This window comes from Astatotilapia calliptera, chromosome 17 (genome assembly GCF_900246225.1).
Source record: "Astatotilapia calliptera chromosome 17, fAstCal1.2, whole genome shotgun sequence".
NCBI lineage: Eukaryota > Metazoa > Chordata > Actinopteri > Cichliformes > Cichlidae > Astatotilapia > Astatotilapia calliptera.
Window position 1 is genome coordinate 22444486 of NC_039318.1, and position 527339 is coordinate 22971824.

Below are 527339 nucleotides of genomic sequence, written 5' to 3' on the forward strand. Positions count from 1 at the left end.
ATATTAGCCAACAAAATCCGTGCCTTTGTCTATTTTTTCCCAAAATACCCATTGATTTAAAGTTTACTACGCATTTTCAGTTGAAATTGTCACTTTTGAGTCTTTAAATTATGACATTATTATTTTCCCTTTCCTATGCTTCTTATTTTTTTAATAGAATTAATCAAAGACATTCTGGCGATGGCTGGACGCCGACGCCACGCTCGTAATAAAGCTGTGATAACAGCCGTACGGTCTCAGTGACACTGATTTCTTACAAGTAAAATTTACAACATATCACATTGCACACTGTGGACTCATTTTGGCAGCTGCATCAATGTAAAAAAAAAAAAACTTTAAAAAAAAGGAGGGAAAGGGGTGGGGGAAGGGGGGGCAGTCACCCAAATGGTGAGAATATCCTGCTCAGCCATTTTGGCCCAGGTGTCTTTTACATAGTCCAGCGAGGCCAAGCCACAAGTCCCCTGGGCCCGATCCACCTGCAGAAACATCCAGGCAGGCTTTTAGGACCACACCACCATTGGCTATGTCCCACTGTTCATTCACATTTTTATTTGGCAGAAGCACCCTGGAGGCTCGTTCAAATAACACAGATTTTGAGGATGGAGACATGATGCATGCTCACTGCATGAAGTAAAGAAGCAAAGCCAGCTAGCAAAGGTGTTTTGGGTATTTTGCTTTTTGGGGGAGGTTTTTGAGTGCAAATAATACATCTCAGGGCGTGACAGATTTTTGACTCAATGATCACATTTAGTTACAGTGACGCCAGTACTCACTTCCTCTTTTAACTCCCTAACCCCCCAGAACCCACCCTCTTTGGTGGCTTTTAGAAAAACCCAGACTTCCCATTTACAATTCCCTGCTCACCTTGAACAATATAGTCCTGATGGGCTTTTCCCTGTTACCAAATGAAATAATAATAATTTAATATGGCATTTACAAGGAGGAAATGCCTTTCCCTCTCAGAGTTAATAGCTCTTGGCTCAGAAGACTGCCAGTGCTGACAAAGTGCATTAACTTCTGCTCTCTGTCTGCCTTGTCCTGACAACGTTATTTTGAACAGAGAGCAGCTTTCATTCAGAAACAGAAGCATCTTTCTCCTCAGACCCCCAGACACAAAGCAGAGTGGAGGCTAACAGAGGTGTGAATGAAGAGGAGGAGATGGGGGGTGATAGGGAGGCTTTCATGTTGCTCATCAGGTAGCTGGATGCTAAAAATACCTTGTGCACCTGCATTATTTAGGAAACAGAAGAACTGGATTTACCCAGATCTCAGACTTCTAAACTAGATGTGTGCAAACTAGAAAACTGAAATATTTAAATGGCTGAAAAAAAATCTTGATTTGGATATTTAAACTATTTATTATATACAGTTCAAACGATTGTATTCATTTTGTTTTTCTAAGAAATTCTTTCAGTGCTTGTCCCACTGAGTAACAGTGGGCCAAGCATTGGCTGTTCTATTAACACCTGACGTGAAGACATTTAAAATGAGAAAATTGCGACACTGAGCCCTGGCTGGTGATTATATAATGGTTTCTGAAAGCCAAAAGAGGGGCTGTGCTTCAATGCCTGGCCTGTTTTTCAATCCCCCAACCCCCCCACCCCCCCAATAAAGCCTTACAAATTAACATCCGCTATTATTCTGAAAATAGTTTGCCACCCTGCTGCACAAACAGCTGGAAGGGACAGGGTAATCAGCTGGTGCCGGTTGTAACATGTAGGATAATCAGCTCAGGCAGGTTAGGGGAAAACACGCATATAATAATCAGGTCTAAAAGCTTTGGATAACTGCTGTAATCCCCCATCAACAAAGAATTGTTTTCTGTGACTGTTAAATAAGGGTAAATAAAGAAGATGCAAAAAAGGTTTTGCCGATTTTGCAAAAGTCAGTCTGAAGGAAAACTTAAAGAAAGAACGTTTCTTTTGATTATTAAATACCAACTGTCTTTAGGAAGGACCTTTAACAACTTACTTCTTTGCAGATGATGCCAGCCTGTACAAATATTTCTAACCAGAGCAGCACATACCGTACTTGGTGGTGAATTCGAGAAAATAAAGAGAAAAAAGCCAGAGGTTTATTTAGGAGGGCCTGATACACTGGATAGCTATGCATGTCGCACAACCGGTGAGTCAAGGAACCACAACTAACACACACATCTCTGAGAAACCCTGGACATTGAAAAAGCTATTCTTTTCAGACGTTTTATGAACATTTTGATGTGTTCTGAGGTATTTTCCTTTGTCCATAAGTGTGTTAACTTTGGAATAAGTTCTACCGGTTGTAAACTGAAAACAACCACAGTCTTTGTCCACTACGAATTAGCCACTTAGACATTTACAGAACCTTCTTTTAAGTGCTTTTTAAAGGCCAAATCATAACTTTTGTCTCATTGTATCACTGATATGCACATTAGCACTCAACCCAAAATCTGAAGCCGTGTGGACTAGCACCACTGCAGTCACACCAATTAAAAGTCAAGTGAAAGCTTGTTTCATACGCCATGTGTAGTTTAGTGATGTCTTGCACAACCTTGATCTTGTTCTTGTTTTGAATTTGCACACACTGTTTTCTCTTTTTGACTTTTTCCTGTTGTTCAGCCAAACACAGCAAACTAAGCAGCTCTTCTTCCTCCATCAGGAGGTCCACACGATTTCTAGTGAGCATGTGTGGAACGCGTCTGCGTAGACTTGACCCCGGTTAAATATGTATAGAAGCACTGTTTGAAGTTTAAGTCTACAGCTGGCTGCACAAAAACCACAAATTGGTCTTTGGGGTGGAGTACTTCTTCACCTTGGATGTCACTCTGACAGCATCCTTCTTAACAGAAGCTATGCTATAGTTTTGACTAGCCACAATCTATGTTAGTTTTTCGTAAAGTCTTTCATCTGATGTCACCGCACGGTTCCCTGAAACATCTTTGGTTTGGTATTTGACAGGCTCAGCATGCATAGTGCTCATTCCTCCAAGGAACAGCACCGGAGAGAGATGGCTCGATTTCCCCATTCCAGAGTGGCACAGAAAGCATCTGAGTTTTACAGCTTGGTCATGGTCAATAAAAAGCAGTGGATTCTTGGAGCCAGTGCACTGCTCCTCCTGTGAAGTGTCAGGGAGTTTACGGCTGGGCAGGGACTAGAAAAGCTGCTTTAAGTACTAGAAACTATCCCTTTATCATTGGTACCATGTTTTACGGCTTGTGAGAATTTGAACCTTATCCAAATGCATTATGAATATTTAAAGATGGATTTTTCAGGGTATGTGTTCTTGAAAAAGTTTTGCAACAACTTTTGGAATTTACAAATGTAACGTAATTTTTTCTCATGATCGGTAGTTGGGAGACAAGTTAAGTTATCATTACATGGTTAGTGGTCATGTGTCTGCAAAGCCTCGACACTGGAAGTCTTTATCACCAGTTGGTGGCCATTAAAAAAGATCGCAGGGGAAAGAACTTTGCCTGGAAGCTGCATCCATCTTTTAGATTGTCTGCGGTTAATGCCTGTGTTTGATCATGTATTTCTTCTGCTTATCGTGGAGATAAATGTCATTATTTATTATAACCTTGAGTATTTGAATAGTTATCGAATTTAGGAAGGCTACATTTCTGCATTACAGACAAATGTAATGTGATCACTGCTGTGCATGAGTCTTTGGTTACACCTAACAAGCGAAACCAAGCCATTTTATGAGATCTATAAAGACAAAAGAACGCCATGAAGAAGATATCTATAAATCTAACTAATGTTCCCCTGTTTTCTTTGTAGAAGGCCTGCATAATGTGAATGAATGAAAAGGTTAAGTATTTTTTAGTGTCCTCAAATCCCTCGAGTCTCAACTTCACCTAATGTACAGATTTAAATCTGGACGACGCCTGCCTGTCCTTTTCATGAGAAGCCTCTTTGTTCCAGTATTTCGCAGCGGGGGTCAGAGATGTTTAGTTTCAGGTCTTCATGGGAAATCGACACCTTTTCATAGCGATGGAGAAGACACAGGAGGGCTTTCTTCGGGCCTTGGTGCCTTCCGCTGTGTGCCCAGGTCCAGTGCAAAACTATGGCGGGAGGGGATGGTGGAGGGTGTCCTGATCATCCTGTAATCCACATAATCCCCTGCTGCTGAGGGACCAGGCCTCGCCATGCGTGAGTCTAAGTGCGTGCATGTGACGTGCTGTTTACACATTCTCCCTCTTTCTCCAGCTCAAGTGGCTCTGAATAAAACTGGCAGGGACAGACACTGAAAAGGAAGTCATATCTCATCCTCCACTCTCCTTTCCACCTTCAACTCACCTGAGCACACTGCATTTTATATTTGGTTGCCTTCTTATTGGGTATTTGTGTAGCGACGATGAGCTTTTGGCTGAAAAAAGGATGGATTATTTCATCTTCTTTGCAGACACTATGCAGAAGTCTTACAGAGTAAGATTAAATATCTCGTGCTCACTCTAAAACAGCTGAATATTTCAGCATGAACTAAAAGTGACTTAGAGCGCGGAGCTACTTAGCACTCACACTTCAGCCAAAAAACGTCCCATAACAGATCTGATTCATGGAATGAACATCCCAGTGAAATCACCCCGCAGTCCTGCCTGCTAAAGCATTACAAAGACAACTAAGGATTTTTTTAGGTCGGGCTAATAATTGGAAAAACTGACTGCAGGTTTTTTTTTCTCTGTTTCATTGACCGCAGTTTGTTTAATTACCCTTTAAAAAAATGAATTTCCACCAACTAATGTTTTCTGTCAGGGTAGGAAATCTGCAGTTGTGAAATACAAGTGTGCTTCACTTTACTGGTGGCATGGCAAAAAGCACTGTGAGCACATAAAGCCCGCTGTTGTTGCAACACTGTCTCTGCACACATTATCAATCAGAGGGCTGCCAAGTTCAACACGGCCAGACTGGAGGGGAAGAGTTCAGGGAAAGGATCACGCTTCCTTTGGCCAAGCCGTTACTCTGCCGCGTCCTATGGACGACAGAGCCCAAATGGATTCTCCAGATATTTTACTGACTAGAAGCAAAGGAAAAGGGATGACAGCGAGAATATGAGAGAGCGAGAGAAACCGAGGACGACGGCGAGAAGCATATTTTCCAAGGCACAGCACCCTGCTGCTCAAACCTTGTCATCTTTTTCAGAGAATGGATGGAGTGTTCATGAAATACGCCTCTTTTTAACAGGAAAAAGTAGCATTGATAGATGGATGCTGTGTAGTCCACTGACAGCTCAGTGTAAGGTAATGTGGGAAAGACAAATACGTTCCACCAACCACCACAAAAAGGTCTGTTCCTGTTTAAGAAGTATATTCTACATGAGGATTCATGAGTTACATTGGCTTCTGTTCAACACTTTCCCATTTAATAAACTGCAGTTAAACTCCGGTATCAGTATCCAACCCTTTGTCACATTCCCACATCACCCGGCTCTGAACACTCTCATACCTTGTCAAAATCCTAAACATATCAAAAACTTTTAAGCTACAGCTGCAGACAGGTCACGGGACCATTTCAAAATCGGAGAAATGAAATGTTCAGAGTTGGGGTTTAAAAAAAAAAAAAAAAGACTGCTAAGGAAAAAAAGATGCCAAAGTTCAAACCTGTTTACTCAGAATCCAAGGCCTGCACTTATTAAAATGTTATGTTTGATCATTTAAAGAAGAAGACGCTGAAGCCGAGGGAATCCAAAGACCAAAAAGTCTTAACAGGCAGAATACTGGCAATCGGACTGGCTGTCAAGACCACTTCACAGCATGTGGGTATTTCCAGGAGCATCTGGACGAACACGGCTCGCAGCTTTGCAGTAGCTTGGTGGCTCTCCAAAAAACTTTCTGGCAAATGCCATACAGAGGCCCTGACGCAGAGAATGATGTGGACTGGTCCTGGAAAAGCTGCAAGGAGCAGGATTCGGGGAGAGGAGCAGCAAGGTGCATGCTGACACTGCTATCTGTAAAGAAATCTATTTACATTCAGAAGACGCAATTCCATAGAATTTAAATTATTTAATTTGTAGAATCTCTTAGCATAACAGCCAGAAACATGGTTTAGGTTATGCAACTCAGACCCTTTGTTAAGGTTAGAGAAGGGGTAAGAGAGAGATTTTACAGTGATGTGTGAATTGTATTGTGCCTATTTAATTTCCAATCTCTCCGAAACAAAGTCATACATAACCAAGCTGGTAGAAAGCAGGAAATTGATCTGAGAGTAGCTTCTGGCTTTTAAAAGAGAAGCCAACATGGAAGTGCTTTAAACCTGCATTTTTTTCCAGGCCACTAGAGGGTGATAGCTGTAGTTTGAAAAAGACTTCTGGTCCTATAGAAGTCTTTGGGAAAATTACCTTCTGACTTGAGTTCTGTAAACACTTTCCTGCATAATGCACTTTGTATGCAGTGTCAGACGTTTTTCATGACAGGTGTAGCTAGTCCCATCAAAGCACAGTTCAGATGATTCTCAGTGCCAAACGAGAACAGTTGATAGCTGAGCTGATGAACTTGTACAAATCCAGTTGACCAACTCTTATATTTAAGCTGCATGAAGAGTCTATTATATTCTGATACAGCGACAGATAGCTGAAGAGACACCATGGCCAAGCAATGGTTCTTGTTATGTCTCTGTAGTCCGACTGAAGGGCGCAAGTGTAGTTGGTGCAGGGTAATGTAAAATCTTTGTGTTCGTGTAAATTACCAGGCACACAGACGCCTCCTCAGAGCCTCATACTCACATCACATGACACAAATGGACTCGAGCCTAAAGCATATCCCATCTATTAGTCTGTCCCCAGTTGCTATACACATCTATATACATCTGCACGCCACTTTAGAACCCACTTCCATCCATGGCACACCTTTCCATGTATATTGAAAGGTGGAAAGGTCCCAGAACAGAGCCATGCCACCACATGCAGAGATCTGCAGATGGAAATAACCCTTCAACAATAAGAACCTTTAGAGGGTTGGCTGTAGCTCAGGAAGAGCAGGTCACCTACTGATCGGAAGGTTGGTGGTTTGGTCCCTGGCTCCTCTAGTTTGCATGCCAAGTGTCCTTGGGCAAGATACTAACCTCAAGTTGCTCTCCAATGCATCCATCGGAGTATGCATGTGTGTGAATGTAGTTAGAAAGCACTATGAATAGAGAAGGTTCTTGTGGAATGGGTGTGATTGGGTGAATGTGGCATGTTGTATAGAGCCTTTTGAGTACTCCGAAAGAGTAGAAAAGCGCTATATAAGAATCAATCAGTCCACTTGTATACGTTATGTTATGTTCTTACTAACTGCAGTGCTAACCATGACCTAGTGTGTTGCCGTAATTTTTTCACAAATACTTTAGATTAGTAGAAGTAGCTCTGTGGTCCAAACCTATAATTGCGACTTTGTTCATCACATGAACTGAAGATGAGGTATTTCCTAGTTTGAGGTTGTGGGCCCTGCAGTACCCTTAAAAGCTGGCCCACACATTGTGGAATCACAGCACCACAGTACTTGGTTTAGGTCAGTTAAGGATTTAAACCCAGCTGTTAAGCATTGTTTCAACACCAGAGTGTATAGACAATATTTGTATTGAAGTCCCTTAAACCTGCATTTTTTTTCTTCTAATGGCCAGCAGGGGGCGACTCCTCTGGTGCAAAAATGGGAAAAGTCGGACTACGTAGAATTCTATTAGGAGATGACCAGATCATCTCCTGCGATCTGTGATTTCAGTAAACACTTTGCTGATTATTGGTTTTTAGCTAATGCAACATGATGATTACGTAGTAAATTATGGTCAAATAGGACCATAAAGCAGGGTAGGTTTTATCATAGGGTGAAGTCTATGCTGCTTGCATTTAGACTAAGCTTGTGAATGCCATCCATTCTCTTCTGCTTATCCAATTCATTTCAATCAGCTACATTTTAGTGATAATTAGGAAAAAAATAATGGGTTATCAAGCCAAACTAAGTTATTGAATGCAGTAAAGTTATCTGCTAAACCTGAGCATGGCTTTAGACCACTACTGCCCACTTCTTCTGGCCTCTAATTGTCCTACACGATAGAAAAGGTATATTTTCAAACTATTCAGGTTCAAGCGAAGGTGAAAGAAATCAATTACTGGAAAAGAGAAGAACTGCAAATGCATTATAGATGCTGCTGATCTCCAAGAGAAATCTTATATCTTCTTCTTCTGTTTTTCGAACTGGCAGCTGACAAAGTCTACCACATGTGGAAAATCTTTCATAACTTTGGGACCAAACCAAACCATTTAAAATGGATTGTTATGACAAAACTGCACAGGAGTCAGAGGGAGAACTAATAATTTTATGAATAAGAAATGACTGTTGGTGGAGATGTGATGCTCGTTGAGGACATTTGCTGAAACTGGCTTAATTGATGGATGCCAGCCAGAGAAAAGTGAATAATAAGCTTCTAACCTTCAGCTCTGTGGGAGCCAACTATACTGTTAATGTACAGTCGTGCTGCTCGTCTCTGACAGACAAAGCAGGATACATGTCCTGAGAAACTCTGGCTGCCGGTGGAACATTGCACCTAACCTTCATAGCTCCATATATCCTGTGCTGCTCTGGGCTAGGTTGTACCCTTAATGGAAAAATTGGAGATTTAAATCCTGGTTTCTTGGTCGAGGGTTTTCTTTGGGTGGCTCTCCCTTCTCTGGTGGAAAAAAGAAAAAACTTCACTGCAACATTTACTTTCTACCCCTCCTTTTTCTTGGAGATAGCCAAATTCCACTTAAAGCCCTTTCCCTCTGGTCACAGCTGCGATTTGCCACCAATAAGAGTTACTTATCATTATTCCATATTTCATCTAACTTTTCTCATTCAGAATTTGACCTCGGTGATGAGAGTAGCATTAAAACAAATGTACAGGGAATTTAAATATAAGATGTAAGAGTGGATGAGGAATGAATGAAGTAAAAAAAAAAAACATTAAGGGAAAGCCAAGACGAGATGTCAAACTGGCTGTTCTTTTATTTATGAGCTCGCAGGAGGTGGAGAGCTCTGGGACATATACAGCCAACCTTTATGAATAAATAAAAAGGTGCACTTACTGAAATAAAAGCCTCGCTCTCCACAGACAAACTGCAGCGTGTCGACCAGCTCCGCCCCGCACAGGGTCTCAGGGCCCGCCCCTGTTGCCGTCGGAGTCAGGGTGAGGACGCACAGCAGTAGTGAGAGGGTGTGGCTACAGGAGATACAGCACATCGCACTCTGCGCACAGGGAGAGAGCAAGAACATTTTCACAGCATCATCGGAAAAAGAGTTTCATTTAACCACAACTCAAAGCTTCATGCACTCTTCTCCATTTAGCGCATCTGCTGTGACAGTTTGTTGCACAGTGTCTTGCTCAAAGGCACGTCAGTAAGTGGCAGTATTACACTCGCACTGTCAAACACAGGGTTGAAAAAAAAAAAAGGCAGCCAGCTTAAAGTTGGGCATCCAGGATGTTCCATCTGCTAAAAAGGGGAAAGAAACAGATGGTAACTTTACAGGAGTTTGGAGATGTGGAGGAAAATGTATTAAATCCAGACTCGCACTCGGTGCCAGAGTCAGTCAAACAGGAGGCTGAGCAGCTCTGATGCTCCGGAGCGCCTGTGCGTAACCGAGCGGAGCGCGTCCAAATTGAAAACACACTATACCCCCCTCCTCTCCTTCTCGTCCATCCGCCCGGCTTCTGTGTAGTGGGTCTTAGCAAGTTAACAACAATCTGCATTAATCACATTAATTAAATGCAGGCTATCTATCATTAACAACCAGTTTAACATTTAAAATGTGCCAAAGCCTAGCTGTCAGCGCATTATTAGGCGCAAAAGTGCTTCGACACTCAGAAAGGAGAATAAATGAGCTGCCAAGAGATCTTTCCGATCCAAAATGTGAGATGGAAAAAGGCTCTCCCGCCAAAGCCCGCGGAGGAAGCTGACTGGGCCAAATGTACATAATAAAGAGAATAAACACGGAACGTTATCCATCTACATCACAACCGCAAAGTCCCGACGCCCGCAAGTGTTTCTTGATAATCTCTCCTCTCTCCCGCTCTCTGTCTTTCAACCCCGCAGAGGAATCAGGTTAGATATTTACCACGTAAATTATGCAGACTCAGCAGTAATTACTTTGAAAGTTGCACAGCTGCATTAGGGCTTTCTGGTGGAAAAAAGCGCCGGGCGCACGGAAAATGTCCAAATTCATACCTGCGCTGAAAGTCATGCACGATCCATGTCAATGATTTTTTGATTGCAAAAAAAAAAAAAAAGAAAAAAGAAGAAAAAAGAATCAAAGCAAAATGTAGAAAATATAATTATCTCTGGAAAAAAATAAAATAGATTACCAGGACATGCGGGAGAGTTGTTCCATAAGTGGATGAAAAGGAGAAAAATGTGAATAAATCCGCACCAATGCATGCGTTCAAAAGCTGTGAAATACAAGCAAGCGATAAGAATCCCCTTTTATTGTTTCTTTTTAAAGTAGGCGAAGATGCTCTGTGCAAATAGTGAGCAAGTGAAGAATCAAGGTGATAATGTATAGTGTCAAAGGAAATCAGGTAAGTTACCTTGAAGACATCACATAAATGCCACTGAAAGGAAAAAGCGCTAGACATCCCCACGGGTCTCCACAAGACAAAGCCCGACGAAAATGAACTTGTTTAAAGTCATTAAAAACAGGGAGAAAGAGGATGAGATGCGGGCAATGTCACATCTCAATATTCCGACTTTGTTCCATTGCGCAGGCTCGTTTTGGAGAAGTGAGATTTAGCGAACAGGAGACGGATTTAGAGAGAAAATCCCTCACATTTATCTACATTACACAGACATTTTCAACAGGAAACAGCTGGGGCAGCATTTGCCTCCTACTCGTCCTAAGTTATTCATTAAGGATTTTGGGCACATATTCAAATAACGTCATTTCTGTTTTTTCTCAGAACGGGATTGAATTTTGATCTCTCTAAGACTTGGTTAGTAGTTCAGATCAGCCCCACCACCACCAGCAGCAGTAGCAGCAGCGGCTCACACTCTTACAAACGCATTATTTTGTGCCCTGAAAGCTCATGAAGGAGAAGTTAAAGACGAGCTGGCGGTTGTGATATGGCTCTTTGCTGTTGTGCGTAATTTGGCACCGCGTAACTGAACAGCAAGTCTCTCCACTAGTGGTTTGATTAAATAAATCATTAAAAACACTTTCCCACTTGGTCACCGCAGTGCTCCCAACTCGAAAACCTCACAAGGAAAAGCTAAATAAATGTGAACCGGAGTGAAAATGTAAAAATGTGACATTTTTATTACAGTAAGGAGCAAACTTGAGCCAGAAAGCCACATGTGAAGCCCTGTTTCCTCTAAATGAGAGCCACTGTGCAGGGTTTGCTGCCTTTCTGCACACTGTCACTGCATAATCCTGGTGTATGTCTCTGGTTTTCTCTCCCTTCTTGCTGATTTTCACTTAATAGAAGTGGGTTCGCCTGTAAATAACATCTGATGCTCCTGTGAACTAGAGTGGAAAAATAAAAAAAGGAGGAAAAAAAAAAAGAAAAACACATGGGGTTTTATGATGAAGAAGACATTTATTTCATACCCTTGGAGCAATCATCTGCACTGACAGACTCTTGATGCAGGGCCACCCACTGTCATCATGTTGAAGATGGGGCCCCGCAGTTCCCACTGTGTCACAGGAAGGGACGAAAGCAAGGGCTTAAAGAGGGTTGTTCTCAGCAGGGACGGGATATCAACACTGATCCAGTCACTAAACATGAGATCACTGCTGTGACCCAATCATAAAACAGGACACCAGCACGTATCCAGGCATGCTCCCTCCGTGTTTGTGTGTGTGCATCACAAGCATGGTTGGTTCCAAAGGGGACTTAAGACACGCAACAGTTAGAGTTGTTTGGGTAAAGTGGGTCAAAACACGATCATCATCAAATGTCCCAATCTGACACAGGCAGCAGCACTGACACACACTTCTGATACAGGAGCTCAACTCACAGATAAAGTGAGGGGCGTCTGAGCTGAGGGTCCTTGATGGCGTAAATGAAGCCGATTAAGGCAGTATTTTTGTCTGGTTTTGCTCTTAGTGCAGGATTACAGCTCAGTCGTCCAAACTTTTAAAACAGGTGCAGCCTAAAGTGTCACATGCAAAATGAGGAATGCTGCTTAATTAGAGCTTAATCTGCTGTTAATAAAGTTGTTTTCTTTAAGCAAAAAAACACCCCAAAATGTGTCCCAATGCCACACAAATCATTTCTTTTGTGTTTTTTTTTTTTGTTGTTGTTTTTTTTAACTTTTCATTGTTTGAATTTTTATTTAACAAACAGTAGATTGATTCATAATCTCAATAAACAGATACCTGCAGATTATCTGAGAGGGTCATGAGCTGGTGTTTATTCGGTTTAATGGGTGAAGACGAGCCAAAAGTGTCTGATATTTATTGTTCTCCGTATTTCGTTGTTGACTACATCTGTAGTTGTTCAGCAGACATGAGCTGTATTCCTTAAGATCTCAGTCTGGGTTGATGTGGTTTCTCCTTCACTAACGGGTGCACTTTACTACAGCAAACACTCTCTTTTACAAACATCTGCATATGTGTTTAGAGCGCAGCCAAACAAGCACATTGATCTGATTTAATGCTGCACAGGGAGTGCATAAGTGCCGTAAACCTGCACTCTTTCTAACAGCCAGAAGGTGGTGATGCTTCAGGAGTCGAACAGAAGTCTTTAAGAAACTATTAAACATTTTCCTGATGATCTTAATGTCTCAGTTTTTAGTTTTGGTAGTTGTTTGTAATTTAGGGTCCTAAATCCTTCCTTTTCTCACTACGTACACTTTGAAAACACCAAAACAGACCAACAAAAATGTTCAAGTTGATGCTCCAGTGACTCCATAAACCAGTGCCAATGTCCATCTCTGATATACAGTCTATGATAGCTACTTTGTTACTTTGCTGAGAAGATGTATTTTCTTGTTGCCTAAAGCTCCAGAGGGATCCAAGTGGGACAGTTGATCTTTGTTTTACCCCTTATGCCTCTTTTCCACTAATAACTGCTCGGCTCTACTCGATTCAACTCTATTCCACTCATTTTTGGTCATTTTCCATTACAATTGAGTACCTTTTTAAAGTGTTTGGGGTCGTTATAGCAATCTAGCCAAAAGTCCTGTCTTGTCATTTGTATGTAACTCAAAAACACAACAATGGAGGACATTAGGGCGATGCTATACCTGCTGCTAAACCAATAAGTGTCTGCACCTTAAATGGCCAGTTTAATTTTTGTGAAGGAGACGGTCTTATGACTTGTCACTGTGATGCCACAGACTGGCCAATCAGTGGCGTGCAGTCTGTAGATGTCAAATGTTCGACTCAGAACACCTGAAACCCCTTCTGAGTAGGTATTAAATAAAGTACCTGCTACCAGGTTTTATCACTTAATGGAACCCCCTAAAAACCGAGTTGAGTAGCAGAAAAGGAGTTTTAATGTCATAAAAACAGGAGATCAGTTGCCATTAGCATTAAGATAATAAGACAGACATGTGTGACACATGTAGGCAAATTGATTCAGCGTGACACAAACCCTTCAAACATCCAGAAGTGGACTTTAAAAGTGGACAATTTCATCCACAGACACACAAATCAGTACGTATGACAGAAATAAAATCACATACAAGGGAATAAAAACAATGGTGGCGAATTAGACTATGCAGTTTCTGTGGAAGTTGCAGTGGGATTGATCGTATGATTCCGTTGGGATTTATTTTAAATGTATTCCACAACTGTTCAGAAGCATACGCTGCACAATTGAGGCGGTAATTTATAAGTTTTAATGGATGCTGGAGAGTATGAGTTAAGTAGGCCTGCTCTGAATGTTGAGTACAGTTTAGAGCCCCTTGTTACTCGTTAATGAGCATCATTTTCAAAATGAAAATCATGATGCATTTAGTAAGACTAAGATGTGAGACCCAAAACAAGATAGCTAGCAGGCAGGAGCTCAAGGATCATTGTCTGTAAGACTTCTGTACAGAGACTTGCTTTTGAAAACAGAGGAGTCACCACCTACTGGCTGTTAGAAGGAATCTAGACTTGCTTTACTTTCCACACCATGAAACTTCTTTTATATACAGTTTTTGTCTGTTACCATAGAGAATATAAAAGATGGCTGTAGCTATTGTGACATCACCACCTTCACAAACCCCAAAGCACAACCATCTTTTATATACAGTCTTTGTTTAGTACAACTCCCATACAGTGTAAGGAGAGTGAATAGCAAACATTTACGGAGGACATCGGTATATTATTATATAATGTTTGAGTTTATCATATGATAGAAAATTGCACCATAAAGTAAAAACCATGTAAAATTCTGAAAAGTTAAGTCCTACTACAAAATTTTCTTTATTTTTCCTCTAAAAAGAAAGGTCTTTATTGGTACTGGCTTCTAAAATGTGAAATATGACTGTAAATTTAGATGTGACAGCTTGGATTCTGGTGGACTTAGGATGGCAATTTTTCTTGGTTGATTAATGGCTAAAGATATTAAACTTAATTGCAGCTCTACTTTACACCATCCCAGTCCAGCTAAATGCACATTCAAGGACACTTGGTGAATTAAATAACACATTTGCACTGCCAAACTTTAGCTTGATGAACTATCTTTGATTGCCCTACCTAACTTTAGGTTAATGCACGACATGACTTTTCTTCCTTTCAGGACAGCAGCTTGGAGATATAAACCGAGCGCCATTTGCAGGAGATGCTGATTTAGTTTAGAATGTGATGGTGATGATGATGATGATGATGATGATGATGATGATGAGGGTGATGCTTCTCTTCTTAGAAGGACAAAGCTGCTTTCAAGCTAGAGGACAGCCTTGTTAGCATCAGTTCATTCGCCGATGCCCGTAAGCCTCTCTGCTGATAGCTGATCTTAGATGTAAAATCTCATCTTTCACTGCCTGCTGACATAAAAAGCACACACACAATCTAGCGTGTAAATGCTTCATCACAGACTTTCCTGTTATCACTGTGGCTGTGGTCTGGCAGTATTGATGACGGGCTTGTGCAGTACATCTGCTGATGCAGTAGTAGGAGGAAGAAGAGGAAGGGGGAGTGGGCAGGCTGACCTTCCCTTGCTCTCTGTTTCTAATGCCCAGGTCTCTGAGCTGCCTCGGTGCCAGGTTTCCCTCCCTCTCCTTCACTCCTTCTCTTTTCTCTTTGGTTGCAAGACTTTTGAATCCCCTCATCCAACACCTCCCCCCCACAGCCTTGTCTAAGGAGACGTCCGCCCCAGTGAACTCATTGACCAGGGAAAGGCTTGTTTTTACTCCCTTCTGGTGTAGGAAGGGAGACAGCGCTCGCTGCAAAGAGTGTCCATCTGTGCAAGTTTTTTTGATCAAACGTGCATCTTAGACATATATATCTATCTATCTATCTATCTATATATATATATATATATATATATATATATATATATATATATATATATATATATATATATATATATATATATATATATATAAAATTCCACTTATTAATTCCCACTTATTTCCCCATCCTCAGTTTGTAAATAAAACCTGCACTTTTTGCTTAAAAAAAAAAGAAAAAGGAGAGACTCACACAGGAGAAAGCTCTTGGTTACAAATGGAGTTATAATCACCTCATTTGGAACAGCTTTAAGATGTTAACACAGGAAGGCTTGTAAAGATGGACACTTTTTGCAGTGTTAACAGCATCCCGTCGGGTACCTCCTGCCAAACAAATGTCCGAGTCAGAGGATACGGAGCGCGGTACAGAATGCAAATGAATGCGAGTGGATGAAAGCGAGAGGAAGATTTAGAGTGGATGAAAAAGAAGATAAAAGCTTTTTGGTTTTGCATAACCTGCATGCAAGGGAGGATGGAGGGCTCTGTGTGTGTGTGTGTGTGTGTGTGTGTGTGTGTGTGTGTGTGTGTGTGTGTGTGTGTGTGTGTGTGTGTGTGTGTGTATTGCAGGGCTGGTACCCAAGATGGGAGGGAAAGTGTGAGGCTGGGGATATGTCTGGGCACACACACAAGTTCACTTGAGGACACGCACACATGCATGCACTTACACACACTTGATTAGGAGAGCAATCCTGCTCTATTTTGTTGATTAGTCTGAGGGTTTTTCCAGCTCAATGGTTTCTCTGTGTTATATTTCCTCTGCTACCATTGAGTAAAACAAAAAAGCTTTGCAAAAACAATGAAACAAGGGTATCTATTGCAAGTGATTGTAGGGGTAATTTCAGTTTTTTCCTTCTTCTTCTTCTTTCTCCAAGTCGGGTAGTTAAACAGGGTGTGGTGCTACATGAATTTGTGTGTGGCACTCGGAGCAGATATTGTTATCAAAGCCCTCCGCTGTGCCATACGCTGTTCATATGGAAGAAATAAAGGTGCGTCATGGAGAGAAACGCAAGAAATGGGGGTGCTTGTTTTGATACGCTATGTTTCCACGGTAACACAGAGGGGTCACAGTATTCTGGCAAAAAGGCCGGGAAACTCTATGGTGCCTGTTGATGATCAAAACCTACTTTTTCACAAAGATCTCTGGGACGGTTTAACTGTTTGTTGTGGGATTTTAAGCAAACTAAACTAGGAACATGTTAATAAACAATATTTTTTGTTGTCATTTTCAGTAGAAATCACAGATAACCCTACCATACACCAGTGGTTAGTAGCCAGACTGTGGGGTGGGCCCCCTTGGTGGGTCATTGAGCTGCTGGAGGAGAAAAACATGCGATGAATCAAAGCTGAAAGGTTAGGATTCGCGTAGTAAATATGCCAAATCGAGTGCTGATGCTGATATTGACCTTAATTTCACTAAAATTCAACTTGGATGTTTTTTTAATCATTAATGATTGATAAAAATGTGGTGTGCGTGGCTTGAATTTGGCTTTGCAGGAGAGGCGTGCTAGAAAATGTTTGCAAACCTCTGCTGTAGTTACCTGAAAACAGGAGATTATTACATGACAAATAAACAATAATAAAATTAATATTTGTGCTGCCACAACACGTACTGGTGTCATTCAACAGCTGTACAGAGTTCTTCCTGCAAAATAGATTGGATTACATAGAAGTCTATGTTAAAATGAGCAGAGTTTGCTTTCAGGCCTGGCTACATTGTTATTGACTTCGGCTTCAGAATCATAACTTCAAGTTTGAAGAAAACCAAGATGACAACAGCCAAAGCACTCCACAGTTTCAAAACAAGTCTGCAAATCGATGCAGTCTTTTATATTTAATCTATCTATAAAACCAAGAAATTGAACTCAAAACTATTTGAGCAATTTGAGGCCAAAAACTAATGAAGAATTTGTTGAGGTTATAAATCAAATAAGCAATAGAGTCATTTTTCCATGGACTTCTTTTGCAAAAAGATGAAGCTCTCTGGTGGCTTTTCAGATTGTCTTTTAGACACAGTCTATCCAGTAATGGGATCATTATTTAATTTCAGTTCATTTTATTTATCTGGAAGTTGGTTCCACAGAAGATGGGTCTGAAACCTGAGGGCTCTGCCTCCCATTCTACTTTTAAATACTCGAGGAACTACAAGCAAACCTGCAGTGAAGAGCTCCGGGTGATATGGTACTATGAGGTCATTAAGATAAGATTGGGCCTGATTTTTCAAGACCTTGTATAAGAGAAGCAGGATTTTAACTCCAATGCTGGATTTAACAGGGAGCCAGTGTCTTTAAGACATTCTGCAGTTTATCTGTGTCATCTAAGGGAAGCATGTATAATGTAAACAGAATTGGTCCTAGCACTGAACCCTGTGGAACTCCATAATTAACCTCAGCGTGTGAAGAAGACTCTTCATTTACATGAACAAAATGGAGTCTATTACATAGATATGATTCAAACCACCGCAGTGCAGTACCTGTAAAATCTACAGCATGCTCTAATTGTTCTAATATGATATCATTGTCGACAGTATCGAACGCTGCACTGAAGTCTAGCAGGACAAGCACAGAGATGAGTCCACTGTCAGAGGCCACAAGAAGATCATTTGTAACCTTCACTAAAGATGTTTCTGTGCTGTGATGAGCTCTGAAACCTGACTGAAACTCTTCAAATAAGCCATTCCTCTGATCTGTTAGCTTTGTGACAACTACTCATTCAAGAATTTTTGGGATAAACTGGGTCAAGTGATGGCTTTTTAAGTAGCAGTTTACTTAAAAAGACGGCCAGCTTGCAGGCCCTTGGAATATAGCGCATTAATATAGATTGATCACCTTTAAGACTGAAGCATTAATTAATGGTAGGACTTCTTTGAGCAGTCTTGTAGGAATGGGAACATCCACATTAATGGTTTGAAAGGAGTAATTAAAGCTAAAGTTAACCCAGAAAGATCAAAGTTCTAATTAAATATCAGTGGTATTAAAAGTAGCTGTAGTAGAAGAAATTCATTAAATCATTACTAGTTAATGTTAAAGGAAACAAGATCATTACTTGGTTGCTGTGCTTATTACTAAATGTTTAGAGTTGCTAGTAGATGTTATTATCTCTGCTAGTCTTTATGCAGAGCCAACTTAATCAGCTGTCGGTGATAGTTTCATACTTTGCATACAGACATGATATTCGTTAAGGAATTTTACAAATTTATTTTCAAATATCCCAACAGGGGACAGCATAAAGAAAAACTCCACTCAGATTTAAAAATCACTGCAACATAGTGGCACATCCTGCAGCATCTTAGACTGTGAGTGTTTGCTTTAAAAAGTGTCTACCTCATATATTTATGGCACGGCATTCACCCCGAGACCTGTTCGAGCGTGCGAGCGTTTCCATCCATTACGAAATCCCGGACTGTTCCACTGAGTCAGAAACAAAAACACAAAACAAACAGCTGAACAATAGCATGTACAGCAATTACAGTCTTAATATGTGGTTTCAGTAAACACAACAAATCCTGGAGACACAAGCTGAGAGCCAAAAATCTAAAACAATGCACAGATTCAGGACTTTGTGTCAGTGATTGAAGCTGGCTGTCTGTCCCATCCAGCTTTCCCTGCAATGTGCTATCTCATACTGCAATTAGAGCTGGACGAAGACTTGCAAGAGATACCTCAAAGCATGCATGGAAGTGTACTGTTTGTACTGTTTGCTTATCCCATGTAGAACAGTGACTGTGGGGGTAAAGGCCGCAGCTCCCTGGTTCTCTCCAGCTGGCTGGGCAGTGGGTGCGGTGCTTCTCTCTCTACCCACCACCTGGCACTGGGGTGGCTATGTCTAGGAAAGAGACCTGTGCCAGGCCTCAATTATGGGGGGAATAATCCAGGACACACTGAAGCAATTACAGGCCCATATAAATCAATATACTTTGGGTTAAAAAGTGATCTGCTCCCAACACTCTGGAGAGCCTCTGACTCAGCTGGCCTTTGATTTTGCAGAGAGAGAGAGAGAGGAGGAGTTTCTCTTGAGTACAGGAATGATGCTGTTGAGGTTTCAACTGTCACTCAAGAAGTCAGGTGAAACACACCGTAAAGCAGAGAAGAACAATACAGCTTATTTGAAACCATGGTGCATGTAGTAACAGTTGTTGTGATTTTTATGTGACATGAAATAAATGGAAAGAACGACATAAACAAACGCGCTTGCTGTATTCTCAATGAGGATAGTAGCAAGGTTGTCAGTGAGGGAGAAATACTGGGTTGTGTTAAGGCTGAGGAAACTTACAGAATCAAAATCCTCCAACAGAAGCTGTGGCAGCAGAGCACAAACACAAGGGAGTCCTGAGCCTCATTAGCACTACCATGCTGCCATCTACTGGCTGAAGAAGACCATTGACAGCATACTGGAAAACATATTTCTGATTTAGAGTAAGAATAAACTGAAAGCTAGACTACACCATTTCTGGAGAAATTACAGCGGGATTGTTGCTGTGCTCAAAAGCAAGATTTGGTAATGCCGACAGAGCTCAAAGGAAACTTTCTAGAATGCTGCTTTGGTCAAAGACAAGCTTCTCCATTCTAACTTTGCATGTTCTGCCACTAGAATGAATTAAATCCTTTTTTTCCCCTGTTTTGTAACAAACTGTGAAAATAATTTTTAAAAAAATAGTCAAACAAACGTGTATAAAACTGTACATAATGCAATCAAGCACTTCAGAATTTGAACAGAGACTAAGTTAGGTAGTGATGTTACTCCACACCATCATGATGATCCAACTGCCACAGGCAGAATTTGGAGTCATCGCTGAACATAATGTTCCTCCATATGTTCAGGCTCCAGAGCACATTTTGCCAACACAAACGCAAACAAGCCTGATGGTGAAAGGACAGTTATGGCAGGCCTCCTAGCAGCTCTATAGATTGGCTATGTGCACTCTGTTCCTGATTGTGTAGGTAGAGAGGCGCTGGCTCCATTCAAATAATCCTGCAACTGGGTTTTTCAGAACACCTGTTTGTTTGTTGGTTAACACACAACAAGCATCTTTATTTGTAATGTTAAAGCACAACTTGGGAAACCCATATAACACTACCGATAATTACAAACTCATTATCTTTCAACATTATCATTTTTAAATATTTCTCCTTCTCCTCTAAGATTTCTCCAAACATTTTTAAAGGAAGGCTGCCATTAACTTTGTGACCGGGTTTCGTGCTAACTTTACTGAACAACTGTAGTCGTAAGAGAGAAAGACAAAATTAGTCTATATGAGAGTGAAATTTGGCTATCCTAATGGTGTGACTCTCAGCTTATTTTAAATTGCTGCAGCAACAAGGGTTGCTTGGTTTTGCTAACCTCAAGACCTTTTTTAAAAATAGTATAGATTAGCCTGCCAGTTATTTATCAACAGTTAGTATATACATTATTTATAGCGACAACCACTTGAAGTTTCACCCTGTTGCTTGAGAGGCTTTACAAAACAATTCAAATAAAAATTTAAGGTAATATGTGTACAAGAATGCTAAAGTTAAGAGTAGGATATGTTAGCATTGACTGTCCCATTAACGTTAGCTAGCTAGTTAGCAATACTTAAGTGTAAAATCTCCTTATATAATGATATTTTTTCTAAAAACTGCAAGTTTCACATTGTTTTACAAAGCTGACATATTTTCATTACATTAAACTACACTAGTAACAGCTACTGAAGGGCCCGACAGCATTCCAGGAGACGCAGCCTCCATCTTTGGCACGACTGCCCCTTTCCCACCACTGTATATCATATTGCTTGGGAGAATTTGGTCATTTTTCAAAAATTTTATTTAACATTAAAATAGAGGTTTTGAACTCATAGGACCCCTTACCACATGACATTAACTAGCTAGCCATGTTGGATGTCTAATAATCCTGAAATATAGTGGGAAAACCTACTAAACATGATAAATTATGGCAACTATGTGCAAACAAACAAATGTATACTGTCTCAGAGGAAGTAAAATACTTTCTTGAAAGGCATCTTGCTGGTTATGTGGAGAAACTTGGCAAGGGAGGGCTGAAGATGGATGTTAACTTACAGCCTCCGAGTATTTACTGATGCTGTGAAGTGTAACCCTGGCATTCTCCCTGTCATCATGCCACACAATGTATATCATTATGTTATCAACAACCACTCAAGGCCTCCAAAAGTTTGAATGCTTATCAGAGTCTTGTGTCAAGATGGACAACAAACCCCTGTCACTGGATTTTTATTATATTTTGATATTGACACGTCTCTATGCATTATCCCTCACATTGTCAATGTCAACGTAGGTCATTTGTGATATATGACAGCAATACCGAGGTGAAATGTTGAGCATATCCATAACTTTCAATCAGTAAGTGCTGCTGCTAGCTTCTGTTCACTGCTGTTATTTAAACTTTTTTTGAAGTGGATCTAATGGGAGCAGTCTCGGGGAGCAAATAAACTCTTGTGATGTGAAAATGTATTCAAACTGTTGATCAGAGGGAAATTAGTTTAAATGTTTTAGAATGCTGTGGACTAACGTTACTGGCATAAGGTTAGCCTGTTACGTTATGCTGTGGTTTAGCAATCTCCTGTTGGCTGTCCAGAGATGGGAGGGTTGCATGTCTGATCTGCTGAAAATAACTAAGTGCAATAATATCGAGATTAAATAAGCATGTTCATGTAAGATTTCTTATCTTAGAACCCTAACTTCATTTCAGGAGGGAGGTTTCAGGAAAGGAGGGAGAGGATGAGATAGAGATGAGAAGGCGAGAGTTGTGTCAGAGGAGGCAGATGAAAAAGATGAGAAAGAAAAAAAACTAGAAAGAGATAATGAGAATATAAATTTAAACATTTTAAATGATCAAATATTGCTTGAAAGAGATACGTGCATGGCGCTAATGCACTAACAAGCTAACCGCACTAACGCATTGACGCTGTGCAGCCCCACGCATGGGGCGATCTGTGCTAACTCGCTAACGGAGATTTGCCGCGTTAAGGCGATTATGGCGTTAACGTTGTTTTAACGAGATTAATGCTGACAGCACTAGTTTTTTCGTATTCTTCTATCTGAATCAACAGGGAAGCGATTAAAAAAAAGGTTAGCTTTGTGTCCTTGATGATTACTGCACCCAGCCGCGCAGCAGAATAAAGGGATTGAAGAGGAAAAAGGAGTAATGATATCTATGCAAACAATGTATTAGCCAGTGTATGTGATCGCTTCTGCTTATCACGTCCAATAATAATATCAAATTCTATTAATTAAAATATTATTTCATGTAATTTAAAAGCATTTATTTATTTCACTGTTTAAGTGTATAATGGTTTAATATGGCATGCCAAGAGTGACCAAATAAAAAAGACAAGCAATTCAATAAATAATTTAGTAAACGTGTCATTTATTAATCACAATTGAAAATAAATATAATAATAAATAATTTAGTCAATATATTGTTAATCCATTAAAACTTAATTTCCTTTAAATTAAAGCCATATTTTATTATTTCAATTAAGTATATCATGTTTCCCGTATGGGCATCAATAATGCCAAAATGAAAATAGCTAAAAATACATTATTAAATAATTAACTATGTTTGTCAATAGTTTATTAATTTTTAGTAAACGTGTATATAAATCAACTATGAACAACGAACAAGGTATCAAAAGAAAATTATGCTTGAAGCTATATAGATACATCATCAGATGACACCAACACTAAAGTCAAATCAGTTTTCTCTGGATGACTCAAGAGAAAGAAAAAGCCTTTCTTTACAAAATAATTAGTAATAAGTATTTTTTTCTGTTGTAGCTATAAGGTAGAGAACCATTTCTTCATATTGGGCTCATTAGCCATTTTCTACATTACAGGAAAATGGCTAATGTGTTAGTCCCCATAGGGAAATTACTTCTCTGCATTTAACCCATTCACCCATTGAATGGGTGGGCAGCCACCAATGCAGCGCCCGGGGAGCAGCGTGTAGGGACGGTACCTTGCTCAGGGGCACCTCAGGGTAACCGTTCAGTGACCGACCTTCCGATCATGGGGCAACCACTCTACCTACTGAGCTATCCCTGCCCTTGCCAATAACAAACATATTTATAAAAACTTTGTTTGATTCAGTGAGATAATATAATTAACTGGGTACAAACCTAATATAAAACGTTTAGGGTCAGAAAATATTTGTATTAAAATTATATCCTGAATGAAAACTATGATTTTTTTAATGTCTTTAATGAAGGTAGGCTATTATAGACAAGTATGACCCATCTGGGCCATTTATCATTATGCTGTCATATCATTTGGATCAACAGTTTTCTTCTATAGCCTAGGGAGGGGGGGTTACAAAAAACATCTTGATAAAAAATCTAGTCTATATGGGAAATAAAAGTTAGAACACCCATAGGGAATTGGGGACTTCTAGTCCTCATGCACCAGCCATAGAATAGGAGTCCCAGCTTACATCGTACTTCCTAATGCTATGTCTTGGATAGTCTCCGGGCACCTTTGCAGAGCTTGCAGCTTGTGCCCTGATGGCTGTGGTAGACTCCTGCCTCTATGGATCTGGCGATTAGGTTCTGTTCTTGTGCTGCCATGATCAGAGCCTCCGTGTTGTCCTTTACTGTACTTATAGGATTTCTTGATGTCAGCTACTTCCCCTATCTGTTAATAGTACATCCCATGCATGGATGAGGGTCGACTGTGTCTCTCAGTACCGGTACAGTGAGATTAAATAAACAAGGAAAAACTAAAGAATTCCTCGTATTTGCTCCTGAGAATCACATACTGTTTGGACATAGTTCCTTAAAACGCCTCTAGAGGGCAGCGATCATGCATCGTGTGATCCTGACATGCACAGGAGAAGAAGACGGACATGTTAGCTTTGTAAGAAGCAGAAGAAGAAAATCACAAGTTTTGTAGATTTATCATACATGTGCTTCCGTCACCGAACGTAACAGAAGATGTGCCCTAGCAGGTCGTATGAGAAGACACAAAACAGCAACAGACTGACGCTACTGAGTAATAACCAGCAAAACTTAATGTGTTGAGTACGCCTGCGCGTTTCTACCAGATCGTCGAGCCGCCCTTCCTCCCCGGCAACTTGCACCGCAGGGTCCGGCGGACTGCAACTCACAACAACCCCGAGTTGATTTGCTTATTCGCTTGAGCGCTTTTTGAGACAACATGGAGAGCCCACGACATGTTAATAACGGTAAGCTAACGTGTATGTAAAGATTTCTATGTCGCAACGAGTTATTGGCTTTTCTTTTTGTGTGTGTGCGCCCGATTTTGAACATGGCGTACCCCGCTCTGACATGGCGGTATCGTTGTGCTACGTTACAGCGCCAGGGAGCTGCTGCGTGCGGTGGTTAGTGGAAGGAGCTCAGCGTCAGCAAAGATAGTTATCTAACAACGCTTTCGGTTATTTTATGACTGCATGCTTTAATGTAGCGGGCAGGGGTGGTTAACTAGCAGCAGGGGGTTGGCATCAGTTAGCAACCGAAATTAGCACTAACTGTAACAGCCACAGATGCTGCCTTCGGAGGCTTTAACCAGAGTAGCGAAGCGTTATGACACCTAATGTATGAAAGTCGAATAAACATTAAATATATAACGAGCAACGCCGTTTATATATTGTTATTCAAACGAAAAAGTGTGTTGATGTGTACATGTACTTTTACAGTCCCTAAGTTTTCCTCATTAGAGAGCCCGGGCTTTCACAGCCGAGTTTACCATCTGGGTAGAGACGCTCATGTCTGGTGCATCATAATTACGACGCTCTTGTTAGCCTGTGAATGTATATGGGGGTAGCCGTATCAGTCACCCTAAACTCCCAGTGCCTAGACCCACCTGAGGGCCCTGTTGTGCCAAAGTGTGGCAGATATTTCTGTTTCGTCGTTGTTGTTTTGTTTATTTATTCTCTGATATCTTTACTTAAAATAATTATATATAAAACAAAGAAATTATCTCTGTCTGCTTTATTGTATCTATATTTATAATGCTCTTGATCCTGATATTATTGCGAATTACAGACCTATTTCCAAACTGCCTTTTATCTCAAAGATTCTTGAAAAGGTAGTTTACAAGCAATTAATGTCCTTCCTAGAAGAACACGGTATTTTAGAAGTTTTCCAATCTGGTTTTAAAGCTTTACATAGTACCGAATCTGCCCTTTTAAGAGTTTTTAATGATGTGTTTTTGGCAAATGACTCAGGTGACTGTGTTATTATTGTGCTGTTAGATTTAACTGCTGCTTTTGATACAGTGGATCATAATATTTTAATTTCCCGTTTAGAGCAGTTGGTGGGTATGCGGAGTACCGCACTGCAGTGGCTCAGATCCTATTTGGCAGAGCGAACTTTCTCTGTGAAACTCGGGGAGTTTGTATCCTCTGTTGCTTCTCTTCAATGTGGGGTCCCACAGGGTTCAGTTTTAGGCCCACTTCTTTTCTCTCTATATCTCCTACCCCTTGGGTCTATTTTCAGGAAACATGGGATTTCTTTCCACTGCTACGCCGATGACTCCCAGATTTATTTCCCACTTAAAAAGATAAATGGCTTCTCAGTAGACCCGCTGCTCAGATGCCTTGATGATATAAGGGCCTGGATGGCTTTGAACTTTTTACATTTTAATGAACAGAAAACAGAAGTGATGGTTTTTGGTGGCGCTTCTGAGGCCACTATTATAGATCTTGGTTCACTGGCACAGTATGTTAAACCAGTCATCACTAATCTGGGAGTTAAAATAGAGGCAAATCTTAAACTTGAAAGCCAGGTCAGAGCTGTTGTAAGATCTAGCTTTTTTCATTTGAGGGAATTAGCCAAAATAAAGCCTATCTTATCGAAACAGCATTTTGAGACAGTAATCCATGCCTTTGTTACTTCTAGGCTGGATTATTGTAACGCACTTTATTTTGGGGTTAGTGATGCGTCCATTAGGCGCCTGCAGGTTGTGCAAAATGCTGCAGCACGTCTTTTAACTGGAACAAAAAAGTTTGAGCACATTACCCCAATTTTAATTTCACTCCACTGGCTACCTGTACATTTTAGGATTGTTTTTAAAATTCTCTTATTGTGTGGATGCTTTAAGCATCCACACTATTGAGTTCCTGTTTCTCTTTATTCTTTATTATTATTGTGTGGATGCTTTAAGCATCCACACTATTGAGTTCCTGTTTCTCTTTATTCTTTATACTTTATTCTAGTTGCTTCCGTACACTTTTCGCCGTTTAACTACTTCCACAATTTTTGTGCTATTTTCACCGTTCAAACTTTAAACTATTCAGCTATTTTTGCTAATTCCTGCTACGATTTTTGCTATTTTTAACTATTATACTTTTTAAAATATTAAGCTTTTTTCCTTTAATTTGTCCCATTGAAATGAATGGGAAACTTCTGCAATTCTGCTAAATTTTGCCTGTTTTTGAAACTTAACTACTTCCTCATATTTTCACCTAGAACAACCATTCAAATTTTAAAATGTTCACAAATTATTTGGCTATTCAGGTATGATTCAGCTTTTTCAAATCTTTTACTGTTTTACTTTTATGCCTCTTAAAGTTTTGAGTTGCAAAATTGTGATTTTTCACAAAATACATGTGTTGTTATGGTTGCTATGCTCTTGGCTTCCAGTGTGCCACTGAAGGTTTTGCAATTTTCACTTCATGTCCGAACAACTTCCTGCTACTTGCTCAATTTTCACTCAACTTCCACAAATTATACATCAAAACGTAGGTATTTTTGCTGGCTTTCAGAAAATGTCACCATCATTGTTGTGGGATTTATAGAATTTTTGCAAATCTCCTCAGACTAACACAAGGTCAGAAAACTCTCCATATAAAGTGAATGGAGAGCTTGTTCAAAATCACCGCTGGATTTCTGTAATGAGAGGCATATTCGAATCGTCATATCTCCTTAACGAAGCAAAGTTAAGACATGAGGCTTGTCCCCGAATATCTTCAGACACCCCTGACGCTCACAATTCAAGAATTTCTTTCTCACCTATTACCGTTCTGAAATGAGTTGGACTTGTTTGAGGGTAGGAAATTCGTCCTTCGCTCAGATTTCTTCAGATTTCAAACTGTGGAAATGAACCACTTTTTTCTCTCGTCATAACTTTTTGTTGGATTTCCACAGAGACCTGAAAATTTCCATGATTGTTCACCAAAGCCTGCTGTCTCTTACGGTGAAAGAATGATATCGATACTCCAAATAGATTTCAAGTCACAAAGCGTTGTTTGAGGGCAAGTCAAGGCAGTTTTTGCTTCGCTCTACTCAGTTATGGTGCATTAGAAGTCAAATATCTTTAATAATTCATATTTTAATGATAAATTCTAAACACTGGAAGATTCCCCCATCTCTTCTGAACAAAACGGTGTAAGAATGACCGCTCTAGCCCCTACTGTTTGGAAATTATGGTCATTTGTTTGAGGGGAGTCCTCACTATGAGAAATAGGCTGCAATAATCCTGTGCCTCTCTGTGCTGCGTGTGTAAAAAGAGGCACATGTTTTGGCGGGAAAAAGTACACAGGCTCTCTGATTGGTGGATTCAAATTCAGCAGCTCCCAGGCTGACCTAGAAACTTACTTCTCTCTCCCTGTGCATTTTTTTGCTGATTTTTTCATTTAACAAGTATATTTGAGGGACCCTCAGCATGTTCAGCATTTTTTCAGCTGTCCATTTTGCTTTTGCAATTTTTCTGTTTAACTTATTACTATTGTGCTAAATCATACTGTTTCTGCTATTTTATAAGATTTGTGCTTAATATAGTATTTCTGCTTTTAATAGGATTTGTGCTTAATATAGTATTTCTGCTTTTTATAGAATTTGTGCTTAATATAGTATTTCTGCTTTTTATAGAATTTGTGCTTAATATAGTATTTCTGCTTTTTATAGGATTTGTGCTTAATATAGTATTTCTGCTAAATTATAGTATTTCTGCTTTTTATAGTATTTGTGCTAAAACATAGTATTTCTACTAAATGTAGTATTTATGCTTAATCATAGTATTTCTATATATTTCTGCCAGGTCCCCAGGCAGCCAATCCTCTGTGAGGACTTAGACATTCAAATTTTCAAATCAGGTCCTGCACGGTTTCCCAGCCAATCATATATGTGTCCTGAGGCATTCAAATTTGCATATTGGGGACTTCATGGCTTCTAAGCCAGCCAATCATATCTGAGGGCTGAGGAATTCAAATCCACAAATCAGGGCCTGCACAGCTTCCCAGCCAGCCAATCATGTATGTGGGCTCCAGGCATTCAAATTTGCATATTGGGGAATTCGTGGCTTCTAAGTCAACAAGTCATCCGTGTCATATATCTCTAAAAATTCATATTTTAATGATAAATTGTCAACACTTGAAGATTCCCCCATCTCTTCTGAACAAAACGGTGTAAGAATGACCGTTCTAGCTCCTACGGTTAGGAAATTATGGTCATTTGTTTGAGGGGAGTCGTCATTATGAGAAATAGACTGCAATGATCCTGTGTCTCTCTGTGCTGCGTGTGTAAAAAGGATGCACCTGTTTTGGAGGGAAAGAGTGCACAGGCTCTCTGATTGGTGGATTCAAATTCAGCAGCTCCCAGGCTGACCTAGAAACTCACTTTTCTCTCCCTGTGTGTGTGTGTGTGTGTGTGTGTGTGTGTGTGTGTGTGTGTGTGTGTGTGACAGAGAGAGAGAGAGAGAGAGAGAGAAAGGCTTTTAATGGGATGATCTCATTCTAAGATTCAAATTCAATATATTTAGACTGGTTGACTGAATTGGATCTTGTGTGTGTGTCTCTCTGTGCATGTGTGTTTTCTTATGTGTACATATTTGTGATTGTGTGGCTGTTATAGATTTTTTTGCTGATTTTTTTCATTTAACAAGTATAGTTGAGGGACGTTCAGCATGTTCATCATTTTTTCAGCTGTCCATTTTGCTTTTCCAATTTTTCTGTTTAACTTATTACTATTGTGCTAAATCATACTGTTTCTGCTATTTTATAAGATTTGTGCTTAATATACTATTTCTGCTTTTATAGGATTTTTGCTTAATATAGTATTTCTGCTAAATGTAGTATTTATGCTTAATCATACTATTTCTGCTTTTCATAGTATTTGTGCTTAATATAGTATTTCTGCTAAATTTAGTATTTCTGATTAATTATAGTTTTTCTACTAAATCATAGTACAGTATTTCTGCTTTTTATGGGATTTGTGCTAAAACAAAGTATTTCTACTAAATGTAGTATTTGTGCTTAATCATACCATTTCTGCTTTTTATAGGATTTGTGCTTAATATAGTATTTCTGCTAAATTATAGTATTTCTGCCAAATTATAATATTTGTGCTAAAACATAGTCTCAATTTAAAATTACAATATTCATAGTTCATCACAGTGTCTCTGGTAAATCACAATATTTCTGCTCTGTTGTACTATTTTTCTAAATCATAGTGTTTCTGTAATGTTTAAGTATTTTTGGCTAAATATATTCTTTCTGTTATCTTATACTATTTCTCCTAAATTCTTGTATTTTTGAGAAGTTATCATGTTTCTGGTAAGTTACAATATTTCTGCTAAATTCTGCTATGCTATTGTATTTCTGCCAAGTATTATGTTTCCTCTAAGATATTGCAGTTCTGCTAAGTTATTCCATTTTAGCAAACTTCTTTTGCTTCTGCAAAGTTTTTACAATTTCTGCAACTTTTCAGCTTTTTCAGCTACTTTTTGCATACAGCTTCAGCTTTAAGCATCCACACTGCATTTTCGCAGGAAATGCAAATTTTTCTAGTTGTGTGGATGCTTTAAGCATCCACACTATTGAGTTCCTGTTTCTCTTTATTCTTTATTATTATTATTATTCTTCAAGTTGCTTCCGTACACTTTTCGCCGTAGAACTACTTCCACAATTTTCAGCCGATTTTCACCGTTCAAATTTTAAACTATTCTGCTATTTTTGCTCTTTCCGGCTATGACTTTTGCTATTTTTTTGCTATTATACTTTTTAAAATATTAAGCTTTTTTCCTTTAATTTGTCCCATTGAAATGAATGGGAAACTTCAGCAATTCTGCTAAAATTTGCTTGTTTTTGAAACTTAACTACTTCCTCATACTTTCACCTAGAACAACCATTCAAATTTTAAAATGTTCACAAATTATTGGGCTATTCAGGTATGATTCAGCTTTTTCAAATCTTTTACTGTTTTACTTTTATGCCTCTTAAAGTTTTGAGTTGCAAAATTGTGATTTTTCACAAAATACATGTGTTGTTATGGTTGCTATGCTCTTGGCTTCCAGTGTGCCACTGAAGGTTTTGCAATTTTCACTTCATGTCCGAACAACTTCCTGCTACTTGCTCAATTTTCACTCAACTTCCACAAATTATACATCAAAACGTAGGTATTTTTGCTGGCTTTCAGAAAATGTCACCATCATTGTTGTGGGATTTATAGAATTTTGGCAAATCTCCTCAGACTAACACAAGGTCAGAAAACTCTCCATATAAAGTCAATGGAGAGTTTGTTCAAAATCACCGCTGCATTTCTGTAATGAGAGGCATATTCGAATCGTCATATCTCCTTAACGAAGCAAAGTTAAGACATGAGGCTTGTCCCGGTATATCTTCAGACACTCGTGACGCTCACAATTCAAGAATTATTTTCTCACCTATTACCGTTCTGAAATGAGTTGGACTTGTTTGAGGGTAGGAAATTTGTCCTTCGCTCAGATTTCTTCAGATTTCAAACTGTGGAAATGAACCACTTTTTTCTCTCGTCATAACTTTTTGTTGGATTTCCACAGAGACCTGAAAATTTCCATGATTGTTCACCAAAGCCTGCTGTCTCTTACGGTGAAAGAATGATATCGATACTCCAAATAGATTTAGAGTTAGAAAGCGTTGTTTGAGGGCAAGTCAAGGCAGTTTTTGCTTCGCTCTACTCAGTTATGGTGCATTAGAAGTCAAATATCTTTAATAATTCATATTTTAATGATAAATTGTAAACACTGGAAGATTCCCCCATCTCTTCTGAACAAAACGGTGTAAGAATGACCGCTCTAGCCCCTACGGTTAGGAAATTATTTTCATTTGTTTGAGGGGAGTCCTCACTATGAGAAATAGGCTGCAATAATCCTGTGCCTCTCTGTGCTGCGTGTGTAAAAAGAGGCACATGTTTTGGCGGGAAAAAGTACACAGGCTCTCTGATTGGTGGATTCAAATTCAGCAGCTCCCAGGCTGACCTAGAAACTTACTTCTCTCTCCCTGTGCATTTTTTTGCTGATTTTTTCATTTAACAAGTATATTTGAGGGACCCTCAGCATGTTCAGCATTTTTTCAGCTGTCCATTTTGCTTTTCCAATTTTTCTGTTTAACTTATTACTATTGTGCTAAATAATACTATTTCTGCTATTTTATAAGATTTGTGCCTAATATAGTATTTCTGCTAAATTACAATATTTCTGCTTTTTATACTATTTGTGCTAAAACATAGTATTTCTACTAAATGTAGTATTTATGCTTAATCATACTATTTCTGCTTTTTATGGGATTTGTGCCTAATATAGTATTTCTGCTTTTTATAGGATTTTTGCTCAAACATAGTATTTCTACTAAATGTAGTGTTTATGCTTAATCATCCTATTTCTGCTTTTTATAGGATTTGTGCTTAATATAGTATTTCTGCTAAATTATAGTATTTCTGCTTTTTATAGTATTTGTGCTAAAACATAATATTTCTACTAAATGTAGTATTTATGCTTAATCATAGTATTTCTATATATTTCTGCCAGGTCCCCAGGCAGCCAATCCTCTGTGAGGACTTAGACATTCAAATTTTCAAATCAGGGCCTGCACGGTTTCCCAGCCAATCATATATGTGTCCTGAGGCATTCAAATTTGCATATTGGGGCCTTCATGGCTTCTAAGCCAGCCAATCATATCTGAGGGCTGAGGAATTCAAATCCACAAATCAGGGCCTGCACAGCTTCCCAGCCAGCCAATCATGTATGTGGGCTCCAGGTATTCAAATTTGCATATTGGGGAATTCGTGGCTTCTAAGTCAACAAGTCATCCATGTCATATATCTCTAAAAATTCATATTTTAATGATAAATTGTCAACACTTGAAGATTCCCCCATCTCTTCTGAACAAAACGGTGTAAGAATGACCGCTCTAGCCCCTATGGTTAGGAAATTATGGTCATTTGTTTGAGGGGAATCCTCACTATGTGAAATAAACTGAAAGAAGCAGGTCTATGTCTCTGTGCTGCGTGTGTAAAAAGATGCACCTGTTTTGGCGGGAAAACGTAAACAGCCTCTCTGATTGGTGGATTCAAATTCAGCAGCTCCCAGGCTGACCTAGAAACTTAGTCCTCTCTCCCTGTGTGTGTGTGTGTGTGTGTGTGTGTGTGTGTGTGTGTGTGTGTGTGTGTGTGTGTGTGTGTGTTTAGTGGGAGAGAGAGGACCCTGCCCTTATTTGACAGCATGTCATTGTAGGATTTAAATTGAACATAGTTAGACTGGTTGACTGGATTAGAGCCTGTGTTTGTGTGTCCCTCTGTGCATTTGTGTTTCAATAAGTTATTACTATTCTGCTAAATCATAGTATTTCTGGTACTTTTCGGTACTTGTGCTAAATACAGTATTTCTGCTAAATCATACTGTTTCTGCTTTTCATAGGATTTGTGCTTAATATAGTATTTCTGCTAAATTATAGTTTTTCTTCTTTTTATAATATTTGTGCTAAAACATAGTATTTCTACTAAATGTAGTATTTATGCTTAATAATAGTATTTCTATATATTTCTGCCAGGTCCCCAGGCAGCCAATCCTCTGTGAGGACTGAGACATTCAAATTTTCAAATCAGGGCCTGCACAGTTTCCCAGCCAATCAAATAAGTGTCCTGAGGCATTCAAATTTGCATATTGGGGCCTTCGTGGCTTCTAAGCCAGCCAATCATATCTGAGGGCTGAGGAATTCAAATCCACAAATCAGGGCCTGCACGGCTTCCCAGCCAGCCAATCACATATGTGGTCTCAGGCATTCAAATTTGCATATTGGGGAATTCGTGGCTTCTAAGTCAACAAGTCATCCATGTCATATATCTCTAAAAATTCACATTTTAATGATAAATTGTTAACACTGGAAGATTCCCCCATCTCTTCTGAACAAAACAGTGTAAGAATGACCGCTCTAGCCCCTACGGTTAGGAAATTATGGTCATTTGTTTGAGGGGAGTCCTCACTATGAGAAATAGGCTGCAATAATCCTGTGCCTCTCTGTGCTGCTGCGTGTGTAAACAGATGCACCTGTTTTGGCGGGAAAACGTAAACAGCCTCTCTGATTGGTGGATTCAAATTCAGCAGCTCCCAGGCTGACCTAGAAACTTAGTCTTCTCTCCCTGTGTGTGTGTGTGTGTGTGTGTGTGTGTGTGTGTGTGTGTGTGTGTGTGTGTGTGTGTGTGTGTTTAGTGGGAGAGAGAGGACCCTGCCCTTATTTGACAGCATGTCATTGTAGGATTCAAATTCAATATATTTAGACTGGTTGACTGAATTGGATCTTGTGTGTGTGTCTCTCTGTGCATGTGTGTTTCCTCATGTGTACATATTTGTAATTGTGTGGCAGTCATAAATTTTTTTTGCTGATTTTTGTCATTTAACAAGTATATTTGAGGGAACCTCAGCATGTTCAGCATTTTTTCAGCTGTCCATTTTGCTTTTCCAATTTTTCTGTTTAACTTATTACTATTGTGCTAAATCACACTATTTCTGCTATTTTATAAGATTTGTGCTTAATATACTATTTCTGCTTTTATAGGATTTGTGCTTAATATAGTATTTCTGCTTTTCATAGGATTTGTGCTAAAACAAAGTATTTCTACTAAATGTAGTATTTATGCTTAATCATACCATTTCTGCTTTTTATAGGATTGTGCTTAATATAGTATTTCTGCTAAATTATAGTATTTCTGCCAAATTATAATATTTGTGCTTAAAACATAGTCTTAATTTAAAATTACAATATTCATAGTTCATCACAGTGTCTCTGGTAAATCACAATATTTCTGCTCTGTTGTACTATTTTTCTAAATCATTAGTGTTTCTATAATGTTTAAGTATTTTTGGCTAAATATATTCTTTCTGTTATCTTATACTATTTCTCCTAAATTCTTGTATTTTGAGAAGTTATCATGTTTCTGGGTAAGTTACAATATTTCTGCTAAATTCTGCTATGCTATTGTATTTCTGCCAAGTATTATGTTTCCTCTAAGATATTGCAGTTCTGCTAAGTTATTCCATTTTAGCAAACTTCTTTTGCTTCTGCAAAGTTTTTACAATTTCTGCAACTTTTCAGCTTTTTCAGCTACTTTTTGCATACAGCTTCAGCTTTAAGCATCCACACTGCATTTTCGCAGGAAATGCAAATTTTTCTAGTTTGCTTTTAAATCTCTTAATGGCCTGGCCCCCCCCTACCTCTCGGAGCTACTACAACCATATACACCTGCCCGTTCCCTTAGGTCCGCCAATCAGCAGCTCCTTAAGGTACCAAAAACTAAGTATAAATCTAAAGGTGATCGTGCTTTTGCTGTAGTTGCTCCAAAGTTGTGGAATGATCTACCCTTGCATGTTAGGCAGGCCTCTTCTCTCTCTGAATTTAAAAGTCTTCTTAAAACATATTTATTCGCTGAAGCCTTTGGCATTGATTAGAGGGGTTGACTCAATTTGTTTTGACATGTTTCAATTTATTTTAGTTTTTTAGTTATTTATTTTATCTTATCTCATTTTAATTTTCTTTACTTATGCTTTTAGCATGTACAGCACTTTGTGAACTCTGGTTTTATGTTAAAGTGCTTTATAAATAAAGGTGGTATGGTATGGTATGGTATAATAAATCTAGTTCTTTCGGTTTGTTTATACAACTGTAATGTTAAACCTGTTGAAATTTCTGCTGTCCTCCTGGCCAGATCTCTCTTGAAAGAGATTTTTAATATTAATGAGACATTTAACCTGGATCTACCTTGCAACAGGAAAATTCTTACAGGCTCTCAGTGACTTCACATCATTACTGAGCAATATGTTTGACATATGTTGTCAGACTATAACAACATTTTAAATTCCCATGCTCGTTTTTTGGCACATACCCCAAATCACTTTTTGGAAGACGATCGCTTTTGACACAACACACCGAAGCTCTCAATTGCAAACTTAGTGAGGTTCACTTCAGCTGTAAGTCACTGTGTAAAAGTTTTGAGCCACCTCTCATTACTTTGTATATTTCTCCCAAAGCTAGACTTTCTTGTAATTCTTTGTGATAGTTTGAACTATTTGAGCTATTATGAATTATTTGAGCACAAGAAAGGCTTCTAACTCAAGGGATGAAGCAGTGTTTCATCTATACTTAAGCGGCAATTTAGCAAAGAACTCATTTTAAATCGTATCTTTAGTCACTTTTACTAGCAGCCAGTGACATAAACACTAAATCACAGTAATAACACAGTGTGACAACATAAAATAGTAAGTCCTGAAGAAACGGGAAGAAAATCCTGCAAAGGCCTGACAATAGAAGCACCTTGCTCATCAGTTGAGTCATCTGCTCTTCACCTCAGTGGAAGGTTGGTTGTTGAGAAGTCATTCTTAATGAAGGGAAAGGCTGAAGTATGCTAAATCACCATGTAATGCCATCTAGCAGACATCTGATTAGGAGGTGCCTCATTTTTTTCACTGTTTCATTTCACTGTGTGTTATACTTGTATAACTATGCATGTGACAAATAAAGAACCTTGAACCTTTTAATCATGAAAAATGATTAAACACACTGCCAGTGCACACTATCGGTCATGGATTGGCCTCAGACAGGTCGTGAGTCTGGATTTCAACTTTATTGGAGCAGTGTGGGATCATCTAAAGATGGCTGACATCCAAAGAAGAGCTTTGAACGTCCTCCCAAAAGCCTGGAGAACTAATCCTGAAGACTAAAAAAATGACAAGGAATCTTCTGTGAGACAGTTCAGGATGTGTTGAACAATAAAGGCGATACCGGTGTACCAAATGCTCACGTTCAGGCTTGTTGTACAAACTTTTTTTTTGTCATATATCCCTTTTTCCTGGCGAAATGTAAGCAAATGAGATGTGACTTGACTTTTTTTTGTTTGGTTTTTACAGCACTGTATATAATGCGTTACTTCATGTAAATGCAGTTGACCTTAAATCAGTGATCTTCAGCATTTATGAGCTTTCATTCATGTGGAAAGTTTGAAATAGACTCCACTGTCTCTCTTTCTCTCTGTGTTTGCATAACAGCAGTGGAGTTGCACCTCGTCTGATCTGTTTTTGTCAAACAATTAGTGTAACGGCCAGTGGAGAGCACATTAATCTAGTGCTACATTACGCCTCCAACCTGCTGTAAGCACTAATCCACAGGAAGTGTTCAGCATCATCGTGCTTTACTTCACTTTAAGAGTTCCCTTCACAGGTGGAAAGCTATTCTGGCTATGCTCCTAAGCTTCTAACTTAATTTCTTTGTAACGGAGCATGATTTCTATCTGGGACTATTTAACCACAGCCTTCAACATCTGCTCCTTCATCCACTCCGGGACTTAATCCATTTTCAATCTTGAGCACCTAATGCAGAGATATTTTGTCATAAAGTCAAAGCAGTTGCTTCTTCACATTCTCTTGATAGTTTCCGTTTATTTTGCAAGGCTCCAGATTAATTTAATCTACAGTGAGTAACTTTTTAAATATTGTACAAATATTTTCCAGATCCACCTCTCCTGTTGCCATCTCTTCGCCTCTTCATACCTCCTCTGCGCCTGGTATCTGCGGCCATGTGGCACGTCGTGCAGGGGGGAAGCGTGCACGACTATGGGATGGTGGAGGAGTTCATCAGCACGGTCACAGAAATCGTCCCTGAGATGCTAAATGCAGATCAGAAAGCTCAGCTCCTCCTGGGACTCAGAGCACGGGTAAGTCCCTCTTGTGGAAGAGTGGCTGCCATAGGCGAGGTTTAGAGAAATCTTTGGGGCCCTTGATTGAAGTCACTGGAGGCTAACGGCTCTTTAGAGATCGACGCCGTCACCCATCTTTCTGAATTGCATTCTTTCTAAGAAGAGCAGAAACAGTGTTACTTGTGCTGTGCTGTACTAATGTACAGTAAAAAAAACTATTGCTTGTGTAACATTAAAGCATGCAGACCAGTTCTAGTAGCTTCCCTAAATAAAACTGAGTGAGTTCACCAGATGATAAAGTGCTGCATGGTGAGAGAACTGGAAATTTTTTTGGGTTAGGGACTCTAAAATGTATCTCTTTAACTGTTATGTAGTTGTACAGCTGTTTATTTTTACCCTATAGTCATGTATAATACTGATAACGGATCATTTTTTGAAATCCTTCCCAAACATGGACAACAGGCCAATCCTGTGTGGCTGTGTTGTTTTTAGTAATGGTTACAGTAATCAGGGAAATGTGGTGTGCTGACTGTTTGCTGCCTTGTTTAATCAGGCCTGTTTCTAAGCCAGGAGAGTCCCTGCTGTAGTTGGACTTTGTTAATGTTTTTTTAAATTAATAAAATCTTGTTTCAGGTTGTTCTTGAATTGTGTCGGACCGAGCAGATAACGGACAGAGAAACCATCGAGATGCACCTGAACAGGATCAAGGCCCTCGTGTCGACTTGGGCAGCACAGGTTAGATCCTTTAGAAGAAAAACAAGTGCCCTGTAGGCCAGCAGCCTGGTCATAGTTTCCCTCCGATTATTTTTATTTTTTTTCTTCCTAAATTGCAGCTTGTGATTTTTAGTTTTTTTTTTTTTCCAGCCGTCTTTTGCAGATGTTGAGTTTCCAGAGTCCAACTTTGTGGATCAGGTTGAATTGTTGTTGAAGGATCCTGAAGAGAAGGACAGGTTCTTCCAGGTTTGTAACATCATGTGCTGTCAAACTCATGTATCCTATCTAATAATAGAGAAACAGAATATATAATACACATTTCTTTTCCACCCTCAGCATGTTTTCCCTACTGACTTTGGGCCTGAATATGACAGTGCTATTCAGGTTTTAATGCTGGACTTCCTGTCCAGATTGGAGAAGCTTCTTCCAGTTCCAGATATTCAACAGGTACTAGAATAAGTGTGGCAAAGCGGCCTTTCCAGCACTATTCTACTTCCCTAAATAAGTCCAGTTTGCATTTAAAAAATTACAAATTTTCCAAGTAATCTTTCAAGTCAGAAGAGGGTTTATGGTGAAATTTTGGCCTTGGCTACCTTTTTATTTCCTTTTATTTGTATTTTTTGCATTTCTTCTCTAGACTGCTTCCATGCTCAGTGCCGTCCCTTCAGCTCTGGAGGAGTGTACACACTCGGTTCCTGACCTGCAGCACCTAAAAACTGTACTGCAATATCACACAACACTGGGACATTTCGACTGGAGCGGTGAGTCTCGTCTTGGGTCACGAGCACATTATTGCTAATGTAGTCTGAATGGATGATGGACTTGTCTACAAACACTGTCCAGCTGTTCTCTGAGCTGTAGTGATCTCTGGCATGATCTGCTCATCTCAGTTGGCATACAATACAGCAGCAAAGTGTATTTAGACAGAACGCAGACATGTGGAAAAGGTTAGAAGAGTTTATTTGCAGTTTATTTTCAGTTAGGTTATTTGTAGAAAAAGTAACCTGATGAACATTAATGTTTCACTTTGAGAGAAGATTAAAATGTCCTCAACCTGTTACTAAAACAAAGTTTAAATGGTCCACATTCTACTCTCTTTTACTTCTGTGGAAGAAATGTAACAAAAACTACATTTATCTCTGCTTTGCAGCATACCAACTAGGGCTGCAAAAATTAGTCGACTAGTCACGATTACGTCGACGATCGTCGACGACTGATTTAATAGTCGATGCGTCGTTTGAAGCTTTGTAAGATCCCAAAAGACGCAGGAATAAGTGGCAGGATTTAAGAGTGTAATAACGGACTGAAACAGAAGATGACAGCACTGCATGTACAAGGATGCCAGCTGCCGTTAAACCCCGAAGAAGAACTAGCTCTGTCCCAGAATTCATAGCGCGGCCCAACGCAGTTGTCAACAATGGCGGCAGCTAGTTAGTTTTAATATTACTCTTAGTATTCTTTCTGGGTCACAAAATAAACGTTTGGCGAGAATGTAGCTGTGTAAACCTCAAATATCTGCTCAGTTTATCAAGACACCACATATTTTCAAAAGTGCTCCGACGTTTTCGGAGACGTCTGTTACCCACCAGCTCAATAGTTAGCCGGGGTTCAAGGCTCACTAGAGCCCGTGAGAACACCGGACTCCCAGCAAATCGTTTTCAAACCCACCGCTGTCTTTCGTTACTCAGGTTAAACATATATAAGTCACTTAGATAACTTAAATGTTATTGTTTGGCTTTTTTTAGTACTTTATTTGTTCCTGAGTAAATCGGTTTGGCTGAGATTAAAGTTATAGTTTTTACACAGCTGAATAAACGTCAAGCAGACAACTGATTATCAGAAGTGTGAGATGGTTGAGAATATACTCCGGTGTCCTGTTATATTTTAGATAACAAGGAGCAGACGGCTGAGTTTATTAAACTTCACTGAAACAATCTGCAAATTTCATTAAAATTTAATAAACTATCATCTTGTCTTTATTTTTAGTTAGCACATAATGATAGTTATATAAGAGCAGATGTGTGCTGGTGCAATAAGCTGTACGTTTTAAGTCCAATCGTTGCATGATCTGATTAGTCGACTAATCGCAGAAATAATCGGTGACTAGTCGACTATCAAAATAATTGTTTGTGGCAGCCCTAATACCAACCGATAATTGGTGGTCAGAACATTTTTCTTCTTTGATGGTTAACTAGTCTCATAACATTTGTCATAAACAGACCATTCATACCTAAAAACATCCAGCTCTTAAAATTAGGTGGTAGCACTTATTTTATTTTTTATTTTTTAAGCACCATCTTGACCGGGGTTCCAAGAGATCTGAAAATGTGATGTGAACCGATCGATGAGAGCAACTCATCACGAAAATGAAAGCTTTTACATAGTTTTATAAACCTGACAATAAAGGAAATGGCTACGCAAAAAACAACACCACAATCACACAGTCTGACACAAAGTCATACACCAAGCAGGAGGTATACCATCACTTAAAAAACAAAAAGTAATTGAGGAGTCTAGTTATGTGTGCAGTCAATTATATTTTTCAGGGGATTTTTTTGTTTCTTTGTTTCGTACATACAGCGTAGTGGCTTCTTTGTCATATTAACAATCTTCCAATTATATTTTGTGAATCTTTGTGTTAATCTGTGGAAAGTCCTCTTGCTCTTATATTGAAAGTTCAGAAGCTGCTAACCAGTTAGCTTGAGGTCTTCTTAATTCACATTTTTGCACTGGTTGGTGAACCATTTCAGTGCTGTGGTGGCCCACATAGTTTCTCCTCGTGTGGTCAAACAGCATTCAACTCCACCATCTTGGACTCCAGCAGGCAATGGTAGTTCATTTTTGGGCAGCTAGAGGGCAGCTCTAACCAGAACATCCAGCAGGTGAAGAGCTGCTTTATGACTGCAGAGCAAATGAGGACTACAGAAGCTTCCTGAAGTCCAAGATGGGCGAGTTGTGGTCCCTTCATGGGATTTTTATAATATCACAAGCACACTACTCACAACATTACAGGAATATTTGGACTAACACAGAATAACACCAATTCACAACCCCCAAGAGGGACTGGTTTAGCACTTGGTGGTCACTCTATTTTTTTTCTAGTTTTGGTGTTTGTTTGTGTCCTTGCCACTGCTAGGAGCATGGAATGGTACATGTAGGCCACTCAGGCTGCAGGAACCTTTTACCAGCAAACTGATATTATGCACAAAACTACCACGAACACACTTTTGCTTTTTCTTTGAGCTTTGACACTCTAACAAAACTAATGCATTCTTCTTTCTCCTTCAGATGAAACTCAGGCCATTCCATCTTCATTTGGGAATTGCATCCTGTCCTCACTGTCCCTTCCTCAGCTGGAGAAGGTTGTGATCGATCCAGACCAAATACAGTTACAGCACGCACCAGAGCAGCTGGAAAGCTGCATGACCGTCCAGGTGGAGGGTGAAACTGTGACGCTGCTGGACTACATCCAGATCGAACAGGCGCCCAGTTTGGTCGATGACCAAGAAGAAAATGTAATAAATGAGGAGGAAACGGAAGAAGACGGAACGCAAGAGGAAGCAGGCGATGCCTTAAAGCCGGCCGCTTTTCAACCACTTAAACAAAGCAAAAGACTTGAGTTGAAGAGAAGAGCCTTAAAAGAGGATCAAGACTCAGCGACGGCTAAGAGACAAAGGAAAAAATACCCTAACAATAAAACATGTCCTGTGTGCAATAAGACTTTCCTGCGGGCGGCGGCCATGAGACGGCACCAGGAGATTCACGATGCAAACCGGGACCTTAAGTACAAGTGCACCAGCTGCGACAAACGATTCAGGGACCATTACGACATGAACAGACACACCATGCGCGTCCACGAAAGGGGGGAGATGTACAACAGCGGTAAAGAGGAAGACTCAGGGGATCCAAGCACCTCAGAGATGTCAGAAGACAGAAACTGCTCTTTTTGTGGGAAGTATTTTGCTCGCCGAGTGGATATGGAGCGGCACATGAAGTCTCACTCAGAGGATCGCCCATACAAGTGCTCTTTCTGTGAGAAGAAATTCAAGAATCCTTATGTTTTAAAGAGACACCAGAAGGAGATCTGTAAAAGCAGAGAGCAGAAGAAGGTAAGGAGGAAAGAGGCTCAGCGCTCAAATACGCAGCCAGCTTCGGAGGTGTCGATGGAGGGTAAAGTCTGTCCCATCTGCAGCAGGATCCTCCCCTGCACTGCAGACATTGCAAAGCATTTACGATCTCACTCCGAAGAGCGTCCCTTTATTTGCGTCACATGTGAGAAAGGCTTCAAGTACAAAGACACGTTAAAGAAGCATCAGATTATTCACGGTCATGAGGGCATCAGAGAGGAGCAGACCAAGACGGTGGAGCAGATTTTGGCTGAAGCCGAAACTTTTACGCAGAACTGCGTGGAGACTGGAGACGCTGATAAGCAGGAAAGTAATCTGGACACTCCTGCAGACACATGTGAGGAGCCCCCTGCTGTGCCTGTGCGAAAAGTGGCCAAAAAAGGCCTGAAAGTATGCCCGGTGTGCTCTCGAGCGTTTGACAGCGTCAAAACCCTGAACAGACACATACAGTGTCACACGGACGATCGGCCGTATCACTGCGTCCACTGCAAGAAGCGCTTCAAACACATGCACGGCCTCAAGAGACACCAGATTTACGCCATCTGTCACAAGAAAACCAGTCGATTCTTGTGGAAGAAGGAGCATAGGGCGGGGCCGAGCCAAAGCGACGCGAGCAGCGCTGACCTCCAGCAAGGGGCCCCTCTGAAGATCCCAGTGTGGTGTTCCAACTGTGGCAAGCACTTCGAATACCTGTCCGCTTTGAAGGACCACCAGGAGAACGTTTGCAAGCTGGAAATGAGGGATATTATGAAATGTGACGACTGCGGGAAAGAGTTCAAGAGCATGACCATGCTCAAAGTGCACCAGAGGATCCACGACCCCCTGTACTGCAAAGAGTGTGGGAAGATCCTGGCAAACGAGGCTGCCTTTGAGAGGCACAAGCTAATGCACAGACCTATGCAGTGCACAATGTGCGACAAGACTTTCACTTTACTGAGACGCTTGAGGGAACACTACGAGAAACAGCACAACTTCTCCGGGCCGTATCCCTGCCCGCAGTGTGACAAAAGCTTCATCCAGCTGTCCTACCTCGCCATTCATCAGAGAATCCATAAAGGAGAGTTCCCTTATGTTTGTAACTTGTGCCCGGAGAAGTTCAGGTCCTCCAACTGTCTGACGGTGCATCAGCGGAAACACACTGGGGAGAAACCCTTCCTCTGCTGGCAGTGCGGGAAGTGCTACCGCTCGGCCTCGGAGCTCACGGTCCACATGGGAACGCACTCGGAGGAGAGGCCGTGGGCCTGCACACAGTGCAGCATGGCGTATCGTACCAAGCTGCAGCTCACAAACCACGTGGAGCAAGTCCACATCGGGGTCCGGTATCCCTGCAACAGCTGCGGCAAGCAGTTCATGAAGGAGACGTCACTGAAGAGGCACGAGCTCATCCACACAGGAGAGAGGCCGCACCAGTGCACCGTGTGCGGGAAGACCTTCCTGACCGCCAACGAGCTCAGGCTCCACAACAGGTACCACACCGGGGAGCGGCCATACAAGTGCGAAGTGTGCGGCAAAGCCTTCATCCAGTCGGGCTATTTGAAGTCGCACATGCGGATCCACACGGGAGAGAAGCCATTTAAATGTGACATATGTGACAAAGGTTTCAGGTTGTCTTACCACATGAAGAAACACAGGCGGACTCACGCCGGGAAGCCAAAGAGCTACGTATGCGAGGAGTGTGGGTTAGCGTTCCTCCAAAAAAAATCCCTTTGTGAACACTCGCTCACTCACGAATTTAAAGTGGAGTCATCTTTCACAGAGGAAGTGAGAATAGAGTTTCAGTAGAAATCCAAATCTCTCTTAATGAGATGGTTCACCAAAAACACTCTGACCGGTTTAAACGTTGGTGCTTTTGTTGCTTTCCATTCATTCTGATGTTCTGAAGAACATATCATTGATTTCTAAGACGTGTGTATCTAAAACCAGTGAACATTTTCAGCTTGCAAATCTTTCTGCAATAAAAAAAACTTGAATTTTACCATCTCTTCTTTGTTTTTGAATGAGAAAATTGCTTATGTTGTCTAGTAATTTGGGGTTTAGCCTAGTAGTGTGAAACGTGGCCCTGCACCTAAGCCAACCGAAGGATCTGAAACTCCATAAAGCACCCCTCCAATAGCCAAACCCACCTGTTCTCTGATTGGATAGTTAAATTTGTGATTGACATGACATTGGCCAATCAGATGAAAGAAAGAAAAACTGGGTCAAAATTCGTACTTGTAACTTGAAACTTGAGTGCAGAGTTTCACAGGTATTTTTTTTGGCTAAGTCCACACACAAATCTTTTTACGCACACACAAATTCTTTTTACACATACAAAACTGATTTACAACCACAATTTGAGCCCATAGCAAAACTACAAAAAAAAAAGTTCTGTCCAAATAAAATATAAGCAGCTGAAAGATGGGGAAATCTCGGCTTGTTCTATTTTTCGTGAATAAACGCACCATCATGGAGAAAAACATTCCAGAGACGAAGCGAAATAAAATCGGAGACCTTTAATATGATTTAACCTGTGGTCTTTTATTAGCTGTCCACAAAAGCATGTCATGGAACGACAGAAACTGTAGCACGAGTGTAACATTCCTTTTTGTTGTTATACTCCACCACATCCCTGCTCCTCACACCATGTATAATTTATATTTCATATATATATATATTTTGTACAATATACATGTTCTCATCAAAGGAAAAGAAAAAAAAATGCAAAAGTTCATCCCTCCCCCTCGGTTGGGTGTGAAATCTAGTGAATATCCCATGCACGTTTTCACTGCATCTAGGAGAAGTGTCGTTTATTAGGAACAAGTATGCAGGCAAATAAAGGGGAGGGTCTCGGTGGACGAAGCTGGTGTATAGAGCACATTCTCAACAACATTAAACAAGAAGAGCCATGCGAACCGACACTTACTCTACAGCTTGGACCCAGTTTGGAATCAAAAGCGCCAGTACAGGGGCTAAAGTTAGTCTTTTGCTAATGGCGTAACATTAAGACAGATTTTAAAAAAGGATTGTTTTTTCCTCTCTATTCTAATGTCAAAGCCATATATGTTTCTTTGAAAAAAAAAAAATCACAAGACTGAAACTTAAGCTCACAGTTGAAATACTAATGCTTTTCGATTGAGAGAGAGAGAGAGGCTACAGTAACACTGGCACAGAAAGTGCTTGACATCATTGTGAACCTTTTCACCTCTGCGGAGACAAAAACGGCTTGCATCTTTTAAAGTTACGTTTCACATTTAAGAAGCGAGTGTGGTGAGTCGACATCGTGACTGTCAGCTTCCTCAAAGGGTTCACGGTAAAAATGAACACCACGGTGGCAAAACAGTACATGAAGGGGCGTCACAAAAGAGACAGAAATAATATTCATATATATTCAACCTTCTGTTTCAGTCTCAGTCACTCGTATATAATCGTCTTTCAGCTCATTATACTCCATCTCCTGTGGCATATTGCACATCATACCACTGAAAGTAATACAATTTAATGGAAATATTGCTTAATTTTTAAAACTTTAAAGTTTATATTTATATATCTCTATATATTCTTTTCCCTTTTGTAAAACAAAATAGCGGAATGTAAAATAAAATATATCATGCCGTGTATGTAGGTAAGAAAATAAAGCTGTAGGATAACATCTGTACTTTCTTTTCTGTAGCTATTTACAGCTTTGTGTCAATGTGTGTGTGCGTATATGCCCAAATCTCTCTCTCTTAAAATGATTTGCAGGAACCAAAACAAATAATATCATTATTTTTGGAACGTGCTACAGTTTTTTAAATGATACCTTCCGATTACAGGAGGAACAACCACCACAGAGTATGAGGACACTTGAACGATGTTTGCATTGTTTAGCCAAAGTGAAGCATCTGGTTTCCTTTTTTTTTTGGTTTCTCGCTGGATTGGAAAACTTTGCACGTTTGCTGCACTGTTACATTCATGAAATACACTGTGTGGTGTGCGATTTCCTTAGAGGGAGAGAGGTACCGGTTACATCGGATGGGTTCGATTAAAACGTTCTTTTGAGCAGCAGAGCTGACAGTTGTTTACATTTGGTCCTTTAAGGAGTGAGACGCGTTATTTGATGCAATCACAGGGATAAAAAGGTTGAATTATTGCACACTTTGAGCACTGAGTTTAAATTTCCACTTTTTTGGATGCGAATTAAGAAAATTCACTTTTACATAAAAACCACCAGTCAACCAAGTCCTCCAACCCCCAAACCATCTTCTGACCTTTTGAACATTTTTTGGGTATTGATAAAAATTGGTAGATATGCGTACTTGTTTTCCAGTTAAACTGTCCTCAGATTTGGTTGAACTTCTGTTTTTAATCTAAAAATTTGGCGCTTTCCTGAACCGAAGTTGACATTCATGCGAAATAAAACGGCAGCGGCAACTTTTTTTAAAAAATGTTTTGATTAATCTCTGAGAAAAATAATAAACAAATTTAATTTCAGAGTTACTGTTTGTTTAAAACATATCAGAACGGGAAAGTTTATTTTCCTCCTCACCTTAAATTGAGCTTTTAACCGCTTTCATCTGCACACTGCGCTCATTTTTCTTGGTAGTCATAGTTATCATCTCCCGTTTTTTTTTTTTTTAATATATAGGCTTGTTTTTTCTTCACACAGTTTTTAAATCTATCCTGATGATTAAATTAAACTAAAATAAAACAATTGTTTAGTATTTCAAAGATGTGTCACTTTCATTTGCTTTTTAAACTAATTTCCAGAAAGGAAGGAGAGGAAAATACAAAGCAGTTGGTGTCCATAATTATGAACGCACATTGAAAGCTGTGGAAAGATATCCCACGTGCCTACTTGGAGGATGTGTGCATAGCGACTGCAGAAGTCCGAGTATCTTCCACAGGACTGCCCACACAAATTCTTGAGTGGGTGCTCTGATCATGAAATTTATGAGGTTTATGCTGCCATCCTTCTGGATCACTGCTGTAACTCTAAAAGTGCTTGTTTCATTTTCTTTTAGTTTGAGCAACTTCACACATCAGATGCATCAGGTTGTTTTATGGAATCTACTATTTTAGTTTGGATTTACTAAATTTATTTGAAGCTAATTTTACACCTCAGCACTCACAGATTTACCCTCACCAGCCATACACCTTTCTAATATCGGGGTGAACACCTGCTTTCACAGATTCAACAAGGTGCTGTTGTTTACTCCAAATTCTGACCCTTTCGCCTGAATGTTGCAGCAGAAATCGAGACTCATCAGACATTTAACGAGCAGTTGAACTGGATAAAGTGGCTGTGTAAGTCAAATAACATCGTCTAAATTTACCCCATTTAGACTTGCAATTAACATATGTCCAAACCACACAACATTTGGAGGTCTTATTTTACCGAGCTGCTTCATGGAGCAGCTCAGTCAAATAAACAGAACCCTGACGTGGGACGTGCCATGTTTTTTGACAAGTCCAACTAATTTCCATACTGATTACAAGCAGAGTGGAGAGACCGAGGATGCATTTTTATACCGGTTGTAAATGTAAAGACCCATAAATCAGATATGCATTGAGAGAACGTGTCCAGATACAGATGGCTGGTATAAATAGGGTAATTGTGCCTCTAATAAACTCAGTGCTCTGTGCAGGATTCAGCCTCTCCTTCGAAGAATTCATGTGGGGGTGAAGCCTTAAACAAAGAGTGACTTTAACATGCATCTCATGGTCTACCCCGATGGCTTAGAATATTATCTGAAAGAGCTCAAGTAATTTGAGGCAAAACCTCTTCAACACCTCACTCAGCCTACTCAGTCTACACAGAAAGCACACCTAAAGCAAAAACAGAGGAGTCATACGAACAGAGTAAACATGCAACTTTGCATAAACAAGACGCACAGCAGGGAGCACATTCAATGAGACTGGTGTCAGCAGCCAAGCGGGTGTGTGTAGGGGAGGTGGGGATACTGTACATCAGCTTACAAAAAACAAAACAAAAAAAACAATAACAAAAAAACTAACACTATGACTTTCAGAATGTATTAACATGCTTACTTTAAGCATCTTTAAAGAGAAAGTCCCTGCCAATTGAAACCCCCCCTCTCCAAATCCCGCTTTTGATCAGTTTTGCAGTGGATACAAAGTTAACAAGCAGCGTTTTCCCCTTACTTCCCCTTGCGAAAGTGGTCCGTGAAGTAATATCTGCATAAAAAGCAACACCAGGGGTCAGCTCAGTTGACAAGATGTCATGCAAAAAAAAATACCAATAATAGTAACAATAATTTTTTTTTTTTTTAAAAAGAGTCGTCCGTGGGCGTTATCGCAAGTTAATTTCCCAGTTGGGCATCCATGTTTCAAGCATAAGTCAGCATAGATTTCACTGAGTGGGCCGTCTTTAGTCGAATGAGTGCCGGCCGCAGTGTCAGCCACGGTGGAAGTTCCTGTGATCAGTTTGGCCTCTGCACACAGTAGATATAACACAGTGAATCCAACATAGAAGAGACAGAATGAGATGTAAATAAGAGCCACCTAAAAGTCCGCCTGCTGGCTTTGCTACTAATCACTTTTATTGGTTGTATAGAAGGGTTATATCTAGATTTTGGCATGTGTAATGGCATCCACTTCCATAAAGTATTATTGTTTGTAAACCACAGTCTCATTTCGCAGATGATAACGAAGCTGCATTTATTGAGTTAAAATTCTACTCTACCTTTTTGAGTGAAAAACAGTGTACAGTAGCCTATGTATTTCATGCACGTATCCTATATGAAATACAATAGAAATTTTTTAGAATCATGGTTAGAGCTAAATGATACTGTTGGGTCAAGGCAGTTCTGTTTTTTTTGTTTTTTCTTGTAGGTTTTTATTACTCTTCAGGGTGTGGAGTGACCGATGGGAGCCACAGGGCAAAAGAGTTCAAGGTCAGGAAGTCGCAACATGAACCCCCATTGAGCTGCAACAGGCAGAATTAAAGGGAATTCCTGACTTAAAAACATCCGACAGCTCCTCTTCATCAGCAGGGTGGGTGCTTGGTCAGGGGAAAACGGGGAAGTAAAGCGGGACGCTGGATGCTAAAAGTGGCATTACATGGATGCTGTGGATGGATCGAAGGGCTCCGGTGAGGATGACGTCACACCACGGAGCCCTTGGAGGTGGAGAGGTGGATGGAGTGGATGCGTGCGGCCAGAGTCTTCTCCAGGTCGTGGAGGATGTCGGAGCAGATGCCGGGGCTGGACACGGGGCTCTCGGCGGGGGAAGGTTCGTACAGGAGCTGCTTGAAGCCATCGAGTTCGATCAGCAGCACCATGTTCTTCAGGAAGTAGCCCTCGATGAAAGCCGTCAGCTCCGTGGCACCAAGGAACTACAATGAAAATGAAAGATGAAAGGAATGTGTGACATTAGCAGCTTTCAAATTCTGATTATATATAATTTTGCCAATATTCCAGTCATATTCCAGCCCAAAATTGGTAATTGCTTTTTAAGAACAGTCATCATTATTATCCCAGTGTTTGAACCTTACAATAGCAGCTATTAATCTGTCAATCTAGCACTTTCTTTAAATATCTTTAATTAGTTTACTTTGAACAACTAACAGGGTATTTTTATTCCAGTACTCAGGCGGGAAGATGGAAATAAAGGTGGAATTTTCAGCTCGAATTTCCCCACTTGGAAAGTTGTAGAAACCCCACAAACACCAACTTCACAAAACTGTAAAACCGGTACTCTGTACTACCACTTTTAGCTTCTGAGCTAAAAGCAACACAGCTTCTAATTAGGTATTCACTTTAAAATAAAACTATTATCCTGTTTTACAAGTTAATTTGTCAATGCACCTTTTCTGCAATGTAACTTAATAAAAAATATACAGCAAATGTCAACAAACTGAGCAACATTAACACAATATAAGCAAGACAAACCCTGAGACTGGAAAATAAAGCCAGTGTATATAAGGGCCATTTCTTTAATGTCCATGTGAGGTTCCCTTAAAAGTCAGTCAGTTGCCATTGACTCCCATGTTTTAATGCTGTTATAGCAAATTTTACGTTTTACAAATGTATACGTTATTAATGGTTTAATCACACTGCCATCTAGGCTTCATCACAGAGTCCTGGAGATTAGCTGGAGACCGCCTGGCAACCTCTGATTGCTGAGGAAAAAACATGTATTTCCTGTTCGGTTGGTCAGTGATTGCTCACAGATTAAATCTGTTACCTTCTTGTGATTGTGTTGATTACCTGCCGGTTACCTTGGTCCCCTGTTGTTTCCATGGATGATGCCAACGTGTCTGCAAACAGTGGCAAACTACTTCTACTACCACCAAGTGGTAGTAAAGTCTGAAATGCTACGTCTCACTACTGCAATCAATACATTTAAAAATCGCAACTTTTCCTTTGAAGACAAGTGGGTATGCTTTTCTGGTACGCATTGCACTTTCCACAGTTTCACTACTGCTCTGCAAGTAGTTGGCAAGTGTTTGCAGACAAGTCTGTGTCTTCCATGCACCAAAGCATTATTATTATTCCCTATTCTCAGTTGAGCCTAGCATGACTGCGGCTCAACTGAACGTCTTGATCGTGTCTGGTGTGTCAGCCCATGCATAAAGTTTTTGTTCCACTTTGTTCCATTTGTCATTTGAGTCACTGCTAATACAAAAATATGAGAGCAGCTTGAAAAATAGTGTGTGTGGTGGTTGTATTGCCAGTCTGCAATTGTTAATTAATGGCATGTTTGCACCTTATGTAAAAATTCATTACACAAACCCCTCCCAGTATGTAAATCAGCTGCTAGAGACCGTAAGCCTCCCACCTTAGCGTGTTTGTAGAGGTCCACACAGGTTTCGGTGGTGATGTTCTTGGAGCAGATGATCTCACAGTGTCTCTGAAGGGCCTCTAGTTGGAAGAATTTGGCTGCAGACAGGAGCTACAGGGAACAGTACAGCCACACAGAATGAGGCACAGGACTCGGGATTAGAAATGTTAATACTCATGCTGTCACTCCACAGGCTTTGGTTAAGTCTTTCTTACCTCCATTACTTCAGTGTTGCGTATGTGCAGGGACTCGGTGCCTCCACAGTACAAATACTGCATCACCAACTGTAACAGAGAACAGTACAGGCTTCAGGTTATGAAGCTGATGAAGAGTACAAGAGGGACCCTTTTTTCTGTTGCTTTTTTTGTGCCTCTTTTTTGGCTCCATTCTGTCACCTGGAAAGTAATCCAGATTTGAATTACATATGTAAATTTAAGCATTTACATATTTTCACTGCTATCAAATACCTTCCCTGCATCCAGTGATATTTACTCTCATGTTTTCTTTTTATCGCCATTTAAAAAGGAACAAGCATTCAATCAGTAAAAATAAAGAGCAGACCAGAGATAAACAAGTCCCCAGCAGGACTGGAGAGAAATTGAAAGAGACAAGGGGAAAGAAATGGGAGGGGGAAGCTCTGGGGCCGCAGTTTAATTGTGTCTTCTGTAGCCTCATGGATACACCCAGTGGAAAGCTAAAAGATAAAGAACATCCAGAAAGCGAGCAGGAACAACATTTCCAACATTTTAGCAGCCGCCAAGCCGGTTCAAGCTCACGTTTCTGGGCTCTGGGTTTACAGCTAATGCGAATCATTTAAAATCAGAAATGTGCAATACTGCTGACAGACTTCATTTAACCCTTTTCCAAAAAGATTCATGCCATTCCCACAGATGTGCACAAATTGGGTCAGCCTTAAGCTTCATACGGTAAAGTTGGAGTTATATACTTTCTGTGTTTGAGAATTAAATGGATTTCTTAATCTCGATTGTTTAACTATGTACCTAACACCATTCCTTCAGAATAAAACAATCAAACGTGGAGCCTGTTCTTATACTCATAGGGGACGATGAGTGTTGTGGGTCTGGTTGAGAGTGGGAATAGGTTTTGTATGCACTGAAATCTTTCTTCTCTCACCCCAGAGAAGAACGGCAGACGGCTGCCTTCTCCCTGAGCCTGGATCTGCTGGAGGTTTCATTTCCGTTAAGAGGTAGTTTTTCCTTCCCACATACATTCTACCGTACAATATAAAGTGACTTGAGGCAACTGTTGTTGTGATTTGGTGCTGTAAAAATAAAACGGAATTAAATTGAACTGAAATAAACGTCTTACATGGAAAATATTGTACTTGACATGGCTGATCTCAATGCAGGTGTTTTCTGCTGCTGGTCGGTTTTGCAGCAGCGACTTGAACCTAAAAACAACAACAACAACAAAAAACAGATAAATTCTACATTATTTTTCCCATCGGTGCGCTTTTGTTTTACAAAATAAAATAGGAGCAAAGTTTCAGGTTACCTGGGTGAAGCTGTAAACAGCAAAACTTTATGTGCATAAAATGGTTTCCCCTCCACCAGGAAGGTAACATCAGACATCTCCTTGTTGTTCAGGAAGTGGGGGTCTAAAAAAACACAAAAGAAAAAAAAAGAGATTTATTCACGTCTCCCACACAATGCATGCAGAGCAGCAAACAGCAGAAGATTAAGCTAATGTGGCCATTAATTACCGCAAGGCTGATTCATCACGCGCCTATCAGTGCTGAATTATCAAATCGCGTTAGCATTCCTAAACGGCAGGGGATTTGCATTTGATATCCGGTGTTTGCATCCTCGAGTGCATTTCATTCACTGCACACAAATCAAGTGATTTAAAGCACTTTATTTAAACCCTGCCAGTAAATGATCAGCAGGTGGCGCTGCAGCGCCGTCACTGAATGTTTCTCTTCTTCCTCGTTTCTCTCAAAGAAATGTCTAAAATAAAGTTTGAGGTGTTAATGGACGATTTGGTTCATTACAGACAAGTGGACCCATTTTATCTGCACATAGAGAAGGGTCATTCCTACTATTCGGTGCCATTTCAGTGTGATCACTCTTCATCAAAAAATACAAAATTTTGAATTATTTTAACATTTCATCTAAAAGAGGGATTTTCAACCTATAAGAAAAATGTATTGGTCCAGCTAAGGATATTATATTATAATATTTTTTAAAATCAAAGTCTTTACCCATGACGTGCCAAATGTCCACCCTGTTACAGGACATTCAATTTTCTATTAATAACTGTTTTGAATACACAGTTATAGTAATATTTACATTTTCTAAAAGCTACAATGTCCCTTTTTAAAATCTGCAAGGAAATTTCAAGGAAGTATTTTAAACAAGCATTATATTGAAAGAAGACAGGTTCAGTTTTAAGACAGTGTAATTTCAAAAGATTGTTTTTAGATTCAAAGGGAATATAAAAAAAAATTGGCTCCATTTTTAAGTAACTTAATTTTGCTGATTCATTCCCTCCCAATAACCAAAGAGACATGCATTATGTTTGTTGATTTGATTTAATTAACAAAAGAAACACACAGGTAACAGGGTGGACATAACATCAGTGACAAAAAATACCACCTTAAAGAAACTTTGAACACCTTCACCATGCCCGTCCAACCAACACAGGTAGATACATGTCCACATTAAACAAGCAAATTTTCACTGTACACCCAACATAATGAACATTTTTCTCACACATTTTACCTATGCAACAGACCAGCAACTCCAGTTTTTTTCAAGGAAATCCCACACTTTCCTCTCCAGCTGAACTGACCCCTCTTATTCAAAGGTGTTGGTTCTTTCATCAGACACACAACCTGGTCATCCCTATACCAGGTTATGTCCTCACGTGGACTTGGCCAGTGGAACTTGTTGGTCCCGTTCTTGTGCATGCATTTCACTTTAACATCCTCTTCAACCTCCAGAATGATTCCTGGGTAGGGTTCACCATCGTAGTTGATAATGCACCACTGACCAATATGATCTTTTGTGATGTTCTCAGGCCGGGTTGGTCCCTCAGTGCAATGTGGACTTGCCTCTTGACTAAGGCTTATCTCCTTCAGGCCATAGCATTCACAGTCCAGTACACCTTTGTCTGCCTGGCAAAGGCAGGTTATGTCCCTGTATTTTATTGTTCCTGGAGAGAAACTGAGTACTTGGTGGATTTTCATGGTTCCTTTGACCCTCTGCTTTCTTTTCCTTTCTCGCCACTGCTTTCTCTGTGCTCTCTTCTGTCGTTCACTGAGATCTGCCACTTTCTTTTTTTTCCCTTCCTCTCTGTCCTTTCTCCACTTCTCTTTTGAGATATATCTGTCTTCTCTCAGGGTCAGCATCACGATGTGCTCGGTAGCGCCGCTGCTTCTCCGCAGCAGACATTGGTGCCATTCCCTGAAAAATGTATACTATTCAAAATCTTCTAAAAGTATATATATACAGGTTAATAATAATTACCAATACACACTTTTATAAATAACCCTAAACACTAAACTTCTATCATCTTACGTCCCCCCTGTTACCATGTGTCCCCCCTGTTACAGTGCATAGCAATAACAGGGGTGACGGTAACAGGGGGGAGATTTTATGCTAAACTTAGCCATTACTACTAGTATGATGAACAACAAGCTAGTACATGGTGACCACTAAGAACCATTTTTAACATGTTTATTAGCCATATTATAAAAATGACAAAAAAAAAAATTGTTTCCACTATTAATAAGCGTAACAGGTTGGACGTGTTATGCTTTGCCACATTACAAAATCTTGCTAAAACATTGAAAAAAGGGTTGATTAAAGAGTGGTACTTACTCGTCTTCTTCTTGAAAGTTTTCCCTCCAAAATATGTTACATCCGGGAGTGTCATGTGACTAAAAGAATAATCAGGTGATGTGTTCTATGGAATTCTTATCAGAGTAACAGGGGTGACAGTTGATTCAGGGACACATTTTTTTTAAAGATTTTAAGTATTAAACATGCATTAATAATAAAAAAGAACATTTGATGAGGAACATTAGAAATAAGCCAATCCAGAAATGATGAAAAATCTAGATTTTTTTTTTTTTTAAGTTATATTTGTAACTGAAGTCGAGCAAGCATCACTGGGGACATAGTACTTTAGTGACTTGTGCTAAAATAAAAGTAATTTACTTTTAATGTATTTATCCTGTGTATATATCAATGTGTTCTATGGTAGAGGACCTCTCCTCGAGCAACTGCATGTCTCATACAAGAAAAATGGTTTAGAAATAAGCATTAGACAAGTTTTACACTAAATATACCATATTATGTCATTAGGACTCAAATGGCACCGAATAGTAAGAATGACCCAGAAAATACTGCACGTCGAAATAAAAAAAAAATATATCAGATTACTTTTAAAATGAAACTCACTTTACAGTTTTGGACAGAAGTTTACATGCACCTCCTTATGGGCATGCACATCACGGTAATTCAGGGGTTTTAATTAGTTCTTTGAACTTAATATTTTCTTTTTCCAGGGTGAAATAATTGTACAGCATACATCTTTAATGACTTTAAATAAAAAACAAAAACAAAAATGAAAACACATTTTAATAAGAGTGTACCATCAAGTCAGTCAGACTCGTGGGATGTTGATCTGGTCCGGTACCTCGCAGAGGGGGTTGTCGATCACTTTCAGCTGCTTTGGGGTAAATCAAATTAGGAAGAGGAGCCCTAGAGGGGCAAAAACGAGACAACCCCCCGTCTATTTTTTCACTAGTTTTTGGCTAGGGTCAGTGTCACTACTAGAAGCCTGAGGTGATACCTGGACCCTACAGAGGCTACAGAACAACTCCAGGATGGCACATCAATTCGTGCCATGGCCAGAAGGTTTGCTGTGTCTCCCGGCACAGTCTCATGAGCACGGAGGAGATTCTAGGAGACATGCAGTTGCTCGAGGAGAGGTCCTTAAACATCGATAAGACAACTATCTGCTCCTTTGTGCAAGGAGGAACAGGGTGACCTTCAGCACTGGTGTGAATGTCTCTGATGAAACAATCGGAAACAACTCATGAGGGTAGCCTGATATTCCGGTGCTCACTGCCCAGCACCAGTGAGCCCAATTGGCATTTAAAATAGAATACCAGTCCACCACTGGCACTGTAGCTTTTCACAGATGAAAGCAGGTTCACCCTGAGCACATGTGACAAACATGAAAGGGTTTGGAGAAGATGCAGAGAGCATTATGCTGTTTGTAACATCGTTCAGCGTGACCGGTTTGGTGGTGGGTAGTGATGGTCTGGGGAGGCATATCCACTGTGGGACACACAGACCTCTTCAGGCCAGGCAACGGCACCCTGAGTGCCATCAGGTATCAGGATGAAATCCTTGGACTCCCTTTCAGACTCTATGCTGGTTCATGGCAATGCCCGGCCTCGTGTAGCGATAGTATGCAGGCAGTTCCTGGAGAATGAAGGAACTGATACGATTGATTGGCCCCCACATCTGCCTGACCTAACGATAGATTACCTCTGAGACATTATGTTTCATCCATCTCACGCTGGCAAGTTGCACCTCAGACTATCCAGGAGCTCCGTAATGCCGCAGGACACCATCCATTAATGGATTATTTAAGCCTGCCTAATGTTGCTTCACATCCTCTTCTTCTCCTTTTTTTCTGACATATTCACCGTCACGTTTTGTTATCACTGATGTTCGATGTATGTTTTATGTGTCTGCTCTCCCAATATTTTGCTGTGAACGCACACAGAAAGGCGGCGACGTCCCAGAACAGAGCCAAGCTGCTAAATATGAATTACTGTGATTCAAAACTATCCTTATTTGACCACAGTAGTTCAATGAGTTTGTGCCAAAAAATGAAATGCAACTTGGATTAAAACTAATTACATTTAGGTCCATAATTTGTTGGGCAGTGACACAATCTTTTGTAATTTTGCCTCTGTACTCCACAACAGTGGGGTTTAAAATCAAACAATCAAGATGCGATTGAAGCGCACACTCAGATGTAATTCAAAGGTTTTAACAAAAAGTGTCTCATTAACTGTTTAGGATTCACTGCCACAGTTATAGTCAGTCTTTGTTTGTGGGTCTCTCTGCATTCAGTGTTTACATCACTAACTGGAAAGTACGATGTAATGGACTGAGATCAGGTGACTGACTTAGCTATTGAAGAATTTATATTTCTTTACCTTGAGAAACTGAGATAAATTCATTTTCGGTAAACAGCAGTTTGCACCTTGTATTTCCATTCACTGAGGTGGTGCCTAAGTGTCCAATTAATCTAGTAAAAATGGCTGTAATCCTGCACTTCACTCACATCTCGATTGTTCGATTTTACACTTTTTTGACATACAAAAGCAAAATAACTAAAATTGTATCTTTGCACAACAAAATTATGGACTTTACTGTAATTTTACTTTGAACAAATATTGACAATCAGCTGCAGTAGTGACAGGTGATGACTCAAGCACCACAAGTAGGACTGAATACCACACACGCAATTCACTTTCACTTTGTCTCTGCAGCCGGACACAAAAACCTTTTTAAGAAGAGCAAACATTAAAGACCTTTGCATGTGAAATTCAAGGTTTTATTTAATCTCCCAAAGCTTCCTTTGAGGAAACTAAGGCTACGTTCACACTGCAGGCGAAAGCGCATCAAATCCGATTTTTTTGACCCTATGCGACCCATATCCGATCATGGTATGACAGTGTGAACGGCACAAATCCGATATTTTCAAATCCGACCTGGGTCACTTTCGTATGTGGTACTGAATCCGATACATATCTGATGTTTTAGAAAGCGACTGCTCTTTGAACGGTCATGTCGCATTAAATCCGTTTTTTACGTCACTGACACAAGACAGACGCCAGTTATCAGCTCCGGAGAAGATATCGCGAACGCTTCCTGGCCATCCAGTGTAGATGTCAGTGAAACTGTTGGGAAGACAACATTGGAGAAACGTGAACATTTTATTCGTACTGTATAATCTGCAGATTCTGACAGAAATCTGCAACTATCCTTTGAAGCACCGCTCCTCTCTAAAACAGCAATAAGGATCATCATTAGGCCATATGTAAATAACAAAATAACTTTATAACTTAAAGCAAAATTGGGAAACGTAAAGTCTGAAACAAGTCTTTATATTAACAGCCATCAGTCAAACAATATTGTTTGCTCTGGGTCTAAACAGAGCGTGTTGTGTGTGACGTCTTCTTTTGCGCATGCGGGCCGCTTTGAGGGTTCACGCTAGAGCGCGTTTGCTGTCACATTTTGTTTGTAGTGTGAACAAGCAGACAAAAAAACCCGGATTTGATCAAAAAATCGGAATTGAGCATTAAGACCTGCAGTGTGAACGTAGCCTAAGAAACCTTCAAATATACTGAATACATTTCTACTACTAGATAATGTTCATACAGCTCCTTAGAACACAAATAAAATCATTTTCTAGATAGATTTCCCCCAAAGTGGTGTTTTTCCAACAAACAGACAAAAAAAAAAAAAATTATTTGTGAAAATATTTTGAAAACATCAAGAAGATCTTGTTTCATTATGAGTTAATCTGATACTTCTTTGTCTATATGTGGCTTCTTCTGAAGCACAGAAGGATGCACTGTAAATAGGATTAAATCCATTTGTAAACCTTTATTTAATCACCTGCTGCAAATGTCAAAGGAACCTACAGATGTGACGAGGAGAAAAAGCGCGCTCTCTGAGCTTGAGGTAACTCCTCGCTCTAACCCCCCCAAAACACAACAAAAAATAGAGAGAATCTTCACCGCAGTCACATCCTCATCACACAGCAAATGTTAAGCATTAATAACTCGCTCTCTTACCTAAGCGCGAGGTCTGCTTCTTCTTGATCTCCGTCAGCTTAGGGATGGGGAAGGGCCCGTAGCACTGCGTAAAAATGACTGACAGCTGCTGACTTATCACCTCATTCTGCAGACACACACAAACACCAGTGAGGACAGAAACTTTACACATATTACAGTTTTGTGGCCTCGTTTTTTTCCATGAGCAATCCGGGACAAGAAATTATGCAAATGTATGATAATATGGTTTGAAGTGCACTAAATTTATGCAAACATGAGTGTTATTAATGTCGACCCAGCACATGGGCACAGGGAGGTTTGTATTCCCAGAAAGTGTGCCTTACGTTGTCTGATGTTCCTCTAATAAGCGTTTTGTTTACGTGGACATGAAAGAAAGCTCCAGTGACCTTGCTGGATCGGAGGATCTGGAACATGAGTGGCAGGCCGTGCGTGATCAGCTCCTCAGTGTACTCCTCCTCCTGGATGCAGCAGAAGTCTTTGAGCAGGCCCTGGATCAGCGGTCGGCGGTGCTGGATGAAGCAGGTACGCAGGGACTCGAGCCAGGTGTGCAGCGTCCAGGGAACACCTGGGAACACCAGCACACGGAGCGTGAATACACACAACATCCGAGAGCGAGCGGTTTCAAGGGCAACAGAACCGACCATGTTTCCATCACGTGATGGCGTTGTGGGAGGTGGAGGACGATGGCATGGTGGGTGTTTGGATTAAGGGTTTCAGTGAGAATAGAAAAGCAGCACCTGAATGTAATTAAAGAATGCTCTGTTAAATGTGTTGGACGTGAATGAAGTTTAACTGACGAGATGAGCGGAAAATTTATCATCCAGGTATTTTCATACATGTATGTTTTATGGATTTTAAAATGGCTCATTTTTAAAAAGATTTTTTAAAAACTTAAAATATTGAAAAAAAAAAAAGTCAACAGGGAAATGGTGGGACTGAAAAGCCCAGTCTGGAGGTGGCAGGTTTATATTTCTGGTAGAGGTGTGGTCCCTTGCTCAGGGGCAGGGGAGCGGTGGTGCAGTGAGCTCAAGGGCAGTGCCAAGGAGGTTGGTGGGACAGGTGTGCGGCATTAACTAACGAGGTCTCTCCCTAGATAGATAGATAGAAGCCGGAGGAGGGGTGTGTGCTGTACACCAGCTGAAAAGCTACAGGATGTAGGTGCCAAACCTCACAGAACTGCCAGCAGTGTGTTCTCCTAATAAAAAACTGACAAATAAACACGGACGGTGTGTCAAGTCGTCCTCCTTTTCTACAATATTGTTCAGCAAAAAGTTGTATTTTAAAACATATGGCACAACTTCTCAGTTGTTCAGGTCTGTCTGTCTGTGTGTTGTTTCAGGACAGGATTGCTCCTGCTAGCAAAGCTGGAAAAGCAGCATGAGTGGTTGTAATTACTGTCCAGACAAGAACCTTTACAACAGAAAAATAAAGCCAATTGGCAAAAACTACATTTCCTCTAATCCACTGTGTTAAAATGTGCAACCTAAAAGCACAAATTAATGACGTTTACAGCCTGATACAGGTGGGTTTTATTTGGATTTTATGCTTTGTGAGGGTAACTTTGTTTTTAAACTAGCTCATTAAGCCATAAAGTTTAGTATAAATTATGTCATTATTCCACTTTGAGGGATCTCTGTGAAGTTTTGTCTTCTTCAACACATGACATGAGTTGACTCTTCAGCTTCTCCGGCTGATTTAACCCCTCAAATACAGTCACATCCATAAGATCCTGGACAATGAAGACATTTAAGTAATTCTGCCTCTGTACACAGAGCATGTCAAAGGAGGATACAGACTTCAGGCAATCATTAACGCCAAGGGATTTTCATCCAGTTATTAAAAGCAATCCTTTTATTTCAGATTAATGCAAGTTACACTCCACTTTTGAGCCTCTGAAAATTGGGGACTGTGTGTAAAAAAAGCTGTCAGTGTGACATCGTAGGGCATCGTATTGAAAAAATAAATGTGTACGGCATGCCCTTCTATACGATATTACTCGGTATGGTTTTCTGAAAATTTTTTCAAGGTTAACTTCGACCTTGGCAATAAAGGTCAAGGTCAAATGCTTAGCCAGCTGGGTACTACATTATTGTTGGGAAGTTTTATAACGATCCATAAAAAATTGTTTGTTATGTAAAGATTTTACTGATCTTCACATTTAGTGTGACCTTGACCCAATTTTCACCTAAATTAAATCAGCTGATATTGTTATTCACCGTCACACAAAATTTGAACACAATATCTTGAAAACTTGACGCTGGACTGCTAACAAACAGACAAACAGACAAACAAACAGAACCGATCACATAAAAAAAACAAGATCACAATGGGAGAGGTTGAAGTTTGCACCTTTGTTTTTCTTTACAGGGGACAAATTTAAAAAAGGGAGAACTAATTTTTTTTTTTTTTTTTTTTTACTACAGACGTTGTGATCACGACTGGATCACAAACTAAAATTTTAACTATCAACATAGCGCTCACCACGCAACCACGCTTTAATGAAACATAAACGATGTGAGAAAATACTCCGGACGTTTGCATCCAGAGTTTGATTACATCTCTGCGCAATGGCCAAAACAGCAGCTCGTGTCCATCTTTTATGTACAGTTTGTAATTTTGATGTCAATTTCTCAGTTTTCCACACTTTAATATTTTTTAAAAAGAGTATCCCGGCTAAATAATCCAGCCACAGAAAATGATCTTAATCGTTACCATCATCTGCAAATTTTAAACCAATGTGGATAAGAACGTTTTAAAAGCTCATCACTCACAGATTAGCTTAAATCCTGGAAACATTGTGCCCACAGTTGTAGAAGCTGTGTACCAACACCCCTAAAGCTCGCTAATTAGCAGCTTATATCTCATGTGTAGTTTAACACTTTGGTTTTTTAACTGGTTTAACAAATGGCATATAAGGTGCTAATTGGTGACTTTTAGATGGTGCTGGTAAGTGGGTATGTTTTTACATTTGGACAGCTTACTACTTTCATCTGAAAATTCTTAAATCTATCCTTAAAAACCAACAATTGCAAAGTATCACCTGATAACCTGACAGTACAGAACAGCTACTAAATTGACTGTGAGGTTGTTTTGCTGACTAAAATCAATGAATCCTCATCAAAACCTAATCAGCAGACCACATAAGGTCTTGTGCTCAATGAGCTGGGGTGCAAGCTGATGATTGCCACATTTACAAAATGAGCACTGCCCGAGGACACAGTTCCGTCATCGTGCTCACACCTTCGACCGAGTTATTATCACCTCGGATATAAAAAGTCCTACTTGTGCGAGCGTTTCATGGTTGGATGAGTAGTTGGGATTTCTGAGGACGCGAGCACAGGACAGCACAGGACAGGACAGCACAAGCACATCTTCATGACAGCTGGAGGCAGCGGAGAGCGATGCATTTGTGCCAGTGAAGCATGCATTAGTAAATCTGACCTAAGCTGCGGATGTCTATGGTGATGTCCACATGGCCGTGCTCTGCGCTATGGTACATGGCCTCTCTCAGGGCCCTCAGTCTGGCCTTTCCTGTTCGCAGGGTCCCTCCACCATTGGCCTGGGGAGCCAACCTCTTCTCCCCTGGATCTGAACCCTCAGCTAGAATCTCCTCCAGGGACAGCACATCCCCCTTTTCTTGGTCTGAATGGGACAGGAGCTTCCGAAAAACATTCCTAGATGAGAGAAGAGAGATGAGACAAAATGACAGTGTCAGGGCGAGAGGTAAACATCTGGCCTGGGGTCGAATAATATGAAGGAAAGCTGTGAAATCAATGGTTTCAAGTTAGACACCCACAAGCTGCATTAAATCCACATTAAGCCCATTTGGCTCTGTAGCTCTCACTGGTGCTCACTCTTAATTGACTACAAATGTCCCATTGTACTCTGAACCTGCATCACCAGCGTGTAGGAGTGATAATATATGACTCTTACAGGGATCAGGCTGAAAAGAAAAACTGTTCCAAATCTCCAAATTTATTGTACTCCATCAACATTGCATTGGATCTGAGCAACACAGCGGCGCAGCAGTAACAGACGCCCTTCTTTGAGAAGAATGGACTCCAGCATGTAACATAAACAGCGTGATTGCGGCCTGATAATGCATCACTGCACCATCTGCTTCAGCGAGGAGGGTCTCGTTTGGAGTCCAAGTGCAGCAAATCATCATGTCCTGTTAGGGGAGGCTGTTTGATCATAAAATGTTGTTTTATTGGTACTAACATGCTGCTGGTTTTGTCAGGTTTGAGCAGAATTACAATGCATGCATGCATAAACCCAAACACTGCATATTCTCAGCTGCAGTAACCACCTCGATCCTTCTGGTTTCAGGCTTTTCACACAGTCTTAAACCTGCAGAGATTTGCTTCCACTCAGCAACAAGAGCATTACTGATGCAGATAAGATGTGGCTCACTGCCACCCAGAGGTGTTGGGTGGGACTGAGGTCAGGGCTCTGTGCAGACAAGTTCTTTAACAGAAACCTCTTCCTGGACAGAACTGTGCACAGGAGCTTTGTATGCAACAATTGTTTAAAAAAAAAAAAAAGAAAAAAAAAATGAATGGGTGCTTGCTTATGGGTCATATTTAAACTTTTAACTTAAGGCTTTTTTTTTATATGTATCTGTCCCAAATTATACATCCTGGCCCACTTTTTCACACCACAATTTTGTGGGTTCAAACATGGCCTCAGATTTAAAGTGCCCCAGCAAAAAAAAACCCAAAACAAAAACATGCAAGTGAGTTGACGAAACGTTTTTCATGTGAAGCTAAAATTTCACACCAATCTTTATATGTGTCCGCACTTTTTAGTGAAGCTCAAAGTACACAGTGATTTGGGATGGAATGACCCAATGTTATGATGACCAGAGACAGAAATATCTTTAAAATTTGTCAACTTTTAACATGAGAAATACTAGTTGCAAAAGCAAAGTAGACCGGCACGAATACCAGTACCGCTGGTCTTCTTAGATCTTCACTAAGTTCTTTGGACTTTCCTGTTGTTCTGATAGTTGGTCAATCCAGCAAGTGCTGTCAAACAAATCCTTTAAGCTGGAAAACAAGCTTAATGTTAGCTTACTTTATCCAATGAAAAACCAGTTCTAATGTATGTTGGGGGTTGTTGTCCTGCTGGAACACCCAGACCTGTCCAAGTTTCAAACGTCTAGCTGTTGATTTTAGGTGACAGTGAAGAATTTGGTAATTCCATCCACTTTGTGTAATGGAGCAGTACCACTGGCAGCAAACTAACACCAGAGCATGATGCTACCACCAGTGTGCTTTAAAGCTGGTATTTTTCGGTTTGAAAGACTCACCTTTACTCTTCCAAACATTGCTCCTGTCATTGTGGCCAAAAGGCTCAATCTTTGTCTCGTCTGACCATAAAACCTTGCTCCAGAAGACATATGGCTTGTCCAGGTGGGCAGCAGAAAGTTTCAGTTGAGCTTGAAGGTGTCCATTCTGAAGCAGGGGTTTATTTCTTGGTCACCTGCCTCTCAGTCCATGGAGATGTGAAACTCTCTTCACTGTGGACAGTGATGCTGATGTTCCAGCAGGTTTCCAGTTGATGGCAGGCTTGAGCCTTGATGGTTCCTGAACATCCTAATCAGTTACCTATCAGAGGTGACAGTTTGGGTCTCCTTCCAGAATTGGTGGTGACACATCCATATAACAATTGCTTGGACTGATGATCTTGGAATCTGCAGCTATTTACAAATGACTCCAAGAGACCTTCACAACTTAAATCTACAATCCTCCTTCTTAGATCTTCAGTGAGTTCCTTGGACAATGAGCGCCGTCAAACAAATTTGTTTCATGTTGGCAAAGAGAAACTACCAGAAGTCAATCATAATCACTAACAAGAACTTAATAGAGCTTGGCTTTGTCAAGTTAAAAAAACAACAACTGCAGAACCTTCATTTCCACTTATTAAAATATTTAGGTGACTGTATGTATACACTTTAATCCGTATGCATATTTTTATACTCTGTGTGGATCAAAGAAAATCCACAGTAAATGCACCCAACTCATGAACTTTTGAAGTCATTAAAGATGTTTACTTTACAATCATTCAACCCTGGGAAAAGAAAAGTTCAAAGAAGTAATTAAATCCCCAAAATACCATGAAATTCATGCCCATGAGGAGGGGATACAAACTTCTGCCCACAACTGTATTGTCTCTGAAATCCTACCTTCACCGTTTCCACCCTCACTAGAAACAAATATCTTGGATATTTTGATGAGTAGATAGCTGACAAGTTTAATGAATGCAAAGGCACAAAGAGGCTTAGTAAAAGCCCAGAATCCAAATAATTAGTCAGAAGATAGGCAGAAAGAAAAAAATACAGCAGTGAAGCACACGAACCACATGGGGAACAGGCAAAAGGCAAAAGTCCATTAAACATATAGATGAAAGACAGCAAGGAGTCCAAGGCAATAAAATACACAGGGAGGGAAAACTAGAAACAAGAAACCAGACTTGAAAGTGCCGAACCACTTGGCAGTGAGAACAAGACCATCTGGCGAAGAACAAAGGGAAGCTGGAGTCTAAACACGTACACTGGAGTGGGTGGTTAACGGACACAGGAGGGCAATTGGTGGATAGGGAACAGGTGTGGAAGACAAGGCAGGTGAAATTAAACTGGGTGAGGCGGACAGGTAACAAGGATGGAAAAAAAAAAATCCCCAAAAAGAGGAAGTAAAACTGACTGGAAAACATAAGAACTAGTGATTAAGGAAGGAAGTGCCAACAATGGATCACCATCCAGTCGATACGACATTCAGGAAACATTATTATTATCAAACCTTTTTTTTTTATTAGATTCAGTTTATTTCTAAAAATAAATACATTTTTAAAAAGTACAAAACCAAGATACGTCAGATGGTTTAAAAAATGTTTTAAATCTGAAAGATACTCAAGACCTACACCCTTATGTAAAAAAAACCAAGCTACAAACTAAACTTTATACAGGGCCGCCTCAATTTTCACACCTATGGATATGTGCACATAACAATAAAAACGAACACTAGTAATATCCAGATGACCAGAGTGAGAACCGAACAAAATGACTCATTTAGCGAATAAGTTCTTCCTCATATTCCTCATATACACAGTTTTTTTTTATACTGTAATCAAAGTCAGAAAAAGGAATATTTTGTTTTCCTTTCCAAAGATATGAACATTATCTTTATAGCTACACGGCCAGGATCCAGTTTATGTTTTTTAAAATGCGTCAAGTTTACAAGTTTACATCCAAGATGCTTTTTAATATAATCCACCAAACCACTTACGGACGCTGTCTTGGACATACTTGTAGCGTACACTCACATCTTCCTGTGCTCTTCTGCATGACTGCTTATGCTTTACATACATTCTCAAAGCCTTGTTTAATAACTCTGGCAACTGATAGACAAAATACCACAGGTAGAAATACTTGTGTGCTGGGGTCTTGGAACCTTCACTGTTAGCAACTAGCTACATTAATCCTTTTATTGTTTGCTTCTTGATGCTCGTATATGAACTTTATCTGATGTTAAATAAGAATGTCTAGTGTCTCACAGCCCTAATGCAGCTTTAACCTGCTCACATCACACTGCAGCATGACCATCACACTATAATTGATTGTCCTAATAATGCTGCATTGTGTTGTTGGCTTTCCACTCCACTCCATTTCCTGACAGCCCTCGCTGCTCTGAATGTTAATGGGCTCTGTCTTACTCAGCTGCAGGGAAATTATGTCAAACCGAAGCCACGAGAGCGGCCGAATAGACTGCGGCGCTTATCGCTGCCTGCTGTCCGACAGGGAAACTGAGATATCTGCCTCTCGTGTGCTGCAGGATTTTGTGAGAGGCAGATGGACCGGGGCAGAGTGTGTAAATGGATCAATACTGTGGTAATGGATACGTCTTGGCTGGCTGGAACTTGAGAGTGCATGTGTGTGTGTGTCTGTGCGATTGTCTGTGTCACCTGTGGCCATGTGCTGCTGCCAGGCTGAATGAGTTCATGTCTCCCAGCGGGGTGGAGGAGATGCCGTTTCGACACATGGTTCCAATCATGGGGTCAGCCCCTCTTTCCAAAAGCAAACTCACCAGCTCGAAGTTACCTAACGAGGATGACAGAGGGAAGAGATTAAAAAAGGGAGGACACACACACCCGCATTTGAAAGGTACAGCTTCAGTCCTGTGCATATATTAGAGGGCAAGAGCAGAGATGGGCAGTAACGCGTTACTGTAATCTGATTACTTTTTTCAAGTAACGAGTAAAGTAAGGGATTACTATTGCAAAATCGGTAATTAGATTACCATTACTTTCCCGTAGGAACGCTGCGTTACTGCGTTACTAAAACCGTGATTTTTTTGCAAGAATGTCTCATGACAGTGACGTAAGCGAGTGCGCCGTTAGTGACAGAAGCTGTGTGCAGATCAACAATGGATCACATATCGATTGTGGGAGAGAGTATGAGCGTGCAGCGTTTAAAGCGTGGAAGTACTGACCTTACTTTGAGTTTGATTCCATAAAAAGTGACAAAAACATTAGTGTCCGTTGTGCGTAGGAAGAAAACTTTTTACAGCGAAAAAAACCCCTAAACTTCCAAGCAAGCACCGAGTGCGCAACGACGTAATGGGAAACTCACAGAGAAACTCGCGGATTCATCAACTGACCGCGGCACACCTGCACCAGGTTAAACCTCCGCCTACCCCCAGTCCTGCTTTACAGGTGAAAATAGAGCAACAGGACCGCTGAGTCTTTGACTTTATTTATTTTCTGCTGTGTTTTACTTGCATCTATTTGAAAGAGTGAGTGTAAACACAAAAAATATTTTATTTTATGTGCTGGAATGTGCAGAAAATAGGTTTAAATGTTAAACTAATTTATTCAAGTCAGAGAATGTTGCAGATAATTACATTTTTGCTTGATGCATAAAGTTGAAAGATTAAAACTGATAAAACAAGTAAAAAAAAAAAGAGACTTTTCCATTTGATTACATTTTGTATGATGATTTATGCAGAAAAAGTAGAATTGGGCTGAAAGATCTATCGCTTTATCACCTCTTCAGGTTGTAAATCGTGTTTTTAAAAAGTAACTAAGTAACTAAGTAATTAATTACTTTTGAAAATAAGTAATCAGTAAAGTAACGGGATTACTTTTTTGGGGAAGTAATCAGTAATTAGTTACTGATTACTTTTTTCAAATAACTTGACCAACACTGGGCAAGAGTTACTATTTACTCCGAGGACACGAGCAGCAAATAATAAATGTAGGTAACGTTTGCTAATCAAAGCAGAAATTCAGCCACTATCCTCTTCAAAGTTTTACTTTACTCTATAGATTACTCCCTGAAGTCTCCGTCTGTCCCACTGCACTTGTCTATCTGTGATGTGACCACCTTAAATCCCTTAAACTATGTATTTGCTCATAGGCATGGTCAGTTTTACGGGTTACTAACAAAAGTTGTGCACAGTCACTGTGCTCTCTTTATAAATAGAAACAGTATTTTTTTCTCTTTACTCACTGGTGCAATGCCTTAGTAAATTTGGCCCAATATGGAAAAAAGTACTGGGAGTTGCTGCGATTCCTATCTATGTTTCGGAAATATATATATTATCAATATTGTGTTGTGTCTAAATCCAGTTTTGTTAAAAAGTTGTCTATGTATCAGAATTTTCAAAGTAGTATTTATTTTAGTTTCTTTTCATTGCTTGAAATTTGCACATTTTAGTCTTTTTAATTATTGTTTATAAAAGGCACAGGTCAGAAGTAAGATTTAGAAAAAATCACTGCTGTTGACTCACAGTGTTGTAGATATCCAAAGTCTCAAGAAAAACAAGTTGTAATGACATTTTTTATCAAACAATACAGATATTGTCTATATGTTTTTTAAATATATATGCACATAGTATTTAGTTTCAGTTAACTACAATAAACTTGTTATGTTTATATCTACATCTGATATAGTAGATGTATGTAAATACTCATTTTTTAAGGTATAAATTATTATTTATTTGTGCACATTTTATAGTCCAAGCTGGGTTTATGTCTCGGAGAGTTTTCTACTTAGCAGACCAGAACTTGACATTATCAGACTGGACACAGCATCAAACAAAACACCATAACCATGATGATCCAATTGGGGATCAAGACATCAAAACACGAGCCTGGACCTGCATAAAGTTATTCTGGGTCTTAGAAAGCCTCTCGCTCATTGCTGTTCATTAACAATATTAGCTTTGGAGCTGATCTTGATTTCATCCACATTTACTATTTAATGAAAAGGATGTGAAAAACATTTACTATCTGTGGTTGTATGTTTTAATCCCTTGTTACCATGGCAGTGTGACTTCCTACACCTCACCAAGCCACCCTTGGTAACACTTGTGAACGGATTTCAACTTGTTAGCAGGTCTGAATGTAGAGTAATGCAAATAAACTGGACAAATTCTATATGTGAGGTTTGCCACTTTAGAAGCTGAAAAGATGACCGTGTTTCCAAACTCTGACTGGTGCTGCAAAGGATTTAAACTGGCATCTTTAAAGCTTACTAATTAAAATAGTGTATCTTGCTTAATTGGTGTAGAAAACGAGCAGAAATCCCCAGAGCTGAAAATAAAGTCAGTGTCACAGCCTCTTTAGGCTTGCACCAAAAAACATAAAAATAAGCAGCCATTTACAACTCCTGCCCCCAGAAAACAAACAAACAAAACACACAGTCAAAAAATGTTGATTTACAAAACACTGAAAACGTAAAATACTGACAATGCCAAACTGAAGGTGTGCAGATTCATCTTGTTCACCAAGTAGGTGTACTAAAAGCCATTTGTCATTTTCTATGATAAAAAAAATAACACATAAAATTACATATACCAACATCTAGATTAGCCTTGCTAGCAAGTGTTACAGTGGGTTTATATTTTAAAATGAAGCCAATAAAAAAAAGTGGAACTGCATTTCCTCCAGCAGCCTCCAGAACTGACTATTTTTGACTAAACTGTCCAACTTTTATAAAGCAGACTTGATCTTACAAGATCCAGTGACTTGTTCGTAAAGTTAGCTAATAGTTTGATAAACTTCAAATTACCTCGTTAAACCTCATAGTGATCAGTGTTAAAGGTCTTTACCAGGTTTGAAAATCATCAGTACCAAAAAACTGAGCCCTTTAATGACCTTTAATGATGAGCTCTTTATTGTAATAGTTCAGTAATACTGAAATATACTAAAATAAGTCTTCTCAAGTAAGTTACTTTTGTTTTTTTCATGTCTTTTCTTAGCTAAAAATGGCAATTTAGTATAACAGTAAAGTAAATAGACTCAATACTTGAAATGTGCAATTCACTTGTATTTTTATTTTTATTCCTATTTATTCTATTTATCCCCTTCGTATATTTTATTTATATTGTCTCTGTATTTATATATATGTGTGTGTGTATAACTCTGTAACTTCTGTCGGTGCTGTGCTTTTTTGGAAATCGAATTTCCCAGAGGAACCCACCCGAGGGATTAATAAAGTTCTATCTAACCTAATCTAATCTAATCTAATCTAAAGGTACACCTTGCTAACAAAGTAAGCTACCACTTGCTAGCAAGGAGCTAGTCTCCCATCCAGACTTCTGTCCAGGAATGGTCACAATCACATAAAAAAAGAAAAGAAACAAAAAAAGAAACAAAAAATCTGAATGAGAAATTTTTTTTAAAAGCCCATAAACAAATGGCTGATGTCGCAGTAGCTATGTCCATCTTTTATTTACAGTTTGTGGATTTTTATATGGCCAGAGGGGCCGATGGCGCGATATGGCAGCCTCGCTTCTGTCAGTCTTCCCCAGGGCAGCTGTGGCTACAACTGTAGCTGCCTCCACCAGTGTGTGAATGTGAGAGTGAATGAATAGTGGAATTCTAAAGCGCTTTGAGGGTCTTGAAAAGTGCTATATTAATGCAATCCATTATTATTATTCATATATTGGATTATATCTGGAAAAGGTACAATTATTTCTTTGAGCCAGCCAACCTCAGTTTATATAAATAAATCCTCAGATCTTAGAAAAATAAAACATGAGTTTGAAGCTCGTTTTTACTGAGTAAAATACCTTCTGTACATTCTGCCATACAGCAGCACAGTGATGAAAACTAAAATTTAAAATTCCCTACACTCTGGAATCCCAGATAGTAATTGAACGTGATGCATTAATTACAACTGTGTGAGAACGCCTTCTGGTGCGCTTGGAGTCAAACATGTCGTGACTAATCCCATATACGGGGCATCGGTCGGGAATAAGAATACTTGGGTTAAGTGTGCACATCCATCGGAAGCCCAAATTAAAGATGAGCCTTTGCTGCTTGTGTGCGATTACCTGCAGCGGCGGCCAGCTGAAGTGGGGTCTCTGTGTAGTTCTCCGCCCCATCCTGCAGGGCGCCCTCCACATTCGCTCTATTATCCAGCAACAACTGTGGCAGAGATGGGAGGCAGAGGAGGTGGAGGGAAGAGGGGAGGGAGGAAGAGGAAAACAAACCAAAAAAAGGGGGGAGAGCAGGGAGAAAGAAAATACAGGTAGAGGGAGAAGAGGGGATGTTACAGTCAGGCTTGGCAAGAGGAAAAAACCTCAACTGGTGGAAACCTAAACCAGCTCAGAAAGTCACTGACATTCTAGCTATGCTTGATCATTATGCTGTGTGGGGGTCTTATTCGTCTGTGTTGAGCTGAAGACGAAGAATTTATATCTCCAAAACTCTGATTTGCGCTGATGCAGATTAATAACTGAAAAAATCCTGGAGGCGCTGGTGTTCATCAGGCTTTCAGCCCGTGTCAGCTCACACAGTAATGACTGCAACAAAATGTGTTTTATATATTAAAACTGAACAAAACATTCAAATTTTGGCATCCCTGGGGGCTGTGCATCAGTGCTGCGCTTCAAGCTTCTTACTACTTCTTACTTCAGGATCAGTCTTCAGATTAGGGTGGAAACAGGGGCCTGGGTCAGACCTACACTTAATTTTAGGAGCATACATAATCCTGAGCCAAGCCCTCTCCACATAACTGAGATACACACTGCACAGAAAGGACCAAGAAGGAGAAAGAAAGGTCATTTGGCATCATCATTATTATGATGCACCATCATAATAATCACCATCATCATTATTATCCTCATTTTGGTACAAAGGATTGGGCAAGGGCCACAGGTTAATGGTTACAGGTCATAAACATCACTACCTGCACGACAGGGACGTGTCCGTGTAACACGGCGAAAGTGAGTGGCGTCCCCTGGCGCGTTTCAGGATAAACTGAGGGGTGCTTGTTTACTGTGCTTGGCACCTGGGAAGTCATAGGTGAAGTTCAGGGAGAGAGATATATATATATTTATATATACAGCCATTAACATTCACAGCTCAGGGCGGGGGATGGGGGGAAAGAGGGGGAGTGAGAAGCAGTATGCAGAAGGGAGAAGTGTAAGCAAAGGAGGGCAGGATGGCACAGGGAGATTTTCCTCTTGAGTTTCATAGAAAATCTTTAGCAGCTTGAATCCTGCCTCTCATCTCAATCGTCACTCTAAACGTCAAAGAGCATCTGTCTGGACGAGGCTCTCTCACCACACTTTGTTGTATCTACAGCTCCACCCCTTATTAGCGTTTCATTTCAAAGGGGAATGAAACTAAGAGAGAAAAAGCGCAACACTGACAGCAAACACCGACGACAAACACCGACAACTAACGCCGAGGAGAGGGGCGGTGCTGACTCACGAGCGAAGCAGCGAGTGAATAAAATCAAACAGCCGTACCAGCCTTATGCTGTTCTGTGGTTTCTAAAGCTGCTTTATCACTGAGTAAATTAAGGAAATTATTTCTAAATGTCGCCTGGAGGACAAACAGATGTTAAATAATACGTCACGTTTCATTTGAGGTTTGATGCTAAACAACAGCAGGACTGTTAGAGCTTATGTTTTTACAGGAATGAATTATTTATGACGTTATAATAAGAGGCAGTTCCAGCAGAAACAGAGCCAGTCACAGGCTGTCACTGCAGAGAAGAAGTTAACTCATTTTTACTTTACTTAGAAAGCTTAGGTCTACTTTTCTGTGCATGTATTTATCCACACAGACAGATTTGGTCTTGATTACGGTTACAGTTTAAAAGCGGCAGAGGTGAATTTAACTGTGTAGCTTTGAAGCGCTCAAAGCAAAATGTCAACGTCTACCTCGGGATTATCGGGGTTATCCAGGTCACTGTTTTTTCAACTTTTTACCTCCACAGGGAGGTTATGTGATTGGCTCAGTCTGTCTGTTTGTTAGGAGGATTACTCACTGAGTTACAGATGGATTCGCATGTAAATTTTTACCACAGGTGAGATTTTGGTGGGATGTTTTTGGAGTCACTGCTGTGAGCTTTTCTTCAGTCTCTCTGGTGTGAGTACACTTTTCTCTGTTTGTAACTGGTGTGATGGTGCCAACACCACAACTACAGTGATAAAACCTGGGTTGATGCAGCAGTTGATAACCACCTTCTTGGGGGCACTTATCCAGATTTCTGATGAACCTGCTTCATAGTACAGGGCCTCATTGTCTCCATACTGTAAGACATGCATGTTGATTTGTGAACCTTTGTATTTTTTCTATCCAATGGTCATCATTTGATTTAACGTGTACCGCTGGCTGATGAAGAGCTGCGCTGCTCGTAAACTCATGTCTGAGGCTCTAAATCAGAACCTAAACACTAGTTTTCAATGGAAATTCAATTCGCCCCTTATGCCAGTTTTATCAGTGGTTTTTGTATTCTAAGCTTTTAGCTCCTGAAAAAGAAAACAAACTAAACCATTATTTTTGCAACCCATAAGCCAAAATTTGGGGTTATTATGTCGAAATGAGACTTGTTGAATGAAAGTTCTGGGAAAAATAGCTCAAAATTTTGGCAAAACATAAAATCTGGACATATGGATGATAGGAGAAATGTTACTTTTGAGTCTGTTTTAGATTCTTTTGGGTTGCAGGTACAAGTGATCTGTATTACAAGACAAAAAGGACAAAATATCTGAAAAACCGAACTTTTTTGACAGAAAATTGCCCTTTCTTATACCTGTGAAAATTTCACAGCTGTATTCACACCAAAATTCCTCCCGAGCCGCTTTGTGGGGACAGTTGCTCTAGTTAAAGCAGGATATGGTTTTTGGAGAGCAAACAGCATTCAGCTCGCCTCTGTTTATTGGTGTTATAGCTGAAATGTCAGACAGATAAAATATCTCAAAGCCTCTGCATAAAACTTTACAGCGAGGCTCCAGTAGGAGCAAATGAGGTGTTTTCACTTTGTTTGAATTTATGTTAGCTTCATCTTTCTTATTCTATAAACCACCGGTTGATTTTACAGGTACTGCTTTGCTTCTGAGTCAATACTGCACTTAACACAAGCATCAAAGCAATGGAGCAATCACAGTGATCAATAATGAGGTCACTACGGTGAAGGAGAGCCCATAAATGGTGTTACTTTTGCATTTTCTAACTGAAAATTAAAGCGATTACACACATACAAGCACACACTACAGAGAGAAAAACAGGAATTCTAACAGTGCACTGTTAAGTACAACAGATAGGTGCAATGATTTTCAAGCTTCATGCAGAGTCTGTGGTAGCAAGTTACACTAAGTGCACACAATTATAAAAGAAATGTATTATTGATGTGGTATAAGCAAATTGCTGCTGGATTTACAGTGTAAAACGTAATGAAATAACTGCCTGCAAAGTGGATCATTTTCCTGTATCGGTGTTAAAACAGTGATACTCGCTTATTGCTTATTGGTGCACTTCGTGTAATGAGCTGCCGGGGGAACAGAGAGCATGCTGAGAGCAGGTGAGACAATGACGATAGGGGGAGGGGGAAGGAAGAGCAACACAAAGTGGGTTCATAGTTTCACTGTTTACAGAAACAAATGAACAAACATGTTAGACCAGAACAAAAAAAAAAGTGCAATCATTGTGACACTGCTGCATTTGACTAGCGGACAGTTGACACTGACCTCGCTGTTGATGTCCGCTCCGGCGTCAAGAAGCATCTGGACCATGGCCTCATCACCACGAACGCAGGCATACATGAGAGGGGTCATTCCCTGCAGGATGAGACGGGGAAGAAAGGGGGGAGGATGACATATTTCTACATAGTACCAAAATGGGAAGCTGTTGAATGGTAGCAGAGATTCCACCCAGCAAAAAGGCGTTGGAAAGAGATGGGAGAGATGATTTTTCCAGATGTCTAAACAAGGTGGAGATTTGTTTAAAGAGTGAAAGGTGAAAAGGAATCGTTGGTGGTCGCTGAAAAGACGTCCTGCTATGTCTAAATTTAGTTGAACAGTGGGCATTCTTTCCTCTCAACACATCTGTAGATTCAGACAGTAATTTCCTTCTATGAGGAACCAATGCTGACTGGTGCACCACCCTCCTACATTAACCTCCTAGGACCTGGCGTCCACATATGTTGACATCACTTTTTGGGTTATTTAGACCAAAATACAAAATTTTGCTCTACAAGGGCCTGATGTCCACTTACGAGGACATTATACTGCCACTGTTCCATCAAAATTTAAAACAAATATCCTCATACATGGCTCTCATTTTTCTTAGGAACAAAAATCGGGTAAAAAAAAATAAATCTGGTGATTCTTTGTTTTTACATTCATCGGGTCCCAATGCACGGTGGCACGGTGGTTAGCACTGTTGCCGCACAGCAAGAAGGTCCTGAGTTCAATTCCACCATCAGGCCGGGGTCTTTCTGTGTGGAGTTTGCATGTTCTCCCCCGTGGGTTCCTCCCACCGTCCAAAGACATTCAGCTTGTGGGGATAGGTTAATTGGATAATCCAAATTGCCACTAGGTGTGAATGTGTGAATGAATGTGAGTGCGAATGGTTGTCTGTCCCTGTGTGTTGGCCCTGCGACAGACTGGCAACCTGTCCAGGGTGTACCCCGCCTCTCGCCCTATGACAGCTGGGCTAGGCTCCAGCGCCCCCCCGCGACCCTGAAAAGGATAAGCGGAAGTGAATGGATGGATGGACGGACGGGTCCCAATGTGCCCAAATATCAAAGATAAATTAAAAATGCTTGCCATGGAAGAGTTCGGGTCTTAGGAGGTTAAGGAACAATAAGCTTTGGCTCTCTGGATGTCCCCCCCCCAAATAGGCTGACCATTTAATAATTACTGTGACACATGACCCTATGAGTTATGGTGTTGAAGGTTCAATAATGCATTTTAACCAGCCAAGGCCTATTAAGGCCTCTTTGCTACCATAAACAGGATTTATTTGACAGCACTCACTGAACTGACCCATACTCACAACAAGTGACCAAGTCCAAGAAACTCAATGAAGGTCTAAGAAGGCCAGTGTAACAGTGGTACCAGTACATTAAACAAAGTGGATGGAAAAATCTAAGAAAGAGAACTATATTTACACAAGTTGGAGAGGTCTCTTGGGGGCATTTCGAAACAACTGCAGATTACTGAATCATCAGAAACTAAAGTTATTCTGATGTGTCACAACTTTACCAAGGTCTGGAAAAAAAAACCCCTAAAAAGTCACCATCTGTTAGATAATTGGTTTAGATGTTTAGGAACAATCTGGGAAACACCAAGGTTCAAGCCTAGCATGTACTGGAAACTGCTGGAACACCAGCATCACTGTTCACAGTGAACCTCAGGTCAGCTGTTCTACAAAGTGGATGGAATAATGAAGAAGGAAGACTACTTCCAAATTCTTCAACTTCACTTTAACTCAACAACTAGATAGCTGAAACGTTGATACTTTGTCACTAAAATGCTAATTAAATGTTGCATTAAGAAAACCCAAAGGCACAGAATTAGAAGTTTGACAATGAGCTGACAGGTGGTTGAAAACAGATTAAGTTAAAGTCTTAGAAGTGAAGGCATCTGCCTTCTTGAAGCCTACGACTGGGTGACCCACTTTACTCACTGTTAGAAAAAAAAAAAAAAACTTCAACCCTTTTTTGGCTACATAGTACCTCAAATACTATTGTAACAATAGTTAAATGGGATTTAATAATAAACACCATCTCTAATGATCAAAGTAACTGTAATGAGCTAAAGGATGCTAACAGCGATTACTTTCTCTCAACAAGAATGAGGATTTCAATGCCATAGCGATATATGAATCTGACTACGTGTCAGCGGTGTTTGTGAAGAAACTTGCTAGCCTCCTTTTTTTTGGTAAGCAAACTTGTTAAAAACATACAAAGCCAAATTAAATCAAAGTACAAAAAACCCCACAATAACAAAGGATCTGAATGGCAACAAAGACTAAGCAGAGATTTGACTGGACCATTTATTACTGGGTCAGTTTGCTTTAATACTTTACATGCACTGAATAATCAGGCTGGATCTTTGAAATGAGCTCTGCATCATTTCACTTTTTTATTATCTAAAGGCCAACTTCTCACACAAATGTGATATTCATCTTACATTAGATTTTGCTTCAAGGGAAATTTCTAAGGATGTGTTCAAGGATTACAATCAAATCACTCGATTGGAGTCCTTTTTCTGATTTGCTGCTCATCATCCAGTAAGTGTACTCCTGCTGGAGGTTAGGACCTCTACCAAACAGAGAAGGAATTGCATTGAAAACACACTTTTGTTATTTCTCATGCAAAAGTGTTGATTTCACTGCTATTAACAAAATGCCTTGAGAAATAATTCCAGGTTATTTCAATCTGGTGTTATTCCTGTAAATGTAGATATTGCAGCTGTGTGGGTTGTGCATATTTTAATAGGAGGCGAGAGGTTTGCTGTTCAACAAGAGACCACTTCAGACGACTAACTGCTGTACTTGGTTTCAGTCAAACTCAAAAACAAACATTTAAACGTATTCATGTACACCACCTTATACGTACTGCTCTATACTTTGTAAGGATTCACGTGGTGTCTGGTACCAAGACCTTAGTAGGGGATCTTTTCGTTTGCTGGTGTGCACATCTTGGAGATTCTAGCTTCGATTGGGATTCAGTGATGTTTGAAAGGCGGATCAAATTTTGGCTCTTTGTCCTGTTTTTCAATCAATTTCCGAGGTAGAGCACAGAGCAAAATCCAGTGGTGGCCACTGAGTGCAATTGCTACTGTTTCATGTGCAGCAATGTTTATGTGGCACATGAATGCCACAAGCAGCATGACTCTTTGGGAGTCAACAAATGTGCAAAATTAAAGAAAAAGTTCTGGTGCCTCATTGTCAAGACTGCTCTGAGATTATAACAGAAAGTTTTTGTTAACTTTTCTTATCTTTTTATTTAACTATTGACCCACCATAAAATTCTAAATAACCAGGATTTTTTCTGCTATTTAAATGTTTATCTATTACTTTGTAACCTTGGTTTCTAGTATGAACATTCTTGGGGAAATTCTTTGTAAGTAGGAAAAGCTGTAAAGCTTAGTTAAAAGTCCAAAATCTATACCTTCCTTTACATTCTCCAAAGCCATCCAGTGTCAGACTGGAGTCTTTGGTGAGCTAATTCTGGTCCCAGGGCCATATGTTTGACACCCTTGCTCTAGCGCAGTGATTCCAAACCTTTTGGAGCCACTATTTCACATTAGAAAAATTACAGGGCACACCACCAAGCAAAAACGTCACAAAAAGCATATTGATTATTTTCCCCCGCACACCAGGCATAGCAAAATTGGCTCGGTTTGTCCCCAGTATACCTTTTTTTGCTTCCTTCTGACCACTACTCATGCTAGGGCCTTCATCTGGGTGGGAATTTTCTCTTGGACCCAGGTCTGACTGACTACTTTTTCTTTTCAAATATTTATTCATTCCTATGACTAATATGTAATTTCTTCTTCATCTTCTTGTGTTTTACCAGCAGTTGGTAACCCAGTTAGTTAGAGCAAGGAGTTGTAATGCCCTCTAGTGGAAGAGAATGTATTTGTTATGTCCGTTACTCAAGCAGGTCACTTAGAGCACTAATCAGCTTACAGCCATACGACCCTGAGCACACCCAATCTCGACTGATCTCAGAAACTAAGCAGGGTTGGGCTTGGTTAGTACTTGGATGGAAGAGTATTAATCAGGTGGAACCAGGTAGTCTTCCACAGCACACCTGATCATTTCTCACAGCACACCTATGTGCTGCAGCACAGTGGTTGGTTTTTATCTGCTGGTCTGCTGGTTTCTTTCTGTGCTCAGTCCAAGATCATCATTGCTGGGTTACCTGGAAACGGTTTCCAGGTAAAGCTCTTAAAGTGCACAGAATAAGTAAAGTATGAATCTGTGTGTGAATCAGTGAAAGTGACTCTCGGTGTTAAGAGCCTTGAATGGTCAGACCAGAAAGGCACAATAAAAATGACTCTTCCTATAATAACATGATGACGACCATTTACATCCACACCGTTTTGTTACACAGTCAGGCTAAAAGCACCAGCCAGTCATCTTTGAGTTACATCAATGCAGGAGCAAAGGGATTCCCAGATGACACGGAAACAGTTTGCTGCAGCAGTTGCAAAAACATTCTGCAGAAAACTGTGGAAAAACTTCCGCAATCACTTCACTTCCGGTTTTTACTTTGTCTATACCTGTTCCTGAAGGCTTTTACGTAGCTTACCTAGCTAAATCCTACAATCACTGACGATCGTGTTGACCGTAACCACAACATTAGCTCGTTTTTTAGAAGTCTTCACATAATTTTCTTTAAATCACCATTTTATGTACATGCTATAACTTCACTGCTGCCTACCAATCGATCCCGTTCTGTAAAATGCAGTGAGATATAATAAGTATACACACACAGCACACAACTCAGAGAAATATCCGGCAGTTTCTCGCAGCTTCTTATGTACTGGACCTTTTCATTACTCCCTTAAAATAACCGTGTCTTCCCAACAAGGGCAAAAGCACAAAGGTGGGCTGTGAAACTCCTAACATAACTTCTTCTATCTCTGCGTGTCTCCATATGCACAGAGTATTCTGACACGCCCACACACATTATGCTGCAGGATGAAGCTGCTTCATCTAAGTGCTACTGCAAAGAATTGCATAAGATCAGCAACAGCAACAACTTAAAAATGACCTTTATTGTAAACGAGGCACCGAGATCTTCACATTTATCAGACTTTTCTAACTGTTTTAAATGAGCTTCCATAAAACAGACTTCAATCATATATCTGATCTGGGCCATTATGCTCAACAGAGGCCTTTTACGGCTCACTCATAACACACCACAGCGCTTTATGTTGAAGACTGATCTCCCTTAGTGGTGATTCATTCTTAAACATTTCCTGGACAGCAATCTACTTAATCAGCAGACGGCTAAAGGGCGAGAGACGACGGACCGCGATGAGCACCGTGATGAGGTCTAAATGTCTCTTAGCCGTTATGACAGACTCCAGCTTTTACTTTATTGCTCCTGTAACGCTGTCTGGTCTTTTGCTCCATTTAGCCTCCTTTACAAGGAGATAAAAGCCTGCATGTCACAGGCTCGTATTTATGTGAGGGGAGAGGAAGGAAAGCATAAGTCAATACAATCTGTCAATTTAACAAGCATCTGTTTTTCACATTTTTTTGTAATATATTATAAACAATATATAATGTGTTTAAGCAAACATTAATCAACCAGACCTGGACTTTATTTTTAGAGTCTGAGTGAAGAATTGCCAAGCAAATCTTAATTAAACCTAACTAGGCGCAGCTTATTGACCGCGGAAAGTCAGATTGCACAATTAACTTCCACTTAGCAGCACTGGGAATAGCCAATATTTCTACGAACCGTCAAAGGTGAAGATTCCCAAGTGACACTTGGCTTTAGTGGGACTGAGATACTGACCTGACCTGTCAGTGCTCAGAGCAGGAAAAGTGTTGCAGTAGCAGGCAACAAAAGAAAAATCCTTTCCCCTTCCACTTTCAGGATGAACAGGAAGGTCATGGCACAATCTGTAGCTGGATGCCGCTCTGCTACAGCCCTGAGTCGCTCCTCTCCTCCCTGCTTGAGTAATTTAAGCGATCAGTATGCTGGGTGGTGTGTGCAAGCCCCCGCATCTGCTTCTTTGCTCCTCTTCACCTGACTGCTCCTCCTGCATCCCGCCTACTGCCACCTTTGATTAATCCGGTTCTCCAGCCCCCGGCTCCATCCACAGCACCATGAAAACTGTTAAAAGGACTCATACCTCCTGTTTGCACACTGCAAAGTTCAAGGTGATTGATATTGGGTGTTGCCTCTTCTTAGCTGAGGCATTTCTCATTCATACATATCCCTGGCACTAGGCTGAGAGGTGCTACTGCCTCCTGTCTTTTTTCTTTTTAGGTAGGCGGCAATGAGTGTACGACCATTGGCCAGGGACATCAGGTAAACTCGGGTATTTATTTATTGTATTGTTTGAAGTTTTGGTTCTTATATTTTCCAGAGTGAGTTTTGGATACTTGTTTGGTCACGACCTGACCTCTGGGTAGTGACTGGAAAAATGAGGATCTGAAGGGTGTCTCTCTTAGGGACAAATGGTGAGGAGATCAGGAACGTTTCAGAGTACAGATTCTACTCCTCCACATTGAAAGGAGGCACCCAAAACACCTAGGGATGTTCCACTGGTAGCAGACCCTAGACACTCCCTTCGCTGGCTTGGGAACATCTTGGTGTCCCCCAGAAGAGTTGGTGCATGTGGCTGAGCAAAGGGGGGTCTGGGTGTCTCTGCTCAAAGTGGAAGAATGAATTTCTGGTTCACTTTTGGAGACATTTTATGATTGTTCTAGTGTAAATTTTGATTTTTTAGTTTGTCTTCCTGTTCATTCCTTTTTCCTCAATTCTTCCCTCGTTTCTGTCTTTATGACGAGTGTTAATCTTGTGTCTGTGTTTAGTATTTCCTGCACTAGTTTTACTTCCCGTGTCTTCTCCAACTCTCTGGTTGTTCTCTCTTCCAGTAATTATGTTCCCATCAGCCTTCAGTGTATGCTTATATATGCTGTCTTTCCTTTGTTACCCCTCTACCTTTTTGGATTCTACCACTTTCATGTGTTTTTGTTGTACTTTTGTTACCTTTTAGACTTATTTGTGAGCACATATATTTGCCCTGAATAGCTGGTCCTCAACTAAAACTCCACAAACAATAACTGCGACACACTTCTGCTTTTCTTCTTCTTCGTTTTGTGATTGCTTTGCTTCTAAAATTTCGTTGCCGGTGGAAAAATCTATAAAATGAACTAATTAACTCCCATTTAACCTCTTCCATCTGGTTAATTAATGCTCCTCCCCCTTACCCCAGTGAGCTGGAGTCGTAACAGGTTTATTTGTTACTTCACTGCCGCAATGTTACTAGATTCCATTTGGTCGAGGTCCACTGATTATTATATTTGTATTTTCTTTGTTATCCATGCGGTTACATTCATGTCCCCGCTGGGCCACTGCCAGCATGTTGTGGTGTTTAATGAGCAATTAATAGCAGCACATGAGGCAGGGGCTGTGGGGATGAGACCACTCCTTTGCAGACCTGTGAAATATGCATTTTTGTGCTGAAAGGATTAAGAGGAAAAAAAATGTTTTTTTCATTGCCAAGAGGAGTTGGTGCGAGTTTTAAGAAATGTGTGTCGAATTAAGTCAAGTTAAGGATCCTACTATGACTTCATCTTAATTATATGTTAAAAAAAAATGTAGAAAATAACAATAATTTCATGTATTTTTGAGACAGTTCTCAGCTGCTGAAGTCAGAGTGAGTCAGAGGTTACAGCATCTTTAGCTTTAGTCACGCAAGTAAAACTGAGGGATTTTAATCAGATCCTTGAGGTCTTAAAGAGGGCGAGGCTTAGTCACACTGCATGACGTGGAGATGCAAAGGACTTGATGTCTTCACCTCGCTCACCTGATATATTAGATCTGGAGGAGGATGAGGGAGAAATAAATTAATAAAACCCCTGCTATTCTTTTCTGTTTTAAACATACTTTGCTCTGCCAGCTGTTATAACCTGAAATATTGTGGTTTTATATGATGAGCAGGTTTAGTTAACCATTCCGTTTTCTTTTATTCAATATTATCCCTTTGCTGTCCTCAAGTGAAAGTTGTTGCAGGCAGCGTGTTTAGGCATGAAGGGCAAGTACATTTTTGTAAAAGTGAAAAAGAAAGCAAAAATACACAAAAAATGAGGATTATTGCAAGAACCACATATCTGTGATACATCAGCAGCTTAGAGAAGCAGCTTTCGCGGTCCTTTTACTGCCAAGAACTAACACATCTACGTTGCCAACAAATAACAAACCACCATGTAAGATGTAGCTCTCCATCACAGACAAATGCTCACATGCGTTATTAAAACTAAAAATAATAAGGAACTTATGTATGAAGCTGTTTTTGTGATATTTCAAGGGCTGATTGAAATTACTGCATCACTGGGATCCACTCGATGGTGCTTAAGGGTGCAGAACTGAACCAAATACACAGATTCCAGTTTAATCCCCAGTTAAAACCACTGGTGGACCAAGTGCAAAACATTTATCATCTACGTTCTGCTGCGCAACCCTGCATCCTGGCATTCACGTAGACGTTACTTGATGTTAACGTCTAAACGTTGCTTCAGACTGACCCACCATCCGGTCGCAACCGTCTGCAATCTTTGTTGGATAGAAGTGGATCAAAACACCAAGGTGTTTAATCTGTCATGGACTCCAGACACTGATCAGAGCGAGAACGTGTCAGATATCCCAGAAACAAGCCCAACGAACCACTGCCTGTGTCCAAGTGCCAAATCACTTGGACTGTTGTTTGCACACAGTTGGCGAATTGCCGTTCAAATACTAATTGTTTCCTACACGAATAATCAGTCTGTTGATTGACAGAAAAACAATCAGCAATCTACAATTGATTTTTTAGGCAACTAGGCGGTGGTTAATCGCAGCTCGCTGAGATATGTGATAAAATGTATGATTTTTTTAACTGAAATATAATGATCTGGCTTAAAACCTGTGGCAAGGTTCTGACTTACTATAGGTTTTATATAGAATTTAGACGAGTGAAGGTTAATCAATAAAGCAAATTATCACTAGGTGCAAGCTCATTTTAAGCTAAGACCTGAGGATCTAAGAAATGTCATGGTCCTGGGCCAGTATTCTTAGTTTTTGTGTGTTTTGTATTTCGTTCTTTATTTATGCCGTGGTTCCTAGGTTCTGTTAAGATGTTCCTTATTTGATTACCCCTGTGTATCTGTGAGCCCTCGTTTCCCCTCCTTGTGTTTTATTCCATGTTTTCCCCAGCCCGTTATGTCTGTGCTCTCCCCGTGCTCTCTCTCCTCCTGTCTGAACCTCAGTGTACTTCCTGTTTTACTTTGACAGTCTCCCGTCAGTGTTGCGTTTACTCCTGCCGTGTCTTGTTATGATCATCAGTGTCACCTGTGTTCCCCGTGTGCTCCCACTTCCCTCGTTAACCCTCTGTGTATTTATGTCTGCGTCTCCCTCAGTTCTGTGTCGCGTTCTCCCTCATTCATGGCTGTGTGTTTCTCCGTCTATTACGTTATAGTTTCCCAGTTTAGTTTGTATGGTTTTGCTCTCCAGCAATAAAGCTGTGAATTTTGAGTTCATTCCTGCCTCCGTGAGTTTGCGATTGGGTCCTCATCCAGCCTGCACACAGCCGAAGCATGACAAGAAATGCCTTTGAGACTGGATGGATAATTGAGATCTTTGCACTTCTGTAAAGTGTAGGTTCATCTGATTGTTGTTGGATGAGTGTTTCGAGCCTGGTCTCACTCCCAAATCATCACAAATGAATGCTTGGTCATTACGCCTTTATTACTGTCATAAGCTGTTTTCTTAACCCAAAAACTCCAAACCACGAGTAAAAGTGAAAGTAAACATCGAGAAAATGAAGCTCCCATTGGGGGCAGTGATGATTTACCACTCCTGCCCTCATTGGCGGACACTTTGTAAGTATCCCAGAGGCAGCATCTGCTTTGACAAAACTGCAGTGTGTGAAATTTGAAAGGTTGGAGTTTGAAATTGAGTTATTACTTTGAGAAGAAGCGGCAGGACATTTGTGCAGGGTTAGTGCAGTACACACAAACAGACACAAAGAAAAACTCTCTTAAAAATGTGAATTATTTTCCTTCTGTATTAAAAAAAAAGAAAGATGCATGAAAACTGTATCGTGAATTTAGCACGCTGCATTACTCAGTGAGAGAGCAGCCTGTGCTCAGCATGTGTGCATGAACTGCACTGGGTTGCCAGGTACTTGCTAGAAATCCACATTTTATTGTATCTCCAACCCCTGAGCTGTGCAAATGTGGGATTTTAAAGTTGTTATATATATGTGAGTGTGTGTGCAGGAGAGCGTGGGTGTGTTAGGTGCCAGACCTGCTCGCTCATGCTGTTAATGCCATCGGGCCCCAGCAGGTTCACGGCCTGCTTGACCAGGTCCGTCCGACCGCAGTTGAGCATCCTGAAGCCCAGATCCTGCAGGAACTTGGCCTCTGTGGAGGCTGCGTCCAGCTTTCTAGTGGCACAGAAGCAATCCTCGGCTCTGCAGACAGAAACAGCAGATCTATTACTTTGATTAAGACGAAGCTTATGTCAGAAATGGATTTTGAGATCCGAGCACATACATCTCCACGGCATGCTGAGGGAAGCTGAAAACGATTGCTGATCAGGCTTTCATAACTCAAATTCTCCTTATCAGGAAACAAACTTGCAACTTTATAAGTACTGATCTGCTTCAATTTGAAAGTCAGTTCCTTAATATCTGAGTTTGTCAACACTCACTTCTCTTTGATTGCTTCTGGTTCAGTACTTTTCTTAAGCAGCTTCTCTCCAGGTAAGGCTTCTGCTGTGACTCATTATTACCCACTCACGTCCCCCGTAAAGCCTCTTAATCCAAGCATCTGTCACAACTGCAGTTTCCACAGAGAAACCTTTGCCGGATGTTGGTCTACATATACATGACAGTTAAATCTGACATATGCAAAGAGATGCATTAATTGGCACCTCGAAGTAGTTCATTTATTAGTTCTTTACAAATACATGAAAAGTGAAAAGACTCTTAACCCGGTGACTCTGTGACAAATTACAGAAAGATTACAGAGTAAGCGGCGACGAGGTAAATATGGTGCACGGCTTTGTAACCGCTGTGGAGTGTTTGCAAATGAGGGAAGAAAGAGAGGGCGAGCGAGGCGAGACTGTGAGTGAGTCAGAAACAAATACAGAGAGAAGATTTATAGGTTACTGCTGTCCAAGAAAGAAGGACAAACACAGTTCGTTTAGCAACTGACAAGCCTCATGAAAAAGCTTTTAAATTTTACAGTGCAAGGCGAAATTCAGTTCACTGTGGGGCTACGATGAAATGTTAACATGTTGTTAATGTTGTCATTAATAATAAAACAATACAGGGTGTGCTCCTGTGAACTAAAGGCCGGCGCACACTTTTTGTCTATAATCCCCACATTATTCCATTAATCACACTCATTTGTTTAGTTTGGCTCCATATTTTCTCCCGGCTGTCCTTGCCATCCCTAGTCAGTCTTTACGCTCCACTCAGCAACAACCGCAGTGGGTGAAAACAATGAAGCCAATGCAAAAGTGTCAAAAACTGCAGCCCAGCTTTAAATGTATGACGATCCCCACAGATTCCCATTTTAAGATTAAATAAAAAATAAACTTAATGAATAAACTCACACAAATTAAATTGTATTAAAGGGCTAAAGTCATGTGTAATTGGGGTGTGGCTGGTTGCTATTCATCACAGAGGTCCTCTAATCTATGTTTGTGCCCCTTAAACCATTTAATTGTAATTATCTAAAAAATATGGTTTAAAACCGAATCCAAGAATCTGTGCTCCAGTTTTGGTTAACATTTAATGAGCAAGCTTCTTTCCACTGATTAGTAACTTTCCTTGTAAGATAGTTCAGCCACATCTGGTTACCCCCCACCCAAAAAACAACAACAATAACAAAAAAACATGATTATGATGGTCAAAATGCTTGTGCTGAGGTTTCATAATCATAGTCTACAATGACCAATTAGTGATGAATATCTATTTCCATCTTTTATACGCAGTCTGTGGAGTTACGATCGTATGTGTCCTGTAATTTTTATGGGAAGCCATCAAACAGCTGCTGAAGGACTTCACTAAATTTGCCACTCGTGTAAACCTGCAGGTAATGGTGGAAAAGTCAAGGGATGATAAAAGTCAGTTAGATATCCCTAAATGCTGCTTATTTATATAAAGCTGTAGACAAAATGGCTTCATTGCACAATATAAGAGTTAAAATGAATTTACGTGTGGGGATTTATCCATTAATTGCTGTATTGTCATAGATAAAGTGCATGTATTTGCCAGCCAAACTGACAGACCTACAGCAGACTGAGTTGTTTTGAAGTTGCCAACTGACGTCAGGTAGTTGCAAAGCGGGTCCACGTCTTCAAAGCAACCATTTCATGGGCAACAGGACTGCAGTGTCATTGCACACGGTTGTAATAATGTTTTGTCCGTGTGGTGATATAGAACCAGTGTTTCCCCTGTCTGTAGCAAAGCAGCACATTCCTGCTTTCCAAAGGAGACAGCAAAAGGTGGAAAGACACAGCATGAAAAAGAAAAGGAAAACAGCACCGTGCTTATGAAACTCTGCCCCCTGGTGGTGACAGTTTTTGTTAAATTCCGTAGAGGGTGATCGCAAAACACACCTTTCAATAATGAAAAATAAAATAATCGCAACTATTCTACTGAAAAGCTGTTCGATATACAAAGATGGACACTGAGGAGGATGAATGGATGATGACATATTGATCAGGTCTGTTCAAGTCAAACTGCTCTCTTAAAATGTTTTGTCTGATGTAAACACCATGTAATAAGTCAGGTTACATGTAAACAGCTGACCTCAAATCTGTAATCAGAAAGCAAATGTGCAAGTAACTGCTGATCATGTCTCCATATTCATCTACATGTTCTAACACTGTGGATGAGATTCTGTTAAAATAAAGTGTGAGTGATTGTTGCAAGTCATTCTTGTGTTTGGTATACGAGACTTGGTTGAAGTTTATGCTAATGCAGCATCTGCTGACTGAATGTGCATGTGCAGGCTTACAGGTTTCATAAATGGATGACACTGAGCTTCATTCTCCAGCAGGTTTGTGCAGTAAATGTTATTGACATCGTATTCTTACTTTATTTGTCGGGGTTCACAGTCCACGCCGGGCAACAGCAGCCTGGCAGCCTGCCTCACATCGTCACTGTCCACAGAGAAGCTCCGTCGATGTTCAGTGTGAGCAACCGCCACCCGGATCCACTCCATCAGCGGGGGCAGCACCAGGAACGGCCTGCGGAGAAAACAGGTTCATGTGCTACTGTTTAATATCTTAATTAAGTCAGAATACATGAAGACTCACATTTAGTTTTAATTATTTATGAGAAAAACAAAAGAGTCTTTTGGGGAAATTCCATAAATGCTTATTTTTCCTAGATGGCTGGAGGGGCAGTTATGTGTGTGACAGAAAGAAAAGTCAAATCTGTGCAGCTGTAAGTGAAGGATAAACTCTGTGCTGTTAATGGAACAGAAGAGCATGAATCACACTGCCGTCTAACTGGACCGAAGTGACTACTGCAGCTTCCTTACGTGCATGGGTTGTTTTTCTGACACTGAGTCAGCAGGCAGTCTGGCACTAGTTTAAAGCAGATTAAGCCAAGTTATAAAAAAAGTGTGTGCTGCTCCACTTTTGTTTGATTGTGTGTGCATAAATGGACAGCTATTTGCACTTTTTGTAGGAGCTTTTTAGCTGAAGCGATGTTCAGAGCTCTCCTTTCAGCTGTCTGTGGCCACAGGAGCTAAATCCCAATGTCTGGAATGGGGGATGTGAACCTGTGAGACCTTTTGGCCTCCAGCTAACTTAAATTTGACAGCCTTTGAATTTCAAATGATGACATAAAGAGTAAAACCTCTGACATTGTTTTAAAAGTCACAAACCTAGCACACTGCACAAATAGTTTGACGAGAACCAGGGAGCTGATATTCCATTGGAAAAAATGATCTGCTTCAGGTCTAAATGTAAGGATTAATATGTTATAGCTGAAGAGAAATGATCTACCTAACCTGGAAAACGATGTTAGCTGATGAAGGTTTGTTTGGAGGTTCATTCTACAAACTAAGGTGGCTGTAAGTCTGATAAGACGGAGACTTAAACAGGGAAAGTAATTTGGGTTGTTGTTAAGAGTCTAGCAGCTGGCGTCTGCTCTGTGTGTGATACAACATGACATTATTGTTTTTTTGTTTGTTTGTTTACACAGGTGTTTTGTGTTAGAGTTCTCTGTCTACACAGCATTTCGTCAAATTAATTCAACACAGAAGGAGATACCATCAAGAAAATATGTAAACATAAAATTGTAATTTCTAGCACGCACGCACGCACACACACACACACGCGCACGCACGCACGCACACACACACACACACACACACACACACACACATACATGCTGGTAAAAGGCTGACAAAAAAATACTTAGTTTAGCTTTAAATTGTTTTTCTTTTCAACTTTTTGACATATTTGTAGAAACGATGGGAGATTTTTATATTAAATACAGCCAAAATTTCAAATAATGAAACTTAGGCCCAACAAACCAGTCAAAGCAGGTGGCTGCTCCTCCTTGAGCCTACCTCTGCTGGAGTTTTTCTTTTCTTTCCCACTGTTGACACTTGCTTGCTCACGGGGGTCTTGTGCTCACTGGGGTTTACTTTCTATGATTTTATGGTCTTTACCTTACAATATAAAATGCCCTGAGTGGACTGCTGTTGCAAACTGGTGTGATATAAATAAAATTAAAACTAAAAGTCTATTTAATTTCTGTCCAGGCAAAAGATCAGGTTTCTTTTTTTTCCACTTGTGGTTCAGTGCAAATACAGCATTTTACTGATATATCAGTGCGTTAGCATAAAGATTCTCATATAACAGAGCAGAAGAAGACAGCATGGAAATCAGTGAGTATAAATGGTGACAGGCAGAGCCAGAAGTTTTTCTCTTGTGTCATATTTAAAGTGTAGCACCTTAAATACACATCTGAAGACACTAGGTCCTTGAGATCCAGTACAATCAAAACCCATAAAAGACTTTACATTTGTACACTTCTTTCTTCTACAGGAGTGACTGTGTATAAAGAAATGTGAAAGTTGAGAGTTGTGAGTGTATAAAACAATCAAATAAAGCAAAACGCCAAATAAAGACTTTTTTTTTAAAGTTGAATTTAAAATAACACACAAAGTAACTAAATGACTCTGGTCTTAATGTTGCTCTGAGTCACTACTTGTGCCCAAACCAACCCATTATCATTTCTCATGAGTCACGCATCAGCCTAACTTCCTAAACACAACCCAATAAGAGGCAGTGTGAAAGCCATCTGGAGCATCACACAGGCATTCGAGACATTTTTACTGACTCATTTTGAAAAAGGTCTAAACCTCTGTGACTTCAAAGCCGGTCACAGCCCTGGTGACGGTTCCTGTTGACGTCACAGTTCACGCAAGCGATGACCGACGAGTCAACCATAATCAAAGGCTCTGACTGCGAGCACAGAAACTCCTCCCTCCAGCTGTTCAAACCTGTTCAAGCCATTCCATAGAAAATGAGTTTAGAGGAAGGGGGAGAAGCTGAAACAGCTTGTTTCACAAATGCCTAGGAAATAAGTATAACAGAAAAAGGATTATTATGAACTGTAAATCATGCAAAGCTACTCTAGCTCAAAAATAATAAATATGGAAATATGGATAAGGAAATAAAAAAAAACACAAAAAAATAAATATATAAACTCTAAATCTTCTAACTCAATCATAATTTATTTATATATCAAAAATGTAAAAGTTACCGTATTACTAACATTTCCAAAATAAATCATATAAAAATTAAATAATATTGCTAATGTGATCTTCTCAGGTGAAAATTAACTCTTCAAACTGATAATATCAGCACGTTGTCAGGTTCATCATGTGCAGTTTGCTTTGGTCATCTTTCAAATTTAAAAAAAAAAATCACTTACCGTATTTCCCGGACTACAAAGCGCACCTGAATATTAGCCGCACAAGCTAAAATCAGGGGAAAATCCTGTTTTGTACATACATTAGCCGCAAAAAAAAAACAAACCAAAAAAAACAAACCAAAAAAAAAAACATACATTAGCCGCACCTGACTAAAAGCCGCAGGTGTTTCAATGTTGACTTATCATATATAAGAGAATATGCACAAAAGGAATTGTCAGGAAAGAGATGGCTGTTTGGAGACACACCCCTTTTATTAATATTTTGAAAAACAAGTTATGGGTACATATTTGCACAACTTTTTAGGTATATGTAAAAGTAGCAGTAATTACAAGTACGAAACATGTACTGTGCTTCATAAACGAGTAACAAATGTAGTACATAACAATAACCTACAGCACATCAGAAAAATAGATTCGGCCTACCTTTTAGGCTCAGGTGCAGTGACACGGCTTTAACAAGAAGAAAAGTCAGTCATTCACCACCATCTTTCTCTTCTTCCTGCGCACTAAAACCACCAAAGTCCTCTTCTCCAGTGTCGAAACGAACAGGCTTAGGGTGGCTTCGTCATCCACTCTCAGCTCCTTTCCTTCGTTGTCACTTTCAAAACCAAAGAAATCCTCGTTGTCAGTGTCAGAGTCGAACACCCTCTGAAGGGCCGTGGCGGTGTCCTCCTCTTCATCATGCAGCAGTCCAGCCCTTCGAAATCCGTTGGTGATCATGGATGTTTTCACACTTTTCCACGCTGTCAGATTCCACCGGTGGAGTTGAGCATAACTTGCTTTTCGGAAGTTTATCGCCGCTCGTCATCCACACCTCCCGCTGAACGTGTAGCGCTACTTTGAAGTTTGTTTTTCGCGCTACTTGTACGGCACTATGTTGCCTGGCGGATGGACATGTGACCACTGACCAACATACCACTCTTGAACCCCGATACTGTGTGTCTGATCACATGCCCTTCCGCCAGGCAACGTAGTGCCGTACAACAGCGGAACAAACAAAACATATGACGATATGACAAAATCATGGACAATCCATAGAAAAGCCGCACCTGACTAAAAGCCGCAGGGTTCAAAGCTTGTGCAAAAAGTAGCGGCTTATAGCCCGACAATTACGGTAATAAAGACTCCAGCTGAACACTGAGAGCCACAAACTTTCTAATTAAAGATGCCCTTACTGATATGTGAAAAGGCAGCAAGTCAATGTTCATAAGTTATAACTCGGAGAGTGGAGAACAGAAAGAGATCTAGATGCTACAACCTCCCTAAATTCTCTTATTACCCTCTTTAATCAACATCAGTAATGGGTCTCGCCTGTCTGACAAGTTCATATTTCATCATTTGTTTCCTGTACAAGTATGTGTGTATGTGTGTGTGCTTGTGTGTTTTTATTATCTCTCCCTCATAAACACAGACTTGTGTTGTTGTGTCCGTTATTAATCATTTCTCCTGTCCAACAGCAGCTAAATTCAGGTCAGGCATTCATCAGATATTTTCAGTTTTACCACAATGATGTTTTACTGAGTAAAAATGGACAGGATTAAAAACAAATCTGTTCTCGTGACCTTCTCAGATCTTCATAGCCTTGAACTAAAACTAAACCATAACTGTAATTTACTTTCTTCTTAAAGTTGTTACATGAGCAATTCCACTCTCATGGTATTAGCCCAATTAGCAATTAGCATAGCTTAGTATACAGACTCAAGGCAGGGAGTAGTTCCCATGTTCCTCTGGGCTTACATGGCGTATAAGCCAAACTTGAATATGTTTCCTGGTCTGTATAATGTGACATGGGCTTTCATAGAAACACCTTAAAAGTGGTTAATAGGGTTCTTTGTAAAACTGAGAAATACAGACAACCATTCACAGCCACAGCCATCAAATACTTCAAAACACAAGATGTAATGGGAAACTAAAATTTAAAACTTGAACAAAAGTGAACAGTAGCTGTTAGGGGATGACGATATAAAAACGTCCATCGTTTCATTTTACGCTATCGTTTGTTTCGCAGTGTCGCAAAATAAACTGTTTACGGCAATATTTTTTTCATCGTTTTGATGGTCACTGTAGTGGCTATATTAATTTTTTAAGTTCTCTCTTTCTCTTATATTTAATATAACCACACTACAGACGGACAAGTGCCTGTTTTTATGCGTTGTGGTTAGCAACAACGACGGTAACACCATCGCATGTCCGCTTGTTTATGTTCCACATAAACCTTTCACAATAAAGCTCAAGATCCTGTTGAGACTTTTCAAAATAAACTAAACCACGTGAAAGAGCAGATTATTTACGGATGAGAAGTAAAAAAGAGCCACCAGGTGCTAAAAAATAAACCTTAGACTCAAACGTTAGAACAGGCTTTTCCCCGCAGCACGCCGTGTAATAAATACTCACAGAGAAAACGACGGCCGTTACAACTTATGTCTAAAAATGTGTAGCTTCATGCATCTTTTAAAACACTCGACTCCAGCTACATGACGCACAGCTGGAAACACTTCCCGCAAGTCGAACTGCCCGAGATTCACAGAATTTACAGAAAATGTTACATTTTTGTGATTTATATCGTTATCGGGACGATAGAATTCTTATATCGGGATATGAGATTTTGGTCATATCGCATAGCCCTAGTAGCTGTACAGTACATTCCCAGGGATTGCACAGTACACCCTCCTGAAACCAATAAGAGTCAGTGCTTCAGTCCACCTGTATTGTGCTGTGCTGTTCAGAGACTTATCGCCTTCTTAAAGGATAGAAATACAAAGCCTCACATCTTCCAGCAATCAGCACAGTGCTCCCCCAGGAGCTGCCTGCCAGTTAAAACTATCAGAAAATTAAGTCAGGTATTCCCGATAAGTGCAAAGTGGAAATTATATCACAAAGCACTATTCTGGAGAAACATCTGATAGTGAAATGCTCAGTGAGCTGGCAGTGCTCTTGGATATCCAGTCACTCTAATTTCACACCACATGTGGACATTCACTGGAGCCAGAGAAGAAAACCTAGATGGAAAAACAGGTAAAAAATGTTTTTTTCTATTCAGCTGCCTCTTTAAAAGAAAAATTCACTCAGGCAAGACGTGAAACCACTTCCTTGTGTCGAAGAGGGCTCAATTTAAAAAAAAAAAAAAAAAAAAAAAGCATCTTTGTCGAGCAAAGCTAATACTCATAGTTTTCTCCATGAAAATGGAGCAGAACAGAGGTATTCTGGGCAAGATTTGTTTGAATAATTTTATATATTTATTTTTGTGTATTGTACTAGCTCCAGCAAAGCATTTTGTTCCATCTAATACACAATAATCATAGGTTAGCGTAAATGTTGTTGCTACTTGTTCCTTCAGAAACAGCATTTTATCCAAAAAGTTTAAGATAAAAAATGATTTGTCATTAAATTCCCCCCCCCCGCCCACTGTGTTTGTTGTTTTACGTATTGATTGTTCACCATTAGTTTCGTTAGCAGAATTAAATTTGGATACTTTATATTAATAACACTTATGAAATATTTTCCTAAGTGTCAACAGTCCACTTTTATTTAACCTCCTGTGGTGTAAGCTTTTTGTTTTTTTAAGAAAATGAGGGATATGTTTATAATTATGTTATTGTTATATATTTTTGAAGATTCACAATCCTAAAAACAATATGTGTTACAGAGTGTGCTGGGATGATGTATTCTTGTAGGCCAATCCAGAACTTAGAATTCCCCCAGGTGTCTCAACAAAATCCCAATGGGAAATACTTATTAAAAAAAACAAATTCCTCTCTCATCCCTGCGGGCGATTTATCCTTCTAGCTCGGATCCTCTAACTGTCTCTAACAGATCCTCTGAGAGCTTGAGGGTCCTGTATATTTGCTGTTCCTAGGACTGCACTCTTCTGGACAGAGATCTTGGATGTTGTTCCTGGGATCTGCTGGAGACACTCGCCTCGCTTGGGAGTCACTTCACCGAGTGCTCTGATTACCACTGGGACCACTATTACCTTCACCCTCCACATCTTCGCTCAGCCCTTGGTACTTTTCCAGCTTCTCGTGTTCCTTCTTCCTGATGTTGCTGTCATTGACTATAACTTCCAATCACTATGGCTGTCTTCCTTTGCTTGTCCACTATGTCCGGTTGGTTAGCCATCACCACTTTGTCTGTCTGTATCTCGAAGTCCAATCAGATCTTGGCTCGGTCATTCTTGTTCCTATTGTTAGCCACTTCTTCTGTCTGCTGGTGGTAAATACCAGGCAGGGGCCTGTCATTCCATGATGGCTCTTCTCCTTGCTCCTCTTCTTTCTTGGGTTTCTGCAGCCTGAGCACACGGTCAATTGTGGTTGTAGTTTCCATTCTCTTGTATTTGTTGTCATATCAAGTCTTCTTGTTTCTGTAGATTTTCTTGTGTGTCTTGTTCCAGTCTTTACTTCCCATCTGTCTGATTATCTTCACCTGTGTGGATCACATGCACCTGTGTCTCTATCGCCTCATATTTCTAATCCATAATTACTCCCCAGAGTATATTCATACGTCTCCCTTTGTCAAATCCTACTATTGATTTCCCTGCTTGTGTTCTGTGTTCCCTGGACTCCTGGTTCATGTAACCTTTTGTGATTCAGCCAAAGACTCATTTGTTTCTGCCCACATGTCCTGGTTTGGGTCCTCTCCACTTCAACCTCACAATGATAAATTATTGTAAAAAAGAGATTTGGTTAAAGACTGAACAGACTGGACTGATCTAAAAGACTCTTCTTCTCTTGGCAGCATGTTCCATGTACATCCTACTCATTTCTAATAATTATCCTATCAAGCTTGTAAAGTGGTGCTTTTCTCTACCCTGCATTAGCGAGCAAACAGAATAACCCTGGCTAATATATACTTTTTGGAGTGTCTTACTCTCTGAAGTGGGTAATTTGTAGACAATTACAAAAACATTTCTTTCACATGGTTTTCATTAGCGAGCTTTCTCCTTTTTATAGTTATACACCCTTTTATATCCTCTTTATAAACTAAGCTATTCAGGATACTTGAAATCATTAATACTGATCGAGTTACATGTAATTTTGACTCACCAGATCCCAGTTTAAATGATAATAACACAGGATATTTTCCTTCAAGGCCTTTAAACCTATGAGGAAGTCTCAGATGGACATTGGGAAACCTTAAAGCATCAAATTAAACAGGCTGATTTCATGTTACAGTCAGTTAAATTATATTGTAGGTCCATCAGTAAAGGTCTGTTCAGAGCTTTTCTCCCTTATGACCCTCTAGCAACTATAATTTCTTAGAGAAAAATTTTTTTTTCCAACACGAGCCCCGTACCCAAGTGAGAGAAACCATCAGTGATGGCTATGCTTGCTGTTTATGCAGGCGTCTGGTAAATCTGCTGTAAGCACATGTTTTATCAAGGCACCAGCTTTCAGATACTGACGTTTTACTACTCAACACTGTGTGTGCATCAGTTTCTCATTCCATAACTCAGTCTTTCCTTGTCTGTACACCAACAGTGTGCCAGGAACTGAACTGCATTTAAAAAAAGGAGGGTTTTCCTTTCTGCTTAGCATTTGGCTGACCAATGCAACAATGCAGAGCTCCTCCCTTTTCACTGAGCTTTTGGAAGATGTATTTTACATTGCAAGGTTTGAAAAAGAGGAGAGACCAAGTCTGGAATGAAAACACTGCGGGAAATGTTATCCATCGATGCAGACAGTTGGCCTGCAGCAACATACAACAGCCAGAACTGCCAGAGTAAAAGAGTAAACGTCTGTTCCAAATGACCAAATACATCAAAGCAGCTCTCTCACTACTTTTACTTACCACTAAACTTAAAAATCGAAGTCTTGCAGAAACATTTCTCTTCTTCTAAAGCAAATTTACATGAGGTAAATATTCAAAGCTCAGGTGTAAAAGTCATTGCAGTAATTTTTCACCTCACTGAAGCTCGTCTGAAGTTCCCCCAAAATAACCCAAAAAGATGATCTTATCTCATTTGATCATATTCTGTCTTCCTCTCATCCTGCTGTGTCTTTCAGGCCCTTTTTGACTCGTCTTCAACCTTTCAGTTGAATGCTAAATAGAGAATTTTCTCTCTGGGGGCCTGAACCTGCTGACATGTCACTCAGCCTGACATTCCTAGTGCTCCCCGGGGTCGTCAGGATTGAGTTTCTATCTCTGCAGAGTGGAAGAAAGATGTTTGAATATCTGTCCATCCGTCCATCCAAGAAAAGTCCCTCTGGTTCCCATCAATCTGCTCAAGGCCTAGGGAAGTGTCAGCGCTGAGCAGCACACAGCTTCTTACCAGATCGCTTGTGGTGCGAAAAACTTGTGCGAGGGTCAAGGAACATTTGCACTAACTGGTATAACTGACAGTGGCAATATGGTTGAAAGGATGAAAATACCTAAATGCCACCAGGAACAGCATTTGCTTCTACACGTAGACAAAAAATTTTCTCTAAAATGATCACATATCAGCAGTGTTGGGGAGTAACGGAATACATGTAGAGCCGTTACGTATTTAAAATACAAAATATGAGTAACTGTATTCCGTTACAGTTACCGTTTAAAAAGGTGGTATTCAGAATACAGTTACTTTGTTGAAATAAATGGATTACACTGCGGTACTTTCCTGTTTCATTTTGTCGCGGGTCAGGACTGTTTGGGTTTTGTTTGACAGCTACGTTCTGTAGTTCCAGGCGGCAGCTTTACGGTTGCCATGGTTACATGGCGACGCGCTCTCTCTCTCTCTCTCTCTCTCTCTGCGACTGTGTGTTTCCTGGGTGAGAGAGCGCCTTTTCGTTGTTGTTGTTGTTGTGCTAAGCTAACAGGCAGAATGCTACAAGCATAGCTCTAAAGAATGTAGCATCATGGGCAGTGTAGTCCGTGTTGCAGGGAGAATGGACTGCCATACACGTAATGGGTCTGTGAGCGCGAAGAGGGAGAAAAAGGGGAGTGGAAAAGTACGAGTTGTCATCGAGCAACAACAGGAGCTGGAAGCATGTAAATATAATAATAACCACTGCAGCCAAGAAAAGTGCCTGACGAGCCCAGTTGTAAGTAAGCTATTAAGACTCGACTGTACACCGTGTTCGTGTTTTCCTCCGAAACAATAAGTTCCGTTGGAGCAGCCTTTCAACGCCTCTCTCTGTCTCTCGCAAGAAAAGTTGACCCAGACAACAAAGTAAAGCTATTTTTCGGCTACGAGCCAACAGGGACCCCGCCGTATTAGTCAGAGGTCCCTTTACTACAGTTCGGAGACGCGGACCTTCAGTAATAGTAATACATCACACAGCAATAGTACATTCACGTTGTTGTAAAAAGCATGATAATATATTAAGTAATCCAAAGTATTCAGAATACATTACTGTCATTGAGTAACGTAACGGAATACGTTACAGAATACATTTTGGGGCATGTATTCTGTATTCTGTAATGGAATACATTTTAAAAGTAACCTTCCCAACACTGCATATCAGAGTGTGCTAGGTTTCCTTTAGTTTGTTGCTACCCCACTGGACCTGTCTGGACTAGACTGATGTCATTTTTTGACAAAAGGTACCACCATTAGCTAAGCTATTGTAGTCCATCTTATTAGTTTACTAGTCAACTGTTACTGGTAACACCCTAGTTACACAAGCTTAGAGACTAGTCAGCACCCCCCTGGCAACCACTTGTTGCTAGGTTGCTGGAATTGCTGCCAGATGCTAGGTAGAATTGGTTGCAAAGAGGTATACAATGCAGCAACAAAAATCTCCTTGCAGTTGCTTTGGTCATAGTTTGCATGGAAGTTTCCAACTTGGCTGCAAATACTCACCAACTAAACCAACTACTGTCTAGGTGGTAGTGAAACAGAGAAGGCTCCCTTTCAACTTCCAGGCTTAAGCAGTGAAGCAAATCTTTTACTTTAAGAACAAACCTACTGTTGAACTCTTCACAGTTTTACTACTGCCCTGTATGTAGTTGTCTAACATTTCCATACAAGTTTTTGTCTGCCAGCCAACCAAAACAAAGGCACCTGCCATCCCCTGTGACGCCCAATCAGATGGCTGCCCCTCCCTGAGCCTGTTTCTGGCAAAGATTTCTTCCTGTTAAAAGGAAGTTTTTCTTTTCGACTGTCGCTTGCTCATAGGGGGGTTGTTTGATTGTTGGGGTTTTCTCTATAGGTTCTTTACCTGTTGTTGTGAATTGGCACTATGTAAATAAAATTAAATTGAATTAAACTGAACTGTGGCAATCTGCTAAAGGGCAAAGAGAACACAGTTTTTTTTTTTTGGTACACCAAGCTTTTTGCAACCAATTTCACCAAACAACCCCAAGCAACAACTCCCAATTCAATTTGGGAATGCACCTTTTTCCCTAGTGAATAGAAGTTGCCGGGGGATCACTGACTCGTCTTTAGCCCTGCAGGACTGGAGCCTAAACTTTCCATGTTCTTTTTTCTTTTTAAATTCAAAAGTATGAGACATGTAACATTAAAGAAATTCTTTTAGATCCAAATAGTAAAACAACACAGATGGGTAAAACGGGAAAAGATAAATAAAATAATGTCAAATCAGACTAAACAATGCAAAATAAAAGTACAACTCTTGGTCCTTTAGCTTAAATCTGACCTAAACGGCTTAATAAACTCAATCCATCGTTTACAACAGTATCTGCTTCAAGTTAATTTTCCCATTGCAGATACACCAGTTTCACATCAAACCAGTGTAATGTTGGTGGTTTTAGACAACATTGTTCCCAGTAAACTTGCAAATATAGAAACGGATATAGAATCATAAAGATGTTAGAAAAAAAGAATAAAGAGCTGGGGAAAGGCCATGACTTTACGTGTTCAGATGATATCCATTCACTTACAGCGGGTAGATTATTCTCTGTATATGACCACAGTTACAAACAACAAAAATACTCCTCAGTCTCTCGTTTTCTTTCCCTCTCCATACACAGAACTGATGAAGCTCCAATTTGCATTTTTAGCAGGTAGATAGCACTGTATTAATCAAGTGCAACAATTGTGCTGTTATGGAATAATTTTGAAATAATAATAGCTATGAATTTTTTTTAAATAGCTGAGCATAGTTAACTGACTGAAGCAGAGGAATAACTATTGCTCATTTTAAGCTCTTTTACTGTGCAAAATTGATCACAAGGCGAGTTCCACTTAAAAGTTTTGACATATTAAGCTTTCTTTTTGCGTTTGTTGCTGACAATCACTGGTTTTCTTGAACCCATAATCAGTTTTTTCCAGGAAATAAACCAGTATATTCTCTGTCTTTGTTCAGATTATCACCAGTCAGTGGTAAATCCTTGTAAACAACTGAGAGCAGAAATAAAAGCCATGTGCTAATCTTGTTATAGCGTAGACAGAGCATTCAAATTCTAAAAAGGAAAGAAAATGGAGGGACAAACCCAAGCCACATTAACTTACCATTTTCCCAGCAAGTTTCTTTAGTGGATTGCCACTTGCACTCTATCCAGCCATCTATTTTCTCAACTGCTTATCCAACTTAAAGTCTCAGGAGAGACTGAAGCCTTATCACAGCTGACACTAGGTGAGAGGCTGGATATAACGTGGACGTGTCTAACACATAGAGACAGACAGCCACTCACACTCACATCCACACCTGTGGACAATTTAGAATCACCAAATGACAAGAAACTGGCCCCATGAGATCTAATACCAACTTTTTAGCTATGAATTTTACTTTAATGAGTTGACTTTGAATAACATGCATAGCACTCAAATGCATGAGTGGTTTAGCTGCTGTGAGGATCTAATTTGGGGAGAAACCAACCCTTAGACCTCAGATTTTATCTGCACCTCCTGAGGTCAGGCCGAGTATTTCTGAGAAGCTCTGAGATATATTTATGCATTGCAATCCCAAACTGCTGGTTCAGTAAGGTTAGTCTAGAGCCTTCCCAAGCTCCTTACCTGCCTGCTTCAGCTGTCAGCCCATGTTGCTGACTAAAAGACTCCTGCCCTTTTACATGCACACAGGGAAAGTAAAGTCATTACTGCAGACAGACAGGGTGAGTGGGAGGAGACGTTACTGAAATAATCTCAACGGGCCAGGTTAACAAGTGCAGGATGTTTTGCTTCCAGGACGACATGTTTTGTGCATTATTGCTCATCTTTTAAAAATGCTATCGATTATTCAGTTTTCTCCTGGGATTACAGAATTTAAACTATTAAGCTGAGTCAGCTGGATGGTCTCTTTGAGCTAACCTGAATGTGGTCACAGTACAAAACACCTGATTCCCCGAGTGTCTGAAGCCTCTGTTGGACTCACCTCTCAGTTTGTAAGGTGACTTTGGATGGCTCTACGTTGGGGTTTTCCCACTCCATCTGCGGGCAGTGCATGAAGTAACACAGGGTATAGAGGGCTTCGGGCTCCCAGTGCACTGTGGTGTTGGCCTTCTGGTGGACCGGAGTCCCGTTGCTGGCATTCTTGATGTGCAGCGGCTGGAGGTGGTGCATGGCCCGGGAGACCAAATCACCTGGAGGGAATTTATGAATATATCAGTGGCAGCGTGGTGGGCGATGTAAAAATAACAAACTGTAATTTATCAAGGATGAAATAATAACACTGTGTACTACACTGATAAAAGTCTTACATATCATTCTGAGAGCAAAAACCCATTTCCTACTCCAACCCTCAGACACAAAAGTACTCACGATGACGCACTCCCTCATTCACACACCCTCTGATTCAGCCTACGTGTAGTCATACACATGTGCCCGCACAATCATGAGTGGGGAAATGACTGCCTTGAAATGAATCTTACAGACATCGGGTCTCTCTCAGTGAAAACACACTCAGACATGTGTGCTCTCACTCTCAGTCTGTCCTCGTTTTATCTGTAGCACTTATTTTTCTCCCATGTTTTCCTGGGTGATGATGCACAGAGTCACAGGGAAGCTGCAGGATCTGTGTCACTGAGCATATGTGTGTGCTAAATTTAAAATGAATGAGTACAGGGTTTTTTAAAACACTGTGAATGCCTTGTTATAAGGAACAGGGTTGAATGAGTGAATGTCAGATTGGTAGATGGGCTCTCGGTTTTGGTTGGACGAAGAGCTACAAGCCTTTTCTATATTTTTAAAATATAGACTTTAAATACATCTACACTTATTAAGTAAACCTAGTGAACTACTCGGTAACGTAAATCTCTGATCAGCCAATCAAAGGTATCTCGTTATGTAGACATAACCAAGACAACCTGATGAGGAAAGGTTATTCAAACTGGGATGTTCCCACACAACCATCTGTAGGGTTTACAGAGAATGGTCCAAAGAAGAAAACATCCCGTGAGCAGCGCTTCTCTGGGTGAAAATGTCTTGTTGATTTCAGGTCAAAGGAGAACGCCCAAGCAGTTTCAAGCTGACAGGAAAGCTTGTCACAACTGAGGAATGTCAATGAAGATTCGAGACAAAGCGAGAAATATCAAGTTTCTGTTTTTTAACGCCAACATTTGTTTGATAGCTGCAGACTTTCACCTTCACATACAGAGGCTATTATAACCACGGCTTGTTTTTAAATAACAACACTGATAAACCATTTATGTTCACCAAAGTGTAAATTCTGTCTCATTTGTTGCTCGATGAACAAGCTATCATTAAAGACCTGTGATGCAGACAGGTTTGATGGATGTTTGACGTTTTTACTCCTCTCTCGATCTAGGCTATTCGATTGATTTTATTTTTCTCGAAAGCATGAAAGTATAGTATGCTATAAAATGAGCCTTTAGAGATGAGTCAACAGATTGGTGACTGTTTTTTAAGCCCTTTGTGATGCAAGCTCGAAGGGATTCGTATCTCCTCCTGGAATCAAACTGTGGATATTTGCTTGCTTGTTTAAAACACCACATTATGGAGCCACACGTAATAATAAACTGAAAAACACATGTATCCCCACAGTTAGCTAGCACTGCTGCTGGACTTCAGTTTATCTTGATGTCTCTATTAGTAACATAATGAGAGTTCAACTGTGTTGGCGGTAGCTCACATTATTTTCACAAAAGCCAATACATGACACATATTGAGAATCCAGTCACGGTTTCAGGATCACTGCAGTTTACCCTTTGATGCTTTTATCGGAGGAGTAAAGTGTAAATGAATACCCAAATGTCTTGAATAAAAAAAGGAATGAGAATATTTTGAGAGTAGTGTTTTACTGGCTTGAATGCAGATATATGGTTAATGATGTTCTCTACTTCTGTGTGCACAGCTGTCAGTGGGCACAACACCAATATCTGCAAATGTGGGCGATAACCAGAGGTCTGCGGGGCTGCAGCCCCAACTCATGTACCATCTTTCTAACGATCCTGAGGAGTTGCGCAAAAAAGCTTACAACTGAACAGCTGTGCGCATTAGAAACCATAACAGCTAGAGAGATTAAGTAAAATACTTTCTTTTTGAGGGCAGCATAGGGTACATTTTATACTAATTTTTTTTCTTCGTCATGAATGCGGTCCGTTCATTTTGGCGTGATCTCTTTCAAGCTGCGTCTGTGCACAGCAGGAACCAGGAGCAAAAGAGAGTCAGAAGAAATTTTACAGTTCTAATAGTTTTGAAGCACTGGAGGAGGTATGAATTTCAAATTCTGAAATTTGTGACGTGTGTTGCAGAAGCAGATATTTAGCACTGACATTTTGGAAGTCATCATTCTCTAATTTAGACGGCGTCGCAGCAGTTTATAGATGAGGTCGTTAGCGATGCATTTAAGAGTAACGATGCAGCTCTGAGAGGGAAAATACTGCAGTGTGAGCCTGAGGGGTTGATTTCTCAGATAAAAAATGATACTCGTATTGATCTAATTACATCTATTTACTCAGTTTACTGGAATACTGGAGGCTCCAGGTTTGTGGAGGAATATGGACGCTGAGGTAAGGTCGATGATGCACGTACTGTATATGTGTGAGAATTGGAAGCCCTGAGCTGCAGTATAACAGCAAACACATCGCCTTCTGATCTAGTTTGATTGTTTGTTCCAAAAATATCCAGTCTGAGTAAAGTTGCCCTGTCTTGAAATCTCATTCCTCAGACAGACTGACACGGTGAATCTGAGCCTAAGGTTCTCCATCTGTCAAACTAAAGGCCTCTGACAGAGTTCACAGGCAGCCAGACGAAAACAGAGCGCGCTGCTCACAGCACTGTTTACACTCAGGCCCCGGGGAGCCTCATAGACGGCCGAGAAAGAATTAAACACATCAATGAATAATTGAAAACGAGGCAAACACGCTCAGCTTCCGTGATTGTGTTCAAGTGGAGCGGTGCTATAAATCTCCCGTCTTGAGGTTAGACATGATGAGGTACGGTCATTTCTGAGGCAGCTTCTAAAGGAGCTGAGGAAAAGCTGTAGAAATCACAGTTTGACCTGCTGTCAGGCTGATGAATTTCAGGTTGCTCGATGGGTCAGCAAAACATCAGCCTTATACCACTGGTGGTTTCTTTTAACCATGACCACAATCCCAATCCTGCCAAGATGGACATTTACCAAACCCAGCAACTGAGTATTTTTAAGGAAGCCGCCCAAAGAACGAGGAGAAAAATAAGAAGGCTACTTCTACAGCTACTGCAGCTGTTATTACTACAATTTCAACTCCTATTTTCAATTTATTTGAATAATCCAGTTTCCAAGTGCTTTAATTCCGCAGGCATTCAGCAGTAATAATCAAAGAGGATTAGGGCCAATGGGAAAAAAAGTGGACATGTCTTTTTTTCTTCTTTTCCAGAATTCGGATTAAAAAAAAATTAGATTAAGTTCGGAATTCTGAGAAGAAAAAAAAAATCAGAATTCTGAGAAAAAGGAATTCTGACTTTAATCTCATAATTCTGACTTTTTTCTCAGCATTCTGGAAAAAATGTGCCAACTTTTTTTTTTCAGTGGCTGTGGATATCGGTAGTTAGCATAACAACAGCAATAGCTGCTGTGACTTCAGACACGCTCACAACAGTATGAGACAAGTTTCATTATTGTATGGGGGCGGTGACACTGAGGACTTGTGAACATTGGAAGTTTTATATGCAAAACTATATATTCAGCCATGTACTTTAAAAGTTACTGCAAGCTTCTATACCCGTTACTTTAAAAAATATAGCCTTTTGAGAACGGATTTTTTTTTTTGATACACCTTGTAGTGCACAGGTAGTCCAGCTGGGTTTGGTCCAGTTCAGAAATGCTTTTGCAGTCAATGGATGCAGGAATTTTTGTAAGTGTTTTCTACCATTGAATAAATTTTCTACATACTGTGAGGTATGTAGGATGTTCACCCTTGGTAGAGATATGATCTTGGTATTTTATCTACTTATGCCTTTTACGGTATATGGATCTATCATGCTGCAGGTGAAACTCTAGAAGAGGCAACACAATTAAGTCCAGTTACTGTTAACATTTTCTCGACTACTCTCCTGGAACAAGTCTTCCAGTAGGTCAACTCCATGCTGTCAAGGTCAGCCAGCGATCTAGTGATTTGCATATTATAAATCTAAACAACCCAAATAAATCCCAAAGAGTATAAATATTAGAACAGAGGAAAAGTTAATTTCATTAGAAAACAACAGAACTGATGCTCTGGCCGACCTTAGCATGCTGAGTCACTGCCTGACCACCTGATGGTGACCTTATCTTGGTGCCAGTGGCTGGGGGCAGACACATCACCAGTACCTCCCCACACCCTCCATTATTATTATGGGTCCAGACTGAGCAGTCATACACACTCATATAAAACACGGCATACACAGCACACACAACCACCTGTACACTGATGTTAGTGTTTACACCCGTATGATTGCTCTGTATCCATGTCTTGTCCTATTCTGTGCCCGGTCCTGTGATTCCAAAATAAAATGATACAAAAATAAAACTTAAAAGCTTCATTCTGGAAGATCCAGCTAACAGGTCCAACCAGTGGATGTTATAGGCGACATGCTTGCCTTAAGGCAACAATTGTTGTGATTTGGCACTGTATAAATAAATAAATTGAATTGGATTTATTACTTTTTCTGGGCTTTTTACCTTCTCTTTGAGCCTTCTTTCTGCCGATTGGTCGCCCCTCACAAACAGACTTCATATTCATTGTGTAATATGAGCATCCACTCTTGCAACATTGTATATATACTGTATGAGAGGGGGAAAGGAATGGCATAACAAGGGCTTATTAAAAATAAACTACATATCTTATAAATAAGCACAAAAAACAGTCATTACTTGCAGCTACACAGAAACTCTAGCATTTTTCTGAATGTGGTAATCATCAGTATTCAGATGCTGTTTACTGTATATTTGGATCGCAGTAGCGTTAAACTAGAACCTCAAGCAGGCGGAATAAAGTGAGCATAGAAAACCTTTCCACTCCAGGTCCCTAAGCTACTCTCCGTATGTTAACAAAGTGCGACACTGGCCTGAATATTAAGAGGAGAAGTGAGGCATTAATAAACATTAAAAAAGAGAAAACCGAGATGACTGAAGCATGCATTTACATTGGGAAACACTCTGCACAACAGGAAACAATACAGGAGCAGAGAACTGCTAACTCCTTTAACTGGACGCACTCCCCATGTGTTTGTAGAGCTTGCTGAGCAAAAGCAGATCTCTTTGGCCAATCTACATCCATAAATAGCAATCCACTTCTCTCTTTTTTTAAAGCCACATTTAACATTAGAGTCAGGCACCATGCAAATACTTAAACCACTGCTATCCCTCTGAGCAAAACCCAACGCCCGAGTCGATAATCAAGCTTTCTTTGCCCTCATTAATTGTTCCCGTGACTTTGGTTTTGTCAGCAGGACAACATTTGCTCCCATCTCCTTTGCTGTAATTATCTAAGCAACACTCCTATGAGGTTCATGCTTCATCTGATTTGAATTAATCATAAGGGACAGCTTAGTGTCTTTCTTTCTCCGAGCCAAGTCCTTCCCTTTTGGAAGGACTCATTACTGAGCAAAACTTTGTTCCTTATTACCCGTATTAAAAAAGTGACTCTGCATAAAGGAAAAACTTTCTGCTGTAACAACTTGTCACAAAAACTTTAAATTCTGGTATACAAACAACATGTTTCCCCTCAGAGTCCACAGAAACATAAATGTAGCATCATTAAAAGTTTACAACCTTTCTTATTTTGTGCTCTTTGCTCTGTACGAGTAGCTAACACTAAATGGCTAACAGCAAGAATGGTAAAATTCCTATTGTACCTGAAAGCAGGTTGACAGTGTTGTACAAACATTAACAATGCAAGACAATACAATGTCTTCTATTTCACTCTAACCCTCCAGCATGTTTTTGTCACAAGTGTCTTCCTCTTAAAAGGGAGTTCTTCCTCACCACCATCACCAAGTGCTTGCTTGCTGGTAACATGGTGTGATCACTATTCCAGATCCACTTATCAGTTTATTAGCCACTCATTTCATTTAGTTGTGCAGACATGGTCAAGACAACCTGCTGAAAATTAAACCAAGAACCAGAATCAAGAAGAAAGGTTATTTAAGTAACTCTGAACATGGCATCGCTCTCAGTGGTCTGAGCATTTTCAGATACTGTTGGATCGACTGAGATCCCCGCCACACAACCGTCTCTACAGAGAATGGTTTGAACAAGAGAAAATATCCAGTTACCAGCAGTCAGATACCAGAACTGCTTCAAGCTGATCGGAAGGAAACAGTAACTCAACTAACCATTCATTACCACCAAGGTGTGGAAAAGAACATCTCTGAATAACACAGCAGAAAACGACCACCCTGGGCGCCACTCCTGTCATGGTAGGGTCAGATTTTGGTGCAAACAACACGAAAGTATGAATCTATCCTGCTTGTATCAATGGTTCAGGCTTCTGTTAGTGTGATGGTGTGGGGGTTATATGACATTTCATCCAATAGAGGTTGGGTTATATCTCAGGATCAGTGAAAGGTTTGAAGTGATGATGCAAAAAAACAATTCATCTAATTGTTCTTGAGACACTCCAGATCATGCTGAGAGAACTGCAAGGCAGAGAGTCCCCACAATCACTTACCTAGTCTCATTAACCAGTATATAACTAAAGCAAGTTTTGGGTTTGACGTTTTCAACCTCAACTTTTGACAGAGAAAAACCTTCACACCTCTCACTCCAGAAAAAAGTTCAAACATACCACACACTCAGCCGGGCTTCTTTATTAAAAACTACAGAATGCCTGCTGGCATCGACGTATAAAGGCTCACAAAGTGTAGCTGTTTCTCCTGAATAACACTTGCTACATGTTGACATCTCAACAACACAGCTTTTTTAAATGTCAAATTTATAGGCTGTTTTCTCAGTTTGACATGAGTATGTGGGCCAGATTAAGTTTTCTCTGTCAAGGTTCAGATTGTTTTTAGAGGATATTTCACTTCGAAGTTTTTTCAGCAGGTACAATAAAGCACAATGCAATTATGTTCTTATAACGAGTAGCCACAGGGAATGTGGTTTGAGTTATTGTACTGGGAACAGTCTGTACTTTGATGCAATTTAACTGTGATACATTTATTTTGTGCAATGTACGAGAACAAAACTTTAAAAAGATTTTTTAAGTTATTAGTGGAATTCAGATAATTTGCATCACGAAGTGATTAAATGGTGTTATATTTGGTAAAATAATGCCAATCCTACTCTTGATCCGACTCTGTGGTAATGTCAATATGCTTTTGATTTGAGTTTAATGGGTTCTATTTTTTTTCACGAGGAAATTATTTACATTTATATCACAGAGTCTGAATTCTTCATGAGACTTTAACACGAAGGCAGTGCCAGTGTTGTATTGTGTAATAAATAATCCATTCCTTACTCAGTAGCTATTTTTTAAAATAGAGTGCAAACTTCCCTTTCACACTTTTTTTTTTTAATCTTAGAAGTATACTTCTATGTTTAATGATTAATTTGCGTGAATCTGTCTGTAAGCTGTATTTACACTGTAGCTTATATTTATTATCACACAATCAGAAGGGAGGACATTCATGAATTTCATTATGACCTAAAATCCTATAAACGTTCTTCCTAAACTTTTTTTCCCTTCTCGTTGCAGAATTAGGGAGGATGCAGCAGAAATTATTAATGTGAGTTCTGATAGTATTTTGACTGCAAATACACTAGACAGATATCCTGTAGCTACTCAGCATGGAGGCCCCTCTGGGTAGGAACAAGCTTAAATCCATCAAAAGACCCAAAACTTTTTAATGATAATGAGATGGATGAGATGCATGGCTGCCTTTGGAGTCACTTTATCTTTAAACCGGTTCAAAAACAATTTGGAAACAGCATACTGAAGTGTTACATCATGTTTTTGTTTTTTATTAATCTTAACATAATCTTTTGAGTTTGGCTGCCAAACATGGATCAGACAGTTTTTTTTATCCCATCCCACTTGAGGGAGTGGAGTTGAGGCCCCAAGGTAATGAGTTTGTAGCAGTTACAGGTTAAATCAAGTTAGATAGAAATGAAAAGTTATACACAAAGTGCAGTAACTGGTGTAACATCGTCATTTAAATTGTCCATCATAAGGCTTATTTACATGGGACTAATATTACCAAGATGCCTCATGTGATTTGGAAATTAGCTCCATACATCTGGATTTTATGCTGCACATTTGGGAAATGAAAAGTATGTAGTTCAATCAAATTTACAGACTTTATGCCCACATGTGGCAAAAAATGCTGACAGGAAAGTCTCTGGGTGCTTGCCACTGATCTGGCATTACACCACAGACTGTCACATTATATCTACTGCGCCTGTTGCAAGAGAAAAATGTCAGCTTGAACATTGCTATATAAGCTTACTCAAAATCCTTATAAAAGAAAGTCTTGGCACTCTGCAGCCATCTTTGTTGCTACATATTTATCATGTCTCTCTCTTACAGTGTCTGTCTTACTCTTTTACTCTTACTCTACACTCCAAACAAATTTCCAGATTCCTAGTGGACTATTACCACAGGACCTCTGTTTTGGCGAAATATGGCAGGTCAGTGGGCACTCCTAAAGGTAAGCCAAACTGTCAAGGCACATCTATTTTCTAGCTGCTCAAAACAGCCTCCGCCACCTAACATGTTGTCAGTTCTTTCGCATGAAAGCACTTTTTACAGCTCATTTGTGCCATCTTCACCTTATCAGACACTTTTACACAGTCGAACACACGGTCCTGCTGCCTCTGATTCAGATCCAGGGTCTCCTTAAATAGATCAAGTTTTTCTCAGAAGGTATTTGCTTTCCAAGTGCCTCTTTAGCTTGCGTGGCACCATGTTCTCTCAACAGGTAACACAAGCAGAGGGCTGTTGACATCTCCTGATGAGTGTAAGCTATAATCCCAGTAGCTATTAGCAATCAGGCACCCTGAAAACCATAAATTTCACACCCGACCCTCAACTATCGCGGTCTGGTACCAAACGACTCATGGACCTGTACCGGTCCATGGCCCGGGGGTTGGGGACCACTGATTAAGATCACAGACAGCAGCCACAATTATCACAAATTACTATAAGTCCCCAGAGAACAATAATCTCATTCAAAAAGGGCTTTGCAGAATCATCAATATGGAGTAGCAGTCATTTTAAATTTTGTGTTTGTCCTCCACTAACTGCTAAAGGAAATATCTGGAGGGGGGTTTAGCTTCTGAAAGATATGATACAATCACCAGCTAGTAGCTAACTTTGTCTTTGTGCTGTCCGATGGTGAGCGGGTATTGTTCTACAGAACTTTGACAGCAGTAACCAAAACAGCAACGCTATGAGCCATGAATTCTGAATGTGTATCACAACAAATAGAAAAGACAAAAAAAAAGATAAGCAAACAAGTGTGTAATTGAAGCAGACAAACTGACATGAGCTAACTTCTTATTAAATGTGACCCAAGTTTATAACAGTGAGATGACTGTTGTGCTCCCTAATGGAAGTCTGAGATGGAAGATTCCTTCACCGTCCTCTGACACACTGTCATGGCCTATCGCTCCCCGGGGGCCAAACCGAGAACATTTAATCATCGCTTGGTAATACGACCGGCTCAGAGCTCTCCCTGTGGGGCACATTAGCAATTCCATGGCACCTATTAATCACTGTTGATTACAGGACATGCCGTCATTAACAGAGAACTAGCAGATACTTTTACCAGCAGAGCTCAAGTGGAAATTTATCACCAGCAGACACATTTAATATGAGTTACGTGAAGAAAGGTCATAGCAGTCCGTATTTGAATAGACAGGGGATCGGTGGACACATGGAGTGCATATATTAATGTTCTCAGCTTGCCGGTTTAATAAAACAAAGTCACAGGTTTTTAGTAGCTTGGCTAGGATGTGATCAGAAGCTGGGTAGCCATCTGGAGGAAAGAAAAAAAATACCTGCTGAGCCTATGGACCTGTGAACCCATGATGAGCCAAATAGGAGTGAAACAAAAGGATAAAGACATATCCAAATGTGTTATTTCTGCAAGCTCCACAGAGGGGAATAGAGTGTGGTTAGTCACAAGGGGAGCACTGATCCATCTTCTAATCTATCTTTTTATAAACTGAACTCATTGTGAAATGAGACTGTTTATGTTGATGAATAAATTGCAACATGGAGAAGCAGCGGGGCACTAACTGGAAAGCTGGGACAGAGGGAATAAAAAAAAAGAGAGAAAAACAAATGAAGTGCCTCGCTGCGAATGCTACACAATGATTCATTCATTTTGAAGCACCAGGCATCAGTACAGCACTTGATATATTACAGATTTTGTGCTTCCTTGAATTGATGCAAAAAAAAAAAAAATACTGACCAAAGCAGTGAGCATAAAAATGGTACATATTATAAAGCAGCTTTTGTAGAAGTACAAAATGTGCTGGCACACAAAAAGCTACATATCAGCATCCAACTAATGGCTATTAAATGAGAATGATTTGGAGCTATGGAGCTAAAACTGAATCAAACAGCTAGGTGATTACAAAAGCACATCTTATGATGAACATACAGTGTCAGCACCAAACTCTGCCACAAGCTGTATATGAAAAGTATAAATTTGGCCACTATAGAAAGTATGAACAGTGACCGTATGTACTATGACGTCTTGTTTTGAAACCTTGGGATGAACATTTCTGCTATCCATGCGTCACGGTGAAGAAAAGTAAGGTTGTGCATTATCACAGCTTCCTCTGTTGCTGGTATCCTTTCGATGTGGATGAGCACAATTCGACTCTAAGCCCCACCCAATTGACTGTGCTCTTTACCCTATCACCTACTGAGAGCCCAGTTCACCTTTCAAGTCATTGAACTGGTTCTTTCTGGCATGTTTGTGGTGTTGATTCCTTTTAGAGCTTTTTAATGTGATTTCCGATATGACATCTTGCTGTGCGGTACAGGCCATCTAATAAGTTCATATTGCTAACAAACCTCACTAATGTGGTCACTTTTGATGCCACTAAATTAAAACGAGAGCTGAAAATGCTAAAATTGAGGAAATGGATGATAATACAATTGCCATCTTGTAAATACAGTCTATCCACCAGAACATAACAATAGCAATGCAACAAAAAGAAACCTTAAATAAATGCGGAAAAAATTGTGAGCTCATTCTTATTTCCCAGTATGCACAGTGAAAATGGAGGGTGTTACATTTTAAAGGATTTGCCACACAGTAGAGTTTAAGCCCACGTCTTTTACCCATAGGATACAGACTTGTGTTCCTCTGCACCACATCAGCAAGTCCACAGAACCACAAGCAGCAGCCTGTCTGCCCAAAGCAGTACATTACATATCATCCAACCCACAGTTTGTGGTTCAGACATGACTGTAAAATCATCCCCCCTCAAAGCAAAAAATCAATTCATGTAATTTCGGATGTTTCTCCAGTGTTTAGGAGTCTTACATACACTGCAAATTCACTGACAGACTACACAAAACGTACCTAATGTGCAGTTTCTATTCAGTCACTGCACCAAAACGACTTTATATCTGGAGGCAAACACTTTAAAAGAACACTTGAAGGCAGCAGCAGCATGACACCATCTGTTTTACTGCAGGATCCGGTGAGGATGGGGTTGGAAGGACGGATATAGTGAAATATTTAGTTGTGAATTACAATGATTACCCGTTTTTAACAATAGTAAAGTTTGATTTCTAGTGTTTTTGTCAAATGTCCATTTTTGAAGCCCTGGAGGACATTTTGACTAAAAATGAAGAGTGTCTTATGATGCAAGATGCTGCAAAATATTATGAAATCTCTGTTTAGGAAGGTCAAGTGCTTGCCGCTGCACTGTTTCTGTATCTAATAGCACTGGTGCACAGAGACCAACATGATTACTTCTTTCTGTCCATTAAGGCATGAACAGAAGCCCCAGTCTGCTGCAGGCAACTGTCCACTTCTGGACTGATGAGTGAGATCCAAAGCAAAGAAACGCCAACACAAAATCCCCATACGCACACACTAAAAAAGACTACAGCTCCCAGTTATCCCAAGAATAAATCTGTTCATTAACAACTATAAGAAAATCAGGGAAAGTGGTACAAGACAATGACTTATGTCACTCTGAAGGGATCTCTGAAACCAGCTTAATTCTGCCTCATCATCTTATCTTAGTTCTCCCAGATACTTCCAGTCTGTGGAAATGGAGCAGTACATTACACATAGCATCTCTCACTCCCTATTGTCATCATCTTTCCAACTCACAGGAGGGGACTTCTAAATGGATGCCACTTTATTTTTTCTAATGGCTCTTTTAGGGACTTTAATGGCTCTTCTGTGAAGATCTGCAAAAGCACTACTGCAGACTGCGGCACTGTGTAATAAATAACTTTCTTATGTCTTTATTATGCACTGTGTCGAATGAGCTTAAATAGTTCTGCACCATTCATATTTCAGCTGAGGGCTTATTTTTGTTCCTTTTTTTTTTTTTTTTTAAAGTGCTTGACAATTACAGTACAGCTGGAAAAGTCTTGTGCAGCTGTTCACCAAAGCACAGCAGCAAATCAAATCAAAAGTACATTTGTGTTTATGTGCACTGCAGCAACAGTTAATGTGATGAAGAGAAAATTGTGTGGGCAATGTAAATAAGCACTGGTAACAAAGAGAAATACATACTGTATATTTAACAAGACAACGGTAATACTGCGAGGCTGCACTTAATCACAGTGATGCTGGGGGAAATGACAAGGTGAAACGGCAAAAGGTTGTGTTGGAGGGAACGTGAGGAGAAGCCCACAGTAGTCATTAACGTTTATTCTTTGGCTATGATGGCTATTTTTAAGTGATTTCATGTTAGAATACTGACAGAAACCCACAGTCGTGCAAATGCTACCAGCATTAACTTTCGTATAAATTACTTAATAGATTATAAAGGTTCTAGAGAATGCAACAAACTGAAAGTAAATTTTATGGGTAAGGCCTTAGTAGAGACCTGCTGCTATTGAGGTTCAAACAAGATAAGAAAAGTTACATTTCAAAATGAAAACATATTCCTATCTGTTTTCCTTTTCTAAAACCACTGTCAAGAAAAGCCAAGAAGCAGGGGTGTCAAACTCATTTGAAATGGTGGGCCTCCTCCCTCGGACAGATTCAACCTCACCACCATGAAGAACGCTTCGGGAAATACAGGGAGTGCAGAATTATTAGGCAAATGAGTATTTTGTCCACATCATCCTCTTCATGCATGTTGTCTTACTCCAAGCTGTACAGGCTCGAAAGCCTACTACCAATTAAGCATATTAGGTGATGTGCATCTCTGTAATGAGAAGGGGTGTGGTCTAATGACATCAGCACCCTATACCAGGTGTGCATAATTATTAGGCAACGTCCTTTCCTTTGGCAAAATGGGTCAAAAGAAGGACTTGACAGGCTCAGAAAAGTCAAAAATAGTGAGATATCTTGCAGAGGGATGCAGCAGTCTCAAAATTGCAAAGCTTCTGAAGCGTGATCATCGAACAATCAAGCGTTTCATTCAAAATAGTCAAAAGGGTCGCAAGAAGCGTGTGGAAAAACCAAGGCGCAAAATAACTGCCCATGAACTGAGAAAAGTCAAGCGTGCAGCTGCCAAGATGCCACTTGCCACCAGTTTGGCCATATTTCAGAGCTGCAACATCACTGGAGTGCCCAAAAGCACAAGGTGTGCAATACTCAGAGACATGGCCAAGGTAAGAAAGGCTGAAAGACGACCACCACTGAACAAGACACACAAGCTGAAACGTCAAGACTGGGCCAAGAAATATCTCAAGACTGGTTTTTCTAAGGTTTTATGGACTGATGAAATGAGAGTGAGTATTGATGGGCCAGATGGATGGGCCCGTGGCTGGATTGGTAAAGGGCAGAGAGCTCCAGTCCGACTCAGACTCCAGCAAGGTGGAGGTGGAGTACTGGTTTGGGCTGGTATCATCAAAGATGAGCTTGTGGGGACTTTTCGGGTTGAGGATGGAGTCAAGCTCAACTCCCAGTCCTACTGCCAGTTCCTGGAAGACACCTTCTTCAAGCAGTGGTACAGGAAGAAGTCTGCATCCTTCAAGAAAAACATGATTTTCATGCAGGACAATGCTCCATCACACGCGTCCAAGTACTCCACAGCGTGGCTGGCAAGAAAGGGTATAAAAGAAGAAAAACTAATGACATGGCCTCCTTGTTCACCTGATCTGAACCCCATTGAGAACCTGTGGTCCATCATCAAATGTGAGATTTACAAGGAGGGAAAACAGTACACCTCTCTGAACAGTGTCTGGGAGGCTGTGGTTGCTGCTGCACGCAATGTTGATGGTGAACAGATCAAAACACTGACAGAATCCATGGATGGCAGGCTTTTGAGTGTCCTTGCAAAGAAAGGTGGCTATATTGGTCGCTGATTTGTTTTTGTTTTGTTTTTGAATGTCAGAAATGTATATTTGTGAATGTGGAGATGTTATATTGGTTTCACTGGTAAAAATAAATAATTGAAATGGGTAAATATTTGTTTTTTGTTAAGTTGCCTAATAATTATGCACAGTAATAGTCACCTGCACACACAGATATCCCCCTAAAATAGCTCAAACTAAAAACTACTTCCAAAAACATTCAGCTTTGATATTAATGAGTGTTTTGGGTTCATTGAGAACATGGTTGTTGTTCAATAATAAAATTATTCCTCAAAAATACAACTTGCCTAATAATTCTGCACTCCCTGTATATGTCCTGCTGTTCTCTATAAAGCTGTATAATATCTTTTCTGTCTGTGACAGGTGAACACACCTATCAGGCATAAGATCCCAAACATGTTTTATATTGTACCTTCATGCAGCTGTTTACTTAGAATTATAGTGATATTCATGATGTTAGTCTTACTTTTGCTGTTTATAGCAACTTGTCTTTGCTGTACACAACAATTTCCCTAGTGGGATCAATAAAGTATGTATGTAAATATGCTATCTATCTATCTATCTATCTATCTATCAGCTTATTGCACAGACTGTCCTGTAATTATAAAACTGAACACAACTGAATTTTTTTTGTTAATTGACAGAATTACAAAAAGTTAATTGTCTGTTTTTGTGCTTGCTTTTGTTTTAGAAATTTATGTAGCAAACAATGAAAAACAGGTACTTTCTGTCATTTAATGGTTTATCTATTACTTATTTACTTTGGTGTAGTATGAATGGCCATAGAGCAGGTCTTTATCAGTTGAAAAGTTATGAAAATACACTTAAAAGTCTAAAATTTATGCCTTCCTTCACATTTTTCAGAGCTTTGCTGTGGAACAATACTAGCTTCCAGCCTTATGTTTGACACTCCACTCTAAATGCATATTACAGATAGACACAGGCTCCATGCCTCAAAGGTGAAGCCAATGAGCCATTCTTTCTGACATCCAAATTGTGTAAATCAGAAGTTTATGCAACATTTCTTCTACGGTAAAATAAAAGCTGGTAATAATAACCTGTGCCATATAGCTTATAAGCAGAAATAATCATCTAATGTTACTGACTGAGCTAATATATATTTGCCTAGATAAGACTTAGTAGCACATCACCCCTACACTTAGGTGGATTAGTTCAATATAGTGCCAATTCACAGCAACAATCGCCTCAAGCTGTTTTACATTGCTATGTAATGCCTCTACAATAATCTCTAAGGGTGCTCTAATAGGATAATAGGTTACTGGGAGGTCTTTAAGATACACCACAGCCTGACCATTCAGGAGTTTAAACTCTGTGTTTTTATTTTCTGGAAGGAGTCAGTCAAGCAAATCTAATTTGGGAGAAATATGGTATATTTTAAAGTCTTCATCAGAACTCTCACTGCTGTGTTTGAGATCAGCTTTCCAAACAGCCCAATAATAATGAATTACAGTAATCCAGACTAGACTCAACAAACGCACAAACGGGTATTTTTCAGCATCATTCTGAGACAGGATATTTTTTATTTTAATAATAAAAGGAACAGATGAAAGATGTCAGCCCACGCACACTGAATATCTGGATATTTCCCGCTGCCAAGGCTCCCCGCAGAGTTACGAGAAGTACCTGTAAGTGCGTGATGCTTGTTTTGCTTATTGGATGAGAATTAGCACACCCAATGAAGTTTAAATGAAGTGATATAAAGACCAGTGAGCAGCTCAATAAAAATCCTTCCTGCAGTATATTAAGCATAAGTCATTACTTCACTGGCAGTCTATGAAACTGGAGAATAAAATTTGACTAAAAGAAAAAATCAATCCAAAATACCAACAGCTATTAAAACCTTTTGCCAAGTGTCCTTTCATCAAAGTGTTACTGCACACAGCTGCTGCTGTTTGTCTCTAAGCAGCTTTCCTTTCTTCTTTTTCTGGAAACAGAGAGGTGAGAAACTAAAGGCAGCCTGTTCAATTCACCGCCTTATTACCCCAAAACTTCTATTAGCACTCTGGCAACCTCCAAAACACTCAATTAGTGGGTCTGTATTATCTCTCAGCAGCACAGCTCAGGCAGAGAGTGCGGTGTAATGTCTATCTTCTTGCAGGAGGGCTTCAGTATAAAGTGGATATAACTTCAGCTTGTCTCTCAGCCACTGAAGTAAGTAGTAGACAAAGAGCTGAGAGAGGCAATGTATCCTCAACTCTCACATGTCAGGCTGATGGGTAATAACTATTAATGAAGAACATCTGCCGGTGGGTGTTGCACATCTCTGGAGAGGTGTTGCACACTCGGATGCTTACACATGCTGGTGGAGTTGTGGGCATACTTACGTTTCATTTGAAATGCAATACTTCTAATAGACTTTAATTGGAGCGAACACTTGGCCTGTGCAGCTGCATAGGATTGGATGTCCACATTGTCAAGAGGCTGCTGACCTTACACAGCCGCAGGAAACAAAGCAATCCCAGCTTAATCTCCAGTACCGGCATGCTTGTGCTTATTAAATTCAAGAGTACTCAGTCGGCATTTGTCTCTTTGTGGAACAAATGTCTGAAAAATACAAATTGGTCTTGTTGTTTAATCTATTCCGTCATTTCCTTTGGGTCTGTAAAGGAGAAAACAATTTGTTTGGGTGTGACAGATCATTCTTCAAGCCTATTTCTCTTTTTTTCTTCTTATTTAAATTCAATGCTGCCAGTTAAGTCGCAAAATGATGCTTCCTGCTCAGATGCTTATCTACTGTCCACCCTTGTTCTTCATTTTTGCTTTGGAGATCTGCATACCTACTCCTGTTTAGGTACAGTACAAAATACAAAATATGTCAAATGTAAGATTATTTCACATTGTTTCTTATATATGATACATAGTGTTGGGGAGTAACGGAATACATGTACCGCCGTTATGTATTTAAAATACAAAATATGAGTAACTGTATTCCGTTACAGTTACCGTTTAAAAAGGTGGTATTCAGAATACAGTTACTTTGTTGAAATAAATGGATTACACTGCGGTACTTTCCTGTTTCATTTTGTCGCGGGTCAGGACTGTTTGGGTTTTGTTTGACAACTACGTTCTGTTGTTCCAGGCGGCAGCTTTACGGTTGCCATGGTTACATGGCGACGCGCTCTCTCTCTCTCTCTCTCTCTGCGACTGTGTGTTTCCTGGGTGAGAGAGCGCCTTTTCGTTGTTGTTGTTGTTGTGCTAAGCTAACAGGCAGAATGCTACAAGCATAGCTCTAAAGAATGTAGCATCATGGGCAGTATAGTCCGTGTTGCAGGGAGAATGCACTGCCATACACGTAATGGGTCTGTGAGCGCGAGGAGGGAGAAAAAGGGGAGTGGAAAGGTACGAGTTGTCATCGAGGAAAAACGGGAGCTGGAAGCATGTAAATAGGGCTGGGCCATATTATACCGTTCACGGTAATACCGGTATAATGTTAGGCAACGATAGGAAAATGAAATATCGCGATAGAATGGGAGTAAAACGCGCATGCGCAGTGCCTTTGTTTTCATACGCACATGGCCGATTGTTGAGTGAAACAGATGAACCAGAATTGGTTTGTAAAAATGGTGCAACTTCCGTGATGTGGAACTGGTTTGGTGTTTGTCCGTCAGATACACAACAAAGCACATTTTTTTGCAGAACATGCAAGCGGCCGTCGTTATTGTCATATTTGTCGGACTAAGATGCTCTTAAATCTGGGAGTAATCTGGGTCCTAAACTCCGTATATTTCAGGTCAAACAACACTGCAGCATCACTTAGAGTTAAAAACTGTCTAAATTCTTTCATCTTTAATAAAACGATCAGCATTGCTGCTTTACCAGGTGTAACTATAAAGTTTAACTTCCAGGCATCCATGAAAACAAAAGTTATTACATTTAACGGAGTTAGAAGTTAGCAGGAAGCTAGCAGAAGTTAGCTCGCTAGTTTCGCTAGTTACCTAAGCATGATATAGCATGTTCTGACGGAGAGATTTCTGAAAAAAATCAAACGTACAGCTCTGCTATCACTTCCAACATAAATGAAGACAGGAAACTAAACAGCAGTGACGTTTGTAGGGTTACTGAAGTTGGGCTAGCTGGTATATAATGATGTGCTACGTGATCGCTAGCGACACAGCTATGTTAGCATAACATAAACAGTGGAGCTGGAGGACGAACACTAACACTTTTCCACTTATAAAAGTTAACGTGAAGGTTCTTCATGGTTAGAGACAAATGCCATCGCATGGCAGGATGCTGTAAACGGACCAAACTTCAGTCAGGAGAACAACTGAGATAATCCATCCACAATACGAGGTTAGTCATTAATATACTGCAACAACATGGGAATAGAGCAGCTGCCAGAGAATTCAACATTAATGAATCAATGGTACAGAAGTGGAGGAAGCAAGAAGAATGAGTTTAATAAAGTTTGATTTATCTGACTGCTTTGTTTCGCTTAATGTGCCTTATAATCCCGTGCACCTTATGGTCCGAAAAATGCGTACTGCACACTGCAGTTTAATGTTGCAAAGCACCTCTTTTTAACTTCAGTGGATATTATACATGGTTATGCTCAGGATATGTCAGCCCATTTCTACTGGAAATGCCTTTTGGTTAAACTTTCAGCAAGGAATTTTAATAATAAACCACTTCAGCCAAGAAGAGTGCCTGACGAGCCCAGTTGTAAGTAAGCTATTAAGACTCGACTGTACACCGTGTTCGTGTTTTCCTCCGAAACAATAAGTTCCGTTGGAGCAGTCTTTCAACGCCTCTCTCTGTCTCTCGCAAGAAAAGTTGACCCAGACAACAAAGTAAAGCTATTTTTCGGCTACCAGCCAACAGGGACCCCGCCGTATTAGTCAGAGGTCCCTTTACTACAGTTCGGAGTCGCGGACCTTCAGTAATAGTAATAAATCACACAGCAATAGTACATTCACGTTGTTGTAAAAAGCATGATAATATATTAAGTAATCCGTATTCAGAATACGTTACTGTCATTGAGTAACGTAACGGAATACGTTACAGAATACATTTTGGGGCATGTAATCTGTATTCTGTAATGGAATACATTTTAAAAGTAACCTTCCCAACACTGATGATACATGGTATTTAAGTATTTTCATGGATGTTACTTACAGTACACTTTACTTTGTTTTCTTGATATGAAATCCATCCAGCTCTGTACACTCTATGCACAATTAACAAGACACTATAAGAGACTGAAACATTTTAAAGGAATATTTAATTCCTATTATAGAAACCGTAACTTCTGCATGCTGCACTTTCAAATATAATCTATAAGAGACTTGAAAACAACAAATGTGAAGGCTAATGGGGGGCGATCGTGGCTCAGGGGGTTGGGAATCGCATCTGTAACCGGAAGGTCGCCGGTTCGATCCCTGGGCTCTCTGTCCTGGTCGTTGTGTCCCTGAGCAAGACACTTTACCCTACTTGCCTACTGGTGTTGGCCAGAGGGGCCGATGGCGCGATATGGCAGCCTCGCTTCTGTCAGTCTGCCCCAGGGCAGCTGTGGCTACAACCGTAGCTTGCCTCCACCAGTGTATGAATGTGAGAGTGAATGAATAGTGGTATTGTAAAGCGCTTTGGGTGCCTTGAAAAGCGCTATATAAATCCAATCCATTATTATTATTATTATTAATTTATTGATTATCATAATAAAAAAGAGCAAACCCTACTATAATTCTGTAAGTGGTTTGTACTCTTAAAATGCCGCTACTCAAGTGTTTATTGTTGCTTAGTTACAAAGTTAGTGTTTGTTCTTCTATGGAGTGGAACAACCTTTGCTTGCTGCAGCCCAAAGAGTGTAGCAGGAGTCGAGCCATCGGACGAGGAACCTGCTGGACATTATTGTGTCACAGAGAGGTAAAAAAATGTATGTAAGGGAACACTTGAGATACATGCTTACTATAACACAAAGTAGGGACGCCAACACATTTAGAAGGCACAAACTATTGTGAATCTATTTCAGCTGCTTCGGTGCAAATGAGAGTGAAAACAGGTGCAGAGACAACAACGAGACAGTTACAAACCACTGTTGTGTCTTTATCGCTCCTTATTGCTCCATATGTGCTATCACAAGAAGGTTGGTTGTGTCTCCCAGCACAATTTCAAGGAGAGTGTTGAGCAGATACCAGGACACTGGACAGGAGTGTAGAAAGTCATTAACCCTCCAGCAGGTCCAGTGCCTGAGGTGGAACAGCTTGTGTATATGTTTCTGGACGCCACAAGGATGAGGATGGCATGAGGGCCCGACATCCTTTAGTAAGACCCGCACATTTGCACTCATGCACACCTCTACTGCCTTTTATTGCGACAATCACAAAATATCTCTGTAGTATACACTGAGGATTGGGACAAGAGTCCTGTGCCTCTGTTTTGATCCTTTAAAAATCTTTCATGTGGTTGCTAACTTTGGCTAAACACAAGTCGATTTCAGGCCCAAACAGGTGAGCAGCATAAAGAGCAAAACGTCTTCACAGGTTGCAGAAGACAACAAAGCACCAGTCCAACTGGGCATCAAATACTGCTGTTTTGCCCTTTGGTGTCTTTGGTGCAGATTTATAGTGATCTTACTCTGAGCTTGTCACATCTGGAAGCTTGTAAAGAACGACCCTGGTGTCAAATTTAAGTGCGACACATTCTTTCACAAATGTTTGTAGAAGCAGTCTGCTATGTTTAGGTGGTTGATTTTATACACCTGTGACCATTTAAGTGATTGGAATACCTGAATTCAATGATTTGAATGCATGAGTGAATACTTTTGAGCAATGTAGTGTGTAAGAGGCCAGTGCTTTTAGACATGTCTGCCTCTGAAGTGAATATGTTGGAAACGCATGTTCATCGGGTGGGAGGAGCTTAAAACATTTAAACCTAATTTTTCTTTCCCACCTTGAATTGACTAAATGCATATTTTACTCTAGCAAAAAATCCAGACAGAGAAAGATCTCTTTGTTAGACTAATTTAGCCATATCCTTTAAAAAATAAATAGTGGATTTATTCCACAAGCTGCTCTTTCATCTCTGTTTAATCTTTGCAGCAATGAGGTGTGATGAGCGGGCAGAATCCTGTGGCAGGCACCGAGGGACATTAAACCATTATACAGTAATGAATCCAGCCTCATGTAATTATTGCAGGATGCAGCAACAGCCTACAAGATTTTCCAGCATGTGTCTTCAGTCTGAATGAAGACGTGCGCAGCTGTGTGAGTGCGTGTGTGTTTGGTGGGATTGTTTGTGTCAGCATGCGCTCGCTGCCTTCCTAAAGGTGCTGGGAGACAGATAAGGAAAATGGCCGCGCCCTGTGCCGGCGACTGAATGAGCCAGCCTCATCGTTAAAGCCCAGTGAACATTTTCTTTTATTCTTTAAATCATGGTGACTCTTAAGAGGGACAGACACGAGTATGTGGGTAGCACTGCAGACCTCAGAGAAAGAGAAAGTGAAGCGAAGGACAAAAATGATTCCCAGCACGCCTAAAGCCCATTAGAGAGAAAGACATTGAAAAGGACAAGAGGGTAACATTATCATCGGTAGGTAAGCTCCTCCACTAGATCAAAGGTCCTTTTAGAGCTTAAAACAGATATACGACCTCATCTCACACTACATCAAGCTGTTTACCCAACGGATGTTGTTTTTTTATGAGTCTTTTATCAAGTTAAGGGAAGTCTGACTGACGCATTTGTCTATTTTCCCCCTTTACTTTCACCATTGTTGGGAAATGGGTCAGACTGCACGAGATTAGGGACGATGATGTATGGTGAAGTAGAAAAAGGTATTTTAAGTCTGATATGATAAAAAATGAGAATGGCGAGATGGACTCAAGATGAAATGTAACACCTCCTGCGGGTGAACCTTTCCCATTATCCCATAGTGAGTGTGGGATAATGGAGCAGAAAGGATTGGAAGAACGTCTGAGAAGCAGCTTTAAATAGCGGCCCTGTTAATGAAATCTTCCTGAAACATAAAGGAAAGCTATACGTCACTTGCCGCCTGTTTATATGGATAGAAATGTGAAGGAAAGGTTTTAATTTTTGGGGTTTTTTGTAAAAAAGCAAATTCTTATACCAAAATCACTCAGGTATTCAGAAAGCACAGTAATCACTTCCTGGAAAAAAGAGAAATAACATCCCATCACTGTGCAATTTTCTGTAACTCTTGCAGCGTTGCAGGAGGAGAGGGATTCCTCTATTTGAGAAAGCCACTCAGCCCTGAAAAATAAGCACTTTTTCTCTTAGCCTATGCACAGCAGAATACATCATGACTCAATTTTCAAGCTGGGTGCTGACAGCCAAGGAAAATACATAGCGACTGATGCCTCAAATGTTTAAAGCTTACACCACCTATGATAAATGTCAACACATGAAAAACAAACCACTAATAGGGACTATTAGGAATTCAGCTGTCAGACGAAAAGAGACGGCAGATAAGAGGAAAGAATGCATCGCAAATTGTGTATTTTTTTTAAGGTAGCGTATAATCTTGCATTTAATACTGCATGTATTGGCCACTAAATGAGATGTAATTATACACACGCAGGAACACAGCTCAGAAATTTGACACTTTTTTTGATTTTTTTAACACCAATAAATTATTTAGTCCATAACAGCAAATGGGATTTTGCTGCTTACTGCAAAAAAACTCCTTGAGCAGCTGCTTTATCAGGATTATAGCAAGGAGGATTTACCTGAGATATCAGGCCAAAAAGGACAGATGTCTAATAGCAGGTTCACATTCAGTGCTAACTTCAGTTTCCTTTAACAGATTTATATAAATTATATAAAAGTGCCAACATTTGTGAGCTTTCCTCCCGGAGCCATTAATTGGCCATTATTTTCATCTTGTGAAAAATATTTTACTATAGAATTTCAACCACCGAATAAATTACTCTTATGTCTTTAATGCTTTTCACTGTAAATTAAATCTGTAACTTAAAAACGTCTGCAGAGCTCCTGCAGGCACATGTTACATGTTGCTCCACTGGTTTGGTGACTAATGCTGCTATTTAGCTCTATACAGGTCAAGGGACTAGCTTTTCAACCCTTTGACAGCACTCGTTCAGAAATCACCCAGTGCCAGCTTATTCAGTTTAGTTAGATAAACGGAAGAGAATGGAAGGATGGATGGATGAACTATTCCATGCATAGGAGCCTATCCCAGACATTAAGTAAGAGGTACACCCTGCATAGGCTAACCATTTACCATCGCACCAGCAGCCACCTTAGAATCACCAGTTAACCTGGCAAGCAGTTGTTTGGACAGGTTCCAATATAGAACTTGGTGAGCTTCTTTCTCTCTTTTTTTGGCTTACTGGCTCACTCATGTAACTAATCTAAATACACAATCAAGTTATTTAGTCTATAATACAGCAGTAATAAACAGTGTCTAACCTTCTGTGAGAACTTATACATTCGTTTTACATACAAGTATTGTGTCCTATTCTCTCCATGTAAATCTGGTAATATATATAGTGCTTTTTTGCTCTTACCTAGCACTCAAATCATTTTTATACAACAAGCTCCATTCATAGACACATACACACAAACTGCACATGCAAACGTTTGATCGGGACTGCATTTACTATTTTTATTGAGATAATATTAGTAAAAAAAAAAACAGGATAAGGTGAGCCAGCTGGCTCTGCTCTGCTGGATCACAGAGAGTATTCAAAGATCTAAAGAGGATGAATTAGCTGAAATTATCCACTTGACACTATGTTTTACTGTTAGATTTTTTTTAGCATTTTATTAATGTTAATAATAATAATAATTGGATTTATATAGCGCTTTTCAAGGCACCCAAAGCGCTTTACAATGCCACTATTCATTCACTCTCACATTCACACACTGGTGGAGGCAAGCTACGGTTGTAGCCACAGCTGCCCTGGGGCAGACTGACAGAAGCGAGGCTGCCATATCGCACCATCGGCCCCTCTGGCCAACACCAGTAGGCAGTAGGGTAACGTGTCTTGCCCAAGGACACAACGACCAGGACAGAGAGCCCGGGGATCGAGTCGGCGACCTTCCGGTTAAGATGCGCTTCCCAACCCCCTGAGCCACGATCGCCCGCTATCGTTAGCCAGTATCCATCTTAAATCCAACAAAATAAAATTCCCTTCATCAACCAAATGACCCTTTTAGATGCCAATTAATTTTCTTCTACGAAGTAAACTAATGATCACCCTTTAGACATCAAACTTTAGCAAGCTAGCCAAGCAAGCTAGCTGAGGTTAGCCAGGTGGCTGTAACCTGGCTTTACTCTGGAATCTGTTAACTGTAAGGTAAGCTGTTATTTAACTACTACTTACTATTTAACAGTCAGATCAATCAGGAGTTTGGATCAATAAGGTGACATTATTCGAGAAAGCTGCGACCTTAAGTTATGAGCACATGGCGTCTTGGCTACCGTGCTGCCCAGTTCGAGTTTCTGCTCATAATAATCATATGTTATCACTGGAATAAAAACCTGCACTGCTCATAAATTCTTTCTGTCTTCTGCACGCACGTCTCGGAAAGGTGCAAGCTTTAAAAGAACTTTATATTCAGTCTTTATATTCAGTCTTCAGCCTGAGTGCTTCATTTCATAAGAAAACTGGATCTTAACCAGAGGCAGCGAGACAGTTTGTTTGATTCGACTGTCATGATCGCCTTTGTCTGACGGTATAATCAAAAAAGAATTAATGACATGTTGGAAGACAGAGGCTATTTTGTACAGCATATGGAAACAGGTGTGTGTTGAATTTTTGGCGAGCTCTTTCTGTGCGCCTTGGCACAAGTTTAAAAACCACTGGACTGAGTGAAAAATAAATCCAAAACAGGTTGAAAGCACATAAGAAAGGGAAGGTCTCTTCTTTTTAGTTGCATTGCAATCAATTTACACCTGGGCAATAAAAAATGTATATTGTTACAGCTTTAATGAAGTTACACTGCTTCGTGGTTATAATTTTGCACCAACTGTAGGACACGTTAAGCTTGGATTCAGTGGAGCTCCAGGGGAGCAAAGCAGGAAGGATGATATTTTTGAGATAAAATTAAACCTGCATCTTCTCCTGTGACTCCCCCACTCCATGTAAGGTAATTTTCCTCCAACACTGAACTAAAGAATTGAAAACCACTTCATAGTGTAAAACCTGCCAAGCACGAATAGCATCAGAAACTAGGTTTGGTTACCTGAAAGGATTATAACTTTAGGTCAATCATGCCTTGACTTTTTGCCACCCTCTGCACTGAAGGGAAACACAGCTTCAGGAATAGAAGCCCCATTGTTAGAGGCCTGCACTGTATTACATTACAGCATTTATTTGTGTAGTGGGTGCTCTCTGACCCACAGGGCAGCTGCTGTGCTGACAGATGAACGGTCTTGCGACTTCACACCTGGTCACAACATGTCAGTTTAGCACCTATGGATCGTATATGCCTCACACAACGTTTCACACGAAGGGAAAATGAAAGAAAATTCTTCTCAGTGTAATTAGAGATGAGGAAAAGTGCAAACGCCCGAGGCGTCCACGGCACATTTCTGCCAGTGGTGATCTCCTCCACTTGCTCAGACAAAGACATGAAATATGAGTGTATAAGATGAGCTGGGAGATAATGGTGACCTATGAAATAAAAGACTTATTTTCACCTCAGGAGAATGGTATTATGGGTATGGTGATGAATGTTGTTCGTTAACAGCCTCTTCTATTATCCATTAATTACCGAACAAGTCGGGTGTGAAATTGCCCTGAGAGCCAGCTCTGTGTGGTTGCTTTACTTTTAAGCAATCTTGTTTATTGTTCAGAAATTGTGCTAATACGTTAAAATTGATTTCAATTTAAACCATTTAGATGTGCTGGTACTAAGCAGATTTTAAATGCTTTCTCTGGGGAAATGGAGGGACCACAAAACACCTGCTTCCTGTCAGCGATTTGTTCCAGAGCTTTTCTGCGATGCTAGATGTGTAGAATATTCGCATAATTACCAAATTATTTCACACAACAAACATTAGCTGAATTACAGTAAATCAACAAGACGCAGTCTGAGGCATCACCTGTCAGCGTCTACTCTGCATTATGGATTAAAGGTTAACATACATTTATGAAACCTGCTGCAAACATATGCATTTCTATATCCTTTGGGATGACCTGAGTTATTGTGCTTTTGTGTGGTGCATTATGTGTTAATTTCCCTGTGGTCATGATTTGGAGTTTTATATGTGGTGGCAGTAATGATAGACTCTCCTGCGTCACCACACAAATTCCTAATGTGGGTTTCTGGTTTCAAAAGTCATGACCATTTTCGAACACTGTGAGAACACTGTGTCACCATAGAGTAGTGGACCCCACACATTGCTAATGCAACAAATTTTTAGCTGTTAGAGTTGAGTTTTAAGTTCTTAGATCCTCTCTGGGGAACACTGGCGTAGAGATGTTGTGTTTGACCCTTGTCTGGTTTTGATAGTGTTAGGTTTCGTATTGTTGATTGTCATTTATGCTTAGAAATATCTACTTATATATGCTTAGAGTTTTATAATTAGTTTTAGATTGGTAGAGGTTTGATCCTTAATAGTCTGCAAACTTTGTGTGCACACCTACATCCTGGGAGCATGGGAGAGGTCGTACCTTCTCTTATTGTTTTATGGTAGGATAAACGTATCTCTATCTGTTTTAGTCTAAGAGCCTTTTGTTTAGATGAACTGCTGGACTTCCAGACCAGCAGGTTTAGGGAAGTCTTTATGGGGTCACACTCTGACCCCACACACACGCACACACACACACACACACACACACACACACACACAGTATTCTTTGTTCACATGTATACCTATGTAAGATGTTATATGTTAATGATCCTATGCATATTCATGGAACCACAATAAAAGGAGTGCTATGGGGAACCTGGCTGAGAGTCTGACGGAGGTCAAGTGGTGGAACGACACTTGGCTCCAGGCAGGTCTCCCTCATGCATGAGTAACACGAAGAACTTTGCCCACTTGGTGTTCAATGCTTTTGCTGTGTTTTTAAATTGTCTCGTTCCAGCGGTGGGCCTGTGCTAGACAGACCCAACAGATAGTCTCAGAAAAAGAGTTGGAATTTGGCAAAGACCTTGGTTTTGGTAAGAATAAACCTTTTACAATGGTAAATGCATGTTAGAGTTCTTGGTTACCATGGTGCGAAGTTCCCTGCAATAGACAAGTATCCTTTTCAGGGTGTACCGCGCTTTTCGGCATATGACAGTTGGTATAGAATCAAGCCCCCTTGCCAGGTTGGTTGCAAAGCGGCTTGCAGATGTACAGCAAATGTAGCTTTAAGGCATTAACCACTTGGATGTACAGAATGTTATCAGCAGAAAAGCTGGACTGATCTTGACTTCATGCCCTGGCTCAAAGTGCCAAACCTCAATTTAAAAAACAGTAAAAATCTACTGGCACTACTGGTCCACCGGGACCATTTACTTTAGACCATGAAAAAGATTTAATAAGATTGCATTCAGCAATTATCTTAATTAAGTCTGGTCCAAACACTAAACAGAGCATCATTATCATCCAAAGGGCTTCACTGATAGCAATGAAAAATATTATTTTTTTGACTCTGTTGTGTTTTTTAAAGCGTAAATTGCACATTAATTTAACTTAATAAATACAACAGTATTGGTGAGCTGCTGAAGAATTTGCATGTAAATGATGTCTGGTATCCCCATGCTGGTCCAGAGGTAATTGCAGCCTAACGCACACTCTAAATGTCTTCTCAAAACACTGAAATCACTGCAGTGCATTCACACATCAATAACAGGCCCTGCTATGGTGTTGTTAAATGGTCATATCGAGTTCAGTTATTGCTAAATAATTCACTACTGAACATTTTAACAGCACAGTCTGTTGGCTGTCATTGAATTTTATTTTGAAAGCATATTTTCTATCTGGAAACCGTCTTTTTGTACTTTGTGCGAGCTAAGCAGAGGACACATTTCCACATAAAACAGACAACCTCACTACATCTGTCTGAGAGATGTAATAACCCCAGGTATTTATTTATTTAGTGCTCCAGGTGGAAAACTGCCATCCTCTATCTCTTCTTTGCTGCTCTGGCCCTTGCTTCACCCACTCCAGTGGCAGATTGATGTTTCAGAAACCGCAGCAGCAGATCTGAATTGCTCCAGCTTGTTGTAGCAGTCCAAGAGAATCATCTGAAAATCATCCATGTCAGCTCTAAATTAACCGATATATTTTTTTCAGTTATATGTTGACCGTTGACTCTTGTTGTAATTTTGCTTCTATTACTCAGCTGCAGTTGATAATAGGCTGATGGTTAAAAAAAACACATCTGATTAAAAATTAACATCTGAGACTATCGGTCCCTCCTTTTTTCTCTCCATGTTTGACTCAAGTACATAATTAAAAACTGGTCACAAGTATTGATTTTTAATAACTTCTTTTTAGTTTTAACAAACTAACCTGTAATTTTCCCAATGTAAAGTCTTCATTATATTCTTTTATAAATCAATATACTATATATTGATTTTTTTAAACAGATGTTGAATTTTATCATTTCACACTTTTTTAATGCCGTTCCCACAGTCACACTCTGGTGATGCATCCGGCAATTTAGGGTTCAATTCCGTGCCCATGAACAGGATCCAGGAAGCAAATTACCAACTGTTTGATTAGCAGATGTCCTGCTCTGCCTCTTGTGCCACAACCACCTGAGACTTTAGGCTAAGGTACGCTAAACATGATTTCTGTTAATCCTCACCATCCTAGAGGATCCTATTGATGTGTATAGTTTTCCTTCTTTTACTTGCATTTCAGTTGGGAGTTTGATGACATCAGAGCCAGTGAGCTGTTGCTCTGAGGCCATAATTTACTCTGTAATTTACAGTTTGAGTTCTTCAAATCTCACTCTCTCTCAAGTGATGGAGACACAGAGACTTATTGTACTTCATAATTCTCCCAAGTGCCTCATCCAGGGAGCCCAAGGCACACCATTCTGACTCTATAGCTGTGATGCTGTTACAGAATGAATGTAGAGGTGTTTTTTTTTTGTTGAAATTTTAAAAGTAGCCTTGGGAGGTTAAAGCTGCAGAAGGCAGAAAATGCACGAGCTGAGAGTGTCTCTTCTAAGCCCCTTCTACCAGATGAGAATAATGGTTTCACACAGGAACTGAATACCACTCTCCCAGGTGAAAGTCTGCCACTCCACCTTACTTCCAAAGTACTTTTTTGCTCTTTGTTCTACTTTATAACATCACACACCTGACCTCATCTTAAAAGACCTGTGATTGGCCAACGTCTCCCATCACTAGATAGATTTTCTAAAGCTGAGAAGAAATGCAGGAGATGAAGTTCCCTCTCATACACCATGAATTACTATATGACGTGCACGTTATTATCCCATGGAACCAAAAACAATTCACCAACCTCAACTTTAACGGCTAATAAAGATTTTTGAGTCGTCACTTGTAAATGTAAACTGGTTTTAAATGTCACAACACAAAAACTGTGATTTAAAGATGATTAAGAAATCTTGCAAACGAGGAAAAATTTATCTAGTTTCACTAAAATCTGACTGATACTGAAAATTGAAATTCTATTAAATCTGACCAATAGTAATGATACGTGTGAATTAACCGTCAGTTCTTTGGCCATATGAGGTAAAAATTAATAGTTTGATATACTTCCTCTTGTTTTTACTGGATCCTGGTAAGATGTGACACACTGCTAGTGCCAGAAGATGATGGCAAAGAATATCAAAGCCATATAATAAAGTAAGAAATATTCCAAAAATGTCAAAAAGTCTGGTGTGGAGTCGTTTGATAGCGGGGGAATAGTTTTAAGTCAATATCAAGCAGTATTTTTGCTTGAAATGCAAATGCCTGTAGATCAGCACCACTCTTTTGCAGCTTGGCAGATCATTTGATCAGTAACATCATGATTATGTAACCCTAAAAAATATATTGCACTATGGATGCACACCAGCTTTGCTTGCTCATAGTGTCAGCTCAATTTGAATTTTCATGGGGTTTGTTAAGAATAAGGAAAATATAGACTATTACCAGACATATTCTTAAATATATGTATTAATCACACCGGCTGACTGCACACAAGCCTCGATGGTGAGAGAACTGCTCATCCAGGTTGCTGCACCTGTTTTTGATAAAATAAACTTTGAAATGAGATGCAAAAGCCTCCCCTTTAGGTTTCTCGCAGACACAGATGGTAGAACATGCTTAAAGTCGCACTCTTAATGCAATCATCATACACTTGACGAGCAGATTCACACTTATACTACTCAGTGATTCATGAACTGTAAATCAATCTGTTCACATAACACAGCAGGAGGAGGAAATGAGTCCCCTGAACTCCACCAAATGACTTCGAGCAGTTGGCATCGACCACGTTACGAGCCACATGTCAACCTCTGGCAGCGCTCACTGGCCAACGCTGGAGGTGAGGAAGCCCAGCTGAGATGGAGTGGTAGAGAAAGCCAGACACATGGTAAATTTAACAGGAATCAAAAAGCTTTTTTTCTGCCTTTTTTTCCCTACAAATATGTTTAAATAAGCAAGAATAAACACAGGAGAGCTGCTTTGTAATGCATATTCCCATTTCTTCTGGCAATTAAAGGAGGAGTGTTTTCTTTTACCCATAATGCAATTTCTGCCAGTTCATTTCCTGCTGGGAATAATTGATTTACCATAAAGTACAGAATACATATAGTTGCAGTGGCATCAGGTCTCTTAACAATTATAATAAGCTGATAATAAAATTATTGGCTTTGCCTTACTGATCCTGTGAGGATGTCATTTCCCAGGAAAACCATCTCACTTCTCTTTTCTTACAAAGTCATGAGATCATAGTTTCACAAAAGTCTTATTTAAACGCAATAATTCTGCCTTTATGGACATGAAGGAGGACAAGAAATTGTATGTCATTAAAGCGATGGTGAGTACTAAGTAGCCAATGAGAGCTAGCTACCTAAAATTGATTCATTAGTTGTTATTTGTTGCTATTTTCAGGATCACTGGTGTAGGTGTTCTGGTGTAGTGAAGACATGGATATGACTGAGGTGTAGTGTCAACGCACGCTTCAGCCACACAGACATAGAGAATGGTCGGCCAGTCCCAAGGGAAAGATGTGTACTCCCTGACAAGCTGGTGAGTGGTTGCTGGAGGTTGGAAGGTAAAATTGTTCACAAAGAGGTACACGGTCTGCACCAAAAACCTCCTTGCGAATGTGCTAGTTGCTTAAAATTATGTGTTTTACAATTGGCTGAAATAGAAATGTTCTCCATCTCCAATTTGCATCACACATTTTCAAATTTTGCTACTGCTCGACTAGAAATTGGTGATTCTTTCAAGTTGTTGTCTTTCATGCAAACTACAGACCACTGCGACAACCTGCAAGTGACCAAAGTTGGACCAAAGGTTTTTGGTGCAACATCTACTTTGTGACCAGTTTCACCCGGTGACAACAAACTCTGCAACCAGTCTGGCAACCACTTGCCAACCAGTTGGGGAATACAGATTTTTTCCCACTCCTAGGCCTGTGTGATAGAAGGGCTTTAAATCACCCACTACTGAGAACCAGCAGCTGTGTGACTTGTTAGTTCAGTTGATTACAAAAAAAGCAATTCGACATTTTATTTTAAAAAAAGCCTGGTAACCATATCTTTCAGGCTTAATTAATTAGCAGTGCTTTTAGTAACACATGTAAATTTCCCACCAAAGAGTGCAATGGACAAATCTATGTTTTGCATTATGCAGGATTTGAATAGAATCATTCTATTCTGCTTTTAAAACATCCAGTTTTAGACATTTCTCATGGTTTTGTTTGTTATTATACATGCTCTCATCACTTCCTGTTTTATTTTGTAGTAAGTGGTAAGGTCCAGTGCATCCCAGTAGGTTTTCCTTCCACTCTTTGTTCTTTGGTGAATTTCTTAAACTTGACCCAAATGGAGTCAGACAGCCAGATACTAAAATAATGAAAAAGCAACTTTAATGGGATTTGTGGAGGATAATGGCAGAGGTGTGGACTCGAGTCACATGACTTGGACTCGAGTCAGACTCGAGTCATTAATTTTATGACTTTAGACTTGACTTGAAAAAATGTTGTAAGACTTGTGACTTTACTTAGACTTTTTTAATGACCTGGGACTTGAATTGGACTTGAACCGGTTTACTTGAAAAGACTTGATATTTCACCCCAAATATAAAATGTAACATGCATATAGAGAAAATGTGATGTCATTCTGGGGTAGAACCACAAAGGATTCTGGGAACTGACTTCATCTAACTAGCAAATGTTGTCCAGGCTACGTTGGTGATGCAGTTTTTTTTAATGTGTATGATATTTTTATCATGCGATTTTAAAGCCGGTCCTACAAGCGCATCCAAGAATAACATGCAGCTTATCTCAGAACTGTCAGTGAAAATTATTCTTGGAGCTAGGTTTAATTGAGCTGCATTTTAAAGAGGTGCAATTTCACAATTTGTGTATATTTTCTAAGTTCACTATTTTGTCATGTGTTGAGAAAAACACAGATTTAAAAATTACATGGTCTAATATTTACATTTAGCATAACTGCAACATTCTTTTTTCGTTTTTTTTTAAAGACTCGAAAGGACTTGAAATTCAAAATTTCAGACTTGTGACTTTACTTGGACTTTTACACCAGTGACTTGAGACTCGACTCTGACTTGCCTGACATTACTTGAGACTTGACTTGAGACTTGAGGATAAAGACTTGAGACTTACTTGAGACTTGCAAAACAATGACTTGGTCCCACCTCTGCTGGTTAGAGTTGCATGGATCGCAGATTTATCTGTTTTTTGTGAATATAAGCTGCTGACTGGTGAGCTGAATTTTCAGCTTGGTACGTTAGTGTTCATCAGTTAATCATAAAACATATTTAGTGCTTATAACAAATATATTATGCTAAATAAAGACAGATTTTTCCACAATGTATATGATAGTAAGAGTTAGTAAACCTCTATTAAAGTCTCCCTCTGCAGTCTGTTGTTTCTTAGATTCAGCATTGAAACTGAATTTAAAACAAAACATAGATGACATTCTGTCGCCTCATCAACCACCAAGATCTCACTGCCTACAGACATTCAGTAACTCTCATTGGATAATGTTAATAAATATCTTTCACTAAATATGAACGTTTTCTACCTGTCCTTGTTTAAATTATGAAAGAAGTTATTATGCCTGAGAATCTCTAGAATGTCGAATACTTTCCACTAAACAGTTGTCTTCTACTTTGGTTAGTTTTTTTAACAACCATTTAAAAAACATATTTTGCTTTTGTTTTATTTTTTACTGCAATTCCTGTAGAGTAGCTTTTATAGTGTTAATTCAGTATGTGCTACAAAATAAAAGCCTTTCCTTTACATTAGGTTTGTGGGCATTTTATTTTGAATTGTTCCAATCATGGCACTTCAAAGGAACAGCGCATCACAGGAACAGCCTGTGATGTCACAGTGCACATTCTACTGGAAAACCCTATAAATAGGGGAGACGTTCAACCGACTTTAGTGGATCTCGGATGGCAGAAACACAAAGCAACCTGGTTGTTAAAACAAAGACAAGGCGGACGCAGAGAAACGCACACGCACACGCTGACGCATCTACAATGGCAGAAGCAAAAATAGAAATGGTCATCACACCAAAACCTGAGGTTGATAAAGCCGCACAACCAAATACTAAAAAGTCTCCTGTGGCACAACCACCAAAGGAAACGGTTGTGAAACCAAAGAAACAAAAAATGCAAAAACAGAAAAGAGTGGCTGAAGAACCAAGAAGAGCAATTACTCGGGCATATGCCCGGGCTCTTCTTGAAGCTCAAAACAGCACGGCTAACCCTGTGCCTAATGGAGGGACTTGGGAATATCAACCCATTCCCACATTTAGACCCCCGTTTAATCCCTGGCACGAGATTGCTGCTCTCAGACACCAACTGGAAGCCTCCCAATACCATCAGAACGACCTTTACGGTAAAATGGTAGGTGCAAACAAGAGGGCCTCTTATCACCAGCTTCAGGTGAACAAACTTCGTGAAGAAATTCACGAGAACGAGCAGAATCACGAGGAAACGATCAAAGGCCTCATAGAGCAGCTGGAAGAGGCTTCTAGTAATAAGCCCTATGACATCAGTGAGACAGACACTCTCGTGAGTGACAATGAAGCTATGGTCATATTGGATGAGGTGATTGCTACCCTGCAGGACCAAATCAGCCACCCTACCACAGAGCAGTGTGTGGAGTCTGCCACTCCAACCACAGAGGCTTCACACACTGACTCTGTAGGACTGAAGTCCTCTAAGGAGGCTGAATTTGAGCTCAAATGTAGGATTCAGCAAGAGCAGATTGAGATGCTCCAGAAACAGCTCCTAGCAGCTCAAAATCAGCTTGAAGAGCAGGCCGTTAAACATAGGCAGGAGCAGGAGACACTCAACCTGGAAATCAGTGACCTGAAATCCCAGCTCTGCCCCAACAAGGCCCTTCATGATTTGAAGCTAGAGTCTCTGGAGCCAGAGCTGAAAGGGGCCAAAGCTTCCTCACTTAAAATCCCACAGCAGCACAAAGAACAAAATTCCACTGCTGCAAATGAAATGCACAAATTTGAGCTTCCGAAAGAAAACGAGACTGGAGAACAGGACAAGATGGAAAAAAGAGGACTCACGGCCATCCACTGCAAGGTCTCTGCAGGAGCCTCAGAAAGAAAAAAGACACCACAGAACAACAGAAGATAGAAAAAGAAGAGTCAGCTGCATTTTCTGTACAGGAATCTTTGCAAAGTGTACAAGACAAACAGAAAATGCTCAATGTCAAGGTGGCTGAACTCAAGACTGAAGTCAAGAGCCTGCCAGAGATTCCGCCAAGGAAGAAGAAGAACAAGAAGAAGCGGAACTGTGCGCGTCCCCAATTTCACATAATTGGTGTCAACATCAAGTCCTAAAAATCATATTTATATACAACTAAATTGTCAGTGAACATTTGAACCCCTCTTGGTCAAGACAGAAGGCCACCCCTTCCTGAGCCCGGTTCTGTCAGAGGTTTCTCCCTATTAAGAGGGAGTTTTTCCTCTCCACTGTCGCCAAGTGCTTGCTCATAGGGGATTTGGGGGCTTTTTTTTAACACCAACCACTGAAAAGTTCACTGACATCAAATTTAAGACTCAGCAAATATGGAAATGGATCATTCGTCATCAAGTGAGGAATCATCCATTTAAAACATGTTTGCTGAGTCATATTTAGTTGTATATAAATATGATTTCTGTCACACTAAGGCCAATCACAGACTAATTTGGACAATTGGTAAAAAATAAATAAATTGAAAAAATTGAAAAGAAGTAGTTGTGTCATTGTTTCGTGTAGATTTCAAATAACATGCCATTTTATGTCAACATATTTCTGTTACATTTGTAGTGCTCGTGGTTTTATATTCTTATGATCCTGTTTGTTTGATGAGTATATCCTTCTGCCTTACTTCACATATTTACTGCTGCTTGGCTAGCTTTAGTCATGCTAGCATCAGCACGGGTAGAAACAGATACACATCAGAGACATCACATGTAGCTTGTGTTTATGTTCAGAGTGACATCTGATTTAAAAGCAGGCAGCAAAGCACTGAGCAGCATATCAGTCAGCACAGAAAACAAATGCCATAAATGTCATCAATTAGGGTGGAATAATTTGTTTCTAGTGGCTTCTATCAGAGGTGTGGACTCAAGTCACATGACTTGGACTCGAGTCAGACTCGAGTCATTAATTTTATGACTTTAGACTTGACTTGAAAAAATGTTGTAAGACTTGTGACTTGACTTAGACTTTTACACCAATGACCTGGGACTTGAATTGGACTTGAACCGGTTTACTTGAAAAGACTTGATATTTCACCCCAAATATAAAATGTAACATGCATATAGAGAAAATGTGATGTCATTCTGGGGTAGAACCACAAAGGATTCTGGGAACTCGTGGCAAGAGGTACTAGCGCACGCAGGCTTTTAATTGAAATCAGTTATACAGCGATAAAAAGAAACACAAAAATGTCAAGAAGCTGTTGTATTATTAACTGCAATAGCCGGTCGCATGACAGCCACGGGAAGCCGACGGGTAAAGAAATCGGTTGTTATCGGATTACGTCGTTGAAGAGAAATTGTTCGAGCCATGTTTCCGAAGTAACAAAGAGGCGACGGATGGCCTGGATCGCAGCCATTCAAAGACCAAATATAACGTCCCAGAACACTCCAGCTCACATGTTAGTCTGCTCCAAGCATTTCCACAAAGGTCAGTCTGCTGTTGTAGTTAATGCGTCATTTTCATAACATAATTGGTGAAATAAGTTACAAGCAAGTCTGACGCTGAACAGAAATTGTCGCGCTATGCTCCTTTGTTTATTGTGCATAAATAGTGAATTGTCCTGACACAATATTGTGTTTCGCTTCTGTTATTATGGTACATTGACAAAAACATACTTTTATTCACAGGGTAAAACAGTTGTTTTGTATCACTAATTGCCCAGTACGATTACAGCATACAGTATTATTGTCACTGCTACATTTCTGTAACGCGTACCAGAAATTATTTCCACTACTAATTAATTACCGTTGAGCTCAAAGGTCCTATTAATAAACGGTTAAGGAATGTGTATTTATGACGACGATTTGTGAGACTGGTAAACTTATGATACGTACGATGGTCTTTCGTTCTACACGGTGCATTTCAAGGTCCTGCTCCCATCCGTCGGTAAACTGTACCTGGGCTTGTTGCAGTGACCGGAAGTTACTAAACTTCATGAGTGTGTGCACTCACTCCAAGAACCGTATGATTATAAATATGCATATAAATATGCTACGATGAGATAGCTGACTTCATCTAACTAGCAAATGTTGTCCAGGCTACGTTGGTGATGCAGTTTTTTTTAATGTGTATGATATTTTTGTCATGCGATTTTAAAGCCGGTCCTACAAGCGCATCCAAGAATAACATGCAGCTTATCTCAGAACTGTCGGTGAAAATTATTCTTGGAGCTAGGTTTAATTGAGCTGCATTTTAAAGAGGTGCAATTTCACAATTTGTGTATATTTTCTAAGTTCACTATTTTGTCATGTGTTGAGAAAAACACAGATTTAAAAATTACATGGTCTAATATTTACATTTAGCATAACTGCAACATTCTTTTTTCGTTTTTTTTTAAAGACTCGAAAGGACTTGAAATTCAAAATTTCAGACTTGTGACTTTACTTGGACTTTTACACCAGTGAATTGAGACTCGACTCTGACTTGCCTGACATTACTTGAGACTTGACTTGAGACTTGAGGATAAAGACTTGAGACTTACTTGAGACTTGCAAAACAATGACTTGGTCCCACCTCTGGATAATGGCAACAAAAGAAGCTCCTGAGTTTAGCAAGTCAAATCCAAAAAGTCATCAGAACCCCAACAATTATAAGAGCAAACAAAAGTTATCAGTAATTCACAAGCAAGCAAGAGACAGGCAGGACAGGAGGGCAACATAACAAACAATCAGGGTTACCAATTAAACACATGTGACACTAATGAGGGGGAAACAAGAGTGGGACAAGTCCAAAGATAACAATAATACAACACAGGTTCGTAGAGAGTAAAGTACCTCTTCAGAATAAGGCAGGAAGTACACATAACAAGGTACACAGATTACTAGAGCGAGACACAGACAACAAGGGGACAATTAAAAAAAAACAAAAACAACCTAAGACTGCTGAGAGAGTAAAGTTTTAGATCAAAGATCATGACAGATCATGATGGTTCCTGATCAGATGATAAGCTTATTCTTCCCTTCCTTCTCTCTCTCTTTGGTCAAGCAATCAAGTCATTTCCTAGTTTGTTCCCTTCTGAATTCCTACTTTATTATCTATGTATACTCACAGTCTTCTCTGTTTCTTATTTTAGTAAGCATGTTTTTGCAAGTACTTTATTGCTTTTTGGAGTGTTTTTGGACCTTGGCCTGTTTTTGTCCTCCTCTTAGTTTCCTGCAGACTTCATATGGGTCCTCTCCACCCATATGCCACCACTCGGTGACTATTGAACAGTAGTAGTTATACATATTAATGGTGCTGTTTCCTGACAAAGCCAAAGGTCAGACAAGTGCTGGGAGAAAGTAAACTAAAAGGTCAAACAAGGCCGGTTTGAAAAACAACCCTTACAGTGGTAGAAGAGTGGATTACTTTTGTGTTATTATAACAAGCTGAAGAACATTTTCTTCTCTTGTGTCGATTGTATCCCAGTATAGATGATGATTATGGTGATGATGAAGGACGGCATGTTTTACAAACTGCCTCCAGGCTGAAAACAAGACCTTGAATTCCTGTGTGAAGCGCTGCTGCGCGGTGACTTACTGTTTTTAATGTGCTGCGGGGGTCGAAGCAAACGCTCGCCCGGGACACAAACATACAGCATCACATTGTGCAAACGTCTGCGGGGGACAGGATGATCTAATATGAGACTGTGAAATGGACGAGGACGGGGGAGGAGGCAGGGGAGGTGCCGGAGTTAAAGGTGGAGCTCTTCCTTTCAAGTTGAGGTTAAAAGCCTCGGAGGCTGTGACCTTGGATTTAAAGGTTTCCGGAGGGGGGAAACTCATAAACAGGTGCTAGAACAGCTGTAATCAAACAGTAACTGGCTGCAGCGTGTCACAGGGGGAAGCGAGGGTGGAGAGGTGGATGAGGTGAGCGGTGAAGGGACAGCAGCATAATGCCGGGCGACCTCAGACCACCGTGACAGCCCACAGGGACAGCGAGATCGCATTCCTTCACGCTAATGGGCCTATTTAGCAGATGGACACAGATGGAAGTCCCTGAGAGATCGGTTTTAATGTGCTCAACAATTACTGCAACATTTATAATATGCTGCATGCTGGACTTAGAGGATTTACACATAGTGTCTGTGCAACAGTATTATAAGTCAGTATTCAGTTTCTTTAAATTTGAGTATTTAATGTCGATTTTACAATCAATAGAAGAATTAAATCTACAGAATTTAAACAGAAGTAGAGAAAACCTTCAAAAGATTTAACTCTAACCTACTGCAGGCATGTGTGATTTATAGAATTTCATATAAAAATTTTATAGCTACGAGATCAATGAGCATATATTTTATGTTTATTCTGACTTATCTTGCACACAGCCCGTTGCCGCCTGTATCTTCTAACAGTGTGAGACCTACTAAGGCCGAGCTACAGCTTGTGTAAAGTGCTCAAAGCTCCGTGATTCTGCAGTCCAGTGCAGAAAGACAAATGAGAAATCGCCTGCATTTCTCCAGCAAAATTCTGGACAAACACTTTTTAGAGCGTCCAGCACATATTTGTGTTTCTCCAGTAGAGGTCAAAATAGCTGAATACCAACATCTTGCAAGACTTGCTTCTTTTCAATTTCAGAGCAGTTGATCTACAGACATGTGAAAAGAGTTTTGACAGGAATCTCTGGAGTCCTGTCATAAACTAAGTACATCTTTACTGTCCATTTCTACTATACCTGAGCACTCAAAGCACTTTATACAACATATGTCATCCACTTAAGCACTTTGTTTCTGTCTAAATGCTTTCTATCTGTCATTCACACATCTTGGGGTTTAGTGTCTTGCCCAAAGATGCTTTGGCATTGAGCCAGGGATTAAACCACCAACCTTCTGATTAGTAGGTACCCTGTTCTACCCCTTGACCCACATCTACCGCAAAATAAGAGGGTAAGTAACAGCCAGGCTTTTGCCAGTTTGCAGGTCTGGATGATTCAGCTGTGTCTTAACACAGTTGTGTTTTAACAGTCTTCCCAGGAGTGGCTGTCCCAGCAAATTCACCCCAAGGTCAGACTATGCAATGCTCAGAGAAACTGCAGAAAACCCAAGAGCTGCTTCTCAGACTCATTTTGCGTGATAAAATTTAAAGTTCTTGACAGTACTGTTATAAAAAGACTGAACAAGCATAGCTGCTTTGGAGGACTGCAAAGGAAAGCCTCTTCTGTCTAAAAAGAATATGGCAGCACAGCTAGGGTTTGCAAATTTCCATCTGAATAAACTTTAAGACTCTTCGAACAACGTCCTTGGACAGACGAGATGAACTGGAGATGTCTGGCTGTAATGCACAGAACCAAATTTGGCCACAGGACCTGGGCATCATGCAGCCAGTGAGTCATCCATGAACTCCTCTGTATACCAAAGTATTCCAGAGTCAAATGTGAGGCCATCTGTTTGACAGCTAAAGCTTGGCCGAAATTGGGTCATGCAACGGGACAATGATCCCCAACAAAGAAATAAATCTACAATAGAATGGCTGCAAAAGAACAGAATCTAACTGGGCCACTGCAACACTTTGGGTCCAGACCTCAACCCGACTTAAATGCTGTGGAGAGACATTAAGAAAGCTGCATGATGAATGCCTGCAGACCTCAATGAACTGAGGCAGTGTAAAGAATAGTGGGCCAGAATTCCTCCAAAATAACACGAGAGAATTATAAAGTCACACATTTAAAAAATAACTTTTCTAATGAAAATATTTATTTCGCCTGACAGCACAGTATCTAAAAGACCCTTGTCAGTCCCAATTTCTTCTGGAACTGTAGATGCATTTCAATTGTCTTGTGAGCAGACTTTTAGGTATAAGTAAAATCCTGAGATTTTCATAATGCGAGACTAGTGAAACCTTCTTTCCCACCTGGTTAGAACTCTGCTGAGTGTGCTCTCACTGTTTGTTCTGTGTATAAAAAAATACCACACTCACTCAGCTCCGCAATGCTTCCCACTCGGGTCGCGAGCAGGGACTGCTCCAGGGTCCGGAGCTCGGCTTGGGTGTACCCGTGACCTTCACTGCCCCTCCCCGAGCGTTGCTGGTCCCTGTGCAGGTTCAGACTCTCTGGGAGGCTCAGCACACCTGGAGACGGCACAGAAAACAAAGGAAATTTTAAAAAACAACAACTCATACATCTTCTTCTTCTTCTGGTAATTTTCCCATCAGCTTTCTGCTGATGCCAGATTTATCACAGACAAGAAGTAACAGGGGAATGCAAACTCTAGAGAAAGACAAGAGGAGCAGCAGAAATGCAAATCAGCACTTTGAGATAAATATTCTGCACAGAACTGGGAAGCTGTGCGATTAAAACCACTTTCATGTTGCAGCCAGAGAGCAAACATTTGTCTAAATGATTAAACATGGGGACAGAGTCACGGGTTAATGGCATACTGTACGTGATGATTCTTCTTATTTGCATTGAAAACCTCACAGCTCACAAAGCTTTCTTGTTTTTACCTCAACCTTCAAACTCTAATTGAACTGAATCGTCTGTTAGCCACATTTGTTTCTTCAAGTATTCACATCTAAATCACCTTGTCGTGATCTCAGGTGTGTTTCTTTTTTTTTTTCTGCTGAAAACAAATGGTAGCAGATTACGCTCGCTAGCAAGAATTAATCCATTTAGGAGCTGTTATTGCAGCCAGGCATTGTGTAGCTGCAAAGAATGGCTTGTGACAGATTGGATATTGAGTTTTCTGCTACAATAGAATGGAAAGCAACACCACGCCGGGTGCTAATCCTAATGACACAGCACAGTGGGATATGCCATTTTTCAAAGAACAGTAATTACAACATGGAGGAATGTGGACAATTTGTCTATGTTTGATGCCGGCAGCTAAGAGAAAAAAACCCTCGCACAGTGGACACAGTGCACCAAGTTCACGAGCTTTCTTTAGTTTTCCCTGTACAGAAAAGACCTCTCCAGACTCAGATTCCTCCCACCATCACCTCTTCCCACAGTGTCCAACCCAAGAATTCCAGTATTCCCCAGTCCCAGTCCTGCTCCTTTTTCTTCCCACAGCCTTTCCGGGGAGGTCTACATGATTTTTTTCCTAATAGCTTTTTCCATTGCTGTTTTAACCACTGAGCAGTATTAATGGAGCAGCTGGTATTAGGGTGTGTCTCGAATGGAAATCCTCAATGTTAAAACAAAAAAGCGTGGCCGGATCTGCAGCAATAAAGAATTTCTATAATCCAAAGAAATGAAAGACTCCTCTAAAATGAATGATTTGCTGAAAGCTGGCTATATGGTGAGGTGTAGTTAGCAGCTGCTTCACACTTAGCTCATTTAAAAGCTCTTTAAAATGGTTTGTTAGTACATATGGTGTTCACAGTTTTAAGTGTTTGAGATCATTTTCTATGAGTGCAGATATTTAACTCACTGCTCTTTGAACCATTTATAATTGTATTTTATCCACAACTGTCACCCTAACAGTCATTTATTTGTTGTGTATACCACTGTGAATAACTTAAGGGGAACGGTTGTCTGAAACGGTGGACCTCATTTGTAAAATTCATGACTTTGGGAAAAGCCACAAATTTCATGCAAAGAGATTACTGAGACAGAGGGGTGGCACCAGAGGAGCTCTGAAAGCCGATTTCACCCTGCCTGTTAGTTTGGCCACACACTTTTTCCTTCAGATGTGGTTGGGTAGTACATAACACAGCCAAGTCACTCTCTTGTATAGTGGATCCTAATGTAGTGTCAACATTTGGCATAAATACCTTTGGCATAAATTAAACATGAGATTTTATATTTTAAGTTGCTGTAGACTTGTTAACTAATGGGTGTTTATTACAGAGCTAATGGAAATGATTTATAATTGGTGAGAGTTGGGGCGAGATGTGCGATCGGTGCTGTTTCTTGTTTGGAACGACCGAAACAATTACTGAAGAAGTAGAAAATTGGGCCTTCTATGTGCACCCCTTTAACTGCTTGTTAACACAAACATCTAAACAGCCAATCACATGACAGCAACTCAGTGCATTTAGGCATGTAGACACAGTTAAGGCAACCTGCTGAAGTTAACACCAAACAGAGTGGGGAAGATTTTGAATTGAGTATTTCAGACCAGTTTTTCTACTGGTTCACTGCTTTCCACAGTCACCAGATCTCAACCCAACAGTCCATCTTTGGGATGTGGTCGAATGGAAGAATTGCGTCATGGATGTGTAGCTGAAAAATCTGGAATAACTGTATAAATATGGAGCAAAATCTCTGAAGAATGTTTCCAACGTCACAAAGAATCAAAGCTGTTCTGGTGGCATTAGGTGCTCCAGTCTGGTCAAGGCTGGAGCTCAACCTAATAAAGTGTCCAGTGAACTTCAGTTAAAACACTACCATATAAAGAAAAAGACAAGATTAGCATCTAGCTTATTATAAGTGCACACCAGAAAAACAGCATCCATGACGTTATGACAGCATACAGCGTTTAAGTGCACATGGTATGGTTAACTTTCACATTCCTGAAGGCATCTTGCTCAGGTAAGATCCTGCTGATTTAAGCAAGCTAATGCTAAACCTTAATCACCTATTACAACAAGAGCACAGCTCTGTAATAAAGCAGTCTGTGCACTCTGTCTGCAATCCATACCCTTCACCCATGGGTGCATTATGAGACAAAAAGCTTGAAGTAAAACATTTTAAAACATTCTTACATTCTTTCAAAAGTACAGCAATTGTTCTCCTCACTTTCTAAACTTGTAAAGTTGGTTTTTTTTTTAATAAGAGGTGATGCAACACAGTGGTAAACATGCTCCTGTTCCAGCTTTCTGGATGATGCTGCCACGTGGTGCTTCATTTCAAGTAATATTCTGTCCTTTTACCATTTGCACATCATTGAATTCTGTTTTAATCTACATTTTCCGTGCATTTCAGCTTTGTTGAAAACAGGGTTGCACTATAACGTTGCCTTCAATCTCAAATGATCAGATAAAAGAGGGTAAGAGATTTCATGGAGCCTCAAGGAACTGCACAGATGGACGTGCCACTAAAATGACTTTTACATACAATGAACCACCAATTGGGAAAGTAAAACCACTGACTAAAGCAGCTTAAAGTCTGCTCCATGAAGATGATAAACACATGACTGAATTTGTATCTCTAGACTGAAACTAACGAATGTTTTTCTAAGCAGAAGACATGGATCAAGAGGGATGGCTTTTATAAAGGTCTGTGAAACTGCAGAGTAAACAACATATCAGTTGAATAAAAGTGGCATAAAAACTACAGAAAAGCAGGGATTCCTCAGGCTTTTCGGAAGAGAGAAGCTGTCTGTCCTACTCCTGTCCCAGATTGAAGCAGGGAAATCTCTTGAAAAAAACATATTGACATTCATGGCTTCCTGAGCTGCAGATTTTGCACTTGTGTGTGTTTTTAGGTGGAGGTATAGGTTTGAATAATTCACAGTGCCCTCTGTAATCAAGGCTTCCCATCTTCATTTTCACTTCACCCCCACCACTGCCCAAACTATTCTTTTAATAATATTACCGGGGTGCCAGGGAGTCCTTTGCTGAATTATTCATCCTGTCAGATCAAGACATATAAACAAGTCTGCAGCGCTCTCTTTCCCCACCTCCCACTCACTCTACATGTTATCTCTCACTAACACTTGGCTTCTCCAGATAGGAAAAAAAAGTAGGAATATTTGATCCTGGGTGATGTTTGTGTAATAAACATCAGAGGTGAGAAAGAAGGCAGCCTGGCCCCTCGGAGGCGAGGAACAGGGAAGAGGATGAAGGGAAGAGGGAACGCTGACACAAGTTTGTGATTAAAAAATGACAAACAACATTTCCATGTCACATCAACCACGTCGTTCTGTGACCTCTGAGGCAATTATATAAGTACATATATATATATATATATATATATATATATACTTTAGGAACAGTCTAATGCCACATAAACAGATACAACCTGCACTGCCTACTCTCTGCCTCTCTTCACGTGCCCGATGAGCAGATGAAAAGGATGCTGGGTCACGGCGACGGGACTAGTTTAAAGCTCCATGTGGTGCACCGAAATCCCCTCAGTCATTCCCGTGAAAATACCACTGCTCCTCATAAATAAAATAAGTTCTCATAAATAATATAGAGAATATTGAGCTTAGAACACATACAACAGCTGACAGTGTGGCAATGAAACAGGCTTCAATAACAAGCAAAAAAATAAAAGGTATTGTCTAGAACAAAGCAATTAATAAAGATTCTGCACAATTGTTATTATTCTGCTTTAACTAATATTACTTTTACTACTATACTAACTAATATTTATAGTTATCAGTGTTTTTATAGCATTTGCATGGATGCATATTACTTAGAAACTATAATTCTTGTGTGCCACGTGTTGTTTTTTAAAATATCATCTCACATGTGACGTCTGACCTCTCCTTAAAGGTTAATAGACTTATCTGAAGGTCAAAGTAGCACTGACACTATATATACAGTAGCTTTTAAGACTGAGTTTCTTAATACCATGCTTTTATTGAGAACATATAGACATATAGAGAATAATCTATGGGGATTCTAAAAATCATGGTACTTTGGACCTATGACCTTTTCTTCTGCCTTTGTTCCTACTGGCAACACTTAGTGAATGATACTGGTATATGGGGGTATCATATTATGTGATTACACACACACACACGCACACACACACGCACACACACGCACGCACACACGCACGCACACACACAAAATGTGTGTAATCAAGTCAAAACATCTGTCAAGCTACACGTTTATGACCTCCACAGCACTACAAAGAGAAACAAAAAAAAGAAAATTAAACTAATGTATACTTCGGACTGTGGGAGGAAGTGACCAACCCTAAAGATTTAGTCAAACATTCAAGCTCCATACAGAAACGTCCCCAGGAACCTTCTTGTTTCCACCCATGATCCTTCAAAGACCAGCAGGTGTCTGTCTCTATGGGAAGCCGGGCAAATGTGATGGAAACACAGACTCAGACACTTTGAACATAGAGTTCAGTCACCAGTGTTTCACGAAAAATACACACAGACATGGCACGTACAGCTTCAATATACCATGAAAATCATTCTTTTCCTCGACCCGCACCGGTGGATCTAAAGTCCACCTCAACAGATATGGATTGAATTCGACCCAGATAGCCTCAGAGTACAAACATTTACAGCACTTGAACAAGAGTATACATTTTGAAATGTTTGCATTATTGGTATTGTTCGTTTGTCTGCCTGTTAGCATTCTAGCATCCGCAGTTGAAGATATCATGTTCAAATTTTGTGTGATGGCAGAGTCACGTCACATAGCAGGATACAGTATCTAAACCCATCTTCCTCAGTGGGAATGTGATATTCATTTCCACAACCACCACCATGCATGGACACTCACAAACGTCAGACATGGAGGTCTTATTCTCCCACATGGTTATCACATTCAAGTCAACTTGCTTAAGTAGCACTCAAAATGATTAGTTAGTAAATGATTATTGTAACTAATTATCTAAATGATTATTTTTGAGTTGCTTGTCTGTTATTTCAGCCCCTAACTGAACTGATAAAAGAGGATGCCGAGTAGAGATGGCTGGATCGACCCAAATATCGATGGTATCAATACCGCTGATACTGAGATTGGACGAGAGTTCAAATTTGCAAATTGATGATGATTCATCTCATAAATCCTGACACACTGCTCTCCCCTACATAAGCTCCCTTTATAGGTTGAAAGTACTAGTATGGTATTGGTATTGGTCTCGACAATGCTGGCCCTAAATTTATGATACCAACTTTTTTTTTAGTAAAATTATTAATAACTTTTTTGGTCTGGATGTTTAGCAGTATTTTTCAGTAGTATCCAGTTCAGGTAACCTCTTACAGGCTCACTTGCTTAATGTTCTTTACTTTTTTGTGTAACTCTTGTATAATTTTTGTCTGTTTTTGGGTACCTTTCGAAAAACGACACCATACTGTATGTCCTGTGTCTGCTTGTTCCTTTACAGAGATGGAAACTTACCTTTAAAAAATGAAACCTTTTTGAAAACTCTTTGTTCATATTGTGTTGACCTGACTTCCTGCTGCTGACCAGTACAACATTCAAAGGTTGACACTTGAAGGAACACTGAGCCAAAATGCAGAAAGCTCCTGTATTGTTATTGTACGTGGTGCTGGGTTGGACCTGAGTATTAACTGCTTTCAGAAAAAGCAGTTTAGTTATTGGACAGGACATCTGGGCACCCACCGGATAGTGTGCTGCCTCGTGGGGGAACGGGCTATATTTTAGGACTTCTAGTGTAGCTGACGAATATCCTGACCAAGACTTCCTCTTCATTATATTTGAATGCAGAAAGATTAAGAAAAAAAGCTAATTAAAAATTAACAATGAAAATAATACCTGATGTTTTGAGGCTACATTCTGACAAATTCAGACCCCTTTTAGTGTCAACATGGACTATCTATCTACACACAACCAAAGCCTGCACAGACACTGCATAGCGTTGACCCAGTAGGACTATAATGTAGATCACAAAGCTTTTGTTACTGTACCAATAATCATGTCCTTTATAGCTTTACTACATTCGATGGAAAAGTTAGACAAGAAATGTGGAGGAGGCGAGCAGAAATTTGGCCTTGTGTTTGAGCTCTCGTGGTATGCATCCCACCTGATTGGCCACTCTGTGAGCCCTGTAGAGTGGACGGCTCCCTACAGAAGGAGAGGAAGTTTGAGAGTGATACTGACCGATTAGACTGGCTGTTTTTTTTAGCAATTAGCAGGAAAACTAAAGCAGCCCTGTGAGTGGTTACTATGTCAACAAGCCTCAAGAGCTCAAAAAGTGCTGCAAAGACAAAAGATTTTTCCCTCCATAATGCATGCATGGTAGCTTGAATATCGCGCCATAAGGGAAAAGCGTGACTTTTAGCAAAGCATGTTGCTAGAAGGCAAGATGAAAGAATCAATATCTCTCATGTTTGTGGATTAAATATGAAGCTACAGTCTGCAGACGGCAGTGAGCTCACCGTGAAAGCAGCACATTGCAGGAGACACTGAGTCTCAATTCTCTCTAGGAAGGTTCCTAAGCCTTAGATCATGTGTACTGAACCTTGATGGAGGTGAATGGAAGCATGACCTGACAGGTTTGTCTTTTCTTTTTCTTTTTTTTTTGTCAGTATAGTGTGCAAGCTAACATTTTTTCCACTTGTTCTTCTGGGAACAAAGGAATAAAATCACTCATTCGTGGCTTCCTGAAAGGAAAGTTCCAGCAATGGTCACATGGTTTTTAAACTAGTTGATCTAACAGGGACACATGTGAGCCTTCTGCTGAAAGGGACATGCAACAATCTGATTCAGAGGGACCAAATAACCCCGACAGAAATCTGAAGAATTGTCCAGATCCACTACATCCACAGAGGGATAAAATCTGAAGTCCAAAATGCACCCCGGAGACTTTCATTCCAACTTCAGAAACGTGTCACAGCGTTTTCACAGGTGACAATACAAAGTGTTTTGCACAGAGCTCTGAGAAAAACACCGCAGCTTTAATAGCACACCTTGACATTTTAAATTGGATCTATTTTTCTGCACCAGACACTTGTTCGCTGTAACATGAAGGGGGGGAAAAACATTCTATGTTTGTGCATTACTCAAAAAAAAGAAAAAAAAGAAGTCTTGTTATCCTTGTTATGTCTTCTCACCAAGCCACAGGCAATGCCTCACGGCTTCCTGCAGTTCTGCTGCTGACTTTACTCAGTTTTGGCAAAAAAAAAATCCCCCAAAACATTATTATATAACATTAAACTCTACGCCAGCCTTGTGTGCCTCTTTTCTTCTATTTTGAATCATTTAAAACTGCACATGTGCTGCAGAGAAAGCTGATTGCTAATAATCGTTCCACTTTCTGCTTCTAAATGCTGCACGATAAAAATTTCCTAAACACCAGGGTGACATCTTCAGAACTGATTATCCGTCCAAACAAGAATGACCCTGCGCAAAAGACAGAAATCAGAAAATATTCATAATTAAGGAACAGAAACATCGACTAACAGTCAACATGAGCCAGTGCCTTCCTGTGTATGTAATTAATGGCTCATTATACAGCCGTTAATTACATACACATGTTAAAGACAAGGTCTTTTTAGTGAAGAAATGCAATAGTCTGGGCCGCTTGAGATCAATCCCAGGGCATAATGGGATTCGTGATCAATGCCATCCTTTTATATGACAGACAGCAAATCCCGCCTGAACGGTTTTAACCCTCAGGAGCAAAGATTGCTCAGTTCCATAATGCCCAACCTTTCAAGAGCCTCCTCAGGAGAACTGTACGCCAAAGAAAAACTACAATTGAGAGAACTAATTGTGACATGCCGGATGCCTCTGCTGCTCTGAGGTGCAAGTCAAGGTCGGTAAGGTCGTCGAAGCTGTGAAACATCCAGACGTGCAGGTATTGCAGCGGCGGCCACCTGACGCAGCCTGCTTATTTTTTTCCGGAGGAATGTCCAATCGATTTTTCCTTAGCGAGAAAGTGGCGCTCTCCCCTTGTCAGAGAGAAAACTCTGCTGGAATATTAACAGGTAGTTACCATGGCAACAGGCGGCTGCCAGCGATTGGCTGAGTGTTTTTTTGTCTCCTGCTTACTTTGCTTTACTGTAAGGTGAGCACACGTACACAAGAAAACTCAGAAGCCCCTGAGTCAAATACACAGACGTAACAAGCATTTCATCAGAGGGGGGATGACTGAGTGCTCCAACAGCTACGCAACAGAGACATTTAATCTCTAATCAATAATGAATAAATGGACTTGGGACTCAGACCAAATTAGCAGTAAAATGGTCAAAATGATTAAATGGCTGAGCTAACTGCCTATCTGCAAATGTCACCCACAGATCCATGACCCAGCCCACACGGTGAAGGAAAGTGCACAAAAAAACAGATTGTGTGCAGTCCTTTTGTGCCTTCATGCAACAGGCTTCATGGCTTATCTCAAATGTAGTTTCAGCTTGTGAAGATTTATAACTCAGCAGTTTGAAGAGTGAAATACAATGTCTTCTTGGAAGCAGGCCTCGCCATTTGGTCACACGGGTAGCTAGTTGTGTAAGTTATTTTGTAGCGCCTAGCTAAATGAGTTGGGGAGAGAGTCGTGAATTTAATTTTAAATGCTGCTTTACTCACTTATCTAACATCTATCTGTTCTATTTCTATGCTTCAGCAGCTGGAGCAGACCAATCAGGCCATTTGGAGATATCACTAACTGGCCTGATCAATCTCTCTCTTCTGCGATGTCTCTTTTGTCTTGTTTCGCTTCCCTCGCTCGCAACCGGTCGCAGCACATTCAATTTCATTTTTAATTCAACTCTGTTTTTTTTTATATAGAGCGAACGCACAACAACAGTTGGCTAGAGGTGGCTTCTATTGTAAGGTAAAAGAACCTACAGTAATACAGAGAAAATCCCAACATTCAACAGTGGAAAGGGTAAAACTCCCTTTCAACAGCAAAGAACCTTCGGTTGCCCTGCCCTTAGCCTGACTATGCCGAAGGTTATTTCCTGTTAAAAGGAAGATTTTCCTTCCCACTGTTGCCAGGTGTTGATTTATGTTGTTGATCACTTAAAAATAGTGATTAAGTCTATGAAATTAGCAGAAAAGCAGAAGCCAAAACCTCAGCCATTTTTTCTACTCCCGGCTCTGCATGATGCCAGTGGATGGTCATCTCAGGCACACAGGTCTGGCTGTTGGCACATAAGGCCCACCCACTTGCTGTTCAATCTTGTTGTTTAGGAGGGGCAGCCAATCAGCAGAAAGACGGTTTAAAAGGATGGGTGACCTTCAAGGGAGAGCAGTTAAAACTGCTTTTTTTAGACAGTGCAAGGGGAATACCGAGCTGAAAATGAAATCCTCTCAATTCATATCCTTAACTACAAAAAAAGAAAAAGCTTGAAAGCGTACTAATTTTGTTTAATTAATATTAAATAAAGCATCCTTAAACTTAATTTAAAAACTTTAATTAGCTTGAAACGAAACATTTTCATATCCTTAATTGACGTTTTAAACTTTGCATATGTGGAAATCCAGTTTGACAGATCTTCACCATTCACTGATTAGGCTGCACTAAATCATGGATATTATTTCAGTTTGGTGCTGAGGCCGTATTCTGTCATTGCCCTTTCAAAAGTGTTTATTTCACTGGCTTCTGTGCTGGGTGCCTGTGCTTTCTGCAGACAGACAACACAAAGGCTACAAGAAAGTATGACTATTATCTTCCTCACAGCTCTTAATGGAAACCCTTGTACTCTTGCACCTTAAAGGGGAGACATGGAAGCACTGCAGTTCTTATAAAACAGAGCTCATTGAAGATCAAAGAGGAATATAAATCTTCTCCTATACACTGGAAACATTTAAGCAGCAAAAAGGTTTAACCTGCTGTTCCACCGCAATTCTCTCGTTTTACTTGTAACCAAATGTCGGCGGGTTTCTTGGTAGTTACTGGAGTCCACTGAATTATGCCACGTGTAACTCTTGGCCAATATTTGAACACTTGCAGAGAGTTTATTGCAAAAGCTATACTATTGTTAGAAGCTGGATTTTAACCAATCAAAGGAAGTCTGCAGTGGCCACTTCCATGTGTCTTTATAAGTGTAACCTATCAGTGATTGAATCAGCATTTCGTCTCATCTATCTATTCATTAGAGGTCAAATGATGCACTGTTTTCCATCACACTCGTATCCAGTGAAATCTCCCCCCTCTCTGTAATGTCTGCCAACAACATGGGCCCTCACATCCTCATAAATACATCACAGCAAACAAGCACATCCGATACGAAAACACATACAGATGTCTCGACTTGGAACTCTGCAGCGTGCGCTCATCTGTTTCAAACTGGCTGCTTTTCATTCAACTTTACCTCCACAGACCCTTTCTGCATGTTTATAGACAGATTTGCATATTCTGAGATGTGCTTCTGCAGTCTTCGGCTAAATTTATGTGTCTCTCAATTAGTAAACTTTTTTTAAGTTTCTGTAAAATCTGCCTCAAACTGATGGTGCGGTGCTCAGGTTTGCATCGCAACCAGAGCTGCAAATCACAGCAAAGGCTTTTATTAATTACTTTTAAAGCAAACATGCTAACTTTGATAGTCATGCGTAAAGCTATATTACGAAAGTCAGTTTCCTCGTCTTCCCCATCCTTCTGCTCGTGACCCCGTAGTCAACCTTATTGTGACAGAGATTAGAACAGAGAAGAAAAAGTATCTGAATTCTTAAAACGCATCTGAAGGACAGCTTGCTGGAAGAGCAATGATTGAGGATGCACAGCTGCATCCTTGTCATTTTCAACTGTCCTATATACAGTCACTTCATAAGGTTCAACTGCTAAAGTGCTCATTAACTGTTTCCCCATATACCCTCATATATACATCATCATAAAGATGTGATCTGACGACCATTAGACTGTGCTCCAGACTTTTCCAAGAGCAGTAAGCTCTATAAGCAGAGTTCATCTTCACTAACTTCTTCACTAACACAGTCGTTTTGTTCTGGAAGCAGATCGGAAGTATGAGAGAAATCGCTTAGTTCAGAAAATAGAAACAAGGTTCTCGCCTGGTAGGCGTCCAAGAGAGGAAGTGTTTTTGCAAATATCTAATCAGCCAATCATGTGGCAGCAGCTCAGGACCTTTAGACATGTAGACGGGGTCAAGATGACCTGCTGAAGCTCAAAACAGACAGGATGGGGAATGTAGGTGATTTCAGTGATGTTGAGCTTATGGGATGGTTCTTGGAGTGAGATGGGCAACTGGGATTTTCAGAGAATTACAGATTTACAGAGAAAAGTTCCAAAGTGCTTCAAGCTCATAGGAGTTACTAATGAACACTAAATAACATCAAGGTATGCAGAAGACCATCTCTGAATGCCACATAAAACCTTGAAGCAGACGAGCTACAGCAGCAGAAGACCACACAAGCTCTCAAGAATCTGAGGCTAGCAGTTTGCAGAGACTATAAGGCACAAACGTGCCTTACTTTGCTCCCCTTGTGTCTCTTTCTTGTCTCCTCTGTTCAGACCTGTGGACGAAAGAAGGTGCCGAAAGAAATCGAGGATGCACAATCTGAGAAATGGCAATGGAAGTTTGTCTAAAGATAGAAGAAAGGACCCACAGACAACAACAACAACAAAAAAATCAACGTTTAGACAAAAAAAAGCAAATTCATGAGATATTGGCTGCAGCGTGAGAGCTGATTTCACACTCAGGTGTCACCAACTCAGCCATCGCTGGTCTGGTAATCAAACAAAATGAGAAAATAATACAAGCAGAAAGTCAACACCTTGAAAAATGGCTGAGAATAGTTGAAATTACAGAAGTAAAACGTCTTACTTTAATATTCTACATAAGGAGCTGGCTAACAGACTTGTCAAGGTGGCACTAATTTTAACTACTTTATATACTGTGTGCAAAAAAAGGACTCATAATGAAGGCTGTCATATAAATGTAGAGGAAAACGTTTTGTTTCCCTCTGAAATGTGGTGGAGAAGAAGTATAATAAAATATAAATGCCACAGAGCGTCTAAAAAGTCACCTTTCATATGTGAAACCAAATGGCTCTCTGCCTCGTTTCACCTTTTGTGGCCTCGCCTGCATTTCAGCGGCAATCACCGAGAATAGCTTTGATAGGAAGAACTGAGCACTGACTTTATTCTGTATAAATTGTGAGCAGGTAGAAAAGCTGAGCTGTGACCAGCGGTGGATGAAGTAGTCAGATCTATTGCTCAGGAAAAGCCACAAAAATGTAAGAATGCCCTATTATAAGCACAGATGCTCATTTAATTGGAGCGGTTCAGTGAAAATAACCATCATTATGTGTGAAATACACAACACTAAAGTGCTGCTGAAAGTTGAGGTGCAGTTCCTCTAAAGGCCAATAGAGGCTGGCTCCAAAAGCAAGTCAATCTCCATTTGGTCCTATTTTAAAACACCTAACTTTGTAGCAGTCTTAAATGTGTTTACAGCCTGTTACATGACACATTTTGGTCTGTTAGCTCATTTTGCACTTCATAACAGTCTGAATAACAGTCTGAATCTTATATATCTCACCCGTTTAAATTACTTTAGGCTTAAAGTTATGCATAATTAATCCTCTTAGATTTGAATTATCACCTGTGACACTCCAGCACTAGTTCAAACCCCTATATTTTGGACAAGAGCATACATAGATTCATTTTTTATATTTATCCTAGCACTAATTAGCCTGTATCTATAGCTGTGCAGTGGATGCACCTTGCTGATCAAGCATACTACCCTCTTGTCCAAATAATCTCACTTTAGGGCTGAAAAACCAAGATGACCATAGCTTGAATGCTCCGCAAACCAACGGGGGATGCTGTGTCTGTCAAAAAAAATGCTGTACATATTTCCACTTTCTGCTGCTGAAGCCTGCTGTAGATACGATTAACTTCCTAAAAGCGACAAACATATGGCATCAAGTGTCGATGATGTCTGAACTTTCACTCATTTGCCTCTACAGTAGTGCTGCATACTGTAAACGAGGGCAGCAATTACCAATAACAGGAGACATATTTTTGCAGGGCGAAAGGTGCTGCACCAGATGGCCTTCCAAACGACTTTCTGCTGTCGTGCCAAAATCGACAGCAAATAAGGAACGAGAGCATGAGAGGCAGATTTAATTGGAGTGAACTGGAGCAAGCGTAAGCTGTAGTATGCCATGTGATGTATCCATATGTTCCTTATCATAATTTACACCTCTGCAAAAAAACACCAAACATCATGAATGTGGCGTGTTGGGTTGTTTTGCGTTGTTGCTCCCGAGTCATCGACATCATGAGGACTCTAATCCTTCATCGCTTGCGGCACTTTTATCATGCCAAGCCAGATGGATTGCAGGTGCCGTGCCAGATGCCTTACTATATTTACAAGCATCATCTAGAACACCAGGCCATATATGGGCATGATTTAGATCAGCCAACAGGCTCGAATGACACCGGGGTCTGTCGCTCAGTATGTTGTTTGCATTGTGCAGATATTACATATTCAGAATGGGCGCTCTGTATTCCCCGGTAGAGACGCAGAGCAAGGTTCAGTCAGTGTTCTCAGTGGAGCTGCCTGACTCATCCCAATCACTGATGGCGAAGAGACGAGGAGGCAACCTAATGCAATTAGATGCAATACAAATATCAGCCTGCGTGCGAAGAGCGGGGAGGATGAGGAGAAGCACTGTGATGTCAGTGAGGGTCGGCATTAAAAGGATCGAGCAAACCCGCAAATATTTACTCGCTTGTGTAGTTGTTTCACTCGCAAACAAAAGTTAAAAGTTAAAAGTCAGCGAGAAAAGGGATGATCACCGGGCAGATTTATCCAACAGTATTGCTCTGTAAAGCTGACTTTGTGGTAATAAAGCATGTGGCAGGTATGGTTGTGAAGTAACATTTCCAATATGTGATGAAGAGAAGGTTTTAAATTTTGTTCAGGATTTTTTGATATTCTAAGGTTTTGTTTTAAATCTAGCTCTGTTTTGGGTTTTACTTTATTTTGTATTTCTTGTCTTCCTAATGTTTCCGTTGGGTCAATCCCATCTCCGTGTTTTGTCCCATATTCCTCAGCGTTCAGTCCCCTCGTTCTGGTTCCCTTTAGTTTTCTCTCTGTGTTCAGTTTTCTAATTTTAGACCTTAGTTTTACTTTTCTGGGTTCTGTTCTAGTTTTTAGGCCCTCATCTATTCCCCGTTTTGGTCATCATATCTAGTTTAATCCTTCTGTCTCACCATTCCTGATTTGTTCCTACCTGTGTTCCTTTGTTTCCCCATCGGGTCTGCATTTGTTTTTTGTCTTCCCAGGTACCCCAATCTGGTTCTCCTCTATGTTAAGTTACCCTTGTTGCCTGCTCAATTGTTTCTGTCTGATGTGTCTGGTCTCTTGCCTTGTGTTCGTCATGTTTAGTTTAACTTCCTGTGTCTTGTTATCCCTGATTTGTTCCTGCTGTGTTTCTACCTGTTCTCCCTGAGCCTCTTCACCAGCTGTGTATTTATGGTCTCTGCCCTAAGGTTATTCCTCTGTGAAGTCTGAGGTTATGTGCTCCTGAGGTCAGCCTGAGGTCTACCTCATACAGTATGTGCCGGATGTCAGGTGTGTTGTGACATTTGAGCCACATCTGATCCACACAACACGACAAGCTCCGTTCATCACTTGTGGTCCAGCAACACTGAGCTGTTATGTGCCGAAATAGTTCTGATTAGACCCAAATGTGTCTGTACTTTCAGATATTAGTCAGACAAACAAAGAACGAGCAGATATCTCGAGCACATACTGGACAGAAAGTGTTTTAAATTTATCCAAATCACTGTGAAAATCACTCAATTGCAATCAGCAGGGTGATTGGGCCAGTTGAAGCAATAATGGCTTTTTGAGGTAGTTATCTTAGCAATTATATGAAGCAGATATGAGTTTCTGATTTTTGTGGTTTCATTTTGGTAATTTGGTGGTCAAACCAATGTGATGTCTTTCTTCTCGCTGCATGTTGCCAGTTTTCTCAGGTTCAGGATGTTTTTTTACAGGCTGTGCAACATGATAATTTAACATTTTATGCAGGATATCCTTCCTCATGCAGCTCTACCCGTTTATCCAGGCTCGGGACTGACACTAGGAGAACACTGGCTCACCATGACTGGGTTCAGCACGATCATTCATTAGCAGACAGAGGACACAATCCTCCGTCTTCATTTAGGTTATTTGGCTTACCATTTTTGACAATTAATAACAAAAAATAATGCAAAAGTTGTGTCTCTGTTTTCTTCGTTCCAAGAACCACCTCCATTACCTTCCTCACAGTATTAAAACCAAAAAAAGGGCTTTGTATTAAAGTTCAGAAGTTCAGGAGCTGGAAAACGAAGCCCAAGCTAAAGTGTGAAAAGATAAAAAGTGAAACAAGATTCTGAATTTTCCATGTTAAAAGTTGTGTTTTGCCGAATAATTTGTCATCAAAACACAATGCAAAAGAAACGAAGTCAAAATCAAACGATGATGAGCTGGTCCTGAAGTTTCCAAACTAGAAAAGGAAGAAACTAAGATTCTGGGTTCATCTCCTTCTCAAAAGACGAAAGCATCAGGAAGAATGTCATGGTTTATTACAAGAGCTGTCTGAGTGGCAGTTTGAGCTCTTGTTAGTTGTGACCACATCTGAGGAGACAGAGAAATACCTTCAGAGAGGCGACTGACCTGGAACAGCATGCAGCTGTGTCTGAGGTAAAGTAGGATTATTTTACTATTTTCATATTATTGTACAGTCAGTGGTGTGTTCCTCCCCTCATATCAACTCTGAGTAGTAAAAATTCATCCACCTTAATATTGGAGTTTTCATAAAACTAACATGGCAGCAACAAAAACCAATAGATGGCCTCACAGTGGCTACATCCATCTTTTATGCTACACATACAGCCAGATATGGACAAATAACATCACACCTCAGTGAATATACCAGCAGCTACCCACTGTTTGACTGACAGGATATTTTAACACAGTGTGTGACCCTGAAACCTTCTGTGGTTCTCTTCGATCAGAGACAAGAATTTGAATCCGAATCCATGTAAAGACACAACAGCTGCATTTCCGGTTTAAATACATCACAATGCTCCTGTTAGATAATACCATAGAGTAAACAAAAACAAACAAACAAACAAAAACCCATTTTGTTGCATTGCTATGTCCGAGCAGCATTTTCAGTAAAGTTTTCTAGTTGTTTTCAGAGGGTTTTATTCGCTAGATTACGAGACACTGTTTCACTGTTGATTTAATGAAGTTACGTGTTCTGTATTTTACCTGCTGCCGGTCCCAAAAGAGACACGTTACAGCTAGACGGTGCGTAGCATAACACATAAACTGATTTAATGGTCAGCTTCACAGCAGCAAGTGACACCTTTTTAATAGTGTGGAGAATATTCTTTCCTCTGGGTATTTTCTGCAGGGAATCACCCCTAGCTTGGATATTTCACAGTACCAGGTGTAAAAACTGCCACATCCATCCTCTCGGCCCCTCCCACGCCGACATGTGTATCTAAATAGAACGCGCCTCTAATTTGGCAAGGGCGATGTTGACATTTGGATCCCGTGCCCTGTGGGAAGGGTAACGACTACGCATTAGGATGCTGCAACCGTACGACACCTGATCTGTTCTCTGTATTCAGCTGGTTGTTCTGACACTGCATCAGTCAGTGTAATCCAAACAAAACTCAAATTGCAGCATTATTGATCGCATAATTCTTCTAAAATGCCACTCTACTGAGAGCAGCAACAGGCGCTGTCAGGCAGCAGAATCAGTCAGACCGGCCTCTGGCTAACCCAGCTCATTCCCAAACAGAAAGCTCGGGTGATCCACCCTTGTGGCTGTATGAAAGCACCCTTCAGCAGGATCTTACACCTCTTCTGATTCTAAAAGGGCTGCTACATGGATGATCCTACAACACAGCAAAAGAACAGAGAGGCTTTCAAGGGACTTCAAAAAATCATAATCTTTGACTTTCACTGAATCTATAAGAAAGCATCAGTTGTTGCAGCCTGTTCTCATCAGGACATCAAATGCCACCATGCTGTCAAAGCTGCTGGCGTCTCGCTGATACGTTTAAGGTGCCTGACCCCGCGGCACCTCGACTGTCATTGTGGATGATTTATGATATGAAGGGGGCATATTTTAATACAAACCATTCATTTTCCCCCCTGTCTAAATCTAATGAAGTACTTTTGGCACCTAAACCAGGGGTGTCAAATTCAGTTTCTCTAAGGGTCACACTGGGAAATGAGAATCACATCAACTGCCAGACATTAAAATATATATATGTACTGACATATCATGTTCAGCAAAATCCCCAAACAAGCCAAGTGTTGATTTTACTTTTTTTCTTATATTCAGTAAAAAAAAGTAAAAGCTCTTTAAACGTGTAATTTACCTGTTCAACATAGGAATAGTAAATTTTTTAAAAGAGACACATATTTTACGCTAATAGCTGCCTCTCTTCAGGTCACTGGCTTACTGATGCCCTCTCTCTGTCTTTGCTGGTGTTTACATATTAAAATAAATGACGACACAAGTTATGAAGCAAAATTCGTCTCACGAGCCTACACCTGCAGTGCTCTGCCATCAGGATCAACTGCTCTCCTTTTGTGCACTTCTGTGCTAGCTAGCCTGTTAGCCTGAAGTGGGAGTGGAGTGTTTAAGTTTAGCGTGTTGCTGCGCAGACAGATAAAACTAACCAGGCCAAAACTGATTATGAATCTTAACTGATATTTGATCATAAGACAAATTTGTGATGGTGTATGGGCTTTGATTTTGACGCACCTGATTTTCGGGCCTATTTCTGACGAGCAAGTGAAAGCTAAGTACAGGAAATTAAAAACGGTCTCATGTTTGGCAAACCTGGAAATGCAGACCATGGTATGCTACGAAAAGCACTTTTGGCTGATGCCTTGAGTTTTGTGTCTCACTCTAAAAGAACCGAGGATCTTTCACATTTAAGGAAAATGTGCTAACTACTATATCACAGAGCCATTTTTAGCACCGTAGCAAAGGATGCTAGTTCAATGTTTCAATGTTTTTTTTGAAACAATGTTTCAAATACTGACTCAGAGTCAGTATTTGAAAGTGCTGGAAAAGAAGATGTTGCTTAGTCCTGCTCCCAAATACAGGTCTGGGATGAAACTGACATTTGTTTCCACTTTTAATTTCTAAAGCTGTAAAAGAACAAATCCAAAGCATGAATGAACTTATTGTAATTATTTCATCATGCAAACATGCTGCACATACGAGGGCTTTCTTGAACCGAAAAGGTGTAAAAATAAATAAACAAAAACATAAATACCATGTAAAATGTTTTCTCACACTTTTCAGCTACACTACAATGTTTCCTCAGCAGATGGAGTTTGTTTTAAACAACCAGGAGAAGTGATTTAACCTCTTTCCACAGCATCTGTTCAGGCCCTCATTTTTACAAACCTCTATTTATAGCTTAGTAACATCTCATACATGCTTAAATCAAGAAGACACCATTTAATATAACTGCAAAAAGCCCTGGGAGCCATGGTAAAGGCTTCAGACTGCACCCCCTCCAACCCTTATTAGATAAACTGTTAGGAAAATTGATGGATGGATATACGCAGAACACAAAATGCACAATTTATTAAATAAAGTGACATAAATTCAGGCTGAAAACGTATTTTTCTTGTTATTATGATAACAAAGAGCTTAGTAGGAAAATTAAATGTCCCTTTTAGAAATCCCTCTAAATAATCGTTGAGGTCTAAACGACTACAGTGCCCATAAACTCCTAATTTCCCACATTTGCTACTTTGAATTTGTTCGTAATTTTGAAAGCTGTATGATACAGACCTTCACTTTAGAGAACAATTATTATGTTTATCATGTAAACAAACTGAGCTGCTTAAAGGCATTCGAGCTCCAGAACATTGAATATGTGGACTTGGATGTAATTGATTTTATTCAAAATGCTGTTTTTGTAATCGGTTTGTAGCAGTGCGGAAAATAAATTTGATTTCTAAAGGTGTCTCGCAACACCACCGGGCTCCTATATATATTCAATTCAATTCAATTCAATTTTATTTATATAGCGCCAAATCACAACATAAGTCGCCTCAAGGCGCTTCATAGATACAGAGAAAAACCCAACAATATGACCCCCTATGAGCAAGCACTTTGGCAACAGTGGGAAGGAAAAACTCCCTTTTAACAGGAAGAAACCTCCGGCAGAACCAGGCTCAGGGAGGGGCGGCCATCTGCTGCGACCGGTTGGGGTGAGAGAAGGAAGACAGGATAAAAGACATGCTGTGGAAGAGAGACAGAGGTTAATAACAGATATGATTCAATGCAGAGAGGTCTGTTAATACATAGTGAGCGAGAAAGGTGACTGGAAAGGAAAAACTCAATGCATCATGGGAATCCCCCGGCAGCCTACGTCTATTGCAGCATAACAAAGGGAGGATTCAGGGTCACCTGGTCCAGCCCTAACTATATGCTTTAGCAAAAAGGAAAGTTTTAAGCCTAATCTTGAAAGTAGAGATAGTGTCTGTCTCCTGAATCCAAACTGGAAGCTGGTTCCACAGAAGATATATAGTCAGCTTGTCAATTACTGTTAAAAAAAAGTGAAAGGAAAAAAATGAATGCAATCGGCCACAGTGCCTGAGAGGGGCAGAAGAAAAGGAAGGTTTTCCCTCCTCCCTGAAGTACCCTGTGGTTTCATTCACAAACACTTAAAGATAGGTTATTTCTTTTTTTTTTTTTTTACAAAGTCCACCATCATCCATAACTGTACCCATCATCATCATCATCCTTGAACAACAAGACCCAGTCAGATTGTGAAATGTCTGCCTTCCTGGATATTCCACGGTCAACTGTAAGTTGTATTGCAAAGAGGAAGCATTTAAAAATCACAGACCAACACTCTGCTGACTCAGTAACTGCAGAGCTCCAAACCTCCTCTGGCATTAACATCAGTACAAAAACTGTGCACTTGGAGCTTCATGGTATTGGTTTCCATGGCTGAAGTGCTCCTGTGGGTATATTGAGCAGAAGGCCCATTACTTCTGTCCGTATTTACATGGAGGACAGTCGAGTGGACAGGATACGATTTTGCTGTAACTGTGGCAGAAGTGAAACGAGGCGTGCATGCATGTGTATTCACATCTATGTGTGGGGTCTACAGCAGGATGCAGACTACTATCATCACCTTGCAGAACAAGACAGTGAAGTTGAAGTTCCTTTGATCGAAGGATGAAAGACTTGAGACAGCTGAATGACACAGAGGACCAAAACAACAGTGACCTGAAGAGAAAAACAAGACGGAAAGAACCATGGGCACCAGGACAGCAGCAGCTAAGCTTTCAAAATAAGAGTTAGTGGCCTTCCCAACAGAAAATTGATCTCATTGTTCAATTTAGTGGATGAAAATATAAAAATAAATTCCATAGGACATCTATATAGCTCCCTTTATGCCCCCTGCTGGTCACTAAAAATAATGTTTAACGAGCTTCTCCACCGGCTTCAGTCTTATAACTTGTAGACTTACACCAGCAAGAAGCTTCTGTATGTACTGATGGTGATGGTGCTTCCTCATTTTCCTGTTAGTTCAGCAGTGCTGATTAACGTGGGAGAATTTACACTATTACTCATTGTTATTTACTCACAAAGCTTTTTGACATTATATAATGGACCAGCATCGCCCCTCCTACATTAACAAAGAGGTTTAACCAGTCAAAGTACTGAAAACACATCTGTGGGTGGGTAATTTCCCAGCAAAGGCATCATCGCAGTGAGCAACAACATGAACGATTTGGATGTAAGAACAGTGGGTATAGGTTTCTGTTTGCAAACAGCAGATTCAAACAATGAATATTTAGCATTTTCAAATTGCCTTTGAAAGGAATACGGAGCAAAAATTGCATTCAGAACGAGAAGAATGAGAATTTCATTATTTTTGTGGCTTTGTGAAATGAAAACAATAAAACACACGAGCTGACACATTTTAAATAAAGAACTGGTAACGGTGTCAAGTGTAATTCCTGCTTGAATTATGTCGGCGTTTTGTGAACAGGGCTGCTGGTAAATGGGATTCAGAGTAATTTATTGATTTTTTTATATTCAAAAGAAAAGAATAAAATATAAAAGCTGCAAACTCCTGAAAGCTGTTCCAGATAATAATGTTTGTAATAATGAACTACTGATGACCAGCCTCATCATCTCTGCCACACATGGTCACTTTGAGCTACATGGAAGCAAAAAAAAGTGTTTTTCAATGAGGAGCATCAGCCCATTTTTCTTCTAGTTATATATATATATATTTTTTTTTTTTTTTTTTTTTTTGAAAAGGAAGGCACTGAAATCCACTTTGAACAGAGACAATAGCTGTGATTCAAGTCAAAAAATATATGCAGATTTGGACTGGCAGCTCTATATTTGGGGGCGATATGACTTGGTCTTGATGTTAAGCCTGGCGACGTTGCTGATGCGACCACGCAGCATCCTCGCTTGGCTGCGGGGCGTCACGGCCAGTCGTGGAAGGTTGGGAAGTGGCTGAGGTTACACAACTGTGACTGGCTTCAGCCTCGGGGAACGACCTTCAGTGATTTCACACATCCCGGCGGCGCTGCAGAGCTCTGATCCCGCAATGAAAGAGCGAAAGTGCGACAGAGATGATCAAGAGAGTGTGAAAGAACAATGGGGGCGAACTACAATGAAGCCGAATGATGCGGCGAGAGGCAGACATGAATGGCAGGAGGCAAAAAAGAAAAAAAGAAGAGAAGGGGGAAATGTAAAAGTGATTGATGTGTGGAGATTGAAGAGGGGAAGATGTGAGTGCAGGAAAAAGGCAGAAGGCCAGGAAGTCATGTTTTTATCTTTCAGCTTCACAGTGATCTCCTGCTGAGGACTCAGCCTCTTTTCCTGGCCTGAAGGACTTTCACTGCAATGCAATGACAATGTGATTTTTATTTTAAAGCATGTCTCTGGTAAAACCGTCAAACTCAGCATTGTATGCCTTCTGTCATGAGTACCTCAAGCAGCACACTCTGACTAAAGCAGCACTTTGCGTTTTCAGTCTCACTGCTTAGAAAAGCTCACATTTCAACTACTACGCACTTAGATTTAAGTGTTTATAAGAGTACAATCAACTAGTGAAGTTTTGGAGGCGGTTTGGGTGCCACTGTGGCTGCAGCTGATCTGACGTACAGTCATCACCTATATTTCTCAAACGGCTCTGAGTAATATTTGTTTTTTTATGTGAACACTGAACGAAACTATGCAAGTGTAAAAAAAAGAAACCCCAGAAAGAATTATCATCTTATTCTCCAGCCCCTCTCAGATTTTAGCATATTTCACCTTCCTGCTTTGGGAGTATTGCTTGTAGCTGTTTTCACCATAAAAGCCTCGATAAACACAAAGATAATGGAGCATTTGCAAGTCGCTGTCTTCCCAGGGTGTCAGATAGTGCCAGTTTATCAGCAGTCACTGGTGTCTTAAAGGGTTTTTTTCATTTTTTATTTATTTTGTTCTGGTTTGGAAATCAGTTTAGTTTCCTGAGTTGGTTTGCTGGTCATTAAGAAGCTGCAGGAGTGGCAGTGATATGCGTCTTATGCAGGAGAGTGCTGTTTGCACCCCCCATTTGGGAGTTTATGTAAAGATTGTGGCTTGGGTTAAACATTCATCTTTCAAAACTTTTACCCTGCACTTTGAGAAATGATGCTAAAGAGTTCCCATTGTGCTTTAAGTGGTCCTGAACAAGCGTGCAAAGCTGTTTTCACACTTGAACTACGCACCCATCTCAATAGATATTATCCAACAAGCTGCATTTGAGAATCCAAATGCATGAGGCAGTTAGTGCAGATATTAAACCAGTTCACTTGTAATTTACCAGTATGTTCAGGATGGGTGTCATGTCCTGTCTGTGTTTCCAGATTTGAGCAAGAGTCTGATGTAGAATCCTCTTGCCTTTTGGGACCATGTCCTGTCATGAATCTGCTGACATAGTTCATATCTGCAGGCATGTGAAAAAGGAGTCTATGCAAACCAGCTTGTAGAATTACCTTTAGCAGCAATAACTAAAAATAATCAATTTCCGTATGATACTGTCAATCTCTCATATCAGAGAGAGATATTTGGCCTGGATTTCCTTACAGTGTTTAGGTTCATTGAGCTTTGCGTGCATTTATTTATGCACAATTCTCATAAGGTCCCACCACAGCATTACAAACAGGCTGAGGTCTGGATTTGAGTGGCATTGCAAAACCTTTAGCCATTCTGTTATAGATTTGCCAATATGGGATTATTGTCCTGTTGCATGGCTAAATTTGGCCAAGCCTCAGGTGTCAGATAGATGGCTTCACATTTGACTCTAGAATACTTTTGTATACAGAGGAGCTCATGCTTTGTGACTGCAGAGTGTCCAGGTCCCCTGGCTGCAAAACAGCCCTTATACTGCTGTACTGACAGTAGCTATAAGTCAGCTGTGCTGATCCACTGTGTTTGGTTTCCTCTAAACATGGCACTGTGCATTATAGCCAAACTTCTTCAGTTTGGTCTGATGTGTCCAAAGGACAATGTTAGGTCTTGTGGTTTGTTCAGATACTTTGCAAACCTAAGTCTTCATCAAACCTAAGTCTTCCTGCCATTCTGTTTCTAGAGAGCAGAGGCTTTCTCCTAGCAACCTTTCCAAACAAGCCATACTTGTTCAGAGTGGCTGTAACTCTACTGTCATGAGATTTAGCAATTTACATGCTAAGTGAGACCCGAGAAGTCTAATATGTAGGTCTTGGGTGTTTTACAATGTCTCTGAGGATTCCACAGCCTGACCTTGGGGTGAATTTGCTGGGATATCTTCTTCACTGAAGTGGACATTTCAGCAAAGTTCCCAGAAACTTAATCCACTTCTGGGAAGAAATGAACATCCCAGACCATCTAGACTCAGACAAGGAAGCTGCTAAAACGTCTGCTGATGTAGAGGTGGTTGCACTTACTGATGATCAATTAATCAATTGTATTTGATAAGCACTACCTGACTTCTGCTTACCCTCTAAATTCCTATTGAAGCAACAAGGGTGTAGTTCAGTATTTTTTTTCCCAGAACCGCATGACTGTTGCTCGTGTGTGACAAGTTCTTTGGGGTGATGCATGAATATGTCATGCTCCTGCACTCTCATTCTTCCAGGAGTGATAAAGTAGTGACATCTGTGCAATGACACCTGGAAGATTCTTGGAAATGAAAGTGCAAACTTTTATAGTTTTCTGCATGTCAGTCACACTGCCAGTCTTCTCACATTGCCATTTTCTGGCTGGCTACTGTGATGTTAGCCCATATTACCAGTCAGCCATCACTCTTCTTACACTCGCCCTTCTGGGGGAGGTTCACACACCCTGCATGCCCTCAAATATCACCCGGTCACAATGTTCTGACATCCCTGGGTAGGCCCAGATGGTGACCATATGTCCACAGCCCTCATAGAGTGAACACAAAAGCAGACAGGGGAGAGTATTGCACACTTTGTGAGTGCTGTGATTTGTTTAGCCCCGTTTCCCTCTGGTGTTTGCGATCAGCCTGCCTGAGAGCATCTGTAGCAACAGCATCTGATATGATGAGCAAATAACATATGAATAACCAACAGCGATTAGCTCCTTGCTGCTGTTGAGTGCTGAAGAGGTTGGTTGACTTTCTTGCATCATTTGTTAACGTTTAATGTTCTGCCAAATATATCCTGTTACAATGGTGGATGTTGATATTAAACATTTAAGTTTCAAACGAGGAACTCACTTTATGTTCAAGTGATGTCTGTGAGCCAAAAGCAGCCTCCTCCCTGTGCTCTGTTTTGGACAGTTCTTTTTTTTTTTTTTTAATTGGCTCTTTATGATGTCAGTGAGCTGATATTCCTAATATGGTCATCTCAGCCCTGTAGCTATAATCAAATAATCCCTACCCATCTTCAAGAGGCAGACAATCAGAAGAAAGCTTCCTAATAGGGAGGGGGTATTGAACTCCAATGCTTCTGTTCCAATGCCCAGTACAAGATCAATGAGGATAATTATGAACCGCGGTTGATCTACAAGAGCCCAACGTTAAAAAATCTGGTTGGGCTTCGAAAAGAGACTAACGGGTCGAGACGGTTCCAGACATTTTCTTTTGTTGTAGTTTCTCAAAAGTGAAGATTTGTTGCTTTTCTCTCTTTGACCTTGCAAAAGTAATCTCTTTGCCTTTTGATTTGTTCCTTGTGATAAAAACAAACAATGTGACGATGTCACCTTGGGATACTGGGAGCACATAATTGGCCATTGTGAGCATTTTAACTTTTATTGACTAAACGAGCACAGCAGACTTTTAACTTATTACATCAGGAAAAACACAGAAGAACAAACTGTGCTCTTGCGATGTGACACGGATTAATTCAGCTGCTTTTTCTTCTGTGACATGTCAAAATGTCTTCTATGAAAATGTTCGAATACTGTACTAACAATTAAAACCACTAAAACAATTTGACATTCCACACAAAACATTAATACGTGCTCACCCACATAAGGCTACCTAATATTACAGGATATCATGCTACGATCCAGTCAGTGTTTTACATCTGCAAATGCTAGAGCACTTTAGCATTTGGCATATCAAGTTAGCAGGTGGGCAGGAGATATCTGGGAATATAATATGCAAAAAAAAGACGAGTGTACAGCAAAGTTCACCAGCATGTTTCAAAAACTGCAAGGTAGAGGTTAATCGATTTGTTTCAAACAGCTAACACCGAATCAGGACTTTGAACATTTTAAATGTAAGAGTTCTGCACTTCTTTAACCTTAGGAATTTTACACCGCAATTTACAACGCGTTTACCAGTCAGCCATTCACATGCACACACACTTTTACAAACCAGTGAAGGAAGAGGTGCTGCGTCTCGTGCTTTTGGGAGCTATTTAGTGTTTGGGATTTGGGAATGTTAAATGTTGCCAAAGTCAAGTTTTAGCAAAACATAATTAAAATACTCTGAATGAAAACTAGAAACAAGTATCATCAAGAATTTAATGGCGCTGTTAGTCTGGTACTTTTGTGGTTTATACATACACATATATAGATATATACATATATACCAACAACAACAGCAATATTTCCAACCACTGCTTTTCTGACATTTTAAACAAATGAATGCATTTATAGACATGCATGTTTTTATTATGCCTTTTGTGATGGGTGATGAGATAAAGATCGAAAAAGGGTTTTTAATCAAGACTCAGGTCTTCAATAATTTAGCCCCAGGTGCATTTGAAACTGGACTTTGTTACCTATCCTTAATGGGAACTGCACCTCTTTTACAACAATCAAGAAGCTTTAATAATCCTGCAGAGCTATTAAAGTTTTATTTTGGGAGATGGGGAGGCACATATCAGCTGTCTTTCAGTAAATTTGAGTTTCTTGTTTCTATTCAACACATTCACACACAGTTGCTATGAGTTACTAGTTCAATAATGCTCTTTTTAAATTTCTTCACTGCGAATATTTTATTTGCCCAAATAAATTGTGACGACTTGGTAAGTGAAGGGTAAAATCAGCGGCTTCTTCATTAAGTCTTCCTCCTGTGGATGAACTCCCGCTTCCCCGTCTCGGCCTGCAGGAAGCGTCAGCAGTTCTCATTCTGCTGCAGCCTCAGTGAGCTTGAATCAGTTCTGTTCTTGCTGTGGGGTCTTGTTAGAGTAACCCTTCAGCTTGCAGCAGATATTCAGAGCAGAACAGACTTGTGTAGCCAGCTCCAGTCCATGACAGTGAGTTGCAGTATGCAACCTGTCAGTCAGGGAAAACACAAGATGGGAAGTCCTAGCTGATTAGCAATGGCTGGACTTTCAAAGTAAGAGTCAAAAGTCTTGAGATGATTTACAAGTGCTAACAGCTAATTTTGTAACTGAATTTAAGTTTTGATTATTTGCACAGCCTTTAAATGCTAAAATTAGACCTCATGTATACTTGTGGGGCTGTTGTTATATATCGTAATACACATGCGGGTCCTGTTCAGGTAAAGTCTACATGTGTGCCTGAGCTGCTTACACTTTCCTCATCACAGTGACAAACTGCAGTTGTGTAGCATAAACCACTGGAAATAACAGGTTGCAGAACTGCTCTTCAAAACCACTAAACCTGCAGTTAGTGGACAATGCCAGACGGCTCCACGCTGAACAAAAAGCCAGGTTCACATGTGCAGTGTAGACACCAGACACAGGAGAATTAGATCAGATAAAAGAGGTCCTCTGAATTTGAGTCGTCTCCCTTTTCTTCTCCAGGTTATCAAACCAAAGAGACAAAGCATGTCTACGTGCACGAATAAGAGCTGGCTGTTTTCTGCAATTATTATATCAGTTACACTGATTCAAACTGCTGTATAACACGAAGAGACATCAGCACCTGGAGAGGAGTCACGGCTGGCAGCAGGTCTGATCATGTCTGTCACACACACACATGCAGGAAACACGGGCTCAGCGGTGCACACAAACAAAATCTATCCATGTTAACAAGGGCCGTAGTGACTGAAATTTAAAATGAAGCTGAACAAGATACAATCTCAGCATGCGCAGCACTCAAGCTGCAAAGAATGAAAAGTGCACCACTTGCAGCATACTAATGTGCTGACTGAGACAATGAAAAAGTGCTTAGCGACTTATCTCAAAGACAATCAGCTGCTCCATCTGATAAATAATTTAGCTTTTATTAATGACATTTTGATTACCGATTATGAATTCTGCACACAAAACAATCAGCGTTACAGTGCACGGATTCATTAATCATACAGCCAAACAAAAGCAAGTTTATTAACTTGTCATTTGCATTTTTTTAATTTAAATCTGAGCTCTGTGGAAAAGATAAAATAAACCATCAGATCAAGGAGCCTTTTATTATATTTAGCACTTTAACAGTACTGACAGATAAAATATGGTAATAAAATTGTAAATTTATGAGAAAAATGCACATTTTTTGGGCTCAAACTCGGAATTTCTTTCTTTCTAACCTTTTCTTTTTGCGTTGAAGATGCAAATGACATCATTTTGTCTTGTTTAGTGCCACTTGCCTGGAGTGGATGAGCCAAGAATCAACAAATTATCGCAAGAATGCAGACTTTCAGGAGACATTGCATCCATCATATAGACAGTATAAAAGATGGATTTAGCCGCTCTGTCAGTCTGCACCAATGAGTGTCTGTTACCAGAAGAGCATTCGACTGACTGCAGCTGGTCACAGACGTGGTCCCCATCTGCAAAAAGCTGCTAAGTTCAATGCAATATATGAATCAGTCTGCAGTCTCCAACCCCTGTTAACCCTAGAATGACTGCAGCATAACCAATGAGTGATAGTCAGGAATGATAATATAGCTTAAAAAAATCTGTTATGATTTACTTATGTGAGGCTCATCAGAGGAAGATCAAAAATCTTGTAAAAAGATAGCAGCTGAACTGAAGACGACTCTGAGGGCAATTTCATTTTCCCAAATAGAATGAAGTCATTTCACTCGCTCTTATTTTGCAAAAAATTGTTTAGAAATTTTGATTTTATGAAGCCATTTCCCCCCAAAACAACCTAATTAACTGAAATGTTTTGCAGCACATCTGCAAAGTGGGAACACCCTTGTCCGTGGGGTTCATGCGGGTTTCTGGTAACAAATCATGAAAACCACAGCAGCGACCTCCACCCTATTACGCCGTTATGGCTCATGTGTCTTCAGGGACTCAGATGTGGTCGTATTATTATGCTTCACTTCCCTCTGCGAGGAATGCAGTGATTTTACTAAAAGTTTTAGACAGTTGCCGTGCTCCGTTTTCCTGCCTCAATTATGTTCAATTATTCTCAGCCGAAGCCCCGCTGTGCTGCAGTTGGCTTCTGAACCGCTGTTCTGCAGCGCTGGTTTGATTTGTGTTTTACTGTAAGTCAGAATGTGGAGCATCATAACAGCTAATGACATGTCATTACACTGTATACCTTACTATTCATTGAAAAAATAGCCTGTGTCTGATATGCAAAACTCTAAATTCATTGCAAATATAATTTATTATATTTTATTTACGTACATAGTTTTTCAATCGGTTAATAATGTGGCCTCTTCTGGAAGTGCTTTTCCACTGTTGCGCTCTAAATAAGTTACATGAAGGATGGTGGTTGTGGATTAACCTTATGAGGCACCTGATATCAACCAAGATCACATACACACACATACACAGTGTCCACCCACCCGGCCGGTTGATGACTAATGGGTACAAAACTATCTACGGCAAATGAACAGTACCTGAAAGTCATGTCCTTAAGAAATAGGGAAAGAAATCCATTAAAGGCCGCACACAGGACTTGGCAGATGAATCTGGTACCTGAGTTGATACATCTACTGTTCAGGAAGGAAGGGAAACAGGGAGAAAAGGCTAAAGTATAACAGATTACACAAGAAGTGGATTGATAAACAGTGGCAACAGGTCTCATGGAGTGTTGGTGTAAGACATGCTGCTTCAAATTGTCATGAAAACCTGTTGAAGGCTACATTTCAGTTGTTAGTGTTAGTGGTTAACAGTTTGCATCCTCTGTGTCAGGATCTGGGCTACTTTAATACCGGGATAATTTCAGGTCAAAGCTGACTCCTCGTTCAAATGCAACAAAAAGCAGGAAGCTGCTAATGAATCGAGCTGTTACACTAAAGTGCTCATATAAAGTCAGATGACCTTACACTGTATGTATGTTTTGTGCTGTAACTTTCTTAAGGCTCCAGAGATGCAGGAGTGAGGTAATAGCCCCGGCGCCCCAACCAAAATCTTTAACCCGCTTTAAAAAGATCCAGCTAAGAGCCAAGTGAGACGTATAACAACTGGCTGCCACACAGAATGAGCTCTGGCAGAGTAATTATTCCTCAGGAAGGTTGAAGTGTCTCAGGTCCATCCCTTTACAACTTGTCCTTGGAGGCAAATTAGCCAAATTTAATCTCTCTCACCGGAAAAGAGAGAGACGGGGGCATCCAGGAAGATTTGGAAATTTAGTAAAAGAATTTAAAAAAATTACCTCCTGTGTCTCACATGTCAGATTAGCATAGTAAGCGGAGAGGTTGATTATTTGGCATGAATATTGTGCTTTGAAATCTGAAATCAGTCTGTAGTCTTTCTCCTCTGGCAGCTGCCCTTGCGTGACTTTGCAGTGCTGACAAGTCACTCGCGGTTTATTTGAAAGGAGATAAATCCTTGATGGGTGGCAGAGGAAGCAGAGATGAGGAGCTTAGCGTCGGGCTCTGACGGAGCCTTGAAACTATGCTCGGCTCTTCACGATCATGTCGGGAGGAGTGGAGTTACATGGTCACCGAATCACTGTCTGCCTGCTCCCACCTGGAGGCTAATAATACTCCTGGAAGCCTGATTCTCTGTAATGTTGTTAGAGAGACTCTCAGGTTTCTCTTCAGGAGAACATCATAGAATTTCTTGTTCGAAATGATAAAAAATTACATCCCTACTTTATTACTTACGGCTCCGGGCCTCTGCGATCATCTATATCAGCGGTCCCCAACCTTTTTTAGCTCCACGGACCAGTGTTGCGGATAAATACAACAAAATAAAATTATACGACCGAGACAAAGACTGTGGTATTTTGTAAATTTAATAAAAAATGCAAATTCACTATGTAATTGTGTAACTTTATTAGCAGCGTCCTCCTGAAATGCACCAACAACACTGAGAGTAACATCCTCCTCTCTGCCTCTTAATGCTCTCTGCTCGCTATGCTAACGCGTAAATATTTCTTTCAAAATAAGACACACAACTACAACACGGGAAAAGACACAGGGAAACCAAGTTAACGATAAAAACCCTGAAAACCATAAATTTCACACAGCTCTCACGGCCCAGTACTAAACAACTCATGGACTGGTACCAGTCTGTGGCCCGGGGGGTTGGGGACTGCTGATCCTATATTATTGTTTTTCAACTTGATAGGTGCAGATAAATATGAAGGCTTTTGTATTGTCTAAACTGACTGCGCACTACTTTCTTCAGTAAGTAGACAACGTCAGTGTTTAGCTGCTGAACATGCTGAAGTACATCATTCAGCAGCTACAGACACTGGAGGCCAAGATACTAAGGCCGAAGGACACTCTGACACAGAGCTGGCATCATAACTGTCTCCTTCAAAATAATGGCAGAAGTCAAGTGAACCAAACCAATCCTCCAACAGCCCAAAAGCAAACGCCCTTCATCCATCAGAAGGGAATTTCTTTCCTGACACCTGAATGCAAGATGAGGGTTGATCCGAACCACCAGCTGAAGTTCCCATGAGACACCACTCCAGCTTCTCTATGGTAAAACACTCTGCTCCACCTCTGTTAGAGTCCTGCTGATGGTTGAGCTCAAAGTCCAGTCCACAGCAGGATGTTTGAAAGAATATACCTTCTCTGTTCAGGTCGACTGCAGAAGCTTTGTTGAAAAAACCCACCTGGCAAATTCCACGCAAAAATGGCACTCAAAGCACTGGCTTGGGGTTTTTCTTGGGCTCAGAAGGGAAGATGCAAAACAGGATAAGAAAGCACGCGAGGATCAGCAGCAGGGAGCAGTAAAGAGATACTGTGCCCCACCACTGGGGCACAATCTGGGATCAAAGTGGTGAAATGGCAGTGAGGGCTGCAATAATACTGAGTAGATAGATGATTTAAAAACTGCTGAAAAAGGATCATGTGTTCAGAAGAGAGATCACAAGCCAAAATGTTTGGGGTGAACTACTGTAAAACTGCGATAAGGAAGCTCTTTTTCAGATAACCGCATTTCCTATAACTGCAATAAGAAGGAGCCCGCAGGCAACAACAAGTCAACTCGCCTGTCAGGCGTTCTGCTGACAGCAGACGGTGATAGGTGATGCTGACTCACTGAGAGGCCAGGGAAGACCCAGGAACCTGGGTCAGAGCTCCAGCGGGTGTCATATTAGCCCACCATTTCTGTCTGCCACTTACTGTCATAGCCGCGTGTCACCCAGAGGATTGTGGGTGACAGGGCGTGCTAAACAGCGGCATCTTTTTCAGCCCTTTGACCTCTGCTGTCACGTCTTAATAAAGGTGTCAGGTAAAAGACGAGCCCTCGCTGCTTCTAGCGCTCCTTTACCACCCACACGTGACGAGCTCTTATGAAATGATGCCGCTTATTAAAAGAAAAAACCGAAATGCCCTAAAACACATTTAAATTATCCCTCAACACCTCCGCTTCCTGAGGCTGTTTTCTGTGTCAGCGCCCTGCTGCTTTCAGCTCAGATTAGCTCGCCAGCATTACTGCAGAATGATACAATTACTGTGCAGAAATGGCTGATCGTGACTGCACAGTAGCAGGTGTGCCGGCTGTCAAGCGTGGAATCTCTAAATTGACGGAGAGAAAACAATCAGAAAAGGCCAGCGTGACTTCATTTGTCTTCATCTGTTTCTGGATTTAGGTTCTGTTCCCATCTATGAGGATGGAGCTTCTGCAGAGGACGCGTGCAGAGACAGATGGACAGAACAGGTGCTATCATGATTCCAGTGCAATATTTGCATGTCTCTTTAAATTATTACATTTTAAAATTTAAAGAGACACACTGTGTTTCCAGTTTATTATAAGCTAAATTTGCTTGTTTCTAACTTCTGTAAACTGTTTTACAAGAAACATTATTATTGTTTAATCAAGTTTCTCAAATATTTGTCTTTTCATAACAGGAAGTCTAATAAATTTGTAAGCAGTGTGAAGCTTTTAACACACAAGAGCAGTTTAAGGTTTCAGTATCTCACCCAGGAACACGTCAGCATTCAGCTGGATTGAGACACTGAAGTTCCAATTAATGGACCCATTAATTTAATTCCTGAGACACAACTGACCCCAATCTGAAGTAACTTTGGAGCCTAAAGCCGAGTAAACGAACTTCATGACTTAACAGCAGATTTCACTGCTGCACAGTTACGTGCAATAACCTTTCATATCTGGCATCTTCAAATATGTTTGAACTTTGTTAAATATAATTTGTATTAATATTATTTATATTATTACAGCACACACAGAAATCCCAAAATTGCTGTAAATATCCTTTTTTTTTTTCCAACAATATCTTTATTATTTTTTTACATTTTAATGACTTACAAACAGTCCAACATTCTAAATACTACATGAACATACACTCCTCTCAGACAGCAAAAAGAAAACAAAAAAGTCATCAGATTTATCACTCCGTTAAAGGCCTAAATTTATCATTATCCCAAATCAAATGTCATTGCCCTCAGTCCTCGTCCTCCTCAAATAATACAAATCCTTCAACAAAATTCACAAATGGTCTCCACACCTTCTCAAAAACACCCAATTTCCTTTTCAGTATACATGTTATCCGCTCCAATGGCAAAGCCACCATCATTTGTTTTATCCACTGTGTGATACTCGGTTCCCTTGTTCTTTTCCATTTTAGTGCGATTAATCTTTTTGCTTGTAACAAACCCATATCAATAAACATTCTGTCACTTTTTGTGTACCTCATGTTTTCTGGGTACAAACCCAGAATAAGGAAGCCAGGATCCAAAACAACCTCTTTGGATAATATTTGTTTCATAGTTTGTGTTACTGCAACCCAAAAGGAGCCTATCTTCCTGCAATCCCAAATACAATGCCAAAAGTTACCTCTATCTTCATTACATTTATTACAAGTGTCTGGAATATTAGAGTTGTACTTATTTAATTTTTCCAGAGTAACATATACTGTATTCGCATTAACCATTTGTATTGCAACAACCTTAGTCTAAAATTAATAGTTTGCTTATGAGCTTTTGCGCAAACCAATGCCCATTGTTCCATGGATATGTCCTTCTTTAAATCATTTTTCCAGGCGTTCAACCTTCCCAAAGAATTGTCAGATGTCTTGGACCTAATCAATTTATTTATTTCTGATATTGCCCCTTTTTTTGAACTGCTTTTGCTAATTATGTCTTCCAATTCTGATTTTGGTGGTTTGGTGCAGATATTATTTTGATTTGCTCGAATGTAACTTCTAATTTGGAGATATTTGAAAAATTGCTTTCTATCTATATTATATTTATGTCTAAGCATATCAAAGGACATCATATCTTGAGAATCTGTTGCATACAAATCTTGGATTTTTTGTAGTCCTTTAATTGACCATTGTCTAAAAACTTCATCCTCTCTTCCTGGTCTGAAATCCTGGTTTCCCCACATCGGTGTAAACTGTGACAATACAACAGGTTCTTTCATATATCTTTTTACATCATACAACACTTTGACCATGTTCTTTACCATTGGATTTTTCGCCTTTTTAATCAAGTTTATTGCTGTGTCTGAGAAAAAATATAAAGGTAAAGGTGGATGCAAATTAATACTTTCCATCTCTGATCATTGCAGGGCGTTATTTAAGTCAAAATAGTATCTTATAGACCTGATTTGATATGCCCAGTAATACCACTCAATATTTGGACACACGACACCACCCTCGTTGTATGGTAGATGCAACAATGAGGATTCCTTTTTTTAATGCTGAATATTGTCAGTATTAGTCAATGACCAAAAAAACTTCATTTAGCATTATCATTAATTAACGTTAATTTTGCTGTAGATAAAAATCTAAAGACACTGATGAAAACTTGAAACGATTCTTTTCTAGAATGAATATTTCTCTGTTTCATTGGCACAAACTGGGATTATTATGGAAGCTTGTTTCAGCCAGTGGGGAAAAATTACTTTTTATTATTTTTCTTTCTTAATTCCATTAGTTTCAGTTAGTAAGCTGAAATTTTGAGATCATACCTGGAAATTTTTGCAAATGGGTGGCAATTTTTGTGTTTGCCATTGGTGGATATGAGTTTCCACAAACAAAAAAATATTAGGATCAGCATTTGCATCTATTTTGCATCTACCCAGAATTGATGCATCCCTAGTAAAAATGAAGGAATTGATAAAAAATAAAAAGTAAAAGATACAAAAATGCACAAAATATACAAATTATCACTAATATTTACAAGACAAGCATAAACTAAAGACATAATACAATGTTTTAGCATAAAAGTTTTGACTCCATCACACATTTTTCTGTAAAAGTTGCAATAAATCCACATTTTTGCTAATAAAAAACAATAACAAGAAAATGTATACAGATAGAAATATAACAGCTGCTCCACAAAGGATTAACAGTCCAAAAGAAAACATTTATAAGTGAATATTTCTTTTAAACTAATCCAATAAGCCTAAATTGCAAGCTGCTCTTTTTCGGATGGAATGATTTTGCAGGTTTAATTCTGGCACCTTGTATAATCACGGCCACAAAGTCTCAAACAACGCTCTCCTTTAAAATGTGGACTCGGCACCCTATGCAGCCTTTCAAACTTAAAAAGGAAAAGTCAAACAGCTCAACCTTGCTATAACTCGAGAGCACTAGAGTGCAAAGTTTGTTACGCAAACTTTGAAGAAGTGATTTGGAGCAGCACAAACATGTCAGAGGAGACATCAGGTGGCGCTCCATGACTGACAGCTGTGACAGGCAGGTAGGCCTACGGTAAATCCTCGCAAACCATTTGACTGCAGGAAAAGTCTGAGATCAAACTGACCTGCCCGACCACATTTCCTGCCGTGCCATCAGCTCCAGGCAGCCAGAGGAAAAGGAAGAGGAAGAGCTGATGTGACAGAGACAGCCTGGTTTATACATGTACTCCTGCATGAATTAAACATGCGGACAATTCCAGGAACTCTGCCCGCACACAGCTCCTGAAACACAAACAAGACGGGGAACGCACAGACCACACTGTGGAGTAAAAATAAAAGCTAAACATGTCACTACACCCACGCATGTAGCAGCCCCACAAACATAAATGAAACTTCAACAGCAAAAAAGCAAACAAAAAACCCAACACACAGCACACTGATGATCCGGGAGGTGTATCCACAGCATTAGTCATTTAAATTCTGACCTGTAGTTGTGGCACCCCCCTCTTGAGCTAATCAGTAAACACTACTACATTAATTATGATGCCTTTAAGTTTCATTAAACCCAACAAACAAACAGATAAACAAAACAGATGGATGGGCGGAAGAAAACAACACAATCCCAAAGCCCTGTGTGACAGCAAAGTATACGCCTACTCTGCGATCAAAACAAGACTCTATTATTTATTTAGAAAGGAACTTCCATCTCCATATTAGATTACTTTAATGTAATCTGGTGGCAATTAATGGCAACTATAAGCTCGAGGTGTTTAGGAAGGTAAAAGTGAGCTGAGGCAGGTTTTATCTTTTGTCATAAGCCAGCAATCTTAGTGACCCAGTTCTCAGCAGAAACTCCCACAGCACGGCTCCTCTCAGCCGTGTCCCGCGCCATATGGCAGGCAGCCCGACACTGTGGGTGCGTGGTGGGAGTTTGGGAGAGCCAAGAAAATGACAGGCCCTCAGCCTGTCAGTAGATTTCTGACATAACTGCAAGGAGAGGAGATTCCTTCTTTACAAAATAAAATAAATAAATTCCCCAGATTTTTGACCCGGCTGCCTCGTCTTTCACTCCGTGAGCATCTTCCACTGTGGGCGTGACGTAATAAGAGAGGATCTCAAAAGTCACAGTCTCCCCGCAGCATCCTCTGCAAACCCACCTCCGCCGACCGGCGAGGGCTGTTGCCTAGTTACCTGGCTCTGCAGAAGTGCAGTGAAGCATCGTGGGCCAACGCGAGGACCACTTCACTACCCACACCTACCGTGTAACCACGAGGGAGAGAAGAAGTGTGTCAAGTTGTTTTCTTCTCACGGGAGATAAACTGAGAACAGGAAGCTCAATGATGGACAAACTGTCACACACAAAAAAAAGAGGCTCACTGATGAAATCAGCTGCAGACCGCAAACACATGCCTGAGATCCACAGACGGGACCTATTGTGCTTTTTCTTGCATGTTGTTGCAATGATGAATTACAGGTAACAATTCACCAAAAATGTAGTTTTAGTTCACACCATAATTTAAAGCACTGGATGCTTTATTTATTGTATGAGCACTGAAATACTGTGTCACTGCATACCCACAGTACATACACATTCCCACAGTGGAAACTCATTAAATAGCTTAATGAGCCCAGTGTATGTACGAGTAAACCCTGTGAGCCATGACATGAGACAGGAAGCGTTAACCTGCACTGAAAAAAATAATTCTTCACTCTAAACATGAAGGAGCATTTCTGACTAAACTGAAAAGTATAAAATCAAAGGTTTATTTATGACTTTTTTCAGATAGAGGATTGACTGAGAGGCTACACAAAAGCTCCAGTGAAGGACAAAAACAAGGCTTATTTTGAACTGGGAATCATGCAAAGCTACTCTAGTAGAGTCCAAAAATTAAATATAAGGCTGGAAATTACAATTATAGTTCTACTTTATTTGAAGTATTGGTCATATTGTTAGACAATTACACAAAAAGATAACATGCCATCACAATACAACACCAAAAAGCCAATTACCTTCATAAATAATAAATTGTGCCAGGTTATGTTATGCTAGTATGAAAGTTTTGCTAACATTTAAGGTAATTTTCCAAATCTTAGCAGAACAAAGGATAAACAAGCTTTCTGCAAAAATATTCAACATGCATACAACCTAACATTATATATGTTTTAAATGACTTAATATATCCTGTATGAATTTAGTGCTTTTATTAGGTGATGTGGGGATGCATAGTGGGGCCCATGCATCAAATTAAAATGGTAATATTCAGGTTTACATGGATACAATAGTACCCCTGCTCTGTTTAGTCCTTACTATTCAGGCTTTCTGGCACAGTGGAGGCATGTAACAGTGGGTGTCAGCAGTGTCACAGCTGCCTTGTTTACAGCTGATGAAGAGGAAGCTGGCGTACCAGAAAGCAGTCATTGTATTTTTCCTCTCTTTCTTTCCACAAAATGCCAACTTTCATCTCAGGGAAGCACGGAAGCCTTTGTTGCAACATTTCCTCCATCACCAGACTCCAGCTTCCTTTTAGATAGATCAGAGATTTATAGATTTACATTTACTGTTGACATCAATTTCTCTTTTTTGTTTTTTTTTTAGCATCAAACCCCTCAAATAAATCCTTTCCCTGTTCTGCACAGAACAAATCAGCAGACAAAGGAAACTAGCTTGTGAACAGCCAATGTAAAGCTGACAAGAGAGACAGTAGGATAGTAAAATAAATAAATAAATATGTTCCATTGAATGTCATCTTTGCTCTGTATCAGCTGGAAGTGTGCAAGGTCAACAGTTTCATAACACGTTCAACGTGTTTGTTAAAAAGGTTTCCCAAAAAATTCATGCAGGGTGAGGGGATAGTGAACAAGATGTGCCCAAACACAGTGAATTAAATTTGGCCTTCATGGTTAAATTTAATGCATGACCAATATAGACTAATACTTCGAAGATTGATACTGATATTTAGTGGTTTAAAAAGCTGATATTTTGATATAATTGTCGATATTATTTATTTCGAGACATAAATCATGGAAAGATTTCCCTAACATTTGTTATCTGTAGTTTTTTTTTTTACTTGTTTGCACAAGTCTGTTCAACTGTTCAACATCAACTGCCTGTGGTTCCAAACACTTCTGTTGCCAACAGGGGCGCCCTCTTGTGGACAAACCATGCAACATCACCACATATTACATGGTTGAAGGGTGTTTCTCCAGTCTATTCTTTGCTCTTTACATTTTCATTTATTGGCTGTTATGAATTCTTATACCAAGAGATCAACAGACAGCTAATGTTGGTTGGCTAAAAACAACTATCACTTCATTTATTTCTTTCAAATTAAAAGCTTAAAAGTATTCTAGCATTTCACTAGGGATAAACCTCTCATTTGTTAACATGGATATATTTCCTGAGATGGGAGTATTAAAATAATTCACATAATGCTGTTAAAAAAGAGCAGTGTGAGACTACATACCTCTGCCAAAGCTAAATATTTCCCAGGACAGATGGATATCTGAATCCAGATTGTGATATTTTCTTAAAAACTCAATATTTTTGTAATCTGTACCCCGTGATGTGGTGTAAAATGTTTGGAAACATGGAATTTGGCACATATTTTTCCAATATTCCCCCCGTCTCTCAGCAATATAAAAATTTTTCCTGCATCTGCACATGACTCAAAAAATACTCCACCACTGGTAACGTTCATGCACGCAAGCTAAACGACTAAAGTAAGTGAGTAACAAACATACAAATGAACCAAAGCAATCAAATAACTATTTGGCGTACAGATATTAATAAAGTCAGTCATACCCTGTCATAATCTTTGGGATTAGATTAGACTGAGATAATGTATAAACAAGAGGGTGATTAGGAGAAGTGGAGACACATGAGGAAAATCACACTAATGACTAACGAAGCAAGGGAGGCAAAACTAAACAATGCACACGAGATGAGTGACTGTCAAAATAAAACAGGAAGCATAAACACTGAGATGAGTGACTTCACACAGAAGAAGATGGGGAAGAAATAAGGGAGGAGATCAAAACTCTAAGATAATTAAGAACTGAACGCGAAACACAAATATTAGAAAATCCAAAAGCCCTAAAACATTGGGTCAACTGACCCAGGACCATGACAGTAACATTTAATGTGCAGACTAACATATATAAAACAGTGGTTACATACCCTTACATCATTAGTTCATTCCACTACATTAACAAATAGCAGTGCACCCCCGCTGACGGTGATCCTGTGAGGCTCTACTTTCACATGCCACATGAGTAAGGACAATGGGGGAAGCAAAGTGGTAACCTCATGAAAGTCAGAGGAGTGAACGGTGCAGTTTCATCAGCTGAGAGCAGAAAGTCTGCTGTTATTGTCTGACTGACAGAAATAGTTAACTGAACAACCCACAGCCATTCAGGATCTCTGTGGGGAATTCGCACAGGCAACCAATCTAAAAAAAAACAAACCACTCCAATGAATGGTATTGCTATTATTAACAACTCCGACAACCAATATACGTGGCTTTTTATTAGATCCAATATGACACCTCTAGTGGGAGATTTCAATTTCACAACGCTGCTATTGTATTCTGTTGTGATTACTGGGCCTCTTCTATTATCCCTGCTGTCAGTGCCTCATTCATGTTTAAACAAAACCCCTCGCTGTGATAATTTTCACAAGCAAATGCACCTCTCCGTGTCCCTGTTGGCTTCATCAGCATCGATTGGTTTTTGATTGTTCTCGACACGATTTTAAAAGATGACATGTAGATATTCGCTGTGACCAGAAATCGGTTTCACGCTTCTTTTCAGATGAAGCACAAGGACTGCGAGGCATGCTGCACTACCTCGCTGGGTTAGCATATATATGTATGAGAGGCTTAGCTGTTGTAATCGTACATCTTGTGATGTCTAATACGCTTTAGACACGTTCATCATAGGTGACAGTATGTGTGATCATCGATGCGTTCCCATTAATTATCCAGCTTGCCACAGTCTGTCAGGATTTGAAAGTAATGGCCGCAATCGATCATGAAATTTGAAAGTAATGAGTGCTATTAATAATTATTTTCAATAAAAACAAGTACAGAAACCGTAGCTGTCGCACGTTTCTTCTTTTCTTCTCATGGTTGGCCAGAACCTGCAGAAAGAGTTACTCACGGCAGTAATAGTGCAGATGGCCACGTATACTGCAGTTATATTTATCATCTATAAATCTATCTAATAGTGCTAAATAAATGAGTAATCCTCAATTAATGTTTCAGAGAATAGGGAGAGTGTTTCTAGGTTTTATAACTATCTTTTCTGGAAAAAAAAAATCACCCAATATCATGCCCTGTTTTACCTGAGTTCTGAAAATAAAACATCCATAATGATACAAATGTGTTGGAAGTGAAAATGTTGTGTCTTACAGCCATTACAACACTGTCCTCACTGCTATATCCTAAAGAAAATCCTCACAACTACCATCTATAATTATCAGTATTGATTCAACATTTATTAAAGCTTAGGACACAAAATCTAAAAGTCTGCTGAATGCAAACCAGTCTGCACACTCAAAGGTGATTCCTACAGTCACTGAAATGGCAGCCCGCGTACCTTTGACCCCACCTGATCTCGGTTTTAATCTCAGTGTTTTTTCAGTAAGTTTAATCTCAGTTAGCTCAAAATAAATTGATTCTAATTTGTTTATTGATGGTTTAGTTACATTGCAGGTGCTTGTGCTTACAGCTGTGGATCTCATGCCTCTATAAAGACACAACCTATGACCTCTAAATGACCTTTGTTGCTTTTCTGTACCCTATATGCCCGCTCTTATATCCTGTTCACATAGAGAGTGATATGCAGTGTTCTGAATGCTGCTCTCAGCTGTACTCTCTCTCTACTATGTGATTTTTTTTTGTCCTGGTCATTGTATATCTTTACTATATGCCCCCACTTCCATCGTTCTTTGTTTCTATTGGTTGTGCAAATGCACGTCACAGAGCACCACGGTCATGGATGGCACGTTTGCAACACAATTTCCTCAACACAGTGATGAACCATTCATGCATAGCACAGGCTGAAAGTAATAATGGGTTCCAGAGGGCAGCGGCGTTGTTCTCGTGTTATACGTGTAGGACTCTCTTTGCTTGTCGATACTCCCCAGAAACCTTTCTAAGACCATCTGTTTCCTGTCTGCAAGGAACCTGAGCAAATATGTTGGGAACACAGACAATTCTCGTGACAACCTCAAGGCCCCCCTTGAACTATATCACCACTGTTTCATACAAAAAAAATTACACAAACACATTCATGTGCACTTTTACAGTTTCAAGATTCCCCCAGAAGTAAATTTTATCTAATCTAAAATGCATCTGAAGAAAAACAAGTCACATTTGACCTGTTATATACAAAAATATCATGAAATTTGTATTACAAAATCTTAAAATATCCCCAAAATGTGAATCTGTTCATCTGGACGTAAGAATTTCCTTACCTGGATGATTGAGCGTGCGTCAAGAAATCTTAAAATATGCTCATTTGTACACTTTGGCTCAAATTTCCTCAAACTCAAGCTAAAAGAATGACATTCAAGGAATTTTTACTGCTGTTAGATGTCAATAAAGGTCAATTCGAGCCTTTCTGTGACCACGGAAAACCAGAATATTTGATCAGAAATAAATACAGAGCAGAAACACTGATGTGGAAAGCACTGGTTATGATTTTCTGCAACCCCATGCTCTCATACAAATGCCATCCTGTGAAAAGTGTCTGAAATTTGTTTTTGTGTTGAATGACTGTTTTGCAAATTGTCAATTCGTTTCAGTTTTACACCAGTAAACAGCTATAGATATGTCAAGGAGCTTTATACTGTAAGATAAAGAATCAATTCTCTCTGTGAGAAACCGCCAACAATCTATTGACTTTCAAGAAAAAACAAGCCAAAACCATTTCTCTCTTAGTTATCTTTAGACAGAGGAAGCTGTTTCCATCTGTCTCCAGTCTTTATGCTAAGATGGTGAACTGGCTTCACCACCTTCACATTAACACAGAGATATGTCCATCCCGTCGATGCTAGCTCTCATTTCCTTGGTTGCCCAGTTGTAACACCTGCACCTCTTTACTGCAGAAGAAAGTGAGACGATGACACTTAATCGAATGGGCTTATTCTAATTCAAGTAGTGGTGGAGTGGTTAACAGTGCTGCTTCTCAACAAGAAGGTTTCCAGCTCAAACTGCAGCCAGGTTTTTATGTGAGGTTTGCTTTTTCTGCCTGTGTCTGTGTGGGTTTCCACCGAGTACTTCCTCCTGCAGAGCAAAGACTTACATTTTAGCTCAACTGGTGATTCTAAATTGGCCCTGATGGTCTTTTACTTGGACTTGCAAAAGAAGAAAAACATCCCCGTACGCACCTCTGTACTTTCTTCCAGATCTCCTGTTATTTTTAGACAAATTTAATTTCACGATTTTGCTGGTGGAGTCTGGAAAACCAACAAACTCACCAACCAACCAACCAACCCGCTGTCTTTTCTGATCTACCTAGAAAGACATTGATTTCTTCATTTTTGCCCCTCTGAGCCCTGAGATTTGACAAGACTCTGTAGAGGTCCCTGATCCATCATTTAAGCTTTTCAAGGTAGCAGTATACTTTTTTCTTTGTTATTAATAAAGGTGCTTTGTGCCAGGCGCCTCTGTAGCCATCCATTATTGTTTTCCTCCCACTTTTGGTGGCCGCAAAATGAAAAGAGTTTACCAAGCATGAAAACTGATGACCTAATTCATTCACCATAATACCACAAGAAATGCAATTCTAATAAATGAGCCAGGCAGAGCTTTGTGCTTTCTATCACCAAACACTGCAGGCTAAAAAGTGCAGGGGCTCGAGTCAGCCTATGCTATGTGATGCTCTATCTGCAGCTTGAGAAATTCCCACTAATGCTACAACGCCTTTCTTGCTATACGTGCATGCCAAAGAGGGTGCAAAATGAATAATTTCATTTAAAAGTAAATCAGGACAGATTAAGTGAGCTGAAAAGAGCAATTGGGGATAATCTCCCTTTAAGTGCGCAGCCATAATATCCTTCATATCCAAGGCCTCGCTTTCTCTTTGCCTCTAAGAGGATGTCAGTGCAGTGCTTCAATAGGCATCTCACCTTTGTTGTCATTTACTGGGCATTTCTATTCAACCTTGAAAATCAAAGCCTCATTTGGTTTAAAAAAAGAAAAGAAACGAAGGAAATTAAGTAATTTTTCCTGATTGCAGGCTCTTCTTTGTGAGATTCACTGCCTTCTTTATGACCAGGGCAATTTTTTTTCTCTCACTTTTTGCAGAGTCATGACTGAGTGAAGTGGTCCGGGAAATCCCTGAATGCTCTCCACGTGCTGGACCAGAGCCAGGAATTAAAAGCACATGCTCCCGTCTAACTCCTGCAAGTCCATTTCTGCACACCGTCTCAACTCTTTACAATCCTTCAGGCTACTTTTGTTCAGTATTCATGATACTGAACAGCCTCTGCAGGCCTTTTTACATCAAATAGCTGCTTTTTATGGAGGTCAGAGACAACTCTGACATTATAGAATGCATTAAGAAGTTACACATAAGCTTAAGCATCCTCAAGTAGCAAGCTAAGGGAGTAATTGGAGACTTATGAGGTACCGTTGCCATTTTTCAAAACCCTTCGAAAAGAGTGCTTAGGCACAAAAGGCATTAAAGCCTAAAAAAGCCTCTTATCCCCCCAACAAAACCTGCACAATGGCATGGATCTATGCCAAAACTTTCCAAGGCTTTTTCATTTTCAAAGCCTGCCAGTTCAAGGGTAAATAATAACAAGAAAATAACGGCAGTGAATTTCTGCAGAAAATACCATATTGTAGTTTTCTGCCTTCCCTTATAAAAAATAAAAATAAAAAAACAATCCAGGAAAACCTAAAATAACTTCTAAAACACATGATTAGATGAATTATTACATATTATACATTTTATCTCTTCTTTCTTAAAACAACCACTTTCTATGATGAAGGAAGAGTGACACAAATAAATAACATTAAACTGAAAGCTTTCACATTATATAGTCAGAATTCCTCAAATTCAAATTTTTAATGTTCTTCTTGGGCACAGCGTCTCAATGCAGCGTTTACAGTTTTGCTTTCATTTGATAGAAGCAGTGGAATAGTTCCAATACACAATATGCTCATTTTACTTCAGGCAGTATGTTACTCTAGACATCTTTAGAAATCGTGCAAAGTGGCAGGCTCGTATGGGCTATCGTTAGCACAGGTGCTAGGTGCTCCCAGAGTCCTTCACGTGGAAACCAGGCTGTTAAATTAAACCCAGAAAACAAGTGTCCATCAAAAGTACACTCAAACCTAACTAGCTTATTTCTGCATACTCTACTTTCCTGCCTAACAACATACCACTAGAGATCTGTGTACAAAAATGACCGTAAGCTGTCAAATATACTGTACTGTCCAGATTTTAAATTGGAGCAGAGCTCTAATTACCACATTTACTACATTACAGACTTCACACTTCACAATGATTTATTTTAAACGTTGGGGACTTTCTATCTCTCCACTTTTTTTTTTTACTAAAATTAGGCCTCGTGGTGTCTCTCCTGACAACTTCTTAGTAGATAAAACAGGAAGTTAGTAATGTGCCCCGCTCTGAGCTACGAGTGTCTAGAAAGTGGGTGAAACCAATGAAGTGAATTCAAAGGCAACATTAAAACTACAGCACAGAGCTACTCAAGAACTGATTATGATTATGCAGTGCTGTGCAGATATGTACATTATTTTTAAATCCATCATCCAGTGAATACAGGAAGTCCTGGAACAGGTAGTGTGGCCCCAGCTGAGCCCTCACCTCTCCACGGAGGTGAGAGTCGTGGGATCGCACAGAGAAACAAAGGAGACTGAGATCAAAGCTGTTTTCAAACATTACCTCCAGAAAATGCCACGAGAATTGAGAAAGTTTTCTTTTCTAACAAGAAGTACACAGCAGGAGATCCTTCACACCAGGATGTTCTCACTTCTTGAAATACTGACGGAGAAGAAGGAGCTGCCTAAATAAAGCGTGCAGAATACTAACTGTTAATTCACTGGTCAGATGCCACAAGGTGCTAACCGTTTCATCTCTGATTCGATATTTATGTGCTGTTATGTGCCTCTTATGTCAGGAGAAACGTTAAGGCTGTAGTTTATGGGTGAAAATGGCCTAAGGCAAGTTCTCCAAGATTCATAGCATCTAAGGATTACGGCACTTTGCACGCTTTGCCTTTAAACCGCTAGAGCTGTTAATCGATCTGCATAAGGTGAAGGAAATATCAACCGTTACCTTCTTTGACACAAATCATTGCATTTTCTTCTTGTTTCTGACCATTTAATTAACAAAAATGTCCATTTTGTTTGAGTGGGACAAAGCTACTAAACTTTAAAAATAGTGAAAAGTGAACATTGAAGAATTTCTTTTGTAAAAGACTAAAATCTCTTTGAATGGAAGCAAAAGATTTTCTATGAAAGCCCGAAATTGGTGAGAAGGGATTTACTGCAAACAAGTTCATTATAAAGCAAAAAGACATTCTCAACAGTCTCTCTGGTGACTAAAACTGTTGTACAGGTAGGACTAATTCTCTAGTTTTTAGCAGAATAGGAACACATAAGAAAAATACCGTATTGGTGTTTCTCCTTATCGAGCAGAGTAAGGTCAAATAAATTTGACTGACCTCAGACACTGTTCTCTAAGGTCAGCAGTACAAGGGTGATTTGTGTTTGATCAGTCACTCATTTTCATGTGTGAACGTTCACTAAAGTTGAGCCTAAAATGCCTTAAACGGCTGGAAGTGTGAGAAACAAGAATGCAGCATTAAGCTGCTGGCAAGGACCACATCCCTCTGCCCACGGAGGGAATCACTGCTGCCAATTAAAAGTGAGATGCAATCAAGCTTGACGCATAAACGCAACAAACTTAAGGACCTGCGTTGACAGTTGCATTGCAGATTCATGAGTCAGTGAAGAAAACCAGACAATTTTCTTCTGCAATCTTTGACAGAAATTTCAAGAAAGCACACAGCTCGCTGCTGCATATATTCAAGGACTGTGCACAATTGCTGTGTTTTGCTTCATGTGCACCGGGGAGTCCAGCTTATATAACGCCACCCAATTAGGGATGGATCAGCTGCAGGACCGGTTGTCCATATACAGTAGGGTGCGGCCAGTCTTTGGCCCTTCTTCTTCACCATGAATGCGCCTGCCACAAGCCAAACTTCCAGCCACAGGAGCGGACAAGAAGGCAGCCTGTCTGGCTCACAGGACTGACCTCATCCACTGGGTTAGCATAAGATATACATAGATGATCTGTAAATATACTATGATGAGGCCACAACTGTGGCTTTGAGACATGGAAATGGGGGATGATGGAAAAGAAATTTGCAGCAAGCTAATCAAACATAATGCAAAGATAGAACGGAGGAGACAGTCAACAAAATCTGTGCAAGAAACATATGCTGTATATTAACACATCAAGGGTACATATAGCACTACTGTAACCATATTAGGAGTTGTTGACTCTGTGTTTTTCATACTGTTGCTGGATTATGAACTCAAACTAAAATGCAATATCCTTACTAAATCTTTTAACTCTTAAAATTTAGATCTTCATAAATATACATGAAGCCACTTTTGGCTGCTCCCTTATCCACAAGAGGTCACCACAGCAGGTAGCTCGGCATGTTTGCTTTGGCAGATTTTTACACCACGTGTCCTTCCTGACACGACCCCCAAGGGATTTATTGTCTCCTCCTGGAAACAAACCACAGATCTTTCTGTTGTTAGGCAGAAACCGCTACATTATGGAGCCACTCTTCATGAATATTCGCAAGGATGAGTTAAGGACTTGCAATGTCGTACACGCCTTATTTTGGAAAGCTAAGAATAATATTAAGCAAGTTTTGAGAGACTTGTAAAGTACACAGAGAAGGAGAAACCAAATGGAGGGCAGCAGTGGAAAAAGTGGTGAAAGTTCAAAATCCAGAGGAATATATAAGGCGAAAATGGCTACACGACCTCTACATCCTAGACAACGGCACCCTGACTACCATCAGGTATCAGGATTTCTCTCCCCCCACCTCAGCTGTTTTGAGCTACAGTATATAAGGTATAATATCCATTCATTCTCTTGATCATTGATCTAACTTAGGGCCATAAGAGGGTTAGAGTTTACACTGACTGGTATATAATACCATATACACACACTTTCATTTCATTCATGGAACAACCTTGTCTTTGGACTGTGGGAGGAAGACCCAGGAACATCCGGAGAACATGCAAACTCCAGACAATGTCTGGGGAGTTCGAACTTCCACTTAGCGCTAGTGCTAACACTGTATGACCATGCTTCCTTGCAGATGAGTCAAACTGAAGAAATACAATAATCAGTATCTGCATGGTAGAAAATAAATCTTAGCTCTCTCTTGTGTATCACTGAATACAGCACTCTTTAGTTTTTCTTAACTTTGGTGACGTACTACAACTTCAAAACACAGACCCTACTCACTTTTTGAGTCTTTTTTCTTATTGAGGTCAGAGAGCCTGAGCGAGAAACAAAAAGCTATATTAAAGTCGCTGTAGGCTGTTCGCGAGATTCATTTACAGGCAGTGCCTCAGCTCATTATTCACAAAAACACACAGTAAATTCTCCAGAACTGCTGCAGACAGGTACATCCTTTTAATGAGTCACAGATCCTCTCAGACTCCATGCACAGAAACCAAAACCTTCCATCTTCTGAAATGCGACTACATTATTTTGCCATATTAATTTGCACGAGGTGGTGAAGTCTTCACGGCCACATGCTGTGCAGCAAGTCTTTTTTTTTTTTTTTTTGACATTTTGCAGATGTCCTTGAAGTTAAACAGGCTGCAGCTATTGTGCAAATCCGTTCCTACTCAGACCTCCTTTTAAACACATATTGCTGCTTGGCTAGCAACTCTGAGCAGGAAATGAAAACAAGTGGTGTGACACCATTAGTTTTCCTGGAGCATGAAGCATAAATATTTCACTTTGAAAGTTTCACATATTTGCTCCCAAAGTATCTCATCCTACATCTTACGCTCCTGTCCTAAATCCACTGCTATTACTGATCTGGTCTTGCATACCCCGAATGGGTGGAGGCTTTACATAACTCCCACTCTCTCTGCAAAAAATACACACACACACCAGAGCAAGAGAGCGGCTAGTAATGTACCACAGCTGGCCAAAATAGAACAAATCCCTCAAATAACCCTGGTCATTGTATTTTGGTGTAAAAAAACAGGGAGGTTTGTGTTTTCAGAGGCAGCCATTAATCAGTCTGGAGGAGGAGAAGGAGCCCCTGGCTGTGTTCAGGCTACCGTCTACAGCATTTTCATTCAAAAAGAGTTTTATGTAAACCTATCCATAAGGGTGAGGCGAGACATTTCTGGTAACTCTGAGCACATTAGACATATCAAACAGTCAAGAAAAAAAGACATATCCATCCCTCCGGGGAGTGAATTATCTGACAGTGAATCTCGGCGCGGGAGATGAAAGCGACAGGGTTTGGTGTACAGTTCAGGCTCTATTCAAGTATCTCATTTCATCCTAATCAATTTTCCACAGGATGTGTTTTAATTCTCTAAATGCTGTCTAATCCAATTTGTTGCCGTGTTCCTTTATGGTAGTCTCGACCCTAATGAATTCAAACCTCCTCGAGGTTTGTTGTCTTTAAAAATGAAATAAATAAATAACCTATTGTAACTCTCAGAAGGACATTTTCTCCACAGGATCTCGGTTTTCATCTTGCAGGCAGTATTAAACAAAACTGTTGTTTTCTCATCCTGATTGTTGATGAGCCTGTGAGATTTGTGATGTTGTGAGTCTCTTTCTATTATAATTCCATGAAAAAAGGCAATCGAATGGTAATTCACTGAATCTTTCTTAATGTATTTATGTGGTTTGACTCATCATTGCTGCTTTTTATGGTGTACTCAAACCTGGATGTCAAGTAGCCAGCCTGACGTAGGACATATTTTCCCATTTATGTGATAAATACGTGAATCACAAAACTGAAAACTGAAAATCTACCAAATGTCTAACAAATATCCAGACCGTTAAAGTTTTGAAGACAGCCCATATATTAATGTCTGTATTGTTAGTGCCAAATAAAGCATTTCTTGTCTTTCTCTTACTTCATGCTGCTTTTGTATGACTATCTTGGCCACGATGTTCCTACAAAAGCAACATACAGGCGAAATCTACTGCCAGGATTCGGATCCACAGCAAAATTCTCCACACAGAGTTCTTCTGACTGATCACATTTATCCTATTTTGAAGGAAGTTGTCTCCTGCAGGATGACAAGGCTCACAAGCATAGGGCACAGAGTGTCACCGAATGGTTTGATGAGTATGGAAATCAACAGATCTCACCCTAACTGGATGCCCATGGGAGATTTTGGACTGATGTTTCAGACAACTCTCTCTCTACCACCATCATTTTACAAGAATAGTGTTGATGTCTACAGTAAAGAAAGGATGGAGAATCAATGCTAATGCGAACTGAAGCTACGCTGGCAGCATGCCCAGGCACAAAACCATTTTTGATAACTTTATGATCTTTTAATTTGCCATCTATCAAAGATCTGAGCAAAATTATGAGACGTCTTTTAAAAGTAGAACTGTCATTAAGGTCCAGGACTTCATACCTCTGCTGAGGCTGAAGTTTTCTCCATGCCATCATGAATTCAGAAGGATTTAGATCCAGATTAGTTTGTCATGGTGTTCTTAAGGAACTCTCGCAATATCTTCCAGATTTATATTTTTGAAGATCAAACTCAAAATGTCCAATTTTACTTAATGAGATAAATCTTCCCTCAGTTATTAGAAAACAGTGATCTTCTGTGAAGGACTGGCATGTTACAGCTGAATGAAGAGACCTTCAGGATTGTTTCCCCCCTCATGAACACTCATACAAGCAGCCAGATTAATTAACATTAAAGTCAAAATCAATCCAGATTAGGATGTACTTGATTAAATTGGCCAGAGTGATTAAAGAGCCTCTCTCCTCCTCAGTCGGAGTGTGAAGGGAGTAAAGTGAGACAAACCTTCGTGCTGCTTGGAATCAATCCAGCTGAATGTCCTCCCCGCAACGCAGGACAAAAAGACTAATTCTGAGCTGATGCGAGATGAAGAATGTCAAATGAGACTTTCCATCACCGCTCCATTGATTTCTGAACACCACCCGCAAGTTTGAATATAACAGAGAATATAAGTGGAAAACAACTTCACAGAGTGTGTCATTAAGCACAGGTGACCTGAAATATAATCATCATGGCCTCATTCAGGAGATACCTTCCAGCGCTATAATGAACATGTCAGAAGCACACGTCTGGCAGGAGGTTTTCACATAGGTGTTTTTAATATTTAAGTTCAAATGGATAGCAGGTATTTCTGAAGGTGTTAGACTAGGTTGTATTAAGGTATCAGATGATGTTTCCTTTTACCTCACATCTACTAATGATAAGACCTGAACATTATAGATTTTAAATTCAGAATACCATTGTTCTGTTGGCTATGTGGCCAACTAGAAATACAGATTGGTTGCAGTTTTTAATAATGTACAAATAAAGATAATAACACCAGTGCTGTTACCATTTTAATTTAATTCTACCTTTTAGAGTTCTTTTGGTTGAATGGGCCGAAGAAAGTTTATTAAACTTTTAGTTGTTAGTTCCACCAAAAGACCGAGGACTTTCTTTTAGAAAAAGTTGAATTCCATCCATTCATCCATCCATGCATTCAGGGTTCCCAGCTTCGTAGGTTTTCCAGTCAAAGTTCATCACAGGGTTTTATTCCAATAAATGAACACCTAGACAGCAGTTGGTGAAAAACACAAACCAGAAACAGAATGTTTGCCTTCAAAGTAAAAGTGCCTTACTGCTGCAACCAGCATATTTCAAAAGGTGCTGTTTTTACTTTGAAGGTGAACAATCGTGGTGCCTAGTTTGCGTTGCAAGACTGGCTGTACAGTGTTTGCAGCCAAGTTGGCGCTGTGCCCGCCAAGTGCAGGTGAATTCGGCATTCTGCAAGTGACCAAAACAACTGCAAAGAAATCTTCAGTGCAGAAAAGTATACTTTTTAAAGGCCATTTCATCAAGCGACTGCCAGCAACCTCCAGCTACCACTGGCAACCAATCAGGACTTATCCATTGTTCCTTGAATGGTCGGTTTCTGTGCGATGGGCGTAATTTAATGAATATTAGTTATGATTGTCCTAACAAGCCAGAAGACAGGAGGTAATATTTTTTATTCTTACTGATATTCCATGTGTTCTCATTTCTAGGATGTTGCCCACAGGATACTTTAGTGATGGTGCCTAATACACCGGATTAGGACAGAAGTGAGATGATATTATCCCAGCTTGTGTTTTTCAGAACGAATCATTGTTGTAAAAGGAATCTTTTTAAAGAAAAACAACAACAAAAACCCAAAAACAAACCATGATCGTTTTCTAAACCTAAGTGGAAAACTGCAAGGTCCAAACATGACACGAACCACAATCTCCTACTACCCACAGCCCTCGAAGCTCCCCATTCAAGTCTCTATAACAGGGCTGTTGACTCTCTGTAGCCACTATTGCTTTCTTCAAGAACTGCTGCCAAAGGATGCCTTGTGTGTAACCACGCGATGTAGGGAGGATCTGACAACATTGGATTGCATGAGAATATTTTGCGTATTCAGGCACATGGTTAGTATTTGCATGTGTGATTTATTCCTCAATAAAACTAGCTTTAAAAACCATATCTACTCTATATTTTTACAGGATGGCTCTTCACATTCTTCCAAACCAACAAAAGCTCAGCTCACTAAGCCAGACGCCTGCAGCTAAACTATCAGCCCTGTGAGGCTGAAATTCTCATGACGCAGCAGCAAATATGTGATGAAAGACATAAGGAAGAAGCCTGCTATAATTAGATGATTAGAGAGTCAGAAAAACTATTTTGTTTGAGGATAGAATTCAAACAAAGACCATATTGTTACCTGTAAAACACAAAAATACAAATGACCCATCCTGTGGCAAGTTTTAACATTCGTGATACAAATATTTTGGCAGTCATTGTACTGGAGGACAAGTGACAGGTTTGAGACCACGTGCTGGTATCTTCTCCTCTTTTTTTTTTAGCTGTAGGTGGCGCTGTAGATAAACAGTCAGGTTTGTTTCGAAAACTTCCATGTGATAAATTAAAAGCAGTTGCATTCAGGCAGACAGACTAGACTGACTGACAACTGCCAGCTTAATAATGTTTTAACACTAAACCAATTCAAATACATTTCTTTTAAGGGTACTGCCAGGCCTTTTTCAGTAAAGTGAGGCAGGTCTCACTGTGGGATTTACAAACTAACACATCTAAAACCAATGAATATATATACCCCTCCAGACTGTACTGAAGCAATCTCTCTGCAGGCATTAGGTATCAGTGGAGTAATACGGCTTGATGTATATGTCCATGTGATTATGCAAATTATCAGCATCATTTACCAAAACTTGTGATTCAAATTTGTATACCCAAAATGACTAAAAACTAAACAAGCAGTGGTGGATATCTTTGATAATGAAGATCAGACAGATAGTATTCATACTTCTGTGAGACAGGCAGTTTCTTCATGAACACCTAATTTAATCCTTAAAAATCCAGCAGGGCGTGAGTAAGAAATGTCCAAAGAGAGATGAGAGCAAGTCAGAACTGAAGCTGAAAACATTTCCTCGAGACCAAGCAGAGATTATGATCTACATCCACACACTCCTCAATCACCCACCTAATAGAACTAGCCGGATTGAAGCAGCTGGGAGGTCCTGTTGTCACATCACTGTGCTCAGAATGGCAAAAAAAAAAAAAAAAAAAAGTCCCCGATCACAGAGTGAATATCTTCCTTAGAAATTCTTTATCTCCCGTCTGCTCTGACCTGAGACACCTTTCTGTCTCGACTGATAAGAGCAGATCAAAAATGGTGACAGAATATGAGCAGAGAGAGCTCTGATATGGCAAACTCCTATATCGTTTTAAACGAGTAGCTGTATGTATCCAGAATACTGACAGCACAGTCGGGAGGATATTATGTCAGTGAATGTTTAGTATGTAAAGAAATAACTCATTGTATTCATCTTGTTAACTAAAAGAACAGAAATAGTGAATCTGCTGTGCAAATACTAATAGCAGCTGGAAAATAAACATTTTTAAGTAAGAGTACCTGAGTAAATGGAGCTGGTTATATTACACAACAATTAATAATTATCATATTTTACCATACTTATGGTATATTTCTACTTCTTCACTAGGTCAATGAAATAAATAAAAGATAATTGCTTTGTTTTTTACATTATACTTCTTTTTTATATTAGTTCAGGTGCGCTAAAAATTGGAAGCTATAACTGCGAATATGAGCTGAGATAAGACTGAATCCAAGATAAACAATAAGTATCAAACTACAGTCTTGAAAACAATGCAATATAAGCTCCTGGTGTGTAGTTTTTAAAATAGTTTGATTGAATTTTCCAAAATATTTCGATGATACAGTGCTATTTTTTGCTTCATGAAAGTATTTCCAGACATAATAAATTTGACTTTTATAATTTGTTGTTTTCTAATACAAATCCATCAGTCTTCCACCCTTATGATCCATTCACACTACAGTAAAAATAGGATAGCAACCTCCTTGCTATTATGACTAGTTACCAAGTGATTGCATTTCATTTTTTTTGGCATTGGTAACCGACTGCAAGTAGTAGCAAACACTTCTGATTGTAGAGGATAGCACAGGTTGCTGGGAGGAAGGCCAGATGATTGTTTGGACCACAATCTTTCTCCAACAGATTGGTTAAGATGATTATTATCAGTCTCATCTGTAACAATTCTCTTAACATTTAGGGACTTGACTCAACTGGTTCTCAGCTGGTTGTATTCTGCTTCTATTCCTGTCTAAAAGTAAGGCTGCAGAGTGCCTGCAGTTTCCGAATGTCTTTTTCAAATTTATGACTTTCACACTGGAATTTCTATTCGAATTCCTGTGTTACTAACTTGATCCCATTCAATCTATCTATAAGTTCTTGTAAAATAACCACGCCAGACCCGACCACACGTATTCAGCATCTTACACACTTTATTGATCACACACGGTTGCTGTTCACAAACTCGGCTGCAGCTTTACAGCTCACAGCCCAACATCCATATCAACAACAACCACACTGGAATCCAGCACACTTTTAACCCGGCGAAGCGTGATTGCGGATGCCCTGCAGGTGCGTTCGCCTCCCCTGCTGCGGCACCGCCGACCAGGCCCCGCTACAGTTCCCCCCTTCATGACAGATGTGAGGCAATCAATTTCCTTTTAAGCATTTCAGTTTCAAACACCTCAAACCTAAATTTACTAAGAGTTAAAGTTATGCAATTGTAGGTCGTCAGTTAAGGTATGGACGCTTTGATAAAATGGTTAGCTGTGTTTGTGCCTTTTAGGGTATTTCAAAGCAGCTCCACAAAACAATGCTTGAGCCCAAGGAAGTCACGTCCATCTTTTGTATACAGTCTATCCTCAACACCAGATTGTCTTCTCTGGATGGTGTGAATAGTTGTGTTCTTTTGCACAAGTAACCACACACAGAGGTAATAAGCTCTAACACAATAAGCCAACCAGCACAACATATAATCACACTCTCTTCCATCAGCTTGCCTGTTATTTGTCAGTGTTATATTATCATGAATAAAATCCTTAACTTGTTATGAGTGTCTGTCTATGTGTACATGATACCATGAACAGCTGTTATGTCACAAGCTGCCGCCTCTGGGTTTCCTTCAGCATTTACTGTTTCACCTCTAATCAGCTCTGTTTATTCTTCTTTTTCCTCCCAATATTATCTACAAGCTAAGTGACCGAGTCCAATACTGCAACGTGGCACACTTTTCTAAATATCCTCTTAAATTACCGGCCAGTGAGAACATAAACAACTATGCGCACAGGGAAATAAAATACACGGGAGGATTTTAACCTTGGAGCTTGATTAAAGTTTTAAACTGCGCTGGGGAATTTCTAAACTTTTCAATCTTAAAATTGAGTACAGTCCCCTAATGCCAAATCTAAATTAGTCTGCAGAAATGATTTGGCAGGTACTGGTGCGTGTTATTACATTACAGGACAAGGACAATCTCAAATCATGTATTAATTCACTTGCTAATTAAAAGTCATTTTTAATGTTTTTATTCTTATTCAGGCAAAGGAAACTACTCAAGTTCATAAAGAAATGCTTGATTTTTTAATCTTCCTAAATATTAACCTCCTGTAAGTCTGAGTTTTTAGCGGCTTGATTCATAGACAGCCCCCACCCCCACCCTCCCCGTGCACTGCTTTCACTTTTACAGTAAAAACACTGGGATGTCTTATATAACGCTGAGTGTGCTGCCAGGTGAATTAGAGGCCAGCTCTTGACAAGGAAAATGTTTATAGACAAGGGAACTACGCCTCTGACAGAAAATCCCAACGTCGGCCCGCCTCGCCGAAGCATCCTCATCAGCAGATCTGGAGCGCTGCCAGGGTCAGGTTGGGTCGCAACTCAGAGGGGGCTTACTTTAATCAGAGGCGCACTTCCTCTCCCCACCTCCTTCCAGGCGCACTGAGTGGATTGTTGTGCGTCTGAAAGGAAACACACCACGATCTCAGCTGCATTAGGAGGATCCGTGGGACTCCAGCACCGTAGAAAGAGCAGATTGATCTGATACCCACACCAGTGACAATGTTTGTTCAGCTGGAAGGGCTGATATTGACTGATACTTACTGAACACATCAGAGGAGGAGCGGCACAAAGGAGTTCAGTTAAACTCACTTAAAGGACTTCATCTTGAAGGACTTTGCCTCTTGAAGGTTATTTTTTTCCTCTAATTTTCTGAATTTCAGGTGGAGGATCAACACCAAAATCAGGACTATTAGAGAGTTTTAGCCTTGGATTTATTCAGTACTCAAACGGGGATCAGGCAAAGGCAAAGGTTTCGTGTACTGAATCAGAAGAATATTAATATTTTATTGTTCTTCTTTCTGGCTTTCTACAATATAATGCTCTGGGGAATTTTGTGGTTTTGGAAACAATCTATTAAAGATGACGTAGATTAGATTTAATTAAATCACTCATGAAAGATTTAGGAAAGGTTTTGATCATGGTTCATAAATAAGAGATCCCTGATGGCAGTTATATAGACCGAGCATTGGCTTGTAGTCATTCATTTTCCTTTATACTTCTACCTTCCAACAAATCACAGACAAATACACTGCAGCTCAGGTGATAGAGCAGGTCAGCTACCAACAGGAAGGTTGGTGGTTCAATCCCAGGCTGCATGCCAAATATCCTGGGGCAAGATACTAACCCCATGTTGCTCTCCGATGCATCCACCGGAGTGTGAATGTGTATGAATGTTAGATATTAAGCACTTAACAACCTAGAAAATGTGCTTGTGTGAATGAATTAGTTGTATAAAGCGATTTGAGTGCTCAGACAGAGTAGAAAAGTGCTATGTAAGAACCAGTCCATTTACAATTTACTACATTAGATGAATATTATTATAATAACAATCTTTGGCACTAAGATTCAGATTAAGCGTGTTTTTCACATCGGTGCTGTTTAGTTTAGTTAAAATTTATGTCTGGATTGTTTCTCTCATTGGTTTGTTTCATTTGTAAAAACTGCAGCAAGGTTCTTTAGAGTAGGTGCTCTCAACTACCAGCTACCAGGTGTACACTACAAGCCTGAGTTAAATTCATTCCCATGTCTTCCAAATAGCCACATCCCAGAAAGCTTTGGGAGGCTACCATAGATGCACAGAGTACCAAATGTTAGGAGTAAAGTCTCCATGTTATCCAGTAGTCCAGAACACCTCTGGACCACTGGACAAAGTTGGAGGCGTATTCAGACCAAAGCAAACAAACTACAGGTGTTTAAAAATCAGTAAAACTGACTACAAAATTAGACATGGAACAGTGTTAGCTGATAATGGTTTTCAAATGACAATTTGGCCAATAGCGAGTGCCGGTACTGACACTGTTTTCTTGATTTTTATTTTGTTTCTGTTATATTTAAGTCTCCCAAGCTTCCAGAGAAACATAGAAATGTTCTTTATATAAATAACGTACCTGTATTAAAGTGTATTCAGTCTTTATCCTGTAATCCTTTTAATATTAAGCCTAAGCAGTCTTGCCATTTAATTTGCCAGTATTTATCTATCATTCAACAGGGCTGGTGCAAGCTGATATTGACATTAGTCTGAAGTATCAGTGTATAATTAGACCATTCATCTACAATGTTAAAAACCACTGACAGGAGGTGATTGATGAAAATAACACTGATGATCTAACTACAATTGCATATTCTGCTAGGAAACCATAGGTCTGTATTGATGTGGATGTCACTATTGTGACCATGCAAAACCTCTCAGGAACAGCCCAGGACACGACAAAGAGCCAAAGTGTTCACCAGCCTCCAAAGCGCCCATTCAAACTAAGCAATCCCGATCCATGTACCCACTCACATGGCAGCTAAGAGGATCCAAAAGTCCCAGTGCCAACCACAGGACAGTCCCAGAGGTGCTCTGTCAATGCCTTGATTGATCACATCAGTTTTTGCTAGGGCAATGGAGCCCTGCACAAAATTAGGCAGACTAATCCAGTTCCATTTACTATGCTTTCATTTTACTTGAAAGAGAGCACACAGTGGTAACGCTACCTTTCCTTTTAAATGCGAGTACTTCCCCATCACTGAATAAGACTTGGATGGATTTGCAGTTAGCATTGCCTCACAAATGACTTTTAAAGCAACCTGATTGCAGTCTGCCTCTGTGCATCTCTGCTGGATTACTAAAAGTGGCTGGAAGAAAGGTGGGCAATGAGTGACAACAAAATGACAAAGTGGTAAAAGTTTCTATTCTTATACAAGCACAACAGATTTTTTAAGTGTGGAAATAAATTAAACCATAAACCTGTATGTTTTTTTTCCTTTTGCACGGATGAATCATAGCCATCTACGCTAACACTGGAGACTGTGATTAGATTAGTAGCTATGCAACCAGACAAGAAGGTTTTTCTTGATACAGAAGAGCCAATCTTCTTGTCAGATGCTGCAAGTTGAACGGGAGGCCAAACACCCTAAAAGCTGAGGGGAGACTTAAAGATCCTTCTTTCTTTGTCTCCTCTTTTACTCTTCTTCTTTACTCTAATTATGTCAGTGTCAGTTTTACTCCTAAGGGTTCATCGGTAAATCTAGGCTCAGATAACAACCCGTCCACGGGCATAAAAACACCCCTGAGTTCATCCATCGTGCTATCAGAACAGAAAATCACGCTAGAGAGACAAAGTATAGACAAAGCAGAAATTATACTTCCAGTGGGGGAAATATTTCATGCTTTACAGTTTACAAGGTTCATTAGATCATTTTCACTACAGACCTGAATGTCCTCCAACTTCATAGCCTGAATTGTGATTCCAGAAAACAAATGATGGCATCTGATATTAGCTAATGAAATGTCAAGGCCGAAATTAGGGCCTTTGCAGGTGGTTATTAACCGTGAATAATTAACAGTTGGCATGACAGGTACGGAATAACAGAGTGTGATAACCACCTCATAGGAACGAGCGAGGTGTGTGTGGTTCACCCGAGAGAAGAAAATGAGACGGGGCCTGTACGGCGGCGCCTTCCATGACATCCGACTGATTTTTAATTTTTCAGGAGAGAGCAATTTAACACATCAGGTCTTGTTTTAGGAGGCGTGCTGAATAAAATTAGCTCTCTGTATTACCCAGAGGCCACATGCTGATTACCAAAGACAAAGAAAAAAAATTGAAATGAAAAGTCACAAGCAAGATAAATAATCAAATATACACAGGTTAATCAAGTTATATGAATTAGTTCTGGAATGCAAAGTCCATTAAGCAATCAGCAGGCTGGTTCATTATTTAAATTGTATTTATTTGTGCCAAAACATTAAGGGTAAGTGGAGAATATTTTGTTTGTAAGAAGCCAGACCTTCTTGTAATTCTTTAAAGTGGACTTTGAAATAGTTCCCCAAACTTTCCAAGTTTTTCTTTGGACACTGGCTGCTTTTCACTCATTTTTGTCCAGTCCTGACCATTTTCGAGGGAATAATTTTTCTCTTTTTTTAAAAATGTGTTGAACCACTTAATACTGACATATGACTCCTTGGAAGTTAACACGGACCTAAGGAATAAAGACTTGCTGTTTCTTTTTGCTTCACTTAGCAAAGAACCAATTTAAATAGTGTTTTATGCATTTTGTTACTAGAACAGAGTTAGAACACATAATGTGTTCCCATTTCTTCAGTAAAAATTATGAAAATGAAAGATAACACAGTTCGAATGGTGTTAAAATAGCATTTATATATATATATATATATATATATATATATATATATACATATATACACACACACACACACACATACACACATATATACATATATACACACACACATACATATACACATATATATATACATATATATATATGTATACATATATATATATATATGTATACATATATATATATATATATGTATACATATATATATATGTATACATATATATATATACATATACATATATATGTATACATATACATATATATGTATATATGTATACGTATACATATATACGTATACATATATATATAGATAGATAGATAGATAGATAGATAGATAGATAGATAGATAGATAGACAGATAGACAGACAGACAGACAGACAGACACACATACATACATACATTTTCCTCCCTCAAAAATAAAATCAAGTATTTTCCTGGGTTTCGGTATTGAGTGAAATTCTGGTATAATGACAGCCTTTTTTGGTTGGAAACAAGTTCACACCAAAAATCAACCAACATTCGTGACTCTGGGGGGCAACGGCAAACATGAGACCATTAAATCTTCATGCTGATCCAGATCACTGTCTTTAAAATTGCAAAACAGTGCATTAGCCTTGGTGGGTGCTCGTTAAATTTGTATTTAGTGTCTTTTGCTACATTTGTGAAAATATTTCCTACTCTTGATTGCCTTTTTTTTTAATCCCTCTGTGTGTCTAATAAAGCTCTCAGAAGCTCTTTATATTAAAAAACAAAACAGTTACAGTGACTTGCAGCACACGGACAAATGAAGCCCACATCCTGGCTCAGATATAGCCCATCTTGTTCCTGTCACTTCCAGCTATCTCTGAACTGAGCACACAGATGCACAAAGAGACAAACTGACATGTTTAATAGTCAATTGAATTCTTCTAAAATTCTGCTAATTACCAAGCTCTGTTTCCATCAACATGCTTTTGTGTAATAATCCGATTAGAGGAGCTTTTCCAATCCTGCTATGCAGCAAACACACACACGCTCACTGACCAGACACATCGAGAGCTCCAAATTTAGATAAATATTCACTTTGCATACAAGGGCTGTAATTGTTTTGACATTTTATGGTTTCTTTTTTCTTTTTATGCAGAGCTGTGCATTTAGGGACTACAAAAAGGACATTTAAACAGTTTGAAGTTCATGTCTAGACAGCAGGTGTTTAGCATTTCCATGGCATAAAGAACATTGTGGCATTAACACCAAGTTCTCATCTGAAGTGTGTTTTTCATTCTAAAAAAAATGATCTAAAGAAGAAGATTTTCTCTCCTGTCTGAAGATGCTCCCTCCCCCGTCTCCCCCTGCAGTCACGCTGACTGTTCAAACAGCGGCATCAGGATTAAACAGCAGTGCTGCCATGCAAGGCTGGAGCCAGAGTTGCCCCTGTTAATAGCTGCCATGAGTTTCAGGGAGGTAGAAAGGGCAGAGACAGCTCATAAAAGCACAGACCGATCTAAGGCGCACAGGCAGGAGGGGAGGAGAGAGGAGCCGGAGGCCCAGCCAAGGTGCAGGGAAACCCCCATAAACCAGGACCATAACTCTGGCTGACAGGAGCCACTGATGCAGAGGCAAGTCAGGATTATAAAGATCACGCTTCCTCCCTCTGCCACTGCCCAGGCGTTACATCAACTGCTATATTAGGTGGTCATACGGGCGGAGCTGATTCCTGCAAAAAAAAAAAAAAATCTCCTTTCAAGCAAGTCATGCTTCTCTGCAGCCAAGTTCTAAAGACCTCATTATGTGAAAAATCTGCCTCTTAGGACCTGTTCCACCATGACGCCGTTTGTTTAAAAACTTTCCATTTCTTGAGACAGGACGGTCTTTACAGCTGAATCAGATCAGGACCCAGACCAGACAAACTAACTAAATCATAATATCTTAAAGTGTAGGTCAAGATCCGTGGTTTTTCATCCACAATTGGTCACGGCAGATGGCTGCCTCTTCCTAATTCTGATTCTGCCAGTGGTTTCTTCCTGTTAAAAGGGAGGTTTTCCTTCCCACTGTCGCCAAGAGCTTGTTGTCTGTAATTGTATGGATCAATGAATCCATGTGTCACCAGCATCCAACTGGTGTGTCTGCACAGAGATCAGCTGCCCACACCACTTGAATTGGTCTCTGGGTTGCCAGGTTGCACTAAAATAAGTTGAAACTATTAGTGTGTGGCTTGTGTCATTAGACAAACACACCAAACGTACTGATTTGTGAATTCCAATTATTCAAAATAAAGTTTAAAGAATCAAAAAGAGCAAAACAGGAAGCTTCTTAAAAGCCCAGGAAAAGAGGGTGTGTTAGCAGACATGCAACTGTTTCCTTCTCCTATTTCTATATTTATATCACCTTATAAACTTAATTAATTCACCCAAATTCACAATAAAGCTGTCCTCTTTTGTATGCTTCCTGTTTTTGTTGTGAGACAACTCTACAGACATGAAACAGCAATGCAAACACAGCCCAGACCAAGACTAACCTAAAACAGTTTTTACTGTTGGGCCAATTTAAAGTTTGTTCTCTTCACTGCTCAGATTTATGAACAGAGATGCCGTCTTATAAAATCACCTTTCACATAAGGGAAAGCTCTGACTGTTCTCTGTTTTCTGCTATAGTCACATGTCAAATGATCACTCAGCGGCTGCACAGTCGACAGCACATCAGACCGCTTGTTACCTACGTAACCAATACTGCCTCATTTAGAAATGGCAGCTTTCTGGGAAGAGCTAAGCTTTGTTTTTTGAAGAGTGAGCCTTCAAAAACGAAATTATCAGCCTCTAAAAGCTCCGTCCACCACATGTTAAGAAGCCCTCCTGGGTTAGAGGCCCAAAAGGGAAACTCTAAAACTTACCTCTTTATTTTTAATTACAACTGTTTAGCTGGTGATCTCTTTTTAATAATCTTTGCCAAAAATGGACCAAAGCTCACTGTAGCATTACTGTGAAACCTGTCCTATCGTTTCCAAGATACATTTGAGAAAGTTCTATCTAAGGACACGTTTGGTATTTCACCTCATTAAAATGAAGATTCAAGTATTTTTTTTTTTTTAGTTTTTTAAACTGTTAAATCTTATGACAACACTGCAGATGTCTGTTTGTAAGGCACAATATGACATATTTATCATTTTAAGAGCAGGATATCCTATCACGATGGAGAGTTTTTACAACGAGGCAAGCAAACCGTGTGAATATGAATTGGATAAATGCAGTGAAGGAGCTTTTTGTAGCAGATTTTTACCACATGTGAGAGGAACATGGCAGAAAGATCTGCTCAGCCTGTTTCCAATAAAAATGTAATTGTTTCAAGAGTGTTGCAGAACCGAGGGCCCGAATCTTAAATCAAGAAGACACGACGTGAGCGAGCGCTACAGAATTTAGCATAAATGAAGCCAGATCTTCACACACGTTGTTTTGCATTTCAGGCAGACTGAGCTGCAGGGACAGATTGCTAACTTGTCAAAGGGGAAATCTATCGGCTCAAATGTCTTCATAAGAAGATTTTTTTTTTAGCTATGTGCATGTTATCCTATATGCCAAGTGCAGTGTGTATGAGAGCATTACAAGACTAAAACCATTTCAAGTAGATTTGCAGCGTCTTGTTCTTAAAGCTTCTTGAATTTCTGCTGCACTACACATACTGTACGCTTACTCCCCGTGTTTGCATTTGACAAACAGCTAAACAATAATTATCTGTGCATCTTTGACTGCATCTCTTACCAACATGTTTCTCTTCTCCTCTGTAATGAAAGCTTTAAAGAACAGAGCCTATCCTCTTTTCATTCCCGCTATTAAATGTTATGCTCTAATTGCACCACCAATCAAGACGTTTTTGTTTGAGCCCTTCACAGATTGACTCAAATTACACCCTGCACCAGTGCAGGTTTTGATGAACGACACCTTTCAAAAAAAGTTCACTTTCTGTTTCTTGGTAAAACTTCCATGTGGGTAGATGCAGTAAAAGCAGAAGATGGATGTATAGAAACAGTCAACAAAGGTTTTTCTGTGTCAGAAGCCCTTATTTAGTGGTAATGTTTCTGAAAACAGAGATGTGTCAGTACAGTGAGATCGATGCATGCTTTCCTCCAGGCTTTGTCCACTTTGCCTGGATGGCCTGAATGATTTTTGCTATCACAGCCAGCACAGGATCAATAATCACTCCTCCTCCCTCACTCATCACCGCTGTGGCTGCTGAGATTATTTCTTTCTCTTGATTATCTGGCGGCCGCAGTCACTGCCACTGGGTTGAGCTTAGGTTAATTGCAGACTGGAAGGCAAGGTGAGAAATAATTATGATTACATTTATTTTATTTACAAAACACAAATTCCATCCATTTATTGCTGATGTTCAGCACGTGAGGACAGCCGGTCAGAGCTGTAAATAGGTGCCCATAAATACTAAAATCAACAGACCCTTACCTTCAATAAACAGCTCCAAATTAAAATTCCCATAAGCATAAAAAAGTCAACAATACAGCCTAATATTTCCCCAGTACACTAACACATACTATCATTGAATAATAATGCTGTCAGAGTTTGGTGGCTGTGTGGATTGTGCAGCACACGAGAGGCATGAATAATCTAATAAAAAAAAAAAGGGCTTTAATAGCTGATAACCAGCCCAAAATAATTAAGTCCAAAGGGGGCAATACAATAGTATCCAAAGACACGAGGGCTTGGAAATGCAGGGCTGCACATGAGGAAACATGTGCAGCAACAAACACACGCTAAGGCCTAATTGGGGAATGAGACACAGGTGCACGTGATTAGGACAAACTATAAGAGTAAACAGGAAATGAACAAAAGCCGTTACTGAAAAAAAAGGCATATGAAACATGAACAAACTAATTCACAGGACTGAACACACAAAACTGCCAACTGAATTTTAACACATATTATGAATTCAAAACTCAGATTGGAAATAGGCATCCCAAGTATACGGTGGCCCCGAGAGGTCAAACAGACCGAAACTTAAGAAAACGCCAGCAAAAAGAAAAAAAAAAAATGCTGCAAAGCACACAAAAAGCACACAGTGACGTAACAGAAAACACAAGGATTGCACTGAGACACAATTAAAAGAAGCAGAGGGTTCATGTACGTTGTAAGGAAGAGAAAGATGTGAGATAATGTGTGTTTTAATCACAATTCGTGTAATAATTTAGAGACACGTTTGCCATTAGCTGTTAACTGTTAGCTTATCCCTTTTGCAGCGACTCCATCCTCTTTTTGTGTCCCTAGAAACACAATTGTTTTGGTTTTGAGTTTGGTTTTTTTTTCAAGCTTTTGGAGGATTTTTGTTATTTGCTAGTGTTTCCTTTCGTTGCAGTCTCACAGCCTGTGTAAAAATGCTATAAAAAATAGAAGTCTATCACAAGGAATCAAATACACAAAATAAGGAAACAAAACAGAGAACCTATCCAAGAAGAAATGCAATATGCCAGTTGGAGTGGGGGGTATTTTACTGCAATCACCTGCCATGAGGGTTACAGTTTTTTTACAGACGCTAGGACACATTTCTCAATACTTAGGTCACTTTTGCAAAACTCCTCACACAGTGAGCACAACAGAAGTCTATGTGGGCTAAACTGAGGACCAGTTATCATTGTTTTGGCACAAAATGCATTCAATGACTACATCTCTCAAATTTCATGAATTATCTTCTCACTCAGACACAACAACTGCCTAAAATCTTTGTACGGACAGGACATTTTGCATGTGCTTACATACTGTTTTCAAAACTGTTAAACTTATGGCCAAAACAATAACACAATGCAAAACTTAATAAGACAGCAAAATTCAACAGCAATATTTTATTGAAACATATTTTAAATCTAAAAATGCAGTTTAACCAGCCACAGCTGATTCTCATTGTAGATGAACATCTACACAGGTGTTACTCCTTCAATTGTTCAACTCCTTCAATTCTGGCAGCCAGAAGATTCTTTCCTAGGTGTGTTGCCCTAGATGACATAAGATGTGATGTGGATGAGAACCTGTGGCCAAATGGAGGAGACCAAGTAGATTAGCATTACTATTGTATGTGTATCAGTGGATGGTGTGTATACAAATTCTTGTATTTTGGGATTACTTAGTGCAAAAAAATAAAAATACATAAACAAATATTAACGAATTCTGCATGATGTCTGATTCATTCCAGTAACATATATTGAAATTATAAACAGAGATGTGTCCTTGTTTTACACAAGAAAACACTGTAATGCTACATGTTGTTAGTGTTTTTTAGGTCATTGTTTTGTGGGTGACAAAGTGTGTTTGTCGGCTGTCAACCTTTGCTAGTGTTCTGGAAGAATGAGTTTATTTGAGACCTGAATAAAGTGTTTTGGTAGTTGTAGTGCATTTTGAATGTGAAATGAACTGCTTTGCCAAGCTGACGGTCAGTTAGGAGGATTGTGTGAAGAGTTTTGCAAAAGTGACTTAAGTATTGGGAAATGTGTCCTAGCGTCTGTAAAAAACTGTAATATCAGTAGGACATAAATTATGCAGGTAGCACTGTAACCATCAGTAAATACTGCAAGTGCTCTGAGGCCAAAGCATCGCTGTGGCTTTTGGCTCACTAAACTTTGGGAATCAGACAAACATATTGGAAACATTTTGGAAACTTACCAAGTCTTTTCTTGTGTGTGTGTGTGTGTGTGTGTGTGTGTGTGTGTGTGTGTGTGTGTGTGTGTGTGTGTGTGTGATTTTAGTGGTCTAGGAAAATACTGCTAAAATGGTGCTTCTCTCTTATACTGAGCTACAGTTTAGCAAACTCTGAAATGTTATGGTCAATGTTCAGTACTATAAAGCTAAGCAGCAGTGGGGAAACATCTATGCTAATATCCTGCAGATTTCAGGCTAAAACGCTACTCCAGAGTACATGCTAAGTAAAGTAGCTGCCTGCTGTGACCTCTTCCGACCACTATGTCTCATGGGTCATGCACTCTGATCATTTATCTGCCCCGAACTTAATAATAAAGTTGATATAGCTTGTAGCTGGTTTCCCCATTTAAACTACTGTTGACTTATTAGCTTTAATCTGTCGTGCCTCGATCTCTGCATGTAACAGCATAGAGCTGCGTGCTCACGCTTATCCATGCACCCCTGTGATCTTTAAAGTTAATGCATGTGTGTGGGAAGAGGCTACGCTGATCCATCATCATTTCAAAATGAGAGCTAACAAAAGGAGGGTGTTTTTTTGTGTTCGTCTGAGTCTGACTTGGAGCTTAACGCATGTATCCGTCTGCAAATAAATGACTTTATCTCCTCAGTTTATCTCCACCAGGAGCACACCGGGAAGGGCGGAGGAGCAACGAGTGAGGCATTTTGCACAGATAAAAAAGACTGAGTTATCTGTTCACCTAAAGTTACTAATTCCGTTAAGCTAAATTATTCTAAACAAGGTCCTTCTGCTTGTATAGCCTTGGTTATTCCGCTTCATGTTGGAAGTGAGCTACCTTAATAAGTGCACACACCAACACAAACCCCCACCCAAAGGGGTTCATAGGAGTGTATTGCAGAATTCTGGGAGTGCTTTTTAAGAACAGCCTCTGTTCACTATCAAAATCATGTACGCTTCTCCTCTCCTTTATGCATCAACAGGAGAGTTCAACAGAACATATTTTAAAAATTCATCTCTGTCTTTGCAAAGCTCCAATTCTCCTAGTCATCCCTCAGAAGAGTTGTAGCTGCACGCTTTCTAAATCCACGAGTCAAGCTACGACAGCTCCCTGATGACTGCATTGCGAGAGCTTGTGAGTCACAGCTGGTTCAACTGATCCTCTTCAGGAGAGTCAATTCTGACTAAGTGAAGCCAGCAAGGACAGCTGATTAATACCACGGCTGGATGCGCCACAGCTGTCTAATTTACTGCCACAGATATACACAATGATCCATTGCTCCTCTAAAAAAAAGGAAAACAGATCAGCAACGTTGAGCACTCTCGTGCACTTGACTGCTACCGCACACTCAGAGCGAGCAGAGGAAATGAGCCACTTTCTTTCCCCTCGCACTTGATTGTTTCTCCATTTTTTTTCTATCAGTGCGAGTGCAAGTGTGTGTGTGTGTGTGTGTGTGTGTGTGTGTGTGTGTGTGTGTGTGTCAGATGATGTGCTGCGAAGTGAAAGCGAGGGGGGGACTGCGACAAATTCTAATTCAGCCCCTGCAGCAGCACTTCACTCCAATCGATCTTTTATCCCTCAGCTGCCTTATCTGTTGGATCACTTGTCTGAAGAGCAAAGAGAAAAGCCGTCTTAGCAACAGAGGATAATTAAGGGATTGGACAAGGAAAGAGATAGAAGAGAGGATTTATGTCATCACAAGAAGAAGGTGAGGTGTTGTTAGGGTCCCAAGACTATTGATTTGTAACTCATAGCAGAAAATATATGCATGTGTTTGTCCATCACTGTGGAAGCACACATGCAGAGTAGCACATTACAGTAGATTTACTAAATCTATTTGAAAATTTCTTGATTTCAGTATTTTGGTCACCTTAAAATTGTTTTCTGTGGACAGAAAAAAATGTACGGAGGCCCGCAAGGGACATGGGAGAAAAAAAAGAATTACGATGAACTTTTGCGAGATCTTGCAAAACAAACTCGGGATCTCGCAAAACTTTTGCGACATCTCGCAAAACCTTCGCGACATCTCGCAAAAGTTGAATTCCAACAATGGCGGCAGCTACTAGGGCTGCTCAATTAATCGAATTTTAATCACGATTACGATCTGGGCTTTCAACGATCATTAAAAATGACTGAGCCGATTATTAGCCCCTCCCTCATTTATCCGCGACACCTTAAAGGCCGGTCCGTGAAAATATTGTTGGGCATAAACCGTCCGTGGCGCAAAAAAGGTTGGAGACCGCTGATTAAGAGGACCCGAGGGAAGCTCGGAAAGCTAAGCAGAAGTTATTTGGAGAGTGACTGCCGTTGGTTGAAAAGAGAGTTTAAAAAAAAAAACTTCAGTGGTGTTGCACACTATTTTATATTATTTTTTTAAAGTCATTGTTAACCCTTTAAAGCCGGTCAGAGCTGCACGCTCCGTTTTGCGTAACTATTTTTAAATCCCTGTAGAACCTGAACCGTGTAAGCTAGCGCAATAATTTGTTTTGCATATGAAACCGGAGGAGTTGTACTTACATCTGATGCCATCAGCTTGTCCTCGGTCACGGTTTCCTTCCACATATAGCTTTGCAAAAATTGCATAAAAAGATCTTGCAGGAACAAAAACATAATATTCCAGAAACACGCTTTGCCGATCCGATCAGCTGTTCGTAACACTTCCCACAGTGAAATGATGCACATGCTGTTTTCTTTGCAAATTTGCATCATAGGATTGTTTTTTGTTTTTCCTGCAGTATATAAAAATTGCTGTATCTCCAAAATAAAACTATGAAGACACTCAAAATAAATTTCCTGTTGTTGTAAACTATTTTTTGCAACTTTATTGTATTTAAAGTTTTGAGGGATAAACCTCTTAAATTTCTCCAAGTAGAAATATATGTAAACAAAACAAAAGCGATTTTCAATTTTTTTTGTAGTTTATTGCACTTTTTTGCAATTTATGTAGTTACTATGGACTTAATGCATACATATTATTAAAATATGGGCTATAACAGTTGTATTGATGTATAGCAACTTGAAATGCTCCCACAAATGGCACTACAGCATGTAAAAAAAAAAAAAAAAAAGCTCTGGTGGACTTGGTTCTATAGTAGGTCTTAAAGGGTTAAATAAATATCGTCAAATAATCGTGATCTCAATTTCAGTGAAAATAATCGTGATTATCATTTTTGCCATAATCGAGCAGCCCTAGCAGCTACTTAGTTGTAATATTACTCTTTCTGTGTCAAAAAATAAACTTTTAAGATATTTTGAGGCGTGAATGTAGTTGTGTAAACGTCAAATATCTGCTCGGTTTACAAGACATCACATATTTGCAAAAGTGCTGCAACGTTTTCGGAGATCTGACACCCACCATCTCGAAGCTAACGGGAGGACGAGACCTACTACAGCCGGGAGGAACACCGCTCTCCCAGCACATCGTCCCTCGCCCTCCCGGTCGGCTTCGAGCTGGCGGCCTCCGAAGAATGCGGCTAACAGTTTTGCGAGATCTCGCAAAAGTCCGACTTAATTTTTTTTTTCTCCCATGTCCCTTGCAGGGCTCTGTAAAAATGTGATGAAATTTAAAAACAAAACATTTAGTGAGACATTAAATTGGATTTAAGTCACAAAGATAATCACATTGTTCATGATCATGAACACAAATTCTCACTTTTTTTCCCTTTTGTGTCCCTTTAAATGATACATTTTAATAAGAAGTATATTTTGTGCTTCTATTTAGTCCTGAGAAAGCCAGGATACTTTACCATGGCAACCAAGAAAAAGCTTTTTAAAAAGTGTCAATTGTGGTATTTAACACCTAAACCAAACAAACTCTGAATTAATAACATAACAATGTATTGAAAAATAATGCACATGCAAGTCTGTGACTTATATGACTTAAACCTGAGTCTCTCGCATGAGCAATGAAACGCTTCGCAGCACCACAAGGCCATTCACCCTCTGAATGTGGCGATTTTCACTATTTGACAGTGAAAAATATACATGGAAGGACCTAAAAATGAAGATGGAATATCAGAGGTCAGGAACATAAAACTTTAGAGGTCGTGGCTGTTTCAGAAACGGCCGTCTCGGCTCGCCAGTGTCACTTAGTTAGTGGAGGAGGGGCGAGTCAAATACTACACCAACCAATCACCAAACCCTACCTGTACAACGGCTCAGCAACAGTGCAGGAGATGTTAACACTGTTGAACTCTCTGTAAGTGACATGCACAGACTACTCCAATGGTGACCTGAAACACTCGAAGGAACATTTAGTTTGCCTCGGTCAGGGACTAACTTCTGTATCATAGCAACCAAAGCATCTCAGCTGGGAGTTTTGAAGGTTTTCAGCTGGAAATAAAACTCCTCCTATACACATGTGCACATAACATCTATCATTCTACTCGTCAGTACTTGAACTTTCTTCCTCAGAGACAAAAAAAAAAAACAATCTTAACTCATTCACTACCAGCCATTGGCAGTGAATGAGTTAAACCCATTGACTCATTCACTGCCATTGACGGCTATAGACATCAATGGCAGTGAATGAGTTAAAATGCACTTATATATAAAACAAATGACCTATTAAGCTTTAAAACTCAGACAGGAGCAATGATACTTCAACTTCAACTCAAAAACAGCAAACCTGCAAACTCGTAGATCCAACACAGCAAATTCAAAAGTGTTAAATTTTTTGGTGTTAATAGTCTCCTTGCAAAAGTAGAGTTAATTTTACTCTAAGCAGAGTCACATTCTTTTAATGTAACTCTGAGGTGTAAAATGATAGTAGTTAAAATCGAGTGTTAAAAATGAGTGTTTCTCTGTCAAATCTGGAGGTGTTAAAATGGAAACATCAACTCTTGACCTCTTAACTCTGAACTCCTAGAGGGGCTATGACACCAACAGAGTAAATTCACAGACTCCGCCCTCAGCACCATAGGCTCCAATTGAAGCTGAAGTGAAGCCGTTTCAGAACATTTTGCTCTACATATTTGAGTTGTTTGCCATGCTTGGTAAGTCATTTTTTCAAAGATTGTTTCAATTGTTATTAGCTTTTACTTCTGTGGCTCTTTGAAGTTGAGACAAAGCTGTGTGAAAGGCATTAGCCATGTTGCTCGCTGATAGCATAATATTCTGTTTTAGCTAGCTGAAAGGTATTGTTTGCGGGCAAATACCACAGCCTTGAAAAAAAGCTTGCATGTGAATTTTCAGTCAAACTTTTGGTCAAATACACCTAAAACAATGTCTAGAATGTGAAATGTTGGTATAATGGTGCTACTTGAAGCCTGAAAACGATCGCCCATAAAAAAAACAAAAACGAGCAAACAGCAGTAGCTGACGTCCTGACTGGATTCTACGTTAGCATTTAGATCCCTCCAGAGTTTTGTGCACACGGTTTAGGTAAAAATTAAAAAGGTTGAGGTTTTACATTTAGTTCAGTATTACCTGTTGCCTGTGTCCTTGTCTTTTGGGAAAATACTTTACACAAGTAATGGCTCAAAGAGGATTCCTTTTTTTTTTACTGTGCTGCAATTGATTACTGGATTATTTGTGCCATTAATTAGTGTCAACTAATTTTTATTCGATCTCCGCACAGGATATGCTTGTGAAGATGGAATATGGGGGAATTGAAGTTCCACAAAGGGATGAGTGAAGGACATGCATATTGTATTGAAGAAATAAGTGATGAGAATGCTGTTATTTGCATTTACCATGTCAGACCTTTTGATAAACAAAATTCTAATGAAAGTGAGAACATGTACACTGTTACATCTTTCAGAAAATGTTTTGAAATTGTGGTCACAGTTCAGAATAAATGTTTTTCAAAAACCATTGCATCTTTTTAGTAAATGTTTATTTCCAAAAGAAATTTCTAGAAGTTCAGAACAGTAAAATTCCCGCTTTTTAGAATGAATTAGAAGATAACTCTTACGTAGTTAAACTAAAATACTCTTTGAGAGTTAATATATAAACTCTTAACACCAAGTGTTAAATTATCAACTCCAGACAGATTTGGTGTTTAACACTAAATCAGAGTTAACGTACCAACTCTCCAAAAAGAGTTAAATTAACACTCTCTGGTGTGGACCCATATAGACACTTTAATAGTGTTGAAATCAAATCCGACAGTGTTAATTTGGACATGCTGGATTTGCTGTGAAGGTGAAATAAATGATTTCACTCATGCGGACGAAAAAAGATTTTTGGCTCGACAAACCAATAAAACGTGCACAACCACTTAGCAGGAATAGACCCGAGGGTGTGGAATATACTCTGTGTGGGACCTTTGCAAAAATTTACAAGACACGTCCTCAGAAACTTTACAATCGAGCACATCAAGATTTGCATCCAGCACAGAGTAGAGGAAAAAATCCTGAGTTGGGTCGGATTCAATTAAAATCACACCGGCTTTTAAAAAACGTATATCTTTGCAGCGGATTCGACACAAACCGTGTATCCGCCCGTGCAAGGAAGTTAAATTTGCATGAGTTCAGCTTTGACATATGATTGTGAGCCACTGACCTAATGCAAATTGTCTTGACAGTGCTGACCTTTAAGTGAACAAAGTTACTATGGTAAAATTAGCCAACAATACAATTTCATTATATTTTCTTCTCATATCTAAAAAGGCCTCCTTTCTGCTTTGACTGGGTGTTAACAGGGACTAAATATAAATTCGTATAAGGGTGGAAATTGGATCTTGAGACTAATAAAACAAACTCTGATTTATAGGGTATACAGTTGTGGATTTACTGCCCTGAAGTGATGAAGTGTTGCACCCCTACAGTACAGCCGTACGGCGCGCCCCCTCAAGTAGCGCTGAAATCTGAGCTTGAGCTAAATCTCATCTATGTGTGAAAAATTGAAGCGGACGTGACAGAAAAATTGCAGAGGATGCGACCTCTGGGTCCTCAGTGGTAGTTTTAGCCGGGAGACACATCACCGCACTGCTATCACGAAAATCACACTTTATTGAGGAAAACTACACATAACAGAAACCTTCCCCTCAAACAGAAGTGAGATACTCAAGTGTAAGGTCTTGTTTTGAGTTATTCCAGAAAAGAAATAATATTTTAAGCCATAACAAAGGTTGGGACTGGTTTAAATATCAGTCTTTTCCCCCCCATAACACTGGCACTTATGCAATGACTCGCATACCTCTTAATCCATTTCCTGACAGTTATGAGAGTGAGGCCAAGTCCCAGTGAGACGTGGAGAGAGTAGAGTGTCCAGCCGTGACCTCTCTCCTCAGTTCGCCTCACCCCACTGATGTGAGGAGGGCTGACAGCCCAGCCCAGCTCAGAGCCAAAGGGAGGCCAGAGGGGCATTCAAGGAAGAAGCCGGGTTTTTAAATAAAGGCGGATTTTGATATCATTTAATGCCGTTTTCATCGACAAATCTGTATTCTAGCATTCTGCATGTAGCCTCACAGTTTTACTGTCTAGTCTCTTTACAAAATCTGATATTATCCTCATCCTTTATAAAGCCTGCATTTTCTACTGCTGTTCCTTAACTGGCCAAAAGTCGGGCTCCTTACTGTGAGGACATGCAGCTATCCATCAGGAAAAGTCATGTCTGCAAGTCATTTCCATCATTTTATCGCATAAAGAAGGAAGAAGCATGCACACTGCATATCTCTAACTTTCAGCAGATGACAATCTCCCCATTTGAGGCGTGAAATCGAACTCGCAAATCGGATTAGAAAAAGTTTGTGTGAGTTTGTTTGGCTCCACTGAGTCTCGCTTGTGACTCATTGCATACAGTTGCTTGTTCAGGACACCTCTGTGTCCAGTTTAAACACAGTGGGTTCCCTTAAGCACCATTTTTCAATGTGTAGAGTTAACAATGTGAAACGGGAATATCTTTACCCAAGCCACATAAAAAAGATACATAAAACTTGTGACTATTGCTCCCTAAAGGATTGCTGCTGTAGGTCCTGGCTGTCATGGGCCTGTTCGTCTGGGTCTCCTGTGTCACATTTTTCCTCTAATTCAAGGAGGAGCCGCCGATTTGGGCTTCAGCTGTTTCATCTGTTCCCCATCAACTCATTACCTGCCTGCATTTAAGGACTGCTGCTCGTTGCCAGGCTCCGTTGTTCCCTCAGGTTCCCAGTGTACTCACTTCTGTGCCATCTCCCAAACAGCTGAAGCACCCAGTTGCTCCCCATTCCTGACCTCTCCTCCAGATTAAAAAAAAAAAAGCACTCTTCTCTAGTTAAATCTCTGACCTCATGCCAGGCTTGGACTGACCCACGTCTTCTCTCTCAGAGCTGCCTACTTGAACTGTCAGTGGCGGCCTCTGAGAGGCTCTACAGCTAAAGTGTTTAAATTGTTCATCGTATTTAACTAAACAAACCCTCTGCTGTTCCTTAGGTCCTGCCTAAGAGGATCCCTACATTTAATACGTTTTAGGTTTGACAGCATCTAGACAAACACGGTGAACACAGTGCTTCTCCATGAGACTGCAGCAGCTTTTGATAAAACGGCAGTATTTAACGTCCTTGAATGACATTGTGATACTCAAGGATGGGACTTGTAAGCATCTCAAAGAAGTTGTCATCTGGCATCACTGACATGTGATGGAGGTACTGAAGAGGAATACTGGAACAATGGTCCGTTCAGTGATGTTGTTTCCTTGTTTGCATTTACAGCTACTTCTTCATCTGCCTTCATTTTTCAAATCAGCTGGAGTGTTATTCTCAGTGTAGGCCACAATGGAGGCTCCATATAGAAGCAACCCCCAAGTATAAATTAAGATTAAAAGTAAGCAAATGAGGGGAAGAACAGCCTCCTGATGGACATATTCATGATCTACTCCACTACCACCTCTCCAAACTCCAGATGTGGACTTTTGTGGCTCATTAAAATCTTTTCTGCAGATGGCACATCACGATACCAACACCAAAGGACACCTTTTGGCATATCTTTATGACTCCGGCAGTATCTGATGAGACAGCGGTATGTAGGGCTGCTCAATTAATCGAATTTTAATCTCGATTACGATCTGGGCTTTCAACGATCATTAAAAATGACTGAGCCGATTATTAGCCCCTCCCTCGTGCTTTACTCTCGCGCTGCTGTGGCAAATCGAGCGCACCTCTCGGCATTTCGAACACGCCTCACAACAATTAAGAGGACCTAAGGGAAGCTCGGAAAGCTCAGCAGAAGTTATTTGGAGAGGAGAGTGACTGCCGTTGTTCCAGATCTACTGGCGTTTAGATCTACTGGCGTTGGTCGAACAGATGTGTGGCAGTCTTGCGTTTCAGGAGCTGCTACCGACAAACCAGCAAAAAAAACGCCAAATGTGTCATCTGTGACACTTGTGAGGTTATCTCAAACACACTCCGTCAGTCTTGATGCTGTTGAACAACAAAATGTTTAAAAATGTGGCGAGTTTACCTGGTGATATCCTCATGCGCAACGCGATCGCGAAAACAGCAAACAAGTAATACCACGCCGATGTTGTTCACAGGACAGCAAGAGTAAACGATCGGGAGACCCTAGTCGTCATTATCGTTCCCCTTGCACGGTTTATTTCTCCGAATTCAGCGTTTTTGCTTCACAACTAAAGCGAGCAGTTTACTTTGTGCACTAACATGGAGTCGAGTCAACCAGCGCCACCTCTGGCCAAGTGCCACAGCCTACAGCCAGATCAACCTGTGACACACATCTGCACCACGTTTGAATTCATCAACATGGCTGGAGAGTTGGTAGTTATATACAGTCGGTATAAGTGTGGTTAATCCAATGAAGATTTGTAAGGAGATGGCAGTTACTTTGAATTCACAGCAGTTACACAGTGATTAGTAATAAACAGCCAGTGAGAGTGAGTGGATTTAAGAAAGTCAGTGACTCAGGTGTGTCGCTTGGTTTGTCATCTGTTTGTGAGACTGGAGGAGACGTAGAAATCTTTTGTTTTGAATCTTAGTTAGGAAGGTTCCTGTTTGAAAACAAGCACTTTTTGTGAGAAATGCAAGAAGTACATCTGCAGAAAGCACACAGTTACATTCTGTCCATCATGTGGACAAAATCGAAAATGTTGAGCATTGAAAAACTGAGAACGTTAGGCAAGTTCAACAGAAATGTGTTTGTAAGAACGAACAACCAAATTGTTCCTAAATTAGTTATGGAAAGTCACTGTTGTATGTCTGTGTTCTACATGTTTATCTGATGGGAAATAAAGTTGCTATTGTTTTATTGCAGTTTTTGGATAATTCTGAGTGGATTTACACAGTACGGGTCAAAATGACCCGCAACAAAATCAATGTCACTTTTTTGTTTTTCAACATAATACAAGGGTTAATTTCCAAAACTTCCATATGATCTTCAATTTGTAGCAGATCCACTATCACACAGCAGCTGGAGCAGTTTCAAATGGAGGTCAGTCCACTACTACCATAGCCCACTACTAGATTAACTTGTGACACATCTACACCTGCTGCTATGATCACAGTGAGTAGAGGCTGAGTGGCTGCACTAACCCCTGGTACATCCAAATCTACCCACAAACATGTTGAAAGATGCAATGCCAGCAATGTGGATTGTCAACACTGAAAACAATCAGTAAGCAAAGACAACAGGGATCACTTTTTTCTGTTTATTTAGCATGCACAACATTTGTAGTCGCCTTCTGCACAGGGGAAGTCCACACACACACACACTGTGTGGTACCACTTTCCACAGAAGGTGCATTCAGTCTGCAAGATTGAATGAGATTGTCAGGGTCATTGTCTGACTGTTTATTACTAATCGCCTGCTGTACATTCACAGTAACTGCCATCTCCTTACAAATGTTTATTAGATTAACCACACTTATACAGACTGTATATAACAACCAACTCTAAAATGTTTGTTCGCAGAGTAAAGACACAGACAGACTATGCTAACGACATGTGATGTTACAACACTAGTGAAATATTAGTGTCATTTCATTCTTTTCAAAGGTTTATTTGCATGACGCACAAACAGACACAATTGAAAGGTACAAATGTGTTGTGCATGAAACGAATTCAAACGTGGTGCAGATGTGTGTCACAAGTTGATCTGGCTGTAGGCTGTGGCACTTGGCCAGAGGTGGCGCTGGTTGACTCGACTCCATGTTAGTGCACAAAGTAAACTGCTCGCTTTAGTTGTGAAGCAAAAATGCTGAAACCGGAGAAATAAACCGTGCGAGGGGAACGATAATGACGACTAGGGTCTCCTGATCGTTTACTCTTGCTGTCCTGTGAACAACATCGGCGTGGTGTTACTTGTTTGCTGTTTTCGCAATCGCGTTGCGCATGAGGATATCACCAGGTAAACTCGCCACATTTTTAAACATTTTGTTGTTCAACATCATCAAGACTGACGGAGTGTGTTTGAGATAACCTCACAAGTGTCACAGATGACACATTTGGCGTTTTTTTGCTGGTTTGTCGGTAGCAGCTCCTGAAACGCAAGACTGCCACACATCTGTTCGACCAACGCCAGTTGATCTAAACGCCAGTAGATCTGGAACACCGTTGGTTGAAAAGAGAGGTAAAAAACTTCAGTGGTGTGGAAACATTATGGATTCACTGAGTCAGACGTGGATCAAGTAGACATAGTGTGTAAACTTTGCTACGGTGTCGTAGCTGCACCACAGAGCAACACTGCAAAGTTCACTAAACATAGATGTTTACATTTTTCATTTATTTCTTATATTGCAAACATTTGCACTGTTATCAGTATCGGCACACTGTTTTATATTATTTTTAAAAGTCATTATTCAATACATTGTTATTGTTAACCCTTTAAAGCCGGTCAGAGCAGCACGCTCCGTTTTGTGTAACTATTTTTAAATCCCTGTAGAACCTGAACCGTGTAAGCTAGCGCAATAATTTGTTTTGCATATGAAACCAGAGGAGTTGTACTTACATCTGATGCCATCAGCTTGTCCTCGGTCACGGTTTCCTTCCACATAAAGTTTTGCAAAAATTGCATAAAAAGCACTTGCAGCAACAAAAACATAATACTCCAGAAACACGCTTTGCCGATCCGATCATGAACTTCCCACATTGAACAAGACGTCAACGCGAACTATTGCATGCAAGTCATTTCCTGCCCGAAACTGGAAGTGACATCGTTTTCGCGGAAAATGTTGTTTTTTACTTGTAGGCCTTAAAAGCCTATACTGGTGTTTTTATAAGTCATGTTTGACTTTTCTGAATAGTTTCTGGGATGCTTAGAACTCGAACTGCACAGCTGGAAATAGTTTATTTTGATGCTGTTTTCTTTGCAAATTTGCATCATAGGATTGTTTTTTGTTTTTCCTGCAGTATATAGAAATTGCTGTATCTCCAAAATAAAACTATGAAGACACTCAAAATAAATTTCCTGTTGTTGTAAACTATTTTTTGCAACTTTTTTGTATTTAAAGTTTTGAGGGATAAGCCTCTTAAATTTCTCCAAGTAGAAATATATGTTAAAAAAAACAAAAAGATTTTCAATTTTTTTGTAGTTTATTGCACTTTTTTGCAATTAATGTAGTTACTATGGACTAAAGCATACATATTATTAAAATATGGGCTATAACAGTTGTATTGATGTATAGCAACTTGAAATGCTCCCAAAAATGGCACTACAGCATGTAAAAATATAAAGTAAGCTCTGGCGGACTTGGTTCTATGGTAGGTGTTAAAGGGTTAAATAAATATCGTCAAATAATCTAGATCTCAATTTCAGTGAAAATAATCGTGATTATCATTTTTGCCATAATCGAGCAGCCCTAGCGGTATGCAGTATTTGACACTGTGGGATGGGAATCCACTGGGCCAGTAATATTAAACATTCCCTCAACCAACCAAATCGAGTAAGATCTGAATTTTAGATATGCCAGCTTTAAGCCCTGGACTGAAATTTGTACTTCACTCACTCACAAGCCCACCTGAATACATAATACAGCCTGTAAGAAGCAAACGCCTGAAAGATAAACTTCACTAGAAAATGTTTTAGAAACCTTCAACAGTCAAATAACACTCTGTCCCTTACAAGTAAAAAAAAAAAAGTAAATAAATCAAACTTGTACTTCTGGCATCTTTCCTTTGTGACTTTGACCACTGATCCTCGAGAGGCAGCTGTCCAACAGCATCTAACTGATTAAATCTGCTTGCTTTACAGCTGAAAAGCCCGTGTAACGCCGCCACGCGGGATCCGTCCGTGAACCCCCTCATGGCCAGTGTGCCCTTGTCCTTCACAAAAAAACATGACAGCCAACCCGTAAGCAGCAGCTTAGGCATCTTCTTAGCAGCAGCTCTGAATTATTTACCCAGCAAAGCTTTAGAGATGCTTCTAAACTGCTCTGCAGAATTTTGGCTCCGTCTTTTGCACCCTGACATGTTACGTAACTTTGTTTACTAGTGCGGAGCTTTCTGGTCTGTGGCGCTGCACTGCAAGAAGACACGGGCTTCTCTTGTGTTGAAATCTGGGTCGAAAGGTGGGGAATGACAAAGAGAATAAACCCCGATCTGCAGCAGTTAGTGATCAAAGCAGCAGACTGGGTGTTCATGATGGGGTTTTGTTTTTTTGGTGCTTAAATATTAAATGAAAAAATTAAAATCAGATGAATCAAATGCATTTAAGACAAACAAAAATTTAATTTTTGTTTACTGTATCATTCATAGGCCTCGGTGTGCTCCGGCATTCGTTTTTTCAAAGAGCACTGTAGAAGTAACAGCAGCCAGCATCCATCAAGTTAAATCATATTCAAGCTAAATTAAATTGAGGGGCCGGTTAAATCTTTTGACTAGAACTGTGCCTCAGACGAACTGACCTGAGTCAGACACACTCCATTAGCTAATTATATCCCTTTAAATGACAAATATATAAGTCAGAAGGCAGCCACTGTATGAATACCAACTGGATTTTACCACGTGGTCACAGGCAGAGGCGATAACGCCCTAAAGCAGGAGGCAAAGGGAAGGAAAAGGAGATGAAAGGCTCCCCTGCTGTACCAATGAAATCAAGACCAAGCTGCTTTTTTGAATTTGATTAGGCTGGAAGAGTTCAGAATAAATGAGAATAATGAGCAGTGGTGAGAAGAGGGAGTGAGCCAAGCTAAACTCAATCCTCTAATGCCGCCCCACATCGGGGGAAATGCTAACCATGTTTCCGAAATGATGATTTCAAAATGATAACTCTATTTCTGTTCTCCTAGGATTGAATGATAAATCACTTTTACTGTTCAGTGAAGCAGGATAATTTCAACAATTTGCCTTGACAGCCAAGGTTGCTAATAATAAGAGCACCTCAATGGGATACGGGTTCCAACACAACTCTATGTGCTACTGTACTGGAGCTTCTTTATCTCTCACAGCGGCCACAACAAATGTCTTGAGAGTGTTTTATCCACCACAGAAAAGCAAAGCCAATGCATAAGCACTGTATGTAACTCTATGTGGTTACATATTACCCTCTCCACTGCGAGATTCCTTAATGGTGAAAACCACATAGCTATAGGAGCAACGTTTCATTTACTATTTATACATGGCCAGGGGTCTATAATTGACACAGCAGATTCAGTTATGGAGGCCTGTTGCTAGTGCTTCACAATGCCATTAAAAAGAGAAAACACACACACACACACACACACACACACACACACACACACACACACACACACACACACACACACACACACACACACACACACACACACACACACACACACACACTGGGCCCTGTCTTCTTGCCTGAAAATCAATCTCAGCATGCCATGTTGAAGGCTGTCTCAAATTCCCAAAATACATCTGGAAGATAGAGGAGTGAGGAGAGGTGAGGCATGCCACAGGAACTGTAAGAAAGGCTTTTACCTCAGCTGCATGAAAGAAGCGCACAACACATGCATCACAGTCGTAAGACAGTTTAAAGTGCTTAATTTAAGGAGAACTGGGTGGCCATGGTTACTTAACCTCTGTTTTGGTTGTCACCTTACAGTAAGAGTGAAGGAGAAGGTTTCCAAGATGCTAGTGAGGCCTGCTATGGTGCATGGTTTCGATATGTTGGTCAAAGGATGCTGAAGATGGAGGAAAGAGGAAGACCCCAGAGAAGACTCATGGATTTAGTGAGGGAGGATGTGCAGAGGGGTTGGTGTGACAGAAAAGGATAGGGTGAGATGGAAGCAGCTGAAAGAAGAACATTGGATGTGGTCCTGATACGCGGGATGAGAACATTTCAGGTGTCCTGGTGTGACAGGACCACCTTCAAGCTGACAACCCCACTAGTGGTTAAATACCTGGGACTCCCCAGACTCTGAACTGCAAGTCTAGTTGCTTTTGATTTTAGCTACAAGACTGAGAAATGACACCAACAGCTGCAATATAGAACTAGAACGATGATGGACTGCATGGTCGGGGCGATCGTGGCTCAAGAGTTGGGAGTTTGCCTTGTAATCGGAAGGTTGCCGGTTCGAGCCCTGGCTTGGACAGTCTTGGTCGTTGTGTCCTTGGGCAAGACACTTCACCCGTTGCCTACTGTTGGTGGTCAGAGGCCCTGGTGGCGCCAGTGTCCGGCAGCCTCGCCTCTGTCAGTGCGCCCCAGGGTGGCTGTGGCTACAATGTAGCTTGCAATCACCAGTGTGTGGATGACTGGATATGTAAAGCACTTTGGGGTCCTTAGGGACTAGTAAAGCGCTATACAAATACAGACCATTTACCATGGTCGAAGTTTCTGACCTTTAACATTGTGCCTTTTATCTTATTTTTATTATTGCGCTACGTTCTGAGTTTATTTAAAAGCAGCCTTAAATATTAAAGTTGTCCTGAATGCTGTTATGCTTGCATGTCAACTCAGATCATAAAATACAGCAGCCGGCTATAAAGAAAACAATGGAGGCTTTAAAATGAAAGCTCAGGGGTAAAAATGTCTCATTTTGTTAAATGAGACGCCTCCTCTGCACGCTTCCTTGGAAGAGACGAAGATGTAAGGAGATGAGGTGAGGAAAGGACAAAGAGTGTGGACAAAGTGAGAAATGAGAGGAGGAGATTGCCCCTGCACGATAATCAAGAACCAAAAACATGATTACAATAATGATAACATTGCTGGCACAAACCCGTCCACGAACCGAGACATCACCCCGCTGGGTTCATAAAATACTAAAACATCATCTTTCCCCACCATCTTTCTGATGAGGGAGAACACCTGAGCTGCCAATGTGAGCCTAAAAATGTTAATTATTGGCTTTTATTTTAACTTTTACGAGCCATTTGGTTCAATAAGCTACCCACCGCTGAATGAACGAAGGCGATAAGGAGACTATAAGTTTGCCCGTTTTTACTGCTTGGTCCAGACCTCTCGAGATAGTGTAACTGATTTGTCTTTTGTGCCTTTTGCCAAAAGACAAATAAATTCTTTAAACCTCTTCAGTCCATCACAGGAAATCACTGTTGGTGGGTGGAGGGTGATCAGTGTGCACTTGTTGGTTTATTTATGGTGGCACAACTTGCTATAGCATCGCTCCAGCAAATAAAAGTTTGATTTATCACCTCCTACGCCGGCTGTATACGTCAGTGTATAGAGAGCAGACCTTTTCTGCCTCTACATATCTAACTGCACTCCAAGCCAGTGTCTAGTACAACTTGACAGAAATGCACTACACTGTGTATGAACAGTGTTTACATATGCATGAGTACAGAGAGAGAGCAATGGGAGAATTCACCAAAGGGACTGACTAAACTTCACTAATTTAAAAAAAAGAAAGAAAAGCTTTCTATCCTTAGTCAGGAAGTATGTGGGCGGTTTGAACTCTAATGATATTTACTGTACAGTAGCTTTATTCCATTCACAAGAACTGCACACATTCTATTGGTTACAGACATCAAATCTTAACCTCTTCGCGTAACTCCATCCTCATCATCCGCATCTGTTCTTTCAGCCCACTGAATTGAGGTCATCACTTCTGCACATATTGTTTTAAGATTGCCTCTTTTGCCTGTCAGTAGGTCTCAATGACCTTGCTCGTTAGCTGGGTCACTAACGAGATCAGGGTCTGTCTGCAGACTTTTCTTTGGGTGCTTAAACTTCACCAAAACTGAGGTATTTGCTTGTTTTAAAATGAAAAGCAACCAACTTGGTTTGATTCAATTAAACATCACAATTTAGGGTATAATGCCCCTTTAATGAAACAAGTCACATATTCCACAATAGACTACTTTAGATTTGACATTAATTTCCTCACATGACCACTAGTGATCTCTTACATGCTCTGTAGAAGAATGGATGATAACTACCTACTGAGCTGACAAGAAGGCAAAAGGAGTGTGCCTTATGGAGATATGGGCTGATTAGAGCCATTCAATGGGCCTCAGCTGATAAGTTGTCTGAGCAGCATTTTTCAAGCCTCCTGATAAGTTATCTACTTTTGTTAAGAACATTCTTGGCACCTAATTTTGAAGTATTTAAACAGGAGAGAAAAAAGTTGTGAAAAGCCAGAAAGCAATCAGAAAAGAGTCAAAACTGAGCACAAACTAATGGATTAAAATATTTTGCAACCTGTTTGAGGGCCATTTGAAACCTTAGCCAATGTTCTTCAATAAACAAAACATTGTTTAAATACCACTGAAATGTGAGGCACACCAAATACACAAAAGATTTGCGCACTTCAGCATTCCTCTGATCGAGGGGTTAGACGCTGGTTTTCTACATCAAAGTACTACAGAACGCCTCTGGTTTGTCTTATTTTTCTCCCTCCCTTCACATCACAGACACCTGCCATCTGTGGGCACCTGTATAACATCTTAGAGGCAACAGTGTTATATATTAACCGTGATGGCTCTAAGTCATCATTTGTAATAATCAAAACCATGAACCCTAACAGGTGTTGGCAAAATAATCAGACAGTGAATTTGAACGGCCCAAATCTTAAAGGATCATTTACTCAAGGAGAATGCTGCAATGGGTCCAGGCTATGGTCGATTTTCCCATGATGCACTGAGTGTTGCTTCTTCATTCACGTCTTAACTCCCCACTCTGCATTAATCATCCATTATTATTATTAAACTCTGACTCTCTTCCACAGCATGTCTGTTGTTCTGCCTTCCCCCTCTCAACCCCAGCCGGTCCTGGCAGATAGCTGCCCCCTCCCTGAGCCTGGTTCTGCTGGAGGTTTCTTCCTGTCAAACGGGAGTTTTTCTTTTCCACTGTCGCCAAAGTGCTTGCTCATAGAGGATTTTTGACTGTTGGGGTTTTCTCTGCATTATTGTTGGGTCTTCATCATTAATATGCAAATTCTTATGACCATTGATCAACAACCCACTGATCAAAGTGTATTGATCAAAGTCCACTGATCAATGGCCATGAGTACCATTCACAGAGAGTTGAGTAATGGCTGCAATCACAGCATTGTAAGATGGCGAAAGATGTACCTTTAGGCCCCCTCCTCGATTCAGAGATGGTCTTTCCCTTTTCACATAAATGGCCTCCTTGACTCTGCGTTCAAACCAGCATTCCTCCCTGTCCAGGATGTGTACATCCTCATCATTGAAAGAGTGTCCACTGGCCTGTAGGTGTAAATAGACTGTGGAGTTCTGGCCTGACGAGGTAGCTCTTCTGTGTTGTGAAACGTTTCTCCCACTGAAAACGTTGTGTCCAGATTTATTTTAAAAAGTTAGAATACGTGAAGTTTTGTGTGTTTGTCTAATGTTACCCAAAATATACCTGACTGTCCATGAAACTGTCCACATGCTAACAGTTTCTGCTTTTTGCATCCTACAACCTGCAACTCGAGTCAAGTGGTTTGGGCAGCCAATGTCTGCGCAGACACACCAGGTGTGTGCTGAATAAACTTGCTGCCGCCTCAGCTGGTTAATAATTTCAGCCATCCCTACTGCAGAAACAAAATAGATTAATTAATGGTGAGCAGAATCAATTAAATCTAGACAGCAAATTGATACTTTGATCATTTCAAGATCTAAACATTAGTAGAAATGAAAAATCGTCATTTTGGGAAATATAAAAGTTCATGCTGCATCTCTGCTTTAACGCTTCACCTCTTGGAACCCTACTACGACTAACCCTCACCTGAGTAGTTTCTATCATGTTTCAGGGCTCCTAATAGATCAAAATGATTGGTTGTGCATCATAAATTTGTGAGGTTGATCTCTGGCTATCCAGCTACTGTCCCAAAACAGCTGGATTGTGGAGAAGATTGCCCAGGCCTACACCTGCCTAAACATCCAAACAACCAACTGCAATTTCAGGGAAATTTCAGGTGAGAATCAAATGGTCACAAATAGAAACGGATATGAACTTCTCCAGTGAGGAGAAAAACAAACACTACAGGAAAGTTCAAGGAGACTCTTCCTTTTCATCTATTTGAGGAGCAAACACTGGCAGAGCGGTAATAACGCTCTGATGGAAAGCCTCTTCCTGTGATGAATTGGCCTGCTGCGTTTATCGTGCTAATTTCAGCTGTCTGACACTGGCTCGCCTGTTGCAAGGCATGAAGCCCATCAGCTGGAGCCGGGAGCCAGGATTTACTTTCAGACCCATCTGCTAGCAGCAGGTAAGCTGCGAAATTTACCACCCAAACACATTTTTTTTACCGTCCATTAAACCTCCTCACAGAGCAACAGCAAAATCCTCAGTATGTTTCAGCTGAAAAGTTTTTTTTATTGCAGAATTACATCACTGCCTTCAAACTTTTAGACTTCTTACATCTCCCCCCCTCTCTCTGGTTTTGTTCTTTATTTCTCTGCATCCTCACACCACGGCTTTTTAGCAGGTCACACAGGCTTCATATTATTGCTGCGACATAACCTCAGCTGGTCAGAGCATAGAAAACAATGATTTCAGCCTGGCAGCTTTTCCAGAAATAAATTACCACACAACTAGCCGATGACCCCATTTTATTTTCTTGCCAAAGCCAATTTTTGACTGCATTTGGAGATCACTGGGCAATAATTTCAAATAGTGGCCAGACGCAGCGTTGCTGCAGGATCAAAGCTAGAAAATCCCTCCTGGAAGCCACATTAAAGCAAATACATGAAACACTCTAACAGCAGCATCCAAAACAGCTAAAGGCAGTTTTAACTGGGGACATGTAACTGACAAAGCTGGAAAATGAATGTTTGAAACAGATGCTGCAACATCATAATCAACATATTGTGCTGCATAGGATTTAGCTGAGCAAATCTCTTTACAAGTCTTTGATTTCTGAATATGCATATTCTTAAAAATTGATTTTTTTGGCAACAATTATGAAAATTAAAAGAGATATGAGAGAGGTGAAGTTTAGTTTAGTTATCCTTATTTTAAAAACACTCATTTTATCATAAAATGTTAAATCTGTGCAAGTGATCTTAAAAATGCATTTCATAAATGCATAAAGCTGAGAAAATAAAATCACTTGAGGATCACTAGAAAAAAATATATCTTGATTGAGGATTTAATACAGTAATCTGACAACATTTGAAATTAATTGGGAGTTTATTTATTTGTTTGTTTGTTTTTTACATAACCTGTGAGTGTTTTCCTCACTGCTTAAGAAATTAAGTAATTAAAATAACAGTAATTTTAATCAGCTGGCTACTGTGAAAATGTATCGTAATTAAAATCACAGATAGCAAACAAAAGTTTTGATGTTTTTTAAATGTGGGCTGGAGGCTAAACTTAAAACTTATTCAGTAAAAAACATTTCACAAAATTTGTTGCGACAAATTAGAGAGTTGCATCAACAACTCCAATCCGGTCGTTAAGTGATGACATGACGGATTCTACTTCCGGGCCTAAAGTAATCTGCGTTTAATATGGCTTTTGTGTTGTTAACATGTTTAATGTTTTGTATTTTCTTCTATTTAATCTCAAAAAGCTCCTAAAACAGTCAGTGATCACTGTTGACCTCCCTCGGCTTTTATTACCGCTAATCATTTATTTAAGCTCAGTTTTTAAAACCTTAGGATGTAACTACAGCCCAGTCCATGCAGCAGTATATGAATGACTAACCTTGTATTGTGGATGGATTATCTCAGTTGTTCTCCTGGCTGATGTTTGGTCCTTTTACAGCATCCTACCATGCGATTACATTTGTTCCTGACCACCGAGAACACTCACGTTAACTTTTATCGAGTGGAAAAAAAAGTTAGCTTGTTTATATTATGCTAACATAGCTGTGTTGCTAGCGGTCACGTAGCACATCATTATATACCAGCTAGACCAACTTCAGTCACCCTACAAACGTCACTGCTGTTTAGTTTCCTGTCTTTATTTATGCTGGAAGTGATAACAGAGCTGTACGTTTTAATTTGTTTCCACAACCCCGCAGTCAGGACATGCTATATTGTATTTAGATAGAAGCTAGCGAGCTAACTTCCTGCTAACTTCTAACTCCGTTAAATGTCATAAATTCCGTTTTCATGGATGCCTGGATGTTAAACTCAATTGTTACACCCGGTAGAGCAGAACGCTGATCATTTTATTAAAGATGAAAGACTTTAGACAGTTTTTCAACTCTCAGTGATCCTGCAACGGAGTTTAGGCCCAGACACGACTAGTGACGTCAGACTTAACGACACTGGCAGCTGGTATAGGATGTTTGCTGATTAACGTCTACGTGCTGTAACTGTGTGCTGTCAGCGGGGGGCAGTGTCAAAAATGTGGATCTGTGAGCTACTTTTGTTGGTGTTTGTGCTGCTGTTGGTCTTCAGCATGACTTCCGCTGTAGAGAAAACCAAAGTCAATGTCTTTATAGTGAACTGTGACAGATGTCCACTGTCTGAGCTTCTATGCATAGTTTAATCACTGTGCCATTAAGCTTTGTAGGGTCTTTACAGGAATACATGCAAGCACATCCACATAGCACACACACAGTCCTCAACTCTGCATGGTGAGACTTGGACAAACACAGCACCTTAACATCACCCTCTCTCTATATCTAGATTATAACCTGCACATAAAGATATAAAGGCTCAAATTATTTGAGGCAAAGAGGTTTTCTTACATTTCTTCGATTCAGCTTCACAGAAAGTATTCAACCTATGTCAGGTTTTAAGAGCAGGGCTCCATGGTGTAAATGAGCTTGATTACATGTAGTGTGTTCGACAGTACTTTGATGAGCACTGATGAGCGTCTACATCACTAAACTGCTTCACCGAAGAGGACCTCGCCCTCTCCTAACATACTCCCGCTCCAATTTGTTGGACTTTTTAAAAAGTAGTCTTTGTTCTGCTCTGGAGATCTGCTGTAAGCTAAATGGCCACCCAACACCTGCAGCAGGTGAAGAGCTGGATCATGCTGCATTACACTGAGCTCACCAGAGCTGCAGAGCAGAACAAGGAAAACAGTCTCCAGCAGCAATCCAGGATCATGGAGTTTATCCGTGGGATAGGAGAGTCACACTAGGCTTATTTATTTATTAGTCAAAGGTACCGGGGAATAAGAAAGTCAATTTTTAAAGGGTTAAATTCCTTTGATGCAGCCATTAAGAAACTTCTAAACAAGTGCTGCTAAAGTGTCAACAAGCTTAAAAGAGGAGACTTACAAACGTTGCAGCTTAAGCTCTGCTTTGTCAAAGACAAACACTTTAAAGAAATGGCAGAAAGCAGAAGATTAAAGGAAAAAATGTTGTGCCTAGCAATACATGTGCAGTCAGCAATATTTTCACGGTAAAGAAGAAGAATGGAAGAATACTCGGTAGTATCGATGTGCCAAGAAAAAAAGAAAAAGATGTCTTCTCCAGAATACCAAAAGCAGCCGGAGAAACCATACTATTAATGCAGAAAGAGAGAGGTTTGCATTAAGGCTGACCTCCACAGCACCTCCCAGCACTTAATGGTTTGTAAGTCTGAAGTAAAATGCACATCCAGCTGTTCCCAACTAACGTGAACTACCATCATTTTCTAACAGTATGCACTCCTGATTGCAGGGCAGCTTAGAATCTCTGTGATTTAGAGCTGCGGGGGTGCTCCGACTCTCTTTTTTTAAATATAAGTGCAGACATCGAACGCCCCTTAAAGTTCAGTTACATTAGACAAATTCAACAAAGTTATTCCGTTATTCATCTGAAAAATATAGGCTATAGTTAAAACCTGATCCAAAAACAATGTGCGACAGCAGTAGCGTTATAAAAGAGTCTGTGACGAATGTGAAATAAAGATATAAAAAGTACAGTAAAGTTTGAAACACTGCAGCTCCTTTAATAACGATTCAGAGCAGGAACCCGAGTGGCAGTGCTTCACTGAAGCGAAGATTTGAAATAACAAACCTCCTGAGTATAACGGTTAAAAAAAACAAAACAATGGAGAACAAGCAGCAGAAACAACCTAGTAATGAGACGTCTCACTTTCTAAATAGTTAGTAGAACAAAACATAATAAAAAAGGAATAATCAGCTACAGCTTAATAATGAGATGTCACACACTGAGAAAACAACAAGAGGAAAAGAGTTCCTCTACCTCGTCTAATCTGTTACACAAAATACCAACAAAATAATGTGTTTGCTTTTTATGCTGCCAACTTGAGAGCAATGAAATGAAGCCAGCATGTCCACTGGCTGTAATACAGTTGGAAAATGTACAGATTCCAATTTCACAACTTGTTAGGCTGCAGTAAATTGTTTTCATGCTTGGTAATCGGGCTGAAACGTCACAATGCAAGGAGAGCGGGAGAACACACTACGAAGTTAGTGAAACACAAAGAGCTTACCTGTAGCGGACGGCGGGGAGATCAGGTCCAGTAGCATGGAAAGAAAGAGAGAGATAATTATGTTAGCAAGGATTACACTCTTAAAAGCCAGCTGAGAATACACACAGACAAACAGCAGATGATCAATGCAACTCATATGACGGGCCTGAATCTTCTGGTATCAATAAGAAACTTAAAAATATGTCTTCTTGCATAACACACTAGCTTGGGTGTTAATTTATTTGCTCTGGGTCTGTACCAACCGGATGGCACACATGTGACCTGCTGGTAATTATCTGTTGCATTAACGTCTGATGGATGACTCGGTTTTCTTTTCAAGGCCCCTTGAGCAAACTATTACCGTTTATAACGTGAACAAAGAAACGCCCGGACCGTGCTGATGAATTGTTCCACTTTTCTAATTTCAGCTGTAATGATTTCTAAAAATGCTTGGAGGATAATTCCAAGAGTTTCCTACTGCAGTCCATTTTTAGTGTTGTACACTTTGGGATTTTTCTGCTGTGATGTCATGAAGTGCGCATGGATCTATGGAACTGCACTGGATTCCCCAAGACATTTTTAGCCAGGAATGTAAAAACAATCAACTTTTAATCAGTTCAGTTATTTTGATTTGTGTTTAAGCTGTCATGAATAAATTAGATGTTTTTAATTGTCCAATTTATGGCTGAAAATGACTTAACAACAGCGGCCACTCTGGCCATGGGTGGTAATTACAACATAATACAAACATTTTTTTATTTTATTTTATTTATTTTATTTTTTTTTTATTTTTTACCTTGGAACTGTTAGGATGCCTGGGTCGTCGACCCAGGGTTTTTGAGTTTATTATTATTTATAATTTCTAGTCTTTGGTTTCTTTGTTAGAGTTCTGTCTTTTGGTTTATGTCTCTGTGTTATCCTTAGTTGCTGTCTCCCCTGTCGGCTATATCCCCGTGTCCAGTCAGTGTCTGTGTCTGCCCTGGTCCCACGTCTCTGTTCCCTCTGTAGTGCCTGCATGTGAGTCTGTGTCTTTTATTCAGTCTGTGTTTTGTGTTTCCTGTTTTACTTTGAAGGTCTCTGTCTTATCTCAGTGTGTTACCCATTCCCTGATTGCTCCCTCTGTATATTTAAGCCCTGTGTTTCTTTGTGTCTGTGTTGTGATCTACTGTTTACCTAGCTGTGTGTTTGGTCAGTCGTCTGGTGTAAGTTCATTTTGATTTTTCCCAGTTATCTTATATTTGAGTTTAACATTAAAGCTGTTTTGAGTTCACATCTGTCTCCGGAGTCTGCACCTTGGGTCCTGTTCCTGTCTGCACACAGCCGCTCATAACAGGAACTGTTTCTTTCTAAAATAACAATATTAAAAGAAATGTAAGTAACACAACAGCTAAACTCTGTTAAGCAAGTAAGTCTGGACTAAAGACTGTAATTAAAAGATAGACGGCAACACGATGTCATAAGTTTCGCATTTTACAAGTGAGGGGTGCACCTGAATGAAAAACTGAGGGACACTGCAAACTCATATGGTGGGGATTTGTCACTCTTCGCCAATCTCTAAACCATGTTTTATTATTTACTTTAGTCTAAATGGGAACAGCATTAGCATCATTAGCAAAATCAACACCCTGTTATACCAATTAAAACTTGAAACTAAAGACTGAGACAAACTCTTCAAGAAAGTGTTTAATAAAAGGTATAATTACAGTGAAAAATGGGGGAACCACAGAAGTCGCCCCCTGCTGGTCATTAGGAAGAATACAGCTTCAAGGCACTTTTACATTGGCCTTACTTTTTTAGCCCCAGAAGCAACCTCCATGTTTATCTTTATATATTTTATGTATAGATCTATTTATTGTTTTGTTTTGTTTTTTCAAATACTGCACTGTCTCACTTTAAGACTTTTTATTAAATTTTTTGCTTAAATACTGCATTCCAGTCACCTATGCTTAGTTTGGGTTCATGAGCACACTCGATGGGTCCCCCCTTGTAATTTCTGCCCTAGGGCCTCCTATTTTATCAACACAGCCCTGTGTTTCTACTATCTGGATCATAATTAATTGGAAAATATATTTGCAATTAATTGTCAGTGTTGTTGTCCAAAAGTAGTCTGATTTGAGTCCAAGACAACAAAATATGTACTCCAGCCAACCCAAGTGATATGGAAAATTTTCTACATGCCTGAGGGGACATCATTTTAAATCAGAGTGAGTTAACTCCTTGTTTATATGGTGCATTAAAATTAGGTTTCTTTAAGAAAGAGAAAATGAAGCAACCAGTCAAAAAATGTATTCGATTTAATAGCAAGTTTGTCACTGGAGCGCTACTGTGACCTTGACATATTCCAAGGAGTTAAAAACAATCTCGTGTTACTACGCCGCAGCTAAAACGGATTACTGGCAGCTCTTAGATGTCCAAGGCTGTATGGAGGGCTGTTTGGGAGAAACATCACAGAGGGCAATCATCCCTCCATCAGTCCTCTCCCTTATGTAACTCGCCACCCACTGAAATAAAAGAAAGCCTGCCTGTCAATCAGCTGGTCAGAGGATGTGGGGGAGTACAGGAGAAAAATGTGCTACAGAGAAAGACACACCGTCAAGGTTCACTAACACTCCTTGTACTGACACCTTTGGAGTAAAATCATTATTCTGATGAATATAATTAGGGGATAAAATATCACCACATTACAAAGACTTGAACTTAGAAGGAACTACATCACAATGTAGCTACCCAGGTGGTATGCCAGTGTGCAGAGTGGTCGCATTTTAAATAGCTCTGACAATTACCAATTTTGCATTTTGAAACCAAGATGAGGAAACAGAGTTTTAGAAAGGGCAAAAAGTTAAATTTTTTCCACACTGGTTTACAGAGAAGCCAGAAAGGAAATGATTAAAAATGTTCTGACACAACATGAAGGACAGCAGAGTTCAACAAAATCAACCCTCAGATCATGAATCGCTCAGTCAAAATTGCCCTTGAATAACTTTTCTATGACAGTCATCAGAAGCTGTACGGTTATAAATTCTACTCTTTTCATGACCACTCTTACGAAATATGTTGTAATGACCCAAGATGAGGAGCTGGCAGCACAGAGACTCGCGTGATTCTTTATTTAAGGTGTTAACTTTACAGCCTTATAATTGTGAAGTGATTTCTGTAGTTTTACAGGCCGAGGTTGATGCTGAGTTTGGCTAGTAATAGGCCATCATGATTGAGGCTACTGTGGCGAGTAATGACCTCTGTCCACTCCAGCTGCGTGTTAATGCGTAGTAAAAGCTGCAGTCCTGTGGGTGTGTGGCGTAGCACAGCACGAGCACAGAAGGTGTAAGTGGAAATAGATATCGGTCTCTAGTCTAAGCTCTTTCACATCCATTTTACAAATTGGCTCTGCAAAATGAGACGATATATGCAGAATATCCATATACACGTTTCCACACTGATTTACATTGTCAACTCAGTCACCCAGTGACACCCAGAAGGTTTGGTAGTCTGAACTATTGCTCGACAGGTAAGCGCAAATGATAGTGAGAAACTATTCTCTGACCCAAAGGCTCAGGACAGGAAGCCTCTCATCCACTGGCAAAAACCCAAACATACTGGCAGCAACCTGAAGGGATACAAGAATATCCACCTCTCTCACAGAGGGCACCTCCAACAGTGGAACAGAGTCCTGCCCCTCTTCAGAAGACTGGTCCCAGAGCCCAAGCTGTGCATTGAGGAGCCCGACTATATCTAGCTGGTAACACAACCTCGTGCACTAGCTCTGGCTCGTTCCCCCCAGAGAGGTGACCTTCCACGTCCCAACAGCCGTACTCAATAGCCGGGGATTGGACAGCCAGAGTCTCCATCCTTGACTGCTGCCCAACACACATATATATTACTGAATAATGAAGGTAATTCTTAGGACTACATTTAGCAATAATATACATAACTCTCTTTTTTCACCACTGATAACATTGCAATATTAATTATTGGGTCCTGTTGAACAGTCTAGTAGTGGGATTACTTTTACAGCCATTTAATAAACACACAAAAACACTCAGCTGAAGCATTATAGGTCAGTCAGTAAGATCAGAATTAAACGCATGAATCCTTGATTCTTCATCCCTTTTTAAAATCTCGCAATAAAAGGATTTCCATATGACTGAATGGTAGTTGGCTACAGCTTGCAAGAGTGAAGTAAATCAATGCAAGCTCCCTGTCATGACTGATCTGACCTTTGAGTTAATGAAGAGACCAAAACAGAGGGCTCTACCATAGATATAATATTGCCCGTGTCACAGCTCCGGAGCTTTGAATCATTGCCAAGAAGAATCAAGGCAGCTCTGAAGGCAAAAGGCGGAACCAACCCAGTAAATCTGAAGTCATATGAAGTCATATAACGGTACATTTAAAAAACAGAAAAATTGTGTTTATAACTAAAATTTAAAAATAATAAAATAAACTATGCTTTTTCTCTTAAAGGTTATCAAGGCAATGCTAACATCTGGGCTTACCTATAAAAATCCCTGCAGTACTCAAATGATGGATTTGTACTACCCTTAGAATCACCCTAGAGGGCCTTAATGGTCCTCAAATTACTTCAGCATGATTTTGTGCCTCCTTTCACACATAAACAAATTAAGGGACTTTAAAAGGAACTCCAGGGGCTTAACACAAGTCTTATTTTTATCAATACCTACCTTAGGACTCGCTGTAAATGTCAAAGAAGTGCTTGAAACATAACATAAGCTCTGCAGCACTGTCAAGTGTTTGACCATCAGATGAACTGCGGAAAAAAAAACATCCCAAAGAGATGTTTATCCGTTCACCTTTTCAATATTTATCAGCGCTGAATTTTAATGAGTAATCTGACTGAAAAGGGTAAGGAGAGCACAATCACCAGATGTGTCAGATTGTCCATGTCAAACTCAGACTTTCCTGGTGCAGCAGCAGCAGCTCCGATGTGAACAGACGTTAACCTGGATGTCAGACTGCCAGAGTGAAGCATATAGAAAATCCCCCTGCTATGTTCCCATGTCCAATTATCTCACAGGAGAAAAAAAAGACATTTACTCGACTCCCTGCAGATCCGGAAAGTACCCAAGAAGGCAGGCCTGAGCGGAGGCTTGAATACTAGGTACAAATGGAAACAGTAAGGAAGCACCTTAATAAATCAGCTGAAGGTCAAACATTTGCTTGTAGGCGGTATGATTTAGGAGGTCGGCTGAACAATGTAGAGTTAGGAATCAGAAGGTCTCACCTGTCCAGAGAGCTTGTCCCATCTCTATTGAGCCAGCAAGGTGTAAAATATTCTCTTCGATCTCCTGTTTAATAGAAAGTGGACCAAAAAGAAAGTGGAAGGGCAGAATGGACAGATCTGTCAGCTGCCTCTTTTCCACACTTCTTTTCCATTTAGATGGATGAGATCCAGAGAAGACTTTTTTTTTTAAAGTAAGACTTGGAGAGTCTTCTGTATGAGAACTGCTCGAGGTAGTGTGTGCTGAGTCAGTAAAACTGGAGTAAAGTTTTAAAAATGACAGACAATCATTAAAAGGAAAAGAAGAAATATTATAAAAGCCTGAACATATTAAAAACCACTCTCTATATTCATGAATCTTTACCTTTACTATTACCACTTGTCCCAAATCAACTGAAGCATTTATCAGAAGTTTAATAATTCTCTTTGCAAGCTTAAACTTTTGCTCACATAATTTAAGAGAGATTAAAAAAGCAGTTGCTGTAAAGCCTAAAATCAGACTCAGTTAATATCTCGCTGTACTTTCACTGTAGTACTGTGGAAGTTAAGAAATAACCTGGCATAACCTCGGTCCTGGGGTGACCACGTCCAAGTAAACTAAATCTCATGGAGAAATACATTTTATTTGAATGAAACGTTCTCGTTTCTCTCTCAAGGTAAATACAATGGACCCATCCACTCAGGACAGCTAATTGGGTAGCTAGTTGGAGGTGTGGCCAGCATGGTTGTGGCAAAAATTGGAAAAAGGAAGCCTAACATTGTCAAGTTAGATCAGGAATGAAGACCCAAAATGCACACGTAAAATTAAACAATTAAAAGTGAAAATCAAGCTAAACTATTGTACACGACAGGAAACTAACAGAATAAAACTGGAAGAACTAAACAAGGGAACGTCACTGATGGAGATGGATACACGAGGAACACAAATGATAGTAAATAGAACAAAAGCACAAAGCTGGAAACACAATAAATAAACTAAGAATCAAACTGAAGATAATCGATAATCAGTAGAAGTTAGAAAAAAATATAAAATACTGGATTAAAGACCCAGAACGTGGACCTTGGTATTCCTGGTTGGGTTCTGGGTCTCAAGAAAATTGGTCAAAAGTGTACATTATGCAGTTAAAATAGAAACAGGAAGATATAACATCTCCACAGACAACATCTAACCACAAAATCCAAAACACGCTTGTCAACAAAGAAACTCTCTGATGTGTTTTCTACGTAGAGCAATAAAAAAAACCACAGGAAGCCATTTGAATACACCAGTCTTCTTCTCGTGCTGCGAGTCTGTCAATTTTCTCTTTTTGTTTGCTTCAAATCAACAGCCAACTCTGTTGCCAAGACATTACCTTTATATACTTGCAGAAGCAGAGATATTATAGGGGAAAGATAGGCCAGCAGTACAATTCATCAACTTTATGAGAAAATGTTCCTAGTTGACTTTTTTTTTTTTTGCTGTATTTTTCCAAAATATCCACATTTAAATGGAATTCATGAAATACAAAACACCTCACTCAAACACAGTTTAAATACATATTCTCATTTACAGTATTTTCATGGGTGAGTACATACTGTAGGTCAATATACATACACTTACTGACCACTTCATTAGTTTAGTTCCTAAAACCTTTTTGTCCATGAATAAATAAACCCTGCACCATCTAAATCTTTACTGTTGGCCTGGCTGTTCACATCTTTTAAGATGGAGTTTGCTCAGCCCAGTCTCAGATTACTTTTCATAAATGACATGGTTCTGATCTGGCTGCTGATTTAACACGTATGCACCACTGCTTTGTTTCTTTTGGATGCTTCTCATGTAAATGTAACTTCCACAGGGCGGATCTAGCCTGGGAGCTATCTGAGTTCTTTCCTACCCATCTCTCCTGTGACCGTTTTTTTTTTTCTTTTATTTTTAATCAGAACATGAGTAATTTATGACAAATTGCAAACTGTGAGCCACAATACAGTACTGAATTTGTCATCCTCATCATTACAACCCAGGGCTATTACAAGTGTGCTGCCCCTGTGAGTGAGATAAGCACCAGTATGGCTTCCAGAGAAACCTCCTCTGTACTGTAGGTAGTGTGTCTGTGTGTCCCCCGCGGCTTTCTGTGTGCAGTTATGTCTTTTTTAAGACCAAAACAACGACAGCCTGACCTTACCACACCATACAAGCTGACAAAATGATTTATACCAGCTCCCGATGAGTGAATTTGGCAGCCCCCCCCCCCCAAACTGTATAAATACCTTCAGACAACCTCCACTCTTCAACTGAGCACTGGCTCCAGCAGTCACAAGGCCAGCAGCTTTCTGTTTGGATAAGGACACTGATATGACGAGGCTGTATTAGATTTATGCTGATCAGCAGTGGTGGAAAAAGACATGCGCTCTACATTTGAATGAATTTAAACCGTCACTCAGCGCAAAAATTATGAAACACCGAATCGTGGAAATTGTGAGATGAGCCTCACTCCCAAATCGTCAAATACGGGTTCTTGTTCAGGATTCTTTAGCCACACTTGGTACCCTCTAGTGTCATTTGCTAACAGGAGTGTAGAGCACTTTAACCCAAACCACATGAAGCAAAGGGGGAAAAACATTCTTCTAAACAGACAAACCAGCAACTTAAGCCCCCATCAACTCGCCTGACCCCACACACCATTAGCTCTCTCCATCCAGTTCTTAAACAAGAGGAGTGAAACACCATGAGACAGTAAACACCAGATATGGCATCCATCTGTTTGCTATGTGTGCGGGTTGTGGAGAAAGCAGTCTATTCAGAGATGCCCATGTAAACTTGTCCCCATGTCAGCTCGTGTCAACAGCCTGTATCTATAATCTTATTCTTTCAGTCACTGTTCATGAACCTTTATGATGAAAACATCAATAGAACACATTACCAGAGCTTGAATCTGGAGCCAGTCAATGAAACTGTTTGTTTGTTGGCACATAAAAATCCAAATGTTTACAGTTTTTTTTCCCAGATGGTGGTCACTAAATGAAAGGTCAGCAAGTTTGGAGAAAAAAAACATGAGCAAGTAGCATTCAGAAGTTCAGATCATATATGAGGGAGGAACAAGGAAATAATATGCAGTGAAAACTAGAAACTAGGACAACATGGCAAATATAAGACTAGCGTTTAAAACACAAGGAATACACAAGATCACTGGAATGCTAACAGTAGACACACAAATGGTCAAAGGGAATCTGCAAAGAACTGTAACTTAACTCAGGTGTTACTAAACTGATGCACGGCAGGTAAAAAGTAACAGATTTCAAAATAAAACTAGGAAAACAACAGCAATTCAACACCAGAGGCAGCGGTCTAAGACCTTTCTCTTTTCTCACTCACTCCAGCTTTTCCAGGGATACCGAGGTTTTCCCAAGCCATCCTAAGCCAGATGCTTGAACTGCCTCAAATCCTTTTGATGCTCTACTCTGATCCTCTACTGAATGACTCAGCTCCTGACTCTACGAGTGAGAGGAAGCCTGTTTCTGTTGGTCAATACCCACAGCTTCTGGCCCTGTGTGAGGATTGGAACAAACGTGCTGCTCCAACAAAACCAGAATCCAAAACCACGTCCACTACTGTGACCAGTGGTTGAGGATACTGACACCAAAGGGCCCCTACTGTGTATTTTTATGACTGTACAAATCCTGAAGATCCGTTGCTTTTATTATCACCATAGTACGGAAGCTGTCAGCCAAGGGTTTAGGAATTTGGAACAATGATCCACAAAAGAAAAATATTAAACATAAAATCTACAATGAGAATCACTGTTATACTCATGCACACATAAAAAAAACACAGCAAAGCACATTTACAGCCTCTTGTTATGGTCTCAAGTTTGCAACTTTGTGATTCAGAATAGTATTTTTACTGTTCGCTTTAGCCAGTTAATTGCATCCCCTGAGATTTATCGTGCAAGACCAAGGCAATAAAAAATACAAATGAGAAAATATGTATTAAGGGTAAAAATAAAGAAAAAGAAAAGTGTTTTGTTAATTAGCTGAACTCACCCAAGTAGCCACATACAATGTTTCTTTTAAAAAAAAAAGGAGGTTTTATTAGAGGAAAATAACAACAATCAAATCCCCACCTGAGCCACAGCTTTCGTCCTGCTTACTTCAGCTGTGATGAAATATGAAGCTCACTGAGGTAAAAACAGTCTCCCTACAACCTGAGCCCACACTGCTGTAGCTGTGGCCACTGTAAATGAGCTTGTTAGGTGGAGTTCACCAGAGATGAAAGGCCGCTGCTTCAGAATGAGGCCGGCTGTGGCATCATGGATACAGGATCCAGAACAGTCCTGTATTTTGAAGTCGACTCTCGCTTCAGTGAGCTCTGACTGAGAGTAAGCTTGATCGACTGCCAAGTTAGAAAATTAAAACTTGAATACCAGAAGCGCCGGACTGGTTACTCTAGGAAAAAGTCATAAATAGTTAAAAAGTGGAGTCTAAACAGCTTAAAGTGACTGATTATGGGCCTATTTTGGAATATTTGTTGATTTTGTTCATATTTTCTGTCATATATACTCCTTTTTTTTAAAGCGCATGTTCACATTATAAAAAGGTTAAAAGTTTTGAATAATGAGGCAAAAAAAGGAAGGTGTAAACATAAAAAAGGCATGCAAGCAAGATGGCAAGCATCCACTATGATATTCAGTAGAAGCTGTGATTATACCAAACAAATGTTCATACACCATTTATGACTATAGCCTCCAAGACTGTATATAAAAGATGGATATAAACATTCATGTCACCCACTGGTTTGTGAAGACGCTTTCTGGAGCTTCAAATTGACCGTTTTTGCCAGTAGGCATCTTAACTTTTGGCACCAGATGTGAGTGGTGGATTTCATTGTAAAAACTGAGAATGCTCATATAGTAGTGATTTGTCAGTGAGAACAAGTTAACTTTATCTTCCAGTTTATACTTAAATAGTCAATTTGAAAAATGGTGATCAGGTTGAATTAAATAAGACTTTAAACTAACAAATGACAATAAGCCCATCAGAAAAATGTTTACTCAGGTCATAAATCCAGTTACATTTGTTTAACACAACTGGAGTGACTCTCCTTCTTGAAAACAAAAGAGTAGCCCCCTGCTGGCCACCAGAAAGAATGCAGATTTACTTCCACATTAGCTTTACTTGTGAGATTTACATATTGTGTGACCTTAATATAATTCGTTTGACAGTTCATCTGCCCTCAATGTGTTTCTCATTTTAGGGCCAAAGGAACTGATTAGTTAAAAGAAAAAATGCTTACAGTTAGGGAGCTTAATCCTGCAATTTTGTGCTTTTTTGCTACTTCTTTCTGAATTTCCTGCATATTTTATGTAAAATGTGGAGCTTTTTGTTTTAATGTGAGAGATAGCTTGAGGAATAAACATTAAATATCGATGTATTTCTAGGAGGGCAATACAGGTGAAATCAATATTGTAAATTTAGTCTTTTCCAAAGCACACTGAAGCACCAGTGGCTCTCGATAAAAATATATGGGTAGAGAAAGAGTTGGTGGTTTTGGCCTGCATCAGTACATTTGAATGAATTTTGTCTTACTTTTAAAAAAAACAAAATTGGGTAAATGAAGAACGACAAGCCAGCCCTGGTGAGTTAACTGAACTAATCAACTCTGCTATTCATGACATATGGAGGCAGTGATAATTAGGGTCAATTATGGCCCCAACTGCTTAATTATATGTACCATGATGATGTTTTTTATTAAATGCTTCTCACCATTAATCTATCAGCCACTGGATATTTCATTATGTACACCTTGCTAGTACTAGAGTGGATCCTCTTTTGCCTTCAGAGCTGACTGAATTTTTTGTAGTGTGGATTCAATAAGCTGCTGGAAATGTTCCTCTGAGATTTTAGTCCATACTGACATGATAGCATCACACAGTTGCTGCAGATTTATCACTTGCACATCTGTAATGTGGAACAGTACATTCACCGCTGCTATTGGATTGAGATGTGGTGACTGTAACACCCATTTGAGTCCACTGAACTCATTATGGTCACGAAACCATTTTGAGTTGACTTCAGCTTTGTGGCAAGTCTTGTTATCCTGCTGGAAGCAGCAATCAGGAAATTAGTGCACTGTGGTCACAAATGGATGGACATGAACAGCAACAATACTGAGGTAGGCTGTGGTATTTAAACAATGCTCAGTTTGTCAGAGCAGGCTACATTTCTATGTTCTATTGTCCTATTTTGGTGATGCTGAGTAGACTTTGTTTCCCAGTTGTAGCTGATGTGAATAGTACCCGGTGTGGTCTTCTGCTGCTGTAGCCCATGTTTTGTGTGTTCAGAGATGGTCTTCTGCATCTGCTCCATTTGGGGTTCCATTTGACCTGACATGGTGTGCTATCCCGCTTGAACTTAATAAAAAAGAATGGCTAAACTGGTCGTAAAGGGATGGACATGGTGAGCGGCATTACTCAGGTAGACTGTGGCATTTAATACTGAGTTTGTACTAAAGGGGCCCAAAATTTCCAAGAAAACATACGACCCCATTACACCATTCAAATTTCACAGTAGAACTCAGTAGACTCAGAAGATTGTTACAGTCCTCTATTGTCTAATTTTGTTTAGCCTATGTGAACTGCAGCCTCACTTTTCTGTTTCTAGCTGATATGAGTGGCCCCTGGTGGGGTCTTGGTTGTAACACGTGGTTATTTGAGTTACTGTTGCTTTATCTATCGTCTCAAAGCAGTATGGCCGAGGCATTTTCACCCAGAGAACTGCCAATTACTGAATATTTTCTCTGATTCTGACCAGTCTTTGTAATTCTGGAATGGATTAAATCACAGTATTGCAAGATAGTGAAAGATGTACCCTTAGGCCCCCTCCTCGATTCAGGGATGATCTTTCCGTATGAGGTCCGGTCATTAGCTTTGTCTGAAGCAGTTAGAACAAGACTATCTACTGCCCTCTTCCTGTAACCACTACCTGGACCTCGTTTCAGGGGCTAATAAGTGTTTTTGTCACTGAGCAATGACAGTGAACATAATCAACTTTTGGGGGTATTCCCTTGATCCTGAGTTATGTGATTATAATTTAAAGATTGGCTTCTTGGTAATTAATCGGGTTTATATTTTTGTATGTGTGTAATATGAGTTATCTGTGCTTATTTATCATTTGCCTGATACAAAGGTTTTCTCTATACCTGTACATGAACTATAGAAACAACCATCTCTTTTTTCTAAACGAACGGCCATGTCTCTGGCAGATCTGCTCTTTGTTGTTTCAGCGGACACGTGCAATCATTGCCAGTTGCCCAAAGGTAGTAATTTCACACTTACTCACATGGGACATTGATCGCTGACAGTATGTGCAACAACGGCTGTTGGGTCAATAACGGTCCACATATTGTTGACTGTGAGGACAGGATGATTAACAGCACGTTTGTCATTATTTCATCCAGACTTGTCATTATCTGTTTATTGACTTTCCATTAGAATTTAGCCTCAATATTGCAACGTACTAAATTACAAAAAATATCTGAAAAGAAATCTGTGTTGCAGAAGATGTTTACTTACAGCTTCAGCTTCACTATTGTCAGGTCAGTAGAATCCATTAATTATTTTGGCATCACATGTTGCATAACCAATCCTAATCTAATCTTCCCAGACTGACATGAGTCTTTTGATTGCGTTACCCACTAGACACCTGAAATCATTCGCTTGTTTAGTTTAAAGTAAGTGCATATCATTTACACAAGCTAAAAATGCAATCAGTGCTATGTGGTCAAACCAAGGTGTGTATGTTTAATTAGCACCTTTTGATTAGAACACTACTGCAGGCAGTATATAACTGTGGTATGAATGATTATCACCATAGCAACTACATACTGGTGTAGAGGATTACACTGTATCTAAAGAATTGATGTAGCCTCCAGGTCTGAAAATAGAATTTAGAAGTGCCTTAAAAATGCATTTTTCTGCACGTCACTAGTCAAATAAGTTGGTAACTCGTCACATGAGTGACATCATGCTGGCTTTAGCCATCTTTTATCTACAGTCTATGTGCAAAACCCAAATGAGTGGAAGACAGCAGAAACGGTCCCTGGAAAATAGATGTTAGTATCACATTTCTTGCAAATCCTCTAATCTAAATATATTTTGGTGGAAAAGTAAAACGTGGTACTAGGAAAGTTTACTGGACGCTGAGTGGGTGAACCACTTGGCAGTGACGGAGGACTGACCAGTGTTCTCCCTCTCCTACAGCCTCACAACCACTGAGAAGCAACACCTTCATAATATTACAAAAGCCAAAAGTAAAATGTGTTTCTGAAGCACCGAATAAGCTATGAAGTTGCTGAATCTCTCTTTATTTCCAATCAGAAACAGCTAGTTGAAACATATTTCCTGGGAGATTAGAGATTCACTGCATTGATCTAGACACTTAGAAAAAAGGCCTAGAGCTCAAGCTCATGCAAATAAGTAGGTAACTCCGTGGAATGAAAATCCGCATGGGTAGGTGTCTTGATGCATGCTCAATCATCCAGGTAAGGAAATCCTAGAAAGTTGATTCTGTAGTGTTCAGGTGAAAAGAATCAACTTTCTGGCACATGGGTAGGTGTTCTATTGAGAGCACTTCAACAGAAGTAAACAGCAGAAAACATAAGAAATAAAAAGCTAAAAATAAATAAATATCAGCAGTATATGGTGACCTTCCTGCAGCAACTGCTCTATAGAAACCATCCTCTCTAAACACCCCCCTCTATAACCTTTATCATCAAAAAGCATCCTTCCAACATTTACAGTTTGTGTTTCTTCGCTTTTAACCTCTTCCAAAAAGCAGAGGTCAACTGCCAGATGACCCCAAACACAATGCAAAGCTAAAACAAGGAAGTGCACACATACAGTACATTGTCCCCGACCCTGCTCAAGTAGACAAAACTATCTTGAGGAATACTAAAGTGGCTCCTTCCATCAGCACCACCCACCATCTCAACATCCTCTTCCCTCAGGGTGTCTGCATGCTCAGTCAGCCATCCTAATAAGTGAGAACTGGCCAAAGAACCATCCCCAGTGGGCGTCTTGCACCGTCTACTGCTGCATTATATGAGCTGTGAGATGCTTTGTCCTTGTGCTGTTTGTATCAGTAAGTGCTGTCTCACTTCATTACAATGCAGCTTTATGTATCTACCCTAGAATCACATGGAGATAAACCTGCAGTGGGTCTGCGTTTAGTGTGACGGTGGCCTTACTCCGGAGAGTGAAAATATATTTTCTGTAGATTTTCACTATTTTGAGATGTCAACAAAACAACAAGTAGTTCTAAACTTGTTTGTGATTGTAAGAGGTAGTGATATAACCTTAACTGCATAGAAATGTTACCCAATCAGAAGGCTACAGACACTAACACTGTGCACAGTCTGACATCAGAAAAGGAGAAGGGTGCAAATCTTTGACATTGCAAGACAAAAATTGCAGTTTTCCTTGCCTGCAAAGCAGAAATTCAAAATCATCGCTGTAAAAGGAGTTTCAGTGACTTAAACAGTGTTTACGTGTGCATGAAAAGTGAAGACAAATCCTGCCTACTAAAAAAGTGCATGTGAAAATATACAACACTTTTAAAAAAAACTAGACTGCAGCACTGGGAATACAACGAGAGGGACAGGACTATTTATACACTGAGGGAGGATAGGAAGTGAGAAACAGGAGGAGAATGAAACACAGGTGAAAGTAATCAAAACAACCCAGACAGACCGTAAATTCAAAAACAAATCCACTTTACATCCATGGCCAACCACCAGTTCACCTAACATGGATGTTTTTATGGAAAGAAGAGTATCAGGAGGACCCCAAATATTAAGACTATAAAGCAATCTAAGCATGCATGTTCAAAAATGATTAGAATAATAATGAAATTAAGGTATAATCAAAACTCTCAGCACTAGAAACACTGCAAAATCAAAGAGAAAACCCTCAATAATAAACGTGGATCCAAAATAAACTCCAAAGCAACTGAAAAACACTGATCATAATAGCTTCCCTCTCACTCACTAAACAGAGCAGATGGAGAGAAAAATGAGCCATTTTAAGCTGCTAAATCTAATAACAAAGTGGTAATGTGGCAACAATGAAGTGGACTATGGTGTGATCATCACTGCTGTGAGTGAGAGGGATGTCAGACACCCGAGTTGAGGACACACTGATTACATTTCATCAAAGAAAGAGAGAAAAGTATATTTGTGATGTACTGGCAACCATTTGAGCTTGTACCAAAATAAGTTACAGTGTAGACACAAGGTAATTTTAAGTGAAATTAGATATAGATATAGATAGGAATAAGAAGATGTCTTTGCGAGAGGTGCCTGTCTTTTAATGTTCTTGCCTTTCTAGTGTGAAAATGTAAACCTGAAAAATCCATTTACTACTTTTTGTTCCTCCTAAGCGCTGCATTGCCCTGTTTAAATTAATTACTGCAAGCTTACAATGGCATCAATCAATCAATCCACTGCTGTGCTGACTCAAACAGATCCAGGCAAATCTCATGTCATTATTATAGATAAGTGTTCATCGACTCACTCATTCAATCAAAGGTCCTGCTGAGTGACTGTAGCTCCTAATATAAACTTAATGCAATGTTTGATAAAAGTGTAATCATTTCCTCTGACGTTACTTTTTTCTTTACTACTAAACACAGCAGGAAGCCTGCTGAACTGAACTGTAATTTACTGACTGACTCATGCGATAAGAGAAAGTTTGTAAAAGTTCTTTTTCCAATCACGTTTCTTTGGCTCTGCCCATTAACCTATTTAATTCTTTGCCTCCAAGAAATTAGTCTCAGTTAAGGAGTCGTTCACCTACACACTGTACCTCTGATTCATGAACAAAACAATTAATATTCATAAAGTGTTCATAAACTGTGAATTGCTATTAAGCGTTCTCTGCATGCGCGAGCAGTAACCTCATAATTACCCACAATTCATCATTTCTGCGACTCATTTGATCATTACAGCTGATCTCTTTTGGAAGGGTGTGCGCTCTATCGGCATCTGTAACAAGTGTGCTGTGGCAGAATCCGTTCTGCCACATTAATCGCAAAATCTACCGGGCTGTTTTTATGCCAGTGTGGGGTTGTATTAAGGGGAAATCAATTTTGAGTTACACTGTGTTTGGAAATAAGCCCAGACAAAGTTCCTATGTTCTACTTTAATTGCATGATGTAATGGTGAGTGATGACAGGGGCCATGTAGGGCAAGGGAGGGGTACGAGCCACATGACCATGTGTGTCTATGTTTGTGTTCTGCTTCTGTGAGGACCCATTTATTTTTAACCTTTACACTGACAATATTATCTTGCTTCTTCGAAGAGCTGTTTAAGCACTGCATTGGCTCAATTCCAAACCAGCCCCTACATCCAGTCTTTACTGAAACCACGTAGCACTGGGGAGGAGCAGGTTATACACTAGTTATATACACTGAGGGCCAATCAGGGGAGTGGATCCAGGATCCATGTGGAGTAGGTGAATAAAATCTAGACAATGAGACACGAGGACGAAGTAAAATTAAATGCAAGACACAAGAGACAAATAACTACAATAATAAAATAGGAAGTGTATAACCATAAGTCAAAGAGGGAAACATTATTGATCTCAAATGTTCCCTTGACCTCACACCAAGTATCACTCTCTTAAGGGTTGTTTTCTCTGTGTCCTCTGTTAGTTGTGCTTCCTCTCTGTCTTCCCCTGTTCCTCTCCTGCCTGCTTTTTGAGAGCGATTAGTCCTTCGTGTTCACAAAGTCCCTTCTTTTTGCTACCATTTGAGTTATCACACTATTTTTTTCTGACATGTCCTCTGTGAATTCAGAGGTCTGTAGTATGAAGCAGGATTTCATCTTAACCAGGTAATATTCGGGTTAATCATCAGTTTTATGTACTATGAAGCTGGATCACTTCTTATTGCTCCAGAGGACATTATGTTTAGAGATTAGAGATCAACGGGTATGAAAATACTGCCTACTGATCAATTAATTGATCCCTGGAAGATGCCACAGACCTCTGGGCCCAATATTTTAGCCTCTGAGCATCAGTTATAGTTTCTCAGACACAATTTTATTGCTTGGGTTTTGGGGTTTTTTGCTGCATTGTCAGGAGATGTGTTGCTTTCAGGCTGTATTGCATGTTTAACCTATTTATATTTTCCCACAGTAGAGTTCTAGTTTTCTATGTAAAATCAGCTCTGCTCTGCAGCCAGTACACTTATTCATAATTGTGACTGGTCATATGGTGCCAATGCTACACAGGGAAAAACCCCTGGGTTAAGTTGGCAAGATTATGATGGGCTTCATCTAACTGCGTTTCCTGATTGCCAAAGTTAGTGTAAGTGAATCCAGATAATGGAAAAATGCCGTGAGTATGTTGAACTAATTTTATAGTACAGGCCACTGACTCCCTGAGTCTAATCTGTATTCATATTTGTTTCCTTCTGGACCTTGTTAAGTTTCAGCCAAAGAGAGTCAATTTTTTCTGTTTCCCTGTGTTTGCACATTGTGACACTTGTAGATAAAAATTCATGTCATTATTTTCGTACAGAATAAACAGCTTTTCTGTGGAAACATGTACATTTTATACTTTATATTTCTCCCCCAAAAAGTGAAGTTTTATAATGCATCGATTTCCATCTCAAGTTTGTGCTTTCATTAATGAATAGTAAGGATGTTCCAAAGATTGCTGCTGCACTTCTACCCTGCCTCTTAACTAAGGGACCCTTAAGCATTTGCAAGTATGATTCAGCACAGTGTTACACTTGTTACAGAACAGGAGGTAAGGGGTGGACTGTAATTGGGGTCACATCTACTCCAAGCTCAACACATACTTATATTTACTCAGGGAAAAACAAAATTTGGAGAAGTCTGTGTTCGGTATGAGGCGGGGTTGTGGATGTTACAATCGCACGGATCTTCAACCACCTTAAACTTTCATTTTACTTCCGTTTTTATGAATTTGTCTCTGTTTGGTTCAGTTTAGAGATTAAAGTGAGTGAGTAAACAGGGGGGTTTTTAGAATTAGGATGAATAAAAAAATCACAAAATGCGTCTTTGGGTTTAACATCAACAGTTAAAATGCAAACGGCAAATGTTTCTAACATCACCTTGGTTTCTACGGTTACAAATCCTGTGATAGTGACGACACCAGCAGAGCACCTTTGCCTGCAAATTACTGTTAACTACATTGAACTGCCACACTTGAACAAAAGTGTAACAATGTGAAAATTTGTTGGCTTGAGAGGGAAGATGATGCCAACAATGCTTTTCTGCACTATTTAAACTGCTTCACCTGCAAGCCACTTTGAAACCCACCTTTAATGTAACCTAAACTGTGTCATGTTTGCTGTCTGTTCTTTTTAAGGGATCTTGTAGCTGCTTTTTTTTTTTTTTTTAGAGGGAATGTGTTAATTAGACAATTTCTGGGTTTAGTCTCAAACAAAACTATTTGGTTTATTTATAGCAAAGTTTAAGTGTTGCAAAAGAAAACAAAATGTGCAGAACGGGGGAAGAACTGAGGCGCAAAGTAGTGTATTAATGAAAAATAGTCTAGTACTCGGTACCCTGAAGTTTAATAGAGTAAACCACTGTTGTCGCTAAAAGAAATGATTTCGGACATTACCCCACTCCCTTGCCCTCCAAGTCTTACTACCTCTATGAGGTTGCCAGACAGCCAACTGAGATTCTGCCACATAACCCCAACACTTGTAGCTTTTACACTTTATCTCTTATAAGCCCAACTCAGATAAGAAACAGCCAGTTACTCAGCACATCAAAACTTGTTTCCAGTCTGTGTGGTAAGCTAACTGCTGCTGGCCAAGCACTGATTATATCTGACTTTGGGAAAGACGCCAAAAAGGTGTATTCCACAAAATGCTGAATTGCTCCTTTCAGGGTCAGCTTAAGGTGAGGATGCACATCCAGTCGTGATGGGTAAAGTTAAGGGTTAGAGCCTGGGATATGATTTCTGTAAGTGGAAGTACTCATAGCAAAACATGTGCAGTGAAGCACACAGGCAGGAGGATAATTTGGGTTTAAATCTGCAGTTTAATCTGCAGATTAAACGTGTCCCTGTGTGTCTTGTGAACAGTCTATTCTCTAAAGCTGCGTGAAGGATACCGATCGAACAAAACACAAACCTCAATTTAGTGCTGCAATAAAAGAATCAAAATCTAATACTTATATATCAAGAGTGCTTCGTATTGTTTCAAAATTTCAAAACAATACAAGCTAAAGCTGGGAAAGTTTCAGCAAATCTAAAATCAAAAATGTCTTCTGGAAGCAGAAATTCAGCTGAGATTAAAATGAAGGTAGCAGAGGAAGAGTCTGTGCCAGCTCCTCCACCTCGTTGCGGTGCAAAAGTTTGGAAGACTTCAGGGAGGGAAATGAGTATTTCTGATGTCATCTGTGACCCGGGTCATCTCTAAACCCAGTGCAGAATGGTAATGGCCTCCTCCACAGGCACTGTGGTGTGGCCAGAAGGACTGGCTGCAGCTTAAATTAAGGAGCCCTAACAGGCCCATAAATTTCAGAGGGAATTTGCTGCAAATGTTGGAAAAAAAGAAAAGAAAGACAAAGAGTAGCAGGAAAGTTTTATCTTCTTGAACTCATAAATGTGTTTTCTGTGTCGTTTAGCAAGCCCAGTGCTCCGCAGAACTCCCCATAAACCATAATTGGATTAAAATTCTTCTCTTACATACAATTTTAAAAAGTCTCAACAGCAGTGAACAATGTAAATCTCTCACACCAGCAGATTTATGAGGCTTCCCTCAATCCCTCATTTTAAATTAAATAAATGGCAGATTCATATCCTCACGAACCCCAACCAACTATGACTATACTCCCACACTCTGTAATGAAGGTAATGTTCCCATAATTGCCCAGAGACTTGGTTCGGTCACCATGGCAACACAATCAAAGTGCTGCAGTCCAAGGCAGACTCAAAAGACTGTCAAAGAGTTGTCTTGACAAATGTACAACTTTTAATTCCAGAGGAACACTTTAGTTAAAAGGTTTGTAATGGTGTTGCAGTAATTTCACGGTGATGCTCTGCTCTGGGACCTCCCACACACATGCAGTACTGTGCAAAAGTCTTAAGCCGCCCTTTGCTTTTTTTACATTTGGCAGGAAAATGGATAAATAGGTGCAGAGATTTCTTGAAATGTCCAAACATAGATGAGAATACAGTATACTGGGGGAAGAACAGAGCTTGTGTCTGTGTTTGGTATGACCACCTTTATTCGTCAACAGAGCCTGAACTCTCTTATAGGGAAGCTTTCTCATAATTTCTGTAAGCAGTCTTCAGGAACAGCTCTTCAGGCTTCTTGAAGGACATTTAGAGCGCTTTGGATGTTGGCTGCTATTTGTTTCATTCTCTTTTAAATTGATCACACATTGCTTCAATAATGTTGAGGTGTGGTCTCTAGAGAAGCCAATCCATAGTGTTCAACTGTATGTTTTTCTATGTAGGTACTTCTATATTGCTACTATACTATATATTGTATTGTCTGTGCCCGTTTAGTGTAAAGGATAAAGCACAGGAATTTAAATACATCACACTTGTAGGGAAGGATAGAGAAAGGAAGGAGACATGGCTAACATATTGCAGGTACCAAACCACAGTGGGTGTGGAGGGCCAGCATGAGGGAATTATAATGATGTGTGCTGCAATTTCTGAATAACCAACACCTGCTGACTGTCCTGGACATTCTCTGCATGGATCCCATTCATATGAATGACAGGGGTTTGGTGTGGAAAAGCCTGCCAGTTTTTGTCATTGTCTGAGTTAATGTCAGCACCCACCGGGGTAATGTCAAAAATGAATTGTTTGGAGCCCATCCATGAGTGGTGTTAGAGCTCCTTCCACCATACTCCCAATACTTATTAAGGAATTCTCTTCTGCAGGTTGGAGGAAAATAACCATGTGTCTCTGTTTGGTGCACAACAGGAAGTGCAGTGATTTCTGTCGATTTTACTTTTAACTTTCTAAATAGCAGGGCTGGATTTTGTTTCCATGAGCTTGTTTTTTTAATTTTTATTGCCTTATATTGCAAGAAAATGAAACAGTTTTCCCCCTTACATTACATGCAAATTTAGGGGCTCTTTTGCTTCACAAATTGTAATGTGAAACCTTTTACTACAGAAATCAGTGTGTGAGTATTTGCTTTGGTGCAAAATAGCAGCCATTTACTCTCAGAAAAATAACACTCTGGCACTGCGAGTTCAATTCAATTCAGGTTTATTTATAAACCTTCCAAATCACAACGGCAATTATGTCAGTGTGCTTTATACTGTATGAAAAAGACCTTACAGCATTCGGCACAAACGAGCAAGCAGTTCACTATGATGGGAAGGAAAAACTCCCTTTTAACAGGAAGAAACCTCCAACAGAAGCAGGCACAGGGAGGAGCAGCCAGTTACTGCGACTGGGAGAAAAAGAGAGCACAAATGTCTGTGTAGGTTCTCGTTCATTCAGGTCATAGTAGTCTAAGGAGCTGGGAAAGAAACCAATTAGACTTAAGTTTTAGGAAGATGTTTTCCTATCGAGGGTAATTGACCTACTATTAGTCATGTGCCAAATCACATGACTCAAGGTGTGACTAGAGGTTGTCTCATCCTATCACGTAACCTACTGAAGTCACCTGACGCAAAATGTACGTGAAGGTTAAGGTAACCAGGGAAGGGATCTCAAGACTGCATCGTAGGTGGTTGACAGCTGGCGTCCTAGGCCATCTCCTCTGTTTGATGATAGTTGTCCACATGGTCATTTAAAACAAGATTCTCATTCCAAAACAATTACATGACACACAATCGGATGTCAAAGAAGGAGAGAAGTTGCAAAAATTTTTGACGTTATGAGACAAAATTTCAGTTTTCCTTGCCCACACACAAACACAGAAACCGGATATTGTCTGAGAACACCTTTTGTTTTGTTTTTCATTTAAAAAAAAAGAAGAAAGAATCTGCATTTTTAAACTTTAACCAACAGAAAGTCTGGAACCAGCTATAGCTTATCCATCATATGCTACTCAGATATCCTGAAAGCTCACAGAAATTGGTGGTTGCCCCCGGAGGCAAAGTCAGCCGCTAGCTGATGTGTTCACAGATTGAATGGGATGAAATAAAACTTTAAATAATCCATCTCCTTCTTAGCCCTGACACATAACAGGCCTGAGTTCAGCAATATCCCTCAGATGGAAATACAAAGAAGGAATATAAATCAGACACTTGAAATCCTGATCCTGGGTCAGTGTCAGGTTAAAAGATTTCTGACTGAGGATGCAACAGGAAAGGAAAATGGAGAGAAATGCCCTTGAGCAAAGAGAAGCACATACACAGCAAATAAGACAGGACCCAGGACAGAACCTTGTGGTGCACCAGAGTGGAAGGGAAGAACCAAAACCTGCAGTTCCTGGAATTGCCACTTGAGGCTGGGAGCAAAAGTGGGTCAGTTTACATAGACTCCCATGGCAAAATGCAACTTAAAAGCATTTTAAAAAAGGCTTTACAAAGGTTATAGATTGATACAAAGATAGTTTTGGCCTCTGTGGATAGTCTCTTTATTCCTAGCATAATGTTGTTGTTGAGGGGTTTGTTTTTTTTAAAGTCCTCATTCATCTGAATCGGTGTGGCTTCTTCAACAAACAGATGTACACAGTTTATTGCTGTCTGCAAGGCCCCCACTAATCCAAGTCACTACAGTGGACATCCCCTTCATGTTTACTTAGAATTTAATACACTGCAGACAGATAATCGTTTAGATTCGCAATCACGCCTGGAATCAAACCCAAGACCGTCTTTCTGTGAAGGAATAGTGCTAGTCACTGGTCCATTATATACAGTATAGCGACCAAATATACTTCTAGATCAGGGGGGGGGGGGAAAGCAAATGGATGACATCACAGTGGCCACATAACTGGGACAAATGAAACAACAACAAAGGAAAAAGTCAGATAAAAGGAAATCCACCCCCTCAGTGCTAATTGGCACATTCTGATCCCTGCTGCTAAAGATTACACTAACATTCAACAACACTGACAGAATAAAAAATGCCTGCTTAATATTTCTAAACTGATTCTCATCCCTTGCAGATTTTCCACCATGTTTGACACTGATTTGTCTCAAGACCCTGAACAAAAATGCTTTAAAGTGGGCAAACAATAACTCACAATAACTGGTCACTGTGTGTGATTTGAGCCTGTCAATTGCTCTCCCACTGCTTTGAGAAACCATTTACAGCAACTTGGCTCCCAAAGCACGAGGGGCTAAAGTGACTGTAACTGCATGTGATTACTCGTAGCTGTGAAAGCATGTGACAAAACACAGCATGACAGTTGCTCATGTGTAAAACCACTACGAGTATGTAAGAAAAGGCTGCGGCGGGGCTCTGTGTTTATGTGCAGCTCCACGTGGACGCTTTTGCTTTGTTTGTGTTTGTGTCGTAGCCTTCCAGAGTGAACTGTGCCAAGTTGCTGAAGTTTGATCCAGCCGGCTGATTAAAGGGCATGTTCTATTGATCTTGAAAGAGTTCATTCTGATTTGCTCCGAGCGAATGTGTGAGGATTTAAAGAGAAATGCAGCAGGTCTGCAAGTGCCTGATCTTTACTGCATGTGACACATTTTCTCCTGTTTAGACAATTAAAAGTAAACTGGCGGGGGAAAAGGGACAGGTTTTTAATCAATATGTGGAAATAAATCCACTTCTTCTGAAACATTTTTTCATGTTTTAATGTTTTTCCAAGCATTGGTTCCAAAGTAAACAGAAAGCAGTGTGCTCTCACGGCCAAATGGCTGTCTGAAAATATGAATAAAACTCTCATTTAAAGCAACTGCAAAAGACCTGGACAGCAAAAGTTGGAAATTAAAATATCTTCTGCTTATTTAGGGTCCAGTGATTCAACAGCCTTTAATACAAACAATGAGCACTGTGACGTGTCCGTCTCTTTAAACGCTGCTTTCCTTCTACACATGTCTAGTGACATTAAAAATATCTGAAGCTCATTAAGCCTATACTAAATTAAAATCCATCAAGAGCTGCAAATTGTTTGCTGCTGACGCGAACTGATGAGAAACGTCTGAATCAAAGACAAAAGCTCTGTTTTTGATGCTCGCCCTGCTGATAAGATGCCAAATTAGTTTTGCAATGAACAAACGTTTAATTTTTTTAATCAAAATGCCTGTCTTTACTCTTCCCTCTGTGCACATTGAGCCACTTTAATGTCATCTGACATGCCCAGTGCTCGCTTTTTACTAGTAGTTTACATTTAATGAGCTCATTTTGTGTTTGTGTTTAACGTAACTGAGCCTTTTTACATTTTGAGATGCTTTATTTTATCTGTTTAAATCCATTAAGCTTGAGTAATTCTACTCAAGTAGAAGTCATGTTCATTTTTTATCAAGGTATTTTACTTTACTAACATATCTTGTTTTATTACTGATGAATAATGTTGGTTTTGCCTTTATTTTTCACACCAATTTCAGCCTCTTCTGATGCTTCAAACCATAAAAAAGACCAACTGAATATTAACAATGTCAGTGTTTGCAGGCTCTAAGGTTAACTGTGGGTTTATGGTAAAGCTCACCTTTCTCTTTTAACACGAGTCTTTATTTTTAGTCACACCGCCTCCTTTGTGAGTATAATAGTTTCATTACAGCAGATTTCAGTCTGTTCTCATTTCCAAGCCATTGAATACTGTCATATGCGAGGTCTCCTTGCTTTGTGCAGCAGCTTTAGGCAATCATGACTACAGTTCTAAATTCAATTTCATCACATTATCATGCCATCACAAAAGAACCCAGACTGGGTGACCAGGCTGCAACCAGAACCCTAATAAGTGGTTGAAAATGGATGGATGGATGGATAATGTTGTCAAGGAGTATATGTGTCCTAACCTAGACAAGTAATATTTAATACCTAAACCTAACCAGTAAAAAGCCATGATCTGTTCCTGTCTGACAGAATTCTGATTTATCTACCGCCACCCTTCCAGCCTCCTAAAGTGGACTTGTAGCTCTTTAAAAAAGAAAAGAGCAATAATCACAAGGCATACTGTTTCTGTGGCCTTTCAAGTTGCCTTATTGTTCAGTTCAGGCACCTGCGTCTCCTCATGCCTAACTTCCAAGAAGCAGAAATCAATTTTTAAATTATTTCTTTCTTGTATAAAACTGGATAGCGGGCAGTGTGCAGACGGGTTCAACATTAGTGTAACCATAGCAAACATGTGGGTCTCAGGCTCAGTGGGAAGTATGTAAAGGTAAAAAGTGTGTCAGCTGTTCTCCTCACCTTGTCTTTGTCCTTTTGTTGTTCTGTGAGGCTGTATATTTAACTCGCCATAGCTCCACCTGCTGCCTCTTCCACACCTGAGGTGCAGCATTCATCACCACCAGCACTATATCTAGTTAGCGCTTCACTCCACTTGAACAGTAAACTTACTTACAAGTTCTCCAACTGTAATTTGAAACCAAGTTAAAACTTTAGCTCGTCTTTGCCTGAGGACCACTGAGTCCTCTCCTCCCTCCCATCCAACGCTGCCCACCACCTCTGCTCTTCACTCTGCGCTACTTTCCCTAAAGGCACCTACTTTAGTCTTATACGTTCATGGATCTGATATCCTTGCATAGAAAGTCAAGTTGTGGCTGCAAATCACAGCTGCAGTTTCTCTTGCTATTTCTTTTCTTGCTACTATTTCTTTCCTGTGCCATCCAATCATGTTTCTTCTCCTGCAACTCCAACAGTTTGTCTTATTTGTTGGACTTCAGTTTGTTTGGGAGATACTTCCTCAAGGTGGTTTAGCACTCCAGCCTCACAGGAAGCAGATTCCTGGTTTAAAGCCACTGTAGAGTTTGCTTGTTCTCCCCGGGCCTGCGTGCAGTCTCTTCCGGCGCTCCGGCTTCTTTATAGCTTTAAATGTCACCGTGATTTTTTTCACATGTTCCAACTTGTTCCTTCAGCAAAGATCTGCTGTTTAAGACGCAGAAGTTGGGGACAAGGGTCAGTCTTTCTAATGCCACTGGAGACACCGCTTACATAGTGGTGTTTGATCTAAGGCACTAGTGGAATTTGCAAATTTGAGGGTTTGTTACTGTTTTCCAACACATCTCAGCCGCTTGTTATGGTAGATCAACAGTATTTTCTTTTTGATAATTTGTAAAGTAAACTGTACTTAATTTCTCTGGGGGACTTGGCTTTGTAGGTCTTCCGCCACACCGAGAATTGGCAAGAGAATTCATAAAAGCATACTTAAAATTGATGTACAGTCACGTAGGGAGGAAATAGAGCTCCAGCGGGAATTTATACAAACTCATAAAGGACAAGCAGACTCCACAGCATTATAGATTTCTTGAATATTTATTATTCCTAGAAAGGTATAATTTACCGTGTTAAAATGACTGGCCTAATCAGGAACTCTGCTGACTGCCAATTGCCAATTGTTGTGAATGTTGGGGGATTTCTATTGTCTCTTATTTTCTAGATTTTCACGCCCTTTAAGTGGAACAATTGTGGAAGTAAATACAATTATTTCCTCCTTTTTGTGCCCTGTTGAAGTGGTCCAGCAAATAAACAGTGTTAAACTTTAGTATATTTATGGAGTGTCAAAAGCAGCACAATGGAGCAAACATTTGTGGAAGCCATAGAGTCTATGGCGCATTATCACACTCAAACAATGTAATGTGATAACATAATGAAATTCAACTGCAGCAATCAGAAATAATACAGTAGGAGTAAAAAGTGAGAGAAATACTTATAAAACACTTGATATTCTGCCCAGCTGGCAAACATCTAAATCTACTTTGGCTTGGCTCAGTACTGCAGGTTCTGTACAAGTGGATGTATGACGGATGGGCTCCTTTAAGGTTGCAGCGCACAATGACAGTCAGTCAATAAAAGACCAGCAGGGAAATTACAGTGGGGAACTGCTCAGGGCACAGAGGTCCATTAGCATTACCTTAACAAATGTCCACCACAAGCTCATCATTCTCCCTAGCCCACTGAAAGCCCTTTTTCTGCTCTGTATACCTGTTCTACACACATGTGTACACCGATGCACCCAGATGCGCACATTCATACTCGACCCTCTTGAGGATGCAGGCCTTCATGGCAACATAGAGAGCGCAAAGGTTCTCCCTGTGTTCTAATAAAGCCCCGCATCCCCAGGATGGATTGAGCCCACGTGGCGATAAGGGGTGTGATTATTCATTTGTGCCAGAGATCTAGTGCCTGGAGATAAGATGGGCCCTTTGCAACAATGGAGGGGCTCAGAGAGGATAGATAATCGAGCCAGTGACCCTTGTAGTATGCTAGACTCAACCACTCGCTTGCTTTCTTTCAGTGGGCTTATCTGCTGGGAATAGCGCTGCATTTCGTGCCTATCTTACTGTACCAGCTTGGCAGCGTTCCTACATGCTGCTGTCAGTCCCCAAGGTACAAAAGCTCAGTACGGCTTATGTTTGTGTGGTGAAACCGTGGGGGAGTGGAAAGCACCAAGGGAGGATGGAGAGATAATCTGGCACATGGCTCTGGTTTTAGGCCTGTGAATATGGAAGTGAGAAGGAACAAGCAGCCATTCAGATGTGTTTAAAATATAAAATCTGTTTTTACTGTACTTTTCTAACATTTATTTATAGTTAAAAAAAAACAGTTTGGAAACTTTATTTCCAAAGAGTAAGTATCTGTGCAGTATTTTGTATTTTGTAAGTGTTTCGATAAGCGATGCAAGGTGCAATAATTTGATTAATGAAGTGTTATGATGCTTGGTTTATTCCAGGGATTTAATCTCAGTTAACAGGTTTTTGTGGGCGCTTTGTTTTTTGTTTTTGTTTTTTGTTTAGTTATTATTAAGGTTGGATTTTCATTTATTTACCAGTTTTCATGGTTTCTGGGTTCTAGGTGTTGTCTGTCATTTAGGTTTAGTGCACTTATATATTCTGTTCTTTCAGTTCCTGTTATGTTTTAGTGCTACAGTCTGTATCCACTGAATGTGAATCCATTGAATTTTTGTGTTCATGTCAATGTTTCAGTTATTCTTTCCTGTTTTATTCTGGTAGTCTTTTGTCCCTTTATTTTTTACTTCCTGGTTTTCTAGATTTTGTTCAGCTGACATCATCCTCCTGTTTTCCATCCCCCTGATTTCCTCCATGTGGATAAATAGTCCTTTCTTGGTTTAGTTAGTCTCTTATGGGCGCTCTTATGGGCACAGGTTTAGCTCAGTTGGATGAGCACATAGTTATATGTCAAACGACTGAGAGCAGCCCTACATACTGCTCCCCGGGCGCCCAATGGCTGGCCACTGCTTCACTGAATGAATGGGTTAAATACAGAGAGGAATTTCCCCACGGGGACCAATAAAGTATTAATTATTATTATTATGGTCCTGCTATATGTTAATCCAGACAAAGATATCTTAACATGTCCAAACTACTATTACTTGCTATTACCAGAAAAACAGTTTAAAGTGTCAATCCTCACAATGATGCACAGTGATCATCCATCCATAAATCAATCTTCTTCCACTTACCAAAACGTAGTTAGTCTGTTAGTTAATCATTGCCATCTTTGTATTTCAGAAGCCAGAGGCATTTGAATGTAACATCAAAACAAATATTAAGCAATTTGTTTACTAAGCAATTAACTTCTTTTGGTGACCCGTTGGAAATGCAAACAGTGTGAACTCAGCACTGAAATTTCATCACTCTTTAGTTTATATGGTAACCATGTGAGGTAAAAGCTGCTTGTTTCATGAGCCTGAACTCAATAATGGGATGTTTTTGTGTTTCTGGTCCAAGTTCTGTAAGAGAACCTGCCAAATAAAAAAGAAGAAAAAAAGCAGAGAGACCTTTACTTTATCTTACTGAGATTTAAAATCCTTACATAACCAACTTTAGCAAGTGTCATTTTCATCTGTTCCTTGGACTGCCTCAGCTGCACCTGCTGAAGGCTGATTTTAGAAACATTAATATAAATCTAATCCACCTGGAGGCTGCAAGTCAGACAGTGAAGCTTCGAAAAGAGCCCGGCTGATTGATCTAATTACATGCTTGAGTGGGGGGAAAAATACAGCCTTATCAATGACCTTTAACATGCTTGTTTGGTCTGTTAACTGTTGCATGCTCTGTTCGCTACAGTGTCAGTGCTCGTTGTGGTAAATCTCACAGATGACACGTGCAGCATACAGATAGCCTCATTAGGTTTTGATTTATGTCAGTGCAATGAAACGTTAGCGACAGCTAAAGCTAATGGCTTTGTGTGGCGACAGGAGAGGGGAAAGTAAAATCTTAAAGTTAACATTTTCTGGTTTAAAAAGAGAACAAAGAGTAAATTAGCATTTCACACATGCACATCATACCACAGTTGCGCAATTCCCTGACTGGGTTTATCTCATGTACAATAGAGGGTAGACACAGCTGGAAGCGGCCATTTCTGCATGCAGCATACAAAATACCATCGGTACCACCTGAGGTGCTTTTATGGCCATCCTGTGCTAGAGCTGCATGCCCAGCTTAGGTGAGATGCTGCATGAATGACACCACAGTGCATATTTATTATCATTACCATTATTTTTATTATTAATTTTATTATTATCCATCCGCTTCTGCTTATCAGGGTCACGGGGGTGCTGGAGCCTATCCCAGCTGTCATAGGGCGAGAGGCGGGGTACACCCTTGACAGGTCGCCAGTCTGTCGCAGGGCCAACACACAGAGACAGACAACCATTCGCACTCACATTCACTCATGCATTCACACCTATGGGCAATTTGGATTAATCAATTAACCTATCCCCACAAGCTGCATGTCTCTGGATGGTGGGAGGAAGCCGGAGTACCCGGAGGGAATCCACGCAAACACGGGGAGAACATGCAAACTCAGAAGGAGTTTTTAAAAGCCGAGAGGCTTTATAAACTCAGAAAGGTCACACAGAAAGACCCCGGCCTGATGGTGGAATTGTATTCAGGACCTTCTTGCTGTTAGGCAACAGTGCTAACCACCATGCCACCGTGCTGCCTTAATTTTTTTTTTTTTTATAATAGGTATTAGGTATTTTTATAATTTATAAATTTTTAAAATAATTTTATTATTATTAATTCACATATTGGTCATGCATTCTGTGTAGCTCATCATCTATTTGTCTTCTCAATGTGTGATGATTTCCATTTGTTTTCTATAAGCCAGAACAAGAATGGAAATGATCCTACCCGGATAAATATGTATTATTCCACAAGCACTTGGTGATTGTGTTTAACAAACGCAAATGTCAAGATCAGCTCTCGGTGACCCAGCTGAAGGCCACGCTTGCCGTTCACAGTGAAGATCATATGCATGGTTAATCAGGTGTGAGTATCACTGAAAACACAGGCAACATCATCTCAAGAGCTGGCCCTGGGGCCCGTGTTCTGGTCAATTAGAGAATTAGAGGTGTCAGGCAGGGTCATTTTGTTATACTGATTTATTCACAAGCCCTTGTGGAGCCACGAGAGCTGGACAATAGGGCCAGTGGCGGTGGCTTTCTTGAATTTTCTATCTCCTTGCACATTTGTCCTGCAGGAAGGAAGTTGTGTCAGCTTAACTCTTGGTCTGGAAGGCTATTCTCTGAGGCGCAGCTGACTGCGGCGCTCTTCAGTGAGAGCCTCTCGGCTTTTAGAATAACCTTGCTGCTCTCGCCACTTTCACTAAATCATTTGGTGTAGAAGCTTAAACAAACAATTTAATGTCAAAGTATCAAGACATGACATGCATGCAGGGGTATTTTTAGGTGCCACCAGCTGGAAGTCTTTCACACTGACCTGCACACATTACATTTATACATGAGCCAACTGACTGAATATGCTCACGCATTTGGAAATGCTGCCAACATGCACACTGCTGTTTAAAATATTAAATCTGAATGTACCAAACTGTATGAAGAATTATGTTTTCCTGTACTTCAAATATTGCAGTTTGCTCTTTTTCATCTTTTTTTATTGACATCCTTAAATTTGTATAATTCCCTCAACATAGTCTTGACATGGTTCAAAATATATAGGGTTGTTGTTTTTTTAAACAATCCATGCAGGGCTCTGCAACCAAATTTTTCAGTGGTGCGACTAAAAAAAATATTTGGTCGCACAACTGTTCGGGTAACAAAAAAAAAAAAAAAATCTCTGCAACTCTCCGTGTGGTCAACAACAGACACACATTATGCCCCTATCGTGGACTAAACCAATCAGAGATAGTCAGGGGCGGGACCTCTCTGATTGGCCGTGGTCCAGTTCAAAGTGCAGGTGGAAGAGAGGTGAGTAGCTTGAATAAAGCGATATCAATTCATTAACGGATTCCACACAAAGACGTAAACACAGAGCGGACCCGACGCATCAGAATCAGCTTTGTCTTTCTCGGCTTTCTCACCCGTTCTGTGTTTACGTCTTTTTGCGCTGATTCTGAACTGCAGGTTTTGTCTCTCTCCAACAAAAATTCGCTGAGCCAGCAGCAAAAGAAGCAGAAAACTACGCTTCACATTTGATCAATGTCGTCATGAATTCCCTCTGACTTTTGCTGTTTTGCTTCCACCACGATAAAAATCACACTTCCTGCACAGCTCTCTCTCTCTCTCTGTACTTCAAGAACAGTTTCCTGTCTCAAATCTCTTTTTTCTGCATTATTCATTCGCTTATTACCCACCAGTCTACTGTTGTTTACAGCGCTGTCTTTTTCTTTTTTCACTTAAATGACCTCGGACAAGAAAGCCTAATTTCTGCTGTTCAATACTGAAGAAATTTAAACTTCTTAAAATTATGCAAAATTGCAGAACATTGTAGAATATTTTTGAGGTTATCTGCAATAAAAAGCCAGACCAGGAAAACCTCCTTCATGTTTTTCTGTGTTTTATTCTCAGTTACTTTCACACAAAGGCATCTGCTGTGATGTTCACAATTCTGATGAAGTCTCACATGTATCAGTACTGATAAATGATCAGAATTATAATATTTCTGACTGTCTGAGGCTAAATTGAATCAAATCAGGACTTTGAGAACCGGAATCAAATGGATTATAGAAATCAGTGATGATACCCAGCCCTAGTGAGCAGCCTAGGCCTGAGAGAAGTGGATGTAGCTGTAATAAGAAAAGATGAAAAGAACGATTGATAACTTTTTTGTTAAGTTAAGGCCTGATCCTTCTGAAATTCATAGCCAGTGCTCTGACACGGTGCCATCAATCTTTGAATGCTGAAAAAGCACAGTGTATCCAGGAAACACATTATATGCTGCAATAAATGCACTGCCCAAGTGTCCCCTCTCCCCACTGCCGTCAGAGGAGGCCAAGATGATGATTAAGTTTAACATTTTCTACAATATTGACAAAGCACTTTAAGCACAAGTTTGTTAGTTAATAATTTAGAAATGAATATTGTCTGTATGGACTCTCCCCCCCCCCTCTTTGTTTTTGTACAACATGAAATCCAGGGGTAATTTAGAGCAGCGGTCTCCAACCTTTTTTGCGCCACGGACCGGTTTATGCCCAACAATATTTTTCACAGACCGGCCTTTAATGTGTCGCGGATAAATACAACAAAATAAAACTAGTACCGGTACCGAAAAAAAGAAGATTTATTCATAACACACGTGAAAAGACCCAGGAAAACCGAGTTAACGATAAAAACGATGACAAAATAACGCTGAAAACCGATAAAAACCCTGAAAACCATACATTTCACACCTGAGCCTCAACTCTCGCGGCCCGGTACCAAACGACTCACGGACCGGTACCGGTCCGAGGCCCGGGGGTTGGGGACCGCTGATTTAGAGCCTGTGTCACATACTTTGTCCAGCAAGTCAGCGCCATCTCTAGTGTTTACAATACTCTGAGCCCTGTTTGCAGAACATGTAACCAAGTAGCAGGAGATCAACCATTTACCTGGGTCTGGGTCATGGGAAAAGAATCGCTACAGAACCCCAGACCTCCTTCCCTCCTGGGCACCTCCTCCAGCTCATCCATGAGGACTCTTAGGTTTTCCCAAGCCAGCCAAAAGTTGTGATCTTGCCGGCATGTCTTGGGCCTGCCCTGGGATCTCCCCACAGTTGTGAATGCTTAAAACACCTCAGCTAGATGGTGTCCAGGAGGCCAATTGCACTTTATGTAACCCAGACACCCTTTGGAAACTTTTACCTGCATATATCTACAATTTCTTGGTCACTACTCACCGATCGTGGCCACAGATGAGGATGGGAACATAGGCTGATTGTAGGCACAGACACTGCACAAATATGTTTCGGTCTCCAGTGCATTGCTAAAAGATCTTTCCTTAATCTACACATCTCTATGGCATTAACCCAAAATTATTCAGTCCGCACAATCTCCACTGATGGGAATACTGGTGTCCATGTAAACATACGAACTGGCAGACAAGCAAATATTGTAAAAAGCTGAAGAAAGTTGAAGAAACTTAAATATACTACCCCAAAAACATCAAAATTCTTCACTGGACTGGAGCACCTCAGTGGCCAGAAACAGACTTGACTACAGTCTTTGAACTTCTTTCAAAAGTTCTTACTTTTAACTTTAAAAAGATAAGGTGCGCAGGAGTTTTAGCATCTCCACAGACTATTTCTGATGCATTCCCTGAAGGAAGGCAGCCTTGTCTCTCTATAATTCATGGACCCAACTTAAAAAGTGACACACAGGAATGCACAACCACTGTGCAGATGTGTTGATGGCGGAACTCTTGCAGACTTGCATTCATACACTTTATGTAGCTGAACATGCATAAATTATCTCGAACACTGAGCTGGATAAACTGACCTCTATGCTTCCTTATGCATCTTGAATTTAAGCACTACAATACATATATAATGCTCATGTAATTTGTCATTTTTTGATCTGTAAAGTTGTGCAGATTCTTTGTGCATTATTACAGAGTAATTTCTATGTCCCCAATATGAATGAGCTTTTTTCAGCAATTCGAAATGAGACTACATTGTGGTAGAAAGACACAAAGATGACATTTAGATCCTGAAAACTATTGAAATGAGTACTTCAAGACATTATCTACTTCAAAATAAAGCTGTTCGGGTTCAATAACAGACAAAGCCGTTTTGACAAGGTGGAGACTTTTTACTGAATTAATAATTAAAGCTATCCATCAGTGTCAGTAACAATAAAATAACCCAGAGAATCCTATTTTATCCAGAGACAGAGATTCACAACGTTGTCAGTCTGCCCAGAGACAAAGCGTCACATTGAATTTTCTATTGTCACAAACTGTTCTCTTCATGAGATATATGACACCAGCTAATGGGGCTCCCCCTATCAGCCTGCTCCGGCTCAAACTTTTGATGACTATATTCATCAGCACATATTATCGGCTGAATTTAAATTGGACACTGATATGCTCTTCAGTCACTTTTCATCAGCCCTGACATGCTGTCTTTGACATCGCCAAGCAGTGCCTGTCGATGCGCGTCCGCCGGTGAGGTGCAGCTCTGTAGTGCCGAGCCACCGACTTCACAGTGACGCGCCGTTCTCTGCAAATCTGGATCGCACTCTTTAATGAGTTAACACACTTTGCACGCAGTGTGAGCTGCATTTAATGTCACAGGCCTCCTACGCACACACTGAACTAAACACATGTTCAGCTGCTTGATTTCTACTGTGTTTAGAGCACGGACAAAAGCACATTTCACACTGACAGGCCTGCATGTAGTGGTATATTTAAGATTTTTACTCTTGGGCTTTACGAGAGTAGCTTTGCCTGATTCTCTTTCCTCTTGAGCCAAAACTGGCTGAAGTTGGATGTTTAAAGCTTTACTTGTACATATACTGACTTCATTATTTAAAACTTTGGCTCTTTTTTAAATATATGCGTTCACTATTGTGTTTATATAAGACAGAAAACTAAAAGACTAAGGTATAAACTATGAGCTTTTTAGAAAGTATTTTTTAGCAATTTATGCAAATATTTTTCCACAGAGTAACCACTCTGCAGCTTCTGGCGCTCAAATTTTAATTTCTAAACTTGGCAGTTGATCAGGTTTACGCTCAGTCAGATCTCAGTGAAGCGTGAGTTTGGTTCAAAAGAGGATTGTTTGGACACAGACTCCTCTGTCCATGATGCCACAGCCGGCCTCATGCTGAGGCAGCGGTCTTTCATCTCTAGAGAACTTCACCTAAAAAGCTCATTTACAATGTTCTTCTCACTAGTTAGTTTTGGGGGGACTAGTTTTAACAGCTAAGCAGTTCATGTGTGTATTCATGGTGCAGATGTAAGTCCAGTTTCAGTCACATTACCTCGATTAGCTAGATTATTAATGGGGGGGTTTTCAATGGCAGATCATTTCAAATGCAACTTTTCAAACACAGTAACAAAGAAAATCAAACACACTAACAAAGTTGATCACACGCTACAGTGTAGTAACAGTTGACATTACTATGGTAAAGTTTATAGTAATGGACGTGTGCACAGCAGTTGTGGCATTCATGGCCAACGTTAAGTTGGGTCAAGGGTAGCAAAGATAACCTTAAATACTGATGGCATTGATTAGACTCCACACAGGAACTCACATGTGACTTTTTTTTTTTTTTGCATTTTTTCCCCCCCACTGTACTGCGACATCCACCTGCCAAATTCCACTTTAAACGCTGACTATATGCACATTTATTACTGGATCACCTATATGTTACACCTATTAGCTGCTTGGCATGCCACGAAGCTCCCAGTGCAGTTTTAATCTGATGTTAATGTCTATCCGCCTTAGTACTTTGTAACTTTACCACACTATGAAGGGTTAAAATGTTTGCTGTAATGTTTTGCAATTATCGTAATGAAGGCCACAAGCTGAGAGAAGTGCTGTTTCAGCTTGTGACAATGCATCTCATTTGGAAACTTAGCCGTAAGAGCATACAGTAAAACTGTCTGTAGACCTGAGGAGAAATGCACTGCTGGGGGGTAATTGTCTGATGCTTCCAGCAAAAGGATTCGCCACTTTCACACCAGACTTCCTCATCTGACTTGCCATTTATATAAAAATATTCATTATAGCAGCTTTAAGTGCCCAGGGAGATATCGTATTAATTCTAATTTTGCACTGAAACTAGTCTAAAACACCAAAACATTTCACTGTAAATAATGCAAAACAGCATGTCATCCTATTTCAGAAATCTGAACCGACTAATGTTTTGCTTCTCCTGCTTGAAGCTTAATATTTAATAAATAATGAAAAGTTCTGGCTGGCCCTCTTCTGTTTAGTGAATATTTCCCTGTTTTCTCTGCAACTACCAGAACTTTCTTCAGAAAAAAACACAAACCCCAATTATAACAATTAGGCTCAATATGTTGGTGCATTGCCACATAAAAACCTTTCTTTTTGCCACAAGAATGACATTTATATAATCCTAAACACCCACATCTGTCACCCTTCTCCTTAAACTCTCAAGAGAGCTGGTTGGTGTGATTTTTGAGAGGAGGCTGACATGTTTTGATTGGACGAACCTCTCGTGGAGAGTGAAAAATAAGCTCTCCCTTGCGGCCACCCCTCTGGCAGTCAGTGTTTACTGCCTTGTTTATTTCTCTTGGCTGCTGATCTCCCATCAGTGAGCCCACAAGGTGCACAAGGCTGGGACCAAATCCATCCAATGGGAAGCTCAGGCTCCGACTGCCTGATATGGTGTACTCTTCTTCTCTTATATCATGTTTCGCCAAGTGTGACCCACAGGTGCTATATAGGCACACGTGTAAGTGTGAATAAAACATGAAAGTACAGTGTCTGTTTACCATTTTAAATAAACTGCTGCTTTAAGTACGAACAGGAGGAAACAAAGATTTTTCATGTTATACATTTTCCAGTTCTTTCAGAGTAGGTGGGTCAGTCTTCATTTAGTTGAAGACATACATGACCGCCTTGGGGCGATAAGCCATGGCAAATTTCCTGTTCAGGAGGGATATAAAATCATGGCAGATTAAAAATTTAAAGCAAGGGAAAAACTATCCTTTGAGGCACAATGTTATTCCTCAGATGCCAATAGGGTAGAGCTCTACTAATTCATATTCACAACCCTGTGGATAGTTAAGACTTCCTTCACTGCTGCACACTACAAACTCTTTCACTGAAGACTGCTATTTGAGAAACTAAACATACCCTAACTGCTTCCATATAAATTCAGAGAATAAATAGCAGGTGATGCTAATCAAAAGTCCTTACTGTAATTGTAATTTTTTGTTAGTTTGCTGTTCTAGAGCATACAAAGCTTAAATAAACTGTAATAAAGAGCTACATCTCAGACTCAACAGGCTTCAGTTAGCATGTTAAATGTTAAAGTTGACAATGAAATTAGAAAGCAATTGGCTTGCTGGAAAGCGTTGCCAGGAAAAGGCCTCTTCTCTCTAAAAAAGCTCGGTTTAGGTTTCCAAGGTTGCATTTGAATCAACTACATGACGTGCATTCAACAGCAAAAGCTTGGCCCAAACTTTGTCATGTAATGGGATCAAGAATCAAGGTGTAGCATTGGTCCAGCCAAAGTTCAGACCCACGTGAAACACAGTGGCAGAATCTTAAGAGAGCTGTGGATAAATGGATGCTTGCAAACTTAAATTAGCTGAAGCAATGCTGTAACAAATTCCTCCATAATAATGAGACACTATTACTGTTGCTGAAGGTGGTTTCACAATAACCTGGAAGTGGTCTGCACAAGAAGTCAGTGCTGAAGAAGACAGTCGTCAAATTTTGCTGTCGAAGGTGTGAATTGCAGAACTTTTTACCCATCCTCTCCCTTACATCGTTAGAGAATTACTGCTGTAGAATGGGAAAAATGTGTCAATGGACTCCAACTTCCACAGCCACAAATTTTTGTATATTTAATGTAAACATTCCCCATATGCTCCTATTTGTAAGAGCCTTTTACGTAACTATACTACATATTTAAAATGTGACATGCTTATATGTGACTTCCTTTGTATATATTTCAAAAGTTTTTGTGAAAACATATTCAGGTCACAAAGAAATATCAGCATAGCTTAAATATTTCATCTTGGTAGGTATTAAAAACCCGTGTTTTCTTGGTGTAGCTCATGTTTCACACTGATTCCTGTGTATCTTCTGGTTTCTGACTACCTCGCTGACCACCTGCAGCTCCCTGTCTTCTCTCTTCGGTCCTCCCCTTGTCTCCCTTCTCTTCCTTCCCTCCCATAGGAGTGTGCTCACTGTGCACTGCCATCCATCAGGCTTGTCATCGGTCGCTCCGGGGCGGTTGGCGAAGACTGCGTGGGACTTGGCTCATTTCCCTCCTCTGATTATCCTGGGCTGCTCGAGCCTTCACCACCCCTTTTTCCACCTACTCCTATTCTCACTTCTGTTTTCCCAGATTCATCCCCCCACTCAGTCAGTGCAATTATTGCACTCCCCTCTTTCTCCCTGATCTTGTCACCTCTCCATTTCCCTTTCTGCAGCCCAGTATAGACCAGCACGTGTGCTGTATGTGTGAAAAAATCGATGCTCTGAGAATCTCTGTGCAGCCCCCAACCAGGCTGCGAGAATGCTGCAGTTTTACTAGTGACAGGATGTTCATTAAATGAGCTTTGTCTGGTAGTGAGGGATTCCCTGACTGTTTAGCAGCTATTTCATCATAGAAACTGTTAAAGTCTCTCCTGGTGGATTCTGACAGTGAAATAAGTGTGGAGGCAAGGTCCTGCTGTGAGTGCCAGTGAAAAATGCACACCCTTGCTTTACTGGTGAGAAGGTCGCAATGTCTTTAACGGAGCGTGCATCTGACAGAGCTCCTGCACTGAAGAAGAGAAGTTTTATATTAAAGAGAAAGTAAATAAAATTTTGAAACTCAAAAAGTGTTAAGGTTTAAAGCAAATTAGAGGAATGAAATTTCCAAAATTCACATGTAGAAAATTAATGTATACTTAATATTTAAAAATTTTAAGAAAATTTAAATTTAATCCCAAAAAATAATTTAAATAATTACCTGAAGAAAAATTGTGACATCTAGTACTAGCTTATTTTTATTGTTTGCCCATAAATACCAAAGACGGTATAGAGAAGAGGAGTGCAACCACTGTACAGTAACTCTCTTGTTTGGGCGTTCTCATATTTAAGTTTTAAGTATTATGACTGCATTCATGTTTGCTTGTGGAGATAGAAGCTAGTAGTTTCAGTGTAACACACAAACATACCTGCTAATTGTCAGCTGTGAGGCTCCTGAACTCTCTGCCCCCCTCTCACGGACAATAACCATATCCAACTTCTTAATAGCAATGAACTGGTCTGCATTGGTGCATCATATCTTTATTCTCTTCCCCCTCCTGCCCCCCCCCCTCTTTCTTAAATAGATAACTATCATATCTGATATCATATCTCACAGTACAATAATATTGAATGGGTTGCATTGTTGTATTTTGTCATGTTTCTCAGGTCTTTGTCTGAATTTCTACGAACATTATTGCTAAGGATTGTCTTATTGCATTGGAGTCACACTGGGTTAAATATGTACACTTGGGTTTTAAGGGGTATTTATTATTTTCTTCTTTTTTTTTTTTTTTTTTTTGGGTTGTATGGAAGCCCCAAACGCAATTTCATTGTTCTTGACAATGACAATAAATAAATAAATACTAAAAAAAATACTAATTAGTGGAAAGTATCCTGAAGCGCAAACCTGCAGGTTTGGTCTGTGCAACATAGAAAACTTTGTTTATGAGATAATTTAATTAAAAATAAAAATACAAAAGTAAGGGCATGGTGGAAAATTTCAGTCCAGTGACTCAAATTAAATAAGCATTCTTTAATTGTCAGCGCACCTGTCAATCAAAGCAGCCACTCTCTCAACTTTAAGACTTAAACATAATTCAAACAGGTGAATTATAAAAACAAAAATTAACACTAACACAGAAAGTACTGGGAGGGTTTACAGACCGACGCTTTACGTTTTTTCCTGGCTGTAAACATGCAGAATTCACTGCTTAGTTTAGCCTATTTTATATAGGAGTTCATGAGGATTGATTCAGATACAGCCTCAAGTGGCCATTAGAGGAACTGCAGCTTTTGATAGTTTTGCATTATTTTTTCAGCTTGGTGAATACTAGTTTCCCAAAGACACAAACACTGTGCAGATGTGTTGATTGTTGCTTTATTTAATCTTATTGTCAAATTATTTGAAAGTTAATGTAAATAAAATTTCAGTGGCTCTCATGGCTTGCCTCTCAGAGAAACAAGCTACTTAGAAGCCTTACATGGCTTATATATTTAGTCAGACCTGATTAATAAAACCATACTTAAAAAAATTTGATTTATTGGTGGGGTTATCTTCATAGGAAGAGATTTACATTTATGTTCTGAAAAGTATGAAAACTTATCTATTGATCCAAAATTTCAATATCTTAATGCAAGCTACTGCTACTTAAAATATTAACCTATCCACCCGTCTCCCCTAAAATAGAAGTATTGCTTTTTCTCATTAGTTCACAGGAGTACATTATAATATTCTTTAAAGCAACCAATAACTGCAGAGAGCAGATAAATGTAACGGCTTATTAGTCTGATCCCTAAAGGAGGACTGCTCAAATAAAATGATTCTGAATGCTTAATATGCAGCTAAATGCATTTAATTTCTTACTATTCCCAGCAGACAACATGCACAACCTATGAAATAATGAATCCTATTATTGTTTATGTGCAAAGCCCAAAGTGGTGAATCTGCAGACTCATAGCACTGTATGGTATTTGATCAATTTAATTTCTTCCTCTTTCATAATTAACCCTTCATTTATACTTCTGATGTCACCATAACACAGGATGGCTAATGCTATTCATTGCAGCTCTGCCGTCCTCTTTTCAGACCCACCCTAGCTCGTCCTACAGCTTCTCCGTCAGACCCACGTTTGGGGAGATTTAGTTTAGAGTTTCCATCAGCCACATGCTAGTTCTGCTCTACCACCAGACAGCAGGAGTTTCTGTCCTATTTCCGTCTTCATATCGGCCGCACATGATGAAAATGTTTCATGTTGCTGAAGGTAAAGACTTCAGTAAGTATTGCTATGGACATGCAGCTGATCTACTATTTCTGCACTGTTTATAGTTTTTAAATTTTTAAATGAAACATGTTTCAGCGCTCTGCACCGCAAAGAGGGATTGTAAGAGAACCAAACCAAGTGAGTTTCTTTTTTTTTTTTTTTTTTGCCTGCATTGCAAGTGCTTCATATTGCCTTGACAGGCCCACCTCCCTGGAGGCTCCTCCAAAACACCGCCGAACACAACAGCTAAGGAAGTTCATTTGGCACGGCTGCTTCCAGGCATGAGCTGGCCTACTTTAAAGCCCAGGCTGCATAACCAAAAGGCTGAACTAGCCTGGTCTTCCTTCACGTTTCATCCCAGTAGCCACCATATCTTGAGCCCGCAGACAAGGATGGGAGGATCCACGGGGGGCGGGGGGACCGCCTCATTTAAAGAATGTCCTTGCCATCCATTTACAGTCAGCTGAAGTCACAGTCCCATCTGTGGCTGAATCACAAGCCCTCAAAACGCACACGGGCACAGCAGGCCACAGTGGTCATTTGGGGGCACTTGGCTGTAACTCGTCTATGGCCCAAATAAGCACTGAGGAGAAACGCGCATCAGTGCATTAAATTCCCGTCTGCAAGCACATTTTCACTTGTGAAGCAGACATAAAGTTAACCTCATAATGATGCAGCAATAATGACAGGAAAGGGCAAACGCCTCGAGCTGTATTTGTAATTCAACTAATTTCACTAATGATATCTCAGACGCAAAAACACAAGTTAACCACATCTAGCCACTAAACAGATGATGAAAATATAGAGAAACACACACATAAACACACAGTTGTGCATGGTTTCTATATTTTCTTCAGCGAGAATGTTTGGTAGATGATTCGATAGTGTGTGTGTGTGTGTGTGTGTGTGTGTGTGTGTGTGTGTGTGTGTGTGTGTGTGTGTCTGCAGAACCTTTCAGGCCTTTTGAATCCAAGTCCAACAATTTTTGTAACTTGCTGAAACCAACAATGAGGCATTCCTGCCTATTTCAAGCAGCTGCTGTAATATGCTTCTTTGAAAACATGTTTGCTGTTGCAAAAAAAAGAAGTTGTTTTTAAAAGTCTTCTCCCTTTTTATTATTTTTGAGTAAAAGCACAGGTTCAAACATTCCCCGGACTTGTTGAGGAGGGACACCAGAGGCGATGCTTTCTGTTTGAAAAATGGATTTATATTCAAAACCTGACCTACACAAACGTTTGCTATAAAATCAAAAAGATTACAAACGCAGCTTCCTTCTTGATGTCTGCGGCTGCTGCTTCTTTCACATCAAAGGCAGCCGGCTGAGGTGGTTCGAGCATCTAATTATACTGCTGCCTTCTGCGTGGACCTCCAACAGAAGTTTTCTAGGAGGGCACACTGGTGCAGACCCAAACACGTACAACATTCATCCACAACCTTAAAACAACCTGCCCAATATTGAGGAGGACAAAGGGTAACTTGTACTATAGAAGAGTAAAGCGTACTGCAGATCCTTCAGCTCCTGTGGGTTGAAAGGTGGGGCCTCCAAAGTTCAGGCTTGTTCTGTCACATATTTGAATGAAGGAAGCATAAGCTTTGATTATACTGAACAGCTAAACCCGATATTCCCGTTATACCTTTTCAAATCCGGTAGTTGGTGCATTATAACGTAAATGACATAATTTATTCTTATTACTGAGCAGAATTATTGTAAATTAACAGACCAGTGTTCACAAGGACGTAACATAAGGAAGTAAGTTCATTTCAAAGTGTATTGGAGGAAGCAGTGATGATGCTGTAGAGCAGCGGTCCCCAACCCCCGGGCCTCGGACCGGTACTGGTCCGTGACTCGTTTGGTACCGGGCCGCGAGAGTTGAGGCTCAGGTGTGAAATGTATAGCTTTCAGGGTTTTTATCGGTTTTCAGCGTTATTTTGTCATCGTTTTTATCGTTAACTCTGTTTTCCTGGGTCTTTTCACGTGTGTTATGAATAAATCTTCTTTTTTTCGGTACCGGTACTAGTTTTATTTTGTTGTATTTATCCGCGACACATTAAAGGCCGGTCCGTGAAAATATTGTCGGGCATAAACCGGTCCGTGGCGCAAAAAAGGTTGGAGACCGCTGCTGTAGAGCTAAGCCTGCACTACTAAAGGAAAAAAAGAAGAATTACCCACAGAAGAAAACAAAAACAATACCAACCAAGAAGGAAGGAAAAGCACATATTTCCAAAGTGTTTCCAGTGGAGTGATTTTTTTTCCCCTTTCCCTGACATGCCAGTTGTAGATCAACTAAAAAAGAGAAGTTTTGACTTCAAAGCTAAGACCAAAGGAAAAAGAAGCAAGTAGAGGACATGGAGAAGCCCAGGATGAAAAACTTACTGATTACTTAAAAGCATCCAGCATCAGTATTTGGGCTACTGTTGCAATTTGCAATTTTTCCTGTTATTAGTTTTAGGGTTGTGGCCGATTGGTGTAAATCCCCTCAGGAAGGTGTAAGTCTGAGATAGTCTACTCTGTTTTGGCGACATAATGTCTAGGAATGGATAAACGACAACTCCTATGAGCACACAGACAAATACGAGGTGTATGAAAGAATCACCGCACAAAGCCGAGGTGTCTTTTATGAACATCTGTCAAGCGTTGTCTCACCCAAGACACGGCACGACGTTGGAAATGCAGAGAAATAAATAAATAAAAGCAGGAGCATAGCAACTGCACCAAGCTTGTTCATCTGCAGCTACAACATGTGGGTTTGATGAGGGTGACTGAGTGGGCGTATGACAAGCAAAGTCAGAGCTACTCACTCAGCACTGTTATTGTTTCCAAAACCTCCTATGTAAACCATGGCACACTCAGAAAACGCTTTTATTTATTTATTGTTAAGGGTACAGTTGGCATGTGGAGAAAATGATTTGCTTCATGAAATTCTATCTCTGCAGCGTCGTTGTTAAAGTAAACTGTCTGTGAAACAGGTTTGCTCGGTGCGTGAAAAAAGGCACGAGTGATGAAGAAAACAAATACGGTGGAAGTGGTTTTGCATTTGGTAGAACACGAACAAGAGGGGATGACTGCAGTCTCACTGGACGGTGTTACATGTTTCTTCATTATTACAAACACACAGTGTAGATTAGGCTGTGTCAGTCACACACAGTAGCACTGTTTGTGGTTCCCAAACTTTTTCATTTGACATGTCCCCACAGCCCTGTCAGATGGACTTGAGAATCCAGTCATTAATAACTCACATCTTTAAATGTCAATCTTAACTAAATCTAAAATTTTAAAGGGTTATGCCACATATAAATGGTTCAACATAAGGCCTGGGGACCAGAAGCGGCCCGGCAAAGACTCCTATCTGGCCCACTGGTCAACTTTGGAAAAGAGGGCATCAATTTTGGACCATTAACTGTATTTTCGTATTGATGAAATTACACTTTTTTTTTTCATATATTTACTGGGATTTAATGTGTAGTTCATTTTAAACTCACCACTGACAGAAAAGAACTGTTTCACTGATTTAAAATGAGATCCCTGCCATATATACCATCTTTTTGGGTATAAAAAGATGGTCGTAACCACTATAACATCACCCACTAGTTCAAGTGTTGCATTGAGTGTTCACACTGTATACAGTGAGGAGTGAATATGAGAACCCATGGTCCCTGGGTCTTGTAGTTTTTGTAGTATATATATATATATATTTTTTTTTTTTGTAGTATAGCTGTCTGTGACCATGTTTGTCTGATTACCCCATTTAGTTGTTTGAAGTTCATGTGTTTTAGTCTTGGTCTCAGTATTAATTACTTCCCGTCTTATTTTGATAGTCACTTGTCTCTTGTGCTCTGTGTTTAGTTTTGCTTCCTTTGTCTTGGATTGGTGAATTTCTAGTGTCCTATCTCCCTAATTATCTGGTGTGTGTCTTCTCCTTTGTTGTGACCTCCCTCCGAGCTGTGAGCCCTGTGTGTTCTGTAATTCATCCTTGAGTCCTAGGTTCCAAGCTCCTGCCTTGCCTTGTTTTTGTTTTATGTTTTCAGGAAGTCTTCGGCATTAAAGCTGCCATTTTTTGTTCAATTCCCGCCTTTCAACTTCTGCATTTGGGTCCAACGCTTCCTGCCATACAGCTGTTTACCGACAATTAGCCAAAGAGCATTTCCTGTATAATCCTGCTTTTGGACTTTTAGAAAGGTCATAATTTACAAACTAGGCTTAATGTTCTAGTCAGTATGACCTGAAACCAGAGGCTGAGCCTATAAAATCAAAGTATTTATGCCACCATGCCTTGTTTCTGGTCACTGCTCTGGTTGTGTCACCACAGCCCTGTCACAGTTTACACTGCCGCTGACGGTGCACCTGACTGGCTGCAATCTCCTCCTCGCCGATCAGTGTCTCCACTCAGGAAAAACCTCAGCATTGTTGCTACAAAGAGTAGAAGATGTTCCAGCATCGCCCTCTTGTATAATCTGGGAATCTCTGAGTTCCTGTACCAGTAAAACGGTATTAAAGATCAATACAGTCATAAACTGTTTTTTTCAGTACAACAAGCTGAAGTCTTCTTTTCAACCATGGGGTGTTTTTTTAATTTCTCTTTATCATCATCATCATCATCATCATTATTATTATTATTATTATTATTAGTAGTAGTAGTTAGTAGTAGTAGTTAGTAGTAGTAGTAGTAGTAGTATTTGAAGGTTTAAGGCACTTCAGCATGAACTTTATATGTCTGTGGCTTACCAGTAATGCTAATTCTTTTAACTGCCAGACATTCAGAATTTTAGTTATTTAAACTGTTTATGCATCCTGCTAACAAACAGTCAACTTCCTTTTAATTCATCAATATTGCTAACAATTTCCACCAATTTTGCTATTTACATTTTCAATTAGATAGTAGCAATGACTTTAGCTAGCTAATTAAATCGTTCTTTTTTCATTTTTTAGACCAATATTTATCTCACTTATAATTTGTAATTTGAATTACTGTGAGAAAAGATGCAAATAGATACTCGCTTGTGGCATTTTCATTAAACATCTAATAAAAACTCCACTCAATCAGTCACAAATCAGTTATTGTGAGTTAGAGAAAAAAACAGTCACCAAAGGGGTAAATGTCATCGGCTGACTGGCCAGTTCGCACCACTAGGCTGCACTGAGCGGGGATCCAGAGGTTTGCTAGAGGCTAAGAATCAGGAAACCCCTTTTTTCGGACCGTTTTGAGACATATTTGCAGAGATTAACATTAAGATAACAACCATCTAAAATATTGGAAAGTCCGGTTAACCTTGATCGCATCATTGCCCCTTCACATTTATGTCTATATTCATAATCCATTATTTTTTAGCAAAATTGTAATTTTTCTGCTCAAACCTGTTCAGGTTTACTCAGTTCTGTTCTCTCTGCATATTTCCTGACTACTGAAGAAGGCCCTCTTGTACCTCCTATTCGTGAAAATAACGTATCCACACCACACTTATCATCTTGTAAAAAGAACCCCAAAACAAACGTACCAATTTACTTCTTCTTAGTAGTTTCAAAAACCTAGAAAACTACTTACTAGATGTTTTTAGGTATTTATAAAGTTAATCTATATATGCCTGTAAAAACTTGTAGTACAGAAGTTTATTGAATTGTTTTTGATTTTACTGGTATTGGCCATGAGATGTCCATGGGATTCACTCGTACTTTGTAAACATGTGAACAAATCCACACAATTGTCACAGGACTCATAATAAGTTCCTCTCTTTAATTCCTGCACGAAGCTGCACTGTTTTTACTGTTTCCTTACTGAGAGTGTTTTCAGCAACAGCTGCTCAGCCGAAACTTAAATCCTAATCTGTATCTTAGCTTTCCAGCACCAAACAGCAAAGTCAGTGACCAGCTGGTGAACATGGTGAAGCGTTCAGTTTCTAAAGGGCCACATGCTTCCCGCAGTCCGTGGAAATCAAAACAAAAGATTAAAGGAGCACGTAGACTTACATCAGGCAACTGTTTGCTCACCTCTTCCCCATCTCAACTTTACAAGGTGCAAATTTGTCATGTGCACGTTTCCGGAAATACTAAATAATGTGGAATGAGACTAATGTTGTCTTTAAGTGTGGAGACTGCTGGTTATAAAGTCGGATCAGGCCATAAACACTTATCGATTTTCCTTTTTGAAGCCTATATGATTGTATCAGCATCAACTACCCTGAAAACTCTTAACTTGGCTCCAATGTGTCTCGAACGACTTTAGATCCTTACAGTTTGGCTTTGAGATGATGAAAGAGGTATTTCACAGCATCAATGCATTAAATCTTAACATAATGTTTAAAAAGATCACAAAACCAGCTTAGTCAGGGTCAGTACACTGCTGATATGGTGTACATGAATTTTTTTTTTTAAATAATTTGTCCGCATGTTCCTCTTTCTGTCTTTTTTTCCAATTATAAGTGGCAGGTTTGCACACTCCCTAAACCGACACTTGGTAACATCTAATGTTCATGCTGTCCCCCATAATGCCTAACTAGACCCCAGAATAGTAATTCCTCATTGCATTAGTCCAGTTCCAATTATTCTTCTCCACAAGCTGACTCATACATGCTGAAGATCTTCACATGCGATAACAAATTAGCTCACTCGACAGAGAGGTTATTACGCTTTTTGAGCCCTGCTGTCAGTCTGTGCATTAGATAGAGGATTTCCACACCGATGGGCCTAATTATATTTGGGGTTGGGAGGGGGGCTGGGAGGGGGGGGGGTGTTTAAAGCAGGGCTCTGAAAATGATCTAAAACACAACTAAGAGAAAAATAAACTTTCCTTCCTCCAGAGAGAGTTTATGTAAGACCAGTTACGAGGGTTATTTGTAAAAAACTGTACTATTCACCCCCAGCAGTCTCATGCATCATCCCCCTCCCCAGTCCCCCAGCCTTGTGCATTGTTTGTGTATAAATACGTTTCCATTGACATGAAGTGTTTTTCTTTTAAGTAAAACGACTTATTGCTCGAAAAGCATCTTAAATAAGTTAAGAAAGTTTCCCCCAGGACTGTAGGAAAAAACCTAGCACCTTATTCGTCAAAACTTGGCATCTAGATTACCCACAATCTAATTCCAGCTCCATCTGAGATGCAGTTACAATACGCTGGCAGCGAGTAATGTTGTCCCTGTATAATTGGTGTTGTTCCCATTTAAAGAAGAGAAGAAAAGTGCCGCTGTTGAATCAGTACACTAATACCAAGAGTTTATGTTTTTAAAATTGATATCGGGAGCAAAGAAAATCAAAGCTGGACTGGTGCTTCCTTACAAATAAAGGCAAACCCTGCATTTAAATCTCATGTATCTGTTACATAACTGAGCTGAACCACGGGGAGAGCATAAATCCAATACACCAAAAAGTTATCTGCATATTAAGTTATACAACTTTCTGCAACTCGCAGATGTGTTTAGTGATATTCAGCAATTCCCTTTGCAGCTATCTGGCTCTTAAGCAGCTCAGTAAACAACTATTTCCCACAGCCACAACACACACAATGATGGACTAACATCTGGTCAAGGGTCACAATGGTTTCAAAGGTCATTCCATCCTCTAATTCAGTGGTTCCCGAACCTTTTTTTGCTCAGTCCCCCTTTGTTTTACAAGAAAATCTTCACGCCCCCTTCTCCCCCCCTGGCATAAACACATCCTCCAATCACACACACCCATATATTGTTTTCAAACTCCATTGCAATTAATTTCACATCTCAAACCTTTTGTAAAGAATTAAACAAATAAAAGTAAACACAGCTTTTTCTATGCGTTTGGGCCTTTCGTCCACACGTAAACAGCATGTTTAAAAATGAGATTTTGAAAAACTCCTGCCAGGGTGGAGATTTTCAAAATGTCAGTTTTTGCGTTTACGTGTGGATGAGGAATATGGAGATTTACTCACGCAACATCAAAGGGCTGCGCCTTTTTGGAGTCACACTGTGCTCCACGTTATTATTTACATGAGATGAATTTCTACAATGGCGGACAGAGACAAAATACTGTTGCTGTTAATCTTACTATCTGCAGTTATTGCACACTTACATATACACATGCAGTTACTGTCCCTGCATTTAGACAGGCAGACGTGTCAGAGTGAACTTCGGACGTGGCTTCTACATTCAAAACAAATTCTACCTACCTTGGCACCACTGTTGTGCAGGTAAAGCCAAAGGCAAGATATGCTTCATCATATTTTCTTGTCTTTGGTTTGGAAACATATTTACATCTTCATCTTTTTTTAATTCATACCGTGCTGCCCACTTTGGGAACCACTTCTCTAATTTAACTTTTTGTTCAAATCAAAATCAAGCATTTGGCCTTTTTTCTGATAAATTACTTAAATGAATATTTAATTACTTTTCTAATTAACTAATCAGTTGCTTCAGGGCATGCCGTTGGTGTGCAGACATAGTGAAGCTGGGCAAAACACACACACACCTACCTACACAGTTGCAAATAAAAACAAATCTCGCGCATCACTTACGCTTCTCTACCATCTCAAGACTGTCTTGAGCAAAAGTTAAATGCCAAGATTAATCCAACACAACATGTCACACGTTCACACCAGCACAAACGTCTCCTTTCTGTTTTCAAAACAAGTGTTTATTCAGCTGAATCCTTCCAAGGGAAAGCCTCTGATTTATTTATTTACTTATTTTTTTATTTTTCGTCTGTCATCTCGTTTGCAGAGGATGCAAGCGATTGAGTTTGAGTGTGACGGAAGTGCCTTTTCAATTAATCCTGCTCTACAGATGTCTCCACAGACGGGAAGGAAAGAAAAAACACAGCAGAACATTTGACGCGATGCTCGAATCTTCGCATTTGGGTTTTCATAAGAAAGGTGATCAAAGCTGATTTCCAGAGCAACTGTCTGACAGTCTTTTGTCGTTTTCTCCCCGGAGGAACACTTGTTCATTTCCCCAGATGGACTCATTGAATGCACATCAGTCTGTTTGTGTGTCGGTGTGTACGAGTCAGTTATTAATGGTGTCAGCGCCAAAAAAGTCTGACAGAGCAGTATCTGGATGGCATACAGGCTCATGGATAGTTGCACACGCACAATAATGGCAACAAAGAGCAGCCGACACTTGGGGCAGTCTGGCTGCGATGGCAAAATTTGGCCCTCTTGTACCTTTGAGGTCCCTCAGACCTGTTGTCACGATAAAGATCCTTTATGCACAATTAAAACTAGGACAAATATAAAATGTTTTTACATCGATAAGTGATGTGAAAGGGCATGGGGGATACTGGCCATCATTTTCTCGGTCTATCGCACAGTAATCTCGCCTCTGTATGTAATTTACTCTGTCAGATCTCATTATCTTTCTCTTGTGTCACCTATCTGACAGCTCGCTTTAAATAAACACGAAAATTATTCAGGACAGGTTTGCTCGCTGTCTCGTTTTAGCTTCTTTTTGTTCTGCAGGAAATGGGAAGGAGGCAAACTCCATTTTATTATATAAATTGTTTATTATTATTTAAAAATCTATTGATTTTTTTTTGGATTTTAATTCTTTTATTAAATATTAAAAAATTTGTTTTTATAATGATAAATATTAGTGTATAATTATGACATAGTTTCTATTTTGTTTTATTTGATTTGTCCATGTATGAGAATACTTTTAACTCCAAATGTTTAAATACTTTGAAAATGTGAAAATATTTGTGATCTGATTGGTTTAAATACTTTTAAAATAATTTATTATGACAAAATCTCAGGTTTTTTATTGATTTTTTGTTCATTTTCTATGTGTTTTATAATTATTTGGTTTTAAATTTTGATGTTTTTAATGTTTTTTGCATAAATATCTATGTTGTTAATATTTATAATGTTATCAATGTATGTCTTATTGTACTATATCAGTATCAGAGTATGTAGTGAAGTGCTGGGTAGTAAATTAAGAAAGACCTCATAATTTTAGAAAATTATGGTTTTAATCTATCAATAAATAATCACATATCTATATAAGAAATTTGTGTAAGCATTTACAATATGTGTAAGCAAATGCTTGCACATGCCCAAGCCTGACATCATTTCCAAGGTGTTCCCTGTGTGGGCTTAAAAAAACACAGAAATACAATTCAGGTGGCCACCAGGGAAAATTTCTGTCATCTCCTACATAGTATTACTACTCTAACCTCCAGCATGAGGTCCCTAAACTTGCAAAAATACCACCGCAGTGTTGTACTAAAACATGGATGAGCCCAATCCTTCCTGAGGACAGTTTATAACTGGGCACTCTATCAGCTTCACTCTCTTTATCCCCACGAGGACAGAGGGATTTATGCAGTGGAGAGGACACTCGGAATGATAGCAGCATAAGAACAGCCAGGGTGAAAAACCCCTGTAAGCATGCCGACCACGGGCAGCAGCAAGGGTGCGGAGGGAGTCGGTGGGGTGTGGATAGTCTGGGAAATGAAGCCGTGATTGATGTTTCCTGACCAATTTCACAGCCCTCGACTTCCAGCAGAGAGGAGGAGAGAAAAACAGAAAGGAAAAGGACAACTGTCAACAGTAAAAAGAAACTCCAAAAGGAAGCTGAGCTAGAATCACATTAAGGTGTGAAAGCTGCCAATAACTTACTGGAATTTAGCTGGAATTGCTAAAACTGTGGGGGCTAACTACTTCATGAATAATTTAGACTGTCAGCTTGTCCTTAGAGAAATATGTGATCTAAACATTTGGTTAGCCCTTTTTTTTGCTTCATTTTTTTTCATTATCTATATTTACATGCTTTGTAAATATAGCCCTACTATAAGTTAGACCTCAGTCAGACCCACAGAAGCTGTGAGAACAGTCCTGGCAATCACTGGTGGGCAGGAAATAATGTATACTCCTGACCCGTTGGAGAGTGGTTGCTGGAAGAAGAAGAAGATAGTAGTCTGTGCCTTCCCTACAAACTATGGGTAAAAGAAAAGCAATCACTAGGAGGTAACCTCTTTACAACAAATTTAACCTAGCAACTGCCTCCAACTACTCACCAACTGATTGGAGGGGAATACCTAGTGGTTGCTAGGGGTTGCTTATTGGTCTATAGGCCTATATGACTGAGGCTTTAACTCCCCACTGGTCCTAAGAACCATATTTTCCGTTCTCTTGGATACAAGCAACAACCTTCGAGTCAGCCAAAGTATTTTAATAAGCTATCATTTCAGTTTACTGTTTTTAGTCATGGCAACAGCTTTAAAATTTTTAAAATTTAAAGATAAAGAAATAGCCAGATGTTATGACTTAACCCTGCTTTACCCTTTCAGGTATCTATTAAGTTATGTCCACTAATTAAAGTGGGCTATACATACATGCATACGAACGAGGTCAACTGTGAATCAATGCTTCACAGCTGGTGTGCTGTTTTGCCTTTCCTGGATGATAATTAAAGATTAGCCTTATAGAGCATGGATAGTGCTTCATGAATAATCTACAACAACCAACAAACTACCAACTCCAGGACTGCAGCAGACACATGGTTTTATCTAATAATGCATTTTCAAATGCATGAGAGAGGTCACTCATTAAGATGTCTCCAGAGTTCTCTTAATCTTTGCATATTCAAAAGATCATCTTCATTTGTAGCAGCGGGAGCAGCATAAAGTAAAGGAGATGAATAAAAAGCCTAGGTAACACCACTGCACACTAGCTGCTCAAAAGCAAACAGGGAAATTAATAACTTGCCAGTGAACTAGTGGAGCAAACCAGGCACATTGTCCTCGGGGACTGATAGACTTAAAAGGATGCAAACAATCACAACGATGGCTCAAAATTAATGAAAATGCATTTCTGTGTCCCCAGAAGTGTAAACAGGCAGCTCTGTGCTAATTCACCACATCAGCTTTATAAGCTGAGTGATGTGCTGCCTCCACCCAAATGATCAATAAAATCAACTTATGTGGCTTTACATCGGCATTTGCTGGAAACAGAGGCACGCAACTAACACTTAATGTGTTGTTAATATGATGTCTGCAGCGGTAGTAGACAACAAAGGCCATCGCATTTCCACAACACTGCTGCATGGTTTGGAAAATGATTAGCTACAACACCGCAGATATGCGTCAGTGCCCAAAAACAAACACGAAACAGACAAAGCGGGGAACAGAAGAGCTGAGAGAAGCAGATATGAATTAGTGCAAAGGGACTCAACATGCAATTATCAGATTAATCTGCTGGTTGAGTCACTGAAAATGACCTCACAACAGCTTTAACATTTATTAAAGTCCTCTGGTGAGGAAAACAGCAGCTATCTCACAGCAGATATGTCTCAAACTGTGTGTCTCGGTGGTGAAAAGATTATCTTTGGGTTTTAGACTGCTGCCAGTCAGACAATGAAAGCACTATGAATGCCTCAGCTTCGTCCCTAAGACTGAAGAACACTGTCCCTCACACTTTCTAGTGCGTTTTAATGCATACTCACATTGACTCAGCCTGACTCACACATTTAAGCCAATCTTTCACAGAGCCAAATGCAGGTCAGAAAGAGAGACGCTAGCAGCCCCCTGATGATGCATTTATGGGTGAGAACGGGCCAAAAACAAACTGTATTTTGATGACAGTACCAGGCTGCCTCTGGGACATTATGATGGATCATGGGTACTGATGAGATTGAGTATCTGTTTTCAGAGTGTGGGAAAAATCTGCTGCCGTGAAAGCCTGAGGATTATCTGCTCTGAATGTGTGGAAGCAGGAATGGTATCATGCAGCCACCTTGTGTAGGTGTGCATTAGCATAGGTGAATGAGTTCTTGGATGAATAAACTTGGCAGTGCAGGATATGCATGAATACCTATCCATGCACTTAAGGATGGCCGTGCTTGGTGTTTATAGCTGTTTGATGTATTAGGAGAGTTTCTTCCGGGGTGCCATTAACATTTTATGGATTAACTGTAACATTATGAGAATGCTTTGTGAAAATTTTTGCAGCTCTCAGAAATAGACCACAGACTTAAGTTACGCATCGTTCACTGACACCCATGGAATGCATAATATACTCTTATATTTCCCATCTTTGTAAAGTCCAGTGTTAGCTTTTAAATTAACAATGCAAGTGTAGCACTGTCCATTCAAACAAGTGTTTATGCCTAAGCTCTGATTACATCTGTTTTCATCTCTGTGGGAACGTATTTAATGCTCTAAATGAAACTCATTCATTTACCTGGTAAGTTTGCAGCACTTGTTCAGACATGCCAGCTGTCATTCCTATTTTTACACAGTTTGATAACATCGTGCGATTCTCTGCCTACGTTTACCTGAACTAAAAAGAAGAATGTGAATGTGCAGGGCTGTTAAATTTTCCCACTAGCGATATCAATGTCAGTTGAAATGTGGTTTTGATGTTTGTATATGATCATTCTGCTTTAAATGTCATTTACTTTAACATATTAAGCAATAGTGGAAAGCATTACAGCATTATTTCATTTTCATTCACTGTTATCCCCATATTAAGTGGTCACGTATGAACTCTTTTTTCCAAGCTTCTCTGTTTGAGGCTTCTTCTTTGTTTCTTTGAAATGACATAAGCTTAAATATACGATTCAGTTGTCACTCTACCTTTCTACAGCTTTTTATTACCACTATAGTGAGCCCTAAAGCTAAGCTTTTAAATACCGCTGGTATGTATTACTGTCTCCAGGTTCACTGTGTCCTGGAGAGTATTATTATTTTATAGCTTCAGAAATGAATTAATGTCAGGAAAACTACGATTTAGATATGGAGCTTAACTTTAGGATCATATTTCTTTGGTTTCAAGTAGTACAAGCCATGCAACAGCCTAATATCTACTAATCTCGTGTTTATGGGGATACATTGGGCAAAGTTGCAGTTTTGCTAATTCTTTGATATCTTCTTCATGCTTTATGATAAAACTTGTTGCTACTGGGCACGTACTGTACTTCATTGACTGACTCATTTAGTGTGTATTGTTATCAAGAACAGTTTAACCATCCTGTTATTTGCACGAAGAGATTGCCTGAGCTCTTGTTTACATTAGCCTAATAATTTAGCACCTCTGTAGCTAGCAATAGTACAACTAATCCAACTTTCCTTATCCCCCCAATCTTCATAACAATTTAGTTTTGATTTTGATTTTTTGTTCTTGTGTTTTAGAAATATTTAAGCCAAAAATTGTTTTAAATATTTTCTAGATACCAACTAGCTGGTTAGCTAACTGCTAACATTTAAGTGCATTAGCATTACACTTTATTGTTACCCTTTGAGTAACACTTCACAAGATCCTTTTTAACATTTGGTAGAGCTTCAGTGGTTGTATTTGGGAACTGAAGCAAACTTTGGACCTTAGAGTTACTAGAGTTACCAAAGCTCAACACATTTACTTTATTTATTGGTTGTATTAACTATTTTCCAATATATTGATATCAACAATCAGAACTCCTGACAAATGAAAATCAAAAAGTAAAGAGGAGACAGTCTATGCCAAATAGACTTTTAAATAACCAAATATTGGTATCAGTATTAGTCTTAACGATCATATATGAGTGTGGCTCTAGAAGTTAATTACAGCAGAAATAGGCATCTAAAGAACAAAGATAACAGAGCTGATGTGAAAAGAAGGAAAAGAAAATTCTTGTTTCTTTCACTTGGGATCAAAAATATCCCCTATGCCTTTTTGTAGGCGCCACAGCTGCACCACAGAACTGTAAATGCCCTGCTGTATTAGTTAATCAGATATTCATTATGTAACTGAGAATCTAGTACAGGACAAAATATTTGTTTTACAGCTTTTACTAGAGTTTCAGTTTCATTATAATGTATTCAAGGTTCAGAAATGAGCTAAAATATGCACGTAGCAGCTATCACTGTAGTGGCCAAATACTCCCACAGGTGCAGTAATACCAACAAGCGCATGACTGTGACTGTGTGTGTCCAGACACCTGTTTGCTTGTCAGTCTGCACGCCCGCAGTAAGTCGGTTATTGGCAGTAAAACAGGACTTGGTAAAGAGGGGCTGTGATGCAACCTGTCTACACCTCGCTGTGCCTCTACTTGTCTACCACGCTGGGCGAAAGAGCCATATGATGACGCGAAACAGGTTCAGCCAGACAGGTGGCATAGCAAAATCGAATAAATACATTTTTTTTCCCCTATAAGTAAATTAATTTTTCCTTATTGTGCAATCGTGAAAGTTGCCACTGAGGACATGTTTTAAGAGATACTATATAAACTGAGGGACTGAGCTTGGCAAGGAACTGAAATACGAGTGAGAACGATTATTGGGAAAAAGTGTTTCACACACACACACAAAAATTAATATTTCATCCGATCAATAGTTCAGTTTCTCTCGAAACTTCAAAACAAGCTTCATTCTAAAAGATGTTTTAAGTGTCAGGGAACTGAATAGCTCTTGTTATTTTCATTTATTCTCACAGACTTCTGCAGGCAATTCATCTCATAATGCACTCATTTCAGTCTTTATACACCATCCACTTGAATCAGATCAATAACCTAAACATAAACACCAAAATTAGCCATTTATGTCCTCTTGTGCTCCATGCAAACACTCAAGCACGGCACAGTGATTATTAACAGCCCTAAAGTGCTATCCAGAAACATTAGCGTTATCTCATGACATTTAAAACATAAAAAGTCATTCGTCACCAGCAGCTAATGCAGCCAGGTACATTTTTGAAGCCATTACAGGTGAGTAACCACATAATCAGCAGCAGCGGTGGCTGTTTCCATATTCACCCACAGCTTTATATGAAAACTCTGATTCTCTGTAGTTCACACCAAACTCTTTCACAAAAATGCCAAATTTAGCCCCGTATCTTGATGTTGAGCTTTTTTAAAATTTTTATTCTCTGACTTGAAAATGCAATAAATCAGTCTTCATCTAAAAAAATAATAATACGGGTAAAACAGGCCTCAGATGTCCAATTAAAGAAAAGCAGGGCTGGTGGGTCCAACAACCGTGCAGTGACAGAGAGCTGAAGCTCCCCCCGTAGCTTTCCTTTTAATGTTTATCATTATAAAGGCATTTTATTATATTATGATCATTAAAAAATGCTTTGTCAGTGGGGGAAGTGTCCCTGCCTACACAAGAGTAAGCAAAGCTGCAACATCTTCCATATGAGGACATTAGTTTCACTTTAAAATTTCAAGAATACTGTATAGTGGGAGTACACGTCAATGTCGCTGTTTTAAAGACGAGCAGTCACAGAGAAACAGCTTATGTAACTTAGGGCTTTAAAAACAAAACAAGGGTGTTTCTTTTCCTATTATGGGCTGTGTGAGTTGGCGTTTGCACTTGTCAAGGCAGGATTTAGTTGTAGACTCAAAGAACAAAAGAAGAAGAAAGGATGGTTGATATGTTAGAGCGTGGGTCTTCAGTCACCAGAGGCATTCCCCTAGACTCAATTCACCAAACATCCTTGTATCCCCTACAACTGGCCTGGTTTGCGTCACTGTGGTAAGCAGATGGTTCTCCCCAGAGCAAGGAGCCTAATTTCCCATCGCCACCTGGGAACAGTCAGAAAGCGATGTGGCGCTCGCCCCTCATTAATTGAGCACTGTAATGGCACGACTGTCCTGTCGCTACACGCTGAGACCCTGTGGCTCGGGGAACAGGAGGCTGCGGATGGACACGCACCATGGGCGGGAAGCTCGATTTGTCTGTGTCCATTTTAGTGGTCAGAGCTTCACTCTGCCCTTGCCCTTCTTTTCTTGTTTCCACTAATATATTTAAAGCTCATAAATATTGATAAAAATGCCAAATAAAGGAAGGCAATGGACACATTTAAGTCACCTTCACAAAAACAAACAAAAAACTTGACTCCACTGACTCGACTTTATTTTCACATTAGCCTACTAAAATATGCATAAATAGGATACACAAATAAGACTGGATATTTTGACACATGATAGTTTTTAAGGACTTTTTAATGGGACTTTATAGCCTGGACTAGAGCATACAAAAATTATTTTGTATGTATGTATGTAAATGACCAGGAAATGGCTCACTATAAGCATTATTATACATCACATCAGAAAAATCTCATATTCTGAATTACTTTTATTGGATTTAACTACAGTTCTATTGGATTTTACAAGTTGAATACATTTTGTTAATGAAATATCTCTATAGTTTGATTTCACTGAGGGAAAAAATAGTACAAAGTGAAACCAAGTAAGGTAAAGTAAATTAGGTATCTTCACCAGCTTCATATCCCCCCTTATATTTCTCCTTATACTAGCAGCACCACCTGCAGCACATGTAGCAGAGTGACATCACAGCTACATATGAATATGCTGAACTGGAACTGGACGTTCTCTGCTGTCTGTCTATAGTTGCTTGAGGTCAAATAGTATTGACGGGTCATGTATGAGCAGACTGTGACCAGTTTCAGGTAAACAGTCCTTATGCAGAAGAAAACAATCAGCTATTGTCTGACAACAGTTTAGCTCTGTTACTTTGTTAGCATTCATAAACTATGACTGTCTTATGGAACAAGAGGACTTGGACCGGATATTCAGTATGCATTATCTGATATCCAGATATTCTGGCTACATCCCAAACTCCAAAATATTGGCTTTTGAACCGAGAGGCTAAGTAATCAAATTTTGAGATGGATTTGAAGATTGCAACTCAGCCAGCATCGGGGTTTTACAGTGAGATGTAATCTAGTTTATGACAGACATTGCTGTAATGTCCATAAACAGTGACACCACTGTTTTGAATTTTCAAACCAGCTCTAACATACTGCTTATACATTTAAAAAGAATATAAGCCGCTGTACGTAATGCAGTTTTTTAGTCCCTTAAAATCAGTATCAATCCACAAAAACATTATTGGTCGGGACATAATTTGATGCACAGTGTTGTTGTGTGTATAGAATTTTTTATTATTGCTTTAGAGATGAAGAATTCTGTCACACCAACGAGGTATTTAAGGACAAGCGGAACCAGTAAAACTCATATTTAAAAAATAAATAAACAAATAAACATTGTTGTTGACCACTAATGTAGAAAAGTCTTTTCAATATAACACTATACCATTTAATTCCATCACACTGCTGGCATTGCTGCTTTCTGTCTGTAAGACTGAAGATAAGACTCAGACTGTATATTTAGCAGCTTCTTGGTACATAACTTACAAGTATTACACAAGCATTATACAATTCCACACAGGCACACAAATTATGTGCTCTTAGTAAGCGTGTGCATAAAACTGTGTGAAGGAGGATCCGCCACCACTGACCAGCAGCTGACAGACATAATCTTTGAATTTTTTTTTTTATTAGATGAAATCATCCATCTGGTAGAAAGGCTAACTCCTAATCTCTTTTCTGATCCTTTAAAACCAGCTTATTGAATCTCATCCATGCATTAAATACAGGTAAACAAAGGTGAACAAAGATCTAATTGCACCTTTAGTTGGACATGTTTTCATCAATGTGAAGTTTGCATCTTTCTTAAATGTGGGAAAGCGTGAAAAGCAACGAGAAAAACCCGTCTTGGTGATTCTCAGAGAGCCTTTAATCACTCCTGCTACCACATGAGGGACAGACAAGTGAAAGCCAAGTCATCATGTTATAGTTTGTTGTAATCTAAGCTTATCAGGGGCTGCTGGGAAACATCGGCTTACTCAGTTTTCACATTGAATAAAAATGTGACCGGCCACCATCTAGCCCTACAGGACGCTTTTTAAAACGAGGGTACAAACATGCTGAGGTCAACTGAAGACATTCAGAATAACCACAAGCAAAAACATAAAAGACTTTGTAGATGGGTTAAAGGAGAAACACATAAAAGAGTTCCTGTTTGTGAAAGGTTCTCATAAAATGTACAGGACACCAGAGCTACTGGAGAGAAGTGTAAGCGTACAGTGGATGGGGAAGATGGCTCAGAAAGAGGTTAATACTTTTCTTTCCTAAATTAGATTTTTTTTTTTTTAAAGAACATCATTTGATCTATTAATCTACCACAATTTAGGTTCTACTTTTATGAAAGTTCATTCAATAAATTCAATAAATTCCAGGGCTGATTTCTTTTTGAACGAAAAAACTGAGAATGATAGTTACGCCCCACAAACAAAGACTAGCTGAGGTGTGACATTTTGACTTTGCCTCTCTGTGTGAGCTTTGTTGATAAGCTTGTTGACAAGATTTGTGGGCTATACAGCACTATGGCTTCCTTTATAAGTCAGTCAGCCATTGCCATGGGAAACACCCACCCCACGCCTTGAAGCTTAGAAGCTGTCTTCACAAATATGTCCCCTAAAAGTAAAGACATAAATTTCAGTCAAGCTCTGGAGCGAGATATAAGCATAGCCTGCAGAGAGGTTCAGAACAATCACACAAGAGGAGATTGTGTGTTTGTTTCTGATTTAAATATATTTTTCTTCACACTTGAACAAGTTAAACTGCAGGAGTATGCAGTAATTGTGTGAAATAAACCCAGAGGGAGGAAAATGGGCACGGGGGAGATGTTGTGATTGATGCCTGCTGCTTTTGCAAACAACTTACATGGTGCGGGAACAATAAAAGTCATCTGACCAATAACATTAGTCCTGAATGACTACACAAACCAACCATTAATATATTGCGGAACCTATTGTTATTCCATCCTACATTGCACAATTGTTTTCAGACAGCTGATTAAAGAAACAACTCAAGAGTGCATTCACACAGCTCTTTTCTTTTCTCTCTTACCAAAACTTTTGATGTGTGACTACATAAAGTTGCAAAATGTTTTGTCCATGTGTAGAAAATCCCCTGGACAGCACTGGAAAAATAATCCCAAGTGATACTGCTTGCACAACAAGCAATCGAGAAATTCCCCAAAAGACAAAAACAATCTCTGACTCAATATATGTCGCGGGGTGTGTGTGTGTTAGACTAACATCCTCATTCCCTGTCCAGGAATGACATCAGTGTTAACAGAAAACCAACCATTTCACAACTGGTCAGGCTCATGCAAAAAAGGTCTGACTTTCAAAATCGGACACTTGCTTAAGTCATGTTTCCTGCTCATGGAACAATGAGCAATGAACAGTGATATTTATTGGAATAAAAACTATAATAATAGCACTTTTTACTAAAGAATTTCTAAATATGGGAAGCGCCAAGCCCCTTAAAATTATTTGTGCTCAAGGTGTGATCAAAAATGTGCAGACAACAACCACAGACTTGGTGTGATAATGGAAGAGTCGACACTGGGGAGAAAACATTACATACAGCTGTAGCTATATAGAGAAGATATAAAGTGGTTCTAACCACAAATGCAAATGTGCAGAACTGATTTAGAATACACAGCATTGCTGATGACATGAGTCAACAAAAGAGCAGTTCCCATGTTTGAGTTTTATATCGATTTATTTTCACTTCTGCTGCACATAATGCTTTTGTTCTGTGTTCTACCAAAGAAATAGCCTTAATGAATGAATGAGAGACTGATTTCAAATCTGGTTGCGACATAAAATGTTGCATGGCTTATTTGTGGCTTTTGAATTATTACAATGCAGTTAATCAATCAATCCTGGCACTTCATTCACACTTAAGGTGTGGTTATGGCTAACGTTAAACAACTCAACTCCCTCCCACCAGTCACCTCACTTCCTAACAAGGAACAATTGTCCAACGTGGACACAATTCTTAATGCATAATTATGTTTTTCTTTACTAGAATATAAACTCCCATCTGTCTGTGAGTTTCTTGTCCCAGTCTTCTGATACAATCAAGATCTGAACAAACAAAATTGGCATACAGGTGCATCTTATCTATAGATAAGAATCCTGAAGAAGCCAAACAACACTGTAGCATGAGCATGTACCAGTATTCTAAATGTCTCTGATAGTAGAGAGATTTATTTTTTAAGTTCTAGAAAATATACTAAATAGAGATTACTGTTGCACAATGTGAATCAACCCTAACCAAGTGACCTCAGATGACATGAAGGTGAATGATTTCCAGTGCAGCAGAAGTGAGAAAAACAAAGAGCTGCCGTGTTGAATTAAAAGTGAAAGGCCTGGCAAAACACCAGGATTCCTGAGAAAACCTGTTTCCTCTTCTGTAATGTGGGAGTACTGATGATTTTACTACTGTCGTTTGTGTCTCTAGACCCCATTATTGAGTTAAATATTCCTGTGTCGATCTGCTGCTCCCCATTAAAATATCAGGTTTGAGTTTTAACAAACTCCTCTATTTGTGGATGGATTGATTTAGATGGAAACATCTCAACGTGCAAGCCGAGGTGAGCATCTTACAGGCGTGTCCGTACATGTCTATGCACAGCAGTGTGCATGACTTCACGTACATCTGCAGCATGGAGGCAGTAATCCATGGATCTTTGCTGCACATTAAACAGTAATCTAAGTTAATATATGATAACACAGCGTGACTATAAGTTGAGCCATTAACCACTTTGCTACACTGGAAAACAGATAGTACCACTTAATGCTGAACTACCTAATCAACTCAGTTTGATTTGTTGTTGGACATGAGTCACTCACACTTTTTGGGTGTCAAGTTTTTGCTTATATATCTAGATACCTTATTTATTTACTTACATACTAAGAATATTGGTTATGTTAGATATTTTTATTATAATACCTGTTTTTACCTTTACGGGTACAAACATCATGTTTTTTTATTCAAACAGTGAGGAGAGTCTGAGAATATGGAAGTATCTACTGGATTTCATCATGGCCCTGCATGTGTTAAAATATAGCTAATGCTAATGGGCATTAGCTAGTGCTCATTTATGATCATTTTTATGATAAATTCACTGGCAGTATTTGCTCTATCCTGCTAATACTGCTTGTGAAAGAGCTAATCAGCACTAACACTTTAGCGGCTCACTAGCTAACACCTTAGTGAGTTAGTTTACGTGGTGCTAAGCTAACACTGGTGCAGCTATTTAGCTTGTACCAGGCATCCACCATCATATAATTACCAGGTTGATGGACAGATGTTCTAGTAATAAATATAACTGAAAACCGAGATGTAGTTCAATAAATATACTGAGACAAAAAAGAAATGTTCATTAAGTAGTTTTGTATTTAACATGTGGCTCTCAAATTCATATTTAAAACAATGTACGTGTATAATTCCAGTCAATTCCTAGTGGCTTTATAGTCACTCTTTGGTTTAAATGTTTTGATATAAGCCTCAGAGATGAGTTTGGTTTTCTGATTTATAGCTTACATTCATAAAAAAAATAAAAGTGAAACTAATACAAAAAAAGAAGAGAGAAAAATGTGGCTTTAAACTTAGGGAGTCCTTCCTCATTTCTAATAACTGTCAGTAAACTACACTTTTTCCCAAGCCACAGGCTTAACCCAACACAACGGTCATGACCACGATATGGCTCATTAAAAATGGATGCTTGGTCAGGACTCTTTGCTGTTATATTTGAATGTGCTGGGTATCCTTAAGTAGCAGTTTTCCTTGTGCGGGGTTAATGCTGCGAATGCTGTTGTCATATATTCATATAAACCATAATCTTTTGAAATTTAACCGAATAGTTCTGGTGTACGTATTAGTGTGTTATTAGGTGTTTTCTGACTGTTTTAAGGCAAAAATATCCCAAAACTAGCAATTCACGCGATGCCATGCCTTTGAGCATTTTTTTAATAGAAATCTTATTTTAAATTAACGTCTGTAATTTAATTGACATCTTTCGATGTAAAAGAAATGTCTGCAATAAAATCAGTATAAACTATAGTTAGCCAGGCCTAGAAATTATAAACATGTTCTTTTTTTAACTGCCTTAAAAAAAACCTCATTAGGAAAAAAAAGGCCAAAAAATTTGCACACCGACTGGTAAAATAGTGACCCTTTTAATTTTACCTATATATAACCTATATGTGATCTATATGATTTCAATAAAATGGTTATTTTTTTCAAGTGTAATTACAAAAAATACCTTGAAAAGTACATGTGGCTACATTTGCTAAGCAACAGATTCATAAAACAAGCAGAGTTACCCGCTGAAGCGACACCTTGTTATTAAGTGACCAGCCCAAAGTAGCTTACCTAACAACAAGGACAAGTGATGAAACAAGTTGCTTTGTTTCATAAGAATCCAAGGCAAAGAAAGTCCACAGGTCTGAATTTCTAGGAGCCGTTTTATCTCGGCCACACAGACTGATTGGATCAAACATGCCGACGCAGGCCTACGAGTAACGGGTATTAAAAATGAATGGGAGGAATTACCATCTTTGTTCTCTCCAGCTCCCTGGTGTTTCCCGTTACTAATTCCTAATCTTAATGACTACCAGATAAGCACAAGTGTTAATTAAAGAGAGCTGCATGGTAATTATATCTCTAAGGGACCTGCGCCAATGCCCCCTCAGCAACAGCTCCTGCAGCTGACACTCCAGCCTGGTTTCTCCTCCTGCACTTGACTCCTTCACAGCATTAAGCATTCACTACTCCCACACTCCTCTTATTATCTCATCGTGACCCAGTGCATTCACCTACTTCCTGAAAATGGAAGGGGATCCACGCTCCAATGACACAGAGCAAGTAATAAAACCACAACAATTTCAGGCTGGTCTCAGCTGACTTGTACGTGTGGAATTCCTATCAGAATATTTACCTAGAAGCATAAGAAATTAAAGTTAATATTTTCATAAGCCAGTAACATGGAGGGAAATGGATGCTGTTCATAAAATATATCTTGGCCTGGAAAACAACTTCACACAACTTCACAATCACTGATCATTGCTGAAACGTGGGTGGAGGGTTGTGGGTGCAGCCCTTGGCCTTATGAAATTACCATGACATCAAACTCCATCACAACCAGCATGCCTTGGATGTGCTCACATCATATCTCCATCAGAACTATGGCAATCTGTCGGCTCATCTGCGAGTATCCCCCCTCCCAAAGGAGGGGAAGGACGGGCAGAAAATAATAACAGAATGGACAACAAAAGGCTTTGCCAAAATCATGTGGTTATGAGTCGAGCTTATTAAAAACCACAGTGGAAAGCAAATATGCAAACACTGAGCCCGCTTCCCCCCACCATGAGAAAATGAAATAAAATAAAATATGGTGTGAAAGACAGAGCGGGAAGAAGGAGGGAAACCATCACCCTGCTGCTAATTTAATAGACAGACTATAGCAGGCTATGCAATACCATTATGTTGTGTCATCTGTCCTGCGGAGGTTGGATTGGTTCCTTGGGGAAGGTCACGGCGAATGACAGACATAATCAGATACAATCAAGTCATTCAGGATGCCAAATTTAAACATCACGCAGGCGGGTTGGGAAGCTGATGACCACGCTGCTTGTTTCTGACGTCACATGTCATCAGGTAACAAGACAACATCGAGAAACGTTTTAGATTTGATGTTTGTGCAATACCTCTTTATGTGTTGAAATATACATATATGTGATACACAATGATGTAGGATTAAGTGCAACACACATCAAATGCATCACTTCAGTTGGCATCTGTAAGGCACAGAAGGCATAGAAAAGGTGCAGAAATTGAATGTTAAGGTAAACCCATGTTAGTGCAGGGAAATAGGACAGTTGCCTCTCCATGAAACCTGATGCACCAGGCTTACATAGAAAGCAATGAAGGAAGTGCCCTTATTTTACTAGTCATGTACACAGTTACACACAGTTATACTTCAAATTTCAGTCATCCTTCCAAAATGCACAAGGTATGACACTTTATGCACCTAAATCAACTCTAACTATTTAAGTGCTGGCAAAATTGGGACCCCACATGGGTGTAGTAGTTAAGGTAAGAGCTAAAGTGGCAATAATTGATATTTTGCAAATCTCATGTGAAAGTGGGAGCTTGTTGTAAAGAATTAGGAGAGATTTACCTGAATCTGCAGCTTTAAACAAGTTTAAGATCACTGTTTTGGTTTTCTGTTGACTACTCACTACTTTGAGACTACAATCTTCCAGAAAACTACCCGACATGTGGTTTAGTTATAGCGTAGTTAAGTTTAGAGTTAACGCACCTGAAAATAAGACAACACTTAGCTCTGTATCAAGTTGTTTTAGTGCCTCACGCTAATCATTTTGGTTTTTAGGTGAACCAAGCTGAGAGAAAATAAAGGTAAGCGACAAGTGAAAGCAAAACTTAACTGTCAGCCCCAGAGAATGCAGTCTTGTCTGGGGCCACTTTTGAGTTTCTTCCTTTCGAAACCCTTATATAGACTTTGTGGGTCCTTAATAGTAGAAAAGCAGAAATACAGCTTAGCATTGGTCAGACTAGAAGTAGGAAGAGCTGTATTCTTAAAATCCCCCTTGTACAAAAGAGCAGATAAAGCAGTTATTAACTAGCTACTCAACACAGTAGACCATTTCCTATAAAGTCACACATTTTCCTCAGGAGTTGGTAGGCTATAACCAAAAACAGAGGTATGAGAGAGTGCTAAGTTAACCCTCTGAGGTCTGGAGCATCAATTCTGTATTTTGAAAGAAAATGTGAATAGTTGTTTATGTATGTCAGTTAGAATAAACACGTGTTCCCTGATTGCCCAAACTTGGGAAACCAATTGAAATAAAACAAATTACACAGATATAGATTAGACTTGAGAGGGCTAACAGGCTGGACAAAAACACACCTCAAAATGTACCACTCTTTAACCGCTGAATGTAAAGTAGTACATCAGAAATGATTCATGACTCGTTTCATTTTGGAAATGAATCATTCATAAAGACACTGACAAATTTCAGTTGGCGATGCCCTAATTTATTTATTTATTTTCCATCTCCACCTACTCCTCCACCCATAACAGTTGGGTATATAAGGTGTGACTCGTTTCAGAATTACTGTTGGTTAGGCTATCAGCGTGGAAAGTCATCAAGTTAAATTAAAGCTCTTATAAGCTCAAACATTCCCAAACCTTTCACACTGCCTGTTTAACCAGCAAATATTCTGGAAACATCCAGAATTTTCAGCAGGTTGAGCAGCTGCAAGCACCTCTGGAAATAAAGGAGGTGAAGAAAAGCTTCCGTTATGCTCTACTCATTAGTCAGAGCAGAGAGGCTGTCACGTATGGTCAGTGGGAGTGTCGAGCAATGTGGGTTTAATCATTAGGCACTGCGGTGCTTTTGTTCCTTAGGTGAAATTTTTAGACAAAAAGATCATGTTGGTCACAAGAAGGCCTCCCCTGCTCTCTCCATTTACTACATCCAGTCTCACTGCCGTCACCAAAGCTACCAAAAAGAAGCCATCACAGACACCTCAGTGATTATTAGATTAATATCCGTGGTTAATTATTTGGCCGCAGATGACTCAGTTTTAAATAATTCTCGAAGTGCAGCCTTTGTTGGCATAAAATCAAAGTAATACATTTGTCTTCTTCATCTTTGAAATGGATTAATAACACTGCTGGGTCGGGGAAGGGAAAACAGTACTTTTTAAATCTACGCATTTTGCCTTGATAACTGTTTTAAAATGACATCACGCTGTTTTGTGTGACTCCAAATGATATCTTCCTCTGCACCACCAGAAAATCATGCACTGTTGCAGAGCAGTTGACTGCACAGAGGTGGAGCAGAGGGAATGCATGCCTGGCTCAACATCCAATCTACACAGAATTCATGTTTTTACAATTTCAAGACAAAGCAGTTGTGTAAAAAAATAAAAATGATGAAAAACAACAATGTAAAAAGAGGATGAATGACTCAGTTAAGCTCACCCTAATCTAACAAACAGACATAAAATGAAACTGGGACTATTCTTAATCACAGGATTTGCTGTTTTTCAGTGTTTGGTATCACTGCAGATTAAAGAAAAATGTGCATGCTTCAACGTTGAGCTTTTTAAAAATGTGTAAGCATTTCCTTACAACTTCTTTAAAATGTTATTTTAGTTAGGACTACTATAGCCGAAAGAAAGTAATTATTTTTTAAACTGCGTTAACCAATGCCTCCCCACTAGTCAGTGAACACACCTGGGAGATAATAGGGCAAGTCAGAGACAACTGGTGTAGAGGTGGATGCCAAGCGGCTTGCAGATTCAATAGCAACAGTACTTTTTTGGAATTGATCTGTTTTAATATGAAGATGCAATGATGCATTTTAAGTTACTACACTGCACGTGAGGATTTGGGGGACAGAAAAGACTCCCATCTTTAAAGAAAAGAACTGCATCCATGACATTCAATTTCAGATCATTTCACTTCACTGAAGACTCTGTGAGAACGATCTCATATCCATTTTTCTTCAGATTGCTTCTGGAATAATCTTCTGCAGCAACTAGCCAAAGTGTTGCACTATGATTCTTTGGCCAGTATTACACAGCCCAGTTTGGCTCTCAGTTGGAGAACAGCATTTCAACTCCCTTCTGCTTTCAGCCAACTCATTCAGGGCATTGAAAACAAGAGGGCCAGCCCACACTGACAGCTTACACCTTCTGGAGTGAGACTGTAGCATTATCAACAAGGCCAGCACACAATATAAACACAAAGCCTGCTTGTGCAAAAAAATCCTGACGCACACACATCATGATACATAAATGCATTTCCTATAGTCTATCAAAAACACTCATTAACATCTGTGCTGCTAATGACAGTCTGAGAGCACAATAGCTTCAAAGAAGTAGAGGTTTGAGCTTGTTTGATCTTTTTCACCATAAATACCTAGTCTAGTCTGGCTGTTGCTCTGAGGCTGCAACAACCAAGATACTGTTTCAGAGGTTGGCCTTGAGGTCTAAGCTGAGGGTAATAAATATTCAAAAACTGCCAAGCCCTTTTGTTTGGGTATGGAATTACACTAGCAATATAAGCAGTGGTTATTCCCCAGCATAATAACACAGTTTACAGTCATATTGCTTTTCTTAAGAGGGTACGCTAAGCAGATTAGGAAAAAATAAAATAAAATGTGTTGTTATCCTCCAAACAAATGAGCAGAACTTGAGATGAAGATAGCTTTTGAAAAGAAAATTATTTTCTACATCAGGCCTCATCCCAGTTGAGTCATAGTTATGGCTTATTTAAAGAGGCAGCCACTTGTTTCTAGACAGTTCCTGAAGCACGTGGATTTCCATTTTGGAAACAAGTTGTTTTAGGGGGCAAATTGATTTTACTCATATGGTGATTTAGGTGATAAAAAAGCCCTCTGCACACACCACCAAATGTACGTCAATCACGTTTCAAACAGTTAACCACTCACTGACATGGCTTACCACTTGAATTCTTGCCACATATGAGGTGCTGGTAGGGCTGCAGCAGACCCCAGATCTCCGAGTCGTTGCAGATGGCTTGCTCCATTGACTCCAGCGTAAACTTGGGGATCCCGTTATCCCTCTCCACGAGCGCGCTGCGCAGGACGCGGGTGAAAACCTCTCTGAACAGACTCTCCATGCAGGCGGTGAGGTATATGGCAGCGTGCTCGTGGATCCTTAAGGCCACCCGACTATCCACCATCCACCTGAAGAACTTCCCCACGGAGAAGACCAGCCCGCAGCGCGCGGACTTGCCTCGGCTGAACTTGTCCCCGGTGCTCATGTTGTAGAGGGACAAGGCGCTCAGAGCCGCCGTGATGCAGTTGACGGAGATGGTCCACGAGAGCACCACCTTGATGGCGCTTTGGATCTCGTGCTTGGTGCACTTGGCGTAGCGCAAGCTGAGTCGCTGCGCCTCCCGGGCCACCCTCACCAGCGCGCGGCTAATGAGAGTCGACAGTCGCGCCAGGACCTCCGGTGGCGGGTTGCCCACCATCAGCTCCTCGTCTTTCCTCAGCGCGCCCTCCACCTCGCCCAGGGTCCATGGCACCTCCTCCAGCTCGGGCAGCTTGGCGCAGTGACCCGAGCACTCCAGTATCTCCGTGTCCTCCGCCAGGACGGTGTTGACTGTGTCCAAACTGTTGTGTCTGCTGTGCATGGATTCCGTCAGATGCCAGCAGTTTCCCCCATGCGAGATGGACTGATGCGTGTCGGAGCAGCACAGCGACACGCTGGACGACCTAACCGAGTCCGCGGCTCCACCATAACCAGAATCAAGCGTTAAATCCTCCAGCGTCCTCACGACTGTCTTACTCTTGCCTGCCATAACTGCACCGCATACTGTTGGGTATGCTTGGTCTCCCAGTTAAATGCCACAAACTCGTTTCAGCGCGTTTCTCCGCCGCAATCTCCCGATTTAAGCGTATTCCCCAGAATGAAGAGTGGAACGACACCAACGAGCATCTACTTTTCTCCTCCTCTGCGCGTCTTGCTGTCACCGATATCCTCTCCTCCTGTCCACAACTTCATAACCCGAGAGCGCACAAACCCTCCGCGCTCACTGCAACAAGCGCAGCGCAGGCAGGACTCCGATGGAGAGGAGGAGCATGAGAGCGGCGGGCTGGAACGAGCCAATCCGCGTATCCATCAGTTGTTACTGACAGAGAGGAGCTACCTGCTGCTTTTCAGCAGAATCTACCTGGAGCTGGTGAAACACAACAGTTCAGTGGAAAACACACTATTGCGGGCTGCTGTGCCAGCCAATCTGCTGTTTGTAGTGGCGTTGCTGCAGTGTCATGTCACGACAGTGCCAGGATGAGAGGAAGGTTCCCACTGAGAGAACACATGGCGCAAATGGTAAAATAGACAAATTCCGTGTTAAAATAACGCAGGGAGACGAAAATAATTTAATTCTACCGCATAAAACTCAGATCCACCAATCAAATAAGATCAATGAGTGGATTCAATGAGGATTCAAAGATTCAAAGATCAATGAGTGGATGTTAAATTAAGCATAAAGAAGACGCTGGCTGCTACCTTGCCAGCATTAAGCTGTTATTTTAAAGTGTTCATACTGTTATCTAAAATAGCAGTTTCTTTCTGTGCTCTATGAAAAATAAGCTTTTCTGTGTAATACTACTAGCTGCTTCGTTGCAGTGATGCTATATTTTATTCTTCCTGCTGTCATCTGTAGATGAATTTCACAGCTTTAAAATGTATTAAAGTTTTGTACAGTAGCTGTATAAACACACAATTCCTCATGTGAACAGGTCACTGATGTACCATGAATTCAGTTTCTTGTGCGTGTGTGTGTATGTGCTTTAATGTATGCAAAGGTATCAGCTTTTCTGCATTTCCTTTAGTCTGTTCACTGACTGATGTATTTGACCTTTCTAAAGCTTCTCTGGACATGATTAATCACTACAGGAGTTTGCTTGCTAAATTTCACCATGAAAATCCATTCATCCATCATTCTGCTGGCCAAAGAAAAGGCAGGATGCAATTGTAAAATCATAGCAACACCTATAAATAATAATAGGCATCAGTATTCACCTGTATTCACGAATAACAGTGCAATTTTGTAAAATAAAAGCGCAGCGCATTTTTTCTTTAGTTAAGTACAGGTCAGGCTAGTGTTCTTATTACGATTGCACTATTTTTTATTTTTGCTGTAACTAAATAAATCATTTTAAAGTAAGACTTTAAAAACGCTATTATTGGGTGTTTAATGAAATGTTTCTTATTCTGTTCAGCTAATAAAGATAATATTAACCCACCTTCCTGAAATTTTCTGAGAACCTGGATAAAATGTTGCATTTCTAACATTAGACTTCTGCTGTGCTTGTTTTCCACCCCTAATGTTGATTTTTAAGTATGACGTGAAGCGTCTGCAGCAGAAGTAACTTTCTTAAGGTGCACCACAATCTTTAATGTCTGATCCTTATAAATATTTCACTCTCCAGAGAACATTGCTCTGAGCTTTTTCCAGATCAGAAGTCTTTCCGTGCCTCTGTGTCAAGGTTTAGCAGCACTTGGAAGATTTTGTTGTTGAACGGTTTATTCTCCATGATACAATATTTTTGTCCAGCCATGAAAACAAAGCGTGAATGTGCTGAATTCTGATTACTTGCTGAGAGGAACAGTTGGTGGAATGATGATTCATCCATTCTGTTGGGGTTTCTCCTTGTACGTCTGAGCTGGACCAACCATCTGTCCACACTGCCTGCCACGCCAGAGGCCCTTTCAGATTTTCTTAGCATGACATCACATTGCATGCCTGAACTGACAAACCTACACTGGACTTTTTTAAGAGGGTCTAAAGAGGATGTGACTCCCACTGCTGCAAAAGTGATTGACGTGGTAAAAGTGTAAAACAAAACATGGCTGTATCTTCCTCTCATTGTTTGGCTGACACACAATAAACAATAAGATTACCACACTGCATTATGTAGGTTTTATACCAAAGCAGTGGAGTTTATTTATGTCCCGAGCCTCCACAGAGGCACGCTAGGCCCCTTAATAGTATTTATTACAGATAATGACCAATGTAGGAAGACTTTTATTGACTTAATATAGCGTTATCTAAGCAAAAAAGAAAGGTTTCTGATGCTAGTGATGAAATGGAGCCCCAATCAAGAAAATGAAAAGGATGATAATGCATTTTGCATGAAGAACGCTTCATAAAGAGTTCCTAAGCAGATGCCACCATTAGCACACCTCATCCTCCAGCAGTCTGCCACGACCTCTTGATGCAATGCAGCATATCTTGCTGACTAACTCAGGTGAGAGTGGTGGAGGTGGGCAGCTGTCAGCTGCATCTCTTACATGCACCGTGGCGCTCCGAAGCTTGTCCTCACTTATTAAGCCTTGGTTGCCTGGTAACAGAAAAATTATCATGATTTTCCCGGCATGATGATAGATTGTTAGTATTTTTTGCAAGCTGAATGAGTGGATCGTATAAACATGTTTCCTTAGTCATGAGGTCCAGTCACATTTTTTTTTTTAAATGGTAATTTATTCAGTAATGTGTTCTTAGATTTACCTTAGTTTGAAGTGCTTTGTGTAATTATATGTAGAGTATATTGCTGTATACTGTGTTATGTCTCTATATTAGAAAACTATTAAAAATGTCTGAGACCAGGTTTAAAAAAAGGGGGACTAAAGTGTTGCTGGCATTTTAAAAATGAGCTACAACTGTATATGGGTTTATGATAGACATATATAGTTAAACTTTTTTTTTTATTCCAAGGCTTTTTAAAATATAAATATTTGTATAATTTTGTGTTTTCGACATTCCTAGCTAGACTCCATCTTATTTTGTTAACATTTATATTTTTAAATGTTAATTTTAGGTTATTTATTACAACTGAGTTGCGAATTTGATTGGGAATGGCTGTCTGTCTCTATGTTAGCCCTGCGACAGACTGGTGACCTGTCCAGGGTGAACCCCACCTCTTGCCCTATGGCAGCCGGGATAGTCTCCACCCCACTGTGATGCTGAAATAGACAAGTGGGAGAAGATGAATGGATAAATGGATGAATGGCATTACAATTGAAATCACATTGTACCTTGTTCTAATTTTAACATTGCAGTAATCGATTACTTTGTAATTTCCTCCCAGTTTGCTATTTTACACTGTTTCTGAACAACACTTGTAGCTGTAATGTTAGTTTTGATAGATAAGTGCTATAAACTTGATTTCACACACACACACACACACATATATATATATATATATATATATGTGTGTGTGTGTGTGTGTGTGTGTGTGTGTGTGTGTGTGTGTGTGTGTGTGTGTGTGTGTGTGTGTGTGTTTCATTCTTCCTTGTTTCTTTTATGTAGTAATAATAATAATTATAATGAATTTCAAGGTAAGATAATTTCTGGATTTCGATCATAAGTATAATATAAATTTGCATTTCCAAGTTCTAACTGCACTTTTTCTTATTTTCCATATCATTATGATGAATAATGATAATACATGACATCACATTTACATAGGCCTTGTCATTATCATGTGTCGATACAATTGATCATCATGAGCAAAGTAAGGGGGCCTACTGACGTGATACTATACTGCCCCTCAGTGGCCAAAAGTCGGCACTACTTCACAGGCCAAGACAGCATTTTGCATCTTGCATAATTACAAGCTGTTTTATGTAAGAGTGTTGTGACGCATTTCTTTTTCGGGATAATAAAGAGTATAACATTTCCTATTCCACTACAACTGCTAATGATTACTACCGCTAATATTATTATTAACAATATTCAGATGTACACGTTTACTTTTATGAAACCTTTCAGGAAACAAGGCAATTGGAACAGCTTTCTGAAATATAGGAGGTTAAGTAGGTAAAAAGAAAATGTAGTGTAATGAACATATAAAGTGACAAATAAAAACTAGTCTTCACAAGTTCACTGTCTTTTGTTTGATAGGTTGGGCAAATTTAAGAGCAAATTCAGAAAATGAGAATTCATATCATGTTAACTACGAGCTACACTTCTTATTGCACTAGACCACACATGCACACACACTGACAAGGAAGCGAGTGCCACTCGATCATGCCGGACTTCATGTGCACATCCGGGTTCTTTTAGTATAAACAAGCCAGTGCACTCTTGCAACTGATGAGGACTCTTTTTTATTGTTAAAGCTCCACATTTTTACCCCAATAAGTCTTTAAAGTCTGTGCGTGTAACCTCTGTAACTCATATTTGTATTTATTTTATTTTTTCATTAACCTGTTATAAAACATGAAGTATACAAATAGAAACACTCGAGTATGGTTAAGATTTCCGAGTCTGCTTTACTCTTAAGATTATTAGCCAAACTTGGTTAATTGACCCGCTGACGTGCTATGTCCGTTCAGTCCGCCATAAGAAGTCATAATTCATCAGTAACACCAAGCGGGTAAGTTATCTGTGCATGCTGGCATGCAGAAAGCACGCTGGAAAAACGTGACCACGCCGCGAAACGCACAAAGCGATTCGGACCTATCAGAAGGCTCGGAACTACGCACGTTGGCAGTGGGCGGAGTCTCGGCTGTAGGTGCGGTGAAGAGGTTGAGCAGCTATTCGTGGACGTTGTAAAGGAAAATCTTTTGAGGTCGCAGCTCAAAATATCAGCTCAACAGTGAGGCAGACGGGTTATACGGAATCGAGAAGCGGTTATAACAGCTAAGTATTGATCTAGCTAACAGTAGGACGACGAATTATACAATATTTCTGTTAGAAATTGTATTTTACATAACCAGCTTCCCTGGTATTCGCGGCACGGAACAGCCGGTCGCGGCACGGAACAGCCGGTCTTGCCACGGTGTCTTGTGGGTTTAGATTACAAGCCAGTTAAGTACTCTGTTATTGCGTTTGACTTAATTAATATCTGTAGAAAGCAGGCCCGCCCAGGAGTGTTAGCATATATTTATACGTTAATTTTTTCATCATTCAGAAAAACAAGTTATACAACGAGCCGCTCTACTTCTCCGCAGCACACCGGGTCCTAAAGCCCGCCGCGTTAGTTGTCATATTGCCGGAGCGCGCGCGTTGCCTCGAGCCCAAATGGTTCAGCAGCCAGCGGTTTCTACATTTTTCGACACTATGGAAAAAGCTCTGTTAGAGCAAGGATAATTATAAAAGTTGGACTGCGTTATTGAACCCCAAAAGGATTTCTTTTTCAAACCAATTTTTATTCAAGGTGATATTTTTTCTTCCTAAAAGAAACTGTGAGTGAGTAGTTGGGATAAAAGTCGAGTGAGCACCAAAAGACTGTTGACCTCTTTCAAAAAGGAAGAAAAGGACTCGTCCAGTTGAGTAATGGTCATTAATACGATCCACTGGTTCAGGAAGGGCTTGCGGCTCCACGACAACCCGTCGCTCAAGGAATCTCTGCTGGGAGCGGATACGGTCCGCTGCGTCTACATCCTTGACCCCTGGTTTGCGGGCTCTTCCAACGTTGGCATCAACAGGTGGAGGTGAGGGAAGCGTGAATTTAACCACGCGCTACCACACATCTAGCACAACAGGATGCATTAACAACAGCACAAGATAAAAACGGTTGCAAACGGCACATTTGTATCCATTTACATAACATATAGCATATATTGTTGTTTTGTGTATCTTTGTGACGGTTTCATGTCTCTTTCTGGCTGTTGTGTTTCCTAATGGCTGTAATAACATAGCAACAGGATATGCAGTACTTTGCAAAAGTCTTATATTTAGCTTCCAAGGAGCTAGATTATTTGTAATATTTTAAGTGGTCTTGTGAAATGTTCTCCATGCTTGCTGAAGATCTTTCAACATTTTTCTTGAGACTTTAGCTGCTTTTTCACCTATATTGAGTCCAGTCTTTGTACCTGACCAGGTCCCTAACTAAAGGGATGAACAAATGTTGTCTACAAATCACATACAACATGGCAACAAACCAGTTTTAAATTGTATTGTTTGTCATTTTGTTACTAGCAGGCTGTCACAAAAACACATAATTTGCTCTCATTTCTTTATTTGAATATTTAACAAATGCCTAAAATATAGTAAGATAACAGTTTGACAGGCATAAAAACCTATTCTTGTGCCAACAAGGTGATCCCCGAAGAGGTATTAACTGAAAATGTGTGGTATCTTGACATGGTGTGCATTGTGTCCTTAAAAAATTTGAGGAAATAGGACAAGCTCAGGACAAAAGAAGTTGTTTCAGGCCTAAAAAAAAATAGTAGATAAACAGTATCTGAAAGTCACGTTCTTAAGGAACATGAAAAAAATCCAGCAAAGACATGACACATTTGATCCATCTACTCTTAACTGATGTCTTATCAGAAATGACCTCAGTCATTTGGCTGTCAAAAAGCCACTCTTAATAAGGAGAGGAAGCAGGGACAAAAGGCTGAGGTTTACCAAATTACACAAGAATTGAATTAAAAAGTAGTGGCAACAGGTCTGATGGAGTGATAAATCCAAATTTGAAATTTTTTCACACCATCATTGAAATGTACAGAGGTCAGGAGAGAGGTACAACCGTAAGTGTATACATCCATATGGAAAACATGTTTGAGATTCTCATGTGAGCTAGGCTGTGTTTCAGACAGTGGTGTTGGAGATCTTGTCAAAATTGATGGAATTATGAACCCAGAAAAATACAATCAAAATCTTTTTGGGAGAACTGTAAAAACCCCGATTACTTAAAGTAAGAGGAACAAGACTTTCTGCCAAAATCACAAAGTATGTAAGGAATAGCATGGCAAAGCATTGCCCAACTGGTTTTTATCTTGCATTTGAGGTCAAAGCTGTTACATTGTTTGAGATGTTGATTGCCAAGTTTTGTTTGTTTTTGCAAACAAAGAAAGCCTGGGTGTTTTCTAAATGAACCAAACAAAAAGAGGCCATGGAGCTGCTGCACTGTCACCTGAATTTTGACCTACATATACGAGGTATAGCAAAGTACAGCAAATTATGACATAAACTGTATATAAGGTCACTAACATATATTTGCACTCACTTACTTCATCTCATGTATTGTTCACTAAACTATAATCTTCACTAAGTTATCACTTTGAAACAAAACATCAAAACCAGGAGAAACGTCAATTATATCAGTTAGATCAGGCATAATGAATACTGACTACACACATAAATTATAACATTACGTTGTCCTTCAAAAGGTGACTAAGATCTCAGATGGGTAAACAGTATTTTCACCTCCCTGGTAAACTCTAATTATTCTTAAATGACTTTCAGCTGATGATATAATGTTAAACTGTTGTTTATAAAGTGGTTTATTGCACATCAGCAGATCTCAAACACTTTCATATTCAGTTTCTTTGACTCATTTCAGCACAAACCACATATACTAACTGGTTTGTGTTACATGGTTGTAGCATTGTGAATTACATTCGGATCAGTAAATATTTCCTCTGTAAAGATTAGACACATGAATGTACGGATCTCAGACAGAGCTGTAAATGCTAAATTGCTTTGAGCCGTTTCCACACGTGCACTGCATCTATGAACTTTGGTAGGACGCAAGTATTTGACCTAGTTGGTTTATTCGATATTTACCCAACCAGCTCCCTAATACAGGGTCAGTGTGATGCCAGATTATGATGGTGTAAGAATTAAGCATTGGGTGTGAAGAGAGAGGGAATTCAGCCTATGCAAAGACTCTGGAGATGCATTTGTGTGTATACCTCCTATGTGATGAAGTTGTTTGTAGGTTAAATGTCTGCTGGTTGAGAAGCTGTTGTGAACAGGAAGGCTGTGACAGCAGAGTTCACCACAAAGAGGAAGAAGTGAGAAAATAAAAAACATCAAAGTTTAAAACATTGTTTTCTCACTTCACAAATGTGTAACAAAAAATGGCTGCCTCACAGAATTTTCACTGCTTTTAGCACTTCACTACAGTGAAGTTCTTTGTATATTATAGCTTCTGTTCTCTCACATTACTGCCTGTTTCACATCTTGACACTCACCTCAAATATCATAAACGTGGATCTGCAAGCTACCAAGATACTCTCAATAATCTGGCGCATTTACTTCTAGCAAGTGGGGGTCATGTATCCTCCCTTCTGTATCTTCTGTCCAGGCAGCTCTATTGCCTAAACCACACTGAATATTATCAGTTGTGTGAATGCATCTTAGCACACTATTTCCTGCTGTGTTCCACATGTGGGAAAGGATCTTAAGCATCTTCATATTCTCTTGAGGTTTGCCGTTTTTAGTCTGAACTGTTCGGACTAAACTTTAGATGCTAAAAATGCACTTTAGATGGCTGTTTTATTTTTGCATATTTCTTGGCTTTTCTTAAAATGACATAAGACTATATAGTGTCTACTTTTGACCCTATAGTCCCACATTTCTAAAGATTTTATGATGAAGAATTTTATGTAACTGACATTTCATGACCTCCAGACTGTCAGCATGTGTCTCCGATTGTTTCACAACCAAGATAGTAGCAGGCTGCTTGTGTCTAGTGACACAAAGAAGTATATAAAGCTTTACAGGGTCATGTGTTGGAGATAAGTGCGTGGACCGTTGACTTTAATGGTCTGATACCCAATGGCTGACAGTTTTCTGGAAAATTCCCTAGTAAAAACAAACAGTTGGGATCCTTTTTACTTATATGTTCAGTAGAACTCAGCTTCCTGCTTCTGTATAGAAAATGCAGCATCTCACTTGGCAGTTTTTATGGTCTACAGGCAGGTGCTGGATGAATGAAAGTACCCCTGAGGTTTAAAGTACAGTAGGGGTCTCCCTTTGTGTTTTATGTTTCTGTTCCCGTCGTGAGCTTTGGTTTGCGTTGCAGTCCCATGCCGTCTCTTAAAGAGAAGGGGAGCATAAAAGTCGGGCCAGTTATGAGCATCCATGTTGTTATGCTTCTGCAGTTATGTAACAGCAGCCTGGGCTGACGCAGAGCCCACGCAGTTCACTCAGCATGCCCTGATTCATTCCTTTTATTTAATTTTTTTATGCACAAATCAGACATGTAACATGGTGTAAGACCAGAATCTCTTATTTGTAGTCCAAAAACTCACCTGGTGAAAATAGAGCTTGGGTGAAATATATTAATTATTCTCCCAGTACAAATAAAGCATAAAGGAAATGCCTAGTTCAGATTTGTTGACCCATGTTTCCAAAAAGCTAATAACTTATTTGACTGAATTTGCTGAATTCAAAGATGGCATATACTGCTTTGTTTCAATCGTGTCACTGTACTGCTGTGCTTCTGGTTTTTATACCTCAGTAAACTTTACTCAAAGTTAAACCAAGCAAAGGTCCAAAATATGAGGGCGCTGTAAAAATCTCCCTGTAGCCTGCAGCTGCTATAACTGGCACCTGTTTCTGCACATTTTTTTTTTATCATTTGAATTGCCTGCTAAAGAGCGAGCACTCCCTTTTCTTGAGATGTAGGCGGTGATCCTCAGTGATTAAGGTAGGCCAATGCCAGATGACATAATCATTATAACTTTCCCTCCTTTCCACCAGCGACAGGCATAGCATAAGTAGGTCAGTGTGTTAGGAAGAAAAAAAACCTATCCATTTCTCTCTTCCTTTTGACCTACTTCTGCACGCCTGCTTCTGCAAAAGACCCAACTCTGGTGTGGCACACTGCTTTGAACACTAATCCCAACAAAGCTGCATCCATCTGATATCCATTTTCAGATCTGTTTAAGCTAGTTGAAATTCTCATGCTGGGTGGCCCATGATTATGAAGGTTCATTTGGTTGAAATTCTTGTGGAGTTGTTTGAAAAATAGGACAGATGTAGGAGTGAAAGTAATGAAAAACAGGTATGAATGGATTTCGTTTAACACCGAATCCAGCACAGCTCTGTCTCTGTTTGAATACCATAGATGAACATAGCTTAAGGACTCTGAGTAGTCTGAGTCTAGCTTTGCAGAATCAAACTGTCTTCACAGGTCAGGAGAGCAAAGCAGCTGGCATAGGAAATGACCTTGGACTGGCAGGAATAATCTGGTTCAAGATGTAGGAAGTCTGTTAGCTGTGCTGTAGCTCACACTCAACAAAGACACCACTATTGTAGCTAGTCTTAAACAACAATTCACTCTTATCATTAATGAAGTTTCAGTTGCTTTGTGTCACACTGATATGATATTATCATTTCTCAAAGCACTGTTAAAGCTTGAATAAAAACTTGCGAAAGCGATGTATTTCCTGTGTCAAATTGTTATCAACATATAATGACATTATCCACGATTTGTCTCGGCAGAGTTTCTGACCTTGCCAGAGTGAATCATTTGCTTGGTGCTACGAGGAGTGCGGTGTACAGAGAGGCCTTAATCTAAAAAAAAAAAGAAAAAAGTTAATGTTCCCATGAATACATGAAATTGCCGATCTCCTGGCTCTAGGCTTACTTTCCTGTTTCAGCCAGTACCCACAAAGTTGACCCCCCATGTCATATATAATACATAAAGAATAAAAAAAAATACGTTTAGGAAAACAAATTTTGGAGTTTCAGAAGAACCGTAATACACAGACAAATGAATAGATTTAACAATTAATAAATACCATCCATCCATTTATTTCTGGCCGCCTATCCAGTAGTCTTAGCGGAGATACCCAGAGTTCCCTGTAAGTTAATACCTGTATTTCTGTTTACTGTTAGTTTGGGGACATTTGTTTACATATTTTTCGGCTTTGATCCTATGTTGCGGTTATGCAGTTAAAATGTCTTCCTTATTTACCATAAAACCTTAAAACCCACACCCCTTGTGTTCTTTACATGACAATAGATTAGGTCAGGTGCCTGGCTGAATAATATTTGCAAAGTATTTAAGCTTTAATAATAATGAAAACTACATAAAGTTCACTAGAAGCCCTTACCTGGCTGTCTTATCAGTAAAAGACATAATTAGAACGGAATGATACAGGAAGCATCCACCTACAAATTTTGTTACCTATAGCAACAGAACGGGAAGCACCACATTACTGCCGCTTTGTGTTTACATGTGTGTGTACCTGTGGGTGTGTGTTCTGATGCTTACAGTTGGTATTTTTTTATTTTGGAGAACATATAAAAACAGAAGCAAATTATACTATAGTTCAGTTATTGCACTGTTGTTAAACCAATAAAATGTTAATGCTGGTTCATACTTCCACCAGTTAGGTCAGCACATTGTATTTAAATGATGGCTGACGTTGCATACAGAGATGATTAAACTCATGGATGAGGGTTGGTCAACTCATGCACCGTCTGCATGATTCAGCCTTGAGTGTGTGTTCAGCCTTGGCTTTTTTTTTTTTTTTTTAATTAAGGGACACTTGATATGAAGAGATATTGTGCTTTAGCTAAACAGTCCTGTTTTACCCCACAGTTTGTCCCACACTGGTGTACATTTGCTAATCTTACATGTCTTGTTTTTGTTACTTAAAGAAATAACATTTTACATTTTATCAACGTGGGCTATGTAGAGCAAGGACAGTAAATTTGAACTTGGAAAAACAAGAACGTAATAATAATCTGCTATGACAATAGTGGAATAAGTCTTGTCAAACTTTGTTCATGCAAAGTGGAGGTGAAATTATGTGGGGGACCAAAAACTGCCAAAATCAAAAATTAGTAAAGAAATGCCTTAATAGGAAAAAAAAAACTGATATGCCATTAAATTGATATAAATAATATTCTGAAATAATAGGATTCTAGATATATATTGGCATTAATCTATTTGTACAAATATGTAATTTCCCCATTATAACTATTTATTAGTTTTATTCCTTCTGAGAGACAAAGGTCCAAACATAATTTAATTAAGGAATAGCTCAATAAATGATTGAATAAACGCATTTAAAACTGAATAACTGATATAAAAAAAAATCTAGTTTAAAAGTCAGATGAAAAATGTCAGTTATAGCATATATTTATGTATTTTTGGTGTTGAAGGGATATTTTTAGAGTTTGCATGACAGGATATGTACATGCAACAAGCAAATACATCACACATCAACTTCAGTTAATTTACACATTTTTTTATATGTAGGCAGATAAGAAAAGATAAGTTTTTCCTTAGTGTGCAAATCAGATTAAAGTTGAGTAGAGCTTAAAGGTCTTTTATTACATAGGATATATCTTCAATAAAGTGCAATAAAAATAGATAATTTCATGTAATTTGGTCATTGACTTCAAATCTTCAGTATATAAGATGTTTGGTATGTCTTAGTCAATTGGTAATTTAGAAAAAAAGATTTTGAAGGAGTGGTCTCATTTAATTCAGCTGTATAAAAATGTCAAAGAGCAAAGTGAATGGAAACTTCTACTCTTTTAAGGGCATTTTACCTTTTGCCTGTATGAGCTAAAATCAATAGTTGTACTCCCTAATCAAACTCCTTCATCATGCAGTGACTGATATTGTAGCATCTTTATGAACATTGACACAGATTTCCTTGTCATCTGCAGGTTCTTATTGCAGAGTCTTGAGGACTTGGACTCCAGCCTCCGTAAGCTCAACTCTCGTCTGTTTGTGATCCGAGGCCAACCCACTGATGTCTTTCCCAGACTTTTCAAGGTGAAACTTGAATCTGATTTAAGCTGCACAACCAACAGTGCCTCAAACATTTTGTGTGAATCCTAAACATTCTACGATTTACTCCTTTTTTCCAGGAGTGGAAAATTACTCGTCTGTCATATGAATACGACTCTGAGCCCTTTGGGAAAGAGCGAGATGCAGCTATTAAGAAGCTGGCCTCTGAGGCTGGAGTTGAGGTGACAGTTCGCATCTCCCACACACTCTATGAACTGGACAAGTAAGTTATTATCACACCTTACCACAACAAACAGTGCTGTCATATTGTTCTTTGTCCTGAGCAAGTTTTTTTTATGAATCTGTTTCTGATCTTTGCATCTGCAGGATCATAGAGTTAAATGGGGGTCAGTCTCCCCTCACCTACAAGCGGTTCCAGACTCTCATCAGTCGTATGGACCCTGTGGAGGTGCCTGCGGAGTCCATCACTGCTGAGATAATGGGGAAATGCACTACCCCTCTGTCTGAAGATCATGATGAGAAGTTTGGGGTCCCCTCCCTGGAGGAACTCGGTAAGGTCTAAATTATGTAATGAAATGTAATTGTAATAAGTAATTTTCATTTGTGGAAAAAAGCAGCACTACTAGTAGCCGTCTAAAGCTGAGTTTCCACCAGAGATTGTTAGACCCAGCAGCTGTTACTGTATTTACATACAGTCTGTGCAGCAAACATAAACTGCATGTAAATGATGGACGTAATTGCAGGTGTGTCTTAAATTGGATCAGATTCACTCTTACTCACCACCAAGATGGACGCATGCATTAGGGACAATTCCAAGTTGGAGGCTTTATACCAGACCTCACTAATTAATAATTCATATAGTAACATGTCCATCTTTTATATACAGATTATGATGCCAAGGGTAGAATAGGAGTCCTGTGTCAGACTTTACACATAGCTGCTGATTTGAGGAAAGAGTTGTCAGATATTAATCTAACTGTAGTAAGAAAATATGACTGAGCAGATGTTATCTGCTCAAATCAACATTAGTAGTGAGTTATTAGATTTACCTGGGTTTTCTGTAGCTTTTTAAACTTATTTCTAGTAGTAGTGAATAACTTTTTCATTCTGTTTTTATGTCTAAAATTAGTTAGGGGTAATATCTTCCTTAGCAGTTCATGTTTAAAAATGTCTTAAAAACACAAAAATATATTTTCTCAGCAGTTATAAAGAAAACTAGTGAAACTTCTGGGGCTTGAGCATAATCTGCATTTAAACACATAACATGGACATGGACATGCCCTATTTTTGGCCTTCATATATGGATTCATATATTACTTGTTGTATTTCTTCATAAAAAAACACAGGACACTGTCCTGTTGCATTACTGATTACTCTTGCCTTTTTTGTTGTTTCTTTTGTATTTTTTTTGTTCATTTATCTATAAAAATTTAATAAACAGAATTATAAAAAAAATAAAACAAAAAATGATCAAGGACAGGAATAAAAAGCCCTCTTTAAATAAATCTACCTACACATGTAGTTAACCCTCTTGTTGTGTTGGTTTGCCCTCTTCTGGTCATAATGAAGATTACTAAAATGGTATAAACTGCACATATTCTTTTCAGGGAATTAAAAATATATGAAAAATGATAATATGTGAGTTTTATTTTGACCCCTGCAGGTTTTGATACTGAAGGCCTGTCCTCAGCTGTGTGGCCAGGAGGAGAGACTGAAGCTCTCACACGACTTGAGAGGCACTTGGAGAGGAAGGTCAGGCAAATCGAGCAGAGAATTTTTGTTAAATCATTTTTTATTTTAGTACAATCCCACTGCTCTGTCATTTAAAATGAGTTTCGCTGTGATACAAGTCTCAGGTTTTCATGTGATTGTTCCTATCAGGCATGGGTGGCAAACTTTGAACGTCCTAGAATGAACGCCAACTCACTGCTTGCCAGCCCCACAGGCCTCAGCCCCTACCTGCGCTTCGGCTGCCTCTCCTGCCGTCTCTTCTACTTTAAGCTTACTGACCTCTACAGGAAGGTAAGTGTGTAGGAATATACTTAATTAATTACACTTAAAAAATTGGGTTTCTAATTATCTTTGAAGTCTTTAAATAAGGATATGAAGGATATGTTCCACAAGAACCCAACCTGATGTGTAAATCAGATTCAAAACTGTGAACAAAGTCATCCTCTTGACAACCAGAATTACAGTTGTCATATGACAATGGTCGTCCTGGTCAGAATTTACATCATGTTGCAGGATTAAAAGCAGACTGGGTGAGAAACCTTCAGGTAGGGCAGATGCAATCAACCATGAATGTCTTTTATTTCCTCTAGATCAGGGGTCACCATTTCATTTTCCCAAGGGGCCACATGAGAAACTACAATTGTAGTGGAGGGTTACACCAACAAACTGCACTTGGTTCTGCTCAATATTAATTTGATCTCTTTATAAGCTTATTAGTGCAGCACCTCCCACAAAAGTCCCATTTTCTCATGTGTCCCATTGTGAAAATTATTTGCCATCAATCCTGTTGACAAAGCGCTCTATTTACATATTCTTGGCCCAGCTCAGCTAAACTGTTAGCAACTTTTGACTTTTAGGGTGGATTAAAGCACACCGCTGTGCTTTATGGAAAAGGTGATAAGGATTTGTAACACAAGAAAAACAATCGATAGTCATAATATCTTAACCATCTTGTTTGATCTTTCTGAAAATGGATGGCCTGAATTAAAATGAAAATGAAAATGTGATTAATCTCCCAACCTTGTTAGGAGAGTAAAACATTGTTTGAACTGAAGTGTGAACAGAAGACGCTGTAATTAAGGTAATTTTTCTTTCACGCTCAGGGGGAGAAGGTTTCCAGCATATCTTCTCCTTGTATTAATAGGAACTTTTTTTTACTGATAAAATGATTAATATATTGAAATAATTTTCTCATAAAACAGCTGTTGAAAAAGAAAATTAACCAGGTCATCATACATCTTGGTGAATGTAGTAATTAAAACCAGTATGCATATCAGAGTCAAGTGCAGATTTTTGATGCTGTGGTGGATTATCCATCTGTCAATCAATCCATTGTCTGCAGTTTATCAGGGTTTGGGTGACAGGGACAGCAGTCTGAAGCAGAGCAATCAGACTTCCCTCACCGTGCCCACCTCCTCCAGCTCATTGGGGGGAGACACAGAGTTGTACTTGGCTAGCTGCGAGATATAATCTCTCCAGTGAGTCCTGGGACTGCCCTGGAAACAATAGCGCTACTCCAAGTCCCCATTCTTGGTGTAATATTTAAGTGTAAACTATTACTGTATTTATTTATTTATTTTCGATTAAATATAATAAAAAAGATGAAGGATTTTTGTCCCTTTTTACATGTTTCATTTTTAGACACTTTACCTCACAGGGAGGAATCGAAAACACTGACTCAGATCTGAGTGCAAGAGACAGGGATTTACTATATGGTTGCAGTGGGGCTGACTGAAGGCCGTGGCTGGTATTAGCAGGCTGCGATTTGGCTGATTGTTGAGTAAGTTAAGTGGTGCTGCACTGAGCTGGAATCTTTTTAGGCATGCTGGTGAGTTTGGTATGCGTATCACCAGGCTGAGAGCATCATTGGTGGAAAGCTTTTGGGGGTACAGTCTGATGGCAGAACAGGAGATGACCGAGTGGCAAGGCCAGACACCCACACACACACCAATTGTCTACAAAATGGGGCCCATAACAGATATGAGTAATGGAAAAAACCCAACACAAGGAGTGAGTCATGGAAGGTACACCCAGTACTGTGACATCAGATATATTTGCAGGGGTGATTTAATGCTCTGGCTGTTTATTTTGCCATGTAATGATTCACAGTTTATTCTGTAATGAGGTGAATTAACCAGTACTGCCTCCCTCTTGAATTTTTTCGTTGTATGTTTGGACTCAAGTGCTTATATGTAAATGAGCTAAAGTAATATAGTGGTTTAGTCTTTATCTTTTATCACATTACCTACTACTACCACTACTACTACTACTACTACTACTTCTACTACTAGTACTACTTACTGCATTTCGTTGCCCTGTACCTGTGCATGTGCAATGACAATAAAGTTGTCATTGCACATTATAATAATAATAATTTTCCTTTAAAAAAAACAAAAAAACCCCTCCTGCGTAATATACAGCTGGTGTAGTCAAATCTCTGACTGCCTCAGACAGTAACGTGTCTTTCTCCTACTTGACAAGGTGAAGAAGAACAGCTCCCCTCCTCTCTCGCTCTACGGTCAGCTGCTTTGGCGTGAGTTCTTTTACACAGCGGCCACCAACAACCCCTGCTTCGACAAGATGGAGAGTAACCCCATCTGCGTTCAGATACCCTGGGACCGCAACCCCGAAGCGCTGGCCAAGTGGGCAGAAGGCCGCACCGGCTTCCCCTGGATTGATGCCATCATGACCCAGCTGAGGCAGGAAGGCTGGATCCACCACCTGGCTAGGCATGCTGTGGCCTGTTTCCTGACAAGAGGAGACCTGTGGATTAGCTGGGAGGAGGGAATGAAGGTAGACAGTGTCCTACTATTGTTCTGATGGGAGTAATGCTAGTATCTGGTTTCTATTTAATTCATACCAAACACCACTTGGGGAGTTTAAAAATAGAATATAAGTTTACTTGCTTGCATCCAAAATTAGTTTTTTGCTTTTAGAAGCTACTGTTTATAGTGAGTAATGGACTACTTAATACATTTATGCGTTTTTTTTTTTCTTCATGAACATTTAACAAACGAAAGCCCTGAAAAGCCCAAATGGTTCTTCACTGAGGAGCTGAAAACAGACTGTATGTACAAGGAGGCTATAGCTTCCTCGTCTAATAATCTAAAATTATGCACAAACGTCTGAGACTTGTATTCTTCTTCTGGTTGCAAATACAAGACTGAACCCTACCCTATGGGGGTATTTTTGAAAGTGATACCATCTACTGAATATCTCAGATGAGTTTGAATATTGGTGCCCTAGACCTGTAGGTCAAGGTCAGAGGTCAAGTTTTCTAAAAATGTGTGTACACAAAAAGATATCAACTAGAAATTTATACCATAAGTGCCAATATTGTTGTGTTAGTAAAAATACTGGCACCTATTTAATAGTATTTTATTTTATTTACATAATGAGTGCCGCTCCTTTCAAGACACAGTGGCATTTTTAAATTAATAGCCATTATTATTATTCCCAGTAAATATTAAATATTCTAAGCACCTTGTGGCAATAAATAGCTGATCAGCATAATCAGCTGCTTCTTTAGTAAGTCACTAATCCTCAGCATTAACTGTAATGGAACTGTAATGAACTGCAGCCCGTTAGTCTCTGCTCTGCTCTAGCAGCACAGCAACCAGAAAACAGAGCAGGAGACAGATTATCGTCTCCAGCTGCAGTCCAAATGCGGCATGAAATCCTCTCTGTCGGAGCAGCTAATTGACATCAGGGAACTGTATATATTTACCGTATTTCCCGGACTACAAAGCGCACCTAAATATTAGCCGCACAAGCTAAAATCAGGGTAAAATCCTGTTTTGTACATACATTAGCCGCACCTGACCAAAAGCCGCAGGTGTTTCAATGTTGACTTATCATATGTAAGAGAATATGCACAAAGGGAATTGTCAGGAAAGAGATGGCTGTTTGGAGACATCACTTTTATTAATATTTTGAAAAACAAGTTATGGGTACATATTTGCACATGTAGTACATAACAATAACCTACAGCACACCAGAACAATAGATTCGGACTACCTTTTAGGCTCAGGTGCAGTGACACAGCTTTAACAAGAAGAAAAGTCAGTCATTCACCACCATCTTTCTCTTCTTCCTACGCACTAAAACCACCAAAGTCCTCTTCTCCAGTGTCGGATACAAACAGGCTCAGGATGGCTTCGTCATCCACTCTTCTTCTCTCCTTCGTTGTCACTTTCAAAACCAAAGAAATCCTCATTGTCAGTGTCAGAGTCGAACACCCTCAGAAGGGCCGTGGCGGTGTCCTCCTCTCCATCATGCAGCAGTCCAGCCCTTCAAAATCCGTTGGTGATCGTGGATGTTTTCACACTTTTCCACGCTGTCAGAATCCACCGGTGGAGTTGGGCATAACTTGCTTTTTGGGCATAACTTGCAAGTTTATCGCCGCTCATCATCCACGCCTCCCGCTGAACGCGTAGCGCTACTTTGAAGTTTGTTTTTCGCGCTACTTCGTACGGCACTACGTTGCCTGGCGGACGGACATGTGACTAACATACCACTCTTGAACCCCGATCCTTCCGCCAGGCAACGTAGTGCCGTACAACAGCGGAACACACAAAACAAATCGTCTTACGATATGACAAAAATCACGGACAATCCATAGAAAAGCCGCACCTGACTAAAAGCCGCAGGGTTCAAAGCTTGTGCAAAAAGTAGCGGCTTATAGCCCGACATTTACGGTAATCAGAAATTTACCCACAGTCATTTTTTTGTCATACTCAAACACTTGACGCATTTGTTGTTAACCATCTCAGCAGGACCAAATATTGCTTCCCAGTCGATCTGAGATGTTTTTGATTGTGTGTTCAGGTGTTTGAGGAGCTGCTGCTGGATGCAGACTGGAGTGTGAATGCAGGCAGCTGGATGTGGCTCTCCTGCAGCTCTTTCTTCCAGCAGTTCTTCCACTGCTACTGCCCTGTGGGTTTCGGCCGCCGCACAGACCCCAACGGAGATTACATACGGTAGGGTTGCATCTGTCAAAACATCTGTACTTGAAAATTTTTGCAAGAGCAGTAAAAATTTACAATGCAGGAGTAAATCTAAGGCTTTTATCATGTAAAATTAAATCCATAAAAAAACATTTTAGTGAAAATTCTTGTGACACACATTATCTCACTTAGTAAACAGACACAACCAAGCAATAAAATGTGTGCCTACTCAAAAATAAGGTATCAGAGGAGTCTGTGTTTGAGAGATTTCCATCTAACATTTGGGTGGTTAATTCCACCATAGCAGTTGACGCTTTTCCTGGAAATTAATTATCCCACTCACATGCCAACTAAACCTCTTCATCTCTCCGCTCAGCCGCTACCTGCCCATTCTGAGGGGATTTCCAGCCAAGTATATTTATGATCCCTGGAACGCTCCAGAGGTTGTGCAGAAGGCAGCCAAATGTATTATTGGAGTACATTATCCAAAGCCTATGGTGCACCATGCAGAGGCCAGCCGTCTCAACATCGAGCGAATGAAACAGATCTACCAGCAGCTCTCCTGTTACAGAGGCCTCGGTAAGGATGCAGATACAGCATTATTAAAATTAAAATGAAGAAAGATCAACTGATGGATCACAAGCAGTGATTTGCAGTTAGATTTTTTCAGAACAAGTCTTTCCTTGTTTTTAATATTTTTCAACACAACTGAAACTGCTACTTTGGTGTCATTTGCAATCCTTTGGTCCATGTCACACACTCTGCTCCATCAGCTTTCCAATAACAGACTGAACCCCACAAATATCTCTGAAGTGGAGGTATTAGGCTTTTCCTTGCTTTCTGTCATGTATACACTTCTACAGTGATGGATGCTCATATTAAAAGCTCAACGAGGCTGGGATGTGTAAATAATCCCAGTAATGCCACATCTTGACATCTCTATGGTGTCACTGAGAGTGGATATCTTTCATAAGTCCCACCCACTTCTGTTCAAAGCTTTTAATTTGGATGGGCAGCACCAAAGCGCAATAAGAACTATTAGACATTGTTAATCATACAAAGCTGCTCTCCTAGACCTAAGATTAAAATTATAAAGCTGGAAATGAAAATACCTGATTCACTTAAAAATAAATAAATAAATGCCTTATTTTGGACTGTAGTCAGTGATTTTAAAATGTCTCAAAAGTAGTAATGAAAAAAAACTCAAAGTCAGCATAAATATCTACAAATGAGGTATTTAAACCATATACATTTTCAGTGTTTTAATTTGGTGTTTTTAATATTATTGTTTGTGTATGTTTTGGACTAACTCTGTAACTCTCTGTGTCTTCAGGTCTTTTGGCTACAGTTCCATCTGGCTCTAATGGCAACGGAAATGGAAATGGAAACGCTGAGGCATCCTCAGATTCGATGCGATTCTCTGAGACTTCACGTGATGCTGCAGCTCCATCTAGTAAGTGGCACAGAGACCCACTCCTCCTCTGACACTTCAAACTTGTGGATGTTTCATGACTTCCTGTGTAGCCTCTGGCAGTGAACTCTTTGAAGAAGACCTGTTTGTTCTTTTATTTATTTCTCAGCCTATCAGATGCCAGTTCACTCCCAGGGAGACTGGCAAAGTGGTGTCATGATGTACGTGCAGGGGGATCCGCAAACCAGCGTCGGCATGCACCAACATGGTGGGGACTAACTACCCGTGCACCTTCACTTGATTATCCACTTGATGCTTATCATTTTCCTGCGTGTGCCGCTTTTACTGGTGCTATAACTGGACTGTATCACTGATTATCTCAGTTTCCAGGTTTTTTTTTTATTGTAGACTCTACATTTTTACGAGTCTAAACAACAAGACAGTTAGTTTTAGTTGCAGCTGACCATCACCCATCTGTCATTCTAAGAAAAATAATCTGCTCACCCTGCAGGATATTTTCCTTCAATAACAGGTGTGCTGATTAGCTGGGAAGCTTTGGCTCTTTGCTACCCAGAGAAAAGCCATTGAACATGACTGTGCTAAATTTCACACACCATTAAGAAGAGAGCAGTGGTCCCTTTAAGTCTAAATTTAATAGAAAAGTAAAAGGACTTCCTCCTGACACAACCAGCTGATTTAAACTCCAAACTTTGTTGTTATGAGGTGGCGATGCTTATCACTGCCCCTACACCTTCATAACACGTGGAAGTACATTTGTTTGTGTTGATTTGTTGTCAGGTCTACATGGAGTGGATGGACATGCAGTGAGTGTTGTTAGGTTAACTGGTGATTGTAAATTGCCCTTAGGTTTGAATGTGAGTTGCTGGGATAGAGTCAGTCTATTAGTGGAAGACAATGGATGGATATTTGAACATATAGCAGGTGTTTGCACAATGGTTTTATAGTGTAGTGGTTTGATCTCAGGAGGAGACACAAGTGCCTCTGGGGCATCCAGCATTAAAGAATGCAGCATACCCACCGTGGTGACCCCTGGTAAATAAAGTAAATAAGGGAGCACCTGAAAGCAGCTTTTTTTTAAAAAAAAAAAAAAGGATTCCAGTTGATTGGACAATATGAAACCGGTCCCCAAGTGGAACGAGTTTTGCGTACTTTATGTGCTTCATGCATTAACTGCATCCTTTCATGCATCTTCTTCAGTGTTTCGCTGCTAATCCTTGAATCTTAATTGAAGTTCCAGGTTACGCTGCCAGTACCAGTATGATGTGTTACACTCAAGGCACGCAGCAGAATCCTGGTCCTGTAATTCAAAAAGGTGCGAGTGAAACATTTCACTGATTGATGATGATTTCTTTTATTAATCTTTCTTAACTGGTTGAAAAACTTGAGTCCCAGTCCTGTGTTTGACCATCACTGCACGCCACCCCTAAAAGAGTGTTTTCATTTTAAGCCATGTTTTTGTATTTAGTCGAAATTTATAGTTTCATGGTTTATTGAAATGTGCTCTTATGTTTTTTTAGGGCCTGAACACCACCCCACCACTCAGACCAGTGGCAAACGACACAGTGAGGACTCTGGGAATAGCAAAAGTTCCAAAGTCCAGAGACAGAGCATCCACTAAAGAGGTCAGTTGCAGTCTCACACATTATTATTATTATATAAAACACATACAAGATGTACTTTAGTGAGCAGCATTCAGAGAGGTGGGTCAGAAATAGGAATTTTATTCCTTGTTTTTAATAATACGGTGAAACGTACTGACTGTCAGTCCTTGTTTTCACTGCTTCTGCCAGTAGAAACCATCTGAACAAGGCAGGCATGAGCCAAACCTTTTCAGTGTTTTTATCAGCCGTTCCTGCCTTTATAATCCACAATATCCACACAATGAGATACACAAATTTTAAGTCAGTAATTAATAGCAGTTTACTAACCACTGTTAAGAGGAACTCTGAAGTGATGTAATTGCCAGCCAGAGGTTTAAATGCAGCACCACCTCATGTTGCTTTCATTTCCTTGTAGTCATGTTTCAGCCTCTTTATTTTATGTTTTGCTTTGCTGTGGATTTAACTGAAACAGCTGCTACCATTGTGATTGTGAGTTCAGATGAGAGGAAGATAGTTGAGTGTTTGTTGACATGGCTGATTTTTTTTTTTATCAGTGTTTATGTTCTTTAAATGCCGGATTCCCAGTGTTCCGTTCATTCGTCGATCAAACAGCAGACACACATCTGGACCAGTAACAGTACACCTACTTCACTCAGAGTTCCTGTAATGCAGTAAATATTTGTATGGTCTCAAAGCACCTAATTTCAGCAGATTACCCTCACTCACCTCAGGTCATGTGACAGGAAAAGTTGTAGGTCAGATTCTCAATGTTTTGTTTTCCTTAACATGTAATGTTGGAATGTTTTTCAGTGCGCTGAAAAAGTCAGCACTGAAGGAGTTAAATGTATTTTCAGAAATGTCTGAACATGCCACTTATTGTTCTTTCTTCTGTTGCAGGTGTTTCAATCATATCAAGAACACAGCCAAAACTAAACGGATGCTAAAATAGACTCAAATATTTTTTACAGCACTACAATGCACGAACACACCTTCAGGACGGGCATCCCCACCTGTCACAAAACATGTTTCTCAACTTAATCGGACTGAATATTATTACAGTGTGGGCCAGCCAGTGATGTTACACTGTGCTCCTGTTTGGGTTAATAATGCCGAGACTAAAGTCTTTGTGTATATAATGAATTTGCTAAAAGCAGCTCACATACAACGTGTACATATTTGGATATTGTATGTGTGTTTTCTCTCTTTGTGTAGCCATAGACCCGTTGATATATTTTTGATATGAGAATTCATTGTGGATTGATCGTTCTTTTGGGGAAATTTTCAATAAAAAGAAATGCATTTTTAGACCTTCCATTAAAAACATAAATGGTCAGAAATGTCTGCTAATGCACCCGAGTTTTTAAAGTTTTTCCACATTGAGCCCATCGAGTGTAAATGTCAGCAAAAATCCTTTCTGTGTTTCAGTACTAGTGGACTCGTTTTATTCCTTCAAACTTCTATATGACACAAACCATCATGTTATTGCCCTCGTCTGTGTTTATTGAGAAAAGGTGAGAGGACTACAGAGCCTGCATATTCCTGGTGTGCCACCCCACCACCCATATACTCTCTAATAAATGTACCACTGGAGAGAAATGCTTCACTTGCTTCTTGTTCCTTCTCAATGTGCTTGTTTAATTAAAACAGCTTCAAATATACAAATAGTTTCAGTCTTTTCTTTGTAACTCAAAAGTCAGAGTTCAATCTTTGAGAAAAATTTGCAGTTTCCAAATGTAATCAGCCCTTTCTAGATTTGTAGGTTTTCATTCAAGTTGATACACATTACAATGGTACCTTCAAAAGCAACGCAATTGGCTGGATGACCTATTGTAGTGTCTAAGAATAATTTTACAGATCTTAATATATTCCACCGGCTTCAGTGTGATGCCTTTAGTTATCAAACCTGAGGCTCAGTCATTAAACAAGTTAAATAACTATTTGCGGCGAAGCAGAAGATGAAAAACAGGCACAACATTTCAGTCTCGACCACGTAGAGCAATTAAAGTAGCATTATTCAGTACAGACACTGGAAAAATCCCCCTGCCACTTCATAGACCTGTACACAAAGCAACCCGGTAATAGAGCTGTTTTACATTATTATATTAAAGTTTTTCAAACCATTTATTATGCAGACTCAGCACAGTGCATAGTTGTTATAAGAGGAGGTTGGGGATCCATAATTGATAAAGAGTATTAAGACATGTTGGCTGCTGTTGGGTTTTTGGGGGGTTTTGTTTGTTTGTTTGGTGTACCCAATAAAGTGGCCAGTGAGTGTACTTTGTCAATGTTCTCACTACAGGTACAGTATTAGATTTATATGTGGCTTTATTTGGTAGCCAGTAAAAGTCTGACCTACTGAACCCGCGGCCCAGACACTGCATAGGGCATAAGTGTAGTCTCACAGCAGGAGAGGTGAATACACTGGACTACCACTTTCTCTACACTCACACTGGTGCATATCAGTGCAACCACTGTGGACTTTGTATTAGTGAGCTGGCAGGTTAAAGACCATCTGATGTTGGCTTCAATGTCCATCTAATGCTGTTTTAATCTTGGAGGTAATTTATCCAAATATCACAAGGTGGACCACATCCTGACCACTCCCCTTACAGCCACAACGAAAATGCTTGATTTTCCAAACAAGCATACAACCTTTTATCATCACTTCCATGTCCCACCCTCCCTTTCTTTTTCCACTGGTTGTCAAATGGTACCAGCGGTATCTGGTAGGCCTGCATGCCACGGCCTGTGCTTCACTATCAATGAACAATTAAAGAAAAAAAGAAGTCTTCGCCTTCCCTCAAAAGAGCAAAAAAAACAAAAAATCACCAAAATAGTAAAAACACTTTTTAAATAATTTATTTTCTCATGCATAAAATGGTTTTGTTTGGCCAGAGAAAAATGAATGGTCTTCTGTTAAGGCAAAGAATCTGTCACCATACTTAACTACTACACCACCTATCACACATATCCTCCAAAGGAGACACACCTGTGATATCTATTTCAAAATCCTACATCGCCTTGTTCTCAAGTTATTGCATTCACAAGATTTTCAGAAAATTTGACCTCTAACCTTGAGGCCACTGAATAGACTTTATAGATACATCTGTGGTATCGATTTGAAGCTCCTACTTGGCCTCATTCTTGAGTTATTACATTCACAAACTTGCATCAGCCTTTTACAGCTGAGGATTAAAAACCGTACAGACTCTGTGCTGCAGTTAAAGTCTTCTCTCAGAGAAGAAAAGCAGCTGTTTCACACACACAACAGGCACTTCCCAAACTGGAAACTTTTACAGATAGTGTCATATTTCCTGAACAGTCTTCAGCCTTTTGTGGGATTTTAATTTGCCTGGCTTTTCTTATTTTCCTTGCACAAAGCTGAAGCAGTAAACCACATTTCATAACAAGGTGCGCACCGACACTCAATCCTCAGCAGATTTCAGAGGAGCCACAGGGTTGAAGAGTGGCCTCTGCTGCCTGAGCTGCAGCTTGCCATAACTCGCCTCAAAGTCCTTCTTTGTTCCCACAATAACGGCCAGGCTGCCGGAGCGAATGTCGTATCCGTAGGAGGCTAGTTTCTGGATACGATACAGCACGATCTGCGTGGTGAGCTCGAGTACATTTGGAGATTCCTTCACCTGATCCATCGTCACTCCCGCATCCATCAGCCCCTGAAACCGCCCCAATAAGGTGGGCAAGGAGTAGTACAAGACGGCAGGGCAGCGGATCACTACTTGCTTAAGTTCGTCTTTAGAGCAGCAGAGAGCCGCTTCGATGTAGTCCATCGCCCGTTGCATGTCCTCAGGCTTCAGCTCTGCGATGGAGGCTCTGAGGCTGGAGACCAGGCTGAGGAGCTCCTCCGTGGTGAACCCCTCCTCCCTCAGGAAGCCCAGACTGTCCCTCCAAGCCTCAGCTGGTCGCAGCAGAATGTAAGGGTTCTGGCTGAGAAGCTTCTGCAGCCAGACACGTAGGTTCCTCTCCTCTCCACCCAGGTCGAGGTAGATCTCCCTCAGCGTGTGGATGACCTCCTGGTTGCGCTCCACAGGCTGACTGAAGCTCTGCGGGGCACTGGCCATCAGCTTGCTGATGATCCTCTTGCTAAGGCGAAGGTTCTGGAGGTACACGATGTTGGCCCGCTGGTTACCGTGGTGAGTAAGTGTAAAAAAGGAGGCTGGGAACTTTTCAATGATGTTCATCAACTGACGTTTGCTGGGACAAACAGACAACCAGAGGTCTCGCTGCGTGGCGACGTCCTCTGGGCGACACAGGATAGCCTCAGGGTGAGTTTCCAGGATGTGGGTGATAGCCGTTGTGTCTGCACCCATGTCTCTCAGCAGGTCAGCGGTCTCAGAGACATACGCAGAGCACTCAGACAGAACCCAGCCTCTGAACTTGCGGACCTTTCGAATGTCCACTGAAAGCTCATAAAGGGAGTCCACTGTGCGCTGGTTTTCCACTCTTTTGCTGGGAGAGGTATCAGTGGAGGTGGAGGCTGAAGGAGGTAGGAGCAGCTTCACCCTCTGTGAGCAGGTGTACAGGGTGGCAGAGGTGATGCGAAGCATTGCTAAAGAGTGTAGTGGATCTGTGCAGAACAAATGAGAAAAAGCACAAAAAATTACAATTTTTACACACCGAGATGAAAGATGTGCTCCATGATGCATTACAGAGGATTTGCAGCGTTCGTGTCATGTACCACTTATGACTGCCCGTCACAAGATTCATACTGTCAGCTGCCAATCAGGTGATTTTCCTCATTCAGTTAACTCACTTGCTCTGAAAATACTGAAAAATAACAGCAACAACTTTCTTGAGCCTATGCTGACTTTTTCATCACAAATATTACATTGAGAATCACCAGACACTGCACAAAAGGATATTATAGTAAAATTTTGTGATATGCTGAGTCGTCGGCTTTATCACATTTAATCAACTGCAGATAACAAAAGTTAAACTATATCCAATCAGTCTGATACTGGTCTGTCATCAGTGTGATATCAGTCTGCACTTGAATGCAGTCAAGTTGGCAATAACATGCAGTCTGTTTCTGGACACCGAAACTGAGACATGGTCAAAAATCTGTTGCTGTCCACAATGACAGAAACAGACAGACACATTCAGCAGTTGTTGGTCCTGTGTATCCCTGTATCGCAACAATATCGCCATACAAAATATGCACCTTACCATTAATGATGACTATGAAGACCAGCAAATATTTATAGTTAGGAGGCTCAACTTGGACACTTTTTGTTATTTTTAATATTCAGAAAACGCCAAAAACAAAAACAAAACAAATGAAAAAAACCACTCAAACAACTCATAACTTCACCACGTGTCTCACCTTGTGACCTTATGGGGACAGAACTGATTTTACATGAAAATAATTACTTAAAAACCACTGAAATACATTGTAACACATTAAAAATCCCAAACAAACAACATTTAATTTAAAACATATAAATCCACCTTTGTGTATTTATGCTGCACGACACTGAAACCATTGCATAAAGTTGCATAAACCCAACAGGGCACGGTGTTGTCCCGACTGCTGCCGCGCACACGTGATGCTGCGTGTTGTGTTATGTATTAAACAGCATGGACTGCAGACGGATCACAGCCTGCCACGACTGCACACGGACACAAAGCGCCGGCAGACCTAAATACAGATGCTACAGAGCCCGTTGGAGCGGCTTTTTACATAAAAGCGAAGAAAAAGACGAGTTAATTTACCCGTTTGTGAGTCTGTAGCCGCAGAACCCCGCTCGTCACACCCACTGCTCTGCTTTCATAACATCACAGCAGCCGTTGGGCGGAGTCACAGGGCTTGGCGCATGGGAGACACGTGACTGCCTGCAGCCTATAGCAAGAATGGAAATGTACTACAGCTGTTTTTCCTTCTTTTGACTAGTCGTATTTCAAACTCACAATACAGGATAAAACAAAAAAGATAAGCTGAAATTTTTTTTTACAGAAACTAAAACAGAAAACTACGGAAGCTTGTTTGGAGATTAAAAAAAATTGTGTAACTATCAAAACATTTCATATTTTTATCTAATAAATAAAAAATAGTTAAAGTTATTTATTAGTTATTTTATCAAAAATGTGAGTTACGAAGTCAAAAATGTAACAGTGACTCGATTTTTTTTATATCTATCTATCTATCTATCTATATATATATCTATCTGTCTATCTATCTATATATATATATATATATATATACGTGTGTGTGTGTGTGTGTGTGTGTGTGTATACATTAAATGGGAATCTGCAGACCCAGGCTGTACATTCACTGCCATGATAGGTGTGTGTGTGTGTACCTTTGTTATACACACGCTTAGATAAAGTGGAGCTGTATATCCTTATAACCTAACTATTAAGCTGGCAAAAAACAAAAAAGTCAGCCATAAGTCTGTAATCATTTTGTTAGGGTTAGGGTGATCTGCACATTTATACCAAGAATATATATGTTCTTCCGTTTTGTTATAATTTCTGAAGCTGTTAATCTGATTCCATACAGTATTACCTCAACAGAGGTCTGTGAATCTTACAAGAGGCTCATTTAACTGTACTGCATTATTTTAACCACAAGAGGTCACTGTGAATCCAGGGTAGACAGGTAAAGGTTTAATAATAATAATAATAATAATAATAATAATAATAATAATAATAATAATGGATTGGATTATAGCGCTTTTCAAGGCACCCAAAGTGCTTTACCTGCTTCATGCCCATGTGGGTATTCAGTGTTTTGAAAAGAAGGCAACATGACTTAGGTTCTTGAAGACGTTTTACTTCTCATCCAAGAGGGTTCTTTAGTTCTAAAACAGCAGGTGGACAGTCAGAGTCATATTTAAGCTTCAAAATGTTGGATGTTTCAAGACCGGTCTTGGTCTCGAGACCACTTTTACGTGGTCTTGGTCTTGTCTTGGTCTCGCTGTCTCGGTCTCGCTGTCTCAGATCGACATAGTAGCTGTGTCCCAAAACGTCAGCTGCATCCTTCGGAGGCTGCATTTGAAGGCCGATTGCGTCACAGCCAGGCGAAGAAGGCTGTCCTTAGATTAGAACTGGACTGTCACCAGCCTCAGGCTCTTCACCTTTTCAAAGACAAAGCAATCATTTAGATAAAATATTAGATATTGTTTACCTGTAAATGCACAAAGACAATTTAGAAATGTAATTATTGTCAAGAGTGAACAAGCACCGATAGCGTAATCTACAGCTGTGGCCAAACCTTTAGAGAATGAGAAGTGTTGTTTGCTTATTTACAAAGTTTGCTGTTTCAGTGATAGTTGTATATCATATTATATCACTTCAAACAGGTGATCCAGTAATGCTGCACTAATGAATTAGACAAACATGTCCTTTGCAAAAATATTTTCACTCTCTGTTTCCAGAGGTGCCCGCCTTTTGCAAAAGTGCCCAGCTTCTGTCCTCACAAAGACAGAAGCACATGAATACACCCACAAAAGAGCACGCACACTCTCACAGGCACGGCCTCGCTCTGCCATTGTACAGTACCTGATGCGGTTCTAGTAGATGTCGTCCATGGTGAAGCTGCTTATCTGTCGGTAGTGTTGGCCTTTGACGGTGCGCTCGATGGTGCCGTGTCGAGGAGCCTGGATGACGCTGAAGACGATGGACTCCGCCTGGAGGAAGGTGGTGTAATAGAAGGGAAAATGCAGGGAAAGGAAGGACGGCTCAATGATATCGCCTGCAATGTCTCCCTAGGATGAAACTACATAAAGAAGCAGTGTTTGTTCTCCACAACCAACAAACCAGCAAAATAGTGAGAACTCAAATTCAGGAATCCGCTTCCAAATATCTATAGTGGCGAACCTTAATATCACTTTTGGGTGTTATTCTCTAAAACTCTTTCTATAAGGCAGTAGAAAATAAATCTTCAAGTTTTTACTGAGAAATACAGATTTACTGGATTAACAGTGTTGGATTATCCCTTAAACCAGCTGGTTAGTTTAGCCAGCTTAGGTAATGATCTCAAAATAAACATTCAGAGGTCCAGCTCTTCTCTAAAGTGGTAACTGTAGTGCTTTGGGATGATTCCACACATGATGCCAATTAGTTCACAAATCATACCAAGCTTCAAAGATATGACCTGTTTATATTGTGCAGCTCATAAAGAGAATCAGATGCTTAAAGAAGGAAAAAGGCAAACAAGCTCATTTAAATTACTTCATACATATTATTATCTTTACAATATACTGTACTATGCTTTCTTTATCCCAAATGTTGGTATATTTACATATTATGTAAGCAAAACATAAATAGAATGAAGGGATAAACAAGACAAACAAAGTAGAACTGCTTCCTTAAAAGTGACCTTTTCCTTCCTATTTCCCTGTTTCCTGTGTATTATTGTAGAGTTTGAGGCAACTTTCTTTAAAGATATAATAAGCTTTGGAATCAAGAAGAACAGGTGTGCAATGGAAACCTGAGATGAGAACATGAAATGTGACATGACACTGATGATAATTTGGATTTTAAAAAAATTACATTTAGAATCCCTATATATCAGTATTGTTAAATAAATATTACTAAAACAATCAAAGGAAGTAGAATTGTATTTATAGTTTTAAGGATACAAGACATTTTAGGAAAATTTGACCTTTTTTGACCTTGAAGAAGAGGTCATAGGTCCAGAGTAACGTGATATTTAGAATGCCCATAATTCAGTCCCTGTATGTCTGCATGTTGTCATTACAACAAATGGCAGTAAGGAACACAATTTCAAATTGTTCCGTATAACATTCGTTTCAGTTTTTATAGCTTTAAATAATACAGCTTTTCTCCAATTTTTGACCAATAAATCACTTATTTGACCTTGAAGGCCTTGGTGGATGTATGCCAAATTTTAATGGATTGTTAACACCAGCCCTTCTGCATCCATACAAAGAATTCACTCAAAACCTTTCCAGCTGTCATGTTTACAGACAGAAAGACATACACCCAAAATCATAACCTCTTTGGCAGAGCAATGAATTTCTAAGAGGAGTAAAAGAAAACAGCAAGCAGAGGGAATGTTAAAGCGGCTCAGTAAAGAGCGACAGTGCAGGGTAGATATAAATGATTCACATGAGAAAGCAGATGATACTCTGCTAGACAGATGTGTTATTTACGCTCTGGAATCTTTCCATTTATTTACTTTTACATCTAAAAAAGGTTCCTTCAAACACTTCTCTCGTTGTTCTGTAGGGATGTAAGCCGGTTAGATTAAGAGTAAATATACTGGAAGTTTACTCTGTTTCAAGCTGCTAACCAGCAGAGGGTGTGGCTATTTACTTATTTATAGCCCACATCCTTTGCTGCCTCCCTTTGCTGATAGACACAGTTGTCCCTTGCCACCAGCAAACCACCAGTGCCTTGATTACACTGGAACCACCTGCTGTCCTCATGTCGCTCTCAGGCATGCTCAGTGCTCTCTTGGATTAGACAGTTGTGGGACCTTCTCACGGGCATTAAGATTTGTGTTGTGGACCTCTCAGGCCACACGTAGCCCATCTTCACTTAGCTGGAGCTCCAGATGATTTATAACAAGACTGAAATTTAATCCCATGGAGATAATAATGTGTTTTCTGCCACATACGCGTATAGTAGAATAGCATCAGAAGCTTTATTCTAAGCAGGCCCAAGTTAATTGGGAATCTCAGGCACCACAGAGCACCTGTCTCTTCCTGTCAGTGACCTAATCCTCTAAAAACTGTGTCTGCCCTTTTCCTACTGATAACTCAAGACTTGGGAACATAAATTCGTGATAGCCATATATAAATGTTGTCGTGCGGGAGCAATTACGCTTTAATCCACTCTGCACTGACGGCAGAGAGCCTTTAATAGCAAGAATGTTTTAATTACATTCCAGAGGAGACAAGGCAGGGCTGAAAAGCTCATCTTACACCACATTGTTCTTAGTAAAGGCTGTTTGTTGGGTCTGTCTTTCTGCAGAAGTTCTTTATTTTATTTTATTTTATTTTCAACACAAATATAAAAGCTCAAGCTAATAAAATTACAGATCATGCTTCAATCTCTGGAGATGAAAAATTAAGTAAACACAGAAGTGGCAAAAAAGACTGCAATTCCTCGAATGGCCACTTGAGGCTGTCTTTAAAGGCGAGTCAAATCCCGTAGGCTACGTTCACACTGCAGGTCTTAGTGCTCAATTCCGATTTTTTGATCAAATCCGATTTTTTTGTCTGCTTGTTCACACTACAAACAAAATGTGACAGCAAACGGGCTCTAGTGTGAACCCTCAAAGGGGCCCGCATGCGCAAAAGAAGCTCCGTTAAGACCCAGAGCAAACAGTTGTTTGACTGATGGCCCTTAATTGTAAGAGTTGTTTCGGACTTTACGTTCCCCAATTTTGCTTTAAGTTATTTTGTTATTTACATATGGCCTAATAATGATCCTTATTGCTGTTTTAGAGAGGAGCGCTGCTTCAGATTTCTGTCAGAATCTGCAGATTATACAGTACGAATAAAATGTTCACGTTTCTCCAACGTTGTCTTCCTAACAGTTTCACTGACATCTACACTGGATGTAAAAGACGGATTTAATGCGACATTACCATTCAAACGGCAGTCGCTTTCTAAAACATCAGATATGTATCGGATTCAGTACCACATATGAAAGTGGCCTGAGTCGGATTTGAAAATGTCAGATTTGTGCTGTTCAAACTGTCGTAACATGATCGGATTTGGGTCGCATAGGGTAAAAAAAAAAATCGGATTTGATGCGCTTTCGCCTGCAGTGTGAACGTAGCCATAAACTCCCATATGAAACTGAAATGAAAACTTACATTATAACACTATTTAAAGTTTAGTACGATTATTTGTTTTGACCTGTGTGGTATGAGTATGAATGAAGTATGAATGTCATGGTAATTTGGGGCTTATAATTATGACTTTAAACAGTTGTTTTTAATCAACTGATCATTCCAGTGTGGAATGATCACGACACATGCAACTGGTTGGGGGTGAGTGGATGAAGGCAGGACAAAGACATGTTCTGGAACACGTACATTACTCAAAAGGGATAGAATAATTCAACCCAGTTTTCCATCAGGACAATGATCCCAACATAACGACTATTAAAGCCCCACCTTCAACCCTATTGAAAATTTGTGGGATATAGTTAAAAGGCAGGGCTTTGCGAGGAAACTACCAATTCTGCCAAGAAGCGCGGTCAGATATCCACCAGAATTAATGCAGAAGCTTGTTAATCTGGTCGAGATGCAACTTACTAAGCGGCACATCAACAAAGTATTGGTTGGGGTGCATGCATATATATTTTTGAGCCTGTGTAAATGAGCAGAAATCTAAAATAAATACAAATTTATATCTGCTGTACATTCACTCAAAGAAAGTATTTCAACCTCAAATTACGCTGATATTCATGCTATGGTGAGTAGACGTAAACAATAACTCTATGACATGAAGGTGATCTGTCTCTCCAAACTCTTAAACTAAAGACTCCTAAAATAAAGCAAATTATCTAATAGCTAGACTTTGAAATTATATTGAAAATCCTTTCAAAATGTTTTATTGTTCCCTCATGTCTTAAAGATGTTTCTTTTGTAATGTACGCTACTATATGTAGTTAGGAGCCTGCTCTTCTTCTTATATGTTCCTTTTGTAGGTATGTTTGCATGCTTCACGAGTACTCACTTGCTCTTGTTATTATTTTTCCCTGGTTTCTCTATATAAGCAGCACACTGGAGCACTTTGTAAGAGAAATTCCCATAGTGACTTAAGCACTACGTGGTTTCAAACTCCAGTGATGCATGAGTAAGTTCCCTGAATTGTGTACACTGTGAAATATCTAAAGCTAGTGGGATGGGTCATATTTGCAGAGACTCTTGGTACATTATTCTGTCATCATCTTTTATTTGCTTCCACATTTCTTTCTTTAATCTGTGCCAGTGGCTCAGTAGTTCTTTACATATGTGCCTTTGGCTTTGTGAGACTGGAAAGCACAAGTGTGTCTGTGTATGCATCTGCTGTGTATCCGAAATAGTCCCTCATCTTGTCCTTACAAAGGAATGAGGAGCTGTGCAGGGTCAGAGAAGGCAGTAGGGGGGTCTGCAGGGGATAAATGGGTGGGTGTGTGGCTGTGAGGACTTGGTGAAGGAGAAAATAGATTATTCCATCTGTCTCAGAATCTGCCCTGCTGCTGACCCACACCCAGGAGACGGTGGTCACATGGTAACCAAACCTTTAAAAACTCCCAACATGCTCACCCAGGACTCCAACTATCTCCAGACACCAGCTGGTCTTGGTGCTCACACTGCTTTCTCTGAGACACCATCATGTCAGACACAGAGGAAATTGTGGAGGAATACGAGGAGGAGGTGGAAGAAGAGGTCGAGGAGGAAGAGGATGACAACGAACAGAGGCAAGCGGAGCATGAAGGAGAGACCAGACCTCGACCTAAAGCAACTTATGTGCCTAATATGGCTCCTCCAAAGATCCCAGATGGAGAAAAGGTGGATTTTGATGACCTGCATCGCAAGAGGCTGGAGAAAGATTACAATGACCTCCAGACACTGATTGAGCTGCATTTCACCAGCCGTCAGAAAGAGGAAGAAGAACTGATGGCGCTACGTAACCGCATTGAACGCCGCCGCGCTGACAGGGCCGAACAACAGCGTGTTCGTGCAGAGCAGGAGCGTGAGCGCCAGACGCGGGTTGCCGAGGAAAAAGCAAGGCGCGAAGAGGAGGCAGCCAAACTGCGGGCTGAGGAGGAAGCCAAGAAAAAGATGGCTTTCTCCAACAAGTCATTCGGTGGCTACCTGCAGAAGGTGGACCAGAAGAAGGGCAAGAAGCTAACAGCTCGTGAGGAGAAGAAGAAGGCCCTGATGGAGCGCAGGAAGCCGCTCAACATCGACCACCTGAGCCAGGAGAAGTTGGTGGAGAAGGCACAGGAGCTCTGGCAGTGGCTCCACCAGCTGCACGCCGAGAAGTTTGAGCTGGCAGAAAAGCTCAAGAGGCAGAAGTACGACATCCACGTGCTACGAAATCGTGTCAACGACCATCAGAGGTGGTCAAAAACATCGAAGACCTCCCGTGGGGCCAAGGGCAAGTCTGGCGCTTGGAAGTAAGCACCTTGTGGAAGCCCACCACGTTCCTGCTGGACTATTTGGTCACCAAATTGTATGATAAAAGCTATCCAAGCAGCTGTGCGTAGATTGAGTTGGACTGCAATGATTCAAGCAAAATAAAGTTAAGGTTGAATGATATCTGTGAATGTTCTATTGAGATTGAAGAAGTTAATTTGTCTGATTTAACTCAATATGAATGCGTGGTGGTTTTATTTTACGACGCCACAAGAGGATGTCTCGTGTTTCATTTTTCACAAGTGAAGCTGTAAAAAGTCATCGAATAGTGTTGAATCTTCCCCTCAGAAAACTATACCTTTTATTATAAGAAAAGAAAGTTTTTCTTGTCACAATACAAGAAAAATGGGCAAAGGTGGCACTGGTTAGGTGGTGGATGATAGCTGTAAAGTCAAACAGGTGCTGCACAGCTGAGTTTTATGTAGCTAATTTAGTCTCTGAAGCTCCTGCAGCACTTAGAGCAAAAAGGCCACTAAATGTTGACTGATAGCAGTTTTAGGTTTGATGATCTTAAAAAGTACAGAAAATTGTTTTAATGTACAAGTAACAAATTCTTCTTTATGATCATGGGTGTAAATCACAGTGTCAGTTATTTAAAGCGTGCTCCTGTATCAGCTGAAATCACATAATGAAGTAAATGGTAAATGGCCTGTATTTATATAGCGCTTTACTAGTCCCTAAGGACCCCAAAGCGCTTTACATATCCAGTCATCCACCCATTCACACACTGGTGATGGCAAGCTACATTGTAGCCACAGCCACCCTGGGGCGCACTGACAGAGGCGAGGCTGCCGGACACTGGCGCCACCGGGCCCTCTGACCACCACCAGTAGGCAACGGGTGAAGTGTCTTGCCCAAGGACACAACGACCAAGACTGTCCAAGCCGGGGCTCGAACCGGCAACCTTCCGATTACAAGGGGAACTCCCAACTCTTGAGCCACGATCGCCCTGTGATATAAATAATATAAATATAAAATAAGTGTATTTGTACAAATCCACATGGAATAATGATTGGCTGTTAGACTATTTTTTTCTGTTTCCTAAACACGTCTTTATTTAATGATTCAAGTCAAAATGACAGGTCACAAGAAAAAGATAGCATAGGATTTTACTCATATAATTCCCATCAAATATGTGACTTTATCAGGTTGTATCATTGAGACTGATTACAGTTTTAAAGTAGACAAGCAAGAAAACTGATGATCCACCGGAGAGTGAAGCCAAATGTGAGCAGCAGAGGGAGGAAAATATGACCTCTTAAAATAAAAAAGACAAACAAAAGAGCAGCGGAAGCACAAACAGCTGACCTGACTATATGTTCATCACACAGACAAGTGCAAAGCAGGGAAAGGAACAAAACCAAAATATGAGACATAATATGAGACATAAGAAAACCAACCTTCAAACCTTCAAAATACAACAGGAAGTAACCAGGAAAGAAATAACCAACAAAGAAGACGATGCAGCGCACACAGACGCATCATATCTAACTTTTCAAATGTTCCAGTAGAATACGAGCAAAGAGCTTTCTTTTAGCTCATTCCAATAAAATGCTCAGTGCTAAAAAGTTCAATGACTTAACCTTGTAAGTTGTGTATTTAAAGGTGCAGTCGGTCATTTTTTTTTGAGAAAATAAAAATAATCATGTTTTTGTCTTCAGTTTTCTCCATTATCCAACCAGATTCTTAAATAAAACGTTTTCTTTTTTTGACCATGAAGGGTTTCATTGGATTAAAGCAAGCTTCTTTTGACAAGAGACACTCAGAATTCATTTAAGTTTGTTTTTTTAATAATAGCATAGAAAGCCCTACATGGCCAAGGTCCTGCACATATACCAGAGCTACTGAGACCTTGTAACAGCAGAGGGTCTCCAAGATAAACTGAATAGAGTGTTTAAACTACTCCATGCTCTTATTTTAAATTCAGAGGCAACAACTTTTGAGGTTGTGGCTTTTGAACTTTGAAGCAGCCTTCCTGAACCCGTTAGGTCGGCTGGATCGGTGGCTTATTTACTTTTCCTTAATCTTTCACCCATTTTGGGGGCTATAACACACATCTAAGGTGTTAATGAAAGAATGCATGAAGGAATGAGTGTAAGACCTTTTATTTGAATCTGTGTTTGAATGCTGGGACGTGTACACTTCCCTTCAATTTCTGTTACAAAAAGTGCTGTACAAATCCAGATTTAGTAACATATGTTATTTTGTATTGACTAGAAGATTGATGCCCACTGTCATCCCGTTTCTCTTTAATTATTATCTGTCACATTGTGGCGATCTCTTTGCAACATTATAGTCCAGTTTGTGTCCACTGCAGTCCTGTTACAGGTTAAATGACTGTCAGAGCTTTTAGCAGTGACATGGTAATTCCACTAGATGGCACTAGAAAACCAGTTTGAAGCATTTAAGCGTTAAGGTAATGTGAAAAACACACCCAGGAGACATTACATAACAAAATGTTCACATCTGCACCATAAAGGGTTATAATAATTACCTGGTTGCATTCAGGTTCATTGAAGACATCTTAGAGAAGCATAAAATGTTCAGATCATATACCTCACACAACTGGACGATGTAGTCTGTGGAATTATTGCACATAATTGGCAATAATTATGGTACGATGGCTCCATTTTATGTAGCTATGCAGGTATAGGGTTTGCAATTACGATACATGATCCTGATTAAATTCACAAACGTTAAAAGTTTCGAGCTTTTATTGTTTGCACTTATTCCTTCGGTGTAGTTTAAAGGAAGTGAGGTAAAGTGAAATGCAGATAAATGATAGCAGATGATTTGTAGATTCAGACTTTTTTCTGTATCTATTTGCTTCTGTGTAAACCAGCTTTCTGATTGTCCAGCATGGAAAACATCCTCTTTACCAACAGTTAACTGCAGTGCAACATAAATTATCATTAGACCAAGCTGTGGGGAAATTTCTCACCCCCTGTGGCTTTTGATTGTCATTCAGGCTTAGATTGCCTTACTGCTGTTTTGCTGTCATGGCGCTGACAAGCCATTAAAGCTTTCCAGACACGGCGGTATACCCACAGGTTACCATAGACACGGGGAGGACCTATCTGCACAATCAGGTCTCTATACCCCCCCTCCAGCCTCACTATGCCTACTCTTTCATACACACCAGCTAAAGGTATGGTGCGTATATTGATGGTGTTGTGACAAATGCCTGACCTGACAGCATCGGGAAGCACCAGAGCACCAATCAAACACCTGTGTCTCACCAGGGAACAAGAAGTTCCCAGAAGTTCTGCTGCTGAAGTTGGTAACAAGTCGTTTCCTGATGGCGGCAGCTTTGTAGTCCTGAGTTCCCTTTAGATTTGAAGGAAAGCTTGCAAGGAAGGAGTTGAAACATGTCTACTCATATCAAAAAGGCTGTGTGTGTGTGTGTGTTCACAGCAACTGCAAGGTCATCAGGGGGAGGGCTGTTCTGTGCTCATTAGTACCTTTTTAGAAAAGAGGAGAATGCAAGTGCTGCATGATTGGCAGCTCCTGGGCCACATATTCTATTCTGACCAGAATCCTATTATGTGGTCAGAATAGAATATATGGTGTAGGTTTGTTTTATTTGGGGCTATTTTGTTTTGCATGTCATGGTCTGAGGAAATAAGACATCAAAGCTTTCTTACTTGTCAAAAATCACTGACAGATGAAAGACATTTTTAGCAAGCAAATTGCTCGAGATGACGGTTTAAGAGCCCTGTCATCAGACGTGATATTTTTTTTGGTTTGATGTGACACTATTTAGTAATGCTTTGAATACTCCTCATTGATGTTTTTCTGTTCATCCATAAGTATTATTTTTTTTGTTTTCCTGGCGGCTATAAAACAGAAAATGATGTATGTATGTGTAGCTGAATGATACCAGATAGCCAATATTGGCAATCATGGCTGTATTTGAATTAACTGCCTGGAAATCCAAAAATCCAATATTATCTGGGCTCCGGTAGCATACAGTATATTCTTGTACCTCTATGTGGTTATAATGCGCACTTTACACACTAACTGGAGTCTGACCAACAAAAGCAATATTTTGCAGCATTTACCTGATTTAGCCATTTCAGAAGTTTAGGCATTTTATTAGCTCACTTTATTAGCTGGAGGTTTCATTCTGATCTGAGCACAGTACACAAGAATCGCTTTTACCTGCAGCACTGATCACTCAATTTAAATTATTTAGTAGCATAAAGATTCTCTGTTGGAAAATTTAGCTTGTTTTTTTAATACAAAATATTACTGTATTACTAAAATATTACTAAATAGTACGCATGTTGCATACTATTTGTGTCCCATTAGATCAGGGATGTCAAACATAAGGCCTGGGGGCCAGAATCAGACACCAATCTGGCCCACTGGATAGTTTTGGAAGATGTGAAAGAGGACACACGTTTTGGACTTTTAATGCAAAGACCTCTTTAAGAGCTCCTCTACAACCATTCATACTACAACAAGATAATTAAGTTATAGATTACAAATAAATGATAGACAAGCTGATTCTTCATTATCTACTCTAGAAATTGTATTTCTTTTACAACTGGGCCACAATTAAAACAAACAAGAAAAAAGGACATTTTCTGTGACTTAACAAAAACTTCCTGTTTTGTAATGACAGGACACTTTGTGCTGACAGATTTCATTCAGTTAGTACAGCAGCAGAAAAAACTGAGATGTGCTGTTGCGCTTCTTTTTCTTATATTGCAATATCTAAGGGATTAAAAACAGAGCAAATGCTTACTTCTATACTGTTAAGCAGCAACATGTTGGCATCAGTGATTACTCGGGTTTTTGTGAAGATTTCTGTACTTACACTATGTGTGGAAATGACCCAGTTTCTTATCGGACATTGTTTCTTTCAACAAATACACAATTCTTTTAAATCAATTGCTTAGATCATGAAAGTACCGCATAAAAAGTAAAGCGACAAAACATTCACGCACCCAGTCATCAGTATTTACAAGTCTGTTGCTCGTCAAGCTAATATTTCAGTGTGTTTCTGAGTTTATTGGTCTAGTTTATTAGAAAAGATAAAGAAAAGCTTGTTACTTTAATATATAGTATAGTATTTTTTTACTTTATTTACACATTAAAGAATATTTTTTTCATCTTTTTAACAAAGGACATTAGTAGACATTGCCTTTCAGATTAATTAGTTAATTTTTCTTTATAATAGTGACATAAAAATATATTAATGGGAATACTTTCTTAAATGCAGTCATAATGTCTTTGTGCTTCTGCATTTAGCCCAGCAGTGTCTGCAGTAATGCTGCCATAAAGCCTGTGTAATGTAGTGGCTCGTCATTACTGTAACTTGTTAATGAGTATTAAATTATGCCTCTTGGTAAACACCACAAAAGATAAAAAGACAATTTTAGAGTCTTTCATGCAATAAAAGTCATCTGTTTTTACTGTGTTTTGAAAGTTTTTGTTACTTTGACGTGTATCTTGTTACATGCAGTGAGAAGAAAGAGGAACGTTGGTTTATGATATGGTAGAAAGGGTAAAAATACAATATTAATGTATTATATTTAATCTTTTTTATTTATTAATTTTCTCCTAGCATTTTTGTTTTCCTTAATTAAAAATACCTTCACCTTTTATTTACATCTTTAACGTTTTTATGGAAAACAGATATGGGTGACACTGCACGAGGCTATACGTAAACACCACCAGAAACAGCACTTCCACAGTTTGTAGATCCTCGGTTGTTCTCCTCATGTGTTAGTCCTTCCCACTTGAGGCGAGAGAAGGCGAGGTAATGGGTATTTAATGAAATGAGACGTCCTTGCTTTGTAGCCTAATTTTAAGTGATGTCAATTAAATGTGACGCGTGTTACAGCTGGATCATAAATTGTTTTCTTATAGCCTTCTGCTGCTCTGAGATGTTTATGATCTTAGATGCAACAGCGTTCTTGACTTCTTTATATTTAGGGGCATTTTTCATTATATTCATAATGTGGCAAAATGTGACAAGCGTGTGAATAAAGACCCATGTACAGTCAAGTGTGCCACACTTCTTTTACATGCGGTAGGTAAAACACCCTCAGAGAAACTACACCTGTCCATCCATGGTCATCTCTCCTCTCCTCTGTTGATACATCCTTCAGCATGTCATATTGGGACTGAATTCCAGGTCACAGGCAGAAGGACAGAGGAAGCAAGGAGGTGCAATTTAGAGAGTTTATTGACCAATTATTGTGACACACAGGGTTTTTGGTTATGCCCTGTAGCCAGTGATAATGACTGATTTGAAACCACATGCTCACATGTCTTATTGATGCCTCATTGGTGTGTATGTATGTGGGTGAATATGACTGGTTGTTTTCTATTTTTTTCTGCTCTTTCTTATTTAAGATGTTGGGTGTAATAGGACCCCGATGCAGGCCACAAACCAAACTACAGCATCTTTTTGCATTATCTACATTTGCTCAAGAAGTCTAGAGTTAATGTACCAGTGTATGTATAATTTTAGTATTCAAACACATAAAACAGATGCAAATAGAGAATAGCTATTGTGGCTGAGGTGTGGTCCCTGGTGTAGCTGCAGGGGAGGGGTGGAGCGGTGAGCTCAGGGGGGTGGTACCGATAGGCAGGTGAGCCACAGGTGGTGGCGATTGTGTCATGAGTGTTTTCCTTCTGTGTGTCTATATAGTGACGGCAGAGTCGAGCAGGAGGCGGGCTGGACCGGGACGAGCTGTCACGGCGCATTGTTATTATAAATAAAACGTGATTGTGAGCAAAAACGGTGTGTGTGTGTGTGTGTGTGTGTGTGTGTGTGTGTGTGTGTGTGTGTGTGTGTGTCGCATACGTCACAGCTATGTTTCATAAGCTGAAGCCAAAGGGGAAAAAACATTTGTCTTTATTGTGTTTCTTGAGGACTTGATGTTTGAACCATTTCTTCCTACTTAGCAAGGCCACTGTTTGTGCTTTAGTATCAGTGTTAAGATGAATGTCAAAGTCAAACAACCACATGAATACTAGTACCCACGGCTTCCCAGGAGAGCATGGTTTTATAACAAGATAATGTTATGCTCTCTGGCGATCAACTGTTACAGCTGACTGCTGTAAAATGTACTGTATGTACCAGTAAAGGAAAAACTACTTTGTTCTGTACAGTGAGTACTTGCAGATGTAGTGAACTTCTTAGCAAAGAGTTGCTTGTCTTATATATGTCAGCTAAGGGGAAACACTGCTATTTAGAATAGAATAGAATAGAATAGAATAGAATAGAATTCAACTTTATTGTCATTGCACATGCACAGGTACAGGGCAACAAAATGCAGTTTGCATCCATCCAGAAGTGCTTTAGTGATATAGATATATTACAATATATATTAGCAATAATATAGATATGTGAGTATATTACAGAAATGGGTCTATTATGGTATGTTATAATGTACACAGTATGAAGTATGTTGTGAATATTCTATAACTATAAGTATGTACAGGCTGTAGTGAGTACAAGCTATGTACAGGATATGAACAGGATCTAAATATGAAAAACTATACAGAATATGAAATAAATAACTTTACAGAAATCTGAGATATACAGCTATACAGAAATGGGAACTATGCAAGTTGTAAACAGTTGTAGGGTTAAAAATTATCGAATGTACAGAATGATTATTTACACAGAGCTATACAGTAGTACACTCATCGGACACTTTCTTAGATACACCTCACTAGTTTCATGCATGAACCCATTTTCCCCTCAGAAATGCCACAAATGATTCTTCGTGGCACAGATTCAACTAAGTGCTGGAAACATTCTCATAGATTTCGGTTCATACTGGCATGATACCGTCACACAATTGCTGCAGATTTGTGTGTAGCCAACAAATGTGGGATATTCCACTACATCTCAAATGGACTAAGAACTGATGACTGTGGAGTCCATCTTGGTATGCGATGTGTTACCCTGGTGGATAACACACATCTTCAGAAGATGGGTACAATGTGGTCATGAAGGGATGGACCTGGGTTTTTGAAGCTATTTAATAGAAAAAAGGATTATGTCTTCTAACAAATGTATGCATTCGAATACACTTATACTTAATCATTGAAATACATAGGAGCAGGTTTGCAGTTTGTGTTAAGCTGCCATGTTCCCCCACCACCATATGTGAATACAGTAGCAGAGAAGGACATCATCCTTCTGACTAATCGCGTTTTACATATGTGGCTAGAGATCAGTCACATATGTAAAAGACCAAAGGTGGAGGAAAAGAAAAGCCAAAGGCATTCACGCTTCATGGAAGGACATTTAAATTTGTCTCTGCACCTTCAGACCTATGTATAAGGGCTCCCTTCACCAAAGAAACAAAAACACAAATCAAAGAGACAATGCTACTGGCATCTGGATAAAATGTTATCCCCTTCTTCCTCACCTCAAGTCTCATCTTCGGAACTAACCTCAGTGCGCTAAAACAGGAAAACTTGCATAAACATGCTTATTTAGTCCCAACATTGTTGCAAATACTAATTGTCAGGAAATTAGACATGCAAGTTTTCCATCTCATGACAGCAAACAGTGAGCTGGCACAAAACAACAGCTGGTTATAAGCTTACATTCACCTTGTAAGAATGAAACAAAGTTAAATCCACTTCAAAGCCAGTTTCATTAACACAGGCTAACAGCAGCTAACACATGCTAACAGCAGCTAACACAGGCTAACAGCAGTTAACACTCGCTAACAGTGGCAAGAAGAGCAGTCTTACTGACAGAAAAGTCTAGCATATCCTCAACAACTCACGTTAGCATCACCATCATCAGACAGAAGTGAGCTACTCTGACTCATTCACCAGCGTCGCATTCCTTTCACAAAATTTAACAGCCTCTTCAAGACACAGTTAATAATGGTGGACGCTTCTTGCTCGGCATTGACAGCTGAGGTAAAGAGTGAACTGACAGAATTCCAGAGGGGAAAACTCTGGGGTAGATCTGGACCCGGTCCAGACAGTTGTAGAAACATGTCGGCTAGCTGTGGCCATTATGAGTTTTTTATGAGTCATTATAAAAAACGATTTCATGATTTCTCTTAGCTGGCTAAAACATGTTTGTCCTACAGTGTCCACTGTAACTAGGATTATGAGTTAGAAAGCAGAACTCAGTTGACTGCAGTCTCCAATCTATTGACATATAGTGGTTGAAAGTTTTACACAGTATAATTTTAAATCACATTTCTTTCCTATTTTGATGCTCAATTTAAACTTCAACACGTCATCTTCATTGTGTGTATATACTTATTAAACTGAACTGCTTATGTGTGGTTGGGTGATTAGATACTTGCATCAACAAGCAGCTGAACTGATGTACCCAATAAAGTGGACTTTTTATGCCCACCTAATGCAAGTCCAACATGGTTTCTTTATTACATTCATTGTTTTATTGTATATTTCTTTTTGGTTTCAAATGCAGCACTACGTTTAATAGTGTATTTGTATAGTTTGATACTATTACTTTAACTTCTGAATAGTTCTATCCACTGGGTCGACTTAAATTAGCCCCTTAATCACCTCAGTTTTCTGGTTGATTTAGTGGTTGGTCTATTATTAATTAGGCAGAGAATTGCATACTTATCTCACCTACACCTCACAAAATCATGGGCAGTTTCACATGCTAGGCATACTTAAAGAAAACAGTGCAGGTCATAAAGGTTGATGTTGGGGTTTTTTTGTTACATTTTTGGTAAAACACACTTCAGTATTCTGTTATAAGCACACACACACACACACACACACAAACAGAGTACCAGAGGGGAACTGGCTGCTCAAGTTCCAGGTCTCCGGATGCCTTTAGCCTGTGGATAAATTAGCCTGCCCTGGAGACAGTGCGGTTTGGGCTTATCTCCAGCCTCCTCCAAATTGAGGTGGGAGTTAGTAGCAGCCAGAGGTATAAAGGAGATTTAGCCTATCCGACAGGGCATTAATCTCCGTACCTCCTCAGCATCCTACAAGTTTTCGAGCGGCTGTATCCCTCTGGCCAAGTAAAGATTTGATGTCACCATGCATCCTATCAGCACTTCATTGCACAGTGAGTTCATAAGTATATGGCTTTAGGGTCTGTCTCTGGTAGAGCTTTTAAGGGAATAATAAGAGTGGAGCCTTAATTGCTCAGAGAGAGAGGCTCAGCTATCATGTAACTGTTTGTGTTCTGATCACTGCTGATATCCAATTAAACATATTTTTCTATTTTATGACAATTTCTGTGACTGTATGTCTCTGAAGAGCACTGATGATGTTCTCAGTAATTACGGGTTGTTTAGTTGTTCAGAAATGTGTTGGCTCTCAAGAATTCTAATGAAAGAGCCCTTTTGGAGTTGATTAACATAAACGGCTGTTTTACTCAATAACTATTACACTCACAGGCTAAAAGCTCTGCTGTAAATAAACACCTTCCTATGACATACAATATAAGCCAATAATGAGAGGGTTTCATCACTTAAAACTGACTTTACTGTGTTAACAACCCGTGTAGCACTTACATGTTTTTATACCTTGTTCGTAGAGTGTTGTTCCCAGATGTCCCCGCTGTCAGTCACCTGTATGTATGTATATATATATATATATATATATATATATATATATATATATATATATATATATATATATATATATATATATATATATATATATATATATTCTGTTCTCACTGTTTGCTTTTATAAGACTGTCCATATCCTTTGAGATTTGTGCTTTTGTTCTTCCTCTTTTTTCCTCTGTTGTAGTCCTTTCTTGTTTTTACTACTGCCTTTAGTTTAACTGAAGGTTTTATTAAATATACCTTCTGCTGTGTCTGTACCTATTTGCAGTAGATCTAGGCTGCTGGGAGCTTCCCATGATGCACTGAGTGTCTCTTTTTTACTCACTGTGTGTTTACACACCTCTTTGCATTCACTTATTGGGTTTTTTTAATCTCTGACTCTTTTCAACATGGCTGCCAGGGTGCAGCCACAGAGTCTGGCAGGCCCTGTGTGTTTGCCAAAGAGAAATATCAAAAACCCTTGGTTTTTACCATGTTTGTTTGGTCTTTTCTTGTCTTTCTACCTCCTCTTGAGCTTAACATGTCCACTGAAAATAGTTAATAATTAACACAGTTTGTCTTTCTCCTGAAGACTGAGCCTGGTTCTGCCAAAGGTTTCTTCCTGTTAAAAGGGAGTTTTTCCTTCCTACGGTTGCCAAAGCGCATGCTCATATGGGGTCATCACATTTGAAGTACTCTTTTAAAGACTAAATGTAATATACATATATCCACTCACTTCCCACTTTATTAGGGAAAGCTATTCAACTGCTTCTTAAGCCAAATATCTAATTAGCCAATCACATGGTAGCAACTCAGTGTATTTAGGCATCTTGACCTAGTGTAGGTGATCTGCTGAAGTTCAAACTGAGCATCAGAATGGGGACTTATTTGAGCTGATAGGAAGCCAAAAGCAACTCAAATACCCACTTTTTACTACTAAGGTATGAAGAATAGCATCTGTGAAGGTACACCATGTTGAAGCAAATGCGCTACGGCAGCAGAAAAGCACAGCAGGTGTCACTCCTGTTAGCTAAGAACAGAAAACAGAGCCTACAATTCACAGACTCACAACAGCTCATGAGTTTAGCTTTACCATGGCTGGTAGAGAATAACATAATGTCCTGTAATATGCATTACCAGAGGCATGGCCGTGTTAAAAAGATGTTTTGAGGCGTTCCATGCTGAGTTCAGTTGTTTTTATGACATCATGGCAAGATACCCTTCTTTTAAAGCTTCAGTACTTTAGTGCAAGCTTTCCATCAAGCAGAAAACACCCTAAAAGCTTAATACTGCTTACCAAACTTTACAAGAAAGTTGATCCTCCTGGATCATGTTCTTCTTCATTTTTTATGACACCAATCATGTTCACAGCATCATGGAGCCAGAGTTAGATCTTTGTTTTTGGTGTTTTGAGTGTTTTTTTCTGCAACAGATAATGTCCTGGCTGGTTTCATTTTCTGGTTTTACTTTAGAAATGTAGTTTCTGTTCATTGTTTGACTTTGGTTTATATTTTATTGCTTGAATTGAAAATCCTGCTTCCTCTGTGTTTCTGTGTTGTGTGTTTTTCTAAATGACTTTCTGTTTTATTTTGGTAGTCTTTTCTCCCTTGTGTGTATTTAGTTTTACTTCCTTTTTTTGTCGTCCCTTGATTGTTCACTCCTGTTTGTTTACCCACCTGTTACACGTTCTCCTAATCAGCCTCATGAGCCTTTGTGTATTTATAGTCTCACTTCTCTCCTCATCTTTTGTGGTGACATCTTTTATCCTGCCTTGTGTTTTGCTGGCTAGTTGCTTCTGTTAACTATCCCTGCTTTGCACCAGCCAGTGTTGGATTTTGTTATTAACTTTGTGGACGAAATAAAGGTCAAGTATTTGTTCCGTCTGCCTACCTGAGAGTCTACATTTAGATCCCTGCTTGCACAACATGACAGAATGAAAGTGTGGGAACTGAAAGTGTGGTGGTATTATGTGCCCTTCTGTGTGTCCTACTTCTGTCCGCATGTATTGTGATGAAACACTAATGATATAAACCCATGTTGTTACTTAACAGCTCCTGGTGGCAACTCCCACGAGCACATTTATAAGGACATGGGTCAAAACTGTGACTCACCGCTGGATTGTAGGAGCTGGTTGTTCATTCATGATATAATACCGAAGTCACACATCGACTCGTCAGTGTTAGCAGAGACACTGACTCACAATTGAAAGATTGGTTTATTTTGGCTCATGACTGCTTTAACATCAACATGACAACCACATCCGTTTTACATTTGCTTTTCTTTAGTAAGATCCAAAAAGCTTCAGGGCTCTACTTGATTTTTTTGCATTAAGTATTATGACATTGTCAATTATTCCTAATTGTGGTTTATTGGGAGTTATGCAATCTGCAAACTCTGAGCAAGAGGAAGCATACCAAACACCATCCCTGCAGACATTATTGTGTTTGTCTGCTTGCAGTAATAGCTAGTGTAGGTGTAGCACTGGCACAAACCGTGGGTGGATTCATTATGTTTTCAGGTATTCCATCCGTACCTGCATCCTGTTCTCTTGAATACCTTGAGAAAATGTATTCAAATTTGATACAAATGTTGGACCAGGTCAAAAGTCATCTTCTCCTCATGTCATTGTAATTGTGATGTCTTGAGAGACTCATCAAGGACAATAATACAGTTTGATCTTTGAAGCTGTTGAGAAAATCTGGGACTGGGAGGCTAAGCCAGCATCGGTGAGGTGACAAAGTATGGTTGGCAGGTTTTAGGCAGGAGACAACAAACCAGTGCGTTCTCATGCTGAGGTGTCACATAATCCTGCTTTGCAAAATGCCACCGTTAAGAGCAACATTTCTTTTGGCATCAGGGGCTTGATGCTGTGTTCCTGGCAACTTTGGTCGCTAAGACAAGGAAACCTCATTTTAAAGCTCTGCAAAATCTGCCTCAGGAAATTGGAGGGGTGTCAGTGTCAGGTACTTAGTTTAGCTTCTTTTGTCTCATTGTTTTGTTTCATGTACACCCTCATTTTACTTTCATCTGCTGGGTAGTTTTAGGAGCTTTAACCTACTTAGAGTTAGTAAAAGATTGTCACTTGGGTCATTATGTGCACAACTAGCCAACTAAGATTCAAATGTGCTGCCCTCACCAGCCAGCACCATAAATATTAGTCCGTAAAGTAATTTATTCTTATTTTATTAATATATAATGTAAATCACCAATTGATTCTGAGATATTAAAACACCACCTGCCACTAACTGGGGCTACAGTCCCAACAGATGGCGGCACTGCAGGAGAGACAGCTGTGTTAACCAACACGGTTGGGCAATACTTTTATGTAGAAAGTGGCATGGAATTTAACAACATTTGTTTCCTCATCAGATTATTGTTTTGAACTTACCAGTGACTCGTGAAACCAGCGAATCATTCAAGACCAACCTTCAAGATGTCATCATTGGTGGGGATAGGGGACAACCTTTGTAACCTAAGTTACACCCCTTAATTGTTTGGAAGAGTGCAACGATAACGCAGAAAAATGCAAAAATACTTGCATGTTTGACACAACTTCCTTTTATCTGGGTTATTGTCAGTTATCATGCCAACCCGTAGCTCCCACTAGTTAAATTCCTTCACAGACTTTCAGCAGACTTTTATAACGTGAGTCTAGACAGGCATGGATATAAACTGCAACTTGATTGGCTGCCGGAGGCATACAGCCGCATGGCAGTAATTCTAGTTATTCATCTTTTTCTGGCAAATGTATCCCTGTACCATCTGTTTGATGTGGACATTGGATGCGTCTCTGGTTATGAATTGCTGTACTGCCGCATGAGCCGTACCTGTGATGGAATGAGCGGCATTTGATAAACAGCTGCATTTAGATTCAAGATCACGTCCTCCGCTGTGTCCTCCGTCGGGTGATTCATGCTGACTCCTCCACCTCTGCTCACGATGTAAATCAGCAGAGCAGCTGGAGCAGCCTGATCGCACAGAACCTTCTGCTCCTAACCTGTTATTACCTCATCTTCCTGCCACTGTAGCAGTGCTGATGATAGTACCGCCGCACACCTGTTAGAGTCTCTTTTGTGGCTTCTCACAATGTCTTTGTTACCATTCCCAGACTAATTCTGTAACAGATAGCATAATAGGAGTCAGCGCCAAAGGGTATCAGATATGAGCAGAGCAGGAGAGATGATCTCATTGGAGAGAAAGTGTTTAGTTCCTTCTCAGGCGGTGTGCTCGCTGGGATTAATTTCTTTAAAAATTCTTAAACTGAAGCTGTCACGTTTTGAGTTTATTTTGTATTTTTGATTTTTTTTTATGTTACATTGCCATAATATTAGGTTCTTGTGGTATTATTTCAGTTGAGTTTTATTCCAGGTTTTAGTTTAATCCATGTCTCTGTGATTTATGACTCTTTTCCTGTCCTCTGTATAGCCTGTCTTGTCCACTGTGTTTTTCTTTCTGTTATGTCAGTGCTTTAGTCTCTTCCCATTTTCCATGTCTCCTCAGGTATTTCATGTCTGCGTGTTCCACATTCTAATTGTCACGTTCGTGTTGTCATGTCTACGTTCCATGCTGTTTCCTGTTTTATTGTGAAAGTCCCTGTCCTGTTTGCAGCGTGTCTACTTTTGCTTCCCCTTGTCTTGTTAGGTCTGATTTGTCCCAGCTGTGTTCCCACCTGTTCCCCATCCTCTCATTACCCTTCTGTGTGTTTAAGTCCTCCGTCTTCCTCTGTTCTGTGTTGGATTGTCTGTTTGTCTGGCTACATGGTTCTGTGAGTTTCAGCTCTTCATGTCTCGGGTTTTTCCCGCAGACTCTGGTTCATGCTTATTTATGTCTTAGTTTTTCATGTTCCTGTTCAGGCCATGTTCATGTCACAGTTTTCATGTGTTAGTTTTTCTCCAGTTTGTTTTGCCTTATTTTTTTTGTTTTGATTTCAGTTTAAATAAACGGCTCGCTTTCTGTTATACTTAACCTTTCTTTCGTGTCTGCGTTTTTGTCCACACCTCAAACACACCAGCGATCCCCACCGTGACAGAAGCAGCATTTAGCAGTCTCATAAAAAGTGTTCTTGTGCCGTGTAATAATTAATCATGGGCTGTTGGTGGTGTATTATTTAAACAGAGGTACATTATTTTTTATTAATACACATAAGGGCTTGCATGCTTGTCTTTGAGCCAAGTCCTCTGGCCCCTCAACAATGATGCAGCTCTAAGAGTGCATTTTATTCCCCAACCCACACCAACCTGCTGTTTTCCACTTATAATGGTAATAACAATCATTAAGGTGGATATTGCAACAATATTTTCTGAACTAAGTTGAATTTAATGGACCTTTTGAGGGGCACAATCTGTTCACATATAGCAAAGCCACTCTGTGTTACCTTGTTTGCCCCAAACGTATGCTCAAGTGAACGAACCCTCTATTTACAAAACGAGGACATCAAACTGTAAAAGAAATGCCAGCAAAACAAATGAATAACACATGAAAAATATTAAATATTGAAATAATAATATGGCCTGTAAAGGTAGGTATTTGTAAGCCTCTTGGTTCAGCAGCAGATTTTTTTTGCAATGTCTAGACCAGGGTTAAGGAACTCCAGGCCTCGAGGGCTGATGTCCTGCAGGTTTTAGACCACCCATCACCTTGGGTCAATACACCTGAATCAAATGACTAATTTATTACCAGCCCTCTGGAGAACTTCTAGACATGTTGCGGAGGTAATTTAGCTGTTTAAATCAGCCGTGTTGCATCAAGTAGACATCCAAAGCTTGCAGAACACTGGACCTTGAGGTCTGGAGTTCCCCCACCCCTGGTCTTGACCAAAAGAGGTCACAGCTGAAGAATGTTCACCTTCAAAGTAAAAGCTTCGCTTTACTTTCTAGGCGAATGGTGTCTGTTACAGGTTTGTTTTGTTTTTCCGGTTTCACAACCACTCGGAGAGACGTTGGCAAGTGTTTGCAGACAAATCGGCGTCTTAAAACAACAGCAATCTGCTAGCTATCAAAACAATCACAAAGAGGTTTATGGTGGAGCACCATATACTGATTCCATGTAGTGACTTCCAGTAATCTCCACCAACCACTCGCAGCTTGACAGGGCATGAACCACATAAACACTTTGTACTAGTGACTGGTGGTTGCAAGGCAGTCCGTGACCAGTCTCCAGATGTTCACAGACACCAGGTGCCCCCTGGTCTCTATTATTGGCAGCATTTTGTAGAGGGTAAAGAAGACTTGGCAGATGTTTGACTTGAAAGGACAACTATAATCTCCACATTCCAATCATTTTTCTTAAAATGAACACTATTTCTTTTTTTCTGTTGTAGTCTGGAGAGCTGTTGCTCAAGATCACCACTGAATGTTAACAAGGACTTCATACTTCATATTTTTTCCAGTCTGTCTATTATCCTTGAGTATCCTCTGAAAACACAACAAGTAAAAGATTTATCTTTTGGGCTCTTTCACATTCACACGTTTAGGGTAAAAGGTTCCACTGCTGATCCAAATATTAATCCACGTCACAGTTATTCATGAGATGAATGTTTGTGTCAAGACACATCAACTGAAGGAGGAAGACTAATGAGAGAAGATTCCTTTGCTTTTATCCACGGGGTAAATCATCTATTTATAGTCATCTACATCAATATATTTCCCTCTATGCAGCCTCCGTCTAATGCTCCATAAAGCAAGCTTCACAAGCCTTCCTCTCTGATCAGAGATGGCTTTTGATATTTTAAATAAGGTATTAAGTAAACAAAAGACATGTGGGGTGTTTTCTTTTAAAAAATTAAACAAAAACCTTTAACCTTGACAGCACAGAAAAATCATCAACAGAGGAAGAGAAACAACATTCACTCAAATACGCTAAGTACGAGTTTATGTCCGTGATCTTCAATTAAACACTTAACATCCTCCATACCCAGACAAGAGAGCACAGTCGAGTTTTAGCTGATGTTCCTGTGTGTGGGTGGGTTTATAGTCACTCCATGAAGATGATCTATTACTTCAGCGGAACTGAATTATTGAAAATTAGCTGCTGCTTTGTGTTGATGCCTTTCGTGCCTTCTTGTTTGTAATACTGTTATAGATAATTTGCCGGAACTCTTTCACACCACCAATTTAATACCTGAATTATATTATTTCCTACCATATGCATTACAGAGAGGATTACATGTCTGATCAGAGAGCCATGCATTTTTTAATGGAGGCACCGAAAGCTATAAAAATGCCTGTTAGGCTATAATGGGTGGTGGCATTACATAACTGTCTGCCTACTTACCCCTTTAACTGTAATTGTTCTTATAATAGAAGCACCCCCCTCTACCCTGCCATTAATGAGTTGACCTTTGACCTTTTGTATCCAATGCCCTGTGGAAAATTGCACCAGTATAAAGCAGAGCAGTGATTTCTTCAGCTGGGTGGGAAATTAGATAAATACCAGCGACTGTGATACCAGCCACATTTTATATAAAGCAACAGTGTCAACCTTCCTGACTCTCTAACAATCGGTTGTTAATTAACAAATATTACATTTCATAATAACTTTGCAGTACTGTGTTGTACTGTATACGCTTTTTTTTATTATAGATTGTTTTTACAGTCAGACATATGCCATACAAAACTTTTGTTGTCTCTCTTACAATCTGAAAATGTATTAGTTTTGATAACTATTCATGTGTTGGCACTGAACGCTGCTGTATTATTTTGGTTTTGTTTTGTTTTTTTTGGATGAATTGTAATCATGAAGATAAAGTGAGGTCTGTTTCCTTGTTACGTCATGACAAATGAAGCTAACATAATAACATGAAGTTGATTCAAATGGATATATTTACATTTTACAGCTTCTCACTGTACTGTAAAGTGAGGGATGCTGTCATTAGGCTAAAAATAAAAAATAAAATAAACCTAAATAAATCGGAAAGACAGCAAAAACTTTAGAAGTGGCCAAATTATCAATCAGGTAAAAAAAAAGAAAGAAGTAATCCACTGGCCAGCAATGCAACACCAAAAATCTGGAAAACCACACAAGACAACTAAAGTGCATGATGACAGAACTATGTTCATAGTTAATTAAAACCACTTAAACATCTGTTCAAGTCAAGAATGCTCTCTAGGACGTTGGCATATCCTCATCAAAGTTTTAGATTAAGAGATGCCTTCGTGAAATGCAGAGGGTTTCTCAATGGATGAAATACAGCCTTCCTTGGAGTCCACTGGTCCTAGACTTCATACAGTCATTGACTGCAAAGGATTTTCATCAAAGCATTAAAAAATAGGCATCCATCCATTTTCTTCAGTCATGGAGCCAGAGGTGGGGTACACCTGGACGCTTCATTAATCTCCCTCTTTGGCTCTCAGGGGAGGCGAACTCATCTTTCCCCCCCTCCCTCCCTTATCTTCCCTGCTGCTGCTTCTATGTGTTTGTCTAGTCTCGTCTAACTCTAACCCTCAAAGAGTTTCCCAGTCTTGTTCTCTAAAACCTAAAGAATTATGGATTTGATCAACTGGTCCCGTAATGGAATTGACACCCTGCTAGGCTTGCGAGAGCCCGATTGTCCTGCGGAGACGTTTGCTGCCAGATACTCGATGGTCGGTTGCGTCGTGTGTCTGGCGACACTGTCGATGGAGGACAATGAACGACATCTATCAATTTGGAACCATGATAAGAGAGTTCGGGCTGATTGGAGCTGGTTCGGACCTAGCTTATCGAAGAACAAGAAGCGGCTACAGCTGTTCAAAATCCCATAAGGCTGGCAAACATGATAGATGATTGGCAGGGCTGTGAGTACTTAGACTGTATTTTGAACGCAATATGGAATATGGATAAGATCTTGGAGAAGCTCATGGCTCTGTAATATGGATAACATCTTGGAGAAGAACAATGGGAATTGAGAGAACTGGTGACCAGTGATGGACATTAGACCAACTGGAAAATTGGATGCAGTTGGCCCCCCTGGCGCCAGCTGAAGGCCTGCCAAGGTTGAAGCTGACCTCCTCCAGGCCACCAGGGTCCACTGGAGACTGTTGACTGACGCTTAACCGGGCGTGGTAACACTTTCTCTCAGCTGAACATGGGATACACACACGCGCACACACACACACACACACACACACACACACACACACACACGAAGCACGTACACGCCCTCACTATCACCCTCCCTACCCCGGATCCAACGCTTCCTCCCATGCTTACCTCCCATCGGATGTGGACACCGGATCAGCTGGAGGCGCAATCGAAGATTGCAGCGGTCCCAGATCAGCTGTACACACTGGAATACTCTCCCATGTTGCTTGTCTGTGTTTTATTGTGTTGATATCTGTGCATTCCTGTATTATGCTTTTGTGTTACACATTTCGATGTTTTTTTTTCCCCTTGCTACCTAGCCTGACCTGTCTCCCCAATGTGATGTTTGTGTATTGTATGTTCGGTTGGCAAGGCAACTGCAACTGACAAATAAACCCTATCTCATCTCATCTATTGCAGGGCTAACAGAGAATAACCAGTTTACAATGATCAATTAAGCTAGCATGCATGTTTCTGGACTGCAAGAGGAACCAGGAGGACATTGATAGAACCCACAGTGGTACAGATGTACACTCTGCATAGCCCCAGCCATCCAAAGGATTCAAACCTGGAACCTTCTTGCTGTGAAGTGACGATGCTAACCACTTCACCTCTATGCCACCCCAAAACAATCATATTTAAGTGTCACATGTCAGTTTAATTGGAAATCACTGTGATAGTGCACACAAGCAAAATTACTAGAGGTATTTGCTCACATACTCATAGACCTAACTGCCTGTTTTCTTGTTGTATTGCAAAAGAGGTGGGGGGGGGGGGGCGGTTTTATGCAACATGGTTTTTCTCAGATGACTCATGGGTGGACAGGGAGAGACTAAATGTGACTTACCTGACAAAGTGAAATCGTAAAATTGGGCAGAACATTTTCACAGCAATTTGTTGCATTGTGTTCATTAAATGGAGATTTTATTGCCAGTTCTGAGGCTTTTTGTAAGCGGCCTCAGTACGTTTAACGAAGAGCCTCAGCACTGGCAATTATTCGCTCACAAGGGACCAATATTAGGAAAGGTATGTGTTGTGCTAGTTCAACAAGAAGCTTTCATCTATATTTTTCAAGGTCCATGCCGACTATATGAAACTGTGACGGATAATTCACCCCAAATAATGACTAATCCTCCAGGTGCACTGTTGGCGCTGGCCACAAGGCCTGTCCAATCTCCTCCTAAGTCTTCATAGTGCACTGGTGTTAAATACCCGGCACAAATAAGTATTCAGGAAATAGCGAAGCTTTAATTACATGCATCAGCACATGGAGCAATTAGGCATTGCTAACTAAAGCTACAACTCCACTCTAAATGCGGGTTTAGCATACAGAGAGTGGGAAGCTTTCATTGCCAAGGAAACTAATGCAACAACCCCCTTTTGTCTGATTCTGTCTAATATTATGGATCAAAAGGAAGTTGCGCTGCATGTCACGCTGCACGAGAGCTCAAAATGTCCCCTTCATGTTTTACCATCAAACGAAAGTAATATGAGGAAGAGGGACCCAGCTTTCTCACAGGCCTTTTTATATTTGCTTAAAGATGTTAAGGGCAAAAATCTTCTATCCCTTACTGGAGTGCTTATCTATTATTTCTTATTAGAGCAGTGATTCAAGACTTACGCCAGACACAAATAGCAGGTGTTTGGATACAGGGCCCCTATTCTCTCACCATTTGATTCACTGTTACTACTATTACTGCTACTATTCATGCTGTTCAGCACTCTGAACAAGTCGGTCATTTTATCCTGTGTATTCATCACATTTTAAATGTAGACAGTGCTGTTTGCTTTTTACTCCTGGAAAATAAGAAGCTGCTTTTATTTTTGCCTTAACAGAAACACTGAAAAGCCACAGGTTTGCGTCAGCAAACATTGTGTGCCAGTTAGTACTGTGCGGATGACCTCTGTCCATTATGTATGAGAAGCACTTAGCAACGTGACTGTCATCATTCAAAGGCTTCAGAGATTTCCTTCTGCTTTATTTACTTCAGCAAGTTTAATTTGACCACTTGAGTGTTACCAGTCAATGCAGCAACAATATAGATGTAATTTCTATACTTGTTGGTCCTGTGTATAAAGACAGTGTGTGCTCTTGTATGTATGTGATGTAGTTGCGACCCAGTTTTGAAACGTTTCAAAAACTTGTTTAAAGCTCAGGTTGAAATCCCTACATTAGCAAACATATCAATAAACCCACAGTTCCCGCAGAACCTTTCTTGAATGCTTTAAAAGTATCAACATCAGCTTTTCTCTAACAGCATGGTGGGAGTTTCTAAAAATAACGGAGTCTTCATTAATCCCATGCAAACGTACACCTATCTGGAATAACCCTGACATATTACAAAACAATAATATGATTAATTTCCCAGAATGGAGTTGTAAAGGAATTAAATACTTAGAACATATATTAGAGGGAACAGAATTTATTCCATTTGACAGACTAGTTGAACAATATGGGATCAACAAGACAAGGTTTTTAGAATATCAACAAATTAAATCCATAGTAAAAAAGAAATTTAACCTCAGTCAAGTTGAATTACAAACACCACTAAGTGCGGCACATTTTCTTACTCTTAAATCCCCCAAATTATTATCTAAAATATACAGAACACTTTCTAAATTAGATGAATCAATATCCCTTCCTACTGCAAAGTGGGAAGCAGATTTATCAGTCAACCTAGACCAAAACTTCTGGTCTCAGATTTGCTTAAAAACTTTTAAATTAATTAAAAATCCCAGTCTGCAATTAATACAATACAAAATACTTCATAGAGTGCACTATACAGGTCATCGGATGTTCAAGATGGGATTTACATCTTCCAACAACTGCTAACACTGTCAAGGCAATACACCAGACAATTACATCCACGCTCTTTGGTTCTGTCCACCAGTGCAAAAGTTTTGGCGCGAGATATGTGAAGACTTATCAAAATGTCTGAAATGTAACATTCCAACCTCCCCCTTAGTGTGTTTGTTGGGCAGCTTAGATAATGTCACTTCAGAAAAGAATATAGCCCATATGATCTTCACTGCCCTATGCATAGCCAAGAAAACAGTCCTCATGAACTGGAAAAATAAAAATAATCTTAATTCTAACCAATATAGAAATTATCTATTAGATTACATTAGTCTTGACACAGCCTCTGCCACCACATTAGATCAATTGCTCTGGGCCCCTTTATCAGCTCCATCACCTAGTGGGGGTGGGGGGTCATAGTTTGGTCCCGCCTTCACTGTTGTGATTGGTGAGGGGGTAGGGACAGGCTTAGGGCGTCGGGGGGTTCCCCGGAGGCATCTTCCTTGGGGGCTCAACCCGGGGTAGCGGTCACGTCCGGTTGAGGGCTCTGTTGGCTCTCAGGTGACTGTTTCCTCGCGGCTGCGTGCAGCGGGGCTAGGGGAGGGTCTGTGCTGACGGACGTGGGTTACTGACCTGGCAACCTGGCTGCCCCTGGGGTGGGTCCGGGATGGGCGTGAGGTTCTGGGGGCGCTCCGTCTCTGGGCTGGGGCCCGGGCCGGGCCTCGGGGGCTTGGGTCCTGGTTGGTGTGTTGCCGGGGTTGTGGGCGGGTGGGTGCATGGGGGCCCGGCCCTGGAGCAGGGTGCCGCCGGTGCGTCGAGCCGCCTGGGGGGCTCTTCAACTGGTGGGGGGGATGGTCACATCTTGCAGGAGCTTTCTTCTCTTCAGGAACTCTCTGCAGGAGGGGGAGATACAGGAGAGGTGGAGGAAGATCTCAGCCTGGGCGTTTACCGTCTTATGTAGTCTGGAAGATGTGTGGATGGTGGGGTGGGTGCAGTTTTCTCTGTGGTGGGGTTGGGTGGACTGTCCCGGGCTCTGTGGAGCCGGGGGGCGCTACTGCACTGGGCCCCGGTCTGATGGGCCTGGGCCCCCCTTCCCTGGCGGGTCGCGGAGGGTGGGAGTGCCTACTGGGGTCAGCGGGGGAGCTGGCCCCAGGGAGGGGTTACCTGCCCCTCCCTTCCTTCCCTCCCCATCTCCAGCTGCCTCCCTCTTCCCGCTCCTCCACAACCACCCACACATGCAGGGCCTTGGAGTGGGGGTATGTCACCAGGGTGCAGAGGAGGCTACCCCCCCCCCCCCCCTGTCCCCTTCTGGCTGCCTCTGCCTCAATTTTATCCCACAACTTAGACATTCACATTATTCACACTCTCATTACACATACATATAGGATCTTGGGGGTGGGCACAATCACGGAGTCCAAATTACCATCAGGGTGTACACCTCACCCCTGACGTCGTTGCCCACCTCTCAATTTTAAATACACTTAGTCATTGAGGGCTAGCAGGAGGGACTATGCGCTTACCTGCTGCTCCTTGGCAGGTAGCTCCATGCCCTCCTGGGTTTTAATTGCACCTTAGAACACATATGCATCAACACTACAATGAGCGGGTGGAGGGAGGTTTGGAGTCTTCTCCCACCCCCATTCTCTGCGGCCTGCTGGAGCGGGAGGGCTAGTAGGAGGAGTTGGCCGTCCGACTGCGGTCTGGGGTGTGGGGCCTCCCTGCTGCTGCGGAGTCGGGGTGGTCTGCCTCTCCCCACCGCAGGGAAAAGGGTAACACCACCTGGGTCTGGGTGCAATTCCCCCCTCCAGGGGCAAGGGTACCTAGACCCGGTTTGTAGAGTACGCTTGGGGAGTGTGATTGTGTGTACAGCGTCTCTTTATGTCTGTCTCCACGTTGGTTGAGTGTGGAGTGAGTGCATATGAGAGCATGAGGGTGGGAATGGATGTTTGTGTCTGTGTGTGCCTGTATGTCTGTGTCTATATGTCAGGTTGGGTATCAGACGCCACCTCTCTGGGGACACCTCAGGCCCTCCAAGGTTTGGAGGCCTATCTCCACCCACCACCACTTCCCCTGCCGGTGGCGGACTCCCTCAGGTGTCGGTGTGTTGGTGGTTCTTTGTGTCTGGGGGTGGGCGTCCGGGTACACACCGGCTCACTCCTTGGCGGCCGCTTGTCGGGGCCTGGGGCCTGGGGCTCGCTCGGGCCCCTTTGGAGGTGGGGTGCCCCCGGCCTCTCGGCCTGGGGCTCGGTCACTCAGGCACAGCTGGGGGCCGGCGGAGCTCACGGGCGCGTCACTGCAACTCCCCCTGACTTCTGCTCCGCGGCTGCTGGGCGAGCCCTCATCTGGGACTCTCCTCAGCTCTTACTGGGACAGTGGCGCGGCTGCCCCTCTGTTGGTCTTCCATGGTCTCTTGTGTTCTGGGGGCCTCTGGATGTCTGGAGTTTTGATCTCCTCCATACCCGCTTCACACCCTGGAGGACGGGGCTGTGGCCCCCCCACACTCCCTAGCAGATCATTACATGGAGAAACCTTTGGAATGCAAGCATGCTGATCCACACAGGTATGCACACATGGGTATTCACAGACGCGGACTAAAGCTTTCTTGGCTGCTACCTCAAAGCACACTGTGCGCTGTCTATCTTGCGTGCTGCACAATATCGTTTATTATTTAGTAAATATTGATATCTATGACTAGCTAGTTTATTGTGATGGTGCTTTGTTTTCTCTATTATTATGTTGCTCTTTGTTGTTTGCTGTCTCCTCTGTTTGTTTTTTTTGTTTGTTTGTTTTTTTTTTCTCCATACAGGTGACCCAGGAGTTCTTTTTTTTTTCTCTCTCTTCCCCCCCCTTCTCACCGTCTCTTCTCCCCTTTGGTTTTCTTTCTTTCTCTCCCCCTTGCTGTTTGCTTTTTACCCTGGAAACGAAGAAGCTGCTTTTATTTTGCCTAACAAGAAACACTGAACAAAGCCACGGTTTGCGTTCAGCAAACATTGGTGTGCCGTTAGTTACTGTGCGGATGATCTGTCCCATTATGTATGAGAAGCACTTAGCAACTGACTGTATCATTCAAAGGCTTCACGAGAATTTCCTTCTGCTTTCATTCATACCTTCAGCAAGTTTAATTTGACCACTTGAGTGTTACCAGTCAATGCAGCAACAATATAGATGTAATTTCTATACTTGTTGGTCCTGTGTATAAAGACAGTGTGTGCTCTTGTATGTATGTGATGTAGTTGCGACCCAGTTTTGAAACGTTTCAAAAACTTGTTTAAAGCTCAGGTTGAAATCCCTACATTAGCAAACATATCAATAAACCCACAGTTCCCGCAGAACCTTTTCTTTCCAAAGATGAATTCTCAAAATACAGTCAGGCCAAAGAGAGCCTTCACTCTGCAGTCTTGTGAAAAACAAAAAGTGAAGAACAACACCCTGTTATGCAATAGCTTGTAGAAGAACTTTATTAAGTAATTCTTCTCTGTATGACTGTCAGGTTCTCACATTGTTGTGAAGGAGTTTTGCCAACTCTTCTTTACAGTATTGTTTCAGTTTGCAGGAATTCATTTATGCACAGCTCTCTTAGGGTCCAGACCACAACATTTCAATCAGGCTGTGCTCTGGACTTCTGACTGGATCACTGCTACACCTTGATTCTTTTCTTTTTCAGACATTCTGTTGTATATTTGCTGCTGTGTCTTGTTGCATGGCCCAGATTCAGCTAAGCTTTAGCTGCTGGACAGAGGACTCGACATCTGACTGGAGTTCGTGGTCTGCTCCATGACTGCGAGGTGCCTGGCTCCTGTCGTTGCAGAACAATCAAACCCAGAGCAAGCCCAAATCATTACCCCTCCACTAGTGTGCCTGGCAGTTAATAGAGTTAAAAGAGTTTGTGCTGATATGCTCCATTTTTGTTTTTGTTTTTTTGCCACATAAGGTACTGTGCTTTGTTTAATTTACAGATATCACCATTTTTGTCTTGTGTATCCAAATGATATTGCTCCAGAGGTCTGGTGGTTTGTTCAGATGCAGCTTTGCAAACCTAAGCCATGCTAAGGTTAAACGTAACATTTAACATGCTAACTATGGACTATAGGGTCTGAAACGTAGCTCTTCGGATTTTTGCAATTTCTCTGAGCACTGCATGGCCTGACCTTAGTGTGAATTTGCACTCTTGGGAAAATTGGGAGCTGTCTTGAATGTTTTCCACTTGTGAATAATCTTTTTCGCTGTAAAATGATGGAGCTGAAATTGTTTGGAAATTATAACCCTTCATGGACTGATGGCCATTAACAGCTGCTTCGCTAAGATCCTCACTGAGGTCTTTCATCCTTAGAATTTCTAACACACACCTGAATGCTCCAGACCATCAAATAACTAGAATTGCTGCTTTTATAGAAGGCTGTACTTCATTTTTCCACATGACCTTAAAAAGTCCTCTTAAAACTTTATTTTCTCACACACACAAAAAAAACTATGATTATAAAAAAAGAAATCTACCTGATTTCACTTTGGTCACTATCCCCTTCAAGGTTGTTCCCTTGTGCATCTCTCCAGTACTTTTGCTATATATGCATGCCTCTCTGTAGCACGTTCTGGTTACTTAAAGATCAAGGAGCACAGTGTACATCGGGATTTTCCAAATTTAAATCAAGTATGGTTTTTATGAATGCCCCCTTTTACTTTAGACACCTTTTATATACTTTGATTTCTTTAGCCACTAGAAGACTAATATAATTCCTGCCCAGACAGAGTGAGACATACTGTTATTTACTGATATTTTTTTTATTTATGTGTTTAAAATACATATGAAACAGATACAATAAATTATATCCCAAATATTTACTTTAAATTGTTACAAAAGTTATCACAAACTGTACACATCATGACAGTAGTCGAAGTTGTTCTCGGTCCATATATACTCAAACAATTACAGCTCAAAGCTCTAAGGTCCTAAACATGGAATAACTCGGTAAGGTAGAATTGGCTTCACTGGGTCTCCAGTTTGACTAATTGTTCACAACTATTACAGAACGTGTCGAAATTGCACTCGTTTACAGGTCGGAGCGCTTCAAAGTATCACCAAACAATAGAAATACATTGTGATGTCTCTATTTCCATAAGTTTACGACAGCTTTTTAGAATTCACTTTTCAATATATACAAACAAAAGTGCCATTGACAAGTATGGATATATACAACTGTAAACACAAACTTTTTAATCTGAAATACTCTGACATATTCGCATTTCCCCCGATAAGTGCTTAATTTTTTTGTAGTGGTGAGAGGCATGCTACAAGTAAAAATATTCTCTCTTTTTTTTAACACAGAGGACAGAGCAAGGGGAAAAGAGCATCATTAACTGCATTTGCAAGTAAGATAACAGTACATAGCCTTTTTCTATTTGCTATGTTGGGTTCTTATTAGTTATTACTCACAGGAAAATCTGAGATGATGTTCTGTGGTTTATTTCATGTGGCTTAAAAATATAAAATATTGTAAAAATATTCATAATATATGGAAATATTTGAGTGTGTGTGTGTGTGTGTGTGTTAGCCACTGTTTGTATTAATCTTCTGCGCTTTTTAAAATTAAATTAACTGTTCAATAACACCTACTCCTTGCTGACTATTATACCTGTCAAGCCATTTAAATTTACAAGATTTTCTTTTTTCTTATCACCTGAAACACAGCTGCCACCAGCAGACACAGCTGCAGACTTTATCAGCTGGAGCCGTAGACAGTATAAACCATGAATGTAGAAGTAAGGCCAAGGCAGCTCCACAGTGGCCTCGTTTCTCTGACAAGTTCAGCCAAGGTGCAGCTGCTTTAAACATGCATTGTTTTAAAATTGCTAAAATTGTTTCAGCAGGGGTAGGTAATCTGGTTTAGAATGACCTTAACCAAACAATCCGACCCATAAATGGGATTTAGAATTGTATTTGTCATTTATGGTTATTCTAAGTCTCAGAACTATTTTTCAGGTTTCATATCCATCCTCTGACACTTACCCAGATTGGGGTCGGGAGGGAAACATCACCTCGTGTGTCCTTGGTCCGACCCAAACACGGACATGGCCAAAATGCATCTAGTCTTTTCTTTTGATGAGCAGTAGTGGCTTTAAGCTGAGCCCTTCTCAATTGATTGACCAGTAACTAGTTTCAAGCTTTAGTGAATAAAACATGAAGTTCATTTGGTAAATTATAGTTTGGTAAATTATTAATTAAAAAGGCAGGTTAACCAGGGTATGCTCCTTGGCTAATGCCACGGCAATCTCAGCGACTGTGTAACACTGTGAACCTCGAGGCTTCACAGCAGCTATGTTGATCTTTTATACTATTAGCGGCTGCAGCTAGCTTATTAACTATGCTAGCTATCTGAGTATTTAAAATACTAACTCTTTAATGTTTCCCACTGACTCGATTTAAAATGTCAATATAATGCAGGGATCCTAAAAGCGCAATCAAATGCTAAAAGATTGCAGCTAAAGCTCCGTCTCCCAAAGAAAAATTTAGCAACCTTATAAATTAATGATATATGGAGACGACGCGGCATTATTCTTGTACTCCAGTACAGGTTAATTTGCCTAATTATTACTGTTAATGTAAGAAACCTAAGATGTCACTACTTTTTTATTCTGTTCACTATGCTTCATTATGTATGTTTAAAAAGAACAACAGTTTTATTTTTAATGTTGCACATCAAAAGTTTACACAGAGGACAAACAGATGTGTTTACAAAACCTGCCTGTGGTTGCGTGAAAATGAACATTCAAGTGGGAACGAACTGCCAAATCTCACAGTCCACGACAGCGGTCATCTCCATGCGTTCTGAAGTGAACACCCTACAATAATGAACGTGGGAGTTTCAATATCAGTGTTACTGGACTAATTAGAGGGTAAGTTTAATTGTTTCTAAATAATACTGCTGCTTGTGTTTGCAGTTATGAAATAAGGTTGTTCTGTGTGTACAAAAATAAAGATGAATTTGTCATTTCATTGTGGCCAATTTTAAGAAACCAATTTAGTCTGAAGTTCATTTAGACACACTTTAATTTGATCTTTCTGTACATATGCTACATGAACCAGCTACTGTTTCTCCAAATATGAGAGTCCTGCAGAGTGATGGCTATTCTGTTTTACACATCTGTGACAGCTGTGACTGATATATTTACTGAGATTTCTCAGCCCTTGCAGAGGCTCAGTTACCTGCATTCCCAAATAAAACCTAGAGCATGACTCGCTTGATTCATCAAGTGTTTTTCATCAAGTAAATATTTTTGTGGTACTGAGCAGCATAGCCCTTAAACTTTGTGCCATTTCAAACTAAAATGGTAACGCACTAAAGAGCTTGAGGGCTGAAAAAATGTTGCTCTGGTACTGAAAAAAAACTGATAACGCTGCAAGTTAACCACCACAACTTGTTGCAGTGAGGCCTACCATTCATGTGGTCTGTGTAAATGTTAGTCAAATACGTTTCCAAAGCACACGTATGAAAAACAAACTTTGAATGACTGTGAGTGCTGTGCATAGCCATCTCTGTAGAGCACTTGAAGAACTTGCATTCAAATGAATGAATTTCAGTACAAACATAGAAACATGAATTCAATCCGCTCAAAAGGGTGATAGGCAACATAGCTTGTCGGCAAACAAACATATGGTTTCTTACAGAGGTGATGCTGGCACTCCACCTGTGATCATCAGGGTGTATGTGGAGGTTTGGGTGAAGGACATGAACCTTGACTCTCAAAGCTTGCTGCTCTTCCAGGCCACTGAAAGGTAAAGCATCACAAAACAAGCAACATTAAAGAGCTATCCAGTCTTTCCCTGGTAAGCAGGTATTTTCTCTAGTCCTACAAATACACTGTGATCATAGGCAAATCTATTTTGGAGCAACTGGACCTTAAGCAGTGTATATCATTTCCCTTGTCTTGTTACATATAGGGTATGTCGGATTATATCCCAAATTAAATAGAAATGTAAAGAATCAATTTAGTCACATATTGCTACTTGATTGTGATGTGATAATTCAAGATGCAATTACTAAAGAAAATACTGGGTGCTCAATGGCTACAGTGAAGTCCATAAGAATTTGCACAATAAATATATTTTTTATAATTTGGACTGAAATGCTGCCAAGATGTTCAGACTTCCAGCTTAACCTGAAGGGGTTTTCCAAAATAACATAAACTATGAAGGATTTAAAGCCTTTTTTATACATAATTCCTAATTTTTAGAAGCTCAAAATGAATCTGGCCAGTAAAAAAAATTATTTTAAATGTAAGGATCGTTCCTTTATCGTCATCGTGAGTGTAACTAATGATTTTGATCTTGTCACAAACTCTCAGTATTTTCATTTATGAAGGATTCTCTCGACTGTAGACTTTGATCATGACATCCTTTAGAATGTTCTTGACTTGGTTAGGTGTTGGTTGCTTTTAGCTTTTCCAAGCCATGGAAATAATTCTAATTTATTTCTTAGCCTCTGAAAATGGCACACTTAGTATTTCTGTAATTAATGGAATACTTCTCTTAAACCCCTTAAATTAAAGCTGAAAGCCTGCACTTCAATAGTTGGCGTACAGTGGAAATACAAAAACTCTTTCACCTTCCAAATATTTATAGACTCAACTGTACATCAGTCTTGTGTATCCATTTTTTGCTTTGACACATGATCCTTTCAAGCTTTCCCACAACTCGTGACTCCTCAGACCTCGACTATTTCAACATTTCAACAGCCTCTTCCCTGCTTTGACAAAAAAATCAATTTATCAGACTGTCCAAAGCCCAGCTACCAGACGTTTTAACAAGAACCTAGAGAAGTGACCACATCACACCTGTTTTAACCTTCAGTATGTTTTATATATATATATCTCTATATATAGAGAGCCGAAAACTCGAGGTGGCAGAGCTTTCGCAGTAAGAGTCTCAGGACAATGGAACAAGCTGCCTGAGAAAACCAGGTCAGTTGAGTCAGTGACCTCTTTTAAATACCTTCCTCCATTATTTAAGAGCCTTTCCTGAAGTTACAAAATGTTATTAATCCACTTGTATTTCTCTGTTTAAATGGTTATTTAACCTTTAGTTTTCTTATTTTCTTGATTGTAAAATCTTCTTGCTTTGTTGCTTGTGCAAACTACCACCTGTAGAAAGGTCCTTTCTAGATAATGCATATATTTTGCCTATGATCACAGCTTTCACCAAATCATAATGTAGGTTTACCACTGAAAATAGGTAATCACCTGTGTTTTCCTATTCTCCAGGTGGGGAGTGGGTGTGACAAAAGAGGGAAAGAATTGATAACATGTAAAATATTAATTTACTGTAGTGAAACAGCTGTCCTCTGTAAAAAGGAAAAAAAGCCTTCCAGTCTATAAAACTGACAACTTCTCTATGAGTACAGGATTAGCTACTCCTTATCTGAAAAACAGGCCCCATTAAAAGGACTACATGCGCCTTTTGCTGCATGACTTAAATGAACACATGCAACATGTAAGTAACAATGGTTTGGAGACCAGCTTTCATGAAGTGAAGCCATCTGTTTTCCCTTAGAAAACAAATTTGGTGCCTTAGTATTGCAAAGAAATAAATGTTAAGCGTCTCAATGAGATTTTGGGAAAAATAGCTAATAAACTTTTCAAAATCCCTTCAAGGTTGTTCTTTATGTTTTTTTGTTTGTTTGTTTGATTTACAGACAGGAGACTAATTTTAAGACAAAATGTATTTGTTTACAATCCCTTTTCCCCTGGATGCATATGTCCCCATGCAATAAGAACCCTTATTCCTTGCAGATATCAAAGAGGGCACTTTCAATCTGCAGTATTAGTAATTTAAGAGAAAACAGCTGCTCATTAACATTGCAGCTGCGTCTAGGCTCCCTAAAACTTTGGAAATTAATCAGAAAAGTAAACCCTAAATTGGGAAGCAACAATTACACGTTCCGGATGATTTCATAGTTTCACAATGTTGGAAAGATTCAATTGAACTAATATAAAATAAAAATAAAAAGACATAAATAATGTGCTCCCCGTAGAGATGGAATAGATTGACATTTAGAAAATGTGACAGTCTACTGTGTGGTTTCTTTGCTTTGCAAACCATAACACCTATACAGTTCAGTCTCACATTCAGAAGTTTTAATCGGGCTCTGTAAGACTAGTAAGGAAAAGAACATGCTTGTACCTCTCCTAGTGCATGCCAGTGCGTGATGGGCTTCCGTGGATAAGCCAACATTTCGTTCCAGTGATCTCGTCCGAGCCCTTCAGCATCTGGCCCCGTACGACACACGCCAATCACCTCATTGTGTCCAACACTGGTAGTCATAAAACACACACATTGACACACATGTGCTTTGGATCATGACTAAATTAAAAATATGTTTTGATCTACTTCTACTCTGCTCACTTTATCGTTTTAATGTAAGCATGTGAACATAAACAGTATTTAGTGAGTATTTAACTCACCGATCATAATCCATGACCATGATGGACAGACTGACTTGTTCCACATTCTCCGGGGGAATATCGAAGATGATAGCCTCGTTGTACACCGGATTAAGTGTGCTTTTCTTAATTGTTGTTTTTCGTTTCTTTAACCTCCGTCCATCACACATCAAGTAGACCTTCACATATGGATCTGAGAGACAAATATATGAAATAATTTGCAATTGTGTCAAAAGCTTTCATGGCTTCTGACATTAAACTTCATTAGCCTCTTTGTTTCAGTTTCTTGTGCATTGTTTTTGCCTTTCTGGTTTTTCTCCTGGCATCCCTCGGTGCTCCTCGGGGCTCCATATTGGGCCCACTACTCTTCTCTGTCAATGATTTATCAAATGCCTCCTCCCATTTTTATGCAGATGATACAATCTGCTGTTGTTTGTGTTTTTCAGTTGTAAAAACCCTCAGATTTCAGTAGTTTGCCTATTATGATGCTTAGTATCATTTAACTTTACATAAGTTTCTGTTAAATGCAGACAAATCTAAGTTCATTTTATTCATAAATAATCAAAGGGCTGAAACTTGTATTCAGGTATCATTATCGATCAGAATTTTCTCATTTAAACTTTATATTGAAAATCCTGTGTCCAAGATAAAAAATAAATTAATTAGGTTTCTTTTCAGGAATGCATTTTTTATTGTGCTCTAAGTCAGGCGACCTACAGGGGAACTTCTCATTATGAACACACCTGGCTAATACTTAAAGAGGCTGGATGCCATTTATCATTGTTCTTTACATTTATTACAGACCTTGGAAAACTTGTACATCACTCTCTTCTGTATGCTGCTGCTAAGTGACCGGCTCTGTATATCCCAGACCTTCCCGTGGATTGGTTTTTGCAAATAAATCACTGCTTGGGCTAGTTTCTTCTTATGTGTGTGACTCTATTTCTAAAAACCACAACCAATGTGTCCTATGTTCTCAGAATATTTTATAAAAGAGACTTTTACCTGGAAAAATAAAGGATATATATCGTCCCTATTTCTTTTTGCTCTCTCAGCTTAACTATATTTAATTAATTCCTAAGTTTTGCTTTTGATGTGAAGACTATTTTGCTATTTGATTACCTGAGGAGCCTGTGATGTCCATGGCTTTGAGGTTTCTGCATTTGATGACTGTTAGGGTCATTCTCCCTGCTGTGGGGAGGTAGCACAACGAGTACATGATCTCTCCCAAATCGATACTCTCCTGGAGGGCATAAAAAGAAAAGAGAGCAGAATGTATTGAACCAAATTTAAATGATTTGCCACATTTTGTGAATCAAAATGCCAAAGCAAAGGAGCAAACAGGTCAGTTTTTAAAAGAGGTCATATGCATTGAGCTGATAGTGAGAGTTTAATTAGCATGGCTCTGCAGGCTATTTGACATTTATCTCAGTCCTTCAATTCTTTATAGCGGTAAACTTAACTAACAATTAACTGTTCAGATTTGTTACTGTTTCTTCATCCAATAACCGTAAATCATTAATCTAGTAGTAAATAGTACTAATGTATGGTTTCCAGGCTTTGGTAACAGTCCTAAGAAAACCATCTCAACAATACTTTGGTGGTTGTAATACAGGCAATCATAGCCAGGAGAGGTTAAATCATACATAGCGTGATATGTCACTATATTAATCGTTAGAATGAACTTTTTTATTGGTAATTGATGGGAAAGTATCTTTTTTAAACAGATAGACGCATTAAACTATCATGTTTTGCAATGACTTGAGAAACCACAAGATCAAAATTATAACATCTTCTTTGTATTAGACTTCATCATCATCATCAGGCCAATATTTCAATTATTCAGAAACTTCGGTTTATGACCAAGTATCAATGAAATGAAAGTCATTCACAAATCTGTCAACTGTTGTTGGTAATAAACAATACAGTTTATTTAGCAAATGTTAGCATACTAGCATAAACTAAGATAATCAAGACTGCAAAATGTATAGCTGCTAAACATCTAAATGATCTTATCATTATGGCTTTATAGACCTGTTAGCATGTTTTTTAAATCACTATTGTATATGCAATATTATTTGATTCATTGTAGTTGAGTTTGTTGTTGGCTCAATTTGTTTGCTAGCAAAACGAATACCAATAGCGTATGTTGTGATTTCAAAACGTAAGAACATGATTTTGCAGCTCATTTAATTGTTAGTTTGTAGAGGTTCTTAAAATTAAGTTTGTTTGTTTATTCTGTCATAGTTTACACAATGAATTAGGTTACATTGGTAATTGTTAATGACATTATCTATAACTACTAAAAAGAGAAGTGTAGACTGTTTTTTCTGCTGAAATTTAACATCATAGTTGTTAATTGTGTAATCTAGACAACTCTCTGCAACTACACATTTATAGCCAGTGAAATCCCGTACGCTACATCTTACTATTGAATTAACATTGGAGTTTGGCTTGAATGTTCAATTATTGTAAGCCTCTCTCACACAGACCTACAGACTGGTCTGTAAACATCTTGAAATAAGGGGAAACGTGTGTTCCCCAAGATTGATCACAAAGAGGTATAAGGTGCTACACTCAAAACCTCACTGAGATTGCTATGGTTGTTAGCGAGGCGTTGCAGCTGCCCATAGTTTACATGATAAACTCATCTGCGAACGCTCAGCAACTACTCTCCAAGTTGTAGTGAAATTGTGAAAGTAAACATTTCACCTATGTTTTCCCATATTTTTTGGTTTCAGCAAGCTGCACTTTTCACAGTTTGTGCACCGGTTGGAGAACAGTTGGCAAGTGCTTGCAGAAAAGTTAAGAGAAACCAATAGGAAGGGAGTTGAAGTTAGACAATACCTTATAACCACACATGTTTATAAATACTACTTGTGCCATAAAAATTGTCAGATAAATACCTTAAGATTAGTACAGGTCCAAAGTTACCAAGCTGCCTTTGGTTGTGTCAACACAGAAATAGGAATATAAAAAAAGAAATCCCACAATCCAAGTGACTATGATGAGATGTGCACAGGAGGAAAAATATAAATATAAACTTTCTCCATGCCATTTATATTACCAAACTCTATATGAAGTTGTCTATAGAGTTACATTAGTCCGTTTATTTTAAAGTGATGTCTTATGAGTCTATGATAGTGTAGCATTCCTCTGGAGTTGAATGTAATGAGCACTGAAATCACACCCGACTGCAGTTTTCTCTTGCACAGTCTCCATGCAGTTCTCATAGGTAAGGGTAAAATTTAATTGATGCAACAAATGTGGTTTTAAGTAAACAAATTTTATCAGCTCTTAATGCCTGTGCTTTTAGAAAGCATCAATATAAAAATTATAATATATTAAGGAAGCGAGAGAATAGCCAGTTAAACAATTCTTTATGCAAAACAAAATTTATTGTTCTTCTGTTGCTGCTAATTTAGCCCACAGACACTAAAGTGAACCTGAAAGCAAAGGCTCAGTGTTTCTCACCAGGAACACATTCATTAATAAAGCCCAGCCTCTTGAGCAAATTGTGATAAGTGGTTATGCTGGAGTAAATGCATTCGGGGGCTAAATAACCACAAATCTTTAGGAAAGAGTTCATATGAGGACAGGCTATCTGCAGTATGCTGCAAAGCCTGCAAACCCTTTTTGTTTACCTGTAGAGTTTTAGTCACTGCATAAATGTGGTCTTGGATATTTTTTACTCTGTTTCTATAATTACATCTGCAGAATACCCAGCGTTTTCTGGAAAATGCTGTGTGGGTGTTTGGCTGTTGAAATCCATTTCCCAAAGCATTTGAATTATGCAATGCATTGCACCTGCCATAATATTTTTTGATTAGACATTTCTGACAACAGTATAAAATCCCATTCACTACTACCACGGTAACAGCACAGAGGCCTGGTGCAACATTTCTTAAATAGCAACAACATACACATATGCGAGGATTTGGCAGTGTCTTAGTGTGAACACCAACTCACTGTGGTTGCTGCATGAATATCCTTCCAAACAACCGCCTCCCTGGAAAGATCAGAGAGTTCAAAGAGGTTGTCCACAACCACCTCCCCAATCATATCGTGGCTGGTGAATCGGTCAAAGTCGTAGACGCTGAAATGGAGCTTGCGGTTGCAAAGCTCATCGTATACTACGGGGAAACAGAAGGTCTCGTCAAATGTGGGGTTTAGATTCTTGCGATGAACTCGAGTCTGGAACTTCTTCTTTCTCTCGGGTAGCAAGTAGATCTTCACATATGGGTCAGAGGTGCCTGTGAAGTCTTTGGCAGGCAGATCCAAAGCTTTCAGGATCCTCACCACCAAAGCCTGCTCCTCGTAGTCGTAACGAAGCGAAAAGCTTAGCTTTCCACAAGTCTCCACGGGCTCTTTGGCCTCTTCTGAGTCCACAGACTTCTGCTTGTAGAGTTCAGGTTTTATTCTTCCAATGCTGACAGTAGAGGACTGGCGGAGAGGCACTGTGTCCATGGTGAAGTCAACACTGGTGACATTCTTCTGACGAGGCAGGTGGCGCCTGAATGAATTGTGCCTGTTGAAAGGAGCATCACAGAGCATCAGGTAAATGTCTCATTTGTCGTGTGTTTGGCGTCATGGAAGAGCAGCTTTTTTATGGAACAAAAGGTTTATCAGAGCAAAATACCACACAAATAAAAGCTGGTTATTGTTTTTATTACTATTCAGGAAAAAGTCTAAAAACAATATCTAGTGTAGAAACCTTTAAATGTTTAATAAACTACCACCAGATGCTCACAATAGTGCATAATTAACTAGGAACCAAAATGGCGATAGTCTAAATATTGTCCAGAGATATATATGCTTTGTTTTTTTAAATCCCCCTGTGGGCGGTCTTTATCCTTCGAGCTCCTCATCTTCTCTACCTCCTCTTTCAACCCTTGGTATTCTCAAGCTTCTTGTGTTACTCGTGTTTATATTGCTTCCTCTGCTTGTCAACCGTTACTGTGTCTGGTTGGTAGCGGACACAGTAGAGGGCCGCCACAGTCACCAGTTTGTCTGTTTGTATCTCGAAGTCAAACAGGATCTTAGCTTGGCCATTTTCAAACTACCCTGGGGGCGTTGCGCTTGATACTTCTAGGCCATACTCGGCACAGATGTTCAGCGACTTGGTTATGGCTTTCCATGTATGACTCATGTGCTAGCATCTTTTGATGCTCATATCAAGTCTGTGACCCGGTCTTGCTCTGGAGCAGAAGCCCCACCCACCTGCAGTTTAAATTTTGTTTTGTATATGAGGAGCAGCCAATCAGAGGTTTGCTTAAAGGGGGCTTGTTTTAGACAGATGATCAGTTTTTCCAGCTTTATTTGACAGACACAGTGAGGAAAGGACAGGAAAGCGGGGGCAGAGCGAGAGGAAGGCATGTGGCAAAGGGCCGCAGGTCAGACTTGAACCCAGGCCAGGCGCTCTCAGCCTATAAAGCAGCGCCCTATATTGCATATTTTAAATCCCAGCAAACTCCCTAGCTGAAAATAGCTGGTTTTATCATCCATATGGTAACAGGTGATATTAAATCACCAGTGATCAAAGTGACAAATAGATTTTTGCCACTACTGGCGTTGGTTTGGGGAAATGAAAACACATCTCCAGCACTCAGATTTGAGCCCTCATTCCAATTACCTGAATGCTGCAAATTTCAGTGAAGTTGACATCTTTTGAGAAAACCACGTCTGTCTTTGACTCGCCGATCTTGTCACCTAGCAACTGGCCCTCCTCCTTTCTGACCGTAAGACAATCACAGCAGCCTGACAACCGTGGCACAGGAAGCACAGCTGAAGATTAAATACTACACTGAAATATTGTAAACAGCACAGAGGGGGAACATCGCCAGCACAAATCTCAGAGGAAAAGGAAAGTGTGCCTGATTTACCAACTGAACATTGATTAGCAAGATTTGTTTTCTCCTTTATGATTTTTGTGTATTGTCAACCTTTATCTCTCTTTGAATCCCCCAACACACACTCAATCCATATGGGCTTATTGACATCTTCCTTTGTCTTCCTCTTTCTCTGTTTTCCTAAGTGTTAAAGTTACAAACATCTACAATACCCTGAAAAAGTTTAACAACCTTCGGACTCCAAACTTTTGCAGTGTATGGTTTGTCACACAATAGATAAAAGTTATATTTTGTGTCTCATTAGTTGTCTAGAAACCAAACACTATAATGTCAGTTAGAATTTTGGCTACCATCATTTTGTTTCTTTGAAGCCAGAAGTGAACTTATAAAAAGTAGAGATGGACCGATCCGATATTACGTATCGGACCGATACTGCACACCAAATATAGCGGAATTGACTCTGTTTGTCCCCAGTATACCTTTTTCTCTTTCTTTGACCACTAATCATGCTAGGGCCTTCACGCCCCTCTGTATAGTTATGGGGGAGAAAAAGCATTTGCAGTGACGAAAACATTTCTGTAACAGGGTGTATTTTGTTATTTTGGGGACGGACTCGCTTTTGGAACGGGTCTCTAGTGGTCATTTGAAGAATTGCAATTCAATTTCTCAGTTTTTAACTCTGTGTGTTGTCTTGACACAAAGAGGCCAAAGCAAAATATGGAAAATTGTTTTTAAAAATTGTCTTTACTAATGAGTATAGTTGAAAATGAAACATATATGATTGACTTAAACTTCATCCCTCTGTTTTGCATTTCCACCCTTGTTCCACAAAGTTTCACCTGTGCTCTGCCACTGTTTGGCTTGGTTACAGATGCACAGTTACACATAAATGTCAGGGTCAGAGTCAATCAGAGGAAGAGTTGGTGATGGTCTTTGCATAATGTGGATGTCAAATTTTAACAACGACAGCTGAGGACAGAAAAAAGTGTGTCTGTAAAGGTCACCGAAACACGGTGGAAACTCTGTAGAGTTTCTATTATGTGACTATTTTAGTTTAAACATTTACCTGCCAGTATGAAGGGAAGGTTTCTAAGACTGAATCTCCAAACTAAAAATGCTTTTGGTGCTTGGCAAATGTTAATTGTGGACGCTGAACCAAGTTAGTCATAAATTCTTAGAATAATTTTAATAATTAGTCATTGTTTCAAATGTCAAATTGTTTTCTATTTTTTGGTTCCAGCTTTTCAGCTCTGAGGATTTGTTTCTTTTCTTTGTGACACTGAAATAAAATCCCAGTTTTGGACTGTTGGGTTTCCATGTTTGCAGATGTCAGCAGTTAGATTTCCTGGTTTTCCAAGACTATATCTACTAGTTTTTCTGGTGTTATAACCTGATTATGGTATATGCTGCTAGGCTTTTCTTTTAAGCCACGATTAACTCTAAAACATTAGTTTTGCTTTAGGCTTCTTTTAGCTTTTGCTGTCAAAAAAGTAGGCGGAGGAATTGAGAAGGTAGGTCTTGTAATCTTTAACCTGTCCTATCTGCATAACTGGTGGGTGTATAATTCATGGAGGCCTACGCCACAATATCATTTAATTAACAAGCCCTAACAACAAATCAAAGTGCATGTCAATACCAGCTTCCTCCGAGAAACTGAGCACAGCTGCCTGGTGCGTCTGACAAAAACCCAACCTTCCACCATGACAGCTCCCACCCCACAGCCATGCTAATTATGGACCTTCTAGTTTAAACACAGTACTGGAAAACAAAGAGAAGAAAGAGCTGATTGTTTAATGACTGAGGTCTTTACCAGAGCAGCTTGACTCACATGTACAAGTGATTATAGGGTTCAAAGTGCAGCAAGGAGATGTGTCAGAAATGCTGCAGAATCTCATTTTTGTGATGTACAACAGCAGCAGCAGCTATTCAAGGTCACCAACCAGTCACTGACATGTGCCACACTACCTCGAGGACAGCAGCAGCAGCCCTGTCACGAACTGTCAGGACAGTTTGTGCTCTATGTGAGTTTTTGTTTTTTTAAATGTGTTTCTTGTAACATGGGTGGGGAGATGGACAAAACAAAAGAGATTTTTAATATGCTACACTTAGTTGTAAGCACAAGTGGCCTGAGTGCAGAAGCAGACTAGGGACTGGTTCATGTGACAGTACCTGGAGGAGGAGGTTGGCTCGGTGGTCTGCCTCTGGATTTTAGCCTGCTGGCTGAGCTTCTCCCTCAGAGCTGTCTGGACCTCGGCAGGGATGTCTGGAGACGTTTGGCTGATCTTCATGGCTGCCTCCAGTAGCTTGACTGAGCTCCGTCCATTCACCTTCACTTCAGGCGGCTGTTTCTTTTCCACCTCCGCCACTTTAAACTCAGTAACCGGGGGGGAGTTGGGTGGGGGTGCCTCGGGGAAACCCCCACGGAGCACATTTTCAGCGTGGGCTGACAGAGCCTTGCTCCTCCAGATGGGCCAACACAGCTTCCAAAAGACAAAGAGAGAGACTACCAACAGGGCGAGGCCACAGAAACCCACGACCACAGCAAGGAGACTAATAGAGATGTCTACATTCAACCAAAGGACAAAGACAGGTGACATGTAGAAAGGAGGAGAGAAGCAGGCGAAGGACAAAATATGACCAACAAACATGCAAGGGAGAAGGAGAAAAAGGGAGAGAAAGCAAGCTGTAAGAAAGAGGGGGCAGCAAATGCACCTGTTTGATATAGAAAGATCATATAAAGGTCATAAAACCACAGTTTAGTGAGGAGACACAGCATCAGGAAAACAGCACGAAAAGAAAAACATCTGGCACCACATCTCCCCTTCTGGCTTCTATTTAAAAGCAAAGTTTGCACCCGCTGTGCAACAGTATGCAAGGAAGCTTAATTCAGCTTAAAAATTCAGATTTTCAATCAAGCTGGCACTAGAGTGAAATTTCACAGACTGCAAATTTACAAAGGAAACATAGCTGAAGGGAGGAGAATCATTTCGTCCTCTCGGTCTGTTTCCCACCTGTTGCTGTTTCACTCAGTGTGGACTGAGATGCGTAACAGGTAGACACTTTCAGAACATTTTTCGTTTAAAAAAAAACGCAGTAAAAATAAGGATAATAGTGGACTAATAAACTTTTAACTAGTTGGTGATTAGTTCATCCATTCCCCCTCGAAACTCTGCGAGTACTGGGCGCCATGACTTTAGAGAAAGAAGTGATTAATTAAGGGAATTGGGGAGAATAAAATAATGACTTTATTCTATTTACCTGCGTGTCCTTTACCTGGTATGTTGCTCTCAAGGGGGAATATATCCGAACATTTCTCCCGGTCTACGTGTCCCGCGAGACAAAGTTCCGTAACGATTTGGAGAGCCCTTTGGCACAGAGTGACGCTGTCATCCGTCCGAACATTCATGTCTCTCCGGTTAAGCCATTGCACGCCGGAGGAGCCGGGAGGGCGGCGGTTCATTTGGAAACCTTTTATGCGCCGCAGAGTGCAGCCTGTCCGCGGGAGACAGTGGGGAAGCGCGCAGAGTCCTGATCCATATCCAACGCGCAACGAGGAGCGACTGGCCGCACGCGCTCCCTGCGTTTGAATAACAGCAAACGGGGTGCTCGAGTCCAACCCTCACTGCGTCCAATAGCGATGCGCTTCGGTTTGATACTCAGTCCTGTTGGTCGGGGTTTGTAACGGGATTACTTTTTCGAGTAATGACTGGAGTGTTCTCTATGAGGGACAGACGACCTCGCTATGTCCCCGCCTTTCGGCCAACGCATGTTGGCTTCCCGATCCCCTTTGGCCCTCGGTCTGTGGTTATAAAGATTCAGCAGATCTAAGTCAAAGCCAAAGAAAAGTAACACTTTTCAAAAAGCATCACAGAGCTAGAAAAATAGGCTTACATACAAGCTGCCCCATACCTACAGAAAATTTGTGTTTTGTTATATATTTATATGAATATTTGCACAGATTAGAAGGTCAGAAAAGTTTTTCCAGTCAGTCATCAAATTCATATTTTTTGAAAGTGTGTGTCACCAAAGCCAGTTTGCGTTCTTATGGTTATTCCAATTTACTGAGAATCACTTGACCTGTGATGTTTTTTTTAAACTACTGACTAATTTCAAAACCTAAATTTCTTGTAAAATCATTCTAATCAGTATTATTATTATTATTATTATTGTTGTTGTTATTGTTATTTTCTATGAACCATTCAATATCATTTACTCAGTAATGCTTAAGTAATGATTGACTCATCATGATGATGATTAATCTAAGATGTGTCATTAATTTTCTAGCCATTAACAAATGTGAAGTGCAAATTTAGATCATCCATTAAAAAATGATTCACTGTTACCTCAAATGTGGACTGACACGTGAGCATGTTAGCTTCTCAACATCCCAGTTTATTTATGTTATTGTGTATATCTTGAATTTGATTAAAAACATGACTCTTCTATAAAAACATACATTCATCTGCCCTAAAACTGAAGCTGCAGAAGTCCCATATGTTGCAGTTCCTCTAATGGCCACATGAGGCTGGCTCTAAAGGTGAATTAAACTCCATCTACATCCATGTTGCAGCATGTTTACAGCCAAGTACAACATGCACCATCAAAGCTTAAAGTTTAATTTATCAATTTGACTGGTATGTGTGCTGACACGGGCAATCGTGGCTGATAGCTGTCTGTCTCTCGGCCTCATCTCCACTAATTAATCACACTGAAATGGACCTCTTGACTATGTTTGTGCTGTAGTTCCTTTTAGAGCATTTTTCATGGCATAGAAATGCTCTAGAAGGTATTTGGGGACACAAAGGTACTGCAGGTGGGCCGATGTAATAAGAGAAATTCATTTTTGAACTTCCTCACTGGATTTATATAAAAAAAATCATTAAAACTGGCAATAGGAGGTGGTTCATTTTTGATATTACTCATTACTCCAACCTAAATGTATTGCTCTTGTATTGAAGTTTGTGTTGCTGTGGCAGGCGGGTCACAGGTTGGCTTTACCACTTTGAATATGACTGGGTAGCATCTGCAATTCATAGCCAACAGCCTGTAATTTCTGTGTTTTTTGAATAAAATTGTCAAGAAAACACATGACTTTCCATCGTATTTTGATTAGAGTGAAGATTTATGATTTGGTAGGGCCCTGTGGGGTCTTTCTGGTTTTTAAGGGGGCTGCAGCTTTATTGGCTTCTGGAATGGCTGATTGAGATTAATTTAAGGTGAGCTGTGTCTTTTTACTTAAACCCCCCCCCCCCAAAAAAAAAACAACAACAATATGGAGCAACATGGCAGTGGCTCAAACCCTAAAAATGAGGCTTCAAAATGCAAGGAAGCCAAGAAACCCAATTAATGATGTCATGGTAGCCACACCCATCCATCTTTTATATACAGTCTTTGACAAATACATACTGTTGTTGCTTACCAACTTGTGTGAATTGAGTGTAAATTAATGTCTCATAACTGATGACCTTTGAGGTGTGAAACATTCACAAATAGATATGGAGACTTTTTTTATATGCTAATGGTAAGCAACAGGAAATCATTAAATCATACTTTAGCACGAGTCATGCATTAGTTTGGCGCTACTTGAGTATATAATTGTACTCTTATTAGAAAGTGTTACCATCTAACCGATTATTCTCTTTACAATTTATTTTAACACACTCTCAAATTGCAGATTACCTATTGAAAAAGCGGTGTTCTGTGATTTTACCAGTGCGACCAGTTACTCAGTTATTAGCCTTTAATTTACTTATTTGTTGTGCATGTGTATGAAGAAAAATTACCATTAAATGCACTTTTCTCATCCGCAGGTTGTTGGAGAAAAAAAAGGGCACAGAATAAAATTTACATGTCATTCAAATAGTGAAAATGTTCAAGGATCTTCATCAAAAGCACTGCAAAGTCAAGGTTGCAGCCTGTATTCACATGCCAGTGGGGGGCACAAGACTGTAGCCAAGGGAAATTGCAGTGGAAAGAAGTGAAGAATAACAGATGTGATGAAAGAGTGACAAATACAGCTGAGGGTGATTTAGAAATTTGGAGCCATGGTTACTATGGTGTAGCTGTCCTGAAGGGATGGTATCAACAAAGGAAATGAACCAGAACAGGAAAGAGATTCCAAACCTCTTCACCATCCAGCCAGAGCCATGTGATAATTAAGACATGTCATATATACAGGACTGAGAGGAAATTCAAGTTCGGGATTTAATATCTTTACAAATGAGAAAAGGAACACTGAACGTTTTAACCCAGCCCGGTGACATGAAAAGGCAACAATTTTATCAGCTTTTTCCCTTCCCATACGGTGACAACTAATGACACCTCAGGCCTCATCCTAACCATTTTCTTTTATGTGCATTGCAACATAATATGACACGTGAAAAGTTGAAAATGTGTAAACATGACACACATCTGAAGCAGCCCCCTTTCTTTATATGTATGTTCCATTATAGCATGTAATTTAAACTAGTGAACGGAGAAAATGATTACATACAACATATGGGCAAAAGTGCCGGGCCACCTACACATTACACCTACAGGAGATGCTCGGCTATGGAAACTCATGCCTTGAAGCTCCCTTGACGTGCAGAGTCTTTGTGCTGACGTTAATGCAAGAGGAGGTTTGAAGTTCTATAGTTTATGTTGACAACTATGCTCATCAGCACTCCATTACACACTGTACATTTATGTGATCTGCCACTTCATCACTGAGTTGCTGTGGTTCCTAAAGCTTCCACTTTGCAATTATACTGCTTAGAGTTGGTAGTGGAACATCTAGGAGGCCTGATATTTTTGCCCATATAGTGTATAATATAGTATCTTCATTCATTTAAGCTGATATATATACGTAAATGGATGTAAACATTAAAAAATTGCAAAAAGGATACTTGATTGAGTGCTACTGTGTCAAGTTCTGTAAACCTTACTATATAAACAGGTCATCACTTGTGTTCATGTGTTTTAGAAATTCAAATTAATTCAGTTTTATTTAATTTGATTCTTTGAAGTGATACCTCCAGCAAAACAGCTGCTGATTCATTATTACTATGCACTCACGAGCCACTTTATTAGGTACTCTTTGCTAGTACCAGGTTGGACCTCCTGCTAACAAATATCTGGCACAGATATATTTTATATATAGAAGTTATATTACCACCTCAATTGACATGCAACATGGATCAAAAGACAGTATGGGTTGCAAAGCAGCTTGCAGGTGCAGCTGTAACTGTTGGCAGGCTTAAGCAATCGAAATTGAAAGACATAGTTTAAATTTGCCAGATGGAAGCGTAAAACTATCAACTGATCGAAGCTTCGAGGTCCTGAACCAATCATAATTTTTTTCCTTTGAATGCTATTTAAAGGTCTTTTTGAGCAGCCGCATCAGATTAAATGTTCAATAAAATTCATCCATCTCTTTGGATTATCTGGACATCAGATTGGCTCTCTTCATACTGAGCATCAAGGCCTCACAGCGCTGTTAGTGTGGCTGTTTGAGAGTCTTTTTTTCCCCCCGTCACAGCTTGAAATACCAGATGATTTCGAGAGAGTCGTCACTCCTTTCCACTCAAACTTGTTGCTGATTGTAGAAAAACATTCCCTGTTAAAAATGGTCTCCACTCCCCCATAAGAGAGATGTATCAGATGTTTGAGCATCGTGCCCAGAGCAGAAAGCTGTTTGGCAGACCTCTATAACGGAATTAACCAACAGGAGGGCAAAATAATCAGCTGCTGCACTGAGCTGCAGTTGTCTAAGCCGATTCGATTCGGTATCATTAAATTGATATAAACCGCATGCATACAGCCAGCAATTACGTGGCCTTTAGTGTAATCATTACACTGGACAGTGCCCCATAGTAAGTGCCAAATTTTTTAAGCAATCCTTTGCCATAAGCTTTTGTGTATTCAATAAAATAAGGCCATCTATTGCCTCCATTCATTTCCCATTTCCAACCGCAAATCTTCTGACATCAGGGATGTAAATACCAAAGGGGCTGTCTCCAAGACAACAGCGCACACAACATCAGTAAACTGTCTGCGAGATTGTCTTTGTCTTTCAGTTTATGTCTAGTGTAGCATTGTGGAGAGAAATAATCAGTATTTGTTCTGCAGCTAAGCCTGCTGGGACACTGGCGTATAGATGGAAAATCAGCTGTGCTTTAAACTGCATTTCAAAGGCACTTGTTGGTAACTAATTGGTACACAGAAAAGAGGGAACACTGGATGATGAAGGGTTAGTGCGTGATTATGTCAGTGCTAACTTGAAAACACAAAAGTAATCACTGCGCACATCATTTCCCCTCATTGGCATTTGCATTAGGCTCTCAAACACAAAGACAGGAGCAGGAAAAGAGAGAGAGAACGCAGACTGTGCCTCTTCAAGTTTTAGATATCTTATCAAAGGTGATTTACATTATAATTCCATCTGCGCTCGATTCTGTCAAAACAAGGTTGGCTAGGAGAAAATATGAGTCGTAAGAATGAATGTTATGGTTTTATTGTTTTTTACAACTTAACACTTAAACAACTTAAGAGCAAAAAGACCTCATAACGCCATAACAGGCTGCTAATGAGGGACTGCACAGCATTTTTATACCCTTAGTCCTGTGTGTTCATACAGTGTCTGTCATTTTGATTGGATCTTGTGTGCAAAAGTCCACATGGTAAATGGACTGGTACTTACACACTGCTTTGTCCTTTAAATGAGGCCCCAAAGCACTTTTTACTACAAGCTTCATTCACCCATTCACACAGTACTTTGTTCTATGCCTTTCAGCACTTTGCAGCTTACTAAACACACACACAAGAAAATGACTACTGGACAAAATAGAAAGTAAAGGAACATTTAATGTGACTGCATATATAAAATATATTTCTTATATTGTATATAAGAGTGTAAGAGTGTTTTGGAGAGGACAAAGGCGAGCAAATCCTTCTCTAACATTTAGCAATGTGTTTTTCTCAACCCCTGAAAGGAGCACAGAGCTTGCTGAGAAATTTTTTTTTAACAGCACATAGGAGTGTGAGGGTTTTTTTAAAAACAAAATATTAATGATTAGTGAATAAATGTCCTTGTCTCTGGCAGAGGCACTTCCAAGAACTGTTAAGTGAGTTGGTACAGTGAAAGGTGAGACACAGGGTCCCGCAGGAAACCATAACATTTAAAGTTTGTTACTATAGGAATAAAAGTTTCCATGTAATTTTGTACTTTTTTTGTTTTATTTATTTAAAAATAAAATGTTACATTTTAAGGAATCTGATGAAATGAAATGGTCACATCTAATGGTGTTGGGTGTTGTAAGAGTAGTGGTCCAAAGGCTTTAGCAACTAATCTAATATCTATCAATTTATCTCGTCCCTGTAGGCGGTCTATCCTTCAAGCTCGGGTCCTCTACCAAAGACCTAGGAGCTTGAAAGTCCTGCACAGTATCTTAGCTGTTCTTAGGGCTACGCTCTTCTGGACAGAGATCTCCGATGCTGTTCCTCACCTCCCCTAGCTTGGGGGTCACTGGACCTAGCACTTCGATTACCACTGCTGCCTTCACCCTCCATATCTTCTCAAGTTCTTCTCGGAGCTCTTGGTACTTCTCCAGCTTCTCGTGTTCCTTCTTCCTGATGTTGCTGTCATTCATGGTTGGTTACACCACTTGGCCATGGAGTTCCATGTATGCCCTTCCTGCTAGCATCTTGCATCCTCCTGTTATGTGCTGCATTGTCTCAGGGGCATCTTTACACAGCCTGCACCTGGAGTCTTGTCTGGTGTGGTAGACCCCAGCCTCTATGGACCTTGTGCTCAGAGCTTGTTCATGTGCCTCCATGATTAGTGCCTCTGTGCTGTCTTTCAGTCCAACTTTGCCCAAACACTGGTATGACTTCTGGGACCTGTCCTTCCGTGATGGCTCTTCTCCTTGCTCCTCACTTTTTCGGGCTTCTTCTGCCTGAGGTATTCACCAAACATGTGGTCAGCTGTGGCCATCTTCATGATGTACTCATGGACCTCTGCTGCCTCATCCTGTACAGTGGTTCTGACACTCACTGGTCTTGAGCCTCCTGCATTTTGCTTAGTGTACAGTCTCACGGTGCTGGATTTAGGGTGAAATCCTCCATGCATATCTTGCCTGATGTCAGTGGTTTCTATCTCCTCCTTTAGGCAGCTTAATATCCCAGCAGGGTACCTGATCACCAGCAGGGCGTAGGTGTTTAATGGCACAGATGTTGTTCTTCCCATTCAGCTGACTCCTCAGGACTTGCCTGAACCTTTGCAGAAAAAACAGAATAAAAATGTAATGCATTTATGTTATTTGTTTTTTCTTAGCAAGGGAGCAATTTGATAATGTATATTTTCTGTATGATTAGCACCTAATTTGTGTGTGTGTGTGTGTTTTTATTTGAGATACAGACTTTTCACACTTCCTCTTAGCTCTTTCCCACAGAGGCCCACAAAACATATTGTTTCCATCACATTTACTTTGTTGTGATCTGGTCACACAATAACAGGTCAAATTATGCGATTGTTAAAAAACATTAATTTTGATATTTTCTGATCTGCAACTACACAAAATCCTGTAACGTTAGAGAAAGATGTGTGACTCACGTTATAAGTCTATGAACTGTGGTCTCCAGCAGTACAGTAACATGCTTGATTGGCGTGTGACTCATTAGACTCATGCATCTTTCTTTTTTAAAAAAATAACAATGTATTACTGAAAGCTGTGTTTTACACCAGGCAAATATTCTTTGCTGTGTGATTTTTATTACACAAATGCATTCAGGAACACACCTTATTAATTTATCCACTGTCTTTAATCAGAAGCTTTCAGCTAATGGCTGCACTCATAAATAAAAGCACAGCCTGGTGGCATAAGACCTTCCCTGGAGGAAAAAACAAAAAACAAAATAGTTAAATGTCCAGCAAATCCATTTGTTTCCATTTAAGGGACTAAGGCTGCTGATCAGTGCAGGTGTTATGAAAAGGTTGAAGGCTTTTTAAATTGTTAAAGAGTTAGACACTGTCAGTGTTGATTTCTAGATAATAATTTTAACCTAGCAGGAGAATAATATCTGAAGAGGAGCAGTTGTACTATATTAATATTAACCATAGCATTGCTGAAGTTACTTTTTTTCTCCCAGAGAGTTGTGGCCCAATGCATATTCTCATTTTTTTTGTTTTTGAACATTCTCTGTAAACCAGAGATATTTGTGCCGGAAAGTAGATGAGCATTTTCTCAGAGACTCAGAGGCCACCTGGCACCAACAGCCATGCCACCTTCAAAGTCACTTCAATCACCTTTCGTCCTCATTCTTATTCTCAGTTGGAACTTCAGCAGGTCATCCTAACCATGCCTACATGTACTGAGTTCCTCCCATTTGACTGGCTGATTAGTTATTAGCTTTAATGCTGTTAAATAGGTAGACCTGATAAAGTGACCGGAGGAGTGTATTGTACTTTACTTTACCTAAACCCAGAGGAGGTTGTTTCTGCGTCCAGCAGTAACCAGACTCCAGCCATAGCTGTGTCCGATCAGATACTTTTGTTTTACACAGATGATTTCTAGCAGTTCTCTTAGGTGCTGACAAGTGATGGCATCCTGCCAGCAGCATCGGCTCAGAAAACACTTACGTCTCCGCAGGGCAATTATAAATGACATATTTTGTCATTTGATCTGGAGTACATGTTGGTTTTTCACAAGATGGGAACACCACCTGAGACCGCCGTCTTTTTGTAGCTGTAAAACATCACACTAAAGGGCTTTTGCTACCGAGAGGTCTATTTTCAAACAATCTGTGCTGTTGTTCACTCGTGGATAATTCCTCTGGAAATTGTCATTATGCTTGTGCAGCAGTGAAAAGGCTTTATGAGTGTGCCTTCTTCTTCTGGAGACTTTTTCTGAAATAACAGAAGTTTTTTATTTGATGGCTGTTCTTCGTGGCTTATGTATTTATTAGTTCTCTAAAACTTTTGTAGTCTGTATCGAAGGCTTTGAAGGCATCGTGTTTCTGTGGATAGATGATGGATTACATTAAAGTACTTGTACATTTTCTTGCATAATTAACCCCTGGGAGGGCAGATTATCTTGCTCAGACATACCGTTCCTCTCTGTGCCACATGTTCATTCAGCATAGCACTTAATTTTGTTCAGCAATATTATTTTAGATGTGTAAAAGTCAGAACTACAGAAGTTACAGCAGCTCATACAGCAGCTGTATAACTCATTCATAGAGTTATTACATATCAGCAAATAACAAGTTACAAAATGAGATTAGGAAACAAGTGCAAGTCAGCAATACAAAACATGAATTAGCATGTAATGTCACATTGTTAGGAACGGTGTTTTCACTGTGGCCAAGCTCTTAAATGTAAAAAAAGATCAAATCTTTAAAAAATTTTCACACAGTGCGGTTTCCAGCAGGGAAAAATTTGTGTTTTGTGACTGTTATGGTAATTTCTAATCTTTGGTTGTTACATTGTGTTGAATTGCAAGGCGACAGAGTCTGAGAATGTCAAATGTCATGGTAAATGTCAGCAAAATGGCCACCAACACAGCAGTGTGAGAGTGTCTTTATCCTTGACATAAGGTACAAAATGTTCCACTCCTCTAGCCTACAAACAAGCCCGGAGTACAGTGGAGTCTCTCCACGTTTGTTTCAGGTTTTGTAAGATAAGAAGGCGGACTTTTGGCACTAACAAACAAACTTATATCGAATTAAAGGGAAACCGGTTCACCGTCTCTGGCTTTGGAGGCAGAGGAGTCTTGTGGCGACAGACAAGCTTTTAGAACATGGTCTGTTACATTGGCTGACATTAAGAGAGTCTGCAAGTGAGAAATGATTTAATCATTAACATTCATGAGTAGGGACATGGGTGGCTTCCAGCACGCTGCGCTGAGGCCTAAAACAAAACACAGACAGCACAACACAAAGATACAGCCCAAATTGATTATTTTAGAGACAGATCATCATTAGAAATCCGAATGCGTAAGCACAGAATATGAGTCTTCTGTGAATGTCAAGTGCTCTGATTGTGGGAAAGACAATAATCAAAAACACTTGCAAAGTATTTATGTCTCAAGAGTTGTGTAGCTCTCTGTTTTTTTTAAGTTGTGTGGATGGAGTCTGATGATGCTCCTGCTTGCAGGGACTTTTAATTTTTTCCTGAGTGATCTTACCGCCACAGTCATGAGAGTGCGATCAGTGAGGCCGGATCAATTTGTTACAGAACAATTTAATGACACCCTGGTCGCCCCTGCAGCACGCTCGTAAAAAGCTTGTTTTGTGTTAATTATTCTCACAACACTTGAAGCCGTTGAAGCTGTGAAGTCTTGCCCGTGAGCACCATTTGGCAGATTTAAAGTCCCGGCAACATGACGGGGATTATTTTCTTATGTTTACACACCCTTGAGAGCGGCGCCTCCATGCTCAATATATTTGTGAAATGAGAAGACTCTGAGCTGTTTAAATACGAAAGCACACAGGGAGCAAAGTGTTGAAGTCTCAGAAGTTTTCTGCCACAACAGTAGATGACTAAAAGGGTAAATGTTAACTTCTTGCTAATCTGAAATACTGCCCGCTGTGAAAATACCCTAACCGTCATTTGCTTTCATGGAAACTATGAGCAGTGTTGGACCTCAAATGTTATGTGTTGACTTTTTGCTGGACACAGAGAAGATCTTTCTTTTATAATCCAGTTTAAATTTGAGCACAAAGCCACTCAAAATGCATCAGAACTGTTCAGAATCTTTGCAGGAAAAAAGGGTTTTGCTGTGTGTTTCTTCTCTGGGAACAAGTATGGGGAGAAGCCCATAGTTGTTCATACTTTCTTTCTTTTTGCAGGTAGAGCTTTAATGTTGTGATAGCAGATCTGGATAGTTGTTTCTGGACGGAGCACTCTTTGCTCGTTAGCATCTCATGCACTGAGATCAAGTGATTGTTGTCTATAGTACTGTGCAAAGGTCTCAAGCCACCCCTCAGGTCTTTTTATTTTGCTTCTAAAGAGCAAGACCTTGTGATTTCTTGAAATGTCTTTTTCATTGTCAGGATGAGTTCAGGAGAGAGCTACAACAGTGACTGTCTACAGTCATCTGTAAAACAGGGTGGAGGCTCTGCCATGGTTTGGAGCTGCATGCCAGCTGTTAGGGGTCTTATTAAAACTGATGAGTTATGAACACAAAAAGTACCATCAGATTTTGATCCACCATGAAATACCATCTGGAAAGTATCAGATTTGCAAGAACTTCGTAAAGATCATAACAATGATCCCAAAGCATACCTGGATAGATAAACACAGTGGAACACTATCAGTTGTGGACTCTGTTATTATCAGTTTAATTGTTGTTTCCCACTTCCTGTTTTACTTTGGTGGTCATTTGCCTTTTTAATGTAATGTAATGTATACTTTATCAATCTTTGTAGGGAAATTACTCCTCTGCATTTAACCCATTCACTCAGTGAAGCAGTGGGCATCCACCAATCCAGCACTTGGGAAGCAGTGTGTAGGGACGGTACCTTGCTCAGGGGTATCTCAGGGAAGCCGTTCAGTGGATTCAAACCCCCAACCTTGCGATCATGGGGGCGACCACTCTACCTATTGAGCTAGGGATTAGTTTTACTTCCCTGCTCATCTCTTGTCTTGATTTTCTTCAGTTGTGTCTTGTTACCTACATGTTTCCACCTTCCTGATTACCCTCATGTGTTCATATAGTCATGTCCTCGTCCTCCCCCTCAGTCTTTGTTGCCTTTTATTTTTCCTGTGATTGTTTTTTCTTTTCCTTTTTTTGACGTTTTATGGAAATGTTTGGATTTGCAGTTTGCAGCTTGTCTTTTTTTGTCTTCTCCCAACTCAAAAAACGTTGGGAGTCCCGAATTTGGGTCTGTTTTCCACCAAACACAACATTCAGAGGCTCAACAAGGTATAAATGCTTGCAAAATGTGGCAGCTAGAGAATGAATTGCTGCAACTGTTGTTTCTGTTAAGTACTGAGCTTGCTGTGTTTGATGTAACACTTCTGACAAGGTACACGGTGTACTACTTGCAAGTGCAATAACAAAGATAAAGTGTATTTGCCTTGAACATATAAAGGAGTCATGTAAGACACAAACCACACTGAGAGGAAGATTTTTTTATTCATTAATAATTATTTACGATGTTCAACTGTTTGGTCAGACTTTTGCCTAATTAAAGCTCTATTTTGTCTGATAGAAACGTGTTATGAGCTTCATTAAAAGGAGCACTAAACATGAAAAAAAATCATGAACGCTGTTACATCTGAGATCTACTCATATCACTTTCTCCGCTCACATCTCTAAATGTCAAGTCATTCCTTGTTAGCCTTAACTGACCAAAATAGACTTTATTTTGTTGCATATTTTCTTCCAATGTTTTGGTGAGGTCACAGCTTTATCAGACTAAAACATGCTCCAACTGTCACAGTAAATGTCTATGGGAACAAAGCAGATCACAGGTATGGGGGTGAGCTTTGGACCTTTCATTCAAACAGCTTTCATGAGCTTGTTTTAAGGCGCCAAAGAAAACAAAATCCTTCCTACCAATTCCACTTCTCTCAAAAGAAAAACCACTGCTTTGTGGAATGACTGCTACAAATAGCTTACAGACAGCAAGCACTGTTGCTGGAGCATGACACTATCAGGGTCATGAGTTTGAGCTTCACATATGACACAGCATCACCTCTAACTGATGTCTCTAAAACGAGTAAAGTAGACCACTTTACTGCCATATTTTAAAGGAAAAAACTTCCATCATCTTAATTCTTTCAGCCTTCTGGATTGCCCACAGGTTATTATTTTTATGACTGAAAGGACACCATAAACAGCATCAGTAGCCATTAAAGCAATTCAGAGCTCATTACAACAGCAGTGATGGACACTACCCCTGCTATGGCTGAACAAACAGCCTCGTAGTATCAGACATTAGTGTCATAAAATAACAAATGACTAACCATACAAATAAACAGCAACTGCACAAAAGCACTCGCTCTTGTACACGTAGTGTGTTTAACCTAAAAAAACAAAAACAAAAAACAAGATACTTATGCTTCAACTGCTGGTAAATATGAATATCTAATTAGCCAATCAAACGACAGGAACTCAATGCATTTAGGCAGCCTACTAATGTTCAAACTGAGCATCAAAATGTGGAAGAAAAGGGATTTAAGTGTAGGGTGGTTGATGGTGCCAGGTAAGCTGGTCTGTTTTAGAAACTGCTGATCTACTGGGATTTTCCCACACAACCATATGGTCAGAAAAAGAGTAAACTTGTAGTGAGCGATGGTCCAACTATTGTCCTCTGCCAGAGGTAAGAGGACAATGGTTGGAATGCTTTGAGGGGAAACAGTCCTAAGAAGGCAATAGTTATCCAAATAACCCCTTATTAAAATCAAGGTATGCAGAAGAGCATCTCTGACTGCACAGCGCATCCAACCTTGAAGCAGACTATCAGCTAAGAACGGGACACTGAAGCTACAATTCTCACAGGCTCAACAAAATGAGACAATCAAAAGCGTTGCTCGGTCTGATGACTCTCCATTTCTGCAGTGACATTCAAATGGTAGGGTCAGAATTTCCTCTAAACAATCTGCATCCACAGCTCCATCATGCCTTGTAGTTCAGGCTGGTGATGGTGGTTTAATGGTGGGGGGGATAATTTGCTGGCACACTTTGTGGCCCTTACTACTAATGGAGCATTGTTTGAACATGTTGTTCACCATGCCCATGCCTTCTTACCAGAGAGTACCCATCTTCTGAAGACTGATTGCCAAGTACAGAGGTGTACCTACTAAATAGAGTAATCGTCTCTGTTGTCTGTATCATATACACCGCCTAAAAACCTAATAGTCAAACTTTTGCCTTTCATTGCAACAGACTGCACTGCTCCAGAGTCTGCCATAGTGGTTAAGTACACAGACATGAATTTTAAAAAATCAATAGCTGCCTGCTGGAGAAATTTGAAGCCTGTTTTTACTAAACGTACATTTATGTGATAGGAATTGTCTTTTTGTGGTTTCAGTCGATTAAATTCAGGTTCTGTAAATAAATCAACACAAATTCATCAACTGTATTGCAAAATAGAAGAAAATCAATGTAAAAGCCATGTGTTTAAAGAAGGAAAAAAAGAGGGTTGATTTGCAGGTAACCTGGTAAAAAGACATCTGTCATTCCGCTCATGGAGCTGGTCTGATTTAATCACGGATTTCTAAATGGCTCTGTGGTTTAATTAGGCCATTTAAAGGTTAACTGCCAGGTCTGCGCCCACATCCAGAACGGTCAGGCATCTTTCACCATCAGACACTCTCTGCAGCTCCACCTTCACATGTGAAGGAAGAAAAAAACAAATATGGTTCCTGTTTTGCCCGCAAATCGTTGTGTAAATAATGAACATTACCCAGCATGCAGTCACTCCATGTAGCCCTGCACATAAATGCACAGTATTGTTTGTCACCACAGGTCTCTGTAGAGAGAGGGGGGAGACTTTCTTCTCCCACAAATTATTTTAAGGGAGACGATAAATCTGTGGAGTCGAGCCTCTTTTTCTTGTTTACATGCTCATTCATTGACGACAGCTCATCTTACTTGCAGTGGAGCCGCCTGTGACCCAGGAGAACAAAAGTGGTTGCATTACTATATTTTGTGTGGGTTTTTCTAGCTATTAATTTGATTATCTTGGTTAGCTATTATTTAGCTCAGGCATGGCTTTATTTGTTCCACAGTGATGTAATATGTACTATGTACTAATATGCTTGAACTCACGAGTACCCACACAGTGTATTAAAATGTTCAAAAAGTGTACTCATAATGTGCTGAATGTTTTGAAAACTGAAACCACACCAAGGTAGCTATCGAGCAGCACAACTTATTCTCATGCTTGTGTTTTGGTCCTTATAGTCTTTACACGTGTTTGATTTTCACATTCGATCTAGTAGAATTTTGCTACAATGTTACAATCACAGTGTAAGGTTTGGGTGAGCGCACACTTCCTGTGTTTGATTTGAGACACTACTCTGTCAGAATTCACACACTACACAAGTTTATACAGTCCTGTGGAAAAGTCTTGAACCACTCCTTCATGTCTCTTTCTTTCTGTTTACGGAGCCAAACTTAAAAATAAAGAAAAAAACAAACTTTTAAAAAAATTTAAGCATCTTGAGGCAACTGTTGTTGTGATTTGGCGCTATATAAATAAAAGGGAATTGAACAACAAGCGATAGATTCCTACTTTGATCCCAGGAGGAGACACTAATCCCTTTGGGGTTCGCATCCGCCATCAAAACTCTGCCAAATCAAACATGTGGAGCTTCCTGCTGTGGTAGTCTCTTGCGAAGGAGAGAGCAGCTGAAAGTAGTTCCTCTGCTGCATAGTTATCGTTCTTAGTTCACTAAGTGAAGTACTCCAGTTGAGATATGGTGTCTTTCTTGTTAGTCTTCCATTAATGGCTTCAAATGAAAACTGCAGTGGTGCAAGCACAGCAATGTTGTGTTCCTTCTTACTGCATATCTTCAGCAGGTTTTCAGTGCTGTCAAAATTATTGTCTGTTTTCTGGGAGATGGGAACGTGTTCATTTAAGTGTGCTAACTGGGGCGCATTTACAGTTTTATAGTTGATCCGTTTTTTAGAAAGAGAGAGAGAGAGATGGAAAGCTCCAAGTGGTGGAAACTTCACCAGGGTAGCAATCTGACCTAAACCTTATAGCATCTCTATCATGACAAACCAGAGCAATAAGGAGTCAGTCTCCCACTATCTTCACCTCTGAGCACACACCCTCTCAGCACCGACGCACCCGGTAAGCGGTGACTGATCACGCAGAGAGCGCCTCACTGGGATGTTCGGAACAATTACCTCTGCCTCGCTGCCACTCAGGACCCCTCAGGTGAAGTCATTATCTTAACCAGAGGCTGCTCACTACAGTCACAATTAATTCACATTAGCAGTGAAGCTTGGGCCACCAGGGTCATTCGGATTCATAGCTCCAATTATACTCATTACTGGACAAGGCAAGCTTATCGAATTTAGGACTTTTCATTCCTCTTGCACAACCGCTACAAAGCAGAAGGGCACTTTTGGGGAGGGTGCCGTACAAAAGAAGTGTAATGGTTGGTAAAGTTTTAATGCTAGGTGTTCGGCTAGAAGTTAGAAGGGTAATCTTTGGATTCAAACGAGTAATTTGCTGCATTTGGTACTTCAAAATCTCTCTCAAAAAAGGATAGAAGATTTTTTTTTTTTTTAACAAATGAGTTTCCACTCCACCAGGCCTGTAAATCAGACTTCATGATGAGTATAGCTTTGAGATGATTGTTTTCCCTCATAAAAGAGCACATATCTTACATCCTGGTGGTTTTGATCCAAACCGGTAACTTTATTTCACAGCGCGGTCGTTAATTACCTCATATTCAGTCGTTAAAGAGCTACACAGAAGATTTGGCACCGATGAGCTCTTTATTCGATGTAGCCCCCCTTTTTTGTATTGACAAATAGTCAGATTTTTTTAAGTTTAAAGTACAATTTCTTCCCTTCACATCAAACCAGACAGAAACCATTGTATAATTGTCTGTGTTCAGCTCTTTAAATTGGGTTTTGGAGTTATGAAAAGATATTTGATATTTACACTGCAAGGGCAGCTCTCAGAAGGCAGAAACTAGGAAGACACACGTAGGATTACAGACCTGTGGCATTGACTTCCCACATCATGAAAACCCTGGACGACTCATCCGTGACCAGCTCTGACCTATAGTCAGACCACATTAAGATCCCCTTCAGTTTGCTTACCAACTTACTATAAGTTAGGACGCCATCATATACCTGCTCAATCGTGTCTACGCCCATCTGGACCAGTTGGTGAGCACTGTTTGGGTCACTTTTTAGTGCATTCGCCACCATCATGCCAAACCTCTCGTCTTTAATGCTGCGTCTGACAAGGTGATCAGCAACACAGCTAAAGTCTTTATGCTGCTCCAAAGTGCTGCTGTTTTTTCCTGCACCTCTGTACATATGTGTTGTGTGACAAGCTGACAAGAGACAGTTGGAGTGGACAAATATTTAAAAGAGTTGATGAAAAAAGTTATGCTACCATAAATACAGTACTGTGCCAAAGTCTTGGGACGCCCCTCATTTCTTTATATTTATTTAGGAAAAAGAGAGGTGCAGTGATTTATTGAAATGTGCAAACACAAAAAGAAAATACACAGTAAAAGACAAAAAGAGGTTTTACAATTCTAACAAGCTTGAAAGTCAATATTTGGCTTGACTGCCTTTATCCTTCAATGCAGTCTAAACTCTCATTCATTTCTTTAAGTGGTCTTCAGGAATATTTCTCCAGGCTCCAGCAGGACATTCAAAGCTCTCCTTTGGATGTTGGCTGCCTTTTGTTCTCACACTGCTTCAACAATGTTGAGATTTGGGTTCTGGGGAGCCACTGCACACCATGCTGAGTTTTCCAGAGTTTTCAGTTCTTTGGGAATCACCTGGTGCTTTTTTATATTTTGTTGGTGCAAACATATAAAAAATACTTAAGTATTTCCATGAATATGGGAAATATTTATTAAGTCTCCTTAATATTCGAGGAATATTAAGGATAATATTTTGAGGAAGAAAAGCAATAGCATGAACTGTTTCACCAAGGGCCACAAAAAGATCTATGCTTGTGTTAAAGTGTTCAAGTCATCTCAAACTGCAAAGCAGCACAATGTCCATATCCATATGTCTTATAGCAACAGCATTGTACTTCATTTATGGCTAAATAAAGCAAAATAAACAAAAACCGCCACAACCATTAGCAGATGCTAGCATTGTCAAATCTATTGAATAGTGTAATGTTACTTTTCTGTTTGTAATGAGAGGTTGATGTGGGGTTTTTTTTTTAATGATCTTTTTTTAGGATGAATTTCAGACATTCGGTTTTGTCCTTTTGTCCTTTGTCAAAAATGACCCCTGGTGTATGGCAAACAAGTGCATGGGAATCCAGAGGACATTACAAGGGTTTATGATACTTCTAGTAAGGTCATCCTGGCATCAACTCAAGTACCAAGTGAACCTGGCTTGATGTTTCTGTCCTCCTCTGCGCTCTTTGTGTCTGCAGCACTGTTAAACAGTAGAAGAGAGGAGTCACATACAAACACATACATGGTGAAACAGAAAAGAAAGCAAAGCTGCAGCAGAAGCTCTCACACCAATCTGAAATGAGTTGACGTCATTCAGTAAATAACATTTGGTTTTGGGGGCTGAACAACAGAAGTGTCTGCGCTGCAGGAGGTCACTCTTTTGAGGAGGGCCAGCAGTTTCAAAGGGAGATACTCACATGTACTAACATGCATGCACAACTAAACCACAGAGAAGAGGCGCTTTGAAAACAACACTCAGGCAGTGTGAGTTAATTCTCTACAAAGGACACTATTGCTTATTTACACACTTGCTTGTCAATTTTTAGGTACACCTGTTCAGCTTCTCATAAAAAATGTAAATATCTAATCAGCCAATCACATGTAAATCAAGCTGATAGGAATGTAACAGTTACTCATATAAACACTTGCAGAAGAGCATCTCTGAATGCATGTAACACACTGAACCTCGAAGCAGGTGGGCTACAGCAGCAGAAGACCAGACCTGTCAGCTGTGAACAGGAAACTCAGGCTAAAATTCATAAATTAAAGAAGTTCTGCAGGTAAAATGTGTCCAGCCCAAAACCAGAAAGACGCAAAACCTAATAAAGTGCATGATGAGAGCATATTTGCATAGCAAAAAGTTGTTTCTGCTAAGCTAGTTGTTAAATTCTCTTTAACTAACCTGGCAGTTTTTTGAGATAAATCAAACCAAACAACTATCCTATAATCACATATTAAAGTCCTAAAGCATTTATCAAAAGTAATCTGTAACAGGAAGCTATGATGTCCTCCTGATACGAGTGTTTAACCAAAAATCCTTCTGTATATCATTCTAGAGGGCATGGACAAATTTGGAAAATTCTTTTTTCATTTAATTTTACGACTTGTTGGAGTATGGTGCTGTTTAAACATTTTATTGGGAGGAGAGGTTGTGTGTGCGTTTGTGTGCGGGGCGGGGTGATAGACTAGGCAGAAACATCCCACTGACTCCTAGCAGACATATCAATTAAGGCGATGCATTCTTCTGATGCCAAATGAGAAAAGTGTGATGAATATTTTTACAGACAGCTTCTGAACTGGGATTTTTCTAACCTGCGTCCTGGAGAGATCTCAGATGCAAAACATTTTCATGGTTATGTGGATATAATGTGCGTATTCATAGTCACTAAATGGTAATAGATTGCTGTATTTTTATGGGGTTGTATATTTTGTGTCTCCTTTTATGGAAAAGTAGAGGTTTTTTTTCCATCATCTTTTATTTCCTCATATGTGTGTTCAGGTCAAACACGCTACAAGCTGATTGCATCCATAAAATATCACACTTCATGTTTGTCTTCTTCAGTTCAGACTGATTTTCCGCCTTACTGTACATTCACCCAAGTCTGACCTCAGGACAATGTAATCACGATAATCAATGCGCTGTCTGTGGTCATATCTCTCTGATTAAAAGCACTGCAGTGGAGATGGCATTGGCAAGGGTGAGCTGAGGTTTGCAGTGGCTCTTCAGGTGTGTTTCATTTAGACTACTGACACAAAGAGGTCTAATTGTCGTACTTCTGCTTGTCGCATTACTACATTTATGATTTCCATTGTCAGGGTTGCAGGGGATGGAGTGTAAGGAGAGGGTGTCCTGTTAGGACATTCCCCACACATTTTACCAAGGGCATTACTACTCTGCGGGTGTGCTTTGGTCAAGCATAAATTTCATCATCACAAGTTAATTGTTTTGAGCGCTGTATATGCTTCCTTTAGGCAAACTTCGTGCAGATTGGGAAAAAGTATAATTGGAACGACTGTTCATCTGTAATGTTTACAGCTGTCCACATCCATGCCTGCAAATGGGTATTAATGAGAGTGAGCCCAGACACCACTGTTTAGTCCAATTTTTTTGGTATCACCTCACATTTTGTGGTAATAAGCTATAATATGAATGCAGAGAGCAGAAAATCAAAAACTTTGCATTTAGCTCTCTCATCACCCCCCAATCTGGTGTCCTGGTGTATGAATAAACAGCTGTTCCTCATTATCCTATCATTAAGTGTAGGTTGACCACGGGGCTGCGAGTATCCACACTGCAGCCTTACTACAAAGTCAGATCACATTTGTGCATTGTGGTGATCCCAAGTATACTTAGCCATTATCTCCTCCAGCTCTCAATCAAGGCTTTGACTGCAGCTCCACAACTTCCACAGACCCAGGCCTGAGCCCACGAGTAAAGCCCCAGCCACCAAGTGTTCACTAACAAGCCTCTTCCCCATACACCAGGTAGGGGGAAGGTAGATTATTCCCCTTTTTCTTTCTCATATTAAATGAATCCAAAGACTTACTTTACTTTAACACCAGATACTCTTTAATGACCATCTCTGACTAATGACACAACACCTGCTCTTCCCTCCCACAGTGTGCACCTTCCATCAAATGAATTCTCTTTCAGATTAACTAATCTTGGGAGAGGGAATACTTTCACTCGTACTAGGATATGAGAATGAGACGTGCTACTGTATAATTCAGTTTTTTCCCCCTGTGGCTTCATTTTCAATTCACCTACCGCTACTCTTGCTCTCTTGGCAGTCTCCAAATATTACAAGATCCTCATTTGAATGTTGTGTAACATGAATAATTAATTTAGGATGTTTATTGGGACAATAATAGCAGCAGGTGTTGCGCTTGTCTCCTGCTATTCTCGGTTTCTTCTTTGTCAGAGTGACTCGTACTTGTATATTCTTATATTTGTTGGGGGAAACCACGCGCTTAAGCATTTCCACCACACTGTGCAGAGATTACTTCAGTGTAGACATCCTCAATACATTGGTGTTTGTCTGTGATTGAGCTGTTGTCATGGCTACCTGGATGTTCAATAGATACCGGGCTGGACCGGAGAGACTCTCCCCACTTCTCACACAGTTATAATTAAACACAATTTAGAGCAAACCGCAGTGTTAATCTCTTGTAGTGGGGCTGAGGTGCTGGTGGATAGAGCAGAATGTGCCTGCCAGCTCAACAGGATCGGTCAAGGGAACATAGCGCTGGCATGCTAACATGGGAAAAGTGACAGTAGTTTGTCCAATCCATAAATTGATGTTCAAAATTTCCAGCTGCTAAAGACAGACTAGAGAGAAATATTGATAACAGATTAAACGAGTGCAACTATCTTTGTTTGGTGTACCAATGAATAAGTCAGCATTATCTATCCCAATGCCCTTTCAGGTCAAAACTTCAGTTTAGACAAGCGAGCGAAATCAATGATTCGATCCTGCGTCAATGTTCGAAATATTTAAAGGAGGGTGTCAAACGTACAGCCGAGGGGCCAGAATTGGTCCACTAGTGGGTTAAGCCCAGCCCGTTGAAAGGCTGTGCAGGGGAAACATCAGCACTCGCCTTCTTTTTAATGACCTCTAGGGAGCGACTCTTCTTGTGTCATCACCTCCGTTCATATATGACCTGAGGAAACACTGTTCTGATGGGTTTATGGTCTCAGTTGCTAGATTCAGCTTCAATTGATCACAGCATATTGTTCATTTAAAAATTGTTTTGCTCATTGTCTTTGGTTTTTTTTTTTTAAAAAGAAAATAATTTTTTTTAACAATTTTTTTGATGCTACATTAAACATTTATTTCCAATCTTTGGCTGCAAGTTTTCGAGAATGGATCATACCACGAGTGCACAAACTGACATTATGGCCTGGCGTGGTGGGGAGCTGTGCTGGATGAGCTTCTCCACGTTGACAGTAGACTGACTGAAAATTAGGGTATTTCTGTTGAAACATTTTATGCCACTCAACACCTACTTTGGAAATTAACGGTTGATTAAATTTGCTTTATGTCAGAAGGTAATTGTACCTCCTTCCACTGAAGTATGGGGAGAAAAACTGGGGTCTTTATGATTCTTAGTTTGGCCCCAGATGTGATCAAATGTAGCTGTATGTGGCTTAAGAACTAATGTGAGTTTGGTATTCATGGATTTTGACTGGGGTTGAGAATCCTTCCTCCTGACATTGATCCCTGATTGATCTTTATTCAAACTGATTATCCTCTGCCTTCTAAATTGACTTATTGACTTACCAGATTATTTTCACACAAAGCCTTAAGAGGTCTTGCCAGAAGTTATTTAAGAACCTTTATTGCCCGATGTCTCATTCCAGTCCACGAAATCATTGGGTGCATCGATCCTTTGCTCCAAAGTCCCCATTCATGCACAAATTCAATAGAGACACACAGTTTCTAAATATTGGTGGCGTAAATGAAAGCTGCTGACTCTGTCTCTTGCTCATTCTGTGTTTTAGCCTTTAGTCCTTTAGTCAGCTTTAATGTGTTTCGTTTTCTTGTAAAGCACCTTCTAGATGTTTGAATTAAAATTAGTAATAACAATAAATGATCAGTGGCAGAGTTTCAGTATTGCTAGACAGAAGAAAGATGTTGAATTGAAAATGTAATGAATGAGACAGAAATCCTTTTCCAATCATGTGGCTCAGACGACAGACATTTCAGAACAGAAATTGCTTGTTCAAATAATCCTCAATAAAAAAATAAAAAAATAAAAAACTGAGAAATGATGACAACATCTTCATTTGTTAAATGCTATAACATGTGCCCCTTCCCCTGAATAGCTGGGGATAAATCTCATATGAGGAGAGCAGACGAGACAGGAACACATAATCCTCAATAAAGTCACAAGACCTGTATGACTTTATTAGAATCCTGAGGTGCAATTGACAGAAATCAACAGCACACACATGCAGACAGGGCTGGAGAATGTGTGCTATCAAGCTACTTCCACTTTATTGTCTATCTACATTGACAGCTGCTGACAGAAAAAAATGGGGTGACCTATCCTTAAACCCTCACCAACTCACAAAATAGAGCCACAATGCCACCTTTGAAGGAATCCTGTTGTTCAGCATCAATCCTTTCCCCACTCCCAAGGTTATTAAAGGAGATATTCAGGCATGACACTGGCTGGGTGGGTATTAATAAAATGAAAGGCTAAGATTGCGGTTACATAAGAGTGGATAGGTGCTGTATTACATAACACCTGTGGCGCAAAGTACAGCACCTACTGTGATGGACACATATATCTTTTCACTCAGAAAGACCCCATAAATCCTTCTGGTTTTTTCCTGCTACAGGAAGATTATAAAAAATATATATTTTTCTATTCATGTTCTCATGATTTTAAAGCAAAAATATTTGATAACTTTTTTCAGTGCTGCTACACTCGCCATCACAGCTTATCAGTTTGTTAACAGATTGCATTTGATGACAAGTCAAGATGATTATTTGAAGTTGTATTCGAAATATTATTTGTACCACAGCAACTCAATGCATTTATGCATGCAGACATTGCCATTGATGCCAGAAGTCAGTGCTTCGAACAGATAGGAAGGCAACAGTAACCTAGATAATCACTTCTTACAGTCAAGGTATGCAGAATAACATCTCTGACCTCACAGCACTTTGAACCTCAAAGCAAATGGGCTACAGCAGCAGAAGACTACAATAAAAAAGTAACTAAGAAACTTGCATTTCACATGAGCTGATCAAAAGCAATATGGAAAATGGTGGTCTGGTTTGAAGAGGCTTGAGTGAGAATTTGGAAAACGCCCTTTCTCTGCACCAGATATCAGTCCAACAGCTCAGCTTTGGAAGCAGGAGATTTGCATCACTGTGCAGCCAACAAATCTGCGACAACTGTGTGATGCTGTCACATCAACATCCATGAGGAATGTTTCAGCACCTTTTTGAATCTGTGCCATAAAAATTAAAGCAGTTCTGAACCTTTTACTAGAAAGGGCCACCTAATAGCAACTACACAAGCTCTGAAACATTTTATTTTGAAATATAAAAACTTTTTAATCTCTAAATGTTGTTTTATTGTTATCATTATAAACATTCCAGCATGCATTCATGCACGGATTGTTCTGCGTATAAATGTCTGATATTATCTGTAAGTATTCTTGAAACAACAAATGGGAGGTTTTAGAAAATGTGCTATTTAGTGTACTAGTACACACCATTGAAATCACATCTCAGAAAGCTCCCATCTCTGGTACCAACACTGGTTTAATCTAAATGTACCAGCATGCATTTTGATGCAGTTATCCCCACTGTTGCAGAAAGATGCTGTAAACATAACTGTTGGTTGTGATATCGGCTAATGGGGCAGGCTGTCTTAATTGGGAGGATGATGGAGACTCTTATGTGATCTTTAATTTAATTTGGCCCTGTGATAATACACAAAGGATTTTTATATTTTGTGCAATGTGTTAACATCCTGTTGCAAGGTGAATTATTATGTTTCTTCCGTTTCTAGATATTACATAACCTCTTTTGTAAAGCCTGGAAAAGGTGAGAGTAACGCCTGTTTCTACTGCAGCAAACTCAGTCTTCATTCTAGCAAAATAACAAAAGAAATCTTGGTCGTTCTTCCACCACAGCAGCATGATTGATTTAAATAGTTTTCAAAACCAAAAATAGAGATTGGGACATTTCCTAACCTCAAGCAACCTCCAGCAGTAAGGCAGCGCATGCTGCAGTCTGATAAGCGAGACGCAGAGTTCATTACTTTAAGCAAATGGTGATAACTGAAAGCAACTCAGAGGAAAATATCAAGATTTCATGAACTTAGATAATGGTGGTAGGCCATTAATAGGGTAATGTTTGAGAAAATTGGCATAAAACAATAAAAATAAAGATAAATGATATCCTTCTGCTCAGTTAAGGATAAAAAACAAAATCACATTTTAAAAGCAAGCAGTACTAAAATGGGATTTTTTTAAATTTGCAAACCCCCTTTACATGATGCTAATTAGAATTTGCTTTGGGTAGACAATGAATATCCTCATGCTCCATATATTTTAGCATCACCTGTTGATTCTTCCTGTCTTCAGAAAACCAAGAGTCTGTGAAACAGCATGACAAAGGGCATAGTAGATCAAACTGACACCCTGTCTTGCCTCTGGCTTGGCTCTCTTGCAGGGAGGCAATGATGCTATCTCACTGTCTGCACCATCTGTATGTGTTAGCCAAACAGATAGTGTGCCTATAGGGAGAAGCAGCTCATCAGCACATCACCTGGAACAAAGAGCAAAAGCAGGAGGAAGGGATAACAGTGTTGTGTAATCACAGCTAACAGAAACACAACTTTCGTCTTGGTCTAGCTTCCCTTTATCGGACTGGATCATCAGACCTGGGGGAATGGTTTGGGCAGAGATGTAAAAGCCACCAATTTGGGCTGTCAGGCTCTTTATTTCACTTTCACACTTTTAGGAGGCAGTTTGAGGAAACAGAAATAGCCAAGATGGAAACAAAAAGCACCAGCGCTGTCAGAGAAACAGGTTCTTGCGCGTGCGTGTGTGCGTGTGTGTGTTTTAATCTTCTCAGGTTTTGGGAGACTGGAGACTGTCCATACATCTAAAACTGAGGGTAGTTTGCAATAATAAACTGAAAAGAAAAAGGCCTTTCCACTGTTTACCACTTTGTGTTTTCTTCTTTTGCTTTTCTTTACAACACTCATGCTTGTTGGCGGTAACATGCCAACAACTAGTGGTCTTCTTGTGATGGGATCATAGCAGTTAACATCCCAGCGTAGTCCCTAAACATGTGTAAACTCATCTTTCAACTTGGCACTTATTTTGAACTCAACTAGATGCTCCCACAGTAAGGCCAGCTCTTAGTTTAGGTTTAGGAGATAAACCCCATCTTTACTTTTAGGATGAGCCTTTAAACCTTCATTTTTGATAAAAAAAAAGTATTGACAGTCAAGAGTGGTTCTTCCCCAGTCTCACCATGAGAATGCTTGCCTTATTTGGATTTTGTATAACAGTGTAGATTCTTTGACCTATGGTAAAAACGCTGTCGTGTAAACTGAATTGACTTGACTTACACCTCAGTTCCATTCAGTTTGTCACATCCTGTGCAACAGCAAGTAAATCATCGTAATCTGGCTTTCACATATGTAATTTCATACTCGAAATAAAAAGATGCAGATGAAAAAGAAAGATGCATTAAGATCTTGGCCACCTCCGTTATCAGTGCAAATTGCAGGCTTTGATATTTCACTTCAGCCAACAAGCCTTTAAGTGTGATCACCTTTTAAGAGTTCAATAAAATTTCTTAGAGTATCTCTAACAGCTAATGTCAAGCATTAGAGATGGTACAGACATCTGTTGGATAGCACCTACACGTTTTGGCTATGTGAAACCAGAGCAAGACCCCAGGGCAGGCCAAGGGGAAACTCCAGAGATGATGCCTCTTAGCTGGCTTACTTACGCTTCGGTATCCTCCAGCAGAGCAGGAGGTGGTGGAAGCAGTAGCTCCACTCGCAGTGCCACATCGGCCCCTTGCAACCCTTTTACATGAGCAAAGAGTCTCGTTATGCATCTTTATTTTTCTCTTAGAACATCATGACAGATTGTACTTTATTAAAAGGATATTCTAACTGCGAACATAAAAGAAATCCATTTGGCAGCTTTCTGGGAGTTTGTTAATGGATTAATGACAGTCATGGCTCCTCTGAGCCTCCCGTAGAGATGAGCATTTGGAAGATTTTCTGTTACAGTAGTAATGCATGTGGGTGAAAAGAGGCAGTCTGAACAAAACACTCCAAACTCCACTGCAGTGGATGGAGCAAAGTAATTAAGTCTACTGACAGTTGGATTGATTGGCTGATTATTAATTTTGTATTCATCTTGCAATTATTTCTATTAAGTCAGCCTTTTTAATTAACTAAGCAGTAATCTGCATTGTTTTCAAATTACATTTTATGCATTCTGGGATTGTTGTATCTCTCACGCCATTCTCCTCAAGTCAAATATTAAATTGACTTGGAAAGCAAAAGGGTTTGTCTTCAGCTCAAGTGTTTGAGCTCTGATCATTCTGTCTGACTGAGCATGAATACAGCTGTCACTCCATCTGAATGCTTCCTTTGAATTTGAATGAAAAGTGCTCTGCTCAAAACCTCTCAGGCATTTCTGAGTGGTATTAATAAAATGATGGATTCACAATGGTCTTTCTAATGTTTTCTCCACCATCCCCTGGGTAATGCGTGTAGGTTTACATGCCTTTAAAAAGACATATGAGGACATATAATTGCTATTTGGACCCCAGTTTGCTTGAGATATCCATTAACTACCTCATTAACTGTCTGAATATGTCCCTGGGCATGGGATCCACTTAAGATCAAGGCATGTACTTCATTCATTAACCATTCAAAATGACTCTGCCTTTGCTTTCTGACCTCCACAGTTGGATTCAGAAATAACCTTCTTCCTACTTAAATGGACAGCACACTATATAAAATTTTCCTTTCCTTTAGTTGTTATTTTTTGTTTTTCTTATTTTGAAGCAACTTGTATTAACCAACTCAAATTTACAGAAGTTCTGCCATCTGCAAGAGGCAACTAAATCTAAAAATTGGCACCTGTCTTCTCCAGTTCCTGTTTTCATTTCCTTATAATGACTCTGATAAATTTAATTACGCTGTTGTATTACTCTGCTTCCACACACAGGTGGATTAGCCCACTGCTATTCTGGCTGCGGTGTCAAAGGGAAAGGGTGCTGTGTGTGTGTGTGTATTTGTCTTTTTATGTTCTGATAGTCTTTCATTTTCTTTTGTGAATATTGAGAGAAGTCTTCTATGTCACATTACAGTGGAGCATTTGTTTGTTTACACTCTGACATGTTAGAGTAGCTTTACATTGTTTGTCCTGAACTGATGATTTGTTTTCAGTTGCTCGCTGTAATTTTGGCAGGACAGGTGGATCACACTTGCAGGTTCTATTAGCTGTTGTCGGTTGTGTACCTGCAAGTGTCAACCTATGTTTTATTTTCGTCTTATATGCAAATTATATGTTGCACGCTGTTGTGCATATGATAAACAGCTGTAGTTCTGCCAATTAACTGAGTATAACTCAAGAGCTATTGCTTTATCGTGTATGCACCAGCTGTCCTTTGGCTGATGGTAAACTCGGACAAAATTGAAGAGAGAAACTGCAAAATTTTACATTTGCTCCTGTTTCAAATTTCAGGGTTTAAAGATTTATATACATTATGTAGGATATGAAAGCAGATTTTACCTGATTCATGCAGTCAAACCTGCAAATTAATTCACGTTTGATGCATTTTTTATTTTTTTTATTTATTTTTTTTGCCTGTCCCGTTTGGCTCTTTTGCCATCAGAATTGTTGTCTAAAGGCAAAGAAAGATGCCCAACGGATTTACTTTACCAAATTGACCATCCCAGCCTTGCCGTAATGGTCCATTTGATTCACTTTTTATTGTTTATTTTATTTTCACTTACTGAATACGGGACAGACTTGACTGGGGGAAAGAAGGGGAGAAAGAAAGAGGGAAAGAGAAACAGCTGAGAAGAGGGACGGGGGAGAAGGGCAAAAAACAAAAACCAACAGAGTGAGCAGAAAAGAAAAAGAAAAAAAAATGCATATATCAATCACCTGGGTCACCTGCTGAGAAAGAAAAAAGAAAACAAGCAGAAGAGAACAAGAGTAATAGAATAAACAACATCACAATGATATATGGGAATATGACAGTAAATGCTAAATATTAAACATTATTGTGCAGCACATAAGATCAACAGAACACAGTGTGCTTTGAGGTAGGAGCCAAAAAGGGTGTAGTTTGTGGGTGTGATCACCCGTGTGTACACCTGTGAGCATGGACGCGCTTGTTTTTTGTTTTTTTAAAAGGTTCCTTCATGTAATAATCTGCTAGAGGGTGTGGGGGGGCCACAGCCCCGTCCTCCAGGGCATGAAGCAGGTATGGAGGAGATCAAAACTCCAGACATCCAGAGGCCCCCAGAACACAAGAGACCAAGGAAGACCAACAGAGGGGCAGCTGCGCCACTGTCCCAGCAAGAGCTGAGGAGAGTCCCAGATGAGGGCTCACTCAGCAGCCGCGGAGCAGAAGCCAGGGGGAGTTGCAGTGACGCGCCCGTGAGCTCCGCCGGCAGCCAGCCGTGCCTGAGTGACCGAGCCCCAGGCCGAGAGGCCGGGGGCACCCCACCTCCGAAGTGGCCCGAGCGAGCCCCAGGCTCTAGGCCCCGATAAGCGGCCGCCGAGGAGTGAGCCGGTGTGTACCTGGACGCCCATCCCCGGACACAAAGAACCACCAACGCACCGATGTCTGAGGGAGTCCGCCACTGGCAGGGGAAGTGGTGGTAGGGGGAGATAGGCCTCCAAACCTTGGAGGGCCTGAGATGTCCCCAGAGAGGTGGCGCCTGACACCCAACCTGACATATAGACACAGACATACAGGCACACACATATACAAACATCCATTCCCACCCTCATGCTCTCATATGCACTTACTCCACACTCAACCAACGTGGAGACAGACATAAAGAGACGCTGTACACACGATCACACTCCCCAAGCGTACTCTACGAACCGGGTCTAGGTACCCTTGCCCCTGGAGGGGGGAACTGCACCCAGACCCAGTTTGATGCATTATTGCAATAACTAAGCGAGTAAGTAAGTGTATAAGCACCATGAAAAATGCTATAGAGGTTACAATATTAAATATATATATATACACAGCATGATGAATGGATTGACAATAGCCATGGGTCTGAGAGTCTCTGAGTTCCAAAACAGTCTACTGATCTCAGAGCAGTGAAAGCACAGCCAGTGGCAGCTTGCCTAGCATGTTGGTCTCCAATCCGTTTCCCATGAAAGAGTTTTATCCACAAACCACATGCACAAACAACCAGAAAAAGCCGCAGCATTTGTTAATGGGACATGGGCACACCCTCAAAAGACTGACTCCATTAAGTCAAGCAGAGTTAATCCTGCTTCCAGAAAAACTAGCCAACTAGGGCCACAAGAGGGCAGTACTTTAAAGGATGGATGCAAACGGTTAAAATGCTTTTTAATATAACACTATTTGACATGTAACATATCAAAGGGATGAAAGCCCTTTAATTGGTACACTTTCAGTCTGGAGACCTGTCCGGGGTGTACCCCACGTCTCACCCTATGGCAGCTCAATTAATCACCAGCCTCTCTGCCACCCTGAATTAGATAACCAGAAGACCATGGATGAATGGATTTTTCAATTGAGTCTGTTTTATATTACTCTAAACATGGACTACTTGCCTTTCTTGCCCTGATGGAATGCCACTATTGCAGCGTGTTGAAAAAAAAAAACCATTCAAACTCAATGAATGTAATGCAGTACTTAAAAAAAACAGTCAGAGAGAGAGAGAGAGAGAGAGAGAGAGAGAGAGAGAATGCAATCCAGAATAACTGGACCTTCTGATATTTTCAGTTTAAGCCATTTTCATTTCAACTTCACTGTCTTTTCTCTTAAAACTATGTCGGAACATAGTGTATTTTATCAATCAGTTCCTTATGCATAAACTGTATCTAAACAACACAACATTTTAACCCAAATTCTCATCTGGGGAAAACTCAGGATAGTCTGTGGTGATGAGGCCATGTGGACTGTGATCAACTGATGGTTTCTCGTAAACCTGGTGGAGTTTTTATCAGAAGTTTAATTATTTACAAACATGTTACAAATTAATATTTAAACCACAAGAATGGACACAGTTTGACATTTTCAAGTTACAAAAAGAATCAGAAAAACAAAAACACATGTATAGATTTTTTACTTGTTTGTCTAGAGGTTTTCACATTGCAGGAAACATAAAAGTTTTTTAAAAAAAGATGTAAAAAGAATACATTTGGACTTTTTTTTTCTAGACAATCCATCACACCGCATATCTAAAAATCCATTTCATAACAGAAGAAATGTATTTTCACTGGTAACTACATTGGCAATACATAAAAATGGAACTGTAGTGATTATTTTAAATGTCAGATACTGTCAGGAATAGTGGAAATATTTGATAAGTGGTGTTCAACATGGAGCTGCCAGGCTGGTGGAAAAGAGAAATACCACAGAGAAAGTGGATGTAGTAAAGGAGGACATGCAGTGGGTTGGAGTTACAGAAAGGGATGCCCAGGGATAGGGTGAGATGGAGGCAGATGATCCACTGTGATGACCCCTAAAGGGAGCAGCTGAAAGAAAAATAAATACTGCCAAGTAATAGGCAAGAAGCTCCCCAATGTCTTTTTTTCTTTTTTTAAATAAGTGCATTACAAGACACACAGATGCTTATTTAACCAGCTCAAACCAAAAAATGTCATGTCATGCTTTCAAAAGAAGTCCCACCAACTGAACTGGAGCTTTTTTTTTTAGCTGGTCCATATGTCCTCAGCGGCTGCAGCAAATTGTCTCAGAAATCAGAAATTTCAAATTTTTTTTCCTCCTAGAAAATTAACCAATAGGTGAAGTGTTAATCACTTCTATCATTATCAAAATATTTACATGATGGCCACAGGTTGTCCTTGGTGTTTGATGTCATGTCACTGCAAGTTTCCTCTAAAAGATCTTAATTTAGCTTAAAAAAGAAAGAAAGAAATAATTACTATTTGGTTTTTATTTTATTTTGGGATTCTAATTGTATTTCAAGAAAGTGAAGAAATGCTGAAAGGCACAGTTGCAGCAACTCAACCCTTAAGTGCAATGTTATTAATATTAACCTGTGATTTCTTTAGACTGGAGAAATATACCAAAGCTTTTATCTCACCCCTAAATGCCATTTCGTCTTTTTTTGCACTCAGACTCTCTAATGTTCAGCTTTAATTTCTGAAAAATGTTACTAGAGCTAAATGTGAAGGTGAAAGCACAAAGCACTGGGGAACTCTTCTTTTCCACTAGAGCTGAAATAAACAGCTTCGAGCGTGCCTGCTGAGGATACATACAGATACTTCAGTGAACCTGAGCAGTGACTTGTGTATTTATGTTCCTAGATATCAAATCCACCCAACCCCTCCTTTCACTCTTCTTTGCCTGTGCTTCATTACTCCACATCTCCCCTAACCTTTAAATACAGATGCATTTGCTCCCCTCCTGGCTAGCTGGGTAGTTCTCCTGCTGCCTGAAAGGTTAATAGATTTCCTGACCCCCTTGTGCAGTGAAGTGCAGCAGGATGGGAGGACACGATCAGGTTGCATGCATACCAAATTTGTGCATGTGAGACATACAGTGGAAGTATGCTGACAGGAATTTGACCGTGCCCTTTTCCAAATTTGACATGTAATTCTTTTCCTCTCCAATCGTTTGAGAGGATTGTGTTCATTTTGCAATACTTTGCACGAACAAAGACTCTCAAATCCACTGAAATCCTTAAATACTGTGCAAAATACCCCAAACCCCAAAACTCTCTCCAGCCACTTTAGTATATTTTGTCTTTGAGTGCCATATTTCATAAAGAATAAGCTTCAAACTCAGGCCACTATGTGCCAAACATATTAGTAATCATGAAAGGACTCCCACTGTTTGCCCATACAAGCAGGAAACAGAGAGAACACACAGCAGAAAGAGAAGAAAGCAACGCGAGTGCAGAATAGAAAAGGCCAGATGAGAACTATTGGGCTAAATTGATTTCTCTCAGGGAGACAGCAGTGCAGATGATCGTGCATCGTACGCTGTGTTACATAAGCGTCTTGCCACAGCTAAAGGGAGTGATAGAAGTAAACAAGGCATAATTGCAAATGCAAGCAATCAGTAGTGACAGAGTCGGTGGCGTGGGGCGGCCATTAGATACCAGGGGGAATTTTGCACTGGAAAGTAACCACGAAAACTCGGCATTCTCTGAGGTGTATCTGCTCACATTTCATTGGATTGTTTGCAGTGAGACACAAAAATACACATTAAATTCATTTATATCTCCATATGTTGGCCTTTCAAATTGTTCCTCATTTATAATTTAGTGATTTTCCCGTTGAAAAAGGTACTGCGGACTAGATGTAAACTCTGATGAAACCGAGATGCTGGTGTTAATGTTGGCTTTGCCACCAGGTATCTACAGTTTCACATTTCAAGACTTAAACAATGTTGAAACTTACAAGGCCTGTTCTCACACTGACTCAACTACCTGCGATTTATCGATATGAGGGTGTAGATTAAATGCTTGTTAGCGTCCTCTAGTCAGAGATAAAAGGTAAATGGACTGACTTGTGCAGTGCTTTTCTCTGAAAGCATTCAGAGTGCAGCCCACATTTGCCCATTGACACACACATTCATGCCTTTAGTGCTTTTTACCTATCATGCACACACCTCAGTACTTAGAAGCTCAATGACATTTCAACATGCAACTTATGAAACAGCCGAAGTTGGTATGGGTGTAGCACTGACAACACACCTTGTTGGGCCTCCCCAGGACCAAAACAGTGAGTTGGGAATCAATGAAATGAAGATAAAAAAAATTTTAAATCCCAATGAATCCTCATTATATCCATGAGTGTGTCATTTTGGCTAAAACTACTTAGTGGTTTGATCACAACCAAGACTTTTCTTTCCCCTTCAGACCATCATCTGGCTCAACAACGGCTGGAGCTGGCTGGACAGTTCTTCAATTCAGCTGATTCCTGTTGCATTGCCTAGGGATCATTATTGTCCTCCAGCACACTGATGTCCACTTCAGGGGATTTAGCGGAGCTGGAAAGTCCTCTAAATCCACAGACGCCTCTGTGGCTTGGACGTCACTTTTCTCCATTGCACCCTGCTAGCATCCAAAATAGCACTGAAAACACAGCTTAGGCAGGTGGGGTTGTTTTTGTTTACACAAAGTTAAAAATTGTACCTGCTGAGGTTAAATTATTAATATTAATCCTGACATGAATAGTTAGTTGTCCTTTTTAAGACCTGGTTATTGTGACGTGCCACCCTGTAACTGTAAATGTGTGTATAAAAGCCTTTCTTTACAAAAATTGTTCCAATTGTTTTCTGTGACCACAGAAGATAACTTGTCTCTGTAAATATTTTAGGCTTACTGCTGTCTTCTTGTATGTACTGTTGTTTGACCCTTTGCTAAGGTAAATAAAACTCATAAAGAGTCCCCCACTTAAAATGATGACAGAGGTCAGTAATTTGCACCAGAGGTACACTTCAACTGTGAGAGACAGAATGTGAAAAAAAAATCCATGAATCCACATGGTAGGATTTGTAAAGAATTTATTCGTAAATCAGGGTGGAAAATAAGTATTTGGTCACCTCAAACAAGGAAAATCTCTGGCTCTCACAGACCTGTAACGTCTTCTGTAAGAAGCTTTTCTGTCCCCCACTCGTTACCTGTATGAATGGCACCTGTTTGAACTCATCATCTGTATAAAAGACAACTGTCCACAGCCTCAAACAGTCAGACTCCAAACTCCGCCATGGCCAAGACCAAAGAGCTTTCGAAGGACACCAGGAAAAGTATTGTAGACCTGCACCAGACTGGGAAGAGTGAATCTACAATAGGCAAGCAGCTTGGTGTGAAAAAATCAACTGTGGGAGCAATCATCAGAAAATGGAAGACATACAAGACCACTGATAATCTCCCTCGATCTGGGGCTCCACGCAAGATCTCATCCCGTGGGGTCAAAATGATCATGAGAACGGTGAGCAAAGATCCCAGGACCACACGGGGGGACCTGGTGAATGACCTGCAGAGAGCTGGGACCAAAGTAACAAAGGTCACCATCAGTAACACACTACAACGGCAGGGAATCAAATCCCGCAGTGCCAGACGTGTTCCGCTGCTGAAGCCAGTGCATGTCCAGGCCCGTCTGAAGTTTGCCAGAGAGCACATGGATGATACAGCAGAGGATTGGGAGAATGTCATGTGGTCAGATGAAACCAAAGTAGAACTTTTTGGTATAAACTCAACTCGTCGTGTTTGGAGGAAGACGAATACTGAGTTGCATCCCAAGAACACCATACCTAAGAAGCATTTGAAAGTCCTGGAGTGGCCTAGCCAGTCTCCAGACCTCAACCCCATAGAAATTCTGTGGCGGGAGTTGAAAGTCCGTGTTGCTCGGCGACAGCCCCAAAACATCACTGCTCTCGAGAAGATCTGCATGGAGGAATGGGCCAAAATACCAGCTACTGTGTGTGCAAACCTGGTAAAGACCTATAGTAAACGTTTGACCTCTGTTATTGCCAACAAAGGTTATGTTACAAAGTATTGAGTTGTATTTTTGTTATTGACCAAATACTTATTTTCCACCCTGATTTACGAATAAATTCTTTACAAATCCTACCATGTGGATTCATGGATTTTTTTTTTCCACATTCTGTCTCTCACAGTTGAAGTGTACCTCTGGTGCAAATTACTGACCTCTGTCATCATTTTAGGTGGGGGAACTTGCACAATCGGTGGCTGACTAAATACTTTTTTGCCCCACTGCAATTCATATTTTAGAGTTGTAATAGTAAATTACTTCGTGTAATCAAGATGAGAGACCACGGCTATAAAAGCGAAGGTGGATTTGGGAAGTCTGTCGCAGCCATGTCCTGTCCGTATACGCGAGCCACCCATTGCGGAAGGTGCAAGATTGATAAGGAGAGTTTTCAGAATTCAGCGTATATTGCGGGATAGACAGGATCCTTTAGCTCAGCGCGACAGTGTGTTCATAGAGAGATATCGATTTTCCCGTGAGGGTATTATTTACCTAACCAACTTGTTGACGAGGGGGTGCAGGACCACCACCTGTCTTTTTTTGCTCTGCCCTTTTCTTGGTTGCTGTTATAAACAAACAGATTATTTCAGGGTCTCTTTTCAAGAGACTAAAAGCAATATAAGTGATAAATATTACCAGTCTGTAGAATATTCTTATATTTCACTTTTACTTGTTCCCATGTTCTAGTGGGTCCTGTTGTGGCTCTAATGTGAAAGAGGATATAATGTAATATAATATAATATGATATAATATAATGTAATATGATATAATGTAATTGTTACGTTTCGGTGTGTCAGTGTTTTGTTTTTGCATGACTTATGTATTTCCTGCTTTACTTTGAAAGTCTGTGTAATATAATATAATAAATTTACCCTACCGCCTACTGGTGTTGGCCAGAGGGGCCGATGGCGCGATATGGCAGCCTCGCTTCTGTCAGTCTGCCCCAGGGCAGCTGTAGCTACAACCGTAGCTGCTTCCACCAGTGTGTGAATGTGAGAGTGAATGAATAGTGGCATTGTAAAGCGCTTTGGGTGCCTTGAAAAGCGCTATATAAATCCAATCCATTATTATTATTATTATTAAATTACTTACGAGTTTAATTTGTCAGCAACTTTCTGCCAGCCCTCTCTCCTTGCTTTTGCAGACTTTGCAGTGTTCCCTTGCGTTTTAATTAAACTCTGAAACTCCTGAAATCCCTCAATCAAGAGTTCTTGCTCTGCTGCTGAAAAATACCGAGCGCGCTCCTTCGACATTTTCGCCGACCAATCAAAGGGTTGCCGATCAATGTTTCTACTATCGATGCGTAGCCCCTGTTAAGCCACCCAGTGATCTCACATTACTTCATCCAGCTGTACTAATCGTCAACAACAGGTGTGTTCGGAGAACCGGAATAGCGAGCTCAAAGTTGGCGCGATGATTTGATCTTGGATGTGTCATTTGATCTTGGATGTAGTAAGCGAGGTACGAAGAACGGACCCCAGGCAACGTTTTTACAATCTTTTATTGTTATAGTTCTGGTGAACCTGTATGAATTAATAATCGCCATCTGCTGTTGTGATTTTGTGCCATATAAATAAAACTGACTGTAGCCTCAGTTTCCTGCTCTTAGTGGACTGTGTGGTTTTCCATCTGCTTCAGGGTGTAACGTGTGGTGAGTTCACACATGCTCTTCTGCAAACCTTGGTTGCAACAACTGGTTGATTGAATTGCTTTTGTTTTCCTATCAGCTCAAAGCTTTTGGTCAATTCTTCTCTGACCTCTGGCATCAACAAGGTACTTTCACCCAGAGAACACTTCCTAGATGTTTTGTCTTATTTGGACCATTTTCTGTAAATAATAACTTTGTTGAAAAATCCCAACAGCTCAGCAGTTTCTGAAATACTCAGATTAACCTACCTGACCATCCAAACCACTGGCAAATTTGAAGTCCCAAATTTGAAGTCACCTTTCTTCCCCAATCGGTTGTTTGAACTTTCAGATTTAATTGACCATGTTTATGTGTTTAAATGCATTTAGTGCCTGGCATGTGATTGGCTGATTAGATACTAGCATTACCAAGCAACTGGATAGTTGTATTCAATGAAGTCTCCCATGAGTCTATATATCAGTGAAGACCACTTGGTGTATTTTAAAAGACATTTATCAGCCATAAAATCAAGTAAAACATGAAAAAGATGAGACTTTGAGATGCTAAAAACTTCACTTCGTATCCTGTTAGATACTAACTTTGGTTATAGAGTGTTATAATACTGTGCCTCACTGATTTTCACTAATTATGTTTTTTAGGGGGAAAAAACAGCTTCTTGATTCAATTTACCCTCCAATGTGGCTGAATTATAACATTTCTGCAAACACGAGTGGGCCAAAATTCCTCCACTGCGCTGTACAAGTTGCTGCTGCTGAGGGTGGACCAACCAGTTATTAGGTTTATGGGGCAATCGTTTTTTTCCACACAGGAATATGTAGGTTTGGATTTTTTCCACTTGATAAAAAACACCTTCATTTAGAAACTGCATTTTCTGTTTCCTTGTGTTATCTTTTTTTCTAATATTTAAATTTATTTGATGATCTGAAACATTTACATTTGACAAACATCCAAAAAATAGTAAATTAGGAAGCAGGCAAACACTTTTTCACACCTCTGTGTATCAAAATAAGAAAAACAAACCTACTGCATAAATCCATAAAGTTTTGTACCATGATTTGTTGAGCTCGTTGTACGGCTGTGTGAGGACTGCATCCTGTAAGCACCATCTGCTCTGATAAGAATAATGCACTGTTCATTTCATCACAGCCAGAATCCCATTTGTTAGCGGCAGAGTGGCCTGGACTGTCCCTCTTGATGGCATCGTTGATTAGATTCTTAGCTCTGCACTTTCTAAACGTCATGCTAATAGAGCCAGAATAATCCATCTGGCAGACTAATTTTTGCCTATTGTCAGGCTGGGAGCATTAACTACTACAGAGCAGACTCGAAGTCAGACAGCAGACACTAATTCGTCAGCACACCTCTTAAATGATGTTATCAGTCTTTGATGTTTTTTTTTTCTGGTTTTGAACAACCATGTGATCGGCTGTTCTGTCTGGGTATTAAGTAAGCCTGAATATACTCAGAGGCCGAGCAGGAAGTAAAGGGTTTACATGGTGATGAAAAAGTGAGAAATCTCAGAAAAGAAGAACGTTTTCACAAATTGCAGCTTTAACTCCTTTAAAAAGCTTCTGGTACTCCTGCACAGACTGAGTCATTTAGCTGAAATGGCAAATGTTAACCATGTTAGACTTTACCCCAACCTTAACGATGGATCTCTGAATAGTTTGATGCTTACAGTGGAGTAATTCAATCTGAAATTGGTTGTTTGCAGTAGAAAACCCACACAGCAATATTCTTTGTACTCTTCTTCTCAGGATATTTCAGCTCATATTTTTAATTTCTTTAAAAAAAAATTTAATTAAATTTGTTATTTGAAATTAGCGTCGTGTTTTGCTTCAAATCCTGTGCAAACTGTCTGAAAACATTAAGGTGAAACATAATTAAAAAAGAGTGCTCCACTGGAAAAGCTCTCATTTTGGTTCTTTAAAAATGTTGTGGTGTTGAAGCGGATTTAAATTCTCCAATTTGGGGCTCTTGGCCAACAAATTCATTACATCCGTGCAATACGCAGGGCAGCTTTGGTTCAGGTAGAGTGGGCAGTCTTGTTACATTACTGCAGTGTTTGCTAAAAGAAAATAAACCATACAGCCTGCTTTATTTTCCAATTGCTTTGTATTTTAAGCCCCAAAGTAAAAGACATGAATTTTATTGAACCTATTTCACAAAATAAGTGCAGAAATTCTAAAACAAAGGTATTCACTTGTAATAGTAGATTACGATGTAGATTGTAAATGTCATGAGCAAATATCTAAGTTAACCAAATTATACACAGTATGTTGACAACCTGACCATCATGGCCAATATTCACTCCCCTCTTATCTCTTATCTGGCCTCCACTGACCTTTGAGGAAAAGCATGTGACTCTGTAGCTGATAAATGCTACAGTTAACTTTGTCAGGGACAGTCCTCACTCGCCATCAGCTGTTACGTTTAAAAGGATCTATATTTTATGACATTAAAGCAATTACATATAAGTGCACATCATTTACCATTTTACCTGCTCAGCACCAACAAATATAGAGCAATATGGGGAACACAGCTGCAATTTCAGCAGCGTAAAGCGAGGTTAGCGGCAGATTAGAAGCAAGTACAAACACATCTATAAGGGATGACAATGCAATGCACAGTTGGCACTTTATCTTTACAACTGCTTCTTTACAGCTTCTTTTGGTGGCGTTAGTAAGGTACGGCTTAACAAGCTGCTCATACACAATGTATTGTAGCAGGAAGGAAAGTATATTGTCTGTAATCAATGAAAATGTAGTGCTTCCAGCCAATTTTAGACTGAAACTCTCACTTAAGCTCAACATAGCTTGCTAAGCCATTAATCTCTCTTTGTACTACACCCTCTGGTCAGCCATCAGTTCTGAGTTTATTTCACAATAAACATTTCTCTTGCTTTTAAAAGTAGTCTCCCAGTGACTCCACAGTAGTATACATTATTTTTTGACAGTAGGAGTAGGTGTTAATGAAAACGATAGATCAGAGCAGTTAAAATAAATTAATGTAAACTGAGCTTTTGGATGAGGCTGGTTCTAATCTCTATTTAAATATACATCACCTTGGATCCTTTTTCTTGTTAATGATTGATGAAAAAAATAAAAACATAGAATGTGAAGCGTGTACTTCTGTGGAGGATCTGCCAGAAAAAGACTGGCTTATGACATTTACTTTTAACCCACATAGTGATCGTGCAATAATTAAATACCTCTACTTTGTGCAAAGGTCAACTCGCTGCCCTTATTCAGTCAAAACTAGTTGAAACACATTTGGGCCTTTTAGCTCGAGGGCACTTAGGGAAGCGTAACAGTTTAACAAAGAAGCAGTGGGCATGTTTTAATGACTCTTGTCACTCCCATTTATCACCATTTTCACAGCACACATTAGAGCGTTTTAAGCCCACGTGGTTCTTGTGATCACAGCTCGGGACTTGTTAGCGTAGCGAGATCACAAGTTCAAAACCGTAGGTGAGCTCGAAGCTTTCAGCGAGTTGGAAGCACTCTCAATTTAACGTTTTTTGTTGAAAACTGACTGGCTCAAGAGTCCGAAAGGAAAACAGAAATGTGTCTTTCTAATTTGAATGTGTCTGTTTCCATGTCAGAAATGTTCCATGTTTGCAAACCATTTAACTGTGACAGAGCTGGCAATGAAGACGGGGAAGGCTTCTTTCTACTCATAATCGAAATTGCTCACTGGGCAGACAAACCCTTATTGTAGCCATGTGCAGTTTGCTCTTTTTAATTCGTCTTTGGTCCTGGAAATGACTGTTTAGTGCGTTTTGTTACTTTTTTACTTGCATCTTTAAATCTGCAGGAAATCATTAAAAAAATTAGTAAAAATCAGGAAAAACCTCAAAACATCATCATAGCTGCTATGATACGTTAATTACCCTTTTTTTTTAAAATTTTCATGTCTAGCTAAAAGGAGGTGGTTTGCATAACTGTTCATTTTGGAAATTAAACTTACATTCACCACTTTTTAATGCACACTTGTTCAACAGCCTGTTCAGTGTCTAATCGGCTGATCACATGGCAGCAACTTAGTGAATTTTGACAGGTAGATATGGTTGAGATGACCTGCTTAAGAAAATCTAGCACCAGAATGGGGAAGAAAGGTGATTTATGACTGAACGTGGCATGGATGTTGGTCTCAAACAGCCTAGTCTATTTCAGAAATTTTGCTCCTGCAGGTTCAAAGAAATCTGTCATCCTACCTGTTAGAGGGAAGACTTACCTGAAACATGCCCATTCTCCACCACTACACCCCTCACCTTTCTAGAAACTAGACTTTCCACCAAAAGCCCCAACCTGAGCCTCAGTCACTCACCCCACCAAGTAAGACTGTTAAACTTCCACCTTTTATTGCAAAACTCAGAGTTCCTTTTCTTGTCCTCATCCACAGAGCTCCTATTTGTGTCGTTGCTAGTGATGTGCGGATCGATCCTGAAATATCGATTCCTCCGATACCAGTCATTTATGTTCTAGAATCGATTCTCACATTAAAATATCGATATTTTAGTAATTTAGAGTAAATTTGTAGTTTATCATTAACAGGAACACAGTGGAAAGAAACTATAACATTCGGATTGCCTACATTCAAAGGAACTACTTCCTCTTCCGCCTTTCATAGTCATGTGCGAAATACGGCTGTATAAATGTCTCGCAGCCCCTTGGCGTGCGCACTCACAACAATGGCTGAGCGTAATTGTGCGGATGTATTTTACCTCCACAAACAGCTGAGCCGTGGTTTGCAATAAATGTGGCAAAAAAAGTGAGGTGTTGTGGCTATACTTGCCAACCTTGAGACCTCAGAATTAGGGAGACATTCAAAAGGGCTGTTTGGGCGGATAAATATATTTTACAGGGTTTATTTATCGGATAAAATACGTTAAATGTCACCGTTATTATTGGCCGGCCCGGAAACAGCGGGGGTGTCCAAATTCAGAGGCTGCTTCCACCTGAGGACCGGCCTTCGCGGTCTAAAGAAAGCCGGGTAGTACGTCACGAGCTCCCTCGGTGGAGTGAAACTCTGCCGTCTGCTCCTTGCTGTCTAAAATATAACCGGACACTGACGTAAACTCTTCTGTTTAATCAGTTTTCTGTTTGACGTTTATTCAGCTGTGTGAAAACCCCGGAGGAACCCTCCCGAGGGAATAATAAAGTTTAATTTAATCTAATCTAATAACTTTAATCTCAGCCAAACCGATTTACTCACGAACAAATAAAACACTGAAAAAGCCATACAAGAACATTTTTAAGTTATCAAAGTGACTTGTACATCATGTTTAACCCGAGTGGTGAAAGACCGCGGGGGTTTGAAGACGATGTGTCGGTCGGCTCAGATATTTGAAGTTTACACAGCTACATTCTCACCTGAAAATATGTTAAAAGTTTTTTTGCGACCCAGAAAGAGAAATAAGAGTGATATTAAAACTAAGTCGCTGCCGTCATTGTTGGAAACTGGAATTGGCTGGGCCGCGCTATGAATTCTGCGATATGGTTTTTCAACTTTGTTGTCCGGGTGGAAAATCTGGAGAAAGGTGGGATTCTCCCGGAAAAATCTGGAGGGTTGGCATGTATGGTTGTGGCAACATCACTAACCTTGTCAAACACCTCAGAGTAAATCATATCACAAAATATGACGAGCGTATGTTGAGGCGAACTGAAGAGGAGGAGAGGGACAGGTGCTGCTAGGGTGAGAGTCTCTCACGGAGTCCTTTAGTCCTCCAGGCAGGCAAGGTGTTCAAATAGCACACAACTTTAGTTTTTTTATTTCTATATGATGAACTCTGCATTATTAAGTGATAAGAAGAAGGTATTCTGATGTCCTGTAATCATTATGACGCTATAATTTGAGATACAATAAATAAAATCCGTTTTGTACAAAGTATCGGTATCGGATCAGTATCGTCGATACCACCCTGAATATTACTTGGTATCGGATCGGAAAGGAAATCAGTGGTATCGCACATCACTAGTCGTTGCTGCTAAACCAAAGTCTCAAGTGTCACGTTTACTCAATATTAGAAACTGGTTGCCTTTCAATAAATCTATTAAAAACTTTCTTTGGCATGCTGAGACTGACTCCAGAGTGGTACTTTAGACCAAATATGACATTTTCCCATATAATCATCTCCAGGGTTTACAGAGAATTATCAGAAAAAGGAAGAATATCCAGTGAGCAGCAGTTCTCTGGGTGAAAGCTTAAGCTTTTGAGAAGAGATTTTATGATTACACATCACTTTAAACCCTGAAACAGGTGGACTACTAAAAACAGGGCTCACCAAAATTAGACATAGAAGATTGGGGAAAAGCTTGATCAGTCTTGATTTCTTCTGTGACGATCAGATTGTGACAGCTGCTGTCAGCACGACAACGAGCCACGTCACAAAATTCAAATGTGGGGATTCCCATCACGTATGTGCAGATGACAAATCTGCAGCAACTGTGTGATGCTATAGTGTTAATATGGATCAAAATCTCTGAGGAGTGTTTCCAGCACCTCGTTAATTTGATGCCACAGAGAACTAATGCCCAAAGTCGTAGGTGTATTCAGCAAAGTGGCTGGTAAGTGTATATTTTAAGAGGATATATCTCATGCACATATCTTTCTTTCTACATAGCACTTTAATTCTTATTGTCTGCACTGAAGCACCGCAGCAATTTCCTAATGTTGTAAACCTCAACATCTGGCAATAAACCCATTCTGATTCTGATTCTGATAAGATGGCATGTAGATTTCTGACAAACTGAAACCAAAACTTTCCTGACGTCATTGTAAATGTTTTACTGAAGAAATGTAAACTGTTATTTTTCACCCTTATTTTCCTTTATTAAGATGACTATGTGCGTGTTTTCTATTACGTCAGCGTTTTGTCAAGCCCCTGGCTTTATTGCTGACCTTTTAATACCCTTTAAGAGCACAAGGGTAGTTTGGGTCACTAAATTTAAGCCTGAAAACAAATAAGAACAGAAGAGAGAGGGTTTTAGGACAGACTTACCTTGAAATAGACATTTTGCAGGGTCCTGCAGTGTGCAGTAGTTATACCCATCACTTATATACAGGCATGTGAAAAAGGTGTCTACACCCTTACTGCTTCCGCTAGAATTAAGAGGGTAAATAGCAGCCAGGTGCGGCTATTCAAATGCACTTGATTAACTGATCATCAGTAAGCGCGAGCACCTCTGTTAAAGCAGCTGTTCTGGCAGTTTGCTTTGGAGCATTCAGGTGTTTGCAACGCTGCGGTGTGCATCAAAGTTTTACTTTATTTCACTTATTTGAGGGTTTTTCTTCCCCACAACTCTCCATCTGCATGAAATAGTAAAACTTTATTTTCAATCTAGACATAAAGTGACAGAAAGTTTGCAGCTTTTCCCCTCGTGTCTCCTGGTAGCTGTTAAACAAATTATTGACTGCTTCCATCAGGTCTGAGCAGACTGCCAGTACAATTACTGGATGTCCGTTTACTTTCCCTTTGTGTCCTTCCAACTTCATTACAGCTTCCACCACCCGAACCTTTCGTCAGATGCCAGCACATTTTGATGGACACACAGCCGGTGAAAGTCTCTGCGAGGTGCGCTGCTCTGCATGGTGTCAAAGACCAAATAATGAGCCAAGTCCAGCCTGTGACCCACAGCTAATGCTGCACACTGCAATCCCTCCGCCCTTCTTGCGCACATCAATGTCAGCAAACATGAGGGTCTGTTTCCAGAAATATCTTCACAATTTCCCAGCCATGTGTAATTGCTAATGAAGAAGTTTTAGAGATTACTTGTTGTCTGGGAAACTTAGTAAGCAATTACATGATTGAGGTTAGGGGGTAATTGCAAGCATGTGAAAATATGACAGATTACTTGCACCACTTGGGCAGAATCCCATTAAAGTGAAGCATACGTTTCCCTGTTGACAAGTCTGAGACAGCTTAGCTTAGCTTAGGTGTGATATGATGCCATATTTTAGTCCTGCAGTTTTCTGCATGTATCTGCAAGAAAATAAAGTGAATGAAGACATTAACAGCAGAGGAAACAATGTGAGAACCTGCAGCTGATCTGAGAAATGATCTGAGCTGCGCTGACTTGTAACACAGTACTTATACATTTTTCAAAGCTGCCACTAACAATAAAAACTTTCAAATGAGTTTTCCCTCAAATGAACTGCATTTTAATGATTAGATGATTCAATTATGTTTTGTTTTTTTTCTGACTTGCTTTGAGAGCGTTCTTCTTCTAGCTGAAAAGCTCAAACCAAGGGTCTGAAGCCCATGGCTCTTTGACCGTCTCTTTTACAAAATGCTATATGAATATAAAGATTAATAATAATTGTGAACTAGAAAATGCATTTTCTGAAGAAACTGCAGTGTGGATGCTGATAGCTGAATGTTTTGAGGAGCCATTTTAACACTGGACTCTATGGAAGAGTTGAAAGAACCATGACATATACTACAATAACCATGACATTGGATGAAAGAGGGCAACGATGGCTACATTTTGAGGGTAAAATGATGACTGTCGACTGAACACTGTGGACACAGCAGCAGTTTAAAGAGAAGATTTTAAGATAAAAATTTCCCTTGATCCTACTCTAGCAGCTAAGCTGTCTCACTCTAACCTCCAACATTCCGTCCCATACACACCCATTATAAACTCTGAAACAGGTGAAAAGCATGAATTTTAAACTGGAGCTGAAGAAAAAGTATAATAGCTATTGAGAAGATAAATACAAGTTGAATAGTTGAATGTCTTGGCTTCGTTTTTAAGTTTGAATGGTGGCTCTAGGTCAACGTATGTGAAAGTAGATACAGGTCAAAGAGGAGTAAGTTGAATGAGGATTCAAAGGATCTCCCCATTGAAATACATTATAAATATTTGTTGAATAAAGTTGAATAATTGGCTAGCTGCTGTTAAGCTAGCACAAGCACAGAGTACTTAAAAGTTGGTGGCTACATAATTTGTCCTCTAAAACAAGTCATGTCTATATTTTCAAAACACTAGTATTCCAGCAGAGAAGAGAATGGTAGCACCACCAAAAGTTCAAAAAACAACTGTTACAAGCTTCTAGGATAAATAGCAGTGCTCTACATTCAGCTTAGAGCTGGGCGATAGAACGATAACGATATGTATTGCGAAATAACTTTTTCTCGATAGAAAAATTAAACTATTGAGATAGGCCTCGCCGCTCTTGTCCTCTTAAAAAAAAGAAAAGAACAGCCAATCCAAATTAAGTAGTGCAGAGCCGAACCAATCACAGCCGCAGCGTCACGTCACGTGACTTGTTACGTACAGCACAAGTGCCAAGTTGCACATGTGTATTTGTTTTGGGAAGCAGCCAGCCGCCGTGCCGCCCGGGTAATGGAGGAAATGAGTGTGCCGACTAGAGAAAAATCAACCGAGAGCGTGACCGAAGGTTACTGAAGAGAAAACCGATGATGGTTCCAAGGTTGTCGAACGGAAGAGCCACAGAAGTTCCGTAGTGTGAAGATATTTCGGCTATTTCAAGTCTGACAAAAAACAGAGTAGCGCTCACTGTAAATTGTGCCGAAAGCAAGTCTGGAAATCCAATAAACCGGTGCATGCTCAATCTCTGACTGGAAGCGCTAATTCGGCTTTTGTCAGACTAAAGTAACTGTTAAAACTGTTTGAAAAGCTAAGCTGTCACGACCTGCAGGGTCGGCAAGGCACTGATCAGCAATCTCTCTCCCCCTCCCCTGTTTTGCCAGGGCGGAACTCATGGCGGGTTCACGCCCTCGGCCCACGCCCTCCCGGATCATGCACACCTGGGCCTCATCAGACCAGCTGGTATATCAGAAGGAGGAGATCAGCTGTTCAACGCTGGATTGTTGTGAAGACTCCTGTCAGTACACGTCTAGTTTCCCACACTTCCGCCTCAGAAAGTAACATTTGTCTCTCTGTTCTAGATTCCCCGGACCCGTCCCCGTGTTTCCCCGTGTGGAGCGTGTAAGAGGTGGCTGGTCACTAGCGGAGAGAGGTTAGCGTGAGCGTGTGTGTGAGTCCCTTGTTTTCCCTGGAGCCCTGGAACCCATCCTCGCACATCTTGTATATAGCACTGTCCTAGCACTGCCTGTAAATACACTTGGTGAAGATTTTTGTGAATAAACTGTCTCTGTTACAACACACTCCGGAGTCCTGCGAGTGGATCCTCAGAGCAACCCGTGACATAAGCTATACAACAAGGAGAGATTGAGAATTTCCTTTTAGTTCTCAGTTTATTTGATATTGACAAAAGTTAGTCAGTTTTGTCTGTTCTTCTGTAACACAAACTAAGATTTATTTTTAGAATTAAAATTTTGTTTCTAACTGGAATTGACAATTTAGTCTGTTTCGTTTGTTCTATTTTGAAACTTAAACGCTTTAGCGGCTGCCTTTTGTGTAGTTTGCAATATTTGCCTTTATTTATCTGAAAAAGTCTCATGTTTCTTAAGTACATCTACCCTGTTGAACTTATTATGGGAAATAAATATTTAAATCAAAACAAGCTGCTGATTATTTCACATTTTACTTGTGAGCAACGGCACATTTAAATCTTACAAATATAGTTATTTGGCTTATATCGTGATAGATATCGTTATCGCCTGAAATGAAAAAAAAACATATCGTGATATGAAAAAAATCTCATATCGCCCAGCTCTAATTCAGCTAATAGAGAAATACACAATTGGTTATATGAAAAATGAATATGTTACCTTACCTGAAGGTGTAGTTTTATCCAAAAAGTACAGAGAGGCCAACAGCAGCTGCATTCATTCAGGTGACCCTGAAAGGGCGCAAAATTTTCGAAGAGGACGGACCGTTGTTTAACTCAATAACTTTGTGTTCTTGTAACAAAGACCATTTTGAGAGAAAATAATTTAGGTTCACCAGACGAATAATAATTGCAGTAATGCTGGAGTCCTACATTTACGTTGAGTGAGATGAAAAAAAATGTTTCAGCTTAAAGAGGGCCTTGAAATTTTTTCTTTGAGTATACAAATTAGTGATGTGTCGGTCGTGAACGGAACGGCTCTTAGAGACGGATCTTTGACGTGAACGATGCGAGCCGGCTCCTTATCGCGAGCCGTGTTTTTTTTTTTTCTTCCTTTCTCTCACCCTCTCTCTCTCGCACCTTTTTTCCGTTTCACTCCGCATTAGTGATGTGCGGATCGATCCTGAAATATCGATTCCTCCGATACCCATCATTTATGTTCTAGAATCGATTCTCACATTAAAATATCGATATTTTAGTCATTTAGAGTAAATTTGTAGTTTATCATTCGGTATTCCCCATATGGAAAAGAAATAGTAAAAACTTATATGATTTACTCATGAAAGTGGCCACTTTCTCATTACTTTCATACATTGTTTTAGTAAGTGTCCAAAACATACAAGTTTCATTATAAAAAATTTCAAGGGATCTTATATCTGTTTTCACTCTTATATGCTTTTCATACAAGTTTCACACAAGACAGATACAAACTTTACAAGATTTATATATATCTTTTCCATATGGGTCTCCTTGAAAAATCGGGAGGGTTGGCATGTATGGTTGTGGCAAATCACTAACCTTGTAAAAAACCTCAGAGTAAATCATATCACAGAATATGATGAGCGTATGTTGAGGCAAACTGAAGAGGAGGAGAAGGACAGGTGCTGCTAGGGCGAGACAGACGTCTCTCACGGAGTCCTTTCAGTATCGTCGATACCACCCTGAATATTACTTGGTATCAGATCGGAAAGAAAATCAGTGGTATCGCACATCACTACTCCGCATACGAGCCTTGTACTTTTCTACTAAACAGTCGTCTTCTACTTTGGTGAGGTTTTTTTTTAACACTGTTTTGCTTTTGTTTTCTTTTTTACTGCAATTCCTGTAGAGCAGCTTTTAATGTGTTAATTCAGTATGTGCTACAAAATAAATACCTTTCCTTTACAGTAGGTTTATTTTAAATTGTTCCAATCATGGAACTTCAAAGGAACAGCACTTAAAAATGAACAGCCCGTGATGTCAAAGTACACATTCTACTGGCAAATCCCATAAATGGGGGACAAATTCAACCAACTTTAGTGGATCTCGGATGTCAGAAACACAAAACAACCTGATTGTTAAAACAAAGACAAGGCAGACGCAGAGAAACGCAGACGCAAACACTGAAGCATCTACAATGGCAGAAGCACAAATAGAAATGATTAGAAAAAGAGGACTCGCTGCCACCAACTGCAATGTCTCTGCAGGAGCCTCTGAAAAAAACAAGACACCACGGAACAAAAGATGGAAAAAGAAGAGTCAGCTGCATTCTCTGTACAGGAATCTTTGCAACAACTACGAGACAAACAGAAAACACTTACTGCCCACTCTCTCTCTTTTTCTTTCTTTCTGATTGTGTAATAAAAGTATGAACATGTGTTTATAAGTTACACTTGTGTTTGAATCTTGCAGCTCATCACACATTTGATTTCCATGTGTGACAACTGCAAGTGTCCAGAGTGAGGACAGAATGAAGGACCCACTGCTGCACATCATCTGTGAGGCTTTGCAGCCCTGATGATCCACCACCAGGACAAACACAGCAGTATGTGAGGAAGAGAACAAGGAAGAGCCAGCAGCAGCTGACAGATGGAGAGAATAGACAGACTGTTCCCTGTTTGTGAAGGACTGCTAGAAAAGTTTAGAATAACTAATTGTCTGTCCTGAATCAGTCTTATTAGGTAATGTTCAAATAATTATATCATTCCAGTATTTTCAGTGTGGGAGAAAGTACTCAGGGCCTTCAAGTTACACACTATGAAAGGCAGTAACAAGTTTAATATTCAGAAACCTAAAGTGTGTATCAGCAGCAGAATGGACCTAAAAATAAATGTCCATGTTTGTTTCATTTCTATGAAGCTTTGAGTATTTTAGTAGTTCTGCTGTGTTTGTTGCATCATATTGCTGTAATTGTTTATGAGCTTTAGATATTTCGAGGTAAGTTGATCTATAGTGTTACATCATATTCTATAAGGATGTTATGTGTTCGTATACTTTCTTCCTAGTTTGACCCATTTAGCAGAAGTCAGCCTGTTTACGGCTCTGATATCTATTCTGTATAACTTAACCCTTTGACTGCCTGCTCAACCATTTGGTTTAGCATATTTTGAGAGACTATATATAATGAACTGGAGTACTTAGCTTAACTCAACCTTACTGAGCCATCTCTACCACTTGGTTGAGTTATGTTATCCTAAAAAAAAACACTAGATGGCACTGTGTCAGGATCAGTGTCGGTCAAGTTACTTGAAAAAAGTAATCAGTAACTAATTACTGATTACTTCCCCAAAAAAGTAATCCCGTTACTTTACTGATTACTTATTTTCAAAAGTAATTAATTACTTCGTTTCTTTTTAAAAACACGATTTACAACCTGAAGAGGTGATAAAGTGATAGATCTTTCAGCCCAATTCTACTTTTTCTGCATAATCCATCATACAAAATGTAATCAAATGGAAAAGTCTCTTTTTTTAACTTGTTTTTATCAGTTTTAATCTTTTAACTTTATGCATCAAGCAAAAAATTTAATTATATGCAACATTCTCTGACTTGAATAAATTAGTTTAACATTTAAACCTTTTTTCTACACATTCCAGCACATAAAATAAAATATTTTTTGTGTTTACACTCACTCTTTCAAACAGATGCAAGTAAAACACAGCAGAAAATAAATAAAGTCAAAGACTCACCTGTAAAGCAGGAGCAGGGTAGGTGGAGGTTTACCCTGGTGCAGGTGTGCCGCGGTCAGTTGAAGAATCCGCGAGTTTCTCTGTGAATTTCCCATTACGTCGTTGCTTGCTTGGAAGTTTAGGGGTTTTTTTCACTGTAAAAAGAAGTTTTCTTCCCACGCACGATGGACGCTAATGTTTTTGTCACTTTTTATGGAATTATATTCAAAGTAAGGTCAGTGTTAGGATGCCTGGGTCGACGACCCAGGGTTTTTGAGTTTATGATATTATTTATACTGTCTAGTTTTTGGTTTCTTTGAGTTCTGTCTTATGGCTTAGGTCTCTGTCTTCTTTAGTTGCTCTGTCTCCCCTATCACCTGCATCCCCTTGTCTAGTTCGCGTCTATGTGTATCTTAAGTTCCTATATCCCCGTGTTCAGTCAGTGTTTGTGTCTACCCTGTTCCCACGTCTCTGTTCCCTTTGTAGTGCCTGCATGTGAGTCTGTGTCTTTGTTCAGTCTGTGTTATGTGTTTCCTGTTTTACTTTGAAGGTCTCCGTCTTTTCTCAGTGTGTTCAGTTTACGCTTCTTTGGTCTCGTCAGTTCTGATTTGCCCCAGCTGTGTTTCCCTCCTGTTACTCATTCCCTGATTGCTCCCTCTGTGTATTTAAGCCCAGTGTTTCGCTGTGTCTGTGTTGCGATCTACCGTTTACCAAGCTGTGTGTTCTGTCTGTCCTCCGGTATTAGTTTATTTTTTGATCGTTTCCAGTTATGTTATATTTGAGTTTAACATTAAAACGGTTTTTGAGTTTACATCTGTCTCTGGAGTCTGCACCTTGGGTCCTTTTCCTGTCTGCACACAGCCGCACCTAACAGGTCAGTACTTCCACGCTTTAAACACTGCACGCTCATACTCTCTCTCACAATCGATATGTGATCCATTGTTGATCTGCACACAGCTGTTGTCACTAACACGCACTCGCTTACGTCACTGTCGTGAGACATTCTCGCAAAAAATCACGGTTTTAGTAATGCAGCGTTCCTACGGGAAAGTAACGGTAATCTATTTACCGTTTTTGCAATAGTAATCCCTTACTTTACTCGTTACTTGAAAAAAGTAATCAGATTACAGTAACGTGCCCATCTCTGGTCAGGATATGGCAGGCCTCATCTGCCACCTTCCAACCAGGAAATCAGAAAGCAAAAAATCACTCTGGACACATGGACTGTTTTGGCTAAAAATTTTAAAGGTAAGTACATTTTTCTGCAGTATAAACATGTCAGAGTCTTTACTGAACATGATTATGTCATTTGATACCAGAAAATAGCTGTAATAAATCCATAATATTTTTTTAAAAACATGCTCAACCAAACGGTTGATTTGTCAATTGATGGTAAGAGTAGCAAAACTTAGCTAATGTTTAGAACTGTTGTTTTAACATATGAAATTGACTATTTACTAGGGCTGCCACGATTAGTCGACTAGTCACGATTACGTCGACTATCAAAATCGTCGACGCCTAATTTAATAGTCGACACATCGTTTAAATGCCGTAAAATCCTGAAAGGTGCAGGAATAACAGTAGGATTTAAGAGTGTAATAACGGACTGAAACAGAAGATGGCGGAAATGCACCTACAAGGATACCGTTAAACGCCAAAGATGAAGAAGAAGAAGAAGCAGCAGTCTCCGTTATCATGGCTACTCAGCAACGGAACTCGACCAAACAAAAGAAAAGAAGGTCCAATGCAAAATCTGCAAAATGGAACTTGCCTTCCATGGCAGTACAACAGCGATGCACGAGCATCTAAAAAGGAAGCACCTCGTGGCATCCGACGACGAAGTGGTACAGTTGTCTCGGTAAGCTAATTGGCTAGTTAGCTGCTAACATTATTGTAAACAGCAAGCTGCTAATTATTTGTGCTGTCAGTGTTAATCTCGTTAGTATGATGTTAACGCCATAACCGCATTAACGCGGCAAATCCCCGTTAGTCAGTGCCATGCAGCCCTCGCACCGCGTTCTCGCGCTAACGGGGATTTGCCGCGTTAACATCGTATCGACGAGATTAACGCTGAGAGCACTAATTATTATTGCTTATATTAATAGCTGTTAACATTACAGGACTGCTAAAAAAAATACGTTCGTCTTCAATGGACGACTTTGTCACCAAGCCAACAACATGTACACCTCGGCAAGCAGATGTCCTGATTGAATCAATCTTGAACATGTTGGTGACGGACATGAGACCCCTGTCTATGGTTGATGATCATTGTTCCAAATCATCTCATATCTTTAGGACCTTGGTGGTGTCAAAGGTTTCTTCACCCTGACTGTTGATGTCTGGACCAGTCGTGCAACAGAGGCCTACCTTGGTGTGTCTTGCCATTTCCTGAGTGAAGATTGGAAGATGAAGAGCTTCATCCTTGATACCATGCCTCTTGAGGAGAGGCATACTGGTGCCAATATAATGACATGGATGGAAGAGGTGCTAACAAACTTTGACATCTTGCCTGCCAAAATAAAAGCAGTAGTACGTGACAGTGGTTCCAATATGGTGGCAGCAATGCGACTGCTTGAAGAAAAACATGGATGGGCCTCTATCCGCTGTGCTGGACACACACTCCAGCTCATAGTCAATACTGCTCTCAAAGAAACCACCATCAGCAGAGCACCAGGTGCTGCTAGGCAGCTAGTGGAGCACTTTAAGAGAAGCGAGCTGGCTAGTACAAGACTAAAAATGAAACAGGAGCAAATGAATGTGAAGAAAAATACACTGATCCAAGATGTCAGTACAAGATGGAATAGTACATTCCACATGATAGAAAGACTCCTCGAACAGCGCTGGCCTCTCACTGCCACTCTTTCAGATCCCGAGGTAACGCCAAGGGGGAAACACTACTTCGACTTGAAGCCAGAGCAGTGGGTGCTGCTTGAAGAACTGAAGCAAGGTTTGGCACCTTTTGAGACTGCTACTGTTTACCTTAGTGGACAGAAGTACACAACGGTTTCAGGTCTTCCACAGGTGGTCAAAGGGCTGACACGGGCTGTACACCAAAGCCAACTGGAGACGAGCTCAGGAAAATCTTTCATTGCCAGTGCAGAAAAAGGCATAACACAGAGATGGGGGAGTATATGTACTTTCTCAGCAGACAAAGAAAACTCTCTTATTCTCGCAGCTGCCTTGGACCCCAGATACAGAAAGTTGAAGTTTTTGGCTCCTGAAGATGTCATCAGAGTGCAAGGGACTGTTGAAGTGCTTGCTGTCAAAGAAGCAAATGCTGGGACACATGAGCATGCAAAAGTGCAGACAGCCAATGGTTCAGGTAGAACTGAAAAGACTGCTCTGGACAACCTCCTTGAGTCTGACACAGACAGTCAGGGTGACAATGAGGAAGAAGCATCTAAGGAGGACCAAGATATCCAAGTTGTGAGAAGTGAAGTTCAGCTGTACTTTAAAGAAGCCACAGTTTCTAAAAAGGATGATCCTCTTAAATGGTGGAGCGAAAATGAGGGACGTTTCCCCACACTATCAAAGCTAGCTAAATCTTTTCTGTGCATTCCTGCAACCTCCACCCCATCGGAGCGGATCTTCTCCACAGCAGGGAACATCTGCTCTCAAAAGAGAGCAAGCCTTTCTGCAGAACATGTAGAAAAGCTAACTTTCCTGGCTATGAACAATAATCTCGTGTAGATTGCTATACTGACTATATAGTCCCAAAGTTCAATATAGTTGTGAGGACTGAGCACAAAATGCTATTTTGTTATATTTGTTTTCGGGTGGCTTCAAACTTGAAATTTCATTAAAAGTTTAATAAACTATCATCTTGTCTTTATTTTTAGTTTCACATACCTTAAACACTTAAAGCTGTAAGCTAATGATAGTTGTATAAGAGCAGATGCATGCTGCTGCAATAATCTGTACGTTTTACGTCCAATGGATGCATAATCTGATTAGTCGACTAATCGCAAGAATAATCGGTAACTAGTCGACTATCAAAATAATCGTTTGTGGCAGCCCTACTATTTACTATTGAATATAAATAATTTAATGATCTATACATGTAAATATGACATGTTTAAATTTTTCCATGACAAATACTGTATGTTACAAAATGTTCTAATGTTTAAAGATTTACTCACTTTCTGTGATTATTTTTTTTAAAGTACAGTTTTAAATGACACATGGAAATCAAACAAACTATATTTCTACAAATTTTTTTTTTTTTTTAATGTTTATTAGATGGATTGCTAAGTAATGCTTCTGGGATCATGCCACTTTTCAACTGTCAAATGCTGGAGCAAAGAGTCCAAGGCGAAAGTTATGATCCCATGCCCATCACTCATCCCTGGATACAATGAGCATATGGGAGGGATAGATCTCTCTGACATGCTGGTACACCTGTACAAGACCCCAGCCAAGTCTACAAGATGGTACCTGCCACTCTTTCGTTACATGCTTGATCTGTCCATTGCAAATTCCTGGCTGGTCTACAAGAGGGAATGTGGACAACTAAACCAGAAACCAATCACACTCAAAAGATTCCACCTGGCAGTTGTGCATAGCTTGAAACAAGTCAACAAGCCAGGATCCAAAGTTGGCCGACCATCATCCAGCTCTCCACCACCACCAAAGAAACGATACACCCCAAGACCCTCACAACCACAGCCAGATGTGCGATATGACTGCTTTGGGCATTGGCCACTTCACTGTGACAAGCGAGGCCGATGCAATTACTGTCCAAAGGGCGTCTCAAGATGGAAATGCCAAAAATGCAATGTTTTCTTGTGCTTGAATGCCAGTCAGGAATGCTTTGCAGTGTACCACCAGAAGATCTAATCATCAAGGGTTATTGGTGAAGTTGCATGAACGGCAAAAGAAAAGAGCCAGAACTGTTTCAGTGTGTTTCCAAATTTTTCAGTGCAAAATGGCAATGGTATATAATATATCACCAGAATTTTCTGGAAAATAAAATAAAAAATGTTAGTGCTGTTCCAACACTACAGTGAAAAGTTTATGTTAACAACAGGTCAAAAGTGAATTTGTATGTTTATGAATTTTCGGTAATTGCAGATCAAGTTTTTGATCAAATTTACAATATTTTTGTGTTTTATACATTTTGTGGTATGTTATTATAACGCCCACTGTTGAAATGGAATCCAACAATGTTTGATGTTTTACTACCACAATAAAGTGGGTCAAACACAAAATTGGGTAGTTATTGTTTTGCAAAAGGAGTATAACCTTTACTTTTTTCTACTAGTTATGTCTGTAGAACTTTATGTAGTTGTACCATAGAGAGACATCTCAACCGTTTGGTAGAGGGTAATATTTAAAAAACTATAAGGTGCGTATAAATTTTTTTTTTTTTGATTGTGATCATTATTGACCTAAAGGAATAGAAAATATGAACAAATAATTTTTTCATTGTATTTTTCTTGGTGAGGCAGTCAAAGGGTTAAAGCAGTTATGACATCTCACCCAATAAAGGAATATTTCATATATCAGTCTACTCTTCATTTTATCAGAAACTTATCACAGCTTGTACATTTTCTTTTTGCACATATATGTAAGCATTGAGCCAAATTTAGTAATGCCAACATACTGTCTCTGATATATGATACATCTATATATACACTGTCAAAGAAACTTGTCTTTGAGTGACGATTTAAGGTGATAGGACATATAAATAAATGCAACTTGAATCTTTACTGAAGCTCAGTATTTGACACAGAGTTCAAACTCACTGCTGTAATAACTAATAATGATTAATATAGTAACTATAATATTGGCCATATTATAGTTACATTACCAAAGTGAGATGATTTTAGTCTCATGAACAACATTAGCTAATTGTTATTTACTAGCTAACCTTAAAATGACTGTTCAGTACAGAAATGAAGCCCAACAATCATGTTTTACAGTCCTGTGGTCTCAGCCTCAGATACCAATTACACAGAGCTCATGTAGAAACAAATGAACAAAATATATTCTCCTTCATTTCTGTCAATCAAAGCTGTATGAAACGTTTCCAGCTGTTAGTATCATGGTTGCTAGGCAACCTGGGCAGCGCACCGGAGGCTAGACGTCCCATTTCACAAGCCTACAAGCCTAGCACTTTCTGCCTTAGCGATATTTGAGTACGCAGCCCTTGAGGACCGTTGAGGCTGCGTACTTTAAGGCTGCAGAACCTGAATTGGGATACAGCCACTCTCGCACTTTTTTCCCGCTTCACTCCGCACAGGAGCCTTGTGCTTTGCGCTGGGCAGAGGGGGGAGGGGCGGTAGTTACACTCACAGTAGCACAGGAACAGAGCGGGAGGGAAAGAGAGCCAGGGACAACAACGTCAGATTAGAAAGGTTTAGTGATTATCCACAACTATTTTCAGTTGCGGATGATAAAAAGATTCAGAAAGTTTATTCCTGCAGGCCCATATGACAGAGAATGAGCATCTTCTTTTTGTTTTCATATTTATAATTAATTGTATTGTGGTTTGCAGTGTTTTGTGTTGTTTCACTTTAAATTTGTTTAAAAGGAAAAAGCTGAAAATTTAAATAGTTAAAGAGTTGAAATGTAAATAGTTGTTTTTTGTTTTATATGATTTATTTATTATGTTTTATGTGGAGTGAATAAATAAAAGTATATTTACGGTGGCCCCTAGAGACAAAGCACGTAAAAACTCCAAATCACGTAAAAACTCCAAATCACATAAAAACTCCAAATCACATAAAAACTCCAAATCACGTAAAAACTCCAAATCACGTAAAAACTCCAAAACACGTAAAAACTCCATAGCACGTACAAACCCCAAAGCACGTACAAACTCCAAAACACGTAATAACTCGAAAACACGTACAAACTCCAAATCACGTAAAAACTCCAAAGCACGTACAAACTCCGAAGCACGTACAGACTCCAAAACACGACGGATTTGGTGTGTGGTAGTAACACGTAAATGAACTTTTTTTTTTAAAATTATTTGAATATATATGAATGCCTGTGTTTAAATAGACAAACAATACACATATGCTTTCAATTGTGTAATTTAAGTGATCTAGGTAGCTCTGTTTTGGAAGTTCAGTGAACACTAGAAATGTGTTTTGGAGTTTGTACATGCTTTTTGGAATTTGTACGTGCTTTGTCTCTAGGGGCCACCGTATATATTTATATATAGTTTGTTGATAGTGATTTGAAATGTAAACAGGTTGAATACATGTCTGTGGCTATTGATGATTTAATGGAGTGTGTGACGGTAGAAAGAGTAATATAATTGTTAGTTGTATGTATAGGAGTCCTGGGACACTGATAGAAACATTCACAGATGTAGTAGAAGATTTATTGAGCAAGGTAAAGGGAAATAAGACATTCTGTATTTGCGGTGATCATAATATTGATTTTTTTAAAATGTCCAATCATAAGGCATCATCAGTTTTTTTTAGTTATTTTTTGGAAGAGGGTTTTACCCTCTGATTACTAAACCTAGTAGAATAACTGAAAAGTCAGCTATTTTAATTGATCATATTTTCATTAATTGCTTGGAAAGCAACATTATAAGTGGTCTTGTCATAAATGACATAAGTGATCATTTACCTGTTTTTGTTACTTTAGATTATAAAAGGACACGAAAGGAGGACGTGTGTGTGGACAGATATATAAGAATTAGAAATGATCATGAAATAAATAAGTTCAGGCAAGATCTTATGAAAGATTGGAATGAGGTTCATGTAAATAACGTCAGTGCTGCATATGAGGCATTCTTAAGTACTTATTTTGGTTTTGTATGAAAATCACTGTCCACTGGTATTATATAAGCAAAAGAAAAATACTGGTAAACCATGGATAACAAAAGGACTAGAAAATGCATGTAAAAAGAAAAATAAACTGTATAGAGATTATATAAAACTTAGAACAAAGCCTGCTAAAATGAAATATAAAGTTTATAAAATAAGTTAGTATTAATTATCAGAAAGGCTAAGAAAGAATATTATAATAAATCATTTTACAACAACAACAAAAATATTAAGGGTACATGGAATATCTTGAAAAAATATTGGGTAATAAATATACACCCTTAAATTTACCTACTTACTTTAATAAGAAAAATAAGGTCATAAGTGATATGAATTAAGTGGTAAATGCATTTAATTCTTTTTTTGTAAATATTTGGCCTAACCTGGCAAACTTAATTAGAAAACAGGATGATTCAGAATGGAATGACGAATGGAAAGGAGAAAGAAGAGTAGTACAGTATGTTTTTAGGGGAAATCACTGAAAAAGAAATCATAGCTATTGTAGCAAAATCTAAAAACAAGGCATCCACTGACTGTGATGGGTTAGACATGGTTATTGTAAAAAAGATCTTGGATTGTATAATCAAACCTCTCTGTTATATTTTTAATCTCTCATTTTATACGGGTGTATTTCCTGACTGAATGACAGTGGCAAAAGTTATCCCCCTTTATAAATCAGGAGACAGACATAGTTTTAATAATTATAGACCAGTATCATTGCTATCACAGTTTTCTAAAGTGCTTGAAAAACTCTTTGCACAAAGATTTGATAGTTTCATTGAAAAACATCAACTGTTAAGTGAAAGTCATTACGGATTTCGATGGAACAGATCAACAGCAATAGCATTAATGACTACTATTGAAGGCATTTCATCAGCAACACATAATAAATATACTATAGGGTATTCATTGATTTAAAAAAAAAAAGCTTTTGACACTCTGCAACACTCCATCTTGATTTCTAATTTAAGTACTTATGGTGTGAGAGGAATAGTATTGAACTGGTTAAGCAGTTATTTAGATAATAGGTTTCAGTATGTACAGTGTTTAGGCAATTCATCTGATAGAATGAAAATAGAAGGTGGGGTCCCTCAAGGTTCTGTTTTAGGACCAAAACTTTTTAATTTATATATAAACGACATTTGTGATGTGTCAAAAATGTTAAATTTTGTTTTGTTTGCAGACAATACAAATTTTTATTGTTCCGGAGAAAACTTGAAAGAATTGGCTAAAATTATGGTTATTGAAATGAAAAAATTTTTAAAATGTAAATAAGTTATCGCTAAATTTGGAAAAAACAAAGTTTATAATATTCGGAAACCGTGCAAGGGAGGAAGAGATAGTATTCTCTATAGAGGGAGTATTAATTGAAAGAGTGACAGAATTCTGTTTTCTGAGTGTAATAGTGAATGACATGGAAAGTTAACATGGAAATCTCATATTGAACATGTTAAAAAAAAGTTGGCTAAAAGTATTTATATCCTGGGTAATGTAAGATATATATTAGATTACAAGACAATAAGAATATTATATTTTTCATTGTTTCTACCCTATCTGAGTTATTGTGTTGAAGTATGGGGAATACATGTGTGACTAATATGAAACCATTACATTTGTTACAGAAGAGAGCGCGTTAAATAATGCATAATGTTAAATATAGAGAACACACTAATAGTTTGTTTATAAAATCAAACTTATTAAAAACTAGAAGATATAGTGAAATTACAGACATTAATTATTCAGAGCGTTCTCACTCCCGAGGCGTAACATGTCAACGTTTTGTCACGTCCCGCGGCGTTCCTGAGGAACGCGAAAGGAGACCTTCGGCGTTCTTATGGTACGCGGCGGGTTATGGCTGGAATCCAGTGCAATGACGCTCCTGCGGTAATAGACGTTCCAGCCCTGTATTCCAGCCCTAAACCTAACCTTATCCCTAGCCCTGACCATAACCTTATTCCTGACCTTAACCAGGACTTTAATGATGTTGAATAGCGTGTTTCTAAGCGATTTGAAGAAAAAGAGCAAACGTGTAGATTCAGTCCAGACGGTTCTCATATTTCCTCTTTTTTCCGAGGTCGTCATTTAGGAACGTGGTGGGTAGCCGAAAACGTAATATGGTGACAATTTGTCACCTAGCATAAAATGTCACGCTTTGGGAGTGAGAACGGGTTGAATTATTATGTTTAGGGCAAAAAATAAAACACTACCTCTTAAGTTACAAAGTTTATTTGTATTGTGTTCAGAAAATGGAGACGGCAGAAGGAAGTTTTATTTTAAGCATCGGTTTGCTCGAACCACACAAAGGAAAATGTGTCCAACAGTCATAGGCATAAGAAACTGGAATTGTCTCAATGATCATCTTAAGTGTTGTACAAATGTTTCTCAATTTAAAATCTGCTATAAGAATAAAATGATAAACTAATATGAAGAAGTTGAAAATACCGGAATTTAATTGTAGAAAAAATAAAATAATAAACATATATCAGAATCAGAATACTTTATTGATCCCTGGGGGAAATTATTTTTTTGTTACAGTGCTCCATTATAAACAAACATTAACAAGACAGACAATACGCTAACTAAGAATAGTACAATATATACATATACATAAAGTCAATTATTAATAAATACCTGAAAAAGAAACGTGTAGTTGTAGCAGTAAACAGTGTGTATATAAACAGTGTGTATATATAAATAAAACCACAGGTTGTTTTTTTTTTTTGTACATTACTAATTCCTTTTGTGCATAATTTTATATTGTTGTTAATAATAAATTAATTAAAGCAACAAAACAACCTGAAGAGCTGGTTGGGAGCTGAAAGATCCGGATCTTTTTAGTGAGTCGCATGGACCTCATTGGACCATTTTACCAATGAGAAAAAGTAAATCTTTCATTCAGCTGTTGTTAACTGATCTTGACTTAGTTAATTAAACGTTGTAAACGTGCTTTCAGTGTGTCCTGTACATGAGTTCTTTTAGTAAACCACAGCACGGTGTGTTTTTTGAGCTGATGAAGTTCAGCCAAAACAAGAAACATGCAGCAGGGGACATTAACTTGTTAAAATGTTATAAAAGAACAATTAAAGATTTTCACCCTACATGGTTGTCAATGATCCAATGATAAATGAATAATTTGATCAAAAGTTCTATATGCTATTTCTGGAGGGAGTGCAGTGGAAATGTTGTCACTTTTGGACTTTGCTACCTGCAGCTAAATAATTTATTTAAAAGCTGCAACTGAATGAGGGAATATTTGTCTAAAAACTTAAACTGAACTAGAAGAGTAACAGTGCTCCAGCTTACCATCTTTACCTGAGTAAATCTGTTTGTTGAACAATCTAAATGGTTGATTCAGAAACTTCTGTGACATCAACTTAACTGAGACTCATTACAAATTTCACAAAACACAGTTGAATACTTTTATTATTTTTTTATTAGATGTTTTTGTTGTTATGTTAATTTTAATAAAATTAAATAAATTATTTCTTTATTTTATTTTGTTATTAATTTATTTGTTTAATTTTTTGTTGTTCCCAGAGAGCAAGCCAAACACTGGTCCTGAAAAGGACTATCTCTAGTAGATTTTAGTTTAACCTCCTAGGACCTGGCGTCCATATATCACATTTTGGGTTGTCTAGACCATTCATCAGGTCCCAATCAACCCAAATGGCACAGAGAAATTAAAAATGCGTGAACTGAAAGAGTTCAGGCCTTAGGAGGTTAACAATGTCTCTGACGATGAGACCAGTCAATGTGAGGCGACGGTGGCAAGAAAAAACTCCCTCCTGGAGGAAGAAATCTTAGGAGGGGCCAGGCTCTCTGGGAGGACCCTTCCTCCTAAGGGCAATACTTACCTAAAATTTGTCTGAGACGACTGTTGCTCCTTCCTTTTCAGCATGATGATGGCTGTAACTTGCTTCCACATCCTGTTTTAGAATGAAGACAAAACTGATGAACAAGGTAATAGGACATTTAAAAATTATCTCACTTCAGGATGAGCTTCTTACGTTTCTCTTGTAAAACAGGATGTAGGCTGAGTGCTGCTGTTCCTCAAAAACTGCACATCCGGTTGTGTGGAGCACCTGTGCATCATTATAGGTGAGCCAAGGATCTGATGTAACTTGCGGGCTCGCATCAGGATGCACGGAATTACAGATGTAGTGTCCTGAGATCACATTAAGACAAATGAATCCAACTTCTAAAAGTCAACTGATTCATGATTTGTACTTAGTGCTTCTTAGAACATCAAAAGCATTTGTGTGTGAGTCCTTCACTGAAAAGTAGCAAGCTCTGTTAAATCATTTTCTGTTTGTAACAAGTCAGTTGTTTTACCTGATTCTGTTCCTCCATAGTGACTAATGATGCTTATAAGACTGTAACAACCATCACCCTGAGAAGGAACAAATCCAAAGAGTGTTAGTTTCATAAAGTCTCACATCAGTGTGATAATTAAGCTGAATCTCTGAGATGTTCTGCAGTCTGTTTTTACCTGTTTGGATGACACCACCAAGTCCCTCTGCAGCCTGACGGGGTCATTCACCTTCTGAAGCTTGCAGGTTTTTATAAAGCCAAACCTCTTCAGGTGCAAAATGAGAACTCTGACAGAAAAGAAAAAAAAACCCAAGGTACAAAACAAGAAGAATGAGTGACAAACACAAACCAAAGATGGGACAAAATGACTGCTCAAGTGTTGTCTTAAAAACTCTGTTTTTTGCACCACAGTTTGGAAACCAGGTCAGTCGATCAATTCTGATGTGACCTTACTCACCTTGGCAGTGTATGAAAAGACGGCTTCACTTCCGAGGTCGTCCCTCCACAATCACAGAGAAATTCTATTTTTTGTTCCTGAACAACAGCACAGAGAAAACAGGCTTTATGGTAGAAAAAAAATCACAACATATGCACACAAACACTAACAAAAAAGGTGTGTTAAGATCAGTGATACTATATCTCTACTGGAATTTCTGATCTTACCTTCAAGTATGTCTCTAACATGTTTTTAACAGACCCCTCTGGAACCAGGTCAAGAGACAAGCTGGTGAATTCCTCTTGGTGTGATGATTGGTGACCGCAGCTACACATTTAAGGAGTAACATAGTTAAAGTAATGATCAGGTAGGAGGAAAAGAGGTATATGAAAACGTTGCAATCAGCCCTGTGTTTCTGAATGACGGGCTTACCTCTTGCATGTCCTCATGTTTTCCATTTTGAAAACATGATGGTCTTCTACTGGGCAGGTATAACTTCGGCCCAGGAGAGCTGCTTTCCTCTTCAGGTGAGGTGAAAGGCTTTTGATCTCATTGAGGAACAAGGTTAGGAATTCATGAGCATCCTGAAAGAAAAACACAGAGGAGATTTAAAACAGAACATAAACATTAGAAAGTAAAGGAAAAAAAACAAAATGTCCAAATAGCTGACATACTTTCTGTGCACTGCCTTTGTATTCAGGAGCATGTTTGCTGAATGCCTCCTTAAAAGATTTTAGGCGATGTTTTTTAAGGCCATAATCTCTTGAATTATGACAGTCCCTGATGTCAATGAGCCTTCTGTAAAAAGGAAAGGGTAAACAGACATTTCTGGTGTTAGATATCTTTGCTCTTCAGCTTTTTGAAGAAAGTAGAAGGTTGACGTAGCACACCTTAAGAGCTGAGCTTCTGGGACTGCTCTCCACAAAGTCTCCTGATGGCTGATGTCTCTAATGAACTCGTCAGTGTTGAGCAGGCTCTGCAGGCAGGAGTTCATGTAGCAGGTGTTTGCAGTGTTTGGAAACCTGCCACACATACACAAAGTTTACAGTATCAGTGTAAAATAGTTCATTTTCTCCATTTTGACAAAGTGAGCTTTGGTCCTCGTGCACCACGTGTACTCACCCGAAGTGGTCCACAGTCTGAATTTTATTTTCCGTTATTTTTCCATCGTTCAAATGTTTCGCTACACTATTGCAAAAAGGTAAAAACACGAACACACAATTAGGAAAGATGTCAAGACGCTAAGCAGTGTATGTGCATGTATGCATGAGCTTTGAAGCTTAAACATTTTGACGTTTTTCTCTTACATGTCAACCACCTGCTCCCATACATGCTCTTGTTCCAGAAACTCCATAATCAAAGTGTCCCAACTCAGGTCTGATGGCTCACCGTTTTCAGTGGTGTTTTTAACCTGGTGGGAACTTTCACCACCTTCCTTATGGGTGCTGCTGGATGAAGAAAGGAGTCAGGGATGCATAGCAAGCACAACAAGACAACAAACAAACATTGTCTCTCTGGAGAACAGCATTCAACCATCTAATGTTTATTTTGATAAGCACTCTGCCAAAATATTAAAAGCACTTACCTGGGAATGTCTGTAGTTTTGTCCTCGGGGCATTCTGGTTGTCCTGCTCGGGGGCAAATGACCTGTACTGGGTCCTCTGAACTGTTCGGTGGAGGCTGGACTTCCAGTTCTCGGCCTTCTGTTTCCAGGCAGTCTTCTTGAGGTGGTGCTGCCTCGGCAGGTGTACAGTCATGCTGCATGTTCTTTAATCTGCAAAAATATACAAAAGGATGTCAAGTATCAAATCTGCAACCAGAGGATCCCAAAAGAATTTTGCTTTAAAGTGAGAAGATTAAAGTTTCCCTCACTTGTCACTGATTTTATCAGGTTCCAATGTTGTTTCAGGAGCAACCTGCCTTTTTCTCTGTAGAAAGAAACCAAAAGACAGGACATAGCTGTGTGCTTCATTGCTCTTAATTTCTCCCATTTTATTGTGATGAGTAAATGCTTGATGACAGTGACTCTTTCCGTAAAACATACCTTCCAGAATTTGAAAATAGACCAGCGAGACTTTTTTTGTGGCTTTACAGTGTTGGTCTCTGCCTCTGTATCGCTGTCAGTTTCCTGTAGAGAACAAACAAACATAATGTTATTAAAAAAGTAAAGTCACTTAAAATGAACAAGTACATTTTAAGGAGAATATGCATTTCACGTGTTTTCTGTAAAAGCAAACCGAGAAACAGCAGAAGAAGTGTCTCCATTTTCTCTTCTTCCTTTTCTTTTTACCATTTTCATGGTTAGGTGGTGTGGCAGCAACAGAAGCCTCCGGACAAATTAAATAAATGATTTCTTCATTTTATTTTATTATTAATTTATTTGTTTAATTTTTTGTTGTTCCCAGAGAGCAAGCCAAACACTGGTCCTGAAAAGGACTATCTCTAGTAGTGTCACGGACCCAGTTCCAGGGATTCGGGAGACAAGTAGTGGTGCCATTTTCATAGTTAGGTGGTGTGGCAGCAACAGAAGCCTCCAGGACGCTGATGAGGACAAAAGTGTAAATGTTATTTTTCAAAGTGGAAATTTTTAACAAGGAGTACATCCTGGATATTGCAAAGAAAAATTAATAACTGTTATTGAATACCAAAATGAACAAAATCATGTATTTTGTACATTTACACTCTATATTTTCAACTAATCTCTGAATCGATATAAATAATAGACAAAACTAGAAGCTGTAAAAATGATATAAACACACAAGGCGGAAGAAAAATAACAATAAAGGGGAAATAAAGGAGCTCACACTAAACCACTGCTATAAATATCTCCAGCAGCATTAAAGAGTCACACATTTCTTTACCTCTTTTGAGACGTAGAAGGAATTTCTGTTTAGAAACAAGAAAACCAACATCAGTAATGCCATAAAACAAACATACCAAGGGAGGCTCGTTTTAAAGTTTGAATGGTGGCTCTAGGCTAGTTAGAGTGGAAAGAGGAGTAAGTTGAATGAGGATTTGAAGGGTCTCCCCATTGAAATACATTATAAATCTTTGTTGAATAAAGTTGAATATTTAAAAAATATAAATGTTAAAAATGAGAAAAATAAAAGCACACATGTCCTAAAGAAGAGGAATCTAACGGTGGTTGAAGGGTTTTTCTAAGTTGAACGGTGTTGAAATAGAGTCAAAAAAACGTACAGAATACATAATAAAACAGAAAAATAATAATAAAGATTACTTAAACAGCATCCACACTAATAAATTTTGCTGTACCTCAACTGCTCACCATTTTCTGCTGAAGAAAGTGGATGGATGGATGGACAGACAGACAGATAATGTTATAATTTAGAAAGAAATTCTTATTGAAGTTTGGGTGTTTGGTTGGGTCTAAATATAATCATATTGAATACCAGTGTTCACATCCTGCCTTCTAAACAACACTGCTTTCTTTTAACTGTGATCACAATCTTCCTTAAGCTGAGCCAAATTGATTTAACTGACAGAACAATCAATTTAATCCAGTGAACATATTCTGGAGCTTTTGATCTTTACACAGCCTTCACGATAAGATATTTCGTCCAGATTTCAGCAGAAATTTAGACGCTCTACTAGTATATTTTGAAATAAATGACATAATATGTCACAATTATTACAGAAGGGTTTTCTTACCCGATGCTTTTATCACCTCCATGGCATCATGTGTCTTTGCTTTTTAAAAGGACAGTTGAATAACAAATTGATTTTGTTACATAACAAAACTATTGATTGTGGCCATGATTAAAAAGAAAATACAGACTGTCCAATGTTTTGGCGATTTATCCTTCCACCCTGACATCCTCCCTGCATGAACCCTCCCTGCAAGCAACATCAAACTGGGGATTTTTGCTCTAATGGTAAATCATTTTAACCAGTATGTGATCAGCCAACACGTCTGGTTACACCTCGGGAGTGAGAGCGGTCTGGATCAGCATGCACTACAGTTGACTAAAGTTACAAAAAAAAGGTGGTCGGAAAGTTGCTGACAAACCTTTCTTGCAAACAGATCAGGAATCTCTGATGTTGATGAATATTGCAGTTGAAATTCTTATCAAAGCATGGCGTAGCTCATTTGTATCCAATGTGTCCTGCAGTGTCTGTCCCCTGACACACTGGGTCATGGCATCTGTGGGAGGGATTTGTCACTGAGCTGTCAGTGAATGTTGGTTGTAAAGCAGTGAAAATCCAAACCACAACTGCTCGAGCCGTTTCTCATCACAAGCATGTCAGGTAGTGCCATTTTGTCAAATCCCCAGACCAAACCAATGTTTCCTAATGTTTCCTGTCTAAAAAAGTTAAAACTAACCACCGAGTGAAACACCCTCAGCATCCAGTATTCATTCAGCAAGCCACTGATGTCAAAGGATACCTTGTCTGCACTTTTGAGACACTGCTGGTTTCTAACAGAAAAGCTGGCATGATAACCTGAAAATGAGCATTCGGTGATACACTGTTAAAGCCACATCCAAAGGGACTTTGCTGTTTAATCAGGTGGGTTGTGCACAGTGATAATGATGGTGATAAGGTGGGAATCTCAAAACGCAAAAAAGAGACAAATATAGCAAAAACAGCTGAAAACAATGCACAGATATCCTCGGGTGGCACACAGACTCAATCGAGTGTAAAACAGAATCCAGCAGAGTTCTGCAGATCGAATCTTTCTAGACAGGAAGTTTCTTCCCTTTCATGTGTAACTTTGTGAGTCTGTGCGTGTGTGTGGGTATAACTTAGACATTGGGAAATGGCTGGCCATCTAAACTTTAAAGGTGTCTGCTGTGTGTCCCTGGAATCAGAGCAGAGGTTGTTCCTTTTCAGTCAGAACCCCGTTGTCTCATGCGAACACACACACAGGCGTAGACAGAAAGAGAGAAACCAGAGGGACGGGGGTGTGATGATCACCCCCTGCATGCTCGCGAACAAGCGTAACAATGTGTGCACAAAGCAGGCAGAAAGAAAACATGAAAATGCTTTTTGATGTGCTTTCATGACTACAGTTGTAATAACAGTCTCTGGGTGACAACAAACACGTTCACTTTTCAGGCAGTATAAGTACAGGACAAATCACTCAGTGATTTAAGGGTGACAAACTGTTTCATTAATGGTCATACTGGAAACAAGATCACATCAGGGGCTAGACATACAGTCACCAGCCACTTTATTAGGTATTCCTGTTCAACTGACTGTTAACGCAAATATCTAAACAGCAAATAACACACAACTCAGTGGATATCGACATGTAGATATGGTCAAGACAACCTGCTGAAGTTTAAACCAATTATCCGAATGTGAGGGGGGAAACAATGGTCAGATGGGCTGTTCTGATTATTTCAGACACTGCTTGCCTGCTGGGATTTTCCCACACATCCATCTCTGGGATTTACAGGATTTTTCTGAATGGTCTGAAAAAGAGAAAATATCCAGTGAGTGGGAGTTGTCATGGTCTTAGTCTTGACCCACTGTTTTTATGTTTGAAGTGTTAAATTTTTGTAAATTATTAATTGTTTTGAGTTTTGTATGCATCTGTCGGGTTTGTTTTATTTTGATAGTCCATTGTCTCGTGTGTATTACGTTCAGTTTGCGTCCCTTACCCCTGTTACGTCTTTTTTGTTCCTGCTGTGGTTCCCAGCTGTCTCGACTCCTCTAATCTTCCCCTTGTTTACAGTGGCTTGCAAAAGTATTCGGCCCCCTTGAACTTTTACACATTTTGTCACATTACAGCCACAAACATGAATCAATTTTATTGGAATTCCATGTGAAAGACCAATACAAAGTGGTGTATACGTGAGAATTGGAACGAAAATCATACATGATTCCAAACATTTTTTTACAAATAAATAACTGAAAAGTGGGGTGTGCGTAATTATTCAGCCCCCTGATTCAATACTTTGTAGAACCACCTTTTGCTGCAATTACAGCTGCCAGTCTTTTAGGGTATGTCTCTATCAGCTTTGCACATCTAGAGACTGAAATTCTTGCCCATTCTTCTTTGCAAAACAGCTCCAGCTCAGTCAGATGGGCAGCGTTTGTGAACAGCAGTTTTCAGATCTTGCCACAGATTCTCGATTGGATTTAGATCTGGACTTTGACTGGGCCATCCTAACACATGGATATGTTTTGTTTTAAACCATTCCATTGTTGCCCTTGCTTTATGTTTAGGGTCGTTGTCCTGCTGGAAGGTGAACCTCCGCCCCAGTCTCAAGTCTTTTGCAGATTTCAAGAGGTTTTCTTCCAAGACTGCCCTGTATTTGGCTCCATCCATCTTCCCATCAACTCTGACCAGCTTCCTTGTCCCTGTTGAAGAGAAGCACCCCCAGAGCATGATGCTGCCACCACCATATTTGACAGTGGGGATGGTGTGTTCAGAGTGATGTGCAGTGTTAGTTTTCTGCCACACATAGCGTTTTGCATTTTGGCCAAAAAGTTCCATTTTGGTCTCATCTGACCAGAGCACCTTCTTCCACATGTTTGCTGTGTCCCCCACATGGCTTGTTGCAAACTGCAAATGGGACTTCTTATGATTTTCTATTAACAATGGCTTTCTTCTTGCCGCTCTTCCATAAAGGCCAACTTTGTGCAGTGCACGACTAATACTTGTCCTATGGACAGATTCCCCCACCTGAGCTGTAGATCTCTGCAGCTCGTCCAGAGTCACCATGGGCCTCTTGGCTGCATTTCTGATCAGCGCTCTCCTTGTTCGGCCTGTGAGTTTAGGTGGACGGCCTTGTCTTGGTAGGTTTACAGTTGTGCCATACTCCTTCCATTTCTGAATGATCGCTTGAACAGTGCTCCGTGGGATGTTCAAGGCTTGGGAAATCTTTTTGTAGCCTAAGCCTGCTTTAAATGTCTCAATAACTTTGTCCCTGACCTGTCTGGTGTGTTCTTTGGACTTCATGGTGTTGTTGCTCCCAATATTCTCTTAGACAACCTCTGAGGCCGTCACAGAGCAGCTGTATTTGTACTGACATTAGATTACACACAGGTGCACTCGATTTAGTCATTGGCACTTATCAGGCAATGTCTATGGGCAACTGACTGCACTCAGACCAAAGGGGGCTGAATAATTACGCACACCCCACTCTGTAAAAAATGTTTGGAATCATGTATGATTTTCGTTCCACTTCTCACGTGTACACCACTTTGTATTGGTCTTTCACATGGAATTCCAATAAAATTGATTCATGTTTGTGGCTGTAATGTGACAAAATGTGGAAAAGTTCAAGGGGCTGAATACTTTTGCAAGCCACTGTATATATTGTCTCAGTCTCCTCTTGTCCCTCGTCCAAGTCTCTGGGTAGAGTCCCTTGTGTCTCTCTTTTGTGGGTGTTTTTTTTTTTTTAAATCTCCAGTTCAGGTTCTCCGTTTGGTTTTCCTTGTTTACCTTAGTAAACAGCTCACTTTATGTTAACTAGTTCCTGTTCTCCTGCATCATCTGAATTTAGGCCCTTGTTAATCTTTACACAATCTGTAGCCCCATATTGTCACAGCAGTCACAATGTTGGGAGAAAATCCTTTGTTAATGCCAGCAAACCACTTGAGTATTTTTTCTGAGTATGTCCATCCCTTTATAAACACAGTATGTCCAGCTGATGGCTGCTTTCAGCAGGATAATCCTCCATGTCACGAAGCTCAAATCATGTCAAACTGCTTTCTCAACACGACAGTGAGTTCACTGCACTCAAATGGCCTCCACAGTGACCAGATCCCGAAGATGGAACGGGGGAGTTGCATCATGAATGTGCAGCCAACAAGTCTGCAGCAGCTGTGTGATGCTGTCATGTTAATATGCACCAAAATCTCTGAGGAATGTTCCCAGCAGCTTGTTGAATCTGTGAGGCAACTGTGAGGTTTCTCTGTGTTTTCTGCTTTTTTGGGTGGAGAGCTAGACTGGTCTGTGTTCCATCCTTGGGTGGAGCTGCCCTTCCTGGGTTTGCACATTCACACCTGTTGCTGCACTTCTCTGAATCAGGCATCAGCATCTCCCATTTGTTAACAAAGACTTTCAGCTGTGTTCGCCTGCCTGTAACCTTATAGCAGAGGTTCTCTAATGCTTTGGTTTGGTGTGTGTTGCTGTGTCACAGTCCAGCTTAGAGGCCTTGGATTTAACGTGAAATAATGCTATCAAAAACACATATGTATGGTATGTAAGACAAATAATTATTTTTAAAAAAAACTATAACTAAAATATGACTGTAGAGGCTGGTTGACATGTCACGCATAAAATGTGTAAGCAGTCTTCACTCTGATGTATTTCCTGTCTCTGTACTAAGCTGCTATAAAGGGAAAAGCCAAAGGGAACTTCAGCAGACTGCCACTGAGCTGACACAGTAAACTGGAGGCTGATTCTTTAAAGCTTTACTGAGTGAAAGTGCCTCTGACCCCGTCTCTACATCTGCGGGTACCAGCTATTAATACATAATGGAGAGATAAGATGAATCGCTGGCTCAACTTTCACCCATAAATAGCTATACATCGCAAGATACAATTAGGAATCAGGAACCATGCACTTCTACAGAGCAAACATTGTTTTTTTGCTAAATGTTGTGTTAAACAGTGTTGTTGTTTTTTATTCTAACCATTAGCTCACTGTTTTTCTCCAGAGTCAGATGGATCAGATGTTTAATTTTTTTATACAGCCAGGTAATGTAAAAGTGCAGGACGAGTACAATAATGAACTGTTCAGTCTTTTACTTTATGATAATAAAAAAAAAAACCCTTGCATTTAAATGTAGTCACACACTGGCAATTTTATGATTGGGATAGCTTTTCCTTTGTTCTGACATGACTCATTGGCCTCTTGACTATAATCTAGAGGAAAAATATAACCTTCCATTAAGGTCTGGAGAGATCCTCCTTATTAAGTGGAATATTTTACCCATTGAATAAGCACAAATGAAGCACGGTGTTAATGCAGGCAGGCCACAAAGTCAAGCTGAATCCAGAGTTGATCAGCTGATTACTAAAGTTACATTCTCATACAATTAAACCGTATTCTGTGTCACATTTGGAGGGAAATGTGTATTCTGTCTCCAACGAAATTTAGCGAGTAGTGTAGATATTATCCACATTAGAGTTTGACATTTAGGTGTTTTTGTCATGATAAATCTGCCACCGAACAACCAAAACCCTGCAGTCAGTGAACAAGATATTTTCTGAGCAACAGTTTAAGTGGTAATGTCAGACTGAGTTGAGTTAACTAAGAATTATTATTGTCCAATTTCAGCTGAGTCCAGGCAGGAGAGATCCAAGGGGACAGCAAGCACAAGAGCAACACATCAAGGGTTTTCCTGGGAGAGAGGACAAAAGCAGACAAGAAGTATCTGAAACCTAAACAAGGCACGATGATAAACCAAGTCTTACATTACCACTTAAACTAGCTGAACAATCCAGTGAAGGAGAGGAGAAACTGGTCCTTAAGGAAGCAAGACTCCTGGAATCTCCAGCCAACACCCAGTGCCTACATGTAGGAGAAGAGGATGGAAAAAGACAGAGAGTGCAAGAGAACGAGGGAGAAAAGAGAGGAGGAGCTCTGGACTCTGAGGACCAAAATAGGTTTTGTTTTCCTATCAGGTTAAGACACCAAAAAGATTTCAGTTGGGCTTAAAATAAACACATTTGGAAAGTCAGCCGAGCTTTCATCTCATCCACTTCATTTTGTAAGGTGGAATGAAAAGGAGCAACGGGAGGAAATTAATTGTATATAACATACCTGAAAGCTTCCCTTGAACATCACAGTTAGGACAGTGCTCATGAGCACTAAAAAAGCAGGCGCAAACTGTAGGTGTCCCTATTATAACTCGGTAAATGGGTCAATCTTTGGTGGTAAAAAGGGGTTATTCATCCAAAAGGTTACTCTTGTCACTGACACACGACTGAAAAAACAGCGTTGTATAAGCAACACACATAATGACCTATTACACTGTCCTCACAAGACTCCACTAAGGAGTTTTGCTGCCTCTTCTTAAAAGAACTCTCAGTGTAACAGGTGGCCATTAACATCTTTAAAAATCCAATTCTAGTGACTCTTTTCCCTTCACAGGTTGACTCTTGGATCCTTTTTCTTCTTTAAAAAAAGAAGGCTCCCCGCCTTGCCAGGAAAAAGAAACGAAACAGCTCACTGGAGGGAAATAGAAGAGAAGGAGCGATAACTTTTAAAATCTCATAGCTTACAGAAAGATAACAGCAGGAATCGTGCAGCATTTCTTTTACACAGCATCCACTGCCGTCTAGACGATGGTTGACCTTTCTGATGCGACCAGTGTTTCACTGGATTTCAAGGCTTTTTGATAATGTTTCCATAACGTAGACTGACTGCTTGCAAACCTTGACCTTTGTGTGCTCATAAACAACATCATGCCTTCTAAATGCAGACTCATTATTTTGCGTGAAACAAACGGTCAATATGCACAGGGCAGGCATATTTTATCGTGTTTTTTGACACTTTCCCTTTTGTTTTCCGAACTTTTTGTTAAATTCACCTAATTAATAATTTATTGCATCATAGTTGTTTGATGAGGGTGTTGATTGACATCACCCCAAAATATCAAATCCTTTGATACGATTCATCATAATTCTGCTTGCAGATAGACAATCTTTCTGAACTTTGCTTCAGTGCATGTCTCTGTTTGTCAAGTGAAACAGGAATTTAGGATGTTTTTTCTTTCTTTTTTTTTGTCTTGCTGTGTTAGCGTCAGACACCTCCAATGTGGCGTTTCAAAAGTTCACAGTTGGTCTCATCCTGGCTCCATTCCAGCATCACCTGGCGAGTTTTCCTGAGGAGTCCAGGCTGTTCTCGCATCCTGTCATCAACCGACAAACAAAAGAAACAGTCAGAGATTTAATGCAACATTTGGACGAGATCCAGAGAGGAAATCACATAACTGTAGGGCACAACAAGAAAGCAGCAGTGACGATAAAAGAGCAGACGAAGGGCAGAAAACAGACAGCAAATACAATGCAGAAATGCTGGCATGTTAAAAGTATGAAAAACAATGCGTGATGTGCAGGATGTTCATTAAAGAGGGCTTAAAGCAGCCACATGTGTTAAACTAAATATTTCTAATATAGTACATCTTCATTTGGCAGTTGTAGCTTGTGGCCACAGCTCCTCTTTGTTGATACAGCTTGTCTGTATTTGGCATGATCTTCCAGGCTGGACCTTTCCCATCGGGGTGAGATAATTCCCCAGTTTTTGATGGCTGCACCTGCAGTTTGGCCACAAATGATCTTGGCAACTTAATGCTCTGTTGTCTCATGTAACCTAAATCTTATAACATACTAATTTTGGTTTTCCATCATGATTAAACCCTGCTTTATTAGTAAATCCTCAGGAAATGTTTTTTAAAGCTTCCCTGTGTCCCAAAACTATATCTACAGAAAACAGCTTCTTTTCTTAGGCACAAATAAATTCATAGCGAATTTTGATTTTTTTAAAAACAATGTTTTAAACACACGTGTTCACAACCCTGAAGCAGCACACATGAAAATTATGCTTAACCATCTATTTTCCATATCTTTAACTGCATAATCAATCCATGGTTACAATGGGGCAAGAGCCAATCCCAGCTGTAATAGGGTGAACGGTGGGGTAGGAGATGAAATGTGACACCACAAGATCCTTTACGAATGTCTGTACGTGATGGGTTGGAAATGAAGTACCTGCCTCACTATTTCCAAATGCATGATCGTACCAATGCTGAAAGAAACATGAAGTCATACAAAAAAATCAAGTTTTTACATTACTCTATGCAGTCAAAGAGGAACAGCCAGGTGCTGCTAATCATTTCTGCAATTGATCATCAGCAAGTTCGGCCTCCCCTCTAAAAGCAAACGTTTTGGTAGTATGTTGCTCTGAAACATTCGAGACTGTGTTAACATGCTTCCACAGTCTTTCACCAGCAGAAATCGTGTGAGGTTTTCAAATCAATCGCAATTAAAATACAAGGGGAACGCTCCAGAGCTGAATACAGAAGTGGCATCAGCTGCAGTTCTTCTAGATGAGTCCAATTAAGACTGTTTTTTCACCCTATTCTCAGCACCCTTTTCTGTCACACCAACTCTCTGTATATCCTCTGAGTCTTCTTTGAGGTCATCCTCTCTTCCACTGGCCTGCCAGCTCCATCTTCAGCATCCCTTGTCCAATATATCCATGTCCCATCCTCTGCACAAGTCCAAACCATTGCAGCCTTGTCTCTCTAATATGTCTCCAAGCTGCTCAACCTGAGCTGCCCCTGTGTACTCTGGTTTGATTTCTTTAACTTCTATGGATGGTTTCACTGCACATAAAAATTCTGAGTAGGGATAAATTATTTTTATAACTCATCTATGTAGATAATTGAGTTAGCGCTGAGGCCACGTTGATTGACAGGCGGGCAGCCTTGTAGCCGACCGAGTCTACAAAGGGTCATCCATTACTTTGACTCATTAAATGGATGTGTTCACTGTACTTGGGTCACTGGAGCCTTCTTGGGGCTTTAATGGTTTAGAAATTAGCACTCCATGCTCTCATCCATACAAGGTAAATTCTGGTTCCAAAAGTGCTGAGTCTAAAACAATGGGCAATGTCACAATGGCTACGTCCATCTTTAATACTGACTATACTAAAATATCAAGAGAAACTTCAAATTGAGAGTCATTTGATTTAAAAGAAATATAATTTCTAAAGTGGAAAGTTGGAGTAATTGAATTCTGATGCTAGCTGTGTCTTGTTTATTTTCAGATGTGGAAAAAAAACCCATAAAAAATTGGTCTTAGGTTATTTCATATTGTAGAAGCTAAAATAAGAAGCTTCCTGCAGCATCTCCTCTTCTTATGTTGTAAAGAACAGAAATATATAATGATTTTTTGGTGTGGCATGCTGGTTAGCACTGTTGCAGACAGCAAGCAGGTCCTGGGTTAGGGTTAGTGCAGGGGTAGGCAACTCCAGGCCTCGAGTGCCGGTGTCCTGGAGGTTTTAGATGTGTCCATGATCCATCACAGCTAATTTAAAGGGCTAAATGACTCCTCAGCATTTCTTGAAGTTCTCCAGAGGCCTGGTAATGAACTAATCATTTGATTCAGGTGTGTTAACCCAGGGTGTGATCTAAAACCTGCAGGATACCGGCACTCGAGGCCTGGAGTTGCCTACCCCTGGGTTAGTGTATCCAAGTTGGTTTGGGTTAAAATGCACCTTTTCATGGTCTAAACACCTCCCCGTGTTTGCCTGAGTTCCTAATTAGTTAATTATTAACACAAAAATTTCCCATAGGTGTGAAAGTGAATGCAAATGGTTGTCTGTCTCTCTATGGCAGCTGTGATACGCTCCAGCTCCCTGCGACACTGAATCGGAGATGCAGTAGAATTGCATGGATGGATATAGTGAATTTTAAATATTGATTCTTTTTCTTTTTTTTAATTAAAGCAGTGAAGATCCAGTTGATTAGATTAGATTAGATTAGATAGAACTTTATTAATCCCTCGGGTGGGTTCCTCTGGGAAATTCGATTTCCAAAAAAGCACAGCACCGACAGAAGTTACAGAGTTACAGAATATTATATATACATATATATAACACACACACACACACACACACACACACACACACACACACACACACATATATAAATACAGAGACAAATATAAATAAAATATACGAAGGGGATAAATAGAATAAATAGGAATAAAAATAAAAATACAAGTGAATTGCACATTTCAAGTATTGAGTCTATTGCACCGTTGACTATTTACAAAAGTATTGCACAAAAGGTATTGTACAGTGAGGTGAAGAGGCACTACAGCTTAGTTGTTCCCCCCTCCTTTGTCCTCCTGTTTCCCCTCCCTCTCCCCTCCAGGGAGGAGTTAAACAGTCTGATGGTGTGTGGGACAAAGGAGTTTTTAAGTCTGTTAGTTCTTGTCTTTGGGAGAAGCAACCTGTCACTGAACAGACTCTTCTGGTTGTTAATGGCCGTGTGCAGAGGATGTCTGGCATTGTCCATAATGTCCATCAGTTTCTTTAATGTCCTTTTCTCTGCCACTGTCACCAGAGTGTCCAGCTTCATGCCGACCACAGAGCTAGCCCTCCTGATCAGTTTCTCCAGCCTGGATGAGTCCTTCTTTGCTGTGCTGCTCCCCCAGCACACCACAGCATAGAAAAGTTTGAGAGGCCAGTCTAAGAATCTGCTTCCATGTTTTTGCATTGCTGGCGATTCTGTTTAAGAAGGAGCATAATTCATACTGTCAAAGCTAATATTAGCCATTTATCCCCTAGTGAAGTTATGTAATGATATCACAACGAAAGGCAGAGGTGGTGTTTACTGTACACATAGGTTTATCCCTCAGACATTCTGAGAGAGTTCACCCCGCAGGAGCTTTATAACAGGATTACTACAGCAGGGGCCCAGGAGAACACCCACGCTTGCCCAGCTGTTTTAATCTGGGGATTTTTTTTAACAACTACGAACATTTTGTATTCAAACTGAACCCTTGTAGGTCGTTTTGTTCTGTCTTCCCACCTATGAGACATGGAAAAAAGCATCAAAAGAAGCACAGTATGTACATTTGCATTTCAACTGGAGGATATGTAATGGCAGAGATTTTTTATAACAATGACTTCAAGGGATTAGTTATTTAAAATAGGATGTTTTAATGCTATATACAGTTGTTTGTATTATTAAACCTTGTAAAATACATTCGTCCATTTTCTGCCACTTATCCTGTTCCTTGTTACAGGCATGTGTGACGCCAAGTCTTCCCAACCCTACCAGAGCACATAATCTATCTAGGGTATTCTGGCCTGTCCCAGTTGGAGGAAACTCCACACAAATCAGGGTTACTGGAGCCTGACTCACAACTGTCCAGTGGACTGGCCTTAGCCTATGGGACCCAGCCAAATTTAGCCTAAAGGAGTCACATGGGCCAACTGGAGGGGTACAATGTGGATGAGGCAGAAAGCAAAGGTGGTGGATTTGGTATTCCCTACAGTAGTTCATCCATCCATCCATCCATCCCAGCTGTCCAGAGTGGTGACTAGTCCAGGGCTAACACACAGACAGAGACAACTGTTCACATATGCCCAATTTAGAATCACCAGTTAACCTAACCTCAGTTTATCTCTTTGGACTGGGGAAGAATACCAGTATAACCAGAGACAATCCATACTACCACAGGGAGATCAAGCACTAACCACTGCACTGCTATATTTCAAAGCCGATCCGATAGGATAACTATTTGTCTTTATATTTCTGCTATTCAGTGAACAATTGACTAACATAGAGAGTAAAAAGGGAGAAGTAATTTTCTCAAGAAATGAAAACCAAACAAAGAAAAACTTGGGGGTTTCCTAGGATATTGATGGAGCTATTTGTTGTCCTTTTTTGTGCTTCTTTTTTTTTTATGATAAAAGAAGGTAAACATATTCTGGGAGTGAAACCATCACCACAAACAAATGCTAATGCTGCCAGCTCTTGCATCTGTGTAAAGAAGCACTGATTCGTTTTGCAATATCAGCTTAAGAGATGACGAGTTGTGTCTTTTGCCATCAATCACTTCCCACACAATGATGGTCCAAATAAGGCTGCTCTCTAATTAAAATATAACCCAGCACATTTTTTTGTTAGTCTGAAATATTGAATGAAAAGACCACCTGCTGCACTAGTATGAATTAAATAGACAAAGCAATGATTTGCTTCATTTTGGTAGAGCGGCAGCTGACAATGTCCGGAAAAGCTGCTTGAGCAGTGCATTGATTTTTACTGGTGTACTGGTGTAAGCCTCTGCTTTGTTGTTTAAGTAATGGAGCAAAGCCTGTGAGCTAGTTCATCTAGTTAACTCAACCTGCACAGCTCCATACACACCCACTCATTTCACATCATGTACTGAACACACCCTCCTCTAATTAAGCTGCAGAATTTCTCTCTCTCACTCTGACATGTCTGTCATACTTGTTGTTTCAACCTGTCCAACACCCTTGCATCCACCTGTAAGCTCCAGAGGGATATTTACACATCACTTCCTATTTTTCTTATGTAACACGTTTGCACAGAGAGCGATTATCTAAGAAACTAGGCACCGAACTCAAACAATACTCTGTATTTTGCTCCTGTAATAAACCATTTTTGAACAAGTTGCCTGCTGAAGGACCAGGTTTTGCCTGAGTTTTTCAAATGTCACTCTGACCTGGCTGTGGGGGCAAGGACACTAATTATGTTTCAAAATTCTCTTGAGTGTCTTTTATCCATAGAGCCCAAGGTTGTTCATTATGTTACGATTGTGGAACACTCACTGACTGAATTTGGAGACTGAATTTCAACTGGACCTTTCAAAATAAATCAATAAATAGCCCAGGGAGCAATGCAGTTACTCGCTAATGCTGTATCTCGTTCTTTTCCCTTTTTTCTTTGTCTTCTTTGCATGCACTTGGTTCCATTCGCTGAGCACCAGGCACCATCCTTTACCATCTACCAGGCTCAAAAACATTTGTCATGCACTGCATCCATATACAAGCCAAGCAATGTAGAGTGTCTCATAAAATCTGTTGTGGTTAAAGTATCCGGTTGTTCAGTCTGACGTCACTAGCCGTGTCTGGGTCTAAACTCCGCTGCAGGTCCATATATCAAACGATCACTATGGCATTACTGAGAGTTGAAAAACTGTCTAAAGTCTTTCATCTTTAATAAAATGATCAGCGTTCTGCTCTACCAGGTGTAACAATTGAGTTTGGCATCAAGGCATCCATGAAAACGGAATTTATGACATTTAACGGAGTTAGAAGTTAGCAGGGAGTTAGCTCGCTAGCTTCTATCTAAATACAATATAGCATGTCCTGACTGCAGGGTTTTGGAAACAAATTAAAACGTACAGCTCTGCTATCACTTCCAGCATAAATGAAGACAGAAAACTAAACAGCAGTGACGTTTGTAGGGTTACCGAAGTTGGGCTAGCTGGTATATAATGATGTGCTACGTGACCGCTAGCGAAACAGCTATGTTAGCATAATATAAACAAGCTAACTTTTTTTTCCACTCGATAAAAGTTAACGTGAGTGTTCTCGGTGGTCAGGAACAAATGTAATCGCATGGCAGGATGCTGTAAAAGGACCAAACTTCAGCCAGGAGAACAACTGAGATAATCCATCCACAATACGAGGTTAGTCATTCATATACTGCTGCATGGGCTGGGCTGTAGTTACATCCTAAGGTTTTAAAAACTGAGCTTAAATAAATGATTAGCGGTAATAAAAGCCGAGGGAGGTCAACAGGGATCACTGACTGTTTTAGGAGCTTTTTGAGATCAAATAGAAGAAAATACATAACATTAAACATGTTAACAACACAAAAGCCATATTAAACGCAGACTACTTTAGACCCGGAAGTAGGATTCGTCGCGTCATCACTGAACAACCGGATTAAGTTAGCAAATATACAAGAATTGCTTCAACTCCTATAGTATTGGTCAGAATTTAACCAAACACACACCAAATGATCGCCTCAGTGTTTAAGGCCGAGGTTGTTGTTGTTTTATGTAACAAACCATTTGTTATAGAAATATCCAAACAAATGTCAGAATTTTCAAAAAGACTAAAACACAGACTTGTGAGTTGAGTGAAACAGGTCTTGACCATACCTCCAACTTCCTGTTTTTGATGTAGTCGGCTAAAAACAAAGCTAATTATAGCCTAATTTACCACTTCAGCCTAAAATGGCCACCAGTGAATAATGAAGTAGTAATTATCTTCAAACAGGAAGAGAAAGTAACCTCATGGCAAAATGAAATTACAACTTATAACAGCTATTCAAAGATCTAATGACATTTAAAATGGGGTTTAAAATGCCTTTTAGTTAGACCTACAAATTGTTTGCTAGTTTATGTGTTCATTGATTTTCCACTTTAGTTTCTGCATGTGGCTAGGTATCATTTATATATAATTCCTTGAGTTTTCACATCATCCTGCCTCCCGTCAGTCCCCTTGAATCTTGTTAAGTTTCTCTTTGATTGGTGTTCCTTTGTTATGTAACTTCCTGTTTCATCCTGGATTTGTTTCAGCTGTGTTTAGTCCCCTTCCTGTTTCAATTTCCTTAATTACCACCTGTGTGTCTATACTCTGTTGTATCATGCTGTGCGTGTTTGTTACCTGTTTATTCCCACAGTGCACTTTTTATTACCTAATGTTTGTAGTGTTCATGCCTTACTTAGTTTTTGTTACTCTTTGAGCTTAATTAGACTTAATAAACAGCTTGGAACTCTGCCTCTCTGGGTAGCTGCCTTTGGGTCCACTCATCTTCACTCTCAAAACAAAGCAGTTGGTAATGTATGGTTGGTAGTTAGAGTTTATCTGGGGGTTTACATTAGACATAACTTCATGTGCTATTTAATGTTACATTTACACTACAGAAAACAATGCCTTGATCAAAATTACTGCAAAAGTCTGCAATGAATGTGCACTTTCATCAATTTTGAAATGGTTACTTTGAAGATAGGAACCAGATGAGTGACTAATCATAGGTAGAAGCCACCTTCAAGGGGATTTTGGCATGTCAGGATAGCAAAACTTTGACTGGGTCAATCTCTGTCAATTTCCAACTGAATGGAATAGTTGCATACTACTGGCAATTAACTTAACATTAAGCAGGACTACTTTCAAACCAGAACCTCATAGATCTGAAACAGAAATTCAGAGGTTCCTCCACAAATAAGGTGAGTGGGTGTGGATCTGTAACATAACACAAAGACTAGAGTAGAAAAAACTGTTGAATAAGACTTAGCATTTAGACCTGTCCTGAGTGTTTAATATGCAGTGTTGGGGAGTAACGGAATACATGTACCACCGTGAAGTATTTAAAATACAAAATATGAGTAACTGTATTCTGTTACAGTTACCGTTGAAAAGGGTGGTATTCAGAATACAGTTACTTTGTTGAAACAAATGGATTACACGGCGGTCTTTTCCTGTTTCATACATAAGGCTATGCTCTCTCTATTTTTAGTAATTCCACACCGGAGGAAACCTAAACAAAGCGCACATTAAGAGGCTCTAATGCCTTACCAAATGTCAACCTACTGTAGCTCATTTTATATTAAGATTTAAAAATCTAGTTGGTATGTAGTGGAATACATTTTAAAAGTAACCTTCCCAACACTGTTAATATGTGTTTAATATAAGCATCCACCACTGTAACAGCATATGAATGCAGAAAACGAGGATAAGCAGTATTAGCCCCCGCCCCTTTGAGGGTAAAATAATGATGATAAGTGCTGTAAATTATCTTATCCTCATACTTCCTTGTTTCACCCATCAATAATGAATCTCTAAATGCTTAAAAATTGTTGTCTAACACTGCAATATCTATCAAGCATTGCTACAGCATAATTATATGGTGCTTGATTTAAAAAAGAAGAAGAACAAAATGTAGTGCACTTTACCACATGTGTGGTAAAGTGCAATTACATTTTTCTCATGCAGAGAAAAATGTAGTGTCTCTTGTTTGAAGAAGGGCAATTTCAAGTTGAGGCGGTAATGCGATCTCCTGCAGTCGGACAGTCGGCAGAGTGGAGGCACAATATAAACATAATTACATTTATGACAGAAACACGCCACATCTCATCAGTCAGCGGAGGAGAGAGGGTGCCGGGTTGATCCATTTTGTCGCCCGTTCAGGGAGTGGAGTGGGGATATCACTTCACCCACTTAGTATATTAGACTGCAGCTAATTGATTGAATTGGATAAGACTTAAAGCACACCAAGAGTCTACTCTCCACATCGTCCACTCATCTGTAATCACATCCTTCACACATCTGATTCTCATTTTGAGAATTTTGTCCTCTTTGTACTTGTGTAAATCTGAGATATCTCGACCTGCAGGCATGCTGAAGACACAGATCTGTAATATTTATCCTTCATGCCTTTTACAGTGTTGTATATTTTTTTTATTTCTCTTTTCTAAAATGAGCATTAGTTTCATAATCGGGATGATTAATAACAGTTGATTGACTCCTTGTTTGTGATTAATGTTCACACTTTACCAAATCCCACACCCTTCTTGCACCATCCATGACAACATCGAATGTTCAGATTCCTGATTCTGGTCCAACTCTATTATTTACACAGTAAGGTGTGGGTGGTACTATACTGGTATGAGTACACTGACTGTAATCAAGCAGAAATAGCACAGCATGTGGGAAAAGGGTGCTTAATGTATGTACTGCATGTACCTTTTGGTTTACTCAGAGGGATTTGCTTCATGTAGTCCTTTAAGGTGAGATTAGAAACATCCTACTTGTTTGAAAAGACAGTTTTATTAGACATCGAGTCAAGACAAAGTGGTCAGACTGAGTTTAAGACAAGCCTTCACATGAAAGCCAATACAGCACGACTACAGAAGGCAAGACACACATCAGAGAAGCTGGAAGAAGCTGTGTGGATGATGTATCCACAACTATAGGACTGAGTACTGAATCAAGACATGAGAGAAATCAACAGTATACAATTAGATACATCATTTTTAGCCCGTGATAGTCCTGTATTTGTGTCCATAATCGACTTCTTGCACAGCCAATAAATGACACTTTGTCTCAACCCTTTAAATTAGTTACTGTTTTATTTTGGTAGGGAGTTATCGCCTGTGCCCTAAGCACTTCCTCCCTGTTTCTTTGTCTTGATTGTCTACACCTGTGTCTAGTTTGCTCCACTTGCTTCACTTATATGATTCCCCCTTGTGTATAAGTCCTGTCTTCCCTTCAGTCTTTATTGCAATGTCTGTTTGTTTTTAATACTGCTGTATTTAACAGTACACATATTGAGCAAACATGAGGAAAAACAGGAACAGCTGAACATACAGTTCATCATTCTGTAAGGGGAAAGTATTTCTAACTATGTCTTTGATTTTATTCACTGTTGCCTTCCTATTGGCTGGAAATACTATCCTTTAATATTTATCTTTTACAATGTTGCACATAAATTGCACAGAGACATGAGACATGAGGAGGAAATAGATCAGCCAGGGGCTGCAGTTTGTGGAAGGCTTCATAAGATAGGATGACAAACAGAGAAACAGGAATGGCAGGTGAAGTATGGAAATGTGAAATGTGGTGTTCTTCTGAGGCTGGTAAGTTTCAGTGTATTAGATATGGTCATCATCATTAACTTGAGATAAAGATCCTATCCAGCTGTTTAAGCAGAGACACCCAGACATTCCTTTCCATCTCCTCCAGTAGGCATCCCCTTTCTTTTAGAAGTCTGAGTTCACCTTGGAAAGAATTTGGGAAGCTCCCTCATGCTGGAATCAGCTGCAACTGGAACTACATGGAGTTTATGGAAGTTTCATTCAGAAAAAAAAGTTACTATGTCAAAATTTCAGACTCAAAACTCATTAATTTGAGTCAATGAGTCTGAAATTTTGACCTATGGATGCCATTGGTTTTTTAGTAGCATAAATCTGTTTATTTCAGCTTATACCAGTTATTTCAGGCAGCATCCTGACACAAAAAATTAAGCTCATTATCTTTAGCACTGAAGTTCACAGGTTTTGATTATTCCTCTATTTTACTCTTTATCACTTGTACATCGGTATATTTATTTTGTTTTCCATGTGTGTATTAGCATGTGCGTTACTGGGCCGTTAAACTCCCATTGATTGTACTGCTTTTTACCTTGGCCAAATGATCTTATCCTGGTCAAATAAAATCTTAAAAAACAACTTTGTTTCACCTTCAGTTTACTGTTTAATGCTCCAGTTGAGTAGTAATTCACGTCTGTTCTTGCATTAAAACCAAAACAACAACGTCATCCATGGCTGCCTTTACAACACATAACGCACATATGCACATTTTAAAGAGACACCATGCATTTTAAGCATGGACTTATTTGTAACTATCATGAGTCACACATGAAGCAGTGAACTGTGAAACTATTGTATAATATCCCCTTTGGTGTCTCCCTTCAGTTAAAAAAAACATTGCATTATGGAACATTTCACCTAAGAGTCCCTTTTAAATAAAATTTAATCTATGCTTAATATAAAGATGACATCATTATTATCATTTTTGGGATCTGGAGGTCATATCCTCTCCATTTTAAAATACTGTGTAATCTATCCAAATAGATTATGGACACAACAAATGGTAATGTGGGTTGAAGTGATGTTACCAGATGGTGAGTGCACCTTTGCAACAATATTTTGTCCTTATTTCAGTAAATGAAAAGCATTTGGCAGCAAAGAACATCAGAAAACATCTTTTTTTATTTACCAATTTTTTTTTCATATATATATAAAAACAATTACTGTTGACCTGCTGGAAAATCTCAGATCTTAGAGGGGCGTGCTTGCAAAAGGAAAGAAATAGCCAAACAACATCCTTTATCTAACTCCATGTAACGTTTTTCCTTTTTTTAAACAAGGGACAGAGCGATAAAAGCTTCAGATTAAAAGCAAACAAAGACGCTTTCCACGTTGCATATTTAGTTCAAGCACAAAAGGACACAGTTTGCCGGATGAATCATTTGTCTGTGTGCTTTTTGATTAAATGCAATTATCTTCCAGGTTTCTTTAACCCACACACTGTCAAAGAAATTTGGATCAATTTAGAAGCCTCCGCGTTTGCTAAAACGAGCATCTGGGTTTTTGTGCTGGAATCAACAGGATCAACTGGGTGGTATGTGTTCAGATCAGTGTGGTGTACTATAATGTGCTTCCCAAGGCACTTTGTGTTCTGTCTAACCAGTTGAGAGTAGCAAGTGATGCGTGTTTGTTCACATGGTAAAGTGTTTGTGAGTGTGTGGTTTCTCATCTGTACCTTAATAATCTGTGAGCAGAGACAAGCTCGCTCTGCTGCAGCCTGTTGCTAGGTTTCTCTGCGCTCTACCTGGCAGAACATAAACTAAGCAGACGCTTTTGTCTCAGGAAAGTATCCAATTAGACAGTGAGTGCAGCAGGTATACATATAAACGTGGTCATCGTGTTCTGTCAAATTTTAAAAAACAGATTTTCTTTTTAAAATTTGACTTCTATTAATGTTTAGTGCTTCATGTTCTAACAAGATTATTAGCTATGGATGTCACAATTAGTGCAAAAGCCTTAAAAGCCTCAAAGACTTTAATTAACGCTTTTGAATTCACAACAGGTAAGAATTTACAGCTTTTCAGAATATAATTATACTTGATATTCAAACTGTGGCTTTTAAGTTTCTTTCTTTTCGTAGGTTCAAGTCCAGCTACTGAAGGGTGGTATGACACGTGCCCAATAGGGTGGTAGAACAGACAGGCACATACTGGTTGTGCTTACTTTCACAGGTGGAATTGCAGGTAAGATGTATCTGTATTCTGCATCTGTATTTACTGGGCATGTGTCTCCCTCACCTGCCCTCTGTTAAATCCCTTCAGTTCAGTTTTAATTATGTAGCGCCAAATCACAACAACAATCACTCCAAGGCACTTTATACTGGAAGTTAAAGATGCTGCAATAATACAGAGAAAACCCATCATCAACCATCAGATCACCCCCTGTGAGCATTCACACAGTAGGAAGAAAAAAATTCCTTTCAAGAGGAAGAAACTGAAACCAGAATCAGGCTCAGGGAGGGGCAGCCATCTGCCTGATCCAGACCTAACTATATGCTTTATCAACTAGGAAAGGTTTAAGCCTAATCTTAAAAGCAGAGAGGGTGTCTGTCCCCCTAAATCCAAACTGGGAGCTAGTTCCACAGAAGAAGAACCTGAAAGCTGAAAGCTCTGCCTCCCATTCTACTTTTAAACACTCTGGAACCACAAGTAAGCCTGCAGTCTGAGAGCGAAGTGCTCTAATGGGGTGATATGGTACTATGGAGTCTTTAAGATAAGATTATTATCCTGATTATTCTGGTTCTTGTGTGTGAGGAGAAGATTTTTAATTCAATAATATAGAAGCTCACAAAAGGCACATGAAATTTAAATGTCCTTATCTTGCGCAAAAGTTGTTTTTTCCAGACGTTGTTGTAGTACCTGGTGAGAGTGGTATCCATGCTCTTCGAGGTTACAAGAGAAAATCGTGGTGTCACCCAGTGAGGTGAAGACAAATCTGTTCAGCCAGCACATCATTTACCAAAGCCTGAAACACAGCGGGTGTATTAGTCAGTGCCCAAGGGGGCTGATGAAGGCCGTCATCCACTCATCTCCCTCCTAGTCATGACCAAGCTTTGGGTATTACACAGGTCCTGTAGGAGTTCAAAAGCAAAAGGAAAGAAATAGCCAAACAACATCCTTTATCTAACTCCAGGTAACGTTTTTCTTTTTTTAAACAAGGGACAGAGCGATAAAAGCTTCAGAGAAAAAGCAAACAAAGACGCTGACGCTTTCCACGTTGCATATTTAGTTCAAGCACAAAAGGACACAGTTTACCGGATGAATCATTTGTCTGTGTGCTTTTTGATTAAATGCAATTGTCTTCCAGTCTTACTAAATAAAAACTTTGATGTATTTTATAAGTCTTGGTCATACCGTGTTTCAAAAGTGAGGCTTATTCATGGTATTTTTTGTTCGCTCAGTGGCTTACAACTTATCAATCACCAGTCTCTAGCCAATGAGCAAGTGATTTCACAGCCACACCCACCCCTTCTCATCACATCAATAGCCCCTTCCGGTTTCAACATGACTCTGCACCAGTGCACATAGCAAGAACTTGACCGGCCTGCACGGAGTCCTGACTTCAACAGACAGAACAGCTTTGGGATGAATTAGAGTGGAGACTGTGAGCCAGGGCTTCTCGTCCAACATCAGGGTCTGACCTGAATGTGCTTCTGGAAGAATGGTCAAAAATTATCATAAGCACACTGCAAAGGGTGGGCTCATGTCATGTTAAACCATATGAATTAAGAATGGGATGTCACTTAAGTTCATGCGTGGGAAGGCATGAACAAGCAAATACTTCTGGCAATATCATGTATGTATACAGTTTATGAATGTAAGTCATGGCTTCTTCTGTTTCACTGGTCTCATTTAATCCTTAACTTTGTTTTCTCACCTGAAACAGAAAGTCACTCTTACCTTGCCGCTCATTTGCGGTCCATGTCTCCTGGGCCACTTCATGTTGCTGTGGCTCCACTTTACATCTGAGTGCAGTATTTCAATTTGCTGTCCACAGGGCAGACTCTGCTTTATTATTAGCCACTTGACGAGCAGGGAATAATTATAGGATGTCAGAAGGGTCTACATGGCTGATGGACAAAGCTATTCCTGTTGTGTTCCTGTCTTTGTTAGTACAGCTTGCATTTAGGAGGCAGAAGAAACGGTGCGACATGCAGGGCCAAATGATTCTTCTTCACTACCTAGGAACAGAAATGCAGTGTTCAGTGCCTGCAGCCAGCAGTGATGCCTGCTAATGTCTTGTCACGATATGTAAATCAGATGTCACATGAGATAAGCAGTTTAAATTCTGCGTGCTCTTTGGGTAGCTTCATATAGACGACATGTAATTAATGCTAGGTGAATGGTAAATGCACAAAGACAGAAGCTGTCACCAATCAAATGCCTTAATTGTTGAATATATAAGTTTGAATAATGATAATGATTAGTTTGACAATCTGCAACTAGGTGAGAAAAATAATGGCCTTCATATGTCAAAATGAATGTCACTTTACCAAGCAGGAATACATTAAACCTTAGAGTTGAAGCTACCACTGAGGGGAGGTTCTCAGGACCCTCAGGGACCCTGCCATCTGAGCTCTCATCCCATTAATTATTACCCTGTCAGGTGTGATATATAAGAAATAAAAGAACAGGAGTCAAATGATGAAATAAAACCTGCCTCAGTGTCTCGTCCCTCAGAGCATAATGAAGGGATAACTGATCCTTTCAAAACTGATCTTTCAGAGGGTTTGAATCTTGACTCTCCAGCTGTGCTTTACCTCCTGCACAGTCGCTTTATTTTTCCACTTCTGTTCAGAATGAACAAAGCTCTTTTGGGCAGAGATTCTGAGCAGAATGGAAATCATGTCGTTATCCTCTTTTTAACCCATGAAACATCAATATCTATCAGCAAATCATGCAAGTGCAAGGGGTAGGATCTATTAGCCTTACTATAAAATTTCTGACTCATAATGGGATACTAAATTTCCAATGCAAATGCCTGCAATAATCATAACATTCCATGTGCCTGAGTACTTTGTGTTTAATACTAATTACCACATTTTTGCATGTTAAACCAGCATAAAAGGCCCTTTTGGAGTTGTCTTCTTTGAACTTGATTTCTGTGACTCCTTCTGATCACCACTGTGCACTCTAGAGGTCTGATAAACATACTGAATATCCTTTAAATATACATGATAAAAAAATATTTCTGGTGTTTACTGGCTTGTGAGGCCTGAGTGTGTTTTGTTTAGTTAATCAATGAAATAGTGTAAGCATGGAATTGTGTGTGTGGCCCACACACATAGGACCTAACAAAATACTGATCATAAAAACCCAAAAGAATTGATTGAAATGAGTTAGCTTAGTTCTGTTAGAATATAACAAAACTCACTTACCAGGCTCTCTAAAGCTGACTAATCCATTAGTCACATTTCGTTTCCATACGCAAAGCAAAATTTCAGCGTTTCAGCTTGTAACACATAATTGTTATTGCAATACACGCTTTATTAACTAAAAAAAGCTATCTTTGTGGCCTCTAACAGTCATTTATCTTTGGTTTTCTTTTTGTTGTTGTTGTTATTTTGAGTGATTTTTTAAACTTGAGAAGTAGTTTCCAGGAAAATCCAACAGCTGTCACATTTATACCCCTCTATTACTCACCTGTAGCTCAAACAGTGAGCAGTACTGTAATAGGACTGAGTAATGTTAGCTTGCAAATTGAATCTACTAATCATTTATATATATATATATATATATATATATATATATATATATATATATATATATATATATATATATATAAAAACACCCAGCACGCCCCTGCGGGCGGTTTATCCTTCAAGCTCGGGTCCTCTACCAGAGGCCTGGGAGCTTGAGGGTCCTGCGCAGTATCTTAGCTGTTCCCAGGACTGCGCTCTTCTGGACAGAGATCTCCGATGTTATTCCCGGGATCTGCTGGAGCCACTCGCCTAGCTTGGGAGTCACCGCACCTAGTGCTCCGATTACCACGGGGACCACCGTTACCTTCACCCTCCACATCCTCTCGAGCTCTTCTCTGAGCCCTTGGTATTTCTCCAGCTTCTCGTGTTCCTTCTTCCTGATATTGCTGTCATTCGGAACCGCTACATCGATCACTACGGCCGTCTTCTTCTGTTTGTCTACCACCACTATGTCCGGTTGGTTAGCCACCACCATTTTGTCCGTCTGTATCTGGAAGTCCCACAGGATCTTAGCTCGGTCATTCTCCACCACCCTTGGGGGCATCTCCCATTTTGACCTCGGGACTTCCAGGTTATACTCGGCACAGATGTTCCTGTACACTATGCCGGCCACTTGGTTATGGCGTTCCATGTATGCCTAGGATTTCTGGATATCAGCCACCTCCTCTATCTGCCGGTGGTACATACCGGTTGGTTCCTCGTCTCCCTCCTCTTTCTTGGGTTTCTGCTGCCTGAGGTATTCACTGAGCACTCGGTCATATATATATATATATATATATATATATATATACATATATATAAAATTGGGAGCATGAAGTTGTCTAAAATGTCTTGGCATCCTGAAGCTATAAGAGTTCCTTTCAGTGGAAAGAACCCAAAAAACAAGGCCTCACCATAATCTTTCCTCCACAAAACTCTGTCTGGTCTTTAAGTCTGACGTCATTAGCCATGTCTGGGCCCAAACTCCGCCACAGGTCCTTAAGTCAAACAATCACTGCAGCATCACTGAGAGTTAAAAAACTGTCTAAAATCTTTCATCTGTACTGAAATGATCAGTGTGGCTCCTCTACCAGGTGTAACCATTAAGTTTAACATCCAGACATCCATGAAAGTAGAATTTATGAAATTTAACAGAGTTAGAAGTTAGCAGGGATTTAGCTCGCTAGTTTCCATCTAAATATAATATACCATGTTCTGACTGAGGGATTACTGAAACAAATTAAAACGTACAGCTCTGCTATAACTTCCAACATAAATGAAGACAGGAAACTAAACAGCAGTGACGTTTGTAGGGTTACTGAAGTTTGGCTAGCTGGTATATAACGATGTGCTACGTGACCGCTAGCAACACAGCTATGTTAGCATAATATAAATAGTGAAGCTGGAGGATGAACGCTAACGAACGGAGGACTTTTTTCCACAAATTAAAAGTTAATGTGAGGGTTCCCAATGGTTAGAGGCAAATGCAATCGCATGGCAGGATACTGTAAACGGACCAAACGTCAGCCAGGAGAACAACTGAGATAATCCATCCGCAATACGAGGTTAGTCATTCATATACTGCTGCATGGGCTGGGCTGTAGTTACATGTACAGGTTTAAAAACTGAGCTTTAAAATGAATAGCGGTAATAAAACCCGAGAGACGCTGACAGTGATCGCTGACTGTTTTTAGGGGCTTTTTGAGATTAAATAGAACAAGATACAAACTATTAAAACATGTTAAAAACACAACAGCCTTATTAAATACAGACTACTTTGGGCCCAGAAGCAGGATTCATCATGTCATCACTTAAAGACCGGATACTTGGGACAATGCAGTCAGACAAGTACTGTTGTCCTGGCAACCGCCAAACCCAGACTCACCCATTGGATTACCAGATGGAGAAGTGGGATTTGTCATTACAGAGAACCCATCTCCACTACTGTAGAGTTCAGCGGCAGCATGCTTTACATCACTATATCCCACACTTTGCATTGCACTTGGTGATGTAAGGATTGAATGCAGATGCTTGCCCCGGTAACCCATTCCATGAAGCTCTCATTAAGTTTGGAGGCAAGTGACTCAGAAAGTTGGCGACCTATGGATATTATGCACCTGAGCATTTGCCACTGAGTTGCTGTTGTTCCCAGTCACTTCCTTTTTGTTTTAATACCACTAACAGTTGACTGTGAAATATATGGTAGTAAGGAAACTTTCCTACATTCTACCATGGTACCAGGGTGGAATTCACATATCTAAACCTCCATGGCCACAGGTGCTTGATTTTACACACCAGTGGTCGTGGAGGTGATTGGAACGCCTGCATCCAATGATTTGAATGTGTGACTAAATACTTATAATACTTATGGTATTAAAGGTAATCAGGAAGAGTGGAAATATAAGCGTAACAAGACACAGCTGCAAAAAATCAAGGACAATGAGCCAGGGAAAGTAAAACCAGGAATAAGACACCAAAGACAACAAGCTACCGAAATAAAACAGGAAGTCTGACTCACCTTAACACCCTTCAAATTGTAACGGAAGGTTTTTCTGTTTTTTTCCATCTTATTTTTCAAAAATGTCTTACTGTTCCGTAAACTGGCTTGTTTTGCCAGTTTGAGTGTATATGTTTCTCCAGCCAACACAGCGTTGCATAAGAGCTGAAACTGTTAACTGGGGGTTAAAAGATTCTTAGCAAACAGTCATGAACTACTAAGAATGAATCACTGGCGTTCCAAGCGTGGGATTGTTTGGGCCATAAAGTGAATTTAGACTGCTTGTTGTCTGCTACGTTGCATGACATGGTTGTGCTTGTCATTTCTTTCATTCTTCTCCAAGGAGAACAGACAGCTTATGCGGTTCAGTATAAATAATATGAAAGCCATCAAATAAGAGAAGAGAGAACTGCTGCCATGTCTGACAACAAAGAGGAATAAAAATCTTTATGCAGACTGTGAAATCTGTATTTACATTACATGTCCTCATGCGTCCTTCTCAGGCCTGAGCCTTCATTGAGCTTCTGCAGTTATTAGACTTTCTAATAATAACAGCAGCAAAGGGTCAAATACAAATTTGCTCTCTCCAAATGTTCTCCATGAACCTCATCTTGATGTGCTTCTCATATTGTCTGTTTACCTGTGAAGCTGACATTTATTCAACAATATATCCTCAGAAAAATAACCAGAAGTGATTTTTTTTCCTTTTTGCTGTATTTTGACTGTCTATTAATGCACAGTAGTTGTTTTTTTTTCAGTCTGTGATTCAGAAACTTCTTCAAATGCAAAACAATCTGGCGCTTTTAGTACTAGCAGATAATTCATACATGAATTACGATTTCTAGCTGCACTGCCAGATATTCAGTGTTCTGACTCTTTCTATTAATTTGCACCAACAGGCACACTTGACCTCAGAGTGGAACCTCACTCTTCAGTTTAACCCAGAACAACTTGACATCAATTTAGACATTTTTTGCACTCACTTTTGGCTCCCTCACCATGCGAGGAAATTAAAAATTGTTACAGGGTGTTATGGTACTTCCAAGCAACAACGTTTCCATAGCCACTAAAATCACCATGCTGATACTTTTAGGCATTGTCTCCAGAGATTGTTTGTGATAGGCAAAACACTTTATGAAGCCAGACTGTCGACTGGCTACATATTTAAAGAATGTTAGCTACCACTCACCGCTCGTCTGCAGGCTTTATTTAAATGGAAAACTTCCACAACGGGCAAAAAAAAAGGTTTTTGCTAAAAAAATTTAAAAAAAAAGATTTAGAGCAGAAGTTTTTTGCACTGCATTTTAAAATGAAAACAATAGCATTTATTTACAATTAAAGACACAGAGCAGAAAGTGTGTTACTGTTTTACATCCACAGACACACAAGAAAAGAAGCAGGCAACATGACTTCAAGTTATGGCAATTTTATTTTTGTATTTCAGTTTTTAAAAAACAAACAAACATCCCAAGAAGAAGGATGGGGTGAAAGAAAGGTGGAGAGAGGGGGAAGGAGGAAGAAACTATTGATCAAACTTGATGCTGCTGGGTCAGTTCTTTCTCAGCAGTCTGCTCCAGAATCCCCTCCTGTCCTCGGCTTGCTTTTCTTTTGCCTTCAGTTCTTTTAAGGTTTTGTTGAGCTGCTCCTCGGCATCTTTAAATTGTTCTTTCAGCTGCTGTTTGGCCAGTTTCACTTTCTGTTTGAGGAGCTCTTTAGCTTCCTTTTTGTGCTTTCGTATTTCTTTAAGTGCGTCTTTGCAGTCTTTCCTGGTCATTTCTTTCTTGAATGCCTTCACCTCAATTTTCTCTTCTGCAAGTTCTTCTTGCACTTTCATCAGTTCCTTCTTCATGTTTTGAGTGTAACTCTTTGTATCTTCCATTTCTTTCTTTGCTTCCTTTATCTTAATTTTCTCTTCCTCCAACACTTTTTGAGCTTCCAACAATTCTTTCTTCAAATTTTCAATCTCATTTTCTGCCTCATGTTTACGTTTTTTCTCCTCTTCAAGTTGTTGCTTTACACGCAGTAATTCCTTCCTCAGTATTTCAGCTTCAGTCATTACATTTGCAGCTTCTTGTGTTGCCAACTGCATTTTCCTTTTTTCCTCTTCAAAAGCTTCCTGCACCTCCTGTAATTCCTGCATCACATTTCCTGCCTCCTTCTTTGCAGTTTGATATTTATTTTTGGCTTCTTGTGCTGTGCTTTTCTCTTCCTCCAATGCTTTTTGAGCTTCCAACAGTTCTTTCTTCATGTTTTCATTCTCGTTTTCTGCCTGTTGTTTTCCCATTTTCTCTCCTTTAACTTTGAGACCCACATGCAGTAATTCCTGCAATATTACTTCAGTTTCAAACTTTGAATTTTTAGCTTCTCCTCTTGATTTTTCTGCCTCTTCTTTTAATTTGACATTTTCAGCCTGTATCATTCGAAATTCTTCTTGCAGGTTAATCAGCTGTACTGAATTGTGAGGTGAAGCACTCACTGATCCTCTTCTCGTTCTCCCCTGATTCATTTTGGCCTTTTAAACAAAGGAACCAACGTATTGTAGAGGAGTGAAGTGAAATTTTCAAAGTTTTTTTCGTCAACTGTCGTTTGTCCTGCACAGAGATGCTGCTGTAGATGTGTCTCTAGCTGTGTCTGGATACAATGAAACATGCTGTAACTAAGTGCTTGTGTTGCACAGTTCTACTGAACATTCCATTTCATGCATGCTCCGCCCACATGGTCAGGAATGTCAGGTGCTGCATCACCAAATGCTGCTCCCGTTGCCTAGCAATAACAGCTGTTTACTTTTTGGGGTCTGGTTCATTGTTTAATAAAGAAAACATGTCCAAGTATTGGGTGCTGAGGCTCAGCATATATTCTAGCCTGCTGTGTGGGTGGGCAGCTAGAAATCACTGGTGGGCAACATGAGTGAGGAGAAAACTGGAGCAGCCAAGCAGGGAGCTGCAGGTTGCTGGTTTGAGTCTCTGTTCAGATGCTGGTGTCTCCTCTCTCTGAGATGTCTGCAAACAGTCCCAGATAAAACAATAAGGATAATAAACAAACACGTGACTAAAATAACAATTATGACTCTGATGCGTTTCATGTGTAGCAGGATGGCCTCTATACAGCAGTCGCTGCAAGCATCCACATCGCCACACTTACTTTTCTTTAAGCAGGCGTGCTGGGGTCCTCCTAAGGAAAGTTTGAAACTTCATTTCCTTCATGCTGGTGAACTTTTTACCAAATATTTTCATCAAACCTTCTCCATCACTGACAGGGATTGTTTGGATCTTCACACTCATCTCCACGAACCCTAAAAAATGAGTCTCACTTTGCTCATATAATGCCAAGAGTGTCTCCATATTTCACAAAAGTCTATGCAAACATGTAACAGTATCCCATATTCATATAAATATTATTGATATTATAACAAAAGCTGTCACCAACACAATTGTCCCAAGTGATTTTTTTTATTAGTTATTGCAAATGCTTGATTGCAGTTCTTGCTAGATGACAAAACCACTTATTAGGTTTAGAAGGAAATGACTTTTTCTACATGAGGTAAAGTTGGAGAGCTGTTTCCCCAAACTAAATGAAATCATCATTTAAAAAACTACAATCTGTATTTACTCTGAACATCTGTGTTAACATTTGAAATTGGAAACATGTAAGTGTAACAAACATGTTAAAACATAAGAAATCAGGAAGGGGCATGTACAGGAATTTCTTTTACTTATGTATTAATCACGTTGTTTTATTGTATGATACCTTGGTGCCACTGGATTTTAACATGTCTCACACTCATACAGTAAGACAAATGGGGGTCTAGTAAGGAAGTTGGGGGAAGCAGACAACTCCACAGGAAGAATCTTTTGTCTCTTTGAGGACTCTGGTAGGTAGCAAGGGAGTGTGAACCATAAGGTGTGAAACAGCTGTGTACTGCCTTTTGTTCCTGGAGAAGGTATTTAATGGCAGCATCAACCTGGAGGGAACCAGGTATGGCTAGATGCAAACAGCCCAATAAGAACAGATTCTCTGACAATGTAAAATACCAAGTTTCCCTTATCACTAAAGAAATCAATTTTAGTTTAACAAAAATCTGAAAATGGGGAAAAAGAACGCTGGTAGATTCCATGCATTCAGATAGACGTACCAGGAGAAAAGGTTAGATAAGTGGAGCCCTAAGGCTAAAGGTGATTTGGTAAGACGTAATGGGGGGGAGAACCCTGACTAATCCTCGCTCTTTGCCTTTCTTACAACTATATTCTGATGCTTTTCACTGGTGGCGAGGAAGACCACCCCTCCTCCGAACGACCAGGTCCTGTGTCTCACTACAGCTGAGGTGAGGAAAACTCTACGCAGAGTCAATCCACGTAAAGCTGCTGGACCAGACAACATCCCAGGCAGAGTGCTCAGAGAATGTGCTGATCAGCTGGCAGATGTTCTCACCGACATCTTCAACATCTCTCTGAGCAGTGCCGTCGTTCCCACGTGCCTCAAGGCCACCACCATCGTCCCCGTGCCCAAGAAGTCTTCTTTGTCCTGTCTCAACGACTACCGTCCTGTTGCACTTACACCCACCATCATGAAGTGCTTCGAACGGCTCGTCATGAGACACATCAAGACCCTGCTGCCCCCCTCACTGGACCCACTAGCAATTTGCATACTGCCATAACCGCTCAATGGACGACGCCATCTCCACTGCACTCCATCTTGCCCTGACACACTTGGACAAGAAGGACTCACACGTTCGAATGCTGTACATAGATTTCAGCTCAGCATTCAACACGATCATCCCCCAACAACTGATCGGAAAGCTGAGCCTGTTGGGCCTGAACACCTCCCTCTGCAACTGGATCCTGGACTTTCTGACCGGAAGGCCTCAGTCAGTACGGATTGGGAACTGCACCTCCAGCACCACCACACTGAGCACTGGGGCCCCACAAGGCTGTGTGCTCAGTCCTCTGCTGTTCACACTGCTGACTCATGACTGTGTAGCAACACACAGTTCAAATCACATCATTAAGTTCGCTGATGACACGACCGTGGTGGGTCTCATTAGCAAGAACGACGAGTCAGCGTACAGAGAGGAAGTGCAGAGGCTAACGGACTGGTGTAAAGACAACAACCTGTCTCTGAATGTTGACAAGACAAAAGAGATGGTTGTTGACTTTAGGAGGACACGAGGCGACCACTCACCGCTGAGCATCAACGGCTCCTCTGTGGGGATCGTCGACAGCACCAAATTCCTGGGCGTCCACCTGGAGAAGGACCTCGGCTGGTCCCTCAACACCAGCTCCCTGCACAAGAAAGCCCAACAGCGTCTCTTCTTTCTGAGAAGACTGAGAAAGGCCCGGCTTCCACCACCGATCCTGACCACCTTCTATAGAGGAACTATCGAGAGCATCCTGAGCGGCTGCATCACTGTCTGGTTTGGGAACTGTGCCATTGAGGACATCTACACCACACGATGCATTCGCAAAGCCACCAGCATTGTCGCTGATCGGACACACCCCTCTCACACACTCTTCACACTCCTGCCATCCGGAAAAAGGTACCAAAACATTCGGGCACACACATCCAGACTGTGCAACAGCTTTTTTCCACAAGCCATCCGTCTCCACACACACACACACACACACACACACACACACACACACACACACACACACACACACACACACACACATTATCACTCAGCTTAACTCAACTACCTCAAAACATTGAGACTGGACTGACTAATCAACACAAGCGCAAACACACTGACCTACACCACCAAACCATCGTACACACCAACCTGTAAATGCTCTTTTGCACAATATTATTACTGGACTTTCTGCACTAACTTCTGCACTTCCTAATTTTTGCTGCTACACTAAGGAATGTTTACTGTTCCTCCACTACCTCAACTCATCATCACAAAACCTTATTAGTATGTTACGTTGTGTTTTTTTTTTTGTCACACTGTCACTTGCTGCTCTTGTTTGCACATTTGCACGTGCACTTTGTTGTCTGCTGTCTGATAACAAAAAAAAAGTCTTCCTTAGATAGTTAGATAGTTTTTTGTTAATTTATGTTGTAATTTATGTTAGGTCAGTCTGTCTTGTCCCTGCTAGCCAGCTAACTAGGCCTCTTAGTTAGCTAGTTTAGAGTTTTCTGTTAATTTATGTTGTAAATTTATGTTGCATGTAGCACCTCGGTTCCTGGAGGAACGTTGTTTCGCCTCACTGTGTACTGTTAAACTGTATATGGTTGAAGTGACAATAAAGCCAACTTGACTTGACTTGACTTGACTTGAAGATGTTCACTTACAGAGTAATACTAGCTCACAGTTCTTCGTAGTGATATTAGAAAGGAGAATGCCACTTCAAACTAAAGCGTAAACACTCGCAGAATGTGTGCAGACATGTGCCATGATATTATACAGGAGGGTCTGAGAGTTCACGTTAGCACATTCATTACGCTGCTTGTTTCTCAGGAATTCAGTCAGTGCTGTTTAAGTCTATTCTGCCATTAAACACACAATGCACCATGTCTCTATTTTCTCCTCACTTCAGACAGAAACAAAAATGTCCTTTATGTGCTCCAAGGCAAGTGTGTTACATCATGTCTATAGTACACACTCGATGTCTTATAAAATAAAATCAAGGCTCCTTTGTGTCTGAAACCGAGGGTGTCCTTGAGCATGCTCCCAGCATCATGAGAACACCTCTGACTCCACCTACTGGTAGATGTGTCTGAAAATGTTTACCAGGAGACTTGCAGCGTGTATTTCTTTTTCTTTTTTTTAAAGCAACATGTGAATATTCTAAAATGGAATAAAAATTAATGTGACCTTTAAAGCTTTTAATTTGCACTCAGTGTGATGCTAATTTTATTTGTTCTCAGTTTTCTCCCACACAGCTCACCATCACACATGCTGGCTTCTGCATTATAGTGACGTCCAAAATAATTCAGTCAGTGTGTTATGTTTCACAATATTAAGCATTATGCAATGAAACAGAGTAAATGAATCACAAAAAACAATTAAAACACAAACAAAATAATTCTAAATAAAATAACAGTTTTATATTGACACACATGGTTCTCAAACCATGGGGCAGGTCCCATTTGAGGCGCATAAAGCCACTGCAAGTTGGGCATTTGACTAAAATTTAGCTTCGATATTTTTAATAGTTTATGACTGATTAAAGAAATTTTGGTGCAGGGGGGCATGAACTTCTTTTGGCAACTGAAGTGAGGCAAATCAGAAAAAAGACAGAGAACCACTAGTTTACACATTATATTGATTAATTGGCCAATTTATTAGGTACTTTTCAAGCACAAATATCTAATCATCCATTCACACGATTGCAACTTAGTACATTTAGACACGTAGACTGAGTGAATAGATTTTGAACACAGCATTGTTGGATATTTTAGAAACTGCTGATCTACTGGGATTTTCCTGCACAGTCTTTTCTGGAGTTTGTGCAGGAAATGGTCTGAATAAGAGAAAATATTCAGCGATCAGCTCTATGGCTAAAAAAAACTTGTTGATACCAGAGGTCAGAGGAGAATGGGCAGACTGCTTCAAGCTCACAGGAAGGCAGCAGTAACTGAAATAGCCACTCGTTATCACCAAAGTATCTGTTATCTGTACCAAAAATATCTCAGAATGGACAGCAGAAGACCACACTGGGTGCCACTCCTGTCAGCAATGAGCAGGAAACTGAGGCTACAGTTCACACAGGATCACCACAACTAGAACCTCAAACATGGGCTGGTCTGGGGAGTCTTGATTTCTGCTGCAACGTTTGGATGGTAGTATCATAATTTGCCATAAACAGCATGAAAACATGGATCTGGTGGTGTAACGTGCAAGGAATATTTCACTGGCACACTTTGGACACCTTTATAAACATAGTGCACCCATCTTCTGATGGCTGCTCTCAGAATGGTTTTTTAAACAGGACAATGAGTTCACTCAAATGACCTCCACGTCATCAGAACACCGTGGGATGTGGTGGAATGGAAATTTTCATCAGGGATGTACATGCAATGAATCTGCAGGAAGTCTATGACGCTATTATCTCAATATGGACCAAATTCTCTGAGGAATGTTTCCAGCACTTCCTTTCTATGTCATGAAGAATTAAGGCAGCTCTGAAGGTACAAGATGTACATAACAAAGAAGCTGGTGAGTATATATGTATATATGCAGCATGTACATCATATGTGAACAAGAAACACATCTGAATATAAATGTCAAAAACTCTGTGCTGGATTGCTACAAACCTCTCCAAAAACTCAAACCAAGAAACACTATTAAAATAGACAGAAATCTTAAATATTAAGTAAAATACCATGTGACAAAACAAAATGGCAAAATAAATGTTAAAAAATTGCACAAACGGAAATAACTAAATGAAGGGGGAAAAGTAAAAAACAATAAATGACATATGATAAATAGAAACTCTTAATAATAATTTCTATTTTACAAAGATAATAGATACAAAGAATCCAGTTAATACTTGTACAGCTGCTGTTATTGTGTGTATATATATATTTATTTATTTATATTTCTTCATACATTCTTATATAGTTCTATACTGTGTATTGTGTATTTTGTTGTACAGTTATTTTATTTTCAACTTTAATTTATATATTTTATCTTATTCTTTCCCAGTTAAATTTACCCTTCATTCTAATTTGTGTTGTACAGTTATTTCATTTTTAACCTTAATTTTCTATATTTTATTCCTTCCTAGTTAAATTTACACTTTTTAATTTTTCATATTTATTTCCTGTCTTATTCATAGCCTTTTCCTTTTTTTTTTCCTTTAGGTCACGAGCAGTTGTCTAAGCATTTCACTGCATATCATACTGTGTATGACTGCACGTGACAAATAAAAATTTGAATTTGAATTTGAATAAATTCTTTGTAAAAAGTTGAATACAGCACAATTAAAGGTAAAAGTCTAAATGAAATCATTATCATCACTTAGAGGTCACTACAGTGGATTGTCTGTCTCAGCTTCCTCCGTCACACTAACCCTCTATGTCCTCCATTGATATATCAGTGGAGCTGCTAAATAAGAGGAGAAGAGGAAAACCACGCTGAGCATTCATCTCCACTATATCCACTATCCCTCCTCTGTATGTCAGAATCATCTCAACCTTCTCTGTCTTACTTCGCTCAGCATCTGCTGTCCCTCATATATAATAATAAGTTAAGAATAACATACAACATTATATTAGCCTACAATGGGATGACAAAGCTCATATAGAATACTTTCTTAACACTAGGAGCAGAAGATGTTTTTTTTAATCATTTTATTATCATGAAGGTTGGAAAAAATATGAAAATTACTGAATTCAAAGTGTTGCTTTGTGGCAGCAGTGAGAAAGATACAAGAAATGTCATGTCTTAGTCTAACATCAGAGGACATGAGTTTTATTGTGAAGGGCAAAAGCGATTCTTCCTCTGCTAACGGATTTTATGCTTTTATTCTGAAGTCATGACTTCCTGAAGTTTCTTCCTGTGTGGCTTTAACTTGACGCCGCACTCTATCGCCTTTTTTAGCTGGATGAAAACTTCATTTCACAGACAAATTCAACGAGAAGGTGAACGGCGACCATGAAGCTCCGTTGAAAGGCGGCCAAAGAGTTTGGAGTAAGCTAACTGGAGACTGCAGGACCCCGTCGTTAAAACTTTTTCTTTGGTCGAAAACTGTAAGTTTTCCGAAGTTTCAATTAAGTTTTTTGCAGTTTTAAAAACAGAGTTACTGTTAACTGTTGACTTTTCCAGTCTTTACTAAAGTGCTTACTTGACTTTTATGGTGTTAAAAACGCTAAAGTCATCTTGTTTTCTGTTTAATTGGACTTGAAGCTAAAAACGATGTGGACGTGTTAGCTAACGTATTAACCCAGAGGTGAGCTTTTTCCCCTAACTTTTGCGTATTCATTTGAATATTGAATGTATTCCCTATGTTAATGGCTATTTAAGATTATACTGCACATATGGCAGCCTAAAGTTAAATAGCCATAATTGTGTTGAGGTATTTAGAATTTATTGTGATATTATAATTTGTATTTTCCTCTATTTCTACACCATCGCTGAACACTTATATAGAAAATCTCCCCGGGTCTTACTGTGATATTTCACTGCAGTGTTAAAATGTTATTTGGGGTTAAATCACCAGCCCATGCACCACACATGTGTTTAAATTCCATGTTAACAAAAAACACATGTAGATACTAATAATCCATAGAAGTGATAAAGTTATTGGAGACAGTACATTTTTTTTCAAAGCATTGCAGTTTCTTTTAGTGCTTTTAATTGTGCTAGCTTTGTATGTGAGGACCCTTATTGCATCACATTTTATTTATGTATCCATAAATGTGCAGGCCAACTTATGAATCACTGTCGTGAACCTCCAGTCAGACTCAGTTTGGCGCCCAGCATCATTTAGAAAATGATGTAGGAGCCAGCACTTTATAGCTGATTCAGGTCCAGTGTCGGCTTTTTTCATCATCAGCCTGAGACTTATGCAGCCTTTGTGTGGGTAAAAGTCTGCAGTGTAGTTTTTTTATTCAGGAAAACCCCCACTCCTGAGGCACATGACCCCCTGGCAGTGCTCTACTCTCCCGATCTCCCTCTGGTGACGTCTTGGCCTGCAGGCAGATAACCTAAAACTTAACAAAGGATTTTATTTCCCTCTCTGTCAATAACCACATTTGTATTCTCACCTCACTCATTCAGCCAATGATTCATGTCTCAGAAAACCCATGCTGATGCACACTTGCTTGCACAGCCATATCTGATGTTACAGGAGCATAGTAAAACAAACTGCTTAGTGATTGTTTAAGAGACACAAATAAATAAGTCTAATCTCCTGGAAGCATGTTTCCTCAGGCAGCAGGCGTGTGTCTGTGTGTGTGTCTGTGTGTGTGTCTGTGTGTGTGTGTCTGTGTGTGTGTCTGTGTGTGTGTCTGTGTGTGTGTCTGTGTGTGTGTGTCAGTCAGTCAGGACAAAGTCCATTATTGGCCCATGGCAGTAAACTTGCCTTGCAATAAGATTTACATGGCACACTCCCCAAAGTTTTCTAGATTTAGATTTTGTTTTTCTTAAAGCCACGTGTCCAAAAATTCTACGGGGGCCTTTCTATCTCAGGCACCTTTTTTTTTTTTTCTCTCCATGATATTTGCATTCCTTGCATTCTTGGTGCAGTTATCTTGTGGCAGTGTATTTTGAAAGAAGGGAGGTGTCATGTTGAAGCCACATGACATACTGGGATGTTTACATTCTTCTGAAATTAATTATAACGTCTTCATCTAAAACATTTGTCTCACAGGAACAGATTTAAAGGCTCGTTCCTCTCTAAATTCAGTAAAATTGATGCTAAAGGCTCCATTATGATGTGACAGAAGTAATATAGGAGCTCCTGGACTTTCAGCTTTTATTGCAGTGTGTGAAGGGATTGCAGGAAAATTGCAGTGTCTTTGCAAGAGGAAGACATTTCCCCAGAATTTGCCAGGAAGCACTTCCTGACAGGACTGAGTGAAGGTCTTCCTGAGCGTAAGGATGCCTCTGTTTCAATCCTGTTTATTGGAAGCGCTTATAATGGTGTGAGTAATACTAGGACTTCTGAGTTACGTTAGTGATAACAAAGGCAACAAACTGTAGTTTTTCTTGGCTTGCTGAGATCTCTTACTCATTTCCTCCAGAGCTTTTCTTTATTTTGACAATTTATTTTTCCCCTCTAGTTTGAATTCTGCCTGTGATGTAGTTTGGGCCACGTGGAAAAACTGCAATAACTTGGGATCAGAGTCGTGGTGCTACCATGTGAGGCTCTAAAAGACAAAGACTTGTTTGTGTAGCGTGTTGCGGCAGCCGGTGCTGCAGTGAGAAACCCAGCGCTGGTTTAGTGTCTGACGTTACTATGAAACAACCTGACCTCACAGTAGCCCAGACTGAAAGTTCTATGCACCATCTCTCAGGGGGAAGGGTAAACAAAAGGAGGGTGTTTTACTGGAGTTTTTGATGGGGCTTTTTCTTAAATTGGGTGGCACAGGAAGACCAAGAGCAAGGCAGGTGGGCCAGAATATTCAATCATAAAATGCAGTGATGACAACTGGTGTGGAAAAACATTAGGTGCAGCCCTGTGCTCCAGTGCACAAAAGCCTGCAGATGATTCTTGTACTGAATAAGTTTTTATAAGTTGATTAATGTCTTAGTAACTTTTGTCATTGTTATTAGCTGTCAGTTCAGCTCAGGAGGGTTCAAATCCGACTAAAACAAATGTTTTAAAAGGAATGGCAGCAATGTAGGTGTATTGGAGACGGTCTGTATTCAGTTATAGTTTCAGATCTGGTTATATTTGCAGTTTATTTTAGTCAAGGGTGATGGTGCTGAAGGAGAAGCGAATGTATTGATTAGATTACTTTTAAAGAAGAAGTAGTCATGAACTTATGGTAGCAAGTTATTTTAAACTTGTTCTCAGACCTTTGACCTAAAGTGTCACACAGATTTACAAACCATGAGCAAAAGTATCGTACAGCTGATTATGAGCAGGTCTAAACTTCCTACGACAAACTGGGTTGTAGTACTTCACCTTATGCAGCTTCTTATGCTACATTCTGAAATGCACATCTGTACCACAGCTGGAGGTAAGTTATAGGAGCACGAGGCACCGGTAGAGGCGTGTGTGTGTTACAGAGACCGACCATTCAACGTATGGTCAAGTAATCCCAGCCTATTTTCAGATGCTTCATCCCTCCCCCCTCCTCATTCTGTATCACTCCAAATCCATCTGGTTGACGTTAAAACCACCTCTTAGCCCCAGAAAAGTAGAGTTTGATTCTCTTACTGATTTCTTTCTTTAAAATTGAAAAATTCTTCTGTCAGATGGATTTAGATCAGTAGCATTGATTCCTTTTTTGGGGGGTGGAAACATTTATTCAAATGGCAAGAGCAGAACAATAAGTGAATGATGTCATTAATGCGGTTTTATAGTGTGGTTTTTATAGTGTTAGATGGCCTCTCAGACCTCCACAAAAAAGCTGTTTTTAGGCCTCTGAACATATGCTTTTTATCCATTGCTTTTGCAATTGTTGCCCTTTTTAAAATAAAAACTTTAGTTTAGAGTGAACTAAGGTTTGTGAGCAATTTATTCATGATGGCTATAAGTGGATATTTGCTTTGTAAAAGTGTATCAAAAGAGCATTGTTGAATAGGCTTGGAGTGAAATGTCCACCTCTTTCATAGAAGTTTACCCTCTGACTGGTCCCAGCAGATACGTACCCCTCCCTAAGCCTGGTTCAGGCAGAGGTCTCTTCCTGTAAAAGAGGAGTATTTCCTCACCACCATCAACAAATGCTTGCTCATAGAGGGTCATCTGATCACAGTCAACCGATGGGGTTTTCTTTCTAATATTGTATCGTCTTTAACTTAAAATATAAAGGGCGATTCTTGTGAAATCAAGTTAGAGGTTGTGTCTACTGTTTTTGTTTCCCAATGTTGTTTCTCCTGACACTGACGATCAAAAATTATGCAACAACCAGCTGGGTGTACAGAGCAAAGATGTTGGCCTAAGGAAAAGCTACAACCACTTGAAGCTGGCTCTGCATCGTCTCAGTATCATCACATCATCTCAATATGTGGGATAACAATGATGCTCAGTCCCACAAAGATATTTGTGGTCTTGATGGTATATTTTAAAACAAACTGGAGGCCAATTGTGGTTAAGTTTTTGCAAAAGTATGTAATGTGGACGTGTTTTCCTTCTGATCAGTGTTTTCCTGGTGTGTCTGAAAAGATATCTATGATAGTCGGGACCAAGCCTCTTCCTTCCTACTTAAGACAATAAAAAAAGAAAAAAAGTAAGGGTTAAGCAATTTCCTTAAACAGCTGGACACTATCTTTTTTTTGAGGAAAAATTACTTCAGCAGGACTGAATGTTTGCATGTGTTTCAACTTTCATCAGGGAAGAATAGACTTTGGGCACAGGATGGATCATGTGTGATGTCAAAACAAACTGCTGTGGTCAACAATGGAGCTCCATGGCACAGAGGAATAGGATATTTCTGGCTCTAGCAGATAGACAATACTAGTTTGTAGGTTCAGTTCTTTTCTGCGTGGGTTTTTTTTTTTTTTTTTTTTTGCTTGGGGTAAAATATCTGAATCCATTTGAGTTGCCTCCATGTATATGACACGCCAGCTTTTGTTTGTTGTTTCTTGTTGGCATTTTATCTTTTCCCTTCATGGATCAGTTTAAATGTCTTGGGCTTTGACATAATACAGTCCTTGGGGGGATTTAGTGTGAGGGAAAGAGGGTCAAAAAGGTCAGCAGGAATGTCACTGCCTGGTATTAGTGTTTAGTTTGTGGGAGAACTGGCTTGCTTAGGAATGCATGCAGTCATCACTCCTACGCTTCAGGCATCAGACAATATAATTTCATATGGACCCTCCTTCACAAGGCCACAGATGGACTCTCATCTTTAGGTTTAGCCATATTTTATATATATATAATTTATTTTTTAAATGGTTGACCTGTTCATCACTGATGTGAGTAAAAGTGGAAAATCCCTGACATTTTAAAGGCTTTGAGTCTAAAGAACGACCAAACCAGTTTTTACGGAAGGTTTCAGTGCCATCTATTTGCTGCATGGCCAGCACAAAATTGACTTTTATTTTCATGTGCTCATTTAATTCCTGTTTTGACTCTTTTCCAGAGATAAATTGACCTGGCATTTTGACTTTCATGGGAATTGTTACTAAATGGGATTTCACATGAAACTCATTCCAGTTTCGATGTGGCTTTTATCACATGACAACTCATTCTATTTCATATCTCCTCAAGGGACAGAGCATGAGTTAGGGTGTCTTGTGAAGGATTTCATTATTTACATGTTTATTTGTTTGTTTTTAAATTTCAAAAGTGTTTCCAGCAACAAATATGACTCTTGAGCTATATATTTCCTCCAGAGTTTATTCAAAAAGCATCCTGTTTCCATCAAATCACAGAGTAAAGCATAGTAGTAGCAGTCGTAGTAAGAAGTGCATCGGTGGTGTGCCTCCAACCTCATTCCACTTGGAAACTTTACAGTTTATATGGAAAGCAGGTTGTTATATCTTCAGATGCATGTGTCTGCATAACCAGGGTTCTGTTTAGATTCAAGCGTAATGATATGTTGATGTTGTACTACAAATACAGCACTTTGTATGACATTTTGGAACAAACCTACACCCACTTCTCTGCAGTTAAACCAGGCGCCAAAGCACTTAAGGCTCCTTGTTTTAACAGCAGACTGTAGCAAACCCAGCTCACATATTGAGGTCATTGGTCTTAATTAAGCCCTTAATGCCAATTTCTTAACCTACTGGGTATGACACTGTGACCCCACAGAGGGAGGAAATGAGGCAAAGCCACTAGTCCCCCCCCCCCCCCCCTCCCTTTTTTACTATGCGATGTCTGAACAAGTGGGGTTACTGTTTTTATGTCGGACAGCTGGGCTCTCTGTGCCATATTGTTTACTATTTCAGTTCCTCTAAATCAGATTTTGTTTGAAGCGATAAGTGGCCAGTGCAAGTAAAAGAGAGACATGTGATAAGTGTTTGAATCCACTGGTCATGGGTATATTGTCCAACTTTGTTATGGAAGTTTGAAATGCCGAGCATGCCGGAGCTATAAGGCCTGAGACCCCTGGGAGAATAGTGCCATTATTTTAGAGAGGAGCCTGGCCATGAGCACTCGTGACTGCCCACTCGCCGGAAATAAGGGCTTCTGGATAATAAGTCCTGGAAATCACTTTGTTTTTTGTCTCTGAGGCAGCCAGTTTTTTTTTTTTTTTTTTTTTTTTTTTTTTCTTTTCGTTTTTTTGTGTCGCCGACTGCAAGGGTAATTTGATGCAGCAGTCATTTGAAAAGGAAGAATGAGACCTTTTACTGTAACAAGATTAGTGATAACTTAATAATTTCTTTTTCAAGTGGAAATGTAAATGCATGCATACAGGCAGGCTTTCTGGTTCAAAACAGGCTATTGTGCATCAACAGTGCAATTTCCTTACCAGTAACTACAACAGGGACAAGGGTGGCATCAAAAATATATGTAAAGGACTCTTTAGGGAATTGCCTGATTCACCAGAAATGGCAGTTTACTGTTGTTGTCTTGCTTTTCTTTACTGGACATGTTAATTTTAGTTGTTTAGACGTGGCATGAACAGTTTGCAAATTTGTCTGCCTACTCTTAGGAAGTGGCTCTCCAGTCCTGTTTTGGATCAAAACATCCCTCCCACCAAGTTCCAGTGTTTTCACCACAGTAGACTTTGAGACCTGGCATTTTAGGGAATACTGACATTCTTGGTTGAAAACATGTCCAGCGTGTTACATCTGCTATATTTTAAAAACTGTTACTGGGTAACATTAGGAGTGATGGTTGCACAAGAAAAGGGCCAGTGTATGCCCATATTGTTTTTAATGCAATGTCAAACAAATGACACGACATATCATAATGTGGACTATTATATAAAAACGTATGGAATGCCTACAAATCCATATTTTATCCCAAATACAGCATTTTAAAACACTGGTTGTTTAAACTGAGGCATTTTACTCTTTCATGAAAAAAAAAAATTCTCATTATCATTTGAATGCAGCAACATATTAAAACACAAAACTTGGGGCAGGGACAGCAAACGGCTGGAAGAGTAAGTAGTACTAAAGAGAAACAGCTGGAGGAACCTTTTGGTGCTAATTAAGTTAATTGGCAATGGGTCAGTAACATATTGTCTGTATAAAAAGAGCACTTGAGAGAATTGGGTCGAACTCACCTGCCTGCAGTCTAAATCTTTTACCGATTAACAACATTTAGCCATCCTTTTTTTTTTTTTTTTTTTTGGGGGGGGGGGACTTTCTTTGTAACCTCATTTTTAGCCATCAAAGTAGCCAAACAAATGCTAGACATTCATCCATACCCTTGTTAGCCTGATTCTGATTCTCACTTTAACTCTAAAACCAAGGTTACAAGTTTGCCAGTGTAAGCATTTTTAATCATTTAGATTGTTTTTAAAAACAAACTGTTTCCAACAAAGATGACTTCAGATGTTTAATCTGTTCAGTCTTTGGTTTACTGTGACAAACCAGTCCTTCATTTAAAATTTCTTTTGGAAGAGTAGCTCTCAAGAGCTGGAGTTAAGTCTGCCCATCACACAATCACTTTTTGAACAAGCACAATTGCACACACATTCAATGAGTGTGTGCTTACACCCAAGCGTTTTTCTAAACACTGACATAAGGCCAACCCTGATGCTTTCAGGGAACATTTGTAAACTGTAGCTCCAGAAAATTTGTAACATTATCCAAATAAACACTGCACTAGTGTCATTAAATTTCTGAATTCTGTGAAGAGAAGCTGTCGGTGCTGTTGTCTTAGTGGCTGTTGATGATGTGATATGTGGTTTCATGTGGGCATGAAACACCATCTCATCACACGGTGTATTTAGAAGTTGTAGTTGAGTGCTGTTAAACATCTATTTAGCCAGATCCAGTTTGAATAGTTGCTTTGATGAAAAGTTGAAGAGCTTTTACGCAGTAATGGCAATACTTTTACCTCATGTGCAATACTCCAGCAGTTTGGGGGATGGCCACTTTTCAATCTTTTCTGTCTTACAACGATCAAAGTCTGTTTGTGAACTGATAACATAAAAAAGACTACTGCAGGCATAGCTGCAGACACCATATTTGGCAGTGATTTGATTTTGAAGTATATTTTAATGCCTTTTAGTTCCGGCCAAGATCCTTTATGGAGTTTCCCTTTTTTCTTATGCTTGTCTTCTCTTTCAGAACAATTGAACACAAGATGATGTCTGACGCTAGCGAGATGTTGGCAGCAGCCTTGGAGCAAATGGATGGGATCATAGCAGGTAACCACAGTGAACATTTGGACTCTAAGACCTGGGAATAGCACTTTTTCAAGTGGGCATGGTAAGCTATGAGGGTCTACTCACATCTGGAAATCATTAAATTGCAAATACAGAGTCTAGCGGACAATAACTTTACCACTTTTACCTGCAGTTTAATGTAATCCTTCTGAATATACATGAGTCTGAAATACAGCTGAAACCATGCTTTTAGTGGTCTGCCTCCACTGCATGAAGAATTAAAGTAAGTTTCCATTGTCCCTGCCGTGATGGAAACTAATGATTATTCAAGCTCTGTGAGTTTGGAATATAAACTTCTTGCTTGTGAGCTTTTGGCTGCACTCTGTATATTTGTGCTGCTGCAGATGAGCAGACCAGACTTCAGTTTTTGAGTCCCTACTTTTTCCACTGATGTGTGTAATTATAGCACTGACCTTTCCAATGGGAACGAGACGGCTGATCACATGATATCACCCCGTCCCCACTGTTTCCGCAGAAACCACAGGCATCATCAAGCCCTCATGCCCTGCTACTGTGGGGGAAGCCATGCTTGGTGGGAACATCATGCACTTGAAATCAGTTGGGATGCTGCCGCATTTGCTTCCAAATAAAATGCAGTTGCCACTTATACAGAGAGATTTAATTGTCTTTGTTATCTTATATTTTGTCTGATGGACACCATACAAATATTGTTTGCTCAGTATGTTTGCATGATTGTGGTATTCTCGCCACGTCGGCATTAAAGTATCCACGAAAGTACCTAAAAGTTATTATGACGCTTTAATTTGCTGAAATGTTTACTTGAGTAGGAGGAAAATGGCTTCAGAGGGAAAACCATGTGAGCTATTTAAACGAACATAATGGTCTTTGAGAATTTGATGGAAACCCCAATTAAAATGTTCTATGAAGGATGTGAAGAGCTGCAACTGTAACAGCTCTGAGCTGCAACAACCATTTTTAACTGTCATTAAAAATGGTGTCTCTGTGTTGGGGTTGTGCAGTTAATCAAATTTTAAATTCTGTTAAAATTTTGGCAAGATAAGAAGTTAATTGAGATGAAAAATGAATCATTTACTTAATTGTTTTCTAAAACTGCTCCTATGTTTGACCTTTTAGCACACTTCACGCCTCTAATTCACTCCGTGCCAGTCACCTCACTAAACTTTTTTTTTTCTTTTATCTTTTTTTTTTTTTTTTAAATAATTCAATTTCATGGAATTAATGAAAAGACAAGGATTTTTTTCTTGAACTTTAATAAATAATTTTTTTCCAAATCATATTCTTAATGACAAAATAATCGTTAGCATAATCGAATACCCCTGTTCTGTACATATGCTCTTGTGAAAATTCATTATAGACGTTTTGTTTAATCTTGTTACATCATAGAAAAAGAACTGATACATTAGAAATGTGCACAGCTGTGCAGCAGTTAATTTAAAGCAGTTAAAAGGAGCTTTAGTTTGTTTATGCACCACAAGTTAAATCTTATTTATATTCTTTTTACCGCTGACCTGGAGTTCTTGCCATTTAGTGAATGCAACAAAACGCAAAGTCCATAACTCATATTAAATAATATTTTGCACTGTACATACTGTAACAAAGATTATCAACCCCAAAACAAGCTGTATAAATGCTGTAATCTAGTTTGATGTATTTGGTGTTTACAGACTGATATGTTGGTGACTGTTTAAAGGCATCAATGCAGTAACAAAGGCAATAGCAGTTTTTAATGATTGAAAAGAAAAAAAAATTGGAATATGCAGCTGTATGAAAGTATGAGTTCACAAGCTATTCATCATGATTCCACCACTCCTGCAGATCAAAGACAAATGTAGATTTCATAACAACCTCTATATGTATCTAAATCCTCCCCCTGCACTTCGCCAGGCTCCAAGGCCATGGACTACTCCAACGGGCTGTTTGACTGCCAGTCTCCCACATCGCCTTTCCTCGGTGGCCTTCGGGTCCTTCACTTGCTGGAGGATTTGCGGGCAGCCCTGGAGCTGATGGATAATGATGAGAGGGACAACCTGCGGTGTCAGATTCCTGATTCCACTGCAGAGGGTCTGGTGGAGTGGCTGCACGGACGAATGGTAAAAAGACCCCGTGTAGGGTTCTCTCTAGATTTCTTTGTCTGGTCTTTTAGGTTGAAGTGTGATCGAAAAGTGTCGTGAATTTCTAATGAAGACTTCTCCTTGCACACCTCTGGACCCCTGTCAGTGTGATTGCTGTTTTTAGTAGGGGTGCAACGATACACAAAATTCACGGTTCGGTTCGATACTTTGGTGTCACGGTTCGATATTTTTTTGATACAAAAAAATGTTCATGCCTTTTTAATTTGTCATTTATTAAAATTATAAATATATATTTTAACTCAAAAGTACAGTTTTTAAATTTAACCCTAACCCTTGTGCGTGTTTTTTATTTTGACAGCGAATGTGCACCTGCGGACCACTTATGTGCAGCCCTGGTTATTTGGCTCGTCATATTGCAGCCACAGAAATTATTTTGTCCATGAAACCATAAAGCTGCACTTTCTTTTTGCCTTATAGTCTGATTTGTCATAACTTCTCCGTTTTGTGGTAAGCTTTTCTTTGGCTGTCACTTCTTCACCCTGACCTGTCTTATTTGGCTCAGCAGAACTAAAATATATATCTGTCTGTGAAGGTCATCGTAGTCAAATATATATCCTGCTGCTTTTACACACGCACTCACATAAGCTCAGCGATTCTCTGCGCGATCAACCTCTCACATGTTTAAGCTTGCTGCGGGAGATTTCACTTGTCATGTTTGCATAGTAAGCTACCAATTAATAAGACGATGTCAGAGGAATTGGTGCACAAATTATCATCACTCACAGATCAGTGCTGTCATTGCAAAGTGAAAGCAAAAAAACAAGCGCAAATTCAAACGCGATTTCAATATGTCACATATTGACAGTGGCTCACCGATGCCAATGACATAATTACCCAGCTACATTTCTGAAAGAATGCAAAAGCATTGACATATATTTTTCCTACAATAGCCCGACAGGCAGGGCAGAGATAGATTTTGGTAGCCCGACTGAAAAAAATCGCTAGCCCTGTATCTGATTGAGGAATCACTCATCTTTGGAAAAGAGAGTTTATTACAGAGAAATGTCTCTTTCCAAAATAAAAGCTATACTATCCGCTTCTTCTGGGCTATATTCTCAGCAGCATGAGGAGAATCATGTGCTAACGGCAGTCTAAATGACTCGGCTAAAGTTAGTAGCATCCTTGCTTGTTTTTTTTCTGCTTCCACTTGTCTTTGTACTAGGATGATGTCGGCGTAAATTTGCAGTCATATTCGTTGTGTTCCCACTAGTGCTTTCAGGTTAATCTCGTTGAAATGACCTTAAGGCCACAACACGGCAAATCTCCGTTAACGAGCTACCGCCGATCGCCCCGTGCATGGGGCTAGACGGCCAACACGTTAACGAGCTAACTGCGCTAACACACTAGTTCCCACCCATGTAATTGAGCATTGCATGGCACATCCAACATACTGTTTTACTTTAGTGCATGACTCGCTTACCTTCAGGGTCATACGTCACATGAAAACCAAAATAATTCCAAATGCCAGATCTGAATGAGGGTGGGGGAGGTCCATGTTGCAAGGAGAGCTTAACTTCTGTCTCGCTAGCTTGCCCTGCGCTCTTCCTTCTGACGACGCTGTCTGTGTTGAGCGCTCAGTGAATCTGCGTTCGACTACTCCGCCTAGGCTCGACAGTGCAGCCTAGGCGGAGTAGTCGAACGCAGATTCACTGAGCGCTCAACACAGACAGCATCGTCAGAAGGAAAGTTGATAAAATAAATAAAAAACTTTGTATTGTTCGATACATATGCGTACCGAACCGAAAGCACTGTATCGAACGGTTCAATATCGATACGAATATCGTTGCACCCCTAGTTTTTAGATCAGTGAGTGGACCCCTTGCTGCTCCATGAGGTTTATGAAGTTATGTCATAGATTGAGGTGATGGAAGCCGTATCTCTGTCAAAGATCAGAGGGCGTGACTCAGGTCAAAGGCATGCTTTATAATTTTATTTTATTTTTTTAACGTATAGAGTTCTGCTGTAAGTCTAAGGGAGGTCACTCCGTTTTTTGGCCACTACAATCTCTTGTTCGCTACAAGCCCTACTAGCCAGGTTTGTCTTCCTGTGACTTTGTCCTGATCTCTGAAGTTCCAGCTTGCGTCACTGGATATACAAGTGCTCAGATTAGGAGTTTTAAAAGATTGCATCCGTGCTGAAAGTGATCAAGAAGGAGTCTACTTTGATGTGGAAATGAGCTCAATTTAAACCCAGCCTTTTAGAGAGGTGGCATACATCTTTGGTCACGCCTTGCAGTTACATTTGGGAGTAATAAAGGTTATATATGCCCCTTGAAGAGACTTTTTCATCATCTGTCTCAATTGCATCTTAACCTGTTGAGGTCATTTTGAGTTTATTGCTTTCTTGTTGGATCCATTTGCTCCTAGTTTTGCATCAAATGCAGTTGATTCACCTGAGGATTACATGTCGATAAGTATGAGGAAATGAAAATCTGCTCTTCTTTTCTTGCTTTCCTGAGCAGAGAGAGTTGCTGCAAACCTAAAGGCCGTCGTTTGATATTTTTGATTTATTTATTTATTTTGTGTGCAGAAATGAGAAAAACCCGTCACTTTGTGCATGGTTCGTATCTTTGCACAGCGCAGATTTAGCCTGGGGTGAATTATCCTCTATGCTTTTCATCTCTTGATTGTGCTCTTTTGCCTTTACTGTGACTTTGTTTATACTAGAAGTAATGTTTTGACAGGGTGTGTGAATGATGGAGTTTCTATAGGAGCCTCCCTGCAAATAGTTTCCATCATAAAAACTCATGCTGACTCTGTGTGAGGCTCATGTTTTTCTTCCTTCGCTCCCTCGTCTCTCCATTTGTGATATTTGAGAAAAAGTTTGCTTTTCATTCAATTCTGAAATCACTTTCATGTGAGAACACTGATGACCGTCACATTTTCCTGAAAGTCTTTAAACACGTATCAATTCATTCCTTCAAGGGAAAACCATGTGACTGTGAGTTATGTTTATACAAGAAAACAGTGTGTAGTTTATCCATTAGGATATCCATGTAGCTCAGAGCTGTGTATTTTAGTTTGCTTTTCCCAGGCAGATCTACATTTCAACATAATTTATATACCATCTCCCGATTTTATGAGCTCTTATATTTCAAGAAACATTAACTTAAAGCCTTATTTATCTTGCATTGCAAATGCAGCTGTTTGCTCAAACAATACAGATCCCCTTGTATCATCTCTTATTTCAGACCAACGTCCACAGCTCCGAAGCAGTCGCCCAAGAGCGTCTGTCACGACTTGAGAGTGACAAAGAGTGTCTCATTCTTCAGGTGCGTGAGCAAAGCTCTCTGTCACGGCTGCAAAACAGCCGAGCAATTTGTCTTGAATGTGCAATTAAGTGTTATTGTGGCTATTAGCACTTGTGTTATTAGTGGGATCAAAGGCACGCTTTCAGTTCTTTTTGTAAGCTTGCAGCATGTTGCCAAAATTAAACAATAGATTTGGAAGAAATCTGGTGGAAGGGAACAAATTATTATTTCTCCATTCTTATTTTAAGCCACAGTGTCGCTGCATGTGCACTAAAAATTGCTTCTTTTATGAATTCATGTGCTCGGTTCTGTTAGTACAGGCCCAAATATGTCTATTTTTTCCTCCAATAGTTGTAACCTTTATTTTAACTGTTAGGCAAATCTGTGCAGGCATTTGAGACTGTTTACATAAAATACACTTTGTGGCAACTACATTAATGCTAGAGGAGGTCTCAAATAAAATGACACTGTGTCTTTGAGGGATGTTCATAGAACAAAATCAAGATTGAATATGTGACATGAATGTTCAACAGGCTACTTTGGCAGAAAGTGTTAAATTGAAAACGCCTTAATCAAGTGCTCATGATTGTGACTCACTTGAAATCCATCCATGGATAATATTTGATATTAGAGCTGATTACATTTCAGAGCTTTTTCTTGGCCAGACAGATAGTTATGAGTCAAAGAAGTTGCCAAGTTCATTAAACAAATAGTTTTCTTTTGTTTTTTGTGTGATTTATCAGTTAGTAGTCAGATTTGGTTACCTTTTAGACAGAGCCAGCTGTTCCTCCCCCAATTTCCAGCCTCGGTGTTGAGCGAAACTCTCTGCCTGCTGGATGTAGTTACATATTTTCCACACAGAGACACATGAGAATAGTGTTGACCACCACACTGACTCTCTGCAAGAAAGTACATAAGCATATTCCCCCAAAATGTCAAACTAATGTCTCTGTGCTTTAAAGGTCATAAAACATGTTTCACTATTGTCTAGGTAAGCGTTTTAACAGACCAGGTGGAGGTGCAAGGTGAAAAGATTCGAGATCTAGACAGCTGTCTTGAGCAACATCACGAGAAACTCAATGCTACTGAGCAGCTTCTTCAGCAGGTAAGGGCTCTTTCTATACTTGCATTGAATGCCAGTTAACGGTGGTTTGAGATAGCCGAGACCACCCATTTTGAAACTTTCTTCTTTCCTGGTAATAGTGCAGCCTTTACTGCATGTGAATGTTGCTCCACAGGAGCTTTTGAACCGGACAGCACTGGAGACCCAGAAGCTGGAGCTTATGACCGAGGTGTCCAGCCTGAAGCTGAAGCTATCTACTGTGGAGAGAGATCACAGAGGCAATGAGGTAGAGCACCTTCCTCGAAATGTAGGCTGTAAAAAGAAGCATGCATTCTAATTGTCAGATGCACCTGCACCTCGTCTAATGTGCCGTGCGACTCTGAATCCTGGCAGCCACCGACTTATTGTTTTAAAGTCACAAAGGTCGGCCTCACTCGGCTGGACTGAGATCTGTCATGTGGTGCAACGTGAACTTCTTTAAGGGTTACAGAAGATATTTAAACAGTCCTTGTGCTCCAGCAGCTGTTTCCTGCCAAAATAACCCCCACCCACCCATACTCCCTTTCTCCACTCTCACAGGCTAAAAAGCTTTCCATACACTGTTCTCGGAAGCTGGGATATATTATGTGTACTTTCCACGCAGTAAAAGGATATAAATTTTTTCCCCCCGTTTTTGGTGCCGTTTAGCTTTAAATGAAAACCCTGATTGGCCGTCTTGTCTGTCCTAGTTTTCATGACCTTATAATGTTACCTTGAGCAGCTTTTTGACACATTCAAAATCTCACTTCATATTATCAAACCAAACAAACCTATTCTTTCTAACGAGAAAAGTTTGTGTCAAGCATTATGATGATTTGATTAAAACATATCTAAAGGGGAACTCCTTTTCTTTTTCTTTGGGCTCCGTAACACCAGGCGAGTGTAAATGATTAGTAAAAATTTAGATTTATATTGATATATTCTGTAACACTATTAGTCAGTATTTGCTGGGCCTATTTTCCTTATAAATATCCAGAATCAAAATGAGTCCAGTTAATTTTCTGTGCACTCCTTTTGTTACAGTGTAAACTGCAACCAATAGCAGCTAATTCTTTCAGACGCTATATGCCAAGAATAACAGAACAGTACAGCAACACATACTCCAAACAAGTGCTGAGAGTGTGCAAACCTCCCCCAAGAAAATTCACTGTCTGGGCAGTTTCTGCTTTTAAGGCAATGGTATTGTATTTTGTATATATTCATTTGAGCCTACTTTAAGAAGTTTGTAGTACAGTAAAAATCAGACAAGGGTAGCATGACAGATGTTTGCTTTGACTACACTAACATTATGCAGCAGCAGGTAATGTATAATGTGTATTAGTGTGCAGTTTGAGAAGAAGACCTTCAATTCATTCAAACTTCAAGCTAACATGTTTACAAACAGAATGATGACACGTATGCGCGCAAATGCTACCAAAACCAATAACCTTCTTGTACATCAACATGATGAAAATGCTAAAACAATAGCCACACAAAATGTAGAATATCTTACCGTTTGAAGTTGTGACACAAATACAGAAATCACTATATTTGTATGTTCTTCTCTCTCACCCTGCTGTTCATCGCATCCACTTTAAATTTGGGAGGTGCATTGGTGGAGACTTGAAGAAGTGCAGCAGCGTGTTTCGGTTTGTCAGTTTCAGGTCTTTCAAAGGAAGTTCATGACATTAATGGATTCCTTAAGTTTAACAGTCACAGACAAGTACCAAATCTTGTTTAGGGGGCATCTGTAAATTGTGGGTACAACAAAATAAACTTGGTTCTACTTGGTCCGAACAGGCTTTGCGCTGTTATACTTTTCATGATATTAGCTGAGTGAGACGGTTTTAAAGTCACATTTTCTCTGAAATCCCAAACCCTGTTCTCAATACAAATGAAGATGATATAAACAAGAAGTAATCAAATATTTTCTGTGTACCAACAACAGTCCTCCTTGAAGAATGAAGGGTTTACAATCACAAAAAAAAGTAAATACCCATTGCATTTAAAGTCAGTTTCCCAGGCCTCCTACACTGTTGCTGATTGGGATAAAAGGAGTTTCACATTAATTAACTGTGACCCTTCCCTTAAGTCTAGGATTTGTCTCCATGTGTAGACTGAGCTCCTCATATTCCCTCCTGAGAGACATCAGTCTGAAAATAATGTTGATGCCTTTGGCAAGAATGTTCCTTCTGCTGAAGAAGGGGAGAAAAAAAAAAACAGACATCTCTCCCACGCACAGTCTCCACGAAGCTCTCCAGTTCAGGTTTTGTATCAGAGTTTAGCGGTTAATGGGAGTTCTGTTTTCCTCCCCAGGGCTTGTACCAGGAAGTGACGGACCTGCGGTTCAGGGTTACTGATATAGAGAATCAAAGAGTGCAGTGTGAGAAGAAACTCAAAGCTACCAAAGTGAGTGTCTGTAGTTCACATCCAGTCAGCAAACGGCTTTGTAATTGACCATAACCATAATCTGAATATGTTTTAATCTTTTGAAATGCATCATTACATGTTTAAATCCTTCTGATTTTCCCCGTGACATTTTTCTCTGTTTATTCTTCTTTTCCACCCCTCTTCTATTTGGCTTCCGCTTTTTATTTCTTCTGTTATGTTAACATCTTACTGCAACATGTTAATCTGTCAAGCGTCCAAAGTGGAACACTGGTCGGTTCACTGGACTTGAGGTGAAGGTTTAATCTCCAGCCCCCCCCTTTTTTTTTTCTTTTTTCTCCTTTCTGGCCCTTAAGATCCTCTAAGCCTGCTCTCCTCCTTCACTGCTGCGCACTGATTTCCTGACTTTCACCACACTTGCTGTAAGTGCTCCCACCAGTACTAAAATCCTGTATTAACTTTTTGTTCTATCCCCACTGGGATAGGTTAATTGGATAACCCAAATTGTCACTAGGTGTGAATGTGTGAATGGAAGTGAGTGCGAATGGTTGTCTGTCCCTGTATGTTGGCCCTGCGACAGACTGGCGACCTGTCCCGGGTGTACCCCGCCTCTCGCCCTATGACAGCTGGGATAGGCTCCAGCGCCCCCCGCGCCCCTGAAAAAGGATAAGCGGAAGCGAATGGATGGATGGATGGAACTTTTTGTTCTCTACACCTGTAGAGCAAAATAATGTTGACCGAAGCATTGCTAATCAGCAAGTGTTGTTTTTTGTTTTGTTTTTTTTCTTTTGAGTAGGAGGGTGGTATTTCTCTATTTATAAATCTGCACATCTTGTAAATTTTCTATATTAAAGTAGTTGAGTTTTTAATTAGTAGTTTTTGTGTGAGATACTAGTCTGCATGCTGACTGTTATGCAATTTGTTGATTAGCTTGAGTTTGCGCTGAATCACATCACTTGTGCCACAGTGTGTTTGCAGTGTTTTGGTAACGCAGCTCTCCACTTATTCTACATATAACATTTAGTTTACCTGAGCATGTGAATTTGGACACGTTTCTATGGAGAAACGTCAGAGTTTCATTTATTTTGCAGGTATTTAGTTGTCGTTTTTCAAATCATTGAACTTATGTAAATATTCATCTGATAGAGGCAATAGTTGAAAAACAAGACGGTCTCAAGTCATATGACATTAATTTGTACACGTATTTTCAAGGGGCTTCATTAGTACTTTAGTCTAGTCTATACATAGACTGTAGATAAAGGGTGGACTTGCCGCTCTGACCTCACTCAACGGGTCAGTAAGCTACAGTTTTTGAAGACCAAGGTCAGCAACCTGACTGACCTTGTTTTTGGAAGCCAGATGGGAGCCCACTTGGATGAGAACATTAGGTTTAAGGTAATCGGCTAAATGCAAATTTCTGGTGCAGTCGTTGTCTCTGCAGAGTCATTTGCCTGCGCAACGAGATTTGCAAACTATCTACACACGCTTTGTGCAGTCCTCAAATAACCCAGTAGTATGTAGCTTCATGTGGATGATGCTGTATATCAGCGGTCCCCAACCTTTTTTGCGCCACGGACCGGTTTATGCCCGACAATGTTTTCATGGACCGGCCTTTAAGGTGTCACGGATAAATACAACAAAATAAAACTAGTACCGGTACGGGGGAAAAAAAGGTTTATTCATAACACACGTGAAAAGACCCAGGAAAACTGAGTAAACGATAACAAAATAACGCTGAAAACCGATTAAAAACCCTGAAAACTATACATTTCACACCTGAGCCTCAACTCTCGTGGCCCGGTACCAAACGACTCACGGACCGGTACCGGTCCGAGGCCCGGGGGTTGGGGACCACTGCTGTATATGGTAAGTCACAGCGCAGTTCACCACAAACGGGACAACCTTAAAACAGTCTCCCGCTAAGGTAAAAAAGCATACAGAATAAAGTGGCTGCAGAGAAAACTTTACTTGTTTAACATTCTTCTTCTACAGCTCCTCGTATGTTATAGCTTTTCTTTTCTTTGTGGCTGGCAAGACCAACAGTAGCACAAGCAAGAGTAGGCCATGGATTATGTATTTGTGACACTGCCCCCTGGTGATGGGAAACGGATACAGCATGTAGACGATGATCTGTGAAGCTATCTGTAGGGTGTGCACAGGACCAATGCAGAGGCGCTATATTTTCTAAAGACTAGTTAGACAATAATCTTGCTAACCAATCTAGCAGCGATTCGTATTGTTGGAAGCGATGTTATGCAGACAGCCAGTGGCACCCACCTGTTAATCAAAGTGAATGCACTCCTAATAACTCTATAGCAAGCTAAATCACATTTTAATTGCATGCAGCTCTCAGGCATCATTTTTGAAACAATTTGTTGCTTAAGAGTCACCCTAAAGTTGCTGTGCCTCTGATAATTTAACTTAAGCATACCTTTCTTTCCAGATTGTTTAATGCATTAGATGCTTTTCTCTGCTTCCTAGTATTAAATGCTGCAGATAAATTATGGCTTTGTCAACCCTCATTATAGGAGGAGCTGCAGCTTCTGCAGAGGCAGCTGGAGGAGCGAGAGTTGGAGCTGCAGAAGTTGAAGGATGAGGGCAGACTGAAGGTGGAGAGCCACAACAGAGCTGAGGGGGCAGAAAGAGGTGGGAGCTGTTTTTAATAACTGTCATGTTCTATTTCATGCACTTCAGTTCCAAAATTGGCTTGAGGATTAGAAAAATAGACATTTTCCATTCCAGCAACACTATATCCACCTTCAGAAGCCTTACCAGACAAATATCACACAGCTTTTGTCTGGATTTCTCCATTTCTTCTTTTTTTTAAGTATCTTACATTTCACAGACAGTCTGAGGTAATTTGAACCTGATTTTAGTTTTTTAACTCCCTATCTGTCCGTCTGTATGATCCATACCAAACACATCACTATCTTACTCCTTCCACCCCCACAATTGACCTTATCTTATCCATTCTGATGGAGGAATGTTGTGCTTCTGTCATGCTGGCCTGCCTGTAAACATGTTCTGTGCAGTAAAATCTAAAGACAGGAAGGCTTTTGTTTTGTCTTCAGCCATCTCAGCATAGAGGCACAACAAATCCATCAGAAGTTAGAAATGAAGCAGACTAGAACAATAAATGAGGAACTCGGTTAACGTGCAATTGGGAAACTTGCAGAGAGTAAATGTGCATGCTGCTGACTTCGCTGGCACAAGATTCGAGGCGAAGGTGATTTGATGAGCAACAGGCTTTTCTTAAGTTGAGACATTTAAGTGGAGTAAATGATGCTCACACACAGAGCTTGAACTCTTCAGAACAGTAGGACAAAGAGTGAAGACGCCAGAGTTTCACCCTAAAAAGTTATTAATGGTGTTTTAAATTGTTTGTTTGCCCAGCACAGGCTAGAAGTCTCACATACTGTAATTTTAAGTGGTGCCTCTGGCCAGCCCAACATTTGCCCTCCAAACCAAATCTGACACAACCTCGCCCGAGGGAATAATCCTGCTCTTCAGCTGCTAGATCTGCCTGTTTTGCTGTTCTTTATGTCTGTGGGTCAGCAGCCGCACTACGCTGGTGTGGCTGCTGGTGGTGAAGAATGCAAGAAATTACACAACATATCAGCCTGTGCACATTTTTTAGGAGTTCATTAGGTTTGGATTACGTTATCAAGTGGCTGGGGGGGGGGGCACATTTAATTGTGTGGTGTTGCTTGAAAAAACAGACACAGACCCCTGTGTTAATCTGTAGCGATAACTAAATCAAGAGATCATTGCAAGGTGAAACAAGAGCCCTTCTGACCAGTACGCTGTGCCCCAGTGGCTTCGTTATTTCTGGTTTCTGTTGGCTGCTTTCAGAGCCCGCAGGAGCTGATGTTTAAATGTTCACAAGTATAAAGCATCTTTTTTCTTCTCCTTTCTCCAGATACTGAAATGTTGAAGATGAAGAGGGTTTTAGAGTCGCTGACGTCAGAGAACGATGAGAAGGTAGTGTGCAGTGCGTCAGCAGCAGCTTTAACTCACTTCGAGTCATCATTGCAATGACATAATGTGTGTCTGTCTCCAGGAACGAAGGATTAAAGAGCTGGAGGAGTCCCTTAAAAAGTGCAAAAAGGTGCAGGAGCTGGTCAGAGGTCAGAAAATCTAACCTCGTAAATTTCAAATTTACTCACATTGATATTTACAGTTTTGTTGTTAAAACTACTTCTGCACTGAGTCAAAGCTGGATTTAAAACATATTTTTAGCTCCTTTTGGTTCTTAAAGTGTTCAAAGTAAACATGTAAAACACCTAATTCTCCATTTTAAGAGAGACAGTTTTTGACCCCCAAAACCTGCTGGCGATAGAAAAAGGCATCTTCTCTTTTGAATAATAATTGCTAAAAAACTCTGGTGTACTTCACAAAGCTTCCTTTCGGTTTCTATCCATGATTATTTTCATAGAGCTGCAGGACTTTGTGTTGCCGTTAAAAATACATTTTCTCTCACTGTCAAAGTATGTGTAACTCAAGTGCAAAATACACCCCAAAACCGCCCGTTTGACTGTCAAAAGCCCTGTTTTCTTGTACTTTTATCCACAATGTTGGAATGCTTTTAACACTGCCAATGAACTTTGAAAAGGTAAGACTGATGTTGGTGGGTTTGTGCTTTATGGTGTCCCCGCTGACTGCCCTCACTGCTCTCTCAGAGAAGCTGAATGAAGATGACTACCACGATATCCCAGATGATCCCTCGGTCTCTGCAGCCATGGAGGTTGATCAGGTCACTGTGGAGTTGGAGGGGGAGGCAGGAAGGGGCTTGGGCGAGGTAAACACAACCTCTATCAAAACAGTTCTGACACAGGATGAACCCCAGACTGTGGACTTCCTTTATAAAAACTCAGTTTTGGCCTCCCACTCTGAAATTGTTTCTGCCAGGAATTCAGAGCTTTGGTTCTTGCTGTTCTGTTTGTTGATGTCGGTGCATGCTCTGCTTTAGGAAAGTGTTTTTGCTTCATTATGCTTTTATCTGTTGTCTCAGTCTGTTCCATGCATAGCGGTGCTCTCTGAAATGAACGAACTGGACAGAGAGCGACAGCTTCAGGCAGCCGGAAGGTAAAACTCAAGCTTCCACATGTGATTGCTGTAATTAAAAGACATCGTTCTTTTTCTGCTTTATTTAGTTTCACGGGTCAAATGAAGTAATTTACATTTTGTGCACAAATATCAGTCTACTTCTAGGTGATGTCTGGGAACTTTAACCTTTCTCTAATCAGCGAAACATCAGCTTGAATAAATTTAGATTGTCTAAAGGTGGTGTGTTGGCGATGCTGTTTGCTTTTAGGGACGCAGCATCAAAGTGTAAAAGTTAAGTGTTTGCTGTTGTCGCTGAAATTATTCAGTCGTTTGAGTTAATTTCTTTCATCCCTGCGTTAGACCTCGGTGTGATTAGACTTTTGAGGTTAGTAAAGGTTATTATGGCTGTGTTGGGAATCTGAGGCTACACAGGTTTCCCTACCAGTAACAAGAATAAAGGTGAAATTTGTACTGCACAGCATTAACAACAGGACTGAGTAGAGTCGAAGATTTGTGCCGACATAAAAGGTCTAATCAAGGGACCGATGTGAAAACGCCTGTGTGGGTGTACTTTGAGTGAGCAAAGGCTTTAAGCAGAACAATTTTTAGGTACATCGCATTTAAATGACTCTGTGAAACAATTGCTGCTAATTGCTGGTTAGCAGAATAGTAATTTAATGCATTGTACTGCACAAATTTCATTTTTTCCTTTCTTTTGGTTGATTTTTTTTTTAACACTTTAATTTTAATTATGTAATATTACTTCTACTTGATGTTAAGAACATTTCTAGATTATTAAACCATTTTTTTAGCCTGTGCTTGAGGCCTGAATTCTCATTGTTGTGATTTCAGTACCTTAGACATCCCAGAACCAAGCAGCTCAGCTGGAACCAGCAGCACTGATCAAGTAAGACAAGGCTATCTCTGATGTGCTCTGGCTGATTATACTGTTATACTTATTATTTCTATAATAATATATTCTATTGTTATATCAAAAATACTCATTACTATTTCTTTTTTTTTTTTAACATTTTGTACTAAGTAGTAGAGTAGATCCTCCTTGTTATGAATGATTAGGACCAGTCACAGGGTCCTCTGTGTAAGCTTGTCCTCCTCTGACACCTAGTGGTGCTTTTTTCCTGTGATTTGTGCTTTAATGCTTCTGTCTCTACATGTTTTTTTTTCCCTTCTCATAGGGCCTAAATAAAACAGGACGTAGTTCTTCTTCTCCAACTAAAGGAAACGCCACAAGCGAGGGGAATTTTGGTACCAAGAAAGCCCGCGCTTCATTTGGCCGGGGCTTCTTCAAACTACGTGGAGGCAAGCAGACGGGCAGCGCCCCGAACCTCGGTGAGCTTTGCCATCTTGTAGAAGGCATTTGATTTTTTTTTCCCCTGTATTTGTTTATGTGTGTGTTTTTATTTTATTACTTATGTTCATGTTTCCTTCATGGCTCTGTAAATTGTGAAGATCGCAACCGGAGTGCCAGTGCACCTGTGTTAGGTACAGTGAAGCAGAGTGGCTTTTTGGCCTGCAGCATGGCAGCTGTGGGTGAGACAGCTGGATGCACTGAAGCCAGCACTGACACGACAATGTAAACATTTATCTTACATGAATCCTTGTCATGCTGGTCTTTCATAGAAACACTCTCCTGAAAAATGAGTGTTTCCCAACTTTTTTGTTGCTGTTGTTCATGACATCTTATGTTTATGAGTTTATAAATATAATTGTTTTCTCTTTCACTGTTTCAATATTTATATCTCAAAGATCTGAAGAGATAAAACCAGACTGAGTTGCAAGAAAAGTTGGAAACCACTAAAGGCTATTCTTTATTGGGATTTCTTTTTTTCTTCTCTCAACCATTTGCTTGCAGCTTACTCTGACGTGTTTCTATCAAAGTTATCACAAAAATATCCAGTTGTCTTTTATCCACGACATTAAACCATCTGCAATTATGCCGTTTTTAGTGTTTTTCCAGGTTACATTTCTTTTGCATTACTACTTTGTAAATGAGTAGATGTTTGCATGTGTGATGCTTCTCCAGTTTGTGTTGATTTCGTCCTGTTTGAATCCAGAGATCTCTGGAATCTCTGTGCTCATGGTTGTGGGTCATCCATGCTTGCTCCAGCTTGTATAGTCTCACATGTGTAATTGACTTTCACAGCTGAGACGGCGCACAAAGGCACAGAGCACCTCGACTTGGCCGGTGCTCCTCCACGGAAATCCCACGATAAATCGCCTCCAACGTCCTCGCCCGAAACCAAAAAGAAGTCCAAAGGGTTCAAGAGATTCTTTGGCAGGTAAGACTCAGCGACGCGTCGTCGGTGTTTGAGCTGGAGGAAATGTATCTTTGATCATTTCTAACGTAATTGCAATGCAGGTTAAAGAGGAGCCACTCTACCTCCTTCAACCTTGACGATGCAGCCGAGATGGAGTTCAGAAGGGGTGGAGTCAGAGCTACAGCCGGCCCCAGACTCGGCTGGTCACGCGACACCAAACAAATGTAGGCGTTCAAAAACCATTTTAGAACATCTTAATTATAAAATAAGTAAACCGTTATTGTATTAATTATTAACTGCTGCATATAAGGGCAAAACTACAAAGTGTTTTTCCCATTTGAGGGTTTTAAGAATGCTGTTTACTGATGTTCGTCCTCTCTCCTCTCAGTGCTGTTGATCTTCCTTTCTCACGGTGGAGCAAAGAGGAAGTTTGTGCGTGGCTTCATGAGCAGGGCCTCGGGTTTTATGTCGCGCAGGGTCAGAGCTGGATCAAATCAGGACAAACATTACTGCAAGCATCACACCATGACTTAGAGAAGGTAACGGTGACAGCAGTAGAAACATGTTGTCTATGTATACCAGAGGTGGGACCAAGTCATTGTTTTGCAAGTCTCAAGTAAGTCTCAAGTCTTTATCCTCAAGTCAAGTCTCAAGTAATGTCAGGCAAGTCAGAGTCGAGTCTCAAGTCACTGGTGTAAAAGTTCGAGTAAAGTCACAAGTCTGAAATTTTGAATTTCAAGTCCTTTCGAGTCTTTAAAAAAAAAAAAAAAGAAAACAACGAAAAAAGAATGTTGCAGTTATGCTAAATGTAAATATTAGACCATGTAATTTTTAACTCTGTGTTTTTCTCAACACATGACAAAATAGTGAACTTAGAAAATATACACAAATTGTGAAATTGCACCTCTATAAAATGCAGCTCAATTAAACTTAGCTCCAAGAATAATTTTCACCGACAGTTCTGAGATAAGCTGCATGTTATTCTTGGATGCGGTTGTAGGACCGGCTTTAAAATCGCATGACAAAAATATCATACACATTAAAAAAACTGTATCACCAACGTAGCCTGGACAACATTTGCTAGTTAGATGAAGTCAGCTATCTCATCGTAGCATATTTATATGCATATTTATAATTATACGGTTCTTGGAGTGAGTGCACACACTCATGAAGTTTAGTAACTTCAGGTCACTGCAACAAGTCCAGGTACAGTTTACCGACGGATGGGTACAGGACCTTGAAATGCACCGTGTAGAACGAAAGACCATCGTACGTATCATAAGTTTACCAGTCTCACAAATCGTCGTCATAAATACACATTCGTTAACCGTTTATTAATAGGACCTTTGAGCTCAGCGGTAATTAATTAGCAGTGGAAATAATTTCTGGTACGCGTTACAGAAATGTAGCAGTGACAATAATACTGTATGCTGTAATCGTACTGGGCAATTAGTGATACAAAACAACAGTTTTATCCTGTGAATAAAAGTATGTTTTTGTCAATGTACCATAATAACAGAAGCGAAACACAATATTGTGTCAGGACAATTCACTATTTATGCACAATAAAAATAAAGGAGCATAGCGCGACAATTTCTGTTCAGCGCCAGACTTGCTTGTAACCTATATCACCAATTATGTTATGAAAATGACGCATTAACTACTAAAAAACACTGACCTTCGTGTAAATGCTTGGAGCAGACTAACATGTGAGCTGGAGTGTTCTGGGACGTTATATTTGGTCTTTGAATGGCTGCGATCCAGGCCACCCGTCGCCTCTTTGTTACTTCGGAAACATGGCTCGAACAATTTCTCTTCAACGACGTAATCCGATAACAACCGATCTCTTTACCCGTCGGCTTCCCGTGGCTGTCATGTGACCGGCTATTGCAGTTAATAATACAACAGCTTCTTGACATTTTTGTGTTTCTTTTTATCGCTGTGTGACTGATTTCAATTGAAAGCCTGTGTGCGCTAGTACTTCTTGCCACGAGTTCCCAGAATCCTTTGCGGTTTTACCCCTGAATGACGTCACATTTTCAATCTCTATATAATATGTATGTTAAATTTTATATTTGGGGTGAAATATCAAGTCTTTTCAAGTAAACCGGTTCAAGTCCAATTCAAGTCCCAAGTCATTGGTGTAAAAGTCCAAGTCAAGTCACAAGTCTTAGAACATTTTTTCAAGTCAAGTCTAAAGGCATAAAATTAATGACTCGAGTCTGACTCGAGTCAAAGTCATGTGACTCGAGTCCACACCTCTGATGTATACATCTTCATATCTTCTTTTTTTATCTTTATACTTTTAGTGCTTATAAACCTATATATATATTTTAAAGAATAAATGAAGAAACAAGTCTAATTATGCCACTTCATGTGAATTACACGATTTGCTAAGTTTCTACTAAAACAGGCAGAATAAACGTCACACTATGTTTCAGGAGCTGGGCGTGAAGCACCCTCTGCACAGGAAGAAGCTGCAGCTGGCCCTGCAGGCTGTCGGATCAGAAGAAGAAGATCTGAAGGGCAAACTAGACCACAACTGGGTGACGAGTGAGTGTCGTCGTCTCACGGCCTGCACGTATCATCTCCATTAGCTTTGATTCAAACAGGCTGTTTGTTTTCAGGATGGCTGGATGACATCGGTCTCCCGCAGTACAAAAGTCACTTTGATGAGGCTCGAATTGATGGACGCACGCTGCACTACATGACAGTGGTGAGCTCCGTCAGAGCTTTTAGATTTACTCTTATTAGAAAGTTCAAAAATAGCTGTTCTTTAATATTCTTTCTGATTTTTGTGTGAATAAGTCATTCGACAGGTGACGTGTGTAGGTGGTAACTCTTTGTTGTTATCCCAGGAGGACCTGCTGTCTCTGAAGGTTGGCAGTGTTCTCCATCACCTCAGCATCAAGAGGGCCATCCAGGTCCTCCGCCTCAACTCTTACGACCCCAACTGTCTCAGACGCCGTCCCTCTGATGAGGTATCACGCAGAAGTCCCAACCCAACCTTCTCTTTTGCTTTAAACCCGTCATTTTTAAAATTTAATTATTAATTTCTTTCCCTCGTCGTCCAGAGCAACGTCACACCAGCAGAGATCTCGCAGTGGACCAACCACAGAGTGATGGAGTGGCTCCGCTCCGTGGACCTGGCGGAATATGCCCCCAACCTGAGGGGGAGTGGTGTTCACGGAGGGCTGATGGTGAGCATTATATACACAAAAATAAACACAGGAGACAGAATAAACTGTGGAAACTGCAAATTAGAGGTCACGAAATGTGTAACAGAGACTGTAAAGAGCTGAAAAAGCAGTGCCTTCATCAGGTTTGAATAAGCTGTTCCACCTAAGATCATTTTTCCTCAAGTCACTGGTGCTGCATATTTCTTTTATATAATCACACTAAATGGAGCCTGCTTTGGTGCTCAGTGTGCAGAAAATGCATTCAAAGAAACTTGGCAGCCGTTATTAAAAGGTTACTGGGGAAAAGAACCCACAAACCTAAATATGAGCAGTTTCATGTAGGAACTATTTTCTTTCTAGTATCTAAGAACCGGCAAACTAAAAGGAAACGCTTACAGCTCAGCTGAGAGGGATGTCATAAATGTTTAGATGCCTTCAGTCTCATTAGTTTGTGCATTTCATCGCAGGAGAATTGATTCTTTCTTGTGATATACTTTGCATAACTGCATCGGAAAATAATTCCTATACAAGACTACTCAAAGCAAAGGGAAAGACTTCACGACAGGGACATAATTGAGGTGAACTGTCTTTAAAGCAACTGCAATCATTTACATGTCAGGCTGTCTGTTTATTACTTCACTAGCAAAGAGCACACAGTGAACTGCCTACATTTCTGACTTTAAGCTTCTGTCTTTTAACAAATAATAATGATTAAGTCCCCTCTGCTGCTCTGCGTCATTCATACATACATTTTTATTTTTTTGACCTTGCACCGCGATGTTTCATCTGCCTGTTCTGAAGGTGTTGGAGCCTCGATTCAATGTGGAAGCTCTCGCCCTTCTGCTCAACATTCCTCCCAACAAAACCCTGCTGAGACGCCACCTGGCCACCCATTTCCACCTGCTCATTGGCTCCGAAGCGCAGCGGCTCAAACAGGACTGTCTGGAAAACCCAGACTACATTGTCCTCACAGCAACGGCCAAGGTCAAGGTAACTGCACGCTGTTTCACAACAAACCCTCCCTGCTACAGAGAGGAACTTATCATTATTGCAGACTCTAAACAGATCAGCGGTACCAAAACTGGCAAACCAAAAGTAAAAAAGTAAACCTAGCAAAAAAAAAAAAGCCTCTCAATTCTTACAGATCTGAACTTCTGTGTTTTTTCACCTCTTTGGACAGCAGGCTGTATTTAAAGCATGGATGGTGAAACTGAAGCTATTCCACACTTAGTAGCCTCTTGTCAATCATAGAGTAGCCACGCCCTAAAGCATAACATGCTTTGTCTTTTTTATGTTCATATAAGATGTGAAACTTGCAATTAAGAGCATGATCATAAATCAAATAAGCAGTACTTTCATTTTCCCAGAGTCTCTTTTATATTAATCTCCTGCATACGGTCGGCAAACCTTTTAAAAGAGAAGCATCTAAATGAGAAAGTAAATAAGCTCTGTTCCCATAAATATCAAAGCGTTAAGCCCAGTAGAGTTTCCCAACACTAATAATACTTTTAAATAAAGTAGCTGTTTCTCAGGACATGAATGAGCTTGTCTGCTACTTGGAAGGTCGGCAGTTCAATCCCCAGCTCCTCTAGCCTGAAGTATACTTGGGCAAGATGCTGAACCCTGAGTTCTCCCTGATGCATTTATTGGAGTGTGAATGTTAAATGTGATGTGTGGGTGAATGAGGCTTGTAGTAAATACAGCAAACGCTCATGTTACGAGCTGGCCATCTGCTAATTGTGTCCTTTATCCTCCTTCAGCCGAGGCGCTTGTCGTTTGGAGGTTTTGGCACTCTGAGGAAGAAACGTCAGGACGACGGTGAGGAGTACGTGTGCCCCATGAATGTGGAAATGCCAAAAAACAGCAGCTTCCAGACTAGCGCCCAGATCTACGAGGATAACCTTGAGCACCTGGAACAGGTACACACTTTCCCAGTTACACTTATTTGTAACACAATAAATTAGTTTTGTTTTTAAGTGAATTTGAGTTGATTCTGTCACTTTTCACAGATGGAGGACTCTGAAGGAACCGTCAGACAGATAGGAGCCTTTTCTGAGGGAATCAACAATCTGACGGTGAGAAGCTGACCTGCTCCGGTGTGATCACACAGAACACGCTGTCCATCGACTACACTGAACGCTTTTCTGTGCTCCTGTGTTTCAGAGCATGCTGAAGGATGACGTGTTTTTCCGGGAAGTGTCGGCGTGCCCTCCAGAGTATGATCCCTCAGAAATGCACAGTAACTCAAACATCTGATATCAGAGCTCCGCAAGCTTCATGGAAAAAGAATGAACTGTGCAAACTTCATCCTGTGGTCTATCTCTCTCTACCGCTGATCAGTTTTTGTAAGAGAACATGTCAGACTAACAATATTTCCATCTTTCACATGTACACATCTATATTTATTGAAGCTGTCCAAAATGTAACATGTGAACTGAAAATGCAAAGTGTTCTCAAATTAACATACCTCTTTATGAATTTTGTCACTCATGCCTTTGTTTTTCAGTATTCGGTGATTTTAAACTTTGTGTGTTTCAGCCCGTATTTGAAAGGGCTTGTCTTCAGTTGTGTTCACTGATTCTGTTTGTGAGAAGTGCTTACATTCAAGGTTATGATTTTATTTGAACACATGTTAAAATTGATGCCTCACAGAAATCGAGTGAGGCAGGGCGAGCAGCATTTTTGTGTGTGGTGCTCACAGAATTGCATTTTGACCCAGTTGAGCGTTGTGCAAGCTGAAGGCTTTTTGAAAAATTACTTTCTTCAAATCCTGATTTGTATCCAGGCTCTCTGGGGCACCAATGCTGGACGAAGTGCTGTGGCTATTTTTTGGGGTTAACATTTTACTGTGAGCACCACCACCTCATAACAGATCAAGCTACTAGTATCTATGGATGTTAAGCTATGTGCTTACACTATCAGTTAGAACCGTGAGGGCACTGTTATGCTACAACGTGTGATATATAGACTGGGAATGGGGGAACAGGCACACCTGGCTCAAGGAAATCACTGTTCACCACTAAACTAGTAGGGATGGTCTTTTAAAAAAAACAAACAAAACCCATTAATATCAAATGGTCTTCTCAGTCTTAATATATATTTTCCCAGCGGAAGAAGCACACCTAAAAACATTAATGACTGAGAGATTAGATGTTACTGTCAAATGGGAGAAATTTAGAAAGCCAAAGATGACTTTAGATAAAGTGAGTAAGCATCAAAGACTACTCGAATAGTTCCTGGAGACCAATATATTTTAGCCAGTGTATGCCCATGCCTACTAGCTTAGTAAAGAAGGACATTCTTTTTAAAAAAAATAAAAATTACTGCTTATTTTTGTTTTCGCACAGTTTAAATAAAGGTCATGTGAGTTGGGGAGCCATCTGCTTCCTCTTGTTTACAGTCTAAGCTAATCAGCGCCTGGCTGACTGGAGTGTCACATTAACCGTACACACACACGAGTGTGTTTCCCTGAAGTGTCCAGCTCTTCTGTTTCAGATACAGTTTAATGCAGCTTGCAGGAAGGCTGGATATTCAACTCTATTAACATCCGATCCCTGCCTCAATGCAGACTGCAGTCAATCTTTCCTTAAAAGAAAATGGACAAATCTCTGCTCACACATACCATTTGTGGTTTTATTCTGTTTTTAAAATGTTTTGTTAATAAATGCATTTCTTTTTCCCTGCAGAAAGTGTCTTCATTTAATCATGGTAGAAGCTAAAATCCACTTGTGACCTACATGATTCAGAAACGATGATCAAAACACCAATAGTTCAACAGCATTGTTGCTTTATGATCCATAAACACAAGCAGCCACTTTTTCCACACTTTCAGAAAACAAATCAGTAACCACGCTGTGTTTGACAAATCACAACGGAGCAAATACTGACACGTCTTGCGTGACAACAGATAAGCAACAGGTATAGACTTGTAACACGTTCCCAACACCCATAACGGAATAATCTATTATTCTGTATTGAAGTGAGTGATCACAATTCTTGTGGCGTGCATTCAATAAAATCTTTGCAGGTGTTTAAGGCACTCAGAAAAAACAGCCAGTAAACCTCGAGTCTTCTAGTAAAACCAAAGTGAAGTCATTTTCAAGCCAAACATCCAGAAACTTCATATCCTATCATAAAATCCTTATTTCACATCCCATTTCCCCCTACACATTCACAACCTCCTACCAAACATACAAGAATTGGTCCAAGCTGTGATTCTCTTGCATGATAAATATGTCATATTTAAATATAGTGCAATACCCACTGTAAATATGACAGCTTTAATGCTTTCAGGGTAAGGAAAAAAAAAAAAAGACAACTGGATGGACGATGTCTAAAATGTGAACCTGCGGCTGTCGGCATGGCCGACTTTATCCAGGTTAGGGTTGCAGGCAAACTGGATCATTGGTGGAGGTCCGCACATCAGGATGAGGGTCTCGTTGCTGGGAGGCGGCAGGTGTTCCCTCACCATGTCTTCACTGATGAAGCCTTTGCTGTACTCCCAGTCTGAAAGACAGAAAAGCCTGAGGTTAAAATGCTGCTCAGAATTAAAGGGTGCAAAGTGGGGCATTTTCAGTGTTCAGCAGCGACACCTACTGGTGACCATCTATAAGAGCAACTTTATCTGTCATATCATTACAGCCTGTACAAGCCACCACTCAGGCATACATTCAGATACAGTAACAACTGTGGTTATTGTGCTTGGTTCTTAAAAGTCAAACATAACCAGTGTCTAAGCAGATATTTACCTTAGGCTACGTTCACACTGCAGGTCTTAATGCTCAATTCCGATTTTTTGATCAAATCTGATTTTGTCTGCTTGTTCACACTACAAATAAAATGTGACAGCAAACGCGCTCTAGTGTGAACGCTCAAAGCGGCCTGCATGCGCAAAAGAAGACGTCACACACAACACACTCTGTTTAGACTCAGACCAAACAATATTGTTTGACTGATGGCCCTTAATAATAATAATGGATTGGATTTATATAGCGCTTTTCAAGGCACCCAAAGCGCCTTGGGTGAATGAATGCCACTATTCATGTGAGAGTGAATGCCACTATTCATTCACTCTCACATTCACACACTGGTGGAGGCAGCTACAGTTGTAGCCACAGCTGCCCTGGGGCAGACTGACAGAAGCGAGGCTGCCATATCGCGCCATCGGCCCCTCTGGCCAACACCAGTAGGCAAGTAGGGTAAAGTGTCTTGCCCAAGGACACAACGACCAGGACAGAGAGCCCGGGGATCGAACCGGCGACCTTCCGGTTACAGATACATAATAATGTAAATAACCTAATAATTATGCTCATTGCTGTTTTAGAGGAGCGGTGCTTCAAAGGATAGTTGCAGATTATACAGTACAAATAAAATGTTCACGTTTCTCCAACGTTGTCTTCCCAACAGTTTCACTGACATCTATACCGGATGGCCAGGAAGCGTTCGCGATGTCTTCTCCGGAGCTGATAATTGGCGTCTGTCTTGTGTCAGTGACGTAAAAGACGGATTTAATGCGACATGACCGTTCACACAGCAGTCGCTTTCTAAAACATCGGATATGTATCGGATTCAGTACCACATACGAAAGTGACCCAGATCGGATTTGTGCCGTTCACACTGTCATACCATGATCGGATATGGGTCGCATAGGGTCCAAAAAAAATCGGATTTGATGCGCTTTCGCCTGCAGTGTGAACGTAGCCTTAGATGGCATTACGCTGGCCTCCAGTAACACCATGAGGAGTTTAAGTCATTTTTGATCAGGTTAGGTCCTTCAGCATGCACATTAAACATATATAAGGGACTGCCTTAATTCATATGTGCAATATTACTACAATTAAAAACATCGTCTCAGAGTAATTAAGGAAAGAAAAAAAAAAAGGCTGGACTATTGTAATTCATTATAATCAGGGGTTTTTTTTTAAAGATGAAAAGCTGGATGCAGTGAGTACTAGCTGGGAGTAGAAGGACAGCTCCCTGTTTAATTTAAGATTTAAAATCCTTCTCCTCACATACAAGGTCCTGAAGCCTGATAGAACCTTATTAATCCTAACAGAGCTGCTCTCAGACTACAGGCTTACAGTTTCTAAAACTCTTAAAATTTCTAAAAGTTCACACACTCTACTTTTAAGATTAGTCTTAAAACTTCGATCAAGCTTATAGTTACAGCTGGATCAGGTGACCCTTAACCTTCCCTTAGTTACGCTGCTGTAGCCTTAAGCTGCTGGGGAGTTTCCCATGATGCACTGAGCATCATGTGGTTCTTCACCTCAACTCTTTTCACTCCCAGTGAGTTTATACAGCACTACTGTGTTTAATCATTAAACTAACTCTCTCTCTCTCTCTCTCTCTCATAGCTGGCCTTTTTTCCTGCTAAGCGTGTATTTTGAACCACTATCAAAAAATGAACCTATATTTTACCAGGATATTAAAAATGTAATCTTTTTGGTGCAAAATCAGCAATAATTATCCAAGATTTTAAAAAAACCTTCCTGTAAGCCTGAGATTTTCCTTAACCCAGAAAATTCAATTAATAACATCACTGATTATAAAACGAATCAATATTTGTATAATCATGTTTCAATCTATAGATTAGTGGTTAACACATTCACAGGTAGCATGCTTGCTTGCTTGTTTTCAGTTCTGATGTTTGACTCTGCTGAACAAAACTACTAGCTTGATCATTTCTCACATTAAAACCACGTACTGGACATTTTTTTGTTGTTGTTAACTAAAAATGATTCTTATCCAGCAATGATATACAACTTCCTGGTGACAACAAATACGTGATCCTTCACTGCGACCAAAGAACATTGAACAATTTCTCATGCATAACCACAAATGAACCAGCAAACCTCTCGGCCTCGTTGTGGCCACTCACCCATTGAAATTTGCCCTCAGTGATGCTGGTGACCTTTTTCCGTATTTAGCCTGCGGTGATAACTGTGTATGAACTGTGATCGATTGAGTTTTTATATCAGAAGTTAAAAACTAGACCGCAAAAATTCAAAGAACACAGAAAAATTCAATCTGTTTTTGCACATTAATGTAGAAGTTTTGAAATGTAGGATGCATACAAAGTACATAAAAAGTTAAAAATTTGACTTTAGCCTGCTGCGTCACATTTTGAGAACGTGCAAGAGTACTAATACTTCATAGATGCTCTCACATTACAAGACATAATAGTCATTTTCATATGCAATTAACTTTCTAAGATTACATTCTTTCTTACACCTGTCAGGTAAACAGTCTGTCTTCAACCTGCCAATACAAATACAAACATCCATGTAATATCATGGACTGTGCTAGTGGGCAATTACTGCAGCTAATAAACCGGGGTAATGAGAAGATGTGTACAAAAACTGGAAATAGTTCCTGTCTGAAATAGTTAAAGTTCACATGTGAAGGTGGTTGCTGTTGGAGGACTCACTTTCAGGTGCTCTGTCGACGGTGAACCACAGCTTGAACCGGTCCGGGTGGCTGACCTGAATATCTTCCAGCTCCGGTCGCAGAAGGATGTCTTTCTCAGTCTGAACACGGGAAGAGACGATATTTTTAAACTACTGCGTGAACACAAATTTATACTCCAGTCCAGGTCAAATGTTATCACATAGTAAATATCCTCCTGACTGCAAACATTAGATTGTGGTTCATAAAACTCACCTGGTTGGCAAACAGCAGGTGACACACCGTTTTGTCATCAGGATCTTTCATTATTGCTGTGACGAGCTGCAGCATGGGAGTGATGCCTGTAATAACACCCAGCACAGGCTCAGGTTACATTAACAGAGCTCCTTTAAATACAGGGCTGTATGTGTGCTTTGGTCACAGTCGGACCTCCAAGTTCGATTAAATGAAATGTTTCTAAAAGCATAACTTTAGTTAGAATTTATACAAATTTACCAAACCTAAACCTCTCCAACGCAATTCAATTCAGGCGTTTTTATCAACTTAAAGAACAAAAGATACTTAAAAGGCACTTCGTACTTTAAAGTAAAGACCCTACAGTGTGTAACGCCTGTGTGGATGATGAGCAAACAGCCCAAATAAACTTTGGAACAAATAGAGCACAGAGGAAGGGGAAAAAATGTCATCGTATTTAGAAAAGGTTGTAAAAATGGCTTTTATAACCTTTAATGCTACATTACATGTCAGCATCTCCCAGGTCAGTGTTTGCACATTAGTCTAACACGTCTCTGGTTGGAGACTAGCAGAAGACAAATCTATTCTGGGTTGCATAAAAAAAAAAAAAAAAAAAAAGGCGGAAAAATAAAACAATAACTAAATATGTGGAACTGTCTGATGTGGCAGTAAGGGAGCAGACCAAAGAACGCTAAATTAATATCTTAAGAGATTTCTGTGGCACCAAATTCAATCCATACAAATGCCATTTTTTCAGCCGAGCACTGTTGGCACAGAGGTGAGCAGTGAGCCAGACCACTTTACCCAACATCGAGTTATGACTTCACTGATGCAGTGGAAACTTTGGCTCAAACACTTATCAGATCTGACATTCATACTCCCCCAATTACCTTAACAGTTATTATTTCATTACTGTGGCTCCAATGCAGCTGCCTCGCTCTCTCTGTGGTGGTCAATGCTCTGACCACTCTATAGTATCTGGTTGCATGAGTAACACCTACTCAACTTATAATATCTACAGAAACTGTCCACATGTCCAAATAACACTTTGTTGAATGATTTGTGTTGGAGTTTTGTAAAAATTTAGACATCAAGACTCCATCTTCAACTAATGATAAACACCTTTATTACTAATAAGCAGCATCAGCCCTAAAAACAAACACCACCTGAGTCAAACAAATGAAAAAAAACCACCCTCGGTCCTGACACTGAACAGCTCCCTCACCTGTGCCTCCAGCGATCATGCCCAAATGCTTGGCAGTCTTCATCTCAGCTGGGGACTTTTTATCAGGCTGAATGGCAAAAACACCTGCAGATGCAAAGTGAGAGTATTAAACCAAGCTGATAAAGCTGATTCACCTACTGTGTTCAGTTATGCTGCTCACCTTTGCCCTTGTAAACGAGTAAGCCGCTGGGTCCTCTGAAGTCAATTGTGTCGTTGATCCTGAGGCTCTCCAAGTACTGACTCATCTTCCCGCCCTCTGGGAATTTTGGATTAATGTCTTTAAAGTAAATCTGAAACAAATGGAGGAATTCATGTGAAACAATCAACACCTTCATATATAAAAACTAAAATGCACATGAAAACAACCTTCCTTAAATCTTTACCTTCACCACCAGGTCCACAAAACCTTTGTCGTCATCGCTGGACACTGGTGTGTACGGACGGACGACAAGCTTCCCGTCTATCTTTGCCGAGAGATAGATGTGCTGCCCTGAAGACGAAAACAAACACGTACTTACCATCAACGTCACCCATTTCATACTATGTGACTCAAACAATGATAATTCACCATTACAGCAAGTATTTCCTGCTTTAAAGGCTCTGTAACTGTGAGAGGGGATATCTCTAATAGACCTCAGGATTGTGACGTCACCAATGCAATGCATTATGGTAAATGGCCTGTATTTGTATAGCGCTTTACTAGTCCCTAAGGACCCCAAAGCGCTTTACACACACTCAATAATAATAATAATAATAATGGATTGCATTTATATAGCGCTTTTCGGGGCTGTACAATTCCACTATTCATTCACTCTCACATTCACACACTGGTGGAGGCAGCTACAGTTGTAGCCACAGACTGACAGACAGAAGCGAGGCTGCCATCTGGCCATCACCAGTAGGCAGTAGGTGAAGTGTCTTGCCCAAGGACACAACTTGGCTCGAACCGGCAACCTTCTGGTTACGAGACGAACTGCCAACTCTTTGAGCTAAGTTATCAGTCATTCACACATTCACACACACTTGCAAGCCACATTTTAGCCACAGCTGCCCTGGGGCGAGGCTGCCAGACACAGGCCCTCTGACCACCAGTAGGCAACGGGTGAAGTATCTTGCTCAAGGACACAATGACAGAGACTGTCGGAGCCAGGGCTCACACCGGCAACCTTCTGATTACAAGACGAACTGCCAACTCCTGAGCCACGATCGCCCCATTATGGGACTGAGGTTCATGCAACTCCAAGTTGATGATGAAATATATGGAAGCAGCAACAGCGTAACACCTCAGACACACAGTAGTCACCGTGGATACCTCTGACCGACATCGATGCAGAACAAAGGCACTACAAGCTCCTGCACCTGCTGCAGCACTATAACATGAAGTGCTGTAACAAAACATTGAGCAGTAATAAAAGACATGAAACTGCTTCACATCTGAACGACTTATTTTTAACATTCTCATCACAGTTTAGTCCAGCTACAAAACAAAGCATGCAGGGTTGTCATTACAGCGCAATTATAAATGTCAAATAAAAAGGTGTGCTTTATAAATGTGTTCAACACAACGTTGAAAAAGAGAAAATATTACAGAAAAGTATTAAATATGAACTCAAATCAATTGTATAGAGTGTCTTTAACCTCCTAAGACCTGAACTCTTCCATGTCATGCATTCCTAATTTCGCTTTGATATTTGGGAATATTGGGACCCGATGAATGTACAAACAAAGAATCACCGGATTAAAAAAATTTTTTTTTTACCCTATTTTTGTTTCTAAGAAAATTGAGAGCCACATATAAAGACATTCGTTTTAAATTTTGATAAACAGAGGCAGTATAATGTCCTCGTAAGTGGAAATCAGGCCCTTGTAGAGGAAAATTTAGTATTTTGGTCTAGACAACCCAAAATGTGATGTCCACATAATTGGATGCCAGGTTAAGAAGGTTAAGGGTAAGTGATGCATGTGTCACAGAGCCATGGCTCAGCAGCTGAGAGAGCATGGCCGAGTCTAACAAGTCTGAATGTGAGCTTGAAGCCATGCACAATTCTTAAGTTGTCTGAGGTTTAGGCGCTCACCACAAACAGCTTTTTTAACAAAACACTAGGCAACTTGAGAAACTGTACCTCCTAAAAATAAAGTGACAGTTTGTGCTCACATATCAGCCCCTCCTAATAACACTGCTTTGCCTTTTCGTTTACATTCAGTTTGTATCACAGGTTTAGGTGTCTTCCTCCTTATCACCTGCTGGCATCTAACTTCGTTTCGGTTTGGCATGAACTACGCAGAATGCATTGCCATTCCCTATCTCCAAATAGGCACTACATCAGCTGTTTAAACCGTCTGTTAACCAGGGGTGGCCAATCAGAAGAAAACTAGCTTAAACAGAGATGGAAAGGAGCTAGAACAGATTTTGAGATATGCAGTCAAACCTCCGGCAGTGATGATATGCGTGAGTGCGCACACTTACCAATAGGGAGACCAAGGACGTGTTCAGGGGATGGCAGTGCAAAGCGGAACTTTCTTGTGTCATGGCTGACAATCTTTAAAAAAAAAAAACAAGAAACAGACAGAGCAGTGAGCGTGAACGCATCTGCTGCGTTTGCAGACAAGTTTCATTCTGCAAGCACTCAAGTGTGCAGCGTTTGAGCGGTTACCTCTTTATCTATCAGGCGCAGTGCATACTTAATGTTGGGGTCCTCTAAGGTGATGGCAGGTCTCTTCTTTTGGAAGAGCAGCCTGAAGATGAGGTTGATGATGCTGTCAAAGCCACCTCGGATCAACTGCGATAAAAGGTCAAACGTGGGAGAATGACTCAGACCACCAACTCCTAGCATTAGCTACCAGCTGTCTGAGTACCCTGCGGGGCGTTGCCTGGATTAAGTCGGGTTTTTGTTTTTTTGTTTAACACAGACAGCAACAGGGAGAAGTGAGTCATGAAGATTCCTGTGGGCAGGCCCGAAACAGCGCTCAGGATAACTTAGCTGGGGAAAAACTGAATGTTAGCGAATATTAACCGAGCTAATGCATGCAAATTAGCTGGCGTAAAAGCACCCTGATAATTTTCCATTGATGTATACTCACGCCAATGATGTAGGAGAGCATTTTCAGGCCGGGAGGACAAATGCAAAATACTTTGTCAGTATAGCGCGCACACCCCAAACGAGTTCAAGGCAACTAATTGTGACGGAGGTCCAAGCCGTCAAGTAAGGCTGTCGAGTCAGCCAGGAAGGATAAATACATCCGGTTTTAGTTTTCAAAAACAAAATTCCGTTTATATGAAAATTAAACCCAGTAGGCTAATTATAAAATGAATGGTGGATATTAATATTTTGGTGCGCTTCTATGTGTATTTGAAGCTGTTTTATGTCAATTTCGTCGAGATTTGGACTGAATAATCGTACAGTAAGCATGTAAACACTCAGCTTCCGGTAATACAACGGGCTAACGTTCACTAACTTATCAAAGCCGAACCTCAAACGTCACTTCCACGTAAAAGACATGTATTTTCACAATAAAACGCTGAAACGATAATAATGATAAAGCATTAAACTGCGCACAATTTTTCTAAGCAAAAAGAGAAGCTAGAAGAGAACAAAACAAAACACAAAACAAGATAATAGCATCCGAAGGAGACTAATCAGAATTAAAAAGTGTGGCTTTTGGTCATACGGCAGCAAAATGAGTTTAACTAAATTGATTAGTTAAACACAGAAACACAAATGACGACTTTATTATTATCCTAGTTTATGTATGCAAAATGGATATTAACCCAAACCTAGTGAAACTGGTTAAACTTAACTAAATAAATAAAAAAACCGAAAGCAGAATACAAAACTTTCATAATTCTGCTATGTAGATCTCACTTCCTCTTTTTCTGTTGTTCACGTTTCATGTAATACAGTTATATCAGGTGCTTATCTGTATTGTGCATCTGTTTATTTCCTTCTGTAGCCGTCACACTTGACTTAATCTTATAGTGAGCTGCTGCTTTGAGGTCAAACATGCATCCTACAAACACTAATCTTTCCATGTGTTGCCCCACTTCAGGCACACAAAAATCAGCCAATATTAGGATGGATTAAGAAATTTCTATATGATGCAGTAAAATTGCAGATATGATGATGGTTGATGATGATTTTAACTAACTGATTTTAAGTAGAGCCATGAACATGAATAATGTTACGCTTAAGCATTATTTACAAGCATAACAAGCTTTAAAGTGCTGTGAAAAAGGAATTTTCTATTACCCCCCACCCCCCTTTTTTTTGCATATTTGTAATTCTTATATGTTTGAAATCATTAACCAATTTTTTTATGTTAGAGAAAGATACCCAGAGGGAATACAAAATGTAATTTTTTATTTCATTTATTGAGGGAAACAAAGCTTCTAAACCTGCCTGGCCCTGTGTGAAAAAGTAATTGCCCCTCTTGTTGAATCATGAAGAGACTGTGATTATCCACAGCTTTTGGAAAACTGAATTTAATTTCACTAGCCACACTCAGGCCTGATTACTGCCAGACCTGTTGAATCAACAAATATTTTAAATAAAACCTGTGTGAAAAAGTGAAACAGACTACATGACACCAAAACACATCCTGTCACAATCTAAAAACAGTTGAGAAACAAAGACATTTCTAAGGTTTTGGGACTCCAGTGAACCACGGTGAGAGCTGTTATAGACAAAAAGCAAAACTCAGAACAGTGGTGAACCTTCCCCAAATTACTCCAAGAGCTCACAAAAGACCCCAGAACAACATTACAGAACTGCAGGTCTCACTTGTCTCAGTTAAGGTCGGAGTCCATGATTCAACAATAAAACAGAAAAAAATGGCATCCATGGGAGAGTTCCAAGACGAAAACCACTGCTGATCAAACGGTACATAAAGGCTCATCTCATAGTTGCCAAAAAAAAAAAACCATCTTGATGATCTGGGAGACTTTTGGAAAAATATTCTGTGGACTGATGAGAAAACTGAACTTTTTGAAAGGTCTGAGTCCTGTTACATCTGCTCTAAAACTAACACAGAAGAACATCACAGCAACAGTCAGACATGGCGGTGGTAGTGTGATGGTCTGGGGCTGCTTCGATGCTGTAATTGATGAAACCATGAATTTTGATCTCTACCAGAAAATCCTGAAGGAGAATTTCCGACCATCAGTTTGTGTCCTCAAGCTGAAACACACTTTGGTTATGCAGCAGGACAACAATTTGAAAAACACCAGCAAGTCGACCTCTGAATGTCTCAGAGGCTGGAAAACCATCCGTGATTGAATTAAAACAATTCTGCAGAGAAGAGTGGACCAAAATTCCTCCTCAGTGATCTGAAAGACTCATTGCCAGTTATCACAAACACTTGATTGCAGTTCTTTCTGCCAAGGATGGTGCAACTAGTTTTTAGGGTTAGGGAGCAATTGCTTTTACACACAGGGAGGAAAATTAAAGGTAATAATATATTTAATCGAATAATACAACCCCAAAACTAGTGAGAGTGTTTGGGCTTGACTATTTCACTCAGTGTGACACGGTTTCAATAAAAAGCTGCAATAATCTGCCAGATGATGCAGATTATTGCAGTCACATATTTCAGTGACTTAAAAGGCAGGTTAAAAGAATTCAATTTAAAATGACAGCACCGTGCTACAGTAAAAATTTCATGGGACATGTTTTACTCTCAACATCCAAATGAGCTTTATTTTACAGCATCAGCAGTAGCCTGAGATCTATAAATCTCCGCTCCCCAGCATTCATTACCATCCGAGCATCACATCAATGTGACATCATATTTTAGTGGAGGACAAACTCTTGTCCCCATTATGTGGCTCTGCTGCACATAAGTAAATATTCACTAATAGAAATTGATCTGTACCTGAGGCAAAATGAAAGAAAGAAAGAAAGAAAGAAAGAAAGAAAGAAAGAAAGAAAGAAAGAAAGAAAGAAAGAAAGAAAGAATCTTTTCTTATTAGTTTTTTTTACATCTGGTACACAGTGGTGTTCCCCTGCGTGTCCTTCAGATGGCAGTAGTGACCTTTTTAACAGGCTGCTGTGTCTGATTCAAAGTGCCATCATTAAAATAGGAATTTGTCATGCACGTCAAGCATGCAGACGCCTTTCTTTCTGAAGTGAACAGTTTCTTGCATGAGCAGTGAGTCACACTCGTGGCAATCAATACCGTGACAGTTTTGCTCCGTTGCATGCATCCCGAACGAAAACACGACATGAAAGGCTTCTGTATCAACAGGAAATAAAACATTTTTATTGATCATTTGTGTATATGAAGTTATATAACAACAGTCAGAAAACTCCACAGAGTGAATCACTACACAAAGTGAAACAAAACTGGAAAACACCTCATCAAAAAATGAAGGTATACACAGCAAATATAACCGTCAGCAGGCTCGCCGTCACTGCGAGCGATATGGCAGGAAAAAAACACCCCGAACAGTTCTACAAGATTACAGAGAAAATTTCCACACACAAAATACTCAAGCAGGCAGTTGATATACACAAAGGCAACTAGGATCTTTCTACAGCATCAGATTCTAATACTTTACACAGCTTTGTTTTTGAAAGGTCAGTGTGGCTTTTTGTCGGTGTCACTGGAGAGATTCTTCAGTTCCTTGTCATACAGAAGAGAGCTTGAATTTAGGGTGTGGGGGGTGATTACGCGTGCGCACTTTTTTTTGGTGGGGAATCGCAGTAACAGGAGCATTGCGCTGCAGCGCAGGTAATGGCTTTTGCTTTGTAGTTTCCTCCACACGCCTCACAATCCGATGGGTTTTGCAATGCTGCCCATTTACTGAATTCCCTGATACGTTCGTGCACTTGTGATATTTTCATATAATTCGGTTTGATTTACTCTCAGCTTTGATTGGATAATTCCTTTGGTGCAACCTCTCTGCATTAGTATTCATGTCAAATTGCTTGGGCCATTTTTGCAAAGAGTGCACCTTTTACTTTAATATATTTTTCTGTTATTTAAATCTGAAGCTGTACTGGAATTCATGGATCTATATATGGAAAACATGTCAAATAAAAGTTCCCCCAGCTGAAGAGGGATTGGGAATACAGCTGTATTAAAGTATGCTCAGTGATATTGGAATGCTATCACAGGGGAGGTTGTTTGATTGTTTTTACCCCATAGGATTATGAAATGAATCCATAATAGCTGAAAAAATATTAAAAATATGTTCTTTTAAACAACAACAAGTGCAAGGTACATCTAATTAATTAAAGTAATCTACACCAACACGGTCCTCACTGTACATTCAGAGTTTTCATCTCAAATAGAAAAGGGGTTTTGAATCAACAGGGGAGATAAATAAATAAATAAATAAATAAAAATACATAAATAAAATAACTCTAATGAAAATGGATTAACGATGATGAGATATAGCATCTGGATAAAAGAGCGATATTTTGCAGCTGAATAATCATTCAGGTCACTTTATATTTATTCTAGATATACATTTTCTTTGACACGATTATGTAAATATATACATGGCATTTTTAAGGGGGTATCTAAATGCAGAATCTTGTTTGGTATTTAACGAAGACTCCCTGAAACTTCTGATGCTGGAACTGTGTGCAAGAAGAGAAAATGAACCTGCGGAAAAGGGAGGGAACCCTAAACAGAGGTCAGCAGGTGTCAAGCTCCAAACTATAAGCTGAATCTAAGTGTGCTGTGTCCTAACCATTTCACTGGAAAGGAGAAAACATCTCTCTGGACTGGATTCATCCTCGAAGGGTTATAATCTCTTTTCTCGGGCAACGCCACCCACGTTAACACTATGGGATGAACATACAAGTATTGCACAGTGCTCAACAAAATGCTGTGTGAAGCAACCCGCTCTCGCTCGGATAAAAGCCTCCTCCTTTTTTTTTTCTTTTTTTTTTTGGCTGCGTGCAGTCACGCTCTCTCTCTCTCTCTCGTCCTCTCTTTGCGTGTAGAAGGAAAAAATGGCATTAAACGCTACGACATCACTACAGAACAGACTGGATTCGCTACCTACTGATAAGTCTACATCTCTAAGCACACACGGCAGTCACAGTGATACACAAAGCAGTCCTCAGAAGACTCCTATGGAATGACAAGTAGCTTTTTCATAATAGTGCTATCAACTACACAATAACATTGAAAACATTTAGAAAGTCCTCCTGAAGCTGTGTATCGAGTATATGCAAGAGGTTCCTCCAAGATAAGAGACTTCATGGTTTTCATGGATTACAACTTACTCCTTTCCTAATTGGACCCGTAGTAAAGGACATAATGAACTAATAGCCTACGCAGACCATTAACTTTTACGGTTATTTCGTGCTCCCCTGGTGTAGTCCTGTGCCAACAAGAAAACAAAACTGATGTAATTGCTGTTGGCTGAAATGTGATTTGTCATCATTGCTTTCTTTCTTTTTTTCCTGTTTTTTTTTTCTTGTTGTTGTTTTTTGGATTTAATTAATCCAATCAAGCAGGAGGCTCTCTGGCTCCGCCCCCTGCCCCTCCCCTCCTGTAGGTGTCCTGAAATAAAGCCGGCCAACAATCATCCAAAAATGGTTTCTAAAGAAGTCAACAAGCTAGTTCATCCAGTGCAAAATAGCAGCCACATAAAAGTTAAAATTGGCAGTAAAACATGGCTAGCTCTATTGTCACTGTGAGAAGGCAACGCAAAGCAAAGACTGCGATTCAGGGCACCACTGCAGCCAAAGACATTGTTCCCAATAAACCAAAGCTACAACCACTAGCAAGTGGGAGTGTGCATGAAGAGAGGGTC

General features: G+C 39.9%; 10 protein-coding genes and 1 long non-coding RNA gene across 22 annotated transcripts in view; 5 read left to right on the forward strand and 6 right to left on the reverse strand.

Annotated features, from left to right (window-relative positions):
• igf1 (insulin-like growth factor 1) overlaps positions 1-10789 on the reverse strand; it is a 14350-nt gene extending 3561 nt beyond the window's left edge. The window contains exons 1-2 of the mRNA XM_026146870.1: positions 10515-10789; positions 9019-9178 (exon numbers count right to left, since the gene is read on the reverse strand). Of these exons, the coding sequence (XP_026002655.1) occupies positions 9019-9178; positions 10515-10562 (208 nt within the window). The 5' untranslated portion in view covers positions 10563-10789. The remainder of the gene's footprint in view (positions 1-9018; positions 9179-10514) is intronic.
• A 13388-nt stretch (positions 10790-24177) lies between these two features.
• On the forward strand, positions 24178-44089 carry LOC113009423 (zinc finger protein 14-like). Its single transcript, XM_026147700.1, has 7 exons — positions 24178-24558; positions 37089-37291; positions 37907-38008; positions 38138-38233; positions 38324-38434; positions 38625-38748; positions 41276-44089. Exons 1-7 carry the CDS (start codon positions 24531-24533, stop codon positions 43894-43896), a joined length of 3285 nt encoding a protein of 1094 aa, XP_026003485.1. The 5' UTR covers positions 24178-24530; the 3' UTR covers positions 43897-44089.
• Positions 44090-47899: 3810 nt separating this feature from the next.
• On the reverse strand, positions 47900-303592 carry LOC113008735 (ankyrin repeat and BTB/POZ domain-containing protein BTBD11-A). Of its 2 annotated transcripts, XM_026146397.1 has the most exons (17): positions 302140-303592; positions 142191-142340; positions 100920-101127; positions 87807-87959; positions 85005-85170; positions 74710-74799; positions 71919-72020; positions 71062-71155; positions 66686-66821; positions 62165-62397; positions 59110-59288; positions 58724-58829; positions 52390-52492; positions 52204-52285; positions 51090-51158; positions 50872-50985; positions 47900-49426 (listed from the first exon to the last, which is right to left on the reverse strand). In XM_026146397.1, exons 1-17 carry the CDS (start codon positions 303002-303004, stop codon positions 49196-49198), a joined length of 3081 nt encoding a protein of 1026 aa, XP_026002182.1. In that variant the 5' UTR covers positions 303005-303592; the 3' UTR covers positions 47900-49195. The 2 variants fall into 2 exon arrangements, with proteins under 2 accessions (XP_026002182.1, XP_026002183.1); XM_026146398.1 differs by lacking the exon at positions 71919-72020 and having other exon boundaries at positions 302140-303591.
• A 4093-nt stretch (positions 303593-307685) lies between these two features.
• Positions 307686-327033, forward strand: LOC113008741 (cryptochrome-1-like). Of its 2 annotated transcripts, XM_026146418.1 has the most exons (14): positions 307687-308649; positions 315581-315689; positions 315785-315927; positions 316032-316216; positions 317329-317417; positions 317547-317687; positions 319878-320189; positions 322224-322375; positions 322719-322921; positions 323676-323795; positions 323923-324021; positions 325006-325086; positions 325292-325396; positions 326273-327033. In XM_026146418.1, the coding sequence occupies exons 1-13, from the start codon at positions 308492-308494 to the stop codon at positions 325390-325392; spliced, it is 1893 nt and encodes a 630-aa protein (XP_026002203.1). In that variant the 5' UTR covers positions 307687-308491; the 3' UTR covers positions 325393-325396; positions 326273-327033. The 2 variants fall into 2 exon arrangements, with proteins under 2 accessions (XP_026002204.1, XP_026002203.1); XM_026146419.1 differs by lacking the exon at positions 325006-325086 and having other exon boundaries at positions 307686-308649.
• Positions 327034-328218: 1185 nt separating this feature from the next.
• On the reverse strand, positions 328219-331229 carry LOC113008742 (transcription termination factor 2, mitochondrial-like). Its single transcript, XM_026146420.1, has 2 exons — positions 331106-331229; positions 328219-329960 (listed from the first exon to the last, which is right to left on the reverse strand). Exon 2 carries the CDS (start codon positions 329938-329940, stop codon positions 328801-328803), a length of 1140 nt encoding a protein of 379 aa, XP_026002205.1. The 5' UTR covers positions 329941-329960; positions 331106-331229; the 3' UTR covers positions 328219-328800.
• Positions 331230-337619: 6390 nt separating this feature from the next.
• On the forward strand, positions 337620-338621 carry LOC113009792 (troponin T, cardiac muscle isoforms). Its single transcript, XM_075410357.1, has one exon. It carries the CDS (start codon positions 337692-337694, stop codon positions 338481-338483), a length of 792 nt encoding a protein of 263 aa, XP_075266472.1. The 5' UTR covers positions 337620-337691; the 3' UTR covers positions 338484-338621.
• A 26823-nt stretch (positions 338622-365444) lies between these two features.
• Positions 365445-381006, reverse strand: syt10 (synaptotagmin X). 4 transcript variants are annotated; one of them, XM_026147686.1, is made up of 8 exons: positions 380431-381004; positions 379342-379735; positions 375293-375851; positions 372446-372566; positions 371345-371516; positions 371064-371193; positions 368551-368653; positions 365445-367726 (listed from the first exon to the last, which is right to left on the reverse strand). In XM_026147686.1, exons 1-7 carry the CDS (start codon positions 380630-380632, stop codon positions 368582-368584), a joined length of 1650 nt encoding a protein of 549 aa, XP_026003471.1. In that variant the 5' UTR covers positions 380633-381004; the 3' UTR covers positions 365445-367726; positions 368551-368581. The 4 variants fall into 4 exon arrangements, with proteins under 4 accessions (XP_026003471.1, XP_026003472.1, XP_026003470.1 ...); XM_026147688.1 differs by lacking the exon at positions 365445-367726 and adding an exon at positions 370124-370133 and having other exon boundaries at positions 368570-368653; positions 380431-381006; XM_026147687.1 differs by having other exon boundaries at positions 365446-368653; positions 380446-381004.
• Positions 381007-431476: 50470 nt separating this feature from the next.
• LOC113009828 (uncharacterized) lies at positions 431477-436082 on the forward strand. The gene is made up of 3 exons (XR_003270252.1): positions 431477-431508; positions 431787-431882; positions 434874-436082. It is a non-coding gene; the product is annotated as an uncharacterized LOC113009828 (long non-coding RNA).
• A 5979-nt stretch (positions 436083-442061) lies between these two features.
• LOC113008624 (uncharacterized) lies at positions 442062-446176 on the reverse strand. 5 transcript variants are annotated; one of them, XM_026146156.1, is made up of 7 exons: positions 445213-446176; positions 445041-445096; positions 444754-444942; positions 444476-444613; positions 444291-444356; positions 443601-444190; positions 443395-443495 (listed from the first exon to the last, which is right to left on the reverse strand). In XM_026146156.1, the coding sequence occupies exons 1-6, from the start codon at positions 445315-445317 to the stop codon at positions 443902-443904; spliced, it is 843 nt and encodes a 280-aa protein (XP_026001941.1). In that variant the 5' UTR covers positions 445318-446176; the 3' UTR covers positions 443395-443495; positions 443601-443901. The 5 variants fall into 5 exon arrangements, 3 of the variants coding, with proteins under 3 accessions (XP_026001941.1, XP_026001940.1, XP_026001939.1); XM_026146155.1 differs by having other exon boundaries at positions 443601-443752; positions 443843-444190; positions 445041-446176; XM_026146154.1 differs by having other exon boundaries at positions 445041-446176.
• A 35778-nt stretch (positions 446177-481954) lies between these two features.
• ppfibp1a (PPFIA binding protein 1a) lies at positions 481955-512827 on the forward strand. 3 transcript variants are annotated; one of them, XM_026146495.1, is made up of 25 exons: positions 481955-482161; positions 490272-490351; positions 492236-492441; positions 495674-495754; positions 496725-496838; positions 496972-497082; positions 499131-499223; positions 501731-501848; positions 503122-503183; positions 503263-503329; positions 503882-504000; positions 504214-504287; positions 505101-505155; positions 505445-505598; positions 506413-506548; positions 506629-506751; positions 506916-507066; positions 508969-509080; positions 509155-509243; positions 509386-509508; positions 509602-509727; positions 510508-510696; positions 511467-511625; positions 511716-511781; positions 511870-512827. In XM_026146495.1, exons 2-25 carry the CDS (start codon positions 490288-490290, stop codon positions 511960-511962), a joined length of 2685 nt encoding a protein of 894 aa, XP_026002280.1. In that variant the 5' UTR covers positions 481955-482161; positions 490272-490287; the 3' UTR covers positions 511963-512827. The 3 variants fall into 3 exon arrangements, with proteins under 3 accessions (XP_026002280.1, XP_026002282.1, XP_026002281.1); XM_026146496.1 differs by lacking the exon at positions 481955-482161 and adding an exon at positions 482335-482361; XM_026146497.1 differs by lacking the exon at positions 499131-499223.
• A 645-nt stretch (positions 512828-513472) lies between these two features.
• Positions 513473-522037, reverse strand: cyb5r3 (cytochrome b5 reductase 3). Its single transcript, XM_026146498.1, has 9 exons — positions 521654-522037; positions 521227-521352; positions 521040-521112; positions 518956-519062; positions 518733-518862; positions 518573-518656; positions 517369-517454; positions 517136-517235; positions 513473-514212 (listed from the first exon to the last, which is right to left on the reverse strand). Exons 1-9 carry the CDS (start codon positions 521672-521674, stop codon positions 514040-514042), a joined length of 900 nt encoding a protein of 299 aa, XP_026002283.1. The 5' UTR covers positions 521675-522037; the 3' UTR covers positions 513473-514039.
• Positions 522038-527339: the final 5302 nt, after the last annotated feature.

Bases quoted from the DNA above. Each gene is read 5' to 3' on its own strand.
- syt10 (XM_026147686.1), bottom strand. From the start codon at position 380,632: ATGAACCGCCGCCCTCCCGGCTCCTCCGGCGTGCAATGGCTTAACCGG. The intron at 379,736-380,430 runs GTAAATAGAATA...GGTTGAATGTAG, and splicing joins ACCAGGTAAAGGACACGCAG to ACATCTCTATTAGTCTCCTT. The intron at 375,852-379,341 runs GTACTGTCACAT...TCCTTTCAACAG, and splicing joins GAGCCAACCTCCTCCTCCAG to GCACAATTCATTCAGGCGCC.
- cyb5r3 (XM_026146498.1), bottom strand. From the start codon at position 521,674: ATGCTCTCCTACATCATTGGC. The intron at 521,353-521,653 runs GTGAGTATACAT...CTTTTATCGCAG, and splicing joins TGCTCTCCTACATCATTGGC to TTGATCCGAGGTGGCTTTGA. The intron at 517,455-518,572 runs GTGAGGGAGCTG...GTGTTATTACAG, and splicing joins CATGATCGCTGGAGGCACAG to GCATCACTCCCATGCTGCAG.
- LOC113008735 (XM_026146397.1), bottom strand. From the start codon at position 303,004: ATGGCAGGCAAGAGTAAGACAGTCGTGAGGACGCTGGAGGATTTAACG. The intron at 72,021-74,709 runs GTCAGTGTCAAC...ATGACTTCCCAG, and splicing joins GAGCGGACATCAACAGCGAG to GTGCCAAGCACAGTAAACAA. The intron at 51,159-52,203 runs GTAAGACGTTTA...TCTCTGTTACAG, and splicing joins TCAAGTACAATATTTTCCAT to TTGGTGATGCAGTATTTGTA.
- LOC113009423 (XM_026147700.1), top strand. From the start codon at position 24,531: ATGGAGAGCCCACGACATGTTAATAACG. The intron at 37,292-37,906 runs GTAAGTCCCTCT...ATCTTGTTTCAG, and splicing joins TCCTGGGACTCAGAGCACGG to GTTGTTCTTGAATTGTGTCG. The intron at 38,234-38,323 runs GTTTGTAACATC...TTCCACCCTCAG, and splicing joins AGAAGGACAGGTTCTTCCAG to CATGTTTTCCCTACTGACTT.
- LOC113008624 (XM_026146155.1), bottom strand. From the start codon at position 445,210: ATGTTTTACGGAAAGAGTCACTGTCATCAAGCATTTACTCATCACAAT. The intron at 444,943-445,040 runs GTGAGGGAAACT...ATATTTTTGCAG, and splicing joins CCTGATAAAATCAGTGACAA to ATTAAAGAACATGCAGCATG. The intron at 444,614-444,753 runs GTAAGTGCTTTT...TTCATCCAGCAG, and splicing joins AAAACTACAGACATTCCCAG to CACCCATAAGGAAGGTGGTG.
- LOC113008741 (XM_026146418.1), top strand. From the start codon at position 308,492: ATGGTCATTAATACGATCCACTGGTTCAGGAAGGGCTTGCGGCTCCAC. The intron at 308,650-315,580 runs GTGAGGGAAGCG...TGTCATCTGCAG, and splicing joins GTTGGCATCAACAGGTGGAG to GTTCTTATTGCAGAGTCTTG. The intron at 317,418-317,546 runs GTCAGGCAAATC...TGTTCCTATCAG, and splicing joins AGAGGCACTTGGAGAGGAAG to GCATGGGTGGCAAACTTTGA.
- ppfibp1a (XM_026146495.1), top strand. From the start codon at position 490,288: ATGATGTCTGACGCTAGCGAGATGTTGGCAGCAGCCTTGGAGCAAATG. The intron at 504,001-504,213 runs GTAAACACAACC...CTGTTGTCTCAG, and splicing joins CAGGAAGGGGCTTGGGCGAG to TCTGTTCCATGCATAGCGGT. The intron at 511,626-511,715 runs GTACACACTTTC...CACTTTTCACAG, and splicing joins ACCTTGAGCACCTGGAACAG to ATGGAGGACTCTGAAGGAAC.
- LOC113009792 (XM_075410357.1), top strand. From the start codon at position 337,692: ATGTCAGACACAGAGGAAATTGTGGAGGAATACGAGGAGGAGGTGGAA.
- LOC113008742 (XM_026146420.1), bottom strand. From the start codon at position 329,940: ATGCTTCGCATCACCTCTGCCACCCTGTACACCTGCTCACAGAGGGTG.